The following is a 576716-nucleotide window of genomic DNA, read 5'->3' as shown; positions in this document are numbered from 1 at the left end:
ACACATTATTTTCGAAGGAACATTGCATCATTCTTCTTAAGAAGACAGGCATTTTAGTAGATCGTATCAGTACTCCTTTAATTCACTTACTTCGTAATCATTAATTTCCATGTTAAGTTTATTGCTAATCACGTTTCTGTTACTCCCCATTACTTTCGTCATTCATCGGTTTATTCTCGATCCACACTCTCGTTCCATGCAACGGCTTTTCGTTCCTCAGTTTCACTGAGAATAGCAATATCATCATTGATATCCTTTCTTCTTGAATTTTAATCCAAGTTCCGAGACTTTCTTTTATTTTTGTCATTGCTTCTTCTGCATACAGAGTGTCTCTCCTAATTTATAGTCAGGCGCATTTTTTGTGGTGTTTCGGCAGATACGTGCAGTTGCGCTTATGCAATGTGTAGCTGGCGTCAGCGCAAAGAAATACTGCTAGTCAACCCTCCCATGCGACGGCCACTGCCGGCGGAAAGCATCAGTCTGTTTCCCGTTACGAAAAAAAAAAGTTAAAATGAAATCTTAAGTACCAATTTGACTGAGCGGTCCCAAATTACTGCGATATTTGTTGCCAGTAAAAAAAGAAGATTACCTGTTATTCCCACAGAGCACAGAGTTTACTTCTATATTCTCTGTGGATACTCCAGCAGCAACTGAACAGCCTTGCTGCAGTTGGCGGTAGCAGTCAGCACTGCCCAAGTCCGCGCTGACACTGCTGAAGTACTGGTTATTCTTTGTGTTTTACTGTCCGTGTTAAGAGAAATGAGTAAAACGAATGTCACACTAGACTAATTTGGGGCCGCTCAATCGAATGGGCACGTAAAATTCCACTTTATGTATCGTTTTACACGCAACCGTAAACAAGCCAACGTTTCCGACAATGCGAAGCGCAGTATGAAACTCTGCATAGGGGTTACTGCTCACTAAGTGAGGTGTACGCAGGATGTGGGTACTGCGATGTTTGCGTACGTCTGGTTATGATTAACCAAAAATGTGTGTGTGTGTGTGTGTGTGCATGTGTGTGTGTGTGTGTGAATTTCTAAGGGACCAAACTGCTGAGGTCATCGGTACCTAGGCTTACACACTACTTAATCTAACTTAAACTAACTTACGCTAAGGACAACACACAAATCTATGCCCGAGGTAGGACTCGAACCGCCGACGGCGGGAAGCAGCGCGATCAGCGGCAAGGCGCCTGACACCGCGCGGCTATGGTTAACCATTAATGTGCGCTCATCTGGAGATAGATTGGCTCGGAAATTGAACGAAGTGTAGCCGTTGAAAGGGTAGAGGAGAAAAAGTGCTACGGCAAGAGCTAAGAGGGAAAAAATCTGCGATAGTCTGGTAGGAAATTAAGAGCAGTAGCGGATTTCTTGCCACTTGCGACAGATCGTGCAAGCGTTAGGTTAGTTAGTAGTTGGTATCATGCGGACACCTTTGACGTTGCGATCCGTTGTCACTCGGCGGCTGAAGTTACCGGCATTCTCTTCTCGGCCAGCATCAGCTTGCGACAGTTGAATTCGTCGTCAGTTAGGTCATATATCGGATGCAGAATGTAGGGTAGATTAGGCTGTTTGTTTGTGCGTTAGTTTGCGAGTTTATCGGCTTCCCTACCGTTGCCCTTTGGTCGACTTTGATAGCAGCTGGGATGTCCAGTCAATATTGCTGACGTGCAGGGGCTCGCGGATGTTGCCGTTTGTGTGCGTTAGCTTGCCATAGGTGGTTAGGTCCTAGGTAAGAATGTCTTTAGTCACTTATGCTTCCATCTATGATTGTGATACCGTAAACAGAACCTTCTTTTCAGACTTCTCTACACACCGCAAAAACTAAATTTCAAATATCCCCTGCAACACCAGAGAAAATGTGCCTGACAACCGATAGAAGAGGCAACCTGAATGAGTTGAACGGTAGGAGCAAAAGGCTGCGTCCCTGCCCCACACCCTTCCTACACTGAAAAGCCGTAGAAACTGGTACACCTGCGAATATCGTGTAGGGCGCCCGCGAGCAGCAGAAGTGTCGCAACACGACGTGGCATGGACTCGACTAATGTCTGAAGTAGTGCTGGAGGGAACTGACACCATGAATCCTGCAGGGCTGTCCATAAATCCGTAAGAGCACGAGGGGTGGAGATCTCTTCTGAACTGCACGTTGCAAGGCATCCCAGATATTCTCAATAATGCTCATGTCTGGAGAGCTTGGTGCCCAGCGGAACTGTTTAAACTCAGAAGAGTGCTCCTGGAGCTACTCTGTAGCAGTCCTGCACGTGTGAGGTGTTGAAATGTAGTGCTGGAATTGGCAAAGTCCGTCGGAATGCGCAAGGACATGAATGGATGCAAGTGATCATACAGGATGCTTAAGTACGTGTCACCCGTCAGAGTCGTATCTAGACATATAAGGGGACCTACGCAAGCCTCACACCATTACAGAGCCTCCACCAGCTTGAACACTCCCCTGCTGACATACAGGGTTCACGGACTCAAGAGGTTGTCTCCATACCCGTACACGTCCATCTGCTCGACACAGTTTGAAACGAGGCTCATCCGACCAGCCAACATGTTTTCAGTCATCATCAGTCCAATGTCGGTGTTGACGGGCCCAGGCGAGGCTTAAAGCCTTGTGTCGTGCAGTCATCAAGGGTACACGAGAGGGCCTTCAGCTCCGAAAGCCCATGTCGATGATGTTTCGTTTAATGATTTGCAGTCTGACACTTGATGGCCCAGCATTGAAACCTGCAGCAATTGCGGAAGGGTTGCACTTGTGTCACGATAAACGATTGTCTTCATTTATCGTTGGTCCCGTTCTTGCAGCATCTTTTTCCTGCCGTAACGATGTCGGACATTTTATGTTTTAACGTATTCCTGATATTCACGTTGCGCTCATGAAATAGTCGTATGGAAAATCTCCACTTCATCGCTACCTGGGAGATGCTGTGTCACATCGCTCGTGCGCCAACTGTAACACCACGTTCAAATTTTCTTTAATCTTGATAACCTGCTATTGTAGCAGCAATAAGCGATCTAACAACTGTGACATCCACTTGTTCTTTTATATAGGCGTTGTCGATCGCAGTGCCGTATACTGCCTGTTTACATATCTCTGTATTTGAATACACATGCCTATACCAGTTTCTTTGGCGATTCATTGCAGTACGGGCACTTTGTTCTTGTTTTTTCATTTTTATTTTTCCCTCCTCGTTCCCGTAAATATTGCATGTCACTCGTCTTTACCTATAGCTGAAAAATTCGAACACCTTGCTCTGTTTTGCATTGTCGAACGCTCTTTCTAGGCCGACAGATCCTAAGAAGGGTCTTGATTTTTATTTCATTATCAAGTGCAATATCAAACGTGGCGCTCTCGGAAGCTCATAATGTTGCTGTTGTTGTTGTGGTCTTCAGTCCTGAGACTGGTTTGATGCAGCTCTCCATGCTACTCTATCCTTCCAAGCTTCTTCATCTCCCAGTACCTACTGCAACCTACATCCTTCTGAATCTGCTTAGTGTATTCATTTCTTGGTCTCCCTCTACGATTTTTAGCCTCCACACTGCCCTCCAATACTAAATTGGTGATCCCTTGACGCCTCAGAACATGTCCTACCAACCGATCCCTTCTTCTGGTCAAGTTGTGCCACAAACTTCTCCCCAATCCTATTCAATATTTCCTCATTAGTTATGTGATCTACCCATCTAATCTTCAGCATTCTTCTGTAGCACCACATTCCGAAAGCTTCTATTCTCTTCTTGTCCAAACTATTTATCGTCCATGTTTCACTTCCATACATTGCTACACTCCACACAAATACTTCCAGAAATGACTTCCTGACACTTAAATCTATACTCGATGTTAACAAATTTCTCTTCTTCAGAAACGCTTTCCTTGCCATTGCCAGTCTACATTTCATATCCTCTCTACTTCGACCATCATCAGTTATTTTGCTCCCCAAATAGCAAATCTCCTTTACTACTTTAAGTGGCTCATTTCCTAATCTAATTCCCTCAGCATCAGCCGACTTAATTCGACTACATTCCATTATCCTCGTTTTGCTTTTGTTGATGTTCATCTTATATCCTCCTTTCAAGACACTGTCCATTCCATTCAACTGCTCTTCCAAGTCCTTTGCTGTCTCTGACAGAATTACAATGTCATCGGCGAACCTCAAAGTTTTTATTTCTTCCCCATGGATTTTAATACCTACTCCTAATCGTAATGATTCCGTGCATATGAATGAACAACGACTGCAGCGGCGCGCGGTTTCGTCCTACGGAAACGCCGCGTGGAAGCTGACGAGCAGGAAACGTTGAGGAAGGATGTTTGCTAACTGCGAGGCCGTCCAGCGGAAGCAGATAAGGCGAGCGAGCAACGTCCCACCTGATAGAAGGCGCGGCCGCCAGGAAGCCAGGCTGCCGCGTATCGGCTTACAGCACTCGCCGAGGTCAAGTCGCGAATAAACAGGCAGAGCGGCTGCCAATGCCGGCCGCCTGAGCTCAGCTGCCAGCTTTATTATACCGCTCTCTGCTAGATGCATCTGAGTCGCGACCTTCAGCTCCAGCGCGGACGTGCGCGACAAAGTGGTATCTGATTAAACGCTTAAGAGAAGTAGGTCTGACCACATAATTAATGAAGCGCAGCTGCAGTTAGTCGTAATATACATATACGCATTGCGTAGAGAGACACGTAACGATCTTATAGTCTCGACTGTAAAAGAAATACACAAATGTTAATGAAGTCATGCTTGCTGCCTAATATCGGACCTCCTTTTGCCTGGCGAAGTGCATGGACTCAACAAGTCGTTGGAAGTCCTCTGTAGAAATAGTGATCCATGCTACATCTATAGTCGTCCATAATTGCGAAAGTGTTGTCGGTGAGAGATTTTTTGCCAGAACTGATCTCTCAATTATGTCTCATAAATCTTCGATGGGATTCATGTCGGGATACCTGGGTGGCCAAATCATTGGCTCGAACTGTCCAGAATGTTCTGCAAACCAATCGCAAACAATTACGGCCCGGTGACATGGCGCATTGTCATTCATAAAAATTTCATGATTGTTTTGGGACGTAAAGTCTGTGAATGGCTGCAGATGGTCTCCAAGTAGCCAAATGTACGGTTAAATTGGGCCAGAGATACCAGTCCATTCCTTGAGTCACAGCCGACATTATGGAGCCACGACAGTGCCTTGTTGACAAGTTGGGTCCATGGGTTCATGGGGTCTGTGCCACACTCGAACCCTACCATCAGCTCTTACCAACTGAAGTCGGCCCTCATCTGGCCAGACCACGGTTTTCCAGTCGTCTAGGCTCCAACCGACATGGTCACGAGTTTATGAGAGACCCTGCAGGCATGTCGTACTGTTAGCAAAGGCACTCGAGTCGGTGGCGTGCTGCCATAGCCCATTAACGCACTGTCCTAACGGATATGTCCGTAGTACGTCCCACATTGATTTTTACGGTTGTTTCACGCAGTGCTGCTTGTCTGTTAGCACTGACAACTCTAAACAAACGCCGCTGCTCTCGGTCGTTAAGTGAAGGCCGTCGGCCACTGCGTTGTCCGCCGTGAGGAGTAGCTTATTGCCTGAAATTTGGTAGTCTCGACACACTCTTGACTCTGTGGATCTCGGAATATTGAATTCCCTAACGATTTCCGAAATGGAATGTCGCATTCGTCTAGCTCCATCTACGATTCCGCGTTCAACGTCTGTTAATTCCCGTCGGGCGACTATAATCACATCGGAAGCGTTTCCACATTTAGCATCTCAGCACAAATGACAGATGCTACAATGCACTCCCCTTTTACACCTTGAGTACGAGATCCCACCTCTATCTGTATATGTGCATATCACTATCCCATGCTTTTTGTCACCTCAGTGTATATCCACACACATCGTCATGCATGAGTACCATTCGACCAGTGATATGAAAGTTTTGCAGTTACTCCACCCGGGCCAACTGCCTCTGAGAGGCACAGGACTACTGCTTATTTTCCTTGTTTCATTTAAGATACTGAGCCGTGCTGCAGCTCGCGTTGGTGCTGTTGTTAGGTTTCCTCCCTCTGTTATAGGCCAGACGGTATCGTTTACTAGGCGTGGTTGTGGTTGTTTGTCTTCTTCACGTGTTGACTGTCGCCACTCGGTTTCGCAAGCGTTACCTGTCCGCTAGTGGCAGCAGCGGCGGTTATCGATATGTAGTAACTGTTGCCCTATCTTTGGGGCGACGTCGCTGTTTTTCCGGGTCGTGTGAGTGGCGAGTTCGGTTGAGGACTCCAGGAGGAGCCAGGTCCGCGCTGTGCCAGAACACGCTGGGACCACTGGCGGCGCGCATGGACTGTCGGATGGGAGGGCTGTGGTCACGAGGGTGCAAGACCTCGTCGTAAACCAGATCCTGCAGACTTTAAGATGAGTGCGTTTCAATTCAAGTAGAGAAACCTCCACGACTGTGACATCTCGCGATTCTTCAGTGACTTGGGTTCGTGTTGTTGCTCGTAGTATCGCCGAGGCGAAGAGCAGCGAGTGGAGTGCTTGGGGAAAGCGGATCTGATTAGCTTCCTCGACTTCTTATTACTATTTACTGTGTTCCGCTTGTTACAATTTCTTAAGTTCAACCACCGGTACTTTTCTTGCCTGGTGGCCGCTAACGCCCCATTTACCTGCCCTGGGAGGTTCGTGTATGTAAAGGTAGTGTACGTTTCTCGCCTTGTCGCTGCCCTTCGGTAAGGCGTGTAGTTTTCACAGCTTTATTGATTGTAGGCCGTTTTTGATTCTTCTACTCTGGTGGTAGTGATTCCTTTCTCGTTCCGGACGCTTTAGGCACAGTATTCTGGGGGCGTAGGGCAGTCCGCCGGTTCCGGCTTTGGCGTGTTGTTCCATTCTTGCATTTGGTTTATTGGACGTCAGGTACCTTCAGCAAGATTGTCATTAGTCATTCGTTAGACTGCTACTAGTCTGAGTTACCATCTTGTGAAGTGAATGCAACTCTTGGCTGCCTATGTCATCGCTCGCGAAAGTGTTTGTTGCCGGACCTTCTCAGAGGTCGATTCCTGGAGCATCGTCTATGACTGGTCCCTGTGTTTTATTACTGTGCTATTTATTACCATACCTTGTAATGCATACATCAAAGGTTATGTATGTCTAGTTAATATTTCCGGTCGCCGTCTGGAATAAATCCAGCAGTGTAAGGGTTGTGTTACAAGGTTACCATCAGTCATCTTATTTCACCCGTTTGGTGGTCAGAAACTTGTTTCTTTTAACTAACCTTTGCTTGTGTTTGCCGTTTTACAGCAGGTTTCTAAATTGTTTATATACGTAACTGCCTTTCCTGGCGTGTAAGGCCTTCAGCCGTTATTGTGGTCAATTGCTCTGAAGAAAGAATTTCATATTTGTATTTTAGCAGTAAGCCTTAAAAACCTTATTTACTGCCATTCCTGGTGTCTGATACCTTCTGCTGTGTTTTTGGCCACTTACCTCTTAATATTTCAACACATGTAAGTTTTAATTGCAGCGAGTTCTTAAACATTCTTAATTTATTGCCATTCTTGGCGTGTGAGGCCTTCAGCCGTGATCACAGCCGCATGTTTTTTTTTTTCTTTTAATATTATCTGTATCTGTATTTTATGGTCACTTGCTAAATTGTAACGGACTGAAAACACTATTATTTACATAATTGCTCATTCCTTCATTAATAACGTGTGGTATTTTGTATTTACTGTTGAGTATGGAATTACTGTTTTAAAAATAAATGTGTGTAACTTCAATTAATAATCAGCTTGTTTCTTTTAATTATGTTAATAGGACACGACATCAGTAACTGGCACTCACCGTGGGGCCCATAAAAGAAACAACACACACACACACACAGACAGAAAGAAAGAGAGACAGAGAGAGAGAAGCTCGAATGTCAAGGTACGTTCGTTTACCCTTTTTTTTTTTAACTAAGAAATGCCTTCAGCAGGAAATTGTCTGCTAGACATTTACTAACGGTTCAGTAAGAAGATCGATGATGAGAAATTTGTAGAGAAATAAAACAGACGAAAGAATACAGCTGACTTTACGGGAATAACAAACGCTGAATCCACGATTTATCGTTCTGGGGAGGGCGTGTATATTCGATCACGACAATTCTGTCTTTACCTACGAATACTGTAACAGATCCTTTTATCCCTTTCGGATGACGGTTGACTTGTATAGGAAACTACGCGCCTTACCAGGGAACGAGACTAAAAGGCAATAACTAACGCTAAAAGAGGAGCTGATCCACTCTTAAATGTATGTATGAGGAACTATAAAAAGAGAGACGACCAAGCGGAATTGCTTGGTTTTGGTAATACAATTGATGGTCAGTTTTCCTTATTTTCAGGATATTCGTAACTCTATTGAAAACAATTTAATGAAAATCATTGTTTCTTATTAACGATGGAATGTAAATTGCAAATGAGATGTTATCATATCGTTTTTATTACCAAGATGGGCACATCAGCACATCACGGTCGTAGCGATTCTCTGATCCTGCTTCACCGATGTTTCGCCCTCTAGTTCAGGCTTGTTCAGGGAACTGCTATGTGAACATGAGCCTTCACTTTCGCTCGCCGGCTGAGTAGTGACCCCTCGCGGTAAAATATAGGCGTCAGACGTCATTATGTAGCGCAGGGAAAGTACACACTGTGCTTTGTCTGCAGAGGAATAACAATATCTTATGTTTGCCGTAGTTTTAAATGCAAGCGTATATACCAGAAGCTGGAAATACCGTTGCAGTCTGTAACACCACAAGAAACCTGAAAACCCAGATAAGAATGTCATGACAATTTAAAGTAGGGAACAGTGTTATCCTGACAGGTACGACAGCTTTGACAATAATATAACACCTTAAAGTTTTGATGAACACCAGTTTCAATAATTACTCAGTGTGTCATGATATAAAGGTAGAAGGAAAGAAAGGTTGTTTTTAATTAGCAATCAAACAACTCAGTAATAAATGCAAATCAGTACGATGAAAGTTAAGTCCAAAGTAATACGTCGGTCAGAGACAACATTTATTGTGAAAGAGAGTTGTAAACGCGGCGAAAAGGAACTTCAATGCGTCTACAATGTGTAGTGGGACGCGAAATTGAAGCGTCACCCATCCACCAGTGTCAGCCCAGTTTGCAGGTGAATATAAGTTTAATTTAGTTTTGGTTATGCATCTTTGTAATATTTGTAATGGTTGTGAATTTTCTAAAGTTTTTGTATTTATTTTTTATGTTTCATGTACGGAGAAGGCGGCGCAACGAAAGGAGACAGCATCTTCACTGCCGGGATCAGAGAGAAAATTGCTGGGCACTATACGTCGCGGGTCGACAGCCAAAGAGCAGCAGAAGATCCTGAAACCGAGTTGTTGCGTCGTGCTTCTAAAAAATGGAAAAAAATAAGAATTTGTAATGTTTGTACAACAATGACGTCATAGAAAGTTAATCATGTTGTAAATGTTCAGTTCTGTCTTGTCAAGGCTCAGGTTCACGTTTATATGTAGGAAGATAATAAACTAGTGGATGCTACAAAAGTTTAAATACGTGTTCCGAGAATTTATTTATGAAGAATTATGTGAATGAATTAATAATATATTTGACAAGATTATTAATTTTTGACAACGTTCATCGCGAGTTTGAGTCTTGAAAGTTTATTCCATGTGGCTCTAATATCTATTAAAGCAGATAACCTGCATTAATATAATTTCTGAGGAGAAACAAACGACATCTAAATTGAAAAAGTTTACGCAAACAAATTGGACTGAGTGACGTAATTCTGCGCATACGACTAAAATGATGATGTTTTACAGTTTCGTTCAAGAACCATTCAGAGACAATTTGAAAAGAAATTAAATAATTTTGAAGTGTGTTGTAACTGACGTAGGTGACGAAGTCTGCACATGGTCATATATCAAAAGAAAACCATTTATACAAAACTTACGTCATTACACTACAAATGCTCGTTCGTGGAAATGTTAGGCGTTTGCTAGCTTGCTTGCTATCAAGTCGTGAGTGTGCACCGTTTGTTATAGTACTACAAACGGAACGCTAAGGGATTGTTTCTATTAAAAAAAGTACTATTGCGTGATAGAGATGCGAAGACTTTGTTCTCAGTTATTCTGACTTGAGAACTTGAACTGAAGTGATCATGCCGGCCGGTGTGGCCGAGCGGTTCTGGGCGCTTCAGTCTGGATCCTCGCGACTGCTACGGTCGCAGGTTCGAATCCTGCCTCGGGCATTGATGTGTGTGATGTCCTTAGGTTAGTTAGGTTTAAGTAGTTCTAAGTTCTAGGGGACTGATGACCTTAGCTGTTAAGTCCCATAGCGCTCAGAGCCATTTGGACCTTTTTTTTCGTATGATGTCATTAGGTTAGTTCTAAGTTCTAGGGGACTGATGACCTTAGATGTTAAGTCCCATAGTGCTCAGAGCCATTTGAACCATTTTTTGAAGTGATACTTGATAGTGTACGACGAGTTAATGAACTTTAATTATTGGAGATATTATTGTTGGACTCGATCTTCATCAAAGCGAACAGTTACAACGAAGAATGGACATAGTGTCGAAGACTGCAATACCTGATTAGCCTTGAGTAGGAAACATTAATACGAGCACACGAAGATAATACAAATATGCCGCCGGCCGAAGTGGCCGTGCGGTTAAAGGCGCTGCAGTCTGGAACCGCAAGACCGCTACGGTCGCAGGTTCGAATCCTGCCTCGGGCATGGATGTTTGTGATGTCCTTAGGTTAGTTAGGTTTAACTAGTTCTAAGTTATAGGGGACTAATGACCTCAGCAGTTGAGTCCCATAGTGCTCAGAGCCATTTTGAACAAATATGCCGATTGTAAAAGTTGTAATTGTGACGATCACCGAACTGAAAAGAATCGTAATTAATCTGATCCATCGGTGTGCGTGTGGTGTGATGATCATAAACTAACTGCTAAGAACGAACAATAAAAATTGTTCGTCAGTAATGGCAATCTCACGTTTTGGCTCCATCATTAATTGAACAGTGTGATAGTTGACGATCAAAATTAATTAACTGTAAACATTTTAATTGAAAGAGTGACTTGATGAACATGGAGCATTGAAAGGAGTGTTCTGCCGAAATAATATTACGACGCACGAAAGCAAGAAAGCATTATGGATTATATCTGGATTTGCGTCGTGCCGTAGTGAACAATTCTGCCTAGCAACGTAACAACAACTACTGATACTGAACCGAACATGAATTTTTCCTCGCTTCAGTGGTGTGAAACGACGCCGGTGATGAATGATTCACTCAATACTGCAATAACTAACTAACCGGGCATAGCAAATCATCATGAAACCAAAATAGACAATTGAAATGAGCAGATCGCATCGCTGAGAAGACTGTGCGGACTCGCAAACGGACTTTCATACAATACGCGAGGAACAATTTTCTTTATAGATTTTCAGGTGCTGTTCCACGTTACCCGAAGGGGACAACCATCACTGCGCGTCGCGTCTCCATTCCACAGACCGAGCTGTAACAGTAGCGGCTCAACATCAACAGCGACAACAAAAGGGGAGAGGGGACGTCACAAGTTGTAAGGTTCCTTTATTTAGCACACGACCGGTTTCGTGCTCTTATACTCCCATCTTCAGATATTGTAATTTGGTGCTGTGGCCCCGAAAGCCGCGGTGGACGAGTACAAGACGCGGTGTGCTACCAACGAGCGCAGAGCACGGATTTTTCTCACCTCAGTGTATATCCACTCACAACGTCATGCATGAGTACCATTCGCGCAGTGATGCGGAAGTTTTGCAGCTCTTCCACCCAGGCCAAATGCCCCTCCATGCTCTGCGCTCGTTGGCAGCACGCCGCGTCTAGTAGTCGTCCACCGCGGCGCTCGGGGTCATAGCACCAAGTTACGCCGCTTGAAGATGGGCCTTTGAGAGCCCGAAACCGGTCGTGTGCTAAACAAAAGAACCTTACAACTGTAGCTGTACTTTCAACCTCTGGTATAAAGCTCAGTTACGGATGTTCCTCCGACAGGATTGTTAGTCATATCGTATATACCGGATGATCAAAAAGTCAGTATAAATTTGAAACCTGAATAAATCACGGAATAATGCAGATAGAGAGGTACAAATTGACACACATGCTTGAAATGAGATGGGGTTTTATTAGAACCAAAAAAATACAAAAGTTCAAAGAAGTCCGACAGATGGCGCTTCATCTGCTCAGAATAGCAATAATTAGCATAACAAAGTAAGAGAAAGCAAAGATGATGTTCTTTACAGGAAATGCTCAATATGTTCACCATCATTCCTCGACTACAGCTGTAGTCGAGGAATAATGTTATGAACAGCACTGTAAAGCATGTCCGGAGTTATGGTGAGACACTGGCGTCGGATGTTGTCTTTCAGCATCCCTAGAGATGTCGGTCGATCTCGATACACTTGCGACTTCAGGTAACCCAAAAGCCAATAATCGCACATACTGAGGTCTGGGGACCTGGGAGGCCAAGTATGACGAAAGTGGCGGCTGAGCACACGATCATCACCAAACGACGCGCGCAAGAGATCTTTCACGCGTCTACCAATATGGGGTGGCTCTAATAAAACCCCCATGTCATTCTAAGCACGTGTGTCAATTTTTGCCTCTCTATTTACATGATTCTGTGGTTTATTAAGTTTTCAAATTTATACTGACTTTTTGATCTCCCGGTACTTGATAAGGTAATGCTTGAAGTGGAGAGCAGCTCTTTTAAAATCGATGAAAAGCAGCATTATGGGTACTTCAAAGCGAAGGTCAGACACGCCAGTATCAATTTGTAAAACGTTAGTGCACGATGCGCAGCTGCAGTTAGAACTTAAAGAGCAGGCAGTTGTGTGATACGTCATATAATAAAATATGCCTTGTAGACTCGAATAAAAATGTTTTTTAACATAAATTCTCATAACATCACAGGTTTGAAGCTACGATTATGGCGATGTCTGGGACTACATACATGTGCGAGCAACTTCTTTCTGTAGTGAAGAGAATGAAACCTACTCAAAGAATCTCACTGACAGACCCCAATTTAAAAGCTTATCTTTGAATTAGCAGTGCTCATAAACTGGTACCAGACGCTGACACTTCAATGAAAAGCAAAACAAATAATGTTTATCGGTACGCATGCGACGAAAATGTTCCAGTACTCCGCGCAGAAAAACTGGATTTTCCGATGCTCATACTTTGAAAGGGCACGATCGACTTCCTTCTCCATCCTTCCCTAATCCGATGGAACCGATGACTTCGCTTTTGGTGCCAATGTTCAATTTACATTATTTTATTAGGTTTGTATTCTATATTTTAACAATGTATATTCTCTTTTATGCTGTTTCCAATGCAGTGTGTCATGCCATAAGTTAAATAAATAAATAACTTCGCTTTTGGTCCCCTTCCCCGAATCATCCAACGAACCGGTGCTCATTCCTCAGGTCCTATTGCTGATTAAAAGGTAGGGTCGAGTGTTTTGAAAAGCTCTTGGACTAGTGACAATTTGTATACGCAACATAATGATTGTCTTAGTATCGTTCTCTTACAGCACAGGGTCAAAATACGAATATTACACATTTCCTTCTCCTTAGCAAATCGATTGATTCTTTTTGCATATGATCTGGTCTACGGTGGGTTTGATGGGACTTCTGGAGGCACCATTAGTTCATGGACGGCTCCTCACATAACTCCACAAAAGGCTTTTTTACTATATTTTCACCGTCACCACGAGACGAAAACCCAGCCAAGGATACCAAGACGGCTATGCGCAGCAAATGGTTGAAATTTTTGCAATATGTTCCTAAGATCCAGATCTCCAATTACCTTCAAAATTTTCTACATGTTTTTACCCATTCCCGAGATACAGAGCTTCAAAGTTACCCTACTTGTACATGCAAAACAAGCACGTAAAATCCGGTATGAGGCGAAAACATAGTTTATAGGAATAAAGTGACGTAACACGGAGAAATATGCAGTAGTGTCTCCGTTGTGATCTGGGAACGCCGTTTTGTAGTACTGAAGCACACGCAAAATTTTTGGCACGTAAAATCAGATCTGAGATGTAAAGTTAGTTTTCCGTTATTTCAGTTTCACATAAGTAAACCTAAAGTTTACTCCTATATAAAAAACAGTCATAGATTGCGGAATGTTCTGCAACCTCCGACTATTTTTTAATTAGTAGCAATTGAAGGTCGTTTTACCACCATGCCAAAATAGAATGTAATAATTTCTAAATTTTACTGACCAATAGAACTTTTTCATATGAGTTACATACCCTGCTGCAGCGGAGAAAAGAAGAGAACCAGCGGAAAATGCACTCATCAGAGCAGAAAAAATGCGAGTATGTTTCTGTTTGTTTAAAAGACTCTGACTGAAAAGTGGGGTAGTACCTGCCTCAGCCTACCGTCTTCAGCATTTTCAAAAATTTTCGCAAAAAATTTTGGCTTGCAAACTTGTTCGCGATTTTTTCATGTTGAGAGAGAGAAAGACAATTGCAGTGGCAAAATGACCGAAAAGTAATAGATACTAGGACATGATAGATAACGGCTGTGTTATAGACAGAGCGAAGAAGACAATGGCAGTGTCAGAGAAAGGTGGGGGGACATTGGCAGTGAACCATAGTCGATAGTGACACAACAGTGCTAGAAAGGGAGTGAATGAGACAGTACTAGGAGGGGAGGAAGGAAACAAAAAGAGAAAATGGAAGTGGGTGAGAGCCAGTGATAATGAGAGACTCGTACTTAGTGATCTTGCGTTCTTCGTCTCAGCAATGAAAGGAAAAGAAAGTTTCGTTCCATTGTCATTTATCATCAATGCAACAGTTTTAGAAAATAAATCTGCCGCAAAAAGGCGTTAATTAGGCCCCCTGAAGCGATACATCTCCGTAGAATTATTAACGACCGTAGGAGAGAGTCGTCGACAAGTGTCTTGTGCCGAGGTGCATCGTTTCGATTCCTGCTACCCCCCCCCCCCCTCCATCCCTCTCTTCGGCAACCATTAATCGCCGTGAAATGAAATGAAATGTCGCGTGACGAGGGCCTCCCGTCGGGTAGACCGCTCGCCTTGTGCAAGTCTTTCGATTTGACGCCACTTCGGCGACTTGCGCGTCGATGGGGATGAAATGATGATGATTAGTACAACACAACACCCAGTCCCTGTGCGGAGAAAATCTCCGACACAGCCGGGAATCGAACCCGGGCCCTTGGGATTAACAGTCTGTCGCGCTGACCACTCAGCTACCGGGGGCGGACATTAATCGCCGTGAGCCAGAACGTTGCTCACTGGAGTGACGTGATCGCGAGCCAGCTCGCACGAGCGGATCGGTGAACAGGCCAGCTCGAGTTGATAAGACGAACCTTCAACCTTCTGTCTCACGCAGTGTCACGGTAGAGGAACAAACAAAGTCATTGCTCTATCTTTCACGATGAACACAAGCAAAGCCAGAAAACAAATATGACTCACAGAATGTGGACGTGGAAACCGTTAGGTAACTTTGCAACCCCGTGGTGAGTGACGGAGACCTTATTGTTGCTTCCTTGATGAGCGGCGCTGTCTACCTTTGGAAGCTCATACGTCGCATAGTCGTAGGAAACACGATAATTGAGGAAAGTGGGGGACATGCTGAAATATGTGTTCATTTAACGAGTTGAAACTGCGTTCGTGCCCGTATTTGTATAAAACTCGCACTTATATTAGAGGTCGAGCTCTACTGAAAGAAAAGAAAAACGGATCGCACGAGTCACGTCCAGCATTATACAAAAACGTGGAAATACCGAGACAAATGCCTGCTTCGACTTCGGTGAAGATGCTAGCTAAGCCTGCATGTTGTGCAGATTTATTTGACGGCGAACTGCACCTATGCAGTGTCCCCGATACTCTGCAAATGTCAACCGCTGTAAGAACAGTGCTCTGCATTATGTCGAAGCTAAGTGAATTCGAAAGTGATCAAATTCTTGGTGCTCATATGTTGGATGCTTCCTTAACCACTGTAGAAGAAGTGTTTGCAGTTTCAAGAGGCACCGTGTCAAAAATTTATACCCCATGCGAAGAAAGCAGGAAAACACCATCCACTACTTCACAACGCGGACTAAGATGTCTGTCGAGTGATCGTGACGGGCGGTCGTTGAAGAAGATTGTGATGAAAAATAAGAGGACGACGCAAAAGTCACTACAGAACTGAATGTCGCGCTCGCGAACCCCTCCAGCACCAAAACAACACGAAGGAAGCCCCAGCAGGTGGGAACTACTGGGCGAGGTGGAACTCCAAGACCACTCATCAGTGATGCAAATGCCAGTAACAGTAAAACGTAGTGCCAAAGCAATAAAGTATTGACTATGAAACTTTGGGAGTAAGTCATTAGGTCGGGTAAGTCTTGTTTCACTCTGTTTCCAATTTCTGGCTAAGTGTACACCCCAAGAGTGAAACATGTGGGGGAGGGGAGGGGGGAAGCATTCGGTGAAGATTTGGGCAGCTGTATCGTGGTATTCCATGGGCCCCGCGGTTGCTTTGTAAGGTCGCATCAATACTGTGCACTATGTGACCATTCTGACTCATCAGGTCCATCCCATGGTATAATGTTTGTTCCCCAGTGCTGATGCTGTGTTTCAAGACGACAGGGCCCTGTTCATACAGTTCGCAAAGGCCAACACTGTTTTTGTGAGCAGGAGCGTGACACTTGCCACTTCTCTTCTGGCCCCACAGTCACCAGATCTCAGTATTATTTAGCCTTTCTCGTCTGCTTTGAAGAGAAGGGGGCATGATCGCTACCCACTTCCAACATCGTTACTTGAACTTGCTACTGTTTTTCAGGAAAAATGGTATGTTTTCCTTGAAAATCATACAAGAGCTGCATTTACCCACTCCTAGACGACTGAAACCTGTTTTGAATTCCAGCCGTTTCCCTGCACCATATTAGGCATGGTAATGTGTTGTTTTTTTATGTTTCCGTATATTCTTCCACCCCCTCCCCCCCCCCCCCCCCCGGCCTGTATGGAATATGGAAACGTGTTGTAGTTGTTGGTGGTCTTCAGTTCTGAGACTGGTTTGATGCAGCTCTCCATGCTGCTCTATCCTGCGCAAGCTTCTTCATCTCCCATTACCTACTGCAGCCTACATCCTTCTGAATCTGCTTAGTATATTCATCTCTTGGTCTCCCTCTACGAGTTTTACCCTCCACGCTGCCCTCCAATGCTAAATTGGTGACCCTTGATGCCTCAGAATATGCCCTACCAGCCGATCCCTTCTTCTAGTCAAGTTGTGCCACAAATTACTCTTCTCTCCAATTCTATTCAATACCTCCTCATTAGTATGTGGTCTACCCATCTAATCTTCAGCATTCTTCTGTAGCACCACATTTCGAAAACTTCTATTCTCTTCTTGTCTAAACTATTTATCGTCCACGTTTTACTTTCATACATGGCTACACTCCATACAATTACTTTCAGAAACGACTTCCTGACACTTAAATCTATACTCGATGTTAATAAATTTTTCTTCAAAAACGCTTTCCTTGCCATTGCCAGTCTATATTTTATATCCTCTCTACTTCGACCATCATCAGTTATTTTGCTCCCCAAATAGCCAAACTCCTTTACTACTTTCATTTCCTAATCTAATTCCGGCAGCATTACCAGATTTAATTCGACTACATTTCATTATCCTCATTTTGCTTTTGTTGATGTTCATCTTATATCCTCCTTTCAAGACACTATCCATTCCGTTCAACTGCTCTTCCAGGTCCTTTGCTGTCTCTGACAGAATTACAATGTCTTCGGCGAACTTCAAACTTTTTGTTTCTTCTCCATGGATTCTAATTCCTACTACGAATTTTTCTTTTGTTTCCTTTACTGCTTGCTCAATATACAGATTGAATAACATCGGGGACAGGCTACAACCCCCCTGTCTCACTCCCTTCCCAATCACTGCTTTCCTTTCACGCCCCTCAACTCTTATAACTGCCATCTGCTTTCTGTACAAATTGTAAATAGCCTTTCGCTCCCTGTATTTTACCCCTGCCGCCTTCAGAATTTGAAAGAGGGTATTCCAGTCAACATTGCAAAAAGCTTTCTCTAAGTCTACAAATGCTAGAAACGTAGGTTTGTCTTTCCATAATCTAGCTTCCAAGATAAGTCGTAGGGTCAGTATTGCCTCACGTGTTCCAATATTTCTACGGAATCCAAACTGATCTTCCCCGAGGTTGGCTTCTACCAGTTTTTCCATTCGTCTGTAAAGAATTCGTGTTAGTATTTTGCAGCCGTGGCTTATTAAACTGATAGTTCGGTAATTTTCACATCTGTCTGGCCTGTCTCATACATCTTGCTCACTAGATGGTAGAGTTTTTTTAGGCCTGGTTCTCCCAAGGCTATCATTAGTTCTAATGGAATATTGTCTACTCCCGGGGCCTTGTTTCGACTCAGGTCGTTCAGTGCTCTGTCAAACTCTTCACGCAGTATCATATCTCCTGTTTCATCTTCATCTACATTCTCTTACATTTCTTTAATATTGTCCTCAAGAACATCGCCCTTGTATAGACCCTCTATATACTCCTTCCACCTTTCTGCTTTCCCTTCTTTGCTTAGTACTGGATTTCCATCTGAGCTCTTGATATTCATGTAAGTCGTTGTCTTTTCTCCAAAGGTCTCTTTAATTTTCCTGTAGGCAGTATCTATATTACCTCTAGTGATATGCGCCTCTACATCCTTACATTTGTCCTGTAGCCATCTCTGCTTAGCCATTTTGCACTTCCCGTCGATCTCATTTTTGAGGCGTTTGTATTCCTTTTTGCCTGCTTCATTTACTGCATTTTTGTATTTTCTCCTTTCATCAATTAAATTCAATATCTCTTCTGTTACCCAAGGATTTCTATTAACCCTCGTCTTTTTACCTACTTGATCCTCTGCTATCTTCACTATTTCGTCTCTCAAAGCTACCCATTCTTCTTCTACTGTATTTCTTTCACCCATTCTTGTCAATCGTTCCATAATGCTCTCCCTGAAGCTCTCTACAACGTCTGGTTCTTTCAGTTTATCCAGGTCCCATCTCCTCAATTTCCCACTTTCTTGCAGTTTCTTCGGTTTTAATCTACAGTTCATAACCAATAGATTGTGGTCAGAGTCCACATCTGCCCCTGGAAATGTCTTACAATTTAAAACCTAGTTCCTGAATCTCTGTCTTACCATTATATAATCTATCTGATACCTTCTAGTATCTCCAGGCTTCTCCCATGTGTACAGCCTTCTATCATGGTTCTTGAAGCAAGTGTTAGCTATGATTAAGTTATACTCTGTGCAAAATTCTACCAGACGGCTTCCTCTTTCATTCCTTACTCCCATTCCATATTCACCTACTAAGTTTCCTTCTCCTCCTTTTCCTACTGTCGAGTTTAAGTCACCCATGACTATTAAATTTTCGTCTCCCTTCACTATCTGAATAATTTCTTTTATCTCATCATACATTTCATCAATCTCTTCATCATCCGCGAAGCTAGTTGGCATATAAACTTGTACTACTGTGGTAGGGGTGGGCTTCGTATCTATCTTGGCCACAATTAATGCGTTCACTATGCTGTTTGTGGTAGCTTACCCGCATTCCTATTTTCCTATTCATTATTAAACCTACTCCTGCATTACCCGTATTTGATTTTGTATTTATAACTCTGTATTCACCTGACCAGAAGTCTTGCTCCTCCTGCCACCGAACTTCACTAATTCCCACTATATCTAACTTTAACCTATCCATTTCCCTTTTTAAATTTTCTATCTACCTGCCCGATTAAGGGATCTGACATTCCACGCTCCGATCCGTAGCACGCCAGTTTTCTTCCTCCTGAAAACAACGTCCTCCTGAGTAGTCCCCGCTCGGAGATCCGAATGGGGGACTATTTTACCTCCGGAATATTTTACCCAAGAGGACGCCATCATCATTTAATCATACAGTTAAGTTGCATGCCCTCGGGAAAAATTACGGCCGTAGTTTCCCCTTGCTTCGCAGTACCAGCGCAGCAAGGCTGTTTTGGTTAGCGTTACAAGGCCAGATCAGTCAATCACCCAGACTGTTGCCCCTGCAACTACTGAAAAGGCTACTGCCCCTCTTCAGGAACCACACATTCGTCTGGCCTCTTAACAGATACCCCTCTGTTTTGGTTCCACCTACAGTACGGCTATCTGTATCGCTGAGGCGCGCAAGCCTCCCCACCAAAGGCAAAGTCCACGGTTCACTGGGGGGAAACGTACTGGCGAAAATAATATAAATATACTCAGTTGAATCTTTCACCACCCACCAATCAAAGAAAATATAGTGGCATTCACTTTAACGACCATTAATTTGGTTACATAGTGCTCAACGACGATCTATGTTTTGTCTGAATCTCAGTAAGATTCCTCCCATGCTCTGATGGTATCAAACGCTGTAAAGATGGGTTCAGTAAGCTCAGGTGCTATTCCTACTGGTGTGGACAACACGAGAGACTTAACCTAACTCCGGAGGAAAATGTCAAGAGGGTGAGACCAGGGGAGCGCACAAGCCGAGGCAGTGGGCACCCCCTTCCAATTACTCTATGCCTGAAGTTGTTTCTGACTACTGAGCCAAAACGTATGACGACCTGCTTCATACACTATATGAGTTAAAGTATGGGGTCACCCCCAAAAACATACGTTATTCATATTAGGTGCATTTTGCTGCCACCTACTGCCAGATACTCCATATCGCCGATCTCAGTAGTCATTAGACATCGTGAGAGAGCAGAACGAGGCGTTCCGCGGAACTCACGGACTTCGAACGTGGTCAGGTGATTGGGTGTCACTTAAGTCATTCTTCTGTGCGCGAGATTTCCACTCTCCTAAACATCCCTAGGTCCACTTTTTTCGATGTGATAGTGAAGTGGAAACATGAAGTGATACGTACAGCAAAAAAGCGTACAGGCCGACCTCGTCTGTTGACTGACAGAGACCGCCGACAGTTGAAGATGGTCGTAATATGTAATAGGCAGACATCTACCCGGAACATCACACAGGAATTTTAAACTGCATCAGAATCCAACGCAAGTACTATGACAGCTAGGTGGGAGGTGAGAAAACTTGGATTTCATGGTCGAGCAGCTGCTCGTAAGCAACACATCACGCCGGTAAAGCCAAATGACACCTCGCTTGGTGTAAGGAGCGTAAACATTGGATGACTGAAAAATGGACTGTCGTGCCCCAAGAAACCTTCCACCGCATGACTGAACGTATGCCTGCGTGAGTGGAAGCTGTCATTAAGGCTAAGGGTCGGCCAACACCATACTGAATTCCAGCATTACCGATGGAGGCCGCCACGAACTTGTAAGTCATTTTCAGCCAGGTGCCCGAATACTTTTGATCACATGGTGTAGCTTGTTTGTCCGTCTTTGGGGCGAACTACATCACTGATTCTGCATATCAGCGATCCGACAGTTTCTTGGAAGGTTTTTGGAGGTGTCGTTGGATGTCTACGCACAGGTTATGTAATCTGCGTACGCGGTGCCGGCGACCGACAGTGACCGAGATGCGTTCCATAGGATTTACATCTGGTGAATTTGGTCACCGAGACATCAACGTCAGTTCAATATGTTGCTCCTCAAACCACTGTAGCATGGTTCTGGCTCCGAGACACAGACAATTCTACTGCTGAAAGATGTTATTGCTGTCGGGGAAGACACCAAGCATGAAGGGATGCAGGTGGTTCGTAGCTGTCAGCTTGTCTTCAATTACTACCACAGGTCCCATTAGGAGAATATCTCCCAAAGCGTAAAATAGCTCCCACCAACCCGCGTCCGTGGCGCGCAGAACGTTTCGAGCCACCGTTCACCTCGATGTCGGCGTTTGTGGAGACAATCAACAACCTAGTGTAGAAAAATGTGGTTGACCCGAATAGTCGACATGTTTCCACTGATCGATGGGCGAATCCCAATGGTCTCGTGCCTACTACAATGGTAATTGTCAATGTGTTTGGTTCAAAATATGAACAGGTAAGGGTGGTGAGCTGCGGAGCACGTGTTCAACAATTTACGCTGAAAACTTGCGCATGCGCAACCGTTGTGCTCTTTCGGTGGAGATACCACAGCTCATAATCTATCCTACTTCACACAGCAAATGGCTCTGAGCATTATGGGACTTAACATCTGTGGTCATCAGTCCCCTAGAACTTAGAACTACTTAAACCTAACTAACCTAAGGACAGCACACACGTCCATGCCCGAGGCACCGAGCGAGGTGGCGCAGTGGTTAGCACAGTGGACTCGCATTCGGGAGGACGACGGTTCAATCCTGTCTCCAGCCATCCTGATTTAGGTTTTCCGTGATTTTCCTAAATCGTTTCAGGCAAATGCCGGGACGGTTCCTTTGAAAGGGCACGGCCGATTTCCTTCCCAATCCTTCCCTAACCCGAGCTTGCGCTCCGTCTCTAATGACCTCGTTGTCGACGGGACGTTAAACACTAACCACCACCACCACCACCATGCCCGAGGCAGGATTCGAACCTGCGACCGTAACGATCACGCGGTTCCAGACTGAAGCGCCTAGAACCGCTCGGCCACACCGGCCGGCCTTCACACAGCAGACAAGCCTCGAAACCCACGTTATGTGTAGAGTCGTGGACGCCCAACTATTCAGCGCCTAATGGTAGTTTCACTGTCGTTCTTTTTTTTTTTTTTTTGTAAATCACGATGTTTCATAGTTCCTTGATATCCTACGTAGTTCTATATTGTATACTTGCTTCTTATAAATCAATATGTTCATATTTTTGTTATATTTAATTCAGTTTTTTTTATATTAAATATTATTAACATGATAACACTTTGTAAGTGAAATAGCAAACCACGCATGCAGCATGTAATAGCTCAGATCTGGTCCGCCTCCACGTGGCTAGGGACGGGAACGGTGCAGCTACTCGCAAACAAACCATTTGTGAGCATCTGCAACGGCTAAGAGACCATGACTTGCTGCAGACATACTGAAGTCAGTAAGCTAACAACCCACCATAGTTATCAAGGCGGTGGGTTTCGAATGTGGTTAAATATATTAAAAAAAAAAAATGTCGTTCTACCTTTTTCTGTAGATGCTCACGACAGTGGCACGTGAACATTCGACCAGCTTCGCCGTTTTCGAGACACTCGTTCACAGGCTCTGCGTAATAATAATATGTCGTATTTAAAAGTAGCTTATCTCAATGATTTCCACATTTGCAGCCCATATCTTCGCTAGGGTGATCTCACGACAGTGTCTGCTCCGCTTACATACTTTTCTTCTCACGTCACGTGCCCGCAACGCCATCAGGTGTCATCCAATGTCGCGGTGGGCACTGGTCATAATGTTCTGGCTGATCAGTGTATGCCCTGGCTCGACGATCAAAGCGCGCTGCAGTACAACCGTACTGAAATCACCAACCAGTGCGCAGTTGCACGTGGACGTCCTCCAGAAGTTCAAGGAAGGCATTGTCCAGAAAGTTCAAACGATTTGGTAAAATGCGTGTTCCTATGTGCACCTGATCGCATGTGCAAGTGATTTTGTACACTGTTGTGACGTAACTCATGAGATAGCAATATGCACACATACAAATGGTGGTTGTGTCAGGTACACAATGTATAAAAGGGGAGTGTATTGGCGGAGCTGTCATTTGTACTCAAGTGATTCATGCGAAGAAGTTTCCGCCATCATTGTAGCAGCATGACGGGAATCAACAGACTTTGAACGCGGAGTGGCAGTTGGAGTTAGATGCATGGGACATTCCATTCCGGAAACGGTTTGGGAATCCAATATTCCGAGTTCCACAGTGTCAGTAGTATGCCGAGAGTTCCATATTTGGGCCATTACCTCTCACCACGGACAACATAGTGGCCGACGGCTTTCACTTAACGACCGAGAGCAGCGGCGTTTCTGTAGAGTTCTCAGTGCTAACAGACAAGTAACACTGCGGGAAATAACAGCAGAAATCAATTTGGGACGTACGACGAACGTATCCGTTAGGACAAAACGGTGAAATGCGGTGTTAATGGACTATGGCAGCAGAAGACCGACGCGAGTGCCTTTGCTAACATCACGACATCGTCTGCAGCGCCCCTCCTGGGCTCTTGACGATGTCGGTTGGGTCCCAGACGACTGGAAAACCGTGGCCTGGTCAGATGAGTCCCGATTACGGTTGGTAAGAGCTGATGTTAGGATTCGAGTGTGCTGCAGACACTACGGAGCCATGGACCCAAGTTGTCAGCAAGGCGCTGTGCAAGTTGGTGGTGGCTCCATAATGTTGTGGGCAGTGATCACATGGAACTGACTGGGTATTCTGGTCCAACTGATCCGATCGTTGACAGCATGTGGTTATGTTCAACTACTTGGAAACGTTTTATAGACTTCATGTTCTCAAACAGCGATGGAATTTTTGTGGATGACATCACGTCGCAATTGTTCGCGATTGGTTTGAACATTCTAGACAATCCAAGCGAATGATTTGACAAACCAGATCACCCTACATGAATACCATCGAATATTCATGGTACATGATCGAGAGGTCAGTTCGTGTACAAAATTCTGCGCCGGCAACACTTTCGCAATTATAGACAGCTATAGAGTCAGAATAGGCAACGGCCTTGCCACAGTGGAAACACCGGTTCCCATCACCGAAGTTAAGCTCTGTCGGGCGTGGCCGTAACTTGGATGGGTGACCGTCCGGGCCGCCATGCGCTGTTATGATTTTTCGGGGTGCACTCAGCCTCGTGATGCCAATTGAGGAGGTACTCGACCGAATAGTAGCGGCTCCGGTCAACGAAAACCATCATAACGACTGGGAGAGGGGTGTGCTGACCACACACCCCTCCTATCCGCGTCCTCAGCTGAAGATGACACGGCGGTCGGATGGTCCCGATGGGCGACTTGTGGCCTGAAGACGGAGTGCATAGAGGCAGAAAGGTTCAATATTTATACAGGGGACTTCCGACGACTTATTGAGTCCATGCCAAATCGAGTTACTGCACTACAACAGGCAAAAGGAGCTGCGACATGATATTAGGAGGTATCCCAAGACTTTCTCACCTCAGTGTAAGGTAATAAAGAATTCCAGCCGAAACGTTCACTGAGAATCTCACCTGGCAACTTCTCGAAAGGTAGAGCGTGGATTTTCAACAGCCCAATGGCGGCTGCACAAACTTTATTTCACATTTCCGGCTGTGGGTTGCTTATAGAAAAACGTTCAAGATTTCATGCTCTACAATATGTGTGAAGAGTCATTCTGATACAGTCCGTATATTTTTGCCGTTTGTTTCACTAATTATTCATGTCATCTTCCTGCGTTCCGGATTATTAACGCTTTGTCCAGCATTAATAATATTTGGAAGAAAAAAAACGTAATTCAGAGCTTTGGAACCTTTGTACGCTGCTGTAACATTAAAACTGTACTATGCACTTACTATGCAAATGTAATTAGTGTGTTATGGTATTGTGTGTTATTCTGTGAAATGCAAATTTAGCAAAATATTCATTCAAGTTTCTAAAGCGAACAATAAGAATAATGAAAGGAATCATGCAGGAAAATTTTGTTTCAGGACTGCATATGTACGAAAATTCGTCCTAATTTAAAATACACATGAAATTTTCATTTTTGAACAACCAATTTCACAGTTACAAAATTAGCAATTGATAGAAAACTTCATAACGTAATTATCACCAGAAAAGTACTGTATGCTGTGTAAACCTAAAATAATCTTCAGTGTATTGTCTGCAGGAATGAAAAATATAAAAGCCTAAGGCATATTTAAGAAAGAGATGAGGCCAATGCTTATATCTAACAGTTTTTAAACCATTGATGAATACAGAACTTATTTACATTGATTCGTTACGTGCGACTTAGTTAAAGAACACATGTGATATCTTTTGCTATGGCTTTGCACAAAAACAATGTGTTTTCTTCTTTGTTTTGATGGTTTCAGTTATTCGGTCAGCCAGAATGCTACTGAAGTGAGTTTGGCTAATATTATTTGTAACTGAGTCAATGAACTTCAACTTCCGTGTGAACTTGGGTTTGTGTGTATGTGTGAAAGAGGGAGGAGGGGGGGGGGGGGGTGGCGAGAGAGAGAGAGAGATGAGAGGTGATTTTGAAAACAAGATGTGAAAAGCAGTTAGACACAATTAAGACAAAAAATTTCTTTGTTTCCTTTTTTACATTCTGTACGCCTTTTCACATGTGATATTGTTATTGCACAACATGATCGAGGAAAATTAAATAATAATAATAATAATTATTATTATTATTATTATTATTCACGTTTGGGCCCTACTGGACCACGCGAAGTACAATCACGGGGCATTCAGTTATTTTCTTTTAGACTTTCTCTCTGCCCAAATTGTTTTCATTCTCTCGGAATGAGCTCTTTTCCTTTCATCAGACCATGTGGTTCCAGTTTTCTTTGGTTTTTCAGCTTGACCAACTACCCAGTCATGAATTTTTTGCCCAAATAATTTTCTGTCTTGAATTTCATCTTGTTTTTATCTGCCTCTTTCATGTCCTCTTTTATAGCAGCAATCCATTTTATTGTCTCAAATTTAGCTTTACTTCGATTTTCGTAGAATTCCACTACTTGTTTAGTTAGTCTGGTAGCATCCATTCTTTTAATATGCCCATAAAATTTTAATCTGCGTTTTTTCATATCCGAATATATGCTGGTGTATTGTTGAATTTCACTATTTGCTCTTAGCCTGTATGTTCCTTCTTCAGTATATTTTGGACCTAGAGTTTTTCTGATTACTTTTCTTTCTCTTTTTTGGATTTCTTGAATGTCCTTTTTTCTGTTTAAAATTAGCGTTTCAGCCCCATAAAGGCACTCTGGTTTTATGACCGTGTTGTAATGTCTCAATTTAGAGTACCTCGAGAGACATTTTTTGTTGTAGATGTCTTTTGTAAGTCTAAAAGCTGTCTCCATCTTTTGACAACGAATTTCATTTCCAATTTTTTCTAGACCAGTCTCTGAGATTGTTTCACCTAAATATTTGAATTGCGAAACTCTTTTGATTTTTCCATTCTTAGTTTCCAAAAGTTTGGGTGCCAGTTTGTTGCTAGTCATATACTGTGTTTTTTCAAATGAGATTTGGAGACCTACTCTTTCTGCTGTTTCTTTAAGAATTTCTATTTGTTTCTGAGCAATTTGGATGTCCTGCGTTAGAATAACCAAGTCGTCTGCAAAGGCCAAACAGTCTATTCGAATATTTGTTCGTCCTAATTTCACTGGTTGGTCAATTTTGAACTCCAATTTTCGTTCGCGCCACTCTTGTATTACTTTTTCTAGAACGCAGTTAAATAGCAACGGAGAGAGTCCATCACCTTGCCTCACGCCTGTTTTTATTTCAAAGGATTCTGAAATTTCTCCTCTGAACTTTACTTTTGATTTTGTACCAGTTAGCGTGTCTCTGATAATTGCCGTGGTTTTAGGATCCAGGCCTTGTTCTTTCACAATTTGGAAAAGAGATTCACGATCCACTGAGTCATAAGCCTTTCTAAAATCTACAAAGGTACAAACTAGTTTTTTATTGTAAATTTTTTGATGTCTGAGAATTAGTTTGAGGACTAAAATCTGTTCTGGGCAAGATCTATTTGGCCTGAAACCTGCTTGATATTCGCCAATTTTCCATTCAAGTTGTTGTTATTATTATTATTATTATTACTATTCCCACAGTTTTTTCTGTAAGTAAACAAATACATACTTCGTTAGACAATGCTACTCTATTTTTCGGATAAAATTTCCCCCTGAAGTTTGTATGTTCCCACAATGCTAGATACCTTCAGTAGATTTATAACTGTCGTCACGAATGCAGTTTACATTTTGTCGTCGGTGTAGATATCCGTAAGATCCGATATCACAATATATTATCACAGCACCATAACGATCACAAACGTGCTGCCGAAAGAGAATACCTCCGAAGCTTATAGTTGCAGAGGTGTGCATTTCGTATAATACAGAAATATGGTTATAAAGAACTGTACCAACCGTGGTATACTGTGAGTCTAGTTCGAGCTGTCCGCACGCGGCTCGAATGTCTCTTACCTGCAACGATCAAAATTGTCTATTGTCGAAGGAAGTTACCCTAGAACTTCTACCGTTCGTAAGAAAAATCACCATTCGTCAGGAAATGCTTTCATTTGGATTCCATGAGCGAGCTGAGGCATATGAACGAAATATCATGCAACTGAACGCCGTCCGGTCATTACAGCGGCGTTAACATATCGCCTGTGGACTCTAGGACAATGGAGAAGTGCGATACTGGTTGACCAACACATAACTAGAGTCTGATCACGTTTATAAACTTACGTTAGTAAGTAACATGTGAGCTTTGTGTTAGTGAGTCCGTGGTTCCAGCTGTGAAATTCTTCAGAAAGCTATTGCAGTACGGTAGAGTTTTCGTGGTCTGGTCTTGGTCTATTGGTTTTAGTTACCATTCTGTTTTACTCGCAACACCCTTAAAAGACTAAGAAATTCTAGCACGCCTAACGATTCGTCTCAACGTTTCACTGGGAGTGCACCTCCCTACCGTTTTCCAAAAGTTCTCCTGCTGCGTAAGGCGCTGAACCGTAGTGCTGAGAGAAAGGATGCTGTTAGGAATGGTCAAGCAACAGCAATCGATGTGTCGTTTCGAGAATATTTTGTAGCGAAGTATACGTTTTTTGGAAATTAGAAGTGATAGACACTGTCGGATTGAAGATTTGAACACTATTCATAAACACCTAAGGATATTATTTCGATTTCCCGTTCGGCACACAGTGTTAATCTGTAAGGATGCTCCAACCATTGAATATTTCCCCGCTATGCGCGAGGAATTGACGACTTTGCCAAGATGATTTAGCAGCAGACGTTTCCGTACCATAGTAACAAAAATGGATGGAGCATCTACGTCTTATACACAGTCCAGTCATATTAATGCGACCATAGCCTGTTTTCGGCACCAACGTGCAGTAACCACTCACAGATGGCAGATGGAAGCGCTAGCAGTGGAGGGTATATAGAGCGAGTTGGGGGACGTGGGAAATAGTGCAACTGTTGCTGCACTGCGGAAACGGAACGATTTATCTGACGTCCAAATGGGCATGATCACTGGCTTTCGGGCCAAGGGTAGAAGCATTTCCGAAAAGGCTAGGTTTGTAAACGGTTCACGTGCTGCTGTGGTTAGAAAGTATGGTGCTCATGGCAAAATGGTGCTATCCAAAACCGGCGCAGAGACAATTGTGGCACAACACGGATCATAGATGACGCGTGAACGACGGCTGCGGAGAGTGTAAGGACGAATAGACGTGCAACTGTTAAGCAGCTGATCGCCCAAATTAACCAGGGGGCTACCAATAGCGTCTCGTCAACGACGGTTCAGCGCACGTTGCTGAATTTGGGCCTCCGCAGCAGGCGCTTTGTTCATCCAACCCTGCTGACTGCCGTTCATCGACGACGAAGGCTAGAATTTGCATCCCAATCCCGAAATTAAACGTTCACTGTGTGGTGATAGGTTTTACGCTCCATCCACCTGAAACGCCTGAAAGCAAATACCCTGCAACAACCGTTGGAATGGTTCAGGCCAGAGGAGGGAGGCATGTTCTGGAGATTGTTTTCATGGCATTGCTTGAGTGATCTCTTCATTTGGGAAGGCACAATGAACTAGCACAAATATGCGTCTATCCTCGGAGACCATGTCCACCCCTACATCCAGTTTGTTTTTATTTCGCACCATGGCATCTAGCAATGTAACACACAGCTCGCGGGGTACGTCTATGTTTCGAAGAGCAACAAGATGAACCCTGGGCTCCAAACTCCCAGGGTTAAACGCAATGGAGAATTTATGGAAGCACCTCAATCGGGCTATGCGTGCCATGGATCCTCAACTGAGAAACCTAGAGCAACTGGCCACGACACTGGAATCGCTATGGCTCCACATCCGTGTCAGTACATTCCAGAACCCCAGTGACTCACTTCCTGCAGGTCTCTCAGTGGTCCGTGCTACAAAATGTGGTTATTCATGCTTGTGGCAGGTGTATTTGTTCATGTAACTGGACAGTGGTCACCAAATACATAACAATGTTTTTACAAATATTCGTTGAAACGCAGGCTGTATCGAAAAGACAACAACAAGTGACATGTATTGGAACAAGATTATTTCTTCAAATAACGATCTGTTTGAAGCATTTCGCGATTATTTTCTGGACAGTGACTGCATTAGGTTAAATGTGGGTATTATTTTGGAGATAGTGCACAGTACTGGTCTACTGTATGTTCAGTTAACCTATTGATATGATAAGTTACAAGATCGTAATATATCTGACGTCGGCAATTCTGTGCATAATGATGAAAAAAAAATTCGTTGAAGTAACACAACATCCTGCTCGTTTCCGATACACGTGGTACTTTGAAACGCGAACATCACCACACTGGCGCCAGCTATAATGTGTTGCTCATCTGACGTCACGAGGGCGTAAAACTAACAAGGAGTGCAGCCTAATTTACAGAGAATGGTGTTGCAGATAGTTTACTGCTGTAAATAGCTGTATGGAATTAAGAACTATCTCAACACTAAATGCGATCCAATGACAAGACTTTATAGATACCCAGGGTGTAGCGAAGTGACGTAAGTGAGAGCAAAAGTAAGCCTTCTGGTACATCAGTTAGGTTCCTTCCAGAGCATGTAAAAAGAATTCCATTTTTAGCAATCATATGCACACATCAAAAAAAGTTTTGCATCACCCCGGTTCCCAGAACTTCTGAAGATAGACGTTGACTGTGGATATTGTATCACAGACGCAGTCCCTTTGACTGTTCAGAGATGTCACTAAACCCGCCCAAAGATGTAAACAACCACGCATGAACAGCGCCGGTTAGAAGGAGGGGCTCCGACAGCCGATCACTTCCAGTCATTCTACCAGGAACGAGGTACACGGCTCGTGTTGTCTGTCGTTCAGCCATGCCTAGACGGTCAATACCGCGGTTAGATCGCGTCCGCATTGTTACTTTGTGCCAGGAAGAACTATCAACATGGGCACTGTGCAGTCGTCTCGAAGTAAACCAAAGCGATGTTGTTCAGATATGGAGGAGATACAGAGAGACAGGAACTGTCGGCGACATTCCTTGTTCAGGCCGCCCAAGGGCTACTACTGCAGTGGATGACCACCACCTATTGATTATGACTCGGAGGAACCTTGACAGCAACGCCATCGTGTTGAATAAGGCTTTTCTTGCAGCCACAGGACGCCGTGTTACGACTCAAACTGTGCGCAATAGGCTGCATGATGTGCAGCTTCACTCCCGACGTCCATGGCGAGGTCCATCTTTGCAACCACGACACCATACAGCGCCGTACAGATGGGCCCAACAATATGCCGAATGGACTGCTCAGGATTGGCATCGCGTTCTCTTCACTGAATAAGTGTCGCATATGCCTTCAACCAGACAACCGTCGGATACATGTTCGGGGGCAAGCCGGTCAGGCTGAACGCCTTAGACACACGGCTCAGCGAGTGCAGCAAAGTGGAGGTTCCCTGCTGTTTTGTGGTGGCATTATGTGGGCCGACGTACGCTGCTGGTGGTCATGGAAGGCGCCATAACGGCTGTACGATAGGTGAATGCCATCCTCCGACCGATAGTGCAACCATATCGGCAGCATATTGGCGAGGCATTCGTCTTCATGGACGGCAGTTCGTGTCCTATCGTGCACATCTTGTGAATGACTTCCTTCAGGATAACGACATCGCTCTACTATAGTGGCCAGCATGTTCTCCAGACATGAAACCTATCTAAAATGCCTGTAATAGATTGAAAATCTAGGCGCTCAGTCCGGAACCGCGCGACTGCTACGGTCGCAGGTTCGAATCCTGCCTCGGGCAAGGATGTGTGTGATGTCCTTAGGTTAGTTAGGTTTAAGTAGTTCTAAGTTCTAGGGGACAGATGACCACAGCAGTCAAGTCCCATAGTGCTCAGAGCCATTTGAACCATTTTTTAGATTGAAAAGGGCTGTTAATGGACGACGTGACCAACCACTCAGAGATCTACGCCGAATCGCCGTTGAGAAGTCGGACAATCTCGACGAACAGTGACTTTATGAACTTGTGGATAGTATGGCCAACGAATACAGGCATGCATCAATGCAAGAGGTCGTGCTACTTGGTATTAGAGGTACCGGTGTGTACAGCAATCTGGACCACCAGCTCTGAAGGTCTCTCTCTATGGTGGTACAACACGCAATGTGTGTTTTCATGAGCAATAAAAAGGGCGGAAATGATGTTTATGTTGATCTCTATTCCAAGTTTCTGTACAGGTTCCGGAACTCTCGGAATCGAGGTGATGGAAACCTTTTTTTGATGTGTGTAAACTGTTCTCTTGATGTAAGATAGGTATATAAAGACAAGAAAGTTTCACTGGTCACACCAATACACAAGAAACCAAAGAGAAGTAGACGCTGACTTGTAGATCCATATCATTGACACTCCTTTTTAATAGAATTCTGGAACATATACTGTGTTTCAGCATCATAAAATACCACGACGGAAACGATATACTTGCACATAACTAACACGATTTCAGGAAATAACTTCCTAAAGAAACAAAACTGATTCTTTATTCGCGCGAATCAGTTTTCCAAAATTAGCAAGTAATTGTATTCTGTCATACATTAATCCAAAGTAATAGAAAATTTGTGCTCATTAAACGATGTGGTTAGTTCTCCGACGAACAAGAGTTATTGGAGGTGATATTGATTCCACTTAGCGTAAATCGCATTTTCACGCTATTTAGTATTAACGGAACTAAAGTTGATAGATGAGAGTTCCGACCCGTTGGTCCTTACACCCAGCTACATAATATTCCGTATAATTAGCAGTTTTTATTGCCATTTAACCAATAAAAGCCCTATAAAATGACAATACCAATACACAAATGGCTATAGAACATGGATTCAAGTTTGTGTTACAAAGACTAGGTCATAAATAAAGTGTAATTAACGGTAGATTTACGAATAGCCGTATACATAAGTATTGGACAGCATACATTGTGAAATAAATAGAGCAAAACATATTTACAATGTACAATATTACAATCACAACGCCACAACTCACAATATTGGTTCAAATGGCTCTGAGTACTATGGGACTTAACACCTGGCCGGCCGCGGTGGTCTAGCGGTTCTAGGCGCGCAGTCCGGAACCGCGGGACTGCTACGGTCGCAGGTTCGAATCCTGCCTCGGGCATGGATGTGTGTGATGTCCTTAGGTTAGTTAGGTTTAAGTAGTTCTAAGTTCTAGGGGACTGATGACCAAAGTAGTCAAGTCCCATAGTGCTCAGAGCCATTACTTAACACCTGAGGTGATCAGTCCCCTAGAACTTAGAACTACTTAAACCTAACTAACCTAAGGACATCACACACATCCATGCCCGAGGCAGGATTTGAACCTGCGACCGTAGCGGTCGCGCGGTTCCAGACTGTAGCGCCTAGAACCGCTCGGCCACCCCGGCCGGCCCCTCAAAATATTACAAAACATTATTTACAATGATATGTGGCCGGTAAGACGCATGAATATGTGAGAACAATGGGAAGGAGCTTGTTTGCGAATTGTCAACCTCAGTTTGGATTACCGACGTGCTAACAATTCCAATTTAGAACGTTTACTTTTGAGCTGGTCATTTAGAGCATGCATGGGTAATTAACGAAGGAGTGTGTCGATTGAGGAAGGAAGTTTGTGTTGGATATCATCTGGAACAGTTTTTATTTGCAAGTCGTGAATCATAGTGGTCCTAACGAACATTTGGTGTGATGCGCAATGCCTTATTTTGAACGACGGGAAGTTTGTGAATCTGCATTAGACTCTGTGTGCCCCATGTAGGATAGGCATACAACAGGACTTGTCTATTACCGATTTATAAAGTACAAGATTGTTTTTCATGTTTAGAGAAGACATTATGTTTAATAATGAATACAAGGCGGCTAATACACTGTGTACTTTGTTCGCAACGTCGCTTATATGTTTCTTAAAGGTAACAGGTTCATTCAGGTGATCTCCAAGATATTTTGCGGAGTCAGTCCAAGGAATATCATATTTGAATAGCAGCAGTGGGGTATGAAAATCCTATCTTTTTCTTCTATAAAACGTAGTTTGACTTTTGCCCAGATTTATTTTGACCCGTCACTTCGTGTACCAGTTTTCAAATTGTAGCAGAGCCTAGTAAATTTTGTCACGAATGTTCAATACGGTGTTGTAAAAACTCAAAAAAGCACAAAGCACCACGAAGGAATTATCCGATTCGGATGGATATCGGTAGATGTGATATACATATACGGACAAACAAATTACTAGATTTTTTTTTTTTAAAGTGTGATTTATTCAAGAGAAAGAGCCTCACTAATTGAAGAAGTCAAAAAGGCGATGGCCCACCTCTAGCCCTTATGCAACCAGTTACTCGTATTGGCATTGATTGATAGAGTTGTCGGATACCCTCCTGAGGAAAATCGTACCAAATTCTGTCCAACTGGCGCATTAGCTCGTCAAAATCCCGAGCTGGTTGGAGGGCACTACGCACAATGCTGCAAACTTTCTCAACTGTCGAGACATCCGGCGACCTAGCTGGTAGGGGTAGGGTTTGCCAAGAGCGAAGACAAGCACATTGCGGGCGGGCATTATCTTGCTGAAATGTGAACCAATGATGGCTTGCCATGATGGGCAACAAAAAGGGGCGTACAACATCGTCAGTGTATCGCTGTGCTGTCAGGATGCCGCGGGTGAGAACCGTAGGTGTCTGTGACCTGTTAGTCAAGGGAAGGCAGGATTCGGTTACGATTGTGGACGGGGCCGGAATCAATTACTAGTGGCTGCCTTTTACAGTTACACATATTTATTTTTAAAACAGTAATTCCATCTCAACGACAAATAAAAAATACTACACGTTATTAATGAAGGAATAAACAGATGTGTAAATAATAGTGTTGACAGTGTGTTACAATTTAGCAAATCACCATAAAATACAGATACAGATAATGTTTAAAAAAACAAGCCATTGTGATCACGGCAAAAGGCCTTACACGACCAAGAATGGCAATAAATTAAGAATGTTTAAGAAGTCGCTATAGTTACAACTTACAGGCATTGAAATATTAAGGTAAGTGACCACAAACACAGCAGAAGGTATCAGACGCCAGGAACGGCAGTAAATAAGGTTATAAGGCTTACTGCCAAAAAACATCGAATTATATTTTTAAAGCAAATGACCACAACTCCGGCTGAAGGCCTTACACGCCAGGAACGATAATTATATAAAGAAATTTAGAAACCAGCTGTAAAACAGCAAATACAAGCAAAGGTTAATTAATAGAAACAAGCAGCTGACCACCAAACGGGTGAAATAAGATGTAACACAACCCTTACACTGCTGGATTTATTCCAGAAGGCGACCGGAAATATTAACTAGACATACATAACCTTTAATGCATGCATTACAAGGTATGGTAATAAATAATACAGTAGTAAAACACAAGGACCAGTCACAGACGGTGCTTCAGGAGTCCACATCTGAGAAGGTCCGGCAACAAACACTTTCGGGAGCGATGAGATAGGCAGCCAAGAGTTGCATTCACTTCACAGTATGGTAGCTCAGACTAGTGGCAGTCTAACGAATGACTAATGATAATCTTGCTGAAGCTACCTAACGTCCAATAAACCAAATGCAAGAATGGAACAAAACGCCAAAGCGGGAACCGGCGGACTGCACTACGCCCCCAGAATGCGGTGCTGTGAGCGCCCGGAACGAGGAAGGAATCACTACCACCAGAGTAGAAGAATCACAACCGGCCTACAGTCAAGAAAGCTTACCGGACAGCAACGGCAAGGCGAGGAAACGTACACTGCCGTTACATACACTAACCCCCCAGGCCAGGTAACTGGGGCGTCAGCAGCCACCAGGCAGGAAAAATACCGCTGGTTGAACTTAACAAATTGTAACATGAACGCAGTAAATAGCAATAAGAAGTCGAGGAAAGCTAATCATGTCTGCCTTCCCCAAGCACTCCACTCACTGCTCTTTGCCTCGGCGACACTACGAGCAGCAACACAAACCCAAGTCACTGGAGTATCACGACATGTCACAATGGTGGAGGTTTCTCTACTTGAATTGAATGCAGTCATCTTAAAGCCTGAAGAATCTGGTTTACGACGAGGTCGTGCACCCTCGTGACCACAGCCCTCTCAGGCAGTCCATGCGCGTCGCCAGGGGTCCCAGCGTGTTCTCGCACTGCGCGGACCTGGCTCCTCCTGAGTCCCCAACCGAGATGCCACACTCACACGACACGGAAAAACAACGACGTCGCCCCAAAGATAGGGCAACAGTTACTACATATCGACAACCGTCGCTGCCGCCACTAACGGATAGGCGACGCTTGCGAAACCGAGTGGCGCCAGTCAACACGAGAAGAAGACAAACAACCGCAACCAAATCATAGTGCTCAGAGCCATTTGATTTGGACGGAAAGACACAAACAGCACCAACACGAGCCGCAGTACGGCTCAGTGTCCTTTTATGAAAAGAAATGGCACTCCAGATCTTCACTTCTGGTTGCCAGGCCGTACAACGGGTGACAGTCAAGTTGGTATCCGACCGCTGTCGGTGCCGTCACCAGACACGCCCACACCGGTCATTGTGGCTCGATCCGAAACGCGACTCACTCAGTGGAGACAACGGACAGCGTTATTGACTTGCTCAATTTGTGAAACTCTTTCTCTTGAATAAATCATCAAAATTTTCTGAATAATCGTTTCTTTGTACGAGGGTTGTTTTTTAAATAATGGCCGTTTTTGTTTTAAAAAAATACAAATACTTTTGTAAAAAAACTTTTATTTTCTGATTCTACACACTTTTACCTATTTTTCTACATAGTTGCCTTGTTTATTACAGCCATTTTTAAACTCTCTAACCCATTGACGCACTTTACCTTCACTCATTGCATTCAAGCCATAAATTGAATTTCTGCAGCTGATAGGCTTCTCGCGGTCAAAAAACGTATCACTGACCGTATCTCACACGCGGCGTGTGATTCAATAATCGTAAATATTATAAAGTAGCACAGCGATGCGTACACGTCAGCTACAGAGCTGCAACTTGCATCAGTGTGAACGGGAAGGATGCCGGCAAGTGGCGTGGTGGCTTGTTGCGGCGTCCGCGCGAACTACGGGACAATACACGCGAACGGCCCTTACTTAAAAAACAACCCTCGTACATGTATATCACATCTAATGATTTCCGTCCCATTCGGATAATTCCTTCGTGGTGCGTCGCTTATTTTGTCTTAGAGAGTATATGGGCCGTATCGTCATCGAAGGACGCTATGTTGACTGGACGCAAGTCTGGTATCATAGATGCATATATGTTAAACAGTGTCAGTCCCAAAAGGGAACCTTCTATCATACCCACAGAGTTGTTTCGTACCTTTTCTTCTGAACACCCCTCTTATTTCCTTCGCTGTCAGCGAGCAGTAAAGAAGGGTCCGTGGCGATCTCAGTGTAGTGGGCTGTGTTTGTGTTTTTAATAAGTCTGGTAGCGATAACCCTCGTCTAAAAGACGACAGGACTCGGTTTTTTAGCCTGCTGGTTTCATCTGAATTTTAGTATAATCATGGTCGTGCAGAGGGTTTGCTGTGTCTGGATGCAAGACAGGCTGTTGCCCACTCTTACTTATCTACTATACGTTCCAAGATTATCGTTGATGTCAGAGATGGAGATTATCCTAGGAATCTAACAAAATACATGAATATTGAAGCTACTCACATACTTCTGGAACTCATTTATGCGAATATACAGTGAAAAAATTTTTGTAAATTTGTGGTAAGATCTTATGGAACCAAACTGCTTAGGTCATCGGTCCCTAAGCTTACACACTACTTAATCTAACGTAAACTAACTTACGCTATGGACAAGCACACACCAATGCCCGAGGGAGGACTCGAACCTCCAACGGGGGCAGCCGCGTGGACCGTTACAAGACGCCCTAGACCACGCGGCTACCCCGCGCGGCGAATATACAGTGAAACATGGATTCTACGTCAGACGTATAGGCCGTGTCTAAAAAGCTTCTGTGTTAAAAACTGGAACGCATTTCACTGGAAAACGTATTCGTTACAAATGATGCGTAATAGACCTGTGTGTGAAATCTTATGGGACTTAACTGCTAAGGTCATCAGTCCCTAAGCTTACACACTACTTAATCTAAATTATCCCGAGGACAAACACACACACCCATGCCCGAGGGAGGACTTAAACCTCCGCCGGGACCAAATAGACCTGTCTCTGATATTCTTCCACACATTTCCTGCGTTACACACTTTTTATTTACCGTCTTCGTCGTTGCTTGGCTTATCCTTAATGCACATCAGTCTGTAAACAGCTGTGAAGTGGATGGCAGGTGGTACTTCCTATTGTACGTATCAATGTATCTTCTAAGTCTTCCTCACTCCTGGCTTAGAGGCTTATGTTCTATTCGTGTCTGTTCCCCTTGCACTTCATCTCCTGTGTCTGGGCGTGCCCAAGGCCACACAGTCAATCAACCTGCCCGATTTGCTTAACAACATGGACTGTCAACGTGTCTATCACGAATGCTGTACGACTTGCAGGCAAGTAACATGAAGTTGTCGTAAAAAGATTCTAAATGTCAGTGATCAGAGAGGAGTGTCACGCCTTGTCAATGCAATCGGTACAGGACTCGACAAGAATACGCGTGATCTGTGAATGCGTCCCTATCGCCTTCCGCGGGAACATTGCGGAGAGAACTCCAAACAACAGAAATTAGCAGTCGTGTACATGGCCTCAGACATTGCTCACAGCGACGGATGAAGCTGCACGTCTTCAATGGGCTAAACAAAACACAAAGTGGGCACTACTCGACTGTGTGGAGTGCAGTGTGATCCAGCGACTCGCGATTTTCTTCCTTCCCAAAAATTCTAGGCGTCGGGTGCATCGGTGGTCCAACAGGGCATTTAACACGCAGTGTGTGGAGGTTGCAATTCAGGCCGGAGATGGTTCTGTGATGTTTCGGGAGCGTTCCTCGTACCGTGACTTGGACCTACTTATTCACGTTAATATGAATATGACCCAGGATGTTTATCTCAACGTTCTCACTGACCAGCTATTGTCGTTTAGCCTACAATTTCTTGTGTTGTTCGTGAAATCGACGCGCCACCTTGAGTGTAGGCTGGTTAGACAAAAATATAGAAACGCCGCGAAGGGTGATTGCTTGAGCATAAATTCAGGTGCTGGCCACGCCTACAGACGGCACTGTTGTATCTGACCATGAACGGCACCTGTGCAGTGGTGTCAATCGTGTTCTGTGCAGTCCTGAGTACATTTTGTTGAAGCTAAGTGAACTGGAACGTGGGCAAATTGTGTTCGTATGGTGGGTGCCACGGTAGACAAGGTAGCCGAAGTATTCGTTGCATCAAGAGGCACCGTACCGAAGATTTATACCACACACAGGGTGAAACCTGGTAATTAAGGAAGGCAGGATTGGGTTACGATTGTGGACGGGGTCCGAATCAATTACTATTGGTTTGCTTTGCAATTTCACTCATTTATTTTTGTAAATAATTTTGAAAACAAGCCAATGAGGTCGCAATCAGACTTTTAAGGCACGTAACCACTATCACGGCTGCAGGCCTTTTACGCGAAAAATGGCAATTATTTAAAATTTAACAAATACATAAAATACAGACCGCCAATAATTTTGAAGACAAGCCAGTGTCGTCGCAATCAGAATTTTACTGCAAGTAGCCACAATCACGGCTGAAGGCCTTTAACGCCAGAATGGCAACTATAAAAAATTTAACAAATATACTGTCAAACGTACTGACCTTACGACTTATCTTAGAAGAAAGATTAAGGAAAGGCAAACCTACGTTTCTAGCATTTGTAGGCTTAGAGAAAGCTTTTGACAATGTTGACTGGAATACTCTCTTTCAAATTCTAAAGGTGGCAGGGGTAAAATACAGGGAGCGAATGGCTATTTACAATTTGTTCAGAAACCAGATGGCAGTTATAAGAGTCGAGGGACATGAAAGGGAAGCAGTGGTTGGGAAGGGAGTAAGACAGGGTTGTAGCCTCTCCCCGATGTTGTTCAATCTGTATATTGAGCAAGCAGTAAAGGAAACAAAAGAAAAATTTGGAGTAGGTATTAAAATTCATGGAGAAGAAATAAAAACTTTGAGGTTCGCCGATGACATTGTAATTCTGTCAGAGACAGCAAAGGACTTGGAAGAGCAGTTGAACGGAATGGACAGTGTCTTGAAAGGAGGATATAAGATGAAAATCAACAAAAGCAAAACGAGGATAATGGAATGTGGCCAAATTAAGTCGGGTGATGCTGAGGGAATAAGATTAGGAAATTAGACACTTAAAGTAGTAAAGGAGTTTTGCTATTTGGGGAGCAAAATAACTGATGATGGTCGAAGTAGAGAGGATATAAAATGTAGACTGGCAATGGCAAGGAAAGCGTTTCTGAAGAAGAGAAATTTGTTAACATCGAGTATAGATTTAAGTGTCAGGAAGTCATTCCTGAAAGTATTTGTATGGAGTGTAGCCATGTATGGAAGTGAAACATGGACGATAAATAGTTTGGACAAGAAGAGAATAGAAGCTTTCGAAATGTGGTGCTACAGAAGAATGCTGAAGATTAGATGGGTAGATCACATAACTAATGAGGAAGTATTGAATAGGATTGGGGAGAAGAGAAGTTTGTGGCACAACTTGACCAGAAGAAGGGATCGGTTGGTAGGACATGTTCTGAGGCATCAAGGGATCACCAATTTAGTACTGGAGGGCAGCGTGGAGGGTAAAAATCGTAGAGGGAGACCAAGAGATGAATACACTAAGCAGATTCAGAAGGATGTAGGTTGCAGTAGGTACTGGGAGATGAAAAAGCTTGCACAGGATAGAGTAGCATGGAGAGCTGCATCAAACCAGTCTCAGAACTGAAGACCACAACAACAACAACTGTCAAACGGCGAATGGCGTAGCAAAAGTTAATTAAAAAAAAGCAAGAAACAGATCACCAAACAGGTGAGACAAATGATGGTAACTTAGTAATACAACAATAAAATAAAACACAAGGGCCTGTGACAGACGATGCTCCAGGAATCAACCTCTGAGTAGGTCACACCAAAAACATTTCGCGAGCGAAGAGAAAGGCAGCAAAGAGTTGCATTCAAATCACAAGATGGTAACTGGGACTAGTGGCAGTCTAACGAGCGACTAGTGATAATTTTAGTGAGGCTACCTGACATCCAAAAAGCGAATTCAAGATGTGAAATTACGCCAAAGCCGGAACCGGCGGTCTCGGCTCCACCCGCAGTATACTGTGCTTAGAGCGCCTGGAACAAGAAAGAATAACTATCACTAAGGTAGAAGAACGCCACTCAACCTACAGTCAAGAAGCTGTCAAACTTACACGCCTTACCGGACAGCGGCAGCAAGGCGAGGAAATGTACACTGCCGTTACATACACTAACCCCCGGGGCAGGTAACTGGGACGTTAGCGGCCACGAGGCAGGAAAAATTACCGCTGGTTCAACTTAACAACGTAAGAAGCTGAAAATAGTAAGTAGTAATTATAAGCTCAGGAAGGCTAATCAGATCCGCCTTCCCCAGGTACTCCACTCACAGCTTTTCGCCTCGGCGACACTACGAGCAGCAACACGAACCCAAGTCACTGGAGAATCGCGAGATTTCACAGTGGTGGAGGTTTCTCTATGCAAATTGCAATCCACTCAACTTAAACATCCAGGATCCGGTTTCGACGGGGTCGTGCACCATCGTGACCACTGCCCTTCGATCCGTCAATCCATACACGCCGCCAGCGCTCCCGGCGTGTTGCGCTCTGCGTGGACCTCGCTGCCCCTGCGTCCCCAACCGAACTCCACACTCATACCACACGGAAGAAGCACGAGGCCGCCCCCAAAGATAGGGCTGCAGAACTACATATCGATAAGCGCCGTGCTGCCACTAGCGGACAGGCAATGCTTATGAAACCGAGTGGCGCGAGTGAACACGAGAAGACAAACAACGCAACCATGTCAACTGAACGATACGGTCTGGGAGAAACCTACACAAGGCACCAAAGCGAGCCACAGCACGGCACACAGGGAAACGGAAAAACTTCATCCAACACGGACGAAAATGTATTATGAGTGATCGTGAGAGACGGATGTTGGAGAAGACTGTGACCGAAAATAAGAGGACGCCAGCAGCAAAAATCACTGCAGATCCATTGCTTGCACCAAACCAAAACAAAGAGAGCTCCATAAGCTGGGGATTACATGTCGAACTAGTATTCCAAAATCACACATCAGAGATGCAAATACCTGTAACAGGGAAACGTGCCGAAACGATGAAACCTGGACTACGGATCAACGGAAGAAAGTCGTTTGGTCAGATGAGTCTTGTTCTAAATTCTGGCCGAGTTCATGCCTGGCGTCCGCCATCCCAACACTACGATGCAGACTTCTTGCTGCCAGGACTGAAATATGGCGCGGGGTCTCAATAATGTTTTGTATGGACATACCTGGTATTCCATGGGCCTCGCCGGCTACTCTGCAAGTTAGCATTACTGTCAAAGATTGTGTGGCCATTTTGTCTCATTAGGTCCATCCCATCGCGCAATGCTTGTTTCCCAATGGTGATGCGAAGTTCCAAGAGACAAGGCCCCTTCTCACACAGCTCGCATCGTCCAGGATTGGTTTTGTTAGCATGAGGATAAACTGTCACATCTCCCCTGCCACCACAGTTACCAGATCCCTCTGTCATTCAGTCTTTGTGATCGACTTTGGAGATGATGCTGTGCGGTCTCTGTCATTGTTACCTGAACCGCCGGCCGGTGTGGCCGAGCGGTTCTAGACGCTACAGTCTGAAACCGCGCAACCGCTGCGGTCACAGGTTCGAATCCTGCCTCGGCTATGGATGTGTGTGATGCCCTTAGGTTCGTTAGGTTTAAATAGTTCTAAGTTCTAGGGGACTGATGACCTCAGAAGTCAAGTCCCATAGTGCTCAGAGCCATTTGAACCATATTTTACCTGAACCTGCCACTGTTTTGCGGGAAGAGTGGCATAAAACCCCCTTTAAAATCATACTGTACCTGAATTTAAGCATTCCGTAACGATTGGAAGCTGTTTTGAATGCAAGCGGTTTTCCTACACCGTATTAGGCATTGTAATGTGTTGTGTTTTTGGTGTTTCCATAATTTCGTCCACCCCCTGTACACTCAGGTGACATGGTCATGAGATAACGATATGCACATTGCAGACGGCGGTAGAATCGCGTACACAAGGTATAACAGGGCAGTGTATTGGTGCAGCTGTCATTTGTAGTCACGTCATTCGTGTGAAAAGGTTTCCGAAGTGATTATGGCCGCACTACGGGACTTAACAGACTTTGAACGCGGACTGGTAGTTGGAGCAACATGCATGGGACATTCCATTTTGAAAATAGTTGGGGAATTGAATATTCTGAGATCCACAGTGTCGAGAAAGAGCGGAGAATACCGTATTTCTAAGTTACCTCTCATCACGGACCGAGGGCCTTCACTTAACGACCGAGAGCAGCAGCGTTTGAGTAGAGTTGTCAGTGGTAACAGACGAGCAACACTGCGTGAAATAACCGCAAAAATCAATGTGGAACATACGAGTAACGTATCTACTAGGACGGTGAGGCAAAATTTGGCGTTAATGGCCTGTGGCAGCAGACGACCGACGTGAATGCCTTTGCGAACAGCACGACATCCTCTGCAGCCCTCTCCTTGGCTCATGACCATATCGATTGGACCCTAGACGACTGTAAAAACGCGGCCTGGTCAGATGAGTCCCGATTTCGGTTGGTAAGACCTGATGGTAGGGTTCGAGTGTAGCGCAGTATGGAGTGTATGGATCCAAATTGTCAACCAGGCACTGTGCACGCTGGTGGTGGCTCATAGTATCTTCTGCTGTGTTTACGTGGACTGGTAATGATTATGTTCGATTACTTGGGAACCATTTGTCGCCCTTCATGGACTTCGCATTTCCAGACAATGATGTAAACATGTAACACGTCAGCCTCAGTTGCAAATAGAAACCAATCTTTACCCAGGTTTCAGCCAAAATAATTTGGCCTTCTTCAGAAGCCAGTGACACTAATCTATTGCATGCCAAAGTGTGGCCTTGTCAAGTATAAAACTGCAGCACCGTAGTAACCAGACATAAATCTACATTACTTGGGCCGAAGAGAAACAGCAGGCCCCACTGCGCGGACGAGGTCGGTAGGCAGCGAGAGCTGCCCCAATTTAGGCTAAATGGTGCTAAAACGGGTGAGTATACGAGGAAATTTAGTGTGAAAGTGTTTCCTGTAGAAGATCCGCTGAAGAGGTCCTTTACCAGTAGATATTTGGAGGAGAAAGGGAGATTCAGAGAGTTAGGTAGATGTATTTCAAATGAAAATCGAACTTGAGTTCCGGCGCAGCTCTCGCGGCCTACCGACCTCGTCCGCGCAGTGGGGCCTGATGTTTGTCTTCAGCCCAAGTAATGTAGATTTATGACCGATTACAACGGTGCTACAGTTTTATACTTGACATGGCCAAACTTTGGCATGCAATAGATTAGTGTCACCGGCTTCTGAAGAAGATTGTCCGACACGCTGTTAAGAGGTATCCCATGACTTTGGTAACCTCAGTGTGTATGGACTACTTTGTTCGCTCCTGCGAAACGCAACTCGCCCATTTTTCACATGATATCTTGCGAACTATGGATGAAGGGTATCAGACGGATGTCATATTCCTTAACTTCCGGAAAGCGTTTGACTCGGTGCCCCACTGCAGACTCCTAACTAAGGTACGAGCATATGGGATTGGTTCCCAAGTATGTGAGTGGCTCGAAGACTTCTTAAGTAATAGAACCCAGTACGTTGTCCTCGATGGTGAGTGCTCATCGGAGGTGAGGGTATCATCAGGAGTGCCCCAGGGAAGTGTGGTAGGTCCGCTGTTGTGGCCTATCTGCATAAATGATCTTTTGGACAGGGTGGATAGCAATGTGCGGCTGTTTGCTGATGATGCTGTGGTGTACGGAAAGGTGTCGTCGTTGAGTGACTGTAGGAGGATACAAGATGACTTGGACAGGATTTGTGATTGGTGTAAAAAATGACAACTAACTCTAAATATAGATAAATGTAAATTAATGGAGATGAATAGGAAAAAGAATCCCGTAATGTTTGTTGTAGCGGTTCACAAAGTCACGTCGATTAAATATTTGGGCATAACATTGCAGAGCGATATGAAGTGGGACAAGCATGTAATGGCAGTTGTAGGGAAGGCGGATAGTCGTCTTCGGTTCATTGCTAGAATTTTGGGAAGATATGGTTCATCTGTAAAGGAGACCGCTTATAAAACACTAATACGACCTATTCTTAAGTACTGCTCGAGCGTTTGGGATCCGAAAAGGAGACCGCTTATAAAACACTAATACGACCTATTCTTGAGTACTGCTCGAGTGTTTGGGATCCTTATCAGGTCGGATTGAGGGAGGACATAGAAGCAATTCAGAGGCGGGCTGCTAGATTTATTACTGGTAGGTTTGATGATCACGCGAGTGTTACGGAAATGCTTCAGGAACTCGGGTGGGAGTCTCTAGAGGAAAGGAGGCGTCCTTTTCGTGAATCGCTACTGAGGAAATTTAGAGAACCAGCATTTGAGGCTGACTCCAGTACAATTTTACTGCCGCCAACTTACATTTCGCGGAAAGACCACAAAGATAAGATAAGAGATATTAGGGCTCGTACAGAGGCATATAGGCAGTCATTTTTCCCTCGTTCTGTTTGGGAGTGGAACAGGGAGAGAAGATGCTGGTTGTGGTACGAGGTACCCTCCGCCACGCACCGTATGGTGGATTGCGGAGTATGTATGTAGATGTAGATGTAAATGTTTCAAAGAAACATGTTCTGTCACCTCCTGGAATATTACCTTTCTTCAAGGTAGTAATTGTGCGCACTTGTGTTTGTGTGTATGTGTGTGTGTATATATGAGAGAGAGAGAGAGAGAGAGAGAGAGAGAGAGAGAGAGAGAGAGGTAGGGAGGGAGGCATGGAGAGGCAAGGTGTGAAAGAAAGACAGAGAGAGGTAGGCAGGACATGGGAGAGGCGCCTGCCTCCCTCCGCTACCCCTCCTTGCAGCCCCGCGCACTGTGCCTTCATTGGCAGGCGTGCAGCACGTTGCGAGGGCTCCACACGTGCCACGTTGATGCAGCCCGGAGCCCGCGGGCCTTGTTCTGCGTCCGCCCGGCTCGTGGGCGGATGACGCAGGTTGGGGACGCGAGCCCATCAGCGGAACACGATTTGCCGAAGTTAACTTACCAACTCGAAATGCCAGCCGTCCAGAAATACCCAGCCACCCGCAGCGTGCCGCATTATGCACGGCGCGCGACGTGCTCTGTATCCAACGCGCACCGCCCACGCCTCTGCGCCCCACCGACACCTCGCCGGTGGCCTAAATGTGGCCCCTACCTGCACAAGCGTTCGGTTGAACGAATGCGTCGCGTGAACACAAATGTTTCTTTCTTTAGACTGGTACTGATTACTGTGACATTTACGAGAGGACGGATTTCGTTCAAATTTGTAGCATATAGAAGGCTCAGCTAGAAATGGAAATAACGGACCTGAGAGTTGCAGATGGTCAAGCGTTTAGAAAAAATACCATTCTTTCACGGTTCCCATTACTCACGAGCAGTTTGCGTTAACATGTTGCCAATCAGCGGTTGGCGCAGCGAAAAGAGTGCAGAACAGTAATCCAAATCCCTTTGCAGAAACTTCCTTTGTTCTCAATTTTTGCGTTACTTACACTGAAAATCAACCGAAATAATTGTAAATATATTGTGTTTATTGATATATTGATAGACGGTATGGAAAGGAAAGGCAAAGGAAAAATTGGAATTGCAAAGAAGTTTCCAAGAAAGGATTGTACTTCCAGGGTCCATGAGGACTCTGCAAATAACTTTCCAAAAAGATATCGTAACTAAACAGAAACCAGATGGCAGTTATAAGAGTCGAGGGACATGAATGGAAGCAGAGGTTGGGAAGGGAGTGAGACAGGGTTGTAGCCTGTCCCCGATGTTATTCAATCTGTATATTGAGCAAGCAGTAAAGGAAACAAAAGAAAAATTCGGAGTAGGTATTAAAATCGATGGAGAAGAAATAAAAACTTTGATGTTCGCCGATGACATTGTAATTCTGTCAGAGACAGCAAAGGACTTGGAAAAGCAGCTGAGCGGAATGGATTGTGTCTTGAAAGGAGGATATAAGATGAACATCAACAAAAGCAAAACGAGGATATTGGAATGTAGTCGAATTAAGTCGGGTGATACTGAGAGAATTAGATTAGGAAATGAGACACTTAAAGTAGTAAAGGAGTTCTGCTATTTAGGGAGTAAAATAACTGATGATGGTCAAAGTAGAGAGGATATAAAATGTAGACTGGCAATGGCAAGGAAATCGTTTCTGAAGAAGAGAAATTTGTTAACATCGAGTATAGATTTAAGTGTCATGAAGACATTTCGAAAGTATTTGTATGGAGTGCAGCCATGTATGGAAGTGAAACGTGGACGATAAATAGTTTAGACAAGAATAGAATAGAAGCTTTCGAAATGTGGTGCTACAGTAGAATGTTGAAGATTAGATGGCTCTAAATGGCTCTGAGCGCTATGGGACTTAACATCTATGGTCGTCAGTCCCCTAGAACTTAGAACTACTTAAACCTAACTAACCTAAGGACATCACACAACACCCAGTCATCACGAGGCAGAGAAAATCCCTGACCCTCCCGGGAATCGAACCCGGGAACCCGGGCGTGGGAAGCGAGAACGCTACCGCACGACCACGAGCTGCGGACGAAGATTAGATGGATAGATCACATAACTAATGAGGAAGTATTGAATAGGATTGGGGAGAAGAGAAGTTTGTGGCACAACTTGACTAGAAGAAGGGATCGGTTGGTAGGACATGTTCTGAGGCATCAAGGGATCACCAGTTCAATATTGGGGGTCAGCGCCGAGGGTAAAAATCGTAGAGGGAGACCAAGATATGAATACACTAAGCATATTCAGAAGGATGTAGGTTGCAGTAGGTACTGGAAGATGAAGAGGCTTGCCCAGGATAGAGTAGCATGGAGAGCTGCATTAAACCAGTCTCAGGACTGAGGACCACAACGACAACAATTGTAACTAAAGTATATCGCAACTAAAGTTTACAGGGCTTCGAATTGTGTTAGCACTTGGCAGCCATACGTGTTCAGTAGGTTCCAGATACGGATAAAACCGGCTTATGTAGACAGAAAGGGAAATAACATCCCGAGAAGACTGCATCTAAATACATTTCATTGTACATCACCAGCTACCCTCGCCGATATTTGATGAAATTATGCGTTACAAGTGTAGTTTGCTGATAAACTGTGCTATGAGAAAGAATCCTCTATGAACGTAAACCAAGTTTCTTTTTGAATAGAAACTTGAAACAACCATGTAGTTTTAAAAGCGTCGCACTTGCAATCTGGCAAAACGTCGAGACAGTTGCTGCTTCCCCTATTTTCACGATGAATATAGCCTCAGCGCGTGTAAATCATCAGCTGCACAAAACGGATCAAATTTTATATACGAATATCTCGGGTACACTTACAACGTCTTTCTGAAAACTTATTTGCAACCGCAAATTTTCCCTCGCCTTTTCTTTTCATGCCTTTTATGAAATACAATATAGGTCGTAGGAGTAATCCACTAAATTACAGGCCAATATCATTGTCAATATGGAGCAGGATTTTACAACATATATTGTGTTCGAACATTATGAATTACCTCGACGAGAAACGTCTCTTGACACACGGTCAACGCGGATTTAGAAATTACTCACACGAAGTGTTGAGTGCTATTGACACGGGATATCAAATTGATTCGGTATTTGCCGTGCGGGATTAGCCAAGTGGTGTAAGGCGCTGCAGTCATGGACTGTGCGACTGGTCCCGGCGGAGGTTCGAGTCCTCCCTCGGGCATGGGTGTATGTTTTTGTCCTTTGGATCATTTAGCTTAAGTAGTTTGTACGCTTAGGGACTGATGACCATAGCAGTTAAGTCCCATAAGATTTCACACACATTTGAACATCTGATTCCGTATTTCTAGATTTCCAGAAGGCTACTGACACTGTACCACAAAAATGGTTTGTAGTGATATTGCGTACTTACGGAATATCTCCTCAGTAAAGTGACTGGATTTGAGATTTTCCGTCGGAGAGGTCACAGTTGGTGGTAACTGACAGAAAGTCGTCGAGTAAAGCAGAAATGATTTCTGGCGTACCCCAAGACAGTGTTATAGGCCCTGTGTTGTTCCTTATACACTCCTGGAAATGGAAAAAAGAACACATTGACACTGGTGTGTCAGACCCACCATACTTGCTCCGAACACTGCGAGAGGGCTGTACAAGCAATGATCACACGCACGGCACAGCGGACACACCAGGAACCGCGGTGTTGGCCGTCGAATGGCGCTAGCTGCGCAGCATTTGTGCACCGCCGCCGTCAGTGTCAGCCAGTTTGCCGTGGCATACGGAGCTCCATCGCAGTCTTTAACACTGGTAGCATGCCGCGACAGCGTGGACGTGAACCGTATGTGCAGTTGACGGACTTTGAGCGAGGGTGTATAGTGGGCATGCGGGAGGCCGGGAGGACGTACCGCCGAATTGCTCAACAAGTGGGGCGTGAGGTCTCCACAGTACATCGATGTTGTCGCCAGTGGTCGGCGGAAGGTGCACGTGCCCGTCGACCTGGGACCGGACCGCAGCGACGCACGGATGCACGCCAAGACCGTAGGATCCTACGCAGTGCCGTAGGGGACCGCACCGCCACTTCCCAGCAAATTAGGGACACTGTTGCTCCTGGGGTATCGGCGAGAACCATTCGCAACCGTCTCCATGAAGCTGGGCTACGGTCCCGCACACCGTTAGGCCGTCTTCCGCTCACGCCCCAACATCGTGCAGCCCGCCTCCAGTGGTGTCGCGACAGGCGTGAATGGAGGGACGAATGGAGACGTGTCGTCTTCAGCGATGAGAGTCGCTTCTGCCTTGGTGCCAATGATGGTCGTATGCGTGTTTGGCGCCGTGCAGGTGAGCGCCACAATCAGGACTGCATACGACCGAGGCACACAGGGCCAACACCCGGCATCATGGTGTGGGGAGCGATCTCCTACACTGGCCGTACACCACTGGTGATCGTCGAGGGGACACTGAATAGTGCACGGTACATCCAAACCGTCATCGAACCCATCGTTCTACCATTCCTAGACGGGCAAGGGAACTTGCTGCTCCAACAGGACAATGCACGTCCGCATGTATCCCATGCCACCCAACGTGCTCTAGAAGGTGTAAGTCAACTACCCTGGCCAGCAAGATCTCCGGATCTGTCCCCCATTGAGCATGTTTGGGACTGGATGAAGCGTCGTCTCACGCGGTCTGCACGTCCAGCACGAACGCTGGTCCAACTGAGGCGCCAGGTGGAAATGGCATGGCAAGCCGTTCCACAGGACTACATCCAGCATCTCTACGATCGTCTCCATGGGAGAATAGCAGCCTGCATTGCTGCGAAAGGTGGATATACACTGTACTAGTGCCGACATTGTGCATGCTCTGTTGCCTGTGTCTATGTGCCTGTGGTTCTGTCAGTGTGATCATGTGATGTATCTGACCCCAGGAATGTGTCAATAAAGTTTCCCCTTCCTGGGACAATGAATTCACGGTGTTCTTATTTCAATTTCTAGGAGTGTATATATAAACGATTTATGAGACAATCTGAGCAGCCGTCTAAGGTTGTTTGCAGATGATGCTGTCTTTTATCGTCTAGTAAGCTGTTCAGAAGATGAAAACAAATTGCAAAAGATTTAGAACAAAATATCTGTATGATGCGAAATTGGCAATTGACCCTAAATAATAAAAAGTGTGAGGGCATCCACAAGAGTGCAAAAAGGAAGCTTTGGTTACACTATAAATCAGTCAAATCTAAAGGCCGTAAATTAGCCAAATACCTAGGAATTACAATTAGGAAGGACATAAATTGGAAAGAGCGTAGAAAAACTTTTGGGGAAGGCAAACCAAAGACTGCGTTTTATTGGCAGAACATTTAGAAAATGTAACACATCTACTAAAGAGACTGCCTACACTACGCTTGTCCGTCCTCTTCGAGTACTGCTGCATGGTCAGAATCCTTACTAGATTCGTTTAACAAAGTACATCGAGAAAGTTCAAAGAAGAGCAACACGTTTTGTATTATCGCGAAATAGGAGAGAGAGAGTGTGTCTCTGACATGATACAGGATCTGGGATGGACATCATTAAAACAAAGGCGTTTTTAGTTGCGGTGGAATCTTCTCACAAAATTTCAGTCACCAAATTTCTCCTCCGAATGCGAAAATATTTTGTGGATGTTGCCTACATAGGGTAAAACGCTCGTACGAAAAGATATATGTGTTCGTTTCTTCCGCGCGCTGTTCGAGACTGGAGTGATAGAGAATTGTTATGAAGGTGGTTCGTTGAACCCTCTGCCAGCCAGCCACTTAGGTGTGATTTGCATGGTATCCATGTAGATGTAGCTGTACCGAGCAATAATGAGGTTCATATACAGTGTAAGTAACGTAAAAATGGAAAATAGGGTTTCTGTGCAGGGAGCGGTTACCATGACCTCGGTTAACCTACTGTGCACTCTCCCGGCGCCAACCGCTACATGGTAACTAAGCTAACATGCGTTCCACATGCGTCACTCGACTGCACCAAAAAAAATTTTTTTTTGCTCCCGCTTTCGTCACTTTCATTTCTGGCCAAGCCCTGCGTATACTATGAATTCGGGCGAAATCGGTGATGAGGTGTAAGCGTAGTCCCCTTGTTAGTTGCTACACTCTTGTCTATAAGTTGTACAAAAACATTTGTCAGAAACTGTAGGGATATATTCTTGACATAAAAGCATTACTGAAAGGTCATATGAGCGTGGTTCCGACAATCTTTCGTTGGGAAGATGTAAAATGATTTAAATTTATGGTAAAAATTATACATTTACCAAATACATCTAGAATGACAAAAATTGTTCGAAGTAAACACCTTCTGCTTTGATACAGCCCCTGAGACTGCGTTCCATACTCTGCTGTACTTTATGAAAAAACTCTTCGTGTGTTCCATACCCGGCCAAATCCATTTTGGATATGCTGCCTTATTACATCGACATTGGGTACAGGAGTTGATTTTAAATGTCCTCAAAAGGAAACAAATCCATATGATTTAAATCTGGCGATTGTGCAGGACACAAAATGGATCCCCCTCGACCAATCCACCTGCTTGAAAACTGGTCATCGAGACAGTGGTGAACTATCCTTGTAAAGTGATGTGGTGCACCGCCGTTAATGAACCACATTCCTTGGACGATGTTTATGGGTATATCTTCAAGTAAATGAAGCAGCTCATGACTGATAAATTGCAGATACATTTGTCCAGTACGACTGAAACAAGTAGGGGCCAATTTTATGATCATGAGTGTTTTCATAAGTCCATACGCGTTTCTTATGGTAACTGAGTTATCAGTCTTCTCTTTGTTGCAGCCCACCACGAATTCAAATTTTAAAATAATGAACTGAAACGCAGTTTTGAAGATAGCTGGTTTAAACCCTATTTATATTTTTAAATAAATAAAGTATAGGTTAATAACTTCAAAGCTTATCCCTTAAAGAATAAATAGTATATTATTTATATCTAAAAATTAAATAAAAACAAATTAATTTTTAAAAATTAACTTTTTTCTTAAGAAACTAAATATTTTACGAAACGATTAACATTTCAGTCTGAGAATAGCACTTGCAACCTAAGTCCTCATTTATTTGTTGTATGTATTCCAACTTCTGTCTTCCTCTACAGTTTCTACCCCCTACAGCTCCTTCTAGTACCATGGAAGTTACTCCGAAATATCTTAATACATGTCTCATCATTCTGTCCGTTCTTCTTGTCGCTATCTTTGATTTGTTCCTTTCTTCGCCGATTCTGCGGACAACCTCCTGATTCCTTATCTTACCAGTCAACCTAATTTTGAACTTTCTTCTGTAGCACCACATCTCAAGTGCTTCCATTCTCCTCTGTTCCGGTTTAACCATAGTTCATGATTCACTACTATATGATGCTGTTTTGCAAGAGCACATTCCTAGTGAATAAGGCATATTCTAAGAACTGCAGAAAAACAGCACTCTGCCCTAACATGAGTTAACCGAAAGTTGTTCTTGGTTGAATGTATGCCTCATTTAAGCCTGGAATCTGTTGAAGGTGATGACAGAAGATTTTCATGCAGGACGTTCAAGATCGTCGCGTGATTAACGACTTTTCTCGCAGTTCTCCTTGTATTAGTTGACGGAGTTTCATCCGCAGTAAGAAGAACCCGTCATTAAAGCTCAGGCGTTCGTGTATCGTGTGGTCTCCCACCATCTGTAACTCTCTCGTCAAATGAGCTTCTCTGGCAGGCATTGGTGGAGTCGTTCTTATACAAGCTAACCGCCACCCAGGATAACGTTAAGCATAAAGTTAATGTGCTGCGTCGACATTACCATCTGCTAGGCCGTACGTGTAGTGCTTATCCGTCAATTCAGACACTGGATTCATCATTGTGAGATGTTGCGATGGAAGTTATCTTAAAATAGAACAAACGACAAAAAATCAGTAGAAACAAAACAAATTGCATCACCAGCTGTAAACAAGAAAGTGAATAAAAATGCACATTTGAGGTAGATTACACAATTAAGAGTCACTACAGGGAATTTCTTTCATAATTCCCTAGCGAAGGATTTTTGGACACATATTCATATCAATTTTTTGTAATGCTTTGATGTCAAGAATAAATCCTGTAAGTCTCTGACACACGTTTTTATGCACCCGGTCAAAGTACTCCTTCAATTGCACAGAAAATCATAGCGACACTGTGCGGGTAAAACGTGCCGCAACAGCGCTGAAACACTTGATGTAAACACAATGAAAAAAATTAGTCATCTGAGGAGACATCACATGCTAATATGGTGCAACACCGCCTCTAGACTTGGTAATCGCCTCAGAGCGGCATAGAACAGAGTCCACAAATTTGTTCGGACTCACAGCATTCTTATCATGAAGATGCAGCAGCGACAACATAAGATCACCCAGAATGTTTTAATAAACAATCTGGTTCTTGTTCGCGTAATCTGAGTGAGCCCATGACATGTTACAAGTCTCCCTTCTCACAAAACCAATAATAAAAAAAGAACTGAACCAACTGCTGCCCCAACTTCACCCACTACATACTGTGTGTTAAACACCCGTCATTGGACCATAGGTGCACCCGATGAGTTACACCCCCTGAACAGACGCCAAGGTCGCGATTCGTCGGACCATACTTCACACCTCCAGCCGGGTACTGCCCAGTGTTGTTTGGCCCACTGAACACGCGCAGCTTTATGTGCTTGTGTGAAAAAGGACCTTTTGTGAGGTATCCGGCTCGTAATCTTCATTACATGCAATTCCTTTCCCAGTGGTCACTCGGAAACTGCTTGAGACGACCTACGTTCAGTGGCAGCAACAACTTCTGTAAATTACTATCATATGTGTGGTTTCGGTTCTTTCGCACGTATTCGAGACTGGCGAAATACCATCAGACTTTCGGAAAAACATTATGCACGCAATTCCCAAGACTGCAAGAGCCGACAGACAAGTGTGAGAATTATCGTACTATCAGCGTAACAGCTCTTGCATCCACAAGAATAATGTACGGAAGATTGGAAAAGAAAATTGACAATCTGTGATGATCAGTTTGGTTTTAGAAAACGTAAAGGCACCAGAGAGGCAGTTCTGATGTTGCAATTGATAATGGAAGCAAGACTGAAGAAAAATCAAGACACATTCATAGATTTTATCGACCTACTAAAAGCGTTCGACAACGTAAAATGGTGTAAGATGTTCGAAATTTTGAGAAAAATGGGGTAAGCAATAAGGAAAGAAGGCTAACATACAGTATGTATAACAACCAAGAAAGATCAATGAGACTGGAAGACTGAGAACGAACTGCTTGGATGAAAAAGGCTGTAAGACAGGGATGAAGTCGTTTGCCCCTCCTGTTCAATACATACATCGTAGAAGCAATGACGGAAATAAACGAAAAGTACAAGAGTGGGATTAAAGTTCAAGGTGAAAGGATATTAACGATAAGCTTCGCTGATGACATTGCTATCCTCAGTTGAAAGTGGAGAATATTTATGGGATCTGTCGAATGGAATGGACGGCCTAATGAGCACAAAATTTAAATTGAGCATAAATCAAAAAAAGACTAAAGTAATGAGAAGTAGCAGAAATGAGAACAGCGAGGAACTTAACATCAGAATTGCGGATCGCAAAGTAGACGCAGTTAAAGGATTCTGATACTCACGTAGCAAAAGAACTCATAAAAAGCAGACTGGCACTGGCAAGAAGGACATTCCTGCCGAAGAAAGCCTACTAGTATCAAACGTAAGCCTTAATCTAAGGAAGAAATTTTTGAGAATGTGTGTTTCGAGGACAGCATTGCATAGTAGTGAAATCTGGACTGTGGAAAAACTGGAGCAGAAGAGAATCGAAGCATTTGAGATGTAATGCCAAAGAAGAATGTTGAAAACTAGGTGAACGGATTAGGTAAAGAATTAGGTTCTTTACTGAATCGGCAAGGAAAGGAATATATGGAAAACACCTATAAGAAGAAGGCGTAGGGTGATAGAACATCTGTTAATACTTCAGGGAATAACTTCCATGGTATTACATGGAGCTGTAGAGGACAAAACTGTAGAGAAAGACAGACATCAGAATGCATCCAGCAAATAACTGAGGACGTACGTTGCAATTGCTATTCTGAGGTGAAAAGGCTGGCGCAATAGAGGAATTCGTAGCGGGGAGCGTTAAACCAATCAAAAGACTGATGACAAAGAAAAATAATGCTTCTTTTTGTAGTTCCTATTTACACTTGATCGCAGTTCAATAGTTTTTGTGTACTGCTGCTATAAACAGTGGCGGGCGCAGGTATTTTGCAGTGTTCAAATGTTCTCGAATCTTTCTTGTTTATTTGAACGCTGTGCTAACGCCGTGTCTTCTTAGTTCCCTACTGCTGACATATGTAACTGTCTTCGGAAATGAGAGGAAGGCTTTCTGTTCAGTTCGATATTTTTCACTAGTAGCTCCAAACCTCTATTTATAGCCTCCTATGATACCTCCTGCATTGGGAGACTAAACTTTAGGCCAGTAATAAGCGTTGGACGATGGACCAAATACCACAAAATTAAAATTCACGAAGGAAGTAAATATCAGCGGTGAAACCCTGCACTGTGCAACGAACCGTTGTGTTTGTGTAGATGTATTCAATAGATTCATTATGTGCGTAGTTGTTGACTTCTTGTAACCATTCATCGTGAGCCGTAGGGCCAGGAAACACCAATTGTGGGCTGTGGAAAATACAAGTTGGAGTAATGACAATATTATGAAAAGGATAGACTGGTACTCACCGTATACTGGAGATGCTGAGTCGCAGACAGGTACTACAGAAAGACTGCTGAATGAGTGAGCAGCCGGCCGCGGTGGCCGAGCGGTTCTAGGCGCTTCAGTCCGGAACCGCGCGACTGCTACGGTCGCAGGCTCGAATGAATCCTGCCTCGGGCATGGATGTGTGTGATGCCCTTAGGTTAGTTAGGTTTAAGTAGTTCTAAGTTCTAGGGGACTGATGACCTCTGATGTTAAGTCCCGTAGAGCTCAGGGCCATTTGAACCGTTTGAATGAGTGAGCTTTCAGCCAAAAGGCCTTCTTCAAAGGAAAACAACACACACGCACACGCACACGGACACACACACACACACACACACACACACACACACACACACACACACACACATACACATTCATGCAAAAAAACTCACACACACATGACCACTACCTGTGGCCGCCTTGGCAGAGACAGTGGTCATGTATGTGTGAGTTTTTCTTGCGTGGATGCGTGTGTGTGTGTGTGTGTGTGTGTGTGTGTGTGTGTGCGTGTGTGTGTGTGTGTGTTGTCTACTTTAGAAGAAGGCCTTTTGGCCGAAAGCTCACTCATTCAGCAGTCTTCTTGTAGTGCCTGTCTGCAACTCAACATCTCCACCATATGGTGAGTAGCAGTCAATTCTTTTCATAATATTGTCAGCAGTGAAGTGCGTGTACTATTGCGTTCTAACATGGTCAGTACTGTGTTTTCCTTCTATCCTTGCAGACTCATATGGATTTAGGGTGTGATAGTAATGCAATAAAATCTCTCGTCTCCTAAATAACACTATGGTGTCTCAATCGTGACTCTACATCGTTTGATAAGAGGCGACCTAGTCAGAAACTTGAACACGCGTAGAATTGTAAGATTACCATAGGCTACCGTTGACTAACGTAAGTAAGCCTAGAATACGGTAGTTTTCCTGCTAGCTTTGCTCAGTTAAGATTGTAACCGCGTTATCTGTATCTTAGGTCATGTTCAAGTGTGCGTGAAATCTTATGGGACTTAACCGCTAAGGTCATCAGTCCCTAAGCTTACACACTACTTAACCTAAATTATCCCGAGAACAAACACACATACCCATGCCCGAGGGAGGACTCGAACCTCCTCCGCGACCAGCAGAGCAGCACAGTCCATGACTGCAGCGCCTTAGACCGCTCGGCTAATCCCGCGCGGCGTATCTTAGGTGTGTTACATGCCTATCGGGCGTTACACCATTTCGATCGCTTTGTCTGCATATGCGATCAGTTTCTTACTACAGTCCCCTAGAAACTGGAAGAGTGTGTGTGTGTGTGTGTGTGTGTGTGTGTGTGTGTGTGTGTGCGTGCGTGTGTGTGTGTGTGTGGAGCTTAAGGGCGTCCGATAGCGACGTTATCAGATCCCTTACACACATTAAAAGAAACGAATGTGGGTAAAACAGCGAAATGTTAATATTCGCGCTGAGACAAGGAAGAAATACGCAAATACGCTATTGAAACACAAGTAAAACGACAGAGGAGCTAAAAGAAAGGCACAAGGAAATGTGATTGGCTGCCCACTTATAAACAGACACGGGCGACCCAGTCACCCTGTGAACACATTAAAACCATTCCCCTAAAATCTTGTGGAAAATATTGGATAATTCACAAAACTTGAAAACTAGAACCACATTCTTTCGAACGTTACTTAAAATAGAGGGCAGATACGTCGACAAATTTCCCGCGGCCCGCTGGTCGAAAAATAAAACACAGTCCAATCAAATGTGGCGCACAGTTTTGTGTACGCCAAAAGCACCTCACATTGGAGGGTCTTCACGCCCGAGTAAGAAGCCAAGCGTCATAGGACTGTGCCCTATGAGAAGACGAATAAGGAGCTCGTCCCGTCGACGTGGATGGAAACAGGTACGCCACGGCCGAGCTGTGGGCTTTATCACACGGAGCTTATTGTCGGCCTCTTCTAGCCACTCGTCTTCCCATTGAGGCGTGACTTTGTACCTCAACAGTGTGAGGTAACAGCGTGCAGGGGAATGCCACACTGAAAGAACTGAGGATGACGACACGCCTCCTTGGCTGCTAGATCCGCACTTCTCTTTCGTTCCCCGCAGTGCCCTGGTACCCAAAATTAAGACATCTCCTTCCCCAGTCGTTGCAGTTGGAGGAGGGCATCCTGGATATTCTGAATTACTTCATCCGCTGGGTACAAACGTTGGAGAGAGGGCAGGGCACCCAGAGAATCGGAACAGACAAGAAATTTAGCACTGGAAACTGGAAGTAGTGAACCATCTAGAAACTGAGTGAGGATATACACTGGTCTCCAAAATGAAAGCAACGAAGCGTTGTTTCCCCGTCTTGTGTGTAATTCACCGTATAATCATACAAACTGTCAACAGATGTCCGTCCAATCGTCTTCTGCACGGAAAATGGAATTCCGGTCAACGGACAGCCACGTCAACGATGACGTCAGGGCACCCATCAAACGGGGTAGTGTTTGCCGGGCTGTCTCACATCCACAGTCGCTGAGTATACAGGCACCGACGGTGCTTCAGGGCACAAATTAGACGCCTACCAGATTCTCTGTGGTGGAGGGCTATGGGAAGAATTGAAGCAGGACAGTCGGAAACTGATGTTGCCCAGTGTGAACTGTTCTCTTATTATCGGATGTGGCGACAGTTTGTAGAGATCGAAACTATCCCGAAGACCAGGGCGGGGTCAAGCACGTTTAACATCAGAAAGAGAGAGGCGTTATTTGACTGTAGGAGCACGACGGTACCGCCTTGGTACTGCTTAGCAGCACCCACTGGACGTGTTGTTGCGAGCCAAATGGTCTACAGATGGCTTCAGCAGAGACCTGCTGTATGCGTACCTCTGACGCTTCTTCAAAGAAGGGGACTTTAGAGTGGAGTCGTCAACCTGCCACCCGGACGATCGAACAGTGGGCCAATATTCTTTTCACAGATGAGTACCGATTTGGTCTGGAGAGTGATTCTCGACGCATTCACATCTGGGGGGCACGTGGAACACGATTTCGGGTCCCAGACATTGTGGAAAGATACCAAAATCGAGGAGGATCCCTAGTGTTGTAGGCAGGGATTACGTTGACCACATGAACACCCCTTCATGAAATTGTATGGGTGAATCGGTAAGGTTTACCTGCTGTCAGGTATCGCGACGAGATCTTGAGACCTCATGTGCGGTTGTTGCGATGTGGTGCGGGACCAGACTTCGTATTGATGGACGATAGTCATCAACCTCATTGAGGAAGAGCGATTGACGTTTTCTTGGAAGACCTTGCACGCATGGCGTGGCCTGCTGGCTTTCCCGATTTGAATCCTATAGAGCATGTCTGGGATGCACTACGAAGACGGGTTGCATCACGTTGGCATCCCCCAACCACTCTCCATGACTTGTGAGCAGCTCTCCAGGAAGAATGGGCGTTATTGCCTCAACAAGAGATTGATGATATCATGCACAGCATGCTTCGTTGTTGTCAGGCCTGTATTGTTGCCAGAGGTGGTCACACCCGACACTGAGTGCATTAATCAGTTTTCGAAATATGAGTACAAATCCTTTAAGTTGGAAAAAACGAAGAACATTTGTGTCTACCGTTATGCATATTGCAGTTGTTTACTTTGTGTATTCTTTACATTTTTTCTACTTTACTATCATGGCAACGGCCTTGCCGCAGTGGATACACCGGTTCCCGTGAGATCACCGAAGTTAAGAGCTGTCGGGCGTGGTCGGCACTTGGATGGGTGACCATCCAGGCCGAAATGCGCTGTTGCCATTTTTCGGGGTGCACTCAGCCTCGTGATGCCAATTGAGGAGCTACTCGACCGAATAGTAGCGGCTTCGGTCAAGAATACCATCATAACGACCGGGAGAGCGGTGTGCTGACCCCATGCCCCTCCTATCCGCATCCTCCACCGAGGATGACACGGCGGTCGGATGGTCCCGGTAGGCCATTCGTGGCCTGAAGACGGAGTGCCACTTTACTATCACCTGTTTATACTGTTCTGTGACAAAATAAACACAACCTTGGGAAATTTCCGTTTGTTGCTTTAATTTTGGACACCAGTCTATAAATGGCTGCGTAATCCACGGAAAATTTCTCTTCTACATAGTTATCCTTCGATGCGTTATTTAAAAATATACAGTGTTTATATCAGGATTCACATTGTCAATTCTTAATTCAGATTTTATTCGAGCATTGCCGATTTATACTATGAAACAGAGGGTCGTCGTACAAAAATAAAAGCAAGAATACGGATTTATCATATAACTCCAGAAAACGCAATTTCCTCACAGAAAGGAAAACGTGAAGAAACGCAAAACAAAAAGTTATCAAACGTTGCTTTATATGAAACAACTTTAGCACTTACCGATAACAATAGGGAACGCTTGCGTTTGATCATGATGAAGAACGTTCTTTGAGTAAGATATAACACCTATAATTATAGAGATTTTCTTGTGTTTGTGAATGTAAACTGGACTTAGTTATATAACAGCGCATAAATTACGTAGTCAGCTAATTTTCATTACTTATAAAGTGCAATTTACATTTCAACGCATAATGGACTAACGCTGGCCGCGCGGGATTAGCCGAGCGGTCTGCGGCGTCATGGACTGTGAGGCTGGTCCCGGCGGAGGTTCCAGTCCTCCCTCGGGCATGGGTGTGTGTGTTCGTCCCTAAGATAATTTAGGTTAAGTAGTGTGTAAGTTTAGGGACTGATGACCTTAGCAGTTAAGTCCCATAAGATTTCACACACATTTGAACATTTTTTGACTAATGCTGTACGACGTGCGTTTCTAGTTATGTGCAAAATAAACAAACAAAAAACAGAGAGAAGTCGTCAACTCCGGTTTTCTCACGCATTCGCTCCTGCTTCTTTTTAAAAAATGGTTCAAAGGCTCTAAGCACTATGGGACTTAACATCTCAGGACATCAGTCCCCTAGACTTAAAACAACTTAAGCCTAACTAACCTAAGGACATCACACAACAATGCCCGAGGCAGGATTCGAACCTGCGACCGTAGCAGCAGCACGGTTTCGGACTGAAGTGCCTAGAACCGCTCGGCCACAGCGGACAGCCCTGCTTCTTCCTGCCAATGCTACCACTACTATAGGTAATCCTACCATTTACTACGTCATTTATGTACTGTACCAAAACAACCGAACCGTAGTTTCGGTAATTCGGTAGAGCACAAATCTACTCGCACGTTACTAGAGAATAGGGGCAAAATCTGCGCCGCAGCAGCAGCTGCCGTGGGCAACGGCCAGGCCTCGGGGCCGCCGGGAAAGCGAGTGGCCGCGGCTTTTGCAACCAGCGGGCGCGGGCGCACGGCTGGCTGTTTAGCGCGCCTTCGCCCTCGCCGCTTCCAGAGCTGACGTCAGCGTACGCCGGGTCAGCGCTCGTTGTGGCCCCCACCGTCGTTTTCTACACGGGCCCCGGCCCTCGCCGTAGATGCAACGAGTCACGATAAATTTTCTCTTTCGTTTAAGCCGTCCTCTCACCCCGTGTGAGGCGGCGCAGTGGTTGGCACAGTGGAATCACTTTCGGGAGGACGACGGATCAAACCCGCGTCCGGCCATGCTGATTTAGATTTCCCGTGATTTCTCTAAATCGCTTCAGGCAAATGCCGGGATGGCTCCTTCTAAACGGCACGGCCGACTTCGTTCCCCATCCTTCCCTAATCCAGTGGGACCGATGACCTCGCTGTTTGGTCCACCCCGCCAAATCAACCAACCGTCCTCTCACGGGACATGAAAATGAACGTCGGCGAAGAGCATAGTGTGAAATTCCACGTCCCACTACACTGCGCAGAGTGAAATAAAGAATCTGGAATGGCAGACTTTGGCCTCGCGGAAAAGAGAGTGGCCAATGAGATGCGACATCATCTTACGTAGCAAGCAGAACATACGAGCGGTCATATTGTATGGCGTTGTACATCGTCTTTTATGGGTTTTCTTCTTCACATAGTACATGGTATGAATATAAGCTGTTTCAGAGCATATACAAACTGAGGATCTTTCGTAAACGTATCGTTTTAGCGATTTGTAATGATAAAATGACAAATGGGTCAAATGGCTCTGAGCACAATGCGACTTCTGAGGTCATCAGTCGCCTAGAACTTAGAACTAATTAAACCTAACTAACCTAAGGACATCACACACATCCATGCCCGAGGCAGGATTCGAACCTGCGACCGTAGCGGTCCCTCGGCTCCAGACTGTAGCGCCTAGAACCGCACGGCCACTCCAGCCGACCGTCAGTGAGAGAGCACTTCGATTTCCTGCTGCTAATAAGGCGAGTACACCGTTCGCTTGTTACACATTTTTGCGAGCTTCAAACAGGTACAACTTATTTTCAGTTATCTGGGTAGTTACTATTTTATTTTTGTAATTTCTTGCGTGTTTGAGTGCCTACTAGACACAACCTTTTATTTTAATAACAGTGTAGTGTACAGTATCGCCGTTGCTACTCACCCTCGTATCGTACAGGCTTTTGTTTGTTTGGTTAGAACAGCTCAGTGTCGGTTAGACCGTCAGTGAGAGAGCACTTCGATTTCCTGCTGCTAATAAGGCGAGTACACCGTTCGCTTGTTACACATTTTTGCGAGCTTCAAACAGGTACAACTTATTTTCAGTTATCTGGGTAGTTACTATTTTATTTTTGTAATTTCTTGCGTGTTTGAGTGCCTACTAGACACAACCTTTTATTTTAATAACAGTGTAGTGTACAGTATCGCCGTTGCTACTCACCCTCGTATCGTACAGGCTTTTGTTTGTTTGGTTAGAACAGCTCAGTGTCGGTTAGACCGTCAGTGAGAGAGCACTTCGATTTCCTGCTGCTAATAAGGCGAGTACACCGTTCGCTTGTTACACATTTTTGCGAGCTTCAAACAGGTACAACTTATTTTCAGTTATCTGGGTAGTTACTATTTTATTTTTGTAATTTCTTGCGTGTTTGAGTGCCTACTAGACACAACCGTTTATTCTAATAACAGTGTAGTGTACAGTATCGCCGTTGCTATCGACCCTCGTATCGTACAGGCTTTTGTTTGTTTGGTTAGAACAGCTCAGTGTCGGTTAGACCGTCAGTGAGAGAGCACTTCGATTTCCTGCTGCTAATAAGGCGAGTACACCGTTCGCTTGTAGGGTAAACATAGTCATGTGTAGGGACTGTGGTTGTTGTGAGCGGACGCAAGGAGAATTGGCCACTCTTCGGGGGCAGGTGGAGGCTTTGTCTGTTAGGCTCATCGAGCTCGAGGCGCAGGCGTCGGCTCGTAGTGGCGTTGGGGCAACTGTGGTGAGACCTATGCCTACTTCGGTGGCCTTGGAATCGCATGGAACCCCTGATGTCGCTGCGTCTTCCGGCAGTGAGCATCTTACCGGTCAGCCATCACTCCAGGGTGAATGGCGGACAGTGGTGGGCTCGCGCGTGCCTGGCCGAAAGGCGAAGGTGGGATCTGGCCGCGTGGCAGCTGCCTTACCCCTTTCCAACAGGTACGAGGTGCTTCCTAGTGGTGATGACATCGTTTCCGAGCCACCACAGGATGCCTCGCCTGTTGGGCCAGTGGCCGATTCTCCGGCAAGGTCCCGACAGTCACAGAGGGCGGGCCTATTAGTTATAGGGAGCTCCAACGTTAGGCGGGTTATGGAGCCCCTTAGGAAAATAGCGGGTAGGTCGGGGAAGAATGCCAGTGTGCACTCGGTGTGCTTGCCGGGGGGTCTCGTCCGTAATGCCGTAATGTGGAGGAGGCCCTTCCGGCAGCTATTGAACGCACTGGGTGTGACCGGCTGCAGATAGTAGCACATGTCGGAACGAATGACGCCTGCCGCTTGGGTTCTGAGGCCATCCTTGGTTCCTTCCGGCGGCTGGCTGATTTGGTGAAGACAACCAGCATCGCACGCGGAGTGCAAGCTGAGCTTAATATCTGCAGCATAGTGCCCAGAGTCGATCGCGGTCCTCTGGTTTGGAGCCGTGTGGAGGGTCTAAACCAGAGGCTCAGACGACTCTGCGACTATAATGGTTGCAAATTCATCGACCTCCGTTATTGGGTGGAGAACTGTAGGGCCCCCCTAGACAGGTCAGGCGTGCACTACACACCGGAAGCAGCTACTAGGGTAGCAGAGTACGTGTGGTGTGCACACGGGGGTTTTTTAGGTTAGAGGGACCCCCCCTTGGGCGAAACGATAAAATACCTGACGGCTTACCAGAGAGGACATTATCATCGTTGATAAAGAACGTCCGTCCTCAGAGACCAAAAACAGGAAAAGTCAACGTAATATTGGTAAACTGCAGGAGTATCCAGGGCAAGGTTCCTGAATTAGTATCTCTTATTGAAGGAAATAGTGCGCATATAGTATTAGGAACGGAAAGTTGGTTAAAACCGGAAGTGAACAGTAACGAAATCCTAGACACAGAATGGAATATATACCGCAAGGATAGGATAAACGCCAATGGTGGAGGAGTATTTATAGCAGTAAATAATTCAATAATATCCAGTGAAGTTATTAGCGAATGCGAATGTGAAATAATCTGGGTTAAGTTAAGTATCAAAGGTGGGTCAGATATGATAGTCGGATGCTTCTATAGACCACCTTCATCAGCAACCGTAGTAGTTGAGCGCCTCAGAGAGAACCTGCAGAACGTCGTGAAGAAGTTTCGTGATCATACTATTGTGATAGGGGGAGACTTCAATCTACCAGGTATAGAATGGGATAGTCACACAATCAGAACTGGAGCCAGGGACAGAGACTCTTGTGACATTATCCTGACTGCCTTGTCCGAGAATTACTTCGAGCAGATAGTTAGAGAACCAACTCGTGAAGCTAACGTTTTAGACCTCATAGCAACAAATAGACCGGAACTTTTCGACTCCGTGAATGTAGAAGAGGGTATCAGTGATCATAAGTCAGTGGCTGCATCAATGACTACAAGTGTAATAAGAAATGCCAAGAAAGGAAGGAAAATATATTTGCTTAACAAGAGTGATAGGGCACAAATCGCAGAATATCTGAGTGACCACCATCAAACGTTCATTTCTGAGGAAGAGGATGTGGAACAAAAATGGAAAAAATTCAGAAACATCGTCCAGTACGCCTTAGATAAGTTCGTACCGACTAAGGTCCAAAGCGAGGGGAAAGATCCACCGTGGTATAACAATCATGTACGAAAGGTACTACGGAAACAAAGAAAGCTTCATCATAGGTTTAAGAGTAGTCGAATCATAGCTGATAAGGAAAAGGTGAACGAAGCGAAAAAGAGCGTAAAGAGAGCAATGAGAGAAGCATTCAACGAATTCGAACATAAAACATTGGCAAACAATCTAAACAAGAACCCTAAAAAGTTTTGGTCATATGTAAAATCGGTAAGCGGATCTAAATCCCCTATTCAGTCACTCGTTGACCACGATGGCACCGAAACAGAGGACGACCGAAGAAAGGCAGAAATACTGAATTCAGTGTTCCGAAACTGTTTCACTGCGGAAAATCGTAACACGGTCCCTGACTTCAGCCGTCGCACGGACGCCAAAATGGAAAATATTGAAATAAACGATATCGGAATTGAAAAACAACTGCTATCACTTAGTAGCGGAAAAGCATCCGGACCAGACGAGATACCCTTAAGATTCTACAGTGATTATGCTAAAGAACTTGCCCCCTTTCTATCAGCAATTTATCGCAGATCGCTGGAAGAACGTAAAGTACCTAGCGACTGGAAGAAAGCGCAGGTCGTTCCCATTTTCAAGAAGGGTCATAAATCAGATGCGAATAATTATAGGCCTATTTCGCTTACGTCAATCTGTTGTAGAATAATGGAACATGTTTTGTGTTCTCGTATTATGACGTTCTTAGATAATACAAATCTCCTTCATCATAACCAACATGGATTCCGCAAACAGAGATCATGTGAAACTCAGCTCGCCCTATTTGCCCAAGATTGATGCCGTATTCCTGGACTTCAGGAAGGCATTTGATACGGTTCCGCACTTACGTTTAGTGAAAAAAATACGAGCTTACGGAATATCGGACCAGGTTTGTGATTGGATTCAGAATTTCCTAGAAGAAAGAACACAACATGTCATTCTTAACGGTTCAAAATCTGCAGATGTAGAGGTAATTTCGGGAGTATCGCAGGGAAGCGTGATAGGACCTTTATTGTTTACAATATACATAAATGACTTAGTTGACAACATCGTTAGCTCCGTGAGGCTATTTGCAGATGACACGGTTGTCTACAAGAAAGTAGCAACATCAGAAGACTCGTACGTACTCCAGGAGGACCTGCAGAGGATTAATGCATGGTGCGACAGCTGGCAGCTTTCCCTAAACGTAGATAAATGTAATATAATGCGTATACATAGGGGCAGAAATCCATTCCAGTACGATTATGCCATAGGTGGTAAATCATTGGAAGCGGTAACGACCGTAAAATACACTCCTGGAAATGGAAAATAGAACACATTGACACCGGTGTGTCAGACCCACCATACTTGCTCCGGACACTGCGAGAGGGCTGTACAAGCAATGATCACACGCACGGCACAGCGGACACACCAGGAACCGCGGTGTTGGCCGTCGAATGGCGCTAGCTGCGCAGCATTTGTGCACCGCCGCCGTCAGTGTCAACCAGTTTGCCGTGGCATACGGAGCTCCATCGCAGTCTTTAACACTGGTAGCATGCCGCGACAGCGTGGACGTGAACCGTATGTGCAGTTGACGGACTTTGAGCGAGGGCGTATAGTGGGCATGCGGGAGGCCGGGTGGACGTACCGCCGAATTGCTCAACACGGGGGGCGTGAGGTCTCCACAGTACATCGATGTTGTCGCCAGTGGTCGGCGGAAGGTGCACGTGCCCGTCGACCTGGGACCGGACCGCAGCGACGCACGGATGCACGCCAAGACCGTAGGATCCTACGCAGTGCCGTAGGGGACCGCACCGCCACTTCCCAGCAAATTAGGGACACTGTTGCTCCTGGGGTATCGGCGAGGACCATTCGCAACCGTCTCCATGAAGCTGGGCTACGGTCCCGCACACCGTTAGGCCGTCTTCCGCTCACGCCCCAACATCAAGCAGCCCGCCTCCAGTGGTGTCGCGACAGGCGTGAATGGAGGGACGAATGGAGACGTGTCGTCTTCAGCGATGAGAGTCGCTTCTGCCTTGGTGCCAATGATGGTCGTATGCGTGTTTGGCGCCGTGCAGGTGAGCGCCACAATCAGGACTGCATACGACCGAGGCACACAGGGCCAACACCCGGCATCATGGTATCATGGTGTGGGGAGCGATCTCCTACACTGGCCGTACACCACTGGTGATCGTCGAGGGGACACTGAATAGTGCACGGTACATCCAAACCGTCATCGAACCCATCGTTCTACCATTCCTAGACCGGCAAGGGAACTTGCTGTTCCAACAGGACAATGCACGTCCGCATGTATCCCGTGCCACCCAACGTGCTCTAGAAGGTGTAAGTCAACTACCCTGGCCAGCAAGATCTCCGGATCTGTCCCCCATTGAGCATGTTTGGGACTGGATGAAGCGTCGTCTCACGCGGTCTGCACGTCCAGCACGAACGCTGGTCCAACTGAGGCGCCAGGTGGAAATGGCATGGCAAGCCGTTCCACAGGACTACATCCAGCATCTCTACGATCGTCTCCATGGGAGAATAGCAGCCTGCATTGCTGCGAAAGGTGGATATACACTGTACTAGTGCCGACGTTGTGCATGCTCTGTTACCTGTGTCTATGTGCCTGTGGTTCTGTCAGTGTGATCATGTGATGTATCTGACCCCAGGAATGTGTCAATAAAGTTTCCCCTTCCTGGGACAATGAATTCACGGTGTTCTTATTTCAATTTCCAGGAGTGTACTTAGGAGTTACTATCCGGAGCGATCTGAAGTGGAATGATCACATAAAACAAATAGTGGGAAAAGCAGGCGCCAGGTTGAGATTCATAGGAAGAATTCTAAGAAAATGTGACTCATCGACGAAAGAAGTAGCTTACAAAACGCTTGTTCGTCCGACTCTTGAGTATTGCTCATCAGTATGGGACCCTTACCAGGTTGGATTAATAGAAGAGATAGACATGATCCAGCGAAAAGCAGCGCGATTCGTCATGGGGACATTTAGTCAGCGCGAGAGCGTTACGGAGATGCTGAACAAGCTCCAGTGGCGGACACTTCAAGAAAGGCGTTACGCAATACGGAGAGGTTTATTATCGAAATTACGAGAGAGCACATTCCGGGAAGAGATGGGCAACATATTACTACCGCCCACATATATCTCGCGTAATGATCACAACGAAAAGATCCGAGAAATTAGAGCAAATACGGAGACTTACAAGCAGTCGTTCTTCCCACGCACAATTCGTGAATGGAACAGGGAAGGGGGGATCAGATAGTGGTACAATAAGTACCCTCCGCCACACACCGTAAGGTGGCTCGCGGAGTATAGATGTAGATGTAGATGTAAAATGACAGCTAACTATATTTCGTTAGGCGAACGCTTAATGTAGCTGATATTTTTAGTGTTGTAGCTTGTGGACTATGAAAGTATATTGTGTCAATGCTACGGCACAATGCTACGGCACAATGCTACGGCTATCAAAAGCAACTCTTTTTGGTACAGTTTGGATATTAAATATCAATGTCAGCTGTAGATACAGTCTTTAGTGTAAGCGATATACGGAGACCCAGGTGTCACATCGAACCTCTAACAAAGTTGATTGCTGTAAGCTGCGCAGAAAAAGTAATAGGTTCGCGTCCAGTTCCTTACAAAATATTTTTTTCACGTTTTGTTTTCTAAACGAATCTGTGTCTTTCCTATTCATCTGATAGAAATACTACCTCAAAAGTCGATGTTATTTAACCATACCTACAGGTATTATAAACGTGTAGATATGAATGTGCGCGCACGTGTAAGTGTGTGTGTGTGTGTGTGTGTGTGTGTGTGTGTGTGTGTTTTCCACATCTCCTCCTAACCACTGGACCTATTTCAACCAAACTTGGTTCAAACATCCCTTACTGGCAGGCAAAAGTCGGTGTAGGGGTAAGAATCACCTCCCTATCATACTTCAGGAGATATGACGTCATAAACAATGAGATGAATGAAAACTGCCGCATCATACATGACGTTTAAACGAACTTATGCTGCTAAATGCACCTGCGGAACAATATCATGATACCACACATAGTTCAGCAGATATGAAGTCATAAACACTGAGATACGTGAAAAAATGCCACACACTGCATGAAGTTGTAACACATTTATTCTTCACTACAGAGACACTCCTACATTCGAGTTAATATCCCTGACACCTGGCAGCGCTTTTGACAGCTTTCAACTGTGAAGCGCAAAGCTGTAGGCGAAAAAGATAGCCGTCTATAGAGCTATGAAGAGACGTTGCCACAGAAATGATTACAAAATCGCGTTGTAAACTCGCAAAGCATCTGCCCCCAGCGTACAGAAACTGTCAGGGATGACGTTACTTAATTCGGACACTGCGCTTATGCGTTTGCATATTACGCATATTTCTTCCTATGATCGCTTCATAATTTCAAAGGTGTTTTCACGAAAAAATGAAAATGAAATTTTTTTGATACTTCGCTACTAAAACAGTTCATTTTTTGTTTTCGTTTCTAATATAAAATTGGCAAAATCGACACTCGGGCATTTCTGTGTTTGTCAGCTAGTAATAAATAACGCATTTGTTGCAATTCTTGTTACGAAGGCCACCGACTGGAATGTTCCCCCAGTGGGCAGAAATTTTAACGCGATTACCACTCTGTGTCCGAAACCAATACAAGCTACACACTGGAAGTTCTTGCTGTTACGAAACTTTCCGTAAAATACGCTGACGGAAAAAAAATCCCAACACGAAAAAATTAATAATGCTGAGTAATGAAAATTCTACATCCACACAGATACTCCGCAGGCCACCGTACGGTGTGTGGTGGAGGGTACCCTGTACCACTACTTGTCATTTCCTTTCCTGTTCCACTCGCAAACAGAGCGACGGAAAAACGACTGTCTGTATATCTCCGTATGAGCCCTAATTTCTTCTGTCTTCGAGATCCTTACCCACAGTGTATGTTGGCGGCAGTAGAATCGTTCGGCAGTCAGGTTCAAATGCCGGTTCTCTAAATTTTCTCAATAGTGTTCCTCGAAAAGAACGTCGCTCTCCCTCCAGGCATTCCCATTTGAGTTCCCCGAGCATTTTCTTAATACTTACGTGTTGTTCGAACCTACCGGCAACAAATCTAGCAGCCCGCCTCTGAATTGCTTCGATGTCTTGCTTCAATCCGATCTGGTACGGATCCCAAACATTCGAGGAGTACTCAAGAATAGGTCGCACCAGCGCCCCATATGCGATCTCCTTTACAGGTGAACCACTATTCCTAAAATTCTCCCAGTAAACCGAAGTCGAACATTTGCCTAGATACATTTGTCTAGATAATGCATCTAAGTGATTAACATCACAAGTTTATGTAAGCGCAAGATAAGCTACTGCAAATTTTGCATGCTGGTACATTAACAACCGATGTAGCCGCCAGAATGCTGCATACAGGCATGCAAACCTGTATGCGTTATGTTGCACAGGTCCCGGAAATCAGTTTTTAGGATGCAGTTCCATACGTGTTGCACTTGGTCGGTCAATACAGAGACTGACAAACTGCCTATTGGCTTCTGTCTCGGGTTCTTCGGCCGACGTTCATCTAATGATTTTTCTGACGTTTCGCCAGCACGAGTGGCTGGCATTGTCAAAGCTTCACCCTCCATTGCCGGTGGTGAACTGGAGCCGAGCTCGCGGGCGCAGACTATATGTACCTGGCGCGCCAACGTCCGAGGGCTTCACCGCGGTCATTTCCGGTGCGGTTCTCCTCTTGCTGCCTGCGACGTCAGAAAAATCATTAGATGAACGTCGGCCGAAGAACCCGAGACAGAAGCCAATAGGCAGTTTGTCAACATGTGGCCACGAAAGCCTTAACAATTTTGTAATACAGAGACTGCTAATGCTGTTTGTGGATGCGCCAATGTACTCGATTGGAGACAGATCTGGTTATCGAGCGGGCCAAGGCAAAAAGTCGAAACAGTGTAGACCATGTTGGGGTACAACAGCGGTATGTGGGCGAGCGTTATCCAGTCGAGAAAACACACCCTGGAATGCTCTCATGAATGGCAGCACAACACGTCGTATCACCAGACTGGCGTACCAATTTCCAGTCAAATTGCCAGTCAGGTGCCGTGGGATAACCACGAGAGTGCTCTTGCTATCATGTGATCGCACCCCAGCCCATAACTTCACGAGTAAGTCCAGTGTGTCTAACACGCACACATGTTGGTTGCAGGCCCTCAACTGGCTTCCTTCTAACCAAAACACGGCCATCCCTGGCACCGAAGAAGAACCAGGTTTCATCAGAAATCGCAACAGACCTCCGCCCTGGACTCCAACCAGCTCTCGCTTGACACAACAGATGTCGCAAATGACTGTGTTTAGGGTCTGCGGAATGCACGCTGCAAGGTGTCTGGCTCGGAGCTGTCCCTGAAGTAACCGATGTGTAACAGATCGATGAGTCACTGTGGTGCCAATAGCTGCTCAAACTGCTGCTGCAGACGCAGCACGATGCGGCAGAGTCATACGCCAGACGCGATGGTCTTCCCTCTCGGTAGTGCCACGTGGTCGTCCGGAGTCCAGTATTCTTGATACCATACTTTCTCGTGATCACCGCTGCGAGAAGTCACGTGCAGTGGCTACATTCCTGTCAAGTCTTTCTGCAGTATCGCAGAAGGAACACCCAGCTTCTTGTAGCCCTATTACACGACCTCGTTCAAACTCCGTGAGGTGTTGATAATGGCGTCTTTGTCGTCTTAAAGCCACCCTCGATTGACATCAACTCCCCAAGTCTAATGTCAAACAAACGGTCCGACAGTTGCAACGTGTATTTAAAGCGCCACTCTTATACGCAGTTTTAATGGAGTGGCTCATGTTTTATCTTGCTGTTAAATATCTTTTTCGATGGTGGTGAGCAGTCTCGAAAAAATCTTCTCTTCCACTTAAACGGAATTACGAAACGGATCTCGTCGATTGTATGATGAAGTACGTCACTTTAGAGTGACGGTAGTCAACGCAACATCGAGAATGTGGATATTATGCATGTGCAGACTGACATTAGATACTATACTTAAACCATATTCAATTTGAAACCGCAAATGCGATGAAGGTTCAATTAGGTTGAAGAATAACATCTACTAGTTCGTACCTCTGATCGTTGTAAAGCATTATGCAGTGTTCAGGCCATCTAGGAGTCCGGGAACGTATTGGGGATTTCTCCGCTCTTCTTCAACAATATCTAAAAGCGTCAAAGCAGCAATTTTGGGCGTGCCCATTTTTGTAAAGAAATTGTGTTATTTACGCGCTAGATGGATCTGGTAACTGCCACTGGAGAGCGCTAAGGTCGCAAATCACGGTGAGGAGTACGTTCCGTGAGATGTAGCAGGTCGTTTCAGAACGTGCAGCAACCACAACAGACAACACGCCTGGTGTGCTTCACGATGAGAAAAACCTACCGTATGAAGACGGCTTAACGTTTTGTTTGCTAACGAGTCAGAAGAAAAGTAGAAGTACTCAGAGTAATTTGTTGTTTTTAGCCACTTACTCAGCGTTTGCTTAACTCCACACGTACACTTACATCTGTACTCCGCAAGCCACCTTTCGGTGTGTGGCGGAGGTTACTTTATGTACCTGTCTCACTGTCCCCTTCTCCTGTTCCAGTTTCGCGGGAAGAACGATTGCTGATAAGCGGGCATTTTACCTTCGTTGTCTTTTCGTGAGTTACACGGAGGAGGAAACAATACATTGGTTGTCTCTGCTTGGAACGTACACTCTTGGAGCTGTAGCACTAAAGCAAGCTGTGATACAGTTTGCTTCTGGAGTTGGCAGAGCATCTCACTGACGCTTTCACACTTACGGAATGAACCTGAAACGAAACGTGCTTGGGATCTTGTCTACTTCCTCTGTCAATCTTACCTGGTACGGATGTGTAAGTATTGCCAGAAATAGTTTTCATAAATAACTTCCTTTGTTGATGAATTAAATTTCCTCAGGATTCTTCCAATGAATCTCAGTCTGGCATCTGCCTTACCTGTGATTAATTTTATGTGATCATTCCACTTCGATCGCTCCGTATGCATTCTCCTAGATCTCTTACCTCTTACCAGAGTAACTGCTTCCAGTGATTGTTCTGCTGTCTTTGTGTCTGTTGTTGTCGTTGTTGTGGTCTTCCGTCCATAGACTGGTTTGCTGCAACTCTCCATGCTACTCTATCCTGTGCAAGCGTCTCCATCTCCGAGTAACTACCGCAACCTAATACTAAATTGGTGATCCATTGATACCTCAGAACGTGTCCTACCATCCGATCCCTTCTTCTAGTCGGGTTGTACCACAAATTTCTATTCTCCCCAATTCTAGTCAGTGTCTCTTCGTTACTTATGTGATCTACCCATCTGATCCTCAGCATTCTATTGTAGCATTACATTTCGAAAGCTTCTATTCTCTTCTACTCTAATTTATCATCCATGTTTCACTTCCATACGTGGCTACACTCCACACAAATACTTTCAGAAAGGACTTCCTGACACTTAAATCTATACTCGATGTTAACAAATTTCTCTTCTTTAGAAACGCTTTTCTTTCCGTTGTCACTCTATAGTTTATATCCTCCCTACTTCGATCGTCATCAGCTATTTTGCTTCCCAAATAGCAAAACTCATTTACTACTTTGTCTCATTTCCTAATCTAATTCCCTCACCATCGCCAGATGTGGTTCGACTACATTCCGTTATCCTTGTTTTGCTTTTGTTGCTGTTCATCTTATATCCTCCTTTCAAGACTCTGTCCATGCCATTCAACTGCTGTTCCAAGTCCTTTGCTGTCTCTGACAGAATTACAATGTAATCGGCAAACCTCAAACTTTTTATTTCTTCTCCCTGGACTTTAATTCCTATTCCGAATTTTTTCCTTTACTGCTTGTTCAGTATCAAAGATGCTACTCCAGGCGGGTGTAAAATGAATGTGCGCAACGGAAAATAATGAAAGCTAAAATAATGATTTGGCCCTGTCTGACTATCCCCCTGAAGCAGATCTTAGGACCTCTTAATGCTCTTTCTTAACATGTAAATTACATTCAAAATATAAATGAATGATGAAGACAATTAATACTACTAAATGATAAACGTTGTTGTTCAATATACTTTTTATAGATTAAAATCAATCCTTTAGGTACAGTTGTCTATATATCCTAACTAAAATCATTAATCAATTGCCCAATTCTGACAATTTTTATGACAGCGCGAACTTATATCAATAACGCTAAATGACTGACGTCATGTACGTAGCAAACACTAGAAGACACTACTTTCAAAGATGATCTACAGTGGTGTGGAATCTCATTGGAAATAAACTAACGTGATCACAGCTGTTTACCTTTATAGTCCTAATAAGCCGAAGCAATGTGCGATATCACCGTATGTACTGAGTCCGGTGTGTTGAAGTGATGGATCTGGTACTCGTCTGTGACAATGGAAGATCTACAGCCACAAATAAGCTCTTTCAAACAGTAGGATGGCAGAAGGCGGTCCTCTGACTAATATAGTCTAATATTGTCTTCTCCTCTCAGTGTTCTACCGACGAGAAACGCGAACTCCCAGCCACAAGGACGAAGTCCAGATAACGTCTCAAAGTGAGTATAGACAGATGAAGTGCTCTCAATTACTGAACGCTGCGTTCTTAACTACGACTTCCAACCCCGAGGTGAAATCCAGAATCGTATAGGTTTGCACCAGTACAGTGCCTAACTGTTCTGATTATAAACTCTCGCCGGCCGAAGTGGCCGTGCGGTTAAAGGCGTTGCAGTCTGGAACCACAGACCGCTACAGTAGCAGGTTCGAATCCTGCCTCGGGCATGGATGTTTGTGATGTCCTTAGGTTAGTTAGGTTTAACTAGTTCTAAGTTCTAGGGGACTAATGACCTCGGCAGTTGAGTCCCATAGTGCTCCGAGCCATTTGAACCATTTTTATAAACTCTCCTGAGAGCAAAGACAGCAAGTCCATCTGTACCAACAAAGCTGATACCGAGCGACCGTCACACACGGGCGCTCACAACGGAAGAAATCGTGTCTCCAATGCTGGCTTCCCAGCAAGGCTCGGCTCCCCACCCTCGTAATTCCGAAAAAACGAATCATATTCCCAAAATCGAGGAATATTCTCCCTCTCTACAGATTCTTCCAAACACCGACCAGCCATATTTTAGTCTTTTGTCGTCCAGCGCGGAAAGTTTGCGAGTAAAAACCTATACTCGTATGCTTCTGAGTAAAAGTCCTTGGAAATAAGCCAGCCTGCGTGGTTTCCGAGGTTCCGCTTCTTCGTTCCTCTCACCTACGTCCAAGATTTGCAGAGTTCGGAAGTATTATCTGGTTATCCTTCTGGCCCTGCTACAATAGCAGCCGATAGCGGCCGGCCGGCTCTGTATTGTGTCTTCGCGCTCAGGTGTCCAGACTGTCCATCTTGGCACTTCCTGTGTGGAGCTACACCAACACACCTGTGTGGGCCTTCCACCCAGAGCTTGAGTTCAGCCTACCGTTTCATCTCCATTGGCGGTCCAACCTCTACCAGCATAGGCAATCATTCATTACACCATTCTGTTAATAAAGGCACTCCGTCACCTTTCATGCAATAAGCGTTAACAATTATTTACTAGGTGTACGTGACAATGTCAGTCTGCTGTAAATATTCATGTATACGATGTACAACCTATCAAATGATACCTAATTGAGGTTATAGTTCATGGCAAAGTATGTGGCTAAGTGCTTGTAAGGTGCGAAATTATAACCACCTTACAAGTATACAGATTGAATAACATAGGGGATAGGCTACAACCCTGTCTCATACCCTTCTCAACAACTGCTTTCCATTCATGCACCACGACACTTATAACTGCCGTCTGCTTTTTGTACAATTTGTAAATAGCCTTTCACTCTCTGTATTTTAGCCCTGCTACCTTTAGAATTTGAAAGAAAGTGTTCCAATCAACGCTGTCAAAAGTTTTCTTTAAGTCTACAAATGCTATAAACGTAGGTTTGCCTTTCCTTAACCTATCTTCTATAACAAGTCGAAGGGTCAGTATTGCCTCGCGCGTTTCAACATTTCTACGGAATCCAAACTGAGCTTCCACAAGGTCGGCGTCTACCAGTTTTTCCATTCTTCATGAAAGGATTCGCGTTAGTATTTTGCGACCGTGACTTATTAAACTGATAGTTCGGTAATTTTCACACCTGTCGGCACCTGCTGCCTTTGGAATCAGTTTTGTTATATTCTCCTTGAAATCTGAGGGTATTTCACCTTTCTCATACATCTTGCTTACCAAGTGGAAGAGTTTTGTCATGGTTGGCTCTCCCAAGGCTATCAGTAGCTCTAACGGAATGTTGTCTACTCCTGGGGCCTTGTTTCGACTTAAGTCTTTCAGTGCTTTGTCAAATTCTTCACGCATTATCATATTTTCCTTTCATATTCCTCTACGTCCTCTTTCATTTGCATAATATTGGCCTCAAGTACACCTCCGTTGTATAGACCCTCAATATACTCCTTCCACCTTTCTGCTTTCCCTTCTTTACTTAGGACTGGTTTTCCATCTGGGCTCTTGATATTCATACAGGTCGTTGTGTTTTCTCCAAAGGTCTCTTTAATTTTCCAGTAGGGTGTCTATGTATTCGTAGTACCCTACATTTGTTTCTGGTCAGCTCTCCTTGAAACCTGAACTGCGGAACGTAGACAAGCTGGCGGCGGCTCCATTGTGCTCTCGGGAACATTCCACCTGGACATCCCTAGGTCCAGTGCAGCTCTTGCAAGGCGCCATGATGGCCAAGGAGCATCGTACAGAATAGGTACACCCATTCATCAGGATCATTTTTCCCAATGTCACATGACCATGAGTGTAATGGAGTGGTTCGAGGAACACAGTGTCGAGTTCCAACTGATGTGCTGGCCCCTCAACTCACCACATCTGAACCCGATCGAACACATCTGGGATGTGACTGAAGTGGCGTCAGAGCTCATCGCCGCCCCCCCTCCCTTCCCGAATTTAGAGGAATTAGATGACCAGTGTGTACAGATGTGGAGCCAAATCCCTCCAACGGCCTACCAAGGCCTCATTGTTTCCATGCCACGACCCGTCGCCGCTGTTATCCGTGCCAGAGGGGACATACTGGCTATTATGTAGGTTCAAAAATAGCTCTGAGCACTATGCGACTTAACTTCTAAGGTCATCAGTCGCCTAGAACTTAGAACTAATTAAACCTAACTAACCTAAGGACATCACACACATCCATGCCCGAGGCAGGATTCGAACCTGCGACCGCAGCGGTCGCATCGGCTCCAGACTGTAGCGCCCAGATATTATGTAGGTGGTCATACACGTATATACATAAGCATGACCTTTTGTTGTTGCACAAAAGCTAATCCGTATCTTCGTCTGTGTATAACATGTTTTACTCGTGTTCAAACACTCGCTCGCAAAGAAATATTTATCCTGTACATTTACTGCACTGAGAAGATGCACGCATACATAGAGGAGTAAGCTTTGGAGGAATGAGGGAGGTGAGAGGTAAGGGTTGGGAATAGGGACTTCGATTTTCGGTGCATTCTGGGACAATGTAATGAATGTGAAAATTGTGGAGCACGACACGAAGACCTCATCAGCTCGGTATGAAGCACACAGGTCGAATAAATTCTCAGGTGTGTTACAAGAGAGTGACCGATTATTTTAGATTGTTGCGGGAATTTTTGTGTTAAGTTAAATGGGAATCGCTGGAAGAAAAATTTTGGAAATTTGTCGTAAGTTCCTATGGGACCAAACTGCTGAGGTCATCGGTCCCTAGCCTAGCACACTACTTATCTAGCTTAAACTAACATACGCTAAGAACAACACTCACGCCCATGCCCGAGAGAGGACGCGAGCCTCCGACGAGGGGGAGGGGGGGGGGGGGGGGGGGAGCCGCGCGAACCGTGACAAGGCGCCCCGGTCCGCGCGGTTGTTTTGGAGAAAGACCTCTGGCTCAGTTTAAATATATTTTACGTGTTAAGGATTCATTTTTATTCTCCTAGACAATTACATACAATTTCAACAAGAAATTACCGGTCTTAAGGTGGTCGCCGGCCACATTCAGATCCTAGTTTGACAATGCGGCTTTCACGACGCGCTTGGAATTGAACTGCTGCTTCCTTCTTATGATCTCAAAGTAGCCGGCGATTGTTTAAATCGCTAATTTATTAAATTATTGCTGACATTGTCTGTGACTGTGCCGGAAAATAAACCATTATTTAAAATATTGTAACAATCACTGACATCTACAGCACGACCGAAATGTCATTCTTTCCAAAACTTATCGTTCAACTTCAGGTGATCGTTCTGAACTAGATTTCACCTTCCCTACTGCAAACACATTCTTAAGGTAGTACGTTTATTATACCATTAGGGCAGGTGCATTAAGGATATCTAAAGACACTAATGGAGGTACACTTACAATGAGGTGTTGGCGCTAATATGTTTCGGTAATTTATCAGTACACAAAGTGTACTTTACAGGATTGATCGTGAAAGTAACTGGCCACACCACAGATGCGCTTACACAGACAATAGTATTTGTATTTGTTGATCATGGTAGAATGTGGTTTCTTCTACAACAATTTCTACATAATATATTCCGCTGGTGTATTACATAACCTTGGTTCACTTCTGCTATGTTTCGTAAAGGCAAAAGGCAAACCAATCTGCCTGAACTTCATATATGTGACCGTTGTGAATCTGTTCGCTGTTACTGACACATCTACTTTTCTTATTATTTTCTGTTTATTTGCGTCCACAGCCTTGCAATATTTTAGAAAGGAGAACATTCATCGCCTAGACTGTTATTAAACATTTATTTAACATGGTCGGGATTTCGGCCTTTTATGCCAATCTCAAGTGATAGCTCACTATGAGATGCATCAATCCATGATCGTTTTTTTTAACATGATACTGTCCTTGTATCAGCCATATTTACACATTCCACATGTGTAATAAAGTCTTCGACATTTACATAAAAGTGCTACGTTCCCTTATATAAATGAAAAAGACTCTTGTCATTTAAGGCTTATTGAATACATAGACACGGTTGACACGAGGACACTGTCTATTTCTACATTTACATCTATACAAATACTCCGTAAGCCACGGTATGGTGCGTGGCGGAGGGTACCTTGTACCACTACTAGCCTTTTCCTGCCCTGTTCCACTCGCAAACGGAGCGAGGGGAAAACGATTAGTCTATATGCCTCCGCACGAGCCCTAATTTCTCTTATCTTGTCTTGGCGGATCTTATGCGAAATGTACGTTGACGGCAGCAGTCAGCCAGAAATTCCTGGCCACTGAATTTTCTCAATAATGTTTCGTGAAATGATCGTAGTCTTCCCTCCGAGTTCGTAAAACATCTCCGAGCTATTGTGCGTTGCTCTGTCCTAACGGTAACAAATCTAGCAGCATGCTTCTGAATTCCTTCGATGTCTTCCTTTAATACGACCTTGTGGTGATACCAAACACTCGAGCAGTACTCAAGAATGGGTTTTCCAAGTGTTCCACGCGCGGTCTCATTTGTAGATGAGCTACACTTTCCTAAAACTCTCCAAGTAAACCGAAGTCGATCGGTCTCCTTCCTCTTAAGAAGGACGATTTCTACTGACGCACTTCATTGTGAAATGTCACTTGAAAATGGCATAACAGACGGAAATCGCGATCTTGGTGAATATATACACTGAAACTTCCTGGCAGATTAAAACTGTGTGCCCGACCGAGACTGGAACTCGGGACCTTTGCCTTTCGCGCCCAAGTGCTCTACCATCTGAGCTACCGAAGCACGACTCACGCCCGGTCCTCACAGCTTTACTTCTGCCAGTATCTCGTCTCCTACCTTCCAAACTTTACAGAAGCTCTCCTGCGAACCTTGCAGAACTAGCACTCCTGAAAGAAAGGATACTGCGGAGACATAGCTTAGCCACAGCGTATCCGCTGGACCTGGTGGGATACCAGTTCGATTTTACACAGAGTACGCGAAGGAACTTGCCCCCCATCTTGCAGCGGTGTACCGTAGGTCTCTAGAAGAGCGTAGCGTTCCAAAAGATGGGAAAAGGGTACAGGTCATTCCCGTTTTCAAATAGGGTCGTCGAACAGATGTGCAGAACTATAGACCTATATCTCTAACGTCGATCAATTGTAGAATTTTGGAACACGTATTATGTTCGAGTATAACGACTTTTCTGGAGACTAGAAATCTACTCAGTAGGAATCAGCATGGGTTTCGAAAAAGACGATCGCGTGAAACCCAGCTCGCGCTATTCGTCCACTAGACTCAGAGGGCCATAGACACGGGTTCCTCGGTAGACGCCGTGTTTCTTGACTTCCCCAAGGCGTTTGATACAGTTCCTCACAGTCGTTTAATGAACAAAGTAAGAGCATATGGACTATCAGACCAATTGTGATATTGGACTGAAAAGTTCCTAGATAACAGAACGCAACATGTCATTCTCAATGGAGAGAAGTCTTTTGAAGTAAGAGTAATTTCAGGTGTGCCGCAGGGGAGTGTCATAGGACCGTAGCTATTCACAATATATATAAATGACCTTGTGGATAATATCGGAAGTTCACTGAGGCTTTTTGCGGATGATGCTGTAGTGTATCGAGAGTTGTAACATTGGAAAATTGTACTGAAATGCAGGAGGATCTGCAACGAATTGACGCATGGTGCAGGGAATGGCAATTGAATCTCAATGCAGACTAGTGTAATGTGCTGCAAATACATAGAAAGAAAGATCCCTTATCATTTAGCTGCAATATAGCAGGTCAGCAACTGGAAGCAGTTAATTCCATAAATTATCTGGGGGTAGGCATTAGGATTGATTTAAAACGGAATAACCATATAAAGTTAATCGTTGGTAAAGCAGATGCCAGACTGAGATTCATTGGAAGAATCCTAAGGAAATGCATTCCGAAAACAAAGGAAGTATGTTACAGTACACTTGTTCGCCCACTGCTTGAATACTGCTCACCTGCAATTGTCTGTGAAAAACGTCACTCATCAACTTGCCCTTCAACAACCACAACTTTGTAATGTTAAATATCGGATGCAAAGACCACGTGCAATTACTGATCCAACTTTGGAATTACATAGAAAATGATAAAAAAATCACTGTTCCCTAAACACATTGAAGAACTGTTAACTGTAACATTACGTGCGCAGAGGACGATCTGCTCTGCTCTTCACACAGTACCTGTAATAAATCACGCTGCGTGTAGACTTGGAAAAGAATCACCCTGCTTGTGCAATGCGCTGCTAAACAAATGCCTATTAAATAAATCATGCTAAGCGCAAATTGCACGTAAGGGTTTAAGAGACTAATCAGGCGTCTGTGCAGTGCATGTCAGAAATGGCATACAAAGTAAGCCTTCAATCATTAAGGGACAATATGGATGTTCTATATCAAATACACCAAAAATATGTTTCAATTTTGCTCGTATATTGTAACCAAGAAAGCATGGACTGTTAAAGGGTTAATATTTGAATGTATGTACATGCCTCTCGTGAAGTGTTGGTGCTAACAATCCCTTGGACACAAGCGTGGAAAAGGAAAACTGTTGATGCATTAAACAATTTTGGCAAGACCTTACCTCCACATCACATTTTTTTCTTTTTTCTTTTTTTAAAAAAAAAAAAAAAAAAAAAAAAGGTGGACAGTGATCTAACAGTTTCCTGAACACATTCGTGATAATCGTGAAATAGCTACCCGGACAAAGTTTTGCTAACCATGAATTTGACCTCCACGTAGCCTTATTCGCAAAATGAATAATTTGTCCTAAGCATATTTCGCGGAAATTAGCGCTCGCAGCAGATGCAAAAGTTTTGATACGTCCTACATGTTACCTTACCCCATACACACAGACATGAAAAAACAGCATCCCAAAATCAGCCTCTATCACTGCCAACAGTACAATGTAATAAGCTTAGCCGGCAAGAAGCTTATGACGCCATCTGCACGTAACACTAACTCTGGATGCCAAAGAGATTTATTCCACCCACATGTTCAGGTATAAAAACATGTATAAAACCTCCTGTGGCAAAGATCATAAAAATTAAGGCCGCTTCTCATGATCCAAGCACCTTACACTGTTGGTACGTTGGTAACAGCACAGGATGAAAGTAATGAGTACTACAGTCATTATATTTTCCGAGAAAATATTGTGCTTGGATTTTCAGCCATATGGTGCTGCCAAAACTGTACAATATTTCTATCACAATTTATTCGTGATTTTTCTGCAGCACCTAGTGACGCCAAATGCGTGAGGCGCAGAAATATTGTGCACTTTTTGTAACATAAACGGGACACAACCACATTTTGGCACCTACTGCACTTGAGATGTCCTGTAAGACCGAAATTGATCAATTGCGCGAAGTTAAAGTAAGTAAGTATGCATAAATGATGTCGCTCAATCCAAAGAACATGTAAACTAATGTTCTGTTATTCGACTGAACGTCGTGATCTGCTGCGACAACGGTTAGGCTCTACATCTGCATCTAATCGTACTCCGCAAGCCACCTAACGGTGTTTGACGGAGGGCACTTTTTCTACCACTTACTGTCCCCTCCAACCCTGTTCCACTTGCGAACAGCGCGTGAGAAGAATGACTGTCGGCACGTTTCTGTATTAGCTGAGTTTCTCTAATTTTCTCCTCATGGTTATTACGTGAGTTGTCTGTAGGGCGAAGTAATGTGTTGACCGACTCTTCCCGGAGAGTGGGCTCTTGAAATTTCAGTAGTAAGCTCTCACTGGTGCACAACGCCTCTCTTGTAATGTCTGATAGTGGAGTTTGTTGAGCATCTCCATAACGCTCTCGTGCCGACTAAACGATCCAGTGACGAAACGTGCCGCTATTCGTTCGATCTTCTCTCTCTCTCTCTTCTATCAGCCCTACCTGGTAAGGATGCCAGATAGATGAACAACACTCAAGAATCGATCGAACAAGCGCTTTATAAGCCAATTCTTTTGTGGATGAGTTACATTTCCTTAAGCTTTTTCTTATGACTCTGAGTCTGACACCGGCTTTTCCCACTGGTAGAATAAAAATCGAAAACTGAAGATTATGTAAAGTGTATCTTTCAAATCAAGTGAACAGCCGTCTGATGGTGAACTTGCCAGTTAGAAACCGGTTACGGCGCTATTTACCTAAATAAATAGCAGCATTAATAGTGGCTGCTTCCTGTCTTCTTCTTTGTAAGAATTAGCTTACATTAATTGTACACAGCCACGGTCTCACTATGTCAGTTTTAGACAAAACAGTATTTCATTATTTAAGCGGTCATTGCAATTAAGGTCGTTCTGGATAGTTACTTGTAGATATTTTACTGCAGATACTGTTTCCAGCGGTTTGTCATCAGTAGTGCAGCTGAACAGTCGTGGATTTCTTTTCCTATACATACGCAATATGTTACGTTTACGAGTATTTGCGTTCAGGATCAACTTCCAGAGTCTGCACCATTCTTCAATTCTCTGGAGGTCATTCCGTAAATCGTTACTATCTTCTGGCGTTGCTACTTCGTTACAGACAAACGAATCATCTGCGAACAGCCTTAGAGAGCATCCGACTCTTTCTACTAGATCATTTACATATATATCGTAAACAGTGACGGTCCTGTAACACTTCCTTGGGATACTCCGGAAATTACCTTTACATCTGTCGATTTTGTTCCGTTAAGAGTGACGTGTTGACGTCGGTCTGCAAGGTAGTCTTGAATCCAGTCGCAAGTCTTCACGTGCCAAATCTCGATTACTTTTTATGGTGCTACCTGAAGGACATGGTGTACTCTGCAAAACATTGCGACGGCAACATTTGGAATAGTGTCTCATTGAGAAATGTGGGAATTTGCAGCTGAGATAGTCTACAGTGTCAATGAAAATGATACGTAATGATTAAGCTAATGTGTTCGTGTGCATTGACGGCATCTGGATCAACTTCTGGTACTTGAACAGAATGGTGTACGTTGTTTGTTGCGCTATTTTAACGGGTTTGCCCCGAACTAAAAATGCCATACAATTGGTGCATTACCATATTCCATTAATATTGACTTTTCAGCTAAGATAGCTACTGCTAAACTAAGAGATTTGTGCAGTTGTCGTACTGGTGGGCAGCTCGCGAAGCAGCCGAGAATGAAGGGTAGGGACGGCAGCACGACAAGAAGCCTTATCCTCTGGAAGATTTAGCTCTGGCATAGGCATTCAGAAACAACAGAGCCAATGGCTGAACTATCTCATCAGTCTACCACTGGAACGATCCCCCCATTAAGAAAATATCCCAGACAGTACCGGGAATACTACCCCGGCCCAACACATGGATGACTGGACAGTCAAAGAGCGCTGTTAAAACAAGTGATGACTGCAGTCGCATGAAGTCGCACCTCATACCACAACAACACTCTATCACGAGGTCGTCATCAGTACATTACGGGCTTGTGACTGCAAATTTCCATCTACTTCTACATCATACTCCGCAAGCCACCTAACTGTGCGTGGTGGAGGGTACTTTCGGTACCACTATCTGATTCCTCCAACCCTGTTCCACTCGCGAATAGTGTTTGATAAGGATGATTGTCAGTGAGCCTCCGTATTGGCTCTAATTTCTCGAATTTTCTCCTCATGGTCAATAATCGAGAGGTATATGGGAGGGGGGGAAGTAATATGTCGTCCGACTCCTCCTGAAAAGTTCTGTCCCGAAATTTCAATAGTAAACCTCACCGTCATGCACGACGCCTCTCTTGCAACGTCTGCCAGTGGAGTTTGTTTAGCATCTCCGTAACGCTCTCTCACCAGCTAAACGATCCTGTGACGAAACTCCCCGCTCTTCGTTGGATCTTCTCTATCTCCTCTATCAGTCCTACATGGTACTCAAGAATCGGCCGAACAGGAACTTTATAAGCCACTTCTTTCGTCAGTGAGTTACATTTCTTTAATATTCTTCCTATGAATCTGATTCTGGTGTCTTCTTTCCTGTTTTATGTCTGTTTTACATGGTCACTACCTGTTTATATGATCATTCCACTTAAGGTCGCTCTGGACAGTTACTCTTAGATATTTTACGGAAGAAGCTGTTTGTCATCAAAACTGTAACTGTACAGTAGTGGATTTCTTTTCCTATGTATGCGCAGTATGTTACATTTCTTTACGTTCATGGTCAACTGCCAGAGTATGCACCATTCATCAAGTCTCTGCAGGTCGTTCTGCAAATTTTTGCTATCTTCTGGAGTTGCTACTTTCGTATAGACAACTGCATCATCTGCGAATAGCCTTAAAGAGCATCCGACGCTTTCTACTAGATCATTTATATTTATTGTAAACAGCAAGGTCCTATCACATTTCCCTGTGGTACTCCGGATATTACCTTTATATTTGTCGTTTCAGTTCCGTTAAGAGTGACGTATTGAGTTCAATCTGCAAGAAAGTCTTGATATCTAGTCGCGTCTGCTCCGATACCCTGTAAGCTCGTTTTTTTTTTTTTTTTTTCTCTCTCAAGGAACACAGCGTCAACCTGAGCGCCGTTGACCACTGAGCTGTGGATCTCACGGAGGAACAGAGCGAGCTGAGTTTCGCAGGATCTCTGTTTGCGGATTCCATGTTGATTTTTATAGAGGAGATGTTCAAAAATGGTTCAAATGGTTCTGAGCACTATGGGACTTAACTGCTGTGGTCATCAGTCCCCTAGAACTTAGAACTACTTAAACCTAACTAACCTAAGGACATCACACACATCCACGCCCGAGGCAGGATTCGAACCTGCGACCGTAGCGGCCACGCGGTTCCAGACTGTAGCGCCAGAACCGCACGGCCACTCAGGCCGGCTATAGAGGAGATGTTCATTTGCCAAAAACATCATAATTCCTGAGCATAAAACATGTTCCGTAATTCTACAACAGATTGACGTCAACCATATAGGTCTATAATTGTGTGGATGTCTTACGGCCTTTCTTAAAAACGGGAATGACCTGCGCTTTTTCCCAGTCGTTAGGTGCCTTCCGTTGCTCACGCGATCTACGATAAATTACTGCTAGAGGGGGAGCAAGTTCTTACACCTAATCTTTATAGAATCTTATAGGTATCTCATCTTGTCCTGATGCCTTTCCACTACTAAGCGATTGTAGCTGCTTTTCAGTTCCACGATCGGTTATCTCAGTATCTGCCATTTCGACGCTCGTACGACGGTTGAATGGAGGGACAAGTGTTACGATCCTCCGTGGTTATGGCCTCTGTTGTTCCACATGACTGTCGATCGTGATACTATTAGGTCTCATGATGCTGCTGTTGCAACTCGGACATTCGTCGTGAAGATCGGCATTTATCTCGGAAACAAGTGATTGCTAGTTTTGAAAATAGTGTCTGGCATAATCACAACAATTTCAGTACGAAACTACTGGTTTCAGCAGCCACCGGCCATCTACATAAGACGGACGCCATGGTTCACTCCCACCGCAGCAGAAGCCACATTGTCTTCAGCCTGAAACGAGTCTACTTTTCGCCTCCCTTCATTAACACACTAAGGTACGCATCTTTGAATGAACATAATTTCCGGTATTATAAATTTAGCTTTGTTTCACTCTTTGGCCATATTAATAAATACTCTCTCTAAAGATGATGAAGAGTCAGAACAAGAGACAACAAGGCGAAATACGAGGCTTGTTTTTTTTTAAAGTAAGTACCGTTTTGAAATAAAAACAAAGCCCGTAGACTTTTCTTAGCAGTTCTATTTTTTGCATGAAAGCCTGTACTTTAAACTACTTGTCTACATAATTCCCAACAATATTAAGGCCTTATCGTGGCGTACAATCAACTTTTGAATATCATCCTCGCAGAAACCCGCCGTCTTGAGGAAACTCATCAAAAACGTCGAAATCGTACAGCGTCTGCTCTCTGTAACTTGGATCATCAGTTTTCTGCAGCAAATCGTCAGTAACGACTGAAGGTCACTTACTTCGCTTCTCATCATGCACAAACGTACGGCTACCTTTAAAAGCTCTCACCCTTTTCCGTACCATTGCATCGCTCATAAAGTTTTCTCCACAGACTTCACAGATCTGACGATGAATTTCAGCCACTTTCACGCCTTTAGCACGAGGAAAATAAATCATAGTATGTATTTCACAGTCGGAGCGGTTCTCAATCGGAAGAGGCTTTTCACATACTTACAGACAATCGTAAACACGTCGAATATTGGTGGGAATTATGTAAATAAGTAAATTAAAGTATAGGCTTTCATGGAAAAATAAAGTTGCTAAGAAAAATCTACTTGTTTTATTTTTATTTCAAAATGTCAAAATAGCAGTTACTTAAAAAACACGCCACATATTTCAACGATAAGTATGATTTCTTGAAGTTCGTGAATTTGGCGATCTACATACGAGAGTTGGAACTTTCATAGTGGCAACTATTTATTTACAGCTCGTACAAAATAGATACGTGTTTCAAAGTTTTACTGACTTTCAAAGTAGTCACCACCATTGTGTATAACCCGTTGCGAGGGATGTGGAAATCGTAGGATAGTCTTAGCAGTGCCGGTTGTGTTGGCAGTTCGAGCGGCGCGGTCTGTTTCCCGACGAAATTGTAGCAGTTCCGAAGCGAATGCCGTGAAGTGTTTCCTCCAGTTGAGAAATCGACTTGAACTCACGAGGGCTTAAGTCAGGGAGCGCATTAGGTGGTATAGCACTTAGCTCCCCTATCAGTCAAACAAATCAGTAACAGCTGGCACTGTACGTGCTTTAGCATTGTCCTGCAACATGATGGTCAGGTTCTGCAGAAAGTGTCATTACTTATGTCTCTATGCTGTTCATTTTTGGAACACAACGTATGACCAGTTTAGAGACAGAAGTGATGACACTTTCTGCAGGACCTGACCATCATTTTGCAGGAGAATGCTCAAGCACTCAAGCATGTACAGTGCAAGCTGTTACTGATTTTAAATTTTGTCATATGATGACATGATGGAGACCGTGGCTGTTGTTTGAAGACAAATGTTGATGGTGTTAGGACAGCAACCAGCCACAAATTTACTTTCAGTCCCTTTATTCAAAGGGTACCCTTTGAATAAAGGAACTGAAAGTAAATTTGTGGCTGATTGCTGTCCTAACACCATCAACATTTGTTACTGATTTGTTTGACTGATGGGGCAGCTAAGTGCTATATCACCTACTGAACTCCCTGACTTAAGTCTTCACGGCATTCGCTTTAGAACTGCTACAAATTAGTCGGGCAATAGACGGCACCGCTCGAACTGTCTACACAACTGGTACTGCTAAGAGTATCCTACTACTTCTACATCACTGGCAACGGGTTATACACAATGCTGGTGACTACTATGAAGGTCAGTAAAACTTTGAAACACGTATCTATTTTTTACGAGCTGTAAATAAATAGTTTTCACTATTAAAGTTCCAACCCTCGTATTTACACACAAAGGTGCTTGAAAAGCTTACTAATAAGCAATAATCACCAAGAAAATCGTAAATGGTTGCTGGTATTACTGCATTATTTATTCCGAGCTCAATTAAAGAACAAGGTGGCGCAGTGGTTAGCACTCTGGACTCGCGTTCGGGAGGACAACGGTTCAAACCCGCCTCCGGCCATCCAGATTTAGGTTTTCCGTGATTTCCCTAAATAACTCCAGGCAAATGCCAGGATGGTTCCTTTGAAAGGGCACTGCCGATTTCCTTCCCCACTCTTGACACAGTCCGAGCCTGTACTCTAATAACCTCGATCTTGACTGGACGTTAAGCTCAATATTCCTTCCTTTCTTCCTTCCTTCCGTACTCAGTTGCGTTTGTATACTTAGCAATTACGTAAAGAATAAGGATCTTTGGCGTTTACCTCTGAAATGTCAACGGGTATCCATAAATCAGGCAAATGTGAAAAAACTACATAAACTCTGGACCACGCAGTCCAGTCAACAAGAAACGTTGTTGCCACGGTAGCGCACCACAACTGTCGTAAATAGACTAGTGGCGATGTATTGAGTTGGCGTCGTGTGCTCGTATCCGATAGTTTCATGTTTGAAACCCCATTAGCCTGTGCTGTGACACAGAGAACAGCCAATTAGGATACCTAATCTTGGTTGAATCACGTCAACTCATTGTTTACCAGATGAACCATAGTGCAGGGCCAACGGTATATTTGTGTTTAGTTCGTACGGGACCAAACTGCTGAGGTCATCGGTCCCTAGGCTTACACACTACTTAATCTAAATTAAACTCACTTACGCTAAGGACAACACACACACCCATGCCCGAGGGATGACTCGAACCTCCGACGGAAGGACCCGCGCAAACCGTGGCAAGACGCCTCAGACCATCGGTATAGTCGTGACAATTCCAACTTTGAAGCCGATAAGTGTTTATGTTAAATGTTATACAAGTGGTTCCCTATGGCTTGTAAATATTTAAAGAGCGTAATGTTCAAGAAGACATCTGCTGCTTGAACAAATAAATTTATTTACCACTAGTTTCGATTGTACAGATCTTCATCAGGCTTTACATTTTGTAATACAATACGGTGTTAATGAACTTGTTAGTAAATAATTTTTTTGTTCAACTCGCAGTTTTTCATGGTGAATACGACGCTCTTTAAAGTGGTTTCATGCCCAGTCTCCTGTTGTTAATATACCGTGGGCACTAACTTCCAACTTTTTCGGCATCCGGGAGGTTCGGTGAAGACGGCTAAGAGGTACGAAGGCCGCCAATGACTGTTTTTATCAAATTCTCATACAAAGATTGGTCTGCCGTTGGCACAGTCACACCAACGAGTACGCTGGACTTTGAGATCATCTGAAAATTTCCTTATCAGATGAATTTAGGTTTATCTTATAAGCTCATCCCAGTAGATTGAGCAAGCATTAACGCAACCAAGAAGATATCTGGAAAGAGCATTAAAATTCAAAAAGGAGACATAAAAAAAGCATAAGGTTTGTCGACAACAGTGTAACGCTTTCACAAACAGCAAGGGACTTGGGAGATAAGCTGAATAAAACAGATAGTGTCTTAAAATAGTTATAAGATGTATATCTACAAGAGTGAAGTAAGAGTAATTGAATGTAGTCGAATTAAATCAGGTGATGTGGAGGGACACTGAAATTAGTATACGAGTTTTGGTATTTGGGTAGCAAAATAATTGAGTATGGCAGAATTATAGAGGATATAAAATGCAGATTTGGAATAGGAAGAACAGCTTTTTTCTTTTTTTTTTTTAAAAAAAAAAGAGTTATATGTTAACACGGTACATAGATTTGAATTTATTTAAAACAGCGATGATTTACAGCTTTTAAATATTTTTGAAAAATGATGATTTGGCACAATAGCTGTACATCACTTTAGTAAAACTACGAGCTCGCTCAAACAACAGACCATCCTCAGGTACATGTAAACAATTAGACAAACCACAATTAGACAAACCACAATTAGACAAAACAATCAGAAACCAAGCACAATCATCATATCCATAAAACAATCGTCACATAACATATACAAAAAACATAAATTACCGCACATGAATCCAATAATTATTTGTATCTAGATCAACACTATTCATTAACTACAAAAATTTTATAGAACACAGAAAAGTACCCGATTTATACATAACACACACATGTTCAGATACAGATTGAAAATGAACGATTTTTCTTCTTTATGCTTCCACGCAGAGTTACAGGCAGTTGGGAAAGTCGTACGGATTCTAGAACATCCATAATGGATAAGTTTAATTAAGATCGACGTACCGGTAATTTGATTTTTTTAGATATATTCCTCCGATAATCGATACGTTATATTTCGTTCTTTCCAGTAGAAACAGCAAGAAAGTCACTGGTATTTCAGTGAAAAGTCCTAAATTACTTCAGGCAAGTTGCGTGTGGTACCATTCAAAAGGTCACTACCGATTCCTTTCCGCGTTCTTGTTCAGTCTTCGCTACGATCGCAGGTTCTAATTCTGCCTTGGGCATGGGTGTGTGTGTTGTCCTTAGGTTAGTTAGGTTTAAGCAGTTCTAAGTTCTAGGGGACTGATGACCTCAGACGTTGAGTCCTATAGTGCTCAGGGCCATTTGAATCATTTTTTCGTCCAGTCTTACGACCTGACGTTCAAAACGTTTCGAAACTAGATTAATAAGAAACTGAGAGAAGTTAAGATGGTGCTTCATGTATTTTACACAGTCTTCCTCCACTTGAGTACAGCGTGCAGAACGTTCATAGAATCAAGTGAAACCGCCATAAAATTTCGTCTATGGGATAATTAATGTTGAACCAGCGCTTCGCATTGACGTGAATGCCGGTTACGTCATCGAAGTGCTGATCCTTCATACCAATTTCTGCACTTTGTAGTTTTATGGTAGATTCGTATTCATAATACAAAGTATACTGCCTAGTGCTGATTTTCTCCAGAAAGGAAATGTCCGCGTTTAGCATTTCAATCAAGTCGCGGCAGGCGTCTATGCATCATTGGTTTTGTTCAGGAGTCTAGGTGTGCACTAAAAATTCTGCACACACTTTTCTCTTCTTCAAAACCTTTTAGAGAACGTGTTGAACACCTGATATAGAAAAGTTGCTCCACTGCGATACGTGACAAAACAATGTTTGCACGTCCGCGACTTACCACAGCCTGCTCACAGCTCACTGGTCGAATGCAGGGTTGTTGTTTATAGCTGTCAGTTCAAACCGCCACCATAGTTAGTGCGCTGACACCGCTTGTACGCCAGGAATAAAAATCCGTCTCTGAACTTTTTGTGCTGACGGTGTAGGCGGGACGTTTCCTGCTACCCTTACCACACTACTATGGGTTATGTGATCTTCGGACAAGTAAACAGAAATCTGGGGCGGACGGCTTGGACGTCTTCCTCATGCCGGTAAGCTGCTGCTTCCGCCCTGTAGCTAGAGGTGGGTCGGCGGTCGTGTCTAGCTACCTGAGGGCCTCTGGGTCAAAGCAAGTGTCGGGCGCCGCCATGGTCGCTGTCTGTCAAGTACAATGGAGGGGACTCCGGCGTGCGGCTACACTCTGAGTAGCCAGGGAGCTTGGAACGCGGATTTGCTCCCACTTCCTGGAAGAAGGACCTGTTATTATGCCACAGCTTCCTCTCCTTTTAACGACGGTACTCCACAGGCTGTCTACTGTTGTTGTCATGGTCTGTCCGAAGACTGGTTTGATTTGACTCTCTGTGTTAGTCAATCTTGTACCAGTTTCTTGATCTCTTCGCCTACACCAGTTCAACTCCTTAATCTGCTCAACCCTTGGTCTTTCTCTACAATTTTTATTCCCCCTAACTTCCCTCTATTGCCAAATTTATTATTCCTTTATTTCTCACGATGTGTCCAATCAATTCAACTTCTCTTTTTGTCAAGCTGGGACATAATGCTCTTCTCTCTCAGGTTACACTCAGTAGTTATTATCTACTCACCTAATCTTCTGTAGCACAACATTCCAAAAGCTTCCCTTCTCTTTTTGTCTGAATTGCTAAACGTGCACGTTTCACTGCCGTACAATGCTACACTCCTGAACACTACTTTCAGAATCGATTTCCTAACACTTACTTTTATAAACTTGGGAAGGTTGAAAAAATTAGCCAGCCAGTTGAAAATAAATGTTTTTGGGAACCCCAGACGTAGGTTTCGACAATTTAAAAATTGTCTTCTTCATAAGATATAATAGACCGTAAAAATAACATCAATGGTAACTATACTATTTTAAACAGAACAAAGCAACAATTGTAGCCAAAAGATTGTATGATAATGGTACTCACTTGTTACATCAGATGCTGATTAAGTTCACTGAATAAAGTCAAACGGCTCTGGTCATATTCGATATTCATCTCAAGAACACAAATAATCGCAAGTCATGACTTAGTACTGCAGCACTATAGTATTACAGCTGTGTAGATCAAATGCCAAGTGTAGTGAGACATTAACATAAGGCTCTTGTCGAACATAAAAGAGCACAGTGATGACATCTGTATTACAAGAGTTTACAACTCAACTTTTTCGTTGACAAGAGCCATGTGTTAATGGACTACTACACTTGGAATTTGATCTGCACGCCTGTAATACTATAGCGCTGCAATCCTGGGTCATGGCTTGTCATTATTTGTGGTTGGTTCAAATGGCTCTGAGCACTATGGGACTTAACTTCTCAGGTCATCAGTCCCGTAGAACTTAGAACTACTTAAACCTAACTAACCTAAGGACATCACACACACCCATGCCCAAGGCAGGATTCGAACCTGCGACGGTAGGTGTCGCGCGGTTCCAGAATGTAGCGCCTAGAACCGCTCGGCCACCCTGGCCGGCGATTATTTCTGTTCTAAAGATGATGTCAAATATGATAAGAGCTGATTGCTTCAGACAGCAACATTTCGCCGTGCATGTCGTAATATTGTGGTTAAAAGTAGTAAATACCGTAAAGAGGGGGGCGGGGGCTTTTAGCGTTAAAGAAGTTTATAAATAGTAGCTTATACAGAGCAGCATTGCTATGACATTTCGCTGTATATATCGTAAGTAGCGTTATTAAAAGTAATAAACACTTTAAAGAAAAGGAGGGAGGTTCTTGTACGTACGCAAGTCAACTTTTACGTAAACAAGAGTCATATGTTAGTGGGCCACTACACTTTACATTTGACCGCACACCTGTAATACTGTAGAGCTGCAATCCTAAGTCATGGCTTGTGATTATTTGCGTTCTTAAAATGATGTCGAATATGACAAGAGCCGACTCGCTTTATTCAATGAACTCAGTCAGTACCTGGTGTAACAAATGAGTACCCTTATCATATGATCTTTTGGCTACTGTTGCTACTTTTTTCTGTTGAAAATAGTTCTGTAATCATTAACATAATTTTTTGGACACATTATACAACCTAAAGAAGAGAATTTTAAAATTGTCAAAATCTAGGTCAAGGGTTCCAATAAAACTTTTTTTTGTAACTGGTTGATGGATTTTTTTCAACCTCTCCAAGTTTGCTGTCACACAGTTGCTGAAGTTGCAGGCATGTTTAAGATTTTAATTTAATTTTACAATCTATGTTAATAAATTTTTCTTATTCGGAAGCGCTTTACTTGCTATTGCCAGTCTGCATTTTATATCCTCTCTTCTTCGCCCATCGCCACTTATTTTGCTGTCCAAATAATAAAACTTATCCATTGTTTTTAGTGTTTCATTCCCTACTACAATTACCGAACTTGCATACATACCGTTACTTTTGTTGCTGTTGTTGATATTCATTTTATAACCCCTTTTCAAGACACTGTCAATTCTGTCAAACCAATGTACAAAGTCCTTTGTCGCGTCTGAAACAATTAATTTGTTCATCCTGATCTTTAATTCTCCTTCAAAATTTCTCCTTTCTTTCACTCACGGCTTGCTCAAGATACAAATTGAATAACATCGGGAATTGGCTATAAACGGGTCTCATTTCCTTCGCAACTACTGCTTCACCTTCATATCCTTCCACTCTTATAACAACTGAAGTCTAGTTTACGTACAAATCGTACATCACCTTTCGCTCCGAATATTTCATCTCTGTTACTTTCAGAGTTGTCATATCCTGATCACTCGTCTAATATAGGGTGCCTAGGAAGCTGTTTTCTCGGATAGCTAGACAACAATTCAAGCAAATCTTATTAATGGAGTTTATTACAGCAAGTTAAGTCAGCGTACTACTGGCTGACGTTGTCTCAGAGCCCTCTCCGCTGTAACGTTCCAAGCCGACGTGTCGGCGCTTGGTGTAACGCCGGAACAAGAAAACTCCCGTTAACAATAACAAAAGCTTTCTCTAAACGTGCAGATTCCATAAACGTAGGTTTGCCTTTCTTCAACATATCTTCTAAGATAAGTGGTAGGGTCATTATTGCTCATGTTTTTCTACATTACACCAGAATTCCTCCCCAGAGTTCAAGTTCTACCAGTCTTTCCATTCGTCTGTAAATAATTCCTGTCAGTATTTTGTAATCATGACTTATTAAACTGAAGGTTCAGTAGTATTCATACTTGTCAACATCTACCTCCTTTGGATCGGAAATTATTATATTCTTCTAGAAGTCTGAGGGTGTTTCGACAGCCTTACGTATCTTGCAGGTGAAATACGTTTTCATGAATGACGGGCTATGCAAGGATTTCACGAAGGTTGTCAACGTAGAACTTTCATCGCTCTGCCAAATTCTTTATGCAATATGATATCTGCCATCTCATCTTCATCCACTCGCTCTTTTCTTTCTATAATACTGTGTTCTAGTTCGTTTCGCTTGCGTAATCCTTTCATAAATTCCTTCCACCTTTCAGCCCTTACCTCTTCGCTTAGCACTGACTTTCCATTGGAGCTCTTCAAACGGTATTTTTCTTTTCTCCAGACGACGCTTTAAGTTTTGTAAAGGCTGCGTTTATTTTTCCCGTGCTCATACATGCGTTTACAGTTTTACGTTTTTCCTTTAGCCGTTTATCCTTTGTCATTTTACACTCTCTGTTAGTCTCACTTTTTAGGCTTTACGACGCTTGTGCCTATTACATTTGCTGCATTTTTATATTTTTCTCCTTTCTTCAGTTAAAATAAATACTCCATCTGTTATTAATGTATTACAAACGGGTTTTGTCTTTTTGCTTGTTTGAACCTCTGCTGCCTTCCCTCTTTCATATTTCAAAGATATTCATTCATCTTCTATAGCATTCCTTTTTACTGTTTCAGTCAATCGTTATCTAATGTTCCATTTGAAACTCACAATAATCTCTGGTTATTTGAACTTTTCCAGTTCCCATCTCCTCAATTTCTCCAGTTTTAATCTGCAGAGTACAGTCAGTAAACCGTGACTAGAGTTCACATCTGCATCTAGAAATGTTTTGCAGTAAAAAGCTCTGTTTTACAATTCCGTAATGCATCAACCTTCTTTCTTCGTATACCAAGTGCTAGCAATGTTTAAATTACGCTCTGTGCAGAAGTCTGCCAAGAGTCTTCTCCTTTCTCTTCTTTCCCCCCTGTCAATGTTCGCCTACTATTATTTCTACTCTTCGTTTTCGTGGAGGAGAGTGTTGTACCTGGAGGATAATGTAGCCAGGAACGAGTGATATTTTTTTGGCCGGTACTTCAGTCTAGTGACTGAATTTAGTATCACACGAAACAATGCACCATAAGCAGTTTCCGCCACTTTCTTCAGTTTTTGTTATTGTTGGACATGAGGTTATGTTTAGCGCAGCATTTGTAAATATTTCGAGTTCTACACATTTAAGTGCTGTGCAATACAATAAAGCTGTTTGGAATACGTCGTTAATTTACTTGCATGTCTCGATGAACAGACTTGTTAACGATAGACACCCGTCCGTAATTACTTCGAACTAAATTCTTTGATTGCGAATAACTCGGCTTTAACTGTGTTAGGTACCGATGTACAACTTATTGGTGATACAGGAAAATTGGAGCCGCCCCTGGACCAGAACACAGATTTTCCACTTATCGCAAACTGTCGCCTTAACTTTTGGCTACCCGTGTACGCCAGCCGGACCCACCCAAATCTCCAAATGTCAACTGTCTACATCCCAATCGACAGTCTCCTACGTTTATCAGTAAATGCTCGCCGATACACTCTCTATTCCCGCACCAGTGAGATTAAGACTACGTGGAATCGATCGAGACCCATGATGTTATCGCGTTACGCTCGCCCCGCCATGCAATACTTATTTGCTTGATGAATATAGAGACTATGTAATTGGGATGTAGCCAGTGTGAGATATGAAAGTTTGGGTCAGCTCGGATGCCGTTCACGCACAACTTAACGGTTAAGGCGGCTGTTTGCGGTAAGCGGGAAATCCGGGTTCGCGTCTCGGTGTGGCACGAATTTTCGTACGCCAGCAGAAGTTAGTACATCTATACCTAGCACAGCTGAAGCCAAGTTATTCCCCTTTATCGTATTTGTTTCGAAGTAATATTGTTAAGTCTTCAGTTACAGAAATTTGTGGCATGTAAAATTCTGTATATTTTTAAAACCAGTTAAGTAACGTCTGCGGTAAAACCATAATTCGACGGTCGAGCAGCATTTTGTACCTTGAAACACTTACCATGGTACAGGGGATAATTGTAATTTTACCTGACTTGAAAATAGAAATTCGTGATAGTTTCCATGGGTTCACAATATTTCTGATCCAGTTCAGAGTTAATCATTAAAAATGATTACTAATCCAGTTGCCTCCCCTCATGAACCATGGACCTTGCCGTTGGTGGAGAGGCTTGCGTGCCTCAGCGATACAGATAGCCGTACCGTAGGTGCAACCACAACGGAGAGGTATATGTAGAGACGCCAGACAAACGTGTGGCTCCTGAAGAGGGGCAGCAGCCTTTTCAGTAGTTGCAGGGGCCACAGTCTGGATGATTAAGTGATCAGGCCCTGTAACACTAACCAAAACGGCCTTGCTGTGCTGGTACTGCGAACGGCTGAAAGCAAGGGGAACTAGAGCCGTAATTTTTCCCGAGGGCACGCAGCTTTACTGTATGATTAAATGATGATAGCGTCCTCTTGGGTAAAACATTCTGGAGGTAAAATAGTCCCCCATTCGGATCTCCGGGCGGGGACTACTCTGTAGGAAATTGTTATCAGGAGAAAGAAAACTGGCGTTTTACGGATCGGAGAATGGAATGTCAGATCCCTTAGTCGGGAAGGTAGGTCAGAAAATTTAAAAAGGGAAATGGGTAGGTTAAAGTTAGATATAGTGGGAATTAGTGAAGTTCGGTGGCAGGAGGAACAAGACTTTTCGTCAGGTGAATACAGGGTTATAAATACAAAATCAAATAGGCGTAATATAGGAGTAGGTTTAATAATGAATAAAAAAAAATAGGAGTGCGAGTAAGCTACTACAAACAGCATAGTGAACGCATTATTGTGGCCAAGATAGACACGAAGCCCACGCCTACTACAGTAGTACAAGTTTACATGTCAACTAGCTCTGTAGATGAAGAAATTGATGAAATGTATGATGAGATAAAAGAAATCGCTCGGATAGTGAAAGGAGACGAAAATTTAATTGTCATGGGAGACTGGAATTCGATAGTAGGAAAAGGAAGAGAAGAAAACGTAGTAGGTGAATATGGAATGAGGGTAAGAAATGAAAGAGAAAGCCTCCTGGTAGAATTCTGCACAGAGCATAACTTCATCATAGTTAACAATTGGTTCAAGAATCATGAAAGAAGGTTGTATACATGGAAGAGGCCTGGAGATAGTGGAAGGTTTTAGATAGATTATATAATAGTAAGACAGAGATTTAGGAACCAGGTTTGAAACTGTTAGACATTTCCAGTGGCAGATTTGCACTCTGACTACAATCTACACTCCTGGAAATTGAAATAAGAACACCGTGAATTCATTGTCCCAGGAAGGGGAAACTTTATTGACACATTCCTGGGGTCAGATACATCACATGATCACACTGACAGAACCACAGGCACATAGACACAGGCAACAGAGCATGCACAATGTCGGCACTAGTACAGTGTATATCCACCTTTCGCAGCAATGCAGGCTGCTATTCTCCCATGGAGACGATCGTAGAGATGCTGGATGTAGTCCTGTGGAACGGCTTGCCATGCCATTTCCACCTGGCGCCTCAGTTGGACCAGCGTTCGTGCTGGACGTGCAGACCGCGTGAGACGACGCTTCATCCAGTCCCAAACATGCTCAATGGGGGACAGATCCGGAGATCTTGCTGGCCAGGGTAGTTGACTTACACCTTCTAGAGCACGTTGGGTGGCACGGGATACATGCGGACGTGCATTGTCCTGTTGGAACAGCAAGTTCCCTTGCCGGCCTAGGAATGGTAGAACGATGGGTTCGATGACGGTTTGGATGTACCGTGCACTATTCAGTGTCCCCTCGACGATCACCAGTGGTGTACGGCCAGTGTAGGAGATCGCTCCCCACACCATGATGCCGGGTGTTGGCCCTGTGTGCCTCGGTCGTATGCAGTCCTGATTGTGGCGCTCACCTGCACGGCGCCAAACACGCATACGACCATCATTGGCACCAAGGCAGAAGCGACTCTCATCGCTGAAGACGACACGTCTCCATTCGTCCCTCCATTCACGCCTGTCGCGACACCACTGGAGACGGGCTGCACGATGTTGGGGCGTGAGCGGAAGACGGCCTAACGGTGTGCGGGACCGTAGCCCAGCTTCATGGAGACGGTTGCGAATGGTCCTCGCCGATACCCCAGGAGCAACAGTGTCCCTAATTTGCTGGGAAGTGGCGGTGCGGTCCCCTACGGCACTGCGTAGGATCCTACGGTCTTGGCGTGCATCCGTGCGTCGCTGCGGTCCGGTCCCAGGTCGACGGGCACGTGCACCTTCCGCCGACCACTGGCGACAACATCGATGTACTGTGGGGACCTCACGCCCCACGTGTTGAGCAATTCGGCGGTACGTCCACCCGGCCTCCCGCATGCCCACTATACGCCCTCGCTCAAAGTCCGTCAACTGCACATACGGTTCACGTCCACGCTGTCGCGGCATGCTACCAGTGTTAAAGACTGCGATGGAGCTCCGTATGCCACGGCAAACTGGCTGACACTGACGGCGGCGGTGCACAAATGCTGCGCAGCTAGCGCCATTCGACGGCCAACACCGCGGTTCCTGGTGTGTCCGCTGTGCCGTGCGTGTGATCATTGCTTGTACAGCCCTCTCGCAGTGTCCGGAGCAAGTATGGTGGGTCTGACACACCGGTGTCAATGTGTTCTTTTTTCCATTTCCAGGAGTGTATTTGTTATGAACTGTAGATTAAAACTAAATAATCTGTAAAAAGGTGGGAATTTCAGGAGATGGGACCTGGATAAACTGACAGAACCAGAGGTTGTAGAGAGTTTCAGGGAGAGCATAAGGGAACGATTGACAGGAATCGCGGAAAGAAATGCAGTAGAGAAGAATGGGTAGCTTTGAGGGATGAAATAGTGAAGGCAGCAGAGGATCACATGGGTAAAAAGACGAGGGCTAGTAGAAATCATTGGGTAACAGAACAAATAATGAATTGATGAAAGGAGAAAATATAAAAATGCAGTAAATGAAGCAGGCAAAAAGGAATAAAAACGTCTCAAAAATGAAGTCGAAAGGAAGTGCAAAATGGCTAAGCAGGGATGGCTAGAGGACAAATGTAAGGATGTAGAGGCGTCTCTCACTATGGGTAAGATAGATACTACCTACAGGAAAATTAAATAGACCTTTGGAGAAAAGAGAACCGACGGCATTGTAATTCTGTCAGAGACAGCAAGGACTCGGAAGAGCCGTTGAACGGAATGGACAGTGTCTTGAAAAGAGAATATAAGATGAACATCAACAAAAGCAAAACGAGGATAATGGAATGTAGTCGAATTAAATTGGTTGATCCTGAGGGAATTAGATTATGAAATGAGACGCTTAAAGTAGTAAATTAGTTTTGCTATTTGGGGAGCAAAGTAACTGATGATGGTCGAAGTAGAGAGGATATAAAATGTAGAATGGCAATGGCAAGGAAAGCGTCTCTGAAGAAGAGAAATTTGTTAACATCGAGTATAGATTTGTCAGGAAGTCTTTTCTGAAAGTAATTGTATGGAGTGTAGCCATGAATGGAAGTGAAACATGGACGATAAATAGTTTGGACAAGAAGATAATAGAAGCTTTCGAAATGTGGTGCTACAGAGGAGTGCTGAAGATTAGATGGGTAGATCACATAACTAATGATGAGGTATTGAATAGAATTGGGGAGAAGAGAAATTTGTGGCACAACTTGACGTGAAGGGATCGGATGGTAGGACATGTTCTGAGGCATCAAGGGATCACCAATTCGGTACTGGAGGGCAGCGTGGAGAATAAAAATCGTAGAGGGAGTCCAAAGGATGAATACACTAAGCAGATTCAGAAGGATGAAGGTTGCAACAGGTGGGAGATGAAAAAGCTTGTACAGGATAGAGTAGCATGGAGAGCTGCATCAAACCAGTCTCCGGACTGAAGACCACAACAACAACGATCCAGTTGATTAGAGCAGTGATATTATAAGGGAATAGGGACTCTCTGATAAAGAAACTGAAATGAATAAAAGTTTTGCTTTAAAATCGGCTTAGCTGGTTTTCGTGGTCATTCATTAATAGGGTGGTGCTAGACTGCGTATCGGTAATAAAAGACTGAATCGCCAGCGCTGGCGTGCATAAAAATGCGTACGACAAATTACAGTTGGACTAAGTAAATCATGAAAAGACAATGAAAGCAGGTTCTATGATTGATCATAAAAATTTGCGTGTACGCTGCTGTAATGGCAGCCGGTCAGCTGCAACACCTTAATCAAGACTTTCGCTTCTTCTCGTCTAAGATTAACGCTGAAAGAGATAAATACAGGTTAGGACAAAGTAGATGCAGTAATTCACCTCAAATAAGAATATTCCAGAGTTTAAGTGATATATTAACATAAAATATGCAGACAACAAAAACACCGCAGCTCCTCTCAAAGCGGTCGTCTACATCGGAGACTAAGACACAAGAGAACGAGGGGGACAAATCCCTCGCTAAAGAAACTAAAATCATTTGTTTCAACAGACATTTGTTCACATTCGATAAGTCACGGATAACGTTCATATCTGATGAGTCACGCGTCGTTCCATCAGTGGAGCGGTTGGTTATCCAGTTAATTTAGACAAAGGACAATCACAGCTTCAATTTCAAAAGATATTTAAATTGTAACTGGTTTTTTGATCATACTTCTGCTTAATTTGATGTTACACACTGATTACTGATATGCAGTAGGGTAATAATGTAACAGATAGATGACTAAATACAGTACAGACAAGATTTTATCAATTGTTACGCTTTGAAATTTCAGTAGAATATTTGTTCCTCAGAATATTTTTTTCATTTGGAGAAACCTTAATTTTCCGGAGTAATTATTGTAATTTCAGGAAAAGGCTGCAGCACATATAAATAGAATGTCATAATTTAAAAATGGAATAAGAAAATATGTTAAACTTCTGCTATATAGCTGGCTAGAGACGAACTTCTCTAAAATGCCCCAAGGTACAAGACTCTCCCCTACTAACGAATACCAATCCCCCAGACAATATTAAATTTTCATCTCCTTCAACTACCTGAATACATCCTTTCTACATCTTCAGTATATGTGGAAGTAGTAGGCGTATTAACGTGTAATACTGCGGTGCTTGAGGAAGTATTTTACCTCCGGAATATTTCATGCATGTGAATGGTATCGTCATAACGTCATAGAGTAAAGCTGTATGTCTTCAGGTAAATACCAGCTGCAGTTTTTCCTTGTATTCAGCTGTTCGCAGTACCAACAGAGTTGTTGGTTAGTGTTACACGGCCAGATCAGTCAGTCATCGAGTCTGTTTTCCCCGCAACCGCTGAGAAGGCTTGGGTTCGTCTTCAGGGACCATAATGGCCCCCCCATAATGGCTCCCCCCTCAAATAATCATCCGATGAGGTTGCGCTAACGGTAATCCGTATCCTCGAGGCACGTAAACTGCCTCATCGCAGGATTGTCCATGGCTCGTGACACGGAACATGCAAATAACTAACTGTAGTCAAAGACTAAAATTTGTCTTTCAATCGTAATAACGGACTACAAGGAATACCGTGAATATCTGCCCAAATTATCACCTGCCTATCGCCTCAACATCTTGATCACACCCTTCACTAATTACCTACAAATAATTGCATTCTTTTATTGAGAGTAAGTTGACAAAACGCATCAGACGTTTTCATTTATCAGACTATCAGGACAGCTGTAGCGGAAATAACCTCTTCGAGTTAATTGAAGTCTGCTATTGTCTAGACCACGATACCTTGATGTTTCTACTCCAAAACTTGTTCCCTTATATGTAACTAACTATTCCTACACTGACGGCGAAAACTCCAACACCAAGAAATAATTAATGTAGAGTAATGAAATTTCGGAAATACATTTGTGTCGGTAACAGTTTTAAATGGTTAACGTTGCAAGTCCAAAGATTAATGTAAGTGCGGGAAAAACCTTTGCAGATGTGAAATGCTGGTACATAAATGACTTGTGCAGTCACCAGTGTGTTGAGTGCAAGCACGGAAACGGCATGCATTGTGTCGTACAGGTGCGGAATTCAGTTTGTGCTATGGAGTTCCATGCCTGTTTCATTTGGTCAGTCAGTTTGGGGAGGATTAATGCTGGCTGTGGATTACGCTGGAGTTGTTGTCCGATGATGTCCCACACATGCTCGGTTGGAGACAGATCTGGCGATCGAGCAGGTCAAGGCAACATGTCGACACTCTGTAGAGCATGTTGGACTGCGGCAGCGGTAAATGAGCGAGCGTGGTCCTGTTGGAAAACACCCCCCGGACTGCTGTTCACGAAAGGCAGCACAACAGGTCGAATCACCAGATTGTTTAACAAATTTGCAGTCAGTGTGTGTGGGATAACCACGTGAGTGCCTCTGCTGTCCTACGAAATAGCACTCCCGAGCATAATTCCAGGTGTAGGGTCAAGGTCAAATGTGTATAGGCCGCAGGCAGGTCGGTTGCAGGCGCTATCTGGCCTCCCCTCCTAAGAAACATACAGCCGTTAATGGCACCATGACAGAACAGGCTGTCATCAGAAGACACAACAGACCTTCATCCCGCACTCTAATGAACTCTAGCTTGACACCACTGGAGACCCTAACGGCGGCGGATGGTGTCAGTGGAATGCACGCTACAGGGCGTAGCTCGTAGCTCTCTTTCAAGTAATCGATTTGTAACAGTCCGTTGTGTCAGAGTGGTGCCAACTGCTGCCCACATTGCTGCTGCAGACGGAGAACAAAGGGCCACAGCCACACAGCGGACACGACGGTCTTCCCTGTCAGTAGTGCCACGTCGCGGTCCGAGCCCCGGTCTTCTTGTGCTCTACCTTCCCGTGACCACCGCTAGCAACAATCATGTACAGGGTGTTACAAAAAGGTACGGCCAAACTTTCAGGAAACATTCCTCACACACAAATAAAGAAAAGATGTTATGTGGACATGTGTCCGGAAATGCTTGATTCCCATTTTAGAGCTCATTTTAGTTTCGTCAGTATGTACTGTACTTCATCGATTCACCGCCAGTTGGCCCAATTGAAGGAAGGTAATGTTGACTTCGGTGCTTGTGTTGACATGCGACTCATTGCTCTACAGTACTAGCATCAAGCACATCAGTACGTAGCATCAACAGGTTAGTGTTCATCACGAACGTGGTTTTGCAGTCAGTGCAATGTTTACAGATGCGGAGTTGGCAGATGCCCATTTGATGTATGGATTAGCACGGGGCCATAGCCGTGGCGCGGTACGTTTGTATCGAGACAGATTTCCGGAACGAAGGTGTTTCGACAGGAAGACGTTCGAAGCAAATGATCGGCGTCTTAGGGAGCACGGAACATTCCAGCCTATGACTCGCGACTGGGGAAGACCGACAAGGACACCTTCAATGGACGAGGCAAATCTTCGTGCAGTTGACGATAACCCTAATGTCAGCGTCAGAGAAGTTGCTGCTGTACAAAGTAACGTTGACCACGTCACTGTATGGAGAGTTCTAGGGGAGAACCAGTTGTTTCCGTACCATATACAGCGTGTGCAGGCACTATCAGCAGCTGATTGGCCTCCACGGGTACACTTCTGCGAATGGTTCATCCAACAATGTGTCAATCCTCATTTCAGTGCAAATGTTCTCTTTACAGATGAGGCTTCATTCCAACGTGAACAAATTGTAAATTTTCACAATCAACATGTGTGGGCTGACGAGAATCCGCACGCAATTGTGCAATCACGTCATCAACACAGATTTTCTGTGAACGTTTGGGCAGGCACTGTTGGTGATGTCTTGATTGGCCCAATGTTCTTCCATCTACGCTCACTGGAGCACGTTATCATGATTTCATACGGGATACTCTTCCTGCGCTGCTAGAACATGTGCCTTTACAAGTACGACACAACATGTGGTTCATGCACGATGGAGCTCCTGCGCATTTCAGTCGAAGTGTTCGTACGATTCTCAACAATAGATTCGGTGACCGATGGATTGGTAGAGGCGGACCAATTCCATGGCCTCCACACTCTCCTGACCTCAACCCTCTTGACTTTCATTTATGGGGGCATTTGAAAGCTCTTGTCTACGCAACCCCGGTACCAAATGTAGAGACTCTTCGTGCTCGTATTGCGGACGGCTGTGATACAATACGCCATTCTCCAGGGCTGCATCGGCGAATCAGGGATTCCGTGCGACAGAGGGTGGATGCATGTATCCTCGCTAACGGAGGACATTTTGAACATTTCCTGTAACAATGTGTTTGAAGTCACGCTGGTACGTTCTGTTGCTGTGTGTTTCCATTCCCTGATTAACGTGATTTGAAGAGAAGTAATAAAGTGAGCTCTAACATGGAAAGTAAGCGTTTCCGGACACATGTCAACATAACATATTTTCTTTCTTTGTGTGTGAGGAATGTTTCCTGAAAGTTTGGCCGTACCTTTTTGTAACACCCTGTATAGTGGCTACATTCCTGCCGAGTCTTTCTGCAATATCTCGGAAGGAGCATCCAGTATCTCGTACCCCTATTACACAACCTCGCTGAAACTCAGTGAGCTGTTGATAATGGCGTCTTCGTCGTCTTAAAGGCATTCTTCACTAACATCAACTCACCACATCCACTCTCAAATGCAACTAACGCTGACGACCGTTACAGAACATATTTGAAGCAAACCTGATTTTCATCCTCATAGTGCCGTTACTAGCGTCACTCTTATACGATAGGCAGTTAATTTAAAGAGACATCTTTGAGATGTAGAAAAGCGCTTCCCAACTTTCGTTTATCCCACACAACTCCTTCTTGGCTCTGGGATTTTTCCTGTCTGAAGCCAACGGGTCTTGACTTGTGAAGGCTCCTCGGAATCGCACCACCCAATATAATGAACAATACGACGGTTGTGTGGCACTTGACGTGGTTACAATAGTCTCCATCAGGTAGGCTTGACCGCTACGATGTCGGAAGGATTACTGAACAAAGTAATGCTCAGGAACAGTTTGGGCACCACGTTTCAAATGACTGTACCAAAATCATAAAACTCTTCCACAACAATCCAATAATTTTTAAGGGAAGTGATTACCCCAAGCTTAAGGCTATACATTCAATACCCGGCGTTAATGCCATGTGATATGGGTCCCACACACTTGAGAAATATTTTGTAATGAATCTTACGAGTGTTTTGGAAGTCATTTTCTTTGTAGACTGACCGCACTGTCCTGTTTTCCGAGCAATGAACCGAAGTCTGCCATCTGCTTTTCCTACAGCTGTGGTGGTACTCTTATTCCATCTCGAATTCCTACAAATTACACTGGGGTTTTGTTCGCTGAATCCATTTGTGACCCAGTGAGATTGTAGTCAAAGTATACTACACTTTCTCATTTAGTTAAGTGCAAAATTGTACATCTCTAAACGTTTCATGTTAGTGTTGACGAAAACAGTAACCAACAGCCGTAATTTTATTCAATAATTTGATTTAGCTACCAGGTTCGATGGCTCATTAGCACCATTTCAGGAAACTAGGTAAGTCATCTAGCCATTTGTGGTACTGTAGAGACCACTATATTCAACTGGTTTCCGTGGACTTCCTCCCGGCAGACGTGTATCCTTCACGTTTAGATGACGTTTACAGAGGCCTGGTAACTAAAGTAAAATTGTTGAATAAAATTACGGCTGTTGGCATCTATTTCTTCGACCGGCCACAGTCCCATTCCATTCACACGAGATGGAATTACAGAAACTTTTAAGTCAGTTGTCACCCTTTGGACCAGATTGAAATCTTTTCAAGATCTCACTAAAATTTTTTGCAGGTTTTTCTAGACAGCACTTCATTAACGAGGTCTGAGGTCACTATAAACATTGTCTGTCAGATCATTAACATAAAAAATAAATATAAAGGACACCAACACACTCCCTTTGGCCTTTCCTGAACTTATTACTACCCCCGTCGATGATCCTCGTCCAAGATAACGTGCCCTCCTTCCTACCGACCTGAAACTAGACACGATTTTGGTTTGACGCCTCGCAATATCGTGGTTTTGTTAAATCACCTAACATACTGATGTTGCCTCTTCGCAAGAAGTACTTAAAATCCACAATGAATGTAACACGTTGATTGCCACGAGGCCGCCAGTTGCCATCACAAGCCTCTCATCTAACGCTGTGCCCTGGCCTGGCGGCGAAGCGTCTATCACTACGCATGCGGCAGTCAACATGATGACTCAGAAAATGGTGTTTATATATTTTGCAGTCACATGAAGCTAGAATACACATACAAATAATTTTTACGACGGGCGTTCAATAAGATTTGCAACACGTTTTTTCTCGACCAGTTCCGATTGAAAAGCATGCGGAATTTGATGAGGGGTATTGTGGAAAATTTCCTCTCCAGCCTCTATAGTTAACGAAGTTCCGATATGTGGCGGCGCCGTACGTAGCCTTCAAAATGGCATCCGTAACGGAGGCTTGTACCAAGCAGAGCTGTCACTGAGTTCCCTTTGGTGGAAAAACAGAGAATCGCAGATATTCGTAGCCACTTGTAGAATGTCTATGAAGACCTGGCACTGAACAAAAGGATGGTGAGTTGTTGGGCGAGGCGTCTGTCATCACTGCACAAGGTCGCACAAATCTGTCCGACCTCCCACTGTGCTGACCAGCCCCACACAGCTGTGACTCCTGTAACGTTGGAACATGCGGCGGGCATTCTTATTCGAGATGATCGATGGATCACAATTAAACACCTCGGTACTCTACTGGACGTCTCTGTTTGCAGTGATGACACACTCGCCCACCAGTTTGGGTACTCGAAGGTGGGATTCCTCCCCACATAAAAGACGAAAAAGATCAACGGATAACCGTCTGTGCGGAATTGCTTGTGCGTTACGAGACTGATCGTGAAAACATTTTGTCGAACATCGTCACAGGCGATGAAACATAGGTTCATCACTTCCAACCGGAAATGTAACGGTAATCCATGGAGTACGAGGTGCATTCAAGTTCTAAGGCCTCCGATGTTTTTTCTCCGGACTGGAAAGAGATAGAAACATGCGCATTGTTTTAAAATGAGGCCGCGTTCATTGTCAATATGTCCCAGAGAAAGGCAGCACCGTACAGCAGATGGAATTTTACCGCCAGCGGCGGGAATGAGAACTGTTTTAAATACTTAAAATGGCGACGTTTTCCTTACTTGAACAGCGTGCAATCATTCGTTTTCTGAATTTGCGTGGTGTGAAACCAACTGAAATTCATCGACAGTTCAAGGAGACATGTGGTGATGGAGTTATGGATGTGTCGAAATTACGTTCGTGGGTGCGACAGTTTAATGAAGTCAGAAAATCGTGTGACAACAAACCGAAACAACCTCGGGCTCGCACAAGCCGGTCTGACGACATGATCGAGAAAGTGGAGAGAATTGTTTTGGGGGATTGCCGAATGACTGTTGAACAGATCGCCTCCAGAGTTGGCATTTCTGTGGGTTCTGTGCACACAATCCTGCATGACGACCTGAAAATGCGAAAAGTGTCATCCAGGTGGGTGCCACGAATGCTGACGGACGACCACATGGCTGTCTGTGTGGCATGTTGCCAAGCAATGTTGACGTGCAACGACAGCATGAATGGGACTTTCTTTTCCTTGGTTGTGACAATGGATGAGACGTGGATGCCATTTTTCAATCCAGAAACAAAGCGCCAGTCAGTTCAATGGAAGCACACAGATTCACCGCCACCAAAAGAATTTCGGGTAACCGCCAGTGCTAGAAAAATGCTGGTGTCCATGTTCTGGGACAGCGAGGACGTAATCCTTACCCATTGCGTTCCAAAGGGCACTACGGTAACAGGTGCATCCTACGAAAATGTTTTGAAGAACAAATTCCTTCCTGCACTGCAACAGAAACGTCCGGGAAGGGCTGCGCGTGTGCTGTTTCACCAAGACAACGCACCCGCACATCAAGCTAACGTTACGCAACAGTTTCTTCGTGATAACAACTTTGAAGTGATTCCTCATGCTCCCTACTCACCTGACCTGGCTCCTAGTGGCTTTTGGCTTTTTCCAACAATGAAAGACACTCTCCATGGCCGCACATTCACCAGCCGTGCTGCTATTGCCTCAGCGATTTTCCAGTGGTCAAAACAGACTCCTAAAGAAGCCTTCGCCGCTGCCATGGAATCATGGCGTCAGCGTTGTGAAAAATGTGTACGTCTGCAGGGCGATGACGTCGAGAAGTAACGCCAGTTTCATCGATTTCGCGTGAGTAGTTAATTAGAAACAAAATCGGAGGCCTTAGAACTTGAATGCACCTCACAGTGCTACACCGCCCCTCCTCCGAAGAAAAAGTTCAAAGCTGCACCCTCACCCGATTAAATCAAAGCGACTGGCTTCTGGTACTCTGAAGGGGCTATTCTGTCTGATGTCACCCCTCTTGGTGCAATGACCAACTCGAAATTGTAATTTACTACCCACAGCAAAACTGAAGAAAGGCTTCTGCGTGTTCGTGGCCTCAAAAATGCAAACAAGCCTCTTCACATCCATAACAACGCAAGGCCTCACACAAGTCTGCTACGACCCGGATCTCGCATCTTCCGACTTCCATCTGCTTGGCCCAAAGGAGGGATTTACTCCGCGGAAAGCAGAACGCGGATAATGTAGACGTTATTGATGTAGCGCGATGCTGGTCTCGATATCGACCAGTAGAGTAGTACCATGCGGACATACATGACCTCCAGTGAGGTGGCATAAACCGGCGCATTGAACGGAACAGGATTTTGTAGCCAGAAGAGTTGGGAATAATATAACGTATTGGAATCCTGATTAAAACCAACCTGCTTTCAGAAAAAAATGTGTTGTAAAAAATGGTTCAAATGGCTCTAAGCACTATGGGACTTAACGTCTGGGGTCATCACTCACCTAGACTGAACTACTTAAACCTAACTAACCTAAGGAGATCACACACATCCACGCCCGAGGCAGGATTTGAACCAGCGACCGTAGCAGCAGCGCGGTTCAGGACTGAAGCGCCTAGAACCACTTGGTCACAGCGGCTGGCAATGTGTTGTATTACTTATTGAACGTTCCTCGTATATCCACGTTTTAGTGGTTTTTTGAGACTGGATGATAGATACTACGAGTAAAAATAAAAAAAAATTGTTGAGGCGTTCGTGGCTCGGATTTCCGGCCACCGTTTACTTCGTAATTTTTGTGACGTTTCGCCAGCACCAGTGGCTTCCACAGTAAAATATTAAACCCCCTCACCAGCAGTAGAGGTCGAATCTCTGACACTGACAGTCACTTGTGCTTCCGAAACACCAAAAAAAGAAAAGTATTACACAAACGTCAGCCGACGTTACCTCAGCGTGTGAAAATCTCGCTAATTATCGAAACTTTTAGAATCAGGAGACGTCTGACCTTTTCAGTTGCGAAATAATGCTGAAAGTGTGCGACAAACGGCTCTGGTTGCATTTGCTGTACCGCAACATTCGTGTACTGCCTGTCTTCAAATAGATGCTGAACCGATACCAGGCTTCACCCTCGTCCTCTTTTATGTGGTATACTTGACTTCCGCCAGTTGCGCTACGAGGTGTTGAACATTGACGCCTCCTAGACTCAAAACTTGCCCAGTACATGCCGAAGAAAACTATAAGGCTAGTCCAGGCTCTTTTAGGTGCTACATGCTATTAATGTGAAGGTGTCTTTGTTTTTCGTCTGGTGGGCCTAAAGCAAAATACCTCAGTCCTACTAAATGAGAGGGATGAGTTAGATTTATCCTCAGACGAACGCTGAATACTTCAGCCGCTGGACGTATCAGTGACTAGGAAAATAGTAACGTCACCATCAGCTGAGCGTACACCTCACACTTAACGGAAATACCACGACAGCAGCTGCACAAGAACCAAGGACGGAACACAATGAGTGCGTGCCACACACATCACCGTCACTCCGTCACCGGAATCAAAATGAGTAACAAACGTGCCTCCGAAGCAGAAGGTACGCAGTGGATAAGTCACTGACCTCGCATTCAGGGGAAGAGAGGTTCAAATGCCGCCCCGGGCAATAAGATTTTGATTTTCTGTGGATCCCCTGAGTCGCTTAAGGCAATACCTACTGGTTCCCTCGAAAACGACACATTCAGTTCCATCAACAATTCTTGTTCATGCCGAACATGAGATCCATCCCCAATAGCCTCAAGACAAACGGAGTTTAGAATAGAAATCGTTGGTATTTACACACAATGGGTCTTGTTCATCCCCGTCGCTGTTGTTCAATTAAAGATTGTCGATAGCGACCTCAACCACATCATTAGTTTTTAAAAAAAGTTTTATTTCATTGCCATTACCTGTTTCAGGCTGTTACAAGCATCTTGAATAGCTATTCTCTTTGTATTACACTGTCAATATTCTCGTTCTCTGTTCTCAATAGCATACTTTCGTACATGCAAGGAATCCATGCAACACATAAAGGGACGATAAATGCATAAATTTTCTCATGCGGTACAAGAGCAGATGTAGCTGATGATACTGACTGCATAATAAAGCAAGTGTAGCTATCTGAAATGGTCATAATGGCCCGAAACAGGTATGGCAAATAAATAACGATAGTTTAGAAGTATCTGTAATCACTTGCTGTCTCAATCAGCAACCTAATGTTTCCAGAATAAATCTTTCACCGTGCAGCGAGTGAGTGCTGTTATGAAACTCCCTGGCACATTAAACCCGTGTGATGGACCAAGAATCGAACACGGAGCCCTCCCTTTCGAGGTAATGCTCTTACCGACGGAGCTCTCCACTCACCAGGGTTCGAGTTCCGCTCCGGGACACAGTTTTAATTTTTTAGGAAGCTTCAGCCTAATCTTTCTTCCTTCCAGTCTTCTGTCTACGCTGACCACATAGCATCGGAGTCCAACAGTGTTCGCTTGAAAATAAATTGCCCAAAGAGAAGAGGTCATGAGCATATGATACCTTTAGGAACAATAAATTTTTGTTCCGAAAATAGCACATCCCTTATGTTAAAATTCGAATAAGTGCATGCATGCTTTTGTAATAATATTATTATTTCTTTTAGCGACACGTTACGGAATAACAGACCATCAAGCGGCAGAAGCTGAATACACAGACGTAACATGACAACGCCATTTTGTCAAAACTGACATATTGAGGCCGTGGCTGTGTATAAAATATAGGTTGATCCTTACACAGATGATTACAGCAAACCAGCCACTTTTTACAGTGCTGTTCATTTATTTAAAGAGCGCCGTTACTGGTTTCGAACAGATAGGTTCAACTTCAGACGGCTAGATCACGTTTTACAATAGATTTCGTATTTTGTTTCCCCACCTGACGAAACCTGAGTCAACATCTTTTTAATTGTAATTGTGCAGCACGACGATTTTAAGTAATGTAAACAAATTATTGGTTCAAATGGCTCTGAGCACTATGCGACTTAACTTCTCAGGTCATCAGTCGCCTAGAACTTAGAACTAATTAAACCTAACTAACCTAAGGACATCACACACATCCATGCCCGAGGCAGGATTCGAACCTGCGACCGTAGCGGTCATGCGGTTCCAGACTGAAGCGGCTATAACCGCACGGCCACACCGGCCGGCAACAAATCATTATTATTAAATAGAAGATGTTTCGGGTACTTAACAATGAAGAATCCGCGCCATTACGTTTCTGGCTATGGTTCAAATGGCTCTGAGCACTATGGGACTTAACATCTGTGGTCATCAGTCCCCTAGAACTTAGAACTACTTAAACCTAACTAACCTAAGGACATCACACACATCCATGTCCGAGGCAGGATTCGAACCTGCGACCGTAGCAGTCGTGCGGTTCCGGACTGAGCGGCTGAACCGCTAGACCACCGCGGCCGGCTTACGTTCCTGTGCAGGATGCTTATGATAAGCAAATATATGCAAATAATATAAAGCACCACTCACACACTTAGAAGTTTAATCACATAGAGGTATGTATACAAAGATGGCGATATTACAACCATAACAATGCCAAAGACTTCCACTCTTAGACATATTTCATTATGTACATGTATGTGACAGTAGAAATATACAAACTGCTAATGTTACGTTACTTAATATTTACACTGAAAGAGAAATGATTAAAATTAAGATAAACAAATAAAGCAGTCAGCTATAAAGTGTTGCTGCAGTGATATTACGTAAATATTATCGTGTACCTTGGAAGAAAAGTAAATGATAAGAGTCAGACGTACATAAATAAATATTACAACTATGGACATATTAAGGCATACATTGAAAGCACAGTAAATGTGTTGGCATGGATGTATATATATAAATAAACTCATGTTCATAAATTAAGGATAACTGCAGAATGTGGTGCCACACAACGTGGCACTACACAAAAATGGCGCTAACAGCATAGGCACATAGGGAACCCACACGACACAGATCTGTAAGTCCACGGTATTGGTGAAAAGTTGAGAAAACCGTCCCGAAACACATATGCTACAAAACGCCACTGTTTCCTGCGCATGTACCCGGACATCAATAAGAGATATGATCATCATGCACACGTACACAGGCCGCACAACGGGTTGGCATACTCTGGATCACGTGGTCGAGCAGCTGCTGGGGAATAGCTTCCCATTCTTCCACCAGTGCCTGTCGGAGCTCCTGAAGGGTCGTAGAGGTTTGAAGACTCCAGTGATACGTCGACCGAGAGCATCCCAGACGTGCTCGATGGGGTTTAGGTCTGTAGAACAGGCAGGCCACTCCATTCAGCTGATATCTTCTGTTTCAAGGTATTCCTCCACGATGGCAGCTCGGTGGGGCCGTGCATTATCATCCATCAGGAGGGAGGTGGGACCCACTGCACCGCTGAAAAGGCGGACATACTGGTGCAAAATGACGTCCCGATGCGCCTGACCTGTTACAGTTCCTTTTTCAAAGACATGCAAGGGGGTACGTGCACCAGTCATAATCCCACCCCACACCATCAAACCACGACCTCCATACATGTCCCTTTCAAGGACATTAAGGGGTTGGTATCTGGTTCCTGGTTCATGCCAGATGAAAACCCGGCGAGAATCACTGTTCAGACTATACGTGGACTCGCCCGTGAACATAACCTGGGACCACTGTTCCAATGACCATGTACTGTGTTCTTGAAACCAGGCTTTGCGGGTTCTCCTGTGACCAGGGGTCAGTGAAATGCGACTTGCAGGTCTCCGGGCGAATAAACCATATCTGTTCAGTCGTCTGTATACTGTGTGTCTGTAGACAGCTGTTCCAGTGGCTGCGATAAGGTCCCGAGCAAGGCTACCTGCAGTACTCCGTGGCCGTCTGCGGGCACTGATGGTGAGATATCGGTCTTCTTATGGTGTTGCACACTGTGGACGTCTCGTACTGTATCGTCTGGACACGTTTCGTGTCTGTTGGAATCGTTGTCATAACCTTGAGATCACACTCTGTGGCACACGGAGGGCCCGTGCTACGATCTGCTGTGTTTGACCAGACTCCAGTCGCCCTTGTATTCTACCCCTCACGTCCGAAAACGTCGGCATACTTACTCGCTCCACCGTTCTCTGACATGCACCAACACACCTCTGCGTATGTAGACTGCCAGCAGCGCCACCGTGCGACCATGCACCGCATGGTCATGCCCCGAGGTGATTTAAACCCGAAAACCGCCCACCAGAGCGTTGTTTCACCATGTGTCAGCATTATACTTCATTCATGAGCACGAGTGTATTACAAATATTACAAAAATGGACCTTTTTACCTATATTATGTAACATGATAACATTTACGCTACACATACGATATCTGATCAAGAGGATCCCGATTATGCATTTGATCTACAGATGTCACGAGAGGCGGGCCCGCCAGTATAAAACGAGGCGGAGAGTATCGTGTTGTCAGTAGATAAGCAACAGCATCAGAATGGGTCGGGCAGGAGAACTTAGTGACTTCAAACGTGAACTGAGTAACAGTTCCATCGGGAACATTTCAAGCCTTCTAAAGCTGCCCAAGGCGACTGTTTCCGCTATTATTGTGGGGTGGAAATGCGAAGCAACCATCACAGCTAAACTAATACCAGGCAGGTCTCATGTACTGTTAGTCAGGGTCAGTCATGCAGTGCTGAGGATGGTTTTAAAACATCGCATAAAATCAGGGAAGGAATCACTCATGAGTTCCCAAACGGTACCAGCAGTCCACCTCTCACGAAGTCTGTGAGTATGGAGTTAAAAAGAGTAGTGTACATTGGTCGAATAGCTTCTCCTTAGCCACACATTTCAGTAGTCAACGCTTGAAGTTGCGTAAAAAGAGACACCACTGGACAGTGGATGACTGGAAACGACTTATTTGGAGTAATGAATCACGTTATATCCTTGGCAATCCAATGGAAGTGTTACGGTTTGGCGAATCCCTCGGAAACGTTGCTTGCCATCTTGTGTAGTGCAATAGTTAAGTACATAGGAGGTTGTGCTAAGGTCTATGGGTACTTTTTCGTGGGTAGGGTATGGTCTCCTTACTACGTTTAAGAAAACACTAAATGCGGGAGGCTATGAACACATTTTACAGCACTGTGCACTGCGTGAACTCTAAACTGTTCCGAGATGATGATTGTATCGGCAAGACATTGTAACCTGTCATACAGTAGCAGCTGTGAGCTTATGGTTTGTGGACATTCCTGAAGTCGACTGGCCTGCCCAGTGTACTCCAGACCCCATCATCAAGTATCACTGTCTTCTCTGGTTTCAGTTCTTGAGGAAGAATGGGCTGCCATTCCTCCGCAGACATCCAGACACCACACTTAAAGTGTCCCCAGCAGAGTTCAAGCCATCATAAAGTCTTAAGAGTTTGACCAGAGAATGTATCATTTCTGGCGGCAGCCGTGCATTCATCTTGTAGACTGTTATGGACACCAGAAAAAATGGCTCTCAGCACTGTGGTACTTAACATCTGAGGTCATCAGTCCCCTAGAACTTAGAACTACTTAAACCTAACAAACCTAAGGACCTCACACACATCCATGCCCGAGGCAGGATTCGAACCTGCGACCGTAGCAGTTGCACGGCTCCAGACTGAAGCGCCTAGAACAGCTCGGCCACTGTGGCCGGCTGTTATGGACACCAGAGACAGTTTCCAGTACCCAGTGGCAGGGAAGATTTGTCCGCACTTCTTCTAAATGGTTTGTAACGAGACTGTCGTGATGCCTGAAGGTTAGCGACTTTTTGATGAAGACTGGTGTTTTCCAGCACGTGTTGGAAATAAGCTTCTAAAAAGCTCTGAGCTGGCAGAAAGAACTACATTGCACAGGAGTGTTATTAGTGTGAGCATGAAATGACTAATGGCCTCTCTATTGATTCTTGAGACTGGCGGCCGAAAGAGCTAGTTATTGAAAACATTTAGTGAAGCAGATTGAACGCCACAAAGTTAGACGTTGGCCGACAGCTCTCACTGGTGCAGGAGTCATGCACTGGGTCCTGACTGAGGTGCTGATGCATTATTTGTGTTGACTACATCTACATCAAAGTGCGCGTGAATGATTCATGGCGATCAATAAAGTTGTGCCGGTACAGAAATCTATGATACAGTTTGCTAATGCATTTCTCGTGTGGGAGCGTAGAGTTATAATGATATTCTGGTTATTTAGGCGATTGTGGTGGTTTTGTGAGCGTTCATGAGTTCGCTAGGAAGAGGCCTCGTATCAGAGACCGGACAATGGTATTTAACGAGACATACTTGCCGATGTCTAATGTTAGCCATTAAATCAAGTTTGTTTCCATGTAAACTTGACAAGTGTGGTGTTTTTGTGTGCTTTTTTACGTGTGTACTTTTAACTGTTGTCCTGGTTTTGTAGATATTTTCGGTAGAAGTTGCAACGAACCAGCTGGAGGCGATGTATGAACTGTGAGTGATGCATATTTCATAGGTCAGTGGTCAGTCTCAGAATATTTATAAATAAAACAGATAGCTTAGACTTCGTTCCTCCAGAGCACAGTCGCATATCGGACAATTAATTTCAAATCGTTCAAATGGCTCTGAGCACTATGCGACTTAACATCTGAGGTCATCAGTCGCCTAGATCTTAGAACTAATTAAACCTAACTAACCTAAGGACATCACACACACCCATGCCCGAGGCAGGATTCGAACCTGCGACCGTAGCTGTCGCTCGGCTCCAGACTGTAGCGCCTAGAACCGCACGGCCACTCCGGCCGGCCAACTAATTTCCTCCAGCGAACTCGATCAGCTGCCAAGTTTTCAGCTTACACCCAATGCACATCCATGCACTAAAGATCCCTTGGAAAATGTCGTTTCCAGGTGTTACGAGTCCTTTCTCTACATCAACATCCATGCGTAGGTTTCCATAATAGTGCTGATTTGGTGATTCTCCCATATTTCATACGTAGAACGTCTTCCGAAAATTTCACTCTTCTTTCGGCAACGATTTTGTACAAGCTGCGTAGACCACTTCATCTCAATACTCCATCACTTGAAACGCGGGCGCGATAACTCATCTTCAAAATTCACCTCCAGCATCGCTGGTGAAAATCATTGAGCTTGTATGCTGATTTTATAGACATTTTCCAGATCTATTTGTGGAAATACTTATGGAGTCTAGTTACCATATGGATTGCATCCGTTGGAAGATTTTCAGAAGCTGTACCAGCCTCGCTGCTGGCGTCTGGGCGAGACAGGTACAAGTCCTTAAATACTAATGGTTTTGGATGCATGTTCAGTTTAACGCTATCCCACGGGCTAAAGCGAGGATGGAAACCCTTATTTAGACTGTTTTTAATAGTGTCGCAGTGTAGAGAATTGGTCCGAGCAAATATGATGACCAGTACGTATCACACACTGAAGTGCCAAAGAAACTGCAACACGGCGTGGCATGGACTCGAGTAATGTCTGAAGTAGTGCTGGAGGGTATTGAAACCATGAATCCTACAGGGCCGTCCATAAATCCGTAAGAGTATGACGGGAGTGGAAATCTCTTCTCAACAGCACGTTACAAGGCATCCCAGACATGCTCAATAATGTTCATGTCTGAGGACTCTGGTGGTCAGCGGAAGTGTTCCTGGAGCCACTCTGTAGCAACGTGTCGGGTGCCGCATTGTCCTAATGTAATTGTCCAAATGGCTTCAAATGGCTCTGAGCACTATGGGACTTAACTACTGAGGTCATCAGTCCCCTAGAACTTAGAACTACTTAAACCCTAACTAACCTAAGGACATCACATACAGCCATGCCCGAGGCAGGATTCGAACCTGCGACCGTAGCGGTCACGCGGTTCCAAACTGAAGCGCTTAGAACCGCACGGCCACACCGGCCGGCTGTAATTGTCCAAGTCAGCTGGAATGCGCAATGAACATGAATGGATGCAGGTGATCAGAGGATATGCTTATGTACGTGTCGCTTGTCAGAGTCGTATCTAGACTTATTAGGGGCTCCATACCACTCCAACTGCACACATCTCACACCATTACAGAGCCTCCACCAGCTTGAACAGTCCCCTGCTGATGTGCAGGGTCCTTGGATTCCCCCTACCCGTACTCATCCATCCGCTCGATCAATTCGAAACGAGACTCGTCCGACCAGGTAACAAGTTACCAGTCATCAAGTGTTGACGGGCCAGGCGAAAAAATGGTTCAAATGCCTCTGAGCACTATGGGACTTAACATCTATGGTCATCAGTCCCCTAGTACTTAAACCTAACTAACCTAAGGACAGCGCACAACACCCAGCCATCACGAAGCAGAGAAAATCCCTGACCCCGCCGGGAATCGAACCCGGGAACCCGGGCGTGGGAAGCGAGAACGCTACCGCACGACCACGAGATGCGGGCAGGGCCAGGCGAGACGTAGAGGTTTGTGTCGAGCAGTCTTCAACGGTATACGAGTGGGCCTTCGGCTCCAAAAGCCCGTATCGATGAATTTCGTTGAATGGTTAGCACACTGACACTTGTTGGTGGCACAGCATTGAAATCTACAGCAATTTGCGGAAGGGTTGCACTTCTGTCACGTTGAACGATTCTCTTCAGCCGCCGTCGGTCCCATTTTTGCAAGATCTTTTTCCGGCCACAGCGATGTCGGAGATCTGATGTTTTACCGGAGTCCTAATATTCACGGTACACTCGTGAAATGGTCGAGTGGGAAAATCCCCACTTTATCGCTACCTCAGAGATACTTTGTCCCATCGCTCGTGCTTTGACTATAACACCACGTTCAGACTCACTTAAATCTTGATAACTTGCCATTGTAATAGCAGTAACCAATCTAACAACTGCGCCAGACACTTGTTTTCTTATAAAGGCGTTTCCGACCGCAGCGCCGTACTCTGCCTGTTTACCCAGCCACATATCGCTACGAGAGCGTAGGTCCTGGCCGTTGCTGTGAATGGGCCGTCACGGACGGTCCGCCTAAGAAAGAAAAGAACGTTTCTTCCTGTGGAAATGAAAGATCGTCGCAGTATCTGTTGAATTTTCATGTGTTTTGAATGAGTGAGAGTGTTACTTGGTGTATGTGTTTACACCTGTGGCACAAGTAATTAATTTCGGTCTATGATAATCTTCTTCAAGACCTTTACGTTACTGTGCCCTCCAGGCAGTGGTTGGTTCAGCGGAAAGAGTAGGACCTGTAGTTTGAGAGTACTGGGTTCAAGTCCCTATGCAGATTTTTTTTTTATTTTCAATATTTACCTTACTTACACTGCAAATAAACAGAAATATGAAGAAAACAACCAACTCGAATATAGCACAATGTCGATGTACGCTTATAAGAGAGCTTTTAGGGCCAAGTATTCAAGAAACGGTGGATAGTTAAGGGGCAGGAGATAGGAATATCGTCATTATTTCGTCATCGTCTGGGAAACTTCCAGCAGCTTCATATGATGAAGCACTACGTGCAGGAGAACAAATTTCTTGTGTTAAGTGACTGGTGGGAAAGACAAAAAAAAATCCACAATTATATGGGATTTTCCGAGATGAAGGTCTGCCAGTGTGCAATATTAAAGTGATTTTCCTCAAATGCACGCCGCTACTGTAACCATGAGTTGTCTCCAGAATGAGATTTTCACTCTGCAGCGGAGTGTGCGCTGATATGAAACTTCCTGTCAGATTAAAACTGTGTGCCGGACTGAGACTCGAACTCGGGACCTTTACCTGAGTTACCCAAGCATGACTGACGACCCGTCCTCACAGGGTTCGCAGAAAAGCTTCTCTGAAGTTTGGAAGGTAGGAAACGAGGTACTGGCATAATTGAAGCTGTGAGGACGGGTCGTTACTCGTGCTTGGGTAGCTCTGTTAATGTGCTTGGGTAGCTCAGTTAGTAGAGCACTTGCCCGCGAAAGGCAAAGGTCCCGAGTTCGAGTCTCGGTCCGGCACACAGTTTTAATGCCGGCACGGTAGCTCAGCGTGTTTGGTCAGAGAGCTGGTAATAACAAAGCGAGTGAAAGAATCATCAACGAACTTGAACGGATGTCATGTGACGTCCGCAACGACCAAACACAACGATAAAAAAAAAGGAAAAAAATAGTTGGTAGAGCACTTGCCCGCGAAAGGCAGAGGTCCCCAGTAAGATTCATGGATTGTCTGTTTTTAGCTGCAGGTAAATAATTTGCTAAAAAGCCTCAAAACTGCTCTTATCACATCGAGGGCAGAAAAGAAATCACAGCCGAGAAGACTGCATCAGAATACGTTCGACTGTACACCACCAGTTCTCCTCGCCAATAATTGACAGAATTATAGGTTTCGTGTGCCTTGCTGCCAAACTATGAGATGAGAGCGAACCTTTTATGAAAGTAAACTAATCTAGTTTTTCTATTGAAACTTTAAAAACAACCACGTAATTGTAAAAATGCCGTGTTTATAACGTACGCATAGTGTCGAGAAAATTACTGCTTCCCATGTTCTTTACAATGGATATCGCACCTGAAGGTATAAAACATAAACTGTAAAATAACAGAAGTATCTAACTTTGCATACAAAGGACACTTTGTAGTTTCTTCCTGGAAATTTATTTCCAATCGCAATCTTTATATTTTGCTTCTTGAATGGGTGTGAAGTTTGCTGTAATTTTTGAAAAGTGACATTCGTTATCCAGAGGGAGGCCTGGCACGATGTAAGTGCGTGGGAAGACGGCAAATCGGACATAAAAGAGAAAGAACACAAAAACAAACATACTTAATCTGCAGTTTATTTTGTCATTTTAACTGCGTATGCTTTCTATGCTAAAAACATCTCTGTTTCTCAATTTAGCATCCATTTCAAACATTACTCGGAAATTTCGATTCACAAGTATTTTTATAGCACAGTTGCTTTTAAGTTTGTGATTTAAATTGATCGAAATAAACACATGTTCACCATTTGAATCAGACCGGGAGCAGTAGCAGTCTATATGAGAGTCCTACAGCGCTAACACGGGTAACTACGACAGTGTACTTAGCGGTCACCCGAAATCAGCATACAACAAAATACAAATCCGTCGATGACTTTACCGTTTGAAATGTAGCTAGCGGTACCATCAGGCATTAAAAAGTATACGTGACTGGCTGATGTAATTCGCATCTCAGTTCGTCCATCTGGAATCATGTAACAATCATAAGCCTTACACACTGTAAAGAAAGCACTTGCATCATCGTTCTTGCAAAACGGTAAATGTACGATAAGGTTATTACCGATTGATTCAATTATCTCTAAGATAGCAGCTCACTGCGGCAATAGCTACTCTAATCTTTTAGAATGAAAATATATATAGTAGGGCAATGTCTGAACAGTTCGATACAATTTTCCTTCGGACAGGCACTGCTGACGATTGACAGCCGTATCAAATTATAAAATGCATTCGCAAAATGCGAGTACGATTGTACAACTGTTACACGATGTATACTAGTAAGATTAGAAAATTTGTGCCGGCCCGGGATTCGAAGCCGCATTTGCTTCTTTACGTCAGCAGTCGCCTTAACCGCTTTGGCTATAAGTGCACAACTCACGACCGGACCAGAATTTCCATATGACCTAGTGTCTCGGTCCCACAGTGCTCGCATAAAAATCGTATGATTCCCGTACAGGGAGAAGCATTGTTTCGCTCGTCAGATTGCCCTGCTTTTGCATTAAATACAGTATTGCATTGTCTGTATGTTAGAATGTCTGTATAGTTCAATGCATGTCCCTTCGGACGTGAATGCATATCCGAAGGAACATTGCATCGTACTTTTTAACAACACAGGCACTACGCTATAGCATTTCTTCGCCGATACCAGACAGCAAATTCCTATTATAACGTCCTCCCCTGTACAGGAGTTACATGATACGTGTGCGAGTGCAGGTTGTGACGCAGAAACGACGACATACGGAACTTTGGGTCTGGCCTTGGGTTGCGCTCGGATAGTCAAAGCGATGGAGGCGAGCGCTCGCCTGTAGCGGGAAATCCGGGTTCGAGTCCCGGTACGATACAAATGTTCACGTATTACTATTAAATCGTATAGCCATTGTACAGTCGAATTCGCAGTTTGCGAATGCATTTCATAAGAAAATATATCTTTCCATCATATCTCTGGAACTCCTAGCGGAAGTTCAGCAAAGTATGGTACACATATTACTTCATAACTGAAGAAATATGATGTCGAAATTGATACATATTAATGTTGAATACACATTATTCAGCGTTGGTTTGCCGACTGTTCACACAGCCTGTGGCATTTATACCTGAGTTCTATCAAACAGAGCGAATAGAGCTCTGTAGGACATTCCTGGAAGTTTCAAAAATCAAATAGAACCATTCAGAAAGAACTAAACGGGAAAGCTTTCTTAAATGGCTTTATTCTGTGAGAAGTCATTCTTCCCTTGCCCAACACACTTCAGTAGCCGAGGTGGTCCCTAATAGACGCCTGTGTAGTGGCGTTCGACACGAAAGCAGCTAATTAAAGTGCACGTGGTGGAAGATACACTACTGGCCATTAAAATTGCTACACCACGAAGATGACGTGCGACAGACGCGAAATTTAACCGACAGGATGAAGATGCTGTGATATGCAAAGGATTAGCTTTTCAGAGCATTCACACAAGGTTGACGCCGGTGGCGACACCTACAACGTGCTGACATGAGGTAACTTTCCAACCGATTTCTCATACACAAACAGCAGTTGACCGGCGTTCCTGGTGAAACGTTGTTGTGATGCCTCTTGTAAGGAGGAGAAATGCGTAACATCACGTTTCCGACTTTGATAAAGATCGGATTGCAGACTGTTGCGATTGCGATTTATCGTATCGCGATATTGCTACTCGCGTTGGTCGAGATCCAATGACTGCTAGCAGAATATGGAATCGGTGGGTTCAGAAGGGTAATAAGGAACGCCGTGCTGGATCCCAACGGATTCGTATCACTAGCAGTCGAGACGACAGGCATCTCATCCGCATGGCTGTAACGGATCGTGCAGCCACGTCTCGATCCCTGAGTCAGCAGATGGGGGGACGTTTGCAAGACAACAACCATCTGCACGAACACTTCGACGACGTTCGCAGCAGCATGGACTATCAGCTCGGAGACCATGGCTGCGGTTACCCTTGACGCTGCATCACGGACAGGAGCGCCTGCGATGGTGTACTCGACGACGAACCTGGGTGCACGAATGGCAAAACGTCATTTTTTCGGATCAATCCAGGTTCCGTTTACAGCATCACGATGGTCGCATCCGTGTTTGGCGACATCACGGTGAACGCACATTGGAAGCGTGTATTCCTCATCGCCATACGAGCGTATCATCCAGCGTGATGGTATGGGGGCCATTGGTTACACATCTCGGTCACCTCTTGTTCGCATTGACGGCACTTTGAACAGTGGATGTTACATTTCAGATGTGTTACGACCCGTGGTTGTTCCCTTCATTCGATCCCTGCGAAACCCTACATTTCAGCAGGACAATGCACGACCGCATGTTGCAGGTCCTGTACGGGCCTTTCTGGATACAGAAAATGTTCGACTGCTGCCCTGGCCAGCACATTCTCCAGATTTCTCACCAACTGAAAACGTCTTGTCAATGGTGGCCGAGCAACTGGCTCGTCACAATACGCCAGTCATTACACTTGATGAACTGTGGTATCGTGTTGAAGCTGCATGGGCAGCTGTACCTGTACACGCCAGCCAAGCCCTGTTTGACTCACTGCCCAGGCGTATCAAGGCCGTTACTACGGCCAGAGGTGGTTGTTCTGGGTACTGATTTCTCAGGATCTATGCACCCAAATTGCTTGAAAATGTAATCACGTGTCAGTTAGTATAATATATTTTTCCAATGAATACCCGTTTATCATCTGCATTTCTTCTTGGTGTAGCAATTTTAATGGCCAGTAGTTTATTTTCACAGCCAGTATTTGGCCAGCTAAGAAAAAGTAAGGTCGTGGCGTGAAGTTCCTCATCACCAGGCTTTGGCGAGGTCCTAGATTAAATTCCAAGCCTCTCCGCTGTGACTATGGGGTGAGGGCACGTGACACTATTGATGACGATCTGCCTTTTGGATGGGGATGTTAACCTAGGTGGTCCTCTTGGTATTATTCGAGGGGAGCAGGCTGTGTGCATTGGGTTTTATCCTCTTTCGTCTCTCATCATCATACAACACATACATGACAGTACACTACACACACATCCCTTAAATTCACATACACTGAACAAATATACTTAACACACAGATCTCACATAACACGAAGAATGGGGCCATTATAAACGGAGGATTAAAACCCTTTCCGATACACAGGATAGTCTAAGAAGTCTGTAAGAACGGTGCAGGGTGGTCTGTTCTGAGAAATAACTGTTCACAAAAAAGAGAAACGTTGAGCCGTTTCCGAGTTAATTATCATTGAAGTAGACAATCAGGCCGTTGCGTGCGCAAATCCAAACGGCCATAAACATACAATTAGTGTTAGTTGCTCTCATAGCGTAGACGATAGCGCTCGAGACTGTCCTGCCTTTGGCTGGGGTCCGATCATTACTACCGTCCCATGTCCAACGTTTGTATCGCTCTCTTGTTCGGTTTTGGGAAACCAAACGAAGGACACGTTTGGCGACACCGTCTTTGGTGGGTCACTCGAATTTGTGCGCGCAACGCCCTGGTTGGCTAACTTCACTAAATATCTGGAAAACGGCGAAACGAATCAAATTTCTTTCTTAAAAATTATTTCTCGGAACAACCTAACTTACTACGCCCTTACAAGTTTATCAGACTGTTTGTGATCACCTTATATAATTGTTTAACATCATGTATATGTAATTTGGAAAGGCTGGGAGAAATTGAAGCCTTAATCAGGTTGAGTAGATGGTATATTGCATGCATTGTACATACACCTCAAATATAAACAAAAATACCGTGATTTCACACAATAGATAGGGTAGATGTTCCTATCCCCTAGACGACTTGGATAATTAAAGTTTCCTTAAAGAGCACCGTGAACTTCTGGCTGGCAAGCCATTCAACGGTTGCAACTTCAGCACAAATGTCCCTGCACAGTCTACAGGGTGTGTGTACATAGTTCCGCGTAGTCACCGCGTACACAACTTTCCCACTAGAGCGTGCCCCGCTGAGCACAACATCGCAGGTGCAGCGCTCGTCCATCTCCATACCACGAGATGGCGCTGCCTTAGAGACGGACTAAATTCTGCTTCCGCCGATCCGCGTATTAATATGTACGCAACCAATGAGATTGCTGCTAACGTAGAATCTTTTCTCCTCGCGGATCACACTCGTGCAGAGATACCTGAACGCTCAAGATATTATAACAAGTGTACAAACTTCCGATTAGTCAGTCTGCATTTGTCTGCAACAGTCTGTACCAGTCTGCATTAGTCTGTACCGGTCTATAGTCAAGTCTCAGTCTGCGCCTAATAAGATTACCATATTCCTGTACATAGCCATGAAGATAAATGAATAGACACTTTGTCAAGTATCAGAGATATGTGAGAATAAGATTAACGTACCAAGACCAAAGGAACTTCAGATTGTCAATTGTAAATAGCATCCAGAATCAAGTTTATGCTTGTTATTATTTTAATAAATGTGTATGAAAATTAATCAAGTTCTGTTTAAAGTTGGTCACCATCAATCTGCTACTCAAAGCGTGCAAGTGGCATTTCTATCGTCTGACATAGCAGCAGAAGATAAACACGCCACGATAAGACCACGAGACATATTGCTGTCACTCGCCTACTTCGTTAGAGCGACTAGTCAAATAATCTGATGGTGTGTGTACCGAAGGTCTTACAGTACGCACAGCACACAGGGATTGGACAAAAATAGGTAAACATCGTGAGAAATGCTTACTTGAAATAAATGGAGATGCTAGACAGGCCTGCAGGTGGCGCTGTTGTATTTGACTACGAACGGCACTTTTGCAGTGTCCACGTTGCAAATGTCAGTCGTGGTCGCTTCAGTTCTGTGAAACTGTCAGTGCATTATGTCAGAGCTAAGTGAATTCGAACTTCGGCAGATTGATGGTATTTGTACAGCGGGTGCTTCGGTGCCCAATGACGACAGTTTCAAAGGTGACTGAAGAACAGAACGTTGACTCGCGTACCCTGTGAGTACTAAAACTCGAAGGGAACTCAATAAGCAGAAAACTGCAGGGCGAGGTGAAATTCCAAAATCACTCATCCATGATGCATATGCCTGTAACAGGAAGATGTGGTTCGGAAGTCATGGAGCCTGGACTGTGGAGCAATGGAAGGTTGTCGTTTGGTCAGATCAGCGTTATTTCAAATTGTTTTCAACTTCTGGCAGGGTTTGCGTCCCAAGAGCGAAACATGGCGGTGGTTCAGTGATGATTTGGGCAGCCATATGGACCTCATGGCTACTCTGCAACGTCGCATTACTGCCAACGGTATTTTGGCTGATCAGGTCCATCCCATAGTACAATATTTGTTTCCCAATGGTGAATCCGTGTTCCAAGACGATAGGTCCCTTGTTCGCAAGGCTTGCATAAAAAAAATGGCTCTGAGCACTTCTGAGGTCATCAGTCCCTTACAACTTAGAACTATTTAAACCTAACTAACCTAAGGACATCACACACATCCATGCCCGAGGCAGGATTCGAACTTGCGACCGTATCGGTCGCACGGTTCCGGACTGTAGCGCCTAGAACCGTTCGACCACTCCGGCCGGCGGCTTGCATCATCCAGGATGTTTTTGGACCACGTGGATGAATTTTCGCACCTCTTCGGGCCCCACAACCACCAGATCTCAATACTGTTGGGCATTAGTGGTCTAGTTTGGAGAGCATACGTGGATTAGCCCCTATTTTACAGGTATAATGGTATAATGATTCCTTGAAAACCATACAGGGCCTGCATTTCCCCATTCTGAGACAACTGGAAGCTGTTTTGAATGCCTACAGTTTCTACAACCTGTTACAATAATGTGACGAGAGAAATCTGTCAGATCTCTCTTATATTTTCTTGCCTTTCTAAACTGTTCATTGGCTTCTTCAGTTGCTAAATACTTGCAAATATAACTAACCTTTTCATAATATTACTTGAAAATACAGCTCTTCGGTTGCACAGGTAAAAAATTTTCAACTTTACCTAGGTTTCAACTGCTCTAAGGCAGCCTTCATCAGAAGTAAAAAAATGTTACATTACCTATAACAGAGTTTTGGAATAACATAAAAAATATTAAATTAAACATATGTAATAAAATTACCTCATAGCTAACTGCTACGGTACAGTAGACAAAGAAGTAACGTAGACTGAAGTACTAACGACTTTAGATATCATAGAGAATAACTTACGTTTGTTCAAAAAAGAACTCTCTGATGAACAGATCACTGATTTCATTAACCTAATGCAGATCGTAACAAAGTACAATTATTTCGAATTCAATGGACAGCTGTACCAAGAACCTGATGGTCTTGCTATGGGCAAACCCTTAGCTGGCATCCTAGCAGACATTTTTATCAACTCTCTAGAAGAGACATTTTTCAAAAATGTTTCCACTACCACCTTAGGAATTGTTTCATATTCTAGGTACGTCGATGACATTTTAATCGTCTATAACGGAACGAACGATGGCATTAACCACCTGTTCGAGATCTTTAACAAACTACATGAAAAAATCACCTTCATATGTGAACTTGAAAACAGCTCCCGTCAGTTAAATTATTTAGACTTCACTTTGACAATAGTGAATGACAAAATCTCTTTCAATATTTTTCGTATGGATTCTTTTTCTGACCAAATTGTGCCAGCCTGTTCCACACACCCACGATCTCACAAAAAAAAGCATTTTTTGCTGTTCATAGAGGAATCCCTACCCCTTTGTCCTCTGAAAATTTAAAAACCGAATTGAATCTAATTAAAACCATTGCAGTTAATAATGGTTACGAACCAAATATAGTAGATGATGTCTTCAGATAGAAAACCAATAACAGAATTACCACGCTTGGGACCACTATTGACGAGCCTAGTGATTTGAAGAAGTACTTCTCTTTACCGTATGTAGGGCCAATAACCTACAGATTGCAACGTCTCCTTAAAAATAAATATGGCTGCAACATAGTTTTCTCTACCAACAACTCTCTCAAAAATAATCTTATCCATAATTTAAAACCAAGACGGTCGCCTCTGCAAAACTCAGGCGTTTATAAAATCACCTGTGACACTTGCTCAGCTTATTATATAGGACAGACTGGACGAGCTTTTTCGATTAGATATAAAGAGCATCTATTAGGGAAAAAAGGTACGAACGTACATAATTCGTCATTCGCTGACCACCTTCTTATCACAGGACACAAACCTAAAGAAGTTCATGATATTAGTATCTTACGTACGGAAAAGAGAGGCTTCAGACTTGATATTCTTGAACAGTTGGAAATTTTCAAACATTTTTCCCGTAACGACCATTTAATCCTCAATGAGCAATTACAATTACGTGATACAAATTTCTTTGATGGTATAAAGCCCTTGCTTAAAATCACTTAACGCGGAATATTGCTATTATGCTTCCCGTACTGTAGCCATAAATATTGTTCTCTCTCTCCCTGTTTTACAGTATAATATTTTGTTCAACTTTCGATCTGTTACATACTATCTGACATAATGTAATCAGCGCATTACGTGCACTCCTGTTCCAATGCTTCTGACAGCTGTTGTCACTGTAAATTACAAGCATTCAATACTAGATGGCGCGATACAAGGTGCCGACTTGCTAACATCGCAGTCTGATGCTGCTTACAGCGCCGGCCGCACACGCGACCCTTAGCGGCGCGTCTTAATCAAGTTGCGCATTCCTAGGAAAATTTTATAATGTACAAATATATTTTTATCTTTAACGTGAGCATTGTTGCTCTAAACCATTTCATAACTATTTACTCTATGTAAGTATGCTTTCTTTGTCTACTGTACCGTAGCAGTTAGCTATGATGTAATTTTATTACATATGTTTAATTTAATAATTTTTATATTATTCCAAAACTCTGTTATAGGTAATGTAAAATTTTTTTTACTTCTGATGAAGGCTGCCTTAGAGCAGTTGAAACCTAGGTAAAGTTGAAAACTTTTTACCTGTGCAACCGAAGAGCTGTATTTTCAAGTAATATTATAAATTTCGTCTACGGTTGCTGCATTATCGGCCACGTTCAAAATTGTACAACTAACCTTTTAGAAAGAAGTGTTCCATTGTATTCTTCAGGTTTGCATGATTCGGATCCGCACTCCTGACTGCTTTTCTAATCCAACTAACATGACAACACCGTCTGACAACAAAGAGGTAGACTAATAAAAGGAACATGAGAACATGCTGCCATGTGTCTCACTAGTTCAAATTTGACCGAGGCGTCCACCTGCTGTGATTAAAAGTCGGTCAAAATTGGTTTCCACCAGTAATTCCAGTATAATGATAGTGGTAAGTTCCTATAGGATGAAACTGCTGAGGTCATCGGTCCCTAGGCTTACACACTACTTAATCTAACTTAAACTAACGCTAAGGACAACACACACACACACCCATGTCCGAGGGAGGACTCGGACCTCCAGCGGTGGGAGCCGCACGAACCGCGGCTACCCCGCGTGGCAATTCCAGTGGGAGCCTAAGGCGATCACAAACAACTGCAGACACCCTCGTACTTAGCTCCTTTTAATGGAATCTAGATAGACAGGTTAATAGTCGTCTTAACAGGTCACTCAATAAGCAAGTCAGATCTCATTGAAATGATAGGTTTTTGTTCATATGAGGTAATGTTCGGATGGCCAAGTTTTACACACGAGTGGCATGCTTCTTCTGTCAAGGCTGCCTCTATGCCCTGTGGACAAAAGGGAGGTCTCGTAAAGTATACAGCAGAGCCTCTGTCTTGGCCGGTCGCTTTTCAGACGCTTCAAGGTTCGTCATGCCAGGATTCTAGTCGAATGTGCTGTGGCGGGCCGCCTTCTGATTAGCTGAGAGTCACGCCTCTTGCAACACCGTGGCACCAGAACGGAAGAAACGCTCAGGAACTGAAGACCGTTTACGCTCCTAAATGACATGCTGGCGCCAATTGACAGTTGACGGTCTGCCGTTGAAATAGGAAGTTATGCTCAAGGCAGACGTTTACCAAAACAGTGGGAAGAGAGACGACACTTTCGAAAAATAAGCCTACTGGTAGAGGAAGAAACAAGCATTTGCTCAAGTCTCATAAACTACCGCCAAGACTAGAAATCTCATTGGAAGCTAACATGTGGTATGGATCTTTATGAGGCTGATAAGAGGAGAGGAGGGTAAATTTCCATAGGTCAACAAATAAGCGTGGATCCCGGTTGGCTGACGTGGGTTTTTGGTGGAATTTGTTTTTTAGGAGACAACAGAGTTAGAGAAACGAAAAGTAAAGGGAAAACTGTGTTCTGAAGAGCGGTGGAGAAAACATTCAGTGTCAGAAATTAGGGAAGAACATCAGGTTTCTGGTTCTGAGATCCATGGAGAACATTTGGTTCTCGTTCGAGATATGAGATGGCAGTCAGAATGGTGCGTCAAATTAAACATTACAGAATGGTGAGTGTTCTCCCTGCGATATTAGGATTTAAATTAGGTTAGCATCGTGTGAAGTTTAGCAACCTTACGACCAAATCAGAGTTGTCCTACAGCCGTAGTCATAATTCATAACTTTTTCATTTCAATTCTTTCGCAACTCTGGACTCAACGCTTGTTACACTAAATCTTGATTCGCTCGTTAACTTGGCCGGTGGACGTATTAATTTAGGTACATGTCTAAACTCTTCTCAATACCACGGGTAACACATTTATTTCTACTGCATCAGTTGAAGTCGATACAGCTGCGATCTTTGGAAGTAGCGCTTCTTTTATAATGTATTTCCCAGTACGTTGCGGACCCACCACACATACATTATTTGTCACTGAGACAGTTTAATACTTCATGTATTTTTTGTTATTTTAAATGAAGATGTGTGCCATGTTTGGTTTCTCCCATGTGCATAGATCACTGTAAAATCAATGTGTAGTAATCGAATTTCTCTTGGTATCATTTAGGTAGTTAGTTAACCCCATGTCACTTGAATATATATTAACCAAGGTAATCAGACGTATTTATACTGGATGGTCAGAAGGAAAGCTTTTAAGGGTGTTGCAGGGTCGTGGTGAAAAGTAACTGTAAACAACTGGTTAGTTCCTCCCCTTATAGTGATAGCTAACCATGCCAGGATATTATTCCTTATCCGCATAATAACAGATCTGTTTCATTTAGCTCATTCAACAGCAGATAGGTTTCAGTGTTCTTGTATGTTCCTGTATTTCTGTCCATTTCCTGTATTTTTACTCCGTAATTTCTTCCAAAAGGGTAGGTCTATAACACTAAATCTGTGTTATCGGCATCCAAAGTTCTGAGCACAAAAAGTAGCATATTTTAGTTTAAGAAAAAACGAAGCTGATTGCTCTATCTTGGTTATTAATTAAGTTGCGAGAACGCTTTGCTGTTTCCTTCACGAGCCCCTAACCACAGTTCATCCAGATGAAAACAGATTACAAATTTCTTTACAGGGTCAAAAGTTAAGCGCCTCTCCTGAGAGTGTGTGTGTGTGTGTGCGTGCGTGCGTGTTCCACCATAGCTCTCGAAAGTCTGAACGGTTGAGATTGTACACCACTGGCACAATTAGAGGCACCAATGTTAGTGTCGATTGAGTAGTCTGTTTAACTGTCTATTTTATTTATTTACTTAATTATGTGATTTTGTGGGGCCATGTGAGTCAGAATGCTTGGCCAAGGAAGGAGTCAATGCATAGCTCACAGAATGTTGATTAAAATATTTATAAATGAAGCATTAAAGAATTTTTAAAAAAGGAATAATCTTTGAGAAAACATACTAATAAAAACCACATTACAGAGAAAAGTTCTCAACTACTGCCAAGAGTGTGCCACAAGGAAACCTTTCAATCAGCATTTGAGTACTTGGGGTTTGTCACTCAGCTTTCTTCAGTTCTGAGAAAACCTACTGAAAAGGAAACATGCTCAGTGCTTCAGGAAGTGGTATCCAAGCTCATACGATCTTTCCCTCCAGCGTTCAGTAAATGAATGTTGCGGTTTCTTCTGAATGAGTCAATATTACCAACAAATGATGGAACATATGTACAGGGAAGTCAGAGATCGAATTTCGAGACATCGGAACAACTGCATACATGAAGTTCGCAAATCGACACATCAGATCGGTCTAACTGCCCTCTTCTGGAATAAGAATACGCTTGGCGGCTGCACGGGTTCCTCCAAAATACACTGCCGGAAAAAAATTAGTACATCCGGAAAGACGATGTCGATTTTGTTCCGATTACGGCATATGTCATTTGAGCGTTAGTAAATCTGCTGATAATTGTTTCAACGTCGTCCGTCAACAGATAGGGTAGTAGTGTAGCTACCAGACCGCCAGCTGTGTCTACCCTTTAATAGGAAATGCCCACACCCAGAAGGCTCAGTGTGGTGCAAACATATGAAGCAAGCAGGCAACCGTGGCACTGAGAAGCATTCGTGCTTCCTACAGCCATCTAACCGGGTTTGGAAGGGGTCAAATTGTGGCCTTCCGAGTGGCGGGATGGTCCTTTCGGAGAATTGCCACACAAGTTGAACGTGTTGCGTTAGTTGTGCAACGATGCTGGTATCAGTGGTCGTATGAACATTCTCGCGCCCGTTGACGAGGTTCTGCAAACAGATGGCCCCCAGGATCGTCGTTCTGTAAGGGCAGCAGTCGAAGATGGTACGGTTACTACAGTACAGATAAGAGGGCCTTTGAGGCCAGACGTGTCAACACGAACTGTTGCGAACCGGTTGTTAGCAGTAGGACTACGGTAATGCACACCTATTGCCCATCTTCCACTCACGCCACAGCATCGACGAGCACGATGCCGTCAGAGGATTACTTGGGAGATGGAGTGGCGCGCGGTGGTCTCACGCGATGAAAACAGATTCTGCCTGCACGCAACTGATGGACGTTTACGTGTACGACGTATACCTGGCGAGCGCTGTCTCGTAGTGTGCAATCGCCCCAGACATACTGGCCGCACTCCTGGTCTTATGGTCTTGATCCTGGAGGTTCTGGAGGGGACGCTAACCAGCGCTCGGTACGTGCAGAATGTTGTTACACTCGTTCTTTTGCCTTTCGTGCAACAGGAAGGTGATTTGTTTCAATAGGATGATGATCGCCCACAAACAGCCCGTGAAACTCCACGTTTTCAGCAAGACGTGCAACAACTTCCCTGGCCAGCACGATCTCTGGACTTGTCTCCAATCGAGCACGTGTGTGATATGATGGGACGAGAAATAAATCGTGCGACTCGTCTCCCAACAACCCTCATAGAACTACGTGAACTGGTCAAATAGGCGTCGTATAATGTGCCCCAGGATGGTATTTGCCATCTGTACGATCGGTTGGATGCCAGAGTCAGCACCTGCATGGAATTTCTCACTAGAACCACCTGATTTGTGTATATATACAATATAACTTCGGCACAATTTCAGTGCAGTAATGTGTTCATTGTAAATAAGTGTGTGTGTGTGTGTGTGTGTGTGTGTGTGTGTGTGTGTGTGCGTGTGTGTGTGTATGTGTGTGTGTGTGTGTGTGTGTGTGTGTGTGTGTGTAAGTACAATCTGACTTCTGCACCATTTCAGTGCAGTAATGTGTTCATTGTAAATAAGTATTATAGTAGTTCTATTAAACGTTTCTTACCTTACAAAAAAAAACTTTTTTATTTTAAATTCAGTGCATTAGTGTTTGTAAAATGATTCTTTCATATAGTGTTCATTAAATAAGTGACGATCATTCCACACGGGACCTGTGGAATGGTATATTAGCTTATTTGTTTGAGTTTTAAATATTTGTCATGTATTATTGTTTTTCTGACATGTTCTACATCCTGGAGGACCTCCTCACTACGGATCTTTTGGAATGAAAGTAAATCTAATATAACTTAATTGCCGCCCGTGGAGGTTACAGCACATACTACTATGGGTGCTTCAGGCTCGTAGATCGATACCTGGTGTGTCAGAACCACCTGTGCTGTCGATCTGTAAGGCCGGCCGGGGTGGCCGAGCGGTTCTAGCCGCTTCAGTCTGGAACCGCGCGACCGCTACGGTCGCAGTTTCGAATCCTGCCTCGGGCATGGATGCGTGTGATGTGCTTAGGTTAGTTAGGTTTAAGTAGTTCTAAGTTCTAGGGGACTGATGACCTCAGATGTTAAGTCCCATAGTGCTCAGGGCCATTTGAACCATCTGAAGTATCTAGGCGTATTGTTGCAGGGCGATATGAAATGGAACGAGCACGTGAGAACTGTGGTAGCGAAGGCGAATGGTCGGCTTCGGTTTACTGGAAGAATTTTAGGCAAGTGTGGTTCACATGTGAAGGAGATCGCATATAGGGCGCCAGCGCGACCTATTCTTGAGTACCGCTCGAGTGTATGGGACCCGTACCAGGTCACATTGAAGGAAGACATCGAACAGTTCAGAGACGGGCTGCTAGATTTGTTACCGGTAGCTTCGAACAACATGTAATTGTTACGGACGTGCTTCGGGAACTCAAATGATAATCCCTGGAAGGAGGGCGACGCTCTTTTCGAGGAACACTATCGATAAAATATAGAGAACCGGCATATGAAGCCGACTGCCGAAAGATTCTACTGCGTCCCACATACATTATGCGTAAGGATCGATGAAATAAGTTACAAGGAATTAGGGCTCATACGGGGACATATACATATTCGTTTTTCCATCGCTCTGTTTACGAGTAGAATAGGGGGCGAGGGGAAGGAAATGACTCGCAGTGGTACGTCGCACCCTCCGCCACGCACCGTACGGTGGCTTGCGGAGTATCTGTGTAGGTATAGATGTAGAATAAAATTTCACTTTTTTGAGAGACCCATGCTATAAATTATATGCACTGCGTTTTGTTCCAGTTACATCTTAATCAATTCTCTGAAATCAACATGCCGATGTTACTAACTACACTATTAACTGTATCATTTACATTATGTTCCACGCCTTTTGCAGTAACACTTGCGTCATCTGTAAAGATAACATTTTCTGAGTCATATGTGACTTTTAGTGGCAGATCATTGATATATTTCAAGAAACCCAGTGGACCCACAACAGAATCCTGTTGAACCCTGCGGCGTTAACTAATGGTTTTCTACTGCTGAGTAGTAGCTCTCCAAACAGCACTACAGTCTGTAACCACGCGACCGCTACGGCGCAGGTTCGAATCCTGCCTCGGGCATGGATGTGTGTGATGTCCTTAGGTTAGTTAGGTTTAAGTAGTTCTAAGTTCTAGGGGACTGATGACCTTAGAAGATAATTCCCACAGTGCTCAGAGCCATTTGAACCAAACAGCAGTCCATACGAGTAAACAAACTGCGAATATACCTGATGTTGCTGGCACTTTAGGTTATTCCACCATGCATGGCTATGTTCAAAAAGAATAGCTTGATAACCTCGGCTTTCATGCCCAGCAGCCAACCACTGTAAATAGAGCTGTGATCCTGCAATCAGATAGCCTATATATAGAATGAAATTTTCACTCTACAGCGGAGTGTGCGCTGATATGAAACTTCCTGGCGGATTAAAACTGTGTGCCGGACCGAGTCTCGAACTCGGGACCTTTGCCTTTCGCAGGAGAGCTTCTGTAAAGTTTGGAAGGTAGGAGACGAGGTACTGGCAGAAGTGTAGCTGTGAGGACGAGGCATGAGTCGTGCTTGGGTAGCTCAGTCGGTAGAGCACTTGCCCGCAAAAGGCAAAGGTCCCGAGTTCGAGTCTCGGTCCGGCACACAGTTTTAATCTGCCAGGAAGTTTCAGCCTATATATATATTGCCTATATTTCTGAATTAATAAAATATACAGAAATATAAAATAAAAATAAACGAATAATTTAATAAAAGGGGTTTTATTTTAGCCGGCCGGAGTGGCTGAGCGGTTAAAGGCGCTACAGTCTGGAACCGCACGACCGCTACGGTCGCTGGTTCGAGTCCAGCCTCGGGCATGGATGTGTGTGATGTCCTTAGGTTAGTTAGGTTTAAGTAGTTCTAAGTTCTAGGGGACTTATGAACGCAGCAGTTGAGTCCCATAGTGCTCAGAGCCATTTGAACTATTTTTGGTTCTATTTTAAGTCTGTAACTGATGTAGATGGTTGGTTGGTTAATTTGGGGGAGGAACCAAACAGCGAGGTCCTCGGTCCCATCGGATTAGGGAAAGGAGTCGGCCGTGCCCTTTCAAAGGAACCATCCCGACATTTGCCTGAAGCGACTTAGGGAAATCACGGAAAACCTAAATCAGGATGGTCGGACGCGGGTTTGAATCGTCGTCCTTCCGAATGCGAGCCCAGTGTGCTAACCACCGCGCCATCTCGCTCAGTAATGTAGATGACAGACAATTATGGTGAATAAAACGGAAAGTGGTCCTAAGATTTCCAGTTACAATACAGAGATAAAATAATCTTATCAAAAGCAGTAGAGTTGCTTTGAGAGAGTTACCTGAATGGTACCAGAATCCCCATGCTAAATAGTCATCCAAAATGCACGGAGACTATGTCCATTTCGTGATCACAACACACGAAATATTCACCAGCTCAGATAGTTCAGAGTTCGACAATATGATTCACATATTAACTCAAGCGAGATAACGAGTAGAAACTCACAGCCTGTCTGTTCTCAATTAGGTAATTAGAAAAAGTTAGAGTATCGCAACATTCGTTCACCACCCAGAATCAATCACGTACCACCGAATCACGCAGTTCTGCCCTCTTCCATAACTAATATAAAAGTGTCATCCTCCTTCGAGATATAACGTACAAGTGCCGTTCACCGTCTGGAATCTATCACCTACTCGATAAAACACCACACGATAGCACAGGCAGTACTGCCTTCTTCAAGAACTCGATGCAAAGTGCCTTCGAAAGTTAATATATCGTAAAGGCCCTTCATCGCCCGGAATGTATCATCTAGACGATCAAACACCACTTCTTACCACATGCTGGTCTGCCATCTTCAAGCACAAACGTAAAAGTGTCCAGAATCGCTTCCTTCAGCACAGCCTTGGAAAGTCACTGTCTCCACTTGACTTCAGCACGGTACCATCACTGACTGCTTCTCCATTGCCTGAAAGTCGTCAACATAAAAAAAATATCATTCTTAAATTCTGCAGACATGATATGAGTCAACTTGACCATTTGACACAGTAATATATTACAACGGTATTTAAATAAAGAAATATTATGGCATTCAGTCACACTCAGGTCAATCAAAATAATTACAGGTAAATGTTTGTTCCTGAATAAACAAGCCGGTATTCTTGCGCAAGTGTGCTCACGTTAAATGACAACAAACTGTGCTTAAATATTGTTCAATAGTTATTTACCTCTGCTTCACAGAAGGGTCTTTTGTTTCTCTTTTCAATAGTGCTATCAGCTAACACATGTGATTGACCACTTCTTAAATTACTGTGTTGGCGTATTATCAATTGTAATCAAGGAGTTCAATAAATACCTAGCAAAATAGTAACATAGTCATTAAATAAATGCACAAGTATGGCAAGATATGAGGTATTAATGCTGTATTCATTTGCTGTGTCATTATGGAGAATACCATGTTCTGGCAAACATTTGATAAGTAATAAATCAAGAAATAAAATACAGATACATAGCTTTCAGGGATGATGGATCAAGTGAATGCCATTACCTGAGATATTGATTATTGAAATGTCATGAAGTGTTTAAAAGTTGTTAATTCAGACGTCCACTGCGAAAATGTTTAGTCACTTTAAAACGTTAAGTTCTATGGATTTAAAGACGTTGAAAATATTGTAGTGTTACTGGATGTACCTCACTTTTCTGAGATCGCAGATATATTCAGATTTGCTTTATTACTGGACTGTGACTTATTGTCGAATTTCTAAGATCTTGTAACTTAGCGATCTTTCAGATTGTCTCGAAGCCCGTCATTGCTGGTGCAGTCCTAAAGATGCGTTTACACCTGTGCGATTAGGCGCATGCCGCTGTTGCATGAAGAGGCAAGGAGGCGCATCCACCAGTGCAAAGTCGCCCATGCCACTAAATTGTGCACGGGGGGGGGGGGGGGGGGGGAGGCGCAGGAGTGTTTCCGTACGAGGCGGGGAAACACGTGGCTCTGCTGCCATTTGTGGCAATAACAGCCGCACGGCGACCAGCTGCAAGATGCATAGGTGGAAACGCAACTTAATTGTGCTAATCGAGGGACCACCGTCTAGCACCCCTCTGAGATTTTCCCCATTTCTGGCCAAGCTGCTTGTCTGCACGGGGCTGGCCCAGACTGATCACTTAGCTGGGACAGCCAAAGCGTGTCCTCGGCTCTGGGGCCGTACAAGCAAATTTACTTTACCTCTGGCCAACTGTAGGCGGCCAAATAACTCGCCTTTGTACGCGTTACGTTACGTTACAACCCGCCGCCACATTACATGTATCCCAGTCAGATGCCAACCTCTTCTCTGTTCGTTGATGCTGGAGGACAACCTATAGCTTCCTTCATTCCAGATATGAAACGAAACGTAGTTGAGGTTTTCCCTAATCCCTTTATTTTCCAACTTATGCAAAAGAATTGCATGGTCGACACAATTTAATGCTTTTGTTAAATCAAAGAAAATACCTGTTATCCTCAAACTATTGTGTACCCTGCTAGTGCCTCACCCAAATGAATAAATTGCGTTGTTTGCGGATACCCCTTTCCAGAGGCAAAACTGATAGACAGATACGAAATTACGTGCACTGAGATATGTCATTAGTCTCCTACAGATTACTTTCCCAAAAAGTTTGAAAACACATCTAGCAATGAAATTGGTCAGCAGATGTCTACGTTATCACTTTCACTCTTTTTATTTATTTGTTTCATTCCCGACTATTTCAATCTGCAAAGAAACTGACCACATATGAAGAACACAAATCATGTCTGACTGGGTACAGAATTAGTAGATGGTGCTCTTATCTTCATTATCCTACTTGACATTTCGTCACACATCTGTGAGTGTTTACTCTTTAATGATGTAATAATTGATTCAGTTTCATCTTTGATTGTGTCATGCAGCTGCATGTGAAATAATTGTCTCGCAACATCAGGTTTATAGTGTTCTGCATAATTACCCTGCCGAAATGGTTCAAATGGCTCTAATCACTATGGGACTTAAGATCTGAGGTCATTAGTCCCCTAGACTTAGAACTACTTAAACCTAACTAACGTAAGGACATCACACACAGCCGAGCCCGAGACAGGATTCGAACTTGCGACCGTAGCAGCGCGGTTCTGGACTGAAGCGCCTAGAACCGCTCGGCCACAGTGGCCGGCTACCTTGCAGCCTACTGACAGGAAATGAAAATTAAATATTTTGCCCAACTCTCGTGGATCCGTGACAGTGTCATTCTCACACAAGACAGGTGTCCAAACATGTGTGAGACTGGTTCTCATTTCTCTTCCTACCACACTTGCGTAGGGACGCTCTGCGAGTGTTTTAGGAATTCGCATTGAACCTACGACCTGCAAGGTAGAAAGACACCAGCTCACCATGCAGAGTTCAGAAGAGTGCAGGAGTACAGACAGTGATGCAATCAGACAATGACCTTAATATCAGTTTCACTACACTCCCTGTAAAGGAAACATTATCACTAACAGAAATTAGTGTACGGGTTCAGGTGAAACTATATGTTAGCAAAAAAAATGAAAATCTTGGATTCTCCTTATTAAGGTTTATATTTCTGCTTCCCATGTGGGATTGCTGGTCCCCCACCAGAAGCCTCCCCAAGTGGCGGATAGGGGGAACGTCCTCCAGATATGGAGGGTACCAGGGATATAAAATACCCGGGGAGAACCAAAACCAGCAGGTATGAGGGCCAATGGCTTGGAAGAAAGGCAGAGGAGCCCCAACCATCAACTGCTGCTTTGCAGTCAGCAGAGGGATCTGCAAAGGCTAAGGATGGTCCCCTGAAAATGGAAGCAGCTACCCGGCGAGCTGTAAGAGGCGACCCCTAAAATGGTTGGGCGGAAGATAAACAATCTTTCCCTGCAAAAATCACTTGTTGCGAATGCTGCTAATACAGAATTAGAACAACTTTTTGAAGAACCTGACATTGTTTATTTATTTATTTATTTATTTAATCGTGTCTGAGCTACATCTGTAATTAATTAATACGCTATATATACTAGATTATAAATACAAGTAAATGATATTCATTCATATGTACATTCATGATCTTCACATATTGTAAGTCGTCATTATTGTCTAAAGCAAGGCTCATATCTCTCTCCAGTGTTCGGCACACTTCACTGCAGCGTCGTTGGCCAACCACAGGTCTTGGAAAGTGCATGGGGCAGCAAAGATTGACAGGTCAGCAGGTGTGTCATGGTTTGTTTTCCTCCACATTGGCAGGGCTCTTCTTCGGCGTATCCCCACTTGATCAGGTTATCCTGTGATCTTCCCATTTGACATCTAAGTCTATTTAGGCTCTTCCAGACTCTCCATTCCAATTGTGATCCAGCAGGAAGTTTTTCTTTAATGTTCCAACTTTTCAGACTGCCTTTATCCAATTTATGTTTCCACATTGATTCTCTAGTTGTAGACTGACTTTCGGTTAGCGGACGTTCAGCTTTTATGAAGTCGTTCCTAGATTTAAGTCTTGCCTTCGCTGGCTGATGTGCGTACAGGGGATGTCTTCTATCTTCGCACTGCCTGCTTCGTTCGGCCATCGCCAACGTTTGCCGTCTGATCTGTGGGGGGGCTATTCCAGAACACATATAAAGGAGATCACGGTTTGTAGGCTTCAGGCATCCCGTGATTAATCGACATGAGGCATTCAGTGCTGCGTCTAGCTTCTGAGCATGTGTCGATCTTCTCCAGACGGGGCATGCATATTCAGCTGGAGCAAAGCACAATGCCTGGGATGATGCACGTAGAATTTCAGGATTTGCTCCCCAGTGTGAGTTGGTAAGTTTACGGATTATGCCGTTCCGTGTGTTGACTTTCGCTCCAGTTTTTTCTATGTGTTTCTTGTAAGACAATGTTCGATCTAACGTGACTCCAAGATAAACTGGGTTTGGGCAGTGTTGAAGTTTAACTGAGTTCCATTCCAATTGTAATTCCCTGTTTGCTTCCTTGTTGTTTAGATGAAATAAACAAGTCTGCGTCTTTGCTGGATTAGGTCGAAGCTGGTTCCCGTTGTAATATCCAGTTAGTACTTCTAAGGCATCTGTTAGGTTTCTCTCAATCTGTTTGATTAATCTAGATTGGCATGCAATGGCTACATCACCAGCATAGATAAAGCTTCTTGTCGTCGGTCCAACTGGTTGGTCATTTGTATACAGATTAAAAAGTAGGGGGGACAAAACACTACCTTGTGGGAGCCCGTTCTTCTGGTTCCTCCAGCGACTTCTTTGTTCTTGAAATTCCACATAGTTTCTTCTGTTGGAGATCAGTGATCTCACAACTTCAGTAAGGTGGTAGTTTCCCGTCATTTTGAAAATTTTTCCCAGGAGGATTTTGTGGTTTATCGTGTCGTAAGCTGCTGATAAGTCGACAAACACCACGCCAGTTTTTTCTCCCTTCTCAAAACTGTATGTATTGTGTTAGGCAGAGGACCTGGCCAGTGCAAGATTTACCTGGTCTGAATCCTGCTTGTTGTGGAATGATTTGCCTTTCTAGTTGTGGTGCTATTTTATTCAAGATAAGACGTTCATATAGCTTGAAAGGGCAGCACAGCAGCGATATTGGACGATAGCTCTTAGCATCATCTCTTGGTTTACCTGGCTTTGGGATAGCTACTACTTTGGCCTTCAACCATAGCTTAGGTATCGTCTTGTTTGACCAGCAGAGATTATAGAGTTCTAAAAGCTATTCCTTAGCTATGGGCCCTAGGTTCTGTATAAATTCATTAATGACGTCATCGGGACCCGCGGCCTTCCTGGGTTTCAAGGAACTGATAGCAGCTTCCAGTTCTGTTGAAGTGAAGTATGGCTCAGGTGGTATTTCAGTCACTTGTGGCCTCTTGTATGAGGTGGCAGTCTTACTGTTCCTGGTTGGTTCACCATTCAAAAGGAGCTGATGTGCGATTTGGTTAGCTGTTACGGAAACCTGATCCTTGGGGGCTGCCGGGTCGCTGGACAATCGCTTTATGACGTTCCAAGCTCTTCTGCTACTGTGCTTCATGCCGAGACTCTCCAACGTATGTTTCCAGGACTCTTGTCTGTCTTTGCTTATAGTTTCAATTAGCTGATCCCCAAGCTTTATGGTTTCTTCACTGAAAGGGTCCATGCTGTACTGCTCCAGGTATTCGTTATATATTTGTTTCATGTCGTTGGAAACTCCAGGAATGTAGAGTGTTCTGCAGCCTCTAGGTATGCTGAGTCTTGCTGATCTTTTAACAGCTTGGACGAACTTTCCGTAGTTTTCAGTGTTTGATGGTAAATTTACGATTTCCATGTTTAAGGTGTCCGCAAATTTTTTCCAGTTGGCCCTTTTGAAGTTAAAACGTCTTTTAAAAGGTACTTTATGTGGCAGTATTACTGGTCTAAACTTTAGCATGATTGGTCTGTGTTGGGTCTTTGGGATAGGGTTGTTGCATGACCCGGACAAGGTTTTGGATACAAATATGAGGTCTGGGTTATACCCTCTCTTCCATCTTGCACTGTTGGATGTCGCAGGCTGTTTCTGATCATGGATGAGATTCAGCTCGTGTTCTTCTGCCCAGCTTTCCAGTAGTTCTCCATCCTCATTTGTGTCTTGATAGCCCCACACTCTATTGTGACAGTTAAAGTCTCCCATTATTAGCTGTGGGTGACAGACATGTTGGCTGAAAGCAAACCTTTCCCCTGGCAGTTTATATATATATGACACCGTAATGCTTCCGATAGTAACAGATATGATTTCCGTGTTGTTAACGGTGTAAACTTGAATGTTGCATACTTTGATTCCAGGCCGAATAAACAGAGCACTTCCATATTGGTCGTGAGGGCACTCCTTCACCAAGGTCATCCAAGGAATATTTGGACGGCGTTGTGATGGCCCTCTGTGTGTCTCCTGGAGGCACAGGACGTCGCAGGAATGAAGTTTACATGTGTTGGATATAAGTTCTTCTTTTTCAGATGATATGCCCTCGATGTTGAGAGATATGACTGTCAAACATGGCTCTGAAAAGGGCCTTTCCTTCGTTTTAGATTCTGAATACATGTCGTTTTAGACGTAGCTCAGTGTGTGGAACGATCTGCCGGTATTTACCGTTGCCCAGGGGACGCCCGACTGTACCTGTACAATCTTCTGGGAGGCTCCTTCCTTGTCCCCCACCTGACATTGTCACTACCATTAAAATAAGAAGACTGCGATGGGCACGACACGTGGTCAGAATGGAGGAAGACAGAACATGTCAGAAGATTTTTGATGGCAAGGCTGGAGGCAGATGATGGAAGGGACGTCCCAGAAAGAGATGGATGGACGGAATTGAAGAAGACATGAAAAAACTAGCTGTCAGAGGGTGGAGATGGAAAACCATGGAACGGATAGAATGTCAAGATATTGTGATGCAGGCCAAGGCCCTCCAAAGGCTGTAGGGCTGAGTAGTAGTAGTAGTAGTAGTAGTAGTAGTAGTAGTAGTACTGGTACTAGTATTTCTCGTTATTAAGATTTATATTTTCCACTAAGTATGATTTTATGACATATCAGTCATAATTGTAATACGTACAGGATGGTAGAATATTCATGTTGGGTGTTCAAAACCGTGAGGTGAAATTCTAAGGTTCCTTAATAGTAAGCTGGTTGATGACCATGTCTGGGAGTCGACAAAATACAAATTAAATACAGTTGGGGTCAGATATATCAATTAAGCTAAAATTTGCAATTAAAATAACCAAGTAATGCATGGGGGCTGGTAAAGAGCAATCAGAAAGAGATACACAATTAAAACAATTCAATAATTTCAGAGTATACAGTTGGGGTCAGATATATCAATTAAGCTAAAATTTGCAATTAAAATAATCAATCAATGCATGGGGGCTGGTAAAGAGCAATCAGAAAGAGATACACAATTAAAACAATTTAATAATTTCAGAGTATAAACCACTCTACAGTGGATTATCAATTCTTTTTGTTAAATCGGATATCTCGGGTTTCTCCTTCACTTAAGCCCGACAATCGTGAATATGTTTAACTACAGGTTGAATGTACAAAAAATTAGGAGAGACGCAGACGACCGCAGTTCTGAAGTCAATTGAATATCACTTGTGGCCTAGCGTGAGCGCGCATGTTTACCTTTCGTTCGTCGGCGTCAATGGCTGCTGTCGGTGAGAGCTGTGAACCTGACAGTCTGTTCTAAATCTCTCTCGACTGTTAAGCACCAATATGATACATTTCCTACGACTTTAGTGAAGCCGAAACTCTCCCTAAATAATTGCCAAGTTATACGCTATTTGGCTGGAATAGCGCGTACGTCGTTGCCCTCAAATCGCACGCAAGCGTTGACCGTCAGTGCTCCGTGCAGTTCTCCATATCAGGAGACTTTGCAGTTTAACTCCTTACGAGTTAAGACGAGCCTGTGAACAAGTGTTCGCATAGTTACTCTCGCAATCGTCTCAGCGCTGCGCGAGTCATCTTGCTCAAACACTCGACGATTGCTGCAAGAGTAAGAGCGAATTTCTCTTTCTGCGATTTGCCTGCATCTTAGCTAGTGGCGATACGTTTTCTTTCTGGCCAGTCAGTGCGCTCGTACTTCTTATAACTGCACTCACTAGAGTCTCTGCAGCCTATCACAAGTGTCGTTTCTTTCATAGGACAGAGTTCAACTTCAGTCTCTGTCGGTCCATTAAGACCAGGGGGACATCGGCTGGTGCGTATTTCTTGACTCAAAAAACTTTACCAACAGCCGTATGTTTTGGTTTATTTTATTTTATATCTCAAATGCTACCACTTTCGGCAACTCAATATTGTCATCTTCAGGCCCCATACGCTATTATCGCATTAACAATCTTATCGAATTGTGCCATAAACTGGAATCGTAAATCCGATCGTTATGTGACAGATTCTGTTGCATAACGATCGGATTTACGATTCCAGTTTATGGCACCATTCGATAAGACTGTTAATACGATAATGGCGTATGGAGCCTGAAGATGGAAATATTGATTTGCTGAAACTGGTAGCATACGGCTGTAGGTAAAGTTTTGAGTCAAGAAAAAGAGTTTAACTTCTGCTATGTAATACTGAAATAAACAGCTTCTTCCCATGTGGGTTTTTACGCAGGTGGCCACAGTGAGTCACCAATGTTTTGAGTTCGATTTCTCCAGGCGTTTATCTGGCATCTCCAGCCATGTTCCTGTAGAAAAGCTTTACGAGATGTCATCGTTAAAGAGGTGTCATCGTTAAAATCAGGGACAAGGGCGACTTTTGATGCCGGCCTGCGCAGTGGCTCCATGGTCTCATTGTGTCTGCTGGACGCCCCGCTGTGAAGGTTTTGGCCTACAGCGGATGGGCGTTGCCATTATAAAATTCTCCTTCCCTCAGAGCTACGTCTCGGAACTCGGGTCTGAGAAATTACTTGCTTGCAATTACTAGTGTGAGTGACAGTGGTTTACATTCACGAGATGTCGATTTGTTTATTCGATCTGCACACCAATAAGATCCACACAATTTCAATTAACTATGTCGTGTGACTTATCAGTTTAACAGAAATTGTTTCAGGAATTCAATGTAATGTGTGTTATTAGTCTGACACCTTACAGTGTAATATAGGATGTAATGGGTATAAGTACAGATATTTTTATTGGTGACTGAAGGCAGTGTACTGATCAACGTTACATCAGAATTTGCATCATTTGCAGACTAATAATTACGCCTATTACAAATACTACATGTGGTAAGAGCAAGACATTAATCAGACTGAAAATATCACTCTGCAGTGAAGTATGCGCTGAAATGAAACTTCCTGGCCTGTTAAAACTGGACCGAGACTCGAACTCACGACCTTTGCCTTTTGTGGAGAAGTGCTCTACCGACTGAGCTACGCAAGCATGACTCAGGACCAGTCCTCACAGCTTTAACTCTGCCATTACCTCGTCTCCTAACTTTCAAACTTCACAGAAGCTCTTCTGTGAACATTGCAGAATTTAAAGAGAAGGTTAGCGTTGGCCGTAATATTGATGGTTTATTAACCGCAAAATCGATTTTCAATCACATAGTGATCATTTTCAGTGCTGTGGTGTACAAATTAAACTCATAGGCACTGGTGTCAAGTTATTATCAGTACACAAAGCTTATGAAACGATCACAATAACTCAATGAGTTTAATTTGTGTACCACAGCACTGAATATGATCACTATATGATTGAAAATCAATATTGCGGTCAATAAACTATCAATATTATGGCCAACGCTGACCTTCTCTCTAATTTCACGTATGTGGTCGTTGTGCTCACAACACTCTATGGAGTCGCCAATCAACAATGCAGAACTAGCACTGCAGAAAGAAAGGATATTGCGGAGACATGGTTTAGCCATAGCCTGGGGGATGTCTCCAGAACGAAATTTTTACTCTACAACAGAGTGTGCGTGAGACTTTAATGCTTATTTTCCACTGAGGAGCATGCTAGGTGTTAAATTATGGACGCCAGACGGGTAGTCTACACTGACAGGCGTAGCCCACTTAATGGTGCAGTTATGATCATGCAAAAAAAAAAAAAAAAAAATTGTCGTGTGACTAGGGCCTCCCGTCGGATTGACCGTTCGCCTGGTGCAAGTCTTTCGATTTGACGCCACTTCGGCGACTTGCGCGTCGATGGGGATGAAATGATGATGATTCGGACAACACAACACCCAGTCCCTGGGTGGAGAAAATCTCCGACCCATTCTGTCGCACTGACCATTCAGCTACCGGGGACGGACTATGATCATGCAGAAAACATTAGATCATAAAGTTTGTGACATGTTTGTGGGAAGACTGTTCGATGCAAAAAAAAACCAACGCACTGATGTGTGTACCTATTAAGGTACCAATTACAAAAATATATGTGCTTATACGCTGACACCTCTTTCGCAACTGCTCATATAGTTTTAACTTTGTTGATAGAAATTTCTTTTCTCTTTGTGTAGTGCATTGTTTACCCTCAAAACTTCGTAGTCATCTCCGAAGAGAAAGTCAGTTACCAGCCTCTGATTGTCCTTGTTATCCACATCTGTTGCTTTTAGTAGTGCATATCTACCCACAAATTTTAAATGGCAAAGACCAATAAAAAAGTGGTTGAGTTTGGTACTACATTTATCATTTAAGTTGTCTGTATTGTAGGCTTCTTGCAGAGTTTGCCCTTCGACATTCACTTTAAACGTGGGCATTGCAAGTGTACACATATTTCTAAATCTTTTGTTTACTGCTTTGGGTTACGAATGTCTTGATTCATTTCGCTACTACTGTAAGTGCATTATGATCTGACAAAACATTACTCATTGTTCTCACACTGCCACACAGTGGCTTCGTGGCCTGGAGAGGAGCTTGTTTTACAATACTCTGACGACATACCCGACATTCACACCATTGGGGTGTACAGGTTGAATGACATCCCACAGAAGGATGTTTCTGATAGTTTTACAGCATTGTATGAACGATTTGTGCGTTGCAATCGAGTGGGGAACACCTTCTTAACATTCCTTCATTTTTTATTCACAAAATTTCGAAACTTTTTGCGCACGGTAAATTGGTAGACATATCAAATATTACCGGAAAAATTTTGGTTTCTAGTACCCCTAGTCGTGGGAGTGTGGCTACATGTTCATAAGGGAAAGTAATCTAAACTACGCGATATTAGTGTCGAAAGCTTTCGGGGTCATTAGAAGGACTGGTAACTGTTATCGCGACGTGCAAACTAAAATAATTGTGTATAACGAAATTTTTTGTTAAATTAATGTTACATTGAGTTTGTAAATCATTTTACTTTATATTTCGGCCATTATATTTGTACTTTTCAAAAGGCAAAGTAGTCCTATACTCAGGGAATGAGCGCAGGGGAGCAGACGCAGGAATCCTGCTTCATCGTTCTAGGCAAGGTCCCAGTGAAAGCGATTTGCCATTGCCTTCCTTCGACCTGTTATCAAGTGTGAAGTGTGGATCTGTGTCGAAGTATCACTGTGATAATTGCTTCTACAGTGAAGTTTTGCGTTTTTGTTCTTATGGATGAAAGGAAGGGAGAGGGTGAAACCCAGTGCAACAAATATCCTACACCTGTCGAATAGCACCAAGGCAGCCACCAAGCTTAACGTCCCCATCCGACGGACGGATCACCATGAGTATTGCCGCATTCCTTGACTAAACCACCTCACCCCCCCCCCCCCCTTACCCTTGACTGCCAAATACTGGGACTGATAATTTTCGACCACTAGGGTTCCAAAAGGGCATAAAAATGGTTCAAATGGCTCTGAGCACTATGGGACTCAACTTCTGAGGTCATTAGTCCCCTAGAACTTAGAACTAGTTAAACCTAACTAACCTAAGGACATCACAAACATCCATGCCCGAGGCAGGATTCGAACCTGCGACTGTAGCGGTCTTGCGGTTCCAGACTGCAGCGCCTTTAACCGCACGGCCACTTCGGCCGGCCCAAAAGGGCATACCTCCGACTCGAGCGACAGTGCACAACTGGGCGTTAGTGACCTAGGCTCTGAAGGCGTGTATTTGTATTTTGAAAACATGCAAATATGCAGGATGAATCAGATACCCCTACCTATGGAATTTATGCAACCCACAACACCTTCAAAACCCACACGCAAGATTTTCATCTCCTCTTGCTACGTGCAAACTGTTAGTACTACATGAAAAATGAATAGCACTTTTTTGTAGGAAATTTAATGTAGTTAAATTCTGTACTGGGTTACGTTTTGGATAAAGACTGTAGTTTTCGAATTATTCAAGAAAAATGTACAAAAGCGACCTTTCCTTGAATATCTCACAAACCTTGGCGTCCAGCAAAAACGTGTCCCAGTACAAAATATAACTACACCAAATTTTATACAAAAAGGTCCCGTTCTGTGTTTTCTGTAGGAGTAATTGCTTGCGTGTAGTGAGGGAGAGAAATGAAAACCTTGCTCATGGTATCTGAATGTGTTGTGGGTTGCATAAAACCCATAGGTAGGGGCAGCTGAATCCCCCTGTATTAAGTTTCATTCCCTTCCCTATTTAGTGCAAGACTGGGATAATCCGTGAACAGGGGTACGCCCGGTAATCAGCTAGCAGACCGTCTGATCAGTAACGGTTTCCCCGGATGTGCGAGATGGGCCCTACTTTCGAAATCTGTAGCTGTCGGCGCGTCCAGATCGGCCACGCATCGCGGCTGCTTGCATTATTCGGTTGGGCCCTCGGTGCCCGCCTACCATCCGCTGAATTACTTAGCGCGATCGGTCGCCCCTGGAGCGAGCCGCCCACGCAGCTGCGCAAAAGCACGCCGTGACTCAACTTCCCCGTGAGTGTACCGGGGGCGGCTGCGAGACCGGGAGGCGCCGGCGTGAGTCACGGGGCCGTCGGGGGCGGCGGTCAGTGTGCGCCGCCGCTGTTTGCGTATCCTGAAGGCGGGGGCAGGCGGCGCCAAAAATACTCTCGCCGCGCGCCGAGCGCCGCGCGCGAGCCGCCGCCGCCGCGCCGCCGTTCGCCGTCCGCGGTCCAGTACTGCGTGAGGCTGCGCCGCGTCGCGGCACGTCACTTCCGCCGGTCCGCGTAGCGCACGGCCCCATCCAGCGCGCGCCGCGTCCGCCTGATAGCCGTGACGTCATCACCGACGGGGACCCGCGCCGACCTCGCTCCGACTCGACTTGCATCCTCACCAGGTTATACGATGCGCTTTGCGACAGCTTCTCTCTCAGCTCCCGAACTAACATTTATCTTATAAAACCCATGCATAAAGCTCTTTCAATCCTCTTATTACTTTATAAATGACAATATTTTCAATATTTGACGTTAAGCATGCAAACGAGAAAAGCCTTAGAAAATATTTTAAACTGTGTTCAAAATTTTTTTGGAATCCATAAGTGTTCCCATTAACAAACAATGAACGAATATTGTCTCAGTAATTTGCGCTCCGTTCTACTCAAAAGCTATTTTTTTACGCATCTCAATGTTTATGACGTCATATCTTCTGAACTACGTGTCTATGGTACAATTTTGCAGGTACATTCAGCGGTACGTGCGAATGCTGTCTGCGGGATTTGTTGCGAATAGAATTTGTAGTAAAGAGTTAGCAACTTAAAACGGCATGTCTGGTGAGGAAGTTTTACAGGATAAACAGCAAAAAATGTAGTAAGCGGTAAACATTTTTCATTTCGTCATTTTGTGGAGGATGTCAGCTGGAAAAAGTTTCGTAAAGTTTTGAGATTATGTGTACACCAAGAATTACACTTTATTATCAAGTGAAACGAAATTTAGACAAAAAACTTTCCTTGGGAGGAGTGTTTTTACGCCTCAACGAGAACACTAATTAGTCAACCATATGATTACATTGGCACAATTATTCTATGGCATTTCTCCGATTGATTTAAGAACGAATTGTCTTTGACCTTGCCGATAGACTAAGTCTTAGGCACAATTTCAATAGAATTTCTTCTTTCAGAATATTGGGGTCTGGTATTAAGAACGAAAATCGTAAAGGAAGCTTAAGCAAACTATCAGCAACAAGCATCAACACAGTTATAGATTTCAAAAAAGCTAAAGCTAATTTGTCCTTTTCCAACTTGAACGCCATTTTCGGAATGCATACTGTTACGTATTTTGTTACATGTTTAGTTCATATAACGTGTTACTTTCTTAGAATAGCAATTTTGCTCTGTGTATGTCATACTGTTGGTATTACCCTGTAAGGGTGTCGATATTACACCCAGGCATCCGGAACAATACCAACAGACTGAAGACCTGAGAATGTTTATACAGCTCCAGAGGTATTCAACAATTTTCTGTTTTTCTGGTACAGCTATGCGTCTAACATTCCTGCGTCCCACGGGGTGCCATGAATATTTCCAATGAAGAGACTGGAAAAAAAACCTCTTAATGTATCGATATTCCTCTAAAGGAACATCTAAGTTTTTTCCCCCCTAGAAGCCGTTAGATACTCAAATCTCCAATTGGTACCGTGTTTCGTGAACCGTATTAGCCGTGTATTAATACACATCTTTACTGTAGACGAGTAACGGTAAAAGAGTTTAACAATGCTGTTATTGTTGTGGCGTTCAGAAAGATTACTTGTTTGATGAAGCTCCCCAGGCTAGTCGATCGTGTACAAGGCTCTTCATCTCTGCGTAATTCGATAATAGATGATACTGACTACACATGACGTGCGATTTAGTTCACCAACAACTCGATCAGCTGACTTGTGGCTGCAGCCATTGCAGGCGGCTTCTGGAATACTGTTCAGTTTATCTTTGTCTTTATTATAGCATTTTCAGTATAGATTACTTTTTTACAATGATGATATCTTGTACAGTGTCTGGTTGCACTGATAGATGTACGAAAGGAAGTAATATTTCGTTCCATAGGTAAAGGTGTTCTAAAAATACAGAAAAATAAAGACCGATACCGTTACGAAACAGATCTGAATGTCCCTCTATTTGACATTATGGTAAGGGTAATTATATATCTATTTCACAATAATACGTGTGGAAATTTAGGAAACATTAGTTGCAGGGAAGGCAATGGCAGACCACCTCCACTAGGACTTTGCCTAGTCGGCGGTGCGGGTTTCCCGCATCGTCCCCTTACGCTCCTCGGGGTATGGCACCTTGTCATCAGTTGCAGCGACTCTCTTTTTTTCTGTTTTCTGTTCAGTTTCATAACTTTTTCTTATGTTAGCTCAAAACCGGTTATAGTTTCCCACTGATGAAGTATGAAACTATTTGCAACCTTACTTCGAAGAGGGAGTATTTTAAGCCAAACGGCTACCCAAAGCTATGAAGCAAAAATATTTTAAAACCTTTGCCGAGATATATCCATATGTTGAAAATTAGAATGTATGTTGGTCCTCAGATCTAAAAATCGAACTGCGAAGAATTTAGACAACAGGATTTTAAGATATAACTACAAGAGTTTTCTCTATAACCAACGTTTTTAATACATCTCGCTTCTTGACATCGTATCGGCATCTGTACTGGATTAACCAAAAGTCATAGAAAATAAACGTTTATTTTGTATAATAACTGGATTTTTGTATAGAAATGACGTCGTTTCTTAGACAATCAAAATAAAGCATTGTTGAGGAATCGTCAGAAAACAAAATGCTTCCAAACTGATAATTCCTTTTCTGCTCCTGTGAAAGAGGTGAATAAATCACTCACTGTCCGACAAAAACAGGAATCCATTATATAGATCCAATTATGTCGTTTGTAAAAAGAAAGAATCGTCAATACGGTGCTTCAAACCGTTCGTTACCCTTTCACCTGTCCAACAGGGCAGTTTGAACACGCCCTCTCAACGTAACTAGCGTTAAAAACATTCCTGGATCCCTTGCGGAGAAACCGTGCACCTGTGACATTTTTGTCACATAAAGAAGTGTTTCTTTTTATCCCTGCAAACACTCTAATATTATGTACAAGTAGGTTTTTTTTTTTATTACTCTCTGTATATGACAGCCTCGTGGTCTACATATAGCTACTTTAGGTCTAGCTGACGCTTCACCAGAGTGGATCTCGTCATCGGTGACATACCAACGCATATTCTCACTGTAAATGCCTCGACAGCTCGTCGTAATGAGATATGCGGATCAAACTGCAGAGACAATTATCATCACTATTACGCTAGACGCCACACAAGAAATGTTTTCTAAGAAATCGACAACAAATTAAATCCTTATGAAAATGAGATAAGCGCAGGGAGCTCAATTTCTATACGACACAGTCTGTATGTCCAGTTTTTCATTCCATCTCGGAAGTTCCAAATTACGTCTGTATCTTTGCTCCTGCTCACATCCACATACCAAATGCTATGTTTGGCTTTACGCTCCAACAACATCTATGCCATTGGAACAGAAACATAGTTCATTTCAGAAATAGAAAATGCAATTCCTTCCTGCAGAATGTTATAAGGCGCACATTTCTAATTACTTTAATTTTGGGAAATACATTGAAAATATATATGATATGATTATGTATGCACCATTTATAAATAAAATCATGAAGAAATTCATACTCGTATTTAATATTATCTAGGCATGATTACTGGCTATTTTTCATATAAATTCAAACAGACGTCGGTGCTACCTGTAGTCAATTCTTCGAACTGCTGTAATATTCAATTTCTTGTAACATGAAACTTTGAAATTTGAAAATTTTAATCATGATGCAGAGCAGAAAATGGAAACATTCCACCTTTCATGGTACCGACACTGTTAACCAACTTATAACGTGAACGTACCTTTAACGATTGTGTTACAGTCGATCTCACAACCGAGAATATGTTGGATCATATATGGGCCTCATGGTTTCACCTGTAAATAGGGCACAGAACTTGTGATCAATACGCACTTTCAGAGACTAATGAAGATAAAATGAGTATCTTCAGGTAACAATAAACAGGTAAACAAAAGTACAAATAGGAACAATATTTCTGAGTACTCCATTAGCATGGTATTCACAAATGATACACAGAAGAAAGTTCCACGTTTTTGACAATATCTCTCTCTCACCCCATGAGATGAGAACGTCTCTTGAAACAATGTCAATACGCACTATTAAGTCAACAACCAATGAACAGTACTTCCGACCGTTAGCTTCTTCCTACTGTATTCAGGCTGAAAAATTATAAACTCTGCTCACAAATTTTCACTTATACCCAGCTGCACTTAGTCTAGTGCAATGAAGAATGTAAATCACTAGTGAGTTTTGTGTTTTTTGGATACTGTAATAAATATTATGCTCTAAGACCCTGGACGGTGTCCATTGGCATAGTATTTAGTGCAGCAGTGATCATAACCATCATTTATATGTACAAAGTAATATGAAAGAACTTGACTTCTTGTAATATTTCAATCAAATGGCCTTCCGAGGACAGAGCTACCCACTCCTTTTAGACCTTCTTCATGCTGTAGAACCAACATCTTGGGCAGAGAAGATCATCGATCATAGAGTACTAGCTACCCAGTATTACACAGTCGCATCGTTGCATAATGAATAAAATGTTACTAAACACGGACAACTGCCTTATACTTAAGTATGAAATTCGCAAAATAGACGTGCAATTGAGATGTTATTTTATTTTATTTTCACTACCAGTTTCGACAATTCATTATGCCACCTTCAGGCACCTATACACCTTTCAATAATAACCGAAGGAAGCACTTGAGCTAGGAATTCATGACATCCAGAAATATGTCCCAGTATGCCAGTTTCGATTATTTTTGAGAGATGCATATGGGGCCTGGAAATGGCATAGTGAAGTTCCGAAACTGGTAGGGAAAATAAACGTGTGTTTGGCGAATTTCATTGTTAAATGTTTGACAAGGCACTGTCCGATGTCCATAATGTTTCAACAGAGACTGCCTCGTACATCTGATGCTCTACATCTTGTATTGCTGGAAAAGGACGTTTTGATTAAGGATTGACTGAAGCTGCACAAAATGTATTTTTGCTCAGTGTCGAATTGGTATGCGACTAAGCCTATCTTCCGTAATACCGGAAAAGATTAAACCTTTCATGGTAATCAACGTGCAATACAAAGGTATGGATTCGCTTGGACATTCTTAGGTGCATCATGAACGTACCGTGTCACAACTTGTCCATTATTGTATTCGTGCTACCTTGGACTTACTTGCTATGGAAGGCATAATATTTGCCAGTTTCGCTAAACGGTCGATTACAGGTATCTACCTGAGAAGATTTTGTATAAGTTGCGTGCCCTATAGTTTCGTCGGTTTTTGTGAGTGCACTGGTGGTACTATCGTAATTTTATGAAAAAACCGTCCAGCTGCGAATAGGACTCGTGCAGTGAGGGTTCCGTACAAACTTAATTTTGTATACAGACAGTCCATCCACTTCGGGAATCGAGAATTTTGACGATTTTTGCCTGTTATGCTACGTTGATACTGGTAACATACTGGTCACAGGGATTCCAAGATTTCCCAGAATGTTTCAATTTCAAATTTTAAATCGGATAACAAATGGCAAAAGAAATATTTTTTCGTTTGGTATAACTAGAAGAAGGGATCAGTTGGTAGGGCATATTCTGAGGCATCAAGGGATCATCAATTTAGTATTGGAGGGCAACGTGGAGGGTAAAACTCGCAGAGGGAGACCAAGAGATGAATACACTAAACAGATTCAGAAGGATGTAGGTTGCAGTAGGTACTGGGAGATGAAGAACCTTGCACAGGATAGAGTAACATGGAGAGCTGCATCAAACCAGTCTCTGGATTGAAGACCTCAACAACAACACAATGAGAAATTAACAATTTTCTGATTTTTTCCTTTAGTTGTGCTGTAAAACCATACTTCTTGCCAGATATCATGATTCTACGTGAAGGGAAAGTACCAACATGTTTTTAATGATTAGATTAGATTAGATTAGATTAGTTTTTCGTTCCATAGATCCGTGCTGAGGAGATCCTCGTGGATGTGGAGCATGTCAATTTTTTTTTCAAGCTGAAATAACAATACTAATAGTATGAGTATATACAATACATCATTTGTTTCTATTAAAAATTCGTCAATGGAGTAGAAGGAGTTGGCCACTAGTAAGTCTTTCAAGCTCCTTTTAAACTGATCTTTATTTGTAACTAAATTTTTTATGTTTGCTGGCAAATTATTGAAGAAGAGTGTTCCTGAGTAGTGGACCCCTTTTTGAACTAAAGTAAGTGCTTTTAAGTCCTTGTGCAGATCATTTTTGTTCCTGGTATTGTATGTATGAACTGAGCTGTTTGTTGGAAAAAGAGATAAACTGTTTAGGACAAACTTCATTAAGGAGTAAATATACTGAGAGGCAGTAGTTAGTATACCCAGTTCTTTGAAGAGGTTTCTACAGGACGTCCGTGAATTTACTCCACAAATAATACGTACACACTTTTGGACTCCGAAAACTTTTGTTTGACTTGAAGAGTTACCCCAAAATATTATACCATATGACATTATTGAATGAAGGTAGGCAAAGTATGCAAGCTTTTTCATTTTTATGTCGCATGTGTCTGCTAACGCTCGAATTGCAAATGCAGATTTGTTAAGGCGTTTCTGCAGTTCTGTGGTGTGCTCCTCCCAACTGAATTTATTATCAATTTGTAATCCCAGGAGCTTGCAAGTATCAAAATATGTTACATAAATGGAAGTGTCTTTTGACTGCAATGGACTTAGAAGCCAAGGGACTGTAGACCTTAATACAAGACAGAAATTTCACGTGTATCCAATCCAATGTTGAGAAAAATGGTTTTGAAACGACACTTGGCGAGACAGACAGACAGATGAACAACAGAATGATTCAATGGGTGTTCCGATTTTACCGACTGAGGTACGGAACTCTAAGAAAGCTACTGAAACAGTGCTGAGACCTTTGGTAATTGTACATGAGTACCTTGAATTCCAAACAAGAGCTACAACGTCCACCAGCCATGACATGAATTTTTGGAATATCTTGCATGTGCAGTATAGGGTAGGAAAAGATAAAAGATTAGGGTTTAACTTCCAGTTAACGAGGAAACTGTTGAACCTCGGATCGATTAGGATGAGGAAGGAAATCAGCTGAGGGAATTTCAGAGAAACCAAAAGTTTTGAACATGCCTGCTTGGTTAAATGACCGTTAATAAATTAAAACAAATGAGCCCTCGCTCACAATTTTTTAGTCTTATTAGCCAGGTTTCAACGCTTCCTAAAGTGCCTTCATCAGAATTTAGACATTTAAAGTGGTCTATAATATAATTACAAATGTATGGGAAAAATATTTTATATAAAAAAATATAAGTACTGACTAACAATACAAGACCGAGGCAGTACTTACATGTCACTTATAAAATAAATAACAGGTTAGAAGGGCTCTAGTCACAAAATACTTAAAAGGAATGTGTGAAAGCGAGCCTCTAAGGGCTGCTCATACCTGTCCAGCCACAGGTTGCAAAACAGTGTGGGGTTGAAGTTTTAAGGTGGGTAGGTGTGTATGTGGTGGGGGAGGGGGAGTATAATAGCATTCCGCCAGAAATAATCTTGGAGAGCGACTTCGAAAATTTTCGCGAGGTCAGAAGAGAGACCACATATCTTATCAGACTGTTCCTTCTTGTCAATGCTTTCCATATGATCCTCCCCCCACCAGTACTGCGGAGAACCTCCTCATTTCTTATCGTATCAGTCTATTTAACTGAGAACCTGACCCGAAGGATCTCTAAATGTTGTTCACGTAAAGAAAACGAACCATTAATTACTAAATTTGACCATCAAATATTCAGCGTAATTACGTTTAAACACACTAAAGAATTGAAATGTAGCGTTTGTAAATCATGGCTCCAGGGCGGAATACAGAAATTCGGCCTGCGTCTCGCCCGTTCTTTGTTGGGAACGGCGGGCGATCGAGCGATCTGTCTCGCGACACTAATACATCTGTGGGTTAACTTTTGACCGGTATGTCCTAATGGAATTTATACTTGACTAAGACAATCAAAAATAATTTGAACTTCTATAGATTAAAGCATGAAGTTGACTGGAGAATCTAGTTAACAATCACGGTAGACCCATAAATATACTACACTCTTTTATCACTGCCTACCTGAGTCGTAGTTTTATGATTGGTTTCAATCAGGATCGTAGGAGTACAGTAGAATCAAAGAGAACTTGTTTTAACTCAGCTTTTAACTGTGCTCCTGAAAACGAACTATAATTTACGAAGATACGGTTGCCAGCTCTGAGGGAGCAAATTAATTTAAATGTGTCCGAAAAAACTTTGATTTAATTTGAATTGAGTAACAACTGTGTTAAGTTGTTTCACTTATAGGCGAGATCGATCAATGCTGCTCAGTAAATTTCGTAGCACTGTGGCTGCCATTTTGCATTTGAATTTATGAGTAAAATTTTCAGTTATTTAGAACTTACTGATTCTACGTTTCGAAAGAAACCACCCATTAAAAAATCAACATAGTCCATTGCGACCGCTATTTGATACTAAAATAAAGTCAGTTCTGAATGAGCAAATACATTATGACTAAGCATTTAAGTTACGACTGATAACGATTGTTGTACCAATTAAATGCTCTCTGAAAGCTCTTACAGAACGTTTATAAAAATATTATGATCAGGAAAGAGGATGTGAAATGAATCCTGGGAGAATAAATTAATTTGAGTAAACTGTATCTATTCTCAAAACGATTGCACCATTTGAATCAAAATTACTCACTGAAAATCTCCACAATTGTAATTTGCTTACAATTACGTAAATGTTCTTTCCTTGTATGTTGGAGGAGTTGTAGTGATGTAGTTTTGTGCCTGGTGGTTGGTGCTTCACATCTCAGTACTGATGGAAAAGAATGCAATGAGCCACTTTGCTCCCCTCCGCCATTACGCTTACAGATGCAGTGTCCAACATTTCCATCTAGGTGAAGTGAAGGAAATCTTGCATTCCTTGCCTCGTACTTTTAAGAGGCGACCTTTTCTTCCAGATGAAACAGCCGCACCAAACATTGGCGTCGTAAGACACAAGTTTACCAGACACATTCTCTACACCTCAGAATATACGAACAGTCAGATGTGCAAGCCCGCATCCAGAAGACTCTACAATTGAAGCGCTGAGAACTATAAACGCTTAAAGTCCACCGTCATCGATTTTGAAACCCATTCTCCTGACGTCCATTGATCTTATGGTAAACCAGCTTTATCTGTATCTGTAATCCCACACTGTATATAGGAACATTCACGAAAAACTGTCTCACCGATTTCTCGGATGTTCATTTCCATAACGGCTGAAAGAACAAACCATAATTTTGTTGCTCTGTGCTAGTCAGTTGCTGTCTAAGGTAGACAATATAATTTAGTGTCTATATCCATGTACATAGTAGTAATACTTCATAACTAGAGGTGTACCGGCAGTTTTATTTGAACCTCAAGTGGCAGAACGAGCTTAATGACAACGGTGAAACGAGGATCATGAAGTCTTGGAATAGGTCATAATTGTGTGTGTGACGCTTTTAATCTCTGTGCTTTATTAGTAAAGTGAGAGAACATTTCTCATGAAGAATGTTCTGAATCTAATTTCACATTAATTACAAACTTTACGACAAGCAAAACATTATTGTCACTATACTATATACAGATATTTTGCTAATTAATATTAATAATAAATATAATCTTAAATATTAATTTATGTTTCATAACAAAGTGGGTATATTGTTTTTCGTAGGAAGTGCAGGATGTTGGTACTTGGTTAAAAACAGTTTAGACCTACGAGATGGTGGTATCTCTATAAATCTGAGTTTCACAAAGATCTATTTTTCTGAAAACTTTGTTTCTGCGCTTTGGGCCGTTATGGTTCTCTGTGCCTTCTTTCTTTTCCGTTTTCTTGCTCACCACGCAGAACTGAAAGGTCATTTTGACAATTCGGAGCTAAAACCCACAATGGAGCCCCGCACTGCCTCCGTTTACACAAACTGGTTATTCTTCTGTTGACTACCCCTGAGATATTAAGTCACTTTACAATAAATAAATAAACATTGTAATACCCTTAAGAATAATAACCATTTCTTTATACTTTTCCATCTTTATTTAGGTGATAACAAATAATATTAAATAGCTGAATAGTTGAATTATCTGTATCGACTTTTGTACTTTAGATAAAATTTTTAAAAATTTTCTTGAAAATTATTTGTGATTTTAACTGATACGTTGCAAGCATCACATCTCAGACGCTTCCACCCCCTTGTTTTTCGGATTTCCCACAGTCCATGATTCACTTTTATACAATGCTGTGCCCCAAAAGTACATTCTCAGAAATTTCTTCCTCAAATTGAGGTCAATGTTTAATATCAGTACTTTCGTTTTGGCCAGGAATGCCCTCTTTCCCTATGCTAGTCTAGTTTTTATGTCCTCCATGTCTGATCCGCCGTAAGATACTTTGCTTCCAAGGAAACAGAATTCCTTCATTTCGCGGTCCAAAATTCTGACATCGATTGGTAACCTGATTTCTACCATTCTTTTACTTTAGTCTTTCTTTGGTTTAATCTCACCTCTCAGTGCACGCTCATAAAGCTGTTCATTCCATTCTGTATGTTCTGTAATTCTTACTCACTTTCACTGAGGATGGCAGTCTCATCAGCGAATCTTATTCTTGATAGGATTTCACCTGTTCTTTCAGTTGTTGCTTCTTGGACGTATAGACTGAAAAGTAGGGCTGCAGACCACGTCTCCGTCTTACAACATTTCTAATCCGACTACTTCGCTGTTGATCTTCCATTCTCATTTTCCTCCCTAGGTTCTCGTACATATCGTACTCCAACAAGAACAACCCAAAAATGCATACCGGAGAAAATACTACTTAAAAAATTAATTCTATAAAACTTATATTGAAGTATTATAAGCTTCCTTTAATTTTCAAGAAACAATTGTTGACAGTAAACAAAAAAAAAATGTTCAAATGTGTGTGAAATCTTACGGGACTTAACTGCTAAGGTCATCAGTCCCTAAGCTTACACACTACTTAATCTAAATTATCCTAAGGACAAACACACACACCCATGCGCGAGGGAGGACTCGAACCTCCGACGGGACCAGCCACACAGTCCATGACTGCAGCGCCTCTGACCGCTCGGCTAATCCCACGCGTGACAGTAAACTCCATTCCATTCATTCCATTTTTCGTGTTCGTTGGGACCCTTCAGACACATTTCTTGGTGATATAAACTGAAGATGCCGTTTTTCGACTTGTGTCCCTTTTCTTTCCGGGGTGCGATATTGTACATTAAACCGTCTTTCTCTACAGATTACACCTATTTTCCTGAGAATCTCGAGTATCTCGTACCAATTTACACTGTCAAATACTTTCTGTAGGACGACAAATCCTATGAACGTCTCTTGATTCTTTTTATGTCTCGCTTCCATTACCAGGTGCAACGTCACAACTGTCTCCCTGGTGCTTTTACCTTTCCTAAAGCCAATCTGATCGTCTGCTAATAAATTTTCTATTTTTTTTTTAATGTCGCGAAATTTGGCGTGTTACCTGCTTCGTAGCTGAGTGGTCAGCGCGACAGATTGCCATGCAGGGAATCCTGGTTCGATTTCAAGTCGGGTTGGAGAGTTTATCCACTCGGGATCTGGGTGTCGTGTTGTTCTCGCCATCATTTCATCATCGACGCACAGGTTGCCGAAATGGCGTCAAATAAAAAGATTTGCAGCAGGCGGACAGACGGAGTACTCCTACCAATAATCCGCCTTGACCAAAACACAACATTTTTTTTATTCCCCAAACACGTTCCGCTGTCGTTTCAGCATCGTCAGTGAATTTGTTTCGTTATAATCTAATGTTGTTGTTTTGGTTTACAGTTTTCAATGTGATTGAGAAAGATGTTGGCTAAAGTCCACCGACTGGTGATCCCATGAGAAGTCATCCAGTTATGAGTAGAACTGGTTGTCAAATTAGAAATAGTTTTGCTCTATGATTAGTTTTAGAATGCTAGCTATTTTCGGGGGGATGTTGGGAAGGACATCATATTGTTCTAGATCCTGTTTGATGATGCTGATGGTCTTAGTGGTGGGGATATGCATGTACTCGTAGAATGATGAATGACGGTTGTGGGTATGTTGCCGTTTTTGATTTTTTGTATCAGCTGTTCGGTGTTGCGTACGCTTCTGTGTATGTTTCTGTAACTATGCGTATGTTTCTTTACCTGGGTGATATGTGTGTTCACTGCTGAAATTTACCACCGGACGTTTAAGAGTGTCCTCCTTGTGGAGCTTTTGTACGCGAAGGAACTTGCCCCCCTTCTTGCAGCGGTGTACCGTAGGTCTCTAGAAGAGCGTAGCGTTCCAAAGGATTGGAAAAGGGCACAGGTCATCCCCGTTTTCAAGAAGGGACGTCGAACAGATGTGTAGAACTATAGACCTATATCTCTAACGTCGATCAGTTGTAGAATTTTGGAACACGTATTATGTTCGAATATAATGACTTTTCTGGAGACTAGAAATCTACTCTGTAGGAATCAGCACAGGTTTCGAAAAAGACGGTCGTGTGAAACCCAGCTCGCGCTATTCGTCCACGAGACTCAGAGGACCATAAACATGGGTTCACAGGTAGGTGCTGTGTTTCTTGACTTCCGCAAGGCGTTCGATACAGTTCCCCACAGTCGTTTAATGAACAAAGTAAGGCCATATGGACTATCAGACCAATTGTGTGATTGGATTGAAGAGTTCCTAGATAACAGAACGCAGCATGTCATTCTCAATGGAGAGAAGTCTTACGAAGGAAGAGTGATTTCAGGTGTGCCGCAGGGTAGTGTCATAGGACCGTTGCTATTCACAATATACATAAATGACCTTGTGGATGACATCGGAAGTTCACTCAGGCTTTTTGCAGATGATTCTGTGATGTATCGAGAGGTTGTAACAATGGAAAATTGTACTGAAATGCAGGAGGATCTGCAGCGAATTGACGAATGGTGCAGGGAATGGCATTTGAATCTCAATGTAGACGAGTGTAATGTGCTGCGAATGCATAGAAAGATAGATCCCTTATCATTTAGCTACAAAATAGCAGGTCAGCAACTGGAAGCAGTTAATTCCATAAATTATCTGGGAGTACGCATTAGGAGTGATTTAAAATGGAATTACCATATAAAGTTGATCGTCGGTAAAGCAGAAGCCAGACAGATTCATTGGAAGAATCCTAAGGAGATTGTAGCGTTGCTCTTGGGGGACAAAACATAAAAAGAATTGTTACTTTTTTTTTTAAAGTCGAAAAAGTGAATATTTTGGTGGGCCACTTGGCAACAGAATCAGGGATTTATTACACTATTATAATAACATACGTTGACCATTAAATACCTGAATAAGAGCAGCATATTGATATATATATATATTTGAGATCGCTCGGAAGAAACATTATCATTTCTGTGCATTTTTATAGTCGCGATGTAGTCATACCCGGATCAACACTAAGGGACCAGAAGATTTATAGACTTTAAAAGAAATGCAACACTACACAAAAAAGTTGGTTCAGAAATAATAGGAAAACGATAATGTTCCTTCTGCCTCATGCTGCGTTCGGCCCATCAGCGTGATCGTAATTTCTGATGATGAAGTAACACAAAATAATTAAGTTAAGTAAATAAGGAGATGGACTCATCAAGGTTAATTTACGAAAATAAGCACACTTATCTTTAACACACGTTTTTTTTAATGCTACGTACCTTTTCATATTAAGTTACAATAGATGACCATTGTGGTTAAATACTTTATACATAACAGTCAAAATGTCCTCTTGATTCTGTCTGTTCGATATCAGTTACAAGAAACTACATCTTTTGTGATTGGAAAAAATAACAATTAGCATATTCACTCAATATTTTCACATCAAATATAAAATACAGTTGTGGAACGCAGCAAGTCTGCGTCCGCCTCTCATGGAACACAAACAGTAAAAGGTGAGGCGCCAAAAGCCTCATTTGTCTTGAAACAACAGAATTCTTTTTTATACCATTAATCGATACATGTACATAGAGATTTACTGGCACCGCGCAAGAACGGCAAAGATAAAGAATAATAGTTTCTGTCGATGCTATGCGATGGTTCATTTCTTTTACTTTACAATTGTTCGATAACTTTAGGCCATCAGGCGTTTACTATTGAGCGTATATTAATGTTTGTGAGGCGAAAATTACTAATATTACACTGCCTCCCATGAGGAGGGAAGGAATACCGAAGGTATTACTTTCATCCTCATGCCCATTGGAATATTTGTAATTTTCGAGTGTAACATACAGGTTATTAAAAGTTTCATTTTATATTCATTCCATAATAAAAGAATTAACGTTTCAATTTGTAATTACTGACGGTGGATCATTGTGAATTTGTTCTGTTTTCTATCAGTGTTTGCATGGATTCAGTCTTTCTTGGTGATTCTTAAAATTAAGCCTATAAGTACACATATTTACAAAATTTATAAGGAAATAGAGTCACACTTCATTTTTCATCGTTGCAAAAGTAATTTGACTATCACAACTGGTACACAACTTTCTGTTTTGACAGTATTCATTACATTGTCATCGTCTTGTCGATTGATTGCCTTGTCCGTCGTCGCACTTAATTATACATTTATTTTCGTCGCACATACACTATTTATGATAGACTTGGGTTGTAGAGCGGCCACTGGTGATGGCTTCGAAAAGGAAGTCCATATCTTTCACTTTCAGGGTTCGAGTGTGGCTCTCCGAATTATTTCACATATGAAACAGATAAAATGTCTTGTATTAGAATAGCTTACAAAACTAATTTTATATACATGTGGGATGGGATATAGGAAGGATCGGATCCTTTGACGTATTTTCGTGTGCTTATTTTCATTCGTATCGTGACCTTTCGTTAAAGTTTACATTTCAACAGTGTTCAGAGGTGACCTTGTGACTTGTCTCTGTGTACAATCAGTCATTATAATAATTACGTTAACTTCTCTATCTTAGAGTCTCTCGGAAGGTTTATGATACATACAAAATGTTTTCAGTACTGGGTGTGAATGTTTTTGCTACAGAATGTAGCGCACAGCAACTGTGTTGTCGGTTGAACGTTTACATTATTTCGTCACGTGTGGCTGTCCGCCTCCACTGTTGCGAGCAATCTTGAAATTCAGTCCGTGCGCGCACACGTGACCGGAGCTTTCTTGCAGAGCGTTGATTTCGCGCTTGAGGTGCCGTGCGTCGCTTTTGTTCGGCGGATCGTGGCTTTGTGCTTTTTTAGATTGCTGGAGGGAGCTTCTGCCACCGAAACTGCCTCACATCACTTCCTGTCCACTATCCAGTTACGGATTCACAGGTAAGTGGTAGCTACCGCTGCAACTGCATGTGTGGAATGACACTGATTATTACACACTGCACACATCAACGAAATTGTTCACACATATGGTGCAGTAGAATACTGCCACTGACAATCGTCGAACTTTAAAACTTCACTTGCACTGTGGTGAGCGTCTGCGTGAACGGTGTATTAACAGAAATTCTCGCGTCATAACATCACACGGTGTTTACAAGTTGATTTACATACTAATATTTACAAGAGTTCATTTAAATCGAGAAATAATCTAATTGACCACTTTGAATCAAAACAATTGTTTCTTAATTAGTCTTTTTTTTTATTTAAGCCTACGGTCACAGGTAGGCTATTATGAGTCCTTTTTCTTTGACCGAATCTATTCCAATCTCCTTTACAAATTAATTTCATTCATAGTAATCTTTATCACGCTTGCTTACTCGTTTTGTAGGACCAATACTTTTTTTTTTTAGTGCTCGTCTTATTTAGTGACTTGTGAGGGGAGCTTCATTTATGTCAAAAGTTTTTCTCGTATGTGCTTGTCTTTAAAGAAAGTTCGAGGACAGATTTGAAAATAGCAATTCCGCCTCTGAGTTTCGTGTAGAAATACAAACAGTCGAAAAAAGAAAGGTGGGAAAAGCGGGTCTACTCGCGGATCGTCGACAGAATCTAAATTACTCCTCAACCAGGTCGAAAATTTAATTTACCTTGCGCATTACAAAAGCAATATGCGCGTCGCGAACCTACTCATTTTTATATGTAGTGCCTCACTTCCTAAGCACACGTGCATCTTTACAAGTTGATCCTGAGGAGTGGATAGGATCAAGGATCTTAAAGGATTTGCACTTAGGAAAGGGATTCAATAATCACATAATCACAGAGAAAACAATAAATATTGCAGTGCACACTTAAAATAAAATCTATCACTTCAAGCATGTATATCTAATATGTATCTTGCTGCAGCTTGCTTACTACTCTTTGCTCATTTCTTAGACTAAGTCAAGTTTATGCATTACGCATTTGGGTATTAATTATCATTTGTATATATAAGCCTCTCACTAGAGTGTTGTTTGCTGCTGTCGCTACCTGTGAAGCTTGGGCGAGATCCTTATTATATGTGCTGCTAGCTTGTGAATTTGCAGTATCGCTAATGCTCAATAGTACCGTGAAGTTGGCATAATAAACCATGTTACTCATATCTTCTTTGACTCAGCTTGTTTATAGTCTGGACTCATCTTACTTTGCGTTATACAACAAACTTCCTTTTTATTCCATCACGCTTTTACTTAAGGTTAACGTCAGGCCTTTTTAGAACAATTGCACTGCGTCATCAATCTGTTCATGCTTAATCCTAGGTATCTGTTCACTTCAAAGAGATGTTATTTTATCGCTGGCACAGCACTGTGCTGGAATTTACAAGTTAAATCTACCGACTGTTTTACGCTAACAGGTGGTGCCTTATTTACGTCACATTTGAAAATAGGGAATAACCTCATGGAATCGAATCTTTTCTTACAACTTTCCTATTTTGTCTGGACGTTTAAGTATTTCCTTTTAAAACAGGTCATTAATTTGTCCTCGATTAAATTTCACTTACTAATACTAAGCACATATAATCATCATTTTCATATTACTATTTAGGGAGAGAAGTGCATTATTCGCTCCTTCCTGCTCATTCTCAAATTACTATTTAGCGAGAGAAGTGCATTATTCGCTCCTTCCTCTTTCCTCATTTTAGTACCTCGGGGCTAATTAATACCTCTCGAGTACATCATTTTCCTTACATACTAACTTATAACTAAAATTGAAAATCGCCTCTAGGACATGTCCTCCTGTTTACATAAAGATTATTCATGTAAATACTTGCTGCAACTTATTCTGTATTTTATTTTCCAGACACGTTGTTTTGATACATAAGGTTTCCTTTCAGCACCGGTTAACGTCCGTAGTCAGTTCAGTTCCGTTCTTGTTACCCATTGGTTAATCCTGATCTCCAATACCTTAGAATTTTCTTACAGCTTAAATTAACTTAATTCCTGGCGTTATAAAATTTTCTTAAATCCTGATGGTGGAACAACCCTTTGATTTTATTCGTGGCAGGGTCAGATAACAAATAGCTACCAATGTGTGGTTTCCTCATTATCACAAAGGGACCTTCATAAACGTGTTGCCACTTACGATTCTTCTTTAACAACAGGGATGGTTTAAAGTGAGTCCTGACTAATACCTTTTCTCCTTCTTTGAAATCTATAACTCTGTTTATCTTCTTATCAAATGCCTTTTTTCGGAGGTTAGCATACGTTGTCAATGATATGAGAGCTTGCCTGATTTTTGCGTCTAGGTCCAATTCGTTGTCTTGTAACTTTGGAAGGGGGTCTATCCATTCATTCCTCTCTTTTGATCTTGACATTAACTCATGTGGCGTGAATCCGGTCGACAGATGAGGAAGGTGGTTTACAATCTGTTCGAATGGTGTTACGAAGTCTACCCACTTAGATTGCTTATTCGGAATGTACGTCCTTATAAATCTGTTAAATTCTTTGAAGATTCTTTCTGTCGGATTCGATTGCGGTCGAAACAGGGATATCAAAATTTGTTTGATTCTATGGCGAGCAAGAAATGCACGCCACGGGCGTGATGTGAAATTTGAAGCATTATCAGACAAAATTGATTCTGGAACCCCGAATCGTGGGAAATAATCATTTTCAATGCGACGAATTATTGGATTTGCACAAGAAGATTTTACTGCGTACAGTCTTATGTGCTTAGAAAAATTGTCCAGGATTGCTACTAAGTATTTAGCGCCTCCCCTACCGGTGGGTAGTGGACCTGCTAAATCAATACTAAGAAGCTGGTTTGGCCTTTCAGTAACTATTGGATTTAGTGGAATTGAAGTGGAAATGTTTAAGGATTTTGCCTTTTGACAGATGACACAGTTTCTCAATAATTTATGAATTCTCTGGTGTAGATTCGGAACATAACAGTAAGTCGAGATTTTCCTTTTACATTTTTCTGGTCCGTAGTGACCCCATGAAATGTGAGTGTACCACAGAAGATGTTCAATGAAATTTCGAGGGATGCAAACACACCACCTCTCAGATGACTCAGACGTCTTATGAAATAGCACTTGGTTATGAACTTTATAAAACTTGGACAACTTGTGGGCTGGATTTTCGTGAAGAATTTGTATAACCTTTTTCCATTTTGGATCTGTATTTTGAAGAATCTGAATCTGCCTACATAACTGAAGAAAATACTTTCTGTGAATTGGATCTTTCATTAACAAGACTTTATAATTAGACATTTGTTCCACCAGTTCGCTGGTTTCTAGTAAGCCCTCAGGTGAGCGAGAAAGTGCGTCTGCTATAACATTATCTTTACCTTTTATGTATACAATGTCAAAGTCATATTCCTGCAGGAATAAGCACCATCGAGTAAGACGAGGGTGTTGCAACTTGCATGTAAGGAGGAATGATAAGGCTTGATGGTCTGAATAGACTTTAATTTTTCTTCCATAGATATAATAGTTAAATCGCCTAAAAGCCCATATTACGGCAAGTGCCTCCAACTCCGTAACCGAATAAGACTTCTCACACTCTGATAACACTCGACTCGCAAAGCTAATCACTTGGATTTGCTCGTGTCCATTTACTAATTGAATCTGGAAAAGACAGGCGCCGATACCCACAAAGGAAGCGTCTGCAGTAATACAAAATTCCTTATCCATCTGAGGATGATGGAGAATGTTACTGTTAACCAGACTGTCTTTAATTTTCTTAAATCCGTCTTGGCATTCCGGCGTCCAATTCCAATGTGAATTCTTTTTTAAAAGGTTGTGAAGAGCGGGATTGTTCAATACCTGATTGGGAACAAAACGTCTGAAAAATGACGTAAGACCGATAAATCCTCTCAGTTGCCTTTTTGTAACAGGGGTTGGAAAGTTTTTTATAGCAGATAATTTTTCCGGGTCGGGTTTAATTCCTTCAGGGGTGATGATGTGCCCTAAAAATTTAATTTCACTTTTTCCAAACTTGGATTTCTTAAGATTTGCTGTAACACCATACTCTCTGAATCGTTGAAATATCTTTTGCAGAAGGGCCACATGATCTTCCCAATTTTTCGATGCTACAAGAACGTCATCCACATAGACTGTTACCTCATCTAAAAGTTCAGGACCTAGTACATAGTCAAGGGCAGAAATAAAAATTCCGGAACTCACATTTAGTCCAAACGGTACAACTTTGAAATGGTAAGATCTACCTGCAAATATAAACGCAGTGTACTTCCTAGACTCCTGCGCAAGTTTTACTTGCCAGTAACTGCTTTTCAAATCAAGGGTACTCAAATACTTAACTCCATGAAACTTCTGCAGATGCTCTTCAAGAGCCTCTGGTCTCGTTCTTATGGGTACTATAATTTTATTGATTAATCTTGCATCTAGGACTAGCCTTACGCTACCATCTGATTTTAGCACAGACAATAAAGGACTCGAATAAGGTGAATGAGATACTTCTATCACATTCCAGCGTAACATTTTCTTGATCTCGCACTTGACAGCTTCGCGTCTCGCATATGGAATGGAATAGCTTGTTCTACAGTAGGTTGAATGGGGCAGGACATCCATTCGATATTCAAAGCCTTTTATTAGTCCAGGTTTCTTAGAAAATACTTGAACGTAATCTGTTAACAAATTGTAAAGCTCATTCTTCTGTTGTTTGGATAATTCAATGGACTCACTAGCTTTACCGTATAATTCATTCTGACCGGGAATTAGGTCTTTATACTCATCGTCATTAACACTTTCAAGATCTGTCATGTCTTCTGTCTGACTGTACTGTTGTCTTTTAGTCCATGGCCGTACTGCTGTTTGAAGCACCCCAAAGTTTGTCTTCACCTTACTTCTTAACAAATTTACAGTTACTTGTTGCTGGCTCGCTACTAGAGTACAGATTCCACACTCGATGTCAATTTTAGCTTTCGTCTGCCTCAAGAATTCCATACTCAGGATACATGGCACTGATAGGTTTTTAACAATAAGAAAAATGCACGTTACTGAAATAGACTCTATCTGGATTTGAAGCTGAGTCTGAAGATTTACACGTTGTGTTAGTGGACCAATTGCTCCCGATAGGGTGCAACCTTGAATTGGAAGTGATAAAACTTTGCATACAGAGGATATTTGCTTAAATAAACATAAAGATAAGACATTTATATTAGCTCCTGTATCTACAATAGCTGTTACTGGTATGTTGGCAATTGATACCCTTATGGAAGCTTGAACTTGTTCGTCCCATACGTCATCATTGTCTTTCGTCTCAGTGTCTGCTACTAGATCATCCCGTAAGTTTGTCTCTTTGTCATACCTAATTGCTTTAATTTCGTGTGGACTAACGGACAGGGTGCCCCCATTCAAACCTGCAGCATCCTCTAGGAGGCTCAAAGGTGCTGCTTTTAATTTTCCGCTCGACGCTTACTTTCCTGCTGATTTATATTTCTTAATGTTTCTTCCGTCTGGAACTGGTGTTGGTTTTGTGGTATGAACTCGGTTGGAAACGGATCTTGTTGTCCTGGCGTATTCGCTTGCGCATAATAAATTTGCGTATTATGCGGGCGTTTAGGCTTCAGAGTTCCCGAAGGTCCGTTCGCTTGTTGCGTGAAGTGTATATTTTGTGGCTGAAAGGTATTTTGCTGTGGCTTGTGTTGATTGTAACCGTTACTGAAAGGTGTACATTGGTCTCCACCTTGATTATGCCATTTATTTCTTTTCCACTGACGATTTGAATCGTAAGACTGATCGTTTTGATAATTACCGTTGATCGGTTGCGTGTTTCCGTATTGATGGGGCTGTGTGCTATAATGTGTATTTTCGTACTGAGGTGGTGACGAATTATATATTGGATTGTATCTCTGGCCGTTATTGTACTTATTTTTGTATTTGCTGTTGGAGTACGTAGTGCGTTTATTTTTGAAACCGTTGTGGGGTTGGTACTGGCTGTCGCTGTGACGCGCTTTCGCTCGGCCACCATTGTTGCCTGCGTATTCTGTATTGTGCTGGCCGCCTGCACTGAAGTGGGCGTTGCCAACATCAACTCTAGCGTCCTCGTAAATCAGATCTAACGAGTCTAACACAGATAGGAAAGTGTCCGTATCGTCCTCAGACACGTTTACTAACTTTTCTCTGATCGCAATCGGTAGCTTAGTTTTTAGAATCATAATAACGTCTTTGGCGGTGATCGGCGAATCCCAGAACTTGATTTTCGCTAAATACTTTTCAAAATATCTTCTCAAACTACCGCGCTTACTGTTAAACACTTCGGCGTTGTAAACTTCTTTTCTCAGGCGCTGCTGCACACCAGAACTCCAGAATTTAGCTAAAAACATCTGTTCAAACTCTTTGTAACTTTTACAAGAGTCGACCATTTCGGTTCCCCTTAAGGCAGCATCGCCTACGATAAATCCACTAACAAATTGAATTCGCTGGCGGTCACTCCAGCTACTCGGGAAAATTCCTGAAAAATTTCGGAGGAACACTATAGGATGAATTTCTCTTTTCTGTGGGTGAAAGGTCGGAAAAATACGATGTTTGATCACGCTTTCCTCCTGCATCAAACTGACAAAAGTGGATGGGCTGGTAGTCTGGTTAACTTGTGCTTCTATAGAACTATGAGTTTGAGCGTTATCAAATGGTGAACGGTAATGTACCTGCTGTTGTTCATTACTTCGTGGTGAATTATTCCAGTCTCCTGACACGGGTGGCAGGGAATTTTCAACTTGACATTTTAGTGTACGAACTTCATCAACTATCTGTTGACGCCATTCAGGTAAATCTTGAGCTAACGCTCGTCTTATCTGGCCTAATTCTGACATCACCGTGTCTCCTGTTTTTCCAGGGGCTGCCAATATTTCAAAGGTCATGTTTTTGACAGTTTCCCTGAGTTCGTTCTTGACCTTGTTTTCTATGAATCCGTCTTTGTTTTTAATCCACTCTTGGTAGTGATCAGACAATGCTTCAGCATGTGCCTTAACAGTATTCTTTATTTGGTCCTCTACATTAAGAGTCTCAATCTGTTTCGAAAGATCATCAACAACATTCTCGATCGTGTCTACCGCGGTTTTAACTCCTTTGACCTCATCAGAGATTGCAGTATAATCTTCTTTTAAGGTCGCAGCTTGTTTTTGATATTCTATCACTTTTGAATTTATCTCTCCCTTGGCTGCTTCGATTTTTTCATCTAACCGTTTTGAAATATCCTCTATTTTTGACTCTACTTGTGTGTCAATTTCTAGCCTCATGATCGTGATCTGACTGCTGATTTGGCTTTGGACATTACCCAACAGGGTATTTAAATCAGCTGTTATGTCTGCCTTTAGTTCGGCCTTTACCGAATTTAACCGTGTATTTAGGTCATTTATCTCCGTTTGCAGATCTGTTTTTACTGAATTTATGTCTGTTTTTACCGAATTTATTTCTGTTTTTACTGAATTTATGTCTTCTTTTACTGGGTTGCACAGATTTGTAAGGACCTGATTTTTATTATGCCGTCTTTCGGCCTTCTCTTTTTCTTCGCGGGCCTTTTCATCTAATTTTTCCTGCTTTTCACGTTCCTGTCTTTGCGCCTCTCTCTGTCTTTGACTTTCGAACTTGCGTTCCATTATTGCTTCGATCATTGCAGCCAAGTCATTTTTTTCAAAAGCGGGAATAGTTTGCACACTAGGACCAGCTTCTAAAACTTCGGTCGAGGCTGCTTCTGCCTCCGCTCGTGTACCTATCGCGCGTGATCGTAATGGATAGTGAGGTCCATTCGCATCACCGCTGTCGTCTGGTTTTGTTTGTGTCCGCTGTTTACCGTCAGCCATGTTCATGAATTATTTGTCAAACGTCAAAATGCTACAGATATTGTTTGTCACTGCCGTCAGTCGTTTGTCTGTGACGTAGTGCTATGGCTTACTGGGACCTAAGATAAAATTTTAACTCTGGGTAACAACTGACGTTCATTTACGCCAAGAAGACAAGATGGTTCCTACTAATTACAAACAAATGAAATATCACACGTTTTACCGGTTTTGAGCGTAGTTATCCGCCATATCGTAATTTTTTTATGCACTGACAACAATGTTACACTTTCACTGAATTTAACTACGTAAGAATGGACTATGGACAAATTGAAATAAAGCTGTTTCAAGGCAAGGAAAGACAGGTTTACGTTCTGATCAACTCGAAAGATGCTACGTCACTACGAAAGCTTGGCTACTGCGTATAAAAATTTGACTTACTATGGCTGTCTTGATAATGATACAGCTGGATACTCGCGTTTTTTGGTAATTTCATCAATCGTTCTTCTGAATTAATTAAAAGGTTTTCCCACTTCTCTTTCTCGGTTGAATTGCATCCACATGAAAAAAATGAAACAGTTATTAGAACAAGCAAAGAAAATTTTTAAACACATACATGAAATGATTTTTTGATCAAGTCCCTGTTCGGGCGCCAAGTGTAGCGTTGCTCTTGGGGGACAAAACATAAAAAGAATTGTTACTTTTTTTTTTAAAGTCGAAAAAGTGAATATTTTGGTGGGCCACTTGGCAACAGAATCAGGGATTTATTACACTATTATAATAACATACGTTGACCATTAAATACCTGAATAAGAGCAGCATATTGATATATATATATATTTGAGATCGCTCGGAAGAAACATTATCATTTCTGTGCATTTTTATAGTCGCGATGTAGTCATACCCGGATCAACACTAAGGGACCAGAAGATTTATAGACTTTAAAAGAAATGCAACACTACACAAAAAAGTTGGTTCAGAAATAATAGGAAAACGATAATGTTCCTTCTGCCTCATGCTGCGTTCGGCCCATCAGCGTGATCGTAATTTCTGATGATGAAGTAACACAAAATAATTAAGTTAAGTAAATAAGGAGATGGACTCATCAAGGTTAATTTACGAAAATAAGCACACTTATCTTTAACACACGTTTTTTTTAATGCTACGTACCTTTTCATATTAAGTTACAATAGATGACCATTGTGGTTAAATACTTTATACATAACAGTCAAAATGTCCTCTTGATTCTGTCTGTTCGATATCAGTTACAAGAAACTACATCTTTTGTGATTGGAAAAAATAACAATTAGCATATTCACTCAATATTTTCACATCAAATATAAAATACAGTTGTGGAACGCAGCAAGTCTGCGTCCGCCTCTCATGGAACACAAACAGTAAAAGGTGAGGCGCCAAAAGCCTCATTTGTCTTGAAACAACAGAATTCTTTTTTATACCATTAATCGATACATGTACATAGAGATTTACTGGCACCGCGCAAGAACGGCAAAGATAAAGAATAATAGTTTCTGTCGATGCTATGCGATGGTTCATTTCTTTTACTTTACAATTGTTCGATAACTTTAGGCCATCAGGCGTTTACTATTGAGCGTATATTAATGTTTGTGAGGCGAAAATTACTAATATTACAAGATGCAATCCGAAAACAAAGGAAGTAGGTTACAGTACGCTTGTTCGCCCACTGCTTGAATACTGCTCAGCAGTGTGGGATCCGTACCAGATAGGGTTGATGGAAGAGATAGAGAAGATCCAACGGAGAGCAGCGCGCTTCGTTACAGGATCATTTAGTAATCGCGAAAGCGTTACGGAAATGATAGATAAACTCCAGTGGAAGACTCTGCAGGAGAGACGCTCAGTAGCTCGGTACGGGCTTTTGTTAAAGTTTCGAGAACATACCTTCACCGAAGAGTCAAGCAGTATATTGCTCCCTCCTACGTACACTCCTGGAAATTGAAATAAGAACACCGTGAATTCATTGTCCCAGGAAGGGGAAACTTTTTTGACACATTCCTGGGGTCAGATACATCACATGATCACACTGACAGAAGCACAGGCACATAGACACAGGCAACAGAGCATGCACAATGTCGGCACTAGTACAGTGTGTATCCACCTTTCGCAGCAATGCAGGCTGCTATTCTCCCATGGAGACGATCGTAGAGATGCTGGATGTAGTCCTGTGGAACGGCTTGCCATGCCATTTCCACCTGGCGCCTCAGTTGGACCAGAGTTCGTGCTGGACGTGCAGACCGCGTGAGACGACGCTTCATCCAGTCCCAAACATGCTCAATGGGGGACAGATCCGGAGATCTTGCTGGCCAGGGTAGTTGACTTACACCTTCTAGAGCACGTTGGGTGGCACGGGATGCATGCGGACGTGCATTGTCCTGTTGGAACAGCAAGTTCCCTTGCCGATCTAGGAATGGTAGAACGATGGGTTCGACGACGGTTTGGATGTACCGTGCACTATTCAGTGTCCCCTCGACGATCACCAGTGGTGTACGGCCAGTGTAGGAGATCGCTCCCCACACCATGATGCCGGGTGTTGGCCCTGTGTGCCTCGGTCGTATGCAGTCCTGATTGTGGCGCTCACCTGCACGGCGCCAAACACGCATACGACCATCATTGGCACCAAGGCAGAAGCGACTCTCATCGCTGAAGACGACACGTCTCCATTCGTCCCTCCATTCACGCCTGTCGCGACACCACTGGAGGCGGGCTGCACGATGTTGGGGCGTGAGCGGAAGACGGGCTAACGGTGTGCGGGACCGTAGCGCAGCTTCATGGAGACGGTTGCGAATGGTCCTCGCCGATACCCCAGGAGCAACAGTGTCCCTAATTTGCTGGGAAGCGGCGGTGCGGTCCCCTACGGCACTGCGTAGGATCCTACGGTCTTGGCGTGCATCCGTGCGTCGCTGCGGTCCGGTCCCTGGTCGACGGGCACGTGCACCTTCCGCCGACCACTGGCGACAACATCGATGTACTGTGGAGACCTCACGCCCCACGTGTTGAGCAATTCGGCGGTACGTCCACCCGGCCTCCCGCATGCCCACTATACGCCCTCGCTCAAAGTCCGTCAACTGCACATACGGTTCACGTCCACGCTGTCGCGGCATGCTACCAGTGTTAAAGACTGCGATGGAGCTCCGTATGCCACGGCAAACTGGCTGACACTGACGGCGGCGGTGCACAAATGCTGCGCAGCTAGCGCCATTCGACGGCCAACACCGCGGTTCCTGGTGTGTCCGCTGTACCGTGCGTGTGATCATTGCTTGTACAGCCCTCTCGCAGTGTCCGGAGCAAGTATGGTGGGTCTGACACACCGGTGTCAATGTGTTCTTTTTTCCATTTCCAGGAGTGTATATCTCGCGAAGAGACCATGAGGATAAAATCAGAGAGATTAGAGCCCACACAGAAGCATACCGACAATCCTTCTTTCCACGAACAATACGAGACTGGAATAGAAGGGAGAACCGATAGAGGTACTCAGGGTACCCCCCGCCACACACCGTCAGGTGGCTTGTGGAGTATGGATGTAGATGGAGATGTAGATGTAGGTGTCTTGAGATTCTTCTGTTTTAACCATTTCACATTCTGTTTTGTGAATATGTGCGCGATATTTTTTTTAGAAGGCTCTGTGTATAACAGGCGTACTAATATTTTCGACTACTGAAAACATTGACATCATCAACAAAACAATTAGAACAACATAAGACAATTCTCAAACCTCACATAAAAGAAATAGCTACCATTCTAAAACTAATTACAAAGCAAACCTATTTCTGATCTAACAACCAGTTCTACTCACGACAGGATGGACTTCCCATGGGTCGCCGGCCAGTGGACTACTAGCCAACATCTTCCTCAATCACAATGGAAACAAAATATTTGAACTGTGAAACAAAACAACTGCATTAAATTACAATAAAAAAGAGCTATCGACTATGCTGGCACTTCAGCTAAATATGGCTGAGGAAGAAAAAGAAAATAAAAATTGATTCGTTCAAGGTGGACCCTATCCAAAAGCAAATCTATTTCCAAGAAAACACGTACAGAAGAGCTTTAACCTCAAGATCATAGTATTTTATATTCGAATTTTGAGTATTTCGTAAGAAATAAACCACTGACGATAATTTCGTAGAGAGGTGGTTCCAAGATCCCCCGCAATATTTCAGAGTATTACGGCAAACGTAACAGTAAATGTACGTTAGATACTCTAACTACAGCTGTATCCGCTCGATAAAGTTTTGTTTTCACAATATCTTCTGGTGAAATGGTCTGTTTTTCCTTAGTCGTCTACTTTAAATATTGCGGAATTGCATATGTCTCTGATATCAGTTTTACATTTACATTAGCGAAGTAATTTTATATTCGCAAATTTATAAATAATATAGCTGTAGCTGAAACAAGCGAAATGGCACCTAATTTAACTGTGCGCTTATATGACGCTTTGTAGCTGTCTACCGGTAACAGGCTAATACCTGGGAGATGTACTAATTTTCCAGGAAAAGTGTTGAGTATTCGTTAGGATACCACACGGTCCCATTCACCATTTATCGCACATCTGTGGCGGAAAAGCAAATCAGTGATAACATCTACGTGACACGCACGGGCTTGTCTCGTGGCGATAAAGGCGATAAGACAACAAGGATTGCACAGCTTTTCGTATCTGTTCCCAATCTTCTGTTGGATTTTCCGTTAATATGTCATCCAGATTTTCATATCTGTATGGATAGTTCTACGTACCACGATATTGCCCATTGGCGAAATTGTGTCCATTGTTTGCATCTTGCCTCCCCTAGCGATATTAGAGAAACGCAAATTTGCTACGACACACCCAAATTTTACTTTCTCGTGCGCGTACCAGTGCAATATCTCCACTAGAAATTTTCTCGTTTTTCCTCTGGTGCAGCAAGAAAGCTTTTTGTCATCGACGCTTTCCGTGATAACGTAGATAGTTGTGGGAGCGTTCTGTCTTTATATACTGGTCTAAACCCGTTTTTCACGTCAATTAGGCAGACTTTTAGCCATCGAAGTGAAAATCAACATGTGAAAGAAAATAGTGTATACAGTAGGAGTGACACAAAAAACTGTGAGTTATGTGATAACAGAAAAAGACGCAGGTGGCTAATGATTGCTGTTTATGTTGCAATCATAGCGAGTCGAGTCTGTAGGGAGTGCCGCGGAAACTCATCAACTTATGATCCATACACGCAGGGGCTGGACAAAAATACCAAAACACCAAAAGCACGACACATTGCCGTGGCTGATACGGTGTAGGAAATCCATCTGCATTGAAAACAGCTTCAGATCGTTAAAGAATGGATAAATATGGATCCTGTATGGTTTTGAAGCGAATCTCATGCCATTCTTCCTACAAAATGGAGGCAGGTCTAGGTAGCGATGACGTAGGTGGACAGTGATCAGGCACCCTTCTCTCCAAAGTAGAGCACAAAAGCTCAATAATACTGAGGTCTGGTGACCAGGGGCGATGCGACATTCGTCCTCGCTTGGCCAGGGAGATGGGATATTCCGTTCTCGTGCTCACAAAGCCAGCCGTGGACGATGCGTGCTGTATGAACAGGGACCTTATTGTCTTGGAGCAGCCGGCCGAAGTGGCCGTGCGGTTAAAGGCGCTGCAGTCTGGAACCGCAAGACCGCTACGGCCGCAGGTTCGAATCCTGCCTCGGGCATGGATGTTTGTGACGTCCTTAGGTTAGTTAGGTTTAACTAGTTCTAAGTTCTAGGGGACTAATGACCTCAGAAGTTGAGTCCCATAGTGCTCAGAGCCATTTGTCTTGGAGCACAGCACACCACTGGTGAACGAACATTCTACACTACTGGCCATTAAAATTGCTACACCGGGAAGAAATGCAGATGATAAACGGGTATTCATTGGACAAATATATTGTACTAGAACTGACATGTGATTACATTTTCACGCAATTTGGGTGCATAGATCCTGAGAAATCAGTACCCAGAACAACCACTTCTGGCCGTAATAACGGCCTTGATACACCTAAGCATTGAGTCAAACTGAGCTGGGATGGCGTGTACAGGTACAGCTGCCCATGCAGCCTCAACACGATACCTCAGTTCATCAAGAGTAGTGACTGGGATATTGTGACAAGCCAGTTGCTCGGCCACCATTGACCAGACGTTTTCAATTGGTGAGAGATCTGGAGAATGTGCTGGCCAGGTCAGCAGTTGAACATATTCTGTATCCAGAAAGGCCCGTACAGGACCTGCTACATGTTGTCATGCATTATCCTGCTGAAATGTAGGGTTTCGCAGGGATCGAATGAAAGGTAGAGCCACGGGCTGTAACACATCTGAAATGTAACGTCCACTGTTCAAAGTGCCGTCAATGCGAACAAGAGGTGACCGAGACGTGTAACCAATGTCACCCCATACCATCACGGCGGGTGATACGCCAGTATGGCGATGACGAATACACCCTTCCAATGTGCGTTCACCGCGATGTCGCCAAACACGGTTGCGACCATCACAATGCTGTAAACAGAACCTGGATTCATCTGAAAAAATTACGGTTTGCCATTCGTGCACCCAGGTTCGTCGTTGAGTACGCCATCGCAGGTGCTCCTGTCTGTGATGCAGCGTCAAGGGTAACCGCAGCCACGGTCTCCGAACTGATAGTCCGTGCTGCTGCAAACGTCGTCGAACTGTTCGTGCAGATGGTTGTTACCTTGTAAACGTCCCCATCTGTTGACTCAGGGATCGAGACGTGGCTCCACGGTCCGTTACAGCCATGCGGATAAGATGCCTGTCATCTCCACTGCTAGTGATACGAGGCCGTAGGGTTTCAGCACGGCGTTCCGTATTACCCTCCTGAACCCACCGATTCCATATTCTGCTAACAGTCATTGGATCTCGACCAACGTGAGCAGCAATGTCGTGATACGATAAACCGCAATCGCGATAGGCTACAATCCGACCTTTATCAAAGTCGGAAACGTGATGGTACGCATTCCTCCTCCTTACACGAGGCATTACAACAACGTTTCACCAGGCAACGCCGGTCAACTGCTGTTTGTGTATGAGAAATCGGTTGGAAACTTTCCTCATGGCAGCACGTTGTAGGCGTCGCCACCGGCGCCAACCTTGTGTGAATGCTCTGAAAAGCTAATCATTTGCATATCACAGCATCTTCTTCCTGTTGGTTAAAATTCGCGTCTGTTGCTCGTCATCTTCGTGGTGTAGCAATTTTAATGGCCAGTAGTGTACCATGGGATCAAACTGATGAGCCAAAATGGCCACATAATCCTTGCCAGTAATACGACCTTGCAGAGTAACCACGATATGGCTGTCCAGTTCATCACCGAACCCCCGCCATGTTTCACTCTTAAAACGTAAATTCGGCCAGAAGTTGGAACGATGTGAAACAGTGTTCATCCGACCAAATGACTTTCTTCCATTGCTCCACAGATCCGGTTTCATGGCTTCGGCACCACGTTTCCTGTTAATGTGCGTTTGTCACGTATGTGTTGTTTTGGTATTCCTGCCCGCCCTACAATTCACTGCCTGTGGAAACCCTTTCGAGTTGTTTTGGTGCTAACGGGGTTCGCGAGTGCGACATTCAGTTCTGCAGCGTCTTTTGCAGCCGTCATCCTCTTAATTTTCATCACAATCCTCTTCAATGACCGTGTGCGACTATCACTTAACACACACTTTCGTCCACGTTGTGACATAACCGATCAGTTTTTTTACTTTCCCTGTATTCGGTATAAATATTCGATACAGCTCCTCTTGAGATGCCAAACACTTCGGTTGCCTTGCTCACAGAAGCATAAGAACATCAAACATCAAACTTTTTCTGACGTTCGAATTCTCTTAGCTTCGACATAACACACTGACAACCGCTCAGAAGATTGTTCTGAACATGGCTGACACTTGCAACGTACTGAGCTCATCGCACAGGTGCCGTTCGTGGTCAGATACAACACAGCCACCCGCAGGATTGGCTAACATCTGCGAAAGCGCGCTTTTCTCGCTGTATTTCAATTTTTTGTCCAACTCCTGTACATTTACCTCAGTTACAAAGTGGAAAGAAAACGTAAAGGCAACAGCCGACTCTTTTGCTGTAATTTGCCAATCAGAGAGTTTCGTGTTGTTAAACACAGGTACTGAAAAACACTTATACAGATGCACCGCTTTTCTTTTCTTTTGATAAACAGGTACCGCTTACGGAGGGGACTTTCCTCTCGAGTATCATTTGTTTAGCATTTATTTATTGGCTACTTAAGTGAAGGCACGAGTGTATTTTCCAACTTACTGTCAGTTAATATAATATTTCTTTGTTTTCGCTTTTGCACAGGTTTCACTGTAGTGTGAATTACCTTGGACAGGTGGTAAGCTCGTATGGGACCAAGCTACTGAGGCCATCGGTCGCTAGTGTTACGCACTTCTTAATCTAACTTAAAGTAACTTACGCTAAGGACAACAGGCACACACCCATACCCGAGGGAGGACTCGAACCTTCAACGGGGGGAGCCGCGCTGGCCGTGACAACGCACCTTAAGACCTCGCGCCTCTACACGCGCGGCATTGTAGTGTCTTTGTTATTTCTTGTTCTTCTATAACTGACCATTGGTGTACGTGATCGAGGAAGTCATCGATTTTTTTATGTTACCTGCTCTAAGAGATGGTTCAAATGGCTCTGAGCACTATGGGACTTAACTTCTAAGGTCATCAGTCCCCTAGAACTTAGAACTACTTAAACCTAACTAACCTAAGGACATCACACACATCCATGCCCGAGGCAGGATTCGAACCTGCGACCGTAGCGGCCACGCGGTTCCAGACTGTAGCGCCTTTAACCGTTTGGCCACACCGGCCGACTGCTCTAAGAGATACACGCACTCATACTTGTAATAATATTTTAGCCGGGACCCATTGTTCGAGAAACAAATTAAAAATAGCTTCGACCAATGTTTGCTGAAAGATGCAAACAACGAGCTCATTAGATACAGAGCATACGCTTGTATTGTGGAAGAATGGGGGAGGAAATCGGCCGTGCCTTTTCAGCGGAACCATACTGACATTTGCCTTGAGCGGTTTAGGGAAGTAGCAGAATACCTCTCGACGATCGGACGAGAATTTCAACCGTCGTCTTCCTGCATGTGAGTGCAATGTGTTAACAACTGACTCCATTATTCGGTTAAGCTTTTCAGAGCGTTTCCTCGGTTGTGAGACAAACGCACTAGCTCCAGTGCTCCTCCTAAATATCTTAAACTTGGGACTTACTCTGACCTCTGCCGCACCTGACTAGAAAAGGGAACGAGCTTTACCGCGATTTGGTTATTATTCGGTTCATCCTCACTATCAGAATACGAAGAAAATAAAATAAAAAAGGGAATTCGCATTTTGTCCTCGTTACATGCATTAAAACTGCTTTTATTATGTTTCTGGCGATATGCACACCTCCTAACACTTTAGACAATTTCCCGTTTCGTACCATATGTTTTTATTTGTACCTCGCTATTCACTCACTCAGTGGCCATACGGCATCAAAATGGAAGATGACACGTGTTGTAGTTGTTGTGATCTTCCGTCCGAAGACTGCTACTTTCCACGCTAGTGCAGGTCTCTTCATCTCTATGTAACGTGTGCAACATCCATCCGTTTGAAACTGAATACTGTAACCAAGAATTGCTCTACTGCTACAATTCTTAACACCCACCCCACCCCTCCAAATTCTCTAAATACCAAGTCGACGATTCCATGCCTCAGAACGTATCCCGACAACCGATCCCTTCTTTTAGCAAAGCTGTGTCAAAAATTTCTTCTTTCCCCAATTGGATTCAGTACCCGATTAGATTCAGTACCTCCTCGACAGTGCGCGATCTACCCATCAGCATTCTCTTGGCACCGTCCTATAGCACTACATTTCAAAAGCTCTGTTCTCCTCTTGTCTGAACTGTCTATCGTCCACGTTTTTATTCTGTAGAACTCTTCAATCTATACAAAAACATTCAGTTGAATTTATATTCGATGTGTACTAGATTCTCTTTTTCAGAAACACATTTTATGTTGTCAGTCTGCATTTTATGCCCTCTCTACTTCAGCTATCGGATCATTGCACGTATTCAATAACATCGGGGATAGGCTGCTACAGCCCTGGCTCTCTCCCTTGTTAACTACCATTTCCTACCCACATCCGTGGAGACTTATAACTGGAATCTGGTTTATGTACAAGTTTTATTTTATCCCTGCTGCTTTCTAAGTTTCTACATCTACATAGATATTCCGCAAACCACCGTCCGGTGCGTGGCAGAGGGTACCCTGTACCACTACTTGTCATTTCCATTCCCCACCGAGCGAGGTAGCGCAGTGGTTAGACACTGGACTCGCATTCGGGAGGACGACGGTTCAATCCCGTGTCCGGCCATCCTGATTTAGGTTTTCCGTGATTTCCCTAAATCATTCCAGGCAAATGCCGGGATGGTTCCTCTGAGAGGGCACGGCCGACTTCCTTCCCTAATCCGATGAGACCGATGACTACGCTCTCTAGTCTTCGCCAAACAACCAACAACAATCCATTCCCCTTCCACTCGCAAATAGCGCGATGGGAAAAGCGATGTCTGTATGCCTCCGTATGAGTCCTAATTTCTCGTGTCTTACCTTCGTGGTCCTTTACGTGCAATGCATGCTGGTGACAGTAGAATCGTTCGGCAGTCAGCTTCAAATGCCGGTTCTCTACGATTTGTCAACAGTGTTTCTCGAAAAGAACGTCGTCCTCTCTCCAAGGATTGCCATTTGACTTCCCGAAGAATCTCTGCAACGGTTACGTGTTGTTCGAACCTATAGGTAACAAAGCTAGCTGCCCGCCACTGAAATGCTTCGCTGTCTTCCTACAATCCGACCTGATACAGATCCCAAACACTCGAGCAGTACTCAACAATAGGTCGCATCAGCGTCCTACATGCGGTCTCCTTAACAGGTGAACCCCTCTTTCTTAAAATTCTCCCAATACACCGAAGTTGACCATTCGCCTTCCCTACCACAGTTCTCACACGCTCGTTCCACCTCATATCGCTTTGCGACGTTACGCGCAGATACTTAAACGACTTGACTGCGTCAAACCGAGCGCTAATAATACTGAATCTGAACATTACAGGTTTGATCTTCCTACTCATCCGCATTAACTTACATTTTTCCACATTTAGGGCTAACTGCCATTCATCACACCAACCGGAAATTTTGTCAAAGTCGTGTTGTATCTTCCTACAGTCACTCAACTTCGACACCTTACCGTACACCACGACATCATCAGCAAACAACCCCAGATTGCTGCCCACCCTGTCAGCCAAATCATTTATGTATATAGAGAACAACAGCGGTCCTATCACACTTCCCTGGGGCACTCCTGACGATATGCTTGTCTCTGAGGACGACTTGCCGTCGAGGACAACATACTGGGTTCTACTATTTAAGAAGTTTTCGAGCTACTCACGTATCTGTGAACTTATTCCATATGCTCGTCCATTCGTTAACAGTCTCCAATGGGGCACTGTGTCAAATGCTTTCCGGAAATCTAGAAAAAACAGTGATTTCCAACAACATTCCAAAAGCTTTCTATAAATAAACAAATATTATAAACTATGTCCGAAACAAGAGACACCACGCGAAATGCACAGTTATGATAGATATTATGTAAATTGAAGGTGAGGGGCGAGAAAGAAATGGAAAGAGAAGGGACTGTTGTAGCTGCATCGGAAATTTAAGCGGAACAACGCATTCACATAATTAAGTCACCTCAATGGGCACTGAATCCACCACCTTCACTACAGATGCACAATTACACTATGTGATTAAAAGTATCTGGTACACCTGGCTGAAAATGCCTTACAAGTTCATGGCGCCCACCATCGGTAATGCTGGAATTCAGTATGGTATTGGCCCATCCTTAGCCTTGATGACAGCTTCCACTCTCGCAGGCATACGTTCAATCAGGTACTGGAACGTTTCTTGGGGAATGGCAGCCCATTCTTCACAGAGTGCTGCACCGAGGAGAGGTATCGATGTCGGTCGGTGAGGCCTGGAACGAAGTCGGCGTTTCAAAACATTCCAAAGGTGTTTTATAGGATTCAGGTCAGGACTCTGTGCAGGCCAGTCCATTACAGGGATGTAAGTGTCGTGTAACCACTCCGCCACAGGCCGTGCATTATGAACGTGCGCTCGATCGTGTTGAAAGCTGCAGTCGCTATCCCCGAATCGCTCTTCAACAGTGGAAAGCAAGAAGGTGCTTAAAACATCAATTTAGGCCTGTGCTATGATAGTGCCACGCAAAACAACAAGGGGTGCTAGCACCCTTCATGAAAAACCCGACCACACCATAACACCACCGCCTCCGAATTTTACTGTTGGCAGTGCACACGCTGGAAGATGACGTCCACCGGGCATTCGCTATACCCACATCCTGCCATCGGATCGCAACATTGTGTACCGTGATTCGTCACTCCACACAACGTTTTTCCACTGTTCAGTCGTCCAATGTTCACGCTCCTTAAACCAAGTGTGGCGTAGTTTGGCATTTACCGGCGTGATATGTGTCTTATGAGCAGCCGCTCGACCATGAAATCCAAGTTTTATCACCTCCCATCTAACTGTCGTAGTACTTGCAGTGGATCCTGATGCAGTTTGTAATTCCTGTGCGATGGTGTGGATAAATTTCTGCCTATTACACGTTACCATCCTCTTCAACTGTCGGAGGTCTCTGTCAGTCAACAGACGAGGTCGGCCTGTACGCTTTTGTGATGTTCGTGTCCCTTCACGTTTCCACTTCACCACCACATCGGAAACAGTGGAACTAGGGATGTTTAGGAGTGCGGAAATCTCGCGTACAGACGCATGACACAAGTGACAACCAATCACCTGACCACGTTTGAAGTTTGTGAATTACGCGGAGCGCCCCATTCTGCTCTCTCACGATGTCTAACGACTACCGAGGTCGCTGATACGGAGTACCTGGGAGTAGGTGGCAGCTCAATGCACCTAATATGAAAAACTTTTTTTCTGAGGGTGTTCGGATACTTTTGATCACATAGTGTACGTCCGACCTCCTCTCAAAGTGGTGAGCATGGAGTACATAGACAGGGACTGTGAATAGGTGTCTCTGGATGGAAATATGGGTCGGCCGAGAGGCGTGCTGAGATAGTCCCTGAACGCTGTGTCCAAGTGACGCAGTGGTTAACGCATCTGCCTAGTAAGCAGGCGATCCCGGGTCTGACTCCAAGTCCGGTACACATTTTCACTTGTCTTCGCTGATGCCGCACAAAGTCCCGATGCAGCTGACATCAGCAGTCCCTTTCCTTTCCTTTCTTCCCCCTTCACCTTCAATTTATACAAGTATTACAAAAGTAAGCTTGTCTTTTTACAGTTCACCTAAGAGAAGTAGCGAAGTCAGTATTACCTCCCCTTGTTCATACATTACTCCGGAACGGAACCTGGTATTTTCCGAGGTCTACTTCTATCAGTCTTTCCTTTCTGTAAATAATTTGAGTCACTTATTGGCTGGCTCTGAGCACTATGGGACTTAACATCTATGGTCATCAGTCCCCTAGAACTTAGAACTACTTAAACCTAACTAACCTAAGGACAGCACACAACACCCAGCCATCACGAGGCAGAGAAAATCCCTGACCCCGCCGGGAATCGAACCCGGGAACCCGGGCGTGGGAAGCGAGAACGCTACCGCACGACCACGAGATGCGGGCTTTATTTAGTTTATTTTAATTCAGTTTAAGTGTAATTTCTTGCCAATATTGGTCTTATTTTCTGGAGGCTTATTTGTAAAGTATGTCGTTTAAGTCTGTCTTATTCCATTTTTTTCTGTGCTATAATGAAAATTAACCAGTTATTTGGTAATATCGTTCTCAGACAACATCGAAATTGCACATGTTTCAAGTTTCGTCCTTGGATGGATACTGGTGCTTGGAAGCGACGTTTAAGCTCCCCAGTGAAAAGTTTCTGAATAGTGTGCAAATTCAGCAGACGTAGTGCAAGGTTATGTGAGCATCAGTTACGAGTATAGCAGTTTCTTTCGACTTTATGGTGCTGTCGTTTGTTGTGCAACTCACTCTTTGTGATCGGAATTAGGAAGTCTTGAAGGCGAGTTATTATACAAAAGTACTATATTAGCGAATTATTAACCTGAGGCATTACAAATGGACTTACATTCTCTGGGAAGAGGAAACTTGACTTTGGGTACTGACCACAAGAACAAAAGAGCAGCTCCTGCGCCAGTGAATGATACACAATGTGACAGTTTTGGTCAGTGGCCAGCGAATGGGACAAGAAGGAAGATGTAGACTTTGCCCTCAGGGATAGTCAGCTGTAAAATGCAGAAAATGTGGAATTGTTCTGTGTTTTTCACCAAAGTGGAATTGTTTTTAGTCATTTCACATGCAATAATGCTAAATGCAACCTTTCTTCCGCCACAGCAACATGTAGTAATCTTACTATAACCAATGCGCCTTTGGTGGGCAGTGACACATACGGGTAAAGTACGGTACTTTGAAACAATGAATATAAAACTGTTCATATGATCATATACGCATAGCTCAATACCTTAAAGGGTTACAATACACCAGTCAGTTAACTATCGTCGTCACACATCCCATTTATTTCCATTATGGGAAGAAAATAAACTTAAAGTTAAACCTATGAAAACTAATAACTCTGCAACAAAATACCATTGAAAGTTTTTCAAAAGAGAGCATTGTCATAAACTCCAACTTCTCTACCAAGACAATATGCTGTTAACCTCTCAACTGTTGCTACAGTACGAAAACAACCGCTTCGAGACTATATTTTACCATGGAAGACAACTGCCTTCAGCATAACAACAGACATTTGATGCTGTACGTATTTTCTGCTGGCATGTGAAACTGATTTTCCATTGCGTCCTGAAATGTTAACCTTAGGTTGACCGATTGAGGGAGGGGATTGTGGGGTGCGGAGGAAGCAAACCCAGACCCCACATAGGACATCCCAGAGTAGCCGTTAGGGGCTGATATATATTTTTTCAGTGACAGGCTTTGCTGTACTCTTATCTCCCACGTCATATTATGTTCAACTTCCAGTGTTCTCTTGTGCTCATTGTGGAAGTTTTTGACTTGGTTCAGTGTACATGTGGTCGCTAGTCATGGCCTGAAGTTAAATTCAATTTACTTATCCAATGTATCACGTGGTCCACACGTACCACATAACGGATACGATGTGGTGTGTCTACGTTCTCTATACATTTCTTGCCATGCCTCTACCCACTATTAAAAAACGTGTAGTAATTCAATTACAGAAGACTGCAGTAGTAGAAGCAGGATATTGAGTCAAGGGTAATTAAGTCATACTGCTTGTATAACAAGAGTAATGACACAGATCAGGTTCAAAAAAATGGTTCAAATGGCTCTGAGCACTATGGGACTTAACAGCTGTGGTCATCAGTCCCCTAAAACTTAGAACTACTTAAACCTAACTAACCTAAGGACATCACACACATCCATGCCCGAGGCAGGATTCGAACCTGCGACCGTAGCAGTCGCGCGGTTCCGGACTGCGCGCCTAGAACCGCGAGACCACCGCGGCCGGCACACATATCAGGTTTCAAAGAAAAGTAACACTGGAATCCTTATAAGCACAAATTAAGTTGCGGACGAAGCAAAGTGTCAAATGAGCCTATAATCTAATTACAGTATTAAAATTATTTCAACCTGTCACTAGCAGAAACAATTAAAATTTATCGAATTATTAGTAGGACAACACCTTACTACACCAAGTCATTAAAATGGTTGCCGTTTGTCGAAATTCACCGAAAATGTACACAAATTCCCCTCTTTGCTACTACATTATGATAACACCAAAGCATTGCAGGTATTTTGAGAAAATAAATCGTGAGAAGTGACAAAAGAAATTGAAAATGTAGGTTGGGGAAGCTACACACTATTTAAGTCTACATACAAGGTTAAAACCCCTTAAGGTGTCAAACAGGAATACCTTACTAAGGTATATAAGGCACAAAATATTAACACTATCGTCATGCGTGTATAGAGGAACTATATTTCTCGAAGCAAAAATTGGTCCTTTGTTACACGTGTGTACGATTGCAAAACATTGTTTAAGAATGTTTGCCTAGATGGGAAATGGCTTCAAACCAGTAGAAAATACCTGTAAGTAGGCTGACTAGTACTAAACAGAATGTCTCGTTCAGAAGTTGGTTGAAGCAACAGGGGCTGCTTTCTTTTTAGTTTAACTGTACAAATGATTACGATTGGGAATTTGGGGCACCTAAATTCAAATAGGCTAAGTAGTCTACAATGAAAGATTTTAGCACATGGCTGTAGTTGGTGATACCTCGGAAATCGCAACATTCGTAAGGAAACAGTTATTTGTGACAAGGAAGAATATAAATAATGTTACAGGTCCATGATCCAGTCACAGCCATTTATTACATCAATAATAACGTCCAACAATCTATTACAAACTCAAAGATAAAAGAAAAAAGAAACAAAACACTGCGTGTAGAGAGATTTGAACATATTTCACACTTATTACCCTATTTACATTTATCACTCTAACCACAAGACCATGGTGGTTACATGAACAGCGGAACGTTACTGATGTTTATACTAGTTCTCCTGACGGGTTTCGCCACCGTTGCGTCATTGACATTTTATATTCGAAGGTAACATGTCTGAGATAAATTTTCAATGCTCCGTTGCCTTGAAACAGCACTCTAGTTACTATAGCGTTGGGATCTTTGAAACGGACTTCATTATGGTGTTTCCATAGTTGTCGATGATACGAGTACAGCGTAGTTGGTCAGCGGAAATTTACGTCACCTTTTGTGCGGAATGCGTCAGATCCTAACGACAAGTTCACCCCGGGGTGTGGAGCCGTACAAGGGATGGGGACGGGGGTGACTGGAGAGGTTGGGGGGGGGGGAGGGGGGAAGGGGTGCATAGGGGGGAGGGGGGGAGACAAACCACACCTACCTCTGACAGTGCAGGAACATTAACCTTTGCTTCACACTTCCGCAGTAGTATGTACACTTACCACAACGAAAGGAATCGGTATGTAATAGAGTGAAGTCCAAAACAGTAACAAGGTAGACAACAATGGTAACCTCTCTCCATTCTGTAACTCTGCCTGTAATTAAAAACAAATGACAAGCGGCCGAAGCATTTAAACGTCTAACGGCTTCTACTGACTGAGGAGTAGGGAGCCAGTAGATCAACTGAACATTTAACGTACTGTGTTCTTTCAGCAGAAACCTTCTAGTCAGGGCCTAACTAGCCTGAGAGAACCAGGCCCTCGGATGATGAAGATACCCTCGCACTGGGATGGCAAAAACCGACCGGTTAAAACCAATACAGGTATTTTAGTTCTGAAGAACCGGTACATTTTGATATTTCTTAGGTCCCAGTGACAATCGTTTTTTTAATTTTTTATTAATAAAAAGGCAAAAAACTAAATATCAATTAGCCATACCAGCAGTGCTTTTAAATTAACTTTTGCTGTTGTTTTCGCTGTTTGCTGTATGTTTTTTAAATTTTTTATATAATTGCCATTCTTGGCGTTACAGCAGGTTTAAATGGTCAGCAAGATTATCATTAGTCATTCGTTAGACTGCCACTAGTCTGAGTTACCATCTTGTGAAGTTTACCAACATTTTGTCTCATCCATTTGGTGATCAGTTGCCTGGCTTTTTAAATTAACCTTTGCTATTGCATTGTTGTTTTACAGTGCGTTTGGTAAACTTTTTTATAATTACCGTTCTTTGCGTTAAAGGCCTTCAGCCATGACTGTGGTTACTTCCCTTAACATTGTAATTGGGATCACATTTTCGTGTTTTTAAAACATTATTTGCTGTGTCTGTATTTTATGTTCATTTGGTAAATTGTAACGCACTGATAGCACTATTAATTACACAGTTGTATATTCTTGCATTAATAACGTGTGATATTTATTGCTGAGTCTGGAATTACCGTTTAAAATGCGTGGAATTGCAAAAGGGAACCAATAGTAACTGATTATGGCCCCATCCACAATCGTAACCGAATCCTGCCTTCCTTGACTACCAGATTTCAAAAACCAATCTGCTTTCAGAAAAAAAAATGTGTTGCATTACTTATTGAACGACATGCGTATTGTCATATGGACCACCTGCGACGAATATATCAACAGACAAAACTTAAGCATTTGACTGACATTTCCTCATATATTTCTCTTCTCTTTCCAGCATAGCTAATGCGATGTCTTTATTTTAGTACAGATATAAAAAACGTCTGGTGTACAAAACTAACCAAAGCTGATGTAATGTTACCGTGAAGTAGGCACAGCCGCCCAGATCTAACAAGAGCTATGGATTTTGCAGAAACTGATCATTCTTTTCCCAAGCGGAAGTTATTTTTTATAAAGTACCTACGTTCTGCAACGAGCCAGGTGTGGTCGTCCGGATTTGAAGGTCTGTACTGTCAATAAGAGAACGGTTGCGCGAATGGTCACAGACTTGTTTCATTACTGAGAGACAGAAAAGTAAATATTGAGAAATCTTAGCGTGCAGAAACCTCTGGTTCACAGCGTCTCGGGTTTGATTCCCGGCCTGGTTGGTGTTTTTCTCTGCCCAGGGCTGTGTGTTTGTGTTGTCCTCATCATTTCATTATCATTCGTGAAAGTGTCGAGACTGTACTGTATAAGGATCGGGAAATTGTACGGGCGCTGATAACCGCACAGCTGAGCGCTCCACAAACCAAACATCATCATCATCATCATCATCACAGGCGAGACAACGTACATCTCTCAAAAACGTGCTTGCCAAATCTAAGACGTATGTTTCAATGTACAAACCACGGATGTTCAGCCCGCTATGTAACCGTCCCGTAGAGAATTTATAAGATGAATGTGGGCTCACAGAGAGGCGTAAAAGCAGACATTCTTCTCACGGTGCAATCGCGAGTGGAACAGGAACAGACTTCAGTGTATAGTTAAAAAAAAATCCCCCTCTACCCCGGAGATTATAATGATTCGTTGAGCTAAGAGCGAGATGTAGATGTGCGAGTATAAACCAATGTAGAAAATGAAAGAGAATGAAATATCGATTTTTCTAAAATAACTGCCCATTGTGCACATAAAATATTAAGGATAAACTCTTTTAGCAAATTTCTGTTTCATTGGTATTACGGTCGTGGTCCAAGGAATGTTTCTGTGCCTAATGTTGGAGAAAGGTTCTATCACCAGAGGCTATAAAGACTCAGAGAGCGGTTTCAAAGAAGCTCAGACCATCTGACGCCCGCGAAGTTGTGACGACGTGTGTTCAGAGCTTACTATAGTTAGCCCTGTTTCCTTTCCTTTTTTTTTAGCTCTAACGCAGACAACTTGTCTAATTTCAAATGTAATTTTTAAGAAGATTTCTCTCGGAGAACAGCGGTGTTTCTGAGTACTTTAAAATGAACATAAAGTGTCGGTCGCAAGAAACCTTTATTTTTGTTGTTATTGGTTTCGATCAGTTACTGACCGCCGTCAGGCCTCATACCATCTTGGTACGCGGAGACAGTGAATGGAGCAAGCATTACGAACTCCAAGAATGCCAACTGCTTAAAAACACGAAGACAATTTCAGCAGCAATGGATCCTTTAATAGCAAAGAATCCTTCAAAATCACAAAAAAAATTTTAACAGAAAATAAGAAGCACTGAAATGAAACAAATAAACTGCTACATAAAGCGAACAGTGTCATCTCTTCCCAACTACAATAAACATACGTTTAGTAGCAAAGAATCCTTCAAAAGCGCAAAAAAAACTTAACAGAAAATAAGAAGGACTGAAATGATACAAGTTGACTGCTACACAAAGCGAACAGTGCCATCTCTTCCCAAGTACAATCTCCATAAACATACGTCGCCGCGAATGGCAGAGATCCGACGACGTCACGACTCGACGCATACGTATACGAACACGTACACGGATACATAAAAAGTTCGGCTCGCTGATCTTGTTTAAGTTTGAAACTGCTATCTGAGTCTTTGTATACCTGGATGATGTCTCCTGGATTAGGAAACGAAAAGCTAGTCTCAGAAACGTACCTGGAGCTCGGCCTAATTCCCATAAAAGTAAAACCACCAAGGACGCAAATAACGGCCGTCAGAATCTACGTTGTAATATTATTTAAGTAAGACAAGCACTTAGATAATAAAATACGAACTTTTCCTTAGCGTTTTACATATTTACACGGACATGCAAACTTCTGTACTTCTTTGAAGATATTTCTTCGTTCTTGTTTCGTGTTCCATGTGTAAGTAGGCTGTTTAGGTTTTTTTATTGGTAACGCCACCTCTGTATGAAAATCACTGGCTGTGCTGTGTGCAGTCTGCGGCTGCTTTGCATTGTTGTAATACTCGCCATTGTAGTGTTGGGCAGCGGCAGCTGGATGTGAACAGCGCGTAGCGTTGCGCAGTTGGAGGTGAGCCGCCAGCAGTGGTGGATGTGGGGAGAGAGATGGCGGACTTTTGTAATTTGTCATGAACTGCTATATTTATATATGATGATATCAAGGTAAATACATTGTTTGTTCTCTATTAATATCTTTCATTTGCTAACTATCCCTATCAGCAGTTAGTGCCTTCCATAGTTTGAATCTTTTATTTAGCTGGCAGTAGTGGCGCTCGCGGTATTGCAGTAGCTTGAGCAGCGAAGATTTTTGTGAGGTAAGTGATTTGTGAAAGGTATAGTTTAATGTTAGTCAGGGCCATTATTTTGTAGGGATTTCTGAAAGTCAGATTGCGTTGCGCTAAAAAAATATTGTATGTCAGTTTAAGCACAGTCATGTAAAATTGTTCTAAGGGGACGTTTCACATGGATGATGAGCACTGATGTTGAATGAGCCAGTTTATATTCACATTCCACATTCATATGTAAATATCGCTACATGATGACCATATACGTGTGTTTTTTTTTAAATAAATTTTGAGTTAGTAACCCCTATTCATCATTTTCTACGGATAACAAAAATAGAAATTCCTGTACGGAATAGAAGGAATTATCAAGGAATAACTTTTTCTGTTTGTTTTCAAATTTAATTTTGCTGTCTGTCAGACATTTTATTTCATTGGATAACTGATGAGATACAGCCTAGTAGAAGCATTGCGCACCCATTTTTGTCTTAAAGGCAACCTTAATGTGGAGTAATGCATGTCATTTTATCTTTGGTATTGTAGTTACGTACACCATAGTTTCTCTTGAACTGCACTGGATTATTTACAGGAAACTTCATTAGAGAATAAATATATCGTGAGTTAGTAGTCAAAATGCCTATCTCCTTAAACAGATGCCAACAAGATGAACATGGGTGACCACCACATATTATTCGTACAACACATTATTGAGCAATGGACACTTTCTTTCTTAAAGATGAATTATCCCAGAACACTATTCCATATGATATTATTGAATGAAAATAAATATATCAACTTACTGATTTGACTCTCCCTAAGATTTGCAGTAATTCGAAGTGCAAATGTGACTGAACGAATTTGTTACAGGTGTTCCAAAATGGTTTTTTTCCGCTTTAAATTCGTGAGAATTTAAACTGGGCAGTTTGCTGCACTCAACATGGGTGTAGATGTGCACAGCTGAATATTTCCTTTTTGTAATTGAAAGTGGAACGATTCACAAAAAAACCACTCAATAATACTTTTTAGAGAATTACTTGCCGTTTTCTACGTTTCCGTGCGTGTGCTTGAACTGGTTACAATACTACGGCTACATGCATGAAGAACTAATTCTGATTGTTGTATACTAGACGGAGGGTCGTTTGCAGATGTGAGAAACAATAGTGGACCTACAACTGAGTCTTGTGGGATACTGTAAGTAGATTCTCCACAGTCAGAAGCATCTTGCTGCTTACAATGTTTGTATCATTAAGTATAGCTTTCTGCATTCTTTTGATAGGATAGGACATCCACTGTTTGTCTGTCCCATCAATTCCATAAAAGTCCAGTTTACATGAGAAAATGTTGTGATTCACACAGTTACAGAAAATACCAACTGATGCTCTTTTGTTATTTAATGCATGTAAAATATGTTGAGTGAACGTGTAAACTGCATTCTCAGTTGAGCAACGCTTCTAAAATCCAAACTGTAATTTACTGAGGACATTATCGTTGATCTAGTGGGATATTATTCTAAAATACATTAGCTTCCCCAAAATTTTGAAATATGACGTGAGTAGTGCACCGTGTCGGTGGTTGTTGACATCTCTCCTAGCACCTTTCTTAAAGAACGGTTTAACAATGGCATATTTGAAGTTCTCCAAAAAAACGGCCTGAGTTAGGGATGAATTACATATTTACGAAAAGACAGAGCTTGTTAAATGGGAACAAGTCTTTTGGACTCTGCTGTAAACATAAGATAAGCGTTTCTTGTGAAAGATTATATAATTTTTGTAATTTCAGAAATCGAAGTTATTAAACCATCCATGAATGTTATGTGACTTACTTCTTCGACGTACTACTTGGAGCTTTTCTTGAACTGCCCGTCCCCATATTTTCTACTGCTTGTAAGAAAGATTATTAGACATATCTACTACCTACTACTAATAATTTATGGCCCTTGCATTTAAATTAATACACTCCTGGAAATGGAAAAAAGAACACATTGACACCGGTGTGTCAGACCCACCATACTTGCTCCGGACACTGCGAGAGGGCTGTACAAGCAATGATCACACGCACGGCACAGCGGACACACCAGGAACCGCGGTGTTGGCCGTCGAATGGCGCTAGCTGCGCAGCATTTGTGCACCGCCGCCGTCAGTGTCAGCCAGTTTGCCGTGGCATACGGAGCTCCATTGCAGTCTTTAACACTGGTAGCATGCCGCGACAGCGTGGACGTGAACCGTATGTGCAGTTGACGGACTTTGAGCGAGGGCGTATAGTGGGCATGCGGGAGGCCGGGTGGACGTACCGCCGAATTGCTCAACACGTGGGGCGTGAGGTCTACACAGTACATCGATGTTGTCGCCAGTGGTCGGCGGAAGGTGCACGTGCCCGTCGACCTGGGACCGGACCGCAGCGACGCACGGATGCACGCCAAGACCGTAGGATCCTACGCAGTGCCGTAGGGGACCGCACCGCCACTTCCCAGCAAATTAGGGACACTGTTGCTCCTGGGGTATCGGCGAGGACCATTCGCAACCGTCTCCATGAAGCTGGGCTACGGTCCCGCACACCGTTAGGCCGTCTTCCGCTCACGCCCCAACATCGTGCAGCCCGCCTCCAGTGGTGTCACGACAGGCGTGAATGGAGGGACGAATGGAGACGTGTCGTCTTCAGCGATGAGAGTCGCTTCTGCCTTGGTGCCAATGATGGTCGTATGCGTGTTTGGCGCCGTGCAGGTGAGCGCCACAATCAGGACTGCATACGACCGAGGCACACAGGGCCAACACCCGGCATCATGGTGTGGGGAGCGATCTCCTACACTTGCCGTACACCACTGTTCCAACAGGACAATGCACGTCCGCATGTATCCCGTGCCACCCAACGTGCTCTAGAAGGTGTAAGTCAACTACCCTGGCCAGCAAGGTCTCCGGATCTGTCCTCCATTGAGCATGTTTGGGACTGGATGAAGCGTCGTCTCACGCGGTCTGCACGTCCAGCACGAACGCTGGTCCAACTGAGGCGCCAGGTGGAAATGGCATGGCAAGCCGTTCCACAGGACTACATCCAGCATCTCAACGATCGTCTCCATGGGAGAATAGCAGCCTGCATTGCTGCGAAAGGTGGATATACACTGTACTAGTGCCGACATTGTGGATGCTCTGTTGCCTGTGTCTATGTGCCTGTGGTTCTGTCAGTGTGATCATGTGATGTATCTGACCCCAGGAATGTGTCAATAAAGTTTCCCCTTCCTGGGACAATGAATTCACGGTGTTCTTATTTCAATTTCCAGGAGTGTAGTAGTGTTATCCTGTTCTGTGTTTTTTTTTTCCTATCTGTCGTTTTACTACTTTCCACATAGCCATAAGTTTTTTGTTGGAATTTCTGATTGCTGACGTAATGTGCATTTCCTTGATTTTTTAAATAATCTTTGCCGGCGGGAGTGGCCGAACGGTTCTAGGCGCTACAGTCTGGAGCCGCGCAACCGCTACGGTCGCAGGTTCGAACCCTGCCTCGGGCATGGATGTGTGTGATGTCCTTAGGTTAGTTAGGTTTAAGTAGTTCTAAGTTCTAGGGGACTGATGACCTAAGACGTTAAGTCCCATAGTGCTCAGAGCCATTTGAACCATTTTTTAAATAATCTTTCTTAGAAACTTCAAATAGTTTTGATAGTGTGCAATCAGTGTATAATCTTTACTAGTTATTGCCAAAAATACCTTTCCCTTTTTCATTCACAAGGTAATTTAGTCCCTCTAGTGATCCATGGGTTTTTTACATGGCTGTTTAGTGTTCTTTCTGATTAGCTTGTGTGGAAAGTTATTGTCAAATAATGGTTTGAATTTTACATCATCATTTGTTTCGTTACAAATGTCATCCCAGGTAATCCCTTGTAAACTATTCTTAAAAATGTTTATCCTGGAATACTTGATTATTCTGATTTCCACTGAGGAACATGAATAGACAGAGCATTTGTTACCGGGTATACAGTTATTTTCTTGCTTCGACCTTCATTAAAAATTTGGTTGTCATTTCTAAACAGCAATAAAAAGGGTAGGATATTATGGTAACAGTAATAAATTATAAATTTAATAATTCATTCATAGCGTACAATAGAAAGTAGCTGATGTGCTGGCTGTGCCTATATAGTATGCCGTTATTTGCCTGTGCGCTTGAAAAGGTACCAATTAACCAACACGATTAACAGAGTTCTACTCTGTAGCACTGACTATTCGTAATGCCTAAATAGTGGTGTGATACCCGATTACAACACGATTTTTAGCAGAAATTCAAAAAAATGGAATTTTTCGGGAAAAGCAGTTAATAGTGGACGGACTAAGTTCCTTTTATTTGCCTATTTAATTTAATATTTTGATTCTATGTATCTTGAAATAGAGTGAATGAAAATTTTTCAATTTTTATTCGATTTCTACCTTCATTACATGAAATAAAGGGAATAAAAAACAGAAAATCGGTTACTTGAGAAACCGCTTATTTCGAGTCGGTTTTAACACTTAAGTTAAACTAGCGTCGAAAAAAAAACAATGTAACCGATAACCGTTAGTGTCCCCGAAAACCGCCTTGCGTAGTGCAAGGGAGACTTCAGGTGACCAGATGCTCCAGCAGCCAGGCAAAAGCGGCGCTTCTGATCGCCTCAGTGTCATCTTTTGCCGGAACGTCCGACCACTCAGCTGCTGTGAATCAGCCAGGGAGACCGGTCGCGGCGGGCGCGCGCGCGCCGCCGCCCGCACCGACGCAAAACTCCCAGCTCACTCTTCTGATTCACCCTGGGGTAGCACACGCAGTCGTCGTGTGGCGTGAGCTTGCACAAGGGACGTCCATCATTGCGCCAGTTTCTGCGCAAAAGTGCCGACGGAGTCTGTTGTCTCCGCTATTCCGCGAGGCGATGGGTGCAAAACGTCGGCCGAGGCGCAACATCATTAACGTATCGCAACCGTCTGACGCGTGATGCCAGAAAGAGGTAGGTGTTCACTATTTATTTGCGATACTGGACTACTTGCTCATTTTCTAACGAGCCATGACATGCTGACTAATAGGAGCTGTTGTTTCGATAAATGTGGAGTTCGCAACGATATTCACTTGTTTCCGGTCGCTACCAACCTTAGCTTCCAATAATGTAGTATGCAAAATTGTTGTAGTCATATTGCTTCCGGGTCAATTTCACCATGCACACTCGTGAGTTAAGAAGCGACATATATTATTTTGAAAATAAGTGATGAGTCTGATACTGCTTCATAGTGGGTGACATCTTCAAACACTTTCCGCTCCCGTTCCTGGAAAGAGAGCTCTGATTTGGAGCTAGCTCGCAATATGGCGCTAAATGTTGTAAAATACTGCGACATTGAAAAGCAGCAAAATAAACTACTACACGCACTTTCTCAGTTTAGAAAGCGAGGTGCTACCTACACAGAAAAAAGTGCAGCCTTGCTAAAGAGGATCATGAAGTTTAGTGCTACGCATACTGGCTAATTTATATAGTGACTACAACGTATTTTGTAGCAAAAAATAGCTTCATTGACGTTATCATCAAATTTAAGCCATTTCAAATTCAAATAATATAACATTTCTGTGATCTATAACTCGGTGTATTGACGTTTGCTTTTGTTTACGATTGCGAAGACGCGCCGAACGCATTGTCGTCTGCTAACTATGGTTGGCTGCGCCGAAAAAACTGTCGGTACCGACTAAGGCCAATCTGCTTAAATCGAAACAGCGACTCCTATAGTCGCCGCGTTGTAGCTCTTTAGAAAGTCAAGTAGTATGTTCAGAGTGACAGAACACAGATGATTCATTTTTCTAGTAACAGTAGAACAACAGAAACCAAATAAATTTGTCTCTGGATGAGCTCCACGTGGAGCATACGCAATTTCTTTCCCTTCTTTTCACCCACACATATTTAACCGAAGTTACAGCACCATAAGTGGGCTTTTTATCTTCTTTCTGCAAACAACAGGAAAATTCTCTTCTCCATCTGTATATAAATAAATTTGAGTTTTTAAGAAAATATTCGAAAATTTGAAAATGAACATTTTTTGTTCATACTTTGTTACCTGACTCTTTTCACACTATTTCTCTTCCACAGTTCGTCTTTGCAGCCATACAGAAACTCAGTGCAGAAAGTTATTTGCACCGAAAATTTACGATTGAGAATGTTATGGTTAACAGTACTTTATTCTGTGTGGAAGATTGTATGTCTCTGTGCTCAGTTTTTGTTCGATTTTTGTACCAGTCATTTGCGCTGTGATTAACTGCTTATTGGTTGTTTTTCAAAATGTGCGCAAAGCACAAACTTAACTTCCAAGTACATGGTGATCCAAAATTTCAGTGCTGTGAACTATTTAAAAACTAGGAAATCATATACAAGAATATTGATATTTCACTACCTGAAAAAAAGATGATTTGTTTAGTCATCTTGGGGATTGCTTGCGATAGTTCACTTTCTACACGAAACTCGAAGTTTCGCCACTTTTTTTTTTATAAAAAAAGTCTTTCAAGTTGATTCACACATCCACAATAACAAGCTCATTACTTTGTCGCGATTTCGAATACACCCCATAACCCTCTCGGTCATCGAGTGTCGTAAAACAGTTAAATACATATATCCTTAATAGTTAGCTTTCCAGTGGTTCCTTAGAGAACCACAACTAACCACTGAAAATAATGTCTTTTAATTTGCATCGATTAAACTGCATGTAATATAATGAACATAGCAACACAAGCTAAAAATCCAGTAGTGAAAACTTCACTAATTATGTAATCATTAAAAAAATATTTCCTGCTAGCGGACTTTTGGATTTTACGCTCTCTAATAATTATAGAAAATTTTTTAGGTTTTACCAGTGATAATTTTCAATTTTGCGAGCAGAAAATTAAACGTAAGTATTAGAGTTGTTTCGGCTTGTTTATATTTGCTGATGATCTTGTTGACCTAATTAAGATTCGTATGAAATATCAAGTTTTTCAAGGTTATATTTATTCCCTTTTAACAGAAAACTCTTCCTTGCATGCTTAAACGCATCCTACCGCATCTACTACAAAAAGGTATGACTGCGTAACAAGTGAATTAAAGGAAGGAAGATTAGGATGTAACATCCCGTCGACATCGAGGTCATTAGAGACTTAGCATTTACTCGGATTGTGTCAAGGAAGTGGAAGAAAATCGTCCGTCCCCTTCAATCGGAACCATCCCGACGATTGCACGGAGCAATTTAGGAAAATCACGGAGAACCTAAATCAGGATGGCCGGACGCGGATCTGAACCGTCGGCCTCGCCAACGCGAGTCCACTGTACTAACCATTATACCAACTCATTCGGTGCGAGTGAAAGGGTTGATACAACCGAACTTATTATTCGATGTATCCTTTTATTTTCTTATTAGTCGCGGTTATATGCCGTCACCGATATAATTCCGTATTAGTGAAATCACAGGCTAAGACGTCTTTTCCATAACGTCTGCCTGTAAGTTCCTGCAGCTACTGTACTTCCAGTATTCTTATTGCTGCAATCGCTAAGTGAAATTAACAAATAAAACAGTAATCACACACATGCAGAGGTTCCCCAATATTTAAATGCAAGAAAAAACTCCCTCCGAATTACACCAAGCAGCCGGAACGGCTCATGCTATAATATGAATGCCTACAATAACATGAAAACTCTTTGATGTAACTACCATCAAACATATACAGTTTTAATGGAATTGCAATGATGATGATAATCTGCCCTCAAAAACTGTTGAGCGAGTAAAACAAGTGAAAACTACAGTCTCAGAGTAACCGTTTTAATTCACCTAAAGCAGAGCCATATCGAGGTGATCGTACACCTCCGTAACAGTCAAAATAATATGCGATTGATCGAAGTAAAAAAACTCTGGCTTCCAGTATTTTAATGCTGTTAACTCTGATATTCTGTACAAATTCTAAAGTGCACTAGTAACATGCCGCCTTTAGCAGTAAATCATGCTGTTGTCATTTTTCCTCGATGAATTCCAGTTTTGCTCAAGTGCAGTTGCAACAGGTTTCGCAGTTAGCAAAAGAAACTGGAAAGTTGGAGACAATCAAACAGAATGATCTATTACGTGGCACAGACATCTCAGATCGTTGCATTGTGCTTTTGTCTGAAGACCTAAACTAGAAGAGGAAAATTATTATACCAGGCCAAATATTCAATAACCAAAAACCTATATAAATATTCTTAAACGAAACCTGGAGTCAGTCACAGTGCAGATACGAAGATATCATCATAGGAGGTTTGCTTGAAAAGTTAAAGAAATTTATGGAATTATTATTTATGAATCGAAAGTCTTGTGTAGAAGATCTGCTAATGAATTTTTGAGAATCTGTAAAGCGCCCTTGACAGGTGTGAATACGATGGACATACGTTTGCTTTGGATCTACGATTTATTTCGACAGGCGGTTGATCCTTCCTTCTTGGCAATGTTTACTTACCCTAAAATGAATGGAGGCTTTGCTCTTGATCTGTACGTAGCGATATATCTGCTATGTTTTCTTGTCGCAACAGCACGTTTGATGGCGAAATTAGGAGACTGGTCCTACGTTTGCACCGACGTGCGCGGGAAGACAGCCAAAAACGACAGCCCTAACAGTTCACGTCCCAGCTCGAGAATCTGAAGCACAGATTCGATCTGGCAGGTATAGATCCGCTACTTGTTTCGTAAGCTAACGCAACGCGCGTTGTGCTGTATGAGAACGCCAGTACAGCTGCTTATATTGTGCGCACAAATGTGCTTCAGCGGATCATCGTTTACAAGCGATATCTTTATTACACTGCATTCCCGTAGTTTTAGTAACTTCGTCATGGAAGTAGCACTGCACCGATTAACAGTGATCCATAACACATATAATTTTTTTCTGAGGCATTTCGAATGTTCAGCCTTCAAAAGCCATGAAAGGACACTTTATCTGTGACTTTCATGGAGGAAACATCCGCGGGTAAGGAGCCTTTCAAGGTTTCCGCTATTGGGTGTTGCAGTTTGTTCTGGCTCCCCTCCCTCCCCCCCACCCCGACCCATTCAGCTATCTGTCAAATATAACTTGCTGTCACTTCCATTATCAACGTGGCACAGACGCCTGACATTTTAATAGCAATAACGCCAGAATGTAAAAAATGTCATAACATAATGATAATTATACTATAATATTTTATATAATCTAAAATAAAAAACACACCGAAACATTTTAAAGTAGGGGAACAGAAAACAGAAATCATCAAGGAATACAAATATCTAGGAGAACGCTTCATTTGGAAGCCCTCAAGGAAAAGGCTATAGAATCTGTAAGACAGTTGAACTGGCCTTCCAACTCACCAGGAACACAAGTAACAAAGTCCCTCTCATGGAATGCAAAAATAAGCCACTATCAAAATTTAATCAAACCAGAAGCCCTATACGGAGCCGAATAGCTATCACCAACCATGGTCCAATCGAAAGGCTAGAGACCAAACAAGCGAAAATATGATGAAAAATATTAGGCCCCAGATTTCAGAAGAACAAACCAATCTTCATCAGAAATAAAACACTTTATCAAATAATCGACGAAATCTTAGACCAATGAGGAAAAAGGGAATTAATCATTACCGGCGCATCCTCAGAATGAGCTCAAATAGTGTATCAAAAAAAAAATTCATTACTTCGACAAAAAAAAGTCAAATTGGTTAAAGAAAACGAAGAAGAATTTAAAAGAATGAAATTTTCGCTCTGCTGCGGAGTCTGCACTGATAGGAGTGAAGCTGTGAGAACGCCTCATGAGTCGTGCTTGGGTAGCTCAGTTGGTAGAGCACTTGCCCGCGAAAGGCGATGGTCTGGAGTTCGAGTCTCAGTCCGGCACACAGTTTTAATCTGCCAGGAAGTTTCAACTTAAAAGAACTCCAAAACACAGAAACTATGCTCACAAATAAATCTGAAAACAACATAAAGATAAGAAAGAGGGATTCCAATCAAAAATCAGAACTGAACGGACGATCCGAATCCCTGACGAAGAAAAAAGGCCAAGATCAGAAAGAATGAAGCAATACAGGGCTGAAAGAAAAGCACAGAACATAAGAAATTGATTAATCTAATGTACTTCAAAGAAGGATGAAACGGAAGAACAGTAATAATAATTTCCTTACATCATTGCATAGTTTGCTGATTTATTAGAACTTCCAAGAAATTGGAAGGCATTTTCGAGACCCTTAGCTTTCGTACTACTTTGTTCTCCAAGTGTTAGGTGAGAAATTTGAAAATTGATATAGGAACGCACACAGTAAAATACCTCAATGACCCAGCCCCTCCACCTATGATTTTCACCAGTTCTGGGTAATAGGTTGGTAACCTAATTCGGGGAATTATTATGAAGTTGTTATACTTTACAGTTTGAGAAATTATTTATTTTACTGTCCATGTTTCACTTCAATACATGGTTACGCTCAGGCAAATATCTTAAGACTTCCTAACATATACGACCGCAGCTCGTGGTCGTGCGGTAGCGTTCTCGCTTCCCACGCCCGGGTTCCCGGGTTCGATTCCCGGCGGGGTCAGGGGTTTTCTCTGCCTCGTGCTGACTGGGTGTTGTGTGCTGTCCTTAGGTTAGTTAGGTTTAAGTAGTTCTAAGTTCTAGGGGACTGATGACCATAGATGTTAAGTCCCATAGTGCTCAGAGCCATTTGAACCATTTGAACCTAACATATACAGCTAGCAAATTTCTCTTCTTCACAAATGCTTTCCTTGTCATTGCCAATCTATGTTTTATATCCTCTCTACGTCAGACATTATCAGTTATTTTACTGCCCAGACAGCAAAACTGCTTCCCTTTCATGACCCTCGACTCTAAGAACTGCCGTGTGGTTTCCGTACAAGTTGTAAATAGCTTTTCACCCCCTGTATTTTACTCCTACTACCTTCAGAATTTCAAGGAGAGCAGTTCAGTCAACATTGTCAAAAACATTCTCTAAGTCTACAAATACTATAAACGTAAGTTTGCCTTTCCTTAACCTATCTTGTAAGTTAAGGCATAGGATCAGTATTGCCTTGCGAGTTCCTACATATCTACGGAACCCACACTGACCTTACCCGAGACCGACTTCGACCAGTTCTTCCATTCTTCTGTAAAGAATTCGTGTTAGCATTTTGCAGCCATTACTTACTGAAATGGTAGCTCGGTGATATTCACACCTCTTAGCACCTGCTTTGTTTGGAATTGAATTACTACATTCTTCTTGAAGTCTGAGGGTGTTTCGGCTATCTCATACATCTTGTACATCAGATGGAAGATGACTGGCTCTCCTAATGTTGTCAGTAGTTCTGACGGAATTTCGTCTACATCTGGGGCTTTGTTTCGACTTAGATCTCTCAGCGCTCTCTCAAACTCTTCTCGCAGTGTCATCTCTACCATCTCTTCTTCATGTACATCCTCTTCCATTCTACAATACTGCCTTCAAGTTCGTCACCCTTGTATAGACCTTCTATATACTCCTTCCACCTTTCTATTCTTTTCTTAGGACTTGTTTTCATACAACTGCTTCTCTTTCCTCCAGAAGCCTCCTTAATTTTTCCAAAAGCAGGTATCTCTCTTTCCTCTAGTGAAATATGCTTCAGAATCCTTACATTTGTTCTCTAGCCTGCTTAGCCACTTCGCACTTCCTGTCATTCTCATTTTTTATGCGTTTGTATTCTCTTTTGTCTGTTTCATTTGCTGCATTGTTATATTTTTCTCTCTTCATGAGTTAAATTCAGTATCTCCTGTGATAGCTAAGGATTTCTATTATGCCTTGTCTTTTTACCTTTTTAATCCTCTGCTGTCTTAACTATTTCGTCTCTCAAAGCTACCCGTTCGTCTTCTACTGTATACCTTTCCCCTGTTCTAGTCAATCGTTACCTAATGCTCCCTCTGGAACTATTAACAACGTCTGGTTCTGTCAACTTATCCTAGCCCCATCTTCTTAATTTCCTACCTATTTGCAATTTCTTCAGTTTTAATCTACAGTTCCTAACTAGTAATTGTTGTCAGTCCACATCTGCCCCTGGAAGTGTCTTACAATTCAAAACCCAGTTCAAAATGTCTATCTTACCATAACATAATCAATCTGAAACTTTCCGGTGTCTCTAGGACTCTTCCACATATACATCTTCTTTCATGATTGTTAAACTAACTTAGCGATGATTAAGTTACGGTCTTTTAATTGCTTTTTTTTCATTAAATTTATCTTATCCTGGACCAAAGTTTAACTGCAATTACCCTTTACAAAACTCATTCTGATATGATTAGCATCTTTAGAGTACACATTAAGATTAGAAAGGAGAACAATGATGAACCCATTGTATTAATAATTATCTCAGGATCGCTTTCTCGGGTGTCAGTTATTACTTCGAGACAAATAAAACTTTCGCAGGCGGACGTATGCGTGAGTACTTCAATGTATTTCGTTGCCGGGTGGTGAATGGTTCGGATGCTGCTGTCAAGACGTTCCATGTGCATGTGCGACAGCATGTAGTATATGTCGTGACGTTGTGTGTCCGTTGCTCTGGCTGCGATGGACTTTCAGGCGACAGCTTGAATGTCTCTGAATGATAACCACTGCTTATGCTGAGAACTAATCTCTTGAGCGACCATCCAGTAGAAGGTGAGTGCCTCACATGAAGACTAACAGCAAAATGTGTATATTGTTAACCAGGTCAGATTATTTTGTCTGCAGCTGAATGATTTTTTAGTAATTTTTTTTTTTTTTGCAGTTGTGTGACGCCCTCTTTTTCCCTAAAATAAAACTCACTTTACCAAAAGCGTACATTCCAAAAGCTTTCAAGGATGATGCTCAGTTTAGATGGTGTCTCTCAGAATCCACAATTCCCATGTCCTGTTGGGTCAGAAATAACGATGGGTTCAGGCTCTCTCATTGAAGATTATTGTTCTACGCTACATATGAGACAAGCGATGAGTTCTGGCATCGGTCGCTCCTGCCACTGCAACAGCTTCACTTGCGCCATTATCTGGGAGTTACGTGACATTTGTCTCCAGACAAGCCCATACACAGTGACACAAATAGGACATTTGTCTGATTTCATAACTGTGCGAGATAATTAGTCTAAAATGTACATTAGCGCAATTGTATTATTGCAATAAATCCGACAAAAGTTTAATAAAAATCATACACATTTATCCTCATCAAAAAACTGAAGCACTTGGAAGTATAGGAGGAAATGACATGAAACGTCCAGGGTTGAGGGAATATGTGATGATATTTCAGTGGTTACCAAGTGTTCTCAAATTTACAAAGAACTTGGCAGAATGAGCCCACTTCTGGGTGTGTTGCACCCTCTCTGGCTTGGGTGTATGCACTGATTCGGTTGGAGAAGATGTCATAAAACTGTTGTATCCTGTCCTGAGGTAAGCTGCCTCACAAGTATTGTAAGTTGTCCTCGATTTCCTGGATGATGGCACCGATACTACACTACTGACCGTTAAAATCGCTACACCAAGAAGAAATGCCGATGATAAACGGGTATTCATTGGACAAATATATTATACTGGAACTTACATGTGATTACATTTTCACGCAATTCGGGTGCATAGATCCCTAGAAATCAGTACCCAGAACAACCACCTCTCGCCGTAATAACAGCCTTGATACGCCTGGGCATTGAGTCAAACTGAGCTTGGGTAGCGTGTAGAGGTACAGCTGCCCATGCAGCTTCAACACGATACCACAGTTCATCAAGAGTACTGACTGGCGTATTGTGACGAGCCAGTTGCTCGGCCACCATTAACCAGACGTTTTCAATTGGTGAGAGATCTGGAGAATGTGCTGGCCAGGGCAGCTGTCGAACATTTTCTGTATCCAGAAAGGCCCGTACAGGACCTGCAACATGTCGTGCATTATCCTGCTGAAACGTAGGGTTTCGCAGGGATCGAATGAAGGGTAGAGCCACAGGTCGTAACACATCTGAAATGTAACGTCCACTGTTCAAAGTACCGTCAATGCGAACAAGATGTGACCGAGACTTGTAACCAATGGCACCCCATACCATCACGCCGGGTGATACGCCAGTATGGCGATGACGAATACAAGCTTCCAATGTGCGTTCACCGCGATGTCGCCACACACGGATGCGACCATCATGATGCTGTAAACAGATCCTGGATTCATCCGATAAAATGTTTTGCCTTTCGTGCACCCAGGATCGTCGTTGAGTACACCATCGCAGGCGCTCCTGTCTGTCATGCAGCGTCAAGGGTAACCGCAGCCATGGTCTCCGAGCTGATAGTCCATGCTGCTGCAAACGTCGTCGAGCTGTTCGTGCAGATGGTTGTTGTCTTGCAGACGTCCCCATCTGTTGACTCAGGGATCGAGACGTGGCTGCACGATCCGTTACAGCCATGCAGATAACATGCCTGTCATCTCGACTGCTAGTGAGACGAGGCCGTTGGGATCCAGCACGGCGTTCCGTATTACCCTCCTGAACCCACCGATTCCATATTCTGCTAACAGTCATTGGATCTCGACCAACGTGAGCAGCAATGTCACGATACGATAAACCGCAATCGCAATAGGCTGCAATCCGACCTTTATCCAAGTCGGAAACGTGATGGTACGCATTTCTCCTCCTTACACGAGGCATCACAACGTTTCACCAGGCAACGCCGGTAACTGCTGTTTGCGTATGAGAAATCAGTTGGAAACTTTCCTCATGTCAGCACGTTGTAGGTGCCGCCACCGGGGCCAACCTTGTGCGAATGCTCTGAAAAGCTAATCATTTGCATATCACAGCTTCTTCTTCCTGTCGGTTAAATTTCGCGTCTGTAGCACGTCATACTCGTGGTGTAGCAATTTTAATGGCCAGTAGTGTAATTTGACGTCCGAGGTGGTCCCACACGTGTTCTATCAGAGACAGATATATGGATCTTGCTGGTCTTGGTAGTACCTCAACATCACACAGATGGCGCATAGAGACACATACTATGTTTAGGTGAGCACTGTCCTGTTGAAAAATGGCAGCACGCTACTGTTGCATCAGGGATGCAGACGGTTCGTAGAGACACTTGCTATGTGTGGATGAGCATTTTCCTGTTGAAAAATGGCATCACGGTACTGTTGCGTCAGAGGTGCAGAGGGTCCGTAGAGACACGTGCCATCTGTGATTGAGCATTGTCCTGTTGAAAAATGTCACCACGATACTATAGCGTGAGAGGTAACACGTAAGGCCGTAGGATACCCATGAAGCAGCGCCATGTTCCTCAGTCACCGTCAGCCATGATCTTAAGTCAGAACCAATGACTCTTCACATGACAACTTGTAACCGTTAAACAATAAATTAATTGAAACACTCCTCTGTGCCCAGAGACTCATATGATAAGAGACAGTTAGTCCAATGCAGTATAACCGCTGGAGGAATTAAGCTCCTCCTTTTTTTTTTTTAATTTCATGGTCACTTTTTTTCCGTCTTCATTTTCTCGAGCCGGTATCTGAGCGAACAGGACGGAATCCTCCATTGCTCTATGCTGTACTAGATATACTAGGCGAAAAATAACCCACATTTTAATTGCTATTTCGATAGGACAGGACACAGACACTGATGTACCAATTTCGTTGAACGTACTTAGTGAAAGATGCAGGGGAAAAAGTAAGGTAAAATTAACATTTCTTCCTTGTTATTGTCTAATCACCGTTATGAATGCACTCACAATTTTATACTTGTTTTTATTCTGTTTAACATATTTTGTTATAATTATGCTGTGACCGTCCGCACATATTTTCCCGGAGCTTTAAACATCATCACTGAAGTTACGTTATGTCACTGTTAATTTCTAGTTTTTGTCGAGAGAACCATTAACACAGTCTTCGGTGATTTAAATATAAATTCTCAGCTGCTTGAATCAGTGCAGGAAATGTATTAGGAGTTGCAAATATGAACCAACTTCGGCTGTATATTAGAATGAGGACAGTGCAAATTTCTGCCAGACCGGGACTCGAACCCGGATGTCCTGCTTAACGCGAGCGCCCTCCTAGACTGCTTCGACCAATCGAGCACGTTTCACGACGAGAGCCAAACTTCCGGAAATCATCCTCCACGTGTCACGACCTGTACTCGTACGTTATATATATTCTCGATCAGGAAGGACATACGTATTGGGAGTCGAGGGCTTGGTGTTGGTGAATAAATACGAAACATTTCTTGACGGCTGTAGTTACTGCAGTGCCTGCGTTGCATCGTACTTCTTAGTAACATAGGCACTGTCATTTCGTACTTCAAATTGTACATATGTAATGCCGTTTTGAAACTTTAATACGCGGCCATTACAGACATTGGAAATGACGCTTGTCATTACAACACCACTGTTTGTTCTAGCAACAAAGCGTCGCTGTTCTCATCCTCCATTCCCTTTCATTCTTCTTGTAACATCTACACTCATGTTAATTAAAAATGCAAAATCATAAAGGTGGCATGTAAGAAATGCCAAAATGTTATGACGTGTACTACACTGCTGGCCACCGTAAATGCAACACCCTGAAGGAAGCATCCGAATCAAGTGAAATTTACACCATGGGTTTGTAGCGATGAGATATGCAACTGATTAGAATTTCAGCGCAGACGCACATCACGCGCGCCAGTGGCGCCACCCCATAGCGCCATTTAAGGCTTGGCGATTTCGACGAGTGTACGTTCGGCACGTGTGTTTACCTTGTGGTTGTTTCACAAGACGATCGGTTATGCCTCGTAGACGACAGCGCACATCGTTTGATCAAGTATCCGAGTTCGACAGAGGAAGGATAGTGGCTTACCGAGATTGTGGATTATCATACAGAGAAATCGCTAGTCGTGTTGGACGAAACCAAACAACTGTAATGCGGATATGTGACCGTTGGATGCATTAGGGTACGACGGACCGACGTGGTCGATCGCATTCACCTCGGTGCACCACTGCACGTGCTGATAGGCAAATTGTGCGCATGGCAGTGACGGATCGCTCAGTGACATCCCGAACCCTAGCACAGCACATTGCGTCTGTAACGCATCATCCAGTGTCTGCGCGTACCATTCGACGCCGTTTACAGCAGAGTGGTCTGTCCGCAAGACGTCCATTGCTTCGTCTACCATTGACGCAGAACCACAGACGTCTCCGTCGCCAATGGTGTGATGCCAGACGGATGTGGACGGCAGAATGGAATGACGTTGTTTTTACTGACGAGGCACGCTTCTGTCTGCAGCACCACGATGGTCGGATTCGAGTGTGGAGACACCGTGGAGAGAGGATGCTGGACAGCTGCATTATGCACCGCCACACTGGTCTTGCACCGGGTATTATGGTATGGGGCGGTATTGGATATTACTCTCGCACGCCTCTAGTACGCGTTGCCGGTACTTTAAATAGCCGGCGCTACATATCCGAGGTGCTGGAGCCAGTTGTCCTTCCTTACCTTCAGGGCTCGGCCACAGCCATATTTCAACAGGATAATGCGCGACCACAAGTGGCACGCATTGTCCAAAGGTTCTTCGTCAATAACCAGATTGAAGTGCTTCCCTGGCCGGCTCGCTCTCCGGATCTTTCGCCGATAGAAAACATGTGGTCCATGGTTGCTCAACGAGTGACCCAGATTACGTCCCCAGCTGCCACACCAGATGATATTTGGCAACGTGTGGAAGCTGCTTGGGCTGCTGTACCCCAGGAACACATCCAACGTCTCTTTGACTCAATGCCGAGACGTGTGGCAGCGGTGATCTCCAACAATGGCGGCTACTCTGGCTACTGATTCTGGCAGGAACCACATGTCACAGACGTCTGTAAACGTAATCATTTGATACTTGGTCAACATGTTATCTACAAAATAAATTTTGTTGTGCTACCTCTTGTCTTTCTTGGTGTTGCATTTACGGTGGCCAGCAGTGTATATATGTTGATATGCACAGGGCTTTTCAGAGCATCCGGACAAAATAGGTAAGAATAACTCCATCTACGTTCTACACAGCAAGGTCAGAAACAGTCCGCGAAGCTTGTAAGGGTCTTTCAGGTTATGTTGTGCTGAGGAACAACTGTTAAGAAGAAAAAAAAACAGATACATTGCCCGTTTCCGAGGCAATTAGCATTGAAGTTAGCCAATCAGACAACCGCACGCGCAAGTTGAAGCCACTTGCCAGAGACGGTGTCGTCAAACGTGTTCTTAGTTTAGTTTCCTGAAACCGAATACGAGAACTACGCAAAAATTCGACATGGGACGGCAGTAAGGATCGAAGTCAAGCCAAAGGTTCAACAGTCTTGCGCTGTATCATCTACGCTGTGACACTGTTTGTATCTGGCGCGCCACTTGAATTTTCAAGCATAACGACCTAATAGTCCAACTTCTATGCTAATTAAATCGAAAAATGGTTCAAATGGCTCTAAGCACTATGGGACTTAACATCTGAAGTCACCAGTCCTCTAGACTTAGAAGTACTTAAACCTAACTAACCTAAGGACATCACACACATCCATTCCCGAGGCAGGATTCGAAACTGCGACCGTAGCAGCCGCGTGGTTCCGGATTGAAGCGCCTAAACCCGCTCGGCCACCACGGGCGGCTAATTAACTCGGAAACGACGCAACGCATCGTTCTCTTAACAATTATTTATCAGCACACCCTTACAACCTTTTCAGATTGTTTCTGGTCACACTGTATATAAGGAAAGAATATGCAGTAAGTTTATCATTAAGAAATCGCATCTGAAGTTTGGTTGGTTGTGAGAAGATTGTGTTATGCCTCGTATAAGAAAGAGAAACTTCTACTAACAAGTCTCGGAATTCGACAGCGGCGGGATCGTTGCCCATCGATACTTCGATGTATCGTTCCACTATACTGCTGCTTAGACTGGTCAAGATCCGACGACAGTCACTCGAATATGGAATTGATTGGTTCAGAAGGGCCATAATCGACGCCGTGCAGGGTCTCAAGGCCCAACACGACTAGCGCCCCAGAGGATACACAAAAAATGGTTCAAATGGCTCTGAGCATTATGGGACTTTACTTCTAAAGCATCAGTCCCCTAGAACTTAGAACTACTTAAACGTAAGTAAACTAAGGACATCACACACACATCCATGCCCGAGGCAGAATTCGAACCTGCGACTGTAGCAGTCGCGCGATACCAGATTGTAGCGCCTAGAACCGCTCGGCCACCCCGGCCAGCAGAGGACATACATTTTGTTCACACGTCTGTGCAAGATCATACAGGATGTCTCAACTTTTGGGTCCAGCTGGAACATGTGACTATGGGTCGTCAACCGATTATATTGAGATAGACAACGAGTGCTCGAAAAGACACATTTGTTGTGCTATGGAGATATACAGCACATTCTGCATAACAACAACGTCGTTCATTGTAACTATTCAAAAGTGACGACCGCCAGTCTCAGTGCATGAATGGCAATGGCGCGTGAATTTCTGCCACACTCCCTTAAAGATCGTTGAGGTCTGTTGCACAAGGAGACAGGCAGATTGATCCCCAGCAATCAAGTCTTCACTCGTTGCTATGTGAGTTTCATACACCAACGTCCTGACGTAATCCCAGAGGACAAATTCCAGAGGAGTGTGATCTGGTGATCGCCCTGGCCATGAGACATGATCTCTTCTTCTAATCCAATGATGAGGGTACGTATTGTACAGGTGCTCGCGGACATTAACATGGAAGTGGGCTAGTGCACCGTCGTGTTAAAACCTCTTCCATCTGCGGATAACATGGGGTGCAGTCTCCAATAACTGTGTCAGCACATGACACAGGAAAACCATGTAACATGGACCGTACAATGGAGAGACGGCAAAAAAGGCCCTATTAGCTGATCTTTGACAATGCTCGCCCACACGTTGACAGAGAATCATCGCTGGTGACCAATGATGATGGTGGCATGGGGACTGTCCTCACTTCAGGTGTGGCTGTTGCGGCTGCTGAAAACACTGTCACGGGTAAATGAGGCGTCGTCTGTGAACAATATAATCTGTACAAATTTGGGGACTACAGCACTGTGGCAGATAATCCATTGACGGAAGTGCACGTGTGGCTTAAAATCCGATGGTCCCAGTGATTGCCGCACATTCTTTATCATAGGCATGTGCCACCTGTCTCACCGTTACTCTCCATACAGTATCCTTTGAAGCGTGCATTTCACAGGCACGTTGATGGGTGCTTATTGCTGGGCCACACGATACAACAGCATCTCCTCAAAATCTGGTGTATGGACATGTCTTTGGCAGGAACTTTGGCTGGCTCTCTGTGGCGTGAACGACTCCGTCTCTCGTAAGTTGGTATCCAATTAGGATGACGCCTCTCTACATCTGTGCTGATTAACGGGCACTACACCCAGCCACACCGTACATTAATGTATGTCCGCTAACTATTGTTACCACCAACGTTCCATCCTTGACGACGTGTAATGCACTGTACACATAACACACCTCACCATGGACACATCAGAAGCTATCTGATGCAATGGACAACTGGCACCAGGTATAGTGGTATGCGTTAATGGGCCAGTGCGAGGCATGCTTTCATCACATGACATACGTGCTATGAGCTAAGCTGTGAACGGTATGTCTGTTTGGTTGTTAGGGATGCATGCTGATCATCACCTGCCACCTGTTCTAATGTACAGCACACACCTTGGACCTTTGCGACAGTGTGGCAGCACAGCATGTGCCATTGAGATTGGTGGAACAATTACTGTGAGCTACATTGTCGTTATGTGGTGTACGTTGCGTACGTCCAAAACACAATAAATATCTGTTCCTGACCATTAGTTCCCTATCTCAGTATGAGCGATTGTGGAGTCACTATCACCTATTAAATTTGATCCAAAGGGTGTGATATACCCTGTATAGCCACGTCGCATACCTTGAGTTAAGAAACGTGTTTGTTGCAGCTACGACGTATAGAGTGCCAAAGATCGTCAACATTGTTATGGCTTCCCCTGATGGGGCAGCAGATTGAGACGCAACCACAACACTGGACACGGCGAGTCCCATCTCTGCGTATGTCATCATGTTGGGTGTCTCCATCTGTGGAGTCCCTGAGGACTGCATTCGTCATCGTCACACGGAACCAGCATCTGATGTGATAGGATTAGGTGCCATTGGGTACACAACATGATCACCTCTGATTCTCATAGCTGGTAATTTGGACACCAGTCGTTCTGCTTCTGACATGTTAAGGCCGGTGATTGTGGCATATCTTCGAGGTCTCTGTGATGCTATCTTACAACAAGATAAAGCAAAACCGCCATGCTGGGCGTGCTATCCTGACCTACCTCGACACAGAAGGTGTTCGACTGTTGCCCTAGCGGGCAGTCTTCAGATCTCGTACCCACTGAAAATGGGTTGCCGATAGACTGGCACTCGAGCACTTACTAACCACTACCAAGAAAGGTGGCGCAGTGGTTAGCACATTGGACTCGCATTCGGGAGGACGACGGTTCAAACCCGCGTCCGGCCATCCTGATTAAGGTTTTCCGTGATTTCCCTAAATCGCATTAGCCAAATGTCGGTATGGCTCCTTTGAAAGGGCACCGCCGATTTCCTTCCCCATCCTTCGCTAATCCGATCATGTGCTCCGTCTCTAATGACCTCGTTGTCGACGGGACGTTAAACACTAACCTCCTCCTCCTCCTCCAGGAATGGTCAGTGTTTCTTCAGAAGAAGACCAAGAATTTGTCGGAAATGGGGAACCACATGGCACTGTTCTCAACCTAGGAGATTATGCTGTGAGTAGAATAGTTGCAAAACGTAAGGATACAAGTAAAATTTGTTATTTAGGAGGTATTTTTCTTTTTCCTTTTCTCAAACACGTTTATTTTAAGAGATGAGGAGTCATTTTTAGTAAAGGAGACGTTGTTCTAAAGCTGTTCCTTACTTCTCAGGATACGACCTCTGTAAACGATGTCAGTGACTTAATGTATTAAAAAACAAACCAAGTTCATCTATTTAATGTTACACTAACGTAATTAGAGACATAACCGTTTTTATTTGGAACACTGAATTAAACATCACAATTCATACAATACAAGTATTTTTAGTTTTTGTCCCGTATAAAACTTATTTCGGCCACATAAATTTTGTTTCTTCTTCTCCTAAATCCAAAACATATTTTGACATGTCCTTATTCATCTCAAAGACCAATAAACAGGAAAAATAATAGGATTAACACTGCTGTTTCTATTCATCCCCGTCTGCGGGGTGAATAAAAGCACCAAGTTTCTCTTTTTTTCTGCTACAAAAGAGTGAGCTAGGTCTAAAAACTAGTTATACGTTTAAAGTTAGGCATAAGATCTATAATCCCTTATAATTTTGATTTCCATATTTCTTTTTAAAATTAGCAGTTTCCTCTTTTACATTTGCAAACTGTTACTATTTACCCCATTTTTAACTAACACTTTAAGCTCCCACATGCATCACCGATTGCGAATGCAGTTTTCGTTCAGGAGGTCCGACGCACACAGTGCCTTGTAAGAGCACGTTGTGGTCTGGCACACCTTCCTACTTGGATATTAAAAGGATAAGCCAATGTAATGAGTGACCTGCTGTCGCGGTAACATGTGTGCTCGTACGAAGCGGCCGTTGGACATTTGTGTTTGCGTGGCAAAATTTTCATTGCGTGTTGGGCACGTCTGCTGTCAACGGTTGGTTACAGACATATTAATAACGTTTACCCTTCGTACATTCAGTTACCCGCAAATTTCCATCAGCTCATCAGTCGAGGTTTGTTCGAGTGACCGTGGCTGACAGGAGAAAGGTTAGCAATAGAATCGTTGATACTTACCTAGCACGTCCACCGAGGGGATACGCGGAGACTATCCTCCGCGTTATGCAAATCTCATCACAACGTCTTAATACTGCAGCAGTTAACATGTTACGTGCTAGAATTTACATACACTGTATTTTTAATCAACAAGTTGCGAGCTCTGATTCCAGCAAATGCAGTAAACCATGACGACAATAACACCTCAAGATACGCGAGGTATTAGAAAATACATTGCTCAGAAGAATTAGGGGAACATGACTTTTGTCGTCTGCCAAACACCATTAAGAAATAATTGAGAACAGAGTATGTTACCAAATTATACCCTTTTCTTCCACAAATCAAGTACACATCATCACATCTTGTTCATTTACATAACAAGAACTGAAATGTCCGACAGGTGTCAGAAACAAAGTGGAAAGAGTGATTCATTCCTTCATCCTGGGTGCTTTTCACTGGACTTCGAGAGTTTCAATAACGTGAATGCCCTTCTTGAGCGTTTTTCAGTGCTTGACACATATGTAGCATGCTGCATATTAGTCTATGGAGGTAAATGGAAATGCCGTGTGGCTAGGGCCTCCCGTCGGGTAGATCGTTAGCCTGGTGCAAGTCTTTCGGGTTGACACCACTTCGGCGACTTGCGTGTCGATGAGGATGATGATGATAAGGATAACACAACACCCAGTCCCTGAGCGGAGAAAATCTCCGACCCATCCGGGAATCGAACCCGGGCCGTTAGGTATGACATTGCGTAGCTCTGACCTCAGCTACCAGGAGAGGACAGTCTGTGGAGGTCATCCTGTGGTATCCAGTTCCATTCTTCAGTGAGAGCCCTTGGGAATTCTAGGAGGGTCTGTGCTGGAACTGGACGATCACAAACACGTCAGTCAAGCATGTCCAAAACATGCTCGATAGAGTTTAGATCGGGACTCACCGCTGGCCGTTCCATTACTTCAATGCCCGAGCTTCGCAAGACATCCCTGGTGACGATGGCCACATGGGCCCTGGCATTATCGTTCATGAGAAGGAATTCAGGCTCAGCACCGCTTGCAGCAGCCACTACATTGCCCAACACGATCTGCTCAATGTACTGCCTAGCAGTAAGGCGACCATGCACAACGACAAGATCTGTACAGTTGTCTACAGTAATGCCTCCCCACACCATCACAGAATCTTGGACGAATCTGTCGATTTCCTGGACAACATCTGGCAGATACTACTCACCACGGCGTCTTCACACACGGGCACGGCCATCGCCTCGTCTCAGAGAAAATTTGGAATCGTCTGTGAATAGCTCGTTTCGCCAATAACGAAGTTGCCCGTTGACGTGGGAACGGTATAACTGAAGACGACCTGGGAGATATTGTCGGGTCAAGCGAGGTACTGGAACAGGACGTATAGGTCGTGAGATCCTTTCTTGTAATCTGCTCCTTAACAGTGTGGTCGGACACAGCGGCGCCAGTGGCCGTTCTGAGATGGTCTTGCACTTTTCTGACAGTAGTAGCACGACTCCGACGCAGAGAGAGTTTGATATCATTCTTCACGTGGGGTTGCAATATGTCGGCGACTTGTCCAAATCGCCGTGCCCACTGACTTGTCTCCCTGCAGTTTTTGCACAACCTTTGGATGACGGGTGGAGAGAAATTGGCATCTGCAGCAACCCAATGGGAAGCCCATCCTTCTTGGATCAAACAGAGTGACTTTGCAACTTGCACTTCCTGGAAATGTCATAATGCATGTGCTCTGTTGAATACGAGATCTGTTCAAAAAATTCCGGCACATCCGTAATTTCTCCCCAATGGTGTGTTTAACTGCCGAAGTTTCATTGTTGTGTCTCTGTTAGTTATTGTTAAGTGCTGTATTGAGTAGACCGTTGTATCGCACAGTTTCCGAATTTGGAGATGGCAGAGTTAGAGGGGCACCGCTTCTTCGTTAAATTTTGCGTGAAACTAAAGAAAATCTTTACAGACATACCAAATGATGCAGGTAGTCTATGGTGATGAGTGCTTAAACCGTGATCGGTGTTAGGAATGGTTCACATGGTTTAAAAATGACCAGAAGGAGTTGAAGGTGACCCTCGTTCATATAGCATAGCCTCCGGTAAAAAAGGAGTACCGGCCGGAGTGGTCGTGCGGTTCTAGGCGCTACAGTCTGGAACCGAGCGATCGCTACGGTCGCAGGTTCGAATCCTGCCTCGGGCATGGATGTGTGTGATGTCCTTAGGTTAGCAAGGTTTAATTAGTTCTAAGTTCTAGGCGACTGATGACCTCAGAAGTTAAGTCGCATAGTGCTCAGAGCTATTTGAACCATTTGAACCAAAAAGGAGTGTAAATAGGTTATCGATACGCAACAATAAAGAAACGTGATCTGCGCTCTCCGGATCGAAATAGTTATGATCTTTGTCCGTTTGTATAAAAAGAATGAGCGTTTTTTGTTTGTCTTCTCGATTCTGATGTTCTAGCTGACGGACGCTTATTGTTCACGGTCTGTTATTCATACAGTTATCTGTAGCAATATTAGAATTTATTTGAATATATACGAAATTACTGGCTATAAAATGTGTTTTTGTTAGTAGCGAGTACCTTTCCTGAATATTATTTAGTTATGTTATAATTAAATGTTAACCCAGCAATTTTTGTGTAGGCTCATTCTTGTAGCGACGCCATCAATGATAAAAACGATTTAAGCTCTTTTAATAGTCATTTCATGCTAAAATTATGGTGATTCTCGTGTATGACTGTGATGGTGTTGTCCTAACGCATTACGTTTCTCCACGGCAGACCGTCAATGCACAGTATTACTGTTCGTTTTTGGAGCATAACCTGCGAGCAGCTTTGCGAAAGAAGCGACGACACTTTCTGCGCAACCCACTCATCATTTTGCACGAAAATGCTCTTTTCGGTCTTTCCACCATACTTCCCGGACTTAAGTCTTTGTGACTTTGCCGGCCGAAGTGGCCGTGCGGTTAAAGGCGCTGCAGTCTGGAACCGCAAGACCGCTACGGTCGCAGGTTCGAATCCTGCCTCGGGCATGGATATTTGTGATGTCCTTAGGTTAGTTAGGTTTAACTAGTTCTAAGTTCTAGGGGACTAATGACCTCAGCAGTTGAGTCCCATAGTGCTCAGAGCCATTTGAGCCATTCTTTGTGACTTTGATTTGATTTCGAAGATGAAGGAACCACTTCGTGGCATTCACTTCAGAACTGTTCCAGGAACTTGCCCCCCTTCTTGCAGCGGTGTACCGTAGGTCTCTAGAAGAGCGTAGCGTTCCAAAGGATTGGAAAAGGGCACAGGTCATCCCCGTTTTCAAGAAGGGACGTCGAACAGATGTGCAGAACTATAGACCTATATCTCTAACGTCGGTCAGTTGTAGAATTTTGGAGCACGTATTATGTTCGAGTATAATGACTTTTCTGGAGACTAGAAATCTACTCTGTAGGAATCGGCATGGGTTTCGAAAAAGACGATCGTGTGAAACCCAGCTCGCGCTATTCGTCCATGAGACTAAGAGGGCCATAAACATGGGTTCACAGGTAGGTGCTGTGTTTCTTGACTTCCGCAAGGCGTTCAATACAGTTCCCCACAGTCGTTTAACGAACAAAGTAAGAGCATATGGACTATCAGAACAATTGGGTGATTGGATTGAAGAGTTCCTGGATAACAGAACGCAGCATGTCATTCTCAATGGAGAGAAGTCTTCTGAAGTAAGAGTGATTTCAGGTTTGCCGCATTGGAGTGTCGTAGGACCGTTGCTATTCACAATATACGTAAATGACCTTGTGAATAACATCGGAAGTTCACTGAGGCTTTTTGCGGATGATGCTGTAGTATATCGAGAGGTTGTAACAATGGAAAATTGTACTGAAATGCAGGAGGATCTGCAACGAATTGACGCATGGTGCAGGGAATGGCAATTGAATCTCAATGTAGACAAGTGTAATGTGCTGCGAATACATAGAAAGAAAGATCGGTAAAGCAGAAGCCAGACTGAGATTCATTGGAAGAATCCTAAGGAAATGCAATCCGAAAACAAAGGAAGTAGGTTACAGTACACTTGTTCGCCCACTGCTTGAATATTGCTCACAAGTGTTGGATCCGTACCAGATAGGGTTGATAAATGGAAATGTCGTGTGGCTAGTGTCTCCCGTCAGGTTGACCGTTCGCCTGGTGCAGGTCTTTCGATTTGACGCCACTTCGGCGACCTGTGCGTCGATGGGGATGAAATGACGATGATTAGGACAACACAACACCCAGTCCCTGAGCGGAGAAAATCTCCGACCCATCCGGGAATCGAACCCGGGCCCTTAGGATTGACAGTCTGTCACGCTGACCACTCAGCTACCGGGGCGGACATAGGGTTGATAGAAGAGATAGAGAAGATCCAACGGAGAGCAGCGTGCTTCGTTACAGGATCATTTATTAATCGCGAAAGTGTTACGGAGATGATAGATAAACTCCAGTGGAAGACTCTGCAGGAGAGACGCTCATTAGCTCGGTACGGGCTTTTGTTAAAGTTTCGAGAACATACCTTCACGGAGGAGTCAAGCAGTACATTGCTCCCTCCTACGTATATCTCTCGAAGAGACCATGAGGATAACATCAGAGAGATTAGAGCCCACACAGAGGCATACCGACAATCTTTCTTTCCGTGAACAGTACGAGACTGGAATAGAAGGGAGAACCGATAGAGGTACTTAAAAGTACCCTCCGCCACACACCGTCAGGTGGCTTGAGGAGTATGGATGTAGATGTAGATGTAGATGTAGATTCGACAGGCAGTAGACCGCTCCATTCGCTGTGAATAGATAGTTGCCACTATTTAAGTTCCAACCCTCGTACATAACACAGCCCATGGATGGCGACTGACTTTAGTTGTCGCATATATTGAAAGTGAAGAGCTCGGTCGACGCAATAAGACCTCAAGTGTCGGCTGTATCAAAATGGATTTAATGCACTGGACGTTGACACACGTGTTTGTGGTGTCACCGCCAGACACCACACTTGCTAGGTGGTAGCTTAAATCGGCCGCGGTCCACTAGTACATGTCGGACCCGCGTGTCGCCACTGTGTGATCGCAGACCGAGCGCCACCACAAGGCAGGTCTCGAGATACGGACTAGCACCCGCCCCAGTTGTACGACGACTTTGCTAGCGACTACACTGACGAAGCCTTTCTCTCATTTGCCGAGAGACAGTTAGAATAGCCTTCACCTAAGTCCATGGCTACGACCTAGCAAGGCGCCATTAGCCTTACATAGTTTGATAGTTATCGTATGAAATGTCTCATCAAGAATGCTGTATTCACAACAAGGATAGATAAAAGTTAAGTATTCGAGGAGCTGCATACTTTTCTTGCTACCATTCAATTCTTATCCTGTTCCAGAATTCACGCCCGTCTGCGTTAGATAGCGTGCATTTCGGCCTCCTCTATCTACAAGGTGTTGGCACATTTACCAACACATCAGTGTTTCCCTAATTCTTTTGAGCAACATATTAGGAAAATATGGCGACAACAATGGCATCTTACATATAATGCCTGAACTAATTATCCTGAAATCCAAAATAATGTGTAATGAGCTCGTCCTATGTCTGTGGATACGAAATTCAAGTAGGTGCAGTCATGAATGAGTAAACTGCTGTCTTAGTTCACTGATACCGTGATGGGAAACATTTTGCCGCAGAAAGAGGTTGCTCACAAAAAAATTTTATTGTTTATACTGAGATCTCTGTCAAGTGAGTGGTTACATTACACTTACAGAAAACATTGAAAACATAAACAGAGCAGCAGTGTGTAGGTTAAGGAGATGGTTCGACTCTTAGGAGAGTGTCATGTAAATGTTGAAAATTTGAACCGGCAGACACTTGACGATATCAACTCGCAAATAACTACTTCCAAAAATTCAAAGAAACAGTTTTCGCGGTGAAATCTACGAATATTCTTTACTTATTGCATATCACTCCCACACCAACAATATAGATTATATTATGCGATTAGTAAACCATATCACAAAATGGTCTGTCAGTAGTTATTCTTTGTTCACGTATGGAAAGGAAATATCCTTAATATGTGCTGCAACAGTGCTCTCTGCCACAGGTTTTGAAGTAATTAGAGATGTGTACACTTTTTACAGCATATCTGTGAAGGAAGTGATTGAAATGTGTGATACAATAGTGGCAAACTTCATTAACATGATTAGTAATCCAGGACTATTCAAATGTCTGGAGTTAGCATAAAATTCTGGGTGGTCTCCATCAGACCATTGCAAGTTCAACTCTTTCTCAAAGAATCGACAAACGCTAGGTGGGAGTAATAAACGGGAAAAATGAAGAAAGGCAAGTTCGTATTACGAACTTTCGGGGCTGAGCTACAGTTGTGTAATGTAAGTGACGAAGAGACACTGAAGAAGCCCAAAGAAACTTTCACAAATGTGACACGAGTCTAAGAAAGCGTTAAGGTTATCAGATGACATAGCAGTTCTAGCTAAAAGTGTGGATTGGACGTGTTATTTAGAAAGAGCAGCGGATTTGCTACATTTCACGTTCCGTCGACAACGTGGTCATTAAAGACGGAGGACATATTCAGATTAGGAAAGAATGGGAACGAAATCAACCGAATATTTTTCCTAAGGAACCATCCCGGCATTTGCCTTGAGCGATTTAAGATAACCAAGTGTGGAGTATCAGGTGGGGACCTGAACCACGGTTCTTCCGAAAGCGAATCCATTGCTTCATTTCTTCTATCGCCTCACTCGATAAGACGTACGGGAAGAAAGCTTCCCCCGATGAAAGGTATCCACTGGTGTTCTCATTCGTTAAATGACGCTATCTCAATTGCTGAAATAATTAGCTTTCGTTCGTGGAGCTCCGTATTTCACAAAATGTGGATAGCATCGAGAAATGTGGAATGCATTGAGTATCTGTCTGGTAACGCCTCCTCGGATTTATAACACAGATTGATAGGTGAAAGCTGCTAGTTATCTTAAAATTTGGCGACGAACCGAGAACAAACATATTGCGCAATGTACCGGACCAGGTTCACTCGACAGACCTTCAAGAGGCAGCGATATCTCTCCCTCCAATAGACAAATGCGCGTTTAATAGATCATTCCTCGCGTCACCGTAGCGTTGTATCACTCTGCTACCAATTTCAAAATACGAGGGTTGCCCAGAAACTAATACATCGTTTTTTTCGCAGCCAACAACAATGGTATGAATGCGAAACTTTAGATATGCCCTATCTGAAGTTTCTGCAGTAGGCATGCAAATTTTCCGTTTTCTATGATAGCGTAGCTGCAGCAGTGTTTCAAGATGGCATCTGTTAAGTGATGTACGTTACAAGCAGCGTATCATCATAAAATTTCTCACAACGGAGGAAGAAAGATTCACAAACATTTGTGTGCAGTTAATGGAGCATCTGCAGTTGAGAGAAGAGGGTTAGGCCATTACGAGAAGGTGGTTCGGCAGAGCTCCAAGATTTGATGGTTTCGGGGACGCCATCCACGGCTGTCACACCTGACAAGGTGCAGCTAGCTGATGTACTCATTCGGGATGCCAAGAGGCAGCACCATTAATTCTGAAGCATATGTGAACACATTAACCAAACTCAAGAAGCCTTTCCAGCGACTTCTGCGCCAAAACAACCCAGGTGATCGTTTGATTCAACTCGAAAACTCTGCCTCACATAAGTTTGACGACTTCGGAAACTCATCAATAAGCAGGATTGCACAGTGTTACCCCGTCCACCATACAACCCTGACCTAGCGCCCTCAGACTTCCAGTTTTTGGCCCATTAAAGGATGCCATTCGCAGAAGACATTTTGAGGTTGACGAACAGGTGATTCACACGGTGAAGAAATGGCTTCGTGACGAGAATAAGAAGTGGTACAGACAGGGCATACACGCCCTTGCGTCTCACTGGAGGAAGGCCATGGAAAAGGAAGGAGATCACGTGAAAAAATAGGGAGCGTAAAAGAAACATCGTTCTTTCTTGTATGTTTTATCGTTTTCAATGAATAATTGTTGAAGACAAAAATGTGATGAGTTACTCTTTGGGCGACCCTCGTACCGAAGCGTTTTCGCGTGAACATCTAATAGTATATAATTCTTGTTGAAACTTATGCCATGAAATACATAAATATACACTAAAATTTACAAAAAAAGTTACCCACAGTCGCCTTCTTGGTTAGTCAAACAACGCATAATTGATGACTAGTGTACACTGAGTCACAGGCTTGCTTCACCTTTTTTTACAGCTTCACCAGGCTCTTACTGTGATATTCGTGTCATAAAGAATAATGTAGTCTGTCAGGAATATTTCAGCCATACCGTGTCCGTCCGTGATCACCAGTAACATCAGGGTTTTGTGTTTCGGTTTATTCAGTTCTAGTGCAAAGCATTGTTAGGAGCAACAAAAACGTATATATAACTTGGTAAGTCATATGTGAAACCAGGAAAATAGTTATAAATAGAACTGAGTAATACAATTTCCCTATGAAGGCATTACAAGCGTCATTTAAACTTTCATTCGTGTTGCGACATGCAGTACTAGAAACCTTCAGACTTCCTTTGGTAGGTATGTGATGGCTGAGAGCGCCGAAACAAATCTTTATTTGCAATGCGGATGCTCTTAGGCATAGGGGACATAAAAACAAAAATGCTATCATACTGCGCTTACCTTTATTCCGTAGTGTCCTACGGTATCGTTTCTGGAGGTAATTTACTTAAGAGAATACAAAGTTTTTCGAGTCCAAAAGCGTGTAATTATTTTTAGTGTGGACTCTAAACATCTTACTGAGATCTATTCAAGGAGCTGAGGATACTTAACTACTGCTTTTCAATATATTTATACCTCAACGAAATTTTTCAAATTTAATGTGCATCTTTTTCAGAGCAACAGCTCAATTCATACACTCAATAACAAAAATAAGAGTAATCGACATAGTAACATACATTTTCCATAACTTAAAGGCAACAATACAAAGTTTAGCTAGTAATAAAATTCATTTTATGAGAAGATAAAAGAATTTATTGGTATCCAAATCCTTCTAACCCCACTGGTTAGTTTCTTAGTAGAATGAATTGATAACATGAAATAACGAGAGTATTACCTAAAATCTGATTGCTTCACATCTTCAGTGCAGTAATGTGATCAGAGTAAATAAGTTTCGTAAGGTGCTTTCCACCAGATGATGCGTGGCTACAATAGCCTAAGAATTGTACGTGGTGAGAATGCTAGCATATCTCTGTTTTAATTTGTAAATATTTATTATGTGTTCCTTTTTTATCATATGTTTTACATCCTCGAAAAGTCACCTCAGTATGCACCTCTGAAATCTAAAGTATATTTAATCTAATTTAAGTTTCAGACCCCAAGTTCCAAAAATTCACTAACGATTAGATATTTTTAATTCAGTTAATAAACAATTTATTTTTTACTAGGGGCCATTCTTACAAATTCTGAAATTTGAAGAAGCAATTACTCTTTGAAAGCTATTACAGTAAAACTTCGTTAACGCGAATCCGAAGGGACCGAAAAATCCGGATTTCGTGTTAAAAAAAATGGTGTTAAGAGAAAAACACAGATTTTAATAAGTATACATGTACAGCAGTACACTAATGTGTAATACACTACACTATTAATCACGTTACAGTAGATTTATAACACTATAAAGTGACTGTAAAATTACAAGTACTCATAAAATACGTACGTTACTTTCTTGGAAAAAATTCAGTCATGGTTCGCTGACGTTCATGGGAACGATAATATTTTGTAATTTCACAACCAATTGTAATAATAGCGTCCATAAACCCAGCAATGACGTCGGTTTTTGAAGCGAACCGTTCTAAACAGTCCAAGGTTGTAAACATCTCCTGACGGGTAGGTGGAATGGTATCTGTATTCTCTTCCTCTTCACTTTCTTCTGATGGCCCTTCTTGCACCTTGTTCACAGCTTTTGGCACATCCGATTCCACAGAAGCACATACGGCAACATCGTCGTCTACACTAATGAATTCTTCGAAACTAATCCCAGGGTTCGCAAAGTCCTGCAGAACAGTCCATTCGTCAGGTGAAGTGGCATCTTCTAACTTGTGGACAACTTCAGTGTTGCTATGTCTCCAAGCTCTGTTAAAGCACTTCCCTATATGATGTGGCGATACTGAGTTCCAGGCTGATGCGATGGCTTTTATTGCGTCAAGCAGATTCCAATTTGGGGTTGCACTATTGTTTTCAGCAGCAGGAATTGGAGCTCTTACAAGTCGCTTACGATAAGTTCTCTTTATGAGAGGGATTATGCCTTGGTCCAAAGGCTGAAGGCGGCTTGTGGCGTTGGGTGGAAAAAACTGAACCTTTATGTTAGATAGGTTCAGATAATGAACGTTATCTGCAGTACATCTGTCCATTGTAAGAAGAACATGTCTATTTTAAGCAACCATTCGACTGTTGAAACGAAGAAGCCACTTGCGAAATGATGTGCCATCGATCCAAGCTTCCTTGTGGTGAGAGTAGATGCAAGGTAAAGTGTCCATATTTATGTTTTTAAAACAACGTTGTTTCTCGGATTTACCGATAACCCAGCGACGAAACTTCTCACTGCTGTCAGCATTACAGCACAGTACAACAGTCACACGTTGTTTGCTTCGTACTCCGCCGTGACAAAGTCCCCAGGGTGTGATTTGGAAAAGATTGTAGAAAAATCCAGTTTCATCCATGTTAAACACATCGCACGAGGCATACTTTTCCCTCACTCGGTTGAATTCATGCAACCAGCTGTTCGCACTTTCTTCATCAACTTTATTTGCTTCACCACAAATTTGTACAGATGAAATTGAATGTCTCTTTTGGAACCGATACAACCAACCAGCAGAACAACGGAAGTCTTCGATGTCCATATCTTTAGCGATATTATTTGCTTTTGACTGAATCACAGGTATGTTAGATGCACGCGTATGATTGAACCATTCTAGCAGTAACGTCTCGATGTCTTCATACTAGGCGGTACGAAGTCGTTTAGATTTGTTTCCAGAACCTGATGCAGCAGCATTAATAATTTTTTTCTCGATTCTTAATAATCGTAGATAAAGTAGATTTAGATATTCCAAACTGCTCTGCAATTGCTGTTTTCTTGGTACCACGGTACACTTCATCTAGAATCTTAAGCTTTAACTGTACATTTAGAGCTGTCTGTTTCCTCTGCCATTTTCGCGTGCTACGGTACCGGTTGTAACTGTAGTTTTTTTTTTTTTCAGTATTCCAACTCGATACGGCTACGACTAACAGAACACCTGTCAAATATGGCACTGAGTGCGTTCCTAAATGCTGCTGCACACATTATTGAATGTTTTACAATGTACAGCACACGCTGATTTTTGAGGTGATAATCGCGGCTAACGACCTACAATACGCTAAAAACGAGTCAACAATAAGTATAATTAGCTTTGTAGCTACATTTCCTACATTCATTTCGGAAAAAAATTCGCTTTAGAATACTCTAAGGTCGGAAGTTTGTGTTACGGTGAAATTTAATTACGCTAGGAACTGAAACAGAGTTCGTAATTCGCCTTAACCGAAATTCGTGTTAACCGATAAAACATACCATAAGAACTAATGTATTCCTGGTGGGACCAATGTTTTTTTCGCGTTAACCGCGAGTTCGTCTTATGCGAGTTCGCGCTAACGAGGTTATACTGTATTTTGTTGGGCTTCATATTTTTATGGCTTACTAGTCGCTTCGACCTACCGTGACGCAAGTTAGGTCATTTGCAAATAGTCTTTTCATCTAAAACCCCAAGCTTCTAAAAAATCAAAAACTGTGTAACTGTGAACACTGTCAGAAAGTCTGTAAAGTCTAGCGATATGTAACTCGACAAATTGTGCAAACCAGGTGCCGTTTACTGTGCACCGAGAGCGACATCCGAGAAAGTTGACCAGCTGCTTCCGGTGTGTGATCGTTAGCTCGCAAGTGATTTGCATCGAGCGATGCACAGCCGCGCTTGCTAGAGGCGCAGTGGAGGGGGCGTGACCGGAAGTGCGTCACGACCACCGCGACCTTGTACCGCTGATAGCGACACGAGTGACTACGTCACGTGACGGTGCAACTTCGGGAGCCGGGAGTGGGGGAGCACAAGGAGGGCAAACGGACGCGCTGCTGGAGCATTCGAATGCGTTCACTTTCTCCCGTGCGCTTACTTCCGACATTTGCTTAATATAATACTGTATTCCAGGATTTAAAAGCGCTAACTCAATAGTGAAAAGAATAATGTTTAATGTGAAAGCAACAGCCAATCCAAGACGACACCGCCGATTCGCCATTGAACAGTCCCTTGAATTCTGCACAACAGATTTTTATGATTTCATGATTTCGTCAAGTCTGAAGGATGTTCACACAATTCCACCGCAAAATAGGAATAGAATGGAGTACCGAGGTACGAATTATTAAACCATTTCAGCTTTGCTGGAGGTTATTCATGAACTACCTACGTAAACTGTTTCCGGATAAAACAATGTCAGTTCGCAATATTTTGTACGCTAAATACAATAGCGCAATATACGAGGGAGGATCGGAAAGTAGCGCACAATTTCTTTTTTCTTCCCTGAAATGTTGAAATTTCACGGCGACAGAGTTTGAAGTTTGTGCTACAGAGGGTATTTTGTTTTCATGTGCAGCTCAGCGAGAGAAGCTGAACGACAAAACAAAAACGGCTCGCATGTTACTGTCAACAACTTGAGAAGAGCAGCAAGATGTTGTTCGATTTTTGTGGGCCAAAGGGCACAAACCGAGTGAAATTCACAGGGCTATGCGTGGCGTGTATAGGGAGGACTGAATGGACCGTCTCCGCGTGGTGTGCTTTCTTACAAGAGGATCGTGTGATTCGCCATAGTCCGGGCGGAAGGTACAGGTGCAACTCCGCAGAACGCCGGGGCCACTAAAAAAGCCATGCGCAGCTGCGAACGTTGTCGCGGCAGTTCAACATTCCCTACGGTGCGGTGTACAATACTGTTAATGGCACAATGAAATTTTGTTAACCTGGTGCTCGCTGGGTGCCTAGAAACCTGACAGACAATCACAAGGGCCAGCGAATGCTGACAAGCACAGGGTCACTTCACACATTACGCCGCAGAAGGGCATGACTTTCTGAAAGGAATCGTCACTGGTGGGCGTATGCATTTGTCTAACACACCCGAAACCAAGCAGGCCTCATGGAGTGGAAGCACGTTGGTTCCCCAGCAAGAAAAAAAAAAAAAAAATTTCAAAGTGACTCAGTCTGCTAGGAAAATGCTTGTGACAGTGTCTGGGATATGTATGGTGCGTTAATGGAGGAATTTGTTGAACATGGGACCACTGTGAATGCTGCAGCCTACATTCAAACTTTAAGTTGCGTAGTGGTCTTCGTGACAAACGCCACGACATTAATGCTGGCGGCATCTTCTTCATGACAATCCACACCCCATGTTGCTGCGCCTGTAGGTGAGAAAATCACCAAATTTGTTTGGGACATGCTCCCGCATCCACTGTACAGTCCGGACTTGCCACCGTCGGACTTTCGTCTGTTTCATCCCATAAAGAAATTCCTGACCGGCCAACGCTTTGCGGCAGATGTGTAAGTGAAGTCAGCATATCGCAGAAGGCTACACTCCGAGGAAACGGACATCCACGAACATGGCATTTTGAAACTGGTATCACAATGAGAGAAATGAGTCGAGCACGTTGGTGACAATGTAGAAAAGTAGAAAGAAAGATGTAAGTTTATTTGTGATTTTTGTTTTTTTACCTATTAAACTATTTTTGGTAGTAAAATTATTGAGCGTTACTTCCCAATCTTTCCTCGTCATTAATGTTTTTATAGTGTCTGTCATAAACGTAAATATGCCAGGCAACATAACCAGTTGAAAGTTCTGTTGGAACAAAATGTATGCATCCATCTAACAGCACATAGTGAAGTATTACCTATGGTTCTGAAACTACAAATTCCTTACAAACTTTCAAACTGTGTTTCGTGACGAAGCTGTTCCACTTGTGACAACAATCATTAGTTTTTATATTCTAGTCATCATCTTTCATGATTCTAAAACGTATTGTTTCTCTTGACGGGGATTATGCACTGACATGAGTCTGTGAGCTGACTGAAGCAAAACGTGGTCATATTGCTTTGTCGGTAAACCACCGCCTCAGAAGAGGCGAGTCAGAATTAATACACAAATTAGTTCAAAGAATATATTTAGTAAACAAATCCTTACACACATACTTCATCAGATATTTAGACCTCGTTATATAGCACACTGATTGTTAATTTAATGCAAATCAGTATATTATTCTTATAAATCGTAAACAAACGTCTCTCCTTGAAAGAAATATTATGCTTTTGGTACAATATCGTACCTACTGCTTACTGCGAACTCCCGATAACCCACTCTACAGATGTTTACTTGCTTGTTTTCTTTTTTATAAACAGAAGTTCAGTGCGATAGCAGTGTTCACCGATTAAGCGTCGGTATTTTTGGCAGCAGGCCAAATGATAGGCAACATCTGTAGTTTGCACTGCTAAACAACTGAATGCAGCGATGACGGTACAAGACTGAATAATTCCGTTTATATTCTGATGACAAATACTACAGAATATATACAGGGTGGTCCATTGATCGTGACCGGGCCAAACATCTCACGAAATAAGTGTCAAACGAAAAAACTACAGAGAACGAAAGTTGTCTAGCTTGAAGTGGGAAACCAGATGACGCTATGGTTGACCCGCTAGATGGCGCTGCCAAAGGTCAAACTGATATCAATTGCGTTTTTTCTTTTTTTTAATAGGAACCCCCAATTTTATTACATATTCTTGTAGTACGTAAAGAAATATTAATGTTTTAGTTGTGAAGCCGGTGTTGTTGTGTATAAGGTTGTTGTCTACTTTTTGCCCTAAAACCAGAACTTAAATTTTAAATGTATCTGCCCTGTTTTTACACAGTTTTTCAGAGACAGCAATGGTGATTAATTGTTGCTGCTATGGAGACAAATTCAAATGCATCAAAGGAGAAAAAGTTACTTTTCATAGGCAAGTATGGCAAAGGAATAGTTATGATTATCGTACTAACAGTATGCGTTTTTGGTGTTGAAAAATATCGAGACACAATGTAATAAAGAGTTAATACCCCAGGAGTCATTTATGTGACTTCATGGTATAACGAAAGAGGCCGTGGACTGGGTACTAAAATGTTGTTTTGTGCTCTCAAGTGTCAGCAAATATAAGTTTTAGGTCAGAAATACACGTCAGATTTCTATCCTTCATATCTTTGCTCATAAAATTGGATAATATTCATTTTATATTCTCGTAACTGGTAAAAATGAAAGGTTCTGAGACGTAGTAACCAAAACCACGTTTTTTAAATCCTACATATCTAAAGAGAACATTTTTAGAAGAAATTTACTTATGTCTAATACTTCGAGCACGTCTCGTATGAGAAAACCGAAATGTCAACCAAATTAAGAAGGAATACAAAATTATACATAATCCGCTAAAGCATTTACCTTTTAAAATTTATGTTTTTATAGAAAGTCATTACCTTACGACGATTCATATTTCAGTGAAAAGTTTAGGGGAAAGAATACACAAAACGCACTTCGTATTATCTCAAAACTATTCAGCTGTGATAAACTTCAAATATTAAATATATAAACTGCATCTCAAATCGAAATGCTAGTACTAATGCCGTGTTTGGATTGTTGTAACACTAAATCGATACTAAAAGTACGACAACATTAAAAAAGGGCAACATTAAAATGTAATGTAGTCTTTAAGGGTATCAACAACGACTGCCTAGATCAAATTTATTGGAATAATAGTGATATAAATGGTAAAAGATATTTATACAGAACTTGATGATTACATGGAAGTGGAGATACATATATAGAATGTGATCATTGCATAGAAGCAGACGTTACGTCAAAGTTACGAAATGTGTGTGCTATTAAATCAACAATATATCTGAACAATTATCAGTGAATTTCTTAAATAAGTCAATATGTAAAAATTGTGCTTCACTTTGGAAAGGTGCATCATGTTTGGCACAGAAAAACTGAGGTGAGAGATACTTGGAACTTCAATGTTGATGTGTATCAAAGTATTTCGCAATGTTAGAGCCCATGTTCAAACTTTAATGTGTATGACACATAAGTGGAACCAGAAGCAACAATAAAGCCAACGGCCTTGCCACAGTAGTAACACCAGTTCCCGTCAGATCACCGGAGTTACGCGCTGTCGGGCTGGGAAGCACTTATGGGTGACCATCCGGTCTGCCGAGCGCTGTTGGCAAGCGGGGTGCACTCAGCCCTTGTGAGGCAAACTGAGGAGCTACTTGACTGAGAAGTAGCGGCTCCGGTCACGTAAACTGACATACGGCCGGGAGAACGGTGTGCTGACCACATGCCCCTTCGTATCCGCATCCAATGACGTCTGTGGTCTGAGGATGAGACGGCGGCCGGTCGGTACCGTTGGGCCTTCATGGCCGCTTCGAACAGAGTTTAGTTTAGCTTTGGAAGCAACAGTAAACTATAAAGAGTACTGAAACTGGCGGCCTTTTCTTAATTTCACAAAACGCATTACGTAAAATTTCCAATCTGAAAATACCAACTGCGCATCTTCGACATTTAGGACATTATGAAGAACAGAATTACGTATATAGTGCACTCCTCCGGCTCCAAATATCTTGGCTTTAAATAAAATCTCTAAGCCTGAAATCACATCAGGTGCGACGGCACTTGCAAATTCCAATGAAATTTCAAGAGGAGGTCATGTAAGAGTACGCTGCGTGTCAGTCCATCGAAAGTACACAAGCACTGAGCGATGTTCATCTTCAAATAGATTGATATATGACAATCTCAGTCATTTCTTCTGGAGTATACAACCATTATAGTTATTTTGAAATAGTAACAACAGCAAACTCTATTACTAGAACCCGTAATGTGGAGAAGGATTATGTGTCATTAGTATTTTAATTTCGCTGAAGTTAATCATAGTTTATAAAGCTAGGACCAGGAAGTAAAATCGAAAGAATTTTGTCCCTGAAAGTATTTCAAAATATGATAAATCGCTAATTTTCTACATTTCGCCGCTCCAATTTTTTTTGTTGGAACACTAAGAAGTAATTTTGCCATGCCGTCGAATCATACTTTTATTAACATAGAGATCTAACAATCCAATAAAACGCAGGATAAAACCTAAAGAGTAGCGGTGGCTATCACATCTTTTCCTTTAACAAAAAAAGAAAGTAGCCGACTTCTCATCTGTAACACTCATTAACAAATGCAGTGCCCTGCGTATCTCTCTTCGAAGCTTTAAGCCGAGTTAATCCCAGACTTGGTATGCAAAATATTAAGACGCCCATGAATCATGTGTATGAAATTATCATTTTAAACGGGATTCTTTCTACAGTATATAGACAATGTAAGCTCATTCAAAATCTGGAGAGGGCTTATGGGCAAACATTACACCGCATAATACCGTTACACTTGCAGTCATGTTCTCTCAGTTGCTGCAAATTTTGGCTTGTCCTAATAATGAAAATTATTATTATTGAGTTTTATGTAATAACTAACTAATATCATTCTTAATTCTTCCATTATTTTATCATTATTATTAGTGTTACTATTATTACTGTAATTACCAATTATTATTTTTGTTTACAATGTAAATTATTAATATTGTGTTATTTAATATTTTTGTATGTGTTGTTCCTGGTCATATATAAGCGACAATAATCAAAAACTGTTCAAATGACATGCTGATAAACCGGCCTCTGTGACCGAGAGGGCCTAGGCTCTTCAGTCCGGAACCGCACTGCTGCTACGGCCGCAGGTTCGAATCCTGCCTCGGGCATGGATGTTTGTGATGTCCTTAGGTTAGTTAGGTTTAAGTAGTTCTAAGTTCTAGGGGACTAATGACCTCAGCAGTTGAGTCCCATAGTGCTCAGAGCCATTTGAACCATCTGAACCAAATGGAATGTCCCATGCATCTAGCTCCAACTACCAATCGGCTTTCAAAATCTGTTAGTTCCCGTCGTACACATTTTCACGTGAATTACATGAATACAAATGATAGCTCAGCCAATGCAGTGCCTTTTTATACCTTTTGTACGCGATACTACCCCATCTGTATATGTGCATATCGCTATCCCATTACTTCCGTCGCCTCAATGTAATGTTGCATGTCCATTGCGCAACTCTGCCATTCAACCATTGTTGGAATCCGAAAGCATAACCTTTCTGAAGCATTACTTGCCTTTCAATTCTACTCACCGTAACTGCAGCAGCTTCGGAGAGCATGTTCACCATTCAATGGTGTTCTGTAGAATGCAACATGAAACCACGAACTACCACTCCCGCTAGGCTGGGCGGTCTCGAGACCTGCTGGTAATCAAACTTGTACGGGGCGAGGGGTCCTGCCACCTAAGCATACATGACTGTGGGAGCCGTGGTCCAAGACGCTATTCCAGGCGGGTGTAAAATGAATGTACGCAAAGGAAAAAAATAAACGCTAAAATTGTGATTTGGCCCTGTCTGACTACCCCCTGAAGCAGACCTTAGCTTCTCTTAATGCTCTTTTTTACATATAAATTACAGTCTAAACATAAATGAATGACGAAGGGAGCTAATACTACTAAATGATAAACGTTGTTGTTCAATATATAGTTATTATAGATTGAAATCGTCCCTTTAAGTACAATTGTCTATATTTCCTAACTAAAATTATTAATCAATTGCCCAACTCTGCCCCTTATTATGACTGCGCGGTCTAATATCACTAACGGAAAATGACTGACATCTTCTACATACCAAACACTAGAAGACACTAATTTCAAAGACGATCTACCATGGTGGAACCTCAGTGGAAATAAACTAATGTGATCACAGCTGTTTGGCTTTATAGCCCTAATAAGCCAAAGCAATTTGTGACATCACCGTATGTACTGCGTCCGGTGCGTCGAAATGATGGTTCTCGTACTCGTCTGCGACGATGGAAGAACTCCAGCCACAAATAAACTCTTTCAAACACAAGGAAGGCAGAAGGCGGTCCTCTGACTAATATACTCTAATACTGTCTTCTCCTCTCTGTGTTCTAAAGACGAGAAACGCGAACTCCCAGCCACAAGGATGGAGTTCAGATAATGTCTCAACGTATGAATAGGCAGAAGAAGTGCTCTCAATAACTGAACGCTACGACGACTTCTAACACGGAGGTGAAGTCCAGAATCGTATAGGTTCGCAACAGTTCTGTTCTAACTATAAACTCTCCTGAGAGCAAAGACAGCAAGTCTGTCTGTACCATCAAAGCTCATACCGAGCGACCGTCACACACGGGCACTCACAACGGAAGACCTCGTCTCTCCACCGCTGGCTCCCCAACCTCGTAATTCCGAAAACGAATCATATTCCCGAAACCACGGAATATTCTCCCTCTCTGCAGATTCATCTGAACGCCGACCAACCATATTGTAGTCTTTGGTCGTCCAGCGCGAGGAAAAACCTATACTCGTACAGTGGTACGCTTCTGAGTAAAAATCCTTGGAAATAACCCATCCTGCGTGGTTTCCGAGGTGCCGCTTCTTCGTTCCTCTCACCTGCCCCCAAGATTTGCAGAGTTCCCGGTTATCCTTCCAGTCTTGCTACAATAGCGGCCGGCCGTCACCCTATTGTGCTCCAGAGCTCAGGCGCCACGACGTCCGTCTAGCTACTTCCTGTTTTTAAGCAGGACGAACACCTGTGCGGCCCTTCCACCCAGAGCTTGAGTTCTGCCTGCCGTTTCATCTCCAATAGCGTTCCAGCCTCTACTAGTATAGGCAATCATTCATTACGCCGTTCTGTTAATAAAGACACTCCGTCACCTTTCATGCAATAAGCGTTAACAATTATTTACAAGGTGTATGTGACAATGTCAGTCTCCTTAAATACTCATATATACGATGTACAACCTATCAAATGATACCTACTAGTGCTTGTAGCTCACGGCAAAGTATGTGGATGGGTGCCTGTAAGGTGCGGGAGTATAGCCACCTTACAGTGGGTTCTGCGCCTGTGCGGGGGCGGTGCGGAAATTGGTACAATGGGGAAAGTAACTAAATCGTTGGGCCGTATCGTATTGTATGCTACGGCGCTTGTCGGACGTCACGTAAAAGGTGGGATTATGACGCTTCATCGAGAACACAAAAGTGCCGAGACACCGTCTATGTCATCTATATGAAGCCCTACCACAGTTCTGAGGCGTATATCGACGGTGAGGACTTCTCTTTCAAGGAAACTGAGGACCCGCTCGACTATTGTGAAGCTTCGATGAGAGGGCTGCTGTATCTTCGATGTTCGTATTAACGAAGAGCGTGTGGCAAGACGACTAGAACGTGAGAGTCCGCCAGCGTTGCCGCTCGGAGGACCACTGACAGCATCTACATTCAGGGTACTGTAGTAGGCTTCCATGAGAACTTCCGAGCACCAGGTCGCTGTTTCTTCACGGGAGGTAGCAACAATACGAGACTGGAATAGAACGGAGAACCGCTAGAGGTACTCAAAGTACCCTCCGCCACACACCGTCAGGTGGCTTGCGGAGTATGGATGTAGATATGGATGTAGATGCCGTTATCTGCGTCCCATGGTGTGACGTGGCGTTTAGCGCCGCTGGCTGACGGACTGAGCATTGCCGGTTGAAGCCCGAGCATAGCAGTTCTTTGTCATTTACTGTTTATCAGTTCTGGATGGTTTTACAAATTTCTTGCGTTTGTAATGTTTGTATATTCTATTCAATATTTGTGTAAATAGCAGCACTCTCCTTCCATCAGTTCAGCTGTGCTGTGCTCCGGCTGGAATTCGATGCTCGTATTTAGTATTGGAGGGCAGCGTGAAGGGTAAAAATTGCAGAGGGAGACCAAGAGATGATTACACTAAGCAGATTCAGAAGAATGTGGGTTGCAGTAGGTACTGGGAGATGAAGAAGCTTGCACAGGATAGAGTAGCATGGAGAGCTGCATCAAACTAGTCTCAGGACTGAAGACTACCACAACAACAACAATAAATTTGGTTTCATTACCAAGTGTTGTACCTCATTAACGACCCTGCTTTGGGAATTGCACTTGATTCTGGTTAAGACGTGACAATATTCCATTAAAAAAGACGCTGGCCCAGCATGGAGAACTCTGAGGTGGTTTTTATCCAGATGTGAAGGCTAATGGCTGCTGCCAGTGGTGATATTGATAATGTTGATCTACAATCACCATAATACTTGTTTCGCACTTCACAAGCAAATACCTTGTTTAATATGACAGTTTCTCACCCAATTTTACTTGGATTAGCACCAAGACACTATACGCATGTGTGCCGTCTTTCTCCACACTTCTCCCCTGTCTGGGTATGGCATCCTCTTATGCAGAAAACAAAACGTTATCTACTAAACTGAGACAAATTTCAATTTCTTTAAAGTCAGTACCGCCATTAGACTGTTTCTTATTTGCAGTGTTACATTTACACGATCATGATTTCGGCTTCAAAGTGCCATTATCAAGTGTTTTAATGTTATACAGTGCCTAAGATGGCATACTGTCGTATTTAAAATACACTATTAGACACATTGTCCAAGGGTCAATATTGACCGTGTGTCTAATAGCGAACTTTAAATACGACAGTATGCCATCTTAGGCACTGTGTAACATTAAAACACTTGATAATTGCACTTTGAAGCCGAAATCATGATCATGTAAATGTAACACTGCAAATAAAAAACAGTCTAATGGCGGTACTGACTTTAAAGAAATATATTACGATTGTGGTCCCACATTATGAAAAACAAATTAACAAATTTCAATACTGCCTGACAATGGATGAGTCACTTCAAGATACGGGCAGCTTTTGGCATAGGAGATTTAATGAACCGCTTGACTGACAAGTAAAAAACACTGGCCTGGCTTTTGGCCGACGATCTAAATCGATAAGGACAGACAACGTCATTTTATACTGCTCGAGAACAAAAAACGTTCTCTGGTCCAGTTGCTGCAATCTCTCTTACGTTGAGACAAATGTTTGTTGTCTTCTCTACGCGGGTCGTTACGTCACGATCTGTAGTTAGCACGCAACAATGGATTTGAAGTGTCCGACTTTCGTTAGGAGTATAGTGGGAAATGTTGGCGATGATGCAGTGTTAACTCCCCGAGAAATTGCTTTAAAGCACTTGTATAGTCTTCAAAAATTATGATTTGGCACAACAGCTGTGTTTCACTTCTTTATCGAAAAACTACCAATTTTTCAAGCAACAAACTATCCTCAGAGATTGTGAACGATACTAATTATAGGTCATGCGTACATACCGTACGTCATCATTTGTGTCGAAATCAGTGTTATCCATCTGCTAAATTAAAATTATAAAAAGTAGGAAATCAGCTAAGTTACACAGTGCAGTATGTTTGTTGTGCTGTCCGAAGAGAGAGGTGCCGAAGGACATCACACACATCCATGCCCGAGGCAGGATTCGAACCTGCGACCGCAGCGGTCGCGCGGTTCCAGACTGTAGCGCCTAGAACCGCTCTGCCACTCCGGGCGGCAGCATTGTTACAAATCTTTTCAGCTTCAACATTGCATCCTTCTCTGTCAATGACAATATTATGAAGTAGACAAATGCACTTGAGTATGTGATCAGCAACGTCAATGGATGTTTCAATTTCCTTCCTCAGTAGTCTCCATTTATTGGTCATTATACCAAATGCATATTCAGCAACTTTTCTTGCTCTGGAATGCATATCATTGTATACAATCTTCTCGTTGTCCAAATTTCTGCGAGGAAAAGGTCTCATCAAATTCTCTAATAAGGGGTAAGCTTCATCTCCCAAAATGACGTACGGTAGTTCCTGACACATTCCTTCAAGTCTTGTTGGTGGCAGTAATAACAGCTCCCCATTTGTAAGTTGCTTATATAACATACTTTCTTTAAACACGCCTGTATCAGACTGTTTACCGTAGGCACCAACATCTACAGCTATAAATTTGTAATTTGCATCAGCAACTGCTTGGAGTACAATCGAATAATACTGTTTGTAATTGTAAAACATGCTGCCAGAAAGTTTAGGGCATTGGACACGTATGTGCTTCCCGTCTGTACATCCAACACAGTTTGGAAACCGCCATCTCGTATGCATTTCACTGGCAATTTCTTTATTCGAGGAACAGTTGGCGTTGGTAAATGAATGGGAGCAAGTGACTCCCATATGACCATACAAACGTCTTTCACCCTCACTGATACGGTGGACATTCCTAATCGGAATGACGATGCTAGTGCATGAAAGGAGATGCCAGTGGACAGATACCTGAGAAAAAAAATCGTAAAATGTGTTACTCAAGTGTGGTGTTGGGCGAAGTTTGTACAGTTTTGTTTGCACAGTAGATATTTACTTAGTCCATGTCATTTCACAGTTATACAACAATAAATAATTAAAGAGACATTTTCTTGCACCCTTCTATATTCTTTCAATTAAAATAATGAAATCGAAATGCAAAGATCTGAGAGACAGTTACAGAGAATAACTTGTATAACTTGGCAAAATAAGGTCATGTGATCCAGGGAATAGTATATTAAAACGCAATTCCACTCGGGCTTTGTTCTGTCACATTATTTTCATAACTTCCAAGAGCTATGCACAGTTCCTTATCAGTGGAAATAGAACCACTGAGTCAAAGGGCATTATCTCAAAACTCCTTGCCTATCAATCTGTCTATCTTACAAGGTAATGAAAAGAATTCTGTGAGGTCATCAGTGGCTCCACATGATGAACCATCACCACTGCCAAGCGCTGCATCATGAAGAAAAAAGAAGAAAAAAGTTGGAAAATTCTGAAGGAGTATTTCTGCGATTCTTCGTTGTAAGCACAGCAAGACATTACCCAAAATGACGAAGCTAATTACTTCCTAATGATTCTCAGGAGTCCCATAAACTCTCTTCCCCTAAGAGGTAAGCGTTTGTGAAATTTAAAATACAAAAGCATGACTACAATTAATTGGAGGTAGTGAATGCTGTACAAAGTTCTACTGCAAACCAAAACGTGTGTACTAACTAATCTTACCTTATCGTTATACACAATTTTTCTTCTGCTGTTATACTTCTGCGAAAATTTGTGTTCTGTTTCGAAATTTTGTCTTGAATGTTCTGCAGCACATACTGAAATGTATTATGATTCATTGTGTAATATGAATAAAATTTTTCAGGATAGTTTTTAAGTTCTTCATGTAAAGAAAAAACTCTCCTAAATGTTTGTCGCTATTTATGGGATGAATCCATAACCTCCTAGTTCTACTGTACTTCATAACTCGACGAGTTACTGCAGAGTCAAAACAATACCAATAAAAGAGTGAAGACATTGTTCTACACGACAGCACACACTAGCTAAAGGCGAATAACTGTTGACTGCAGCTGCGTTTTCTACTGACTTGCTTGTCAGCTGTCGAAGGGTGGCGATTTTTTTAAATTTATTTATTTCGCCTCCGGCAGCTAACAGCCATTTAGCCAAAGAGTGAGGATTACCTTGACAATGCAGCGCAGCCCGCCAAGGAAGAAAAAAAAACAATGAAGAACAATGAAACGCACATCTGTGTCGATCTACAGTAGTTTCATTAACTCTCCATTATTTTTTCTGTCAAAGTAGACAACGAGACTACAGAATTGCGCTCCAGTTTCTGCAGTAAACGTATCATAAATCTCCAGTTTGTTTTTGTGATTAGTTTTACACCAAATTTTATCAGACCTATGTCATTGACACTTCTACCTGTACATGTGCGCAATCGCGCACACATACAGCCTTGGTTTCATTGGATTCATTTCCTAAAATTGACTGCTTGTAAGAGCTATCCACAGATCTTTCTAAGTGGAGATAGGGTCGATCTAAAGACTGTAAGTATTTACAGCTTGCGGTACTACACTTATGTGAACTGCAAACGCGATAATACAAAAAAAATGAAATTTTTGCGCCTTAGTCAAACTTAGACATAGAAACATCTGTAAATGTATTTATATTTTTTAACATCTGCTGTTTATTATATGCAACTAGAAAGAAATCATGTAGAATGTTGCAAGCTTTTATTACAATGCATCAGGAGCAAGATCTCATCTTAGATTAATATAACCTTATCTTTTAGTTCGAAATACGAAATGTACATTATACTAATTGTAGGATGTTGATGAAAAATAATTGTTTGTCTTTTGTGATGCAACGTGTGGCCAATTATAAAAGCATAGCAGATGGTTGTCCAGTAGCCGAAGGAAAAATTCTTATACATTTGCATTTATCTACACAATGAGACCATTAAAATAATACGAGGGACCGACACTAGGTCTGCGCTGATCACTAGTAATTAGTTTTTTTCTTTCCTGCATTATATGATAACACTAAACCAAGCTGTAACCGCGCGAACTCCGTGGCTTGCGGACGCGGCACTGACGCCACTGAATAGCTCGCATTACTTGTGACCAGAGACAGATATCAGTATCAATATCATTTCAAAAACTTTTTGGTACTTTTAGCTACATTTCATTCCCAACAATGTATGGTCTAAAACGGATCTAACAGTAAGCTACCCGCTACATAACTTTTTCACTACAAGATTTGTAAATCAAGTGCACAACGTTGACAAATAGCATCATTTCACAATGACTATTAAGAAATATGGAAAGATAAATGATTCAATACGAAGCTAAGATGTTACACTACCACGTGTACAAACATCAGATTTTTTAGCCGCATACTTTCTTCAAAATCGGTTGGGAAGCGTTACGAAACTAAGAAATCACGCGAAACGATGTGGTATCGCTGTTTACCATGGTTCCACTTAATGATGTATTGGAACAGCTGGATCGAATTTTTCCTGCCGATATTTTAGAGCTGTTTAAGTGTTGTTTGACGACCACATACTTCAAGTGGAATGAACAGTTTTATGAGCAAACGGATGGCGTGGCTATGGGAAGCCCCCTAAGTCCCGTAATTGCAAACTTCTTTATGGAGAAATTCGAAGAACAGGCCTTAGGTACTGCCAGCAAGAAACCAAATGTATGGTTCCGATACGTGGATGACACGTTTGTGTTGTGGAGACATGGTAGGGAGGAACTAAGCCGGTTCCACGAACATCTGAACAGTATAAACTCAAGAATTCGGTTTACTATGGAGGAGGAGGTAGACGGCAAACTACATTTCCTCGATGTGCTTGTGTTTAGAAACGAAAATGGTAGTTTGGGCCACTCAGTGTACCGCAAACCCACGCACACGGACCGTTATTTGCACCGGGATTCGAACCACCACCCACGACAGAAGCGGGGTGTTATCAAGACGTTAGCGGACAGAGCTAGAAATATTTGTGAACCTGAGTTGCTCGACGCTGAGATGGAACATCTCCACAATGCACTAACGAAGAACGGATATTCGTCCGCCGAAATAAAACGTGCGTTGAGGCAGCCACGCAGAAATCATACTGACGTACAGGCTACTGCAAAATCTAAGGTTTTCCTGCCGTTTGTTAAAAATGAAACGGAAAGAATAGGGAGGATCTTGACGAAGCGGAATATTACCGTAATTTACAAGCCCACCAGGAAGATACAGGAATACCTTAGGCCTGCCAAGGACGCTCGCAAACCATTTGAAAAATCTGGAGTGTATAGGATCCCATGCAGCTGTGGTGATGTTTATGTGGGTACCACCAAAAGATCTGTTTCTAAACGTTTGGAAGAGCACAAGGGAAATTGTAGAAGAGGAGAAACGGAACGATCAGCTGTTGCGGAACATGCTTTCCAGCCAGGGAACCACAATATTCGTTTCGAGGAGACGCAAGTACTAGCGGCCACGAGCGGATACTACGAAAGGCTCTACAGGGAGGCAATCGAAATCGCTAAACACCCAAATAATTTCAACCGAAAGGGGGAGGGCATCAAATTAAACGGTATATGGATGCCGGTGTTAAAGAAGATGTGTACCACTCGTCCACTACTGGGTGATGGCAACGGCGATCGACGGCGACGGACAGCGGCCAATTGCACTGACGTTTTCAAAACACGTGACGTCACGCCGCGGCGCGGGGGCGCGCGGACACGGAATTTAGCGGCAGTCAGTAGCGAGCCAGTGTGTGTGTTGGACCTTCCATCAAGCTACGGACCCCCTTGAAGATGTCTCCCGCAGTCGGAGACGAAACGTTGGGAATCACCTCAGAATTCATCAACCGACCACGGCATAACAGCCCGGATAATTATAATGGACATGAACAAATCCACTACAAACAGCGTCATTGTTAACACAAAAATTTGAATCGCCAGGAGGAGTGCCATGTGGGAGTTTCTTCCCTGAAGAACTGATACATAGGTTGCTTTCAGCAGTGTGGCTTGCCTTGTTTGTGAACTGGTTACCATGGAATTTCCTTTTACTGAATTTCTTGATGCATGGCATAGTTCGCATTTATTGCACACTGAAGGATATATACTTCCACAAATATATGTAGCACTTGGGCAACAAACATTCAGTAACACATGAACAAACTGCTTCAGCGAAACAAAAGTAAATACTAGCAAAGATAATCATTTACAGACACTACAAAGCTGCACTGTTACCAACATAAACAATGTATCATACGTATAATGGCTGGAAACAGGAAGTTCACAGTTCTTTTCGAAATAATACTGGTTTCTGTAACAGAAATAAAGGGGGCGTTGGGGCATACATGATCGTAACTTTAAAATTTGGTATATATAGGTCATTTTTCATTTGAAACTCTATAATGTATATATCAATGTAATCAGGAAATACTATAGTATTTAATAAAGTCATAAAAAACTTCGATTTTTCCACCTTTTATAAGTACCCTGTATCCTTAACTGACGAGCAAAGCATGGGATTCTTGCAAACTCTGACAAACAATAACGAGCCTAATCCTGCAGTTGCTTTTGCACTATGCTTGCGAATTTTACCTTGAACTCCATCTTCAAGCGTAGTTGAGCCATGTAAGTCTCTCCTGGCTATATAAGTGAAATCAGGCCCTGAGTTTGGTAAGATCTGCGATCACCGGCGTGAGGGCAGTGTGACACGTCTTCTGTCTCCGAGCTCTCGACTGACCCTACTACTTTCCCTCTTGCAGACAGACCTCGTCTCACAACAATACTTAGAATCTCGCTCCCTTGTTTCGTCCTCAGATTGTTACTATCGATATCTGAGTGCTTATTTATTTTCAGTCTTACACAATGCAAAGTATAGCGTTAAGTTGGCTATATTGTTGTCAATGTAATGGAGAGTTTTGATGCACTCTTTGCAACAGGTAAAATAAATTTTTTATGAAACCAAAAAAGACAACAACGGACATTCTGATGTAAACACTATTACTTTTCAATTATTTTGACACTAAGAAATTATCATACAGAACTTTCACCTGAAATTCCGTTTCGGCATTTTATACCGTACCTCACTTAATGTTAGGAATAAAATCGAACGTGAACTCAGGATCTAATCAATGATGTTACGGTAGGTATTGTTACTGTAACTTCATAACCAAATTTCCACAAAAAAGTCAGAAGGACAATATTTAGAAATGTACTCAGAATGAGGCTTTAAAACTGTACTAACAGTTTGTTGTAAATCATTAACTTTTCATTATAGATCAGTAAATGTAATTCTTTTTGATAATGGGCTAAAGAGCATACATTGTTACGACAGGGTATATATTGAACGGCACTTGAAGTCAGTCACAGTTTCGCCAATTTAATGACCTAAAGTCTGTAACAGTTGCAGTTTTGTCAGTCATGTTGATTGAAGACAGTTTGTGTGTTAACATCTTCGTAAATGCTTATGGAAAATACACTTGCTGTTAAAAGGATTCATCAACGTGTTGGAAAATATCGTTTCAATATCGCAGTTTTCATCACATCCAAAATTAGGCAAATCTGCAATATAGATCCCCTAATGGACATTATTAGTGGAGGAGATTCGACGGTTCAAAGCTAGGTATTCCACTGTAAAAACTACATCACTCTCATAGTGTGATGAATCTCTTGTAATGAGACGCATTTAGGCCAGGAACAGCAGTTGGAATAACATTAGACACTTATGCCCTCGGTATTTATGTTTTCAGCGAGTTGATTGTATTTGTAACTTCTGTTCCATTTGTAGAAAAATGAAAATATTTTTTTTTATTATTTTTGAAGACACTGTACTCTTTGTAGTCGATACTTCAATTTGTTTCATTAGTTTCTGAACTGTATTTAAATACACGTGGGTCAGTCATTTCTTACCCTTGTGCGGTAAGTACTGTGTTCCTACTTTCTGTCCTATTTTATTCATTCCTGTTTATATTTACGTGTGACCAAAAATATTTTAAGAGGTTCCAATTCGATGCTTATAGTATCTGGATTTTGCTTACCTTATCATACTACAATATTCTTTCACATATATATTGTGTGTGTGTATTTTGGTTGTTTAGCAACTAATTTGTTGACCTAAAATACAGAGACTTTTTGGGCACTACAGGCCTACTTAAACGTTATATTTAATGTCAGTTTGAGTTTAAAATTACATAGAAATTTGTGGAAAGGCAGTCCCGTAACTTTGAAATGATTGTGTTGGTGTATCCAGACCCAAATAAAACTAAGTAAAGTAAAATAAATTAAACTATGATGAGTGGGACCTTTCGAGAGGCGAATGGATGTTATACAGGTGGAGTAAGTTTTCTACTAGGTTCCAAGCGATAAGAAACAGCGGAGACATCACTCTGATGGCAGGTGAGTAACAGATGACATTAGAGAACAAGCGGGAGCAACATGGCTGTGTGAAGTGCTGACTGGAATGTGTATGAACGTCCTGTCCACAGTAGCGTCTGATGGTGATGAGAAGCCAGTTCGTTTGTAACATCGAACGATCAGGCAAAGAAAATAATTTAGCTGCTGAACAAGTACGAGATCATAAGCCTAACGAATATGCATTGTGTCACTCACAGATGCTCTTTGTTGTTACGAAGCTCAGTTCTAGCACAGGCTTTGACAAGCGCGAAACCGTTCACGCCGGGAAACAAAAGACTGGTTGAGCTTAGCGTGCGGCCCACTATCTGGATGATCTCCTCATACGATCGTGCGGAGTGCGGGCTGAAGTTATATTTTGGTCGGTGACGGCACTGCAGAGCGAAGGTCGACAGCTGTTATGCCACTGATAACATGCGCGCCCATTGCGTACTCCGTGCTCTCCAGAGCGCGAAAATATATGAACGTCGCGTCAGCCGAAACAATCAACCGATAAGGGCAGCTCTCTCCCTCTCTCTCTCTCTCTCTCTCTCTCTCTCTCTCACTCTCTACGCACTTCCCACTTACGTGCTTTGTGTTTCGCTCTTCTAACCAGAGAAGTAGGGAAAGAAGACGAAGCCGGCCCACAGCTCCGAAGTCACCGTGAAGCAGACGCAGGAAGCGAAAGAAGAGCTGTATACAGCCGGCCGGTGTGGCCGTGCGGTTAAAGGCGCTTCAGTCTGGAACCGCGTGCCCGCTACGGTCGCAGGTTCGAATCCTGCCTCGGGCATGGATGTGTGTGATGTCCTTAGGTTAGTTAGGTTTAAGTAGTTCTAAGTTCTAGGGGACCTATGACCACAGATGTTAAGTCCCATAGTGCTCAGAGCCAGAGCTGTATACGTCATGCAAAAATGAAAAGAAAAAAAAATGTGGTTCGCATGTTTGTTTATTGCGTAGGGAATTGTAGTTTCGTTTTTACGAATTCGTTTCCACACATTAGTGTGTCTAATTTCTAAATTTCCGAAAAACATTTGACGCGGTACCCAACTGCAGACTTCCAACGAAGGTCGGAGCATACGCAATAGGTTCCGAGATGTGTGAGGGCCTCGAGGATTCATAAGTAATAGAACCCAGTATGTTGTCCTCGACGAGGTATGTTCATCAGAGACAAGAATATCGTCAAGTGTGCTCAGGGAAGTGTGACAAGAGCACTGCTATTTTCTATACACGTAACTGGTCTGGCGGACAAAGTAGCAGATTGCGGCTGTTGCTAACGATGCTACATGATGACTTACACAAAATTTCTAGTTGGTCTGATGAATGCCAGCTGACTCTCAATGTAGAAAAATTTAAGTTAATGCAGATGAGTGGGGAAAACAAACCCATAATTTTTCTAATAATTTCCGAGTATGCAGCCGGATCCCGTCGACATTCTGCCAGAATGGCAGACGGGATCCGGCTGCATACCCGGAAATTATTAGAAGAAGAAATACGCCGGGAAAATTTCAGAAGTCACATCAAACCCATAATAATCGAATAGAGCATTAGTAGGGTTCTTCTCGACACAGTGCCGGCCGGAGTGGCCGAGCGGTTCTAGGCGCTACAGTCTGGAACCACGCGACGCTTCGGTCGCAGGTTCGAATCCTATTTCGGGCATGAATGTGTGTGATGTTCTTAGGTTAGTTAGGTTTAAGTAGTTCTAAGTTCTAGGGGACTGATGACCTCAGAAGTTAAGTCCCATAGTGCTGAGAGCCATTTGAACCATTTTTCTTGGCACACTCACGTCGTCACATGCCAAATTCAAAGCGATGCAAAATCCCAAAGATTGGTGATCTTTTACAGAAGCTCGAAATTTAGCGCGGACTTCAATGCGAGATGCTTATAACAGTTTCCACAACGAAACTTTGTCTCGAAAACTGGCAGAAAATCCAAAGAGATTGTGGTCGTGTGTGAAGTATGTAAGCGGTAAGAAACAACCAATGCCTTCTGAGCGCGATAGCAATGGAGATACTATCGAAGACAGTGCTTCCAAAGCACATTTACTAAACACAGCCTTCCGAAATGCCTTCACAAAAGAAGACGAAGTAAATAGTCCAGAATATGAATCAAAAACAGCTGCCAACATGAGTAACGTAGAAGTAAATATCCTCGGAGTAGTGAAGCAGCTTAAATCACTTAATAAAAGCAAGTCTTCTGGGCCACACTGTATACCAGTTAGGTTCCTTTCAGAGTATGCTGATGCATTAGCTCCATACTTGACAATCATATACAACCGTTCGCTCGGCGAAAGGTTTGTACCCAAAGACTGGAAAGTTGCACAGGTCACAGCAATATTCAAGAAAGGTAGTAGGAGTAATCCACTTAATTACAGGCCGATATCATGAACATCGATATGCAGCAGGGTTCTGGAACATATATTGTGTTCGAAGATTATGAATTACCTCGAAGAAAACGGTCTATTGACACACAGTCAGCATGGGTTTAGAAAACATTGTTCTTGTGAAACACAACTATCTCTTTATTCGCATGAAGTGTTGAGTGCTATTGACAAGGGATTTCAGATCAAATGCGTATTTCTGGATTTCCAGAAGGCTTTTGACACTGTACCACACAAGCGGCTTATAGTGAAATTGTGTGCTTATGGGATATCGTCTCACTTATGTGACTGGATTTGTGACCGCCTGTCAGAGAGGTCACAGTTCGTAGTAGTTGACGGAAAGTCATCAAGTAAAACAGAAGTGATTTCTAGCGTTCCCCTACGTAGTGTTATAGGCCCTTTGCTGTTCCTTATCTATATAAACGATTTGGGAGACAATCTGAGCAGCCGTCTTTGGTTGTTTGCAGATGACGCTGTCGTTTATCGGCCAATAAAGTCATCAGAAGACCAAAACAAACTGCAAAACGATTTATAAAAGATATCTGAATGGTGCGAAAATTGGCAATTGACCCTAAATAACGAAAAATGTGAGGTCATCCACATGAATGCTAAAAGGAACTGGTTAAACTTCGGTTACACGACAAATCAGTCTAATCTAAAAGCCGTACATTCAACTAAATACCTAGGTATTACAATTACGAACAACTTAAATTGGAAGGAACACATAGAAAATGTTTTGGGGAAGACTAACAAAAGACTGCGTTTTACTGGCAGGACACTTAGAAAATGTAACAGACCTACTAAGGGGACTACCTACACTACGCTTTTCCGTCCTCTTTTAGAATACTGCTGCGCGGTGTGGGATCCGTATCAGATAGGACTGACGAAGTACATCGAAAAAAATGCAAAGACGGCAGCACGTTTTGTATTATAGCGAAATATGGTAGAGAGTGTCACAGAAATTATACAGGATTTGGGCTGGACATCTTTAAAAGAAAGGCGTTTCGCGATGCGACGGAATCTTCTAACGAAATTCCAGTCACCAACTTTCTCCTCCGAATGCGAAAATACCGACCTACATAGAGCGAAACGATCACCACAATAAAATCAGGGAAATCAGAGCTCTTACGGAAAGAGATAGGTGTTCGTTCTTTCCGCGCGCTATACGAGATTGGGATAATAGAGAATTCTGGAGCTGGTTCGATGAACCCTCTGCCAGGCACCTAAATGTGATTTGCAGATTATCGATGTGGATGTAGATGTTTAAATATCTGGGCGTAACGTTTCAAAGCGATCTGAAATGTAACGAGCATGTGTGGATTGTGGTAGGGAAGGAGAATGGAGGACATCGGCTCTCTTGGGAGAATTTTAGGAAAGTGTGGTTCATCTGTAAAGAAGACCACATTTAGGGCGCTAGTGCGACCCGTTCTTGAATACTGCTCGGGTGTTTGGGATCCGTACCAAGTCGGATTAAGGAGAGACATCGAAGCAATTCAGAGGAGGGCTCTTAGATTTGTTACCGGTAGATTCGAAGAACACGTGTTCAGTGGGAATCACTGGTGGAAAGGCGACCTTCTTTTGGAGGTACACGACTGAGAAAATTTAGATAACCGATATTTGAAGCTGACTGCAGAACGATTCTACTGCCACCAAGGTACATTTCGTGTAAGGACCACAAAGATAAGAAATATTAAGGTTCGTACGGTGGCTTATAGGCAGTCGTTTGTCGTTTTGCGAGTGGACCAGGAAGTAGACGACTAGTAGTGGTACGTTGCACCCTCCGCCGTGCACCGTACGGCGGCTTGCAGAGTTTGTATGTAGATGTTGATGTGTATCTGCACCTACAGATGTCTTTCAGTAAGGTGTTTAAATATCTGGAGGAATGGCAGGCCATTCATTGGACAAATATATTATACTAGAACTGATATGTGATTACATTTTCACGTAATTTGGGTGCATAGATCCTGAGAAATCAGTACCCAGAACAACCACCTCTGGGCGTAATAACGGCCTTGATACGCCTGGGCATTGAGTCAAACACAGCTTGGATGGCGTGTACAGGTACAGCTGCCCACGCAGCTTCAACACGATACCACAGTTCATCAAGAGTAATGACTGGCGTACTATGACAAGCCAGTTTCTTGGCCACCATTGACGAGACGTTTTCAATTGGTGAGAGATCTGGAGAATGTGCTGGCCAGGGCAGCAGCCGAACATTTTCTTTATCCAGAAAGCCCGTACAGGACCTGCAACATTCGGTCGTGTATTTTCCTGCTGAAATGTAGGGTTTCGCAGGGATCGAATGAAGGGTAGAGCCACGGGTCGTAACACATCTGAAATGTAACGTCCACTGTTCATAGTGCCGTCAATGCGAACAAGAGGTGACCGAGACGTGTAACCAATAGCACCCCATACCATCACGCCGGGTGATAAGCCGGTATGGCGATGACGAATACACGCTTCCAATGTGCGTTCACCGCGATGTCGCCAAACACGGATGCGACCATCATGATGCTGTAAACAGAACCTGGATTCATACGAAAAAATGACGTTTTGCCATTCGTGCACCCAGGTTCGTCGTTGAGTACACCATCGCAGGTGCTCCTGTCTGTGATGCAGTGTCAGGGGTAACCGCCGCCATGGTCTCCGCGCTGATAGCCCATGCTGCTGCAAACGTCGTCGAACTGTTCGTGCAGATGTTTGTTGTCTTGCAAACGTCCCCATCTGTTGACTCAGAGATCGAGACGTGGCTGCACGATTCTTTACAGTCATGCGGATAAATTGCCTGTCGTCTCGACTGCTAGTGATACGAGGCCGTTAGGATCCAGCACGGCGTTCCGTATTACCCTCCTGAAGCCACCGATTCCATATTCTGCTAACAGTCATTGTATCTCGACCAACGCGAGCAGCAATGTCCCGATACGATAAATCGCAATCGCGATAGGCTATAATCCGACCTTTATCAAAGTCGGAAACGTGATGGTACGCATTTGTCCTCCTTACACGAGGCATCACAACAATTTTTCACCAGGCAACGCCGGTCAACTGCTGTTTGTGTATGAGAAATCGGTTGGGAACTTTCCTCATGTCAGCACGTTGTAGATGTCGCCACCGGCGTCAACCTTGTGTGAATGCTCTGAAAAGCTAATGATTTGCATATCACAGCATCTTCTTCCTGTCGGTTAAATTTCGCGTCTGGAGCACGTCATCCTCGTGGTGTAGCTATTTCAATGTCCAGTAGTGTACAAGCATGCTTCAATGCAATAGAACGTACTACTGGGTATTAGAGGTTCTGGTGCGTACAGCAATATGGACCACCACCTCTGAAGGTCTCGCTGTGTGGTGGTACAACATGCAATGCAATGTGTGGTATTCATGAGAAATAAAACGAGTGGAAATGAAGTTTATGTCGATCTCTATTCCAATTTTCTGTACAGGTTCCGGAACTCTCGGAACCGATGTGATGCAAAACTTTTTTTAGTGTTGTACAAAAGTCAAGATAAACCGGAGTTGGAGTTGATGAATTATAGCGAGAGTCCCTCCCAAAACTACCTAGGTGCTACTCCTCTGCTGTTTCAGAAGATTTTTCGATGTTTGTTGTGCGCAGGTGGCGAAAGCCAAATAAGTAGTTCCACACCTTATTGAGTGCGATGCACAGTGTCTGGGGTAGGGTACTTTTTATACACTTCGTAAATAAAATATAGCGTGTATTACAGTTTACGAGTCTCATTATAGTATTTTCAGATCGTTGTGGTGCGATATTCAGCTCAGGGATATTCATTTATAGTAACAGAAGAAAAGCGTCTCATTTACCCAGCAGCGACTCGTTATAACTGTCATGACGTTTTGTACGGATTTTATGTCTCCTGGCTGCTTTCACGGTCCCATGACAGCGCAGTAAGATCAGCGAGCCACGGCGGAGGTGTGACTGTACTGAGATAACAGCGATAAGACTGTACAGTTAGCGCGGCGCGGTCCTGCAGACGTACTCAGTTGCTGCTGAAGATCAAAATGCTCTCCATTGATGCTGGTCCTTATAGCAAACAACTATAAGCAGTATGACATGAAAAAGTGCAGAACGAGGTAGATAAGGTACCATAACACATTAGCCAATCGGTGGAAATGAGCGACAGTGCCGGAGCATGTGCCCGTCGTGCACAGGAAGCTGGACGTCACAACACGTGAGATCAGTGTACTGTAGGGCCAAATGTGGCTGACCTAGCAACACGAGGCAACTGAAGGAACGGGAAGATACAGTGTGTGTATGTGCCAATCAGAGAGCAGGACGTGAGATCAGTGTGACTGTAGGGCCAAATGTAGCTGACCTAACAGCACGAGGCAACTGAAGGAACATGAAGAGACAGTGTGTGTATGTGTCAATCAGAGAGCAGTTACGGTGCAAAGTGGTGTTGCTGTTAATTGTTACATGGCCCGGAGACAACATTAGGATGACCTCACTCGGAGAAGAATCATCGGGAAACTGGAAGAAGGACGAAGTATGGCGGGGAGCGTTCTGAACAACAGGCTCTGCTGCCCGAAGGAGGGGAGGTAGTCGACCACGGCCAACTGCAGCGGCAGATGACCGTTATACTGTGCGACATACAAGAAGGGACCCACGTCAAACAGCAAGAGCAACTGCAACCACTTTTAATAGGACTGCAGTATCACGCTCCTCACTGACACCGCCATTTCATGGGGGCGGCCACTTTGCCCGACAACCAGTATATGTTGTGTTCCGTTGAAGCCCGCGCATCGGCGGCAGATTTCCAAAGGTGGCAAGAGCATAAAGACTGGACAGACGAGGAGTGGGGTCACGTGATCTTCTCGTATGAAAGGCTGAGTAGTGAGTCTGGACGTGGCCTCATATGACGAGAGCTAGGAACATGTTATGCATCGAGGAAAGTGTGTTGGTGATCCAGGTCATATGATTTGAGGAAGCCTGATGTTGGATGGGCGTACATACACCAAAATCTTTGAACACGGTACACTCCACGGTGAACATTATTGTGGCACTGTACTCCTTCCTCGAGTGCACATATTCAGGGGAGCATTTGGTACTGACTTTATTTTTATGGATGACAATGCGAGACCGCTTCGAACAGTGTAAGTGGCGGAGCTCTTGGAACGAGATGTTCATCTGCGAATGGACCGGCCAGGCAGTTCCCTTGAGTTAAATCCCATCGAGCACATATGGGATGCGTTGGCAAGACGTAGTACAGTACTTCCACACGCACCAACGACCATCCAGCAGTTGTGAGCCGTGCGGATGGAGGAACTGAACGCCCTACAAGAAGAATTCTTTACCATCCTTGTAGCCAGCATGGGACCACGTTTCAGAGCATATACTGCTGTCAATGGAGATCAGACTCCTTACAAAAACACTGTCCCGCCTTTTGTAATGTCCAGCAAACCATCATAAATCGCAGTTATCGTCTCTGAATAATAGTGTCACTTATGTTCGTCTCATTGCGTATTTCCTTCAGTTTCCTACTGAACTGTACCATAGCGCGTACGGGTCAAGTTTCATCAAGCTATGGCTCTTATCAGTGACACAGCATGCGAAAGTTATTTTGGTCCTTACGTTTTTCACGTCATTATAACACACACACCCACACACACACACTCATTATATATATATATATATATATATATATATATATATATATGGTGGTCCATTGATCGTGACCGAGCCAAATATCTCACGAAATAAGCGTCAAACGAAAAAACTACAAAGTATGAAACTTGTCTAGCTTGAACAGGGAAACCAGATGGTACTATGGTTGGCCCGCTAGATGGCGCTGCCATAGGTCAAACGGACATCAACTGCGTTTTTTTAAACATAGGAACCCCATTTTTTATTACATATTCGTGTAGTACGTAAAGAAATATGAATGTTTTAGGTGGACCACTTTTTTCGCTTTGTGATAGATGGTGCTGTAATAGTCACAAACATATGGCTCACAATATTAGACGAACAGTTGGTAACAGGTAGGTTTTTTAAATTAAAATGCAGAACGTAGGTACGTTTGAACATTTTATTTCGGTTGTTCCAATGTGATACATGTACCTTTTTGAACTTATCATTTCTGCGAAAGCATGCTGTTACAGCGAGATTACCTCTAAATACCACATTAATGCAATAAATGCTCAAAATGATGTCCGTCAACCTCAATGCATTTGGCAATACGTGTAACGACATTCCTCTCAACAGAGAGTAGTTCGCCTTCCGCAATGTTCGCACATGCATTGACTATGCGCTGATGCATGTTGTCAGGTGTTGTCGGTGGATCACGATGGCAAATATCCTTCAACACACACATCCACGCCCGAGGCAAGATTCGAACCTGCGACAGTAACAGCAGCGCCTAGGACCGCTCGACCACAGCGGCCGGCTTAGGGATCTTGAACACACAGTGACCGAGGTCAGGGGAGCCGCCGTCGAATGGCCGTCGAATTGGATCAGCGACATCTCAAAAGCCACTTCGCGGACAAGCGTTCATGGTGGAGCTCCTAATATGTTACAATGCACAGGTTTCCAGTAGTGATGTTACCCCACAGCAGATTTTGATTTCACAGGTATGCACTTTTGACCAGACAAATTTTATTTTGGTTAGTGGTTTGTTTTTATTTTATAGTAAATTTTTTATTTTAACTTTCATAATGTTTTTCTTCCTTAGCCTCCTACTCATGTCAGCAGATACGCAGGTGGTGCAAAATATACACTCTAACACAAAAACGAAGCGCTACGGACGAATTATCGAAATGGGATATCGACAGGTATGATGTACAGACAAACAAGTGATTACAGTTTCAGGAAAATTGGATGATTTACTCAAGATAAAGACCTTCACAAATTGAGCAAGTCTATAACGCGTCGGTCCACCTCTGACATTATGCAAGCAGTTATTCGCCTTGACATTGATTGATAGAGTTGTTGATGTCATCCTGAGGGGTATCTTGCCAAATTCTATTCAACCAGCGCGTTAGATTGGCAAAATCCCGAGCTGGTAGGAGAGTCAGTGCTACGCTCCAAACGTACATTCTCAGAAATTTCAGGCCTATATTTGATACTAGTAGACTGCTCATGGCCAGGAACACCCTTTTTGCCAGTGCTAGTCCGCTTTTTACGTCCTCATTGCTCCGTCCGTCATTGGTTATTTTGCTGCCTAGATAGCAGAATTCCTTAAGTTCATCTATTTCGTGACCATAAATCCTGATGTTATGTTTCTTGCTGTTCTCACTTCTGCTATTTCTCATTACTTTCGTCCTTCTTCGATTTACTCTCGATCAGTTCCACTCCTGAACCTTTCTTTTATTTCCATCATTGCTTCTTCGATGTACAGATCGAACAGTATGGGTGGAAGACTACATCCCTCTCTTTCATCCTTTTTAATCCGAGCACTCCGTTCTTGGTCGTCCACTCTTATTATTCCCTCTTGGCTCTTGTACATATTGTCTGTTACCCGTCTCTCCCTGTAGCTTGCCCCCATTTTTCTCAGACTTGTAAACATCTTGCACCATTTTACATTGTCGAAGGCTTTTTCCGGGTCGACAAATCCAAAGAACGTGTCTTTGGTTATCAACCGCAACGTCAGAATTGCCTCTCTGCTTTCTAAAGCCATACAGAGCCCCTTTGGTTGCCATCCGCGGCGCCTTACATCGACGGCATTCTACGCCCATTTTCTTTCCCTTCATGGCGAGCCATACTGGGCTTACATTACAGCAAGATAACGGCTACCTGCACTCGGCGAGAGTTTCTACTGCTTGTCTTCGGCTTACCGCACCCTATCTTGGCCAGCAAGGTCGCCGGATCGATCCCCAAATGATAACGTTAGCAGCATTATCGGAAGGGCTCTACAACCAGCTCGAGACTTTGACGACGTGACGCGCCAGTTGGGCATAATTTGCCACGGTATCCCTCAGGAGGACATAGAACAACACTATTAATCAATGCGAAGTCGAATAACTGCTTACGTAAGGGTCAGGGGTGGACCAACGCATTACAGACTTGCTCAATTTTTTTTGGTCATCAGTCTACTGACTGGTTTGATGCGGCCCGCCGCGAATTCCTTTCCTGTGCTAACCTCTTCATCTCAGAGTAGCACTTGCAACCTACGTCCTCAATTATTTGCTTGACGTATTCCAATCTCTGTCTTCCTCTACAGTTTTTGCCCTCTACAGCTCCCTCTAGTACCATGGAAGTCATTCCCTCATGTCTTAGCAGATGTCCTATCATCCTGTCCCTTCTCGTTATCAGTGTTTTCCACATATTCCTTTCCTCTCCGATTCTGCGTAGAACCTCCTCATTCCTTACCTTATCAGTCCACCTAATTTTCAACATTCGTCTATAGCACCACATCTCAAATGCTTCGATTCTCTTCTGTTCCGGTTTTCCCACAGTCCATGTTTCACTACCATACAATGCTGTACTCCAGATGTACATCCTCAGAAATTTCTTCCTCAAATTAAGGCCGGTATTTGATATTAGTAGACTTCTCTTGGCCAGAAATGCCTTTTTTGCCGTAGCGAGTCTGCTTTTGATGTCCTCCTTGCTCCGTCCCGTCATTGGTTATTTTACTGCCTAGGTAGCAGAATTCCTTAACTTCATTGACTTCGTGACCATCAATCCTGATGTTAAGTTTCTCGCTGTTCTCATTTCTACTACTTCTCATTACCTTCGTCTTTGTCTGATTTACTCTGATACCATACTGTGTACTCATTAGACTGTTCATTCCGTTCAGCAGATCATTTAATTCTTCTTCACTTTCACTCAGGATAGCAATATCATCAGCGAATCGTATCATTGATATCCTTTCACCTTGTATTTTAATTCCACTCCTGAACCTTTCTTTTATTTCCATCATTGCTCCCTCGATGTACAGATTGAAGAGTCGGAGCGAAAGGCTACAGCCTTGTCTTACACCCTTCTTAATACGAGCACTTCGTTCTTGATCGTCCACTCTTATTATTCCCTCTTGGTTGTTGTACATATTGTATATGACCCGTCTCTCCCTGTAGCTTACCCCTACTTTTTTTCAGAATCTCGAACAGCTTGCACCATTTTATATTGTCGAACGCTTTTTCCAGGTCGACAAATCCTATGAAAGTGTCTTGATTTTTCTTTAGCCTTGCTTCCATTATTAGCCGTAACGTCAGAATTGCCTCTCTCGTCCCTTTACTTTTCCTAAAGCCAAACTGATCGTCACCTAGCGCATTCTCAATTTTCTTTTCCATTCTTCTGTATATTATTCTTGTAAGCAGCTTCGATGCATGAGCTGTTAAGCTGATTGTGCGATAATTCTCGCACTTGTCAGCTCTTTCCGTCTTCGGAATTGTGTGGATGATGCTTTTCCGAAAGTCAGATGGTATATCGCCAGACTCATATATTCTACACACCAACGTGAATAGTCGTTTTGTTGCCACTTCCCCCAATGATCAATGTATGAAGCTCTCCTCTCGAATAAAGCATCCCGATTTTTCTGAAACTGTAATCATTTGTTTGTCTATAGATGCACATCATATCTACCAATTTCCGTGATATTTGGATAATTCAATTGTGGTGCTTCCTTTTTATTGTCAATATATATGTGTATGTTTATATACTATAAAAAATGACGGTATATATATTGTCGCAGAAGAAGCTGGGTAGCACTGTCGTGTAGTGGTTATGATACTAAACTGTTGCATGGAGGGTCGTGCGTTCAAAACCCACGTGGATCGTACAATTTTAATTTCTATATTTGATTCGAGTACATTCCAAAAGTATCCAAAAACTCAAGAAACATAGTACTGGAGTTTTCTGTAGCTGTATATATACTGTATGTGTTCTGGCTGGGGGCAGTTCGCTCCGCGCTCTTGTATGTGCAAGTGCTGAATAAACCTTCGTTAAGTGAAGTTAGTGTTCGTCATTCATCTAATTACACCTTCTTCTAAGTGACTATATATATACAGCGTGGTCCATTGATAGTGACCGGGCCAAATATCTCACGAAATAAGCATCAAACGAAAAAACTACAAAGAACGAAACTTGTCTAGCTTGAAGAGGGAAACCAGATGGCGCTATGGTTGGCCCGCTAGATGGCGCTGCCATAAGTCAAACGGATATCAACTGCGTTTTTTTAAAATAGGAACCCCCATTTTTCATCACATATTCGCGTAGTACGTAAATAAATATTAATGTTTTAGTTGGACCACTTTTTTCGCTTTGTGATAGATGGCTCTGTAATAGTCACAAACATATAAGTACGTGGTATCAGTGCGGATGGTATTTGCTTCGTGATACATTACCCGTGTTAAAATGAACCGTTTACCAACGGCGGAAAAGGTCGATATCGTGTTGATGTGTGGCTATTGTGATCAAAATGCCCAATGGGCGTGTGCTATGTATGCTACTCGGTATCCTGGACGACATCATCCATTGCCCCTGAATTTGTACACAGCAGGTGCAGAACCGATGCATCTACAATCATTCGCAGGGGTCTGCCAAACCGTTCAAATGGCTCTAAGCACGATGGGACAACATCTGAGGTCATTAGCCCCTAGACTTAGAACTACTTAAACCTAACAACCTCAGATGTCCCATCGTGCTTAGAGCCATTTGAACGGTTTGGAAGATCCCTGCGAAAGATTGTAGATGCATCGGCTTTGCACCTGCTGTGTACAAATTCAGGGGCAATTGGCCATTATCCGGAAACAGCCATCGATTGGCTTCAGTCCGCTGTGTTGGGTTGCGATAGCGATGGGGCAAGTGAGATGGACGTTTTCCACATTCGGTGCCTGTAGCGTCGCCTGTTATCGCTGATGGGACAACGGCTTCCAATTAGATCGCTCTGGTTAGTTGACAGTCACCTGACAAAACGGAAAGCGCAGGTGGGCAATGTCGTTAGCACGCCGCTTCTGGGATCTGGGGAGGCGAGCCGGTCCAGATTGAATATGCAGATTAACGTCAAGGACCGGTGTGCTGGTCAACCTGGACGTGGTTTTTAGGTGGTTTACCACATCCGCCTAGGTGAATACTGGGCTGGTTGCAACGTCCCGCTTCAGTTACACGACTCGCTAACATATCGAAAACGTTCTCAGACTTTCATATGAATCATACTAGAAGCATAGAGGTGGGGTTCACAAATTCCGGCCCGGCGGTGAGGGGCGGGGGGCGAAGGGGATAACATTGTCAAATTCTGAATAAAAGCTGACCCCGCAAAGACATGGCATAAAAGCCTGGAGAAAGAACAAAAATGCCTAAAATATCACGGTCTGCGAGTACATTCACATCAGGCGAGGCGGCAGAGTGTTTATGGCAATGGACTCGCAGTCCTTTAAGGCAAATGTGCAGATTGTTATTTTACAAAATAAGATCGCCGATTTATTTCTCCACTCTTCTCCGGTTGTAGCGTTTGCTTTGATGTGCGGAAAACTTGATAAGTATCAGCGACAAGATAGTTGCGACAATCAAAATTCCGCCCTGGTTGCTGATGTTTCCGTAGCCACACAGGTAAAACCACGCCGTGCCAGCAGCCTTGGAATGTTTAATAAATTCCCTGCTGTTTTATTTTTAGCAAAAGTTCCAATACAAACTATAACAAATATCACGTTACTAATAGCTTGAAAGTTGTTAAAAGAAGAATATAGATTATTAAAAGGAATTATTTCTTTTAAAATCTCGGCCAACTGTACAACAAAGTACTTGACTCTTTGAGTATTATCATTTGCCGAAAAACATGTCAACATCTCGAACCGTTTACCACGTTACGTTGGTCGCCTTACACATCTGCGTAAAACAAAATAAAAGCGTGAATTAATAACCATAACTGTTTCATTAATTTTAAAGTCCCATTGAAGAACCATAATTTTAATACTCAGTGTCGGTCACTGTAAATACCAATATCGTCATGGTTGAGATAGACAAAGACATTTCATCAACGCCTTACGTTAACATGTATTGTATCCGTTACCTTGAACGGTTACCTTCCCCGTTGTTATCTTTTTTCTCTTTATTCCAGTCTATGTTAGAACGTGCCGGTTGCGTGTGTGCCAAGGCATCTCATATACGCGCTGCTTACCCGCTTGGTAAGGATTCATTGAAAGGGGATGGCCCGAAGTTAGTATTTGATTGATTAGGCGATTATCACATTAAGATTTCGCAACGGATAATGTGGGGGATGGCTCAAGCAGCCAAGTGGGCAAGCAACTAAATACGACGCTCTAACATGATCTATATTCTCTGTCCGTGTTGATTTTCATTCCCGCCAGATTATCATGACTTCAATGTAGTACTAACATTGTTCTCTACACATGATGAGGATCTTACGATCAGTCACTGAATCCATGAAATTAAATTCACATGACATTTTTATTATTTACCCAGAAACTTTATGAATATTATAACCATTTTTTTACTCGCTACTTAAACGATCTCATAATTGCAATTAACTGAGCAAAGACGAATAAATTCTATCTTATCTAGCGCTGAAGGTGCCCATATTATCAGAAATCTATTCAACACTCTCTCTCACTGAAGGTACTTATAACATCAGAAATCTGGTCTCGTTTATACTATCGTGCAGTAGGAAGGGGAGGGATCTACGTTGCTGCATCTGTAGTCTGTCTGCTTGGGCAGTGGTTGAAATTTGCACCCCAAGTTGTTACTCGGACCGAATCGTTATGAATTAATGAACCGCGCTTCGTTTCCTCAATGGTCACTCTCTCCATTACTTCTCAGCACCGTTCACTTAGTCAAAATTATAGCAAAGATTCGTGGCGGGAAAACGGGAGAAACAAAGCAGACACAAACATGTCTCGTATACACAAAAAACAATTCCTTTAAAAATAAAACATCTTATAAAATTTGGCACACGCAGATTAACAATTTACGGCGTCCTCACCTTAACTATTTTCAAGAACTAAGTGGTAGCTCCCTGGCCGTGCAATTCGACAACGCGTGGGTAATCGACAACAAGACTTTTTTTTTTTTGTACTCACCCCCCTGTTCATTGTTGTTTTTAATCTATACAATTACTCACATGCACAACCTATTATTTACCAATCAGTTAAGACATGGAGCCTCATGTTGCTACTTGCAGATGGGGATAGTCATGATCAAAAGATCCGTGCCCAAAATTTATGAATTTGCCAAAAAATTACGTCACACGCTTAGAGCCTTAAGTAACTCACACAAAACACACGTATATCCTAGCACATTTCACACGGAATCATCGACTAAGTTTCTCGTCAGCAGTTACGACCATGTGTTAAGCTAATTAGGCAGGGTGAGGCCCCGTGTTACTTTAGCAACATCAGTAAGAAATTTAAAATTGCAAAACGCTGTTGCTAAAAGTGGAACTATATGATTTTTCATTCTTTTGCTGCTCTCGTGTGCTGAAGGCACTAACTGATTGCATTACTACAAATGGATAAGTGAGCCTCCACGCTCACGTATGGAAAAAAAACCCTAACTGAAAATCTTAATTTTAGAGGTAAAATTTCTCAAAAAATGAATGGCCGCGACGGCATGCTAACTATTTCCATCCTGAAAAAGAGCGGATTAATTACACTATAATAATTATATCTTATGCCACAAAGAATATGGCGGCAAAGACGGAGATCGTCCTCGACTCCCTCCGCTCAGTTCAACAGCTTCCCCCAGAGTATCCCTGTCATGGCGGCCCTCACCGGTCGTTCTCCTCCGTCCTGGAGGGGTGGGGAATCTGTTACCAACCCCGAACTACCCCTGGCAAACAAGTGCATCATCGCTGCCTTTACCCCAAATTTATGTTGGCCCTAACCAACCTACAAAGAGACCACATCTCTGCCTTGCCACTACCAGCAGACGAACTCTTAATACAAACTCAAAGTTAATTAACCCAAGGCAACGTAGAAGAATAAAGGAAAGGAAGTGCATTTATGTAATTATGAACTAAATAAACAGGTAGTCCATTTCTTCACTCGAGTTATAACATTTCATGAATTTGGAAAAACGATGAAAGTATATCAAACATCTATTCAATATAATGTGACGGAACAAGCTAATTATAATGAGATGGAACAATCTGTTCCCTCTCAATCTGTTTTGACTTTGTGTTAGTGAATGCCTGTCTGAAGCAAAATTCAGCGTAAAATTTAAAAAGGTACTAAATGTTTGTCCTATGTTTTCTGGTAAGATTTTTCCACGTTTTTTTCCCCGAATCTATTTCATTTCCTTTTTAATGCGTTTATCGGAACTTAACACAATTTTATCTTTCAACAGGTGCACCAACTTCAGCGAATTCAGTTGTGCCAAGAGCCAAGAAAGGTGAGTACATAAACAAGTACCTCTCAGGATTAACCTACTGATAGTTTGTGACCTAAGGCATTTACCCGCATTTTACATTTGATACGTATCCTTCCTGTATTCAGTCAGTGCACCTTCAACATATACACAACGGTGTCAAAAGTCATGGGACACCTCTTAATATCGTGTCAGAGCTTCTTTTTTCCGTCGTAGTGCAACAATTGCCATGACGTGGACTGAACAAGTCGTTCGAAGTCTCCTGCAGAAACATTGGGCCACGCTGCCTCTGTAGCCATCCAAAATTGCAAAAGTGTTGTCGGTGCACGATTTTATGTACGAACTGACGTATCGATTATGTCCCATTAAGTGTTCGATCTGATTCACGTCTGGCGATCTGGGTTGCGAAACCATTCGGTCGAACTGTCCAGAACGTTCCTCGAACCAATTGCGAACAATTATGGCCCAATGACATGGTGCATTTTCATCTATTAAAATTCCGTCGTTGTGTGGAAACGTAAGTCCATGAGTGGCTTCAAATGGTTTCCAAGTAGCCGAACATAACCTTCTCCAATCAATGATTGGTTCAGGTGGACCAAAGAACCCAGTCCATTCCATGTAAACACAACCCCTTCCACTTTGGGACAACCAACAGCTTTCACAACTTAGCTCCATGACTTCGTAGCGTCTGCATTACACTCGAACCATACCATGAGTTCTTGCCAACTGAAATCGAGGCTCATCTGACCAGGTCACGGGTTTTCAGTCATCTAGGGTCCAATCCATATGGTCAGGGGCACTAGAGATGCGCTACAGGCGATGTCGTGCTGTTAGCAAAGGCACTCGCGTCTCTCGTCTGCTCCCGTAACCAATTAACGCCAAAATTCGCCGCATCATCCTAACGGATACGTTCGTCGTACATCCAATATTGATTTACGTGTTTATTTCGTAACTTATTGTTGTTGTTGTTGTTGTTGTTGTGGCCTTCAGTCCTGAGACTGGTTTGATGCAGCTCTCCATGCTACTCTATCCTGTGCAAGCTTCTTCATCTCCCAGTACCTACTGCAACCTACATCCTTCTGAATCTGCTTAGTGTATTCATCTCTTGGTCTCCCCCTACGATTTTTACCCTCCACGCTGCCCTCCAATACTAAATTGGTGATCCCTTGATGCCTCAGAACATGTCCTACCAACCGATCCCTTATTCTGGTCAAGTTGTGCCACAAACTTATCTTCTCCCCAATCCTATTCAATGCCTCATCTAATCTTCAGCATTCTTCTGTAGCACCACATTTCGAAAGCTTCTATTCTCTTCTTGTCCAAACTATTTATCGTCCATGTTGAACTTCCATACATGGCTACACTCCATACAAATACTTTCAGAAATGACTTCCTGACACTTAAATCTATACTCGATGTTAACAAATTTCTCTTCTTCAGAAACGCTTTCCTTGCCATTGCCAGTCTACATTTTATATCCTCTCTACTTCGACCATTATCAGTTATTTTGCTCCCCAAATAGCAAAACTCCTTTACTACTTTAAGTGTCTCATTTCCTATTCTAATTCCCTCAGCATAACCCGACTTAATTCGACTACATTCCATTATCCTCGTTTTGCTTTTGTTGATGTTCATCTTATACCCTCCTTTCAAGACACTGTCCATTCCATTCAACTGCTCTTCCAAGTCCTTTGCTGTCTCTGACAGAATTACAATGTCATCGGCGAACCTCAAAGTTTTTATTTCTTCTCCATGGATTTTATTACCTACTCCGAATTTTTCTTTTGTTTCCTTTACTGCTTGCTCAATATACAGATTGAATAACATCGGGGACAGGCGACAACCCTGTCTTACTCCCTTCCCAACCACTGCTTCCCTTTCATGTCCCTCGACTCTTATAACTGCCATCTGGTTTCTGTACAAATTGTAAATAGCCGTTCGCTCTCTGTATTTAGCCCTGCCACCTTTAGAATTTGAAAGAGAGTATTCCAGTCAACATTGTCAAAAGCTTTCTCGAAGTCTACAAATGCTAGAAACGTAGGTTTGCCTTTTCTTAATCTTTCTTCTAAGATAAGTCGTAAGGTCAGTATTGCCCCACGTGTTCCAGTGTTTCTACGGAATCCAAACTGATCTTCCCCGAGGACGGCTTCTACTAGTTTTTCCATTCGACTGTAAAGAATTCGTGTTAGTATTTTGCAGCTGTGGCTTATTAAACTGATTGTTCGGTAATTTTCACATCTGTCAACACCTGCTTTCTTTGGGATTGGAATTATTATATTCATCTTGAAGTCTGGGGGTATTTCGCCTGTTTCATACATCTTGCTCACCAGATGGTAGAGTTTTGACAGGACTGGCTCTCCCAAGGCCGTCAGTAGTTCCAATGGAATGTTGTCTACTCCGGGGGCCTTGTTCCGACTCAGGTCTTTCAGTGCTCTGTCAAACTCTTCACGCAGTATCATATCTCCCATTTCATCTTCATCTACATCCTCTCCCATTTCCATAATATTGTCCTCAAGTACATTGCCCTTGTATAGACCCTTTATATACTCCTTCCACCTTTCTGCTTTCCCTTCTTTGCTTAGAACTGGGTTTTCCTCTGAGCTCTTAATATTCATACAAGCGGTTCTCTTTTCTCCAAAGGTCTCTTTAATTTTCCTGTAGGCGGTATCTATCTTACCCCTAGTGAGATAAGCCTCTACATCCTTACATTTGTCCTCTAGCCATCCCTGCTTAGCCATTTTGCACTTCCTGTCGATCTCATTTTTGAGACATTTGTATTCCTTTTTGCCTGTTTCATTTACTGCATTTTTATATTTGCTCCTTTCATCAATTAAATTCAATATTTCTTCTGTTACCCAAGGATTTCTACTAGCCCTCGTCTTTCTACCTACTTGATCGTCTGCAGCCTTCACTACTTCATCCCTCAAAGCTACCCATTCTTCTTCTACTGTATTTCTCTCCCCCATTCCCGTCGATTGTTCCCTTATGCTCTCCCTGAAACTCTGTATAACCTCTGGTTCTTTCAGTTTATCCAGGTCCCATCTCCTTAAATTCCCTCCTTTTTGCCGTTTCTTCAGTTTTAATCTACAGGTCATAACCAACAGATTGTGGTCAGAGTCCACATCTGCCCCTGGAAATAGCTACAACAAATATGCCTCTGTTCATCTGTGAAAATGGACTAGATAAGCAACCTATCAGTAAACGGAATCTAACCTGCATAACACTGTGTGCATGTTTTGTGAGTGTCAGTTTCTGTGTCATTTAAGCCCTCAACAGATCGTTACGCGAAAAACTTAATACTAACATTTGGATAAGCTATCTGACTGCGTCTTTGAATATGAAAAACTACAGGAACAAACGAACTTGTAACAACTAATACCTAAGCTATCTGACAGAATTTTCAAGTGATATAGAATATGGCTTGTGCAACGGAATTTACTGGATTAGAGTGCATGACACGTTGTGGTGTGTCAGTGTCTCTGTTTTGGCTCTACGTTTTGCACTCACCTCTTCAGGTGACTACCTTTTTCCATGTGGTTTACAGCAAATTGCAGCAGCATGCAGCAGTAGCGGCTAAAGCTTATTGCTACTGAGAATGAATTTAATAAAAAGGAGTTTGTTTGGGTCCTGTTAACTACTACATAACTTGTGAGAAGGAATTTCATAAATTAAGTCTATTTAAAACATCAGAAACCAATAATACATAATGACTGACAGTTACAATGACACAGGTATCAATAATGGCTGAGTGGCAGATTAACAAATTATTTCAGTTTCAAAGTTACATTGACATTTAATAACCACAGCACATTATTTAGATGTGGAGAATAAAGGGTTAGGCTCTTGATTGTTAGTCCGAGTTTGCAATAATCCCATGTTTTGCTTGTCAGTTAAAGAAGCCTTATCCTCCAAGTAATAATAATTACTCTCCACATCATCACTGAGAAATGCTCTCAGTGGCAGAAAGCAATACCATTCAAAGCAGAATTACATACTCATTCCATGACAACATGTAATAAAGTTGAATATCAATGCTGTCAAAACCTGCTAACATGGAGTTCTCCGTTAAAAGCGAGAAAGTGCGGAAACGGATGCAAATACAAGTGAAGTAGAATAAAAGCAATATAGTTACATTGCATTTAAATCGAGCAGTTCACACGCATATTCGTAAGCAGTAACAAATATACGTAATTAAACAGAACACCATGCAACTAAAGCAGCTTCCGTTTTACAAGAAACAAAAACAAATGTGGATTAAATTACCCCACAAAATATTACGGATGCGAGCAGAATGCAATCAGAATACGAGCAACATATTTACAACACATTTCAAAGACTGCAATACACACGAGAAATCGTATTCAGCAGCACAGTGTGATGAAACCAACTGCAGTTAACTACGAAACAAAAACAAACATAGAAGACTAAAAACCAGCCAAAAAGAAAACGAGATGAAGGACTGACCAACTTGAAGCGCTCCAAGTGGTCTGGCAGCGAATCAAGACCGTGTTACCGGAAGTTCCTGTATGAGTTTCACCACCGCACCTTATGCTGAACTGATCCATTTTCATACACTCATTTCAGACATCAGATCTCAACATTGCACAAGGGTAATGCTGACAGTGGTGACCCGATGTTCTCGCCGCCGCGGAGAGTCCATGCTCTTGTGCTTATTTGCTGAGTCGGTGTAACACCGATGAACTACACAACTGGCCATTAAAATTGCTAAACCACGAACATGACATGCTACAGACGCAAAATTTAACCGACAGGAACAAGATGCTGTGATATGTAAATGATTAGCTTTTCAGAGCATTCACACAAGCTTGGTGCCGGTGGCGACACCTACAACGTGCTGACATGCGGAAAGTTTCCAACCGATTTCTCATACACAAACAGCAGTTGACCGACGTTGCCTGGTGAAACGTTGTTGTGATGCCTCGTGTAAGGAGGACAAATGCGTACCATCATGTTTCCGACTTTGATAAAGGTCGGATTGTATCATATCGCGATTGCGGTTTATCGTATCGCGACATTGCTGCTCGCGTTGGTCGAGATCCAATGACTGTTAGCAAAATATGGAATCGGTGGGTTCAGGAGGGTAATACGGAACGCCGTGCTGGATCCCAACGGCCTCGTATCACTAGCAGTCGAGATGACAGGCATCTTATCCTCATGGCTGTAACGGATCGTGCAGTCACGTCTCGATCCCTGAGTGAACAAAAAATGGTTCAAATGGCTCTGAACACTATGGGACTCAGCTGCTGAGGTCATTAGTCCCCTAGAACTTAGAACTAGTTAAACCTAACTAACCTAAGGACATCACAAACATCCATGCCCGAGGCAGGATTCGAACCTGCGACCGTAGCGGTCTTGCGGTTCCAGACCGCAGCGCCTTTAACCACACGGCCACTTCGGCCGGCTGAGTCAACAGATGGGGATGTTTGCAAGACAACAACCATCTGCACGAACAGTTCGACGACGTTTGCAGCAGCATGGACTATCACTTCGGAGACCATGGCTGCGGTTAGCCTCGACGCTGCATCACAGACAGGAGGGCCTGCGATGAAGTACTCAGCGACGAACCTGGGTGCACGAATGGCAAAACATCATTTTTTGGATGAATCCAGGTTCTGTTTACAGCATCATGATGGTCGCATCCGTGTTTGGCGACGTCGCGGTGAACGCACATTGGAAGCATGTATTCGTCATCGCCATACTGGCGTATCATCCGGCGTGATGATATTGGGTGCCATTCGTTACACGTCTCGGTCACCTCTTGTTCGCATTGACGACACTTTGAACAGTGGACGTTACATTTCTGATGTGTTACGACCCGTGGTTCTACCCTTCATTCGATCCCTGCGATACCCTACATTTCAGCAGGATAATGCACGACCGCATGTTGCAGATCCTGTACGGGCCTTTCTGGATACAGAAAATGTTCGACTGCTTCCCTGGCCAGCACATTCTCCAGATCTCTCAGCAATTGAAAACGTCTGGTCAATGGTGGCCAAGCAACTGGAGCGTCACAATACGCCAGTCAGTACTCTTGTTGAATTGTGATATCGTGTTGACGCTGCATGGGCAGCTGTACCTGTACACGCCATCCAAGCTCTGTTTGACTCAATGCCCAGGCGTATCAAGGCCGTTATTACGGCCAGAGGTGGTTGTTTTGGGTACTGATTTCTCAGGATCTATGAACCCTAATTGCGTGAATAATCACATGTCAGTTCTAGTATAATGTATTTGTCCAATGGATACCCGTTTATCATCTGCATTTCTTCTTGGTGTAGCAATTTTAATGGCCAGTAGTGTACTTGTCAGGGTCTCCTCCTTGCAACATCAAATAAACAGAACACCAGTATCTCAGTACACAATTATATAATTACAGCATATACTGAGTGGCTATAATTAAAGTACAGCTACTGCCAGAAGACCAGTGTGGGCTGTAATTACTGTATGGCAGCGAGTCTTGGTAGATATGGTAATGCGTTAAAGCGGAACCGATTCACTCTGGAAGAAATAGTTCCTATTCTAGCCACCAGGTGATAATCTCGCGCTGTACGTCTTCTCGTCGATGTCTCTGGTGCTCAAATTGAACAAATTGTGTAAGCAGCAGTTAATAATGAAATCAACTTTATGCCTTTCTCATTTGCTTAACATCTTTATTTCACGTTCTATGCCTAATCGCCTACATATACGTTTTTCATGCATCCACAGAGCCAGACGTGCACATGGTATCCAAAATTGGAACTTTTTTTTTCAGTGTACATCTGTTCCAAATTAGCGTATTTACCATGTTCGCTGCCATACGACAATTGCAGCCCACATTGGACTTTTATTAGTAGCTGCACTTTAATTACACTAAGGTGACAAAAGTCATGGGAGACCTGCCAATACCGTGTCAGACCTCCTTTCGCCGGGTGTAGTGCAGCAACGCAGCGTAACATTGCTGAGGTGTCAGGTCAGAGGGGTGTTCTGAACACAATTTCGACACAAAGCAGCTCAATAGGCTGTGGAGTGGAAGGGGTAGGCTAGCAATAGAACAGTGCATCACCATTGACTAGACACTCATTTATTGAACACATAAGTCAGGTATTACCCAAAAGGAGCAATCAGTACAAATTACAAAATAACATTCTTTTCCTTTAAGTCACTCAAACATTTAAACAGGCAAATAGCAATCATTTAACTGATAGACTTTGAAGAAAGCAAGACTAGAAAATTTGAATGACGAGTTAAAATCATATTTAAATAGGCTCTGACCGAGCACCTATTTTAAAACGAAATACTTCCTTTAAGGAACCAGCGATCAAAATTAATTACATAATCCTCAACAACCATATTACATCCAAGACATTTAAGATTAAACAGTAATATATAACATCAGAGAGCTGCAGTCCCAAGTTTTAAGCAGCACGTTTCAGATGGACTGCACTGCAACAGTACAATACAAGTCCCTCAGAGGATCTCCCCACACAGGAAGTTATTGTCGCAATCGACAAAATATCAACATCATTCCATGTACAGGTCTAAAACAAACTAAAAGCTCTCTTAAGTTTGGTACACTTAATTCCCTTTCAACATAACATACATCACAAGTCGAGCCCTAGGACGGCACTGACACCCCGCAATTTAGCACGCAAAAAACTACGGCGATGCACTCATCACGTATCCTTACAAAATCCAAGATCAGAGAGTCGGCTCCCCAATAGCGGAACATTTAACCACGCGCAGCGTGCGGGTTTGCGGGGTGCTGATCTCGCCCTTAACCTCAACACCAGTTCAAATACTAGTCAGCCTACAATCTTGAACCACCATACACATTCCCTCAGTTACTGCATAGAAAGCCAATGTGATAGGCAAAGAGACCAGCATATGATAAAAGCTTAAGCAATTTCCTTACTGGACTACGCTTATGAATAGTAGCCGTAATTTTTTTTTTAAACTTGAGCACACGCACAATCAAAAGACAGACAACGCCAATCATAAGGACAGTAGCACGTAAGCAAGTAGCAATGGTAACTTCTGCTTAGATTGGCTACAAATCAGTGCGTGATTTAACACTCCAGAGAACAGTCTTTACAACATAACCATCAATACAATAGCAAATTACTCACACGTGTACTCCCCCAGGATTTCGATTCGCAAAGCCATAGACAAAACGTGGAGAACGTATCACTTAGACCAACATAATGGTGCTCCTTCAGTTACCCCAAATAACTGACTACCTTAGTTGCAGAGCAAAGAACCAGACCTAATGAAACCACCACAGTTTTCGCCTCTAAATTGTCACAGTACAAGTGAGACTCAATCACAAATGTAATTTTATATCACCAGTTCCCGTATTGTCAATACAAGCGCCTGATTTTCACCCGTTTATAACGGCACGCAGCAACATCGTACGGAAAAGAGCGTAGACACAAGTTCTTACCAATTCTCTTCTCCGAAAGCAGCCACCGCAACTCTCGGGAACCACTGGGACATCCAATGCAAAAATCATTACTCCTTCACACAAATTACAGGACGCCCGCTTCCAGCTGCTTGCTAGGGCGCCTCCCGTTCAGAGCCAACTTGTATATCTCCATGCGATAGGTCCCACACTCGCTGCGTCAACCCGACAACCGTCTTCCACCACGTCCCGGAGCACCCCCCCCCTCCCCCCACTCCATAGGACGCCGCCTCGTTACTCCTCCCGTAGGCCCCAGAGGGCGCTGCTTACCGCCCTGACCGTGGCAGGAAAGATAAACCACCAGAGGGGCACTATCGATATGAGCCGCCACGGCTCAATTGCCTCAAGAAGGCGCTGAGAGTTCTCTGCAGAAATATTGAGCCATGCTGCCTCTATAGCCGTCCATAACTGGGCTGGGAAAATGTTGCCGTTGCAGGATTTTGGACATAACTGATCTCTCGGTTATGTCCCATAAATGATAGATGGGATTCATGTCGGGCCGCGCGGGGTAGCCGCGCGGTCTGAGACGTCTTGTCACTGTCCGAGCGGCCCCCTCGTCGGAGGTTCGAGTCCTTCCTCGGACAAAGGTGTGTATGTGTCGTCTTTAGCGTTAGTTTAAGTTGATTAAATAGTGTGTAAGCTTAGGGACCGATGACCTAAGCAGTTTGGTCCCATAAGACCTTAAATGAATTTTATCCACAGTGGATGCTGTTGAACTCCGTGACTGTTCCTTTATAGGGTGTAGAAAAATTTCCGCTAACAGTCAGAATAAAAAGTTATTTATTTGTCACACGACCGGTTTCGGGCTTGCACTCATCCTCATGTGTTTATACATTCATGTACATGTTTATATTGCTGGAGATCACTGTATAAACACAAAAAAAAAAAAAAGAATATCATTTGCTGGTGACTAAACAGATACAAGTGGGACAATTGTAAGTGACAAGGCAGCATTTGTCGAAAATATATCTTTACTTACATAAAGATGAAGCATCGTTATTATAGTTCCGCTGTGATGACGGTTTTTCCACTTAGTTGCACAATTAATATCATTTTCACGTCCATGCAACCAAGTGGAAAAATTGTCACCACAGCGTAATTATAATAATGATGCTTCAACTTTATGTAATTATATATTTTCGACAAATGCTGCCTTGCCACTTACAATTGTCCCACTTGTATCTGTTTAGTCACCAGCAAATGATTTTTTTGTATTTAAACAGTGATCTCCAGCAATATAAACATGTACATGAATGTATAAAAACCTGAGGATGGGCGAAAGCCCGAAACCGGTCGTGTGACAAATAAATAACCTTTTATTGTGACTGGTAGCCGAAATTTTCTACAACCGATAAGACCTTACCATACATTTTCTATTTTTCCAATTCTTGTCGGGCGATATGGGTTCCCAAATAATTCTCTCGAATTGTCCAGAATGTTCTTTAAATTGAGAACAATTATGGCCCAGGGACTCGCCGCATTGTCGTACATAAAAATTGTATAGTTGTTTGGGACAATGAAATCTACGATTGGCTGCAGGTGGTCTCCAAGTTGCAGAACATAACCATTGCTACTCAGTGATTGGTTGAATTGGACCTGAGGACCCAGTCCATTCCGTGCACACGCAGCCCACATCATTATGGAGTCATCACCAGCTTCAACAGTGCCTTTTTGACAACTTGGGTTCTCGGCTTCGTGGAGTCTGTGCCACACTTGAACTCTACCATCAGCTCTTACGAGCTAAAATCGGAATTCATCTGACCCGGATACGGTTTTCAAGTCGTCTAGGGTCCAACCGATATGGTCGAGAGTCCAAGAGAGGTGCTGCAGGCGATGTGGTGCTGTTAGTAAAGGCACTTGCGTAGGTCGTCTGCTGCCATAAGTAATTAACGCCAAATGGTTCAAATGGCTCTGAGCACTATGGGACTCAACATCTGAGGTCGTCAGTCCCCTAGAACTTAGAACTACTTAAATCTAACTAACCTAAGGACATCACACACATCCATGCCCGAGGCAGGATTTAAACCTGCGACCGTAGCGGTCACGAGGTTCCAGACTGAAGCGCCTAGAACCGCACGGCCACACCGGCCGGCTAACGCCAAATTTCGCCGCTCTACCCTAACGGATACGTTCGTCGTACGTCCCACATTGATTTCTGCGGTAGTTTTACTCAGTTTTGCTTGTGTGTTAGCACTGACAGCTTCACTCAAACGCCGTTGCTCTCGGTCGTTAAGTGGAGGCGGTCGGCCATTACGATGTCCACGCTGAGAAATAATACCTGGAATGTGGTATTCTCGGCATACTTTTGACAATGGATCACGGAATATTGAATTCTCCAACGATTTCCGAAAATGCAGTGTCCCATGCGCCTACTGGCAACTGCCATTCCGGGTTCAAAGTTTGTTAATTTCTGTCGTGCGACCATAATCACGTCAGAAAAATCTTCAAATAACTTACCTGAGTACAAATGATAGCTCCGGCAATGCACTGCTCTTTTACCACTAGAAGGACCGAGGGGCCAAATTGGCCCCTTTTCGATCTTTTCATTTGTTTTCTGAGCAAATCGTTAGTTCGACTGACTTGATACTTTGTGATTTTTCATCTGTCATATGAAATATTAACCACCGCCTTTTGGAGTGTCCTATTTTTATTAGATTGTGAAATATGAAGCTTACCACCTAGAAGGACGGCGGGGCCAATTTGGCTCCTCCTACATTTCTCTGTATTTGGAGGCTACTTCTTTGCAATACTGCATATGAAATCACATCAACTGTTGTCCCTTTGTTGTTCAAATATGCGACAACAATGTCATGCAATTCAGCGCTGATTGTTGGTTAGCTGACGCAAGGATTTCAGTTATTTTCTGTTGTGACGGTATCTGAGAGTCGTCCCTGCAGTCATGAGCTACGAATACAAGAAGCAGCTAACAGACGCTGAAATACTAGCAGAACTGAGAAAAATAGAAGATGAAAGTTCAGATGAAGAATTTGAGTTTTCCAAATGCGATCTGGACAATGAAGAAAATGTAGTAGTTCCAGTGTGTACAGATGAAGAATGTGATTCGTGCAGCGAATGTGATGATGTAAACACAGCCCAGGGGAAAATGAAGCTTCTACATCCAACATGCCTTCTGATGTTCCAAATTCTAGCTCTATAAGATCAACAACCCGGACAACATTTGCTTCCCCCGGAAGTCAGTCAAAAACTGATATTGGGCAACCTACTGAAGAAAGAGAAACAGCAAAAGATGGAACTGTGTGGAAAATTGTACCAGTGGGGTTCTAATGCAGGTCAGTAATATTTCTGCTCTTTGTGTAGAGTTTTAGTTTGGAAAATTACAAGAACAGATATACTCATATAATATCATTACATTACACCTTCTAAAAATTCTGTTCTTTTTTCATATGTTTTCAGGTCGTCTACAAGCGGGAGAGCTCAGGACCGGCATCATATGCTAAAAGGAAAATTCGAAGTGGGAAACTTCTCAGTGCTTGGCGTTTAAATTTCAGTGCTTCCATGATGCGCCACATCAAGCACCATACTGAAGCTGAGGCTCGTCGTCGAACTCAAGACGATTCCTGGACAGTAGACACTGAATAACTGGATGCTTTTGTCGCCATAATGTATGCAAGAGGAGTGTATGGGGTGAAGAATTTTCCTCTCAAAAGCCTATGGTCAACAGTATGGGGTCCTCCGTTTTTCAAACAAACTATGGAACGAAACTTATCGAAATAATGAAGTATATGAGGTTTGACACCAAGTCCACTACATCTGAACACCTCAAGGCTGACAAATTTGCTCTTGTCTCAGATACTTGGAATGCTTTCATAGAAAACAGTGCGTCATGCTATAAAGCAGAACCTTATCTTACAGTTGATGAACAACTTTTGCCGTCCAAAACAAGATGCTCATTCACACAATATATTGCAAGCAAGCCAGATAAGTTTGGCATAAAATTCTGGTTACTTGTAGGTGTTTCTAGTAAATACATACTGAATGGATTCACATACACTGGTGCTGATCCCCTTCGACCAGCTGACCAAGGCGTAGATGAAAATGTTGTACTTAGGCTAATGGGACCATACTTAGGCAAAAGTTTGAATTTCACTACTGACAGTTACTTCACTTCGCTAATCCTTGCAAACTGTCTGAGGGCAGCATCCACAACTTTAGTAGGTACTTTGAACCGTAATCGAAGGGAGGTGCCTCCTGCTGCAAAGACCAGAAAACAACCACTCCACTCGACTGTTGTGTATAAGAATGATGATGGAATAACACTAGCAGTTTATCAAGGGAAAACAAATAGGAATGTTTTGTTACTGAGTTCACTTCAATCTCATGTATCCAATAGTCAGAAGAAGACTCCTGAAACAGTGCAATTCTACAATGAAACAAAATTTGCGGTCGACGTTGTCGATCAAATGACAAGGATGTACGCCACAAAAACCGGTACAAGACGTTGCCCAATGCATGTATTTTACAACATTCTTGATTTGGCTGCCATAAATTCCTGGGTGTTGTATAAGGGAGTGACTGGTACGCGACTTAGCAGGTGGAAGTAAATTTCTGATTTGTGTGAAGAGCTTCGAGCGCAATATATATCATCAAGAAATAAAGAGCCAGACCAGAATCATGAAGACAGAGGGCAACTAAGAGAAGTGTAAAATTCGTACCTCATGTAAAGGAAACCATACTGCTACTGTTTGTTCAGAAAAAAAATGGTTCAAATGGCTCTGAGCACTATGGGACTCAACTGCTGAGGTCATTAGTCCCCTAGAACTTAGAACTAGTTAAACCTAACTAACCTAAGGACATCACAAACATCTATGCCCGAGGCAGGATTCGAACCTGCGACCGTAGCGGTCTTGCGGTTCCAGACTGCAGCGCCTTTAACCGCACGACCACTTCGGCCGGCCACTGTTTGTTCAGGTTGTGAGAAAGCAGTATGTGGCAAATGTGAGAAGAGAAGACGAGTGTGGTGCGAAAAGTGCAGCAGTAAACAGCAGTGAACCACAGTGGAGTGTGTGCGTGTGTGAGATGTATTTATTTTATTAATAAAAATCAACAAAAGTTATATAGGTGTGTTACATTCCATTACCTATCACAAGTCCGCAGCTCGTGGTCGTGCGGTAGCGTTCTCGCTTCCCACGCCCGGGTTCCAGGGTTCGATTCCCGGCGGGGTCAGGGATGACTGGGTGTTGTGTGCTGTCCTTAGGTTAGTTAGGTTTAAGTAGTTCTAGGTTCTAGGGGACTCATGACCATAGATGTTAAGTCCCATAGTGCTCAGAGCCATTTGAACCTATCACAGTCTGATCAAATAAACAAAAATAAACATGGGGGGCCAATGTGGCCCTGTCGGTCCTTGTAGGTAGTAGCCTGCTTGCGGTCCTCCTAGTGTTGTACCTTGTGTATCTGATGCTACCGCCCCCTCTGTATGCATATTGCTATCCCATGAGGTCGGAACATCATTGTATAACCACCCGACACTACTACGGTTTAACTGATGTCGCTCATTAAATTTGGATCACCACTCTTTCTGTACCGGTCCTGATAGATTTCACTATTACGAAAACGCTCAGCAAATTAAAAAAATATAAGTCGTCAGCGTTTACACAATATCTAGGAACTGGGTTATTTGCAACACGCTGTATTTTTACCGGTAAATTGTAAACAGTAGCCTGGAAGCACGGAAATGTCGAGCACATAGCCTCGGTTTCCTGTTTAATGTGTGTGCGCTCGCTCGTATTCCCGGTGTGTATTTTATGTCCCGAGGGTGTGCAGCGGGGCGCGCGACGGAGAAAGTGCAGGGCAGTCGGCGCCGCCCCTTCCCCACCTCGGCTCTAATTCGGCGGCCACTTGCAGCGCAGCGCGGCCGCGGCTGCAGAACCAGAGGCCGAACGAAGCCGGAGTTTAAGCTGGCTGTTATGCCGGGACGTGACGGGACGCGACGAGCGTTTGCTTTGGCGGTCGCAGGCGGTCGAGGCGGCTCGCGGCGCCGGACGCAAATAGCGACTTGGCGCCGCTCGCGCGCGCTCGCCCACGCCGCCGGCTGCCGTCCGGACGCTCTGCGCTCCTTTCCCCGCCTTTCTGACAGGGTGAGCGGCCCATTGACGGCTCGCTCCTCACAGACAGTGCATTAGCTCGCGTTTAATTAGTTACACTACTGGCCATTAAAATTGCTGCACCACGTATATGAAGTGCTACAGACGCGAAATTTAACGGACAGAAGGAAGATGCTGTGATATGCAAATGATTAGCTTTTCAGAGCATTCACACATGGTTGGCCCCTACAACGGGCTGACATGAGGATCGTTTCCAACCGATTTCTCATACACAAACAGCAGTTGACCGGCGTTGCCTGGTGAAACGTTGTTGTGATGCCTCGTGTAAGGAGGAGAAATGACTACCATCACGTTTCCGACTTTGATAAAGGTCGGATTGTAGCCTATCGCGATTGCGGTTTATCATATCGCGACATTGCTGTTTCCGTTGGTCGAGATCCAATGACTGTTAGCAGAATATGGAATCGGTGGATTCAGGAGGGTAATACGGAACGCCGTGCTGGATCCCGACGACCTCGTATCACTAGCGGTAGAGATGACAGGCATCTTATCCGCTGTCTGTAACGGATCGTGCAGCCACATCTCGATCCCTGAGTCAACAGATGGGGACGTTTGCAAGACAACAACCATCTGCACGAACAGTTCGACGACGTTTGCAGCAGCATGGACTACCACCTCGGAGACCATGGCTGCGGTTACCCTTGACGCTGCATCACCGACAGGAGCGCCTGCGATGGTGTACTCAACGACGAACCTGGGTGCACGAATGGCAAAACGTCATTTTTTGGATGAATCCAGGTTCCGTTTACAGCATCATGATGGTCGCATCCGTGTTTGGTGACATCGCGGTCAACGCACATTGGAAGCGTGTATTCGTCATCGCCATACTGGCGTATCACCCGGAGTGATGGTATGGGGTGCCATTGGTTACACGTCTCGGTCACCTCTTGTTCGCATTGACGGCACTTTGAACAGTGGACGTTACATTTCAGATGTGTCTACCCTTCATTCGATCCCTGCGAAACTCTACATTTCAGCAGGATGGTGGCCAGCACATTCTCCAGATCTCTCACCAACTGAAAACGTCTGGTCAATGGTGGCCGAGCAACTAGAGCGTCGCAATACGCCAGTCACTACTCTTGATGAATTGTGATATCGTGTTGAAGCTGCATGGGCAGCTGTACCTGTACACGCCATCCAAGCTCTGTTTGACTCAATGCCCAGGCGTGTCAAGGCCGTTATTACGGCCCGAGGTGGTTGTTTTGGGTACTGATTTCTCAGGATCTATGAACCCAAATTGCGTGAATAATCACATGTCAGTTCTAGTATAATATATTTATCCAATGAATACCCGTTTATCATCTGCATTTCTTCTTGGTGTAGGAATTTTAATTGCCAGTAGTGTAGTAGGCTCTGTTTCTTCGCACCTATACTCCCCACCTGGGGGTAATTACCCCCTGGGAGGTAAAATGAAATTTTCTGAGGGGTAAAAACTAAACGATTCGATTCTGTTTAAGTCACGAAAGTAACTTATTTTCAAAAGATCATTGCTATTATCACTGTTTTGTAAGACTATAATACTGATTATACACTGAAGCGCCAAAGAAATTGGTACAGCCATGCGTATCCAAACAGGCAGAATACGGCGCTGCCCTCAGCAACACCTATATAAGATAACAAGTGTCTGGCGCAGTTGTTAGATCAGTTACAGTACAATAGCAGGTTATCAATATTTACGTGAGTTTGAATGTGGTGTTATAGGTGGCGCAAGAACGATGGGACACAGCATCTCCGACGTAGAGATGAAGTGGGAATTTTCCTTTTTGTATCCCGCCTGGATAGGCGGTGCTTGGGTATGCTCTGCTTCTGTAATATAGGGCGAGAGTGAAGGAAGCGAGTAGGAGCAGGAGAGGTGAAGCACTTCAGTTCTGCATGTAATTTAACACTTTTTACTAGAGACAAAAACACAAATAAATATCAACGGCATACGTAACTTTATATATACTAAGATGGTATCTGTTCTTTCCAACATGTTCGAAAGAACAGATACCATCTTAGTATATATACATAGTTACGGCTCACTGGCCACTTGACCATCTTCTTCTTCTGTGCGAATGCACAAACAGTGCCCGAACTCTTACGGGAATCGGCAACGCGCCGCGAGTAATGAGTGTAATGAGCGGGGGCATTACGAATGTAGTGCGGGACAATACGTTGAGAATGTGGGTTTCGTAGGAGGCGTGCCAGAGATAAATCCCTGCAGTCGCGCTATCCTCTGTGTCCTCGGTGGCTCAGATGGATAGAGCGTCTGCCATGTAAGCAGGAGATCACGGGTTCGAGTCCCGGTCGGTGTACACATTTTCATCTGTCCCCGTTGACGTATGTCAACGCCCGTAAGCAGCTAAGGGTGTTCATTTCATTGTCAATACATAACTTTGGCTAGAATGAGCACGTACGTGTAAAGCCGTAGTCCATGTCTAATCTAATACAAAGTCTCAATAGCAAGCTAGCCCACTCGGTAGTAGAAGCGATATTTCCAGGCCGTCTGCTCTTCATGAAATGGGCCAGAAAACTTAACTATCGACGCCACATTCCTGTACGATCATTTCATGAGTTTACCGTGAATATCAAGAATCCGGTAAAACATCAAATCTCTGACATCGCTACAGCCGGAGAAATATCCTGCAAGAACGGGACCTACGGCGACTGAAGATGATGTCAACGTGACAGAAGTGCAACCCTTCCGCAGATTGCTGCAGATTTCAATGCTGGGTCATCAAGAAGTGTCAGCGTCCGAACCATTCAGCAAAACATCATTGATATGGGTTTTCGGATCCGAAGGCCCACTCTTGTACCCTTGATGACTGCACGACACAAAGCTTTACGGCTCGTCTGGGCCCGTCAACATAGACATTGGATGGTTGATGACTGGAAACATGTTGCCTGCTCGGACTTGTCTCGTTTCAAATTGTATCGAGAGGATGGACGCGTACTGGTATGGAGACAAAGCCATGAGTCTATGGACCCTGCATGTCAGCAGGGGACTGTTCAATCTGGTGGAGGCTCTGTAATGGTGTGGGATGTGTGTAGTTGGAGTGATATGGGGCCCCTGATGCCCCTAGATATGACTCTGACGGGTGACACGTATGTAAGCATCCTATTTGATCACCTACGTCCGTTCATGTCCATTGTGCATTCCGACGGACATGAACAATTCCAGCAGGACAAAGCGAGACCCACATGTCCAGAGTGGCTCCAGGAACACTCTTCTGAGTTTAAACACTTCCGCTGACGAACAAACTCCCCAGACATGAACATTACTAAGCGTATTGGGATGCCTTGCAAAGTGCTGTTCAGAAGAGATCTTCACTCCTCGTACTCTTAAGGAAGTATGGACAGCCCTGCAGGATTCATGGTGTTATTTCCCTCCAGCAGTACTTCAGGCATTAGTCAAGACCACTCTCGCGGGGGCCCTACACGATATTAGGCAGGCGTACCAGCTTCTTCGAATCTTGAATGTAGAAGTTCTCAATACTTTTTCTCAATTAGAAGCATTAACGCGGTGGAGGTTAGACCACCCATTACACACGTATGTAGTGCCTTGTCTCGTTCATATCTGATGATAAATGTGAGACATATAGGTTGTTGTTGTTGTTGTCTTCAGTCCTGAGACTGGTTTGATGCAGCTCTCCATGCTACCCTATCCTGTGCAAGCTGCTTCATCTCCCAGTACCTAATGCAGCCTACATCCTTCTGAATCTGCTTAGTCTATTCATCTCTTGGTCTCCCGCTACGATTTTTTTCCCCCACGCTAAATTTGTGATCCCTTGATGCCTCAGAACATGTCCCACCAACCGGTCCCTTCTTCTTCTTGTCAAGTTGTGCCACAAACTCGTCTTCTCCACAATTCTATTCAATACCTCCTCATTAGTTATGTGATCTACCCATCTAATCTTCAGCATTCTTCTGTAGCACCACATTTCGAAAGCTTCTATTCTCTTCTTGTCCAAACTATTTATCGTCCATGTTGAACTTCCATACATGGCTACACTCCATACAAATACTTTCAAAAACGACTTCCTGACACTTAAATCTATACTCGATGTTAACAAATTTCTCTTCCTCAAAAATGCTTTCCTTGCCATTGCCAGTCTACATTTTATATCTTCTCTACTTCGACCATCATCAGTTATTGTGGTCCCCAAATAGCAAAACTCTTTTACTACATTAAGTGTCTCATTTCCCAGTCTAATTCCCTCAGCATCACCCGACTGAATTCGACTACATTCCATTGTCCTCGTTTTGCTTTTGTTGATGTTCATCTTATATCCTCCTTTCAAGACACTGTCCATTCCGTTTAACTGCTCTTCCAAGTCCTTTGCTGTCTCTGACAGAATTACATTGTCATCGGCGAACCTCAAAGTTTTTATTTCTTCTCCATGGACTTTAATACCTACTCCGAATTTTTCATTTTGTTTCCTTTACTGCTTGCTCAATATACAGATTGAATAACATCGGGGACAGGCTACAACCCTGTCTCACTCCCTTGCCAACCGCTGCTTCCCTTTCGTGCCCATCGACTCTTATAACTGCCATCTGGTTTCTGTACAAATTGTAAATAGCCTTTCGCTCCCTGTATTTTACCCCTGCCACCTTTAGAGTTTGAAAGAGAGTATTCCAGTTAACATTGTCAAAAGCTTTCTCTAAGTCTACAAATGCTAGAAATGTAGGTTTGCATTTCCTTAATCTATTTTCTAAGTTAAGTCGTAGGGTCAGTATTGCCTCACGTGTTCCAACATTTGTGCGGAATCCAAACTGATCTTCGCCGAGGTTGGCTTCTACTAGTTTTTCCATTCGTCTGTAAAGAATTCGCGTTAGTATTTTGCAGCTGTGACTTATTAAACTGATAGTTCGGTAATTTTCACATTTGTCAACACCTGCTTTCTTTGGGATTGGAATTATTATATTCTTCATGAAGTCTGAGGGTATTTCGTCTGTTTCATACATCTTGCCCACCAGATGGTAGAGTTTTGTCAGGACTGGCTCTCCCAAGGCCGTCAGTAGTTCCAATGGAATGTTGTCTACTCCGGGGGCCTTGTTTCGACTCAGGTCTTTCAGTGCTCTATCAAACTCTTCACGCAGTATCATATCTCCCATTTCATCTTCATCTACATCCTCTCCCACTTCCATAATATTGTCCTCAAGTACATTGCCCTTGTATAGACTCTATATACTCCTTCCACCTTTCTGCTTTCCCTTCTTTGCTTAGAACTGGGTTTCCATCTGAGCTCTTGATATTCATACAAGTGACTCTCTTTTCTCCAAAGGTCTCTTTAATTTTCCTGTAGGCAGTATCTATCTTACCCCTAGTGAGATAAGCCTCTACATCCTTACATTTGTCCTACAGCCATCCCTGCTTAGCTATTTTGCACTTCCTGTCGATCTCATTTTTGAGACGTTTGTATTCACTTTTGCCTGCTTCATTTACTGCGTTTTTTATATTTTCTCCTTTCATCAATTAAATTCAATATTTCTTCTGTTACCCAAGGATTTCTACTAGCCCTCGTCTTTTTACTTTTTTGATCCTCTGTTGCCTTCACTACTTCATCCCTCAGAGCTACCCATTCTTCTTCTACTGTATTTCTTTCCCCCATTCCTGTCAATTGTTCCCTTGTGCTCTCCCTGAAACTCTGTACAACCTCTGGTTTAGTCAGTTTATCCAGGTCCCATCTCCTTAAATTCCGACCTTTTTGGAATTTCTTCAGTTTTAATCTACAGTTCATAACCAGTAGATTGTGGTCAGAGTCCACATCTGCCCTTGGAATGTCTTACAATTTAAAACCTGGTTCCTAAATCTCTGTCTTACCATTATATAATCTATCTAATACCTTCTAGTATCTCCAGGATTCTTCCATATATATACAACCTTCTTTTATGATTCTTGAACCAAGTGTTAGCTATGATTAAGTTATGCTCTGTGCAAAATTCTAGCAGACGGCTTCCTCTTTCATTTCTCTCCCCCAATCCATATTCACCCACTATGTTTCCTTCTCTCCCTTTTCCTACTCTCGAATTCCAGTCACCCATTACTATAAAATTTTCGTCTTCCTTCACTACCTGAATAATTTCTTTTATCTCATCATACATTTCATCAATTTCTTCATCATCTGCAGAGCTAGTTGGCATATAAACTTGTACTGATGTAGTAGGCATGGGCTTCCTGTCTATCTTGGCCTGTATTCACCTGACCGGAAGTCTTGTTCCTCCTGCCACCGACCTTCACTAATTCCCACTATATCTAACTTTAACCTATCCATTTCTCTTTTTAAATTTTCTAACCTACCTGCTCGATTAAGGGATCTGACATTCCACGCTCCGATCCGTAGAACGCCAGTTTTCTTTCTCCTGATAACGACGTCCTCTTGAGTAGTCCCCGCCCGGAGATCCGAATGGGGGACTGTTTTAGCTCTGGAATATTTTACCCAAGAGGACGCCATCATCATTTAACCATACAGTAAAGCTGCATGCCCTCGGGAAAAATTACGGCTGTAGTTTCCCCTTGCTTACAGCCGTTCGCAGTACCAGCACAGCAAGGCCGTTTTAGTTAGTGTTGCAAGGCCAGATCAGTCAATCATCCAGACTGTTGCCCCTGCAACTACTGAAAAGGCTGCTGCCCCTCTTCAGGAACCACACGTTTGTCTGGCCTCTCAACAGATACCCCTCCGTTGTGGTTGCACCTACGTTACGGCCATCTGCATCGCTGAGGCACGCAAGCCTCCCCACCAACGGCAAGGTCCATGGTTCATGGGGGTAGGGACATATAGGTAACAAACGCTAAATGTCTCAAGAAAAAGTCTTCTCCAAATTGTAGATGCCATCAGCAATAGTCCAAAAACTGCTTCATTACTCGCTTTGAAACAGATAAATGAATTGATTGACAGCACAACACAGCAGTAACATCATAAGGGCTACTACGGTGCTGTACACGGTCTTATTATTATTATTATTATTACTTGTGGTTAGACCTACAGCATAAACAGCCTGAAGTCTTCCAATTTCTGCCAGTTCAGAAATAAGAAGTGCAGCAATCAAGTGATTTACGAACACTAAGTATAGCGTACACATCAACTTGTATGTTTGAAATGGGGTTGCATTGTGCAGGTCAAGCAAGTGCCACAATGGAGAGGAGAAATGTAAGGGAAGTACGTATTGTAACAAGTGTCTACCCTCACTGTGTTTGGTTAGCTTTCTTATCCGAGAAGAAGTGAGTAGCACCTGCGATGCACCACAAATTCCTCCATCATTCATTCTCATACACTCACACACACACATACACACACACAAACTATCATTCATCTTTCATCATTTTAAAGATAAAAGTGTTCGCAGAAAAGTCTTTCATTCTACAGTTTAGTCAGGTGCTAAAGTTGGTGGTAATGTGGGGGAGGGGTGGGGGGGAGGGCAAGAGGTGGCAAGTAGGGGGAGGGCAGGGGTACAAGCTAATGTCTGACTGCACTCAGGGGTAATGGTCTAAGAAAGGTTGGGAACCACTGATCTACAGGCTAGTTTACACGACGACGTTGGGTTGCGCCAATCGTTGCGTGAAACAAGTCGCACTCATATGGTTTCACGTATGACTGTACAGACGTGGCTACGCCAGTGTTTACTTCAATTTCGTCATTTTGTGAGTGCCGTAGTCGTGTCATGAAATGTTTGGCAGTTGCACAAGTTGTGGCGGAGTTAATGACTGTTTGCGTAAAACCGCTTCATAAGAAAAGAAATAAACACGTGTCTGGGTTCGTGACTGAAAAGAAAAGACATCAGCTCGGTTGCTCAGCGATCTTGCTAGAAGAAACTGTGATGGAAGATCGTAGAAGTTATTTTAATTATCTTGCAACGCCACCAGAACAGTTCACGTTTTTTCTAAATAGTCTATACTGCAGTAAGGAAGAAAAATACTTTGAAGGGTGAAGTATTGTTACCAGAATTGAAATGGAAAATGGAAATGCCGCGTGGCTAGGGCCTCCCGTCGGGTAGACCGTTCGCCTGGTGCAAGTCTTTCGAGTTGACGCCAGTTCGGCGACTTGCGTGTCGATGGGGATGAAATGATGCTGATAAGGACAACACAACACCCAATCGCTGAGAGGAAAAAGTCTCCGACCCAGCCGGGAATCGAACTCGGGCCGTTAGGTATGACATTCCATGACGCTGACCACTCAGCTAACAGGGGCGGACAGAATTGAAATTATTAATCTCAACTCTCGTCCTGTTACAAGGTTCAGTTTTAATGTGCGTTTACATTAACACCATATGTAATTAAACCTTTTTCAACACATGGTACACTGAGTTTTGAAGAAAGAATAAAGTTCGTTGTGCTGCGGAGAGTGCATCTGGAATTTTGGTTTCCAACTTTCCCTTGCATGAAAAGCTAGTACTACTACGCCTATAAATGGCAAAATTGCCATTGCTACAGTCATGGAAAAACTGATAGCCAGCAACATGTACAACCACGGCCAAAAGATCAGGAGCATGTCGATAATGGAGCTTACCAGTCAGGAACAACGAGAAACATAAACGCAGAGCTGCAGCAATTACTCGAAGCAAGCCGCATTAAGTAGAGAGTGGTCTGCAAACTACTTCCTTAAAGATGAATCTATACTGTGGCAACATTTCAAAGCTCAATCACATAAATTTCTTAATTGGAAACACTACTGGTACTTTTAAATAAATGAATAGTGAACAAAGAATATAGCACTCCAGATTTGTGTGGCTTTTCCTCCTGTTAACAACTTTCGTTAAAAAAGAATCGGCCAGCTCGAACTGCGGGATTTTAGTTTTACCTCGAAGAAAACCATCTATTGTCACACAGTCAACATGGGTTTAGAAAACGTCGTTCCTGTGACACACAACTAGCTCTTTATTCACATGAAGTGTTGAGTGCTATTGACAAGGGATTCCAGATCGATTCCGTATTCCTGGATTTCCGGAAGTTTTTTGACACTGTACCACACAAGCGGCTCGTAGTGAAATTGCGTGCTTATGGAATATCGTCTCAGTTATGTGATTTCCTGTCGTAGAGTTCACAGTTCGTAGAAACTAACGAAAGTCATCGAGTAAAACAGAAGTGATTTCTGGTGTTCCCCAAGGTAGTGTTATAGGCCCTTTGCTGTTCCTTACCTACATAAACGATTTGGGAGAGAATCTGAGTAGCCGTCTTCGGTTGTTTGCAGACGACGCTGTCTTTTATCGTCTAATAAAGTCATCAGAAGAGCAAAACAAACTGCAAAACTATTTAGAAAAGATATCTGAATGGTGCGAAAAGTGGTTCAAAAATGGTTCAAATGGCTCTGAGCACTATGGGACTTAACTACTGTGGTCATCAGTCCCCTAGAACTTAGAACTACTTAAACCTAACTAACCTAAGGACATCACACACATCCACGCCCGAGGCAGGATTCGAACCTGCGACCGTAGCAGTCGCGCGGTTCCGGACTGCGAAAAGTGGCAGTTGACCCTAAATAACGAAAAGTGTGAGGTCATCCACATGAGTGCTAAAAAGAACTCGTTAAACTTCGGTTACACGACAAATCAGTCTAATCTAAAAGCCGTACATTCAACTAAATACCTAGGTATTACAATTACGAACAACTTAAATTGGAAGGAACACATAGAAAATGTTTTGGGGAAGGCTAACCTAAGACTGCGTTTTATTGGCAGGACACTTAGAAAATGTAACAGATCTACTAAGGAGACCGCCTACACTACACTTATCCGTCCTCTTTTAGAACACTGCTGAGCGGTGTGGGATCCTTACCAGAGAGGACTGACGGAGTACATCGAAAAAGTTCAAAGAAAGGCCGCACGTTTTGTATTATCGCGAAATATGGGAGAGAGTGTCACTGAAATGATACAGGATCTGGGCTGGACATCATTAAAAGAAAGGCGTTTTTGGTTGCGACGGAATCTTATCACGAAATTCCGATCACCAACTGTCTCCTCCGAATGTGAAAATATTTTGTTGACACCGACCTACATAGGGAGGAACGATCACCACGATAAAACAAGGGAAATCAGAGCTCGTACGGAAAGATACAGGTGTTCATTCTTTCCGCGCGCTGTACGAGCTGCGAATAACAGAGAATTGTGAAGGTGGTTCGATAAACCCTCTGCCAGGCACCTGAATGTGATTTGCAGAGTATCCATGTAAATGTAGATGTAGTATTGTAGAAGTGAGGTGTTTCACAACCAGATGAATTGCATGCGTGTATTTTTCTTATTTCATTTGTATACGTATTTCTAATTAAAAGAATTTTGCCCTTACAGCTCAGACGCTTTGTACCCACCCATGTTGAAATCGCGTTGACGGTCTCATGCGCAGCACCGCGGCGCTGCTTGTTTTTGTAGTCTACGTTTAAATCCTACAAACATCTATGCCTAGCATAGATATCCAGTAATCGAACAATTCCCTCCGTTCTCCGCCTTATATTTGAACTTGTTTACATGTACCGATACGCCTAACATCAAGACCCGTGCAACTGTAGTTGGAGTTACAAACGGTGGCGGTCGAATTTAGACTTGTCCTGCGCACCTGCGTCACCTAAGCTCCGACAGCCAATGAGCGTTCAGTACGTTCTGAGCGTTTTTCTGTGAATGCCGTAGGTAATGTGAGCATTAAACGTGATCCTAATGAGTTCTTTAGTTAATTTTGATTCCGTTTTGTTGCGAGATGTCATCGCTGATTGTCGTGGTTGCTGATAAGTAAGCGAGAGACATAATTTGCGGGATATACGCCTTCTTCAGGCGGAAAGCACGCGCGTGAGTATACCGCAACTGTCGATTGGAATCGTCAACAATGTGATCCCCTTCCGTCCACCGACATGTGCGAACCGCCATCGTTCGTGAACCGGACTATACTGTCGCCAAAGTTGTGACAAGCTGAATGGGTTAAGTGTCACCATTGACTTGCACGAACGCGCTCCGCGCATGCTCAGTGGCTGGTAGCGCAGTTGTAGGCAATCAAGTGTCGTGTAAGCTAAGCTTAATCTTAGCTTGATAGGAATCGTGATACTTCGGACAAATAAAGTACGCCCAGTTTCCAGGGTAAAATTGGTACCCCATTATCGAGTCATGGACCAGACTGAATTCTTAAGTAAAACAAGTGTGCAGGGCGTTTGACTACTTACTGCCGCCGCCCTGGTCGAGCGGTCCTAGGCGCTTCAGTCTGGAACAGCGCGACGGCGTACACTGGTTGCAGACCACATCCAACCTTTCATGACGATCATGTTTCACGATGACAGCAACATTTTTTTAAGAAGATAATGCACCATGTCACAAAGCCAGGAGTGCGACGGAGTGGTTCGAAGGACACAGTGGTCAGTTCCAGTCGATATGCTGGCACCCCAACTAGCCAGATCTGAACCCGATCGATCACATCAGTGATGTGATTGAATTTGGCGTCAGGGCTCATTGTCACCCTCCCAGGAATTTACGAGAAATTTGTGTGTCTAGATGTAGTGCCAACTTCCTCCAGCGAGCTACCAAGGCCACTGTTACTTCCATGACACGATGTGTCGCCGCTGTTATCCTTGCCAGAACCAGACATACCTGCTATTAGGTATGTGATCCTAATGTTCTGACTATGTACAGCCTATCTCCGTCCGAATTTTTGTTACTGTATCGTGTAAAAATTTGAAGCAAATCGGTCAAGAACTTTTCGAGATTTTTGGTAACAACGTTAAACAATGACTTGTCTTTATGTGGTTGAATCGATTTCACTTGCCAAAAACCTTGTTTAAAAATCCTGAACGGTTCAAAATAAAAGTTGTGTTAGGACTCACTCTGCACACTCCACAAACCTCTGTCCAGTATATGGCGGAAGGTTCCTCGTACCAGTACTACCAGGCTGGCCGGTGTGGCCGAGATGTTCTAGGCGCTTCAGTCTGGAACCGCGCGACCGCTACGGTCGCAGGTTCGAATCCTGTCTCGGGCATGGATGTGTGTGGTGTCCTTGGGTTAGTTAGGTCTATGTAGTTCTAAGTTCTAGGGGACTGATGACCTCATATGGTAAGTCCCATAGTGCTCAGAACGATTTGAACCACTCGAACCTTTCGCTGCTACGGACGTGCTTTCTGCACTCCGTGCTGGGGGCGACCATTGTTACGGCTGTGCTGCTCGGCAAATGCTGCTGCCTATGCTGAGGGAGCGTTTTGCCAATATGAAATACTTATCATCCGATTTTTAGAAAACTGTTACGTGAAAAATTGGATTATTGTACTATTACAATCTGATACCTTCACCTGATAAAAAACTGAATTTCTTTCCGTTACTCATAATACACGTGGAACACGTGAGGCAATACTAACCTTACGACTTATCTTAGAAGAAAGATTAAGAAAAGACAAACCTACGTTTCTAGCATTTGTGGACTTAGAGAAAGCTTTTGACAATGTTTACTGGAATACTCTCTTTCAAATTCTGAAGGTGGCAGGGGTAAAATACAGGGAGCGAAAGGCTATTTACAATTTGTACAGAAACCAGATGGCAGTTATAAGAGTCGAGGGGCATGAAAGGGTAGCAGTGGTTGGAAAGGAGTGAGACAGGGTTGTTATTTAGTCTGTATATTGAGCAAGCAGTAAAGGAAACAAAAGAAAAATTCGGAGTAGGTATTAAAATTCATGGAGAAGAAATAAAAACGTTGAGGTTCGCCGATGACATTGTAATTCTGTCAGAGACAGCAAAGGACTTGGAAGAGCAGTTGAACGGAATGGACAGTGTCTTGAAAGGAGGATATAAGATGAACATCAACAAAAGCAAAACGAGGATAATGGAATGTAGTCAAATTAAATCGGGTGACGCTGAGGGAATTAGATTAGGAAATGAGACACTTAAAGTAGTAAAGGAGTTTTGCTATTTGGGGAGTAAAATAACTGATGATGGTCGAAGTAGAGAGGATATAAAATGTAGACTGGCAATGGCAAGGAAATCGTTTCTGAAGAAGAGAAATTTGTTAACATCGAGTATAGATTTAAGTGTCAGGAAGTCGTTTCTGAAAGTATTTGTATGGAGTGTAGCCATGTATGGAAGCGAAACATGGACGATAACTAGTATGGACAAGAAGAGAATAGAAGCTTTCGAAATGTGGTGCTACAGAAGAATGCTGAAGATAAGGTGGGTAGATCACGTAACTAATGAGGAGGTATTGAATAGGATTGGGGAGAAGAGAAGTTTGTGGCACAACTTTACTAGAAGAAGGGATCGGTTGGTAGGACATGTTTTGAGGCATCAAGGGATCACAAATTTAGCATTGGAGGGCAGCGTGGAGGGTAAAAATCGTAGAGGGAGACCAAGAGATGAATACACTAAGCAGATTCAGAAGGATGTAGGTTGCAGTAGGTACTGGGAGATGAAGAAGCTTGCACAGGATAGAGTAGCATGGAGAGCTGCATCAAACCAGTCTCAGGACTGAAGACCACAACAATAACAACAACTCATAATGCAAACTGCATTGTATCAAATTAAGTAAACCTTGCACGAAATGTTAAAGAGTATGCAGAAGAAAAAACGCATTGCGTAAGCTTTGTATATGGTTGGTTTTATCTCATGTATTGCAGTGAAGGAAATGTAGGTAAAGTATCGAAATTCTATTTAAAATTAAGAGCATAACGAAATCTCATTTAGATCTCAAGTTATTGGGTTTTATATCCGATAGACGGTTGCTCGCGAGCGCACATTCGCATCCTCAAGCATCGCGAATCATGTGGTCATAACACTCGTCATATCTCATAAACGATTCGAGACATATAAAGGCTGTTTCCTGCAAACGATAGCACGCAATAAGGCACATATGTTGTATGATAAACACTTGAAACGTTTTTATTCATTGAGATATTGAAGGAACTTGTCAACAATAGTGAGTGGTCGTCAGCTCCGGATGCTTACAGACGTCCATAGCACTAATGGGAAACCCACGTGTTAATGTCTAACGCACGTTTATTTCGAAACACAGCATGTGAGGCGTAAATTACTCGTTTGATTTTATCATCATTCCGGATACCTAAAGGCATTGGACAAAAATATAGAAACACTCTGAGAAATGCATGCTTCAACATCAGTGCAAATGCTGACTGAGATTGCAGATTGTGCTGTTGTATTTCATTACGAACGGCACCTGTGCAGTGCACTCAATACGTTGCAAGCGTCAATCGTGGTCAGAGCAGTGTTCTGTGTATTAAATGTATTCGCAATTGCGAATACGATTAGATTTCAGCTGCACAATGGATTAGCAGGAATGAAAATTCGTGTCGAACCGGACTCGAATCCGGATTTCCTGCTTATCGCGAATGGTCTCCTTAACCACTTAAGCTGTCGGCACGCGGGATGAGGCAGCTAACGTTGACATGTACGCAGACGGGATATCCAACGTCACGAGAGACAGCGTCGCCGGCACGCACCACGAGCTGATTAAGGTGATTTTGCACTCTCAGTTTTGTCCAGCGGCAGTTGTCAGCTTATTTATTTCGCAAGCCACACAGTTAGTTCACGAAAATGGAAGCGAGTAGAAGTCCTACGTTAGCTCCATTAAAATCGACATTTCCTGTCTTGACCACATGCTAGTCAAGTTATTCTGTCTGTGGTATACATAAATTTAAACTTCAATACACGTGCAGGTGTAAATAAGACAAAAATGGAAAATACATGTGGACTCAGCAAGGACATAATCTGATAAAAGGTCGCCAAATCGAACTCACTCACGACAGAGAGCGCACTTATATTTACATAACATCAAATATTACGGAAATATTTAATTGGTTTGGCCTACTAAGGATCACATGTAATAACTTATGTATTCTTTCTTTTCTCCTTTCTTTCTTCCCAGTAATTTTTCATTCTTTCCCTACGTTTGTCTCTTCTTTCTTCTGTCTGTATTGCACCTGTCTTTTTCTTTGTTTTCTCCTGGAAGCCCATGAAACCTTTTACTTTCGCGTTCATATGTCTTCCTCTATTATTTCCATTTCTCTCAGGTCTGCCTTAACTTCTTTCATCTTATTGATATTTTATGGTTTTCTGTCAAAGAAGTTAAAAATTCTTTTGTTATCCTGTTTTCATCTTAGCCTTTTTAGGTGAGCATAGACTGCAACTCTACTCTTCCTCGTCGTGTCTGGTATTCCCTTTATTTTTTTATAATCTTCTTTATTACTTCTTAATTTCCATTTCCAGTTCTCATATTTTGGTCGCAAGGTTTTCCTGATTACTTTCCTTTCCTTCTTTTCTATTTCTCCTGATTGTTTCGCTGTGTTTAACGAAAGGTATTTTGATGCATAAAGGCATTCTTGTTTAATGATAGTATTGTAGTGCCGAAGTTTTGCATTTATGGAAATAGGTTTCTTGTTGCACAGGTTTTTTGTTAGTTGAAAAGCCACCTCCATTTTCCTTGCCCCTGCTAGGTTAGCTTCTTTGTCTAAAGCATTTGGTTGTACACACATCAAAAAAAGTTTTGCATCACCCCAGTTCCCAGAACGCCTGAAGGTAGATGTTGGCTGTGGATATTGTATCACAGACACAGTCCCTTTGACTGTGCAGAGATGTCATTAAACCCGCCCAAAGATTGGAACAACCATGCATGATCAGCGCCTATTAGACGGAGGGAGTCCGACAGCCGATCAGTTCCAGTCATTCCACCAGGAAGGAGGTACACAGCTCGTGTTGTCTGTAGTTCAGCCATGCCTACACGGTCAATACCGCTGTTCGATCGCGTCCGCATTGTTACTTTGTGCCAGGAAGAGCTCTCAACAAGGAAAATGTCCAGGCGTCTTGCAGTGAACCAAAACGATGTTGTTTGGTCATGGAGGAGATGCAGACAGACAGGAACTATTGGTGACATGTCTCGTCCAGGCCGCCCAAGCGCTACTATTGCAGTGGATGACCGCTACCTACGGATTATGGCTCGGAGGAACCCCGACAGCAACGCCACCATGTTGAATAATGCTTTTCATGCAGCCGCAGGACGTCGTGTTACAACTCAAACTGTGCGCAATTGGCTGCATGATGCACAACTTCACTCCCGACGTCCATGGTGAGGTCCATCTTTGCAACCACGACACCATGCAACAGGGTACAGATGGGCCCAACAACATGTCGAATGGACCGCTCAGGATTGGCGTCACGTTCTCTTCACCGATTAATGTGGCATATGCGTTCAACCAGACAATCGTCGGAGACGTGTTTGGAGGCAACCCGGTCAGGCTGAACGTCTTAAGCACACCGTACAGAGAGTACGCCGCTGGTGGTCGTGGAAGGTGCCGTAACGGCTGTACGATACGTTAATGCCATCCTCCGACCGGTAGTGCAACCATATCGACAGCATATTGGCGAGACATTCGTCCTCATGGACGACAGTTCGTGCCCCCATCGTGCACAAGTTGTGAATGACTTCCTTCAGGATAACTACATCGCTCGACTAGAATTGGCAGCATGTTCTCCAGTCATGACCTCTATCTAACATGCCTGGGGTAGATTGAAAAGGTGTGTTTATGGACGACGTGACCCACCATCGACTCTGAGGGATCTACGCCGAATCGTCGTTGAGGAGTGGGACAATCTAGACCAACAGTGCGTTGATGAACTTGTGGATAGTATGCCACGACGAATACAGGCATGCATCAATGGAAGAGGACGTACTACTGGGTATTAGAGGTACCGGTGTGTACAGCAATCTGGACCACCACCTCTGAAGGTCTCGCTGTATGGTGCTACAACATGCAATGTGTGGTTTTCATGAGCAATAAAAAGGGCGGGAATGATTTTATGTACATGTTCTCGAACTCTCGGAACCGAGGTGATGCAGAACTCGCTATAACTCGTGTGTTATGAAAGTAAGCCGTTTTAAGGCAACACCCATTAGAGATTCATGAAAACGTGTCGCTCTGGCTAGAATTTTTTATAACTGAATGTCAATAATGTTTCGCTGATTAAACATTTTAGAAGATTGTAAAATAAAATACAATGTTGGTAGACCCCGAGTTCCAGTATGACGTAGCTGGTTGAGGTGACACTTTACAGAACTGACAGTGGAGTCCATAGAGCGTTTGCATGGTGCTGCAGATATATATATATATATATATATATATATATATATATATATATATATATATATATATATATCGCCGTGTTTTCTAAAAGGTTTACCGAGCGAGGAGGCGCAGTGGTTATCACACTGGACTCACATTCGGGAGGACGACGGTTCAATCCCACGTCCGGCCATCCTGATTTAGGTTTTCCGTGATTTCCCTAAATCGCTTGAGGCAAATGCCGGGATGGTTCCTTTGAAGGGGCACGGCCGACTTTCTTCCCTACTCATATGAGACCAAATCAACCCCAATCCCTCTAAAAGATTGTACGAATTTCCAATGAAATTAATAAAGTCACAGATCCTAGAGGAATCCTGAAAGGGACAGTGCCTGAATTTTGTTAAATAGCCCCAGGGAAGAGAATGCTCAGCAACCGTAGATATTTTCAACTGTAAGAATCGGGTGTGCCCTTGGTATTCGAATATCCACAACAGTTATGTACTCCAAATTAGTCATTATAGCTGTACCTCAAGGGAGCAATTGTCCCATAACACTCCCCTGTGGCACGCCTGAGGCCACTCTAACGTCTGTAGACATCTCTCCATTGAGAACAACATGCTGTGTTCTGTTTGTTAAAAACTCTTCAATCCAGCCACACAGCTAGTCTGATATTCCGTAGGCTCTTACTTTGTTTATCAGGCGACAGTGCGGAACTGTATCGAACGCCTTCCGGAAGTCAAGGAAAATGACATCTACCTGTGAGCCTGTATCTAATATTTTCTGGGTCTCATGAACAAATAAAGCGAGTTGGGTCTCACACGATCGCTGTTTCCGGAATCCATGTTGATTCCTACAGAGTGGATTCTGGGTTTCCAGAAATGACATGATACGCAATTATGCTGCAATGTTTCGTAACCGCATGGCAACGTGGAGACTGCCTTTGTCTGCCACTGTGTGACCGAGTTTCCCTGGAACGGGTCTCAACCTGCAGCCTGCGGAGTCGCTACCGACAGGATGTGTGGGGGCACAGCGGGTCACGGGGTTGACGCCAGTCCCCCCGCTCCACGTCCACCACCGTTTCCTTTAAGCCGTCGGCACGCGGACCGTGCATTCGAACGTCAACGTCGAGCGTGTCGAGTTTCTGACGTCATAACGTGGAAAAAACACGTTGATGAGTTTTTCCCAGCGTGCAGAGCAATATCTAGCATGTCATATATTCTCGACGTGCGTTTGAACGTAGGCCAATGAGATGAAAGAATGTCACTTACGTCACACGGTGACATCTCTCAGAGTCGCGACTCGCAAGACGCCATATTGGTGGCTTTCAGTTGGCGCCCATACGTATACACTGAGGTGACAAGTCATGGAATAGCGATACACAGATTTAGAGATTGCGTTAATATCGCGTGAGCAACGTATAAAAGAGCAGCACATTGGCAGAGCTATTTATAGTCAGATGATTCAAGTGAAGAAGAGCAATGCCGCACGACGAAAATTATCGAACTTCGAACGCGGAATGGTAGTTAGAGGCCTGGGACATTCCATTTCGGAAATCGTCAGACGGCCGACGCGAGTGCCTTTGCTATGGCAAAACATCGCCTGCAGCGCCCTTCTTGGGCTCGTGACCGTATCGTTTTGGCCGTGGGCGACTGGAAAACCGTGACCTGGTCAGATGAGACCAAATTTCAGTTGTGTGACGCCCCGAAGCCATGGACCGAAGTTCTCAGCAAGGCACCCTGCAAGCGTGGACGTCGTGTTCTCAAACAACGAAGGATTTTTTGTGGATGAAATGCGTCATGTCACTGGGCCAAAATTGTTCACCAAGACAATTCGAGCGAATGATTTGGCCATCCAGATCGCCCGACATGAATCCCATCAAAAAATCATCGGACGTAATCGAGAGGTCATTTCGTGCACAAATCCTGCACCGACAACACTTTCGCAATAATAGCGATAGGGGCAGCATGACTCCCTATTTCTGCAAGCGACTTCCAATGATTTGTTGAGTCCACGCCACGTCGAATTGCTGCACTACACCAGGCAAAAGGGGGTCCGACATGATATTAGGATGTATCCTATGAATTTTGTCACCTCGTTCTATATCCCATTTCCAAGCTTCAGAAAATTGAGGATTTCTCTAAAACCTATCATTAATTGTACGATTTGTTGTAATAAAATTAAGCAGAACGTTATATTGATAATAGCAAACTATTGTAACTTTTGTATTATGAAAGTACACTGTTTCGAAGCAACGACACACTGAGAATCCATCAACAAATAACTAAATGTCAGTTAACAACATACGTACGATTAAAGCTTTCAGAAGATTATAAGATACAAAGCATGTTGACATATTACTCATGGTCGGTATAGTGTGATGAGTGGACACGTAGGTATGTCTGGTAGGCTCTCATACTTTCAATGGTTCAAATGGCTCTGAGCACTATGGGACTTAAAATCTATGGTCATCAGTCCCGTAGAACTTAGAACTACTTAAACCTAACTAACCTAAGGACAGCACACAACACCCAGCCATCACGAGGTAGAGAAAATCCCTGACCCCGCCGGGAATCGAACCCGGGAACCCGGGCGTGGGAAGCGAGAACGCTACCGCACGACCACGAGATGCGGGCGCTCTCATACTTTCTTATCAGTTTAAGAGAAATATATTCTGCAGTATTCGATGTTATGTGAATATAAGTGAGCTCTTTCCCAGGAGTAACTTCGTTCGACTGGCTGTATCTACAAGACAGCTTGCACTGTTCGCAGTAAGATTTTATGAACTATGTTTTGAGTTTAGTATTTCACGTGTTGTAAAGAATCTGCTTCTGAACAGGATCAGTGATAAAGTAAGAATGACTATATGGTTTTCCTAAATAGTGAGAATGATAAAATAATTTTGTGTTATGTGGAGAATTATTGTAAATTTCTATCGCACTGTTTGTAAAGAAACTTTTATAAGCCGATGTTCTGATTAACTGGATTTGGTACTTTCCGTTTTGCCTTATAACATGTCCAAGGATATTGAGATTATTATTTATATATAGCACAGACAGAACAACATGACTAGCACACGGATAAGGGAGGAAATGAGCGTTTTAATAAAGCTGACGTAGGAATTTTACTCCCATCCGTTTCGTAAACAGTGTGATCTGCCAGCCAGATACAGACAACTGCCGCTGGAGAGCGCTGCGATCGCCTATCTCACATTGAGGAACACGTGCCGTATGCAAAAGTCACACCGTTCCTTGAGCGTCCAGATCACGCTGAATTCAGCACGCTCACCATTGATGTTAAGAAGCACAGAACGTGTGCCGATGGTTATTGCACGGAACGAAACGTTGGTGTTTCTCTGACTTATTGATAGTTGAGGCAACTTCTTAGGTCTGTAATATTGTTGGAATACCTTTTCTAATACAACGTCCGGTCGCACTGGAAACAATCACAATAGTGGCCGATCGGTCCTAGGCGCTCCAGTCCGGAACCGCGCTGCTGCTACGGTCGCAGGTTCGAAACCTGCCTCGGGCATGGATAGGGTTACCAGACGTCCGCATTTACGCGGACATGTCCTCATTTTCGACGTGAAATGTAGCGTCCGCATACATTTTTGCGATTTCTGTTAACGTCCGCATTTTTTGGTATTAGGAATGAAGATCTTTTGATTTTTGTTTTCATGTCGTATCGTCAACAATGTATGTACTTTTTACTACGGTCATTGAATTGCGTCATTTGTTATTAGCTTAAATTCGATCTGTTACACTCTCAAAATCGAAAATATCGATTTGTATTGCATACAAATTATGTATCTTTTACCTTCGAGATAGCTGCTTCGACCATAGGTAGTATCTATGGTCAAAGTATAGCTGTGATTTTCTACGTGATGTTTGTTTTTGTGTGACACACGCGTTTTTAGCGAACTTGTTGATCATCCAGCTGCATCTTTACTTTCTGTATTCATCTTATTGGGTAAGTTTCGTGAATTTCAAAATATAGCTTATGGCACAGAATTATAGTTAAGTTTTGTAACTGAAGACTTCTTCATGGTTTAGCTGAACAATACGTTTTGATCATTCTTAGTTTAACTTTTGTTTAAGATAATTTCTCATCATGCCAAAGAGGAAGTGTGCATTTACGGATAAACTCCGAGAAAAATATCCGAGCTTTCGTTCTGGAAGAGTTCTATGGGAAGCAGAATGTATAGCTTGTTGCCCAGGGACCCACGTATCTATAGCAAATCACGGCACCAGCGATCTGGAAATGCACATGAAAACAGAACAACATATGAAGTGTGTTTGAGGTGCAAGTTCGTCAGGTAAAATGAGTAATTTATTTACAAAACCCTGTGCTGAACTGGACACCAAAGTAAATGCCGCTGAAGGAACTCTTGCTTACCATAGTGTGTTTCACCACAGCAGTTACAAATCTATGGACTGTACCAGCGGACTGTTGAGAGAAATTTTCCATGACTCGTCCATATCATCAAAAATCTTGCAAGAACTTTTTTAAATATTTGTGTCAAGAAAAGGAACTTTTAAAAAAGATTCAGTCAAATGAATACGTAATGTGTGAGATGTGTGTAATGTTTTTATTTTTTCTTATGAAATAAATTTCGGAAATAGAAAGTGTCCTCTTTCTTCATCCTAAAATATGGAAAAGTCCTCTTTTTGGCATTCCGAAATCTGGTAACCCTAGACATGGATATGGGTGATGTCCTTAGGTTTAAGTAGTTCTAAGTCTAGGGGACTGATGACCTCAGATGTTGAGTCCCATAGCGCTCAGAGCCATTTGAACCAATTTCCATCATAATATTAATTGCGTTGCATTTACTTAAACTGAACCACAGACAGTTCATACTACGGCAGTAAATATCACAGTAGGTAAAAATTTGCGAAGACAGAAGTTGGACAAACAGATATAGCTATAAGGAAGTAACTGCGAATCAACTGTGGGCAATAGAAAAAAAATACTTCAGGTGACCAACAAAAGAAGGAAACGTCAATATGTTTGGGAAGATATCATAAGGTAGCAATACAAATCATTTGAAAGTAAGATTAATAGGAAGCGGAAGGACGCTAAAGCAAAAATATTGAAGAAACCAAAATGGAAATGGCCTTCCGAAGGACATATTCAGCATGCAGAAAAGTCAAAATGACTTTCAGAGAATTTAAAAGCAATGGCGTCGACATTGAGTATTCAAAAGAAATTCCAGTGTTAAACACAGAAGAAAGAGAGGGTAGGTACAGAAAGCACACTGAAGATCTGTACGATTCTGATCAATTTCCGAATACATTTTCCTTTTCTCTTCATCTTCTGCTTCTAACATCGGCACGTATGCTTCAATTATAGGTTTTGGCGTTGGTTGTGTATCGATTCTAATGAGAATAATCGTATCGCAGAACTTTTCCCATTAAGCCATTCTTCCTATTCGTACTAACCTTACACGATTTTCTCCTAGTGTTAACAAAACTGTGTATTCAGCTGCTCAGATATCTTTGTCTTCTCTCCATCTCAGTTCATTGACTCTTACTACTTACAGTTTCATGCTTTGCGTTTCCATTCTGAGATTTTCTAATTTTCGTACCACATTCATACTTCTACAAATCGGCATTCCGAATCGTATAATGTCTCCCTTTTGTCAACTTCGCGGTGTTTTTCTCATGGTCACTTCTGCCTTGAAAGCTCACTTCTCAGAGATCCGAATGGTGGACTTACCCGGAATTTTTTGGCAGTGGAGAGACCATCGTGCCATACTTTCAGTTAGAGACCGCTTTTCCTGTCTTTAACGCAATGGTTTCCATTGTGCTGTGCGTCTTCGTCACGTTGACTATCGCTGATTGTATTGGACTGGTAGCCAAATACGTTACTCCTAGAAACCTGTATAATGAGTTTAATGTAAGAACTGAAGATGCCTATTTTATTTCAAACTATACCTTGAAAACATAGAATGCGTTCTTCTTCTTCTTGAAACGTTTCTGTTTATTCAGGTCGTCCACAGTGTCTCTTCCAAACTTCTCTCGTTTCCCACAGTCTGTCATTTAGTATCTCCTGCCGTGAAAGTCCTCCCCAGTTCACATTATCCTTCACCTGATCTCTCCATCTTGTCATCTTATTCGTGGTCTTTAAAATTGGCTTTCGTCCAGATTCTGTCCATTCTAGGGCTCTTCTCAGAAGTTTTTCTGGTCCCATTCTTTTAATTTGGCTAAACCATTTAAGCCTATTACTCTCATAGTTTCTTGTAAGAGCTTGATCTCGAGGGTGTTTCATGTTATTTCATTCTTTATACTGTCCTTTCTCGTCTTACCCAGGATACCTCGCAATTCTGATGCATAGGCCTAAAACTGGCAGGTAATATGACTTGTAAAGTCTTTACCTGCAAGTGTTTTCCAGTTTCTAATTATCACCCACACACAACAATAACATTTCGAACAATTTTCTGATGTCTCCGAAATTTCACCCTTCTTTCTTGGTTAATTTGCTTCCTAGATCCTTGAAAGAATCTACGTCTTTAATAATTTTTTCCATTGCAACTTATATCCTTCATTTTTTCGTTTTTCGCGCTTATTTTCATTATTTCACTTTTTGTAAAGCTTGGTTCCATGCCTGCTTCCCCAATTACATCCTGTCAGGTATTTAGTTGTTCTTCCAATTCCTGATCATCTTCTTCACAAAACATCACATCACCTGTGTATGCTATCATTTTGATATTATCTGCCGGTGACCCATGGCGAACTATGATGTTGTCCGTGACTAATCAATTGTGACTGCACTATTCCTTGCCGAAACCGAATGTTCGTTATAACCATTTTGACTTTTTGCCGTGTATTAGAACGCAACTCAGGCATTTTTGTACATGTTTCTCAGTTGCATTCCTTTGGCCATTTCCAGTCTATTCAGACCTTGCCATATCTCATCGCTTGTAAGATTGTCAAAAGTTGGGTTGTTAGGGGGAAGAGACCAAACAGCGAGGTCATCGGTCTCGGGAAGGATGGGAAAGGAAGCCGGCTGTGCCCTTTCAAAGGAACCATCCCAGCATTTGCCTGGAGCGAGTTAGGGAAATCACGGAAAACCTAAATCAGGATGGCCAGACGTGGGATTGAACCGTCGTCCTCCCGAATGCGAGTCCAGTGTGCTACCACCGCGCTACCTCGTTCGGTTGTCAAAAGTCTTTTTATATCCATGAATGCAGCTGCGATGTCTTTCCCAACTTCTAATTACTTTCCTACAACCTGACTGTAAATATGGAATCTATAATTGACATTCAAGGTCGAAATCTTTCTTGTTCTTCTCTTAATTGTGGTTCTACCTTATTCCCGATATTCTGTAAAATTATCTTTTCATAAATCTTCATACGCTGGCACAGTAGTGCTATCCTTCGTGATTCTCACAGAGCGCCTTGTTACTCGTTCTCCAATCGTCAGGAATATTTTCCTATGCCCATACTATCCTCGTTATTCCGATTGATCATTTCCACTGTGATGTCCTCTACTCCAGGAGTTTTGCCATTTTCATTCTAATAAAGCTTTCTCTGCGTCTAACATGTACTAGTAGATAGAATAGGTTTTCTCCCTTTCCATTTGTTTACTTTCACTTACTACTTTACTCTCGGCGTCCATATAGTACTGTTGTTGCATGTTGCACAAACTGCCTTCTTAATTGAATCGAAACAGTTACCTCGTTCTTTTCCTAATGGCCGCAGGTCCGCTGGAGGTTTGGCTACCTGACAAACACGTGTAACGCTGCCAGATTGGATGCATCCCAGCCAGAGAACAGATCCACCAGACAGAAACCACCCCGGCGTCCGTGCTCGGTTCCCAGCGGGTGCTCGCAGTGCCAGACAACATCTACGACGCGCCGAGGCGCATGTCTAATCACGGCACAGCGCGCGTTCGGCTTGTCAACTCGGACAGGGAGGGCGTGTGAAGTGCTGCCAAAGCAGTCTGTGCGAACAAGCACCCAGCCAGCGAAAGGCGACAGTCGGCAAACCTGAGCTGAATTTCTCTCTCGCTCATTGCGACGTCTCCGCGAAGGGCCGCATTTGCCCTCAGGTTATCTAGGCTGCATTCCACGACAAGCACTACAAACATTTAAAATTAACAACGCTTCTATTTTAATACCGGCTTAAAATCATAAGAGGCGTAATAATTTTGTATGAACTTGTTCCACTGAATTTTTCAGCATACAGCTGATATGAATAAGAAGAGACTGTTTGTCCTACGCTGCCAATGTTAAATTATGAAACTTTGACACGCATTGTCTTGGAAAGTTTTTAAGATACCAACTTCCAATTTCCCATAGTTAATTAATGTGTTTTTGTGGAACTACTGAACTAGAATTATAACAAAAATGTTTCCTGAGGCAAGTCACGATTTTTTCTCCGTGTCATGATATTTTTCTCGAACTATTATTTTTTGGCAGAATCTTATAACTAAATGAATATATAAACTAAACAACAAAGATATTTTTGTATAATTCTAGTTCCATACATGATTAATCTTATTCTTGGCACGTTGTAAAAAAATTCATGTTTCTGCCTTCAGTACTCTTTGATATAACGGGTCATTTATAGCAAAAAATTGGATCTGTGATAATGAGATTCAATTTTCTTTAATTACAAACTTTTATACATACTTACAGTTCTTGCTCATTTATGCACTAGAATTGTCCTGGCCCAGTATCTGTGTCCTCTTCAGCCTCATAATCGCCCATTGTTTGCCATCTTCTTTTGTTTCTTGCTTCTTTCGTCATCTGCTGAGCAGTAACCTTTGCTTGGCCAGCACGAAGCACATGGTGTTCTCGCAGATCTCTAGCTGTGTTCTGTCCTAATCTCACCCCTACCTTCTGCAGAATCTTCCGTCTTTTACAGTTCCCACCATTAGAAGTTATTACAGCGTCAGACAATTCCCTTCGACCCGCTGCTAACTTTAGAGTCATGTGGCCAACAAAAACATTTTCAGTCTCTGTCGTTCCATTATGGCCTGGGGGACATCAGCTGGTACGTATTTCTTGAATCAAAACTTTACCAACAGCCGAATGGTTTGGTTTATTTTATTTTATACCTCAAATGCTACCAGTTTCGGCAGTTCAATATTGCCATCTCCAGGCCCCATACGCTATTATCGTATTAACAGTGTTATCGAATGATGCCATAAAACTGGAATGTACGCTTAGTCAGTGTCACCCGTTCACTGGAATTTGTTGTCTAACGATCGGATTTACTATTCCAGTTTTATGGCACCATTCGATAATATTGTTAACACGATTATAGCGTATGGGGCCTGAAGATGGCAATATTGAATTGCCGAAACTGGTAGCATTTGACATATAAAATAAAATAAACCAAAACATACGGCTGTTGGTAAAGTTTTGATCCAAGAAGCATATTTTCATCCACATGGCGCCACACAACATTATTGAAGAGTACACCCAAATTCTGGATTTTCGAATGCCGACATTTCTTCAGTAGCTCTGGATTTACCAAATCTTTGAATATAAATTTGACTGCCACCATTACTGTTGAAAATTACCAGAAAATTCAGCTTGCCTGTACTTACACGTTGCACTAGGAGGCATGGTCACTTCAGACGCATTAGTCTAGTTACATTTCCTTCATGTCTGGATAGTGTTTTCTACAACTTCAGATGCAAATTTGGATCTGACGTAGCTGTTACAGGCAAATTTTCGTTTCTTAAACATACTTTTACATTTAGTGATTTCATAAAATTGCAATATGTGCAGGTACGCCATAGAAAAATCGTTGGCTGGCACACTATTTTCACAGAAACTAGTGTTATAAACAAAGGACTTATTTGTTTATTTGTAATGCCTACCTCTAAGCGGGCATCAAAACAAGGCAATTCACAGCTTTCTAGACTGTGTGGTTCGCAAAGCATGTCTGTTAACCGGGCCTTGAATCCGGGGTGCCGGAAATTGCCTGTCAATTGTCAAATTTAAAAATATTATTTGAAGGTCTTAAAATTGTCTATTTCCAGTGTATGACACACAAAATGTTCTGCAGAGTCTAAAGTATAATACTTTACGGAAAAGAAAACAGAATATGTCACATTTCATCTAATACAAACTCCCCTTTCGTTAACATCCACATATCAAACGCCGTAATCCCTCGCGTCATGTTTCCAGTGGCGCCCTGTCAAACGTGTACCACTACGTTTGGCAGAGCATGTGTTTCGATAAGTGCCGAAGTGATCAGGAGTACCACTCAATCCTCGATCAGAACATTGTAGCACTGCACTGATACCAATGGTCATCACTTCGAACAACTTCTGTAAATGGATGTTCATGCCACCTTTTTTACCTTCGTTGACCTTCAAAGACCTTACTGTTACACATCACTAGATTTGTCTCGATAGCCGCTATCAGAAAATAAGTACCAAATTATAGCATCCCATTTAAAAAAACAATGTTGACCTTCATATCTCTGAAGCGACCCCACCTAGCAACAAAAAACCACCTCCCGTTGTCCCATGCGACCCTCCTTCCACACACTTTTCATCTGCTATCATACTTTCGGAGTTATTCTTGGTGACAATAGTTAGCGACTCAATAACTCATCCTGTATATCCATCTATTAAGATCCCTTTTTCTCGGGAATAGGTAGACTTATGGAGTTCAGATTTATGTCACATATTAAGGTCTACAATCCCTTGGCGATGTAAAGATGTTAAACTTGTAAGTCAACGCAATCAAAGGATATGGCCATTTGTGTAATATATTTTGATATTCGCAAATTCACTCATCAAAAGTTGTACAGTACTTCCCGTTGACCTACACGCATGAAATTTGGCAAGAAGCAGGGTTTTTTAGAAAAAGTAAACGAAAAATTCTGAAAATCGTTAATTTGTAATTATATCGCATAAAAAAACCAATCTAGAAAGGCTTGGAGTTTCCGGGACTTACATCTTGCCAGTATCGAAATTGTTAACAGGCAAAAATCGTCGAGATTCATTATATATATATATATATATATATATATATATATATATATATAGAGAGAGAGAGAGAGAGAGAGAGAGAGAGAGAGAGAGAGAGAGAGTGCAGGATTACAGTAATTACATTCATCGATTACAGGAAAGCTCTTTAAAAACATGGAAGAATTCGGAATCGACCGAAAGACCCGGAAAATCATAGAGCAGACAAGAAGAACTTCCAAAGTGAAATTCATGGGTGAGGTATCGGAACCCTTTGAAATTAGAACGACAGTATGGCAAGGGGACGGACTATCCCCGATTCTGTTCAATATTGTTCTAGAAAATATCATTAGAGAATGGAAAACTCATGTAAAATGTGTCCAAATTGGCATCAGAAATGAAAACCGCACTAAAGTAAAACGCCTTGCCTGGACGATATTGCTGTTATCGAAAACAACGGGACAGATGCGATTCACGCAGTTGAAAAACTACATGAAATTGCACAGATAGCTGAATTGTAAATTTCGTGTGAAAAAAAAACAACGTTATACGGAAAGACGGCCATAAAATAAGACCCCTCTAATCACGAAACACGGTAACATCACACAAGTCAGCCACTTTAAATATCTTGGTGAAACTATACAGTTACCAGGACTGAACGGAATCGCCAATGAACAAAGGATCAGCAAGCTGTAAAAGGCATTAAATTAACATGGGCCTACTACAACAAGAAATGCAATTTTACAGACTCAAAATTGAGACGTTACAAAACTGTGATTCTTCCAGAAGGAACATACGCAGCTGAAACAATGGTAATTGGTGGTCACTCCAAGCCGGCCGGAGTGGCCGAGCGGTTAAAGGCACTACAGTCTGGAACCGCACGACCGCTACGGTCGCAGGTTCGAATCCTGCCTCGGGCATGGATGTGTGTGATGTCCTTAGGTTAGTTAGGTTTAAGTAGTTCTAAGTTCTAGGGGACTTATGACCACAGCAGTAGAGTCCCATAGTGCTCAGAGCCATTTGAACCATTTTTGGTCACTCCAAAATTAAGGAAATAGAGAAATAGGAACGAAAAATTCTTAGGAAGATTTACGGAGCAATCAACAAAAACGGCATTTGGATGAAGAGATCTCAGAACGAACTCTATCTAAAGACCAACACAATAACCGAAGGAGTCTGGAAACGCCGAGCAAAGCTCTATACACACATCTACAGGATGGGAAACACCAGAACAGCAAAGAAACTACTCGACATCATAACAAAGAGTAAATGCAGCACGGAGCGGCTAAAGGAGGTCCAGAGGGACATGCAACAGAGCAACATAGAAAATCTCGAAGAACGCAGCGATTGCCGGAGTAAAACCATAAATGTAAAGTTCGAGCAAAGAACAGCGTAACATTCTCGTAAAAAGTGAACAGACGAACGGAAGAGAGAACATTCTGTGAGGATGAGGAGTTTCTGGAAGAGGAAGAGGGAAAACATCAAAAAATAAAACCCTAAATTCAAGTTCAATCGCTCCCCTAAAGGGGGAATAATCGATGAAATGAATAAATAATATATAATTAAGTTTTCACGTAAACCTCATAGCGCGAGTACTACTCGCACTGGTCAATTTTTTCTACTTACTCTGCTTACTTTGCTACAAAATTTTTCCATAAAAATGACACCTTTTTGACGTCACCCTCGAAGAAATAAGAGAGACGTGTGCGCAGCCACTTGTGCACAACCTCCTTTACCGCTGCCTCCTCGTCATCCAAGTACTTCTTTCAACGGTCCAAACGTGTGATAGTCGCAGGGTAATCAATCTGGACTGTGGGAAGAATGTTCCAGGGCTGCTCAGTAAATTTCCTCCAATTTTTCCCTCCTTAAAGCAGCAGAATGTGGCCTTGCATTGTGGTGCAGAAGAATCATGATATGTGACCACCGCCTGAGCACTAACGTAGCTCATTCCTCATAGCCAAAGGAATTTCGGCGATCTTCCGCAATAAAGTCCTGTATGGCACGAATTTTGTCTGGTACGATGCTTGTTCGTGGTCGTCTTTGGTGGGGTACGTTTTCCACAGCTATCCATACTGCCAGAAATGTTTTATGCTGTTCATATATTTGGGTCTTCGAAAGGGTTTCTTCCCCAAACTGTTCACGGAGCATCAGAATTTCAGCACGTCTGGCGTCTTCTTTCGCTAGAAGCTTTATGATTACGAGCTACGCAACGGACTTGCGTACCTCTTGTTCGCACATGGCGGTCGCGTCACAGTAAATACTGTATCACAGTGCTGTTCCAGACATCCCTGCCAACATCCTGTCAAAGTCGCGCTCATTTCCGTCCACTAACACAGCCGCCACATTTGAGTTCTGGTTCATATTTGATACACACACATAGGGGAAAGTGGGGGTAAAGTGGCCACTCTAATGGAAATTGAGTTTTCACCAAACTATGGTTATCCATAGGAGCTTACCGCATACACTTTTTGAATATTCATATTAGAAGGTATCACACCAAATTTCTGTAAGTGAAAACGAAGGTAATATATAGTAATTACATGAATTTTTCTGGAGGCGTACGAAGTGGCCACTTTTCCCTACGTTGGTGGGTTAATGTGGTCTGTTTCATCGCAGTAGGATTCCATGTTTGTTGTTCAGATTTTCGGTCATACTTTCTAGGCATCTTGATATCCTAGTGTCTGAAACAGTACCAAGCGTCTTGGCCACATAGTTTTCAATCGGATTCTTGTGTTAGGCCACATATAATAGAACGGAGACGGTTTAAAATAACATAAATTCAGGGCGGAATGCGGGACATCCGACAGGCTTGCGCGACTGAAGCTTAACCGCCCCATTATGTCCCACAAAAAATTCGGCGTTTTTCAACAGTAACCGTCCGAGAAAAAAAATATGTTGCAGTACTTACTGAAACCCTCTCGTACTTTAAGGAGAAAAAACACACTTGCAAGATATCAGCCCCAGAAATCGACCCCACGCAATATTTTTGGCCATAAATCTGAGAGACAGCTTTTAAACTTCTCCATGTACGGACTGTCCGCTCCACTGCATCCGTTCAGTGCCTGAGCAAGAATTACTGCATACTGGAGTAAGAGGCTTGTGAAATACTGTTTCGACATTGGTAACGTGCTTTGTTCACTGTGTCACAGTGCGCGGTTGTTTAACCTGTAGTTGGTGCCAAATGTCTCTTTGCTTTCAACGTTGATATTTTGCGATACAGAAATGCAGTGTAAATGAATGAAACGAATTATTGGGTTATTAGAGAAGTAGCGTAGCGCTATCTAATCTTTAACGTCGCTGTTGTGCGTTATTTTCTTTCGACTTTAAAGTTGGGACCGTTAAAGTAAAGAACATTTGCAGGAGGTGCTCTATTATTTAACGTGATAGGAGTACTTAAATTGTGGACTGAAAATCATGAACCTCATTCCATAATAATTCTTCATTTACTTAGGTTTATTAATTTTGACCTTGAGGCGTACATATAGCTGCAGAATATCAAAACGAGAATATTGTTAAAATTATATAGAACGTATATTTGCATGAGGTTGATAATTACGTGCTCATATTACTTACAGTTTAAGCGTAGAATAACATGCGTTCTCGAACAAGACTCCACAAAACGCGTTGGGCAGATACATCCAGCTCCAGCTCCACCCCCCATCCCCCCCACCTCTCATCACTCGCCTTCAACATAGGACATAACCCGCCTGCAGTGGGACGGAGTGAGTGTCACATAATTGGTCCGCGCGAAAGTTTAAATGCTACTCTTTCAGGTCATAACTGTGTACTATCAGAATTATGGTCCAAATTTTCGAGCGTGATCGACTGTTGGGACTGACATCTTGGGCAAGTGTGTTTTTTATCTGTAAAATATGAGGTTAAGTTGGCGACATTTCCTTGTAAGACAGAGCCATGTGAGAATATTTTCATAAGTGACATTTTCAGTTTACAGCATGCGTACTGCAACCATAATGAATATTCAAACCATACTTTGAAGGCAAGTTTAAAATTTTGAGTCCTTCCATGAGGCGAGCAAGGATAATGTAATCACTAGCGCACTGCTCGCCAAAGTCAGAGCTCTGTTTCGAGTCCCGGTCCGGCATACAATTTCAGCTAACCATAATTGGACGTATACTCGACTAAACAGTCCATAAATAGGGTATAGACTGTCGGTTCCCATTCTGTGCCGAACGCTGTTCTCCATCTGCGGTAGGGGTGACGGTTATCTCTGAAGTAACCGGTTTTCGGTGCTATCGGTTTTTTTCCATGCCAGTTTAAAACTGCTGTTAACACTGAAATAACCAATTTTCGGTTTTGTGGTCGCATTACTTCCTAAAGTAAATGTAGAAATCGAACAAAAATTGAAAAAAAATTGATCCTCTTAGTTTCAACATACATAGAAACAAAATATTAAATTAAATAGGCCAAAACAAGAAAACTTAGTGCATCCACCATTCCCTGATTGTCTCTAAAAGTGATAAGTCGCTCAATACGACAGAAAATCTTCAGTATTCTCCTATTCATTATAATTTTTTGAAACTCTGCTCAAAAATCATATCCCTATTTGAGTATTGCGAATAGTCAGTGCTAAAGGGTGAAAACTCAGGCTGAATAACTCTGTTTTGTGTGTTTATTTGTACGTTTTCAACGGCTACAACCAGTTAGGCACAATTTCAGCTATTTTCTAATTTTATTGTATTCTGTGAATTAATTACTGTTAAGTTTTTAATTTATTAATGTTATCACAATTTCCTTCCTCTTTTAGTATTTAGTAGATATGTCAGAGGCATCCTTTGAAAGCAAATGAAGAACTGTGCTTCATTGTTACGTCACATTGTAAAAAATGTTCCAGACTAGAACTGCCGTCATTCTGCCACAACAGCGAGAAACTATCGTATTTACATTTACATTTGCATGGATACTCTGAAAATCACATTTAAGTGCCTGGCAGAGGGTTCATCGAACCAGCTTTGCAATAATGCTCTATTATTCCAATCTCGACCAGCACCCGGAGAAACGAACACCTATGTATTTCCGTGCAAGCTCTGATTTTCCTTGTTTTATTATGATGATCGTTTTTCCCTATGTAGGTCGACGTCAGCAATAAATTTTCGCATTCGGAGGACAAAGTTGGTAATCGAAATTTCGCAAGAAGATTCCGCCGCAACGAAAAACGTCTTTGTTTCAATGATTTCCACCCCAAATCCTGTATATTTCAGCGACACTCTCTCCCATCTTTCGCCATAATACAAAACGAGCTGCTCTTATCTGACCTTTTCCGATATACTCCGTCAGTCCTACCAGGTAAGGATCCCACACCGGGCAGCACTAAGCGAAAAGAGGACGGACAAGCATAGTGTACGCAGTCTCTTTAGTAGATCTGTTACATTTTCTAAGTGTCGTGCCTATAAAACGCAGTCTTTGGTTTGTCTTCCCCACAACATTTTCTGTTGTGCCTAGACAAGACAGCCTAGACACAATGAGAGGAAGCCGAAAGGCACGCGTTTAGCTAAAGCTGGATGGGCGTGAGGTCTGAAACAGGATACGTAATGATTGCTATAAAGAAAAGTACGTAGCTTCTGTAATACTTAACTTTAATCCATCCTTGTGGTACATCTGGAGATTGTGGCGATACAAGTGAGACTCTTTAGATACATGCAATGTTACTAATGGCGCCTTGCTAGGTCGTAGCCATTGACTTAGCTGAAGGCTAGTCTACTATCTGCTCGGCAAAGGAGCGAGGCTTCGTCCATGTAGTCGCTAGCAAAGTCGTCCGTACAACTGGGGCGAGTGCTAGCCCGTATCTCGAGACCTGCCTTGTGGTGGCGCTCGGTCTGCGATCCCTGACAGTGGCGACACGCGGGTCCGACATGTACTAATGGACCGCGGCCGATTTAAAGCTACCACCTAGCAAGTGTGGTGTCTGGCGGTGACACCACATTTTCTATGTGTTCCTTCCGATTTATGTTGTTCGTAATTGTAGTTCCTAGATATTTAGTTGAATTAACGGCCTTTACATTTGGCTGATTTATGGTGTAATCGAAGTTTAAAGAATTCCTTTTAGGACTCATGTGGATGACCTCACACGTTTCGATATTTAAGGTCAATTGCCAATTTTTTCACCACACAGATATCTTTTGCAGTTTGTGTAGACGAGTAGCGATCAGATCTTGCACAGTGCACGTACACTTGTGCCTTAAGTAAATGGAGATCCAAATTCCAATGGCTCCAAGCTCTATGGGACACAACATCTGAGGTCATCAGTCCCCGAGACTTACAACTACACTACTGGCCATTAAAATTGCTACACCAAGAAGAAATGCAGATGATAAACGGGTATTCATTGAGCAAATATATTGTAAGTAGGCTGTTCAAGTTTTTACATTGGTAACGCCACGTAGCGCTCTGTATGTGCTGTGTGCAGTCTGTGGCTGGTTTGCATTGTTGTTGGAATATCTGCCATTGTAGTGTTGGGCAGCTGGATGTGAACAGCGCGTAGCGGTGCGCAGTTGGATGTGAGCCGCCAGCAGTGGTGGATGTGGGGAGAGAGATGGCGGAGTTTTGAAAATTGTAAGACTGTCATGAACTGCTATATATATTATGACTTTTAAGGTAAATACATTGTCTGTTCTCTATTAAAATCTTTCATTTGCTAACTATGCCTATCAGTAGTTAGTGCCTTCCGTAGTTTGAATCTTTTATTTAGCTGGCAGTAGTGGCGCTCGCTGTATTGCAGTAGTTCCAGTAACGAAGATTTTTGTGAGGTAAGTGATTTGTGAAAGGTATAGGTTAATGTTAGTCAGGGCCATTCTTTTGTAGGGATTTTTTGAAAGTCAGATTGCGTTGCGCTAAAAATTTTGTGTGTCAGGATAAGCACAGTCTCGTGTATAATTCTTCAAAAGGGGACGTTTCAATATTATACTACAACTGACATGTGATTACATTTTCACGCAATTTGGGTGCATAGATCCTGAGAATTCAGTACCCAGAACAACCACCTCTGGCCGTAATAACGGCCTTGATACGCCTGAGTGTTGAGTCGAACAGAGCTTGGATGGCGTGTACAGGTATAGCTGGTCATGCAGCTTCAACACGATACCACAGTTCATAAAGAGTAGTGACTGGCGTATTGTGATGAGTCAGTTGCTCGACCACCATTGGCCACACGTTTTCAGTTGGTGAGCGATCTGGAGAATGAGCTAGCCAGGGCAGCAGTCGAACATTTTCTGTATCCAGAAAGGCCCGTACAGGACCTGCAACATGCGGTCGTGCATTATCCTGCTGAAATGAAGGGCTTCGCAGGGATCGAATGAAGGGTAGAGCCACGGGTCGTAACACATCTGAAATGTAACGTCCACTGTTCAAAGTGCCGTCAATGCGAACAAGAGGTGACGGGGACGTGACACCAATGGCACCCCATACCATCACGCCGGGTGATACGCCGGTATGGCGATGACGAATACACGCTTCCAATGCGCGTTCACCGCGATGTGGCCAAACACGGATGCGACCATCATGATGCTGTAAACAGAACCTGAATTCATCCGAAAAAATGACGTTTTGCCATTCGTGCACCCAGGTTCGTCGTTGAGTACACCATCGCAGGCGCTCCTGTTTGTGATGCAGCGTCAAGGGTAACCGCAGCCATGGTCTCCGAGCTGGTAGTCCATGCTGCTGCAAACGTCGTCGAACTGTTCGCGCAGATGGTTGTTGTCTTGAAAACGTCCCCATCTGTTGACTCAGGGATCGAGACGTGGCTGCACGATCCGTTACATCCATGCGGATAAGATGCCTGCCATCTCGACTGCTAGTGATACGAGGCCGTTGGGATCCAGCACGGCGTTCCGTATTACCCTCTTGAACCCACCGATTCCATATTCTGCTAACAGTCATTGGATCTCGATCAACGCGAGCAGCAATGTCGCGATACGATAAACCGCAATCGCGATAGGCTACAATCCGACCTTTATCAAAGTCGGAAACATGATGTTACGCATTTCTTCTTACACGAGACATCACACCGTTTCACCAGGCAACGCCGGTCAACTGCTGTTTGTGTATGAGAAATCGGTTGGGAACTTTCCTCATGTCAGCACGTTGTAGGTGTCGCCGCCGCGTCAACCTTGTGTGAATGCTCTGAAAAGCTAATCATTTGCGTATCACAGCATCTTCCTTCTGTCCGTTAAATTTCGCGTCTGTAGCACGTCATGTTCGTGGTGTAGCAATTTTAACGGCCAGTAGTGTACTTAAACCTAACTAATCTAAGAACATCAACGACATCCATGCCCGAGGCAGGACTCGAATCTGGGACCGTAGCAGCCGCGTGGTTCTGGACTGAAGCGCCTAGAACCGCTCGGCCACAGCGGTCAGCAGGAAATGGAGAAATTATTGTCTCAGTGATGTTGTACCAGTTCTTACACCATATGTTTGTTGCTCGTTTCTGTCAGTGCTGTTATTAAAATAGCAGTGATCGCTTTTACCATAACGCAGCATTTCAGACCAAAGCAAATTTTACGAATAAATACTATGGTCTTTTTAAAAAAAAGTTTATTTAAAAACGAAAATTTTAGCACTACTGCTATGGCTAATTTGCATTTCGGCTAAGAAACATCCTTTATAACCGAAGCCCAACAAATGCCGGTTATTCAGAACTAAAATACTGGTATTGGTTTTTCCCATCCCTATTTCTGCGGTGGCGGGAAAGTATATCGGACTCTGGCAGAGCGGGACGTTGCCCGCGAGCAGGTGCAGCCACGGGCCGGAAGTCGGGTGTCTGCTGCCGTCAATGTGCTGCATAAAGATGCACGTGCGCTCTCCACGTGCCGGCAAATTGCGACGCGAACGCCCGCGCCAGTCCGCTTTTCGCCGTTGAGTTTATTACGCCGGGAGACAAACAACACCCCTGCCTGCCTTCTATAAACGCTGCGTCGCCACGTGTCTGTTCCCGTAATCTCTCTCTCTCTCTTTCTCTCTCTCTCTCTCCCTCTCTCCCTCTCTCCTCCTACTAGCCAAATTACACGCTGCAAATCGATATGGCTTCGTGTGTTCCGAGCTTCATCCGCCCAACGGGATTAACCGCGTGGGCGGACACAGCCAGTTCCCGCTGATCTGTATCAAACAATTCGTTGGCGCTTCCGTTCATTCACCGTAAAAGTACAAAGCGCCCGCTTATACGCCCCCGCGACCCCTCAGTGGCCGCAGTTTCTGAAAGGTCACTGCATGCATTGCCACTCCAGAATTCAATTAAAGTTACAGCACGATGTTGATTATCGTTTTGGTGCTCTATGATTTTTGTTAATTTCCTGAGAACAGCGTACCGCTCAGAACCTCAGCGAAAATATAAACCGTTTATTTGCCATGTTACTGGTGCAGGGCACCAGTGAGCACACAAATTCGACCACAGAGATTAACAGTCAGTGCTCACGGACACAAACGTAAACAAAAGGAAAAAAAACAGAACGTTCATATTCACAGGACAGGTACAAAAAAAAAAATGGTTCAAATGGCTCTGAGCACTATGGGACTTAACATCTGAGGTCATCAGTCCCCTAGACTTAGAACTACTTAAACCTAACTATCCTAAGGACGTCACACACATCCATCCCCGAGGCAGGATTCGAGCCTGCGACCGTGGCAGCAGCGCGGTTCCGGACTGAAGCGCCTAGGATCGCTCGGCCACAGCGGCCGGCTCCACGTATCTGCCTACCTTTGGCGAATGTGCAGAAACATGCTAGACGGCAATGGTGTATGGAACGACGTCATTAGGGACAGGAATGGGTTCAGATAATATTTTCGGACAAATCCAAGTTCTGTCTGTTAGAAAATGATGGCTTCGTTTTGGTTTGAGGCAGGCAGGAGGATCGGTATTCGCACAAGACATACAGCGCCAACTAAAGGCCGTGACAGGAATGGCATCAGAGAGTGTTTCAACTCAGGGTCTTATGGTTTGGGGTGCTATTGGGACAACCACAAATCTCAGTTGGTGCGCGTCCACGACACTGTGACCAGTGTGACCTACGCGAATGACATCCTGCGACCCGTAGCCACACCTTTTTGCACAAAACCCGAGACACCACTTTTCAGCAAGACAATGCATGACCACATGTTGCTGCACGCACACGTGACTTCTTGGTATGACAGGATGTCAGCCTTTTGCCCTTGCTAACCAGATCGCCAGACTTGTCACCAATCGAAACTGTTTTTTTCTGAACATGAGTGTACATTGTTTATTGGGTAGACCGGTTTCAGTATGTGTATCGTTCTCAATAGCTCTCTTAAAGAAGAAACAAGATGTAGAAAACCTACTTCTCAAAATTACATTAAAAAATTAACTACTCGTACAATACCTAAATTAAAAGCGACGTCTTATTGCACCTTACCCGATGGCTGCGATGGCTGCTCCAGCTAGTGCCGGAGAGCAGCTGCCCACAGCGGTCCAACGTGGACTCACAGGGTCTCGGGTTCGATTCCTGGCGGGTACTGAACCTAGGTTGGGAATTTGTACGAGCGCTGATAGCCGCGCAGTTGAGTGCCCCACAAACTCAACATCATCATCATCATCCAATGTGAACTGTAGTTATCGTATGGCAGTGAAACTTGGTAGATATTGTAACGCGTTAATTCGGAACCGATTTACGCAAGAAAAAAAATTAGTTCCAATTATGGCCACCAGGTGCCAATCTCTCACTGTACCTTCTTGTATGACGGTATGACATGCATGCTGTGATTTGACAACCCAGAACGTCAGTGCCCCCCCCCCTCCCCCCATGAACCATGGACCTTACCGTTGGTGGGGAGGCTTGCGTGCTTCAGCGATACAGATGGCCGTACCGTAGGTGCAACCACAACGGAGGGGTATCTGTTGAGAGGCCAGACAAACGTGTGGTTCCTGAAGAGGGACAGCAGCCTTTTCAGTAGTTGCAGGGGCAACAGTCTGGATGATTGACTGATCTAGCCTTGCAACACTAACCAAAACGGCCTTGCTGTGCTGTTACTGCGAACGGCTGAAAGCAAGGGGAAACTACACCAGTAATTTTTCCCGAGGGTATGCAGCTTTACTGTATGGTTAAATGATGATGGCGTCCTCTTGGGTAAAATATTCCGGAGGTAAAATACTTCCTCATTCGGATCTCCGGGCGGAGACTACTCAGGAGGACGTTGTTATCATGAGAAAGATAACTGGAGTACTAAAGGTCGGAGCGTGGAATGTCAGATCCAATAATAGAGGAGGTAGGTTAGAAAATTTAAAAAGGGAAATGGATAGGTTAAATTTAGATATAGTGGGAATTAGTGAAGTCGGTGGCAGGAGGAAAAAGACTTCTGGTCAGGTGAATACAGGGATATAAATACAAAATCAAATAGGGGTAATGCAGGAGTAGGTTCAATAATGAATAGGAAAATAGGAATGCACTACAAACAGCATAGTGAACGCATTATTGTGGCCAAGATAGATACGAAGCCCACGCCTACCACAGTAGTACAAGTTTATATGCCAACTATCTCCGCAGATGACGACAAGATTGATGAAATGTATGATGAGATAAAAGAAATTATTCAGATAGCGAAGGGAGACGAAAATGTAGTAGTCAAGGGGAAGACTGGAAATCGATAGTAGGAAAAGGAAGAGAAGGAAACATAGTAGGTGAATATGTAATGAGGCTAAGGAACGAAAGAGGAAGCCGCCTGGTTGAATTTTTGCACAGAGCATAACTTAATCATAGCTAACACTTGGTTCAAGAATCATGAAAGAAGGTTGTATACATGGAAGAAGCCTGGAGATACTGGAAGGTATCAGACAGATTATATAACAGCAAGACAGAGATTCAGGAACCTGGTTTTAAATTGTAAGACATTTCCAGGGGCAGATGTGGACTCTGACCACAATCTACTGGTTATGAACTGTAGATTAAAACTGAAAAAACTGCAAAAAGGTGGGAATTTGAGGAGATGGGACCAAGATAAACTGAAAGAACCAGAAGTTGTAGAGAGCTTCAGGGAGAGCATTAGGGACTGATTGACAAGAATGGGGGAAAGAAATACAGTAGAAGAAGAATGGGTAGCATTGAGAGATAAAATAGTGAAGGCAGCAGAATGAAAGGAGAAAATACAAAAACGCACTACATGAAGCAGGCAAAAAGGAATACAAACGTCTCAAAGATGAGATAGACAGGAAGTGCAAAATGGCTAAGCAGGGATGGCTAGAGGACAAATGTAAGGATGTAGAGGCGCATATCACTAGGGGTAAGATAGATACTGCCTACAGGAAAATTAGAGAGACCTTTGGAGAAAAGAGAACCACTTGCATGAATGTCAAGAGCTCAGATGGAAACCCAGTTCTAAGCAAAGAAGGGAACGCAGAAAGGTGGAAAGAGTATATAGATCGTCTATACAAGGGCGATGCTCTTGAGGACAATATTATGGAAATGGAAGAGGATGTAGGTGAAGATGAAATGGGAGATATGATACTGCTTGACTGAGCACTGAAAGACCTAAGTCGAAACAAGGCCCCGCGATAAACAACATTCCATTAGAACTACTGATAGCATTGGGAGAGCCAGTCCTGACAAAACTCTACCATCTGGTGAGCAAGATGTATGAGACAGCCGAAACACACTCAGACTTCAAGAAGAATATAATAATTCCAATCCCAAAGAAATCAGGTGTTGACAGATGTGAAAATTATCGAACTATCAGTTTAATAAGCTACGGCACGAATTCTTTACAGACGAATGGAAAAACTGGCAGAAGCTGACTGCGGGGAAAATCAGTTTGGATTCCGTAGAAGTGCTGGAACACGTGAGGCAATACTGACCCTACGACTTACCTTAGAAAATAGATTAAGGAAAGGAAAACCTACGTTTCTAGCATTTGTAGACTTAGAGAAAGCTTTTGACAATGTTCGCTGGAATATTCTCTTTCAAATTCTGAAGGTGGCAAGGGTAAAATACAGGGAGCGAAAGGCTATTTACAAATTGTACAGAAACCAGATGACAGGTATAAGAGTCGAGGGGTATGAAATGGAAGCAGTTGTTGGGAAGGGATTGAGACAGGGTTGTAGCCTGTTCCCGATGTTATTCAATCTGTATATTGAGCAAGCGGTAAAGGAAACAAAAGAAAAATTCGGAGTAGGTATTAAAATCCATGGAGAAGAAAAATAAAAACTTGAGGTTCGCCGATGACATTTTAATTTTGTCAGAGACAGCAAATTACTTGGAAGAGCAGTTGAACGGAATGTACGGTGTCTTGAAAGGAGGATATAAGATGAACACCAGCAAAAGCAAAACGAGTATCTTGGAATGGAGTCGAATTAAAAATGTAGACTGGCAATTGTAAGGAAATCGTTTCTGAAGAAGAAAAATTTGTTAACATCGAGTATTGATTTAAGTGTCAGGAAGTCGTTTCTGAAAGTATTTGTATGGAGTGTAGCCATGTATGGAAGTGAAACGTGGACGATAAATAGTTTAGACAAGAAGAGAATAGAAGCTCTCGAAATGTGGTGCTACAGAAGAATGCTGAAGATTAGATGGGTAAATCACATAACTAATGAGAAGGCATTGAACAGAATTAGGGAGAAAATAAATTTGTGGTACAACTTGGCTAGAAGAAGGGATCGGTTGGTAGGACATATTCTGAGGCATCAAGGGATCACCAATTTAATATTGGAGGACCGCGCGGAGGGTAAAAATCGTAGAGGGAGACCAAGAGATGAACACAATAAGCAGATTCAGAAGGATGTAGGTTGCATTAAGTACTGGGAGATGAAGAAGCTTGCACAGGATAGAGTAGCATGGAGAGCTGTATCACACCAGTCTCTGGACTGAAGATCACAACAACAACAACGACAACGTGAGTGACCAATATGGCTACCGAGAAGAGAGACCGTGCGCTGTTAGTGAAACAGTTCTATGTGAACGGCGGTAATTAGAGAGCTGCATTTAGAGAGTAGCGCCGACTGAAAGGTCTGAGCAGAGGCCCGGTGTTATTAGATGGTTTGAAGAAGATGAGAATGAAATTCCAAAACATGGGTGAGCTTGGTATGGTACCTGGAAGAAAAAGGTGTCTTATCCAGGTGGAAGTTATTGGCGAGATTGTTGCTGTAAACGACCATGCAGCGCGTGCACCAGAGAGTACTGATGCTCATTCAGCGTTACGAGAATTGTCGATGCCATGATAAAACGATACAGAAAGTTTTGTGGTCTGTTTTACACTGGTACCCGTATAAGATCTAGATAGTGCCAGCAATTGAAACCTCATGATCCGCAGCATTATTCTGAATTTGCTCTTCGGTTACTGGCACAGATCGAAGTTCGTGACATGCGTCCGGGTAATATTGTACAGAGTAACGAGACACGTTTTGCACTACAGCGTGCAACACAGAATTGTTGAATCTGGGGTACTGTTAAACCGCGTCTTGTGCACGAAGAGCCATTGCAGTCGACGTACAGTATGTGATTGGAAATTTTTGATAAGTACCGATGCGACCAAACTGCTGAGGTCATCGGTCCCTAAGTGTACACACTACTTAGTCTAACTTACGCTTAGCCCGCATCTCGTGGTCGTGCGGTAGCGTTCTCGCTTCCCACGCCCGGGTTCCCGGGTTCGATTCCCGGCGGGGTCAGGGATTTTCTCTGCCTCGTGATGGCTGGGTGTTGTGTGCTGTCCTTAGGTTAGTTAGGTTTAAGTAGTTCTAAGTTCTAGGGGACTTATAACCACAGCAGTTGAGTCCCATAGTGCTCAGAGCCATTTGAACTAACTTACGCTTAGTCTAAATTACCTTTTGCAATTACGCACATTCATTTTAAAACAGTAATTCCAGACTCAGCAATAAATAAAGATGTCACACGTTATTAATGAAAGAACAAACAACTGTATAATTAATAGTGCTTTCAGTGCGTTACAATTTACCAAATGAGCATAAAATACAGACACAGCAAATAATGTTTTAAAAACAAGCGAATGAGATCCCAATTAGAATTTTAAGGCAAATAACCACAGTCACGGCTGAAGGCCTTTAACGCCAAGAACGGCGATTATAAAAAACTTAACAAACATACTGTAAAACAGCAATGAAATAGCAAAGGTTAATTTAAAAGGGCAGGCAAGCGATCACCAAACAGGTGAAGCAAAATGATGATAACTGCCGGCCGCGGTGGTCTTGCGGTTCTAGGCGCTCAGTCGGGAACCGCGCGACTGCTACAGTCGCAGGTTCGAATCCTGTCTCGGGCATGGATATGTGTGATGTCCTTAGGTTGGTTAGGTTTAAGTAGTTCTAAGTTCTAGGGGACTGATGACCACAGATCTTAAGTCCCATAGTGCTGAGAGCCATTTTGATGATAACTTTGTAACACAACCATTTAAACTTGCTGTAACGCCAAGAATGGCAATTATATAAAAAATTTAAATAACATACAGTAAAACAGCAAATACGACAGCAATGGTTAATTTAAAATTGCAAGCAACTGATCACCAAACAGGTGAGACAAAATGATGGTAAACTTGGTAGCACAATCATTTAAACCTGGTGTAACGCCAAAAATGGCAATTATGTAAAAAATTTAGAAACACACAATAAAACAGCAAATACAATAGTAAAACACAAGGGCCAGTCACAGACGGTGCACCAGGAATCGACCTCTGAGTAGGTCCGGAAAAAAACACGTTCGCGAGCGACGAGATAGGCAACCAAGAGTTGCATTCACTTCAGAAGATGGTAACTCAGGCTGGTGGCAGTTTAACGAATGACTAATGATAATCTTGCTGAGGCTACCTGATGTCCAATAAATCAAATGCAAAGATGTAAAAATTCGCCAAAGCTGTAACTGGTGGTCTGGACTCCGCCCGCAGAATGCTGTGCTTAGAGATCCCGGAACGCGAAAGGAATCCCCACCACCAGAGTAGAAGAATCGCCAACCAACCTACAATCAAGGAAGCTGTCAAAACTACACGCCTCACCGGACAGCAGCGGCAAGACAAGGAAATGTACACTGTCGTTACATACACTAATCCCCAGGGCAGGTAACTGGGGCGTTAGCGGCCACGAGGCAGGAGAAAAACCGCTGGTTGAATTAACAAATAGTAACAAACTGAACGCAATAAATAGTAATTAGAAGTCGAGGAAAGCTAATCAGATCCGCCTACCCCAAGCACTCCACTCGCTGCTCTTCGCCTCGGCAACACTACGAACAGCAACACGAAACCAAATCACTGAAGAATCGCGAGATCTCATAATGGTGGAGGTTTCTCCACTTGAATGCAAATGCACTCAATTTAAGCTTGCAGGATACGGTTTACGACGAAGCCGCGCACCCTCGTGACCACAGGCCTTCCATCCGGCAGTCCATGCGCGACATCAGCGGTCCCGGCGTGTTCATGCACTGCGCGGAGCTGGCTCCTCCTGAGACCCCAACGGAACTACCCACTGACACGATCCGGAAGAACAACTACGTCGCCCCAAAGATAGGGTCACAGTTACTACATATCGATAACCGCCGCTGCTGCCACTAGCGGACAGGCAACGCATGCAAAACCAAGTGGCGCCAGTCAACACAAGAAGAAGACAAACAACCGCAAGCATGTCAACTAAACGATACGGTCTGGCCTCCAACTGAGGATGGAAACCTACAAACAGTATCAACGCGAGCCGCATCACGCCTCACTTTTATTCTTGGTCCATTCTTCTTTGAAGAGACTACATTCAGAAACTCTGGCAGGTGTACCATGACGTCTACACATTATCGAGACCACCTTGAACAGCATACGATACCTGCGTTGGAAGAGCGCAACTGTGTGCGAACCACTGTTTTCAAGCAAGATGGGGCAACTTCTCATGTGGATCACCCAGTGAACTATACGCTTATTGCAACCTTCCATGATTGTGGTATCTCCAGAGGTCTTCCAAATACATGGCGTGTAAGATCACCTGAATCCATGTGATTTATGGCTCTAGGGACACCTAAAAGAACGCGTTCATCAGGAGCACGTTTGGTCTCTACCTGACCTGAGGGCCAGTATACAGGAATACGTAGGTCAGATTCCACCGTAATTGCTGTGAGCAACAGTTGATCGTGTCGCCGGCCGTAGTGGCCGTGCGGTTCTGGCGCTGCAGTCTGGAACCGCGAGACCGCTACGGTTGCAGGTTCGAATCCTGCCTCGGGCATGGATGTGTGTGATGTCCTTAGGTTAGTTAGGTTTAACTAGTTCTAAGTTCTAGGGGACTAATGACCTAAGCAGTTGAGTCCCATAGTGCTCAGAGCCATTTGAACCATTTTTTTTTTTTTTTTTTGATCATGTCGTTTTACGGATGCAGCGTCTCACCGATATGTCTGGTGGTCATATTGAACAAATTGTGTAACTGGCAGTTAATAACAAAATCAGCATCGTGCCTTTCTCTCTTGTTTAACCTTTTCTACCCATATCCCGTTTCTAATCACTGTGCGTGGAAACATTTCTATGGGTATATGTTTCTCGCATTCTCAGTGGCACATTTACACCTGGTGGCCAAAACTGGAAACAATGTTTGGTTCAAATGGCTCTGAGCACTATGGGACTTAACATCTTAGGTCATCAGTCCCCTAGAACTTAGAACTACTTAAACCTAACTAACCTAAGAACATCACACACATCCATGCCCGAGGCAGGATTCGAACCTGCGACCGTAGCAGTCCCGCGGTTCCGGACTGCAGCGCCTAGAACCGCACGGCCACCGCGGCCGGCTGGAAACAATCTTTCTTTCAACGGAAATTGGTTCCGCATTAACGCGCTAGAATATCTACCAAGTTTCTCTGCCATACGATAATTACAGTCCACAATGGACCTCTGTGAGTGGCTGCACTTTAATTATCCAACCGGTACTATAACACCTCCTGGTGTGGGGTGGGGCGGCTATGAGGCAGGATGGTGTGAGCGACTGGTGGAGGCCCAGAGGAGTGCAGCTGCAAATGTAGCAAATCTTTTGAACTTCTCCAGAACTCAGTTACTACAATGGTTCCCATATTAGGCAGATATGCGACTGGAATACCACGGACGTTCGATTCATTGGGGCCTGATGAAGACGCTACTGTGGCATTGAAACTAGTAGCCTAAATAAAGCTTCCAAGAATAACGGATAATGGTATATATTTCGTAACAGAATCTTCCGTCGGTTCTTAATAGAACAACATTATAATAAATGAAAAGCACCAGTTTGCTTTTGTTCTACAATATTACATTTATTATGTTAACCGGTTTTGGGCTTACAGGGCCATCTTCAGACATCTACTGAGTATTGTCACCAAAAAAGTTACAATGCTTGCAAACAACATTGGAAGAGAAGTAACACGTCTAGACTGAAACAGAAACATACAGTAAGTAACATCATTGACAGTCTGGTGGTAATGCATGAAAAAGTAAAAATTGAACAGTAAATAAATAACAGTGGAGTAGACAGGAAAACCTTTAACACAAAATAAGGACAACATGCCTACATAACAGATCCTATTAATAAACAGAAGTAATAAAATAAAATTTTCAACATTCGTCTGTAGCACCACATCTCAAATGCTTCGATTCTCTTCTGTTCCGGCTTCCTCACAGTCAACGTTTCACTACCATATAACGCTTTGCTCCAAATGTACATCCTTAAAAGTTTCTTTCTCAAATTAAGGCCTATATTTGATCCTAGAAGACTTCTCTTGGCCAGAAAAGCCCTTTTTGCCAGTGCTAGTCTGCTTTTGATGTCCTCCTTGGTCCTTCGATCATTGGTTATTTCGCTGCCTAGGTAGTAGGATTCATTAAATTCATCTACTTCGTGACCATCAATCCTAATGTTAAGTTTCTCTGTGTTGTACTTCTGCTACTTCTCATTACTTTTGTCTTTCTTCGATTTACTCTCAATTCATATTCTGTACTCATCTGACCGTTCATTCCATTCAGCAGATTACGTAATTCTTCTTCACTTTCACTCAGGAAAGCAATGTCACGAGCGAATCGTATCATTGATATCCTTTCACCTTGAATTTAATCCTACAGCTGAACCTTTCTTTGATTTCCGTCATTGCTTCTTCGATGTACATATCGAACAGTAGTGCTGAAAGACTACATCCCTGTCTTACACCCTTTTTAATCCGAGCTCTTCGTTCTTGGTGGTCCACTGTTTGTATTCCCTCTTTCTCTTGTACATATTGTATGTTACCCATCTCTGCCTCTACCTTAACCTTATTTTTCTCAGAATTTCTAACATCTCGCACCAGTTGACATTGTCCAACGCTTTTTCCAGGTCGACAAATCCTATTAACGTGTCTTGATTTTTCTTTAGTCTTGCTTCCATTATCTACCGGAACGTGAGAATCGCCACTCTGGTGCCTTTACTTTTCCTAAAGCCAAACTGATCATCATCTAACGCATCCTCAATTTTGTTTTCCATTAGAAGCTAAAAACTTTAAACATGCATGTAATTTCATAAAAAATTCAAAATTGTGACATGGAGCCCAGTGTGCTGTTACTGTCACCATGAACTTCCCATCCATTCTACATCTACAGCACAAGCTTCAAAACGCTAATCACTGCAAAAGCGGACGCAAAATTGTTACTGAACGTGGGAAAAGCGTAGCGAAACGTAACTACACAACCACGCTTATTACTCAACGAGTCGCACCCGGAGAACCATATTGCCACTCATCGAATGCCACTCATCAGATTGCATAAGAATTTAAAGCGACCAGCAGTCGGTAGCTGCGATCTGCGATTTGCCCGCACACGTGCGATATCCTGACGGATCGAACGACCTGAAGATGGATAGCTGCGATCCTTCGCTCGTGTATGGGGCCTCTTAAGGCTGCGTTCACGGTGGCACTGACAACGGTGCCAGAAACGCCCGAGAATATCAGCCGGCAGCCTGGTCACCGTGCGTCCGATCTTCTCCGTCAGTTTCTGGCGGAGTGAAGCAGGTGAGGTTATGTTTGATTAGGTGAATACTTGTTTTGTAAATAAAACTGCGTTTTCCTGCTGCTAGTTACTTTATCTATTCCATACGCGTTTCGCCTTCTCTTGTTCTAAGGCATCATCAGTGGCGCCTTCTCTTGTTCTAAGGCATCATCAGTGGCGAAACGCTTATGGGATAAATAAAGTAACTAGCAGTAGGAAAAGGCAGTTTTATTTACGAAACAAGTATTTATATGCTTGCTGCGGAGGATGGTCACACAAACAAACTTTTTGATTAGCTGCGGTTGGGTTCGGTTGTAATCTATTCTATATATGAAGTGGGTTAGATTTTAATCTCCTATGGGTGGAATAGACATCACGACGCTGTGCTTGGTGATGAATGCTCAGTTGCGGCTTTTGCTCTTAAACAGACACCAAATTCATGTGAATGAGGCCGGCCGCTTTGGCCGAGCGGTTCTAGGCGCTGCAGTCCGGAACCGCGCGACTACTACGGTCGCAGGTTCGAATCCTGTCTCGGGCATGGATGTGTGTGATGTCCTTAGGTCAGTTAGGTTTAAGTAGTTCTAAGTTCTAGGGGACTGATGACCTCAGAGGTTAAGTCCCATAGTGCTCAGAGCCATGTGAATGAGCTATACCAGTCTTGGAAAAAAAATGTGGCGATTGCTGTACGCTGCGTCCTCAGTTACCGGAATAACCAGAGAAGTTTTACGAATATGTGAGACGAATACTCGAGATGAGTCGTGGTGACCTTGAAAAGTAAGATTACAGACACTCTGCTTTCCTTTTTTTTTATGTTGTGCACACATACGTCAACTAACTTTCAATGATTGTCATTCGGCGTAAGTGTAAAAGACGGACACGAAGTTTAGACTAGGATACTCTGAATATCTAAAGCACTGAAAACAAATACCAGAACACCAGATTTACAAAGATCATACAAAAAAATCTCCACACAACTGGCATAAAAATGCTAGTAAACAGTAATAATAATTTGTAGACAGCTAATGCCCACCTACCTCCACCCAAAAAAGATCCACTACAGCGTAAGCATAAGCTTAAGATATGGCACCCTTCTCACTAGAACAAATTGTTTCAGGTATAATTTACGACTAAAATTTCCGATAGTGATTTGGGTTACTTGTGACTTTCAGTAAACCCCCAATTTCAGTCCATCGATTCCGAACTACATCCCGATTATGATATTTTTCATCCTAAGGATGCCACAAACTCACTCTTCCTTGGACTTAAGTTAGTTTCTCGCAGTCCACATTTCGTATGTGAGAAAAGCGGCCCATTTGACCGCAGAAAACAGTACTGTACACATTTAGTGTGTGAGAAAAGCGACCGATTTGACCGCAGAAAAGGGATCGATCTTAATTTCGGCGATTGTCGACCGGAAGTCAGTACGTTCGTGCAGTGAGATTGGCTACAGTACTGTACACATTTCGTGTGTGAGAAAAGCGGCCTATTTGACCGCAGAAAACAGTGCTGTACGCATTTAGTGTGTGAGAAAAGCGGCCGATTTGACCGCAGAAAACAGATCGAGCTTAATTTCGCCGATTGTCGTCCGAAAGTTAGTAAGTACGAGCGATGACATCGGCTACAGTACTGTACTGACTTGAACACATCGGCCGTTTTCAGCAGATGGCGGTCGTCGTCGGTATCCGCGCATATTGGTGCCACTATCACCGCAGCCTTACTTTTGGCGGTCCGTACCATATATTCTGACAGTGGCAAATCGGTTGCTATACCTGTCACGCCGTAGGCGCGGCATTGTAAAGAAGCCCGTACGCTGCCGTACTTGCCGCCCTGGAGCGTCGGCCAGGGTTCGTTACACGTGCACGTTTTGCTCTGGTGCTCGAGAACCACTCTGCCGCTTGGATGTGGGAACGGTATTAAGGAGGGTGAATTAATGTGGCGGCCGCGAGGCGAGGAACCTGTTGCGACAGGAAGACGGCAACACACAGGAAGCACACGCACAAAGCGGACGTCTTGGCGAGAGGAAACGGGACGCGAAGAAAGGCCGGAGGAAGCCGGGCTGAATGGTAGGGTGGCAGGCTAGGAGGGGGAGAGGTGAGGGGCAGCGCTTAAGGAGGAGGAGGAGGAGGAGGAGGTCCACGGCGGCGGAAGCGGGCCGGCCGCATTCATCGCCACCGGAAACGGAGCCGATCGCCGATGCCCGCCGACAGATAGCACCGCTGCCGCTGCCGCCTGCGTCGCTCCATCGCAGTGTGTGGCTCCAAACTATAGACACTGCCGTTCAGCCGTGTGTATTTCCTTCCGCTCCTTACAACACAAAACGTTGTGGTTAGTGTAACACGTGTCAGTCACTGGCATACCAAAACATCACGAGCTCTGTGCTGTGTTCCAGTGCTAGCTGAAAATATTTAACTGACATGGTACGTATTATTACAACTCAACGCACTTAAACAACATTGATCTGTAATCCCCAAGCACAGATTCAAGGGGATCATGACGCGCGCTCTACCTCCCCCCCCCCCCCCCCCTCCATGGTACCTATGAAATTGTTTATACGCTACTGGCCATTAAAATTGCTACACCACGAAGACGACGTGCTACAGACGACAAATTTAACCAACAGCAAGAAGATGCTGTGATATGCAAATGATTAGCTTTTCAGAGCATACACACAAGGTTGGCACCGGTGCCGACACCTACAACATGCTGACATGAGGAAAGTTTCCAACCGATTTCTCATACACAAACAGCAGTTGACCGGCGTTGCCTGGTGAAACGTTGTGATGTCTCGTGTAAGAAGAAATGCGTACCATCACGTTTCCGACTTTGATAAAGGCCGGATTGTAGCCCATCGCGAATGCTGTTTATCGTATCGCGTCATTGCTTCTTGCGTTGGTGGAGATCCAATGATTGTTAGCAGAATATGGAATCGGTGGGTTCAGGAGGGTAATACGGAACGCCGTGCTGGATCCCCAACGGCCTCGTATCACTAGCAGTCGAGATGACGACATCTCATCCGCATGGCTGTAACGGATCGTGCAACCACGTCTCGATCCGTGAGTCAACAGATGGGGACGTTTGCAAGACTACAACAATCTGCACCAACAGTTCGACAACGTTTGCAGCAGCATGGCTGCGGTTACCCTTGACGCTGCATCACAGACAGGAGCGCCTGCGATGGTGTACTCAAAGACGAACCTGACAAAACGTCATTTTTTCGGATGAATCCAGGTTCTCTTTACAGCATAATGATGGTCTCATCCGTGTTTGGCCACATCACGGTGAACGCACATTGGAAGCGTGTATTCGTCATCGCCATACCGGCGTATCACCCGGCGTGATGGTATGGGGTGCCATTGGTTTCGCGTCCCCGTCACATCTTGTTCGTATTGACGGCACTTTAAACAGTGGACGTTACATTTCAGATGTGTTACGACCCGTGGCTCTACCCTTCATTCGATCCCTGCGAAACCCCACATTTCAGCTGGATAATGCACGACCGCATGTTGCAGGTCCTGTATGGGCCTTTCTGGATACAGAGAATGTTCGACTGCTGCCCTGGCCAGCACATTCTCCAGATATCTCACCAATTGAAAATGTCTGGTCAATGGTGGCTGAGCAACTGGCTCATCACAATACAGCAGTCACTATTCTTGATGAACTGTGGTATCGTGTTGAAGCTGCATGAGCAGCTATACCTGTACACGCCATCCAAGCTCTGTTTGACTCAATGTCCAGGCGTATAAAGGCCGTTATTACGGCCAGTGGTGGTTGTTCTGGGTACTGATTTCTGAGAATCTATGCACCCAAATTGCGTGAAAATGTAATCACATATCAGTTCTAGTATAATATATTTGTCCAATGAATACCCGTTTACCATCTGCATTTCTTCTTGGTGTAGCAATTTTAATGGCCAGTAGTGTATATTGGATGGGCGAGAAGTCCCCGTACCCCTCTAACCCCTGCTTTTCGTCAGCCAAATGTTATTATGCAAGATGGTGCCTATGATACGTCTTCTCAATTACTGGAATGCATATTTACATGTTTTCGCAGTCGCTGTCTGGTAATAATTTGGAAACATGGTAGATGTGAGCGGTCATAATTACACACATGGCAGACAATGAGACAGACATTGGAGCATTCCAAGAAAGATTTAATAAGGCCCCACCGCGAAAAGCAACACTTCTGGATTGGCAAATACGTGCTTTAGCTTTCGGCAGTGTCAATGACAGGCCGCGGAGTGGAAGGAAGAAGACACGAGGAGAAGCATGAGCCGGAGTCTTTGCTTCGACTGAACAATCTCCTATGCAGTCGACACCTAAACCTGCTTCGGAACTCGGTATACCGTGGACAACAATGTGAGATCCCATAAAAAAAGATCTTAAGGTCAGAGCTTTTCGGCCGACGTTCGTAAACGAGTTCTTGTTTGCAGACGGGAATAGGTGCGTTTTAGCATGCCGTACTTTGTTCACTCAATTTCCGAATGCAGTGAACTGACGAGGTTATATTTTCAGATGAATGTGCACCTTATCGCAGCTCACGCACTAGAAATATTGCCGTTCGGGCCAAAGAGAATCCTCATTAGACAGTCGAGTTAGAAAGGTACCCGCCCCAAATAATGATATGTGCAGCGACGACATCACAACCTGTTTGGACCGTACTTTTTTGAAGGGACTGTGAATGGCGTAAATCATTTTCACGTGTTACAAACGATGTTAATACCTCAACTTGAGGAAAGGAGTCTCACAGAACGATTATGGTTCCAGCAAAATGGACCGCCTCCTCACTACGCTTTTGCAGTGCGTGAGTTCCTAAACGCACACTTTCGAGGACGATGGATAGGTTGTGGGTCATCAGCAGCAGCAGCTTCCTCGAAATCGCCACCAAGAAGTCCTGACCTCACCACACCTGACAACTCGTTATGAGGAGTGACTGAAGCTCGTGTATCTCCGCGTCGTTATGCTACAAATGAAGAACTACGCAATGCTGTTGAGGATACATTTTGCACCATAACATTCGAGATGCTCAAAAATATTTCAAGAAGAACATGGAGGCGTATGGAAATGTGTTTACAGCACTATTGGGAACATAACGATGTATTGAACACTTAATACGTACGAAGGTACTTGTGCTAAAACAAACTAAATCGGTATTGGGGGGGGGGGGGGGGTACAGGGACTTCTCGCTCACCCTATATGTGGGGTGCCCTATAAGCCTTGCTATCATTTCAAAAAAATCACAACTTGGAAACTATTAGAGACAGACCACTGTAGTTTGTTGTAAAACGTTTAGCAGCTCTCACAGTTACTTTCCATGATACATTATGCTTCTTTCTTGCCGGTGGTACCGTCCCATACTGGCGTCAATAATTCTGCAATACCACTGTCTCATTCCAGATGATACTTTGCGCTTCTCCTACGCTGTCGGCATTTTGTTGCTCTGCAAGTCCTATCTGCAACCAAGAACAAACGAAAAAATCTTTGAGAGCTGGTAGAGGTATTATAACAAACCATCTCTAGTACCTTCAAAGTTATATTTTTTGAAATGATAGCGAGAATTTATGGCAACACTGTACACCAGTATCCAAAAGTTTCAGGTTACTTACTGAGAACACAGTATCGTGAGAACTAAGAGTATCGAAAATGACAAGAAATTCTGGAAAAACTAGAAGCTTCGTTTAACACAGAGTATTTTCAATTACAGGGTTCTTTTCAATTTAACCCATGTGGATTGGTTTGGGGCCTGGCTGGCTGAAGTAAAAAATCCTAGCGATAAAAAGGCGCCTATTCACCCCCAAAGCCTGATGATATCTGCTAACAACAGATGTGGAACCGACAAACCGTAGGAAGTTGAAAGAAGGCTAGATGGAAGGGGAAAGATGCTTCAATAAGGAAAAAGTTACAGAAAACCTGCCTTTCTCGAAAGTACATGGAAGCGTCAGAAAAGTGTACTCATCTTGAAGCTGAAGATCGCTCTTTGCTTGTGTTCGATGATAAGTAAATTTATCTTTGGATGTATTGTGCTTTAATCGAACGAAATTTGTCTTCATTTCTACTGGGACACGTTTCGCTTTCTTGTTACCACAGCTGTGGTTTCTGTGCTTCACATTATAGCTTTTTCTTTCACAGTTTCTGCATTTTTACACGTTTCCACTTGTCTTCAGTGTGAAACTACGCTTTAAATTTGCAGTGTCTCACTGATTACAAGATACGACAAACACGAGACAATGCAAGTTTAACTTGTAGTTTCACTGTAAAAATAACAAATTGTGAAAGAAAAGCAGCCACAATGCGAAGTACAGAAAGCTACAGAAACCTCAGCATGTTGAAACAAGAATGTAAATAAAAAAAAACCACTGATGATGCTTAACTTCAGCGAAACAAGTCTGGGTAGAAAAGAAGGAAAAATTGTGCATGCTCAGCGCGTAACCTATCCTAAAACAAAAATGGTAGGAAGATACAGCATTCAGTCCCTGTTCATACGCTTACATGGACGTATTCTGCAGACATGTGTTGACAATCTTAGAATTGAGTAGGATACTGATAATGGTGAGTGCACTTTTCGATTTGATACCATGTAAATTATCAAGTTGTCGAAATTGGGCAAGTCTGTTACTATCGCAGTTCTTAAAACATTTACATGATGCAGGTATTGTAAGCTACTTTCGTTGTATATAGGTATTATATTGTTAGAATAGTCCACCGGATTACCTATACCGATACTTGGCGCATCACTAAATGAAATATGCATTCTGCAGTTAAAACTTGGTTAATAGCCAACCAGGGCACGATACAGTTACGAATGACAACAGGTCGTACCTGAAAGTTTTGACTACTGAATGGTAAAGGCGGATTTCGAATGTGTGCCACAAGCTCAGTCCACTCGTGTATATTCTGCAAATCATTCAGTCAAATAAGCAATGGCACTGTACGAGGTGCATTCAAGTTCTAAGGCCTCCGATTTTTTTTCTCCGGACTGGAAAGAGATAGAAACATGTGCATTGTTTTAAAATGAGGCCGCGTTCATTGTCAATATGTCCCAGAGATGGCAGCACCGTACGGAAGATGGAATTTTACCGCCAGCGGCGAGAATGAGAACTGTTTTAAATACTTAAAATGGCGACGTTTTCCTTACTTGAACAGCGTGCAATCATTCGTTTTCTGAATTTGCATGGTGTGAAACCAATTGAAATTCATTGACAGTTGAAGGAGACATTGGTGATGGAGTTATGGATGTGTCGAAAGTGCGTTCGTGGGTGCGACAGTTTAATGAAGGCAGAACATCGTGTGACAACAAACCGAAACAACCTCGGGCTCGCACAAGCCGGTCTGACGACATGATCGAGAAAGTGGAGAGAATTGTTTTGGGGGATCGTCGAATGACTGTTGAACAGATCTCCTCCAGAGTTGGCATTTCTGTGGGTTCTGTGCACACAATCCTGCATGACGACCTGAAAATGCGAAAAGTGTCATCCAGGTGGGTGCCACGAATGCTGACGGACGACCACATGGCTGCCCGTGTGGCATGTTGCCAAGCAATGTTGACGCGCAACAGCAGCATGAATGGGACTTTCTTTTCGTCGGTTGTGACAATGGATGAGACGTGGATGCCATTTTTCAATCCAGAAACAAAGCGCCAGTCAGCTCAATGGAAGCACACAGATTCACCGCCACCAAAAAAATTTCGGATAACCGCCAGTGCTGAAAAAATGATGGTGTCCATGTCCTGGGACAGCGAGGGCGTAATCCTTACCCATTGCGTTCCAAAGGGCACTACGGTAACAGGTGCATCCTACGAAAATGTTTTGAAGAACAAATTCCTTCCTGCACTGCAACAAAAACGTCCAGGAAGGGCTGCGCGTGTGTTGTTTCACCAAGACAACGCACCCGCACATCGAGCTAACGTTACGCAACAGTTTCTTCGTGATAACAACTGTGAAGTGATTCCTCATGCTCCCTACTGGCTCCTAGTGACTTTTGGCTTTTTCCAACAATGAAATACACTCTCTGTGGCCGCACATTCACCAGCTGTGCTGCTATTGCCTCAGCGATTTTCCAGTGGCCAAAACAGACTCCTAAAGAAGCCTTCGCCGCTGCCATGGAATCATGGTGTCAGCGTTGTGAGAAATGTGTACGTCTGCAGGGCGGTTACGTCGAGAAGTAACGCCAGTTTCATCGATTTCGGTTGAGTAGTTAATTAGAAAAAAAATCGGAAATCTTAGAACTTGAATGCACCTCGTACAAGTATAGCTGAAAACGGTTAAATCACACGTTTGTGGCCAGAACTAATTCTTGTTCATTCATTACTAGACGAATAAGTTCAGAATATTTATGGACCTAGCTCTGCAATAAATTTTGTAAATCTGGTGCTGTATTGTCAGTTAACACTTTTGTACACCGAGGCACAGTTCAGTCTGGAGGTGTCACTGAAGTTTCTCAATGATACAGCCGCACGTGAGGTGGGGGGCCAGCACATCAACTCGAAGTGGTCACTGGTTCCTCGTACCACTCCGTCACACTACTGGTCTTGTGACATAGCGCTATCTTGTTGAAAATAGCCACTGGGGCAGATGATCGTCATTAAGGGGTGTACGTGGTCTGCGAGCAGTGTACGATACGCCTTGGCCGTTATGGTGCCTTGTACAAGCTCCGCGGGACCGACAGGTCCACGTGAATGTACCGTAGAGCTTAATGGAGCCGCCGTCAGGCTGTCTCCATCCCGCAGTGCAGGTGTCAAGGAGCTATTCCCCTGGAAGACGACGGATTCGCGTCTTCCCATGAAGACGGTATCGGTATTCATCAGGTCACGCAATGCTTTGCCACTGCGCCAACGTGCAGTGCTGATGGTCACGTGCCCATTGCAGTCGTAGTTCCCGATGTCGTGGTGTTAGTATTGGCAAATGCTTGGGTCGTCGGCTGCGGAGGCCCATCATTAGGGCTGTTTCGTGCACTGTGTGTTCAGACACACTTTTACTCTGCCCAGCATTAAAGCCTGATGGTAGTTTACCCACAGTTCGCCTCCTGTCCTGTTTTACCTGTTTCCAGCCTACGACGTCCGACATCTGTTATGAGGAGTGGTTACCCAACCCCACGACGTCTGGACATAGTTTCACCTTAGTTTCGCCACGTGTTGAAGACACTCACCACAGTACTTGAACACCCGAAAGGTCGTACAGTCTCAGAAATGCTCGTCCCGAGCCTCCGGGCCATCGCAATCTGCCCTTGGTCAAACTCGGATATATCGCGCGTCTCCCCCATGCTACAGCATGCTACACGGTCAGCACGCTCACTCATACTACACGCACCGTGTGTGTGTCTCACTAGCTGTCGTTCCTCACCAGCTGACGGCTGCTGCTGTTTGGACGGGTTTATATCAATAGCAGGTAAGTGCTCTTAAATGTTCTGTCTGATCAGTGTGTGACGTACGGGTAAAACCGTTAATTCGCCGAACCAGACTTTGCAATCTGCAAATGTTCTATGAGTGCCGCGCTGGTCACGCGGCATACGTCCATATCTTCTCTAGCAGTGGTCATCACAACAGCGATTGATTTTTCCTGTTGTTGTTGTGGTCTTCAGTCCTGAGACTGGTTTGATGCAGCTTTCCATGCTACTCTATCCTGTGCAAGCTTCTTCATCTCCCGCTACCTACTGCAACCTACATCCTTCTGAATCTGCTTAGTGTATTCATCTCTTGGTCTCCCTCTACGATTTTTACCCTCCGCGCTGCCCTCCAATACTAAATTGGTGATCCCTTGATGCCTCAGAACATGTCCTACCAACCGATCCCTTCTTCTACTCAAGTTGTGCCACAAACTTCTCCCCAATCCTATTCAATACCTCCTCATTAGCTATGTGATCTACCCATCCAATCTTCAGCAAACACCACATTTCGAAAGCTTCCATTCTCTTCTTGTCTAAACTATTTATCGTCCATGTTTCATTTCCATACATGGCTACACTCCATACAAATGCTTTCATAAACGACTTCCTGACACTTAAATCTATACTCGATGTTAACAAATTTCTCTTATTCAGAAACGCTTTCCTTGCCATTGCCAGTCTACATTTTATATCCTCTCTACTTCGACCATCATCAGTTATTTTTCTCCCCTAATAGCAAAACTCTTACTACTTTAAGTGTCTAATTTACTAATTTAATTCCCTCAGCATCACCCGACTTAATTCGACTACATTCCATTATCCTCGTTTTGCTTTTGTTGATGTTCATTTTATATCCTCCTTTCAAGACACTATCCATTCTGTTCAACTGCTCTTCCAAGTCCTTTGCTGTCTCTGACAGAATTACAATGTCATCGGCTAACCCCAAAGTTTTTATTTCTACTCCATGGATTTTAATACCTACTCCGAATTTTTCTTTTCTTTCCTTCACTGCTTGCTCAATATACAAATTGAATAACATCGGGGATAGGCTGCAACCCTGTCTCACTCCCTTCCCAACCTCTGGTTCCCTTTCATGCCCCTCGACTCTTACAACTACCATCTGGTTTCTGTACAAATTATAAATAGCCTTACGCTCCCTGTATTTTACCCCTGCTACCTTCAGAATTTGAAAGAGAGTATTCAAGTCAACATTGTCAAAAACTTTCTCTAAGTCTACAAATGTTAGAAACGTAGGTTTGCCTTTCCTTAATCTAGCTTCTAAGACAAGTCGTAGGGTCAGTATTGCCTCACGTGTTCCAACATTTCTACGGAATCCAAATTGATCTTCCCCGAGGTCGGCTTCTACTAGTTTTTCCATTCTTCTGTAAAGAACTCGCGTTAGTATTTTGCAGCCGTGGCTTATTAAACTGATGCCTCGGTAATTTTCACATCTGTCAACACCTGTTTCTTTGGGATTGGAATTATTATATTCTTCTCTAAGTCTGACGGTATTTCACCTGTCTCATACATCTTGCTCACCAGATGGTAGAGTTTTGTCAAGACTGGCTCTCCCAAGGCTGTCAATAGTTCTAATGGTTCAAATGGCTCTGAGCACTATGGAACGTAACTTCTGAGGTCATCAGTCCCATAGAACTTAGAACTACTTAAACCTAACTAACCTAAGGACATCACACACATCCATGCCCGAGGCAGGATTCGAACCTGCGACCGTAGCGGTCGCGCGGTTCCAGACTGCTGCGCCATGAACCGCTCGGCCACCTCGGCCGGCGTAGTTCTAATGGAATGTTGTCTACTCCTGGGGCCTCGTTTCGACTCAGGTCTTTTAGTGTTCTGTCAAACTCTTCACGCAGTATCATATCTCCCATTTCTGATGTTTCCTATTTCGCAAATAATTGCGTTGCCTTATTATTTCAAGTTTTTCTGGCCTGTTCCAGTGTTATTGCAGTGGGGTCACGTAAATACGCCCCATAATGTACTCCCAAAGGAAAAAGTCACAAAGCGTTGCGTCAGGCGACCTAGAGGGTCCGGGGAACAGAGCACATCATCTTCGCCACTATACCCAATCCGATAGTTCTTGCTCACGTAGTGACAACATCGATGCCCCAATGAGAGAGATGAAATTCTCGGAATCAGTAGTTATCTGCGGAAACAACTACGACTGCAACATGTCAAGGTAGCCGTCACAGTCTTCTCGCGACAGGAAAACAGTCGATACAGGTTCGTCTGTGACTTTGCACAACCTTCGTCGCATCTTGTTCTTCGTTACTATTTCATGAAGATTATTAGAGCCCCAGACTCTTTTCCATAAATTCTGAATGCACGCTGCACTGTTGTAACAGATAAACATCTCCCATATTCTAACACATAAAAACTCTTTTCTTGCTTTGTCCAGATTTTGTCAAGGCACTGCACTAGTCTGCCAAATAGTAGGCACAATTTACGTTTTTACCATCCTTCAATCATATTATTTTCTTATGTAATACGTTGAAAAATACAGAGCTCTGAAAACGAATGAATCATTAATAGCAGCCCTGTAGACTATATAAAACTTTTTAATGCAATAATGATAAAGAATTGTTATTATTTTTAAACTCTGAAACATCACTGGCTCGTTGAGAGTGAGGGTGACGGAAGGCTACGAGATGATTTCAAAAAGTAAACTACACGTTGTTATGCCAGTCCAAGTAACTGAACGCTGCACTAGATCTCAAAGCGTCACAGATGCATTGTTTTTCAGCGTAGTCATCACGTCTCTGTAAAAGACGATAGGGACGTCCTACCAATCGTTCAGTTACTCAATGACAGGAATCCGCTCCTTGGTGACGGGGCCGTTTGAGAACTACAAAATTGTTAAGGCTTTCGTGGCCACTTGTTGACAAAGTGCGTATTCGCTCCTCTCTCCGGTTCTTCGGCCGACGTTCGTCTCATGATTTTACTGACATTTCACCAGGACGAGTGGCTGGCATTGTCAAAGCTTCACCACCAGCAATGGGAGGGGGGAGGGGGGGTGAATCTTTGACAATGCCAGCCACTCGTGCTGGCGAAACGTCAGTAAAATCATCAGACGAACGTCGGCCGAAGAACCCGAGACAGAAGCCAGTAGGCAGTTTGTCGTTTGAGAAGTGCTGTGTGTACGTCCTCATCGGCGGAAAATCTGCGGCTGCTGCAAATCGCTGCCTCGATGGCGCGGACACTGTCATCTGTGGTCGAGGTCGACGCTTTCCTCCACGATCAGCATTACCCACGTCGATGTGGCCTTTGTCAGCTTGCTGGCACCGTTTTACTATGAGACACTGCATTTGATTCACATACCGCCAAACTTTGACGGTGAATCTGTTTACAATTTAGTCGTTTTCCGCACAAGTATCGTATTGATTCACGTACTTCAGCTTTGGAGTGCTTTGACAGCTGCCGCGCCATTTCACTCTCACCCTGCGATGCACCTTTTATCTGTACTGCAGTAGAGCTGTATCTGCTGAAAACCTAGAACATGTGCTCTTCTTTGTTAAGGGAGGACGTTAATGAAACTGAGCAAAAATGTCAACTTTCGATTTATTTTTTATTTGTTAGTACAACTCATGGACAATAAGTTCCCAAAATTTCAATGTTGAAATCGTATCCGAAGTGCCTGAAAATTAATTAAAAGTGTGACGCGGCCTCTCTGCCACGCCGAGCTCAGAGGGATAACAACCCCTACATTCACAAGCAGAGGCTTCCAAATTGTATCCTGGATCTTGTCAAGCCCACTTATAGGTTCCTGGGCGATCCTACACTTCTCAAAAAGTGTATTCATGGCAAAACCCAAAATCCAAATGAGTCTAAATTCACTCATATGGAAACGATGCCCTAAAAACACATTTGCATCTGCTACAGTTGTCAGAATTGCAACTTAAGATGCAGTTATTGTATTTAATGATGGGAACGTCGGGAAGATGAAGGTATTAGAAAAAATGGGCATCCTGAGAGAAATAGATTTACAGCGCATCTCTGCAGCTGAAAAGTCATTTGAAGATCTGGTAAAGGAAAGAAGACAGACAAGAAGAAACAAGAAGAGAAGTTTTGAAGGGAAAGACGACCCAGAGTACAAATGTGGTGCTTTCTGAAGAAGTGACATAAGGAAAACAGTTAGGTTGAACTTTAAATTGCGTTTCCTGAAAAGTTTGTTTTTTTAAAGTTTATGTACCTTTTCCTCAGATCCTAAGAATTCTGGAATTATGAAAGTTTGTACACATATTTCTGTAAACCTAACAAACGTTGTCTCAAGAGCAATTTTTGAAATTCTGATTGCGAACTGAGATATGGGGCAAAGTGCTTGGATTTTGCATGAATTTAAAATTGTACTTGTGAAATTATAAATAAAAAATTATGAGAATTCTCTTGTTTGACCTATTCCAAAAACCCCATGAGAAGCTTACAACATATAAAGAGATGAAGCAGAGAAATGTTTGTAGAAATCTCTTGAATACTTTTTGAGAAAAAGGTAAATACATTATTTTTTGAAAATAAAACTTCAAATTTAATTTTAAAAAAGTTGTATGCATATAATCAAAGGCTTTTATATGTAAATGTGTTACTTTCACGTAAAGAGTGGTACAAAATTTCATTGCCATATCTCCAAAACTGTGGATCTGGTGCATTTTTGAAATAGTGTGTGTTTTTCATCAACGTCCCCCCTTAATGCACAGCTCTTGTTGCGTAAATAGTATTGGCGTGGAACGATATGTATAACTTACTTGTTGAAGTCCCCTCGAATCGTAAACTGTAACCCTCCCCCTCACCATATTTAGGAGACTTTACATGCCAAGTTTGCGGAATACGTGATCTTAATTTTCAATATAAAACTGCATACACTGTGTGACGTATAGAGAATGTCTCAAACCTTTTGACTCAAATTGAAACTTGTGGCTCCAAAACCGACTATACAGAGACAGAGAACCAATGGTCGTAATTGCATATCTACTGTGTTGTGGATATACACATCGTACACAGCTTAAGAACAACGTAGGTCATAGCAGCTGTTCAAAGCGACGACCGACAGTTCGTTCATGTACTGTAACGGCACATGCACTGCTGCCGCACTCTCGCAAAGACCACTGGTGTCTGTTGTACACTGGAACAAGCTGTGGGTGGTAAACAGAGTACATCGCTGACCGCCAGATAGACATACTGTTCAGAACTTAGCTCATAGCAGGTGTGTCATGTGAGGATCGCATGCATCGCACCGGCGCTTTGATCTCTGTCGCACGCACGCTTCTAAACCTGGTCCCAGTTGTCCATTGCATCAGAGAGCTTGTGATGTGTCCTTGGCGAGGTGTGTTACTTTGTACAGAGCTCGACACGTAGGCAAAGATTGAACATTACTCGTAACGAAAGTTGGCAGACATTCATTTGACGTACGGTGCTGCAGGATTTAGCGCCCGCAAAGCAGCACGAATATACAGAGAACGCTTTCCCCAACAGGCGTCATCCTAATTGGATAAGTTCATCTCATCTTAAGAGAGACGGCGGTTGTGCACGCCACGGAGAGCAGGCCAAGGTTCCCATCAAAAACATATTCGAACACCCAGCTTTGAGGAGATGGTGGTAGATCGTTTGGGTGACCACCCACCAACAAACGCCCATCAACTTGCCAGTAAAACTCACATTTCGTAGGACACAGCGTGGAGAGCACTGGAGGAACAGGTATTACACCCTTATCATATAGAACATGCACAAGCAGTGGGACCAACGGATTTTGAGTACCGCATTTACTTCCGTCAGTGGATTACTGTAGTGCCGAACTTCGTAGTTTGTATTGTTCACGGATGAGGCCTCATCCACTCGCGATGGTGTTTTCAACAGTCACGCCTGGAGTGAGGAAAATCCCCACGCCACCAACATCGGTGGCCACCAGCGACGATTCTCTGTCAACGTATGGGCGGGTATTGTCGAAGATCACCTAACAGGATCTTATTTTCTGCCTCCCGTGTAACTGGTCCACGTTACCTGCAGATCCTGCGAGATGTGCTGCCACTGTTCTTGTAGACTGTATCCCTTGTCGTCTGCGAAAGGATGTGTTTTCAATACGATGGAGCAACAGCCCACTTCATGTTAATGGCCGCAAGCACCTGAACAACACTAGCTGCATCGTTGGATTGGAAGGGGAGGTCCTGTCCCATGGGCAGCGAGATCGCCCGATTTAACACCTCTGGACTTTTTTCTCTTGGGTTACGTGAAGACGTTATTGTATGAAACGTTGTACGTCATTTATGTCACATATTTTGATACCCGAAAACTCAGTCAGCAAAACCTATAGGGTGCTTCCCGTTACTTGCAAATGATTCAAATGGCTCTAAGCACTATGGGACTTAAGATCTGAGTTCATCAGACTTAAACTTAACTAACATAAGGACATCACACATATCCATGCCCGAGGCAGGATTCGAACATGCGACCGCAGCAGCTGCGCGGTTCCGGACTGAAGCGCCTAGGACCACTGGGCCACAACGGCCGGCCGTTACTTACAAACATGAAAACTTAGAAACATGAAATTTGGCAAGAAGCAAGGTTTCACAATACAAGTGAAACAAAAAGAAAAAATCAAAAATGGTTCAAATAGCTCTGAGCGCTATGGGACTTAACATCTGAGCTCATCAGCCCCTAGAACATAGAACTACTTAAACCTAACTAACCTAAGGATATCACACACATGCATGCCCGAGGCAGGATTCGAACCTGCGACCGCAGCAGCAGCGCGGTTCCGGACTGAAGCGCCTAGAACCACTCGGACACTCCGGCCGGCGAGAAAGAAAAATCGGGAAATTGCTAATTTGTAACTATATAATAGGAAAAAAACACTTTTGTCATTTCTTATCTGTCTGTCTATTTGTACTACTGTTAAGACATTACAAGAAACTGACTTATCAAGTTCAGATTTATGTCACTTACTAAGTGGTGCCTCGGCGGCGAAAAAATTTTAAGCTTCTAGGTCAATACTATGTAAAGATTCGACCATTCACGTCACGTATTTTGAAATTCCTCAAATCAAAATCCAAAGGGTACTTCCTGTTGACGTAGAAAGCAAGCTTTCACAGGAAAGGTAAAGGCAAAAATCAGAGACTAGTTATAATGCAATTATATCACATAAGGAATATCTTTTTGCCATTTGAACATACATTGGAGTCATCATCCGTCAAAAGCATAATAGACGGATGTTAGTACATGCGCTGGCCGGAGTGGCCGTGCGGTTCTAGGCGCTGCAGTCTGGAACCGAGCGACCGCTACGGTCATAGGTTCGAATCCTGCCTCGGGCATGGATGTGTGTGATGTCCTTAGGTTAGTTAGGTTTAAGCAGTTCTAAGTCTAGAGGTTCCGGACTGCAGCACCTAGAACCTCTCGGTCACAGCAGCCGTCTCATGTTTTAGTAAGCAAATAAAGTCTTCTTTCTCTACATATATCAACTGAAGTCCCCTGCTCGTTTCTTTTTTTTATGTCCGGGCTAGTCTGAGGAGATTTTGATACGACCTTGGAATTCCCAGGACCAATATCTTGCCAGCAATGATATCGATAACAGGCCAAACCTTGAGACTCTCGATTCCCAGAATGGATTAACTGCCTACATAAATAATTAAGTTCGTACGGAACCCTCAGTGCGTGAGTCCTACTCGCACTTGGGCATTTGTTATTAACCCAGTCTCGAAGCTATTTTGACTGGCCGGGTGTAGCGGCGGTTCAGAGGAAAGTCGTGGCTAGCTGAGAACCGGTGGAGCGAGCGAGGCGGGCGTTCCAGCTGGAGCGCGCGTTGCCAGGAGAAACCGTGCTGCAGGTGTCTGTCGCGTCCCACGCCTGAGGTTAATGGGACCGCAGGCTGCCTGCTACCCACGAACGCTACTTGCGCCTACCCACCCGACGTACCCGTTACGCTGTGCGCCAGCCAGCTGCCTTCGCCTCTGCCGCCTTCGTATGCATCAGCACCTGTTGTCCTCGCAGCGTTACTAAGGGAATGGCGGAAACCGGTTCGTGTACAACGTTCCTCGCAGTGCATCTGCCCATGTGAGCTTGCGGAAATGCATTCCCCTTCCTCTTCTCACCGCGAATCTTACTGCTGAAGGTCCTCTGGAAGACAGACACACGCATTGAGAAACTTGCTTCTGATTTGACCCCAATACTACCAAGGACTGACTTTTGACTTGGACGTCTTTTCTAATTGATATTCCGTAGTGTTTTACCATGTTGTTGTTGTGGTCTTCAGTCCTGAGACTGGTTTGATGCAGCTCTCCATCCTACCCTACCCTGTGCAAGCTTCTTCATCTCCCAGTACTTACTGCAACCAACATCCTTCTGAATCTGCTTAGTGTATTCATCTCTTGGTCTCCCTCTACGATTTTTACCCACCACGCTGCCCTCCAATGCTAAATTTGTGATTCCTTGATGCCTCAGAACATGTCCTACAACCCGGACCCTTCTTTTTGTCAAGTTGTGCCACAAACTCCTCTTCTCCCCAATTCTATTCAATACTTCATCATCAGTTATGTGATCTACCCATCTAGTCTTCAGCATTCTTCTGTAACATCACATTTCGAAAGCTTCTATTCTCTTCTTGTCCAAACTATTTATCGTCCTTGTTTCACTTCCATACATGGCTACACTCCATACAAATACTTTCAGAAACGACTTCCTGACACTTAAATCTATACTCGATATTAACAAATTTCTCTTATTCAGAAACGATTTCCTTGCCATTGCCAGTCTACATTTTATATCCTCTCTACTTCGACCATCATCAGTTATTTTGCTCCCCAAATAGCAAAACTCCTTCACTACTTTAAGTGTCTCATTTCCTAATTAATTTCCTCAGCATCACCCGACTTAATTCGACTACATTCCATGATCCTCGTTTTGCTTTTGTTGATGTTCATCTTATATCCCCTTTTCAAGACACTGTCCATTCCGTTCAACTGCTCTCCCAAGTCTTTTGCTGACTCTGATAGAACTACAATGTCATCGGCGAACCTCAGAGTTTTTATTTCTTATCCATGGATTTTAATACCTACTTCGAATTTTTCTTTTGTTTCCTTTACTGCTTGCTCAACAGATGACGAAGAAATTGATGAAATGTATGATGAGACAAAAGAAATTATTCAGGAAATGGAGGGAGACGAAAATTTAATAGTCATGGGTGACTCGAATTCGAGAGTAGGAAAAGGGAGAGAAGGAAACATAGTAGGTGAATAGGGATTGGGGGTAAGAAATGAAAGAGGAAGCCACCTGGTAGAGTTTTGCACAGAGCATAACTTAATCATAGCTAACACTTGGTTCAAGAATCATAAAAGAAGGTTGTATATATGGATGAATCCTGGAGATACTAGACAGTATCAAATAGATTATATAATGGTAAGACAGAGATTTAGGAACCAGGTTTTAAATTGTAAGACATTTCCAGGGGCAGATGTGGGTCTGACCACAATGTATTGGTTATGAACTGTAGATTAAAACTGAAGAAACTGCAAAAAGGTGGGGATTTAAGGAGATAGGACCTGGATAAACTGACTAAACCAGAGGTTGTACAGAGTTTCACGGAGAGACTAAGGGAACAATTGACAGGAATCGGGGAAAGAAGTACAGTAGAAGAATGGGTAGCTCTGAGGGATGAAGTAGTGAAGGCAGGAGAGGATCAAGTAGGTAAAAAGACGAGGGCTATGGAAATCCTTGGGTAACAGAAGAAATATTGAATTTAATTGATGAAAGGAGAAAATATAAAAATGCACTAAATGAAGCAGGCAAAAAGGAATACAAACGTCTCAAAAATGAGATCGACAGGTTTTACCATAATTTTAATAAACCTAAAAGCTACAGTTAACAGAAATGTGTGAATTCCTAAGGGACCAAACTGCTTAGGCCATCGGTCTCTAGACTTACACACTACTTAAACTAACTTATGCTTAGAACAACACACACACCCATGTTCGAGGGAGGACTCGAACCTCCGGCGGGAGGGGCAGCCCAGTCCGTGACATGACGCCTCAAACCGCGCGGCCACCCAACGCGGAAGACTACAGCCTTCAATACCACATTCTAGTTCAGTATGTACGAGAGTCTGCCAACGCTGGAGAAGCTTTTCGACTCCGTCACTGTAGAAATCACGTACTTTTGAGGCAAAGATCTCGTGAATCGATGTTCTGAGCGCATTTTCATCCGGAAAGGAAGTTCGTTGCTAGCGGTTCTAGGCGCTCAGTCCGGAGCCGCGCGACTGCTACGGTCGCAGGTTCGCATCCTGCCTCGGGCATGGATGTGTGTGATGTCCTTCGGTTAGTTAGGTTTAAGTAGTTCTAAGTTCTAGGGGACTGATGACCTCAGCAGTTAAGTCCCATAGTGCTCAGAGCCATTTGAACCATTTTTGAAGTTCGTTGAAGATGAAAATCTGAGGGTGCAAGAACAGGTGAATTAGGTAGGTGCGAAATGACTTCTCAATCCAACTCCTGTACAATGTTTTTTGCCAGTCTGGCAGAATGTGGGCGTTATCGTGGAGTAGCAACACTTTACGCAGTCTTCCCTTGTCGCTGTTCTAGGATTGCTTCTGCAAGACGTCTCAGCTGTTGACAATAAATGTCAGCAGTGATGGTTTCAGCTCGGAGTAGCAATTTGTAATACACCACAAAACGTAACATTATCTTTTGTGGATGTGCATGTTAGCACAAGGACGCCATTTCTCGTCACCAGTAACGGTACAGGATACGAATGGTCGACGTTGTTCACGAGCCAATTGATGACGAGCTAGCAGAGACGCACATGTGGCCACCCGCTGATTTTTGAGGTTTTGGATTAGAGAAAGAGGTACTCACAAACCTTACTTTTGAATCTTCCCCATTGCGTCCTAATGTTGCACGATTGTGGAATGGTCACAGTTCACCACATTTGCCAGTTTTTTTACTACAATGACGTGGATCATTCTGGAACGTCTACCCAGAATGTCTACCAAAACGCGGGGAGTCACTAATAGCAAAACGATCCTATTTAAAACAAGAAAACGATTTTCTGGCCGTGCTCTGCCCAATAGAATTATTCCCATACATGGCGCAAATGTTTCTGGCTGCCCCCGCTGCTTTCACCCTTCTATTGAACTCAAACACAACAACATGTCGTAAATGTTCGGATTTCTCCAAGTAGCGTTCCATTTTCTAGCCTTCACAGCTCCACTCACTGTCTCCAAATGACAAAATGACAATATGTAAAGTCAAATAGCAACAGTGAACTACAAATAAAAAATGTCAATCTACAAATAAGCCCATAGCAACCGGAATACCAGCGTTCAAAACAAAAACCCTACGAACTTATGCATCAGACTAATATTTCACAACAGAACTGATTAAGTAATTCTTTAAGACATTATATTTTAAGATATCATTTATTTTCAGTGACAATAGCACATGTTGCAAATGTGCAACTGTGATTGAAAATAAACGATGTTATAAATTATTTTAAATGTCAATAAAGTAGAGCCGCGCTGAGTGGCCGCTCGGTTTGAGACGCCATGTCACGGATTGCGCGGCCCCTCCCGCCGGAGGTTCGAGTCCTCCCTCGGACATGTGTGTGTGTGTGTTGTTCTTAGTATAAGTTAGTTTAAGTAGTGTGTAAGTCTAGGGACCGATGACCTAAGCAGTGTGGTTCCTTAGAAATTCACACACATTTGAACATTTAAACATTTGAATAAAGTAGCTGATTTCTCTGGTGACGAATGTCGGCTATAATGAAATAAATATTTGTTAACTACCGGTTTCCATCGTTCGTTTGTAACCAGGTATTGTAAAATCATTTACAACAGCCTGTGTGGCAGCCTTCTTCACATGGTGCCAAATGAAATAAAAATCATCTTGCGCCTCACTGTCGTCAATAATGAAAGCCTGTTACAGTTGTAAACCTTAAACAGTGAGTTCATAAATGACTATGATCCCTTTTTTCAATGCGCTGTCGCTTTATGTGAAATACGACTCAAGTGACCAAACACAATCCGACTAATGTTGCTCGAGATTTCACAGTGACAAGGAATTTTCTCTTAGCGAACCGAATAATTAAAAGCGGTTTCAATATAAACTAAACCAAGAAAAACTGAAATTATAATCTTTATGAAAGATGACATGGAGCTACATCGATACGCGTAGGTGAAAAACAACTGATAGATGCTATTCGTGCAACACAAATGTCTGCACACTCTGTATCCTTCAACACCTAATAAACTGAAAAGGTTTGAGCTTGTGTGACAGAAAAATGTCGAAATCTCCGTCGCTGCAACCACGTGGCTTGCTGCAACACAGCATAATAACTTACATGACAAGCAGAAAATTTCATTTAAAAATAAAAAAGTACCGTCACTGCTGAATGCAATTCATTCTATCTCTGCTTAACATGTGGTATAAAAGGGAAACGTAGTTCGTTCGAGAATGTAATCCTTAATTGAACTTGTGTAAAGATTTGAAAAGAGATTAGAGGAGTGAAGAACAAGCTTATAAAAATCCCCAATTATATGAATACTGAATATATATGTTCACAAAATATGTCACATAAAAGTGCCCTTCAACGGACCAATTGCCATTACATGAGTGTACGTCTTCAAAAGACAAGAAGAATAACCTATATTTTTATTAACGCCCAAGACAGAATTCCAGAAGGCTCTTGACACCATTTCTCACAAGAGAACGACTGGATTCGTGATTTCCTGTCAGACAGATCGCAGTAGTGCGTCGTAATAAACTGAAAATCATCGAGTAAAACAGAAATTATATCTGGCACTCTCCAAGAAGGTGTTCTACGCTCTTTACTGTTCCTAATCTACATAAAAGATTTATGAGACAATCTAAGCAGTCCTCTTAAATCGTTTGCAAATGATGCTCTCATTTATCCTCTAGTTAAGCCATCAGAAGATCAAAACGAATTATAAAATTGCTTAGGCACAATATCTGTATGGTGCAAAAAGCGGCAATTGTCTCTCAGTGAAGAAAACTCTGAGGTCATCCATATGAATACAAAAAGAAATCTGTTAAATTTCGGTTATATGTTAAATCACCCAAATTCAAAGACTGTCAATTCGACTAAATACCTAGTAATTCCAGTTACGAACAATGTAAACTGCAAGGATCACATAGGTAATGGTGTGGAGAAGGCAAACCAAAGACCTATGTTTTATTAACAGAACGCTTAGAAGATGCGACGGGTCTATTAAAGAGACTGCTACACTACATGTGTTCATCCGCTACTAGAGTAATGCTGTGCTGTATGGGGTCCTTACCAGATAGGATCGACGGAGGACATCGAAATAGTTCAAAGAAGGTTAGTTCGTTTTTCATTATCGCGCGAAAATAGGGGAGAGAGTATCACGAACACGACGAGCGAGTCAGGATGCCAGTCATTAAAATAAAGGCGTTTTTCATTGCAGCGAGATCTTTTCACGAAATTTCTCTCATCAGCTTTGTCCTCAATGTGAGAATATATTATTGTACCAACCTAGGTAAGGACAAATGATCATGATAAAGTAAGAGATATCGTAGCTCGTACAGAAGTATTTAAATGTACATTTTTCCCACGGGCTTGTAGAGAGCGGTCAGGCCCTTAAGTGGGAATTGCAGAGTAGTCATGTAAATGTAGATGTAGATATAATTTAATGAGTGGGAAACCAACGAGATTATCAGCTTGCAAACCAGAATAATTGAATAGAAACTGGACAATGATACCACGAATTCTAACGAAACTGTGAACTCGAACAGTTAACTAATATTGCCCACTTTGGATGCACCTGCAAAGTATTTTGCGTAGATAAATCTGATGCGCCACAAAGTACAATTGTGCAAAGGCAGCGCAACCAAGCACGCATCTCACCATAGTTCAGAACTATACTTCAAGTGTCCATTTCTTTATCACAAGACAAAGCGTCTAAACTAAACAGAACAGTTTAACCTCACGGCACCAGGCGGAAGGAGAGAGTGTGTTCACAACAGCGAGCAGAAGAGCAGAAAGTGTCGATTTTTCCACTGGCCAAGCGACCCTCGCCAACCGATTCTGCCCGCCGAGGAATTCTGTTGGCTGCCTTATCTGAGAGCAAGGCGACTTGCTTAAGACATGCCTCGCAGTTCCCAACCTGAAATAAACTATTCCAACATACGGATAAATGACTATTGACTCTTCAAGACAGACGTTTGTCCATGCCTACACGAAAAAATGGTATGAAAGATGCCTACAGCAGATGACGTTGAGTAGTGGAATACAAACACAGTTCTCAGTACGTCAGTGTGCAGGTTGTACTCCATTCGTAAAAATGGACTACGATTACTATGATGGACGAAGGTTAATTAACTACTGCAGTGCATTTTACGGTCATCCGTATATTTCAGTTTACTACTGGCAGTAGCGACACACGATTGTTTTTATTCCATTTTACGCCACAGTAAGTGCATTCTCATGCAGGCTGCTGTAAATAATTTTATAGTAAAACTTGAAGACGATCATATGATCGGTAATTTATAAATATTTTCTTCTTTTCAAGGTCAACTTATATTATGTACCCAACCAGAGTATCAAAATACCAGTTTTCGAAAAAATATTAATAAAGATTTATTTTATCAGCACCTGTTGAAAGAGTCACTTTTTCAAGCAGCTACGAGCTATGTAACATCACCTACACAAAATACACTGCCTGACAACTGCTAAGGAACAGAGACGCGGTTGGATAGGAATAATCACAGGCAATGATGGCCCACGTGAAACAGTACATACGTAACAGAGGTGGAGTGGTATATTTATAACGATAAATGGTATAGATTTCGCCAGTCCGAAAGCAGAATACCATATTTAAATAACGTTCATGTTTGACAAGTCACACTCCCAACTTAAAAGTCGATACTGGACTCAGTAAGGAATGATTCAAATGGCTCTGAGCACTATGGGACTTAACATCTGAGGTGATCAGTCCCCTAGAACTTAGAAATACTTAAACCTAACTAACCTAAGGACATCACACACATCCATGCCCGAGGCAGGATTCGAACCTGCGACCGTAGCAATCGCGCGGTTCCGGACTCAAGCGCCTAGAACCTCTCGGCCACCGCGGCCGGTTCAGTAAGGAATATGCCTCCTCTGGCACTGATGCATATTTTGTACCCATTGTTCATGCTGGCTACCAAACTGTTGAAGAGCCCTTGGGAGAACATTGTCCTGTTCCTCTCACAAGACGGTTTTCAGTTCTCGCACGTTTCGGGGATGGGGGGGCTCATTGAGAAGCACGTTTGCCAAAAGCATCCGAGGTATGTTCTATGGGGCTTAGGTAGAGGGAGAAGGCAGGCCATTCCATTTGTTCAATATCTTCACTTTCCAGTGTGTTCGACACCGCAGCGGCTCTATGTGGGCAGGGAATGTTGTCCATAAGCAGAAAGTCGGGACCCAACGCAAGATATGCGGCGGTGTTCTGCCATTGTGCATAATGCCTACCCACACCACGAAGCCTAGGCAATACCGATAACATTCATGAACATTCTGTTATATGTAACGTGTTCTTTCAATAGGTGGCCGGAATTACTTACCACAATCAAGCGAGATTCGTCGGAGAACATCATTGTGGACCACTGCAGCTGACCCCAACCAACAAGTTCCCTACACGCTTTCTCGATGATGGCTTGGTTGAAATGGGATGCACTCAACAGGCTTCCGAGCATACAAACCAGCCGGATTTAATCGCCGCGAAATGGTTCTGGTAGAGACACACCTACTCGTACTGGTAGCTGCTGCAAGGTCTGCAGCCATCTCTCTAGCAGTGAGATGTCTGTTCCTTTTCGCCAATTGGGCTACGAATCGATCCTCTTGCGGTGCGGTGGTTTGTCTACGACCACCAGCCTGCTTTCGCATAGCATTTCCGCCTTTTTCAATCGCGATATGACACTTTCGGACGCACACAGTAGTGACAATTTAGCCGGTTTCGAGGCGTCTAACTGCTCGTCCACAGACATGCCGTACCACATCAAATGTCGCATTAAAGGGTTCCACATGAACTTTCGTCAAACACCGTACTGCATGTGGAATGCATACAGAGAATTCGTGCACAGGTTCCACTGAATTTAACATGTCCCGCTCTCTACATTTCCTTTCACAATCATTGGTCGGGTGTTCCGTAGCAGTCATCAGATACTCGTAGCAGTTGGCTGTTGTTCCTAAGCAAGTGTCAGTTGTTCTTTAGCAGTTGTCAAGCAGTGTATATCTGTTTCTTTAGTCATCGTTTTCTCGACTGATTTCATGCTGTTATGCACAGCGGCGCAACTCGGTTTTCGTAGCTGGGACGCGTGCAATGGGCGCGATCTCCGTGACGCCGTGTTTTAAAAAACAAGAGAAATAAATATTGACAGGGAGAATAAAACATCGGGATGAGGGTGAAGTTGGAGGAAACGAAAGAAAAAGAAGAATAATAAGGGAATTGCCTGGAGGGCACAAAAACGAGAAGGGGTGGAGGGTGAACGGTAAGAGAATCATGATGATACGTGGACTTTGCATCTACATCCATATCTATATTTTCTTAAACGACAGTCAAGTGCATTCTACCACTAATTAGGGCGTGCTCCCATTCTATTCGCGTACTTAAATACCTCTGCGTGCCCCGTAATTACCCTAGTCTTTATGGAAATAGGACCTAGGAGGTTGTACTACGTTCCTAGATTCCTCAGTACTGATTTTCTAAGCTCTGTCAGTAGGCATTTTCCCGGCATAGTTGGCACGTATCTCCAGGCGTCTGCTAGTTCAGGTTTTTCAGCATCTCCCCATGACTCGAATAATACAATGAGCATTTGTGCTACCCTTGTCTGTATCCATTACATATCTCCTATCAGTCCTAATTAGTTTGGGTCTTACAGATTTGAGCAATATTCTAGGATTGATGGCACGTGTGTTGATGGTACTGATCCATCATGGTACACAGAACAGGTCAGAGCACTGTTGTAGAAGCAGCAAAAGAAGTAGGCCACATGTAAAAAAACGCAAAATCCTCAAGACTGGCGAAGTTTTACTGAAGCTCTAAATTTAGCGCGAACTTCAATGCGATATGCTTTTAGTATTTTACACAACGAAAGTGTCTCGAAACCTGGCAGAAAACCCAAGAATATTCTGTCCGTATTTAAAATACAACAGTGGCAAGACGCAATCAATACCTTCAATACGAGTTAAAAATGGTGATGTTAGTGATGACAGTGCCACCAAAGTAGAGTTACTAAACACGCTGGCTCGGAGGTTCGAGTCCTCTCTCGGGCATCGGTGTGCGTGTCGTCCTTAGCGTAAGTTAGTTGAAGTTAGATTTAATAGTGTGTAAGCTTAGGGACCGATGACCTCAGCAGTTTGGCCCCATAAAACCTAATAAAAATAAGAAAAAAAGAACTAAACACGCTTTTCCGAGATTCATTCACAAAAGAAGACGAAGTAAATATTCTAGAACTCGAACCAAGAACAACTACCAAAATGACTAGCTTAAACGTAGATATCCTCGGTGTTGCGAGGCAGCTTAAGACAGTTGAGAAATGCAAAGCCTCCGGTCCATGCTTTATACCAGTCAGTTCAGAGTATGTTGATGCAATAGTTCCATTCGTAGCAATCATATACAACAGCTCGCTCGTAGAAATATCTGTACCCAGAGACTGGAAAGTTGCACAAGTCACACCATCTGCTGAATTTCAGACCCATATCACCAACGACGATTTGTAGTAAGATTTATTAACATACTCTGTGCTCACTACTATGACTTACATCGAAGAAAGCGATTTATTGACAAATAGGCAACATGGAATTTAGAAAATTCGTTTTGTGAAACAGAACAAGCTCTTTGTCCTCACTAATTAACGAGTGCTATCGACAGGGGCCGACAAATTGTTTCCATTTTTTAGATTTCCAGAAGCCTTTTGAAACCGTTCCTCACAAGCGACTTGTAATCAAACTGCATGCCTGTGGAGTATCGTCTCAGTTGTGTGAATGGATTCGTGATTTCCTGTCAGAAAAGTCACAGTTCACAACAATTGACAGAAAATTATCGGGTAAAAAAGAAGTAAATATCTGGCGCTCGCCAAGGAAGTGTTATAGGCCCCTGTTGTTCCTGATCTACATAAACGATTTAGGGAACAATATGTGCAGCTCTTTTAATTTTTTGCTGATGATGCTATCACTCGCCGTCTTGTAAAGTCAGCAGATGATCAAAACGAGTTGAAAAATGATTTAGCCAAGATATCTGTATGGTGCCAAAAGTGGCAATTGACTCTAAATAATGAAAAATGTGAGGTCATCCACATGAGTACTAAAAGGACTCTGCTTAATTTTCGGTTACAAGATAATTCACAAATATCTGAAGGCTGTAAACTGAACTAAATATTTATGGATTAAATCACAAATAACTTGAACTGGAACACTGTCATAGAAAATGTTGTGGAGAAAGCAAACCAAAGAATGCGATTTATTGGGAGAATACTTAGATAATTTCACAGATTTACTAACGAGATTGCTTACACTATTCTTGTCCACCATCTTCTGGAATATTGCTGTGCGGTGTGGGATCCGCATCAGATATAATTGACGGTGGACATCGAGAAATTTCAAAGAAGGGCAGCTAGTTCTGTGTTATCGCGAAATAAGGGAGAGAGTGCCAGGGATACGATAGCCGAGCTGGGGTGGCAAACATCAAAACAAAGGCGTTTTTCGATGCGGCAGGATCTTCTAATGAAATATCAGTCACCAACTTTCTCCTTAGAGCGTAAAATATTTTGTTGGTGCCTACCTACAAACGGGAAATGATCATCATAATAAAATAAGAGAAATCAGAGCTCGTGAGGAAAGATTTAAGTGTTCGTTTTTCCCCGCGCGCTGTTCGAGAGTGGAACGTTAGAGAAGTAGCTTAAAGGTCGTTTGGATAACTCTCCGCCAGTCACTTAACTGCGAACTGCAGAGTTATCATGTAGGTGTAACTGTACATGTAGATATTTTGTAAGCAACCTACTTTCTGAAGTTATTACACTTCTCTAGTACTTTTACAAATGAATCATTCCGTTTTATAGCTCTCTTACGCCCAGCTATTTGACTGATTCCAATTTTGATTCATTTACATTGAAGGCATAGGATAATACTTTTTTCATTTTGTGAAGTGCAAAATTTTACTTTTACTGTGTTGAACAACAATTCCATAAGACCTACCATTCAATGGTTTGGAGACGCTGGTTCCTAATAGACGGAGACGTTGGAAAGGCAACATTTGAGATACACGATGGTGAAGGGCCATTTGAAACCTAGGGCGGGATCTGCAGGACGTATACAGACCGCGAGTGTACACGAATTCAGTCGTCGCTGTAGTCTGGGCTGTGTGAAGCCAAGTGTAAGTGGAGTCCGGAAAGAATGCAGTTGCATGGGCGAACACATACCCGGCAGCCCACGGCATCGTGCGTGCTGGAATATCAAGAGGACTGTGGGCAGAGTGTAGGCTTTAATCTTATACACGATCTAACCTGTCAAACAACCTCGCTTTCTCTAACGGAATTCGCTGCAAGTAACATAAATAACTAAACGACGAGATCAATATTTTTTAAAAGGAAGGATTGTCTTATCTGCAACATGGATTTCACACCTAGGAAACCACAAAAGGAGATCCTCAACCAATGAAGAAAATACAGGCGTGTATACGTAATGACGAAAGTAAAAAAGTTACACAATGGCTGTAGACTATGTTGATTAACATTTCATCCTTATGTGAGAATATTTGCAGTATATAAAGAGCCATGCCTATAGATTCAAGACTGGTGGGAGTAGTTTATAGTAACTGTGTGTGTTTAACGTTACCATAACTTTTCAGGTGGACATTGTAGCACACAAGATGTGCACCTTGTAAGCTTTCTATAAAAATTTATCTATAAATGAAAATACTGAATATTCTTTTTTCAAAAACTTTCTCCTCTTCTAATGTGAGCGTTAGATATCGCATGCAATTGCTGAGCAATAGTGACTGTTGATCTACGCTGTGTTGCACACGTGAAGAGTGTCGTGAAACAAAACTTGAAGCTTAGTGAAATACTGAGACTGGAAAAATGAAAACTAATCTAATTAAATGCCAAAAGTAACTCAGTGAAAACTATTTAACTAAAACTCAGTACTGAAATACACTATGAAAAGTGCGTGATATGAAGTGCAATTTCTGACTTGAAATGTCCACAAAAATAAAATAATGCTCTACTCGGAAGGAAAATTACTGTTTGAGATATCTACTCTGTTCACTATAAACTAATCTGCTTGCTTAGCACATCACCTGGTAATTTCTGACTACGAACTGTTTTCTCATAAGAATGAGACCTGCCATGCAATAAAAGTAACTCACATCATTAATTGCCCGGGTTCCCGGGTTCGATTCCCGGTGGGGTCAGGGATTTTCTCTGCCTCGAGATGACTGGGTGTTGTGTGCTGTCCTTAGGTTCGTTAGGTTTAAGTAGTTCTAAGTTCTAGGGGACTGATGACCATAGATGTTAAGACCCATAGTGCTCAGAGCCATTTTTTTCGCATCATTAATTAAACTTTGATTATTGTAAAAAAAATACTGTACAATATAAGAAGACCACAAGAAATACGAAATTCTCTCAATAAAAAAATTACTGACATTCCAAACAATTGCGTTATTTGTGATATAATGAAGACAAAGAAATTCGTAGATCGAGAGAAATAAACATGCGTCGTGACGGATGTTGCCTTTTAGGAAATAGTTCCCTGCACAGCCCTTCAGCAGCGGGAGCATTGCAACGTACTTCTCTCTACAAAAGATGCATGCCAGTGAGTTCTGCGAAACTGTACCAGTACTGCTTCATCGTATTGTGCTGTACGTCTCTGAATAGCACTGAGCAATGAATGTGCCTGTCGTCGATTCATAGCACGTTCTGAGACAATGTAAATACGACACAGCAGAAGCTGTCTTGTGGACAAGTAAACAAAACCGGCATTACGACTTCCTAGTAATCATACTCTTCCTCCTCCTTTCCTCGCAGAAAATAAAGAATGTACATGTAAATAAACATCACAGTACGTGTAAACTTGTACACAAGTTGGCTGTAAATAAACTGGAGAGCAGTAATGCCAGACAAAGCGGTAGGCATGTTTACTTTCATGTCTCTTAAGCTGGATTCTCCGACCCCGGGTTCCCTACCTCGAATTGTTTCTATGGCTTATTACATTTCTGCATGCTCTTACGGAAACACACTGTTTAAACAGCAGTCGCTGCGCCAGGAAGTGGTTTCCCTATTGTAACGAGTTCCAGGAACCATTTTCCTCCAGAAAGTGTTCGTTCATGGGTGGCACGAGTGGGAAACGCATTCGTATGATAAATTTGAGAGTAAGAATGAATTTTTCTCACACTGCAATTAAACGATCTTCAGTTTTACTGTAAAGTGATCGATTTCGGGGCTACTAGCCTCATTTTCAGTGGTCAGCCGTAAATTTTGCAAATAAAGATTTATTTAGGCCCTTCAGCAGTTCTGCGGTATGCTTCACGCGTGTGAATTTACTGTTATGATGGTGTAATGCCAAGTTCTTAACACTGTTAACCTCTTCTACCTGCTTGTCGTCGTATTTTAGACTGGTCTGATCATGGATGAGGCAAGGAAAATGCCGACGCCTTTTCGAAGCAAACTTTCCAGAATTCTACGGCCGACCACTGAGGACGACACTTCATTGAGTGGTGCTGTAGGCCCTGGTTTGATCGTAAAAGTTGCTGCAGGACAACTGACGACAGCAAGCCATGGTCCTAAGAAAAATGTGTCACACATACGTCGATGTACATGTGTCTGAAGACCAGGCTAGTAACCTCGAAATCGATAATGCAACAGTAAATTCGTTCTTACTCTCACAACCAGTGGTTGAAACTTTTTGGCGGCACCGTAGAAATCAACGCCAACTGCTTCATCACACCACCCACTGAACATGTCTAGGACAAGTCATCGTTGAGTGCTTCGTCGTACACTCGTTCAGTTGGCAGTTCGACTGAACTTTTAATTCTGACATTAGCTATATGGAACATTTCTCTCACTTACATTCAAATTTTGTTTGATTTATTGCCATGACGTTAGGGCCAAAAGGCTCAGTAAGTGAGAGCGTCACCAAACACGTTTGCTTGCACACGTAGTAACGGAGGAATGGGAATAAATTCCCACTCTAACTGGGATTCACATCGCCTGAGAAACATTTTTGACAACAAAATTTGTATTAACAATCCTAGAGAATCAAGGCATTCCGTGAAATTGACAGTGTTCCGAACAGTGTATGCATTAACGCTACGCCTTCAGTTACACTTCAGAATAATGGAAAGTTCAAAATTGAAAGAAAAGCCAGAAAGGAGATTTACTGTTCATAGTAGCCCGGGAGAATGTTTTCAAATCCTTAAGGTGGGAAAACTAATGATGCATCTGCATGACTTAGGACAAGAAGTAGAGTTCTGCTGGGTACCAGGCCACGACGGAATCCAGGATAATGAGGAAGCTGAAACTGGAGCCAAGCAAGCTTGTCATGGATGCATTGTAGAAACATGTGTTGTTCTCTTAAGAGCCATTTCCTTGGTGTTAAGCCAGATAGTCTTGAGCCATTGGGAGCAAGAGTGTCCGTAAGTTCAAAATGGCTCTGAGCACTATGGGACTCAACTGCTGAGGTCATTAGTCCCCTAGAACTGAGAACTAGTTAAACCTAACTAACCTAAGGACATCACAAACATCCATGCCCGAGGCAGGATTCGAACCTGCGACCGTAGCGGTCTTGCGGTTCCAGACTGCAGCGCCTTTAACAGCACGGCCACTTCGGCCGGCCTGTCCGCAAGTGTCCCAACATTAGCTGCCAGCGGAGACGCCAACTGTCCGACCGTGGCAACCCACCTTCTAGTCACAGAAAGGAGATCAGGTGGCACTGACCCGTATCTGTACAGGTCATAGTCCTCTGACACAGACGGAAAGCCCATCACTTTGTTGAATTTTATTTCGAAATGCCATATTTTAACACAATGTGTTCTTTATACTGTCTGAACACCAGCCCCGGCTTCCTACGGCCAGACGACTTGTCTGGCGTAGCAATAGTAAATTATGTACACAAACCTTCCTCGTGAATAATCCTGTATCTTACTCAAAACCGTATCAAAATCCTCGCAGTAGCGCCTGAGATAACCCTTCCCCATGCAGAAAGAAAAACGGGCTCGAGACTCAAAACCTGTAGATCAGTAGTTCCCACCCTTCCTAAGACCATTGATCCTGAGTGAAATCAGATTTCTGCTATTATCCTCCACCCCCATCCCCCTAAACCCTAGAATAAAGATTTTTCTTTGAACACTTTCATTATTAAAATGACAGAAGATATGTGATATTTAGTTTCTGTAGGTGTTACGTCATAAGGGACAGTTAAATGGAAAGGAAACAGATGGATATAGGTTCAAATGGTTCAAATGGCTCTGAGCACTATGGGACTTAACTTCTAACGTCATCAGTCCCCTACAACTTAGAACTACTTAAACCTAACTAACCTAAGGACATCACACACATCCATGCCCGAGGCAGGATTCGAACCTGCGACCGTAGTGGTCGCGCGGTTCCAGACTGTAGCGCCTAGAATCGCTCGGTCAACCCGGCCGGCGATGGATATAGGTAAACTGATTATTATTTCAAACGTAATCGCCATAACTGTTTATAATTTATCCCACTGTGAGACAAGAAGGTCAATGCCTTCACGGAAAAATGTTTGCGGTTGCTTACGGAACCATGACTGTAGCCAGGTGTGCACCCCTTCGTTCAAAGAAAATCGGCGGCCACGAGTGTTTTCTTTCAGGGCTCCAGAAATATGAAAATCGCGTTGGGAGAGATCGGGACTGTATGGAGGATGGGTAAGGGCTTCCCACCGAAACTTGTGCAGAGTAATCGAAACAGTCTTGACAACACGAGGGCGGGCATTATACTGCAACAGAATGAGACAGTCCGTCAACATTCCTGGGCATTTGGACTTGATGGCGCCCTTCAGTTTTTGCAGAGTGTCCACTTACAGCTGTGCGTTAATTGTGGCTACATGTTCCAGAAAGTCAACACGCAGCTAACCCTTACAGTCAACGAAAAAGATCGTCATGACGTTAACGGAGCTGGCGTAGAAGGATTAGGATTTTTTCGATGGCGGGTGGGGGCGGGGGTTGGGGGTGGGAGTGAGTCAATGTGCTTCCATTGTTGGCTCTGACGTTTACTCTGCGGCTCAGAACGTTGACACCACGTTTCAGCTCCCGCGATAGTACGGGACAGGACACAATATTCTTCATCGTGATACCGTTGCAGTGGTGCAGTGATGTTGACATTCTGTTCAACTTCTGCTCCACCTTTGCGCTGTGAAGAACTCATTGCGCACAGATTTTCCGGAACTTCAGATGCCCTGTGAACGGTACCGTGACTGATGGCCTAACATGTCTTCTACCGTCCGCCCTCGGTATTTCTGACGGCTGCATCCCTGCCCAGCAATGGCAGAGTGGGTAATGACACGATGAGCTTGTCCTGACCGACTGGTGTCCTTCAATGACCATCTTCTCGAAATCGTTTATTCCACGGAAACACACACGTACGTGACATACTCAGTTCGCCATACACGGGAGACATTCGAGCATGAATTTCACTTCCTGACACGCCTTCCACAGTCAAAAACCGCCTCTTTCCGGCCTCCACATGACGTCAGACGCACATGCGACACGCTGACATCACGTCTAGCACGTCTCACTCAGAAACGGCTCAGTGAAGAATGTTCCTCCCTGATTCCTAATAGGGAGCACTAACACTCCCGGCCATTACAATTGCTACACCACGAACATGACGTGCTACAGACGCGAAATTTAACCGACAGGAAGAACATGCTGTGATTTGCAAATGATAAGCTTTTCAGAGCATTCACACAAGATTGGCGCCGGTGGCGATATCTACAACATGCTCACATGAGGAAAGTTTCCAACCGGTTTCTCATACACAAACAGCAGTTGACCGGCGTTGCCTGCTGAAACGTTGTTGTGATGCCTCGTGTAAGGAGGAGAAATGCGTACCATCACGTTTCCGACTTTGATAAAGGTCGGATTGTAGCCTATCGCGATTGCGGTTTATCGCATCGCGACATTGCTGCTCGCGTTGGTCGAGATCCAGTGACTGTTAGCAGAATACGGAATCGGTGGGTTCAGGAGGGTAATGTGGAACGCCGTGCTGGATCCCCACAGCCTCGTATCACTAGCACTCGAGATGACAGGCATCTTATCCGCATGGCTGTAAAGGATCGTGCAGCCACGTCTCGATCCCTGAGTCAACAGATGGGGACGTTTCCAAGACAACAACCATCTGCACGAACAGTTCGACGACGTTTGCAGCAGCATCGACTATCAGCGCGGAGACCATGGCTGCGGTTACCCTTGACCCTGCATCACAGACAGGAGCGTCTGCGATGGTGTACTCAACGACGAACCTGGGTGAACGAATGGCAAAAGGTCATTTTTTCGGATGAATCCAGGTTCTGTTTAGAGCATCATGATGGTCGCATCCGTGTTTGGTGACATCGCCGTGAACGCACATTGGAAGCGTGTATTCGTCATCGCCATACTGGCGTATCACCCGGCGTGATGGTATGGGGTGCCATTGGTTACACGTCTCGGTCACCTCTTGTTCGCATGGACGGTTCTTTGAACAGTGGACGTTACATTTCAGATGTGTTACGACCCGTGGCTCTACCCTTCATTCGATCCCTGCGAAACCCCACATTTCAGCTGGATAATGCACGACCGCATGTTGCAGGTCGTGTATGGGCCTTTCTGGATACAGAGGATGTTCGACTGCTGCCCTGGCCAGCACATTCTCCAGATCTCTTACCAACTGAAACGTCTGGTCAATGGTGGCCGAGCAACTGGCTCATCACAATACACCAGTCACTACTCTTGATGAACTGTGGTATCGTGTTGAAGCTGCATGGGCAGCTGTACTTGTACACGCCATCCAAGTTCTGTTTGACTCAATGCCCAGGCGTATCAAGGCCGTTATTACGGCTAGAGGTGGTTGTTCTGGGTACTGATTTCTCAGGATCTCTGCACCCAAATTGCGTGAAAATGTTATCACATGCCAGTTCTAGTATAATATATTTGTCCAATGAATACACGTTTATCATCTGCATTTCTTCTTGGCGTAGCAATTTTAATGGCCTCACACCTACTTGCGTTACTAACGTTCGCACCACGTTATACAGTCTGTGTCGTTCTCATCTGACTACCCATTATACGTGATGGATTAATGAGTCAATAAGAGAGCTGCTACTGCTTGTTCCTGACGTTCTTTCTTATAGAATGATGAAGCAGTTTTCAGTACCTCGCGAGTCATAACTACAACTCCTTCTCAGAAGGGAAAGCTTTACGCATGAGAGTTGATACTTGTTACAAAGCATGTTTTCTCTGCACCACTCCTCCCCCTAGCGACACATGCTTTCTACACACCCTGCACCCTCATGCAAAACCACCCGACTTGCAAATGTGTGCGCTCTACTTAAGCCTACTGTTTGCGAATCACTTTATTGTTGGACTTCTTGCTTCTGAAGTGGCAGAAATTGGTAGACACAAGGCTCTCAATGATATGTGTCTGACCACTGGTAGTGATAATAATAACAATATTAATAATAATAATTAAGCAGTGTATGCACTACACCAGTGTAGTAACTATTACATAGTTACTGTTGTGTTGTGCTGTCAATTAATTCGTTTATTGTTGGGAAATGAATAATGAAGCAAGTTCTAGTCTATTTACGGAACTATCCACAACTCCGAGAAGGAATTCTCATAAGATATTTAAGTATATGCATTGTATATCTCTCAAATTTACAGTCATACATGCACGGTACAAAGTGTAAATTATGTTTGTGGTGGCCTATTTGAAAAACATGAATGGTAATACTAATGAACTTTTACAAATTACTTTTGTGATTGAAACACAATGGAATCCTTTTTCCTTTTACTCCTCAAAAAAATACGTTTTATCCCTCATGGGGTAATTAACTTCAGATCGGGAACCACTGGTATACATACAGAAGACACGTATAGGTTCTGGTCAAGCTTCGCTGCTCACTGGAGCTACGGCGGCTCCTGCCAGATAATGCGTTCTCTATAGCTGACCATTTCGTAACACCATTGCGCCACCTCGCTCGATACCGCGAATATGTACTGGTATAGCGCAGTTTCAGTGGCGCTATTTGAAATTTATATAGCATTGGAAGTGAAACCGGGTATACTTCGGTCTCATATTTAGCCCACATCGAGGCTATTCACATTAGAAATTCATTGCGGTCAGTGAGAGGCATTGTAACACTTGTCTCACGAGCAATTATGTGGTCGAAAAAAATACATCGCCCATTTCGAAGTAAAGAAACATAAGTGTTTCAAATTTGAAAATAAGAAACTAATAAAATTACCAGTCTTTATTTCTCAGGAAAGTAGGCGCTAATTTGGGGACAAACACGCACAGAGAATGTTGAGTGCAAATCTATGTACCTGTCCAACTTACCTGGGACAACCAGTATTTTCTCCTGATTGTGTGGGATGCTACTGCGAAATGCTGCTCATTTTGACTGGTCAGTCGCAACGCGCAGCATTTGTCGTTCTCTCAAATATGGACTCATTCGGGACTAACGGAGTTCGAATACATGTTCGATCCCTCACAAGCAACTTCTCCGTGGTTTTCTTAAATCACTTCAGACGAATGTCTGCGCAGCTTCCTTCGAAAAGTCCTCGGCCTGTTCCATGCCCCATCATTGACCACTTCAGTGTAAAATACAATGCCTGACAAAGAAGTCAAGATGCCACGGTAAGATATCATTGTAGCTCTGTACGCGCGCCAGAGTGCATTGGTGCTGTTCGTGTTTATTGTCCTTACCAGGACATATTAGAGATCTGAAACGGGTCAGATGTCAATTGATCACTGTGAAGCACACGGATGTGCCTGGTAGTCGTACGAGGCAGCGTTTATCAGCACTCCACGCAGTTTGAAAGGGGCCTCATTGTGGCCTAAGCTGGGAAAATGGAGCAATATCCAGATTTATGGGGTATTCGGAAGTGACAGTCGCCCGCTGTTGGATTGCATTGGAACGCGATGACAAGCTTATTCGTCGTCAAGGATCTGGTCGACCTGTCTGATTAACACAAGAAGGGATTGCCGCATTGTGCACGAGGCACATCGTTACACCTTCACGTCTGCATGTTCCATCCAAGCACAAGTAAAGGACTCTTTGCAACCTTCTTTGTCATCTCGCACCACTGCTCGGAACTACCAGCAGCTTAGCTATGTAATTACAGTCCCATTCACAGGCTGCAGTTAATACAACAACACAAACGACTGCATTTACAGTGTCGCCCTGACTAGGAAGCACTACTGATTAATGGCGTCGCATTGTGTTCAACAATGAATCAAGGTGCTACACGAATCTGGATGACTGACAAGTTTAGTGGCGACCTACGCAGAGGTCACATTGTTCCAATGTTTTGGAGAGGCCCAATGGTGTTTTTCTTGGCGTCACGGGGTGGCGAAACGTTTGGTAAGACTTCATGTCACGGCTGGTGGTGATCGAGGGACTTCTGACGTCACAATGGTACGTTACCGCCTGTGTTACCTCTCATTCGACAGTATCGTGGTATCGTTTTACCACAATACAACGCTACATCCTCTGTGAACTGTCCGTGTGGTGAGGTACTGCAGCGGCCAGCAAGATCTCCAGACCTGTCCCGGACAAAACATGGGTGCAACATTTGTAACGTAGCCTGCCTCGGAGGATACTTTATGACACCTTTCCACCAGTCAGTGCGTGCCTCCAGACTAGAGGTGGTGCACCATTTTACTGGTAACTGGGTTCATACTACCAAGTTCCTAGTAACTTTGACTATATTTTGTGACATCTCTCTCAATCCGTAAAGTTTTATTTTGTTTCCTCCTGGCCTCCTGGGTGCTTAACATTTTTTTGTCAGGCAGCGTACCACGACAAGCAGATAAAAAGATCTCTGTTGATCCATTGTGGAATCGGGACAGCGGCTGGTCAAATATTTGCCAAGGGAAATCACAGCCGTGTGGTTTGAGAAGTTATTTTATTTAGACAATCATATTCGGCATCTCAATAATGCAACCATCACACCCCTATGCACTCCATTTGTAGACGGTCAAATGGTTCAAATGGCTCTGAGCACTACGGGACTTAACATCTGAGGTCATCAGTCCCCTGCAACTTAGAACTACTTAAACCGAACTAACCTAAGGACATCACATACATCCATGCCCGAGGCAGGATTCGAATCTGCGACCGTTGCGGTCGCGCGGTTCCAGACTGAAGCGCCTAGAACCGCTCGGCCACAACGGCCGGCCTATAGACAATCGTATTTAACGATATTTGCTTACTGGAGTCAGCAGTATCTGGATACCGCGAATCCGTCAAAGACAATCTCAGACACAGGTAATATAGAAATTTGAAAAATAAGCGTACTTCGCTTACTTTCATTCCATAACGTCAAATGGGATCTGAAATAACATTTTCGCGTGCACCTGTGATTATATAAGAAATTATTCGTAGTTTTAAATTATGGACAACCGTCAGCTGTATAATGGAACGTCGGCAATGCAAATATGTGCCGGACCGGAACTCGAATCCAGAGTTTCACTGTCGACATTCCATTATACAGTTGATGGTTGTCCGTATTCGCAACTGAGATTACGTTTCAGGTATTTCATAATGTCTGTGGGCGTTGCAGTGCTTGTTCCTCTGGACATGCATGCGTGTCCGAAAGAACATTGCGTCGTACATCTGAACAACACAGTCACAACACTAAAGTATCCTATTATGTACCTGTAATTATTGTTTATGTTCCATCATTGCTGGTGGCATGGTTGCCATGGTGGTTTCTGTTCATTCGCGCCAATTACCGCATGAATGTGGCATAATAGCCGAAACTGGCCAACAGTGGAAAACAATACACAATTAGATTCTAAGATGGAATGTAGTCATTTCAGAAATTTTGAACGCGTTTGGTAGCTCCCGGAAGGAAAATATTCATATCGAATAATTTTTTTCTGGTAAACTATAGAGCCAAACTGAAATTTTCCGAGTCAGAAGGGGTGTTGTAAACTGTGAATTTAACAACTATTGAACGATAAAACACTTTTTTCCAACATTTTTATTTCGTAATGAAATTTGTGTAAATATCTCTTTTGAAAACAGTCTACTCAGGTCATGGAATCAGTACTAGAAATAACAGTAACCCAGAAGTGCTAGTTCTGCAAGTATGAGCAGTAGTATAGAGGTACTGGCAAAGGGGGGGGGGGAGCTGGGGGGCGGCGTGAGTCGTGTCTGGATCAGTTACCCGCGAACACAAAGGTTCCGGGTTCGAGTACCGATGGGGCACTCCTTTTTAATCTGCCAGGAAGACTGGAATCATAGAACGCTCCGCTGCACAGTGGAAATTCTTCCTGGAAAGAATAATGCGCATAAAGATTTACACTCACTTACTTTGGTCCTGAAAGGTGTCGGTTATTCAGGGATACATATTTTTAATAACTTGGCAGTTGCCATAAGAAGTTTAGCTAATAAACTTCAGGTTAAAGGGAGCCTGAAGGATTTATTGGTGGTCAGCTCCTTCTACTTTGCTGATGAATTTCGCAGTACGACCAGCTGTTGTATATATTATTACTGACATCAAATAAGTTGAATTTTATGTAAAACCTGACTTCTGCACGTCTTCAATGCAGAAGGGTGGTCAATGTAAATAAGTGTTGCAAAGGTAATCTCTGCTTGACCATGCGTCCGTATAACGCCCTAGGACAACTATTTATTATACATTTACATGTGTTGTTACAAATTCGTTATTACATTTTAAATATTTTTTTTTTAATTTTGTTCCACGTCCATGAAGACCAGTTCACTTAGCATCTGCTGAAGAAACATTAGCATATCTTTCTTTCTTTTTTTTTGTAGAAATATACTGGTGGTAAACATGTGACATGTGTATACTCAACTGAAGGCTCGTCTTACTGCAACTACATCCTACAATACAGGGTCAAAGTTTTAATAATACACACTTGCTCCAACGAATCGGTTGGTTCTTTTTTCATAGTATGTGGTCTATGGTGCGCCTTAAGGGACTTATGGAGGCACCATTTAGTTCATTGGCGGTTCCTGAGGACACATGAAAAACATCACTTTTCGCTGCTAAAACCGATCCGCGGATTTCAAGACGGCGACGCACAGCAAATGGCTGAAATTTTTGTGATATACTCCTAAGATCCCGAGCCCGAAATGCCTTGAAAGTTTCCTTAATATCTCTATCAGTTTCAGAGATACAGAAGGCCAAAGTTACCCTACTTATACACGTACAATACGTAGGTAAATCCGCTGTTAGGCGAAAACATAGTTTATTAAGTGATGGAGTGCGAAAAAATATGCTGTATAGTGTTATCATCAGGAGGGTTCTGGGAACTCCGTATTATAACAGTGAAAAACACGCAAAATTTTGTGTACATAAAATCCGGTCTGCAGTGCAAAATTAATTTTCCTTCATTTCAATTTCAGGTAAGTAAACTATCAAAATTTTACTGACCCATAAAGTTCCTTTCGCATGAGTGAAAGCAGGGGAAAAATGATAATACCGGAGCACAAAAGGGTTTAACATGTGAAACGTCCCCTTAGAAAAATTAATGAATTACTGTGCTGGTAAACCTCTTACGTTATTTGGTTTTCAAACAGCTGAGAAGAACTGAACGTACTCAGACACTTCACTCTTTACTTATTCTGATCATCACTAAACTGACACACAATATTTTTAGCGCAACGTAATCTGACTTTCAATAATCCCTACAAAAGAATGGCCCTGACTAACAGTAACATATACCTTTCATGAATCACTTACCTCACAAAAATCTTTGTTACTCGAACTACTGCAATACAACGAGCGCCAATACTGCCAGCTAAATAAATGATTCTAACTACTGAAGGCACTAACTACTGATAGGCATAGTTAGCAAATGAAAGATTTTGATAGAGAACAAACAATGTATTTACCTTAATAATGTTCATAAGTCATATCTTTAAAAGACTCTGGCTGTAAAGTGGGGTACCAGACGCCTGTTTCTACCTTCCTCAGCACCTTTAAAAATTTTACCAAAAATGTTGGCATGGGAATATACGCACTTTTTTATGCTGTGAGAGAAGGAGACAGTGGCATTGGAAAAGAGACGGAAAAGTAATAAATACTGGAAGACAGCGGACAGTGGCGTTAGTATAGAAAGAGCGAAAGAGACAATGGCAATCTGAGGGAAAGACAGGGACACAGTGGCAGTGGAACGTAGTTAACAGTGACGTAATAGTGCTCGAAAAAATTGAAGAAGACGACGCCAGTGGGAGAAGAATAAAGAGAAGCAAAGAGAGCCAGTGATAATGAGAGACAGAGTCTATGACGATGACAACTATAGCAACAGTGGGAATGAACGAATGAGATATTAGCAGTAAGAGAGAGCAAATATGCAGACAGTGACCGTGAGAGAAGACAGTAGTAGTAAGACAGAACGAAAGAGACTGTAGCTGTGGGACAGGAGATAGCGACAGTTAGGAAGACGCGGAGAGATAACAATGAACTGGGCTCAATGAGTGGGTGAGGAAGGGCAAGTTAGCGTGGATGGTTATGAGTGATAGACTAGTGGGGGTGGGCGAGTTACAGTAAGGGAAGCTTGTGGAAGTGAATTGCAATGTTAGCCTCTTTTGTGCTTCAAAAGGTACATTTTTCCACTGGTGTATTTTTGTTTTATGATATTTCCTACATCGTTGAAGGTCTCCCTACATCGGTCCGCCGGCTTAGCTGAGTGGTAACGTGCTTGCCTCCCACGCAGCGGGCCCGCATTCGATTCCCGGCCGGGTTGGAGATTTTCTCCGTTCGGGGACTAGGTGTTGTGTTGTCCTCATCATCATTTCATCCTCATCACCGGCACGCGAGTCGCCCAATGTGACGTCGACTGAATTAAGACTCGCACTCGGTGGCCGAAATCCGCTGGATGCGGTCCCCCCGCTAGCAAAGCCATACGCTCATTGCCGGCCGCGGTGGTCTCGTGGTTCTAGGCGCTCGGTCCGGAACCGCGCGACCGCTACGGTCGCAGGTTCGAATCCTGCCTCGGGCATGGATGTGTGTGATGTCCTTAGGTTAGTTAGGTTTAAGTAGTTCCAAGTTCTAGGGGACTGATGACCTAAGATGTTAAGTCCATAGTGCTCAGAGCCATTTGAACCATACGCTCATTTCCATTTTGCCTTACTGCGGATCTATGGAACAGAAGTACAATTAGGAGCTATGTATCCCCTATAGTGAGCTTGTCTTCGACAACACAATAAACCCTAATCGTCCATCTTTCGTTGCTGAATTCAAATTTCTGTCGCAGCTGCATCAAAAAGTACAAATGTAGTACTGTTAGACATGCAGGTACCCCATGAGTTCTCCATCCGTTGTTAAGATGTACCTGCCTGATGACTTACTGACCTGTCCTACATTCAGTCAGCATGACGAAGAGGCTGCAGATATGCCGTCGTATAAACGATACGGCGAGGAACCGGTGCACGCGGGATCCTGTTGCCTTCCGCTGTCGTCTCGCTCGCTAGAAGTAGAGGAGCGCGTGCGGCGAGAAATACGGCCGTCTTAGTGTGTCGGCAGTTGCTGCAGCCTCGCGTCTGCCCTTGTGCAAGCGTTCTCTGGACGTCGCGAGGCCTTTGCGGTCTGTGTCGGAGGAGGCCATCCGCTCTAGACGAAGGCGTACAGGAAGGCGGTGCGCGAAGCGCATCATTTCCGCTTCCTAGCGCCGCTGCGAGCCCGTCGCATTGCCGGATGTGTGATGCGGTTTAGCGTCTGGCAGCAACACTTTGTGCTGTCTTACATTCAATTAGACTACAGTCTAAAGTACGAACTGCTTGAAAAAGTAAGTCACACATGGTTAAGGCACGCCAAGCAACTTTTATTAAGGTACCTCTTATTTGCAGATAAGAGCGCATTTTACCTTATTTCCAATTTTACCGTTTCACAAACGTGAAGTGAATGTATCAGTGCTACAGCGTGTACAGAGTAAGGAGTGAGCGGTAGGTACCCACACTGGCTAGCGGTTGGCCTTCTAGTGTTTTTAGAGCCACTGGGATGAGGTGCCTGATGTGTTGGTAAATGTGCCAACACCTTGTAGATAGAGGAGGCCGAAAAGGAAGCTATCTAACGCAGACGGGCGTGAATTCTGGAACAGGATAAGTATTGAATGCTAATAAGAAAAGTATGCAGCTCCTCGAATGCTTAACTTTTATTTATCCTTGTTGTGAATACAGCATTCCGGATGAGACATTTCATACGATAACTATCAAACTATCACTTGCTATGTAAGGCTAATGGCGCCTTGCTAGGTCGTAGCCATGGACTTAGCTGAAGGCTATTCTAACTGTCTCTCGGCAAATGAGAGAAAGGCTTCGTCAGTGTAGTCGCTAGCAAAGTCGTCGTACAACTGGGGCGAGTGCTTTATCGTATCTCGAGACCTGCCTTGTGGTGGCGCTCGGTCTGCGATCACACAGTGGCGACACGCGGGTCCGTCATGTACTAAATGGACCGCGGCCGATTTAAGCTACCACCTAGCAAGTGTGGTGTCTGGCGGTGACACCACAGTGCCGATGCAGAAATCGCTGGTGATGTCACTAACAAAAGTTGCCTTTTAGCGGCCAGACATTAGGAGCGGTCTACAAGTCACAAATACTATCTTTCAGTAATTTTACAATGATAGGAAACGTTTATATTGATGAATAAATGAATAACCTTGGCATAGCAGAAGATGTACCATCTTTTACGAGCTACGTTATACCGATTCTATGCTCAAATTACAGACTGTGCGCCATAGTCGACGGTCGTCGATAGGGTGCTTTTCGAGTCTGTCATGCGGTAAACCATGTTCTCGTACCGTTAATAGTTAGTTTATAACCCATGTGAACAAGTTCATTTTATGGAGTTTCTTAAATAAACGCACAATAACGACGTCCCGTGTAGAATGCCGCCCCCCTCCCCAAAAAAAACCTTCCTCCAGCTTCATTACGGAAAACATAGACAGTAGTATTACACTTTCAGAATGCAAAGGCACTGCTACGGCTCTGCAAGGGGACATAAAACTACGAGAGCATCTCCACATAACAGGTAGGAAGAATTCCTACGCGGTGGCTCACTAAGTCAGTTCAAGGAAGGACTGGTTTAATTACCGCAAACTCGGGTGGGAAAGCGTAGCCAAGTTATACTCAATGCCCCTTCTACCATCTACGGTATCACAGGCTAAACTGAGACATTTCTGGAGGTCTAATACTAGGGGGAGGGGGGGGGAGTTCTTGTATGGTCCACTACACTTCACAATGACACAGATACAGCCGGCCGGTGTGACCGAGCGGTTATGGCACTACAGTCTGGAACCGCGCGACCGCTACGGTCGCAGGTTCGAATCCTGCCTCGGCCATGGATGTGTGTGATGTCCTTAGGTTAGTTATGCTTAAGTAGTTCTAAGTTATAAGGGACTGATGACCTCAGATGTTAAGTCCCATAATGCTCAGAGACATTTGAACCATTTTTGACACAAATATATGACACTATTTTTTAATAAAACCAAAAGATATCCGTAAACAATAGCCGGATTATTCTACCAGTCGTTCAGTTCCTCGACATGGGAACTTGCACCTTCCTCACGGAGCCATCCGAAATCTCTCTCCCCTCTCAAACGTTCTTTCAGCTTGCTGAAAAGATTAAATCGCGTGGTGCAAGATCTGGAGTTTCCGATCAGCATCACCCAGGTCTGTGCGGTTTTGGTCAAATTGTTGGCGCCAGTCCACCCCTGCTGGACGCTATGTTGCATCTGATCCACGTACCGACAGAATTTCACGGTGAATCTGTGTGCAGTTTAGATGTATTACCACAAGAATTATACTGTCACGTATACTTTAACTTTGGCTGCGCCATTTCAGTTGCACGTTGTGATGCAGCTGCTATCCCCATCACAGCAGAACTTTGTCTGGAGGTCTCCAAGCGACTCCTCCTACAGATTCAAGACAAAAGTTTATCTAGCATATTCAGATCGGGTTCATTTTGAAAACACTTGCTTGAAAACGAGGAGCTGGCAACACTGTCACATCGTGTAGGGCATCGGCATGCACAGAGGAACGTGTATCTCACCACACTACTACGTCAGCCGTCATAGCTGGGGAAGCTTGCCCACATCGACTGTCGTGCTGTCTGGTGAGCTCTGTGTACTCCTTATCCTGCCACTGACGTCCAGTCTGCATGGTACCTTACTGTCAATGGGAAGCAAGTATGCCGGTCACTCCTTCACGGGATTCACCCTGCAATCTCCCCGTCGTGTGTCACTTGTAGTGTCTGGACACGGACGAGCATCACCCGGTGTGCAGATCGGCGATAGATTGCTGGTCCTTGGTACGACAGGTGCTGGCCCTAACTGCCCTTACGACGCCTCTTCAGATACCTCCTCATTTGCTCCTCTTTCTTGACTCAGGACACTTCCCACAAAAGAAGACGAACTCCGTGATGTGGATTTGTAGACACGCAGTTCACTACTTGTTTGCTGACGGAGAGAAAAGTGTCCTTGATTTTTGGCGCTTCGTTTCTGAACACCATTCTGCAGGTGTCCTTAATCCCAAATACAGACAATTTTTCTCCAGTTTTCTTTGTCGTGTCTAGCTTAATCCATCCCAAAGCTAGGATGTTCCTTACATGATAGTTGATCCTCGTCTCTTCCACTCTTAGAGCCTGTATATTCTCTAGTCATCGGAATCCACTTCTCCGGAAAACTATGCGTCTATAATCTCACTGAGTCTGGCGTCATGCTGCGGCTTCCTTCTTTCGTCGTCTGTTCCCTGCTATTCTCAGTGATCTTAATGATAATTCAAAAAACAAAACAACCCTACCAAAAAATAAGTAAAAGAAAAATAAATAAATAACTAATTGATGTTCATTGTACCTCTGTTCCACGTGACTTACGCTTTCTTTGTTTGCTGGGGGTGGGAAAGGGACACGGCAGCCTCGGGTTGTGACTCTTGTCCACTTTGCCCTCACCCCTATCTTTGGATGCCAGGAAAGTCCCTTACAAAAAAAGTCTCATTGAATAGATTGCTGGGACCTCAAACCGAAATTTACCATTCAGCTATGTTTCGAACTCTCCTCAGGACCCTTTTTTATTTTTTAGACATCCATTTTCTACTTCTCGTCGCTTATAAGCAAGACATCATTTTGTCACACGATAAAAAAGCCTATCGCACGGTAGAGGGACCCATTAAACTGCATGCGTGGGTCTACTAGCCGCACAGTACACAACCATAACTGGTCCGGTCAAGTTCATATAAGGCGGCTTCCTATGGGGTATACAGATGATGAATACGTCGATATGCTTTCGGAACTCGGTGCATCCGATAAACAAGCTGCTGCTGTTGCTCCTCGTGCATATGCTGTACGGTACCCTAAAATGCGCCTTCCCGATAAGAACGTTTTTCGTCGTCTAGAGCAACGCCGTCGGGAAACAGGTACTCTTCAGCCACAAGTAATTGATAGAAATGGTCCAAGAACGAGGCGTACTCCACCAACAGAGGATACGATCCTTGAAACCGTTCATCAATCGTCTTGGCGAAGTACCCATGATATTGCAAGACAATTCCAGATATCTAAGACTGGTTGTTGTTGCATAATGAAGAAGTGCATTCATGTCATTACAGGTTAACTGAACACCAACTGAATGGCTTTTGCACCAAGTGGAAGATGACGAACATTTTATAAACAACGTGAACTGGACTGACGAAAGCTGGCCGGTGTGGACGAGCGCTTCTAAGCGCTTCAGTCTGGAACCACGTGACCGCTACGGTCGCAGGTTTGAATCCTGCATCGGGCATGGATGTGTGTGTTGTCCTTAGGTTAGTTAGGTTTAAGTAGTTCTAAGTTCTAGGGGACTGATGACCTAAGATGTTAAGTCCCATAGTGCTCAGAGCCATTTGAACCATTTGGACTGACGAATCAACCTCCACAACAGCCATTATTAGTCGGCTTTGGCATAAAACTGTGGTCTGGAGTCGCGGGGCGAGTGCTTTTGGGTCCTTACCTACTGCCTGACAAGTTGAACGCGTCCCTGTACCGTACATTTCTTTGGAATATTTTGTATGACACATTGCACTCGGGTGTTCGGCGACAGCTAAGGTTTTGGTATGATGGTAAACCGCCGCACTTCGGAATGAATGTGCATAACTGTTTAAACTGAAGCGATTCCAGGGAAATAGATTGGTTATGGAAATCCACTACTTCGACTCATTGTTCCCCGGACCTTACTTCACCAATTTTCATTTGTGGGGACGCTTAAAGGAACAAGTTTATTGTACGCCGCGCTTGGATGTACACAACATAATACAGGTAGCTTTCTTGCATGCCGCTTCAGAAATGATGGATGTAGGTGTGTTGCATAGGGTCCAGCTGAATAGGGTCCAGCGAGTGGCGAAGGGTTTACAAAGGCAGGGCGGTCGCTTTGAACATCTTCTCTAAAGTGAACGTTGCTCGTACGTGTTCGTACTGGCACTGTGAAGATAAGCCTGGACGTCAGACGTACAGAATGGAATTACTGTGTGTAGCACAATATGCACCTCATTCGGTACAGGCGATGTTACTGTAATGATTATTATTTTCTATCGGCTTTATTTGTGTGGTGTAGGGGAAAGTGTCTTCATTGAGTGACAGTGGGAGGGTACAGAATGACCTGAAGAGAATTTCTGTTTGTTATCCTCTAAACGTGGAAAAGTTTAAGTTAATGCAGATGAACAGGAAAAACAATCTGTAATGTTCGAATTTAGTATTCGTGAAATAACGCAAACCACGTCGATTAAATAGCTGGGCGTAACGTTGCAAAGCTGCATGAAATGGGACGCGCACGTAAGACGGTTGTAAGAAAGGGGAGTGGTCGACTTCGATTTATTGGGAGAATTTAGGAAAGTGCAACTCATTTATAAAGGAGACCGCTAACAGAACACATTTGACCTCTTAGCAACAAATAATCCTGAGTTAACGAGCAACAAAACGGATACAGGGATTAGTGGACACAGCGTCGTCATAGCGTGACTTAATATTGTAATCCCCAAATCCTCCAAATATAAAAGAAAATTTACCTATTCAAAAAAGCAGATAAAAATTTACTTGACGCTTTCCTGACAGACAATTTACACTCCTTCCAAATTAATGAAGTAAGCGTAGACCAGATGAGGCTTGAATTGAAAGATATACTATAGAGAGCAGTTGAGAGATTTATACCAAATAAATTAACAAACGACTTAGCTGATCCTCTTTGGTACACAAAACGGGTCAGAACACTGTTGCAGAAACAACGAAAGAAACGTGCCAAATTTAAACAAACGCAAAATCTTCAAGATTGGCGATCTTTTACAGAAGCTCGAAATTCAGCGCGGACTTCAATGCGAGATGCTTATAATAGTTTCCACAACGAAATTTTGTCTCGAAACTTGACAGAAAGTCCAAAGAGATTGTGATCGTATGTAAAGTACGCTAGCGGCAGTATACAATCAGTGCCTTCTCTGCGATAGCAATGGAAATATGACAGTGCTGCCAAAGCAGAGTTACTAAACACAGCCTTCCGATAGTTCAACATCCAAGAAAATATTCCAGAATTCAAATCAAGAACAGCTGCCAACATGAGCAACTTAGAAGTAGATATGCTTGGAGTAGTGAAGCAAGTTAAATCAGATAATAAAAACCAAGTCTTCCGTTCCAGACTCTATGCCGATTAGGTTCCTTTCAGAGTATTCTGATGCAATAGTTCCATACCTAACAATCATAAACAGCCTCTCGCTCGACGAAAGGTCCGTACCCAAAGACTGGAAAGTTGCACAGGTCACGCTAATATTCAAGAGAGGTGGTAGGAATAATCCACTAAATTACAGGACCATCTCATTAACATATAATGTGTTCGAACATCATGAATTACTTCAAAGGGAACGGTCTATTGATACACAATCAACACAGATTTAGAAAACGTCAATCTTACGAACCACACACGGAGTGTTGAGTGCTATTGACAAGGGATTTCAAACTGATTCCGTATTTCTATATTTCCAGATGGCTTTTCCAGGTTATCACAAAATGGCTTTCAGTGAAATTGCGTGCTTACGGAATATCGCCTCAGTTATGCGACTGGATTCGGGATTTCCTGTCAGAGAGGTCACAGTTCGTAGTAACTGGCGGAATGTCATTGAGTAAAACAGAAGTGTTTTCTGGCGTCCCCCAGGTCAGTGCTGTAGGCTCTCTGCTGTTCCCTATGTACGTAAACTATTTGAGAGACAATCTGAGTAGCCGTCTTAGGTTGTTTGCAGAAAACGCTGTCGTTTCTCGTCTAGTTAGCTCTTCAGAAGATCAAAACAAATTGCAAAACGACTTAGAAAAAATATCTGAAAGGTGCGGAAATTGGTAATTGACCCTAAATAATGAAAACAGGGAGGTTATTCACATGAGTGCTAAAAGAAATACGTTAAACTTCGTTTACACGTTAAATCAGTCAATTTTAAAGGCCGTAAAGCCAACTAAATACCTAGGAATTATAATTGCGAACAACTTAAATTGAAAAGATTACATAGAAAATATTGTGGGGAAGACAAACCAAACATTGCGTTTTATTGGCAGAACATTTAGAAAATATAACAGATCTATGAAAGAGACTGCCTACACTACGCTTGTCCGTCATCTTTTAGAATACTGCTGTGCGGTGTGGGATCCTTATCAGATGGGATTAACGGAGTACATCGAGTTGTATTATCGCGAAGGAGAGGAAAGAGTGCCATTGACATTATACAGGATTTTGGGTGAACGTCATTAAAACAAAGGAGAGTTCGTTGCGGCGGAATCCTCTCACGAAATTTCAATCACCAACTCGGAATGCGAAAATATTATGTTGACGCCGACCTACATAGGGAGAAACGATCATTGTAATAAAATAAGCGAAATCAGAGCTCGCACGAAAAGATATAGGTGCTCGTTTTTTCCGCGCGCTTTTCGAGATTGGAATAATTACTGTGGAGGTGGTTCGATGAACCCTCTGCCAGGCACTTACGTGTGTTTTGCAGAGTCGATGTAGATGTAGATGTAGAGAACACTTGTGCGATCCATTCTTGAGCGTTTGGGATGTCAACTGGGTCGGATTAATGGGAGACACTCAAGCAGTAACACTGGCACAACTCAAAAAAGCAATACTTGAGAAAAATCGGCTTAAGTATTCTACGAAACTTATATTCAAATAGTATAAGCTTCCTTTAAATTTCGAGTAAATACTTTTAGCAGTAAATTTCATTACACTCTATGTAACGTTAATATGGTTATGTAGTTCTGATCTCGTCGTATGTGCAGTGTTATCAGGTAATTATCTTTAGTTCTTTGAGTTGTGTCACTTTTCTTACGTTTCTAGAAACATTTCTGTTTCTGTTATGATCTCTCATATAACATTTTTGCCACTTTTCCACCTCTAATAATATATTTATTATTACCTACTGTAATTTAATGTTCAAAAAATGCTCAAATGTGTGTGAAATCTTATGGGACTTAACTGCTAAGGTCATCAGTCCCTAAGCTTACACACTACTTAACCTAAATTATCCTAAGGACAAACACACACACCCATGACCGAGGGAGGACGCGAACCTCCGCCGGGTGTAATTTAATACGACATTCGAACCTCACCAGGCAGAATTAGCAGGTAAGTTAGAATTTAAAAAAATGAAAAACAAGTTGAAGGTGTTTTATTGAAAAAATACAAAATGCAAAATTTTCATTTATGAAAATTAATACAATTTCATGAGAAATCTCAATTACGCAAAATTTAAGAAAAATGGTTCAAATGGCTCTGAGCACTATGGGACTCAACTGCTGTGGTCATAAGTCCCCTAGAACTTAGAACTACTTAAACCTAACTAACCTAAGGACAGCACGCAACACCCAGCCATCACGAGGCAGAGAAAATCTCTGACCCCGCCGGGAATCGAACCCGGGAACCCGGGCGTGGGAAGCGAGAACGCTACCGCACAAAATTTAAGAAACATAGTTTACGAAAATATAGAATCATAAATGGGATTATATAATGTAGGAATACTTTCCGCCGAGAAAAAGGATTAAGTATGAACTTTGTTTAAAGCAGAAATTTCAATTTTTTCTTGTATGCTGCAACGCACAAAATTTCGTAATATTTACAACATCTGTGATCATCAAAGCAGTTTCTTCTTTCAGAAGGAACTGAAATATAGCGCACAGACACTGTATAAACTCAGATTATATTATTATTATTACATTATATATAATATAGATTATTATATTATACTAAAAATTACATTCAACTTACCTCGTTCACGAAAAGTTTCGAAACTGAGAGTGCGCTGCTCCTCTTGAATGACTCAAGCACACGTGCTAGTACCAAAGCTGAAGAGAGAGTATTCTCGCCCTGGCACACCACTGAAGTAGCTTATAACAAATCTGATGATGGTGTTTGGTTTGTGGGGCTGCTCAACTGCACGGTCATCAACGCCCGTACAAAGCCCCAGTTGTTATACAGTCCAATTTTTTCACAGTCCGCTCTAGCCACTGCCACAAATGATGATGATGAAATGATGAGGAAAACACAAACACCCAGTCCCCAGTCAGAGAAAATCCCGAACCTGGCCGGGAATCGAACCCGGGGCCCCGTGATCCAGAGGCAGCAGCGCTAGCCATTAGACAATGAGGTGCAGACTAACAAATCTGACATAATTGCCCTAAAGTGGAAAAATTACGAGACGTGGATGCAATATTTTTCGTGCACGTTGGGGTATTTCACGCGTATTTTTCAGTAACATAAACTAAATATTGCTATTTTCTCATTGTGTCATATTTCTTGCCGGGGTGTGACATAAGATATTCAGAGGCGTGCTGCTGCATTTGTAGGTTCGATCAACACTTGAGTATAACGGAAATGCTAAGGTTGCTGATCAAGTTACGTCGATTTTTTCATATTGCTTGTCCAGTTACTGCTCTTCAATGCCGGTCTAAGGCGTTAACCCCTGTTTCACCTCACCTGGTTATAACATAGAATGTCCCCCAGTGAAGAGTAACAGCATCGCAACAGAAGTGAGCCATAGCAATGCTGTGAAAAGCATTTATCCAGGTTCTACCCTTGGTCCAGTGCACCGCTGTAACTTTGCTTACACAAACATATAACATATATGAGCCGTGGCTGGCTTTCGTCATGCCTTGTTTTTTATTATTGGTTGCAGTCCAGTGGTGTCTTATTTCTTCTTCGGTTACCGCCATAGCGTTGCTGTCTTCTCTGTCAGTGGCAGCAGCAGCGCGTGTTGATACTAGTACTGCTGTACTACCTTTGTTGTACTAAAAGGTATCAGATAGATTATATAATGGTAAGACAGAGATTTAGGAACCAGGTTTTAAATTGTAAGACATTTCCAGGGGCAGATGTGGACTCTGACCACAATCTATTGGTTATGACCTGTAGATTAAAACTGAAGAAACTGCAAAAAGGTGGGAATTTAAGGAGATGGGACCTGGATAAACTAAAAGAACAAGAGGTTGTACAGAGATTCAGGGAGAGCATAAGGGAGCAATTGACAGGAATGGGGGAAATAAATACAGTAGAAGAAGAATGGGTAGCTCTGAGGGATGAAGTAGTGAAGGCAGCAGAGGATCATGTAGGTAAAAAGACGAGGGCTAGTAGAAATCCTTGGGTAACAGAAGAAATATTGAATTTAATTGATGAAAGGAGAAAATATAAAAATGCAGTAAGTGAAACAGGCAAAAAGGAATACAAACGTCTCAAAAATGAGATCGACAGGAAGTGCAAAATGGCTAAGCAGGGATGGCTAGAGGACAAATGTAAGGATGTAGAGGCCTATCTCACTAGGGGTAAGATAGATACCGCCTACAGGAAAATTAAAGAGACCTTTGGAGATAAGAGAACGACTTGTATGAATATCAAGAGCTCAGCTGGAAACCCAGTTCTAAGCAAAGAAGGGAAAGCAGAAAGGTGGAAGGAGTATATAGAGGGTCTATACAAGGGCGATGTACTTGAGGACAATATTATGGAAATGGAAGAGAATGTAGATGAAGATGAAATGGGAGATATGATACTGCGTGAAGAGTTTGACAGAGCACTGAAAGACCTGAGTCGAAACAAGGCCCCCGGAGTAGACAATATTCCATTGGAACTATTGACGGCCGTGGGAGAGCCAGTCCTGACAAAACTCTACCATCTGGTGAGCAAGATGCATGAAACAGGCGAAATACCCTCAGACTTCAAGAAGAATATAATAATTCCAATCCCAAAGAAAGCAGGTGTTGACAGATGTGAAAATTATCGAACTATCAGTTTAATAAGCTACGGCACGAATTCTTTACAGACGAATGGAAAAACTGGCAGAAGCTGACTGCGGGGAAGATCAGTTTGGATTCCGTAGAAGTGCTGGAACACGTGAGGCAATACTGACCCTACGACTTACCTTAGAAAATAGATTAAGGAAAGGCAAACCTACGTTTCTAGCATTTGTAGACTTAGAGAAAGCTTTTGACAATGTTGACTGGAATACTCTCTTTCAAATTCTGAAGGTGGCAGGGGTAAAATACAGGGAGCGAAAGGCTATTTACAATTTGTACAGAAACCAGATGGTACTTATAAGAGTCGAGGGACATGAAAGGGAAGCAGTGGTTGGGAAGGGAGTAAGACAGGGTTGTAGCCTCTCCCCAATGTTGTTCAATCTGTATATTGAGCAAGCAGTAAAGGAAACAAAAGAAAAATTCGGAGTAGGTATTAAAATTCATGGAGAAGAAATAAAAACTTTGAGGTTCGCCGATGACATTGCAATTCTGTCAGAGACAGCAAAGGACTTGGAAGAGCAGTTGAATGGAATGGACAGTGTCTTGAAAGGAGGATATAAGATGAACATCAACAAAAGCAAAACAAGGATAATGGAATGTAGTCTAATTAAGTCGGGTGATGCTGAGGGAATTAGATTAGGAAATGAGGCACTTAAAGTAGTAAAGGAGTTTTGCTATTTGGGGAGCAAAATAACTGATGATGGTCGAAGTAGAGAGGATATAAAATGTAGGCTGGCAATGGCAAGGAAAGCGTTTCTGAAGAAGAGAAATTTGTTAACATCCAGTATTGATTTAAGTGTCAGGAAGTCATTTCTGAAAGTATTCGTATGGAGTGTAGCCATGTATGGAAGTGAAACATGGACGATAAATAGTTTGGACAGGAAGAGAATAGAAGCTTTCGAAATGTGGTGCTACAGAGGAATGCTGAAGATTAGATGGGTAGATCACATAACTAATGAGGAAGTATTGAATAGGATTGGGGAGAAGAGAAGTTTGTGGCACAACTTGACCAGAAGAAGGGATCGGTTGGTAGGACATGTTCTGAGGCATCAAGGGATCACCAATTTAGTATTGGAGGGCAGCGTGGAGGGTAAAAATCGTAGAGGGAGACCAAGAGATGAATACACTAAGCAGATTCAGAAGGATGTAGGTTGCAGTAGGTACTGGGAGATGAAAAAGCTTGCACAGGATAGAGTAGCATGGAGAGCTGCATCAAACCAGTCTCAGGACTGAAGACCACAATAACAACAACAACTGCTGTACTACCTTTGTTGTGCCGGATGTATTTTCCGGGTGTGCTGTGTGTAGCAGTCGGTCGGTTGGGGGAGAGCAGCGAGGAAGTCTCCGTGGTGCTTAGTCAGGGTGGAGCCGCTGGCGGTGTGCACGCACAGTTGGAGTTGCGAGGGTTGCAAGGGTTATGAAGTTCGCCGCCCACCGATCCTGGACACTAAAGTTGAGTGCTCACTTAGCCTACCATCAAGCCTCAACTGCTGTCACATCTCTTCACTTGATCCTGGTTGTCGCTTTCTGGGAGATTCCCGCGAGCAACAACGTGTGTGCATTGAAGTCAGCTAGAATTGCAGCCATCTTCCCGTGTGGTGTTTGACTCAATTTAATTCATTCCTTACCCCAGGGCCAGAGTGGTATGTAGGGTGGTCACAGAGGGGTTAATAGAAGTGAGAGGGGCATATTTTATTCTTTATCTTCCAATGCTGACAACTAACGAGCATACGCAACTAGGACCGAAGGGCTATCGTATAAATATCAAACGGAAGTGACATGGATTGGTGAATCCGCGTTACAGTGACGAGCATCTTAAAATGTCGTACAAAAATTCAAATGGCTCTGAGCACTATGGGACTTAACTTCTAAGGTCATCAGCCCCCTAGAACTTAGAACTACTTAAACCTAACTAACCTAAGAACATCACACACATCCATGTCCGAGGCAGGATTCAAACCTGCGACCGTAGCGGTCGCGCGGTTCGAGACTGAAGCGCCTAGAACCGCTCGGCCACTGCGGCCGGCAAATGTCGTACATGTTTGCAGGAACTAATATGAAACTGAACTAAGGCTATGGTTATACCACGCAAAGAGGAAAACAAAAATAACATTCATTGTCGTCCAACTGTTTTGATTTTGATTATTGCATCTACTGAATCATCAAGTAAATAAAGTAGTCGTAGTGATGGGAGAGCAATAAAAATTAGGGTAATTGCTGGTAATGCTGTTCAGATGGTTTCAATTAAATGTCTATGAAGTATGTTTCGGTTTGTATAGACAATAAATAGTATATAACTTAAGGCATAACCTACAATTACTGTAATTAATAATAATACGACCACACATTTAGTATACATTTGTAGTTGTGTCTCACATTGCAGTTACTTCTAATAATTAATATAACTTACTAATTAGTGAAGATTACCAATTAATAGGAAGGTCAGTAGTGATAGTTGTAATGAAGTGGGCAGCATGGGATAAATGGCCATTGGCCAATTTATGCCCTGAACAGCGCTGCCGCCTGACGAGAAGTGGTCAGACTGGTTCTGATATATATCGCCACTGTTGTCAGTGAGACTGAAAAAAAATGGTTCAAATGACTCTGAGCACTATGGGACTATGGGACATCTGAGGTCATCAGTCCCCTAGAACGTAGAACTACTTAAACCTAACTAACCTAAGGACATCACACACATCCATGCCCGAGGCAGGATTCGAACCTACGACCGTAGCGGTCACGCGGTTCCAGACTGAAGCGCCTAGAACTCCGCGGCCACTGCGGCCGGCAGTGAGACTGACAGAGGAAGCTTGTTCCGCTGCCTTTTTAGTAAAGACAATTTTATTTGTGAGTAATTTTATGTAAGATAAGTCAGTTATATCATTTGTATGAAGAGCAAAAACTTTTTACATTATCAATATTTAAACAATGCCTTTTGGTCTACAGATGTAGTTCCTTCTTATTTATTTTAGTTTAATAGTTTCTTTTATGGGTCAGTAATGCCGACATGGCGTCCGATCGGGAAAAGTGGCCACACTATTCGTCGGAAAATATGGCCGAAATGTTTACCCCAATACGTTAGTTACTTCCAAACAAAAAACAAAAAAGTGCGTAATACAACAGTTAGATTGAGTTCTAAACCATTTTACATTCAAACCTACTACCCGCCATTCTATCCCTTTGTGACAATTTTGACTTATTGGTCGACCGGTATGGTCCAGCGGTTCTAGGCACTTCAGTCTGGAACCGCGCGACCGCTATGGTGGCAGGTTCGAATCGTGCCTCGGGCATGGATGTGTGTAATGTCCTTAGGTTAGTTAGGTTTAAGTAGTTCTAAGTTCTAGGGGACTGATGACCTCAGATGTTAAGTCCCATAGTGCTCAGAGCCACTTGAACCCTTTTTTATTTATTGAGTTATTCAAGTTATATTATTCAAAACCGCTACTGTTCTGTTATACAAATGCAAAAGTCCAACCGAAAACGGTCCGGTGCAGCCATTTTGTATTCTTTCAGATACCAGGGCGTGAAGATGCCTAGAAGATGGGCTTGGAAAAAAAAAAAACATGGGATCCTGGTGCGGAGGCACTGGCCACAGTACCCTCTTAGGTACGGAAAATTTGTCACTGCGTAAGCATTCAGAAAAATGCATGTAGTTCCAACATATTTTTTCACTTGCAAATCTTTGGTATGATACCGTGTAACATGAAGATTTAAAGTGTGTAAGTGGTAAGCTTCTATCAGTAACCATGGTTTTGTGAAAACTGAATTTCTCTCCGAGTGGCCGTTTCGCCTCCTCTCGTCCCCCTTCCCCCTTTCTCCCCCTCCCCACTAGTTCCCCCTACTTGTTATGCAGCCCGAGGTCTCGCCATAGAATGCCAATATTGCCTCTTAAGCAAAAAAGTTTGACGACCAAAGGTATACACTCTTGAACTCTAGGCAGCCGACGGCTGGATAACCAGTGCACAGCCTTTGGTGCAATCGGCTGGGGACTTGTGGTAAACACAGCCGGACTGCGCTCCTGGAGCTGTGTCAAGGCCGGCAGGAACGAGAGTGACGTGCAGGTCGTCACGTGTTGTTTCCGTGTCCCATCAGCGGACCGCCGGCCGTCGAGCCCGGAGGTAAACAGCCGACGTCACACGGCCAGACGTGGCCTGCGCGGCTCTCCGTCCTAAACACGTTGCGTCACCGGCCAGATAACACGCGGTATCCGGCCGCGTTACGTCAGTTCCGAGTCGCTGCGCCCGGAGGACGCGCTACTTAACACTGGATTAGCTGTTCCGCCGGGGGACCGTTTATCGCGGTAATTACCTAACGGGTAAGGAGAGGATTTTGCATGTAGCGAAATGGTCCAGCGCCCAAGACGATGTACACGTGTTCGTGAGTATCTCGCTCAAATTCTTGCCTTGCAGTGCTGCCTCACGTTTTCCAGAGTCTCCCTTAAAAAGTGAATGTCATAATACACAGCGCCGGCCGGTGTGGCCGAGCGGTTCTAGGCGCTTCAGTCTGGAGCCGCGTGACCGCTACGGTCGCACGTTCGAATCCTGCCTCGAGCATGGATGTGTGTGATGTCCTTAGGTTAGTTAGCTTTAAGTAGTTCTAAGTTCTAGGGGACTGATGACCTTAGAAGTTATGTCCCATAGTCCTCAGCGCCATCTGAATATTTTTTTTAATATATCAAGAAAATGTTTAGCTACCAGGAGGACGTTAACAGGTATGATTGTCCTTCATATAACTTTAATTCGTTACGAAGGTATAAGCAGCAGTGCGTATTTTTTAAATAACTTCCTATATTTATTACTCGATAATTCCCTTTCCCTGAAGACATGTTCAAAAACATATCATAGTGCACAATGGACTAAGGATGGGTCAGCCTTCTTGCAAGTACGCAGTTTGTTTTTATTTTTTTACTTTTTTACAGACATATTTCGTCACAGTTGTGGCAACCTCAGTGGTTTTTTTCCTTTTTTTTCAAAAATACATACATACACATTATGTTCACGTTAGGTAATATGTTACATCGGATTTTGTTGTCTTTAAAATTATATATGCACTTTATATTTTATTGTATATTATGTGTTCCCTCTGGGTGCCGACCGAAATCAGCCACAGGTCTAAATTAGTACACTATGTCTCCTGGAAATGTGAGGGATGTTACGATATGGTCTCACAGAATTTTTATTTATAATACAATCTTCAAAATGTATGTTCAGAAAAATATCGTGGCAAATGACCGTTTTTGGCATTACCATTGTAGTTTTTGGCTAGTCCTGATCTGTAACAGCTTTGTATTTGCGTGTCGAACATGTTTTTTGCATCCTTGAACTGACCTATGGACATTGGTAAAATTTTGTGTAGCTTATGTCTGGAGAACTACTATCAAAAACAACCACCACCCCATCGGCTTAGAAACATTCCTCCAAATCTTAATCGTGGTCGTGCGGTAGCGTTCTCGCTTCCCGCACCCAGGTTCCCGGGTTCGATTCCCGGCGGGGTCAGGAATTTTCTCTGTCTCGTGATGAGTGGGTGTTGTGTGATGTCCTTGGGTTGGTTAGGTTTAAGTAATTCTAAGTTCTAGGGGACTGATCACCATAGATGTTCAGAGCCATTTGAACCATTTTTTTCCAAGTCTTAAAACACAGTGATCATCTGTACCAGTTTTAACAATAGAAGAAAATTACCGAATCATGACCATATAGTACGATGTGACAGATCATTATTCAACAATCTAAACGAACTATCGGACAACAGTCCGCCCCTGGTAGCTGAGTGGTCAGCCGACGGAATGTCGTACCTAACAGCCCGGGTTCGATTCCCGGCTGGGTCGGAGATTTTCTCCGCTCAGGGACTGGGTGTTGTGTTGTCTGAATCATCACCATTTCATCCCCATCGACACGCAAGTCGCCGTAGTGGAGTTAAGACTTGCACCACGCGAACAGTCTACCCGACGGGAAGCCCTAGCCACACGGCACTTCCATTTTATCCGACACACACACATACACACACTTATACACTCACTCGCGCGCAGAATGAAAACAAATGGAACAGATTAAAAATTCGCTGACGTCAGACCGTAACAAATGTTCACATGTTTGTGAATTCCTAAGGGACCAAACTGCTGAGGTCGTCGGTCCCAAACATACACACTACTTAAACTAACTTATGCTAAGAACAACACACACACCCCTGCCCGTGGGAGGACTCGAACCTCCGTCGGGAGGCGCCGCCCACTCCGTGACATGGCGCCCTAAGCCGCGCGGCAAACCAGAACAACAGCGCAAACAAATGACAGTCAGAAGCGCATTTTTGGGGTGTGAAATGTGTGCCCGAGCTACAGCTAAATAGCAAGACGCAAAGCTTACTAAATCCTCGTAAAATTCACTATTGCAGTTGGCATATCTTCGTGGTTCCCTCCAATGTGGACACGTCAGCGACACTTGCTTCATGGAAAGCATAGTTGTTAACAATGGCTGGATTACTTATTGCCCGACTCCGGCGGTTTGCTGGCACTGGTATTCTTCTCGTAAATATTACGATTGTTTAGTGATGGTGTGCCTACTTTCTAATAGTGTGGATACTTGTTTCATCACTTAGAATTTATGTGGGTGCGGCATCGTGCGTGAAATAGCAAGCAGTCGCAGTTAGAAGAATGTTAGGTTATACCACACTGCCCCAGCTGATGAAGACACAGACAATGGAGAGTTTAGCGAAGAGGAAGATTTTCTTCAAGAAGATAATGCTGTGTGTACAGAGGGCAGTGATGTAGAACCTGACATTGAAGCAGCAAATGAGGTATCGGATGAAGAATACTTGGGTGACCGTGGAAGAAAGCAGAAGACTTTCTACTCATTGTGTGTGTAAAATACTCTTGGAATCATAATAATTTGAAACTAGTACATAACATAAATTATGACTTGTTTTCCCATAACATCTTGAGCAGTAAAATTGTCGTTATACGGTATAAAACAGAACATTTTGTACTTATTTCGTATGTATCATACCACTGGACATCTAATAATACTAATTAAATGGTGCTTAACCCATCTGTTATGACTTCCTTTAAATAAAATTTGGAGTAATAAAATTTACAATTATTTAGTAGAAACGTAACAGCCCCCCCCCTCTTCCTTTACTACTCTATGGTTAAAAAAGCAGCACAAAATTGGCTTTGACTCCCCTGCACTTGCGTTGCCTTGGATTAAATCTTTACCATTCGTGACATGTCACAGGAACATGTGAAAACATCCTTTGGGAAAGTGGTTTCTTGTCAAACTATCACTCACTGTTGAGATCTTCTGCCTGAGTAGCATCACCCTTGTCTTCAATGACAATTTTTAAAAAAAGTACTGCTGCAGCAGTTATCAACCATAGACTACCTTTAATGTACACAACATATCGTTGAAAACTACTAGAGTACTCCACCACACACAATAAAGTGACAAACGTCATGGATTAGTGAATACACATGTACAGGTCGCTGTGGTATCGCGTGCACAAGGTATAAAACAGCAGTGCACTGCACAGCTCTCATTTGTATTCAGGTGGTCCACGTGAAAAAGTTCCAGGCGTATTATGGCCGCCCGATGGGAATAAACAGACTTTGAATGTGGAATGGTAGTTGGAGCTAGATGCATGGGACACTCCATATCGGATATCGTTCCGGAATTGAGTATTCCACAGTGTCAAGAGTGTGCCGAGAATACCAATTTTCAGGCATTACCTCTCACCACGGCAACGCAGTGGCCGAAGGCCTTCACTTAACGACCGAGAGCAGCGGTGCTGCGTTGAGTGGTAGCAGACAAGCAACACTGCGTGAAGTAACCGTAGAAATCAATGTGGGACGTATGACGAACGCGTCAATTAGGACAGTGCCGCGAAATTTGGCGTTGATGGGATATGTTAGCAGCCGACCGAGGCGAGTGTCTTTGCTTAAACGATATCGCCTACAGCGCCTCTCCTGGACTCGTGACCATTTAGGCTAGACCTCAGACGACTGAAAAACTGTGGCCTGATCTGATGTCCTGATTTCAGTTGGGAAGAGCTGCTGGTAGGTTTCGAGTGTGGCGCAGACCCCGCGAAGCCGTCGGCCAGGTTGTCAACAAGGCAGTGTGCAAACAGGTAGTGTGGCTCCATAATGATGTGGGCTGTGTTTACAAGGAATGGACTGGGACCCCTGGTCCAGTTAAACCGATCATTGACTGGAAATGGCTATGGTCGGCTACTTGGAGACCATTTTTAGCCATTCATGGACTTCCATGTTCCCAACTAACGGTGGAATTTTTATGGATGACAATGCCTCAAGTCACCGGGTCAGAATTGCATTGAAGACCGTTCTAGATAATTCGAGGGAATGATTTGGCCAGGTGTGACATGAACCATCGAACATTCATGAGACATAACAGAGAGATCATTTCGTGAACAAAAGCCTGCAGTACCATCACTTTCGCAATCATAGACGGCTGCAGAGGCGGCACGGCACGTCTCAGTATTTTTGCAGGGGACTTCCAACAGCTTGTCGAATCAATGCTGCGTCGTGGTGCTGCACTGCCCTGGGCAAAAGCAGGTCCGACACGACATTAAGAGATATCCCACATCCTTTTTCACCTCAGTGTATATCCGTATTGTAAATAAGAAAACCTTAATTGAATCACTTTTCTGCTTACTTACGTTCTCTATAGATGAGTGTCATTCTACCTTCTCTGTTCTGGCGTACATTGTATTCACACAAACCTTCAAGTGAAGACGGTTAACTCGATAACAGAAGTGCATTTTACTTGTACTTCCACTTGGTTCCTGTCTAATCCAACAAGTGGACGAATTACTTTACACCAGGTACTCGCACAGTGTGCTAGTACTATAGGAGACTCAAAGTCAGTTTTTCGTTATCTTTTTAATAACGTCATTTTTGCGTGAATGGTACACTGTGGTATATTTCTGAACAGGCCTGAGGAGAGGAAGTTGAAGCATTATCCTACGCAAACGCTTTACTTTTCTTGTAACATTTAGTAGGAAACTGCGCCTAGCGCATATGTGTGTTCTATTTTGTTGGAAACCATAAATGTTTTTCGTAAATCTCTGCAAATTCAGAACCATATAATGTGTGGTGTCACCGCCAGACACCACACTTGCTAGGTGGTAGCCTTTAAATCGGCCGCGGTCCATTAGTATACGTCGGACCCGCGAGTCGCCACTGTCAATGATTGCAGACCGAGCGCCACCACACGGCAGGTCTAGAGAGACTTACTAGCACTCGCCCCAGTTGTACAGCCGACTTAGCCAGAGATGGATCACTGACAACTACGCTCTCATTTGCCGAGACGATAGTTAGCATAGCCTTCAGCTACGTCATTTGCTACGACCTAGCAAGGCTCCATAGCATTTGATATTGAGATTATAACATGTACCGTCAAGAGCGATGTACACCAATTGTGGATTAAAGTTAAGTATTATATCAACTACGTACTTTATTTGCTACTATTAATTCCCTTAACTGTTCCAGACATCACGCCAGTCAGCGTGTAATTAAACGCGTGCATTTCGGCCTCCTCTAGCAACACAGTGCTGCCAACACTTCATAATGTAAAAGCAATCCCAAAGGAAATCAATGGTATAAAATCCGATAGAGATACTCAAAGTACCCTCCGCCACACACCGTCAGGTGTCTTGCGGAGTATGGATGTAGATGTAGATGTAGATGTGGATATGTAGAGTTGTTTTTCATATGTCTTCTTCCTAGTCCCGACTTAGCGACCAGACGCATATTGCAAGTTCATCTCATGTTAAAACAAATGTGATAAACCTTTTGTTATTGTTCTCAACGTAAATTCTCCCCGTGTGAGTATTGACTTGTTTGTGTAAAAATTAACACAGTTTAGTTCGTTTTCGCTGAAGTATGAAGTCGGCAGATCATTGTGAAGAGAGATAATAGAGGAACGAGTATTGCGTGAGATTAGACCCCGATGGAAATAAATGGAAATGTCGTGTGGCTAGGGCCTCCCGTCGGGTAGACCGGTCGCCTGGTGCAGGTCTTTCAATTTGACGCCACTTCGGCGACCTGCGCGTCTATGGGGATGAAATGATGATGATTAGGACAACACAACACCCAGTCCCTGAGCGGAGAAAATTTCCGACCCAGCCGGGAATCGAACCCGGGCTCTTAGGATTGACAGTCTGTCACGCTGACCACTCAGCTACTGGGGCGGACAGACCCCAATCATTGTAATGTGTCTTGCGCTTACTACGTGCAAGAAATTATTACGAATGACCGGTAATTCGCCTCAGGTATCGCCTCGCCTCGCCTCAGGTATCCGCCGCACTAAACGATATTGACGGATGGTGGTTGATACAGACTGGCTCAGGTATTTGTTGGTGACTTATCTATACCCTTTATTTAGCGGGTAACGAAGTCATACTACGCACAATAGCGGTGCCACAGAAAGTCCGTATTCCCACCATCTAAACGATGCGTTTCTCTCGCTGTGTGATAGTGGCATTATTGTTCAAGAATTTCATTTAGGTCAATAACTATTAAATAAAATTGATTGCCACATTTGCGAACTTTGCACTCAACCAAAACTATTATTAACTTATACAGAGAGAAAAGCGTGAAAATGGATTGGTGCATCAAAAAAAGGCTGCTATTAAAAAAAAGACATACGGCTGTTCATATCTTAATAACGAATGAAGGTACAAGAAACGTAATCATGCTGATGAAAGTCTATTCGGTAGCTAAACATCACTTGGTCGACACAGTTTATTTTTTATTTTTTTTATTTAAGCTTGTGAACGGAGAGTTACTTGGGTTGGTCAAGGTAAATCTGTATATAAATGACCTAGTGCAAAATGTCGTTGCAAGATCTGGTGAATACTACGTGTAATTTCTGAACCAACAGATGGAAAAATGAGTGACGTCAGCCCTCGTCAAAGGCCGTGTCCGCAGAAATGGTGTAAAGTGAAGGATTTGAAGTACAAATCGTTGGTCCGTCCACCCTTTGACCAGTCTGCTGACTTCCATCTATTCCAACACCGAATGGCATTCGCAACTACAAAATACTTTTAGATCAATGAAGAAGTTACAGAAATCTTAGATGGGTATTCTACAGACCCACTAGAAACGCCTTCAATCGATTAAACATACTGTGAAGGTACTGAAGAAAAATTCATTGACCTAAATTGAGGCTACTCCGAAAAATTAAAAAAAAAAAGAGTTAGTGTATTATTTTACCTAAAAACTTCAGTTTTGACAGATAGGCCGAGAAACTTTCTCCGAAGCGTCTTATGAAAGCTCCCTGCACCCGGATATCACTGGTGCCTGCCTCATGGTGTTCTCCATCTCCGCAGCCGCAGGCACCGTGTCAAGGGTCACCCGTGATTACCTCTTCACGGTTCGTACAACTGCTGCCAAGAACAGCTGCCAAGATCAACAACCTGCGGGTAACAGAGGGCGCCGTTGGCTGCCGTGGCGTGTAAATAGAGCAAGGTGATGCAATGTTTAACATTGTGTGCTAGTTAGCGTTTGGGTGCAACGATGTTTGAAGCTCGGACTGATCGTTTTCATTTACATTTTATGTAATTTTCATAAATCATTCCAGCGAATACTGGAATATTTTCACCAATACATCCAAGGTCGATATCCTTTCCTTGTTTAGCTGAGATGGTCCTTCGTCTGTAACAGTTTCTGTTTTCGTGTGGACTGATAATGGAACTGAGATTTTCACAAGGACGGGACCGATTCCTTCACTCATCCATGTCCAGTCCGTCTCTAATGACATCACTGCCTATGGGGGACATTAAATGCGTCCGTACCGGATTATAAAAGGTGATACATGGGGTCACTGCAGCAAATCACCATCCGTCTCCACAGCTTTTTGTCTTGTACCGTTTTGCAGGACTAGTTCATTATTTTTAACTAGTATTTCTTCTTTTTCGCTTTCTTGGAAGATACAGAATCATTTTGCTTTTCAGGATGAATTTTTTCCTATTTGTGAGGTTCCGTACCTTAATCGGTAAAAGCGGAACCCTTACAGGATCACTTCGTCGTTCGTCCGTCTGTCTCTTCGTCTGTTAAGATCCCTTCTTGTCAGGAACAGTTATAGGTATCAAGCTGAAATTTATGCTAGACGCTGAAGTCTGCGATCCCTGTGGTGTAAATAATTTAAGCCTCTAAATCAACGAAGTCAAAAAATGGCTCAAATGGCTCTGAGCACTATGGGACTTAACATCTGTGGTCATCAGTCCCCTAGAACTTAGAACTACTTAAACCTAACTAACCTAAGGATATCACACACATCCATGCCCGAGGCAGGATTCGAACCTGCGACCGTAGCAGTCGCGCGGTTCCGGACTGAGCGCCTAGAACCGCTAGACCACCGCGGCCGGCACGAAGTCAAAAGATGTGGCCATACATGTCACGTATTTTGACACTCACACACTCTCTCATCAAAACTATAGATTTACTATCTAGATGCATGTCGGACATGGCGGTCTAGCGGGTTCCTTTTCCCGGTCATCTGAGTGCCAGGCAACATTCCTCTTGCCAAGGATTTGCGGCATCCGTCACCAGCAGAAGAGAAGAGGAAACGCAAATTGCAAAGACTTGTGCAACGTCCTAATTCATACTTCATGGATGTAAAATGCGTATTATGTTTCGTGATTACGACAGTATTTAGTCGTGCACAGAGTGTTATAGCCTGTGCTGGCTGTTCGGCAATACCATGTCACCCACATGTGGGAGGGCGAAGTTAACAGGGGGCTGTTCGTTTAGAACAGTGTTTCCCAAGCTTTCATAGGCTATTACCCCTGAGTGCAGTCAGATATTAGCTAGTAACCTCCTCCCCCCCCCCACCCCACCCTGTCCACCCAGCCGCCTTTCGCCACTCCCTTCCCCCTCCCCCTCCTCCACGTTATGATCAACCTGACTAAACTGTAGAATGAAAGACTCTTTCCTTGGAACACTTTTACTTTCAAAATGATGAAAAATGAATGGTATGTAGTGAGTGTGTGTGTGTGTGTGTGTGTGTGTGTGTGTGTGTGTATTTGTTTGTTAGAATGAATGACGAAGGAATTCGTGGTGCATGCCAAGTGTTACCCACAACTCCTTCTCAGAAAAGAAAGCTAACTATGAACAGTGAGGTTAGACACTTGTTACAATACGTACTTCCCCTGCATTACTCCTCTCCATTGCAGCACTTGCTTGACCTGCACACTGCAATATCATTTAAAATCAGTGTCAGACGTGTGCGCTATACTTACTGTTCGTAAATCACTTCATTGCTGCAATCTTTACTTTTGAACTGGCAGAAATTAGACGACTTCAGGCTGTTAATGCTTTGTGTATAACCACTCTAATAATAATAATGGTAATAAGAATAACATGTGTACAGTACTGTAGCGGCCCTTATGTAGTTAGTGCTATGTTGTGCTGTCAATTAATTCATTTATCTGTCTCGAAGCGTGTAAAAGCAATTTATGGACTACTGCAGTTACTATCTACAACATAGAGAAGACATTTTCTTGAGATATTTAGCATTTGTTGCGTATATGTCTCAAAAAAAAAAAAAAAAAATGGTTCAAATAGCTCTGAGCGCTATGGGACTTAACATCCATGGTCATCAGTCCCCTAGAACTTAGAACTACTTAAACCTAACTAACCTAAGGACATCACACAACACCCAGTCATCACGAGGCAGAGAAAATCCCTGACTCCGCCGGGAATCGAACCCGGGAATCCGGACGTGGGAAGCGAGAACGCTACCACACGACCACGAGCTGCGGACGTATATGTCTCACTTTCATCATCAGTGATGTACGGTACAAAGCAGAGGTGGTCTATGTGAGGAACCTGTAACCTCCACGCTACTAATTGAGAAAAAGCAATTATTGATAACTTATATAATCAATATGAGAGTCTTACAAAACAGTGATAATGATGATAATGATTATTTGAAAATAATTTAGTTATGTAACTAAAACAGAATGGAATCGTTTAGTTTTTTACCCATAAGAAATTTTCATTTTACCCCTCAGGGTGTAATTACCACCGTGGTCGAGCGGTTCTAGGCACTACAGTCTGGACCCGCGCGACTGCTACGGTCGCAGGTTCGAATCCTGCCTCGGGCATGGATGTGTGTGATGTCCTTAGGTTAGTTAGGTTTAAGTAGTTCTAGGGGACTGATGACCTCAGCTGTTAAGTCCCATAGTGCAGAGCCATTTGAACCATTTTTTGTAATTACCACCCCCCCCCCCCCCCCCCCCCCCAATCCCCGGTTGAGAACCACTGATTTAGAAGAAAACAGCATTAAAGCTGAAAAAGCTGAAGAGGATATTTCAGCTGCAGCATCTTTCACTTTTCCACAGTGTGTTATTGTGTACAAATGTTGGATATTTCACGGTTCACGTGACTTTTAATAAAAGATAACCAAAGGGAAAAAACCGCTAAAATGCATGCTTAGAAACCGAGACGTCGCGGGATCGAACCTCGGCCGGGCCACGGGTTTTCGTTTAAACGAGCCTTCAGCTCCTAACATTGTGAGAAGTTGCCAGAAACAATATGTGTTACGGATTCCATGTTAAACTGATGGCCCCCTTTCTCAGGTCGCATAACTGGGTAGGTTAGGAACACACAAGACACCGAAGGAGCATCCAGTTGTAACACTCATACCAGACCACTGAGCCACACGGAATTATCATCACTGTCTATATACATGGTTAAGCTTGTAAGCAACGCTCAGAGAGCAAGTCCTACTCCTAATTGTCTGGTTTTTTTACATGAAGAAAGTTATATCTTTTCTCTAAGAAAACCGGTTCTTCCCTATGGAATAGTTGCGGGAATACCCTGAAGAAAAATTTTAATTACTTACTTCCTTTATCATCACTTCCAAAACGGAACTTATTTTCCAGAAGGCTATGTTAACCGTTGCTGACTTCATTCTAGAATTGATTCCGCGAGAAATTCTCAAAACACGCGAAAATAACTTAAGCAGATGCAGGCGTAAAATGGCGAGAGTGAGAAGGGCACACGGGAGGGAAAAACAGCTGAGGTCACTAAAGCAGCTCTGTGGGGTATACTCTCCTCGGAGGTAGTCGACTCGAATCCTGATGCTGGAAGGTATTTTCACTGCTGTTATATGGCCGGCGAAGAGAGTGTAAGAGGAGGTGTAATGTTCCTGATCAACATAATTCGGGCCTACAGTCCCACATAAGTGCAAAGCGATTTGAAATACCGTGAACGTAGGACCTGTGACACTTGGTAGTAACACATGCTTTGGATGGGTACGTTAATTCGTTGGCTTCTGTGTGCCATCCGTCATTTATTTATTTATTTATTTTGCGTATGGCAATACAGCGACAATAATTTATATAAGTACAACAATATGTAAATGAAATGTATAAAACAAAACAATGTGTAAATAGTACATGTGTAAAAAACAAGAAATAGCACAAAAGGATAAAGTACAAACACTCAAGACAAAATAACCACACGTTAAAAGCTTGGCAAGCCTGACTAGAAACTCATTCATATATTTAAAGCTTAATATCTAGATTGCACAGCCAATCCAAAGCAGAGGGTTTCACATATATAACCTCAGAGACAGGTCCGGCGTATCTTCTTAAGGGGCATTCCTCAATAATATGGCGGACGTTCTGTTCTGGTGCTGCACAGTTACAGGCTGGTGAGTCGCATAGACCCCACTTGTACTTATATGCATTGCATCTTGCATGGCCCGTTCTGATACGGTTTAATTTAGTCCAGGTACATCTCTTCAGGTCAAAGCCCGGTAATTCCAGAGTAGGATCTTGGATACCTTGTTTATTAATTCCACAATCATTCCAAAAGTGCCGCCATTGCTCCTTGATTTCAGGCTGATGTTCTTGTGTATTAACCCATATAGGCTTCCGTGACTTCAAGCGGGTCGATGGTATTTCGTTCAAAACATCATGAATTGGTGGATTCTGCGGGTAATCTGAGTCATGAATTTTTGACCACTCTCTTGCTGCTGTTTCTTGTCTTCTCAATTGTGGAGGTGGAATATTGCTTAGAGTACGCAGCCAAGGGTCTGGGTTGGATTTAATAGTACCCGTTATTATCCTCATACACTCGTTCAACTGGACGTCGCTTTTCTTAGTATGAGTGCTCGAATGCCAGACAGCAGAGCAATGTTCGGCAACAGGATATACCAGCGCTATTGCGGCAGTACGTAAGGTGGGATGGTTGAGCTCCCCAAGTCGAGCCAGCCAATTTTCTCAGGATGTTGTTGCTGCTCTTCAGGTTTTGGCTTACGTTTTCTAGATGTTTTTTGTAAGTCAGGAAGCGGTCTAGTGTTATGCCAAGGTATTTGGGATTGAAGTTGTGTTTGACTCTTTGTTCACAGAAGTTCACATTCAGTTCCTGGTGGGTCATTTTATTGTTCAAGTGGAAAGCATACAACTCAGTCTTGGTTGGATTAGAGCAGAGTCGCCATTTTTTATAATAGGAATTCAAGGACTCCAGATCTTCCGTGAGTACGTTCGCTCCTTCATTATCATCATCAACGACAATCCAAACGCGGCATTGCACTCATCGACACCAGACAACCTATCGAACATAAAAGTGCCCGAAAGGGCTTCTGATTGAAGGAAAATATGGAGCAGAGAAAGTAAATACCACGGTGATCACCCACCAACACAATGAACAACAGAAGCATCCGGAGCTGCCTACCCATCGGGAACCAACTATTCATTTCCACTGTTCGAACACTTTTTCATCACTTTTATAGTCGTTCACGTAGGTAGAATCGTCTTTAAAACACATATGTCATTGGTCCCATCGGATTCGGGAAGGATGGAGAGGGAAATAGGCCGCGCTCTTTCAAAGGAACCACCACTGCATTTGCTTTTATTAACGAACATAGCTCAGACAGAAAAAGGTAATGGGGGAATACACCGTGGACTATTCAGAGCCTTCGCCTATAATCTTTTAGGGAAACTACAGAATGCCTGTATCTTTGTGGTGAGACTTGCCTTGTACGAGTACTTCTGGTACACGTGATGTGTATCTAAAGCAAGTGGTGAGGCGATACACATTACCAAGGGGAAGTGTTCCACCCGGGCACCAGCTAGCAGAGTGTCTTTCTTCCGTACTTAAATGTCCGTATGCAACATTTATCGTAGCTTTTTATCTTAGAAGGGTGATGTTGTTTGGGAAATGGAGGTAGTGTTGCAATAACCACATATGTCTACTTTTGACCGAAAACGATATTTTACTATCGTTTCATAGTTTGAAAATTGATCTATACTGTGGTACAAGAATGAGACACATGGGACTAATTCAGAATAATATAGGGAATGGGCTTGTCGACGTCGGGTGTTTGGGACAAGAACCAGTCGCGCCCAGGGTTTGCTTTGTCATTGGACCAAACAGTAATCAGATTTTGGCATCTGATATACATCCAAGAAGTACACTGTGGTTGATGTTACACAAGATCTGTTTTTAGACTTCTTGTTCCACCCGGAAATGTTGCTTTGTTCTGACATTGACAGTGCTGATAACGAGAAGTTCATGGTACAGATTCTTCGAGTACTCCACTGCACACAAGCACGTAGTTCGCTGTATATTGCATCATTATCACAACTCATTTATCACAGTTTCGTTACTCAGAAGGCCCCAACTATATTGACTTTTCCTGAGAACAAACTTCATGAACTGCCTCTGCTAGTTAAATATAACGAATATAAAGATGTCATGAAACTTGCCAAGATGTATGATTGATTCACTGATTGATTTGGGGGAGAGGACCAAACAGCGAGGTCATCGGTCCCATCGGCATTTGCTTGCAGCGATTTAGGGAAATCACGGAAAACCTAAATCAGGATGGCCGGACGCCGGTTTGAACCGTCGTCCTCCCGAACGCGAGCCCAGTGTGCAAGAAATATGCGATAGCCTCAGACATGGAATTCTATAAAAAAAATTTTTGTGACGTAACTGTTATGGATGCTACATACAGTTTAACAGAAGTAGAAGCACAGTAAAGTTCTTATTAATCTTCCACTTCTATGACTTTTATTAGAGTACCCACGCCGGCCGAAGTGGCCGAGCGGTTCTAGGCGCTAGTCTGGAACCGCGCGACCGCTACGGTCGCAGGTTTGAATCCTGCCTCGGGCATGGATGTGTGTGATGTCCTTAGGTTAGTTAGGTTTAAGTAGTTCTAAGTTACAGGGGACTGATGACCTCAGATGTTAAGTCCCATAGTGCTCAGAGCCATTTGAACCATTTTTAGAGTACCCACTCCTTTTTGTAATTTTAATCATAGTCAGTTACCGTCCATTTTTCTAAGAGTTGTTGCTGTTTGAATTCTTTTTTGAGTAGAGGCCGTCGCTCTGAAATGCGTGTAACAGAACACATCACACACAATATCGAAGCATTCTTCAAGTCGGAGACACAATAAGCGCCAAAAACAAGCTATTCTCGAAGTTCGAGATCGTTCGCCAGCCTTAAGTTTCACAGCACCAACGACCTGACTTAAAAGTGTTTTGTCATTCTCCGTTCGTAAAACAGAAATGAATTAGAGCTCCGTTCTCGAAGATCTTTTCGAGTTTTTATGAACTGTGCGATATAGAAGGAACTGGCCTCGTCTTCCCTGCACGCAACTTGTCGTTCGTGTCTCACAACCTACATGCAATCAACGTACAATTGACAACATTCCTCACTTCGAAAAGTCAATGGCAGTGAAAGCGGCTTGTCAGTAGCAGCTCTCATTCGTTAGAGAACGAAGCACCTGGAAGAACACACAATCGTTAGCTGGTAAGAACTAGCTTCACCTCTGTGACGTCACCCAAGTGGTGGCTGACTGAGCCATAATGACCCACCGCTGCTGGCCGGAGATGTGGCCTCAGGGCAGTCAGCTGATGTTTTCGAGTCAACAGGATATCAGGCTTCGTTGTCGAAGGAAATTTTCGAATGAGTTACACAACAAGTATGTCCGCAGTACAATATATGTTTACTGAAGAGTTTCCAATTTTTTGCTTAGTGCCAATATATGATGTAGGATATTTCGAATTCCCGTATGCCTGATCATTCTTCACGAACTCGACTTTGGCACAGTGTTTGTTGCACTATGTTATGACATGCGTGTAAAAATACAAATTATGAAGGCTCTGGTACTATACGTAAAGATTATGTAAGGTTCATCAGACAAAGTGACGTCTCCTACACCGCTCTAGTATCGTTCGCTAATCGAACTTAGTTGCAGTAACAGAAGTGCTGCAACTAATTCCCTTTCCTTGACTCAAAACTGGAGTACGTGCATTTATCTGACCAGCGGCTGAACTTGCAGTAAACTCCCGCGATTATTAAAAGATTGTTTACACTTCTATAACGAGAAGACTCAGTCTCGTATTACTACCAGATGTGATGTTCAGCGATGCTTCATGATATTACTGTCGAAAATAATTGGTTTTTGAACTTTCTATTGCACTAAGATTAATATAGTTGCCGCAAGAGGTGTATTGCGGATGGTTGTTGCAGTGAATTAAGGCTTTACAAATATTGTTATCTTTCATTTTTTAAAGAAACATTTGCTACTGGAATAAGTGAGGACGTACGTGGGCGTATTAAATTAAGATAAAAGGTTAGGTGTGATTAACTTACTCTGGCTGTAGTTTTTACTTTTGATCATTTATTTGCTGTATTTGCTTTTAAGCTATATACAGACGAAGAAAAGGTACTCGCAAAATATTACAAGAAAGGACTGTGGTCCGGTTACTATCTATAATGAGTCGCCTATGTTGTTTTTTTGGGTTAAAAAAATGGTTCAAATGGCTCTGAGCACTATGGGACTTAACTTCTGAGGTCATCAGTCCCCTGGAACTTAGAACTACTTAAACCTAACTAACCTAAGGACATCACACACATCCATGCCCGAGGCAGGATTCGAACCTGCGACCGTAGCGGTCGTGCGGTTCCAGACTGTAGCGCCTAGAACCGCTCGGCCATCGCGGCCGGCTCGTATAGCTCGCGGAAACAACGAACACTTATATCTTTCCGTACGAGCTCTGATTTCCCTTATTTTATCATGGTGCTCGAATTTCCCTGTGTAGGACGGCGCCAACAAAATATTTCCGCATTCGGAGGTGGAAGTTGGTGGTTGGAATTTCGTGAGAAGATTCCTCTGCAAAGGAAAACGCTTTTGTTTTAATGAAGTGCATCCCAAATCCGGCACATTTCAGTGACACTCTCTCGCCTATTTCGCAATAATATTAAACTTGCTGCTCTTCGTTGAACTTTTTCGATGTACTCTGTGTGGCCGGCCGTTGTGGCCGAGCGATTCTAGGCGCTTCAGTCTGGAACCGCGCGACCGCTACGGTCGCAGGTTCGAATCCTGCCTCGGGCGTGGATGTGTGTGATGTCCTTAGGTTAGTTAGGTTTAAGTTCTAGGGGACTGATGACCTCAGATGTTAACTCCCATAGTGCTCAGAGCCGTTTGAACCATTTTTGATGTACTCTGTCAATCCCATTAGGTAAGGATCCCGCACCGCGTAGCTGCATTCTAAAAGAGGGCGGACAAGTGTAGTGCAGGCAGTCTCCTTACAAGGGAACCTCCCCATCGCACCCCCCTCAGATCTAGTTATAAGTTGGCACGGTGGATAGACCTTGAAAAACTGAACACAGATCAATCGAGAAAACAGGAAGAAGTTGTGTGGAACTATGAAAAAAGTAGTAAAATATACAAACTGAGTAGTCCATGCGAAGGTAGGCAACATCAAGGACTCTGGGACTCCAGGTGCATCGTGGTCCCATGGTTAGCGAGAGCAACTACGGAACGAGAGGTCCTAGGTTCAAGTCTTCGTTCGAGCGAAAAGTTTAATTTTTTATTTTCAGTTTATGTGACAAACTCTTATGTTTTCATCACTATTTTGGGAGTGATTATCACATCTACAAGAAAACCTAAATCGGGCAAGGTAGAAGAATCTTTTTACCCATTCGCTAAGTGTACAAGTTGGGTGGGTCGACAACATATTCCTGTCATGTGACGCACATGCCGTCACCAGTGTCGTATGGAATATATCAGACGTGTTTTCCCGTGGAGTAATCGGTTGACCTATGACCTTGCGATCAAATGTTTTCGGTTCCCATTGGAGAGGCACGTCCTTTCGTCTACTAATCGCACGGTTTTGCGGTGCGGTCGCAAAACACAGACACTAAACTTATTGCAGTGAACAGAAACGTCAATGAACTAACGGACAGATCATAACTTTGCGAAAATAAAATTTTTAGTCGAGGGAAGACTTGAACCAAGGTCCTCTCGTTCTGCAGCTACTCACGCTAACCACGGGACCACGGCGCTGCTGAGCTCGCATTCTCCTTGATGTTGCCTATCTTGCATATGGACTACTCAGTTTGTATATTTTACTAATTTTTTTCACGGTTCCACAGAACTTCTTCCTGTTTTCTTGACTGATCTGTGTTCAGTTTCTCAAGGCCTATCCACTGTGCCAACTTATAACTACATCTGAGGGGGGTGCGATGGGGAGGTTCCCTTGTTAGTAGAACTTACATTTTCTAAGTGTCGTGCCAATAAAACGCTGTCTTTGGTTAGTCTTTTCTGTGTGTTCCTTCCAATTTAAGTTGTTCGTATTCCCGGAGGGGTCAGGGATTTTCTCTGCCTCGTGATGACTGGGTGTTGTGTGATGTCCTTAGGTTAGTTAGGTTTAATTAGTTCTAAGTTCTAGGGGACTGATGACCATAGATGTTAAGTCCCATAGTGCTCAGAGCCATTTGAACCATTAAGTTGTTCGTAATTATAATTCCAAGGTTGAATTCACGGCCTTCAGATTTGACTGATTTATCGTGTAACCGAATTTTAACAGATTCTTTTAGTACTCATGTCGATGACCTCACACTTTTCGTTATTTAGGGACAACTGCCAATTTTCGCACCAGACAGATATCTTTTCTAAATCGTTTTGCAATTCGTTTTGATCTTCTGATGACTTTACTAGACGGTAAAAACGACAGCGCATCTGCAAACAACCGAAGACGGCAGCTCAGATTGTCTTCCAAATCGTTTATATAGATAAAAAACAGCAAAGTGCCTATAACACTACTTTGAGGAACGCCAGAAATCACTTCTGTTTTGCTATGACTTTCCGTCAATTACTATGAACTGTGACCTCTCTCTTCACTTTGTATGATGTGACCTCTCTGATAGGAAATGACGAATCCAGTGAGACGATATTCCATAAGCACGCAATTTCACTACAAGCCGCTTGTGTGGTACAGTGTCAAAAGCCTTTCGAAATCAGAAATACGGAAACAATTTGAAATCCCTTGTCAACAGCACTCAACACATCATGTGAATAAAGAGCTAGTTGTGTTTCACAAGAACGATGTTTTCTAAACCCGTGTTGACTGTGTGTCAATAGACAGTTTTCTTCGAGGTAATTCATAACGTTTGAACACAATATGTGTTCCAGAATCCTGCAGCACATCGACGTTAATGATATGGACCTGTAATTAAGTGGATCACTCCTACTACCTCTCTTAACTATTGCTGTGATGGTTCAAATGGCTCTGAGCACTATGGGACTTAACAGCTATGGTCATCAGTCCCCTAGAACTTAGAACTACCTAAACCTAACTAACCTAAGGACATCACACAACACCCAGCCATCACGAGGTAGAGAAAATCCCTGACCCCGCCGAGAATCGAACCCGGGAACCCGGGCGTGGGAAGCGAGAATGCTACCGCACTACCACGAGATGCGGGCTATTGCTGTGATCTGTGTAACTTTCGAGTCTTTAGGTACGGACTTTTCATCGAGCGAACGCTTGTATATGACTGTTAAGTATGGAGATATTGCACCACAATATGAAAGGAACCTATTTGGTATACAGTCGGGAGCGGAAGACTTGCTTTTATTAAGTGATGTAAGTTACTTCACTACTCCGAGGATATCTACTTCTACATTACGTAATAGACCGCAATATAAACACAGAACTGTTAAACGCAGTGCAAAGAAAAACTTGCAGCCAGACGTAAGACTCGAACGGTGAGCCCCACGCGCTATAGTCGCGCACGTAGGTCCTGAGCCACGCCGACATGAACCGTTGAGTAGGGATGATGCGGTGCGAGAGACCGACAGGCTCCACCGCTGCGCGTGCGGCGAGGTACGTCATCTGGTGACGCCACATATTCAACATTTGTCATCCACTTTTGGGGTATTTCCCAACTTTCCTGGCCCCATGTGTCTTATATCAAATTACTTACCTCGGTGTCATCTAGGTCGCTCTGGGAGTTTTCAAAGATTAGTAAGAATCACTCTGTATATATATTGTAGAAATGGGAAGTGAAATACTTTATCTGTAATGTGCTTTTGAAATGAATTTAGTCCTTTTAGAACTCAAATGATACGCGATAAAATTATGTTTAGGATAATTTTGAAAACAGTGCTGAGCATTGACCTCTATTAATGACAAACATAACTATTTTATGAATAAGTACCTACGAAAATACAGTACATTAAGGCGGAATTAACCGAACTGATATATATTTACGAACTGATCGTTTTACTACTGATAGTAAAAGCATCTAAACATTTATTTTAACAACGGAACCTGATTCATTCGAGAATTTAGTACAAATCGTCCTGCATTTTCGTATCACGTTTTTGATTCTTGTGGAACAAAACTGAAGCGTCTAAGAGTGATTTCAATACAGTACAGGCCCTGATCACAGGGGAAGTTGCAGACGTTGATTTCCCACTAAATAATAGGAAGCCTATCTTAATTACTCAAGATACTCATATAGTCACGTGACACCGTTGTTCAATCACACCAGGGCCCTGCGCGTTTCTTAAGGTAAATGATTCATTGGTTTACGTGTACAGGTCTGCTTTTACGATGAAAACAGAAGGGTGAGTCACGGAATCCGTTCCAGTTTCATCACTACGCCGCACGACTACTGCATCACCCTTGCTTCGTAGTACCGTTGCTTTGGCAATCCTTAACTTTTTCCAGATACATTCTTCCAGGTGTGTGTTGACTTCTGTCACTTTTACAATGGTCTATTACCGTGACTTTTTCCGACAATCCTTTAGAAAACCGACATCATTTCTAGTTCAGTATTCACTTTTGTTTTAGTGTTGAATTTTACTGATGCATTGCGCATGTTAGGATGAATTTACGAATAAGCTAATTAAGTGTCAATTCATTACACGTTATCTACCCAACAATAATTAGTTACACTTGAAGAACTTCCATTTTGTATTGCGTATGAACTAGGGCAAACTTTTTTCTAAACGAACAACTTTTCAGTAGGTTAAATAAAAGGAAAATGTATGGGGAAGACTCCACCGTTGGAATGAATTTGGGATTGCTGATGCAACACAATAGCACCTACTGAGCACGTCTACGTATGTTTGTGGTTGCGAGGAATTGACATATGCTCCAAACGTCCTGCCCAAAGAAACCTTTGAGCTGGTATACTGATTTAAACTATATAGTCGCGTATCTACAGTACGAACGTCAGATTAATTCCCTTTCGTGATTGAACGCCACCGTACTGTTGTATCATATGGTGTGACAATGTATGTAGAACTTAGATTTAGATGTGACGAATTGATATCGTGTATCGTGGGGAAAGGCATATAGCGACTGCGAGAATCGGACATTCCGTCCTACGAACGCATCTTACCGAACCAAAGATTTGTTTTATGGACTCTTTATGGAGGAAATGGAGAGATCGGACGTGTGAGAGGAGGAGAGAGGTTGTATTGTTGTGAGACGCCATTAAGGTATATATTAAATGTTCAAATAGCTTTTTCCCAAAATAAAATCCATTAACTAACATCAAGTATTCAAGGAGTACGTATCTCCATACCGAAATTAGTTAATTACCACGGTACAGATATTACGAGACGTAGATCGCTCGGAAGCGAAGTTTGGAACGGAAGTGCGAGCCTGCCCTTTCCACGGTCAGAATTCGTCGAGAGATTATCTCCGAATTAATAAACTCTAACTTGCTAAATTGTTGGACCTATCATAGAGGCTCATCAAACAACATAGCACACAGTTGTGCCGAATGATCTGCGGATCGAGTAAATATTTTAGAGATTTCAGGTGGAGCAGATAACGACGAGGAATTTCCGCGAGATCGCCGCTGCGGAATACATCTCTTGCTCTCCTGTCGTATTTATAACAAATTGTTTACATTTTCATGGTTTACAGAGGAGTAAAGATAAAAGGAAGTAAGGAACTAAGCTAAAAGAACTAAAACCAAAACTAAACCAATAATTAAAATAAAAGCACACATAAAGAATATTTATTTATAATAATAAATAAGTGAAAAATATTTTTAATTAACCAACCAATAATAAAATATACTAAAATGAACTGTATAATGCGAACCCTTAAATAGATTTCACTAGCGATAAATGGTACATATGAGTTTTTTAACATGTTGTAAACCCTGAGAAATAAGATTTTGCACGTGCAACAACAGTCCATTACGCACTAAACCCATTCTTTAGACCACTTTTGACATTATCAATATAGTTGCATATGTTTTCACTGGCCATAAGCGTTCCTCGACATTGCTCAAGCATTCGTAAGTAAATATCATATAGAATCTTCACCTCTGAAATATAATTTACCAATAGTTTTGCGTAGCACATATTAATTCCGATGCATACAAGTATTTACAGTTATGTGCAAGTGAGTACAGTTATCGAGTATTCCCACTTAAAGTACGTCTTGGGAGCACATTTTCTCCCGAAATTTGTAAATTTGAGCCCGCCGGTGTGGCCGAGCGGTTCTAGTCGCTACAGTCTGGAACCGCGCGACCGCTACGTCGCAGGTTCGAATCCTCCCTCCGGCATGTATGTGTGTGATGTCCTTAGGTTAGTTAGGTTTAAGTAGTTCTATGTTCTAGGGGACTAATGACCTCAGAAGTTAAGTCCCATAGTGCTGAGAGCCATTTGAACCATTTTTTGTAAATTTGTGGCCTCGATTGAATGGGATTTCTCTTATGTTTTAATTGAATATGGCTTCCGCGACTGAAACTGGTTCTCATGCATTTAATAAACGGTAGGATTTGCTAATAGAGGGTAATGTGTAACTTCGACCAAAAATTGTGTTATATCCACTGAAATGAGTGACAGTCACCCATTTTCAATCGATGGCAACTGTTACAACTTATGATAATCAACTAATGATACTAGAACTGCTGTCAGTGTTAAATATTTAATTGTTTTGATGTAGACTCCATTAATTTAGATATTGTATGGCATTAGTACTGACACTGTATAAAATGTAAAGAATGCCTTTTAATTGTAGCATTTTGTTTGTATTATATTTAGGTCGTTAATCAAAATTATATTTGTTATTTCCCTGGCAATCCACGCCGTCGAACATTTTTTCTAGCTGAACCAATCACATGAAGGTGCCTTGATTTTTTAAAATCTTGCCTCCGTGGTCAAGCACAACGTCAGATCTGCCTTTCTGTTGTCATTAACTTTCCTATAGCCCAACTGATGGTCGTGTAACGGATCCTTAGCTTCCTTTCCCTTTCTTTGCTGTATTATTTTTGTCAGCAGGTCGCATGCATGAGTTGGTAAGCTGAGTGTATGATCTCGCATATATCTGCCTTTGCAACCTTATCAGGTACAGTTAATAGATCAGGTGTTCAAAGACGAACTGCACGATTCGGAAGTCTCAAAAATACTCAAAAGAGGCTCGTTATGCGCCCTAAAGATTTACTCTTAACATTCCACGATGATATTTTTAATCTCAATGTTTTCCAGGATTCTCCCATATTGTGCCATACGATCATTACGTTGCATTATTTGAACAACTACTTTTTTCAGCACAATAAAATCTTCACGGGTGCCATTACGTATTAAACCGCAATGTTAGCGCGACGTTTCGAAATAACTGCTCTCCCTCCCTCCCCCCCCCCCCCCCCCCTCTCTCTCTCTCTCTCTTTCTCTCTTTCCATCTGGCGAAGACACGCCGCAAAAACCTTCACAGACAAAATTTCATCAGTGTTACCTTTGCTCTTTCCCGGGGGTTTAATTACAGTGCGTGCCAATGACTTCCGTAGTTCAGTGGAACTTTACGGCCTGTGAAATACACTGGATAGCGCGTTCGAGAAAGGCACTTACTGTCGAGAAACTTCACTGAATATGCACCATTTCTCTGTGTAAAACACTTCCGAACCTTTTATTCAGTTGTTGTATAACAAAGTGTACAGAGTGTTAAAAAAATAGCACCGACTACTGTCACGAAAAGGAGTTGACGTGTTTGCTACACTACATTTAACACATTCCTATTTTACACGCTTCTCCGCTTACTCGTTATACCGTGAGTACATGAAAGCTTCTTTAACTTCAGGGTTTACAGTTTGGCAGTTGGCCTGCCTATACCACAGGATGGTAAGAAAAACCAAACGTGTACTTGACAGGCCAAGTGATCAGTTGCGAATCCAGGGAAACATAACGGACTTACGAAAAAAATATTTTACAGACAAATAAACAAATATAAAATGTAATCTAAATTACCGATGTTAGAATATTACTCTGTGCAGATGTAGCCTTATTCATTAGTCTAATCTCACGATGAGGTCCCCAGGTGCTCGCTCCAACAGTTCAAGTGGTTATAACTACTCGTAGTCTCGTATGATTGTTATAGTTCTTCCGGTGTCCATGGATAGCTGTGTTGAGCCACAGGAAAATCCCAAGCAGAGAGATAATTTGATATTGTAGTATGTCATCGATTATTCTTAAGATGACACTGTTCCTGAATGTTTGCCACACAGCTGTTATCGATTGCATTACTGTGCGGGATGTCACACCACCCTGTTGAAACCCGACGTCGCAAAGCTGTGGAACATTGTGCAATGTAGGCGCAACAAAAGCTTGCAGCCGCTCCAAATGCAGATCGGAAGTGGCTACGTCTTTGTGATCAGTTGTGTTCGTAATGTCTGGTCTGACGAAGCGGCACGATATACAGTCACCTCATGTCTGTGAAAAGGCGTCCGCGTGTAGTTACGTATAGCATTGAGCGTTGCTATCTTTCCACTGCAGATATTTCTACTCCTTCTCGTAATGGGGGCTACGAGTGAGAGACTCATTTCGAGAAAGCTTTCCACTCCATTTCGACAAGATATACCGATGGCTTTTGGAAAACAAGGTACTGATTCAAACCACGGTAGTATACTACAAAATACACTCCTGGAAATTGAAATAAGAACACCGTGAATTCATTGTCCCAGGAAGGGGAAACTTTATTGACACATTCCTGGGGTCAGATACATCACATGATCACACTGACAGAACCACAGGCACATAGACACAGGCAACAGAGCATGCACAATGTCGGCACTAGTACAGTGTATATCCACCTTTCGCAGCAATGCAGGCTGCTATTCTCCCATGGAGACGATCGTAGAGATGCTGGATGTAGTCCTGTGGAACGGCTTGCCATGCCCTTTCCACCTGGCGCCTCAGTTGGACCAGCGTTCGTGCTGGACGTGCAGACCGCGTGAGACGACGCTTCATCCAGTCCCAAACATGCTCAATGGGGGACAGATCCGGAGATCTTGCTGGCCAGGGTAGTTGACTTACACCTTCTAGAGCACGTTGGGTGGCACGGGATACATGCGGACGTGCATTGTCCTGTTGGAACAGCAAGTTCCCTTGCCGGTCTAGGAATGGTAGAACGATGGGTTCGATGACGGTTTGGATGTACCGTGCACTATTCAGTGTCCCCTCGACGATCACCAGTGGTGTACGGCCAGTGTAGGAGATCGCTCCCCACACCATGATGCCGGGTGTTGGCCCTGTGTGCCTCGGTCGTATGCAGTCCTGATTGTGGCGCTCACCTGCACGGCGCCAAACACGCATACGACCATCATTGGCACCAAGGCAGAAGCGACTCTCATCGCTGAAGACGACACGTCTCCATTCGTCCCTCCATTCACGCCTGTCGCGACACCACTGGATGCGGGCTGCACGATGTTGGGGCGTGAGCGGAAGACGGCCTAACGGTGTGCGGGACCGTAGCCCAGCTTCATGGAGACGGTTGCGAATGGTCCTCGCCGATATCCCAGGAGCAACAGTGTCCCTAATTTGCTGGGAAGTGGTGGTGCGGTCCCTTACGGCACTGCGTAGGATCCTACGGTCTTGGCGTGCATCCGTGCGTCGCTGCGGTCCGGTCCCAGGTCGACGGGCACGTGCACCTTCCGCCGACCACTGGCGACAACATCGATGTACTGTGGAGACCTCACGCCCCACGTGTTGAGCAATTCGGCGGTACGTCCACCCGGCCTCCCGCATGCCCACTATACGCCCTCGCTCAAAGTCCGTCAACTGCACATACGGTTCACGTCCACGCTGTCGCGGCATGCTACCAGTGTTAAAGCCCGCGATGGAGCTCCGTATGCCACGGCAAACTGGCTGACACTGACGGCGGCGGTGCACAAATGCTGTGCAGCTAGCGCCATTCGACGGCCAACACCGCGGTTCCTGGTGTGTCCGCTGTGCCGTGCGTGTGATCATTGCTTGTACAGCCCTCTCGCAGTGTCTGGAGCAAGTATGGTGGGTCTGACACACCGGTGTCAATGTGTTCTTTTTTCCATTTCCAGGAGTGTACATAAACCAATACTTCAACTTCATGAGACTTCATCAGGATAGGGAAGAAGTCAGAAGTAAAAAATTGGTCAAGCAAGTAGATTACTTAGTAGCACCACTTACATTATTACGAGAAGCTATCAGGTCCATAAAATGGGAAAGCGAAGAAGAGATGTGTATTAATGGAACGTTTCTGAACCGTGACATTGTTCCGTTTATCTTTGTGCAGATAAACATCAACAAGCAATAAAACAATTTTACAATAGGTTTGAAAATAAATCATGTAACAGTGAAGTAATATTTTGGGTCATGTCAGTGCGCTCACCAAGAACATTCTTGGCTCCGAAAAGGGCGATCAGATTGATCTGTATCAGTTTACGAACATACTGTAGGACCCTGCTCAGATTTCTCAGAATTCTAACTCTGGCATCCGTATACATATTATTCAATCACTGGATTTGTTTTTGATAATATTGATTCTTTCAGAAAAAACTGCAGTATTCAGCGAACACAAAACACGAAAACTATGTACACTTCCATAATGCTTTATTAAGCATTGTAAAGATAAGTGTGCAATATTTAGCAGCTTTCATTTTCAGTAGACTTCAAGTGGAAATGAGAAAAAATGACTGATGAGTCCTCATTCATCAAATCCAACCTAAAAGGTTTCCCTGTTGCATTCTCCTTCTTTTCTGTACAGGAGAGAAATGGAGAGAGGTTTGTTAGAAAGAAACTATTAGGAGGGACGGACCACACTAGACTGGCCGATTTATGATCGCCATGAAAATGAGATGGAGACGAGCGGAGCATGTGTACAGGTGAATGTGTGGTCGATGGGCGACGGAAGTTCTTCGCTGGATTCCAAGCGATAACAGAAGCTCGAACGACGAACTAATGGAAGGTAAGTAAATGACAATATAAAATATATATAAGCGTTCCATGATCGTGTGTAGTTGTCGACCACAAAGTAAGGGGAAGTCTACGGAGGAAGGCATTTATGCAGCAGTTGACTTCAAATGGCTGATGCTTCTGATGATGATGATGATGATGATGATAATTTCTCGATCGTCTTTTCGATGTAGGGGAAGGCTCTTATGCAGCAGTTCACTTCAAATGGCTGCTGTTTCTGATGATGATGATAATTTCTCGATCGTCGTTCTGATGTATTTTACAAAAAAGGATGCTGTCTCTTCAGACTTTCTGTTTTAACTGTGTGTTTTGATGGCACCTTCCCATAACGCACTAACTTAAAAAAGTGTTCGAGTTCCCTACACTCTCAAACCTTAACGATTTATATGGAACATCTTCTGAAAATGACAACTTTGACACGAGGACGATGTTCTCTTACGAAGCATGAATATGCTTTTACGCACTTCCTAGTGAGGTAGGAAGAGTTATAAGTTTAAAAAAAAAATGTTTGGTGTTTGCAAATTTCTATGTACAGAATGTTTTGCTTGTAACTGAAGTGTTCTTTTAACAACAATACCTATGTTGTTAGAGCTCGTAGTATAGAATGGCGCAATGGACGAAATCACGATCGTAAATCTGTATAAATAAATAAATATCACTTGCTGTTTGTGTGAAAGGTCATCACCTGAGAACGGCTCTACCGATTTGGCTGTTTTTTTTTTGTGTGTGTGTATAATTGTCAGGACAAGACATGAAGAAAAGGTTAGAGAAGCCCACTGGAAGGGCCGGAAATATGGATGACATTTTTGTATGAACATCGCAATGAAAAAAGTGTGATAATCGGTTTGTCAGTTCTGCTGTCACATGTTTTCATAACAACAAAAAAATTGTGACGATATTTCACTGTGTTATTAACGGCGATGATATCTTTAGTGTGGTGAAACAAATGAATTGATATTAGTTCGTGGTAATGTGGTATTTTGCAAACGTTCAATTTATTCTACTTCGTGGTTTATTTCTTGCGAAAAAATGTTACCAGTGAGGCCTCGAAATATCGGTCAGCGTACTAGCAACGCAGGCCAAATACCTTATCGTCGAGTCGATGAAAATGACGAAGAGCATTGACAGCGTTTCGTTTCAATTCACACAAATTCAAGGAGAGATTTGGTTGGATGACTGACTAATTGCCAGAAAGACAACGCACAGCCTGAGCCACTGGAGGCATATATTGCAAACAATGGAGTCTCCAGGTAGGAATATCGACAATGTAGGAGAAGATATATCGCTACGTGACGCAAAGAGTAAACGATAAGTTGCAGACAGGCACAATTAAAAGACACTGACATAAAGCGTTCGGCCACAACCTTAATCAGCAAAACAGAAACACACCAAACATTCATACACAGAGGCAAGCACACCTCAGGCACTCATGATCCACTGCAGCTTCCCGCAAAGAAGACACGCAGAGTTGCCGACAGGTACTTCTCTTTTCCCGAAAGTCTATACTAAATGCATTTTCATTACGCGTGATCTCTTTACGTTTTATGGTAGTCCAACCCTGAGGGAATAGACATACTATACAATAACAACTTTCTGTTGAAACGACTGCGAGAAAGAAATGCTAAGCTGTGCGGAGTTATTTTCCTCTTAGCAGCCATTTTTAACAGAAAACAGGAAAGTTGTGTTTATGACTAACATTATAATCCTACCTGTTCGTAGATGAAATCCAAATCAAATACTGTCATAAAAGCTACAGTCCTCACAGACCTAGCAGCTGGAAAGGTATTACCCCATGTACTAATGATACCGACGGATTTACCCATTCATTTTTACTTCTATTCCTGATCAAGGTCCTTCTGCAATAATAATTCCAGAGAGGAGGGGGAGGAGGAGATGGACAGAAGGCGGCGGGAAAAGGATGTAAAGAAGGGAAAGGAGCAAATGGGCAGAGAGATGAGGTAGGAGGAGACGGGTAGAGAGCGTGTGGGATGGATGTACAGGGAGTGGTTGGGGGGGGGGGAGGGAGGAGATGGAAAGAGATAGGGGTAAGAGGAGAAGACAGACGAAGTGAGGGAGAGGAGGAGAGGGATAGAGACAGTTGGCGGAGGAAATTAGGACGTATATCCAATTCCCATACATATTCAGCAGTTGCGAAGCATTGCCGTATTCGCGAATAAGCAATACATTTAATAACAGTGCAGTGGCGATCTGTCATTTCTAAAATAGTGCATGACTGTGGATGTAAATACATAGAAAATAATTATGCGGAACATTTTGATAGTAAAAGCTAGGAATAATCCACTCTTCTACTGCTTGACTACTTATTGGCGAGGTTCACGGAATGTGGTGTGCAGTATTGTCAAGCACATTTGACTAGTTTGCTTTTTTTTCTTACGTTATATGACATTTCAGTGCAAGTTTGTGTGTTGCAGAACGTACTTATGCTGTAATATCTCAAATAATTTTACTTCTTCAACGCAGCTACCGTGCTGAGTGCCTGTGTACATAAAACTAGTTTGGATCTTGGGCACTTGAAAGAGCCAGAGAATGAGCGAGTTTCATGGAAACCACGCAATCAGTGCAACATGCAATGACAAGTATTTTGCCTGACGGAGCACAAATGAGTGTCTGCCCATGGCCGCAGTGGTGAAAGCTGCTCCGTCTCCACAACACAGCGGCGCCTATGAATCACTCCTCTGGCAGTTTCTTGCTGTCTGGACTGCTGCAGAAATCGCCTCGCCAGTGACTCATTCCGTCCATATAATATGCACTGTTCGTGGCTACAGGCTGCGTTTACCCTGCTACTGTCATCATAGGTAACTACCCAAGCAACCTATTTCGAGAATTACACCAGTAAATTCCGTTCCGGAAAGTGGATACGTAAGCGTTTCGTCAGACAGGACGCGAAGAAAATTACACGCCCTGTCACAGATGGCGTCGATGTCAACAATATTTTGTGTTTGTTATGATTGTTCAACAACGAAAGCAGTTCTGATCGCGCAACTACTTAAAGTGAGGTTGCAGCGTGTGTCTAAATAGAATGGATATATGAACACTTCGACGTAATAAAATTCTTTGTTTGATGTGATCAATCAGCATCGGAAACTCGTCTAAAAACGATGAAGATTTATAGGGCGCATGCTTCATTTTCAACATTAAATATATGACTAGCTGAATCCAATCACAGGCATATTCCCACGTAAATTGATACACGTAAGGAATTCCAACGCTGCAGCCATGAAGAGCACTCTTCAGCCTGGACTGAACATCAGTTGTAGGCTTCTTCCAACTTGATTTCAATGTAATGTTGTATAGGTACGTCTGTTGATGTTCTGAGGACCTTACGGACGTCTCATGAGACCCAGGAATGAAAACATTCCTTATTGCCTGTGTGACCCGTCGTTCTGCGAAGTTTTACAATCCTGAATCGTCTTGTATTATCAATGTGATGAAATCCAGAGGTTTATTCTGTAATTGGTTACCACACAATACTTTCCCTTTATGGTCCACACTACACTGCATTTATCCACATGTAGGATGATTTGTCATTAGCGATATCAAATGGAAATGTCGTCTGAGGAGTTCTGACATTTCAGGTTCAAATGGCTCTGAGCACTATGCGACTTAAGTTCTGAGGTCATCAATCGCCTAGAACTTAGAACTAATTAAACCTAACTAACCTAAGGACATCACACACATCCATGCCCGAGGCAGGATTCGAACCTGCGACCGTAGCGACGTTTCAGAATGCTATCATATACTGATAACAGACATCTTGCTATATACCATCAGCTGTACTACAAAGCATTTATTTACCATACCGGTATTCGGGCATCAGTGGCATCTGGTAAAAAGCAACACAACAAATGTATGCATACGTATGCCGATAAACGAAAAACACTTTGTGCCCTGAAGTAGAACCATTAGATTATTTCTACAGGGTGAACAGAAACAGTCTGAAAAGCTTGTAAGGTGTTGTATGGTAGGTTGTGTTGAGAAATAATTGTTAAGAAAAAATTGGATACTTTGCACTGTTGCCGAGTTAATTAGCACGGAAGTTAGCCAATCATGCCGTTGCTCGTGCAAATTCAAGCGGCCCGTCAGAAGCGGTGTCGCCAAATGCGTTCTTCGTTTGATTTCCTAAAACCGAACAAGAGAGCGACAAAAAAATTGGACACGGGATGGTAGTAAGGATCGAGCTCGAGTTAAGGGCTGAGCAGTTTCGTGCGCTGTGATCTACGCTATGAAAACAACTGACACTAAGTGTATCTGTCGGCCCGCTTGGATTTGCGTACACTACAGTAGAACCATAAGCTTATTTGCACACGGTGCACGTCTGGGCCAAGCGACGTGTTTGTAAAGTATGAGACACTTCGCTTAGTTGGCAATAAAGTTAGCCAATCAGGCCGTTGCGCGCACATATTCAAGCAACCCGTCAAAGACGGTGTCGCCAAATGCGTTCTTCGTTTGATTTCCTAAAAGCAAACAAGCGAGCGATAAAAAGTTAGACATGGTAGGGTAGTAAGGATCTAACTCGAACCAAAGACTGCACAGTCTGAAATCATTTGTTGTGTTTCCTCTGTATCGGATGCCACTGATTATGGGATCTATGGCCGAATAACGGTCTACTAAAAAAAATTGGTAAGTCCAAGTAAGTCGGCGGTAGCGGAGCGCTGTTTGTCCGAGAAACACGAGATGGACTATGAGCGTACCAAGATCCTGGCTCAGTCCTCTAAATATTGGGATAGCTTTATAAGGGAGGCTATCGAAATTCGCACCAGGGAAGATCTTATCAACCGAGATTGCGGCTACAATCTCAGCAAGGCTTGGGACCCGACATTGAACATAATTAAGAAGACTCTCGGCAAGAAGTACGAACTGGCGACCAGGGCGGACGTAGCAAGCACATCGACGCTACGATAGATTCCGACGCCCACGTCTTCGCGACCGCCGGCGTGTGGGCGCGGACGGCGAAGAGAGCGGCCCGCGGGGGGAGGGGATTTAAATCGGCCGCCCGCGCTCAGGAGCTCAGTTCGTCAGCGCACCTGCCCGTTGGACACTATGAACCGGCAGTATACCCGTGGACTGTTCGAGCAACAAATGCGCCGGGGAAACTGAAGACTCACAACAAAAAAGTAAATTAGGAATGCCCAAACACGTGTCCAGTGTCTCAACCGCCTCTTCTTCGTTTGTGGAACTGTTAACCACATAAGCTTGTACTAATATGATGGATATTAGTTTCTTGTCTATCCTGGCTATGTTTCTCATAGTATCTTATCTTCAATCCTATTTTCTTCTTCATTATTAGACCTACTCCTACATTAGCCGTGTTTCAGTATTCACAACGTTGTGCTCACCTAAACAGAAATCCTTTTCTTTCTTCATCGCACTTCATTGATATCCAGTATAGCTAACTGCACTCTGTCGGTTTCATTTTTAAACTGTGTTACCAACTTACCCAATTAAGCGGTCTAACATTCCATGCTACGACTCGTAGACGGCCAGCTTTGTTTTTCTTGATGACAACATCGACCTTAGTAGTCCCAGGCACAAGATCTTAATGGCGGACTATTTTACCTCCGGAATATTTTATACAAGAGAATGCCATCATCATTATGTCATATTCTAGAACTGCATGCCCACGAGAAAAATAATACCTGCAGTTTCCCCTTGCTTTCAGCCCTACGCATACCAGCATAGCAAGGCCGTGTTGGCTAAATTTACAAGGCCACATCAATCATTCAAGAGTGTTACTCCTGCAATTGCTGAAGGGTCTGCTGCCCTTAAAGAACCGCAGGCTAGACTAGCTGTTGCACCTACGGTACGACTATCAGTATCATTGAGGCATGCAAGCCTCCCCGTCACGGCAAGGTCCATGGTTCACGCTAGCACATAATCCAGTCCCTCAAAAATAACAAACATCCATCATTATCATTGCACGTCCATTATAATATCATCATCATCATTATTCTCCCTCTTCCTTGACCCAATTGAGACTTCAATGTGTAGTAGATTTTAAATTATAACCATATATTCTCCTGTGTTTGGTAAGGACTAAAAATTGTCCGATCTGTAGAGAAGACTTGGAGCCAGTTCAAAATTTGACCAGACGTTCCACATGACCTTATGTTTGTACACAGCCTAAAGAACAAAGAAGTCGCATAGTTTAAATGTCTAATCGATAGCGAAGTCAGTGAAGTTGACACTTTGACAACACGGGTGTACTGTATAGGTTCATATTGTTTGAAATTTTTGGTCAGGTTGTCAATTGCTCTCTAGACGACTATAGAAAGGATATGCGATTTCCTGCGGGAAACAAATCAGAGATGGCAGACGTCAGCCACTAAGGAGGAGAGGATAGAATGTTAGAGATAGCTCACTAGAATGAGAGTACTAGTTCGTTTTGATAGTGATGCTGTCGGAGTATCAGAAGAATCACCCAGATTTCAATAAATTTCCTCGAATGTAAAAACTTCTGTCCATAAATCAACAGATTTAGAAAGCATAGCTCATGCGATACACTGCTTGCTCGTTCCTCACGTGATATCCTGCTAACCATGGATGAAGGGCAACAGGCAAATTCCATGTTCCCAGGATTTCGGAAAGCGTGTCCCTGCAGAGAGTTAACAAATGTGCTAGCATACGGACCAGCTTCATAAATAATGTGAGTGGCTCGAAGACTTGTTAACTGATGAAAGCCAGTAACTTGCCACCGACGACGAATGTTCTTTGGAGACAAGTCTGTTGTCAGGAGTGTCTCAGGGAAGTGTGAAATGACAGCTAGTATTATCTACATAAACAATGTTAGATGAATGAAGTTCAGCCCTGCACTAATTTACAAGATGTGTTTAACCGGAATGTACTGGCATGCGGATGTCGTAATTAACGTTGTTGCATAGCTTGTGCAGGATCTGATAACGAGATTAGGCTCGAAACTAGTCATCTAATAATAAAGAAAATTAATACTGTAACTTGGATGGTTGTCTAAAGGTTATTGCATGATTCAGTAACCCATACAGCTGCTGACGTCATGCCTTCCAGAATCATGGAAATTAGTAAATGCTGTGTACTGTTTGATACAATAATGTCATTAAACATCTAGGCGTAACGTTGCAAAGCGATATGAAGTGCAACGACCACATATGGAAGCCTTGAACAGAGTACTAATGCGACCCTTTCTTTATTACTGCTTGAATGTATGGGTTTCCTACGAGGTCGGATTAAAGGAAGACATCGTAGGAGACCAGAAACGTGCTGCTGGATTCGTTACCGGTACATTCGATCATCACGCGGGTGTTACAGAGACGCTTCGTGAACAAAGTGGGGGAAGACGATTCTTATATACACTACTGGACATTAAAATTGCTACACCAAGAAGAAACGCAGATGATAAACAGGAATTCATTGGAAAAATATATTATACTAGAACTGACATGTGATTACATTTTCACACAATTTGGGTGCATAGATCCTGAGAAATCAGTACCCAGAACAACCACCTCTGGCCGTAATAACGGCCTTGATTCGCCTGGGTATTGAGTCAAACAGAGCTCGAATAGCGTGTACAGGAACAGCTGCCCATGCAGCTTCAACACGATACCACAGCCCATCAAGAGTAGTGACTGGCGCACTGTGACGAGCCAGTTGCTCGGCCACCATTGACCAGACGTTTTCAATTGCTGAGAGATCTGGAGAATGTGCTGGCCAGGGCAGCAGTCGAACATTTTCTGTATGCAGAAAGGCCCGTACAGGACCTTCGGCATGTGGTCGTACATTATCCTGCTCAAATTTAGGGTTTCGCAGGGATCGAATGAAGGGTAGAGCCACGGGTCGTAACACATCTGAAAAGTAACGTCCACTGTTCAAAGTGCCGACAATGCGAACAAGAGGTGACCGAGAGGTGTAACCAATGGCACCCCATACCATCACGCCCGGTGATACGCCAGTATGGCGATGACGAATACACGCTTCCAATGTCCGTTCACCGCGATGTCGTCAAACACGGATGCGACCATCATGATGCTGTAAACAGAACCTGGATTCATCCGAAAAAATGACGTTTTGCCATTCGTGCACTCAGGTTCGTCGTTGAGTACACCATCGCAGGCGCTCCTGTCTGTGAAGCAGCGTCAAGGATAACCGCAGCCATGGTCTCCGGGCTGATAGTGCATGCTGCTACAAACGTCGTAGAACTGTTCATGCAGATGGTTGCTGTCTTGCAAACATCTCCATCTGTTGACTCAGGGATCGAGACGTGGCTGCACGATCCGTTACAGCCACGCGGATAAGATGCCTGTCATCTCCACTGCTAGTGATACGAGGCCGTTGGGATCCAGCACGGCGTTCCGTATTAACCTCCTGAACCCACCGATTCAATATTCTGCTAACAGTCAATGGATCTCGACCAACGCGAGCAGCAATGTCACGATAAGATAAACCGCAATTGCGATAGGCTACAATCCGACCTTTATCAAAGTCGGAAATGTGATGGTACGCATTTCTCCTCCTTACATGAGGCATCACAACAACGTTTCACCAGGCAACGCCGGTCAACTGCTGTTTGTGTATGAGAAATCAGTTGGAAACTTTCCTCATGTCAGCACGTTGTAGGTGTTGCCACCGGCGCCAACCTTGTGTGAATGCTCTGAAAAGCTAATCACTTGCATATTACAGCATCTTCTTCCTGTCGGTTAAATTTCGTCTGTAGCACGTCATCTTCATGGTGTAGCAATTTTAATGACCAGTAGTGTATGTAGTTAAGGCTCTTATCTTATTCTCTGCGGGCGCACAAACAGTGCCCGAAGTCTTACATTAATGGGCAGTAAAGCCGCGAATAATGAGTATAATGGGCAGGGGTACTACGAATACTGCAGGACAATAAGTTGCGAATTTGGGTCTCACTGGAGGTGTGCCAGAGATAAGTCCTTGCAGTCGCAATATCCTCTGTGTCTTCGGTGGCTCAGATGGATAGCGCGTCTGCCATGCAAGTAGAAGATCCCAGGTTCTAGTCCCGGTCGGGGCACACATTTTCAACCGTCCCCGTCGACTTATATCAACGCCTGTATACAGCTAGGGGTATTCATTTCATTGTGAAGACAATTCTTTTCACGGACCACTGTTGAGATAGTTTAGGGAAGCAGCATTTGATGAAGTCTTCAGAATGGTTCTACTGCCACCAATAAATTTTGCCCAGAGACCACGAAGAGAAGAGGAATTAGGGCGTGTACGGAGGCATTTAGGCTGTCGTTTCTCCCTCGCGCTGTTTACGAGTGGAAAGCGATGGGAAATGACTAGTAGTGGTACAAGGTACCCTCCGACATGCACCATACGGTGGCTTGCAGAGTATGAATGTACATGTAGAGACGATTTATGGAAGCGAAGGAAAACCTAAATCATGGCCTGACCCATGTTCCTTGCGAATGCGAGTATAGTGTTTCAACCACAGTACCTCCATTAGTTTTTTAGACTACATAGTTGTGTGGAGATAACAGCGATTACTTGCTTATAATCAATTTTTCAAATTGACAGGTCACAATCGCATTATTCATTTTGCCGCCAACCGGTTTCAACCCACGATGGGGTCATCTTCAGGGCAATTTACTCCATTTGGTTGCTCGCTGGAGTCGTTACCCTGGTAACTCACCAACCGTGCACAGGCAGGGTGACGACTCCAGCGAGCAACCAAATGGTGTAAATTACCCTGAAGATGACCCCATCGTGGGTTGAAACCGGTTGGCGGCAAAATAAATAATGCGATTGCGACTGTCATTTTGAACAATTGATTCTCAGTACCTCCTCCTAGCTCTGTGTATGCAGCTGAGAGTGAGGTACGGCTCCAAATGACAACAAATCAGAACAACTGCAAGCCGAAGCTCTCCCCTGTTGCCTACTTTCGGATCCGCTGCACGCTAAACGCGAATTGCGATCGCCACACGTGCGAAGAGCCTGAGCAAACAGTGGCGACTGGAGCGGCGGACGGCGAGTGAAATGAACATGCGCTTTTAACGTGGAGCCGGCGGCGCCGACCCTGTGTGTGTGTGTGTGTGTGTGTGTGTGTGTATGTGTGTGTGTGTGTGTGTGTGTGTGCATATTTGCCTTTGAAAGTGTTTAGCGCCTTTACTCGTAAAAGCGGAGATGATCTAACAGGCCGTTCGAGAGTGTTTACTGACGCCTGTATCCTACATGGGCAAGTGATCTCACCTAGTGGCTCATTTGGAATCTTAAGCCACTCGTGATAAGATTAACAACTAGAGGCTACCGTGGGGCCACCGCGATTATCAGCTGTCCAGAAAGAGCAATGGTAAGCTCCTGTAATCAATTTTTGTCTTGGAAGATCGATCGCATGACGACGACGCCTGATTCTCTTACCGACTGCGGGCACATTTCTGGTTTTGGTTTTCCGAGGTGTCTCTGAAGAGCGTCTACAGAATGCCAGGGTGTACCTTTCCACATGTATGAGACAGATGCCTGGCGCAATTTTTGCCCTTCTATCATGACTACAGTGTCGTTGAGGTGTTAGATTAACCTTTTGTCCCTTGTTGCCTCGCTTGTAATGAAGGAAATATTGATTCGCATTTGCAACTTCCCCGCTTCGAGATATGTGCCACTGTGTTACGTTAAAAATACAATATAATCGATGTTTCAGAATAAAAGCAGTCTCGTTTGCGAAATGGTTTAATGTCAATGACGCGTTTCACCATTTCGGGGAACATGAGATTGTGTAAAATTAGTTGGATATGCGACCCATCAGTCATAAAACCATATATACTGTACAGGGTGGCATTCACTGAACTACACTGAAGCGCCAAAGAAACTGGTATAGGCATGCGTATTCAAATACAGAAACATGTAAACAGGCAGAATACGGCGTTGCTGTCGGCAACGCCTGTATAAGACTACAGGGTTATGGCTCAACTGTTAGATCGGTTTCTGCTGCTACAATGGCAGATTATCAAGATTTAAGTGAGTTTGAACGTGGTGTTATAGTCGGCGCACGAGCGATGGGACACAAGCATCTCCAAGGTACGACCATTTCGCGAGTGTACCTAGAATATCAGGAACCCGGTAAAACATCAAATCTCCGACTTCCCTGCGGCCGGAAAAAGATCCTGCAAGAACGGGACCACCGACGACTGAGGAGGATCGTCCAACGTGACAGAAGAGCAACCCTTCCGTAAATTGGTGCAGATTTCGGTGGAGGGTCATCAACAAGTGTCAGCAAACGAACCATTAACGAAACATCATCGGTATGGGCTTTCGGAACCTAAGGCCCGCTCGTGCATCCTTGACGACTGCACGACACAAAGCTTTACACCTCGCCTATGCCTGTCAACACCGATATTGGACTGTTAATGACTGGAAACGTGTTTCTAGATCGGACGAGTCTCGTTTCAAATTGTATCGAGCGGATGGGCGTGTACGGGTATGGAGACAATCTCATGAATCTATGGACCCAGCATGTCAGAAGTCGACTGTTCAATTTGGTAGAGGCTCAGTAATAGTGTGGGGCGTGTGCAGTTGGAGTGATGTGGGACCCTGATACGTCTAGAGGTGACTCTGACAGGTAAGCATCCTGTCTGATCATCTGTATCCATTCATGTCCACTGTGCATTCCGACGGACTTGAGTAATTCCAGCAAGACGATGCTACAGAGCTACTCCGGAACACTCTTATATGTTTAAACACTTCCGCTAGCCACCAAACTCCCCAGGCATGAACATCTTGGATGCCTTGCAACGTGCTGTTTATGAGCATATCTGGAATGACTTGCAACGTGCTGTTCAGAAGAGATCTCCGCCCGCTTGTACTCATACGGATTTATGGACAGCCCCGCAGGATTCATGGTGTCAGTTCCGTCCAGCGCTACTTCAGACATCAATCGAGTCCATGCCAAGTCATGGTGCGGCACTTCTGCGTGCTCGCGGGGGTCCTACACGATATTAGGCAGGTGTACAAGTTTCTTTGGCTCTTCAGTGTGTTTGAAGTTGCTCTTTTGGCGTTGTACTAGAACATAATTTTACTTTCACCGTTTGAAGGAGTCTTGCTACTTTTTGAGCTTTCATAACATCCAGTCTCTCTGTTTGACTGTGTGAAGCAAATATAGGCGGCACAAAAGAAGAAGTCCGACAGCGCTGGGGGATGGCGGTGTGAATGGAAAATTTCCGATGTGAAGAAACGGCACACCAGCTGCGTAAAAAAAATTTTTTTAACGGATCTAGTATGCTATTTCTTCACAACGGCATTCTTCAAAAACAGTTGCTGAAAATAAACAAAAATCTGAATAACAAGATTGTTTTTTGCGTTGGATTCAGACGTGTGAGACGAAATGGTGACCTAATCGGCGCTAGGCGTACGTACAGAAACTGCAACGTTTAGCTTCATCTCGCAGTTTTGACACTACAACTGCTAGGTCACTGGCGCTGGCAAAAATGAAAAAAACAGGAAGTCGACATAAAGTGTGCCGGACAAATCCGATATGTGACGAAACCGAACAACAGGCCCATCCGACACCTTTTATTGTGTCACTTAGATGCAGTTACCAATGTTAGCAAAGTGGGTATCGCCATGTTCCCAACGTTAGCAAAATGGGTATCACCAAGCGTGAACGTGCATCGTTTTCCTTTCAGTATTTGTTCTAAGGGGGTGGACAGGTTGTTAGCTTGTTGATGCACGGGATATCTAATAATAAATTATTACTTAAATGTACAGCTTTAAAACCGGCAGTATATTTACAATATGCAGCCGATATTTAACCTGAAAGATGACTAAAATTTTGCATTATATTGGAAACTTGGGTAGCAAATTTATAAATTGTATAATTACCGTCTTTTATTATAATACAAGATAATGAATATCACTTACAGAAATAGGTTTGGAGGAACAGAAAGTTATCTGACCGTAGATACTGAAACTGATTTTTGAGAAAAAGTAAGGGTAGGATTCCAGAGAGGAAAGTGCTTCAGAAGATGAATACATTTATTTGACACTTCTACCATTTCCGGAGAAACATCATTTCAAACATACATCCCCACTGTGGTGACGAAGTTACTCACAGGCACCGGAAAGTAGTATTTTACTAGTTTGGAAACAATTCTTACCACGTAACGGCGTTCCCTTAGATTAGGTCATTTTTACGCCTTTGCGCGTTATACTACCACAGAAACAGACAGAACAAGTCGTAAAAGAGCTATCGGTGCTAATTAGTTTTACGCTGAAACCATTACCGGGTAGAGAGACGAAAACACGGAATTCAGATGGTGAAAATAAAACTGTTCTTTCTCGCAGCTGAGCAGTAACCATTACGCATTTCAAATTGCTTTGGATTTTTTCATGTTTATTTGAGGACATGTAAATTCTTACCAAGATACACGATGGTTGTTCAATAAGTAATGTAAGATGTTCTTTCCTGAAAAGCAGGTTGGTTTTATTCAGTATTCGAATACGCCATACAGAGGGGTCCAAAAAATTATATCCACTGTTTAAAAGTCCATAACTGGCGAACTAATTGACGGAATTGTCTCATCTTTGGTAGTGTAATAGTTTGTAGTTCCGGCAATCGCCACACAAGGGTTGTATTGCGTTGTTTTGTCACTACAGAAGTCTGTGAGATAGTGTGCCCGTGAAACTGGAGTGAGCCGCGAATTTTGAAGGCAGCAAAGTGGAAGTGCTACATCCCACGATTGCTACACGCAATGAACGAGGACGACGTAGAATGGAGTACTGCGAGTGATTTACTAACATGGCGCGCAACGATGAAGAGTTTGCAGAAATGATTGTGTGGTCTGATGAGGCACAGTTCAAATTCAGTGGTACAGTAAATCGCCACAATTGCATCTACTGGGCCGCCGAAAATCCGAACGCCCATGTAGACAAAGCCGTGAATTTGCCAGGAGTAAATGTGTGGTGTGGGTTGTCTTACCGGGGCTTGACTGGGCCATTCATCTTTGACGGCACAGTTACCGGTGAGATGTCGCTTCAGAAGCTTCAGACACCCGTTTTACCTACCTTCCGAGACTTGTATGGAGACGGAAGAGTTTACTTTCAACAAGATGGTGCCCCAGCCCACTACCAAAATCGTGTTAGGGCGTATCTCGACGAAAATCTACCAGGAAGATGGATAGGCCGTAGAGGTGCTGATGAGTATCCACCAGATTCCCCAGACCTAACTCCTCTGGACTTTTACCTGTGGGGAACACTAAAGGACGTCGTTTATCGATAAAAGCCACGCACATTGGATGAACGAGAATCCATCGTACATTCATGTGCAAATATCCAACTGAACACGCTGCAGTCAGTAGTCCGTGCTGCAGTTCGGCGGCATCGTTTGTGTGTGGATGTTAATGGTGACCATTTCGAACACCTACAGTCATATCTTTAAGTTGGACTTTAAGCTACACTTTCACCAAAAATGAGACAACTCCGTCAATTAGTTTGCAAGTTATGGACTTTTTAACAGTGGACACATTTTTTTGGACCCCTCTGTATTATTCGCCACTCTTTCGGCTACAGAGCTATTTTTCACCATAATCTCCGTTTAACGGGCTTACGCCACCTTACTGGAGGGCCTGTATGCCCGCATGGTACCACTCCACTGGCCGACGTCGGGGACGTCTTGCTGTACCAATAACCTCCACATTATCCACGTAATGCTTCCCGCGGAGTGCATCCTTCGTTGGGCCAAACAGACGGGTCTTCTGTCAGGCGGCGAAGTACCGCGAAGCACACGCGTTTGAGTATCCCAACTGGTGGAAGAGCATGTCATCACTACCGAGAGAGGCATCCAGTTGAGCAGTGACGTGTTTGTGTTCCGTCGACCACCACAAATGAGAGTGTCCGCACGTTCGAGCATTGCGGGAGTCAGCTGTGTGCGCATGGTGGGCGCGCGTGAGATCGGACGGGTTTGCCCTACCTTGTTGCGATGGTGACAGACACCTCGCCCAACGACTACCGTGCTTTTGCTCATTGCCAGGGCTCCACAGACAGTCTGCAAGTGCCTATGAATATCGGCGATGCTCTGGTTTTCCACCAAACGAAACCCACTGACAGCTCTCTGCTTCGAACGGACTTCAGGTACAGAAGCTATTTTGCAGGATACTTTTAGTGCCGCCACCTATCGGATCTTCATGAAACTATAGGAGCTGAAGAGGGAATATTCCACGATATCTCGCAACAAATTCCGCATTCTTTTATCCTAAATTGGCGGAGGAAAAAAAAGTGTTGCATTACTTACTGAACGCCCCTTGCACTTTTCCCCGCATTTAGGACTGATACGAGACATCGCGCAACAGAAGACGCACGCACATTTTTGAAACACAGTGGCATTCAAGGCTGGGTCACGGAATGACATTATTCATAACGTAAATCGATAGAAGGGCGAAATAGAGCACATTTAGCAAATAACATAAGCTAAAAGTTCGGAGTAGGTATTAAAATTCATGGAGAAGAAATAAAAATTTTGAAGTTCGCCGATGACATTGTAATTCTGTCAGCAAAGGACCTGGAAGAGGAGCTGAACGGAATGGAGGGTGTCTTGAAAGGAGGATATAAGATGAACATCAACAAAAGCAAAACGAAGATAATGGAATGTAGTCGAATTAAATCGGGTGATGCTGCGGGAATTAGATTAGGAAATGAGACACTTAAAGTAGTAAATGAGTTTTGCTATTTGGGGAGCAAAATAACTGATGATGGTCGAAGTAGAGAGGATATAAAATGTAGACTGGCAATGACAAGGAAAGCGTTTCTGAAGAAGAAAAATTTGTTAACATCGAGTATTGATTTAAGTGTCAGGAAGTCGTTTCTGAAAGTATTTGTATGGAGTGTAGCCATGTATGGAAGTGAAACGTGGACGATAAATAGTTTAGACAAGAAGAGAATAGAAGCTTTCAAAATGTGGTGCTACAGAAGAATGCTGAAGATTAGATGGGTAGATCACATAACTAATGACGAGGTATTGAATAGAATTGGAGAGAAGAGAAACTTGTGGCACAACTTGACTAGAAGAAGGGATAGGTTGGTAGAGCATATTCTGAGACGTCAAGGGACCATCAATTTAGTAGTGGAGGGCAGCGTGGAGGGTAAAAATCGTAGAGGGAGACCAAGAGATGAATACACTAAGCAGATTCAGAAGGATGTAGGTTGCAGTAGGTACTAGAAGTTTCCAGAGGATAGAGTAGTATGGAGAGCTGCATCAAACCAGTCTCTGGACTGAAGACCACAACAACAAACAACATCATCCACACAATTTCGAAAATAGCAAGGGCAGGTAAATGTAAGAACTGTCGCACTGTCAGCTTAACAGCCAATGCATATAAGATTCTGACAAGAAAAACAGACTCTTAAAAAAAAAAAAGCCGCATCACGAAGAAATTATCCGAATGGGGCGGAAATCGATAGATGTTACGTACATGTACAGACAAACAAATGATTACAATTTCAGAAAAATTGGATGTTTTGGTCAAGAGAAAGGGCCTCACAAATTGAGCAAGTTAGTAACGCATTGGTCCACCTCTGGCCCCAATGCAAGCTGTTGACAGCCATAAAGGCCCTGCTATGAAAGGAAATGACTCCCCAGACCATTACTCCTGATCGTCGGGCTTTATGGTGGGCGAGAGTCAGGTTGGTATCCTACCGCTTTCTGTGGCGTCTCCAGACATTTCCTCGCTGGTCATCGGGGCTCAGTTCGAAGCGGGACTTATCACTGAAGACAGGTCTACCCCAGTCAGTGAGATTCCAGACTGAAAAGGCGTCTGGAGACGCCCCTGACAGTGGTGGGAGACCAACCTGACTGTCGCCCTCCATACGGCTTAACATCCAGGAGCCCCTTTGGTTGTCATCAGCGGCACCCTTACACCACAGGCGTACGTCGACGATATTCTACGTCCTGTGTTGTTGCTCATTGCAAGCCATCTTGGCCTTACATTTCCCTCAGATAATGTCAGCGAGAGTTTTTACGGTCTTCGTGCTTGCCAAACTCTACTTAGGCCAGGAAGGCCACCATATCTCTCCCCAAATTGACAGCATTTGGAGTATTATGGGCAAGGCTCTCCAACCAGTACGGTGTTTTGACTATTTAAAGCGCCAAATGGACAGAATTTGTGACGATATCTCTCAGCAGGACATTCAACAACTCTGCCAATCAATGCCAACCGAATAACTGCTTGCCTAAGGGCTAAGGTGGGCAAACTTGTTATTGACTTGCTCAATTTGTGAAGCTCTCTCTCTCTGTACACGAACGTCTCATCTACCGATTTCCGACGCATTCGGATAATTCCTACGTGGTGCGTCGTTTTTTTGCTTCTTTTTTCTTAGAATTTATGTAGAAGAATGGAAAATAAAACTGAGGGTCTATTAGATGACGTTCTATTTGGCTTTAGGGAAGGAAGAGGCACGAGAGAGGCACTTCTAACGTTGCGTTTGATGTTGGAAGCAAGATTTAAGAGTTGAGTTGTTTGGGAGAGGAGACCAAACAGTGAGGTCATCGGTCTCATCGGATTAGGGAAGGACGGGGAAGGAAGTCGGCCGTGCCCTTTCAGAGGAACCATCCCGGCATTTGCCTGGAGCGATTTAGAGAAATCACGGAAAACCTAAATGAGGATGGCCGGACGTATGATTGAACCGTCGTCCTCCCGAGTGCGAGTCCAGTGTGCTAGCCACTGCGCCACTCGTTCGGTATAAGGTTTAAGAAGTCAGTACACATTTATAGGGTTTATCGTCGCAGAAAAAGTGGCCGTGCGCACTGACATAGAAGTAATTGCTATTCTAACCGTGTTTTGCTACGCTCTAATGCAAAAAATTGTCGAAGAAATAAATATATTATTGTATCTACTTTTGTCTTTGATTGCAACAAATAAGAGCGACATAATATGGAACATTATTAGCATTTGCCAAAGGGCACTAGCACTGTGCAATCAGCGAATGCCATAGAACTCAGACTGAGAATACAATGAGTGTGTTTTCATTGGATAGGCACTAAGATTTTTATGGCACATTTAAACTGAGATTTCTGTCTGCTTGTAAATATTAAAATATTTCGCCAAATTATTTTCCAAAATTATCCACTAGCTTACTGTAAGTAACAAAATGTTCTCAGAATCGCACAGTAGACCTATGTTTTACGTTAAGTGTCGCTTTTATGAATCGTAAAATCGACATGTCACCTACGTAAGCAAAATAAACTGGGTCACAAAAATAACAAAAACATGAATTTACTTGTCAGTTTATTGTAACAAATATTTTATTCTGTCCTGCTGTTCAGTATCGACCATACACCGAATATTACACCTTTAACGGCACAGCAACAAGCAAAGCACACCTTAATTAAAAAATAAAATAAAATTCAATAAATAAAATTCATTTTACCGCACCGAATGTAACGTCGTAACACAAGTATAGTGAGATACTTATGTAATTAATAAAATCACTGTTATATCCTTACGTACACTCAAAAATGTCTCCTCTAAGTAGAAGCAAACATTGTATATCTAGCCATAGGCTGGCACAACCTAGTACATAACAACCCAAAACACGCAGCGAGGCTCAATTTATCGGTAACTACACCTGGTATGATGAGAAAAAAAGCTAATAACGAGAAAACAAAACTTGGAGCATATCACAGGAAACCACGTGTATCGACGTGCTCATACTGATAGCTATGTGTGAACCATACCCATAGAAGTTAACATCACTTCTAAAATGCCTTTATAAAAGAGTTTGTAATTAATGGACAGTCACTATCGACATACAATTCCCCAAATGCGTACTTAGTTCTATGTACACTTGCAGCTACAAGTAGAAAATGGGAACATAGGAAAATGATCCCGCCTCCTGTTAACCTAGTACATCAACAAGTAATGAACAGGGTAAAGGAATTGTAAGTTCTTATGTATACATGTTGATGAAAGCTTAAACTGGATAAACCATATAGTATACATGTTATTTGCATATTTTCTTTCATTGATCCCTTATGGGATAATATTGCGGGATAACTCGTCGTTTATGCAAAAAGTATTCATTGCACAAAGGAGAATAATTAATATTATGTGTGGGGTTTATACGTGTACATCTTACACGTATCTCTTTAACCAGCTGGAAGTATTAACGACAGCCTGACAGCACATTGATGCGCTTGTGAAATTAGTTATCAACAATTCATCGAAGTTTGAGGGTGTCAGAGATATTCACAACACTAGAATGAAAATGACCTGCATTTCCTTTTAATAAATCCAACTGTGGCACAGAAAGGGGTGAAATATGCAACTACGGAAATCTTCGACAATGAACCCATGGACATAAAATATCTTGCAGACAGCGGAAGTGTTTTCAAATATAAACATGTTTCTCTTTACCAACTCCTCCTGCACCAAAGAGGAATTCTTGAATAGAGACAAACAGCCATTAAAAAAACTATGGATGAACAGCATGTAGCAACATAAATAAATATTTTTTCATTCTGTTGTATACAGGGTGGTCCATTGATCGTGACCGGGCCAAATATCTCATGAAATAAGCGTCAAACGAAAAAACTACAAAGGACGAAACTTGTCTAGCTTGAAGGGGGAAACCAGACGGCGCTATGGTTGGCCTGCTAGATGGCGCTGCCATAGGTCAAACGGATATCAACTGCGTTTTTTATAATGGGAACCCCCATTTTTTATTACAGATTCGTGTAGTACGTATAGAAATATGAATGTTTTAGTTGGACCACTATTTTCGCTTTGTGATAGATGGCGCTGTAATACTCACAAACGTATGGCTCACAATTTTAGACCAACAGTTGGTAACAGGTAGGTCTTTTAAATTAAAATACAGAACGTAGGTTCGTTTGAACATTTTATTTCGGTTGTTCCAATGTGATACATGTACCTTTCTGAACTTATCATTTCTGAGAGCTCATGCTGTTACAGCGTGATTACCTGTAAATACCACATTAGTGCAATAAATGCTCAAAATGATGTCCGTCAACCTCAATGCATTTGGCAACACGTGTAACGACATTCCTCTCAACAGCGAATAGTTCGCCTTCCGTAATGTTTACACATGCATTGACAATGCGCTGACGCTTGTTGGCAGGCGTTGTCGGTGGATCACGATGGCAAATATCCTTCAACTTTCCCCACAGAAAGAAATCCAGGGACGTCAGATCCGGTGAACGTGCGGGCCAATTCACCTGTCATGAAATATGCTATTCAGTACCGCTTCAACCGCACGCGAACTATGTGCCGGAGATACAACCTGTTGGAAGTACATCGCCATTCTGTCTTGCAGTGAAACATCTTGTAGTAACATCGGTAGAACATTACGTAGGGCCGGCCGAAGTGGCCGTGCGGTTAAAGGCGCTGCAGTTTGGAACCGCAGGACCGCTACGGTCGCAGGTTCGAATCCTGCCTCGGGCATGGATGTTTGTGATGTCCTTAGGTTAGTTAGGTTTAACTAGTTCTAAGTTCTAGGGGACTAATGACCTCAGAAGTTGAGTCCCATAGTGCTCAGAGCCATTTGAACCATTTGAACATTACGTAGGAAATCAGCGTACATTGCACCATTTAGATAGCCATCGATAAAATGGGAGCCAATTATCCTTCCTACCATAATGCCGCACCATACATTAACCCGCCAAGGTCGCCGATGTTCCATTTGTCGCAGCCATCGTAGATTTTCCGTTGCTCAATAGTGCATATTATGCCGGTTTACGTTACCACTGTTGGTGAATGACGCTTCGTCGTTAAATAGAACGCACGAAAAAATCTGTCATCATCTCATAATTTCTCTTGTGCCCAGTGGCAGAACTGTACATGACGTTCAAAGTCGTCGCCATGCAATTCCTGGTGCATAGAAATATGGTACGGGTGCAATCGATGTTGATGTAACATTCTCAACACCGACGTTTTTGAGATTCGCGATTCTCGCGCAATTTGTCTGCTACTGATGTGCGGATTAGCCGCGACAGCAGCTAAAACACCTATTTGGGCATCATCATTTGTTGCAGGTCGTGATTGACGTTTCACATGTGACTGAACACTTCCTGTTTCCTTAAATAAAGTAACTATCCGGCGAACGGTCCGGACACTTGGATGATGTCATCCAGGATACCGAGCAGCATACATAGTACACGCCCGTTGGGCATTTTGATCACAATAGCCATACATCAACACGATATAGACCTTTTCCGCAATTGGTAAACGGTCCATTTTAACACGGGTAATGTATCACGAAGCAAATACCGTCCGCACTGACGGAATGTTAAGTGATACCACGTACTTATACGTTTGTGACTATTACAGCGCCATCTATCACAAAGCGAAAAAAGTGGTCCAACTAAAACATTCATATTTCCTTACGTACTACACTAATATGTGATAAAAAATGGGGGCTCCTATTTAAAAAAAAAACGCATTTGATATCCGTTTGACCTATGGCAGCGCCATCTAGCGGGCCAACCATAGCGCCACCTGGTTTCCCGCTTCAAGCTAGACGAGTTTCATTCTTTGTAGTTTTTTCGTTTGATGCTTATTTCATGAGATATTTGGCCCGGTCACTATCAATGGACAACCCTGTATAAGTTGATACAGACCGTCATTTTGTGTTTGTATTGTTGACACGTTTCACAACATAGCGTTCATCGCGAATTCGATCTCTGATACAGGTAACTAACTAATTAGTTTTTTTCGTTTGACTTCATTTCTATTTTGGTTGGTTGTTGCCATACTGCAGGTGTACTTGTCAACGACCCAAGACTGGAAACCAGTGCAGGATAAAGTATTATCTCCGCTGAACAGCACGAGGGCATGTGATTCTTTGACTGAATTTGTCGAGGCTGTGGTGCCCAACAAGAGTAAATAAAATATGTTATTGCGATAATAAACGAAGACTTTTATCCATCGACCCATAGTCTATGCATAAAAGATCATACTTGCCGTTGATTGAATAAATTCACTTCGCTCACCTTACGCTGTGGACCGTTCTAGCGCCCTTATTCTGCTCTTTTGTAGAAAAAAAGAATCTTGGGCTGAAGCTACTTTCCGAAGGAATACGTACATCATTTTCACAATATTTTCACGTAATATCCACAACAGAAAATGACTAATAATTGGTAAAATTTAAGTCAGGTAGATACGCAACACTGAACATGAGAGCTGCATGTCACATAATACTTAATACAATGATTGAACTTGGTAGAAAATAGCCGCCTGCTCTATTTCAGACGTCGCGAGGCAGGATTTACGACAGATTCGTCTGTCAGCGCCGTTAACTTCCTTTCTCCTAACCGAATGGCCTACCCAACAAATTCAGTCATTCTATAGCTTTCCCGTCCCTGCTTATTGCTTGCGCGCTTAAATTGTTTGAGTTTTATGATATGCTTTCAGATTAGTTCGTCCATTATTTAGAAACGCTTGGAAATAAATTTGTGCCTCCGTATTGTGCGGCTGACTACATGCACAATTCATACATCGATTAAAAAGCTCTCGATTCTACGTTAAAAAATTCATTTTCAAAATTAATGAGTGCAGACCACTACCTGCACAGAAAATAATATTCTGCAAAGAAATTAATGATTTACTATGACGAGAATTGCGTCTGATTGTGGACTACATTCTCCGTCATGCTATCACTTTACGATTGTTAGAGAAAACTCCTGGAGAGGCAGAAAAACAACATAGTATGTCCTATTGATAAAAATAGAATGCGTGCATCTGTAAATGCTCTGTCCACAAGAATCTTAAATTCTTAAAGATATTTCAGAAAGTTAGTTAGCCGGAACGAAATCAACGCTAAAGGCATGAATGTTTCGTTATGAAATCGACTGACACGTGGGAATTACTCACTCTCGTGTCAGTAACAACAAAATATTTTGTGGAGCTAGTAGTATGACGCTGACTACTCAAATGAAATGAAACTGATAACAACGGCGACTCTTTTCATTGCAACTTTCGACTGAAAATAAGTGCTTTTTGGAGAGAAACCAGACGAGTCAACCCTATTCAAAAGTTTTCATTGTAGATGTCTTACTCAGAAAAGATCTTATAAATATCAGACTTCAAACATGTAATTTTCGTTAGAAATGAGGGACTAAACATCCGTGACAGTATTGTAACACCTCCCCTTTCGCGAGCAAAGTACGTTTGAACTATTTGAAGCTTGCCTGCAGTTGTTAAATGTAGTAAAGGCACAGGTTATTAAAGTACTGAGTAGTCTAACTATGAACGGGAAAAATGTATCGGTAAATCTTTGATTTATTACCTTTTACCAACGTTCTCGTCGGATAACGCAAAATAGCAAAAAAAAAAAAAAAATGGTTCAAATGGCTCTGAGCACTATGAGGCTTAACATCTGAGGTCATCAGTCCCCTAGAACTTAGAACTACTTAAAATTAACTAACCTAAGGACATCACACACATCCATGCCCGAGGCAGGATTCGAACCTGCGAACGTAGCGGTCGCGCGGTTCCAGACAGAAGCGCCTAGAACCGCTCGGCCACAAGGTTAGGCGCAAAATAGCACAGAATTATTAAAAAACTAAGGTTTTCGGTACTTTACAGTATGGCAGTATCATTAAAAGTAATTTAATTACAGACTAACGAACATCTAGTGATGTTTTTCTTTTCCAGTCCTGTTTTAGTTAATGAAAAAATTCCGTTTTTTATTTCTTTATTGTAATTCATCATAAAAGCTTGTGTTGATAATTATCGATTTAGGAAAAGAGCTCAAAATGAAACTATTAAGAGTTCAAGCAAAGCAGCCTTGAGGACAGAAGAATAACAATCTCACTGGATAGCAACACCACAGGTGCCATCCTGACTGCCGGCAGTGTAGATACGGGAGGGGCTGAAAGAATACCTTTCTGTAGTTGGACCTGTGCCTCAGCGATAGTAATGCACAGTGGGCAAGCTTAGAGACTTCTCAACATTTATAGCTGAAGAGAATTCAGAGTTTGTAGATTATTGAAGAGACGTAAGCAATCTAAGTGTGACTCTGAATGACCTAGAAGGGACAGTTCTTTGCTTTTTTAGCGTGGAAAAAAGAGGGCGCTACTCAAGAACAAATGTTGTTAAGAAATAATTAAATTGGAAAAATGATCCAAGCTGACCCTGTGGTGTGAGGACCTACCCAGAGCAAAGTTTGCAGAACATCATGGGAGAGAGGATAGAGGCTGTGTATTTTGGCACACTTTGCTGTCGTGCTTAATGTGAGACATTTCAATATCTGCTGGAGGATGCCTCGAGACTTTTGTCATGAGTCTGAGCAATGACGGTCTGTATGAGTCATTGCTGTCAATGCCAAGTCCAGTTTGACGCAGTTGCTATCAATCAAGCAACAGCTGCTGCCCTGAGATGCCAACTTAAACGAGCTACAATCTCGCCATGTCAGGTCATAACTTGCATACTACGTGATAAATAAATACACTGACTTATCCGCTTAAAAGCACACTCGGCAGTGCTCTGTTTGTCTCAAAGTAATAACTAACAACCAAGGAAACCGACCCTGAAAGTATTAACGATGAAATGGACATAATACTGTCACCTTTTTGATCTTAGTATGCGAGAGAAGATACTGATCGTTTCAGAATAGGGAGTTTCGTGAAGGGCAACTACAGTCAATCTAGCCATGTTCCTGAATATGTCAGTTTTGTGAAAATAATGATAATTATGGTGAACTTTAATTACAGTGCTGCAGCTGACGCATATAACTCTTTTTATATTGATTGCACACACCACAATCAGATACGTTTTTGCGATTACTGAATGTAAAATTACACACCACCTGATCAAAAATATCCGAACTCTCCTATGTGATTCCGGATTGACCACTGGATGTCATGACAGGCGAACCCGCCAGTATAAAAAGAGATTGGGACTATTGTGTTAGCAGTATAGAAGCAATAACAATAGAACTGCTCAGTCAGGAAAGCTCAGTGACTTAGACCGAGGACCAGTCGTTGGATGTCACCTGAGACCTGTCAGTATAAAAAGAGATGGGTGCTATAGTGTTATCAATATAGAAGAATTGATCGGTCGGGAAAACTCAGTGGCTTCGACCACGGACTACTTGTTTTGTATATCACACGAGTAACAAATCCATCAGGGACATTTCAGCCATCCCAGTCGACTGTTGGTGAGACTGTGAAATGGAAAAGTGAAGAAACAAATGCAGCTAAAGCAACACCAGGCAGATATAATGTACTGAAGGACAGGACCCGTCAAGCATTGTGGAGAGCCATTATAAAAAATTGCATGAAATCAACGGAATTAATCACACCCGAATTTCACATTGGTAGCAGCAGTACTCCGAATAACACAATGATGGTGCATAGGGAGTTGAAAAGTCGGCTGGCGTAAGCTGTCGCCAGCATACTGGTCGGCAAAGAGGTTGCATTAACATCAATAATAGGCGCTGTATTGTACTGTAGAAGTTCTTTCCATGTGTGGTCCACGTTTCATCGAGCTACGACGAGGGGGAGGGGGGGAGGGGCTCAATCAGTAATGCAACACGTTTTTTTCTGAAAACGGGTTGGTTTTATTCAGGATTCCAGCATACTACGAGGGTAATCCCAAAAGAAAGGTCTCCTATTTTTTTTATAAGTGCACAGACCTGTTTATTTCTACAGTGGTTTACATCAGTTTGCAGCTTGAACATTTAGCTATTTTTCGACCTAATAACCATTTCTATCGATGCATTTTTGTAGACGCTGTGGCAGTTTTTGTATACCCATGTCCTACCAGCTAGCCGCCATGCTGTTCAGAAAGTTATGAACCTCTTCTTTCACCTCGTCGTCGCAGCTGAATCGCTTTCCGGCCAAATGTTCTTTTCACCTAGGGAACAGGTGATAATCACTGGGTGCCAAGTCAGGACTATAGGGTGGGTGGGTGGGTGATTATGTTCCACTGAAACTGTTGCAGGAGAGCAACGGTTTGCCGAGCGATGTGTGGGCGAGCGTTGTCACGGAGAATGTGTACGCCCTTGCTCAACATTCCTCTTTTCCAGCTCTGAACTGCCCGTTTGAGTCCTTTCAGGGTCTCACAGTACCTGTCAACGTTAATTGTGGTCCTAGTGGACATAAAGTCGACCAACAATACCCCTTTCTGATCACAAAAAACGGCTTCATGACTATACCGGGATTGTGGCGGCTTTGGCGAAGAAGGATGCCGCTACTGGCGTGATTATTCTTGGTCTCAGGTGTAAAGTGGTATGCCCAGGTTTCGTTACCTGTGACAATTGAAACCAGAAAGTTGTCCTGTTCGGCTGCAAGGTGATGAAGAAATGCGCGGGAAGCATCAACTCGTTGCCGCAAGTGGCCCTCAGTCAGCATGTGTGGCACCCATCTTGCGCACACCTTCCGGTAGTTCAATGTTTCCGTTAAAATTCTGTGAGCGGTGCTTCGGGAAACCTCAGGAACCAACGTGCAGAGATCATCCAGGGTGATCCGCCGATCTTCACGCATGCTTTGCTCAACCTTCAACACTGTCTCCTCAGAAATTGACGATCTCCCACTCCTTTGTTCGTCGTGAATTTCGGTCCGACCAGCCACAAATTCTCCATACCACTTACGAACGTTTTTGACATCCATGCACGATTCAACATACACTTCCGTCAATTGGCGATGGATTCCAATCGGCGCAGTGTCCTTTGCGTCCAAAAACCGAATAACCGCGCGCAATTCGCACTTGGCGGTAACATCCAACGGGAGCTCCATTCTCAACGGCTGCCAAGCCAAGACAGCGCGGAGTGCGCATTTTTACACACAGCGCGTGAAGCACTCTTCATAACAGTGTGACCAACTGCTTATAAAAAAAAAAATAGGAGACCTTACTTTTGGGATTACCCTCGTATATTATTCCTCACTGTTTTGACTACAAAACAGTATTTTTCAACATAATGTTCGTTTAATGTGATGGCTTTATACTACCTTTCTGGGAGGGCCTGTATGCGCGCATGGAATCAGTCTACTGGTCGACGTCGGAGTCAGCGTCTTGCTGCATCACCCACGTACTGCTTCCCGTGGAGCGCATCATTCATTGCGCGAAACAGATGGAAAGTGCGAGGTCCGGGCTGAAGGGAAGAGCAGTTCAATGAAGCTTTTTGATCTCCTCTAGGGTGTGCAGACGTGTGTGTGGCATTGCGTTGTCATGGAGAAGGAAAAGTTCCTCTGCATTTATGTGGGGACGAACACGCTGAAGTCGTTCCTTCAATTTGCTGAGAGTAGCACACTACACTTCATAGCTGATCGTTGAACCAAGAAGGAAGACATCGAAAAGGATAACCCCTTCAGAGCCCCAGAAGATCGTCTTTGAGCTTTTTCTAAGGAGGAGAGGTAGTGTGGCGCCACTCCATGGATTCCCGTTTTGTTTCCAGTTCGAAGTGATGAGCCCCCGCCATTGACGATCTTCGACAAAATATTTTGAGGATCGCCCTCGTAACGCCCAAGCAATTGGCGTTGCTCTTTATGGTTTTTTGTTAGGCAGCGAGAAATCCAGTGGGCACACACTTTTGTGTACCCCAGCTAGTGGACGAGTGTGTCAGCTCTACCAATAGAGACGTTCAGTGAGCAGCGAGATGTCTGACTGTGACTCATCGATCACCTCGAATGAGAGTGTCCGCACGTTCCAACATTGCTGGAGTGACAGCTGTGTGCGGCCGGCCGGCCCGCGGGGGATCGGACAGGTTTGCGTGACCTTGTTGTGATGATGATAGACGCCTTAGCTAATGATTCATCGTGCATTTGTTCACGACCAGGTCTCCGTAGACACTCTCCAAGCGTTTACGAATATCTGCGATGCTCTGCTTTTCCGCCAAAAGAAACTCAACGACAGCCTTCTGCTTGGAGCGCACCTCCGTTACAGGGGCCATTTTTAAGATAACTTACAGCGCTGCTACCTATAGGAACTTCATGAAACTATAAGGGCTGAAGTGGGAATATTGCACGATGTCTATGCGAATCCTATTTTCGTCTTTAAGTTTTGCGCACCAGTGTACAGTGCAGATGGCGTTACTCCTGCCTAGTTCGTGCGGTTACGCTCAAATACCACTCTTTCGCGTATCTAATCATGTAGTACACTTCATACATATTTGTCTTTCGTTGCACGCCACCTGTAGGGTGTTGCAATTTTAATCGCCATGGTGTATTTCGCAATCTGGGCTTCGTTGCAGTAAAATTCATTACGCTCTTGATAACAGTGGCTATCAGCTGTGAATGGCTGGGAGTTTTAAAGCCCCTGAAAGTGATATGCGGATGACATCACGGCAAATATGAAAACACGCTGAAGCGGGTCAGCGCAGACCGTATCTCTGCGCCGGCTGTGTATACAGCATTAGGCTTATCTGGGCGTGCAGCGCAGACTGGGCCCCTCGCCGCTCTCTCGTAACCGACGCATATAGCTCAGTCGGGGAGGCTCTGCCCGTTGGAGGAAAAAAACAGAACGGGGCAAGTACGTAAGGAAAAGTCAAATAATACTCATGTAGTGAGCACTAACCAGACCCTCAAACCAAGAACATTCATTGTGAAAGATGAAAATAACTCGCCTCTAACCAACGTAGAACTAGCTTCTTATCGCTGGAGAACATGCTGCAACATGTCGTACATGGATAACAATGGAAAACTTGGTCGTGCAAACATTCCAGTGGAGATGGAACTTAAAATCTTAAAAGAAGAAGTGCGGAAAGTTATAGGTGAATTGAAAAATAGCAGAGGAGAAGAACCTGAGCTAATTATTGCTGAAATGATCACAGAATCTTCAAATATGGGACAGCATATGGAATGGCGGGACATGGATAGAGGACTGGATCATTTAGGTAATGATCCCGTTTCATAAGAAAGGAAACTCACAGCTCTGTGGGAACTACAGAACCATTTCATTAACTTCACATGCCAGCAAGGTTTTTCTAAATGGTATCCATGAACGCCGGCCGGAGTGGCCGAGCGGTTCTAGGCGCTACAGTCTGGAACCGCGCGACCGCTACGGTCGCAGGTTCGAATCCTGTCTCGGGCATGGATGTGTGTGATGTCCTTAGGTTAGTTAGGTTTAAGTAGTTCTAAGTTCTAGGGGACCTATGACCTCAGATGTTAAGTCCCATAGTGCTCTGAGCCATTTGAACCATTTGATATCCATGAACGCTTAAGAACTTAGTTAGATAAAGAAATAGCATCAGAGCAAGCTGGGTTTGTGGATGATAAAAGGAACACGAGAGCAGGTTCTGGAAGTCCGACAGTTAACCAAAAAATGTAGACAATACCACATTAGTTCTTTGTTTCTTGGACTACAGCAAGGCTTTTGACTGTGTTCGATGGAAATAAATGTAGAGTACGCCGACAGAAACGGGCGTTGCTGATCATCTCATTACACTTATCAGAAATATCTACTCTGATAGTAAGGCAATAATCAAACTAGACAAAACTATTGCAAGTTCTTTTGAACCACGTAATAGAGTTAGACAGTGTGGATTATATAACCGCTTTTATTAAACATCTGTGGAGACCGAGAAGCTATTGTCCACCAATCAGCATGGTTTTAGAAAGCATCGCTCGTGCGAAAATCAGCTTGTCATTTTCTCACATGATATACCGGGTGATCAAAAAGTCAGTATAAATTTGAAAACTGAATAAATCACGGAATAATGTAGATAGAGAGGTACAAATTGACACACATGCTTGAAATGACATGGGGGTTTTACTAGAACGAAAGAAAAAAATACAAAAGTTCAAAAAATGTCCGACAGATGGCGCTTCATCTGATCAGAATAGCAGTAATCAGCATAACAAAGTAAGACAAATCAAAGATGATGATCTTTACAGGAAATGCTCAATATGTCCACCATCATTCCTCAACAATAGCTGTAGTCAAGGAATAATGTTGTGAACAGCACTGTAAAGCATGTCCGGAGTTATGGTGAGGCATTGGCGTCGGATGTTGTCTTTCAGCATCCCTAGAGATGTCGGTCGATCACGATACACTTGCGACTTCAGGTAACCCCAAAGCCAATAATCGCACGGACTGAGGTCTGGTGACCTGGGAGGCCAAGCATGACGAAAGTGGCGGCTGAGCACACCATCATCACCAAACGACGCACGCAAGAGATCTTTCACGCGTCTAGCAATATGGGGTTGTTCTAATAAAACCCCATGTCATTCCAAGCATGTGTGTCAATTTTTACCTCTCTATCTACATTATTTCGTGGTTTATTAAGTTTTCAAATTTTTACTGACTTCTTGATCACCTGGTACTGCGAACTATGGATGAAAGGCGACAGGCAGAGTCCATATTACTAGGTTTCAGCAAAGCTTTTGACACGGTAACCCGCTGCAGGCTGTTAAAGAAGGTACGAGAATGAGTACCATGGGTTCACCGATATGTGAGTGACTCGAAGACCTCTGACGTTATAAGAGCCAGTATGTTGTGCTCGACGGAGAGTGTTCATCAGAGACAAGAGTATCGTAAGGAGTGCCCCAGGGAAGTGTGATAGGACCGCTATTGTTCTATATAAGGTGAGTGGCAATCTATGGTTGTTTACTGATGATGCTGTGGTGTACGGTAAGGTGTCGAAGTTGAGTGAGTGTAGAAGAATACAGGGTGACTTGGACAAAATGTCTAGCTGGTCTGATGAATGGGAGATGGATCTAAATGTAGAAAAGTGTAAGTTAATGAGGATGAGTAGGGAAAACAAACCCGTAATGTTCGAATACAGCATTAGCAGTGTCCTGCTTGGCATATTCACGTCGTTTTATATCTAGGCCTAACATTCCAAAGCGATATAAAATGAAACAAGTATGTGAAGATTTTGGTGGAGAAGGCGAATGGTTGGCTGCTGGTTATTGGGAAAATTCTAGGAAAGTGTGGTTCATCTGTAAAGGAGACCGCGTATAGGACGCTAGTGCGACCTGTTCTTGAGTACTGCTCGAGCGTTTGGGTTCCGTACCAGGTCGGATTACATCGAAGCAGTTCAGAGGCGGGCTGCTACATTTGTTACTGGTGGATTTGGGCAACACGCAAGTGTTGCGGATATGCTTTGGGAACTCAAATGGAAAGTCCTGGAGAGAAGGTGAAGTTCTTTTCGAGGAACACTACTGAGAAAATTTAGAGAACCGGCATTTGAGGGGTGAGTGATCAACTGTTGCTATATATCCGACTCCAGATGTCCGTAATAACCAGTTCCCTTCGCAATCATCGTTCAGTGACTGGTTGAAAGGGACCTGCAGTCACTGACAGGAGAAACCGTTTGTCATTGACAACGTGAAACACACGTCCCCCAGTCCCTGTCCATTGTGATCAGTTCACATCCACCGTTCTTGTATTACATGGCTTCGAGTGATATACCATTTCTTGCAGACACGTCGTTCTGACTCACCAGCAGTTTGGGAAGCTTCATTCACGGTTTGGTCATGGTGTCGTCCAAACAGTACAGTTGCTTTTGACAATCTGCCGCGTCCCCACGTCGACAGATCTTACTGCACGGATACCATACAACCTCTGGTTCATGCAGACTTACTACCATGACTGACGTCAGAGCGGGGGCGGGGGGGGGGGGGGGGGGGGGGTAGGGGGGACACGTGACCAATTCTGCAACATCGTCAGTGCTCCAAAGCGATTAATAGGACCTTTGCGAGGGAGGGGAGGGAGGGGGGGGGGGGTTAATACAGGTTAGCTCAGAGAAACAGGAAGTTTTGAAGTAACGTAATTTGCACGAATAAACATATGAGAAACATTTTTCGTTGGCGAAGGTAGATGTTTACAGTATTCCATTTATGTTGTGGTTACAAAACGTTACAAACTATCACTTTACTTCTTAAATAAAACATCGGAAAGATGTACTCCCTTTTGGCGTCCGGTCACACTAATGTGATCACCTGTTAAAAGCGTGAATAACCATCTTTTGCAGCGCGAACCACTGTGAGACCTTCAGGAAGAGAGTCAATAAGGTTCTGGAAGGTACCGACAGGGGTGTGGATCCACGCCGACTCCAGTTCTGTGGCCAGCTGCTCTAAGTCTCTCAGGTGAGGATCAGTGGCGCGAACAGCCCGATCCAGTTGGTCCCACAGATTCTCGATTGGGTTTAAATCCGAAAAGTCTGGTGGTCAGAGGAGTACGACTAACTCACACATGTGTTCTTCGAACCACGCACGTACACTGCGAGCTGTGTGACATGTTGCATTATCCTGCCGGTAGATGCCTATGTGTGAAGGAACAACAAACTACATGTAGGAGTGGATGTGGTCCCCGAGGATAGGTGCATATTTGTGTTGATTCATTGTGCCCCCTTCCAGAATGGCGAGATCACCCAGGGAACGCCACGAAAACATTCCCCAGACCATTATGCTCCATCCGCTAGCCAGTACCCTTTTGATTTCAGACGTTTCACGCTGTAGACGCCATCGACGATCTGTCCGATGGAACATAAAACGTGATTCATCATTGGCACACAGTGGACGTACAGTTGCCCCGCATCCATTCTTAGTCGCCGATGAACAGTAGTCAGCATGGAATCACGAACCAGCGCCTGCTGCAGAGTATCATACGCGTTGAGGAGACACTGTGATAGCCCCTTGGTTCACCTGGAAGATCAGTTGTTTTAACAGTTGCACGTCTGTCTGCCCAACACATCTCCCTATCCGTCGTTCACCCCTGTCATCTATAGCCCGTGCAGTACGACAGGCCGTCTTTGGACAGCGCTCTTTTTGCCATCCACAGAATACGTTATCAATAGCGACACGTGAACGGTTTACAAATTTGCTCCCACCCTTGGCTCAAAAGCCAATGACCATAGATCTACATCTACATATATACTCCGCTAGCCACCAAGCGGTGTGTGGCGGAGGGCACAATTCGCGCCAAAGTCAATCCCCCCGCCGCGAACCACCCCCCCCCCCCCCCGCCCCCCCCCCCCCCCCCCCCCCCCGCTCCCACTGTTCCACTCGCGGGATCGCACGAGGGAACGAGCTCTAATTTCCCATACCTTTTCCCATATCTTTGAATGCTGATCATTGCACGATTTGAAAGTTGGTGGTAATAATATGTACTCTACTACATCCTCGGTGAAGATCGGATTTCGGAATTTAGTGAGAAGCCCCTTCCGTTTAGCGCGTCATCCATCTGCAAGTGTATCCCACTTCAAACTTTATATGACATCTCTAACGCTTTCGCGATGGCTAAATGTACCAGTCACGAATCTTGCCGATCTTCCTTGGACCTTTTCAATCTCTTGCATGAGACCCAACAATGGTTCCATACAGACGAACAATACTCTAAGACTGGACGGACTAATGTATTGCAAGCAATTTCCTTTGTTGAAGGACTGCATCGCTTCAGGATTCTTCCAATAAACTGCAATCTAGAGCTCGCCTTGCCCGTTACTTGTGTAATCTGATCATTCCATTTGAGATCATTTCGAATAGTCACACCCAGATACTTGACGGATGTTACCGCTTTCAAAGACTGGGAATTTATTTTGTACTCGCACATTAATGGGGATTTTCGCCTTGTTATACGCAATAGGTTACACTTACTAATATTGAGAGATGACTGCCAGTCATTACACCACGCATTTATTTTCTGCAAATCCCCATTGAGTTGTTCACAACTTTTGTGTGATACTACTTTCCTGTAGTCTACAGCATCATCGGCAAACGGTTTAATGCCGCTGTCAATACCACCAACCAGATCGTGTACGTAAATCGTAAAAAGCAGCGGACCTATTATGGTGCCCTGGGGCACGCCTGAAGTTACACTTGTTTCTTTTGAAGTCACCGCATTCAGGACGACATATGCTCTCTCTCTGTTAGAAAACTTTCTATCCAACCGCATATGTCATCGGATAGACCGTAAGCGCGCTCTTTTCGGAGCAAGCGACAGTGCGGAACTGAGTCGAACGCCCTTTCGAAAAGTCGAGAAATATGGCATCAACCTGGGAGCCGGTATCTAGAGCCTGTTGTATACCATGCAGAAAGAGGGACAGCTGTGTCTCGCATGACCGCTGTTTCCTAAAACCATGCTGGTTTCTGCAGATGAGCTTCTCACAGTCTAGAAAGGTCATTACGCCTGAACACAAAATATGTTCATGATTCTACAACAAATGGATGTCTGTGAAATTGGCCGGTAATTATGTGCATCCGATTTTCTACCCTTCTTCCAGTCCCTTAGAACTTTCCGCTGTTCCAATGATCTCTGATACATGATGGATGAGAGTGGTGCTGTATTTATACCCTTTTGGCCGTCAGATAAATCGCTCTGTTTCCTCTTAAGGACAACGACTGTACTGTTTTCCGCGCATCCAGACACAATTTATATACGGTGCGCTGTTACTGCTGCCACCTGTCGTCTTTGAGTGGTGGAAACTCCAGAATTCTCGGTGTAACATGTCTCACGGAATGACAGTGAATTTATCTTCAGTTTTCCGTTTCAGTTCATGGTTCATTTCAGTTCATGGGTACGTAAGTACACATTGCTTTTAAGATCTCCCTACAGGAAAAAACCGCATAGACTAAGATCAGGGGACCTCGCAGGCCATGAGATGTCACCGTAACATGAAATGACGCGCCTTCTAAACAATTAGCGAACACTTTCCTTCCATTTTGAACACTAAGCGACGTGACTACGACCTTCGTGTTATCGATGTCAATATCGTGTAATCTCGTTCTAAAGAATGCTTAAAGCATGTAGACATACCTAGCGGATACGGATGTTACTGTTGATGCAATGGCATCCTCACGTTCAAAAAGGTAAGGGCCAACAACACCATGACATAACACAGCACACCATACTGAAGCCTTGACGCTATGTAATTGACGTTTGTGAAACTCATAACGATTTTACTGTGCCCAGAAATAGAAATTCTGCTTGTTAACGTATCCGTTTGGGTGGAAGTGGGTTTCTTCTAATACTCATATGTTGCTGAGGAAATCGGCATTCTCGTTGAATTTAGTTAACATCCCTTCGTTCAGCTCCTTACGCGACACAGGATCTCTTGGGTTTAATTGCAATATGATCTGCAACTTATAGTGGTGGAACTTTAATTCGTGCAGTATTTTTTGTACGCTACGCCGCCCAATCTCTAGCATAGATGCGTGGTATCGGAGCGGCAAGGGCTCTTCTCGATGGAAACTCGAACAGCTGCAATGCTCTCTGGGGTACGTGCCATTCGAACGCCACCTGGAGGATTCTCTTTCATGGCTGAATCAGTTTCTTCAGAATCTGTAATCGCATGTTCGGGTGGTACACGCCCATGTCGTTCTAGCTGCTAGCGCTGTCGAAATACCCTTTGCTCAGCAGTCACTATCACCCTGCTTGTAAAACGCTCTCACACCGATAGCACGTTTCGCACCACTCCAGTGCTTCCCGGTTACTAAATGGCAAAGTGTTTACAACAACGCAACGGTTCCGGACAAGTGCCGGTACTACAATGTTGACAACACTAACGTTCAGTACTTCCCGAGTCCCTGCGCCATTCGGTGTTTTGTTCCGTGTGCTTATAGTGCAAAGTTAGGCTGAACAACATTTGGTTATTTTTATGCTGACTCCAGTATTTGATTTTGGAGAGGAAATTCATCAGTGGATGGGCTACCTACGAAGGAAGAGTCAATGCCTCAATTATCAGTTCATTGTGAACGTCGGATCGTGAACGTTGAACGTTACTGTTGTTACGAAGTTCTGAATAGTTTTTAACGACTAACTTTATAGTTGGTGAAGCCGTTGTGAAGATGTTAATATGTTACACACCCTCAGTTTTTAAAAAAGAAACGTAACGGGTGTTTTGGCAATGATTAAAAGTCCCATAGTGGTGGGAGCGGATGTTTACCAGTCGAGCGAAGTGTTCCGACGCCAAAGATATTTTTGGCAGCCTACAGGAGCGCAAGCGAGACTGTCGCGGATGCCTGCAGCCGCTTACAGTGACTTGCGGTTTCTTCTCTCGTGTGTGTTACTGCTGTTTGTGTGCGCCGTATATTACTTACTACCTAGTGCGTCAACTCTCGTTGAAGAATGTAAAACCTGGTGAGCAATGGATAACTCTGCAATGTTACTGTAGTGCCGAACGAAAAAAGCACTTTATAGATCCTCGTTGGCAATGTAAGTGTGTCTTAGCAACCCCATATTTACTTCTGAAGGAGGTGGAGCGCGTACTACACTCATGCTCATAAATTAAGGATAACTGCAGAATGTGGTGCCACACAACGTGGCACTACACAAAACTGGAGATAATAGCATAGGCACGTAGGGAACACACACGACACAGATCTGTAAGTCCACGGTATTGGGGATAAGTCGAGAAAACCGTCTCGAAAACATGTGCTACAAAACGCCACTGTTTCCTGCGCATGTACCCCGACATCAATATGGGATATGATCACCATTCACACGTACACAGGCCGCACAACGGGTTGGCATAGTCTGGATCAGGTAGTCGAGCGGCTACTGGGGTATAGCCTCCCATTCTTGCACCAGTGCCTGTCGGAGCTCCTGAAGTGTCCTGGTGGTTTTACGACGAGCAGCGATACGTTGACCGTGGAGCATCCCTGGCGTGCTTGATGAGGTTTAGGTCTGCAGAACAGGCAGGCCACTCCATTCGTCTGATATCTTCTGTTTCAAGGTACTCCTCCACGATGGCAGTTCGGTGGGGCCACGCGTTATCATCCATCAGGAGGAAGGTGGGACTCACTGCACCCCTGAAAAGGAGGACATACTGGTGCAAAATGACGTCCCGATACACCTGACCTGTTAAGAGTTCCGCTGTCAAAGACATACAGGGGTGTACGTGCACCAATCATAATCCCACCCCCACGCTATCAAACCACGACCTCCATACAGGTCCCTTTCAAGGACATTAACAGGTTGATATCTGGTTCCTGGTTCACGCTAGATGGAAACCCGGCGGGAATCACTGTTCAGACTATACCTGGACTCGTCCGTGAAAATAACCTAGGACCACTGTTCCAATGATCATGTACTGTGTTCTTGACACCAGGCATTACGGGCTCTCCTGTGACCAGGGGTCAGTGGAATGCACCTTGCAGGTTCCGGGCGAATAAACCATGTCTGTTCAGTCGTCTGTAGACTGTGTGTCTGGCGACAACTGTTCCAGTGGCTGCGGTAAGGTCCGGAGCAAGGCTACCTGCAGCACTCCGTGGCCGTCTGCGGGCACTGGTGGTGAGATATCTGTCTGCTTGTGGTGTTATACACTGTGGACGTCCCGTACTGTAGCGCCTGGACACGTTTCCTGTCTGCTGGAACCGTTGCCATAATCTTGAGCTCACACTTTATGGCAGACAGAGGGCTCGTGCTAAGACCTGCTGTGTTTGACCAGCCTCCAGTCGCCCTAGCATTCTACCCCTCATAACGTCACGAATGTGTGTTCTTTGAGCCATTTTCAACACACAGTCACCATTAGCACGTCTGAAAACGTCTGCACACTTACTCGCTTCACCGTACTCTGATATGCACCAACACAGCTCTGCGTATGTGGACTGCTGCCAGCGCCACTGTGAGACGACCGCAGGTCAAATGCACCGCATGCTCATACCCTGAGGTGATTTAAACCGGCAAACCGCCTACCAGAGCATTGTTTCACCATGTATCAGCATTATCCTTCAGTTATGAGCATGAATGTACAACACACACAGAAAATACACTGAGATGACAAAAGTTACGGATTAGCGACAAGCATTTATATAGAGATTGCGTGCACAGTGTATAAGAGCGTGGTGCACGGGCGGAGCTGTCGTTTGTACTCAGGTGATTCGTGAGAAAAGGCTTCCGACAAGATAACGGCCGCTCGACGGGAATTGACAGACTTTTAACGCGGAGTGGTAGTTGGAGCTAGACACATGGGACATCCCATTTCGAAAGTCGTTAGACAATTCAGTACTCCGAGATCCACGGTGTCAAGAGTGTGCCGAGAATGTCACATTTCAGGCTTCACCTCTCACCATGGACAACGCAGTGGCCGACGGCCTGCACATAACGACCTCGGCCAGTGGCGTTTGCATAGGGTTATCAGTGCTAACAGACGAGCAACACTAAGTGGAACAACCATAGAAATCAATGGGGGACTTCTGATGAATGTATCCACTGGGGCGGGTTGAATTATGCCGTTAATGGGTTACGGCAGCAGACAACCGACGTGAGTGCCTTAGCCAACAGTACGAAATCGACTGCAAATTACGTTACTTCAAAACTTCCTGTTTCCCTGAGCTAACTTTATTAAGCCCCCCCCCCCCCCCACCCTCCCCTCCCTCGCAAAGATCCTATTAATCGCTTTGGAGCGCTGACGATGTTGCAGAATTAGTCACGTGTCCCCCATCCCCCCCCTCCCCCCCGCCCCCGCTCTAACGTCAGTCATGGTAGTAAATGTGTATGAACCAGAGGTTGCATGGTATCCGTGCAGTAAGATCTGTCGACGTGGGGACGCGGCAGATTGTCAAAAGCAACTGTAGTTTGGACGAGACCATGACCAAACCGTGAATGAAGCTTCCCAAACTGCTGGTGAGTCAGAACGACGTGTCTGCAAGAAATGGTTTATCACTCGAAGCCATGTAATACAAGAACGGTGGATGTGAACTGATCACAATGGACAGGGACTGGGGGACGTGTGTTTCATGTTGTCAATGACAAACGGTTTCTCCTAGGCTCGTGGCCACATCGATTGGACCCTAGACACCTGGAACAGCGTGGCCTGGTCAGATGAGTCCCGTTTTCAGTTGGTAAAAGCTGATGGTATGATTCAAGAGTGGTGCAGACTCCACGAAGCCATGGACCGAAGTTGTCAACATGGCGCTGTGCAAGCTGGTGGTGGGTCCATAATGATGTAGCCTGTGACTACATGGAATGGACTGGGTTCTCTGGTACAACTGAACCGGTCATCGACTGGAAATGGTTATGTTCGGCTATTTGGAGATTTTCAGCCATTCGTGTACTTCATTATCCCAACGCGAATTCTTTACAGACGACTGGAAAAACTGGTAGAAGCCGACCTCGGGGAAGATCAGTTTGGATTCCGTATAAATGTTGGAACACGTGAGGCAATACTGACCCTACGACTTATCTTAGAAAATAGATTAAGGAAAGGCAAACCTACGTTCCTAGCATTTGTAGACTTAGAGAAAGCTTTTGACAATGTTGACTGGAATACTCTTTTTCAAATTCTGAAGGTGGCAGGAGTAAAATACAGGGAGCGAAAGTCTATTTACAATTTGTGCAGAACCCAGATGGCAGTTATAAGAGTCGAGGGACATGAAAGGGAAGCAGTGGTTGAGAAGGGAGTGAGACAGGGTTGTAGCCTCTCCCCGATGCTGTTCAATCTGTATATTGAGCAAGCAGTAAAGGAAACAAAAGAAAAGTTCGGAGTAGGTATTAACAACCATGGAGAAGATATAAGAGCTTTGCGGTTCGCCGATGACATTGTAATTCTGTCAGAGACAGCAAAGGACTTGGAAGAGCAGTTGAACGGAATGGACAGTGACTTGAAAGGAGGGTATAAGATGAACATCAACAAAAGCAAAACGAGGATAATGGAATGTAACGAATTAAGTCGGTTGATGCTGAGGGAATTAGATTAGGAAATGAGGCACTTAAAGTAGTAAAGGAGTTCTGCTATTTGGGGAGTAAAATAATTGATGATGGTCGAAGTAGAGAAGATATAAAATGTAGACTGGCAATGGCAAGGAAAGCGTTTCTGAAGAAGAAAAATTTGTTAACATCCAGTATAGATTTAAATGTCAGGAAGTCGTTTCTGAAAGTATTTGTATGGAGTGTAGCCATGTATGGAAGTGAAACATGGACGATAAATAGTTTGGACAAGAAGAGGATTGAACCTTACGAAATGTGGTGCTACAAAAGAATGCTGAAAATTAGATGGGTAGATCACATAACTAATGAGGAGATATTGAATATAATTGGGTAGAAGAGAAATTTGTGGCACAACTTGATAAGAAGAAGGGATCGGTTGGTAAGGCATGTTCTGAAGCATCAAAGGGTCACCAATTTAGTATTGGAGGGCAGCGTGGAGGGTAAAAATCGTAGAGGGAGACCAAGAGCTGAATACACTAAACAGATTCAGAAGGATGTAGGTTGCAGTAGGTACTGGGAGATGAAGGAGCGTGCACAGGATAGAGTAGTATGGAGAGCTGCATCAAACCAGTCTCAGGACTGAAGACACAACAACAACAACAACATTTTCCCAAGAAACGATGGAATTTTTATGGATGACAACGCGCTATGTTAACGGGCCACAATTGTTCGCGATTGGTTTCAAGAACATTCTGGACAGTTCGAACAACTGAATTGGCCACCCAGATCCGCAACACAAATTCCAGCGAACATTAATGGGACATAATTGAGAGGTCAGTTCGTGTTCGAAATCCTTCATTACCAACACTATCGCAATTATTAATGGATTATTGAGGTAGCGCGGCTCGATATTACCGCAGGGTACTTACAACGACTTGTTGAGCCCATGCCGTGTCGAGCTGCTGCAATACGCCGGGAAAAAAGAGGTCCGACACGATATTAGCAGGTATCCCTTGACTTTTTTCACCTCAGTGTATTAGATGTTTGAACAATAGCTCAAAACAATCCACGTCTATATGAATGACAACCCGTATTTGTTACTGAACACTGCGACTGTTATAACTTGATACAATACAGAATGATAGTCTCACCTCAAGGTACAATAGACTATAAACTTTGAAATACTGTCCTAACTAATAGTTCTTTTAAGTACAAGACGGATCTGATGACCCAAGATGATGTTGCTGTCGTATGCGATTGATCATTAGATTCCGCTTCAATCACGCCTGTTTTCCTTTACATCTACACCGACTAACTTTTACAGCTTTCCTGCATAAGTGTGGTTCTGAGTTGGACGCTGGCGTCAATCATAAATCGGTTTCATGTCTCAGATTTGACTGTGAACGATCGGAATTTTAAAAGACTTACTTGAGAATGTGTTACCTACTCTCTGAATCAGATTCTTCACTTTTGTTTATTAAAGGCTTTCACCTTTATAAAGTGACTGTTAATTTCCCTGGAAATATAGAGAAAAAGCGGAGATTTAGTTTGCATATTTTCATTTTTATGTTTAGCTTCTGGTTAAGTTTTAGACATGGTGTGATTGATAAATCAAAAATGTCTACTTTACTTTTATTTTTATTTCTATTAAAAAATTTGTTTTGTGCCCAACTGTGACAACTTAAGCTTTTGCATCTGTATTTATTCATTTATATATTCTCTTCGTTCAGTTAAGTACACAATTTAACCCTCTGTTTTAGCTGGATAAATAGAGTACAAACTCTAGAGGCCAAATTAAAAAAAAAGTTAGCACAACCTCACATTCACAGCGACGAGTTTTTGAGACGAAGATAAACAAATTACATTTTGAATATTCTGCAAGTCACCAGAATGTGGAGTATGAATTCGTATATCAATTTATTCTTCTACGGTTAAGATGTAGTCAAGAGTAAAGTCTTTACAGGGGTAGCAACAGTGCTGCCTGTTTAGCAGGCGACATGGACTATTTTGGGTTTTTAGAATTCCGTTTCCCGCAAAACATGACGTTCTTCCTCTTTTTATTTATTACCCAAACATGTTTTGATGCCTGTCATTTTCAGCGGCTGTCGTTTTGTTTCTGTAAAATAATAAACATAGCTGTTGATTGGATTGAGCGTAAAAACTATAATACGTGCATTTTCATTTTGATGTGATTGCTCACTTGAAAATGTAATAATTGTATAGATGGAGTTGTACTGGTTGGCCTGCGTTTTATTTCTAGATAGCCTGTCATCTGCAAAGTAGTTGGGAGAATATGTTTCTTTGTTCAAATTGTATTTTTGTGTACTTTTCTGTAGGGTAACAATAGCGGATGTGCTGTATTTACATTTTAGTCGTTTCTGTCTCGATTGGTATCTCAAGATTTTACACAAAGAAACATGATTTAGCAAAAATGTTATTTCTATATACATTAGTGCTTTTCTTGTTCAGCCTGGTGATAGTTTTGAAGTTTTGGGTCGAGTTTTTGCGGTCTAGATGCGGGAGGAAACGTATTTAATTTGAATGAAAGGGGAGGAGGAAGGATTGTTTGCAAGAGAGAGGGGAAAGAGAGAAGGGTCTGAGAAGCTGATCTTTTCAATAGCATACGACCTATTCTTATTGAAGGAAACATTCCTGAAATCATTTAAGACTTGTCTAACGAAAATAACCGAAAACCAAAACCCCTTTGCTCGTTTTAGTATTTGAAAACAGCCTCTTGAGAGTTCAAATTGGAACTTGTCAACATCTGGAGAGAACATTAACACAAAAAAATATCCGAGAAGTCTGACAGAAGAGAAGACCACAAAGGATCATCATGTACCGAAGCTGCAACAGTTTCATATCGCACTTCAGTCAAATTTACACACTGCACATTAACGAAAGTTATGCATCTGAAACCGTGAGAACAAAATTCCACTTTCTTCAACACGTCAGTCACAGTAAAGTTACGAGTTGAGCCGTGTGCGGCTCGCGGTCATACCGTCTATTGCTCGTCATCTTGTTTTTGTGGTTCTGTCGCCTCGTTTTTCTTTTAATTCGACTTACGTCACTAGGTTGCTTGTTTGCTTGCCTGTGAGTGCCAGAAGCGGCGCTTATCGATAAGGGCACTGGAGCGACGCTAGTATTGCCGGGTCGTCGTGTGTCTGGAGATCAGTCGGCCAGTGAGACGCGGGCAGCCGGTACTTGCCGACCGCTGGCCACACACATGAACTGTCCAATGGAAGGAGATTGGAGTGGAACGACCGCCGGTTGGTCATTCGGTTGGTCGTCTCATTGTGCGACGCGTATTTGGTCTTTTGACCGTTTCTGGGCCTCGTCAGTTGGTCATCTTGCCGGACGTGGGTGGGTTCCTTCCTCATGCAGAGATGTCGTCGCCGATGGGCAAGAGTTACCTCTGCATGGGTGGGTCCGAGCCAGTGTGCCGGGTCGCCGTGTCTCCGAGTTCCGAAAGGACATCGAGTTGAGTCGGATTGGAGCTGCAGTGAGCTCCGGAGAGCCAAGAATCGCCCGACCGTTGCCGACACACATAACTTGAGTGGGGACGACCGTGGTTGGTAGTTGGGTCGGTCGTCTCGTCGGATGACGTGTATTTGGTCGCCGACCGCTTATGGAAACTCTGTGCGTGTGTGTGTGTGTGTGTGTGTGTGTGTGTGTGTGTGTGTGACTTGTCATTTCTCCTTGTTGTTCCACGGTGATTGGTTTTAGGATTGTCGGAGTTCTTGGTGCAAGTGTTTACGTGGAACTGTGTGTAGCTTCTGTGATTTACGCTGAGCAGATGAGTGCTGTCTGCGTACTGGAGTAGGTAGTCGGCCGTCGTCCGGTTGCGACAGAGCAGGGAATTGACTAGGCTGTTGCTGTTACGCTTGGCTGCCTGTCTCACGTAAAGTGTTGTTGGAGTTTCCTCCCCAGGCCGCTCCTTGGAACACTTCTGAGTACCACTGTTCTGTTATTTAGGATTGTGATTTTCTTTAGTCTCTAGTACTGTGCGAGGTCTTCAGCCGTGTATTAATTTAGTTTGTTTTAGTGTCCAGTATATGGCCTTCAGCCGAACCTTATGTGAAGTATTTTAAGATTAGGTCTTCAGCCGTGTTTTGTTTAAAATTCTTGTTTGCTCTGTATTTAGGCCTTCAGCCGGGTTTGTTTTAACATCTGTGGCTTTCAGCCCGTAATGTGTAAATTCCTGTCTGTAAGTTTTCTCTTTAATTATCTTGAAATCTTAAAATGGCATTCAGCTGTACTGTGTAAATGCTTATCTTAAGGTTTGTCTTTAATTATTTTGAATAATTGTTTGGGCCTTCAGCTGTCAAATTATTTCAAGTTTTCTTAAACTGGATTTCTGTTTTACTGTGTAAATGCTTGTCTTTAAAGATTCCCTTTTATTATGTTGAAATATTATTGGCCTTTCAGCCGAAGAATTAATTTTAATTTTCCTTAATACGGCTTTTAGCCGAAATTTGTAAATGCTTGCCTTTGCTGATCTGAAATATTACTTGGGCCTTTACCCGAGAAGATATTTTAATTTTATTTAAGTAAGGCCTTCAGCCGTTTGTCTAAATTCTTCTGTTTTAAAAGGAATTATTTAAACTTTATTATTGAGAAGCTGCTTTGACCCTCAGCCGTGAATTGTTCCTTGTTGTTTTAAAGAGAAAACTGTGCATTGGTTATCGAGGAATAAAGTTGTGTGCTCTTGTATAACTAACAGTAAGTGATCTTGGCCCCTTTCCGCAACCTGATCCTCTCTGTCCTGCGAAACCAGATTTCACGAGTGTCACTAAAACCACAATATAATCGTTTCACACCACTTGATGAAATACACCTATGAGGGGCATTCAATAAGTAATGCAACACATTGTTTTGTGAAAGCAGGTTGCTTTTATTCAGGATTCCAATACACCATATGATTTTGCCCTCTTGTAGCTACAAAACCCTGTTGTTCAAAATAATCTCTGCCCAGTGCGACGGCCTTGTGCCACCTTATTGGGAGGGCCTGTATGCCCTCAGGGTACCGCTTTACTGATACACGTCGGAGCCAGCGTCCTGCTGCATCAGTAACCTCCCCATCATATACGTATTGTCTCCCCAGAGAGCATCCTTCATTGGAAGAAACAGGTGGAAATCGGAAGGCGCGAGATTCGGGCAGTAGGGTGGATGAAGAAGAACAGTCCAATGGTTCTAATGGCTGTAAGCACTATGGGACTTAACATCTGAGGTCATCAGTCCCCTAGACCTAAAACTACTTAAACCTAACTAACCTAAGGACAGCACACACATCTATGCCCGAGGCAGGATTCGAACCTACGATCGTAGCAGCAGCGCGGTTCCGGACTGAACGCATAGAGCCCCTCGGCCACAGCATCCGGCTCAGTCTAATGAAATTTTGTGAAGTCCTCTCGGCTACGCAGCCTCGTGTGAGACCTTGCATTGAAATGGAGAAGTTCGTTTGCACTTTTGTGACGACGAACTGGCTGAAGTTTTGGCAATTTCCCGAGAGTAATACAGTACACATCAGAGTTGATCGTTGCACCACGAGGGAGGACATCAAACAGAGTAGCCCCTTCAGAGTCCCACAAGACCATTGCCACGACTTTACCAGCTGAGGGTGCGACTTTGAACTTTTCCTTCGGAGGAGAGGTTGTGTGGCGTCATTCCATGGATTCCCGTTTTGTTTCCAGTTCGAAACGACGAACCTATGTTTCCTATGCCAGTGACGATGTTCGACAAAAAATTGTCACGATCAGCCTCTTAACGCGCAAGCTACTCTGCACGTATAGTCCTTTATTGCTCTTTAAGGTCTTCTGTTAGGCGGCAAGGGCACACACCTCTGAGTAACCCAGTCGGGAGACGAAAGTACTACCTCGATTGTGATTCGTCGATCACTCTGAATGAGAGGGTCCGCACGTCCCAACATTCAAGAGTCACAGCTGTGTGCAGCCTCCCGGCCGGCCGAAGTGGCCGTGCGGTTCTAGGCGCTGCAGTCTGGAACCGCGAGACCGCTACGGTCGCAGGTTCGAGTCCTGCTGAACACCTTCTTTTTCCGTTTCACCCTCCCCTCCCCAACGCACTTCCAGCTCCTTTCCTTCTCCCCTCCACTGGCCCCCTCCTACCCCCCTCCTGGTTTCCCCCTACCTTCTCTCCCCCCTTTTCTTCACCCCCTTCTCCTGTCACCCAGTGGTAGGTACCATTTAGTGCAGTGATTTTTAACGTTTTCATTGTGGTGTTAGTGTTACTACAGTGCCGTGTGCAGTGCTACATTCCACCAGCACCAGCAGTGTCGCCAGTATCATTCATTTATGTTCCCACTGTCTGTAACACTCCTGGCTGAAGAGTGGCGTATTGTGCCACTGCCAGCCTGCCCCATTTTGGGGAGTGAAATAACAATAAAGAAAAGAAGAAAAAGCTCATAGGATTTCAATCTGTCACTTTTCACTTCGTCCACCTCTAGAAAAGTTCGTTAATGCGAAAAACGCCGAGTTGCACCGTAGCTAAAATCCAGGTAAGACTGTAGGTTGCCATATAACTGGCTGGATAAGTCAGTTCAAAGGTCGGAGGAACGCTTCTTCCAATAGAACTACGCCTAATAAAATACTGTGTTCTGGCTGATGACATCTTTACACATCATAATTAACAGTGAAAACTGATGTGGGTGAAAGCATATGATAATAGAAACAAAAAGATTCAAACAACATGAGTCTCCAAGAGAGACTCTTGTTTGAGATAACAGGTGCGTCTGAAAAGTTCAGTGAATGGTCTCAGAAAATAAAGGAAACATGAGCTAAAAACAAAATACCTTTGCTGGCCTTCAGAGTAACCACCATTAGCTACAACATACATCTGACGCCGGTCACAGAGTTGTTGGAAACTGTCAGCAAATACTTTTTGTGGAATTGCTCGAAGCACAGTGGTTACACGTTGTTGGATATCCGCATCCTTGCAGGGAATGAGACCCGGAGACCAAGTGACAGTTGATGGACTGATGTCCATCGTCTTCACCGCCTCCCTCCCCCCTCTCAACCCCCCCCCCCCCTCCTTGGGTAGAAATCCATGATGTCTCGAGCCGTCAAAGCCAAAAAAGGCGATCACCGTCTTCATCTTGGATTCTGTCAGTCAACTTTTTTAGGAAAGCAGGGAAGAGTATGAACACCATGCCATTGGCTGTTACTCGGTCGTCGGAATAGCGTTGGTAGCACCAAAGTCTCATCTCCTGTAATGATGCTGATATCCAACAACTCGTGATCACGGTGCTTCGAGCAATTCCACAAGAACTGACTGTTTCCAGCAACTTTACGATCCAAGTCAGAAGTGCGTTGTAGCTAACAGTGATCACTTTGGCGGCTTTGTAAAGGTATTTTACTCGTTCACTTTATTTTCTGAGATCATACTTTTCAGACACACCTTGCAGTTGCGATTATGTGGTTACGAGTCACCACTGACTTTTTAGTACGAAATAGTGCCCTAGTTAGTGTAAACGTATTTGAGAAGTTAACTATTCGTTTAAATACCCACTGAACTGGCTCAAATGTCACTGCACATTATTTCGGAATCCACGTTGAAAAGTATCTCTCCAGTAACTGGGTGTATAAATGAGCTCAACGGCTATAGGAAAGCGAAGTGTTTCATCAGGAAATTTTTCAGTGAGCGATAACCAATTGCCGGCCGAAGTGGCCGTGCGGTTAAAGGCGCTGCAGTCTGGAACCGCAAGACCGCTACGGTCGTAGGTTCGAATCCTGCCTCGGGCATGGATGTTTGTGATGTCCTTAGGTTAGTTAGGTTTAACTAGTTCTAGGGGACTAATGACCTCAGAAGTTGAGTCCCGTAGTGCTCAGAGCCATTTTTTGATAACCAATTCTTCCAAAATATTAAGTGTGCTGTCGTTGCTTTCTCGATGCAGTATCTGCAAGATTAGAGGGGAGATCCGTAACTGAATGCCCCATTTCCAGTAGGTGGGTACTAAAGGCGAGCCTGGATTGTTAGTGTACTCCTTAAAGCGCATCTCAAAACTTCGAACAGTTTGACCGATATAACTTGAACTACACCCAGCGCATGCAATGCAGTACGCTCAGGATATTTATAACCTTTGAATCTCGACTTTTCCCTGTATCGTCAAGCATTGTATTGCGTACTGTAGCTTGCTGTACCAGGTGTCATAGGCGGCACAATTGGTTTGAACTAAACACACACACAACACGACCACTTTTGAAAGCTCCTACAAACAAAAACGTCCCGCAAATCAGGCTGACAGTTGGCTATGTTAATGCGCATCGCATACCAACAGGACAACAACAAACTTTCATCGATGTCATTGCTTCTCTTTGCCACTCATATGGCTCTCCGCTTTGCCCTGGCGAGATTTTGCCGCTGCATTTCAGAGCAGACCTCCGGCGTCCGCCCGTTTGACAGTTAAACGTCGTGTGAGGCGACCGTCGCGCCTCTAAATATAGTTCCGGGTCAGGGCTGAGGTTTAGCTCACTGGCGTTAGCGATCGAAGCTCGCTTCCGTCGCTGCGGATCTACATCTCTGTTGTCTTCGTCTTGCGGTTCGTCAGTGCAGCCGTCTAGAACTAATTGAAAATCTCTTCACAGTTCTGTTATACATTCATGTAATCGAGTCCTAGAGACTTCTTGGACTTGATACACATGTAGTATAAAGCAAAAGCTGTCGCCAAGCTGAAGATTCTTGTGAACATAACTGTGCTTTGCAAGGCACGATCGTGATGGAGAAGCTATGCCTCTGAACTGACGTAAGGTCGATTCACTTCGAACGTCAACGGAACGGTACGTTACGTCACCGTCATATGGTGGTCAATACTCCACTTACGCCCAGCCGAGTACCGAACGCTGAGAGTACGGTTACAACAGCAACCGACATACCAAAAGTCAGAATATACGCTGGTGTTCAAAATTTATGGACGAAGTAACTCTCGCTTGATGTGTAATTACCAAATAACGTAGCTCGATGAAACTTGGACTGGACGTACAAGGTGTACAACTTCGCTTCCACCGTTTTTTCCCCAACATTTGAGGCTTTAATGAAACAAATTGGTTACACATGTATCATTCAAAGTATTTTCCATCGCTGGCCACTACTTTCTCCCATCTTTCGGGCAGTGTACGAATCCCGTGTCGAAAAAATTGTTCATCTTTTGAAGTGATCCACGAATCGATCCAATGTGTGACTTCTTCAGGAGATCGGAAGTGTTTGTCAGCCAGGCCATGCGCCATTGATCTGAACAGGTGATAGTCAGAAGGAAAAAATGTCTGGAGAATATCGCAGGTGGTGTAGGACTTACCATTTTAACGTTTCCAAGTACGTTTTGACCTCTTTTGCAACATGGGGTCGCGCGTTGTCGTGCTGCAAAATCACTTCATCGTGCCTCTCGCTGAACTGCGGCCGTTTGTCTTTTAATGCTCTGCTCAAACGCATTAATTGCGTTCGATAACGAGCACCTGTGATTGTTTCACTAGGTTTTAACGCCTCATATTACACGACGCCGAGCTGGCCCCACCAAATGCAGAGCATGATCTTGGAGCCGTGAATATTCGGTTTGGCCGTCGACGTGGAAGCATGGCCGGGATATCCTCATGATTTTTTGGATTTAGGGTTATCGCAATGAACCCATTTTTCGTCCCCGGTCACAATGTGATGCAGAAATCCCTTCCGTTTTTGCCTCTATGCAACTGTTCACAATCACACGAACGCCGTTCAATGTCTCTTGGTTTCAGCTCATACGGGACTCAAGTTCTCTCTTTCTGAATCATGCTCATAGCCTTGAGACGTTTTTAAATGGCTTGCTGTGTCACTCGCACTAATCGTGCCAATTCTTCTTGAGTTTGACGCGAGGCTTCACTCAACAATGTCTCCAATTCTGCGTCTTCGAAAACATTCTCTCTTCCACCACTATGCCGGTCTACGACGTTAAAATCACCCTTCTTGAAGCGTTGTAACCACTCAAGACTCGTTCTTTCACTAATAGCTTCTTTACCATACGTACCTGAGAGCATTCGATGAGACTCAGCCGCTGTTTTCTTCATATTGAAACAAAACAGTAACACCTCCAGCAAACGATGAGAACTACGCTCGTAAACTGACATTTTCAATCAAGAACAACTTAATGATGCAGACACAAATCGACTAATGTTTGAATGAGGTTATGTTGACCGAGGTCCAAGCTAACTGCCTGACGTCTGCGATCTGTTTCTTTCGACCGCTACTTACCGTTGTCGTCACTTATCGGCAAACGGCGGAAGCAAACTTGTACACCTTGTAGAAAGAACTTGGACTGTACGTAGGAAGAATATGTTACAGGAGGTAATTGAAATAAATATGCAATGAGACGAACAGCAGTAACACTTTTATTCAGAGACTATACTCACATTGAGAAAGAAACTTTATATAGTCGAGATCACAAAAACACTTATTTGTTTTCGATAGCCGGTTTCAACAGGCTTTGCTGTCATCTTTTGATCTTCAAAAATTGCTATCACAAACGTGTTCATTGCGAGTTGGAACCTCATACCAAGTGGATAGAATGTAGCACATTATAAAAAGCTTTGTGAGGAATAAAACGTTTACTACCAAACACGACCATGTACGAATACGTAGCTCTCACCCTTGACAAACAGCCTTAAAAAACACAATATACAGTAAAACATACAATATCACATATACTGAAGTCACCGCGATTCATGACAGTCTTATGGGCAGCAACGAAAAGCGGAATATTGTTCTCTATAGGGTGTCTGATCGCAATGGACGGCAATGTATGCTCTGCAACGTGATCCGTTGCTGCCCACAGGATGGGTAAGGAGTTCTTGTAGTGGCGCGTTCCATTGCTCCACCAGCACAGTTGACAACTGTTGGATGGCCAATTCTTCAGCCAGCACAGTTCACGACTCCTACGTGACCGCTGGTGCAAGCGGATGTGCTGCAGTACGTTTCCCCAACGTATCCAACTCGTGCTCGATAGTATTTAAGTCGGGCGAACGGACAGGCCAATGCATTTGCCGAATGTCATCTCGTTCTACGAACTGATCCACCTGCGCTGTTCGTTGCGGTTGTGCATTGTCGCCCTTAAAAAGTCAGGGCCGAATGTACCTCTGAAAAGACACACATGAGGAAGGAGTACAGTGTAGCAATATAATTGAAAGGTGAGTGTACCGTCTTGATGATGACGATGTTTGGTTTGTGGGGCGCCAACTATGCGCGCCCGTACTAATTCCCAATTTTTACACAGTCCAACTTTGTACACAATGCAATTGAGCTGTGCGCGGCTCGTGTTCATGCCATTTATTGTTTGTCATCTTTTTTTTAAGGTACTGCCGCCTCATTTTCTTATTCCATTTCTGGCGTCACTAACTTCTACCTTACTTGCCCGTGAGTGGCAGCAGCAACGCTTATCGATAAGTGCACTGTAATGCCATCTCTGGAGCGACCGATAGTATTTCCGAGTCGTCGTGTGTCTGGAAATCAGTTGGAGATGGACCAGGAGTGCAGTCGGGCACGGAGCAGCATCGGGGACGGAGCGCCAGTGAGGTGCTGACAGACAGTACTTGCCGACCGCTGGGGACACACATGCACTGTCCGAAGGAAGGAGACTGGAGCGGGAACGACCGTTGGTTGGTCGTACGGTCGGTCGTATCATCGGCCGACGTGTATTTAGTATTTTAACCGTTTCCGGTTGTGTGGCAGTCGGTAGTTAGGGCAGAGCAGCGAGGAAGTCTCCGTGGCGGGTGGTCAGGCCGGAGCCGCTGGCGGTGTGCACGCGCGGCTGGAGTTGTGAGGCGCTTCTTGCGAGCGTTACGAAGTTCGTCGCCCACCGATCCTGGACACTAAAGTTGGTCTTCATCCGAGTTTTCTAGCTCAAATTAAAAATTTGAAATTTCTTTGTCTGGCTTTTAAGCCGTGAGATTGTTTGGGTTGTGTATGTGGCCTTCAGCCTAGTTTTATCTGAAGCATTTTAGGATAAAGCCTTAACCTATTTTAGTTGAAATTTAGAAGCTCTTCCCTTTAGGCCTTAAGCTGTAAATTAGTTTTCTGCACGGTGTGTGGCCTTCAGCCGAGTTTTAATCTCTCTTAAATTAAAAAATTCAAAATCCTTGTCTTGCCCTTAAGTCATAAGGTTGTTACTCTTGCCGCATAGGATTAGCCGAGCGGTCTACGGCACTGCAGTCATGGACTGTGCGGCTGGTTCCGGCGGAGGTTCGAGTCCTCCCTCGGGCATGGGTGTGTGTGTTTGTCCTTAGGATAATTTAGGTTAAGTAGTGTGTAAGCTTAGGGATTGATGACCTTAGCAGTTAAGTCCCATAAGGTTCCACACACATTTGAATATTTTTTGTTGTTATTATTTAGTATTAGGCCTTCTGCCGAGTTTTACATGAAATATTTTAAGATAAGGCCTTTAGCCTTTTCAAATTGAAACTCTTCTTCCTAGGCCTTAAGCCGTTAAATCGTTTTGTTGAAACGCGGTCTTCACCCGAGTTTTAGATTAAGTATTTAGATTAATCATTGAAAATCTTTTTCTCGGCCTTCAGGTGTAACACTGTTCTTGATTAATGTGTGGCCTTCAGGCGACTTCTGTGGGAAAAATTTAAGCTAAGGCTTTCAGCCTATTTATATTGAAGATAAATTTTTTTAAAGAAGTGAAACCTTCTGAAGAACTCCTGAACCTCAATTCCTTGCTTAGGCCTTGTGCCTTGGATTTTCGATGTGGCCTTCAGCCGATTTAAATTAAATCAGAGGAGGTCTTTCATTAAAACCTTGAGAGTTTTTGATTCCTGCTTGTGTGATTGTGTGTTTTAATAGATAGTTTGTATGTTATAGTTTGTAAGTTGAGTGCAACTGACAGTAACTTATTTTGGCCCCTTTCCACAAATATAACTCATCCTCTCTGTCCTGCTAGCCCAGGGATTTCAACAAGCTAGTCACTGTCATGAATGATGATGAAATGATGAGGACAACACAATCACCCAGTCCCTGGGCAGAGAAAATCCCCAACCCGGTCGGGAATCGAACACGGAACCCCGTGATCCATAGACAGCAAAGCTAACCACTAGAACACGAGCTGCGGACGAGTATACCGCGTTCAAACATTCGGATGTAACTTCGCCCACGAAACATCGTGCCTCCCCACACCATAACACCTGGACCTATAAAACGAACCTGTTCGCAGTGCAGGGCGTGTGAGAGGTGGGAACACGTAATGCACCCAGGAACACTGTCCAACATGATCGTCTTGGTGGTCCAAGTATTATGGTGTGGGGGGCGTAAGGCTGCACGGGCCTACTGACCTCTAAAACTTTGAACACAGTAAATTCACCGAGCGACGTCATTGTGACACTGGACTCCCTTCCCGCTTGCATCTTTTCTGGGGTGTATTTGATCCTGACTTCATTTTTAGGTTTCCGTACTTCAAACGGTAAAAACGGAACCCTGAAATAGGATAGCTCTGTTGTCTGTCTGACCGAGTGTTAAGACCCGTTTCTCTCACAAAAGAGTAGACATGTCATGTTGAAATTTATGTCACATACTAAGGTCTACCTTCCCCCGGTGTTGTAAGAAGTGTAAGCTTCTAAGTCAATACAATCAAAACATACCGTCATTTGTGTTACTGACACTCGAAAAAAATGGCTCTGAGCACTATGGGACTTAAAATCTGAAGTCACTAGTCCCCTAGAACTTAGAACTACTTAAACCTAACTAACCTAAGGACATCACACAGATCCGTGCCCGAGGCAGGATTCGAACATGCGACCGTCGCAGTTGCGCGGTTCAGGACTGAAGCGCCTAGAGCCGCTCGGTCACAGCGGCCGGATTATTGACACTCGAAAACTCACTGATCAATACCTAAAGGGTTGACCTACAGTCAAGCAGTTTGGTAAGAAGCAAGGTTTCACAGTAGAAGTAAAGGAGAAATCCGGAAATTATTAATTTGTTATTACATTACACGAAAAAATATTCATTTGTCATTTGTTATACGTCCGTCTGTCTATCCTTCCGTCAAGACCCCTTTTTCTCAGGAATTACAGTAGCAAATGAGAAATTACCTAAAACTTAAACCTTCTCTAAAGTCTTGGAATTCCCGGAACCAATATCTTTTCAGTATCGATACCGATAACAGGCATAAATCATCGAAATTCTCAATTCCCGGGATGGATGAACTACGAGGTTTGTTCAATAAGTAATGCCACACATACTTTTTTTAAAAAAAAACCATTAATATACAAGGGTTGGAACTTTAACAGTGGCAACTATTTATTTACACCTCGTAAAAAATAGATACGTGTTTCAAAGTCTTACTGACCTTCAAAGTAGTACCAGCATTGTGTATAAGCCGTTGCCAGCGATGTGGAAGTCGTAGGATACTCTTAGCAGTGCCAGATGTGTTGACAGTTCGACCTTCAAAGTAGTACCAGCATTGTGTATAAGCCGTTGCCAGCGATGTGGAAGTCGTAGGATACTCTTAGCAGTGCCAGATGTGTTGACAGTTCGACCGGCGCGGTCTATTAAGCATTGGAAGTGCGTCTGCAATGATCGAGGCCCTCGGATATCCAAAGAGGTGCTTACGATGGGTTCCACGAATGCTCACAGCGGACCACAAGATTCAAAGAAAGGCCATTTCATCTGAATTGTTGGAGCTTAGGATTCTCTGCGGGGAACACACTTTGAAGATGACGAGAGTGTCAGTCATGCAGTGGAAACATGGTTACAACTACAGAGCCTTCACCAGCAGGGAATTCACGCTCTTCCACAACATATGGCGTACGGCCATAGAACGTGATTTTGTCCAGAACCCCCCCCCCCCCCCCCCCCCCCCGAGCGTGAGTCCTCCTCGCACTTGGCCAATTTTTATGGATGACAATGATCGACCGCATCGAAGAGCGCATGTGGAGAATCTCCTGGAATGAGGGAATATTCGACCAATGGACTGTCCTGCCCGTTCACCCGACTTAAATCCCATGGAGCACATGTGGGATGCACTGAAAAGACGTATTGCAGCATGTTCACAAGCACTACCGACTAACCAGTAATTTATGGAGTGGTGGAACGTTCTGCCATAAGAACTCCTGACCAACCTCGAGACAAACGTGGAAGTACGTTTGCGGAGCGTCCATTCCTGGCCGTGGTGATCACACACCCTACTAATAACCATGTTCCGCCTTTTGTAATGCCCAGGAGACCGTCGTCAATTGCAGTTCCTTCAGTATAATCATTGTCTTTGGATGAAAGTGTCATTCCTATTCGTCGCATTGCGTATTTGCTTCAGTTACCTTCTGTACTATTTGGAGAAATGCATGGTACAAACTGTGCTGTCTCATAATACACTCCTGGAAATGGAAAAAAGAACACATTGAAACCGGTGTGTCAGACCCACCATACTTGCTCCGGACACTGCGAGAGGGCTGTACAAGCAATGATCACACGCACGGCACGGCGGACACACCAGGAACCGCGGTGTTGGACGTCGAATGGCGCTAGCTGCGCAGCATTTGTGCACCGCCGCCGTCAGTGTCAGCCAGTTTGCCGTGGCATACGGAGCTCCATCGCAGTCTTTAACACTGGTAGCATGCCGCGACAGCGTGGACGTGAACCGTACGTGCAGTTGACGGACTTTGAGCGAGGGCGTATAGTGGGCATGCGGGAGGCCGGGTGGACGTACCGCCGAATTGCTCAACACGTGGGGCGTGAGGTCTCCACAGTACATCGATGTTGTCGCCAGTGGTCGGCGGAAGGTGCACGTGCCCGTCGACCTGGGACCGGACCGCAGCGACGCACGGATGCACGCCAAGACCGTAGGATCCTACGCAGTGCCGTAGGGGACCGCACCGCCACTTCCCAGCAAATTAGGGACACTGTTGCTCCTGGGGTATCGGCGAGGACCATTCGCAACCGTCTCCATGAAGCTGGGATACGGTCCCGCACACCGTTAGGCCGTCTTCCGCTCACGCCCCAACATCGTGCAGCCCGCCTCCAGTGGTGTCGCGACAGGCGTGAATGGAGGGACGAATGGAGACGTGTCGTCTTCAGCGATGAGAGTCGCTTCTGCCTTGGTGCCAATGATGGTCGTATGCGTGTTTGGCGCCGTGCAGGTGAGCGCCACAATCAGGACTGCATACGACCGAGGCACACAGGGCCAACACCCGGCATCATGGTGTGGGGAGCGATCTCCTACACTGGCCGTACACCACTGGTGATCGTCGAGGGGACACTGAATAGTGCACGGTACATCCAAACCGTCATCGAACCCATCGTTCTACCATTCCTAGACCGGCAAGGGAACTTGCTGTTCCAACAGGACAATGCACGTCCGCATGTATCCCGTGCCACCCAACGTGCTCTAGAAGGTGTAAGTCAACTACCCTGGCCAGCAAGATCTCCGGATCTGTCCCCCATTGAGCATGTTTGGGACTGGATGAAGCGTCGTCTCACGCGGTCTGCACGTCCAGCACGAACGCTGGTCCAACTGAGGCGCCAGGTGGAAATGGCATGGCAAGCCGTTCCACAGGACTACATCCAGCATCTCTACGATCGTCTCCATGGGAGAATAGCAGCCTGCATTGCTGCGAAAGGTGGATATACACTGTACTAGTGCCGACATTGTGCATGCTCTGTTGCCTGTGTCTATGTGCCTGTGGTTCTGTCAGTGTGATCATGTGATGTGTCTGACCCCAGGAATGTGTCAATAAAGTTTCCCCTTCCTGGGACAATGAATTCACGGTGTTCTTATTTCAATTTCCAGGAGTGTACATTCATTCACTACCGGTTTCTATCATGGACAATCTTCACAGTGAAATAATCTCTGTTCTGACAAATTCACATATCATACATGCTATTTAACCAGGAAGGTATACACCATTGCTGCCATGAAAAGGCTTAACCAAGCAAAATCGTTAAGTATCAATTTTCTTACTTTTTCAAGCCATTAATGGCGTATAATTTCCTGGTTAGTTATCACGATAGATATTTTTCCACTGTGAAGATGGTCCACGATCGAAACCAGTAGCGAGTAAATGTATTGTAAGACAGCACAGTGGGTATCATGCATGTCTCCAAATATATCGATGCTGTTGTCAGTTGCCCGAAAAACAATTGTTCTATACTATTTTCTGGCAGGTCTGCATAGTCTAAGTTTCATCGAGCTATGTTACTTGGCCATGACACATCATGCAAAAGTTACTTTCGCCTTTAAGTTTTCCACACCAGTGTAACAATAAGGTAAGATTACGAACATGCCGAATTTCTGTAGTTGACTGGAATAGGGCAGTTGTACTCGCTGTGCCTGCAAAATCGGGAACCTGTTAGATGTACTAAATAGTGCAGGACAGTAACTGGCACGTAAAGTGTGTAGTCTTCCGACAAACACACTGAAGAGTCAAAGAAACTTGTGCACCTGCCCAATATCGTGTAGGGCCCCCGCGAGAACGCAGAAGTAGCGCAACACGACGTGGCATGGACTCGACTAATGTCTGATGGAGTACTGGAGGCAATTGACACCATGAATCCTGCAGGATTGTCCGTAACAGTGCTCAATATTGTTCATGTCTGGGGAGATTGATGGCCAGCGGGAAGTGTTTAAACTCAGAAGATTGTTTCTGGAGCCACTCTGTAGCAATTCTGGATGTGTGGGGTGTCGCATTGTCCTGTTGGAATTGCCGAAGTCCGTCGGAATGCACAATGGACATGAATGGATGCAGGTGATCAGAAAGGATATTTACGTACGTGTCACCAGTCAGAGTCATATCTAGACGGATCAGAGGCCCCATATCACTCAACTGCACTCCCCCAGACCATTACAGAGTCTCCACCAGCTTGAACGATCTCCTGCTGGCATGCAGGGTCCATAGATTCATGATGTTGTGTCCATACCTGTACACGTCCATACAATACTAGATAAAATTTGAAACGAGACTCGTCCGACCAGGAAACATGTTTCCAGTCATCAACAGTCCAAAGTCGGTGCTGACGGACCCAGGTGAGGGGTAAAGCTTTGTGTCGTGCAGTCATCAAGGGTACACGAGTCGGCCTTCGGCTCCGAAAGCCCATATCGATAATGTTTCGTTGAATGGTTTGCACGCTGATACTTGTTGATAGGCCAGCATTGAAATCTGCAGCAATTTGCAGAAGGGGTGCACTTCTGTCACGTTGAACGATTCTCTTCAGTCGTCGTTGGTCCCGTTCTTGCAGGATCCTTTTCCGGCCGCAGCGATGTCGGACACTTGATGTTTTACCGGATTCCTGATATTCACGTTACGCTCGTGAAGTAGCCATACGGGAAAATCCCCACTTCATCGCTACCGCGGAGATGCTGTGTCCCATTGTTCGTGCGACGACTATAATACCAAGTTCAAACTCACTTAAATGTTGATAACCTGCCATTGTAGCAGCAGTAGCCGATCTAATAACTGCGCCAGGCACTTGTCTTATATAGGCGTTGCCGACCGCAGCCCCGTATTCTGCCTGTTTACATATCTCTGTATTTGAATGTGCATGTCTATACCAGTTTCTTTGGTGCCTCAGTGTAGCTTACGCCACAACTCAAATTCTACTGACGCCGGACTGATTGTCCCAAGGGACCTCTGGACCTAGTAGCCGGTGGCTGGCTGACCGTGACTCAGCGTCGCTCGCTTACGAAACCACGGTTCTACAGCTAACTACTCACGTAGCCTCCTCTGACTTTCCGTCATAATTTTTTACGGTTCCCTACCACAGTCGGTAAAAACGGGACCCTTATAGGATCACTTGTTATCCGTCCCTCTGTCTGTCTGTCTGCCTGTCCGACTGTTCAAAACCATTTTCGTCAGGATCAGGTAGATCAATCAAGTTGAAATTTATGTCATATATTAAGATCTGCCGTACCTTAGCGATGTAGAAAAGTGAAGCTTCTAAGTCAATGCAATCAAAAGATACGGCTGTTTATGTCGCATATTTTGATACAAACTCGCTCATCAAGACTAATAGGTTATTTCTCACTGGTCTAGAATCACGAAATTTGGTAAGAAGAAAGGTTTCACACTACAAATAAAGGGAAAAAAATCCCAAATTTTTAATTACATCAGACTATAATTTTTTTGTTTATCCAACTGTCTGTCCATCCGTCCGTTAATACGCCTCTTTCTCAGGAACAAGTAAAATCATCAAGTTGAAATTTATGTCACATACAATAGTTTTTAGTCGCTTGGTGGTGAAATAAATTAAGCTTCTATGCCCATTTATAATGTCACATAATTTCACACTCGCAAACTCATACATTAAGACCTATAGGGTATCTCCCCCTCACGTAGAGTCATGAAATTTGGTAAGAAGAAAGGTTTCACAACACAAATGAAGGAAAGGAATCAAGAAATTTTTAATATGTAATTACACCACACGAAGAAAATATTTCTTTTGTCATTTGTTATCCGACCTCAAACTTGAAGTTAAAAGTTCTTAAAAATCTTAGGAACGCCGGAACCGAATATCTTGTCATTATCAACGTCGAGAACAGGCAAAAATCTTAGAGATCCTCGATTCCTGGAATGGCTCAATTGTCTATACACATAATTAAGTTTGCACGGAACCCAGAGTGCGCAAGTTCTACTCGCATCTGGCCAGTTTTTAGACTTTTCCATTGCCTGGCAGGGTTCACTGTTTGAAACATTGGTCTACTGTAGAGGAACTTGTCAGCCAGATCACAACAGGGTAAAGGGTGTCCCAATTCTCTCGGTATCAGGATTTTTGTGGGCTGCCCCTGATGCTAAGGACAATCGATGCAGCCCGTTGGGACTATATGTTGCACACGGGGAGTAACTTTGGAGGCCGTGGCTGGCTGATAAGGGATGACGGTTGTCGCTGCAACAACAAGTTTTCGGTTATATCGTTTTTTTTCTTTTTACAACGCCAGTTGAACTGAGCTGTTAAAACCGCTCAAAACAACCGGTTTCTGAAACAACCAATTTTCGATTTTTTTATTCGTATTATTTTCTGTAATAAACGTAGAAATCGAACAAAGATTGAAAAATTTTGACTCTCTCAGTTGCACGATACATAGTATCGAAATATTAAATTAAATAGGTAAACAAAAGAAAATTAGTCCATCCAACGTTCGCTGCTTTTCTCGAAAAAGTGATAAACGGTTGGTTAAAACAAAAAATCACCAGTATTGTCCTATGGATCGTAATTTTTTGAAAATCTACTCATAAATCGTGTTGTAACCGGAGGTTGTTATCACCATTTGGACGTTACGAATACTCACTGCTAAAGGGCGAAAACTGAGGTTGAAGAACTCTATTTTTCGTGTTTTTTCGTCCGTTTCAAGAGCTAAAAGAAGACAGAGACAGTTTGTCTAGACACAGGCTTCAGAGCAGCTGCATTATGTTTTTGCTGTAAACTATTAATGAACTGTAAATTTTTAAGTTTTCTCCTTGCCGGCCGCTGTGGCCGAGCGGTTCTAGGCGCTTCATTCCAGAACTGTGCTGCTGCTACGGTCGCAGGTTCGAATCCTGCCTAGGGCATGGACGTGTGTGATGTCCTCTGGTTGGTTAGGTTTAATTAGTTCTAAGTCTAGCGGACTGATGACCTCAGATTTTAAGTCTCATAATGCTTAGAGCCATTTGAACCATTTTTTCTCCTTATCTTATGTCTCACGTTTGTTGTGCCTCCTCCCGTTTTTAATCTTTTAAAGCAAATGGAGCGTTGCACTTGGGTTGATACAGCACTTCGTAAGATACTGCTAGACTAAGGATGGTGCCATTCTGTAATTCAACTGTTGTCCGATAACAACATTGAGGAGCTACCATAAAGAACAGATGGGGCAAGTCTTGCTCACAGCAAGTACAGGCGCACCATCTAATAGGTCACGCCACATACTAACAGGTACATTATTGTCTCGACTGCGCTGTACAAGTTCTTATGACATATGTTTGTTGCTCGTTTCTCTCGGCATTATTATTAAAATAGCACTGATCGCGTTTCCCACTTTCTATTATAGCGCAATATTTCAAAGAAATGCGAATTTTACGAAAAAAATTACCCTATCCTTAAAAAGGTTTATTTAAAAACGAAAAATTTTAGCGTTGCTGCTATGCCTGACTGACGTTTTTTACCTTGTTATTAGTAAAAATTGTTCAAATGGCTCTGAGCACTATGGGATTTAACTTCTGAGGTCACCAGTCCCCTAGAACTTAGAACTATTTAAATCTAGCCGGTGTGGCCGTGCGGTTCTAGGCGCTTCAGTCTGGAACTGCGTGACCGCTACGGTCGCTGATTCGAATTCTGCCTCGGGCATGGATGTGTGTGATATCCTTAGATTGGTTAGGTTTAAGTAGTTCTAAGTTCTAGGGGAATGATGACCACATATGATAAGTCCCATAGTGCTCAGAACCATTTGAACCATGTATGGAAGTGAAACATGGACAATAAATAGTTTGTACAAGAAGAGAATAGAAGCTTTCGAAATGTGGTGCTAACCGGTCGGTTCTTCCCATCCCTATGCAATGGATCGCGAGCGTCGCCGCCTGGAGATTTGTGAAACACATAGACACTATTGGGATAAACAGGAAACTGTAACACGGCCAGAGCACTATGGGACTTAACTTCTGAGGTCATCAGTCCCCTAGAACTTAGAACTACTTAAACCTAACTAACCTAAGGACATCACACACATCCATGGCCGAGGCAGGATTCGAACCTGCGACCGTGGCGGTCGCGCGGTTCCAGACTGTAGCGCCTAGAACCGCTCGGCCACCTCGGCCGGCTACCATCAAAACACACGGACAATAATTTTATTAGAAATAAAGTAACAAGTTTACGTGGAAGTTGATTTAGTCTCCTCCGAAGTACTGCCCTTGTCTACTAGTGCACGTTGAATCCATGGCTGAAATCTTTTCTGGAAGGCTACTACTAAAAAAGGACGCTCAGCGGCTCTGTGATGGCCCTCTCTATGTCAAGAATGGTGTCAAAATGTTTTCCTCCGAGCGCGATTTTAATTTTTTGGAAGAGCCAAGTGCTATATTTGCTAAGTGAGGTGGATGTGAACAGACAGGAAGACCTTTCAAGGTCAAAAACTCGCGAATCAAAAGCGAGGTGTGGCAATGTGCACTGTCATGATGAAGAAGGAAGCCATTGGCCCGATGTCTGGTCTCTCTCTTCGTACATTGTTTCACATACGCTGCAGTATGCCCTTGTAAAATTCAGTGTTTACAGCTGTTCGTTCCCCTTGCAACAAACTCCGATCGCACTATACCCTCAATACAGAAAAAAACCATGAGCATGACTTCGATATTCGACTTGTACTGACGTCATTTCTTCGGGCGAAGAGATTCTCTGCTTTTCCCTTGGGAACTATGAATTTTCGTCTGGAGGCCATAACATAGACCCCAAGTTTCATTTCTGGTTATAATTTGGGATAAGAAGTCCGGATCTGAATGAAGACGATCCTGCAACTGCATGCAAACTGACATGAGATTTTCTCTCTGTTCATCACTCAAACGTCTGGGAACAAAATTGCACTCTCTTGTCTCATTTGCAAATTATCGGTTACAATGCTTTGCACGGAACCCTACGAGTTGCTAAGATCTTCAGTAAGCTCTCGAACAATTATTCGCGTGCTTGAACGAACAATTCTGTTTTTGAGGTTAATAGACGTCCCCCGCACATTGCTCGTCTGTTACCGACTCATTTCCGCTTTTACAACGTTCATACTACTTGTAAACAGTCTTCAGAGTTACAGCATTAACGCCACACACCAGCTTCAACATTTACTGAGTTTCTCTGAAACTTTTTTTACAACTTGAAACAGACTTGATGTTCACGCGTTGTTCGACATGAGGCTCGACAGACACGGTAAACACAACCTCACTCTATGGACGCTGACTGAGAAGTCAGAAATTGTTCCAACCCGACACTGCCTGTCTCAACGGGTCGAGCTGCCAGACTAATTGCATCAAAAGGCTGTAGCGTCAGTAACTGCTGCTAAATAATCAATTGCCTATATTTATTGATCACACCTCGCATATTCAACGAATGCGTTTCCTCGTTTATAAACATCGTTCCGCTATTAGTTCTATTTGTGATACGAGAGTATTGCTGGCAATATACACTCCTGGAAATGGAAAAAAGAACACATTGACACCGGTGTGTCAGACCCACCATACTTGCTCCGGACACTGCGAGAGGGCTGTACAAGCAATGATCAAACGCACGGCACAGCGGACACACCAGGAACCGCGGTGTTGGCCGTCGAATGGCGCTAGCTGCGCAGCATTTGTGCACCGCCGCCGTCAGTGTCAGCCAGTTTGCCGTGGCATACGGAGCTCCATCGCAGTCTTTAACACTGGTAGCATGCCGCGACAGCGTGGACGTGAACCGTATGTGCAGTTGACGGACTTTGAGCGAGGGCGTATAGTGGGCATGCGGGAGGCCGGGTGGACGTACCGCCGAAATGGCGTGAGGTCTCCACAGTACATCGATGTTGTCGCCAGTGGTCGGCGGAAGGTGCACGTGCCCGTAGACCTGGGACCGGACCGCAGCGACGCACGGATGCACGCCAAGACCGTAGGATCCTACGCAGTGCCGTAGGGGACCGCACCGCCACTTCCCAGCAAATTAGGGACGCTGTTGCTCCTGGGGTATCGGCGATTACCATTCGCAACCGTCTCCATGAAGCTGGGCTACGGTCCCGCACACCGTTAGGCCGTCTTCCGCTCACGCCCCAACATCGTGCAGCCCGCCTCCAGTGGTGTCACGACAGGCGTGAATGGAGGGACGAATGGAGACGTGTCGTCTTCAGCGATGAGAGTCGCTTCTGCCTTGGTGCCAATGATGGTCGTATGCGTGTTTGGCGCCGTGCAGGTGAGCGCCACAATCAGGACTGCATACGACCGAGGCACACAGGGCCAACACCCGGCATCATGGTGTGGGGAGCGATCTTCTACACTGGCCGTACACCACTGGTGATCGTCGAGGGGACACTGAATAGTGCACGGTACATCCAAACCGTCATCGAACCCATCGTTCTACCATTCCTAGATCGGCAAGGGAACTTGCTGTTCCAACAGGACAATGCACGTCCGCATGTATCCCGTGCCACCCAACGTGCTCTAGAAGGTGTAAGTCAACTACCCTGGCCAGCAAGATCTCCGGATCTGTCCCCCATTGAGCATGTTTGGGACTGGATGAAGCGTCGTCTCGCGCGGTCTGCACGTCCAGCACGAACGCTGGTCCAACTGAGGCGCCAGGTGGAAATGGCATGGCAAGCCGTTCCACAGGACTACATCCAGCATCTCTACGATCGTCTCCATGGGAGAATAGCAGCCTGCATTGCTGCGAAAGGTGGATATACACTGTACTAGTGCCGACATTGTGCATGCTCTGTTGCCTGTGTCTATGTGCCTGTGGTTCTGTCAGTGTGATCATGTGATGTATCTGACCCCAGGAATGTGTCAATAAAGTTTCCCCTTCCTGGGACAATGAATTCACGGTGTTCTTATTTCAATTTCCAGGAGTGTATATTCTGAGATTTACGCCCAAGGGAAAACATACGTAATTCGATTTTGGTATTTGTTCGTGACGCAACAAAGACCCTGTATCTGACTTAATAGTACCAGTGACTGGAAACCAAGAATATAACATAGAAAACGTGCTCAGTAACTGGTGTGAGATCCGGCGTGAAAGTCACGCGTCTTCTATCCACGGACGGGCGCCTTAGTCTGTGACCTATACCTTAAAATAGCTCCACGAGAACGTTGACAGGAGTCCTCGGCGTCTCCAGCGGAAACTTGTCTCTTGTGTTGTTTCAGATAAAACGGTGCACAATGAGGTCGGCGTGTCACCTGTGTGTGGCGCGTCCCTGTTGATTAAAGACGGGAAGTAGGTTACGACAGGAGACAACTTACTAGAAGCGAGTAACAAATATTCGCGTTAATGGCAGACAGTTCATTGCACATCCGAGATAAATACCTGTTGTTAGTGATTATGAGTAGAGTTATCTAAAGATATAATTATATGCAAAATGAATATATGAAATCTTATTGCGATAGTATGACACAAAATAAAGAACAGTTACTTCAAACTTTGGGCGTTACACAAGAAAGGATGTTAGCCGAATTTGTCGAGAAGAACGGCATATCCATCTTTAACACATTCATCCTGAAGAGAAAAGTAGGAAATGGGCTTGCAAAGAACAAAATTTAACCAAAGTGGCTATTTTATCAAATAATAAAGAGGCTGTACAGGATTTGACAATCCTAAATCACTTTAGACTTCCAAGTGATCACATATTCGTAATACACAGCGTGAAAACAGATATAATGGTGAAAGAAACAAACTCATCATTAAAGCAGTCCGACATGTAGATTATAAGACATAGTTTACGAATAAGGAAGCGCGGAATGAATTATATGACAAACTGGGTACAGAATAACAATTTTACAGAAAGGACAATTATTTAACAAGGACACTTATCCAAATACCAAAATAATTCACAGGTACAAATGAAAGAAAACACAATCTGAAATGTAATTATGAAACAGAAGGTCACTGTTAAAGATAAGGCAAAGGTTGAAACAAGCGTTAACAGGTACGTGATAGACTATACCAAATTAAACAAAACTGTTAAGAACCATCTCTAAAATAATTTGATAAGTGAACAACTGAATACAAGAAAAGTATGAAGAAAACTGTCCAGAAATTTACGTTGGGTGACACCACATTTCATCAGTTAAGATGCAGAGTGATACAGAGAGAAAACTGGTAATGTTTGTACAGTCTCAGAGATGAGACAGGAACACATGTAACTGTTAATCTAAACAGTAACATACCAGAAATAATGGCATATGATGTGTATAAATTCATTTAGGTTATTCTCTTTCTTCTTCTTGGGCACTATGCCCATTGGTGGACCTTGGCTTCCTCAACGACTTCTGTTCTCTGCATTTCTCTTCCAACCTCAGACCTACATTTTGGTACAGTTAGCCAAGACATTGTCCAGCCATCTTGGTCTTGCTCTGCCCTTCCTTCTGGAGAAATAAAACCTGTCTTTCATTATTCATTTGGGAATTCTGTCATCTGTCATTCTCTCCATCTGTATTACATTGAGGGACCGGATACTGTTGCAGCGTAGGGGTAACAAAAATTCGATTTTGGATACTTCGCCTAGTTATTGAACAAATTTAAAATGCTATCATAACTCATTAATATGGTTAATCTTACGTTAAAAGCTTTTCACAACAAGACAAGTGTTACAGTCAGAAACTGTGTGTCTGTCTCGAGGCAACGTAACTGAGGACGGGAAATATGCGAACTTTATACTTCCAGTATATGAGAACTATTTAACACATTAATTCAATTATAATCAGACGTTTGAAGCTGTTTTATACATGGGAGCTCGTTACTTTAAAGAATCGGTGTTTACTAACCAGAGTATTCTCTTACAATTAATAAATTTTCCTGTATTACACTCGTGCATGAGCTGCTGTATTTCATGGTTGCAACGTATTCTCCAACCCTCTGCCTCTCTCACAGTCCCACAAATTATTCGTAGGATTTTTCTTTCAAAAGCCCTAAGTCGTTCATATCGACTTCTGGCATTGTCGACATTTCTGACCCATATGTAACAGTTAGTCGTACAGGAAGTCAGTCCCCAAGATTAACAACAGAACGCAGTATTTTTTGCACTTCATGAGATGGCGACTGACAAGACACGAGCAATTATAAATCTGTCCGCTTCTTGTCCGTAATGTGAAAGATACGCCCTGAAACTAACACCACACACGTAGAATAAACATGAACTTTTAATCAAAAACAGCGCGGACTCACGTGGAGTAAAAGGTAAACAAAGAAACGAACCACAACATACACTGGAGTCGAAGATGCTATTATATCTGGAGTGAAAATGAAATGAGGGAGGGCTGCACGTGTAGCCAGGTGAATGGATGATACATAGGCGAAGGAATTTTTTTGCTGGAGTAAAATCAGATTAAAACATCCTTGGCAGTGATATAATAGGAAGTGCTTAGTTAAAATTAGAAAACATGCGGGGACCCCATGGATCCAATCGCTGAAGACTTATCAGCTGCAGAAGTCTAGAGGAGGCCTTATTCCGTTCGCTGCTGGTCATGAATTCGTGTTAGACGAGGGTAATCCCAAAAGTAGGTTCAAATGGCTCCGAGCACTATGGGACTTAACATCTATGGTCATCAGTCCCCTAGAACTTAGAACTACTTAAACCTAACTAACCTAAGGACAGCACACAACACCCAGCCATCAAGAGGCAGAGAAAATCCCTGACCCCGCCGGGAATCGAACCCGGGAACCCGGGCATGGCAAAAGTAGGGTCTCCTATTTTTTTTTTTTATAAGTACATAGACCTGTTTATTTCTGCAATGGCTTGCATCATTTTACAGCTTGAACATTTAGCTCTTTTTCGACATAATCACCATTTCTGTCGATGCATTTTTGTAGACGCTGTGGCAGTTTTTGTATGCCCATGTCATACCAGCTCGCCGCTATTCAGAGAGTTATGAACCTCTTCTTTCGTCTCGTCGTCGGAGCTGAATCGCTTTTCTCCCAAATGTTCTTTTAACCTAGGGAACAGGTGATAGTCACTGGGCGCAAAGTCAGGACTATAGGGTGGGTGGGTGATTATGTTCCACTGAAACTGTTGTAGGAGAGCAATGGTTTGCCGAGCGATGTGTGGGCGAGCGTTGTCATGGAGAATGTGTACGCTCTTGCTCAACATTCCTCTTTTCCAGCTCTGAACTGCCCGTTTGAGTTCTTTCAGGGTCTCACAGTACCTGTCAACGTTAATTGTAGTCCTAGTGGGCATAAAGTCGACCAACAATACCCCTTTCCGATTCCTAAAAACCGTTGTCATGACTTTACCGGCAGACTGTATTTGTTTGAATTTCTGCGGCTTTTGCGAAGAAGGATGCAGCCACTGGCGTGGTTGTTGCTTGGTCTCAGTGTAAAGTGGTATGCCCAGGTTTCGTCACCCGTGACAATTGAGTCCAGAAAGTTGTCCTGTTCGGCTGCAAGGCGGTGAAGAAATGTGCAGGAAGCATCAACTAGTTGCCGCATGTGGTCCTCAGTCAGCATGCGTAGCACTCATCTTGCGCACACCTTCCGGTAGGTCGTTTCCGTTAAAATTCTGTGAGTGGTGCTTGGGGAAACCTCAGGAACCAACGTGCAGAGATCGTCCAGGTTGATCCGCCGATCTTCACGCATGCTTTGCTCAACCTGTTGTGGGTTGGCAGGAGAGCCAACACCGTATTATTAGAGGAAGCCGAAAGGCACGCGTTTTAGCTCACGCAGGCTGGCGTGAGGTCTGGAACAGGACAAGGAAATTAGACTCTAGAAAAACGGACGTAGCTGGTGGAATACTTAACTTTAATCCATTAATGATGAGCGTCGCTCTTGACTGTACATGATTCATAATATCAATAGTAACTGAACATGGCGCCTTGCTAGGTCGTAGCAAATGACGTAGCTGAAAGCTATGCTAACTATAGTCTCGGCAAATGAGAGTGTATTTTGTCAGTGAACCATCGCTAGCAAAGTCGGTTGTACAACTGGGGCGAGTGCTAGGAAGTCTCTCTAGACCTGCCGTGTGGCGGCGCTCGGTCTGCAATCACTGATGGGCGACACGCGGGTCCGACGTATACTAACGGACCGCGGCCGATTTAAAGGCTACCACCTAGCAAGTGTGGTGTCTGGCGGTGACACCACACAACCTTCAACACCGTCTCCTCAGAAATTGACGGTCTCCCGCTCCTTTGTTCGTCGTGAATTTCGGTCCTACCAGCTGCAAACTCTCTACACCACTTACGAACATTTTTGACACCCATGCACGACTCACCATACACTTCCGTCAATTAGCGATGGATTTCAATCGGCGCAGTGCCCTTTGCGTTCAAAAACCGAATAACCGCGCGCAATTCGCACTTGGCGGTAACATCCAACGGGAGCTCCATTCTCAACGGCTGCCAAACCAAGACTGAGCGCCTCAGCGCGGCGTACGCATATTTACACACAGCGCGTGAAGCACTCTTCATAACAGTGTGACCAACTGCAACACAGAGTTCTGTACTTACAAAAAAATAGGAGATCTTACTTTTGGGATTACCCTCGTAGTTATGGGTCAGAAACCTGCTGGTTCAAAATGGTTCAAATGGCTCTGAGCACTATGGGACTTAACTTCTTTGGTCATTAGTCCCCTAGAACTTAGAACTACTTAAACCTAACCAACCTAAGGACATCACACACATCCATGCCCGAGGCAGGATTCGAACCTGCGACCGTAGCGGCCGCGCAGCTCCAGACTGTAACGCCTAGAACCGCTCGGCCACTCTGGCCGGCAACCTGCTGGTCACACAACGCTAGAAACAGCGTTTCAAAACTTGGCAACTCTTGGCTGCAGAAGCAATCATTTCATGAGGATATCTCATGTGAAGTAACAAATAAATAAATGCACATGCACGAGCGTATGCCATTAAGAGGCATCTTGTCCGGATTTTTTGTGAGCGCTTTCATTTGAACCTGAATTAGATGTTTCCTTTTCAACAGTAAGTATCCTTCTACGCGCTATGAGCTAAAACAAATGTCTTCCGAGTCATTCAAAATATTTTGTGTCTCACGCAACAAAGAGTGGAACCTGTCGTTTTAGGTAATAGAAATGATGTTTGAGAAATATTTGCCCTCTTCAGTTCCTACACGCACACGTCCTTCCTTTACCAAATTAAACATTCCTTTGTGTCTCAGGGTGCGTTCTGTCAACCTATCCCATGTTATAGTCAAGTTATGCCACAAAGCGGTTTTCCCCGTGATTCAAATGGTTCAAATGGCTCTGAGCACTATGGGACTCAACTGCTGAGGTCATTAGTCCCCTAGAACTTAGAACTAGTTAAACCTAACTAACCTAAGGACATCACAAACATCCATGCCCGAGGCAGGATTCGAACCTGCGACCGTAGCGGTCTTGCGGTTCCAGACTGCAGCGCCTTTAACCGCACGGCCACTTCGGCCGGCCCCGTGATTCAAATGGTTTACATCGTCTTTACTGCTTCTGTCGTCACTTATTTTGCTGTCCAACCAGCGAACCTCGTCTACTACGTACAGTGACTCATTTCTGACATTAATTCTCCCCGCATTACCTGCCTTATTTTGACTCCATTATCCTCGTTTTATTTTATAACCGCTTTTTGCGGTCTTTCTGCCCACTCTTCCCTTGCATTTACTAAACCCACATACGAGATGTCTGTCGGCGAACTCTTATTCAGTAAACCGGCCCATACTATTGTGCATCATTGTTAACGTGCAACTAACACTACCGAGTGAAACAAACCTGAGAGACAACCGAGCAGTACTGAAAGCAAACCTGAGGACGAAGTGTAAAGTAAACATTGCTGTTTGATTACAGCAAGAACCGTAACCGAATGGGACGAGTTTGTTTCCAAACAACCACACTACGCTTACTGTCGACGTTTATACTGTTGTGCAGAGATTTTCAGTGTAGTACAAGTACAAAGATAAACGGGGGTAAGAAATCGAACGAAGTTCAATTACTCTGTTAGCAGCCGAAGGAGATCAGCGGTCCCTTACACCAAAATACACAGAAAATTTCCTTGAAAAATCTCGGAAATTTTGTCGGGGTGGCGTTCAATTTCACCATGTACACTACTTGATCAAAGGTATCCGGACACCTCGCTGAAAATGACTTAAAAGTGCGTGGCGGCCTCTATCGGTAATGCTGGAATTCAATATTGCTTTGCCCCACCCTGCCTTGATGACAGCGTCCACTCTCGCTGGCATACGTTCAATCAGGTGCTGGGAGGTTTCTTGGGGAATGGCAGCCCATTCTTCACGGAGTGCTGCACTGAGGAGAGGTATCGATGTCGGTCGGTGAGGCCTTGAAAGAAGTCGGCGTTCCAAAACATCCCAAAGGTGTTCTATAGGATTCAGGTCAGGACTAAGTGGAGGCCAGTTCATTAGAGGGATGTTATTGTCGTGTAACCACTCCGCCACAGGCCGTGAATTATGAACAAGTGCTCGATCGTGCTGAAAGATGCAATCGCCATCCCCGAATTGCTCTTCAACACTGGGAAGCAAAAAGGTGGTTAAACATCAATGTGGGCCTGTCCTGTGATAGTGCCACGCAAAACAACAAGGGGTGTAAGCCCCCACCCCCACGAATAACACGACCGTACCATAACACTACCGCCTCCGAATTTTACTGTTAGCATTACACACGCTGGTAGATGACGTTCACTGTGCATGCGCCATACCCACACCCTGCCACACCCAGCCGTCGGATCGCCACATTGTGTAGCGTGATTCGTCACTTCACACAACGTTTTTCCATTGTTCAGTCGTTCAATGTTTACGCTCCAAGCGAGGCGTGATTTGGCATTTACCGGTGTGATGTGTGGCTTATGAGCAGGTCGATGAAATACAAGTTTTCGCACATCACACCTAGCTGTCATAGTGGATCCTGATGCACTCTGGAATTCCTGTCTGATGATCTGGATAGATGTCTGTCTATTACACTTTGCGACCCTCTTCAACTGTCAGCAGTCTCTGTCAGTCAACAGACGAGGTTGGCCTGTATGCTTTTGTGCTGTTCGTGTCCCTTCACGTTTCCACTTCACTATCACATCGGAAACAGTGGACCTAGGGATGTTTAGGAGTGTGGAAATCTAGGGTACAGACGTATGACACAAGTGAAACCCAATCATCTGACCACTTTCGAAGTCCGTGAGTTCTGCGGAGTGCCCCATCCTGCTCTCTCACTACATCTAATGACTACTGAGGTCGGTGATATGGAGTACCGGGCAGTAGGTGGCAGCACAATGCACCTAATATGAAAAACGTATGTTTTTGTGGGTGTCCGAATACTTTTGATCACATAGTGCGTATATAGGGTCTCATTTATCTTGACCACCCTAAATAACATTTTGTCCAGAAGCAAAGTAAAAAATATATTAAGCAAGTATGGGAGCAGACACAATACGGACATTTGCTGACAGTGTTGTGATTCCTGGCCAGCAAGTAGAGTCCACGCAGAATACCGTGGCTGGTTGATGCACAGAGGGCAGGGCACGCATGGAGAGAGCGGTAGTGGTGGGGGTTGTGGGCAGGCGCTGAGGGAGAAATACCGACCGCGGGAGGGGTAATGCCGCTCTAAACTGAAGTCTATGCTAACATTTTTCGTAAATATTAAGTGGGGCCCCTCCACGCTCACACTTGCATGATGGCCATTCAAAAACATGTCACCTCTGCTTTGGTTAGTACCTAAAAAGAATTCCGCAGAAAATGCAGCGATTTATTTTCGCCTGGTTTATTAAGCATTTGTTACTTTCAGAGAAACGTCATGAGTGGCGAAGTTTGACTGAAACCTACACATTTCTCTGGTTGCCATGCTAAATTCTGCTTCTTTTGCCAAAACACAGCAGAGTTCACACAGTCTCACCTCACTAACATGTTGCACAGACGCAATTGCAAGAGAAGTCCGAAACAGTGGTTCATTAAGTGAGGATCTGAGGAAAACTTAGGTCAGTAGCTTATGAAAAAGTACACCCTCAGTACAAAATAAACGCGTGATGTCTTCACTCATATTGCTCCAAAACTTATAGCATTTCTCGTTTCACCAGGTATCGATGGTCCTTAAAAATTACGCTTTCATCGATAAAGTCTGTTTTGGTGAAATAACACGGTAGATAATGAAGTTTTGCATAGTAACCGTATGGCGAAACACTCTCCCCTTGTGTGCTATCATTTGCCAAAATCTCATTTCGAGACCTCAAACCGTTTACGAAATATTCTCGGATATTTCACTCTGGTTTCATCTCTGGCGCTGCGCGGTCGCAAATGAGTGTGCTGCGTCACATCACAAAAATTCGATATGTTACTTAAATTTCATACGCAGCAACATGTTATGTAATATGCACCAAACGCAAAACCATAGCGACCTCTATTTTTCATTGCAAACTTTTTCGAATTTCTCACGTCTCTTACTTCCACGTAAATATCACAATAACTATGACCATTAACGAAATGATGGGCATATTATCATGAACCTGACATACAGGGTTATTACAAATGATTGAAGCGATTTCACAGCTCTACAATAACTTTATTACTTGAGATATTTTCACAATGCTTTGCACACACATACAAAAACTCAAAAAGTTTTTTTAGGCATTCACAAATGTTCGATATGTGCCCCTTTAGTGATTCGGCAGACATCAAGCCGATAATGAAGTTCCTCCCACACTCGGCGCAGGATGTCCCCATCAATGAGTTCGAAAGCATCGTTGATGCGAGCTCGCAGTTCTGGCACGTTTCTTGGTAGAGGAGGTTTAAACACTGAATCTTTCACATAACCCCACAGAAAGAAATCGCATGGGATTAAGTCGGGAGAGCGTGGAGGCTATGACATGAATTGCTGATCATGATCTCCACCACGACCGATCCATCGGTTTTCCAATCTCCTGTTTAAGAAATGCCGAACATCATGATGGAAGTGCGGTGGAGCACCATCCTGTTGAAAGATGAAGTCGGCGCTGTCGGTCTCCAGTTGTGGCATGAGCCAATTTTCCAGCATGTCCAGATACACGTGTCCTGTAACGTTTTTTTCGCAGAAGAAAAAGGGACCGTAAACTTTAAACCGTGAGATTGCACAAAACACGTTAACTTTTGATGAATTGCGAATTTGCTGCACGAATGCGTGAGGATTCTCTACCGCCCAGATTCGCACATTGTGTCTGTTCACTTCACCATTAAGAAAAAATGTTGCTCCATCACTGAAAACAAGTTTCGCACTGAACGCATCCCCTTCCATGAGCTGTTGCAACCGCGCCGAAAATTCAAAGCGTTTGACTTTGTCATCGGGTGTCAGGGCTTGTAGCAATTGTAAACGGTAAGGCTTCTGCTTTAGCCTTTTCCGTAAGATTTTCCAAACCGTCGGCTGTGGTACGTTTAGCTCCCTGCTTGCTTTATTCGTCGACTTCCGCGGGCTACGCGTGAAACTTGCCCGCACGCGTTCAACCGTTTCTTCGCTCACTGCAGGCCGACCCGTTGATTTCCCCTTACAGAGGCATCCAGAAGCTTTAAACTGCGCTTACCATCGCCGAATGGAGTTAGCAGTTGGTGGATCTTTGTTGAACTTCGTCCTGAAGTGTCGTTGCACTGTTATGACTGACTGATGTGAGTGCATTTCAAGCACGACATACGCTTTCTCGGCTCCTGTCGCCATTTTGTCTCACTGCGCTCTCGAGCGCTCTGGAGGCAGAAACCTGAAGTGCGGCTTCAGCCGAACAAAACTTCATGGCTTTTTCTACGCATCTGTAGTGTGTCGTGACCATATGTCAATGAATGGAGCTACAGTGAATTTATGAAATCGCTTCAATCATTTGTAATAGCCCTGTATATAGAGCTCTAAGTAAAGCAAAAACGATTTTTTTTACCGAATAGTTTCTGTAAAATCGTTTGAGAAGATTGCAGGACGCTCGCCTCAATTGTGTCATAGCCGAAACTTAGCAAACACTGACGGCCTCCACTTCTGAACAAACGAATGAACTCGCCTACCGCTTTGGACGAAAATTTGTTACTGCGCGTCGGTCACCGTATCCTCCGCGGACTTTTTTCCCTATGTGTTGATCTCTGCAATGTGAAGAAAATTGGGCTGGTGGTGAATGAGAATAAAACCAAATATCTCGTTGTAGCACGACGTGAAGCTCTCCTTTTTTTCCATTCTTGTTGAGAGGTATACCTTTAAACGTGTTCATGAATTCGAGTACCTGGCTTCCCTAGTAAGTAATGAAAGTGAAATGCCGACAGAAATGCATCCACGAATAATAAACGCCAATCGCATGCAGTTTAGTCTGAACGATTTATTCATGTCATGACTGATATCACAGAAGAATAAGATCCAGCTGCGCATGACACACGTGCGGACGGTACTCTTATATGCTTGTAAAACCTGGACGACATTAGCAATAACTCAAGAAGCAATCTGTGCCTTCGAGAGGAAGGTTCTACGAAGGATCCATGGACTTGTCTACGATATCATGGAATCAGTGAAAAGTTTGGGAACAAAGAACGAAAGAAGACCGGTATCAGCGGTTTGGAAAGCCACCAACTTTTTGAGTACGGAAAAGCAAGGGAAACACACACATGTCATTCAGACTGCCTTTTCTGTATACGACATATCGCTGAAGTACTACAGTTCAAAAAGGTTCAAATGGCTCTGAGCACTATGGGACTCAACATCGTAGGTCATAAGTCCCCTAGAACTTAGAACTACTTAAACCTAACTAACCTAAGGACATCACACACACTCATGCCCGAGGCAGGATTCGAACCTGCGACCGTAGCAGTCTCGCGGTTCCGGACTGCAGCGCCAGAACCGCTAGACCACCGCGGCCGGCGAAGTACTACAGTACTGTACTACTCATACCATTATTACAAATCAGAAAATATTGTTGTAATTACTTTTCTGCTAATTTACATTCTCCGTAGGTACGTAGCATTTCTACTTTCTCTTCGTTGATGAGCACCAACGAAGCGAAAGTAGAAATGCTACGTTCCTACGTAGAATGTAAGTTGGCAGAACAATATTTTCTTATTTGTAATAATGGTACCGGTATGTAATAATGGTATTGTAGTGGGGACGGCGGTTATTGCTGGAACAACCGGTTTTCGGTTGCACCGTTTTTTTCATGTTCAATTTTATGTGACTGTTAAAACAGCTCAAAATAACGGGTGTCTGGAATAACCGATTTTCGGTTTTTTATTTCTATTATTTCCGGCAACAAACGTAGACGTCGAACAAGACTGAAAAATACCGCTACTCCTTCAGGCTTTTCATTACATGTTCCAATATACATACAGTACTGCTACACCACGAAGATGACGTGCTGCAGACGCGAAATTTAACCGACAGGAAGAAGATGCTGTGATATGCAAATCATTAGCTTTTCAGAGCACTCACACAAGGTTGACGCCAGTGGCGACACCTACAACGTGCTGATATGAGGAAAGTTTCCAACCGATTTATCATACACAAACAGCAGTTGTCCGGCGTTGCCTGGTGAAACGGTGTTGTGATGCCTCGTGTAAGGAGGAGAAATGCGTACCATCACGTTTCCAACTTTGATAAAGGTCGGATTGTAGCCTATTGCGATTGCGGTTTATCGTATCGCGACATTGCTTCTCGCGTTGGTCGAGATCCAATGACTGTTAGCAGAATATGGAATCGGTGGGTTTGGGAGGTTAATACGGAACTCCATGCTGGATCCCAACTGCCTTGTATCACTAGCAGTCGAGATGATAGGCCAGGTTCTGTCTACAGCATCATGATGTTCGCATCCTTGTTTGGCGACATCGCGGTGAACGCACATTGGAAGCGTGTATTCGTCATCGCCATACTGGCGTATCACCCGGCGTGATGGTATGGGGTGCCACTGGTTACACCTCTCGGTCACCTCTTGTTCGCACTGACGGCACTTTGAACAGTGGACGTTACATTTCAGATGTCTTACAACACGTGGCTCTACCCTTCATTCGATCCCTGCGAAACCTTACATTTCAGCAGGATAATGCACCGCATGTTGCAGGTCCTGTACGGGCCTTTCTGGATACAGAAAATGTTCGATTGCTGCCCTGGCCAGCACATTCTCCAGATCTCTCACCAACTGAAAACGTCTGGTCAATGGTGACCGAGCAACTGGCTCGTCACAATACGCCAGTCACAACTCTTGATGAACTGTGGTATCGTGTTGAAGCTCCATGGGCAGCTGTACCTGTACACGCCATCCAAGCTCTGTTTGACTCAATGCTCAGGCGTATCAAGGCCGTTATTACGGCCAGAGGTGGTTATTCTGGGTACTGATTTCTTAGGATCTATGCACCCAAATTGCGTGAAAATGTAATCACATGTCAGTTCTAGTATAATATATTTGTCCAATGAATACCCGTTTATCATATGCATTTCTTCTTGGGGTAGCAATTTTAATGGCCAGTAGCGTAGAATCAAAATATCATATAAAATATGGAAATGAAAGAAAACAGTCCGTCCATCACTCACTGCTATCCTCAAAAAGTAATGAAGGCTTGAATACTACAAAAATTCACGTTATTCTCCTACTGATAGCAAATTTTTTTACATCTTTGCTCAAAAATCATGTTATAATCGAGGATGGACCCACTATGGGAGCATAACGAATAATCAGTGCTAAAGGATAAAAACTGAGGTTGGAGAATATTTTTCGTGTTCAGTTGTCCGTTCGTAAGGGCTACAAGCAGATAAAGGCATGTTATGTAGACACAGGCAGCAGCCACGCCTGGTATCCGTGCGGTCTCAGGCGTCTTGCGACGGTTCGCGCGGCTCCCCCCGTCGGAGGTTCGAGTCCTCCCTTGGGCATAAGTGTGTGTGTTATCCTTAGTGTAAGTTAGGTTAAGTAGTGTGTAAGCCTGGGGTCCGATGACCTCAGCCGTTTGGTCCCATAGAACTCACCACGAATTCACACAGGCAGCAGAGCGGCTAATTTCTGTTTTTATCGTAAAGTATGAATGAGCTGGTGAGTTTTTAATTTATTACTGTTACTATAACTTCCTTTCTTTTTTATTATTTCTTAGAAATGACAGTTAAATAACAAAATCTTGTGAAAAATTTGTAGCGTTCTATTTCTTTAAATATTCTGAATGAAAAACACGTTTTTAGTCAAATATATATCCTTTCCTTTTAATGGGAATTTGAATGCAATTAATTTTTTACTGACAAAACAAAGAAAGCTCTTTCAGAAAATTCAAATGAACAATTTAGTTGTATGCAAAATATGACATCTACCAGCAATAATTACACGACAATAGTTAAAATTTCTATGATGAATTAATCAATTGGCCAATATTTATTGTCCACTTGTTGGTAGATACGCTTTCTAGAATGAGTCCATCTGTAAACTGACTCGTTTCATCAGAAATTATACCATTCAAAGACGATACCAATATTCCAGAAGCCACAGAACTTCCTACAAAACACGTTTTTAAAAAAGGTTTAATCTGAAAATCAAAAATTTTAGCTCCACTGGTATGGAAAATTGAAAACGAATTACCTATTATAACCGATACCAAAAAAATACCGAAAAGTACCCCTATCGGCTTTAACCGGTCGGTTTTTCCCATTCCTACCTTCAGACGAAGACCGTGGAGTAAATGACTGACGTGCATACGCGAATGGTGCTCTGTAACACGTTCTTGGAGAAAAAAAAAAAAAAAAAAAAAAATGTGGAGAAGAGGAAGCGGCTTGACGAAGAACAAATAAAGTATAATAATTAAACAACGGCGTTCTGCTTTTCATAACGTACGAAGTTATAAGAAAGGCAAAGATGCTGGTTTACGTCTAAACCACATTTGCTTGACACATTCTTTTTTTTATTTCGCTTCTGGACAAAAAGTTATTTGAGGTGGTCACGATAAATGGCACACTCTATATACCGTTACTGCAGACAGACTGCAACTGAACTAAACTATATGGACCTCTTAACGTGGCTTGAGGGACATTTTCATTTTGGCCGTGGCAGTCTACGCCCTGAATCTGGTTACAACTTCGCAGTTACTTCTCTTGTCCGCAACACGAATGTTCGCAGTGGCTACAATCCAAGAATCGTAGCGTAGTTGTATGAGGATATCTGCCCGTAGTTACCTACTGGTATCAACCTGTGACCGGCCATGTCAGTCATCTCTGGGGTTCGCCCACCCGCGCGCTGCCGCCACCCACGCAGCGGTCAAAAAATCGATTCGCCGGGAGCTTGCCCTAGTCCGCCAGAGCGCTGCGCGCCTGCCGCCTGTTGTTTATGGGACTGCGAGAGAGTGCCGAATGACTACGTGTCGCCTCCTACAGTAAGTGTGCTTCAATCTGACACCACTCACAGTGAATGTCCTAGTCCACATACTTGTATATACCGACCAAATGCTGTACCCACGTGCGTATCGTGTGCGATGAACGACGTAACGGCTTCTCAGTGTACTTCGTTCCACAACAAGAACCACGCCGCTTCCCGTCTACGTGCTCATCACCTGATCGACATTCACTGCCTGCTCCCGTGCGCTAAAAGCGACTTCGGAAACCCGGCCCGTTAACGCAGTCCTGCAGACAGCGGAATATAGTTTACAGTGTGGCGCGTAGTTATTTTTGTATTTTACAGTGTAGCGCATAGCTAGATTTGTCACCTGTCAATTGTTTCTGTGTTGTCTCTGCATTCTCCGAACTACTCGCGATACGTACGCGCGTCGACGACACAATATGAAAGTCGAGTTCTAAGGTCTGTGTTTTCTGAATGGGCCTTAGCAGTGCCTCCCCTTCCGCTCGAAGTTCGTGTGCGTGCGTGTGTGTGTATGTGTGTGTGTGTGTGTGTGTGTGTGTGAACGCCGTCGCGTATTCTCCCATTCATACAAATCCGTGGGAGAGCGGCCGGCGGTTTCCGCTGGCCGTATGCTGAATTCGTGCCAGATTGCGTGGGCAAGGACGGCTACGCAGCGAGTTGTTGCTGTCTTCGTCTTTGCTGTTCTGGCATCGCCTGGGCTTGTGCGAGGTGATAGTGTGTTGTTACGCAAGGTTTCTGTACTTCCATTCACCGCTGCTCACCTTCTTTGAAGGAGTGTCCCCGTTCGTTGATAAGTGCGATGCATTCCATGACGGTAAGTTCTCACTTAATGTGAAGTATATTGACTGTACTTCAGATTGTTCTCGCTCCCTCTCATGCATAACTGATGCCCGTGAGTAAAAAAAGAAAAACAAAAAACAAGAAGAAAGACGAAATACGACTCAGTTATACCTGTTCTGCTGCGCTACGGCGTTTTTAGAGTGAAGTTGGTTTAAAATTTTAAATTCCTGCATAAAAATTACTTTCTTCTCGTAGACTGTCATGTTTTCGCTGTTTGAGTGTAATTACTCTAGCTATTTGGCACGATAGAATAAAATTTTGGCCTTGTAAATCAATTTATTTCTCGTCGTAAAAATTGGCTAAATACCAATGGAAATTTATTTAGCACGTGCGCATTGCATCCACCGTACTATTTCTTAAGTCACTTAACATTTAAGATAAATGAGCTAAATACCAACAAATTTGTCTTTTCATATCCTTGTAAGCTGCCTTTGATACGTGCGCAATAAGTTTTAACATACATTAAATGGAAACAAAAATAAATCACGGAGATACCTACGTATCAATCTGGACAAAGCGCGGACTTCCTTTTTAAACAGCTTCTTAAATGAATGAATCGATAATTATACCCTCTGTCGGTCACGAACACGCATTACTTGAGCTGTAGCATACGTCTGCACGAAGTGTTATGTACCCCTACTCCGCTGGAGAACGGGGAAGTGAGGCATCCCGCCTTTTTGAAAGCGGCCACTTCTTATTGGTTGATTTTACACTCGAGCTACGGGCTACGGCGCTCATCCGGGGATGCTCTCAATCCTGCAGCAGACTTCAATATGGCGACATCGGGGAGGGCAGTGTGTGTTTATCTCCTGCAGGTTGTGCTTATTTTGCAGAGTTTAGAGATACCAGGTAATGCGATCAGCAGTGTTTACGTGTCTGCTTGTTATCTGGCAGCTGATGTAGATAAAACAGTACAAAAAACGTCACGCAACAGTGTCAGTCTTCTCCATTTCGTGAAAGTTACCATTGCAGCCGCAGCTTTAGAGCCTATACGGCAAAATAAACAATGTTTGCCGTCATTCAAGAGTGGAGTCCGCCGGTGCTGTTGTGTTTCGTACAGCTGAATACAAATGGTTTTGTATCATATCTTGGATCTGTGTCAATTGTTTTCACATTTGATGCGTTGTCGTAGTGTAAGTGAACGCTGTGTTCAGAAACGGCCGAAGCTGTACTGATGTGTAGATGTTCAGCTACGCTTAGCTGATTTATCCAGTGTAAGTTTGCGATGTAGGACTGCTGTTATTGTTTTCTTCGGTTCCAGTTCTTGCTTTTGTGTGTTGCTTATAAACTTTGGTGAAATACGTTGTTAGTAAACATGAAACAGATCAGCAGTGTAGTTACTCGTATTTTACAGGTTCTACGTATTGCATTAACTGACAATAGCTTTTCCACTGCTAAGATAGAACAGGTATTATTCGTCCTAACACTGCCATACTTGCGTGCCCGCGTTCTCATTACTTTGAGAGATTAAAGCAGTAAAAATACGGTAGTACGAAGTGAGTTAGGCTCATGTCTGTCGGTTACCAGTTTTTTAGAAAGCTACTTGTTTCTTCTCTGCACCCGCATTTGTAGCCTATATGTCTTCAAAGTGGTGTCAGTTTCTTTTACATTCTTTTGTAAGTATTACTTGCGAAACATGATAGAAGTGCGTGACTCGAAATCGCTCTCTCTCTCTCTCTCTCTCTCTCTCTCTCTCTCTCTCTCTCCTGGATAGGGATTAGAAACACTGTTTCCAAAGCTTGCAGGTAGTTACGAAGCTAACCCGTGGCCATAAAACTCATTCAGAATTTCATATCTTGAAATATTTAATTTTTATGTGCTGTCATGTCAGTTATACTGCTTCTTTTATTTCTCCGTGTATTACGGTCTTTTGGTATTAGCAAGCTCTTCATTCTAGTCAAGCAGCTGCAGTGTCAATAACAATGAAATTTACAAGTTCTCTGCATTAAAATGTTGTTGCCCTTAAAATCACAGAATATAATGCAGTAGTGTTCAGCAGAATTTCGGTTCTAAAATGTTTTGTGTAAGTAGGATGATCAGTCATTGGATATTGCTTTTTTGCTTAGAGGGTGTGATGTAATTAAAGCAAAACATTGACAGTTCTTTGCAAAAGCAAAAGTCTACAACACTCAATTTGGGAGTGAAAGAAACAGTTTGAGTGGTTTCAACCCTTTGTGATGAACAAAATAGACTGAGAGTGATAATTAACAAAATTTGAGTTTGGTTGTATACATGTTATTTATGTTAATGTTGTGTGGGTGCCCATGTTTCTCTCTTGCTAGTGTGCTCCAACTTTCCTGTGTAATTACTGTAAATCCCACAATAGGACACAGTCTTTCGTGGTAGTAGTCACTTATTTACTTATTCTAATTCGCAGTTTTCATTTAGTTTATTACTCCTTTTTGTTTTATAGGTGAGTGCGCAGGGGGCCGGCCAGTTGTTTTGGCAGAGGATAATGTAGTCGCAATAGGAAGTGAGGGCGATGCACGTGGGGGAGGCGGGGACCTGCTGTTCAGGCAGCTAATGGCCTCCGCCCCAATCCCAGCATCAGTGCAGCACGACCACCAGCACTACCAGTATCGGTTTCTGGATGAAGACGGCACTGCCTTGCCTGTGGCAACTGTCACATCAGCTGCTGGTAAAGTATCCAAGAAAATTGATAATGTGCATTGCTTCTTCTTTGTTTCGTAGCTGTAGCTAATTATCTCTTTACCGAATCTATCAAATATGTATACTTCTCCCTCCACTTTCAAACTGTGCGTACATTGAATTTGGTAATATCTCTTTGCCATCTCTTTTGTCTTCTACATTGCTGTTGAGTTCTGTATGTGAAGTGTATAATGTCTGCACAGACTTTCACTTACTCCTCCCATTCTGATACCATACAAAATTGCCTATCATCTCTGCTTTTATGAATCTTCTTCCTGTAGATCTTAAGTTGAGTTTGGTGGACAAATGGGTCACATTTCTTTTTACATGTTCTTCGTATTGTGAAGTGTTTTTCCACGTGGTGAAGTTATGTTCAGATGTAACAAATGGAAATCTATAACTTAAAAGAGCTATGGTTCTAGTATTTAATCGCAAGCCCTGTAATGTAGGCAATACATTAATACACGGTTAGCCTTTAATTGGTATTTGTAAAATCGTGGTGCTCAGCAGCTTCTAGTTAGAAGTTAAAGTGTACTCTAATTGTGGCTGTACTTCCATTTCGTAGCAAGCACAGACATAACAAGAGGAACTGCTACACCACAAGATGATTAGCCTATGTACTCAAGAGATTTGTGCGTCATGAGAAAGTGCCCATCTGTTTCATTTTGTCTTGAGTGACGTTAATTTGTTGTGTAAATGACCAATGAATTTGTGTTGTTACTTAGATGCACACTGTTGATTTTGTTTCTTTGAATCCTGTATGTGTATCATCTTATTATAACAATAATTTACTGTAGGCCTTTAAGTTATTAGCCTCAGATTTCAATTAGTCATGTAAGAAAATGACAAGGAGGATGGGCTGAAATCAAAATTTCATCACCACACAGATTGTTTTTAATTCTGTAGAGATGATTTTTTTATTGCTATACTTTTCAACAAAATTTCTACTGAAACATATAACTTTTAAGATGCTGTTGATTAATTAATATCAAAGAAGCGTGCTGGGAATTCTTTGCCGGTGACAACCAGCTTGTTGATTTTTCACTGCTGTTTAGTTGTTTTTCGTATATTGCAATGTATAAAAGGAGGATTTATTTAGAATATTATAGGTGGCTTGTTTTCCACAGTTCTGGAAATAAGTCATTGTCTTTTATTTATGCTTCCTAATTTTGTGATAGCATGGTGCCTTGTTTCGAAGGATATCACTTAATTGTGGCTGCATTCACACATTAACTGGATAAGTTTTCAGCACATCATTTTGTGCTTCAGATCTGATGAATTGTTATGGAATTACTTAATCTGTCATATTTCTCCAAAAATCTTTATCTGATTTGACTGATTAGAACTGAATACTAGTGAGTGTGACAAAGTTTCCTGCTGTAAAGTTATCGTTAGTGTGTTATAATACCTTGCATTGCATTTAATTAAAATATTTTTATTTTACATTTACAGAAAATGTTTCATCAGAGGAAGCCCTTGATGGCCCCACTGCCACATTGTCAACATCAGCTCGGCGCTCTGTGGGCACAGATGAAGGGACTGGCAGTGGACGTCCGCGTCCCACAGGTGTGGAGGTGGCAGCCTTGGGTGGCAGTTGGCGGCCTGAATGGCAACTGCCATTCTTTGTCATCTTATTTGCTGCCGTTGGATTTCTTGCCATCACATTTGTGGTAAGCTATCATTTTTAGTTGGTCTGTCTCTGTTGTCGGCAAAATAAACTAGGAGTTTTGTTGCAGTATTGTATAATTTCCAAGATCCATTGCAAACAATTATATCAAGCACACAATTGTCATAGCGCAAGATATCAGTTTTATTTAGTGTTGACAACATTGACAAAAGGTGTACCAAAAAAACAGTCGTTTAACTTACATTACTTGTGATCCAGATCTTCATTGTAGACAATTTAACATTTTGTGTATGCAGCTGGAAGCAGTCCTGTTGTGGCAGCATAGACTGTAGTTATATCTTTCACCAAATTTGACATTCACCTGCCAAACAATCCACACTGTTCCTAAAATTGTGATTTGGTACTAAATGAAAGTCCAGAGTACACAATCTCAGAATTAACTCCTGCCAGGTAATAGCAGTGCAGGTTGACACTATACTGGCACCACTAATCTCTAGAATGCTGCTGACATTGGGTGATGATGTGGCGTCAGCAATGCCATAAACAAAATCAGTATCTCATGCGATGACAGCTGCATGCTCGATATACATCACTTACAGTGGATCTTGGAAATTGCCGATTATTGATTGTAAACAATGGGTGATTTATTAAAAACACATTGCTCCGAGTATGAGCTAAAAAATTAACCTGGAACAGATATTGGGGAGGATAAATTATAGGAGAATGGAGTGAAGCCGGTGAACAATTTTTGGTGTAGATATATAAGTTGAGTTACAGGCTTATGGCCACAGTGACACAGTTTTAATATATATGTCCAGCATAATCATTTAGTATACTATGTGTCGATAGATACTCATCCTGCCAAATACAAAACTTCGAATTGTGGATTTGAACAAAAATGTGAATATCATTGACTTCAAAATTTTACTTGGTCTGGCTTTGTACACAGTTCATTGAATAATGAGTATTCAGTGAACTGTGTACAAAGCCAGACCAACAGGCATTACATGCATTGACCAAAAAAAGGATAGTGCATTGAGAATGGCTAGTTTCGGAAATACGGAAGCGTCCGATCCCACCCGTCTGCTTTGACCCATGACGTCACAAATATGGCGGAAACAAAAACAAACACACACACTTTCCACAAGAAGCCTAATGACACTAACGGGACAAGCGGGGGAAATGGGGTGTTTTGGGTGGCTGGCAAACTAAATATAAACAAATTTAGACGCCTTGCGTAGCTACAACGTGTAAGTGAAGACAGCCATGCATGAATACCCACCCACCTCCCCAGGGGTCGTAACCCCTGCAACCCATAGAAGATAAAGATGCTTCAGTAGCTGATTAGTGTTTTTTGTCTTTTTTTTTAAAAAAATCTCACGGGATAGAACGAACAGATCAGAAAGATAAATATAATAAACTAAAACAGAAATTCGAGGAAACAGATAATTAAAATAAGTAATAAGTGTTTTTAAATTTAAAAAAAAATCTCACAAGATAGAACGAACAGATCAGAAAAGTAAATAAAATAAGATAAAACGGAACTGGAGACAGCCACACTCGAACCAAACTCCGCGCCGTCATGATGTCACACACGACACCACCCTTACGTCACGGGTCAAAGCCGACGCGTTGGATCGGACGCTTCTGTCGACCCCTAGTTTCTAGCTGAAATCTAGATCTGCCAATAAAAATTCCAAAGGATGACTGGTAGCTGAAATCTATTATTTACAAATCAAATTAAGTCACTGTGTGCAACAGCCTCTGAATGTAGGGTAACCTGATGAACTTCACTTGATGTGCCATATGATAATACTTTTAACAATAAGCATAGTTGTGATACTGAGTCAAATGCTTTTGGGAAATCAAGAAATACAGCATCTACCCGATTGCCTTGACCCAAGGCTTTCCGTATGTCATGTGAGAAAAGTGCAAGTTGGGTTTCACATGATCGAAGTTTCTGAAATCCATGCTGGTTGGCATCGAGGAGGTCATTGTGTTCAAAATACTTCATTTGTTTGGGCTCATAATATGTTCCAAGATATTGGAAGATGTCAAGGATAGTGGACAGTAGTTTTATGGATCACTTCTACTATCCTTCTGTAGACAGATCTGACCTGTGCCTTTTTCCATTAATCCTGCATGGTTTTTTTGTTTTAGATTATAGTTAGAAGAGGGGCTAACTCAGCCGCGAATTTGGTGTAGGATCTGACAGTGATTCCATTGGGCCCTGGAGCTTTGTTCAGTTTTAATGATTTAAACTGTTTCTCAACACCATTGACACCAATACTTATTTCATTCATCTTTCCGGTGGTACAAAGATTAAATTGGAGCAACTCCCCTGGGTTTTCCTTTGTAAAGGAACATTTGAAAACTGAGTTAAGCATTTCAACATTTGCTTTGTTACTCTCCGTTTCTGTTCCTGTCTCATTCACTAGGGACTGGATGCTAACTTTGATGCCACTAACAGCCATTATATGTGATCAGAATATCTTTGGGTTCTGTGAAAGATCACATGACAGTATTCTGTTATGATTGTCATTGAGGCTTCACACATTGTTCTCTTGACACACACATGTGTTTCATTTAGCATGTCTCAACCTATAGCATTACTCTTTGTTACACACCTATTAAGCAGTAATCTTTGTTCCTTTAGAAGATTCTTTACAGTGACTGTATGACATGGAGGTTCTTTCCCATTATGAACTGTTCTACTGGGTAAATACCTATCCTAATATTCTTTTAAAACTTGAGCCAGAGTTCCTCCTCTACATGCTCCTGCCCCGTGCTGAAAGTTTCGAGTTCCTCACTGAGATATGACACTACTGGTTTTTTATCTAGTTTATTGAACATATAAATATGTCTGGTCATTTTAGTTGTCTTTTGTACTTGGGTAATCATTGTTGCCACAACTGCGTCACTGATACCAGTTTCAGTGTGGACATGCCCAAAGAGGTCAGGTCTATCTGTCGTCATTAGATCCAATACATTTTCATCATGAGTAGTTTCCTAACTATCTGTTCTAGGTTGTTTTAAGAGAAGGCATTTAATAAAATTGTACGGGATATCATATCCACCACTAACAAAACTATAATTTTGTCAATTAATTGTTGGATGATTAAAGTCTCCACTGATGATTACAGTATGGTTGGGGAACTTACATACAAGTGAACTGAGGTTTTCTCTAAAGTTTTTGTTACATCCTGAGATCCATCTGGTGGGTAGATGAATCTGTTGTCATTTTATGCCCACCCGTTACACTGAATCTTATCCAATCAGTCTAACATGCAGCTTTAGTTTCTATCTCTGTGCTTTTGAGCTCCTTGTTTACTGCAACAAATACACCACCTCCATTTCCCATTTGTCTATCCTTTTCATATACACTTAAATTTTCCCCAAACATCTCACTGCTATCAGTTTCAGGTTTCAACCAGCTTTCTGTGCCTAGTATTATGTGAGCTTTGCTGCTTTCCAGTAGTGCTTCAAACTGTAGTAGTTTGGTGCGAGTGCTTCGTCAGTTAGGATTATAATACTCCCTTCTGTGGGAGGCATTTCTTTTGATCTTACACTGATACTTCTGTGTTTCCTACATATATTGTTATCTGGATTGGATGGAGAGTGTCACCTGATCTAAAAAATACCTTGTGTGCATCCCACACACAGTCAGCTACCTAAGTAGCAGCTTCTGATGTGTAGTGCACATATGACCCATTTAGGGGACCCTACCTTATGGAACAAGTCCAGAAAGTCACAGCCTAGCTTGTAACAGAACTTGCGAAGTATGTGGTTCAGTCTGTCCACTCGACACGGAACCAAGGGGCCACAATCAGTTCTGTGGGCAATGCTGCAAATTGTGACTTAGTCGACAATCCATGCGCAAGGCTAGTCTTCTAACTTTCTCTGCCAGTCACTGGAATGACCCAAGAATGACCTTAGACCCAAGACGACAGGCATCATTTGTTCCAATGAGCCCCACAATCTGCAGTTGTTTGCACCCTGTTCCGTCAGTGGCTGCTGGAATAGCCTCTTCAGCATGTCAAGTGAGGTCCCCAGGCATACACACTGAGTGCATGTGGTGTCCTTTCCTGTCTCTTGCTGCCATTTGCCTAAGGGGTACCGTCACTCATCGTACATTTGAACTGCTGATGATTGATACACCCCTACTCTTTTGTGTTTGCCTCCTCTTGACACTGGACAAAACAGATTTCCCCAAAACAGGTGAAGTGAGTCCCACTGGGTCAGTTTCAGTGAAAGATAGCACCTCTCCATCCACCCTGTAGGGCATGCCTAGATCTACCACTGACAAGCTGATTGCAGTCAAGTGGACGAGTAATAACAGATCTTGTACTTTCTGTAGAGGAGACAGGATCCACAGAGGAGAACAGTATTTGAGGTACCTCTGGTAAAGGCTTCACAGGTATACAACTCTCGGGAGTTCTTCCAACACACTGATTTGCAGCAGCTGACAATCATTTGCAGTAGTCAGGGCGATTTCCAGCTGCTTATATGCGACAACCAATTCATCCGCTGTTTGAGAACAGCAGTCACAGTGGAGCTGCATTTTGGCTGCTACAATGTCTTATAGACCATTGAACAATTAACTTTAAATTAATCCCCCTGATTTTCTTTTAATCTGTTGAGCTAAGATGATTTGAAGCTTTTTTGTTATTCATAAAACTAACCATATGTTAAGCAAATAATTTTGTGATTCAGGTCCTGCTGTGGTTGAAGAATCAGATGCTATCCTCCCAGGGTGGAAGTGGCCGTGCGAGCCCTGGTATAAAGTCTGGGGCACCGACTGGTGATGGTGACAGTACTGGTGCTGGCGGTCGTTGGGTATTCCACCCAGTGTTGCAGCCTCCTTCCCCACTGGAGGCACATGTACAGCAAGCTGAAGAGAAAAAGGCATCTTTGCCTCCTACCCCAACTCCAACACCAGAACCTGTCACCATCACAAAACCTGCCGTGCCGCCAGCTCCTGCCTCCGACCCTGCCACTCCTGTGCGCCGATGTGTTGGGTCTGGTGGTCGTATCAAGGGTCTTTTGGAAAGGCGTGGTTCAAGTGCCAGTCTCACTATAGAGCTACATCCATCATCACACGGACGCACTGATGGACACGTACCTGTTGTTACACCTACTCGAGAATGGTAAGAACTTTTTATATGTTTGCATACTTTGTGATACTGGTCAATGAGAAATTTGTTCAGATGGGGTGCCAAGAACCATAAGGGGCAAAAGCACACAGTCATTGATTTTGGGAGTGTAGCATGTTCTTGACATCCGCTGATCTAATGATGAACCAGCTTTGTCTGTTTCTGTAGGCCCACATTGTATATGTGAACATTCATGAAAAATAGTGTCATATATTCATTTTCAAGTTGGCCCAAAGCATAGAGAGTAATTTTATTACTCTGTGCTGCTCAATTGTTATATAGGGTGCCAACATGATTTGGTGTCTACATCATGTATTTATGTATGTATGTATGTATGTATGTAGTAGTACTTTGTAATCAGAGGTATATCAACAGTTTTATCTGAAACTAAAACTGCAGAATGCGCTTAATGAAAATAATGGTAATGAGGACCATAGATCATAACTGTCTGTGTAGTACGTTTAGTATCTATTCTTTTAGTCCTGATTTTAGTTTCACATTAATTTCAAACTTTACACCTGTAAAAAGACACTTGTCACTAGTGTATTTTGTTAATTAACATTAATAAAAACAGATATAATCCCAGATATTAATTAGTACTTTGTCATATAAATTGCATACTTTTTTATTTTTATGAGGTATAAGATGTTAGGGCATGGTTAAAAAAAATTTAGACCTATGACACTGTGTGGTTTGTCTGTGTATTTGATTTCATAAACATCTATTTCTCTTTGAACTTTGTGTATGTGCTTTGGGCCTTAAGGTTCTCAGTGCCTTGAATGTTCTCGTTTTCAGACAGTTTCTCTGAATTATGCTATATGGGAGTTCTAGGTTGCAAGAGTAGGGGCTGTAAGTAATATTAGGATATCTGTAAAGATTGTTTGAGACCTTGATAAGAGGTGGTCAGTAGTGAACAGTTTCCTAGTTTGATTGTCTTGTTTTTAGAATTTTTTTTCTGTGGGCATTCTGTGACTTGTACACAATAAATGTCACTATTCTATTAGTGACACCTTTCAAGGAAGAAATTTAATTTGTGACAGGAAAAATAAAGTTGAGTATGGCCCAAGAATGAGTTTATTTACAGTTTTTTCATTAGTGTCATCAATTTTGCACTAATAATACTCAGTTCTTTGGATGTAACTATTAGCAAGTGACTTTTTCACAGTCAAGCATTCAGTATACACTGTTCTTCTGCAACAAATGTCAAGGATTTACGTTTTCTGTTGGAAGTGTAATCCAACTGTTAAGCTTTTCATTCATATTTTTGTGCAGTTTCAGATCTCCACTTTTATCTCTGTTTAGCTGCCCTTGTGAAGTTGCTAACTTGTGTATGTGACCTTTCTGAAATTGTAAAGTAATATGACAAAAAATGAATACTTCAATATTATTGCAGCTTATAGTATCCAGTTAACAGCTCTGACATGAAGAATGTTTTATTACCTAATTAACCTGCTGCTTGACCCACAGGCATGATACATATGGGGTCCTCTGTTCTATAACTATCTGCAAATAGTTTCCAGGCCCACACACACCAGCAGGCTTAGCAGAGTAATATTCTCACATTTCTTCATTATTGCATGGAGGCTACGGCAATTCACTTCTTTCTTTTTTTGTCAAATGCTTCAATTTATTACCTATGTTGTGACACACAGTATAGGGCGGTCACATCTCTGCAATGTAATTCTAACAACAATGGTGCTTTCAACTTATTGTTTATGAAGCACCATAATTTTTCAGTGAGTTGCAAGTAACAAAATTTATGAGTTTGTTTTCTTTCAAAAATCTTTTACTCTCTTTAAGAGGTTGATATCACAGGCATGTTGAAGAGTCCTCTAATGAATCTTCAAAGTAAAGTGCTTCTTTAATCAATGAATTCTCTAGGTAAAGTGATCCATTAGTAAAAAATAGGAGGGATAAACATTCCAGGCTAAAAATAATGGTAAATGAGAATTATAAATGTCAAGGGAGATGTAGCAAGAAGATAGATGGCAGTCACTAGCACATTTGGAAGCTAAGAGGGTTGGGTGCTTCTGTGTTTTAGCATCAGTACATTTTTTGTCAGTGTATGTACTGATAATGGCTCTTCTGTGTGCTGAATGGTAATCTTTCCTTGTAACATACTTTGATTTCCACCTGTAGTTCCATATTACCATGGAAATAAGTAATTTTTATCACTGATATGTTGAATAATTTTTATCAATGATACTTTGAACCTTTGAGTGAGAACTAGGAAAAAAGGGGAAATGCGGTCTCTGCCTTTAGAATTCTGTCCTTCCAGTAGAAGCACTGTGATAACTGATTAATGACGAATTGTAAAGAACATTACCTTGGTGTGGAAGACACATTACATTGCAGACAGGAACAATTAAAAGACAGAATCTGACCTGAGCTGCTGCAGTTGGCAGTCGTGTGCGTAAGGCGTGCTTACTTGCTTGTTTGAATGGTGTGTCTCTCTCCGTTTATCTTTTGCTGATGAAAGTTGTGGCCAAAAGCTTTGTGTAAGTGTCTCTAAATTGTGCCTGTCTGCAACTTAATGTCAATTAGAGTAAGTAGCAGTCTATCTTTTCCTACATTGTTGATATTCCTATGTGGAGTGTTGATTGTCTGATTTTACCTTGATGTGGAAAATTTTTCCACCGATAGCTGTGTTTGGGTAATATAACTGAGACCAAATGTATGCAGGCAATACAGTCTTTATCATCTGTGGTGTGTATTACTTTATGTCAATGTGATTCAAGTTGGCTAGCTCCAATTGTTTAAATACTAATAAAGTGAAGCTTCTCTTGGTGGTGTCGTCCAATGTTAAAATAAATGCTCAACTTAATGTCGAAAATAAGAATAACTTCAAGTGTGAAATCACTGTTATTCTCAGTCCTTCATACTCATTTAATATGTTATTAAGAAAAATTCTTATTGAGAGATTGTATATTACTAAATATTTAATGAGTTTTTGAACTTTTACTACATTATTCCAGCTTCAACTCAATTATATTTTTCACCAAGTCAGTAACAACATTTATATTGCCTAAAAGCTATTATTTGTTGATTGCAATTACTATAATTTTATATTAAGATTAATGACTCATTGTGTCTCTTGCAGCACAACGGACGAATTTCTTCTTTCTGCTGGCAATGTACTCTCTCGACGGCAGCTTCGAGCTTCTCTCCGTGATGTAAGAGCATTGCATCGGGAATTTTGGGAGCTCCCAAGCAACCATCCAGAACGTGCCTATGTGGCTGGCAGTGGCACAAAAAACCGTTACCGCTCCATCTTGCCCAATGAACGTACAAGAGTTTGTTTACCGCCTGCCTCACCCCTTGCAGATCCTCTCACCACTTACATCAATGCCAACTATGTTCGAGTAAGTTACAATTCAGTTATCACCTAATGTTTGATTGACATTTAAACTTGCAGATCAGTCATAATTTTAAAGTGTGGCCTTAATACAATTTTAAGAGATTGGTAGAAAAGTGAGGAGGTGGAGATAAATGTGACTCTTCAGTTCCAAAATTGGGGGAAGTCTTGGAGAAGGAAGGAAATCTTTTTATTTTGGTTGATGGAATTTATCAGGTGTCACTTTGGTGATCTGTTTGGGATTTACAATACAAAATTCAGAATAATTAGAATCTGGGGAGACATCCATCGCAAGTTCACCAGCCAAGAAGTGGTGTTATGCATATTCAGCAGTTACACTTCATCTCGCCTCCATACGTGTAACCTGAACACAACCATGTGCGTATGGAGCAAAGTGCTGGCTACACATGAACAAGGAAAAGTAACAGTTCTACTTTACTGTACTTAATTCACTTGTTCCATCTCATTGCATATTAACTTATGAGAACCGAAGTAATAAGTAAAAGCTGTCTGGCCAACCATTGGTATATCAGTTTGAATTTGTAACTCATTGGTGCTTTGAGTTTGTGATCAACACTGGAACACAATTGGGTATGGGTGCAGTCATAGCAACTGTAGTGCACATGAGGGAAGTGTAATTCTCTTACTTGTGCAGTGCTCTTTGAAATGGCATTTTGCTCCAGGACTTCATTAGAAACTGAACTAACAATTAGTTTTTTGGAATCATCTCTCTTAATTTTTGATGTGTTTCAAGCTCCAAACATTATTCCGTATATTGAGTTTCACCACACAGGTGATGTACAACCTGTGTGTGTTTCAGTACTTCCTATTAAGATATGAAGCAGACACCAGTTGAAACCATGAACAGGATAAATGCATGAAGATCTTGTAATGTTTAAAATTGTCATTAAACTTTTACACACACATTTTAATTGGTTAGAAATGACTGAAATACTCAATATTGAAGGCACTGAATTCAAGAGGTGATAGTGCCACATACGATTAGGAGCTGTCTCCAAAAGGGAAGTTAGAAGCTAAAAATGCATTGTTAAACAAAGAGAAATGTGGTGGTGTATTAAATGAAAGAAGGTGGTAAGAAATACCTTCATGTCAGAATTTTCTCATCATCAGTTCTGAATGTGAAATATGGGGGAAATACGAAGTTGCAGAGCAACAGAAGTGTCAGTAAAGAAATAACAGCAATGTCAAATGTGCATTGTTTTTCAACTTTTTATTTAGTTACTTATTATTTTTTAAACTAGACAAAATTCATTTAGTCTGCTGTACCAGTCTTGTGGAACTGAGCTTTAGGTACTGGTTGTAATATATGAGCAAAAGAATTTGCAAATTTTGACATAAATCTGACTGTGATATTAGTTTACCTACTAAGTCATCTTAGTCTTGTTGAAGACCAGATGGTAATCAAGTCACACTGGAGGTCATTGCTTGCAGTCCGTGTGGTAGACATTAACAAAATCCTCAAAGTGCTGTGGAAATAATATCAGTTTGAAACTACAATGTTTGTGTCATTTGCTTCTCCCCACTCCCCACCCCACCCCTCCCCTCCCCTCCCCTCCAACCATTTCCTAAATTTAGAGATAAGTTAAATGACATCATTTTTTTAAACAGAGTCAGAATAGTTATGAATAAACTGGTAATTGTCATTAAATACTGTAATGTTGGTCACGACATTTTTTTAAGTATAGCTTTTCATCATAGTGACTACTGTATAACTGTTAACTTGATTAAAACTTTTTGTGTGTATGTGTGTACACAGGGCTTTGACAGTGAAGAGAAGGCTTATATTGCAACACAGGGTCCTCTTCCACATACCGTCTCAGATTTCTGGCTTATGGTGTGGTCGGAGGGAAGTACTGTCATAGTAATGATTACAAAACTGTGGGAGAAAGGCCGTCCCAAGTGTGAGCGGTATTTTCCAGAAGATGAAGCTGACGAACCTTCTGTATATGGTGACATTGAAGTCCGTATTACTGCTACATGTCCTCGTGATGGGTACACACTGAGGGAGCTCATTGTTACAGTAAGTACTGTTAAATATTGTGACTTTTTTATCTGCTGTCCTCACACTAATTTTGAGCTTCTTTGTTTAGTCCAGTTATTTTGATACTTTCTCTCAACATTAAAGTTTTACAGTACAACAGGATGAGTAAAGCAGCCCACTGCTTTGATGTCCTGTTTGTACAGTGTAATTGGCGTTACCCCACATTGAGTATTGTTTGGAAGGTATAAATAACATAAACCGAATACCAGTTTAAAAAACTCACTCAGTGTTCTTTTTGTTCTTTATTCCTACAACATTTTTTTCTCCTTGGTTTTTCAACCACTGTATCACTACACAACATGAACAACAATCGACATATTTGAGCTACTGTTGATTAAACACCTGTGAGATAAGATGTTTATGTCCAGTCATTTGGACAATTTACCAAAGATTACAGCGGATTTTTCTCTGTTTCATCTAAGGTGTCATACTTTTTTCTCCCTCCGTAACATATTTAGTGTCCGCCAGTTAAAACTGCTTTGTGACTGACAGATGGCAGTCGTGTGGAGAAGTTGCCAGCTCCAACACTATATGCTACGTACACATGTGACGGACAGTTGTGTGTCCACCAAAAACAATACAAGTTCTCTGCCAACATCTTTGTAGGTAGTGGGGAGACGTCAGTGCTGGGGACTCCTTCTGCTGCAGTGATGGCTATGTTTTGAGATACCGTAAACATGCGTTTTGAGACAAATAACAGTAGTTGTATGAGCATTCAGTCACACGCATGGTGCAAACTAACCAATAAATTCCCTCATACTTTCTTTATTACTTTCTTCATGTACTTTACAATATTGTGCCAGTCTGATGATGAAGTGTGGTTTATAGCACGCTTTGTCAGTCTTTCCACTTCTGCTAACATTTTGCCACGTAAGCTTTAACTTGAGCCCACATGTGTTCAAAGGAATCAAAGTGGCATTGGTGTGATGATAGTCTGAGGATCCTATGACCGTATGTTTTTGCCAGTTTGTCTAAAACTGTTCACCAGGGTGACAAAAGTTACAGGATACCACCTGATATCTTTTGCCCAGCATAGTGCAGCAACTCGTGTGGCATGGACTCAACAAGTCGTTGGAAGTCCCTTGCAGAAATGTTGAGCTAGGCTGCCTCTATAGCTGTCCATAATTGCAGAAGTGTTGCCGGTGCATGATTTTGTTCACAAACTGACCTTGATTATGTCCCATAAATGTTTAGTGTCATTCGTATCAGACAAACTGGGTAGCCACATCATTTTCTCGAACTGTCCAGAATGTTCGTCAAACCAACTGCGAACAGTTGTGGCCAAGTGACATGGCGAATTGTAATCCATAAAAGTTCCAGTGTAGTTTGGAGACATGATGTCCGTGAATGGCTGCAAATGGTCTCCATATAAATGAATATAACGGTTTCCAGTCAGTGATTGGTTTAGATGGATCAGAGGACCCAGTCCATTCCATATAAACACATTCCACACCATTATAGAGCAACCACCAGCTTGCACAGTGCCTTGTTGACAGCTTGGGTCCATGCTTTCAAGGGTTCTGCACCACACATGAACCCTACCATCAGCTCTTGCCAGCTGAAATCGTACCTCATTTGACCAGGCTACAGTTTTCCAGTCGTCTAGGATCCAATCGATATGGTCATGAACCCAGGAGAGGCGCTGCAGGTGATGTGCTGCTAGCGAAGGCATCTGCTGCCATAGCCCATTAACCCCAAATTTCATTGCACAGTCCTAACGGATGTGTTCGTTATACATCCCGCATTGATTTCTGTGGTTATTTTACACAGTGTTGCTTGTCTGTTAGCATTGACAACTGTATGCAAAAGCTGCTGCCCTTGGTCACTGTTTTCTCTGTGGTGAGATGTAATGCCTGAAACTCTGTATTGTTGGCACACTCTTGACACTGTGTATCTTATAATATTGAATTCCCTAACGATTTGTGAAATAGAGTGTCCCACGTAGCTACCTCTAACTACCATCCTGCGCTCAAAGTCTGTTAATTCCAGTCGTGCAGCCATAACAACATTGGGAACCTTTTCACAGGAATCGCTTGAGTACAAATGACAACTCTCCCAGTGCACCACCCTTTTAGATGTTGTGTACACGGTACTACTGTCATCTGTATATGTGTATGTCACTATCCCATGACTTTCGTAACCTCAGTTTAGTGATAAAGGTGGTTTATTATGAATCACGAGAATGCTTTCTGCTGTCATCAGGTATGGTAATGTCTTTTCGTTGTTGCCAGTTGATATTGTCTTTGTTTCCTGGAAGCTACTGTGGGCATTTTATCAAGAGTACTTGAATAATGCGGGGCATTATCCGTAACTATCACTGAAGGCTTGCTCATGTTTCTAAAAAACGAGTCGTCAAACCACTGCTAAAGTGTGTCTTGGTTCATTTATTCACGGTAATCAGTGGTTTTCTTCATTATAAACAACATACAGTTGCCATGGAGAAGAGTCAGCCTACTACCTTTTCTAGTAGGTTGTGGGAGGTTGTGAGATGGTGCCAGTTACTGAATCATCTGTTCAGCCTGTACTCATAGAATGGCTTGCATTTACCCTTGGTTTATCAAGCTGAACAATACTGTCAAAATTTGCTTTTGACATAGCACTCAAAAATCGACATCTGAGTCATTAATTTTTGGTCACATTCCTGTGAGAACATAGAAAAATAATAAACAAGCTTAAAAAGTGTGAATCTGTACTTGAACTCACAACTTTCACCATTACTAGTCCTGTGCTTTAATTTTACACTAATGTGCTGTGCAGATAACTTTGTATCATTTAATCATGTTACAGTGCACTGTTACTCTGGTGGCAACTTATGTTGTGGGTTTGATTGATATGGTAAATTGCACAATAAACCAAAGCACTAAAGACACTAATGAATTCAGCATAGTTCACAAGGACAACTTTGACTGTGGTGCACAGTGGTGTACTAGGAGTGTATAATTTATATTTACTCCACAATATAGAGAGATATGACTCTCCTTTCATCCTTAAAAACATTTTTGGTATGATGGCTGCATTTTGTGTGCAGTAACATATCATTGAAAGCCCACTGAAGTTAAGCAACCAAATTTTCACTGATAGCTCTCCAAATTCAGTGCTGTAGGTTTCTTAAGCTCAGAACATCACTGAAGGCAAATTGTGATGTGAGACTATAAGATGTGAAATGGCTAAAATGGCTCTGAGCACTTTGGGACTTAACTTCTGAGGTCATCAGTCCCCTAGAACTAACCTAAGGACATCACACACATCCATGCCCAAGGCAGGATTCGAACCTGCGACCATAGCGGTTGCGCAGTTCCAAACTGAAGCGCCTAGAACTGCTCGGCCACACCGGGCGGCTAAGATGTGAAGGAATCAAAAGATTTTAACCAAATAGTTTGTTTATGAACACTTTATGAAGACTGTGATCTGATAATGTTCCTTTCGATATTTTTGTACAGCAAGTAAAATATGTACCAAAGTACTAACTTCAGCAGTAGATATAGTTTTTCTGACAGGGCTCTGCTGCTCATGCCAGCAGAACAGGCAACACAATAAGCACGTGGAGCTTGAGAAACAGCTGTAATTGTTTGTTGCTTGGTCCCTACCACTTGATTCACTGAAACATTAATCACAAAGTATTTTTAGTCGGAGTATAGTAGTTTGATGTTTAAAATTAGTCATGGAATGGGTTTGCCACTCATTTTTAGTGCACTTTAAAAGCACCATGACCATTTGGAACTAACTTCTTGCACATAATAGTGCAGCAGCTTAGGTCTAATAAATTGGAGCATATCATGAATCAGAAACTGACAAAAATGCAGTATCATCAACTGTGAGGATGCAGTTTTTCCATTTTTTATTTCTCCCCTTTTTTGTATTATTGTATTTTTTCAATTATTATTTTATGTTTTCCATTTGAAGCATGCCCCAGTTTAAGAGGTTTTTTATACCAGACACATTTAACCTGTATTTACAAAGCATCATCATTGCTCATCTATAAACATAATACACATTATATACATTTTACTGTTTTGGTGGTTGTAGATTAAAAAGTCCATTCTTTATCAGTTGGCCTAAAATTTATTTGCAACATTTATTGTTCTTTTTTTATATGTTGCTGCAGTAGACAAGTTTTTCCTTTCATTGCTAACAGGGGTTGAATTGTAAGAAATTTTGTTACACTTTCACCCTTTCTAGATGTAGTGTTCACAGTGAGGTACCACTTCATAGCAACAGAAGTTGCTCTATATTGTGCTTATGATATGCATCCCCAACTTGGCCAATGTAAATTCATTTCACGTTGTCTATATTACTCTCTACCATTTTTATGGGGGTGTGGTACCACTGTTTTTGAAGAATCAGTTCGGTTGCACATGATCTTGTGGCCTCAAAACTCTGTACATGTATATCACCTTGCCATGTGCATATCTTATTTCCTCCATAGTCTCTTCTCTCATGATATCCTGGTTTCTTGCCTTGAGCACATTTCCTGCACTACATGTCATATTTCTTAAAAATTATAGTTTGCATTCATGATTTCAGTGTCTGTCAATTTTCATGCAAGTAAACCAATGGGGAGAGGTTGTGTGTTGTGATCTTCATATTGAATTATAATTTGGCAAGAAAGCATTAAGTTTGCTGGACCATAAAATACAGGAACTGCCTAGATAGCCTTGCACATTGAAGCACTCTCTCTGGGACAGGGATGTGTGCCATCCCTGGACTGTATCTGCCCATTGGTTTAACTAACAGCAAGGGTCGGTACGCTGGCCAGATTGCGTGTGGTTTTTAGGCAGATTCCCACATGTGACTAGGTGACTGTCAGGCAGGGACTCCAGTACTGCATCAGTTACACAATTCAAAAAACGGGACGGTGGTGGCAGGGCATCTACCCTCCCCTTAATCAAAGGTGCAGAAAAACAAGGCTGTAATATGTAATGTAAGACTTGTAATACAAACCTCTTTAAGCCCAAAAATGGCTATATTCATTCTTTCCAGCAATCAAAACAGTGCTGCACATTGGTTTCTGTGGGGCTCTGTGGATTTTACACTGTCTCTACCTTTCGGCAGAGTGAAAGGACACGTCTGCATATAGCACTTGTCTTGTGCCACGGAGTTTCTGATGAGACCTATCCTCCATAAAGAAACAGCCAAGGTCAAGAAAAGGGGAAAACTAATAATTCCGTAGTATGTGTTCAAATTTGTTCCTTTTGTGTGTCTGCGGGTTGTGAGTCGGCGAGGTTCGCACTTGGATGAGTAATCACTCTGTCTTTGCAGCTTTCCATAACAGCATTTTGGCAAAGACAGATAACACTAACAGTGAACTCTTGTAGGCAGTGATGTAAATGTTGTTGGTTTTCATGTACTTTTGATGAATATTGAATAAGAAGGACCACTGTGATGGTTTAAAATCTTTATTCAAAAGACACAGCTGGTCATGTCTTTGAATGAAGATTTTTAAACAGTCACAGCCGTCCTTAGACAACATGGAATATTTCGACTGTGAATGCCCTACATATACAAAGTATTATGTTTTTGATTAATGTTATAATCAATGTCATTATTTATGACAGTTTCAAGTAGCATGAACTTCTTTTCAGCGTGGTGATGAGACAAGACGAATTTTGCACTTATGGTATGACACTTGGCCAGATCACGCAACCCCCTCTAGTGCTCAGGCACTGGTTGCTATGGCAAGTGAGGTTGCCGAGTATCGCCAAGTCGGCTCAGGAGATCCTCCTGTCGTAGTACACTGCAGTGCAGGAATTGGCCGCACTGGATGCTTCATTGCAGTTGCCGTTGGCATGGCACAACTGCTGCACAATGATAATGTTGACATCCTGGGTATCGTGTGCCAGATGCGATACGACAGGTAAGAGCAGTGCTAGACACTCACAGTGCTTGTTAACTCTTCAATACTTCCTTTATCACAGTTGTTTATTTTCACTTGTTTATCCTGAGATGTTTCAGCGCAGTATGTGTTATTAGACCATACATGTATTTTTAACATTTGAACCATCTGATAACTTTTTCTCTTTTTTTTTTAGGGGTGGTATGATACAGACTGCAGAACAATACGAGTTTGTACACAGGGCTTTGTGCCTGTTTGAGGGATCTCTCCCTGACCAGTCTGGCGAATGACAGACAGCTTTCACTCTTCTCCACATTCAAGAGTAATTGCAGTGTATAATGCAAGAGGAAGTGATAGTGTGTCGGCTGAAACTATTCGTGTCTTCATGCGTAAGTCACAGCTTTATGGCAGATGTAAAGTGCATCAGTTGTGTGGAAATTCGAAAAGAAGTTTCATCTGCTTTTGATAATTTTATTTATTTATATAAAGTGAAGTTTTCAACTATCTGTTCTGCAAAGCATTTTAAGTGCGATGACTCAGTAGCAGATGAAACTATTTTTATGAATGACTGTCTCTTCTAAAGAAGACTAATTTTTTTCTTTTAGTTCGAGACAAGGCTATTGACCAATAGCCAGAGACTGAGAAATCTGTTGCTTCTTGATCTGTCACGAGAGTCTCATAACTGCAACAGGCAATGCACCTGGTACTTAAATTCTGAGTAACTGTACATTTTGTAAAGAAAAATGTATAATTATCAGACTTTGAGAGAGATGATCTGAATGTAAATATTATGTACAGTTGTTATGAGTGATGCACTTGTGATCTTTGTTCAAGCTATGTATGGTGCTTGTTTCTCAAGCTTTCTGTGACTGTTCTTGAAGGACATTTTAGACTTCAATTGTGCTTCTGGCATGCATACTAGAGCAGAGAATGTACAAAGTGAAAACATTTGATTGTCACTGTCACTGTTACCTGTTAAGTGCTGTCAGTATTGACAGTTATTCCTATTACGTATGATTCTAGTCACTTGCCCAAAGTTTTGTGTATTGCCAGTAACAGTTGCCTTTGAACATTAAGTTTTGAAGCAGAGGTGGCATGTTTTGTGAGATGACCATTCTGTTTCATATTTTCATGCAGAAATTTGCTACACATTGTGTTTCCACTGCTCGTAACCTGTATAAATGTGAGCCACATGTTTTTATACGTACTATGTTAATATTGTGAAATTCTGAGCAGTTGTTTGTTTGTCTGCTATCTAATGCTTTCATAATTGAGCTTCACTGATATTTATGGATCCATTGTGCAATAAGTGATGATATCAACAAATAAAATTGGCTGTTTATGCAAAATATCAAATACTTTTGTATGTTAACTTGCAGTGTTGCTTGTGCAAAGCTCATGTTTTCATTGTGCGAGCGTACAAGCTTCACATCAGAACAACAGTCGCCTTTCATTTGGGCAGTAAAACAAAACTGAGAACAACTTGTTTCACACAAAATGTTTTGTAAATCATTGTTATCCCAGGTATATGTCTACATTGACTGCAATGCTACTGAATAAATATGATATGTCTGTAGAGTTTGAATCTGTATTTACTGACATTTTTTTGGGTGCAAAAAAAAAAGAAAAAGAAATGTATCACAGTTTACAATTATCAGCACCTATAATAAGTTTGCAGTGTTGATGGAGAAATGCTTGAAAGGACAGCCCATAAATTAAACCATCGAACAAGGTTTTATAACCATTTCCTCACTATAAAATTGATAGATAAAAATGTTTCACAGGAAACTCACATTGTCACAAATTATTTCGTGTGTAAAATTCTTGTGAATGTAATTTGTGGCTCCAACTCCTTGCAATTTTAAAAACAAAGATATGAAAAATCAAATATGATACACACAGCCTCATTTTTTTAGGAATTGTCTTGAATTTCATGACCTCCTGTGCCAAACTTGTAATGATGATGGCACCAAAATTATTTAGAGCGCATGGATTATTTAGTCATCTGCCATTTTGTGAGACATTGAGGCACTTGCCATCATAGTAGAAACATTCTGGAAGAATATTGTTGGAGGCAGAGTACAAACAAACAATTGCTATATTTAATTAAATCCATATGCTTTAGGGAATTTTGTATGATATTGTCATAACTTTTTTAAAACTTGGAAGTCAATTTCAGGTTTCTTAAATTATTGTTGAAAAGTCTCAACTATGTGCAAAACTAACCTATTCCCAAAAATTTGTTATCCTGTCTTCAGTAATTGCAGCAATGGTCTCATAAATTTTTCCATGTGGCTTACATTCTTATTTAGGTGGGAGTTCCTACAAAGCTTGCCATGCAAGTGTGTGAGAAGCTGTTTTCATTATTTCTTGACTTTGATGCATACTTGTGTGTTGGAATTCGAACCTTTAATGTAAGGATCATTTACAAGCAAAATGAAACTGTTGTGCAAGGGTTGTAAATGAACAGTTGTGGAAGCATTGCATAACATGCTGGTTTTTACTCAGCTATGTGTCATTATTTTATAGTTTCTTTATTTTGGGTGTGTATTACTATATTCTACAGACTCAAGTTTATTAACTTCAGACTTTCAGTGTATCATGAGCTACTGACTCCCTTAAAATTGTAATAATTGCTTTTACCATGTTAATGATGAATGAAACACAGTGCTTTAAAAGCATGATGTTATTGGAGACACTTCCTATCCTCTGACCTATCAGCTGACCTAGCCAGCATGTTGGAAGGGGACCTACAGTCCAGTATGGAATATGAACTTTACAGCAACATTGCATTTTCTTTATACACAAACCAGTGCTATAGGGGTTCTTCCACAACTTCTAATTGTAAACCTAATTAATATAACTGGAGGAACAACTACTAATACTTTGCTGTAATGTTAGATTTGGTGAACTGAACTTAATAAGTTGGAGTATATTCAGAAGCTGAAAGCTTTTGAATTTATTTGCTGGTCTTTGTTGTTGATGATGATGATTATGACCTTTTTTTTTTGACACGTTTCCAGATATATCTAGCAGGCTAGTCAATGGTTGGTGTTATGGAAAGTGATATTTCAGAAGCAGAGGTATAAGCAAATAAAAAGGAAGAGAGTTCACTGAATTTATTCTTTAAGGTTCATCAGCAATGTAACTGAAAATTCATGTATAGAAATTAAATGGAAACCATACAGAGAGAATTAGTAGTTCAGTTATCAATAAAGTAATAGTTCAGCAAAGTATGGGAATAGTGGAAAAACCATTCTGAGAACCCAGGATTCGTTATTATTCCCTTCATTTTATTTCTTACATTTTGCATTCACATTGCTGGTGCCTCTGCCCCAGATGTCAGAGTTATTATTTTGTCGCAGGTAGATAATCATTTGAAAGAATTTGTGATAAAGAAAGAGATGCAATTTGATTAAATCATAAGCAGCTTCATCGGTTGGTGGTTGTCTGAAAGTGATATAAGTGCACTCATCAGTACAGTCACATATACTTGTAGCTCAGTTACCTGTACAAGCCACATCATTGAAAAATGATTGGGTTTTGTTTGGGCTACATTGAATTGACTTTGATTACAACTGTTTCCATTTCCAACCCTGACAGTTTTCATGTGCTGTAGATCTATTCTGGGTTTGATACTTTGTGGACAGAGACTCACTATTATTTGTTTATATGCCCCGTTGTTGTGAAATCAGAAACAGCATGTGGTTGTGAAAAGATTTTAAGTCATTAATATTTCTGAAATTTGTCATGTCTGTGTACAAATCAATAACATTAGACAATATTCATAAAATAATATTGTAATTTTCTGTGTTTGTTGTAATATTGTATTTTTATTATGATGATGTAATTCTCCTCCTACATGGATTGTATAATCCTTTCTTTCATTAGTGTGCCATTCAGATAAATTGGCTTACATCTTACGGTGATAAAGACATCTCTTGTGTGTCTGTACATTGCAAACACCTACATCTTGGATATCTTTGTACAGAGATTTCATATATGTTTGTGAAGTTAACTCCCATTGTTGAACAATTACTTGGCAGAGTACAATTGTTAACATTGAAATGAATAAGACTCATAATTTATTCTTGAGACAATATACCAAATTCTTTCTTCAGTCATTACTGTGTGTGAGAGAATCTTGCACATGTGGTTGATTTGTGTGTGTGTGTGTGTGTGTGTGTGTGTGTGTGTGTGTGTGTGTGTGTGTGTGTTTTTGTTTGTGTTTTCTGTACTTATATATACATATCTTTTAAGGTTTAGTAAATAAATGCTGTATCAGTATTTATATTTTCCATGTGTATTCTGTGTTTGTTCTGTTTCACAATACTGTGGAGCAAACTTTGAGCATTTGTTGTTCCTGAAGTACTCTGAAGGCTTGAACAGCACAGATATCAAACTGTTCAGTTTCTTTTTCATTGATAATTTCTGATGTTTTGAATTTTACTAAGCCTGGTTACATTAGCAGATAGTTAAACATACACGTCTAACTTTGTTAACACTGAACTGAACAACAGTCGATGGATAGTACAGGTTCCTACAACTGTGAAGGGATTGCAAAAACAATTTTTTAGCATAGTGTGTGTAACTCTTGTTAGTTTTTCAGCGTCCCGTATGAATTGTTGTATAAAGTTATTGGTGTATTTCAACAGCAAGTATTTCGTATGCAAGAAATTGTGTCACTAAGCTGATAGTTTTGTTTTTACTTGTGTTTTTGAATGTAGACATATTCTGATAGCATAAAGCTACAACTGTTCAGGGGTCAAGGTAAAGAATGTAACTTGCTTGTGGAGTATAACATATTTGTTTAAAATTGCAAGCACAGTACATGGCATGCTGAAATTCCTTTTTGGCGATGAAGTATGTACTGCGTGTCTCAGAGTAAATGTCATTACGAAACTTTGTGCATAAAAGTTGCACATCAAATTTTTTTCAGACCCAACATCAATTTCTGCTTTGTTGTTCAAATTGTTCTGGCCTACTTGGTACTCACAGTACTGTATTTCTTTTATCCTGAATGTTAATTGCAGGGAAAAAAAATAATGAAAGTTTATTTCAACTCATCATTCTGGTTAGATGTGCAGGCCAAATTCAGGAATCTGTGAGGTCATTATGGACAAACATTTATTGGAGTCTGGTATGTGTTTCAGTAGAAAATAAAATCAAAAGAACAGTTGTGAATGTTTTCACAATTGTGTTGGCTACCTCCTTATGTAAATGGCTTAGCACATTGAATCATTATGAAATAAGAATGCCGACAAAGACATAATATGTTACATCTGTCAGTAAGCTTTGTTCCTCTGCTGTGAAAAAGAAATATTATCTGAAAAATGACCGTACTGTCATAAACGCATCATTGTGAAACTAAATGCTTTCATGTGTTTAATTAGAAGTGTGATAAATAGCAATCTTTATAGTAGCCTGCATTAACCTGGGTAAACTCATTACCTCTGTCAAGCATTTTTAATGCCTCTTTTAACTCTATTTTCTCCACAACTTAAATCTTAAAACTGAAATATTCAGTAAATCATTATATTTGATACAGTTTTGTAAGAGACACATTTTTAAACATTTTTCATAAGATCTTACGTGGAACAAAACTGTGTTGAAAGTAAGAGAAAAAGTGGCATTATGTAAAAAAAAAAAAAAACTGACATGTGGTTACTTAAGCTGTAGTAAAAGTCTGACAGTTACTAGCATTGCAGCAAATCTAGTTGATTCAGTGCAAAGCCATTTTGTATAGTGTAGGGTAAATGTTGTATCATAGTAATTACTTCATAATGTATAAAGTGTATTTCTTTACAGTTTTGACCTTTTGACCTGAATTAAAATATTTTATCTGGATCCTATTTTTTATATTATAATGTTAAAATAAAACAAATCGTGTACATATTTGAGAAATTAAATTTGTCAAAAGCTCAGATATTTATGAAATATTTTTAAAATTATACTATGAGAGTTTAATGTCAATTTTCTCATTTTATCAATTGTTACTATAGTGCACAAATTTCCGTTCAGAGCAGGACTTGAGTTACACTGTTTTGGTGTATGAAGCAATCTCCTCGGTCATCAAAATTTCTCATGTATTTTAAAACAATTGTTTAAGTTCAGTTGCTTTTTAAATGTTCCTGTTGTCAGTTTAGGTTACTAGCAGTATTACATACAAAGTCTATACCCCTGAGATTGCAGATTTTTGTTTGGATAGCTTTAGATTTTGTTTTTAATTGTGGTATTGGAAGTGTTTTACTGTAACCAAAATTGTACATTAGTGTAAAATTGTGTAGATCACATAATGTGTACCTTCCCATAATTATCATTTAGCTGTAATTATAAATTATCAGAGTACTTATGTGCTCTGAGTTAAAGAACACCAATATATCATAAGGATACATATTTTGTGTCTGAATGTGAAATGTAAGTAGAACACCAATTAATTCATAAGGAACATTTACAGATATATATATACATATATATGGATATAAATTCATGACAAATATACTGAAACTGCTAATTTCTATACTTCATAATTTGGATATACAGGTTAAAGATTGTAAAGCTGTGTTGAGTCTTCAGGGAAATATTTCAGAATTGTATAATGTACCGCACAGTGTAAATAAAGGCAATGTTGCTGAATTACAAGTACCTTAGAATAGAGTGTTTATTTCATTCACTATGGGCTCGTAGCCCTTCATTATCAAAATGCATGTTCATTCAGTTTTTCTGACTTAACACAGAGCAAAGAATTCATAGAGGAATTTTTCAGTCTCAGGATCAAAAAGAAATTGATCGAAATTTTATAGGTACTTTGCCGAATTTTCTCTAAAGCTTTACTGGCACTTGAAGACTGTCTGGAAGTCTGACCGAAAAAGTACAGGCACAGAGGACAGACTACACACACCATTTCCAAATGGGACAAGTTCTGAACATCCATGAAGTGATAAACTTTGAACTACTTTAATTCTAATCAAATAATAGCTTATCCTGAGAAGGCTTTCTTAAATATTTTAGCTGGAAGAGTTAATATCTGTGTGCAACAACATACACTTTCATTAAGGTGATAATTTTCAGTATGCACATCTGGAAATGTATGTTCCTTTCCATTGTGCGCATGCCTGCCAAATGTATGTAATTGAAAATTTCAGCTGATGCTAATGCAAATTGATGTACTGATTTTAAATATGATGAAATTATTTGTAGACCAGTCATGAAATGTTCAGAAAATGCCTGTTTCTTTGTTGTACTGACTGGTATGCAAGTAGTTAAATAAGGAAATTTAGCAGACGTATGGAACGCTTCTAGACTGATAGTAGCCATAAAATTCATTCCTGCCTCTAAAAGTTTTTGTATTTCCATTTAGGTACTCCCCCCCCCCCCCTCCGTCCCTCCCCTGTGAACATCTGCAGCTAGTATCTGTGTAACATCAGCAATCATATTGACGTGCCATCTGAATTCAACCCACTTCTCTTAATGAAATTAGGCAAATAATAAATTCACTCAAAAGTAAAGACTTACATGGAATTGATCGCATTTCCAACAGAGTGCTAAAAGCTTGTTCCCAACAAATAAGTATGGTTCTCAGCCGCATATGTAGCAGCTTGTTAAAAAATGACATTTTTCCAGATAGACTGAAATAGGCTATTGTTAAACCATTGCATAAAAAAGGGAAAAGGTCTGATACTAACAAATACCACCCAATCCCACCTCTGCCAGCTTTACCCAAAATTCTTGGAAAAGTAATGTATTCAAAACTGGTATCACGCTTTTGTAAAAATGAAGTACTAACAAAATGTCAGTTTGGTTTTCAGACAGGCATTTTCAACAGAAATAACTGAACATCACCCATTGGGAAATTTTGTGATCTCTCAAAGGCTTTTGATGGTGTGAATCATGAAATTCTTCTAGATAAGCTTAACATCGGGTATTGATTTAAGTGTCAGGAAGTAGTTTCTGAAAGTATTTGTATGGAGTGTAGCCATGTATGGAAGTGAAACATGGACGATAAATAGTTAAGCAAGAAGAGAATAGAAGCTTTCAAAATGTGGTACTACAGAAGAATGCTGAAGATTAGATGGGTAGATCACATAACTAATGATGAGGTATTGAATAGAACTGGGGAGAAGAGGAATTTGTGGCACAAATTGACTAGAAGAAGGGATCGGTTGGTAGGACATGTTCGGAGGCATCAAGGGATCACCAATTTAGTACTGGAGGGTAAAAATCGTAGAGGGAGACAAAGAGATGAATATACTAAGCAGATTCAGAAGGATGTAGGTTGCAGTAGGTACTGGGAGATGAAGCAGCTTGCACAGGATAGAGTAGCATGGAGAGCTGCATCAAACCAGTCTCAGGACTGAAGTCCACAACAACAACAAGCTTAAGTATTGTGGTATCAGCAGGACCGTGCACAAATGGTTTAATTCATATTTAACTGGAAGAATGCAGAAGGTTGAAATCAACAGTACAGATAGTTTGCAAAAGTCAGCAGTGTCCTCTAACTGGGGAGGTATCAAGAATGGTGTTCCACAGGGTTCAATCTTGGGTCCCTTATTGCTCTTAATATATATTAATGACTTGCTGCTCTGTATTCATGAAGATTCAAAGCTAGCTCTTTTTGCTGATGATACAAGTATAGTCACCACACCCAACAAGCAGGAATCAGCCAAGAAAATAAATGTGTGACTAGGGCCTCCCATCGGGTAGATCATTCGCCGGGTTCAAGTCTTTCGATTTGACACCATTTTGCGATGGGGATGAAATGATGATTAGGACAACACAACACCCAGTCCCTGAACGGAGTAAATCTCTGACCCAGCCAGGAATTGAACCCGGGCCCTTAGGATTGACATTGTCGCGCTGATCACTCAGCTACCGGGGGCGGAATTGTAAATAATGTCTTTCAGAAAATTATTAAATGGTTCTCTGCAGATGAACTCTCACTTAATTTTGAGAAAACACAGCCTATGTAATTCTATACAGTAAATGGCTTTAACACCATTGATAAATATAGACTTCGAACAGAAATCTGTTGCTAAGGCAGAATATTCAAAATTTCTGGGTGTGTTCATTGATGAGAAATAGAATCGGAAGAAACACATTGATGATCTGCTGAAACGGTTAGGTTCAGCTACTTATGCTATTAGGGTTATTGCAAATTTTGGTGATAAACATATCAGTAAATCAGCCTACTATGCCTATTTTCATTCACTGCTTTCATGTGCCATCATATTTTGGGGCAATTCATCATTAAGAGAGAAAATATTTGTTGCACAAAAGTGTGTAATCAGAATAACAGCTGGAGCCCACCCAAGATCACCATGCAGACATATATTTGAGAAACTCTGGATATTCACAATACCTTCGCAATACATATATTCACCTATGAAATTTGTGATTGATAACCCATTCCAGTTCAAAAGTAACAGCAAAGTGCATAGCTATAACACTAGAAGAAAGGATGATCTTCACTATTCTGGGTTAAATCTCACTGACACAGAAAAGGGTGAATTACTATGCTGCCACAAAAATCTCTGGTCATTTTCCAAATAGTATTAAAAGTCTTTCAGATAGCCAACAAACATTTAAAAGCAAATTAAAATAATTTCTGAATGACAGTTCCTTCTACTCAATAGATGAATTGTTAGATATGAAGTAGTAACTGAGAAAAAAATTAACCATTTTGTGTAAAGAAAACTTATTTTAAAGTGACATGTTCCACATCAATACGAAATGTTGTATTCGTGATCTGTGGAACTAGGATTAATGTATGACGGAACCTTTCTCCCTGCTTGTCACTAGTATGGCATAACCAAGCTTTTCGAAAAGTGATTGAAATATGAGTGGTTGAAGTGAACTTTAAAATTCATCAAAAGATCCACTTTTTTTAAATTTAGTTGACATGTTTCCTTTACACACTCAAATGGTGGCCCATAGTGTTTCCAACATTTGTTGGACAACTTCCTTGAAATATATCTATGCCTCTTTTTGAATTGTATCCATTTCCACTACAAATATTTAATTTATGGAATGTTTCTGAATGTATGAACCATCAAAAACATCATTACTTGTCAGAAATTTTTCATGAATATATTTAAACCTCACTCATGATCCTTGCTTCAGCCTGATGACTTGTGTGCCTGAGTGACACAGACAGCTGCACCATAGGCACAACTGTGGTAAGGCCAGACTAACACATTTCAGAAAAGTTGAAGCATTCATATATAGCAGGGGCTAGATTACACATGACTGACTGCCAATATGGCCTTGCTATGTTGGGCTACGTTGGAACTGTGGTACAGCTGAAAGCAAGAGAAACTACAACTGTAACATTTCTGAGAACCTATAGTGTTACAGAATGGCTTAATGAAAATGACATGTTTTATTAAAGTATTCTGGAAGTTCAAAGGGAGATTAATCTTCATGCAGTACATTCCTTCTTGCTGTAATAAGAGCTCGTTTGGAATAATGTTTGTGTTATACGGTTGTGAGAATGGTCACATTTAGTTACGCCAGAGATGTCTGTCATGAAAGAATATGGTCTGGGAGAACCAGGAAATATGATGGCCGTACTTTAGGATTGTACCTACAGAAATTACACACTGTTTATGTAGGTAATTGTTATTCCAGTCCAGAACTACTTACGTGGTTGAATGATAGGGCTACAGACATAGGACACTGTCTGCAAAAGACAAGTGTGTGTGTGTGTGTGTGTGTCGAAAATGGAAAAACAGCTGAAAGAAGGAGAATTGCAGCACATGTCGCCTGATATTTTACTAGCAGGCAAATAGTGTTGTAGATAGAAGTTTGGAGCCTGACAACTTGTAGTTCACAATGAAACTCCCCATTGCACCCTCCTTGGATTTAATGGTAAGATAGCCCAGTGGATAGCCTGTCAAAAACTGAACACAGATCAAGCATGGAAACGAAGAAGGTGCACTGAACTATGAATAAAAAGCAAAATAGAAACAGTGAATGGTCCAAGAACAAGAAGTGCAACAAAGAGCAGCCTGATATGACAATGCTGTCGTGAGTGAGTGGTCATGGTGTTGGACTGCCAAGCTGGCGACCTGTTTTCAAAATTATTTCGTGCCATTTATATTCCACCCCCTCCCCCCCCCCCCCCCCCCCTCCCAACGTTATGAACTGTCCGTATGGTCATTGAAATGTTTCTCTCTTTCTGTAGCATTGGCAGTTGTCATACTATGTATTGATTATAGAATATGAGTCATGTAGTACATACCACATAAGTGTCTCACTGAAATGAAAACAACAAATAAATGGGTGTGAACTATATTATGACAAAGGAATTCAAGAGTTGACACTTTCAAAATGGAACACAACTTTAAAAAACACATGTTTGACAGAGCACAGAGAAATTATGTGATTGTGAAACTGTTTGATTCATTTGTTGCAGCTTATGTGACAAACTATTATGTTTTCATCATTTCTGTGAGAGTGATCACCCATTCATATATCTCACTCAATTACAAGTCATACAAATTAGGTGTGTCGATAAGAGATTCCTACACCATGTGATCAAAAGTATCCAGACACCTGGCTGGAAATGACTTATAAGTTTGTGGTGCCCTCCACTGGTAATGCTGGAATTCAATATGGTGTTGGTTCACCCTTAGCCTTTGTGACAGCTTCCACTCTAGCAGGCATACGTTTAACCAGGTGCTGGAAGGTTTCTTGGGGAAGGCAGCCCATTCTTCACGGAGTGTTGCACTGAGGAGAGGTATCGATGTCGGTCGGTGAGGCCTGGCAAGAAGTCGGTGTTCCGAAATATCCCAAAGGTGTTTTTAATAGGATTCAGGTCAGGACTCTGTGGAGGCCAGTCCATTACAGGGATGTTATTGTCATGCAAGCACTCCTTCATAGCCCGTGAATTATGAATGGGTGCTTGATTGTGTTGGAAGATGTAATTGCTCTTCAACAATGGGAAGCAAGAAGGTGCTTAAAACATCAGTGCAGACCTGTGCTGTGATAGTGCCACACAAAACAACGAGTGCAAGCCCCCTCCATGAAAAACGCAACCACGCCATAACACCACCGCCTCAAAGTTTTACTGTTGGCACTACACACAATGGCAGATGATGTTCACTGGGCATTCGGCATACCCACATCCTGCCATCAGATCGCCACATTGCGTACCGTGATTCGTCACTCCACACAACGTTTTTCCACTGTCCAATTGTCCAATATTTACACTCCTTACACCAAGCGCGGCGTAATTTGGCATTTACCTGTGTGATGTGTGGCTTATGAGCAGCTGCTTGACCACGAAATCCAAGTTTTCTCACCTAATGCCTAGCTGTCATAGAAATTGCAATGGATCTTGATGCAGTTTGGATTTCCTGTGTGATGATCTGGATAGATGTCTGTCTATTACACATTACAACCTTCTTCAACTGTCGGTGGTCTGTGTCAGTCAACAGACGAGGACGGCCTGTATACTTTTGTGCTGTACGTGTTCCTTCACATTTCCACTTCACCATCACATTGGAAACAGTGGACCTAGGGATGTTTATGAGCCTGGAAATCTGGCATACAGACATATGACACAAGTAATACCCAGTCACCTGACCACATTTGAAGTCCATGAGTTCCTCAGAATGCCCCATTCTGCTCACTCATGATGTCTAATGACTACTGAGATCGTTGATATGGAGAACCTGGCAGTAGGTGGCAGCACAATGCCCTAATATGAAAAACATATGTTTTTGTGGATGTCCGGATACTTTTGATCAAATAGTGTATCATATGACACACGTACTATCACTAATGCCATGAATGATGCACCAGATGTGTTTTTCGGTGGAGGATTCGACTGACTTGTCACCTTGTCATCAAACATTTGCAGTTTACATTCAAAAGCCACTTCTTTTCGGATGCAAATAGAGTATTTGAGCAGAATCAACTGTCATTATAGGTTCCTACCTTACACCTCACTGTTGCAAACAGATGTTACACCATGACGACACAGACACAAATTTGAATAAAGCAAACAACGGAAAAAAAAAAAAAAAAAAAAAATTGGCCTGAGGGGGTTTGAATATCGGCTTGCCTGCTTTCTAGTCCAATACTGTAACCACTTAACAACAACTCTCACATGGTGCTCTATATTGCAGTACTTCTCCTTGGACCATTCATTGTATCTATCTATTTATTATTTATTTATTTTTTTTTTTTTTTCCACAGTCCAGTACTCCTCCTTTCTGCTTTTCATGCTTGATCCGTGTGTTCAATTTTTGATGGGTGTCCACTGAGCCCTCTTCCCACTAAATTTGAGGGGGGTGCAATGGGGGGTTTTCCTTGTCAGCAGAGAGCATAAAGGAAAAACTGTGCACAAAACCAGAAACAGGGTCCAGAAACGTAAGTGTGCTCTTGACTACACTGAGTCAGCATGGGAAATATGAAGGTTGTTATCCTAAGTTGGTTAAAATCTGCACTATCATATAGAAACCATCCAACAGTGGTTATTAATGTGGGGTATATCCACTGTTTGCCTGCCTCATAGATTGTAAGTTGTTATCCTAAGTTGGATAAGATCTGCACTATCATATAAAAACCATCCAAGTAGCTATCAGTGGTTATTAATGTGGGGTATATCCACCGTTTGCCTTCCTGATAGATTGTAAGTTGTTATCCTAAGTTGGATAAAATCTGCACTATCTTATAAAAAGCATCCGAGTAGCTATAAGTGGTTACTAGTGTGGGGTACATCCACCCTTCGCCTTCCTGAAAGATGGAACTCTGCTGGGAATACTGAGGTGTCTGAATGTCTGTGGAGGAATAACAGCCCATGCTTCCTCAAGAGCCAAAACCAGATAAGGTAGTGATGTTGAACATTGTGATCTGGAGCAAAGTCAACATTCTAAATAGTCTCAAGGGTGTTCTGTAGGGTCCAAGTCAGGACTCTGGGAAGGTCAGTTCATTTCAAAAATTTTACTGTCCACGAACTACTTTACAACAGCACACATTTTGAAATCATATGGAATGGCTGAAAATCTTGATAAGAAAGACCTCCATGTGTAGATGTGCAAAAAACAAGAATTTAAATATCCCATTGTCCTTTTGGCAAGAGGTTATATTCTTCAATTAGAGGATGAGAGTTGAGAGTCATATGTCTAAATAAATGGCACACATCATTTGTCTCATGTTATGCTCATCACAAGCTACTTTGACAAGTGTGCACATTGGGTCAACCCTGTCTTTGTTGTACCCATCTTTTCATAAGTCTGTAAAGCAGGAGCTTTGTTGTAATATCAAAGCTCCCCAACCCCACATTCTATTTCTCCTTTATGTAATTTTCACTGATTGCACTACTTTTTGAGCTCCACCTATCATCTGCCTTATGGTCTGAGCTCTTGGGAACTTCATATTACTAGAAAGGTATCTCCTGTGGCACAAGAGAGCAGACCCTTCAGTGATGATGTGGGATAATTATCCACCACTAATGTCTCATTATGCTTTCACAGCTGTTTGGACATTGGTGAATGAGAAGTAGTTGGTGAGCTGCATTCTAAGGAGCACTTCCAATCTGGCCAGAATTTCCTGACAGAACTGTCTTCAAAAGCAAGCAGCTCAGTGTGGGCATTGTAAACAAACTGGATGATGTTTGAACATAGGAATAAAATTAAAAAATGGATGGATTTCATTACCAATGCCTTCCATTGCACTGTAGATATGCTAGTGACAAACTAGACAATCTGTCTCGGAAGACAGTTCTCTGGTGAAGCAAGAATGCTGCTCTGTAATTGGTAATGGGTGTGTGATAGGGTTGTAATTCAAGAACAAATCAATTACAAGGAATCTTGCAACATTCTTCACAGAGGTGGGTAAATGGTACCATACTGTCAATGAAAAAAGGATAGTTAGAAAATCATTCCACAAAATTTTCTGTCATATTAAGATCATCAGAGGAAGATAGAAAGGTTCCTGTAAATACTGTTATGATGAATGACTCTCTGAAACTCAAGAAACATTGTCCATACCATGACAGTGCATTGAAGTGACATTCAGGCTGTAGTTTTACGCTGCCACAGATTAACTTCTAGAGGAACTGGTGGGATTTCATTCCTGGAAATGCCAAAATGTATAATTGTCACTATTCCATGTGGGAACAGGTTACTGCCTTGTTTGTGGCACAAAGCACAACACCAGGTCATGACAAATGTAAAGCATGTTGAGTTACCTCATAAGTAATGCAAGGAATTTCCTCCTTGACCTTTTTAATTTGATTTGAAGGATAGAAAATTTCCTGATTCATGACAACAAGCAATTGTACCACTCTCAGCTCTATAAAGGATAGAATTTGACTGAGTAATCATGTTCTAGTCCTCAAAGGAAAGCCCAGTAGCAGAAAATCAACCATGGCTTTGTTTGCCACACTTTAGAAAATACCATTCAGACAATAGTAATTGAACTGTGCTGGAGGCAACTACAAAAAACACTTTCCTTTGGAAGCAATATCTGTTAAGTACATTCTTTGATCATTTGAAGTAACATTGCTTTGACAACTCCAGTGGTAGACCTTCTGAGGACACACTCAGCAAGGATACTGTGTCAGTAATTGCAATTATGAAGACAGTTATACATACTCAGAGCAGTCAGTAATATCTTCTCATCATATTTTAAATATAGAGTTACTAATGTTCTATTTGACTGATCAGAATGAAAAATGGTATCTCTAAAATAGTTCTTGCTAGCTGCAGTTAATGGTGCATCATCTATGATGTGTGAGGAGTGGGCTGATAAAAGAAGCTTTACACTTTTGACTGAGAACTGTGTGTTTGTTCTTGTAAATTATTTGTAGTTTTATTAATTAGCCTGATATCAAAATGAGGAATGTTTTTCTATCCTTTAAAGATTCAGTAAGCTATTTGGGACTCAGTTTTCCTTCATAACTCACTTCACCTGAGGCAACCAAAAGCAAAATGGCTGAAATCACTACATTTTAAAATACCTTAGTCCCAGAAAAGGAGGAATTAGCTCCAACATCCAACTGTCTTATATAATGGCATTTATGTGGATGCTTAGATTCCTTCCTTCCTTTCCAGTATCTTTTATCCATCCAGTGCCTGGTTGGGATTGATATGGTGCTTCCCCAATCATCACAGAGAACCAATGGTACCCTTATATAGGCTAATATTACAATGAGGTCACCAGTTCCAAAGGGATTTTAAAGCTATTTCCACATTCTGCCCCCTCCCCCAAAGGGATGAATTCACTTACCCCTTCTGTCTGCGTCTAGTATTGTCGTATAGTCAAAAGTGACATTGTTCTTCAAAGTATTTGCGCATTGTTTGTATGAAGCATTACTTGGGAACCAGCGCAGTATTTACATTGGTGGATGTGGAAAACTGCCCAAAAACCACATCCACCCTGTTAATCCGTGAGGTGGATTTGATATTTTTATTTTCTTCCAGTCCTTTCCGAGGCCTGTTCTATATAAAACAAGGACTAAAATTTGGAAGATTAAATATACAAACATTGGCTGGAAAGGTGGAGGAGATGGCAGACATGATGGAAAGAAGGAAGTTAGACCTATTGGGGTTAGCTGAAATGAGATGGAAAGGAGAAGGAAGGAGAGAACTGAGGAAAGGCTACCAACTGTACCGGAGTGGAAATGAGGAGGGAAGGAGAAATGGAGTTGGTATAGTAGTAAAAGATGGATTAAAAGAGCAAGTGAAGAGGATAAGTGATAGGATGATGAAGACCAAAATATCACTCAAGGGGATGACCATAGTGTATGCACCACAGGTGGGTTGCATTTCTGAGGAGAAGCAAGAGTTTGAAGAGGGAATGTAGAAGCGGATGGGAAGGAAGAATATGATACAGTAATGGGGGATTTAAATGCAAATGTTGGAAGAGAAAGACAGGGGCTGCAAAAGTGTGCTTGGACCAGAGGGTTGGGGATGCTGAAATGAGGAAGGTGAAAGACTATTGGAGTTCTGTCAAAGGAATGGCTTGCTGGTTGGGAACTCTTGTTTCAAGAAAAGGGAGAGCCACAAGATTACCTGGTACAGTCAAGACTTAAAGAGAAAGTCAGTAGTTAACTACTTCCTGTACAAGATGAATAGGAATACCATTGACATTAAGGTATTACCATCAGAGGCCTTGGATAGTGACCACTGTTTGCTGGTAATGAACCTGAGAGGGACTAAGGATAATAAAGGGACAGGAAACCAGGAAAGATGTGTAAGGGTATGAAAGTTGAAGGAGAATGAAAGCAGGCTACAGTACCTACAAGGAGTAAAGGAAAGCATCCCAAAGGATGAACCAAAAATGGTAGAAGAGGAATGGGGTAGATTTAATGGAACATTAGTGAGTGCGACAGAAGCAATATGTGGGAGGACAAGCAACAAAAAGAGATGGAAAGAAACACCCTGGTAGAATGATAAAGCAAAGGATATAGTACAAAAGAAGAATAGAGCCTTTAGGGTATGGTTCTGGAAGATAACAGTAGAGACAAGGGAAGAGTATCAGGCAAGAAAGAAAGAAGCAAAGAGTGGTGGTGGTGGAAAGAAGAAAGTGGATGGAACAGTGGACCAGAATGATGGAGGAGGATAGTGAAGGTTCAAAAAAGGTGTTATATGGGATGATCAAAAGTAAGAGGAAGAACGGTACGACAGATTATGCTCAAATGTGAACAATAGTGGAGAAGATGTAGGGAATAAGGAGGAACTCAAGAATATGTGGAAGGAGTATTTTGAGGAACTCCTGAACCTGGATGAGGAGGAACAAGCTGAGGAGGAAAAAGATGAGGAACAGTAAATACTAAAAGAACTTACATGGGGAGAAGTGGAAGAGGCATGGGGCAAGGTAAAGGGAGGGAAGTCAACAGGTCTGGATGAGCTAAGTGTAGAGATGGTGAGAGCAGCAGGAGAGGTGGGGATGCAATGGCTATATCGAGTAATGAAAATTGTGTGGAGACAGAAGATGATCCCAGAAGACTGAAAGAAGGGAATAATTGTCCTGATTTTTAAGAAGGGAAATAGAAAAGAGTGCAAGAACTATCAGAAGATAACACTGATGAGTCATTCTGCAAAGGCTTTTTGAGAAAATTTTGGAAGCACGAATTCAGCCAAAATAAGAAGAAAGAATGAGAGAAGAGCAACATGGCTTCAGAACAGGAAGGTCCAAGGTGGATCTAATTTTTGGTGTAAGACAACTGCAGGAACAGAACTATGGATATGGAATAGATCTACTAATGACCTTCCTGGACATTAAAAAAGCATATGATAGTGTACATTGAAGCAAAGTGCCCTGGAGGACAGAGGAGTAGTAAAAACAGATTATTTGGAGGATAAGGGAAATTTACTATATAAGTGTGAGCTGTGTGAAAGTGGGAGAGATCAGCTTGGATTGAACAGAAGAATGGCTTGAGGCAGGGAAGTGCACTTTCACCATTACTCTTCATTGTAGTGATGGATGACATAATGAGTATAGCAGCACAAGTAATTGGTGAAAGGAAGACGAAAGCTATGGTGTTTCCAGATGATCTGATGATTTGGGGGAATAAGGAGGAGTAAGTGCAAGAGCAGTTGGACATATGGGAAGAAACAGTACAAGAATATTGGATGGTTGGTTGGTTGGTTTGTGGAGGGGGTTGAAGGGACCAGACTACAAAGGCCATCGGTCCCTATGGGATGAAATTTAGTATAGGTAAGAGTGAGATGATTATCATAACGGGAAAGAAGGAGAGAGGAAGAACTGGAATAACAATTGTTGAGGAACGATTGAGGAGAGTGGAGAGTTTCAAGTACCTAGGAAGCCTGATACAGGAAGATGGAAAAAATGACAGAGAGATAAACAAGGGGGGGGGGGGGGGGGGGAGAAAAGCAGAAGCATTTTGGAAGAGTGTCAGAAGCCTGATATGGAGCAAGTTAAACTTTCAAACTGCTGTAGAAATAACACCACTGGCCAGAATGATTTCAAATTGCAACAGAATGTTATCGGAGAAGGGGGAAAACATATGGCAGAATAACAGTAAATAGTTACAAAATGTAGCAGTAGATGGTGCTGTAAGCATCATAATTTAATAGTGGTCGACTACAAATGAAAAATAAATCATACTACAGTGTCTGAGATGTACGTCTGACATTAAACAAACTGTATTCCTCAGTGTGCATGGGTATACAGGTGTGGTACTGTTAGTTACATAAGACCATCCACCACGGCAATGTCATTTTACATCAGGTGGGAAAAACTGGTTTTTAATTGTACTGAGGCCAAAAACTGGATAAAAAGCATCACTCACATCAGTTTTTAATTGTCCTGAGTCCAAAAGCCACATAAAAAGCATCAATCACATCGGTTTTTAATTGTCCTGAGACCAAAAACCACATAAAAAGTGTTAATCAAAATCAAATCAGATTATTAATTTCCATGTGACTGGTGAAAAACGTGTTAAATATTCTGTCCACTGTTTTCTGCAACAAGTTGAAATCAAGAAACACCATGTTCCACAACTGATTGAAGTGTTTACAGGGTCACATTCAGAATTTGTTGTGCAATGCATGCCTTCAGTGCAGCTAAGTTTGCAATTGGAACACTAAACACAGCATCTTTTAGATAGCCCCACAGCCAGAAGTCACCAGATTAACATTAAATGATTGGGATGGCCAGGCTGTAGGGAAATGGCCGCCGATAATTCCAGCACTTCCGAAATGGAGCTCCAGCAGCTGCTTAATGAGATTTACAATGTGCAGAGGTGCAACATCTTGCATGACAATGATCCCATCCACACATCCATGCTGTTGGAGTGCTGGAATGCCATGGTTGTGCAAAAGACACTCATAGCGCTTACAACCGATGGTACAGGTAACAGGACCAGAAGCACATGTGTCTTCAAAGAAATATGGCCCTATGATAAATGATACTATAAACCCATATCACACAGTGACCTTTTCAGGATGAAGTGGTTCTAGTTGATTCACATGTGGATTTTCCATTGCCCATATTCAGCAGTTCTGTGTATTGACATATCCTGTCAGATATAAGTGGGCTTCATCTGTCCCCAAAATCTTCCATGGCCAATCATTGTCCATTTCCATGTGAGCAACAAATTCTAAAGTAAAGGTCTCTCTTGCTGGCAGGTCAACAGGAAACAACTTGTGCACATGGGTAATTTTGAATGGATAGCAAAGAATGATGTTTTGTAGGATTTTACACACCATGCTTACTGCTTTCACTGGCATTGAATCAATTCGTTTCCTCCCTCTACTAGGTTGAACCCATATTTTCAGTTTTCTGAATCATTTTCTCCAGACCCATGGCAGTCATCAGACCAACGCCTTTTTTCAAGCCCTTCAGTGTCCAGAACTTCTGCAGAGCGACGTGTGCACAGTCATCATTCTTGTAATACAGCTTTACAATGAAAGCGCATTCCTGCGTTGAGACAGTCATGGCGAATGTTGCAGATGTGAAAGCAGGAAAAGCTGTGTACATGGCGTGTTCATACCAACTTCAATGGGCCATGTGCATGACAGGTGTTTTCATTTATTTATTCTGACACATACAGCAGCATCTATTGTTTAATTTTCACACTATTTTTTTCTTCTACCATCTTCTTTTCCCCCTTTTTTGATAATATGCCATTGCAATTCGACGTCATTCTGACCAGTGGTGTTATTTCTACAGCATTTTGAAAGTTTAACTTTAATTATAATCACCCTGTACATTTCACTCATACTTAAGGCTATGGTTTTAAAATAGGCATGATGGTCTGGAACTAGTCACCACAAAGAAATGTCTATTATCGCAACTGTGACAAATATTGCAAGAAAATAAAAATACTTAATACCCTAGTTGCTGGTCCCATTCTCCAGCAGTATGTTGAAACTTCATAAAAAGATGTATTTGGTCTGGGCCTGGTGCACTTCTCCTTGTCCCAGAAGTGGGTGGCTTAACACACTTGGCTATTCATGCAGGTAAAGAATCCATAGATTACCTAATTCTAAGTAGTTAGAAGCCAAGCATCTTTTGAAATTATGCTAACTGTGCAGCACGTATAGGCTGGCACAAAAAGAATGCATGGACTTCAAACTAGTATAATTGGCTCTATTTTGTTCACATACAAAATGTACTCACATCACTACAATTGATAATATATCGAATTTATGAACTGTCAAATTTTTCATGTTTTAAATATAACGTAAGGCAGATAGAGGCCTTCTTTGTGAATACACATTAAAAGTTTTTCTTTGAAATTCACCATCACTTTCGTCAGCATGTCACGTAAAATAGCAGCAACCTCTTGATGTATTGCAACTTTCAGGTCATTGTACAAGGTTTGTTGCAGTACAGTTTACTTTTTAGATAACCCCCATAAGTGGAAGTCACAAACTAACAAATCTGGTGAGAGTGCTGGTCGGTGGACATCACCAAAATGTGACATCATGTGTTGGGGAAACATTGCTCGAACAATTGCCTTGAAGTCATTAGCTGTGTGGGCTGTGGTCCATCTTGTTGGAACCACATGTCTGCCATGTTCATTCCTGTAGTGTCCAGTTGTGGCTGCACAAAATCACGTAGGATTGCAACATAATGTGCTGCATTCACTGTTACGGAGCTTCATTGCTCCTCATCAACATAACATCATCAGCAGCAGGAAAAGCAAATGTTCTCTCACAAAATTGTCCCCATTCATCGTAACCATGGTGTGAATCTTCTGCACAATCATAATTTTTTAAGGATGAAAATATAGCTTGTCCTTCAGGAAGTGCTGCAGTGAGCGATGAGACAAGCCCAGAGTTGGTGCAATGGAATGTTGTGTTGCGATCAGATATCGAACCATTTTGCAGAACATTGAAGTGTGTATGGAAAAGCTATTGAACTGTGATCACAGAGTCATAGCTTTTGAAGAAATGTTCAACAGCGAAAATGCAATGATGCACGGTCCACTGCACTGTTGCTACTGGGACGACGGGACACTCTAACCTATGAAACAACAGGTTCCCCCACCCCACCACTCCACTCCCACCACAGATACTATGCAAATGAAATCCATGCATTCTTTTTGTGCTAGCCTTTAATATTAGCACTACTGTCAATATCTGCACAGTTGCCAGCGATTAGCCAACTGATACAGACATTCACATACTCATTCGTTCATTGTATTCTATAGATACCTTTAAATAGGAGAACCTTCAGGGATGTGGAATGAGTAACAAAAGAGATGCAACTCCCAGAAATTTAATCTGCACTCTTTCATGATATTTGTGCAAATGTGGCTAACATGAATGTTTTGTGCGAAGACTGGGACTAAACACCATATGGCTCATTTGGAAGCTAAGGATTGTTTCAAAGGTGACAAATTTGAAGAAAGGGTGCACCTCAGACTTACTTATATATTATTTGTCTAATAACATTTTAGAAAAACTGTGTAGCATGTAATAAGAAATGAAAGCACGACTTCCTCAAGTGTTCTGTTGCTTTTGTCATTGTGTGCTCTATGTTGCCCTTCCCAGTCACTGCAGATGGATGTATTTGGGTGTCTGCATGTTTGTGTGAGTGTGTAGTTAAATTCAAGAAAGGTCAGTAGATAATAATAATTATACATTTCTTTGTACCGAGCAGGTGACTTATTGCCATCCCACGTTTTTGTTTTTTAATTTTATTTTGTTTCAAGAGGATAGTGGTAAAATTAAGAGGGGGTGTACAAGCTATTTGATATTCTGTCAAAACAAGTGTGCTGTACACTTCAAGTTTTGTATTTTATCTGAACCCCTCCCAAAGCTTTCAAGGTGGCAGTTTTAACTTATGTCTTTTATGAATGAATAAATAAAATTCTTAATTATTTTGAGTATTCAGTCATTTAACAGTATGGTTGTTCAATATGAGAAACAGTAACTTGAATTCTGTAGCTATGCTACTTCATTTAAGCCATAGATCATAGTAACAAATACTTGGTAGTGCTCATGTGGCATTTGGGGTGATTCTGCAGTACCAAAATGTAATGGAAAAATGATTCCTGCATGGTTAAATCATACTATGTGAATAATATAATATTTATTTGTCCACAATCATATTACATTCTTGGGCTTAGACATTTTTTTGTACATTTACGACAATGGTGTGATGCCATAGATGTAATGAATGTATAAAAACAGTGGCATATTTGATACTATTTTAAGATATTTACCACCACTAATAGACTGTAATTTACAAAAACAGTATTGTCGATGATAGAGTTCAGAAAGCATGTGAGATAATAAACATCTTTTAATCAACAATAATGTTTCAATTTGCCATTAAAAAGATTTTCTTGGTATTGCTTTATGTTATTTGGCAACCTGTTATAGAACTGTCTTCCAGAAGCAGGTGAACTGTAATCTGTAGCTCATTTATTACACAGTATCTATGATAAGCACATCTGGTTCATGAATTGTAATTACTCTTAGTTCTTTGTATTCTTTTACAAATGTAATTGTCATAAGGACACACAAAGTATACACATTGAGTAAATATTAGTTGATGAAACAGCCCCTACATGACTCATATTTGCTTACAGCAATTGTTTTTCTGCACTATTCTAAAGTGAGAATAACCTATCCATGTAGACTGTGGGTGCCCCATCCCAGATTTCAGTCACATGTTGCAAATGTGAGTAGATTAATCCATAGCAAACTTGCTTTAGGTTAGGAGGAGTTATCATTCCTGCAAGGAGTTTTAGTAAGTAAATGTCACAGCTAATTTATTTATTTATTTATTTATTTATTTATTTCTTACACCATGGATCCAACTGTGACAATTTCACATGGATGTAGTGTGTGTCAATTTTTACATTGTCAATGACAAGTACTTGTACACTATGTTTACAGGTAAAGAATATAAAGTTACTTAACCACTACAATGATCCATAACACAATATAATGGAATGAGAATCCTTAGACCTACAGATTACAGGTATAAAACAAAGTAAATTAAACCTGAAAAGGTCATATAACCCAGACTGTTAAATATAAGCAGTTAACACTAAAAGAGTTACATATGTGACAAGAATGTTCAGCTTAATGTTCAATTTATATGATAATACATCTTATTTTAAGGCCGTTTCTCACTGTGTTTCATAAACTCTTCCAAACTGTAAAATGACATGGCTAAAAGAAATTGCCTCAGAAGCTCTTTAAATGTAGATTTGTTGGCAATTTCACATTTGATTTCTGGAGGAAGAGCATTAAATATCTTTATACCAGAGGACTGTACACCCTTCTGCACAATCTTCAAATTTTTACCTTCAGTGTGGAAATCATGTTTCCTCCTTGTGTTATACTGATGGTATTCACTGTTACATTTGTATAAATCAGTGTTTTTACTTATGAAACACATAAGTGAGTATATATATTGAGAAGTAGTTGTAAGAATTCCCAGATTCCGGAATAGGCTTCTGCAGCTGCATCTAGGATCTACACCAGACATCACTCTTACAACACGCTTCTGAGCAATGAATATTTTCTTTGCAAGAGGTTGATTTCCCCAGAAAATAATTCCATATGCCATCAAAGAATGGAAGTAACCATAGTATGCAGCTTTTTTAATGCTTAAGTTTGCACTGACAGAGATGATTCGCATTGCAAAAACTGAAGAGCTGAGTCTCTTGTAAAGATCTAAAATGTGATGGGACCAGTTTACTCTACAGTCAATCTTCACTCCTAGAAACTTTGTTACTTCCACTCTTTCTATGACCTGTGTGGCATATTTAACAGTCATTTCTTCCTCAGTTTTGGCAGTTGGGGTGAACTGAATATAATTAGTCTTACTCAGGTTAAGTGAAAGACCATTTGCAGTAAACCATTTCATTAAATCTATAAGAATAGTATTAACAGACTCTTGAACATTTTCACATTTAAGACCATTAACCATTATGTTAGTATCATCTGCAAAGATGGTAAAATTGCACTGAATCATTGAAGAATAAGGTAAATCATTTATAAATAACAGGAACAGTAAAGGACCAAGAATAGAGCCCTGTGGAACTCCACAATTTATGTCTCTCCATTCCGATGAAATCATTCCACCACACAAATTGTCTGACTTATCTAAGACTACTTTCTGTTTCCTCTCTGTCAGGTATGACTGAAGCCAGTTATTTGCTACACCACTTATTCCTAGATGGTCTGCCTTCAGTAACAGTATTTGGTGGTTCACAGTGTCAAAGGCTTTACATAAATCACAAAATAACCCTGTTGTCACCATTTTCTCATTTAGAGATTCCAAAACCTTATCTATAAAAGCATATATTGCTTGTTCAGTTGACAGACCTTTCCGGAAACCAAACTGATGTTTGCTGAGAATATTGAATTTATGTAGGTGTTCTAAAATTCTAGAATACATGAGCTTTTCTAGTACCTTTGAAAACACAGTCAGGAGAGATATTGGTCTGAAATTTTTAACATCAGTTTTCTCCCCTTTCTTAAAGAGAGGCTTCACGATAGCATACTTTAGTCTATCAGGAACAATTCCTTGCTGCAAAGAGGCATTGAAAATATGACACAGTATATTGCTTACAGAAGTACAACACTGCTTTAACAATTTGCTAGAAATATTGTCTACTCCACAGGAGTTCTTGGTTTTCATGGAGGCAATTGTTCTTTCAATTTCTGATACGGTAACAGGTCTAATATGCATTTGGATGATTTTGTTAGGGAAAGCATTTCGCAAAAAGGTCAGGGCATCATTCACAGAACCCTTGGAGCCTATTTGCTCAGACACTGACAGGAAGTGTTTATTAAAGATTTCAGCTATGATCTCAGGATTTTGCACAAGATTCCCTTCATGTTTGATTATGAAGTTTTCTACAGCTCTTTTTTTATGTTCCCTGTCTCCTTGTTAACTATTTGCCAGACAGTCTTCATTTTATTATTGGAGTTATCAATTTCTTTTACATAATACAGTGCTTTTGATGTCTGAATAACTTTCTTTAGGATTTTACAATACATGTTATAATGGCTGATTAATTCTCTGTCCCTTGACCCTCTGGTTGCAACATAAAGTTCTCTCTTATATTTACATGACACTCGAATACCCTTTGTGATCCATGGCTTCTTTAAGGACGAGGAAATATTGTTCCTAACAAACTTTTTAGGAAAAACTTCTTCAAAGTGGGATAGGAATTCATTTATGAATATGTTGAACTTTGTATCAACATCATCTACTCTGCGAACTGAATTCCAATCTTCATGCTGCAGCTTATGGTTAAAAAATTCCAGGGTCTCTTTGTTCATAAGTCTGATTGCCTTCCAGGATGGGACTGCTTTCTTGACAGGTCTGTAGTCATGTAGAGTGAGGAGCTGTCCATCATGGTCTGATATGCCATTTACTATTGCAGTGACAGTGAAGTTCTGGTATAAATTTACATCTAAAAATATATTGTCTATCAGAGATTGACAGTCAGGTGTGATCCTAGTAGGAAAGTCAACCACTGATGTAAGATTGTAGGAACTCAGCAAATTCTGGAGCTCTACTTTGTTGTTGCATTCCATTGCGAAGTTGACATTAAAGTCCCCAAGTAAGATAATGTCATTATTTTTAGAAAATAAGGTTGATAGTAACAATTCTAACTGAACCATAAAGACTGTGAAATTGGTTCCTGGTGCCCTGTACACTGTAACTACTATTAATTTGGAACTGTTTAATGTCACTTCTATTGCACACACTTCAAACTGTTGGTCACTGCAATATTTCCTTACATCTACAGATCTAAAAGTTAAATTATTCTTAATGAAAATTACTACTCCACCTTTTCTCATGCTATCTCTACAGTAGTAGGTGGCAAGGCTATAACTGTCTATATGTAACATTTCAATTCCTTCTGTAATATGGTGTTCTGAGAAACATAAGATCTGAGCATTGTTCATAAAGTTTTTGTTATTTATGTTAACTTCTAATTGATTTAGTTTGCTTCTTATTCCCCTTATGTTTTGATGAAAAATGGAGAAGTTGTTTGGATTATTACCTATTTTGATGGTTTCTTCTTTCTCGTGCCTGTGGTTAAAAAATCCTTCAGATGAGGAGGACACACAACTTTACGTTTACCTCCTGTTCTCTGTGATGATGTCGATTTTTCTTCAGTAGATGCTTCCTTCTTTACTGAAGATGATGAAACTGATGACTTGCTTGTTGATTTACCTTGAGCTGATGCTGTCAATTCCCTTGGAGATGATGAAGCTATTGACTTGCTTGCAGGTGGGGATAAGATTGCTGTTGCTGTAGGCTCCAGGGGTTGTACTGCTGTTGCAGCTGGTGTTTCTGCTGGCAGTGATATTTTTGACGAACTGCATGTAGGCAGGTGCACAAGTGGTGTTGCTGTAGGTTCACAGAGTGGAAATGCTGCCTTTTCTTCTTCTGCAGTACATGTAACCATTGAGTTATCTCTGTTTGGTGAAGAAACAGAATCATCTGAGCATCTAGGTACTGAAACTTCTGATCCATTGATTTTCTTCGTTTTTGTTATTAAGCATACTGGCAGAGGGATTACAGCACGACCTTCCACTGTGTTGCAGTTAATAGAATTTAACAATTGTTTGCACATAGCTTCCTTTCCCTGTGTGTTCCTGTGCATACCATGCTTTGTAAAGTGAGCTCTCTCCATGCTGTTTGCGTCAATAAAGGTAGCCTGTGGGAAACTGCAGCAGAATCTTTCTATAGATCTAAATGAAATACTTGTGACAACTATTGACAGTGAACTGAACGACTAGGATGTGGGAAATGAAGATATTTGACTTTAGTTTTCCTCTGGATTGCTCCTGAACATGCTCATGCTTGCTTTTAGTGTGTTTGAGATAGAAATAAATAATTGAGTTACATTGACTAGTTGGATTTTTGTGTGTATCTCTGCCGAGTTTAGCAGCTGGAATCCACATAAGTGACCCTGAGTCTTTTTCATTATTCAACTGTCAATTTCATGTGTTACTGAGTGTTTGTTAATGGAAACAATGGATTGCCTACTCTGGAGTGCATCGGACTCCTGCATCAGACTCCTGCATACACACTTGACTACGACTGCAAAGCATAGGTGCCATTGAAAATGCAAAAACGGTTGCAAGGGAACATGTACATTCGTATTATGCCAGGCCACATGTGGCCAACCTAACTTCCATCAGACCACAATGAACGTAAATGCACATGGTAGCACCAGGGCTCAAACAAGGGTGCCTTACTCTATGGGTTTTGCTGGTTGCACCAGACTGTGGTTTACTCTCTCCCAGGCCAGATATCACTTCACAATGCTTCGCCACCACACCTCCCACACCTCTGCTGGTTATTCACTCTCAGTAGATGGCAGAAAGTTGTGCCACAGTGCTCTATTGGGCCTTCCAATTCATTTTACATGCATCTACCACCTTGCTATTTAACAATCATGGTCCCTCACCCCCGTTGTTTGACCTCGCACCCACAGCTGCTGCATAGCGCAACACCTGCAGTCACTGCTATGCAACCCACAGCAACCTTGACTGACACAGCATATCAGCCTGCTGCTCCACAAGGGACTCTCAATCCAGATCTCGCTCCTTCCTTCATGGATACATCATTGCTTCCTTCTACATAGCTGACCATGTCTCACCATATGTTGGCTCAAGCTATACTTACAGAGCATATTCAAGTGGGCAGGTCCCCAAAGCTACCTGTTACAAAAATAACCCACAAAACATGGACTGGTGGACAGTCTATGTGACATACACAGCATTCTCACTGATAATACCTGATTCATCTGCCTTGTCAGCCATCTGAGATCACTGACCTCATCAGTGACTTACTTTTGTGCCATCTATCACACCATAAATATGCCATGGTGAAGTCTGTCATCATTGAGCACCTGTTGTGATCACAAGCTGAAGCAAACCATCACATTACTCATGATGAATATATTGGTTCAAGATGGGCCTCACAACTTTGGCACCACCTGCATGTGCAAGTTGGTCCAGAGGTCACTTTATGGGAACACAGATTAGTGAAACTTCCTCTTGAACTAAAACTCCATCTTATTTCACATCCACGAAAACCCACTGGAAACTGAACTTCGGCTTGCAGGTCAGGCCCACAGAATTATTCGCCACAGACAGTTACACCTGACTGCAAGTGCATGAGCAGATGACAAGGGTGGCAACAGTATGCACACAACCCTGCCTCCTCCAATGCACTTGGGCAGCAGGGGCTGTGCAAGGGCAGGAACAACACATCAGAGCAACCTGTAGCCAACTGGCAGCCAACTCTGGGCATAACCTGTGCTGGATCCCTGATAGTCAGTGACTTCTGCTGACACTCCACTCGAACACGCAGCCAATCTCCAGGAGAGCACAATAGATGGCGCAGGTGACACCCACATTACTCCCCATCCCACCTACACACTCTGCTGGTTTCTCATTACATTCAGTGAAGCAACGAGAAACTGCCACCTGCCCTGTACCTTCCCAAACTGTATGTGAGGCAGTCTAGGTGCCACAGCTTGTGATGACTCCACCCAACATCATCACAAGTAACAGTCAGCAAACACCACCACTACACCTAGTGGAAGATCCTTATCATCTCATCACTCATCTTCACTTTCTAATTGAAAGAGTGGTGGATGCCTCTACCATCCACACCACACACCTACTCCTGCACACCATTCCAACAAAACTCTCTTTATTCACCACCAACAGATCCCACATTGATGTTCATGGCACAGTCAAACTTCTGGTCCAACTTACACTGGGGATGGGGTTTATTTGGACATTCCATGTAGTTGATGTCAAGAAATCTGTGCTATGGCCAATTTCCTCAAGCATTTTGTCCTATGTACAGATGGCATCCTTACTCCATCATGCCACTGGCACTTGCATCCCTGATTCTTTCAGCCATTCTGGCCCTGCCTCTGCCAGAAGAGTGACCCACTTCTGCTCACCCTCTCTGAGTGCTTTACACGACTACATGCCTCACTTCCTCACTGGTCAAGCTTAAATTAGAGCCCTCCCAGACTGATGCCCCATGTGCTTGCAATGTTCAGCTAAAACAGTTGATTGATGCAATGTCTGAGACATTGTTGCAGGTTCACTACAAACTCCACCACGTCATAAGCTCACTCCCAGCGCATGATACTGACATACCCGCACAGCTGACATGACCCCACCGTGACCTCAGCACCCACATGTTGAGTTTAGTAACATTATGTTCCCCAGAGTATCATCCAATTCTACCTCTACCCCACGTGATGACAACTGGTAGTAAAACCAGGCCAAAGGGGTGCAATCCCAATTTATCTCAACTTAATACACTGTTTTTGTGGGTGTAGCAGTTAGTAGAAAATACTCATCTTCATTTTGATTAACTCCAATGATGCACTGGCTGTAAAAGGAATTGTGAGTATGTGCTGACCCAAATTTGATGCAACTTGTGGCGAAGCAAGCTGGAATATTTTTACTTTCCCTTTGTTTTGCCATCTGCCTCCTTAAAATTCATTTTTTCACTTTTAACTAATTACCATTAACATAAATGAGTATGATCTGTATTTTCATAGAAAAAAAAGGTTGGCCCTCAGTTTTAAAGAATATAACACCAAATCTAATCTTGTGCGTAGTTTTATGTATGTAATAGATTTTCCAATTTATTTTGAGTATTCCTAGTTAGTATTTTTCATTATGGGGCAAAATCAGTAATTGCTTCATAACTTAAATTCTATTGTTGACTTATAAACATATATAAATTCTATAATAATTATAAACATTTGGAAGATGAAAGACTTGCATTCTTTAAGTGTTTGTTTGGCTCTATTTGAAAACATGTCACCAAAGCCAGCCCTTAAATAACTCCAAAGTAATTAACAGTTTTTTTCAAAAGTATTGTTTGTGCAACTATATATGTTAATTTCATGATTTAAACAAATAATTCAGCTTAACCCCTGTAGCAGAAGAAACTATTAAAAAGAACCAATTTTTTGATGTATCCAGTTAATTTAATGAGCAGAAGCGTCCACATCGTGGCCCTAGGAGGACTACTTGTAGTCCTGCTGATTCTGCTACCACCAATCCATTACAAGAAAGAACAAAATGCATGACGACTCTCATAATCGGTCCTTCTTAAGACCATGTTTGACTATCATCTCCATAAATGTGGAGGGACTATCACTTGCTAAACAGGATATACTGGCTGATTTGTGCAGATCGAACAAATGTCCCGTCCTATGACGACAGGAAACGCACAGAGGCCCAAACAGCAATAGACCTAAAATTGCAGGCATGAAACTGGCAATTGAATGGCCTGACAATCAATACAGAAGTGCAATTTTCATACGAGAGGGAGTAGCCTACGACGGGTTTCAACTTTCAGACAAAAACAATATTGAACTTCTCAGAGTTGAGACTAATCATATGACAATAACATCAATATATAAGCCTCCAAATACGCCATTCGAATTTGACCTGCCACACAATAATCCCCTTCCCATGGGCAGTATTGTAATGGGTGACTTCAATAGTCACCATACACTCTGGGGATACAATGAATCTAATGAAGACGGACTCAAGGTGGAGACATGGGCAGATGCCGAATCACTCTGTCTCATACATGACGCCAAACTCCCCCCACCTTTTAACAGTGGCAGGTGGCAAAGGGGATACAACCCTGACCTCGCCTTTTTCAGCCAGAACTTGGTGACTGAGTGCATGAAAGATGTCCTGGGTCCTATTCCACACTCCCAACATAGACCCATCAAACTCACAGTTACTTCAGCAGTGGTGCCAGTGCAGATTCCATTTCGATGAAGATTCAATTTCAAGAGGGCAAACTGGGATCGACGAAAAGCTGCAAACTCTAGAACCAACACCCAGCAACTACGATAAGTTCATAGAAATCGTCCAGAATGTATCAAGAAAGTCTATCCCTAGGGGCTGCAGAATGGAGTTTGTACTGGGCCTAACGAAAGACAGCCGGCAACTATACGATGCATATAAGGAAAAGTATGAGGAGAACCCATTCTCTGAAGAAACTCTTGAACTTGCAAATGCACTTACCGACCAGCTAATCGAGAAGTGCTGAGAAGAATGGCAACATCTAATTGAAAGTGTAGACATGAAACATTCTAGCCGGATTGCCTGGAAGACAATTAAGAAGCTAAATAATGACCCTAAGCAGCAGACGGAAGCACCAAGAGTAACAGCCAACCAATTAGCACACCAACTCGTTCTTAATGGGAAAACGAAGACTCCAGCAAAAACCATCTCAATAAGAAGTGGCGAAAGTGACACGAACTACTACAGCCGTCCATTTACCATCGAAGAGCTAGAGTCCGCACTTAAATCTCTGAAACCTGGCAAAGCAGCAGGGCTAGACGACCTTAGGAATGAACAGAACCTTAAATTTGGCGAATACATGAAAAACTGGCTGCTCCTACTTTTCAATACCTGTATCCGGCTAAACAACATCCCGAAAATCTGGAGAAAGGGCAAGGTCATAGCCATTCCAAAACCCAGCAAACCATTGGACGAGCCAAAAAATTTCAGACCAGTAACATTACTTTGCTGCTTGTACAAGGTGTTCGAGTGCATGCTGCTGAATCGACTTGTGCCTAATATTGATCATCAGATAATTCTGGAGCTGGCGGGGTTTTGTCCCGGGAAAACTTGCACTGGACAGGTCTTGAATCTTACACAGATCATAGAGCATGGGTACGAGAACCGTCTAATTACTGGAACCATACTTGTCGACCTCTCATCCGCATTCGACACTGCAAATCACAAACTGCTGCTCACTAAAATATACGCTGTGACTAATGATTTTGGGCTGATACAAATTATATCAACTCTTCTCAGCAACAGACGGTTCATCGTAAACCTAGGAGGGAAGCGATGCCGATGGCGTATCCAGAAATATGGACTACCCCAAGGCAGTGTCCTCGCACCCACTCTTTTCAACATATATGTGAATGATCAACCAGTTGCACCAGGGACTAGGAGCTTTGCTTATGCGGATGATCTTGCAATAGCCATGCAGGGTTGGAACTTTAACAACATAGAAATTAGCCTTACGAATGTCCTCAATGGTCTAACGTCATACTACGAAGCCAACGGCCTATGCCCAAACGCAGCAAAAACATTATTCTGCCTATTCCATCTTCGAAACCGAGACGCCAAACATACCCTAAACATCACGTCTAACAACCAATGGATTTCGTTTTTAGGCGTCACCCTTGATCGCACACTTACTTACAGACATCATGTAGACAAGGTCAGGGGCAAACTATCAACAAGAAACAACCTCCTGAGTAAGCTCACCTCCACAAAATGGGGTGCCGACCCACATACTTTACGTACGTTGGCACTTGCACTCTGCTACTCGGTTGCTGAATACGCTGCCCCAGTTTGGGAAAGATCAGCGCATGCAAAACGAGTGGATCCTCTGCTGAACAATGCCTGTCGCGTAATCATGGGATGCCTAAGACCCACCCCGGTTAGCCAACTTTATTTGCTTAGTGGCATAGCTCCACCCAACATCAGACGAGCTATAGCAAGCAAAGCAGAGTGCCCTAAGCAGCTGCGCGACCAGTTCCATCCTCTCTTCGGACAAAACCCTCCACACACACATCTAAAATCAAGACGGAGTTTCCTCACCTCAGTTCAACCGCTAGAAACCTCAAAACAAAAGGCCAGATTGTCAAAATGGCAAGCAACACTGCCTACGGGAGACCAGGCACCTCTAATCTCACCCAATGAACAATTGGCCTCTGGAAATGAACTAAAATGGCCATTATGGAGAACTCTCAACCGCCTACGAACTAGGGTGGGCAGATGCAACATAAACATGTGTAAATGGTGATACTGAGACGGGATGGACACGTGCCAGTGCGGACAGACCCAAACAATGGACGACCTCCTGGAATGCAGCAACATGAGGGAAGTGTGCAGGAAAGAAGATCTGGCAAACGCTACGGTAGTGGCAGTTAAATGCGCTGAATTTTGGCGGGACATGATATGATATATATACTATGTTTGTCTTTATATTGTAATGTGACTCCCCAATCTCGATTTGTTTTATTTATACATATGTGTATTGTTTTTGTATTTGTGTGTATACGTTCAAATGGTTCTGAGCACTATGGGACTTAACTGCTGTGGTCATCAGTCCCCTAGAACTTAGAACTACTTAAACCTAACCAACCTAAGGACATCACACACATCCATGCCTAAGGCAGGATTCGAACCTGCTACCATAGCGGTCACGCGGTTCCAGACTGTAGCGCCTAGAACCGCACGGCCACTCCGGCCGGCTGTGTATATGTAATATGTGGGTTGTCTATGGATTGGACACGATTAAATAAATAAATAAAATAAATAAATTTAATGAGTTAAGTTTTAACTGTAATTTCTGTAAATTTAACTTTGAACAATGTGTAGTTTCAGAACCTATTATTGTGAGGATATGTAAGAGCCTGAGTTTTGGTCCCAAGACAGTCAGCACATGGCTGAGTTCCAGACAAGGAACCTGTATTGGTTAGATCAACAACAATGCACATGTGTAATAAGTGTAACACAATTAGGCCCTGTGTTAAAACAATGACAGTCTCTGTTCAATATGTACCGCAATATTGTGCAAGATTTGTGAGGTTTTGGTTAAGTTTTTACTGCTCGTAGATGAACAACAATAAACTATTGAAGCAGTATGTGGATGTTTGCTTGCAACCTATTAATAAGTCTCATAGAAAGTTAAACAATAGTGCACTGGCCATATAACTGTGTATCACGGGGAGGGGGATTTGTGAACAGTGAAAGTAAACATCTGTGAAATGCAAATGTGCACCTGTCAGCTACATCATTTAAAGTAGTCCATGTCTGACTTCATTCCTCCCCCCCCCCCCCCTCCACCCCCTCACACACCAATTTTTCAGCCAGTATAGCAATTCAATAAGTCAACACCAAGGGCAAGAAATGAAGAAATAAAGCAGGCGAACCATCACATTTAGTGCCCCGGGTGAGGACTATTGTATGTGGACACAATAAACTAGGACTCACAAATTTTGAAAATGGAGTGTGAACTCGAGTGGTTTACAGTACAGTTTTAAATGGAGAAGCAACAGCCAATCAGCACTGGGGTTTCATGGCCACAGTAGGACAGCAGCCAACCATTGAGCAGCATCTGTGTAAGCAGCCATTGAGTACAGGAGCTGCCAAGCAGCACACAGGTGGACACATCTGACTGAGATAAGCAAGATGCCTCGCTGAGAGAATTACAACTTGCAGCAGATGATGATTCAAGATGACAACCACAGCAGAGCAGCAGCAGATGAGTGATTAAAAACAAGATAATTCATTGCAAAAGCTGTTTTGTATTAAGTGATACATAATGAGTGATCTTAACGAGCAAGACAGTTTGATGGGAGACAAGGGACAGCAGGAGACTGGTTCTGTAGATGACAATGATCATAAATCAAACATGAATGTAGCTTTGAATGATGGGGGTGAAAGTCCTATTGTAAATGGAATGATAAAAGTGTCATATGCATTGTATGGTGATGTGAGCAAAATGGACAAAAATAGTACTTACGTGGATGTAATCATTAAGGTTAAGTGGGAGGAACCTAGTAGAGAAAGTTCAGCAAGGGCAAAAGTTTATGGCAGACGAAAATTTGGAAGTGATGTTAAGGCAAATTATGTGTAGTTTGAGTAGTTTTGAGTAATACAAGTACGAAAGAAGACATTAGCAATATGAAAAAAGACATTAGTAGGGTGGAAAATAGTATGAAAAAAGACATTAGTAGGGTGCAAAATAGTATGAAAGAAGACATTAATAGCTTGTAAAAGAAAACTGATAGTATTAGAACTGACATGGTTAGCTTAAAGGATGAACTGAAGGGAGAAATTAAAAAAGTGATTCAGATAATCAGCTCTAATCTTTCATAATTAAATAACAGGGTTGAGGCAGTAGCTAAAGACAGTGATGAAAAGGTAAAGAAAGTAGTACGTAACACTAATGAGAAATTAACATTAGTCAGTAGTAAATGTGTAGAAGAGAGAAAGATACTTTGTGATGACTATGGTAGGAGGGTGGAGGCTTCTGAAAAACAGTGTAAAGATGAAGTCAAAACCGCAGGAAATTTTGCGCTGAAAACAGGGATAAATTTGAGAACCAAATTGATGAGATTAAAAATAATTTTGAAACAGAGGTAGAAACCAAGTGTGCAGTAGTAGTAGAGGAAAAACTGGAAAAAGCAAATGAAAATGTAGATTCAAAATTGACTGAAATGGAAATAAACATGGAAGAGGTTTGTTGTTGTTGTGGTCTTCAGTCCTGAGACTGGTTTGATGCAGCTCTCCATGCTACTCTATCATGTGCAAGCTTCTTCATCTCCCAGTACCTACTGCAACCTACATCCTTCTGAATCTGCTTAGTGTATTCATCTCTTGGTCTCCCTCTACGATTCTTACCCTCCACGCTGCCCTCCAATGCTAAATTTATGATCCCTTGATGCCTCAAAACATGTCCTACCAACTGATCCCTTCTTCTAGTCAAGTTGTGCCACAAACTTCTCTTCTCCCCAATCCTATTCAGTACCTCCTCATTAGTTACGTGATCTACCCACCTTATCTTCAGCATTCTTCTGTAGCACCACATTTCGAAAGCTTCTATTCTCTTCTTGTCCAAACTAGTTATCGTCCATGTTTCACTTCCATACATGGCTACACTCCATACAAATATTTTCAGAAACGACTTCCTGACTCTTAAATCTATACTCGATGTTAACAAATTTCTCTTCTTCAGAAACGATTTCCTTGCCATTGCCAGTCTACATTTTATATCCTCTCTACTTTGACCATCATCAGTTATTTTACTCCCTAAATAGCAGAACTCCTTTACTACTTTAAGTGTCTCATTTCCTAATCTAATTCCCTCAGCATCACCAGATTTAATTTGACTACATTCCATTATCTTCGTTTTGCTTTTGTTGATGTTCATCTTATGTCCTCCTTTCAAGACACTGTCCATTCCGTTCAACTACTCTTCCAAGTCCTTTGCTGTCTCTGACAGCATTACAATGTCATTGGTGAACCTCAAAGTTTTTATTTCTTCTCCATGGACTTTAATACCTACTCCCAATTTTTCTTTTGTTTCCTTTACTGCTTGCTCAATATACAGATTGAATAACATCGGGGATAGGCTACAACCCTGTCTCAATCCCTTCCCAACCACTGCTTCCCTTTCATGCCCCTCGACTCTTATAACTGCCATCTGGTTTCTGTACAAATTGTAAATAGCCTTCCGCTCCCTGTATTTTACCCCTGCCACCTTCAGAATTTGAAAGAGTGTATTCCATTTAACATTGTCAAAAGCTTTCTCTAAGTCTACACATGCTAGAAACGTACGATTGCCTTTTCTTAATCTTTCTTCTAAGATAAGTCGTAAGGTTAGTATTGCCTCACGTGTTCCAACATTTCTACACAATCCAAACTGATCTTCCCTGAGGTCCGCTTCTACCAGTTTTCCATTCGTCTGTAAAGAATTCGCATTAGTACTTTGCAACTGTGACTTATTAAACTGATAGTTCGGTAATTTTCACATCTGTCAACACCTGCTTTCTTTGGGATTGGAATTATTATATTCTTCTTGAAGTCTGAGGGTATTTCGCCTGTCTCATGCATCTTGCTCACCAGATGGTATAGTTTTGTCATGACTGGCTCTCCCAAGGCCATCAGTAGTTCTAATGGAATGTTGTCTACTCCTGGGGCCTTGTTTCGACTCAGGTCTTTCAGTGCTCTGTCAAACTCTTCACGCAGTATCTTATCTCCCATTTCGTCTTTATCTACATCCTCTTCCATTTCCATAATATTGTCCTCAAGTACATCGCCCTTGTATAAACCCTCTATATACTCCTTCCACCTTTCTTCCTTCCCTTCTTTGCTTAGAACTGGGTTGCCATCTGAGCTCTTGATATTCATACAAGTGGCTCTCTTCTCTCCAAAGGTGTCTTTAATTTTCCTGTAGGCAGTATCTATCTTACCCCTAGTGATACAGGCCTCTACATCCTTACATTTGTCCTCTAGCCATTCCTGCTTAGCCATTTTGCACTTGCTGTCGATCTCATTTTTGAGACGTTTGTATTCCTTTTTGCCTGCTTCATTTACTGCATTTTTATATTTTCTCCTTTCATCAATTAAATTCAATATTTCTTCTGTTACCCAAGGATTTCTATTAGCCCTCGTCTTTTTACCTACTTGATCCTCTGCTGCCTTCACTACTTCATCCCTCAGAGCTACCCATTCTTCTTCTACTGTATTTCTTTCCCCAATTCCTGTCAATTGTTCCCTTATGCTCTCCCTGAAACTCTCTAATACTTCTGGTTCTTTCAGTTTATCCAGGTCCCATCTCCTTAAATTCTCACCTTTTTGCAGTTTCTTCAGTTTCAATCTGCAGTTCATAACCAATAGATTGTGGTCAGAATCCACATCTGCCCCTGGAAATGTCTTACAATTTAAAACCTGGTTCCTAAATCTCTGTCTTACCATTATATAACTGTCACTTTCTCTATGCTTTAGATTTTCTACCTCTTCCATTTAATCATACTTTACTGTATGATTAAATGGAAGAGGTAGAAAATCTAAAGCATAGAGAAAGTGACAGTGGGCCTGATTCTGACAGTAGTTGTAATGATGATATCAATGACGAATCCAGTAGTGATAATGATGACAATGTGGTAAGAAAAAAGGAAGTGTGGCACCCTGTAATAACAGCAAGTGTACAAGGTATACATTTTAAGTGTTTACTGGACAGTGGAAGTGATGTAAGTGGCATTTCATGGGCATCTTTTGAATCAATTAAAAACACAAAGGTTATAGTGGTGATAAATATTATTGGAATAAATATTATTGGAGTTACTGGTAAGCTATCAAAGAGTGTGAAACGACAGGTACTACTGACTGCAGAATTGGTAGGACAGTTGATGGAGTACATTTTCTTGGTGATTCAAAATCTCAGCTTGATGTTATATCTGAGGCTAATTTCCTGTGCATATAGCAAGTATGGGGCTCAACAATCTGTGTTGGATTCATTGTGTGGCAATAATGCGTACGCCACCAGTCTGCCTCATTTTTTGTGATTCCTGAGGCAGTCAAACTCTTCTCCTATCCTATCTGTAATTATATGTCAACAGCGATATCTTTCTTTGACTTTCATATGATTTTGTGCAGTAGGATACTTTAGTGTAGAGATATGTTAGAAAAAGGTTTCTCCAATATTATTTATATATATACACTCCTGGAAATTGAAATAGGAACACCGTGAATTCATTGTCCCAGGAAGGGGAAACTTTATTGACACATTCCTGGGGTCAGATACATCACATGATCACACTGACAGAACCACAGGCACATAGACACAGGCAACAGAGCATGCACAATGTCGGCACTAGTACAGTGTATATCCACCTTTCGCAGCAATGCAGGCTGCTATTCTCCCATGGAGACGATCGTAGAGATGCTGGATGTAGTCCTGTGGAACGGCTTGCCATGCCATTTCCACCTGGCGCCTCAGTTGGACCAGCGTTCGTGCTGGACGTGCAGACCGCGTGAGACGACGCTTCATCCAGTCCCAAACATGCTCAATGGGGGACAGATCCGGAGATCTTGCTGGCCAGGGTAGTTGACTTACACCTTTTAGAGCACGTTGGGTGGCACGGGATACATGCGGACGTGCATTGTCCTGTTGGAACAGCAAGTTCCCTTGCCGGTCTAGAATGGTAGAACGATGGGTTCGATGACGGTTTGGATGTACCGTGCACTATTCAGTGTCCCCTCGACGATCACCAGTGGTGTACGGTCAGTGTAGGAGATCGCTCCCCACACCATGATGCCGGGTGTTGGCCCTGTGTGCCTCGGTCGTATGCAGTCCTGATTGTGGCGCTCACCTGCACGGCGCCAAACACGCATACGACCATCATTGACACCAAGGCAGAAGCGACTCTCATCGCTGAAGACGACACGTCTCCATTCGTCCCTCCATTCACGCCTGTCGCGACACCACTGGAGGCGGGCTGCACGATGTTGGGGCGTGAGCGGAAGACGGCTGAACGGTGTGCGGGACCGTAGCCCAGCTTCATGGAGACGGTTGCGAATGGTCCTCGCCGATACCCCAGGAGCAACAGTGTCCCTAATTTGCTGGGAAGTGGCGGTGCGGTCCCCTACGGCACTGCGTGGGATCCTACGGTCTTGGCGTGCATCCGTGCGTCGCTGCGGTCCGGTCCCAGGTCGACGGGCACGTGCACCTTCCGCCGACCACTGGCGACAACATCGATGTACTGTGGAGACCTCACGCCCCACGTGTTGAGCAATTCGGCGGTACGTCCACCCGGCCTCCCGCATGCCCACTATACGCCCTCGCTCAAAGTCCGTCAACTGCACATACGGTTCACGTCCACGCTGTCGCGGCATGCTACCAGTGTTAAAGACTGCGATGGAGCTCCGTATGCCACGGCAAACTGGCTGACACTGACGGCGGCGGTGCACAAATGCTGCGCAGCTAGCGCCATTCAACGGCCAACATCGCGGTTCCTGGTGTGTCCGCTGTGCCGTGCGTGTGATCATTGCTTGTACAGCCCTCTCGCAGTGTCCGGAGCAAGTATGGTGGGTCTGACACACCGGTGTCAATGTGTTCTTTTTTCCATTTCCAGGAGTGTGTGTGTGTCTATATATATATATATATATATATATATATATATATATATATATATATATATATATATATATATATATATATATATATATATATATATATATATATATATATATATTAAGTTGTATTAGTGATAAGTAATGGAATCGTAAGATGATGGAAGAAAGTAAACTGGTACAATGGTTAAAGAATTTCTGTCAGACAAAGACATAAGGTAAACTGAAAATGAAAGGTGTCAGCATATATGAACTATAATTAACATCTGAAGTAATTAGCTCATTGGTGCAGCAGCAGAGGCAATATGCAGTAAAAGTCATCTTGAATACTAGATCTTAATATTAATTGTGATGTAATAGAAGTGTTTCTGTTCAGTGCAGTCAGTATATTGAGATAACTATCTACCTATAGAAGTGCGTCATGTTACAGCCTTTTCTTACCTTGAGGAATAAGAAAGATATGTATGTACATTGCTCTTCAGGCTAGAATATTAGGCAATTTGTTAGAATACATTGAAACAATAGTTTTTCTAAGTGATAATTTTGTCTGATCAGTAATGAGAGTTAAGTTAGCCTTAGCTTAAGGATCTGTTACTGTGGAGTGTTTTTTCTGTAGAGTCAATTTTGCATCAGATAAGCAGAGCAGGTGTTTATTTATTAAATAATGAAGTAATAATGAAATAATAAAACAACAAATAATGTTAGAGTCTTAATGGTTAGGAAGCCTGTCTCTGCAGTAGGGATATTTTTTGGATGTGTACTCCACTAGCTAAGAAGGTAAGAAATGTAAGTAAAATAATGGAGCTGATAGACATAATTAATGAAAAAGATAACTGTATACAAACAAATGTGCTGTAACTGTATGGACGATCTATTTTTGAACTAGGCAACATTAGGTACTGTGTATATTGTGCAATTCATGACACTGCAGCTGGGAATGGGAGCTTAACTGAAAGAGCAATATTTTAGTGAGCTACAAGTCATATAATGCTGCATCATTGGACATATATGTCATCTGAAAAAACTTCTATTTGTGTTCTAAGGCATTATGATCTTAAAGTGGTAATACATGAATGAAGACCAATAAGTTTGCTAATTAACTGATACCTGTGGTGTGAGAGTGATGTGAATATTCAGAAAGGTCAACCATTTGGTAACATTTTGTGATGATTTAATTTTCTGGTTGTGTGAGAGTAGTGCTCAGAGTGGAATAGAGAAGTGGGGCAATGATTTGGTACAACTTCCACACCAGTAATTTTGATATGAATAGTAATTAAGTTATGTGATGGTGACTCTATTTTTTTTTCACAATGTAATGGTTAACTTTTCCATGTACTGTTGCAGAGGAGAACCATCTCCAAGGGAACTGGCAGCAGTGTATTTCCTTACTAACTGCCACTTGGACCTGTTGAAGGTGTGGACAACTTGGTGGGAAAGTGTGTTAAAGCTCATTAAAGTTGTGAAAATGCTTGTGAAAAATACTAAACATTGAACAAGTGAAAGTTTGTGGTTGGGGGGGGGGGGGGGGGGGGGGGGGGGGAAAGAGGGGGGGGGACTGCAATGCACAGTGTAATTTAACTTTTTGCAACCTATGAGGATTTATTATTTGAAGCAAGACAGGACTTGTATAAAGTGATATGTATCTTTGAATGTAATCCTAGCTTACCTAAAAAGGACATCACTTATGATGAAGATGCATAATTTTTATTAAAAGTATAACTTGTAGATATTTTGTGTAAATGTACAATATGCTTCATGTAGATATTTTGTATGGGGATTTTCATATGGTCAGTTAATATAAGTAGGAATTTGAAACAGATATGTACTGTAGTTTTGATAAGATTTCATTTGTAATATTTTTTTGTGTGTAGATTTTTAACCCACTGTTTTTAACCCACTGTCTGAGGTCACTTGTGGTCATTGAATTGCCCAGTTAGCTGTGTGCAATATCTAGCCGGTCAATCCAATGAACGGGTAATGTGATGAAGCAAGCTGGGATATTTTTACTTCCTCTCTTGTTTTGCCACCTTCCTCCCTAAAATTAATTTTTTCACCTTTAACTAATTACCATTAACATACATATGATATTCATTTTCATAAAATAAAAGGGTTGGCCCTCAGTTTAAAAGAATATAACACCAGATCTAATTTTGTGCTTGGTTTTTTGTATGTAATGGATTTTCCAATGCATTTTGACTATTTCTAGTTGCTATCTTTCATTATAGGGCAAAATCAGCAATTGCTTCATAGCTTAAATTCTATTGTTGACATATAAACATATATAAATTCTATAATAATTACAAACGTTTGGAAGACAAAACAGTAGCATTCTTTAAGTATTTATTTGGCTCTATTTGAAAACATGTTAGCAAAGCCAGCCCTTTTTTAATTCCAAAGTAATTAACAGTTTTGTCAAAAGCATTGTTTGTGTAACTATAAATGTTAATTATATCAATATAATAGAAGGAAACATTCCACGTGGGAAAAATTATATATAAAAACAAAGTTGAGGTGACTTACCGAACGAAAGCGCTGGCAGGTCGATAGACACACAAACAAACACAAACATACACACAAAATTCAAGCTTTCGCAACAAACTGTTGCCTCATCAGGAAAGAGGGAAGGAGAGGGGAAGACGAAAGGAAGTGGGTTTTAAGGGGGAGGGTAAGGAGTCATTCCAATCCCGGGAGCGGAAAGACTTACCTTAGGGGGAAAAAAGGACAGGTGTACACTCGCACACACACTGTGAAGCAGTATGTGGATGCTCACTTGCAACCTATTAATGACTCTTATAGAAAGTTAAACAATAGTGCACTGGCCATATAACTGTGTGTTATGGAGGGGCTATGAACAGTGAAAGTAAACATCTGTGAAATGCAAATGTGCACCTGTCAGCTACATCATTTAAAGTAGTCCGTGTTCGACTTCCATTTCCCCCCTCCTCCCCCCCCCCCCCCCCCCCCCCCTTATTTTTCACCCAGTATAACAACGCAGTACATCGACACTGAGGACAACAAATGAAGAAATAAAGCAGGTGAACCGTCACAAACTTCCTGAGCTCATCACAGCACAGTTAATAATTTGTATGCCAAGACATATTTCAGGTAATAAGATTGACGAGCAGTTTCACTTTTACAATTACATATTTATTGCTTCAACTGGCACAGGTTTCACACATAAAAACTGTTACAAAACTGAATCTCTCATGGCTGACTTAACATTGCTTATATATAAAATCAACTGCAGTGTTCTATGCATCAATGAACACTGGATGAAAGACACTGAAATAGACTTGTGTGTTCCTCTCGGATATTCGTTAGTTACAAGCTACTGCAGAAAAAGTATTACACATGGTGGGGTCTCAATATATGTCAAAAGTAACCTTGAATTGCATTACTCAGTTATAGACCTTAGTAGAATATGCCTTGAAGCTACAATAGAAGTAGCTGGTGTGGTAATGCATGAACAGAAAACAGTAATTGTCTCAGTCTATCGAATCCCAAGCTCTGATGAGATAGTATTTATAGAAAAAATTAACACTTTAATATTGTTGTTGTCAAAATATAAACAGCATAGAATTGTAATTGTAGGCGATATTAACATAGATATAAGGGCAAAGAGAAAAAATGTAATTCATATGATTAGCACTCTGAAGTCATTAAACTATTACTGTCTCAATGAAAAACCCACTAGTCTGAACGCATGCCTTGATTAGGAATATCAGATCATGCAGGGCTATGGCTTCAAATAGAAAAGTCAGCCTTCAGTTCCACAGAGAGAGAAGTGACATATAGAATTCTAGGTGAATCCAATGTAAACAAAATGATAAATCAGTTAAAAGAAATGGATTGGTCTCATGTAATGGATAACAAGAAAACAATTAATAAATGTTTTTCCATTTTCCTGACAGAGATCAAGCATAAAGTAGAAATGACATGCCCCTTGTAACCAAAAGGTACCAGAGTAATATTACTCATAAGCAACAAAATACTAACAAAGTGGTACACCCCACAACTTAACAAACTCAGAATACTACTGATGATTATGAAAGAAAAATCTCATAACAGTGATAGGGACAAGTAAAATTACACTAAAATGAGAAACCTTTACAGATTAGAAATAAAATATGCTAAGTGCTGTGCAAATGATGAATATATTTTAAATTCTAAAAATAAATGTAAAGCTGCCCGGACTGTCATTAAAAGGGAAATTAATAATACCAATAAAGAAAGGAGTATCCCAATTGACTGCAATATTCTCAATGAATATTTTGTAAATAGCGTCACCATCCCACCCGTCAATTGTGCCTCTGATGCAGAAGCGTTGCTCACTTGTGCAAAACAGACAAGAAGTGAGGAGTTCACTTGGACCCAAATCACATTAAATGATATTCATAAGTCAATAAACAAATTATGTAATTCCAAAACAGAAGATTATTATGGACTCAGTAATCTCATCACTAAATGCATAGCAAAAGAAATTGAAATGCCACTTCTCTCGCTATCAAACAGAGTACTTAATGAAGGAATATTCCCCGACTGTCTTAAGCTCACAGTTACATTGCCTGTGTATAAAAAAGGTGAAAGAAACCTCCCAAGTAACTACAGACCCATTTCAATAGTACCAATCATATCCAAGATAGTAGAAAATTGTGTGCATAAGCAGATATACAGGTATTTTGAAACCAACAAAATTTTAAATGAATAACAGTTTGGCTTCAGGTCACACCTATCAACTGTAAAAGCAGTAGAAGCTTTGGTAAGCAATGTTTATGAAGGGTATGAAAAAAGGGTATCAATGTCTGGAACACTTATTAACCTAAGTAAAGCTTTTGACTCGGTGTCACATAACATACTCATCAAAAAGTTAAAATACTATGGCATTGAAGATGACACACTCCAACTATTCAGATCTTATCTGATATTATCTGGGTTACAACTTGTATATGCAAATAAGCAGAGGTCAGAAATACTCCCTATAGAAAGAGGAATACCCCAAGGCTCTGTTCTTGGACCTTTTCTGTTCATTGTCTCTGTTAATGACTTCTCGAATTACATACCGTGTAAGAACATACTATATGCTGATGATATTACATTAATAAGTGCAGGAGAGAACTTACAGAGTGTATTGGACAAAAATAGAGAAATGATGCAAATGGCTAATTACTGGTGTCATGCTAACCAGCTGTGCATAAATCAAACAAAAACAGAAGAAATAATATTTAATCTCAAAGTAACTAAAAATGAAAACAAAACAGTGAAATTACTTGGACTAATCATAGACCAAAAGCTCTCATGGGAAGGACACACCAATTGTCTATGTAGTAAACTAGCACGAGTACTTTTCTTATTGTATAAATTAAGAAACAGTGTGAGCAAGCAATTGTTACTCCACTCATACTATACTTTTTTTCATTCCCAACTACAATATTGAATATTGCTTTGGGGTAACTCCCCAGGGGCTGAATGTATTTTCAGATGGAAGAAGAAAGCAATCAGGTGCATGGAGGGGTTAGCACCCAGAGTGTCCTGCAGAAATTATTTTAATTCTCTTGGCGTAATGACAGTGCCATGCATGTACATATGTAACTGTCTAATATATGCCAGAGAAAATCTGAAAAAATTGAACATGAGATGTGATGTGCATGCACACACTACAAGAGACAGTCACCTGCAGGACTTGCCTTCCACAAGACTTGCTGTAGTCCATAATAACTATAAGTACTTAAGCATAAAATTTTTCAATAAGCTCATACAGTACCACTAAATAAATATAAGAATACATTGCAAACCTGGCTAAAAAACAAAGAATTCTATATAACTGAAGAATTCTTAGAAACTAATCATCAAAATATATGTTTTACCTAAGTTATGAAGAAAATGTTTTGATATTATATAAGCTAGTTATTTACTGTGATTCTTTTCTTATGTGTGTATTTAATTACTGTATACAACATTGTTTTACATAATACTGAAGAAAAGGTCTTTAGTTCCTTTTCTCCCCTTTCGGTAACTATTTGAATATCGTACTGAAACTAAAACCCTCTGTAAACTTTGACAAAGCCAATTGTATGAAAAATACTGAAAGGCTAATAAAAATATTCCATTCTATTCTATCATTTCCATAATTACAGGTGGCATCATCCATTATTACAGACAGAAAGTTTGAGGGTTACAATCAGATATCAGAATATTGAGCAACAATTCATTCCTCCCACATTGCAGCAGTAAGTTTAGCTTGATTCTTAGTTTTTTAGTTCTGAAATTTACGAAATACATTCATAGACAACATGTCTCACAAAATCGCTTGTATCATGAATGTTGTTGTTGTTGTTGTGGTCTTCAGCCCTGAGACTGGTTTGATGCAGCTCTCCATGCTAATCTATCCTGTGCAAGCTCCTTCATCTCCCAGTACCTACTGCAACCTACATCCTTCTGAATCTGCTTACTGTATTCATCTCTTGGTCCCCCTCTACGATTTTTACCCTCCACGCTGCCCTCCAATGCTAAATTTGTGATCCCTTGATGCCTCAGGACATGTCCTACCAACCAATCCTTTCTTCTAGTCAAGTTGTGCCACAAATTCCTCTTCTACCCAATTATATTCAATACCTCCTCATTAGTTACGTGATCTACCCATCTAATCTTCAGCATTCTTCTGTAGCACCACATTTTGAAAGCTTCTATTTTCTTCTTGTCTAAACTATTTGTCGTCCATGTTTCACTTCCATACATGGCTACACTCCATACAAATACTTTCAGAAACGACTTCATGACACTTAAATCTATACTCGATGCTAACAAATTTCTCTTCTTCAGAAACGCTTTCCTTGCCATTGCCAGTCTACATTTTATATCCTCTCTACTTCGACCATCATCAGTTATTTTGCTCCCCAAATAACAAAACTCCTTTACCACTTTAAGTGTCTCATTTCCTAATCTAATTCCCTGAGCATCACCCGACTTAATTCGACTACATTCCATTATCTTTGTTTTGCTTTTGTTGATGTTCATCTTATATCCTCCTTTCAAGACACTGTCCATTCCGTTCAACTGCTCTTCCAAGTCCTTTGCTGTCTCTGACAGCATTACAATGTCATTGGTGAACCTCAAAGTTTTTATTTCTTCTCCATGGACTTTAATACCTACTCCCAATTTTTCTTTTGTTTCCTTTACTGCTTGCTCAATATACAGATTGAATAACATCGGGGATAGGCTACAACCCTGTCTCAATCCCTTCCCAACCACTGCTTCCCTTTCATGCCCCTCGACTCTTATAACTGCCATCTGGTTTCTGTACAAGTTGTAAATAGCCTTCCGCTCCCTGTATTTTACCCCTGAAACCTTTACAATTTGAAAGAGAGTATACCAGTCAACATTGTCAAAAGCTTTCTCTAAGTCTACAAATGCTAGAAATGTAGGTTTGCCTTTCCATAATCTATTTTCTAAGATAAGTCGTAGGGTCAGTATTGCCTCAAGTGTTCCAATATTTCTAAGGAATCCAAACTGATCTTCGCTGAGGTCGGCTTCTACCAGTTTTTCCATTCATCTGTAAAGTATTCGCATTAGTATTTTGCAGTTGTGACTTATTAAACTGATAGTTAGGTAATTTTCACATCTGTCAACACCTGCTTTCTTTGGGATTGGAATTATAATGTTCTTCTTGAAGTCTGAGGGTATTTCAGCTCTCACATACATCTTGCTCACCAGATGGTAGAGTTTTGTCAGGACTGGCTCTCCCAAGGCCGTCAGTAGTTCCAATGGAATGTTGTCTACTCCCGGGGCCTTGTTTCGACTCAGGTCTTTCAGTGCTCTGTCAAACTCTTCACGCAGTATCGTATCTCCCATTTCATCTTCATCTACATCCTCTTCCATATCCATAATATTGTCCTCAAGTCTAACCTACCTGCCTGATTAAGGGATCTGACATTCCACGCTCCGATCCGTAGAATGCCAGTTTTCTTTCTCCTGATAACGACATCCTCTTGAGTAGTCCCCGCCCGCAGATCCGAATGGGGGACTATTTTACCTCCGGAATATTTTACCCAAGAGGACATCATCATCATTTAACCATACAGTAAAGCTGCATGCCCTTGGGAAAAATTATGGTTGTAGTTTCCCCTTGCTTTCAGCCGTTCGGGGAGCAAGGCCGTTTTGGCTAATGTTATAAGGCCAGATCAGTCAATCATCCAGACTGTTGCCCCTGCAACTACTGAAAAGGCTGCTGCCCCTCTTCAGGAACCACTTGTTTGTCTGGCCTCTCAACAGATACCCCTCCGTTGTGGTTGCACCTACGGTACGGCTATCTGTATCGTTGAGGCACGCAAGCCTCCCCACCAACGGCAAGGTCCATGGTTCATGGGGATAGGATCATGAATGTTATTGATTGCAAAATGTTCCTAACATGTACATTAGTTCTTTACATAAACACAAATGAAAAGCTAGTTTCACTTCTTCTAAAAAGTATTCTGGAATTACCAAACGAGAATTGTTTATGATTGTTGTTTAAGCATTGATAAGTAGCAGTTGAGCTAGAGGAGACATGTTTTTGCACTCAGTAAAGCTGAAATGAAACTAATTACAGAACATGTTGCAATATAGTAAACTGAGTTTTAAAATTACCAGATAAATGAAATAAGAATGTTATAAAATTTATGTAAGCCTGCAGTGTGAAACCTGAGGTCAACACTTTGTGTCATACTTATTCTGACAATCAGTGGGTACATTTCAACATCCCCTTCCTTAGTTTATCATAGATTAGAATAAGATATGATACTCCACCAAAATTAAACTTCAATCAATTGCCAGAAACATAGTACAAACAAATAATTCCCCAAAAGTCATGATTCAGCTCAGCATGAAGTTGACATCAAATTTCAGTGAACATAAAGTGTAAAAGTAAGCATAGCAAATCAAATATGTAATAATTATGAGTATATGTATGAAGCATAGCTTAGCAAAAAGATTCAAATTGGAATTAATCTATTTTTTAAACATTGTCCATAAAAAATAATTACACAAAATTGTAAAATATATACATGCTTTGGTGTTGCATGCTTGTCTACTTGTTTGAGGAGATCCTGCTCCATGTGTGGCAATACCTCCTTCCAGTCTCTTTATATTCCTCTGGTGATCTCAGGAACACAATCTCTGGTCAACAATTTCTGCAAATGCATAGATTGACTTCAGTCATTATTCATGAGTCCAACATATACAAATAGTATACTAAGAAATGGAACAGGAAACAATTATATGTGGCTGATGCTCAAAGTAACAAGATACCAAGGTACAGTGTTCGTATTAATTAGTCTCTAGTCTCATTATCAGTGCATAGATATTGTATCATAAGCAGTAACTTTCTAGTAAGAAAGGTTTTATTGATTCTATCAATACGGGTGCATAAATTTCCCTAAATGAAATTTGCGGGTAACAAGTACATTCAAAAATACTAACTCCAGAACAAAGTACAAGTTAAAACAGTGTGTAGACGGCATGATAACTAGTTTATGTTTTCATTGACCCTAGCTATTTTCAATTTCTCTGCATTTTTGTGTATCCATCCTGATATTACACTTCCTCTCTCTGCAGAGTAGTGCATAAACTAATAAAATATCAAAATACTGAGCAATAAAACTCTTTTGATTAGTGGCAGAAAACATCGTGAAAGCACATGCTTTCATACTAGTATCCCTCTCATTTCAGCAAAGTGATGCATATATTCACAATGTAATAAAATTAATAATGATTAAATTCCTTCCTTAATTTTCTCAGTACTGTACAATTGTGGTGACCTAAGGTAAGGAACACCACACAGGCACATCCTCTTGTGCAAGTGTTCCTCATAATGACATGTAATAAATCTTCATACGATGACAGTTTTTTCTGTTTTATAATTGTAATATTAACAATTATTAATCCAGTCTCTATATGTGATAACTTATATGCAAATTCAGTTCAACCAACTTCTTTTCTGAACTGACAAAGTTACACGACAATTAGGCAACAAATGTCACTTATCAGTCTATCTCATTATGTAACAGTGGGAAATCCAAGATGGAATGTAACAATATTATGTAAAGGATAGTTGCTACTCTCCGTATAGTGAAGATGCTGAGTCCCAGACAGGCACAACAAAAAGAATATCAGAAAATGAGCTTCTGGCCAACAACACCTTCATCAGAAATAGATCATACGCATACACACACACAAATGCAGCTTATACACACATGGGCACAGTCTCTCACTGCATCACTTATTATCGGCAGTTTCACAAATAGCTTATCTGAGACAACCCTCCTTTCAAATATATTGTGTAAATAGCATCATCCGTGTCTGTGCTACAAGCATTCTTTTGATGTACCATATTGAAAGTGCACATGTCATGGCCCAATAGTAAACTTGCATTCTGATACCTCTGTGATCTAGCACAAATTATTTAGACAAGTTTTGCAATTACACACCTCTCAAAATGAAATAAAAGTGAAGCTGTGTATACAAATGTATCTCTTGACAAGCAAATGAACTCAAGTATGAGTTTATAAGTGTGCCACTGAGACAATGTGCCTTTATCATGGTAAAATATTTTATATAAATATAGTAAAATGGCATAATAAACAACAAATCTTCCATTCATCTTGGTCCTTGACCATTGATCTTACAATACATGAACAGCGAACAACTCATAAATACAAGAAAGTTAGGAATGTGTGTATCTGACGAGAGTATTGACTAAATGGCTTCACAAAGTGTTGCGATTTACATCATGCAGACAATCTTTTCTGGATATTATTCGATATGTTCTTGCATAAATTTTGTGTGTGTACCATAAAACATAGATAATTCACGTCTTATCAATAATATATTTCCAGAAATATAATAGAGTTTGTACATTCAGTTCAGTTAAGATCACCTTTAGCAGTGTGTGTAGCATGGACAATACAGAACTCTTTCATGTACACATGTTTGAGACATTCTATTGATAAATCCTATGTGAAATGTCATATGAAGACAATATGTATCTTTAAAGTAGCTTCAAATGAAATATATGTCTACTGGTTTAAAACAGTAACCATCTCTTTCCTACTCATTACAAATAAACCACAACATTACGGTGGCCAACAATGGATTTAATTCCTAAATGGAAGTAATAGCTATTAACTAAATTTAGTATGCTGATTGTATAAATACCAATAAAAATCACTAATTGGTTCTAGTTTCTGAGATATCATGTTATTTTAGGTTAGTTACTCTTAAAATGAGACTCCAGTGCTCTTTTATAGTATGTTAATACAACTTTTTTTCCATTTCAGATTTGTGTCGTTCTCTGTGAACCAGGGAATAAATGCAATAAAATTCCATGCTCAGGTGTCAACAATAGTGATGATTTCTGTTACATTTGTGACCAGTTCATATTTACTACACAGAAGAGAAAGCTCATGCCTCTTCTCTCCAAAGCTTGTCAACTATACTAGGATGGAAGGTGGATGACCAGGAGAAAGGATGGACTCCTCATATATTTCTGCTGTAATACCTGTACTGTGCATCTAGAGGAGTGGCTAAATGGGAAGCAAATATGGGAAATCTGTGCTGATCTGAAGGTTATATCACTCTTCTGAGGTAGGCAATTAGGATATACCAAGTCCACATATTTCATTTGTGAGAGGGACAACCGTGCAACTGACAAACATGACATTGTGAAAGAATGGCCAAAGTGAAGCAATCTAGAACCAGAGAAGAAGATTGTATTGTATAATCTTCTTGTTGATAGGGAACAGATTCTGCTCTCTCCACTCTACATCAAACTCTGTCTTATGAAGATTTTTGTAAGTCATGAATAAAGAGAGTGCAGCCTATAGTGCATTCAAGAAATGTGTCCTCACATGGCACATGCTAAGCTCATGGGAGATGTATTTATTGAACAACAAATTAAGACAATCATGAAGAGTGGTCATTTCTCTGAATTACTGGATGAAAAGGGAGATACAGTATGGTTCTCTTTTAAAGGTGTGACCATCAATTTACTTGGAAAGTAGAAAATTGTGTGGAATTGGTGGAGAATATGACAACATGTTTCCAAAACATGGGGTGTCACATGTCTCTTAAGTTGCACTACTTGCATTCTCACTGAAATTTCTTTCCAGAGCCTCTCAGTTCTCTCAGTGCTGTTTGTGATGAACATGTGTGTACTGTTACAAGAGAATGCCTACATCACAAAAATAAGAACCAACTAAATAGTTTTAGCACTATTTTCATGTCCAGTGAAATACAATGCAATGAATACAGTTTGTTAGACCCAGGAACCTGACAAAAAGTTTTCATTTGTTGACTAGCATTAGCCACAATGTCCATGTAAAGTATGTAGCACAAATTCACAGTGATATTCTCATTATGATACTGTGCTTTGTATCACAGTAATTCTCATCCAGCGATATTGAAGCAAAGTAACTCCCTCTCATCTCTCAATAACCTGAAGAAATATATCTTTCAGTATCAGTAGTAATTCATGTGTGTGGCATATTTCTTAAAAATGCTATTACAAATAATTTCAGATATAAAATTCTATCTCCATAGTATTCACTCCAAAACAACTCAGCACAGGTTACTTAGCGTGTACAGTCCAATCCTTCGACAAACTTTTCCATTACCAAGGAAAATGTGTCTCATGTTCGTAATTTTACTTCTGGCATAACTATCAGTGTATAGCTGTGTAGTTGACCAATGCACAGAATACAATTAAGATGAAATTAATACGTAAAGAAAATAAAGTTCCAGTAGACAGATTGAGATTCTTTGGAGCATTAACATTTCACATTTTGTAACTGATTAACGTTTCAATGTGACTCAAACCTTTTCCTTCTAAATATGCAGTATGACCTTAATTTTACAGCATTAATTAAATGAAAAATTTGCTTTCACAAGTCAGACATCAGCAGTAATGAGAGAGTAAATGAATAGTCAGAGAATAACTGTACCATCAAAAGTCTAAATTACAGAAGCTAATAGTACACAGCTGGGCCATAGAGGTTGCCATACTCTTAGTGTGCAAAGAAAACACATTTCCCTGAGGAAATAATGATATTATTGACAAATAGAACTCATACATCACACTTTACGTACTCAGAAAACAGTATGCACGATTTCTAATTTTTCCACTCTACATCATGTGTTGTTGTTGTTGTAGGTTCGAAAATTTAAAAAGGGAAGTGGATAGGTTAAAGTTAGATATAGTGGGAATTAGTGAAGTTCGGTGGCAGGAGGAACAAGACTTTAGGTCAGGTGAATACAGGGTTATAAATACAAAATCAAATGGGGGTAATGCAGGAGTAGGTTTAATAATGAATAAAAAAATAGGAGTGTGGGTAAGCTACTACAAACAGCATAGTACAAGTTTATATGCCAACTAGATGATGAAGAAATGCAGATGATGAAGAAATTGATGAAATGCATGATGAGATAAAAGAAATTATTCAGGTAGTGAAGGGAGATGAAAACTTAATAGTCATGGGTGACTGGAATTCGACAGTAGGAAAAGGAAGAGAAGGAATCGTAGTAGGTGAATATGGATTGGGGCTAAGAAATGAAAGAGGAAGCCGCGTGTTAGAATTTTGCACAGAGCATAACTTAATCATAGCTAACACTTGGTTCAAGAATCATGAAAGAAGGTTGTATACATGGAAGAGCCCTGGAGATACTAAAAGGTTTCAGATAGATTATATAATGGTAAGACAGAGATTTAGGAACCAGATTTTAATTTGTAAGACATTTCCAGGGGCAGATGTGGACCCTGACCATAATCTATTGGTTATGAACTGTAGATTAAAACTGAAGAAACTGCAAAAAGGTGGGAATTTAAGGAGATGGGACCTGGATAAACTGAAAGAACCAGAGGTTGTACAGAGTTTTGGGAGAGCATAAGGGAACAATTGACAGGAATGGGGGAAGAAATGCAGCAGAAGAATAATGGGTAGCTTTGAGGAATGAAATAGTGAAGGCAGCAGAGGATCAAGCAAGTAAAAGGACGAGGGCTAGTAGAAATCCTTGGGTAACAGAAGCGATACTGAATTTAATTGATGAAAGGGGAAAATACAAAAATGCAGTAAGTGAAGCAGGCAAAAAGGAATACAAACGTCTCAAAAATGAGATCAACAGGAAGTGCAAAATGGCTAAGCAGGTATGGCTAGAGGATAAATGCAAGGATGTAGAGGCTTATCTCACTAGGGGTAAGATAGATACTGCCTACAGGAAAATTAAAGAGACCTTTGGAGAAAAGAGAACCACTTGCATGAATATCAAGAGCTCAGATGTAAACACAGTTCTACATCTACATCTACATCTACATTTATACTCCGCAAGCCACCCAACGGTGTGTGGCGGAGGGCACTTTATGTGCCAATGTCATTACCTCCCTTTTCTGTTCCAGTCGCGTATGGTTCGTGGGAAGAACGACTGTCTGAAAGCCTCCGTGCGCGCTTGAATCTCTCTAATTTTACATTCGTGATCTCGGGAGGTATAAGTAGGGAGAAGCAATATATTCGATACCTCATCCAGAAACGCATCCTCTCGAAATCTGGCGAGCAAGCTACACCGCGATGCAGAGCACCTCTCTTGCAGAGTCTGCCATTTGAGTTTGCTAAACATCTCCGTAACGCTATCACGGTTACCAAATAACCCTGTGACGAAACGCGCCGCTCTTCTTTGGATCTTCTCTATCTCCTCCATCAACCCGATCTGGTATGGATCCCACAATGATGAACAATACTCACGTATAGGTCAAACAGGTGTTTTGTAAGCCACTTCCTTTGTTGATGGACTACATTTTCTAAGGACTCTCCCAATGAATCTCAACCTGGTACCCGCCTTACCAACAATTAATTTTATGTGATCATTCCACTTCAAATCGTTCCGCACGCATATTCCCAGATATTTTACAGAGGTAACTGCTACCAGTATTTGTTCCGCTATCATATAATCATACAGTAAAGGATCCTTCTTTCTATGTATTTGCAATACATTACATTTATCTATGTTAAGGGTCAGTTGCCACTCCCTGCAACACGTGCCTATCTGCTGCAGATCTTCCTGCATTTCGCTACAATTTTCTAATGCTGCAACTTCTCTGTATACTACAGCATCATCTGCAAAAAGCCGCATGGAACTTCCGACACTATCTACTAGGTCATTTATATATATTGTGAAAAGCAATGGTCCCATAACACTCCCCTGCGGCACACCAGAGGTTACCTTAACGTCTGTAGATGTCTCTCCATTGATAACAGCATGCTGTGTTCTGTTTGCTAAAAACTCTTCAATACAGCCACACAGCTGGTCTGATATTCTGTAGGCTCTTACTTTGTTTATCAGGCGACAGTGCGGAACTGTATCGAACGCCTTCCAGAAGTCAAGGAAAATAGCATCTACCTGGGAGCCTGTATCTAATATTTTCTGGGTCACATGAACAAATAAAGCGAGTTGGGTCTCACACAATAGCTGTTTCCGGAATCCATATTGATTCCTACAGAGTAGATTCTGGGTTTCCAAAAACGACATGATACACGAGCAAAAAACATGTTCTACAATTCTACAACAGATCGACGTCAGAGATATAGGCCTATAGTTTTGCGCATCTGCTCGATGACCCTTCTTGAAGACTGTGACTACCTGTGCTCTTTTCCAATCATTTGGAACCTTCCGTTCCTCTAGAGACTTGCGGTACACGGCTGTTAGAAGGGGGGCAAGTTCTTTTGCGTACTCTGTGTAGAATCGAATTGGTATCCTGTCAGGTCCAGTGGACTTTCCTCTGTTGAGTGATTCCAGTTGCTTTTCTATTCCTTGGACACTTATTTCAATGTCAGCCATTTTTTCGTTTGTGTGAGGATTTAGAGAAGGAACTGCAGTGCAGTCTTCCTCTATGGAACAGCTTTGGAAAAAGGTGTTTAGTATTTCAGCTTTATGCGTGTCATCCTCTGCTTCAATGCCATCATCATCCCGGAGTGTCTGGATATGCTGTTTCGAGCCACTTACTGATTTAACGTAAGACCAGAACTTCCTAGGATTTTCTGTCAAGTTGGCACATAGAATTTTACTTTCGTATTCACTGAACGCTTCACGCATAGCCATCCTTACGCTAACTTTGACATCGTTTAGCTTCTGCTTGTCTGAGAGGTTTTGGCTGCGTTTAAACTTGGAGTGAAGCTCCATTTGCTTTCGCAGTAGTTTCCTAACTTTGTTGTTGAACCATGGTGGGTTTTTCCCGTCCCTCACAATTTTACTCGGCACGTACCTGTCTAAAACGCATTTTATGATTGGCTTGAACTTTTTCCATAAACACTCAACATTGTCAGTGTCGGAACAGAAATTTTCATTTCGATCTGTTAGGTAGTCTGAAATCTGTCTTCTATTACTCTCGCTAAACAGATAAACCTTCCTCCCTTTTTTATATTCCTATTAACTTCCATATTCAGGGATGCTGCAACAGCCTTATGATCACTGATTCCCTGTTCTGCACTTACAGAGTCGAAAAGTTCAGGTCTGTTTGTTATCAGTAGGTCCAAGATGTTATCTCCACGAGTCAGTTCTCTGTTTAATTGCTCGAGGTAATTTTCGCATAGTGCACTCAGTATAATGCCACTCGATGCTCTGTCCCTACCACCCGTCCTAAACATCTGAGTGTCCCAGTCTACATCTGGTAAATTGAAATCTCCACTTAAGACTATAACATGATAAGGAAATTTATGTGAAATGTATTCCAGGTTTTCACTCAGTTGTTCTGCCACTAGTGCTGCTGAGTCGGGAGGTAGGTAAAAGGAGCCAATTATTAACCTAGCTCGGTTGTTGAGTGTAACCTCCACCCATAATAACTCACAGGAACTATCCACTTCTATTTCACTACAGGATAAACCACTACTAACAGCGACAAACACGCCACCACCAGTTGCATGCAACCTATCCTTTCTAAACACCGTCTGTGCCTTTGTAAAAATTTCAGCAGAATTTATCTCTGGCTTCAGCCAGCTTTCTGTACCTATAATGATTTCAGCTTCGGTGCTTTCTATCAGCGCTTGAAGTTCCGGTACTTTACCAATGCAGCTTCGACAGTTTACAATTACAATACCGATTGCTGCTTTGTCCCCCCATGTCCTGACTTTGCCTTGCACCCTTTGAGGCTGTTTCCCTTTCTGTACTTGCCCGAGGCCATCTAACCTAAAAAACCGCCCAGCCTATGCCACACAACCCCTGCTACCCGTGTAGCTGCTTGCTGCGTGTAGTGGACTCCTGACCTATCCAGCGGAACCCGTAACCCCACCACCCTATGGCGCAAGTCGCGGAATCTGCAGCCCACACGGTCGCAGAACCATCTCAGCCTCTGATTCAGACCCTCCACTCGGCTCTGTACCAAAGGTCCGCAGTCAGTCCTGTCGACGATGCTGCAGATGGTGAGCTCAGCTTTCATCCCACTAGCGAGACTGGCAGTCTTCACCAAATCAGATACCCGCCGGAAGCCAGAGAGGATTTCCTCTGATCCATAGCGACACACATCATTGGTGCCGACATGAGCGACCACCTGCAGATGGGTGCACCCTGTACCCTTCATGGCATCTGGAAGGACTCTTTCCACATCTGGAATGACTCCCCCCGGTATGCAAACGGAGTGCACATTGATTTTCTTCCCCTCTCTTGCTGCCATATCCCTAAGGGGCCCCATTACGCACCTGATGTTGGAGCTCCCAACTACCAGTACGCCCACCCTCTGTGACCGCCTGGATCTTGCAGATTTAGGGGCAACCTCTGGAACAGGACAAGCAGCCATGTCCGGCCGAAGATCAGTATCAGCCTGAGACAGAGCCTGAAACTGGTTCGTCAGACAAACTGGAGAGGCCTTCCGTTCAGCCCTCCAGAATGTCTTTTACCCCCTGCTACACCTCGAGACGACCTCCCACGCTACCACAGGTGAGGGATCAGCCCCAATATGGGCAGTATCCCGGGCAGCCACAGTCGTAGTCCGATCGGGGGATGCGTGGGACGAGGTGGCCGTCCCCGACAAACCCCCATCCGGACCCCCACAGTGATGCCCATTGGCAACAGCCTCAAGCTGTGTGACCGAAGCCAACACTGCCTGAAGCTGGGAGCGAAGGGATGCCAACTCAGCCTGCATCCGAACACAGCAGTTGCAGTCCCTATCCATGCTAAAAACTGTTGTGCAAAGAACATCTGAACTAATCTACAGAGAGCACAAACAATTTGACACAAAATTTAAATGGTTATTAAAATAGAAGATTGCCTAATAGATGCAGTAATGCTGCTACTTGCACACTGCTGACACACTGCTCGGCGGCAGAAGGAGACTACGCGATTTTACACTATTCAGGTACTAAAACTCGATGCTACACTCTCAAATATTATAATATGCCTGAAATTTATGAATTAAACAATGCAAGTACCAAAAACACACAAAGAAATTAAGAATTAAACTATGTAACAAATAAGTGAGCTAAGAGTATAAGACTAGCTGCTGCAGCTACTTATCAAACGGCAGCAGGGAGCACACTGGCTGCGACCAACCGACACTGGCCGTTCAAAACAAAAACAGAAGACAGACGACTATGCGATTTTACATTATGCAGGTACTAAAACGCGATATTACACTCTCAAATACTATAATATGCCCGAAATTTATGAATTAAACAATGCAAGTACCAAAAACACGCAAAAAAAATTAAGAATTAAACTATGTAACAAATAAGTGACTTGCTGCTGCAGCTGCTTATCCAACGGCGGCAGGGAGCACACTTCTAAGCAAAGAAGGGAAAGCAGAAAGGTGGAAGGAGTATATAGAGGGTCTATACAGGGGCGATGTTCTTGAGGACAATATTATGGAAATGGAAGAGGAGGTAGATGAAGATGAAATGGGAGATATGATACTGAGTGAAGTGTTTGACAGAGCACTGAAAGATCTAAGTTGAAACAAGGCCCCAGGAGTAGACAACATTCCATTAGAACTACTGACAGCCTTGGGAGAGCCAGGCCTAACAAAACTCTACCACCTGGTGAGCAAGATGTATGAGACAGGCGAAATTCCCTCTGATTTCAAGAAGAATGTAGTAATTCCAATCCCAAAGAAAGCAGGTGTTGACAGATGTGAAAATTACCAAACTATCAGTTTAATAAGTCACAACTGCAAAATACTAACGCGAATTCTTTACAGACGAATGGAAAAATTGGTAGAAGCCGAACTCAGCGAAGATAAGTTTGGATTCCATAGAAATATTGGAACACGTGAGGCAATATTGACCCTACAACTTATCTTAGAAAATAGATTAAGGAAAGTCAAACCTACATTTCTAGCATTTGTAGACTTAGAGAAAGCTTTTGACAATGTTGACTGGAATACTCTCATTCAAATTTGTACAGAAACCAGATGGCAGTTATAAGAGTCGAGGGACATGAAAGGGAAGCAGTGGTTGGGAAGGGAGTGAGACAGGGTTGTAGCCTCTCCCCGATGCTATTCAATCTGTATATTTAGCAAGCGGTAAAGGAAACAAAAGAAAAATTCAGAGTAGGTATTAAAATCCATGGAGAAGAAATAAAAACTTTGAGGTTTGCCGATGACATTGTAATTCTGTCAGAGACAGCAAAGGTCTTGGAAGAGCAGTTGAACGGAATGGACAGTGTCTTGAAAGGAGGATATAAGATGAACATCAACAAAAGCAAAACGAGGATAATGGAATGTAGTCGAATTAAATCAGGTGATGCTGAGGGAATTACATTAGGAAATGAGACACTTAAAGTAGTAAAGGAGTTTTGTTATTTGGGGAGCAAAATAACTGATGAAGGTTGAAGTAGAGAGGATATAAAATGTTGACTGGCAATGGCAAGGAAAGCGTTTCTGAAGAAGAAAAATTTGTTAACATCGAGTATAGATTTAAGTGTCAGGAAGTCGTTTCGTATGGAGTGTAGCCATGTATGGAAGTGAAACATGGACGATAAATAGTTTAGACAAGAAGAGAACAGAAGTTTTCGAAATGTGGTGCTACAGAAGAATGCTGAAGATTAGATGGGTAGATGATATAACTAATGAGGAGGTACTGAATAGAACTGGGGAGAAGAGGAATTTGTGGCACAACTTGACTAGAAGAAGGGATCGGTTGGTAGGACATGTTCTGAGGCATCAAGGGATCACCAATTTGGTACTGGCGGGCAGTGTGGAGGGTAAAATTCAGATGGATGTAGGTTGCAGTAGTGGGATATGAAGAAGCTTGCACATGATAGAGTATCATGGAGAGCTGCATCAAACCAGTCTCAGGACTGAAGACCACAACAACAACAACAACAATATTCCTTAACCCAAATATTTCCCGTGTTTTAGGATAAAATTTAATCCGTAGGTATTTGAATGAGGATTTGCTATGACTTCAAATGTTCCAATATATTTGTCAAAACATTTGTACCCCAATTCTGAATTGTGCAATTTTTACTTTTCTGTCATGTCTCTGTTTTCTTAAATTGTTGTTTCATGACCCTCCCCATGGGGGAGGCATGCCAGTAAATGTTGCAATCGCCAATTGCAGTTACAGAAAAAACATTTTTTTAAAAAATTTAAACGTTCTTTGTATATATTTCTTCTATAATTTCACTTGCAGGCATACTTTATACTTGTAAAATGCACTATTAGCCCAGGGACATTTAAGATATTAATTGCTTGCCAGTCACTGTTTAGGAGGCCAAAGGTGCTGTTCAGCTACCTGCAGACTCCTGTAACTTCTGAGCAACAGCAATTAACAGTGCATGCGCATCCCATTGCAAGATCTATCCCCTCTCTCACTTCCACTAGAAAAAGAGGAGTAGGGCTATGCATCTGTTAAAGGGCAGTTAATATTCATGTACTGCCTACAATTCCCTAGCTCTTCTAAGGACATGTATTTTATTCTTTCACACACTATGGTGCTGAAAGTGTTCAAATGTAAATCAGGGTACATATGTTAGTGTTTCATAGTGTTTTAGTACATATTATTATTTATTCATTATGGTTTTAGTGATCAAAGATATTTTGTATGATTTTAAATTAGTTTCTATATAAGTGCGAAGTTGGTCTGCTGAAGCAATATGGACCAAGTAGTAGGCTCCTCAGAAGATACAAACATATCAGACTGTAAATGTGTGCTGGAAAGACTGTGGAAACATTCATTTGGAGGACTTACTTTTGAGGGGAAAAGTGGTGTAATCAAACAGGAATGCCCTACACCAGGTCTTCCATATTTAAGTACAGTAACTAAAAATTATGTCAAATGTTTTCAAGAATCTAGGTACTCCTCTTACAAATGGTTATGTGGCACTAAAGAGAACCAAAATTTAACTGTTGGTCATGTGTTTTGTTGTCTTCCAAGAAGTTGTGGACAAAAAAATGACATGAGTGACATGAAGAATTTCAACATCTTAAGGAAACGGCACAAAAATTGCAAGAACCATATTACATCTGTAATGACACAAGGGTAGATTTTTGTTTGAACAATTCATTGGTATAAATTTCATAAGCATAAAAAACAAGTAAAGAAAAATAGACAGATTTTAAGCGGTTTAATTGATGTTACATGTTTCCTAGTGGCACAAGAACTTCCTTTTACAGGACATGATGAAACAGAGGACAGTGATAATCAGAGCAATTATATTGACCTGTAACACTCAATCGCACAAAAAGATGAAAGTTTGTCAAATCAATTGCAGACTTAACTGTTTTTCAAGGTATCCCAACTCACATACAGAATTACCTCAACAATTCCATTGCTGAAATAACTAAAAGAAATGCCATCTGTTGCCATTATTACAGATGAAAGGGCAGATGTTTCAAGCCAGTCCCAACTTTCAACTGTTTTGCAATATGTGTTATCCACTAGTGATGTGTGTGAGAGATTTTTGAAATTGGTTGATGTCAATGATGACCCATGTGCTGCTACCTTAGCAGAACATCTGCTTGGCTGCATATGTGAGTTTGATTGTGGTAGGAAACGTGTAGCTCCAACATACGATGGCTGTGCCATCATGGTTGGGCAATGTAATGGAGTAGAAAACTTGTGAGAGGCAAATACCCCTCTGTCTTCATATACTGCTATGCTCATGAACTGAATTTCATACTGTAAAAGTCTGTTAAACATATATGGGACTGGAAAATATTTTTTCAGATAGTTTCTGGTTCACTTATTTTTCCCCAAATAAAAGATCCAATGCTTTGAATAAATTAATCAAATGAAGTTTTCTTTAGTATCCAACACAAGATAGTTGTATAACAGCAGATTAATCAAGCTAGTTGTGAACTATAAGAGTTAACTCAAAAGATTTTCAGGTTTATGAAAGATGATCCCAATGTGCAGGATGGAAAACTACAAATGTTTTCCAAAGGCTTTTACCTGACACATAAGTAACTTAGTTCCAGTTCTTGCTTAATGGTTTTTTCATGTGTAGTTTCCATGTCAGCAGCTCTTTTCAGAATATTGCAAACTAAGCTCTTTCATGTCAGTTATTATTTGACAAAAGTTGGCCTATTTAAGATTGAGTTACAGGAACTTCAAAGTGAGTTTGAAGAACTGTTGTCTACTATGAGCCAGAAGAAAACAATAGTGAGCCTCCAAGAAAGAAGCAATGGGTTGGTGTGGCTGACAGAGAAACATGATGCTGTGCTTTGTTGTGTGTAATAGTTGATACTGTCTCTCATCAGTTAATATGTATGATGACTTGGATGATATGGAGTTTCTTTCCTTTATGAATTATGAAAAGTTTAGCCAATGTACAGATTGCTTCCCTGAGGCTGAATTTAATTTCTTGGAGGTGTTTTATGGTGGACATTTTTATATCCCTCAACTAAGGACAGAACTACCTGTGGTATATTCTTCAGATGAATTCTGGAACCAGATGCTACTTAGACCTCCTGAAGTCTCAGTGAAGCTGTACCTGAAGCATCAAAACTAATGAAATTATTAACCATTGCTGTGACCAGTGCTTCAGCAAAAAGCCTCGTTTTTGGTGGGAATAGAATCAAAACTTTTCTTTGAAATATGCAGATGCAAACCAGACTTTCTCACTTTGTTGTTCATTGAAAAGTGACTGCTCAAGCCCATGAAACAACAGGTATCTTTCTATGACTTTGCGATAGTAGTTGTAGACAAGAAGGATCGCAGAATTGGTCTTAAAATAAATAAATAAGTAAATAAATAAAACTGTGTATACTGGAACTTTTAATATCAAACTTATTCATGTAGCTATAGTAACAGGTATTTTATGAGTATCTGGTGTCACTCAGTAGGCCTAATCTTTACGAGGTTGGGCCTTGTGCTACACTACTAGTATTACACCAGATAATGTCACATATTATCTTTTAAAATAATATGCGACATTATCTAGTGTAACAGGCATGAAGTGATGCAATAATGAATAATCAAAAACAATAACATAATAGTAATAATAAAAATGGCAATAATAATAATAATTATAATTATAATCATGCAACAGAACTCTTACGTTTACCATTTCTTAAAACAGTGATTTCGATTACAAACACCTCATGTCTCACCACTGGTCCTCCTAACAATTTCTTCCCTTTCCTCACTCAAACCGTTTTCAAGGCCTCCCCTAGCTCTTCACTTTTTGTAGTCTCCTCTCAACAACTTCCTTTTTGAAACTGGAATAGAGTAAGGTTTTATGAAAAATGGCTTGTGAGGTTTCAACTTTAATTTATACTGATAGTTACTCACTCTTTCCTGTTTCTCACTAAACACATCTTGATATTCAAATAACAGTTATTTCAATTCCTTTTACTGATCTTGGACAATCTTATTAGCCTTGTTAACTTTTGAATTTACCATTTTGTAATACACATCCTCTTCTTGTTCTGTATTCTTCATTAATTATGTAGCCCCTAACATGATTACAAACAATCTGTTTTATCTGATTCATTCCACCAATGCAATTTAATATTAACAGTTTCCTTTTCCCAGTAATCCCATTTTTTGGCTCTGTAAAAATGAGTTCCTCAGTTCTAAAACATACCTTTGCTTTAACAGTCCGAACAACCACCATAATTAAGTCCTCATTAAGCTCAGGAATGACAGGATAAATTTGCACAGAGGGCACACCATCAATTTACAACTAGCCTTTCATGAAACTTTACTGTTTTACTGTGCCTTACAATAGCCCTGTTAATCTTGACACCCATAACAGATAATTCAATAAAATTCTTATTATACTTAATTCTGCCTCTCAATTTTTTGGAAATTTCACAGATTGGACTGACAGCATCTACCAAACAGTCCCAATCCTAGTTATAAGTTTTAACAAAGATGTAAGGACTCCCCTGTATCTTCCATCACTTCCACCATTTTCTTTAAATAATAAATCATTTTCTACTTCTTCATAGCTAATATGATCCTCTCCTTGACTATTATCACATTTGTTATTAGAAACTGGTTGCAAAGCACCTATAGGAATCTTAGGTTTCTCTAAATTATCCTTGTTTTTCTTTTTCCACCAGAATGGATGTAATTCACTGCAAATACCCTCTATCTTATCAACAATATTAACATAATCATCCATATCACTGTAATGATCCCAGGCAACTTTTAAAATATCATCAATGCAAGTTAATCTTTCCTCTTCTTTACTATCAGTGCTCCCTTATTTTATGACATACATCTGCAACACCTGATCCTCTTGTGCCACCCTATCATATGATATGCATCACTGCCCCCCCCCCCCCCCTCCAAACATACACACATCAGTGAATCATCATCCCTATCATCTTCATGTCACCATCCCATCTAAGTCATCATTAATCTTACTTCTCAAATCATTGTCAATGCATCTACAACATAATCACTTACAACATCACAAAATCTCTAGCTTTACTTCCGCAAATTGTAGAAACCTCATCATGAATCTCCTCAGCCCCACAAATTATAGAATCATTATCAAGCTCCTCAGCCTCAGCACTGCAGTTAACACTTCCTGTTTTCATCTTTGGCACAAGATCACAAGACTCACTAGTTTCAACATGAGAAGAAATAGACTCACACTCACACTGCCAATACCTTCACTCTTCATCAGATTATTTATGCCATAAAGTTCAAAGTTATCACATCGTTAACACTTTCACTCCCCCCCCCCCCCTTTCTCTCACATTCTTATTATTCTCTTAACTATATAGACTATGAAAAGTTTCTGCATGTAGTATACATACATGTCTTTCCCTAGTTTCTAAATCTCTTCTGTTATATTAATCAAACTTTATTGCTCTCCTGAAATTGCTATCGAAACATAATCTGGCCACCTGGAGAGTACCCTTGTTATTGAATCTGTGGGGCTTCACATTGCCTAATTTGGTTCTGCAGTGTTTTATGTGATTCCAATTATTTTCTTTTGCCCCAAACTTACAGACACCTGTTGAGGTGACTATCAGTTTTCCTGATCATTGCTCCTATTGTCTTGTGTCTGGCTATGTCATTCCCTACTTTCTCTCCCCTGTGATCTATTCCTGTTATCTATTTCACCGTTTCTATTCCTATCTCTGTCTTTCCATTGTCTATACTTTCTATTTCCCCCATGTTGATAATGACTTCTAACTTTATTGCCATCTCTCCTAAAGTTATCCAATTGTCACTACAATTCCATCTGTTTGGTTGATATCTGTCAT

The 576716-nt window shown here is 42.7% G+C and overlaps 1 protein-coding gene across 3 annotated transcripts; it reads left to right on the top strand.

The window, feature by feature from the left end:
- Positions 1-150842: 150842 nt before the first annotated feature.
- LOC124544636 (tyrosine-protein phosphatase non-receptor type 7-like) lies at positions 150843-517063 on the top strand. 3 transcript variants are annotated; one of them, XM_047123247.1, is made up of 9 exons: positions 150843-150973; positions 263759-263803; positions 492145-492369; positions 493833-494050; positions 498721-499154; positions 502261-502522; positions 504293-504556; positions 510160-510431; positions 510607-517063. In XM_047123247.1, the coding sequence occupies exons 3-9, from the start codon at positions 492255-492257 to the stop codon at positions 510698-510700; spliced, it is 1659 nt and encodes a 552-aa protein (XP_046979203.1). In that variant the 5' UTR covers positions 150843-150973; positions 263759-263803; positions 492145-492254; the 3' UTR covers positions 510701-517063. The 3 variants fall into 3 exon arrangements, with proteins under 3 accessions (XP_046979203.1, XP_046979201.1, XP_046979202.1); XM_047123245.1 differs by lacking the exons at positions 150843-150973; positions 263759-263803 and adding an exon at positions 490461-490580; XM_047123246.1 differs by lacking the exons at positions 150843-150973; positions 263759-263803 and adding an exon at positions 490691-490804.
- The last annotated feature ends 59653 nt before the right edge of the window (positions 517064-576716 follow it).

Source organism: Schistocerca americana, chromosome 8 (assembly GCF_021461395.2).
Source record: "Schistocerca americana isolate TAMUIC-IGC-003095 chromosome 8, iqSchAmer2.1, whole genome shotgun sequence".
Lineage (NCBI taxonomy): Eukaryota > Metazoa > Arthropoda > Insecta > Orthoptera > Acrididae > Schistocerca > Schistocerca americana.
Note: the sequence above shows the minus strand (reverse complement) of the source record. Positions and strands in the feature narration are given on the sequence as shown.

What these genes read in the sequence shown, in the direction of transcription:
- LOC124544636 (XM_047123245.1), top strand. Translation starts at nt 490,505, where the DNA reads ATGGCGACATCGGGGAGGGCAGTGTGTGTTTATCTCCTGCAGGTTGTG. An exon ending in AACTGTCACATCAGCTGCTG is followed by an intron (nt 492,370 to 493,832) that starts GTAAAGTATCCA and finishes TTACATTTACAG; the next exon opens with AAAATGTTTCATCAGAGGAA. An exon ending in TGAGGGAGCTCATTGTTACA is followed by an intron (nt 504,557 to 510,159) that starts GTAAGTACTGTT and finishes ACTTCTTTTCAG; the next exon opens with CGTGGTGATGAGACAAGACG.